A 445,000-nucleotide genomic window follows, 5' to 3' on the forward strand; every position below is an offset into this window, starting at 1 on the left:
TATTTTTGGGCGAAATCGGTATATTTTGATAGGAAAATAACTTGGGTTCCCTAAGGTTGAATGTATCCATACTTGTAAATATATACAGTCTACTTAAGGTGTATAAACCAGCATTGCATACGTCTCCTTAAGGTATATATTGCATATGTCTACCCAAGGTATATATATTGCAAATGTCTCCCTAATGTATTTATATTGCATAATTATGTCTCCTTAAGGTATATATTGCAAATGTCTCCCTAATGTATATATATTGCATATGTTTCCTTAAGGTATATATTGCATATGTCTACCTAATGTATATATATTGCAAATGTCTCCCTAATGTATATATATTGCATAAGTCTCCCTAAGGTATATATATTGCATATGTCTCCCTAATGTATATATATTGCATATGTCTCCCTAAGGTATATATATTGCATATGTCCCCTTAATGTATACAATATGGTTTTTAAATATTAGGGGGACACCAAATTATATATATCTTTAAAAACTAATGTTTTCTTAATTTTTATTGTGAAAAACTCAAAATTGTTCTTTGTTATATTTAAATTTGCACTTAAAACATCACAAAGTAAAAGATTAAAAAATATACAAAATGTCCCCTTAAGGCAGAATATTATGTCTGGTACCCCTAATGTAGAAAGCAGATATATATATATATATATATATATATTTTGAATATTGTCCATATAATTATATTTTTCTGGAAGAGTTCAATATAATTTGATCTTAGTGTTTTATCTATAAATTCCAGAGCAGTTGTACTTTGTACGTATTATTGATTAAGAAAGACAACTCTTAATGTTTTATCTGTGAGCACAATTAAAGGGCAATAACTCTTATTTTGACCGTGCTATTTGGCAAGTGATCTACATGTATGTATTGTTATCAAATATTTATGATTGTTTATATATATTTCAGAGCTGTGATAATACTGTGAATACACTTATCCATAACGACAGCATGGTGTTTGTCATTATTTAATCATAAAACGAACCCCATTTCATATATATGGCTCAATCGAGTGTTCAGATGGGTATAGGATATGGCTGAATGTAATAAGTTGCTATGTTCTGCAATTACTGCAGTTGTGCCTGTTTTAGAACTTGAATCCCTTAAATCATTAAATGGCAGGTCTAAAAGGCGAAGAGATGACTTTGTTTTTCTTGCATGTGTTGGAAGCTCAGCTATGTAAGTACACTGATTATTAAATTAATTTTTTTAAATTAAATCCTAAATACTAAGAGTGGAGAATATATATATTGAAGAATATTCAACTGAAAAAAAAATATTATTGTATTATTAAAAAAGTTAGTCATGAAAATATTATATATTTCCATTTTCATCTTTTTATGCTTATTTTTGCAGAGTAAGAGATGATATTGGCAAAATAGATGGTTATGTCGAAAGAATTATTCCAGGGTATTTGCCTGAACAGTTCAAAAGACATTTCAGATTATCAAGGGAGACATATTTTGAATCATTTGGCAAATTTTCCAACTCTACAAAGAAGACAGCAGAGAGGCGGAAGGTTACAAACAACTCTAGAAAAAGACCTCATGATGCTGCTTTGGTTCTTAGGTACGCAGGAAACTGTTCGGTCGATCTCTGATAGATTTGATGTTCAAGAATCCACACTGATACTTCATAATAGAAGACTCTTAGATGTGTTGAGTGATTTGTGCAAGAAATTTGTAAAGTGGCCAAACAATGAAGAAAAACAAGAAATTATGTCAGAATTTGAGGATTTCAGTGGGTTTCCGGGAGTCACTGGGGCAATTGATGGAACTCACATATCCATAACACCGCCAGGTGAAAATGAGGCTGATTACGTGAATCGAAAAAGTTTTCATTCAATTACCCTACAAGCTATTTGTCGACACGACCGACTATTTATAGATATTATAAATCTTATATATATATATATATATATTATAATGTGGGTGGCCTGATCGTGTCAATGATGCCAGGGTCTTCAGGAACTCTGAAGTTTGTCAACACCAGGCACAGCTATGTGGACCACATCATCTTGTAGGAGATGGAGCATACCCACTCTCATCATACTTGATGAAACCATACCGAGAAAGTCAGAATATGACAGCAGCTGAAAACATTTTCAACAAAAAACTTTGCAGAGCCAGGGCCATTATTGAACATGCTTTTGGTGTATTAAAACGAAGATTTAGGCGCCTGCAACACATTAACATGGTTGATATAGAATACATTGTGAAAACTGTTGTTGCCGCATGTGTGTTGCTTAATATTTGTATCATCAATTATGATGAGCTTGGTTAAAACTTTGAAACAGTGGTAGATGACCAAGTTTTTGCTGAAGTTACTACAGACACTGCTGAAGGTAACTTGAAACGGCTGTTCTTAACCAGACAACTTTCAAATGCCCAGCCATGACTTTGACAGTATTTTGTACACATGCATCATTATACATGTATTCCTATGTGTTAAACAAATATCAGATTTAAATATGTTATATTGCAGAAAACATTTATGCCCTTGTCTATTTGTGTTTTTATGTTAATGAGAGATTTTCGTCATTATCTATATGAATAAATGTTCCAATGACAGAAATTTTTCAATATTCTATATTTGATGTTATATATTTGTCTACATAATTGTCTGACTGTCCTACAACTCTCTGACTGATGCTTGGTCTTTCAGAATTCACATGCAAAGCCTGGGAGAAAAAAGGCCAACTTTTAGAGTCAGAGGTCAAGGTCACAAAGAATACTTCTTTTCCTATAAATGGGATAACAAAGATTGTTTTAAAACAATATATATTTTCTGTGAAAAAGTAACAAAATAGTAACAAAACAATGTAAAAATAAAAAGTATGTAACACATTCCTTGTTGCATAAACAATAACAAAGGTCAGACAAACTGGTAAGTACAATGCCTACATTTTGTGCTTTGAAATATGTACTCAATACAGTTCAAACTGATTATAAAGTAATATCAAAACCTTGATATTTGCACCATTGCGTAAACAAAAACTTTGAAACTTGAAGAGTAAAATAATGGAGATTGTCAACTTAAAATGTCCCTCTTATTATAGATATGTATTTCTACTTCTTTGCAGGTGCAGCTGCATCTGCAAGTTTGCCGATAATATTGGTAAGCCCCGAGAACATTTTCATGTGCTCTTTATGCAAGGTTTCTGTTCGTCGTTTCTCCTCTTCCTCTTTCTTTTTGTCCTCTTCTTCGCGTTTCTCTGTATAGCATTTTAAGAAATCTATCAACTGAGATGCACCTGTTGTGGGATGATGCTTTCGTTTTCTTCTCCCTGCCTTCCCTTCATTAATCTGCTTTTCATTATCTTTACTTGATTCTGATTCAGTATTGGACACACTTTCACTGCTTCTACCTGTACTAGGACTTGGTTCTTTAGCTCTGCTCCTGTGGGTTGTAGGTGTAGAGGTACCTGTTGAACTACTTTCAACAACAAAAGTTGGGGTTGTAGAGTGCGAATTTCCTAAGATATCATCCATTTCGGAGGCAAATTCGTATTCCTTTCGCTCAGAGCCTGTTCTTTTCTTGGCATCCTTGTACTTTCTGTACGACGAAAGAATTGTTTTGAAGACGAAAGAATTGTTTTGAATCTTCCTTCGACTTGCTGGCTGGTGAATGTTGATTGCGTTTCTGTATTGATCACTTAGCAAATCTCCCTCCATAAAGTTTTCGTCTTCTGTGTTGGGCTATTGAATAGCGAAAACCTCTCTCTATATTCATGTAGAAGAACTTTTGATCTATCTTTGGTCCAGGAATTAGTGATAGCCTCTGCTCTAGGTTTTGGATCCTCTACAAAATTAAAGAAAATAAGAGAAACTTAGGAACACATAATTCAGTAGTGCTCAATCATATACCGGTAGTATTATAACAACACTGGAGAACTTATTTCACAGATTAAGAGGAATACATGTAAGTTGTCATTGTTTAGCATATGAAATGTAGTAATAAAACAAATAATGCTACTTCCTTGGCCTATATTTTATCCATATTTGAAATTGATTGTAATTCTGATCAAAGAAATATTTGTTTTTATAATATTAAATTACATTTAAAAAGGTTTTTAAAAAAAATGTTAACTTTCATTATTTTGTACCACTGAGTTTACATATTATATTTACATACTATATAATATATCTACAACATACATACCCATTTCGTTTTCCCCGGATTCTTCTTGTTCCTGTTCTGCTACTAAATTTAATACGAAATCAATTGTATTGGGATCTAAAAATAAAAACCATATTCACATTATGAACAGAAAAGAAATTAATATTAATTGGACATTTTTAAACCGATAGAAAAGTTATTCTAGCTTGATTTTAATGATGGACACAATATTTACCATTATTCTGAAGGTTCTCGAGAGTCCTATCATCCAGTTCTAAAAGAACATTTTTTCCAACGTCCGTTGTGAATGATACTGTGTTTGTTCCCGATGCTTGATTGTTACTACACAACAGAAAAAAAATGCCACATAAGAGAAATTATCCTTCAAACATTATCACAAATACTTTTTGCAACTTTATTTTGCTTCTAATTTGGTTTACAATAAAAAAAGTTTTTAGAGTTTTCACCCACCTGTTCGCCGCCATACCGGAGTGCTTAGTCTACATAAACCTTCCCTCTCTAACGCGGGAGGCTGGGAAGGCCTTCTTAGTCTAACCTTCCGAACCAATCGAGCGGACAGAATGATTATTCCGGAATAAGAAGGGTCCCAATCGAGTGGGCCCCAGGGCATCAACTCGCCAGTTGATCGACTCTGGTTCCACATGCCAGGGAGGAGTGATCATCCCCTGCCGACGGATATGCTTGTGTAATTAACTTGTATGTCAATAATTTAGCTTGTTTTAGAGATTGATCATACGTAGAGCATGCTCTTGCATATCGAAGACTGAAATATATAAACTCCGTTTAATATTAACTTCTGTATGCCCCAAAGGCCTGGAACATGTTATACATAGGTCCATCATGCGGTTCTCCGACCAACACAACATCTTATCTGATATGCAACATGGATTCCGCAAATCACGATCTTGTGAATCTCAACTCATACTAACCATACAAGACCGGCAAAAGGTCTAGACGATATCATCCAAGTTTATGCTGTGCTCTCTGACTTCTCCAAGGCTTTCGACAAAGTGATACAACAGAGGCTGGCTAAAAGCTTCACCATTATGGAATCCGCGGTCCAATTTTGTCTTTCATTGAGTAATTTCTAAGCAACAGATCTCAGTGTGTTGCATTGGAAGGCATCTTGTCAGAATCAGCACCAGTAACCCCAGGAGTACATCAAGGAACAGTGTCAGGTCCATTGCTATTCCTTGTTTACATCAATGATCTACCTGCACAAGTGAAGTCAAAAGCTAGTCCGTTTGCAGATGACTGCCTCTTCTCTAGGAAGATTAGCAGACTAGAACACAATGGTGCTGCAACAGGACCTAGACAGCCTCCAAGAATGGGAAAGAAATCGGTTGATGAAATTCAATCCACAAATGCAAAGTCATCCGCATCATACGGAAAAGGAAAACCATCCAAGGAATCTATTTAATAAACAACCTGGTCCTGAATCCGCAGTACAGTTAAGGCACCATTTTCTATTAAAAAAAACTCACGGAATCCGATACATTTAATGTTTAACACTTTTATTTTTTGCCAAGACACTCTAGTTAAAATAGCTATTTGTTATCTTGAAGAGTATGTCCATCGCTTTTCACATCGGTATTTTTGACATCATGTGACTCTCTAAAGTTACGTGGGCTCCGATTTTAGGTCAAAAAATGAAATGTGAAATTTAACCAAAAAGTGCAAGGGCAAGGCAAACAACAAATTAACTGCACAATGTTTTAGGTTGTCCCTATGTATCTGTACTTTATTAAAAGTGATGCTCATTCAGTTAGTTTTCCGATATAATTAAGTTACTCAGCTAAAACAGACAGAAGTGTATGAAAAATAGGATATTTTTCTAATTTCATCGGGAATTATAAATTAACTACAGGATTACAAGGAAATGAGCATCACTTTTTGAAAATTATACAATAAAATAAATAATTTAAAATAAAAACTTACTTTTTAGATCGTCGCCTTGCCCTTGCACTTTTTGATTAAAAATTGAAATCTTTGGAAAAGTCAATCTAATTATAGTTTTCAAACGCATCATTGACCCAGCATGGGAGATAACTCTTTAGTACTTGATATAGTTTGTTTATCTCGTAAATTTTAAATAAATGTAAACGCGGACAGGGCTGGACTCTTTTTTTTACGAAATCATAACGGTATGCATAAAAAATCCTTGACATTTCTTTCTAAACATTTTTGTTTTTAGCATTTTACTTAAACTTACACCAGCAAAGCTGTGATAGTAATAGTCCGTTTGAGTCCAGCATCTCAAAATATTGTTTAGCAGGTATTATTTCTGTGAGAAAAGCATGTTTTCAACAATATGTGTCATTTTCACTTTCGAACACTCGTCAGATTTATTTGGGTCACAAACTATTGTGTATGACAGGCCAGTACAGCAATGTTATGAACTTTACTCCAAATATTGAACGAAATGATAAATGTTCTTGTATCGTTTCTCTTATTATGTTATGTGGAGATATTCACTCAAATCCTGGGCCAACAAACGTCAACATGCCCTCCAATACTGACGAATCACACTACCAGTGCTTCAATCAGAAAGGAATGCATTTTGTACATTTAAACGTGAGGTCCTTCACTCTAAAAAAAGTTTTACTTGTTGTTTTTAAAATAAGATATTAGATTAAGAAAAACTAGTAATTATTAGTAATCCATTTAGTCAGAATAGCAAGTAAATGACTATCATGGTTAGTAATTGTAAACATAATTAGTAATAAGGATGAATTCATTTACTTATAAAATGATTTACTAAGTATCAATAGAATTACTTTAACTATAGGAATTATATTACTTTAAGTTAGTAAATGAACTACTCATTTTCGTTAAATTATTATTACTTGATTTAGAAATAATATGCTTTTTATTTACTAAATTTTATGAATTATTACTAAGTAAATGTAATTCTGAAATTAATTAAAATATAGAATATTATTACTCAAAAGAATACTAAGTAAATGAAATACTTATCATATTTACTAAAATCTACATTATTTACTAGAAACACTGCAAGGTACCGACCCTCTGACATGTGAGTGCTACTCACAGATTTCTTTATCAGAGATCCCTAATTGGGCCCTCTGAACAGTTTAGTAGAAGAAATCTACTTATGAAGGAAACAGTTTTACTTTCAATTTCTTATGCCAATTTCTTTGTAATTGTTTTATTATATATAACAATAAAACATTTGATTCCAACTTCGAAAGCCTTAAAAATTAAATAAGTTGTATCTTTTTAAGGACCATTTTAAAAATGGTTAAACATTTCAAGTACTTAATATCGCATTTTTATTAGTGTGACTTTTTTTTTCTTATGAAGGAATATTTAGAAGAAAGATAACTCCTCCTCACAGACAATTAATATGGAAGCCAAAATTATATTTTACATTTCAAGAATTCAATCCCAATAGTGATTAGACTACCATATTTAAGTAATTACTGCTCTGAATTCTTGATTTAGTAAATACGTTTTTGTTTTAAGTAAATCAATTAAATACAATTTAAACAAGATGTGTTTGTGAAACACTTATGCCCCCGTATGGCAACATAGCAAAGGTTAAACTTTTCTTATATGAAAATTTAAATTATTGGTATTTCTTGATATCTCCAAAGTCAAAAGGTCAAGGTTATTGGTATCTAATGAAATGTCCTGCCACAAAAAATACATATGTGAAATATGGAAACACTTGCATCAACCCTTCAGAAGTTATGGTCAAGGTTATCAATTTTGAAATGTAGGTCAAACTCCAAGGTCAAGGACAAAGGGACAGATTTGGTGGTACCCAAAGAAAGGTATTGTCGCAAGGATGAACTATGTAAAGTATAAATGCACTAACCCTAATCCTTTTAAAGTTACAGTCAAGGTTTGCTTTTTAAAAGTGGGTCAAACTCCAAGGTCAAGGTCAAAGGGTCAAAGTTCTTGGTATCCTATGAATGGTCTTCTCAAAATGATTACATATATGTAAGTATGAAAGCACTATTCCTTACCGTTCAAAAGTTATGGCCAAGGTTAAAGTTTTTTCACAAGGATGGAAATCTCCAAGGTCAAAAGTTCATAGTTGTTGGTATTCAATGAAAGTTCTTTCAACAAAAAAAAATATATGTGAAGTATAAATGTCCTGGTATTTACTGTTCAAAAGATTTGGATAAAGAATAAGTTTGGATTTTTTGTGTATAAGTGAGTCAAACTTCAAGGTCAAGGTCAAATTTGGTGATGCTCAAAGAAAGGTCTTGTCACAAGGGATACACGCGTGAAATATGAAAGTCATAGCTCCGCTAATTTAAAAGTTATGGGCAAGGTTAAAGTTCTTGCGAAAAAACAGACAAACAGAGAGACAGCTAGACAGACAGACGGACACTACAAAACTATATACCACCGAAACTTCGTTTACGGGGGCATTAAAATATATAGTAAATAGTGGTAAAATGTAAGTAAAGACCAAGTTATGTTATTACTTACATACACAAATTTAAGTAAATATAACTTACTTAGTAAAACGTTTAAGTGTGTAAGTAAAACAATTCTTTAAAATACAAAAATCAAGTAAAACATTTGAATCTAGTAATTGACATGTATTTCAGTAATTGATTTAAAATTTTAAGTAAATGCTTAGTAATTATCTATTACTTATCTTTGTTATTTCAAGTAAAAAATGACTACTAAGTAAAACTTTTTTAAGAGTGTTATCACCCAAAATTTCAGAAATACGGATTTTTGCTGCTAAATCGAAAGCTTCAATCATAGCAGTTAGTGAGACATGGCTAGATCATTCAGTTTTTGATGGGGAAATTAACATTGAAGGTTATCATATATTACGACGTGATAGGAATAGAACAGCGGGTGGTGTTTGTTTATATATACACATAGCATTATATGAGACCAAGAATAAGTAATTGAATTCATTATTTTCATTAATTTTCCCAGTGTAAGTTAACTAATAAGTAAACAGCAGTGATATCTGCTTAGAAAGAGTTCATTGCCATGAACATTTTCCTGCGGAAATAAGGCATGTTCTCTGTTATAAATGAATGAATAAGTCGCAATATGCACACCTTTGTAAGTTATATAGCCCAAAAGCAGTTTCTGTTAGACGAAGTGTTCAGAACTTCCTTAAGGATGAATTCTTCTGATCATTTTACCACAAGTGGGTCTTCGTACTTAAACATGTCGTAAAATTCAAAATGACAATTTACAAACAATTTTTTAAAGTTTTTATGATTTACATGTTCAACTATATTTATTTTTAAACAAAAAATCTCTCTATGTTGTATTGATGACCAAGACATGTGCAAAATTACGATATTTACGACATAGGCCTAAGAAAGTCGACAAGTGAAATCGACATGATCGAGAGGGTAAGAAGACGGGATCTCCCGTTTCAAAGCGACAGGAATGCCCAATGGCACTCCGTTAAAAGAGCCAACCGACAGAAATTTTAAAACATTTAAAAAATCGCCGATATCACAATCAGGCCATGTACATTCTCGAAACGGCGCCCCAAACATGCCAGCCAAGAGCGCCGAAGTGTGTTGACGACCAGTAGCAGTGGAAAAGCGAAAATATAGGTTTCCAATGCGTTAAAACTTATTGAAATAGCAATGTTTATGCATTATAGATACAAAAGTTTCAAAAAACCTAGTATACTGTCACATCGCAAACTGAAACATAGCATATTAAACATGTTACATACATGTACGGAACGTTAGGCATAAGGGGTCTTCAGATTCATGCAGACGACAGCATTCGTATTATCCTTTTTATTGCAACTTTAGCTCGTAGTATATGATAAATTTCCTTTGATATTGTAAATGCAGAATATCTATCCCAAATTTATAGACATACCGTACGAAAATAATAAGATAACATCTATAATTGTTAACATTTTACATTCGATAAGAAACTAGGTCGCTTCATTCTATGGCGAATATTTCTACACATCATAGAACATGTAGAAATTATTTTATTCTAAACTACAGGCTTGGGTTCATAAAAACAAAGTAAGACAGACAAAATAATGATTTTACATTTTTTGAACAATGAAATTACCAGTGATTATAATATTTTTTTTTTCTAAAATAATTTTTTTCAAGTAAGTCTTGTTGTCACAAGAATCACAAATGAAGAACTTTAGAAGAGAGCAGGTTTTTAGAACCACTAAAATCGGATGGAGAAAACCATGCAAATCAAATTGAGAAAGTGGGACTGGATTTGACTAATCCCAGGGAAGCTACCATCCAACACCACAAACCAGAACCCAATCCAGAACCCACAGAGAAAGAGAGGACATCTAACAAACTATTATGAAGTTTTATGTGTTAAATAATTACTTTTTGTTCATAAAAGGCTTTTCTTAACAAAATTGCGATTATTACCTGAAATTATCACACAGATTTTGAATATTTGGTGAATAAAACACATTTTTTGAAGCCTAAATGCCTTGATTTATTTTCATTAAATGCTGAAAAAGAAATAGGGAGTGGGGATATAAAAAATATCAAAACTTTCTTATATGTACACTAACCCCTACTTTTCATACTATGAAAAGGAACCATAATACCTAAAGAAACTGTACAACAAATTTATCAAAAAGTTTAATTGTAGAAATATGTTTTTCTCTGTTTTTTTTTTTTTTAGCAAATTTATGGGGAAAAATTTGCCTAAATTTGACACTGGTGAACAACATTTTTGGGTACAAGTTATCTAATTGGTGTTTATTTGCTCATCTTTTGCTTAAAAAATTAACTTTGCAAAACTTTCAAGTAAATTTAACCCAAATTAGTTTAAATTGAGTGTATTTATAACTTTATGAGGTATTTTTAATGAAATTTCTATGTTGGAGGGGTTGAATCTCTCTTAGATGAACACTAACATACACTTTTCTTGTCTTTAAATTATTCCTTGGATATTACTCTTTCAGAAAAATATAAGCATGTGAAAAGTTTAATGCACGTTTTTTTCCGTGTATCAGAAGAATACATCCTTAAATTATAATATTACAATATTTTCTTAGTACCAAATGACGGTAACTCGAAAAACGTAACTAACATGGCCCTCTATAAATTTCTGATATTATTTTTAGGCAGCTAAATCGAAACCAACGGACCAAAGGAAGATATATATAACTTAAATAAGGAACATGAAAAGCGTAAATTAGATCTAGGAAACGAAAAGAAACTTGCTTCTCCTGACGTCCAAAACCAGGAGTAAAGTATGAAGCAGATCCAGGGATCAAAAAGAACAACGCTCCACTGCAACAGAAATAAAGCATGGTGACGATCAAAGACCCGCGAAGAACTGTGCTTCTGGGGCTTCTTTGTAAATGAATATAAAATAGTTGCATTGGAAAAAATGATCGTACGTATTGCTTTTATAATTGTAAGCTTCAGTAAAATAAAACATGACCAAATGAAAATTCAATGCAGGCATGTACTGCTCCTTGTGCATAAAGTTTAAACAACATCCCTGATATAGTCTGACTTGGTGCTCAGAGCAGCCCTGTACAACATATAGGGAGGATGTTATTGCCAGAGAAGAGAAGACTGCATTTCATAAAATTTCTGTTGCATGATTTTGACAGAGATTTGATTGCATCAAAAACTAATGGAGGTATGAACCGATATGAAGGGAATGAATATTGAATAAATGCTGTAAATGGAAGAGTTAAAGTATTTTCTCATTTTCATTTACAGGTATAGGTAAATTAATGGATGATCAATTTACTTCGGAACACCCATCACTTTGGTGAGTGTACTTTCTACTATACAATAGAACCTGTGCACAAGTCTCAAACAGTTGTTTAGCAATACAGCCAACTGTATTGAAATCTTTTCAAACTTGCACAGCTGTGCATGGTTGTTTTGCAGATTGTAAGACAGTTTTAAGTGCCATGGAGAGGATAAAAGACCCATTGAGGAACAGGCTAAGCAACAAACTGCTCAACATCTGATGCTTTTATCTACACGGGGGCCTGAATATGAGAATTTCCATTTGAAAAAAAGCTGTAAAAATTTGGAAAGACGTACAATGCAGAATTATTAATGTTTAAAATGATTTTAAATATAAATTATTAAATACGAGGGTTGTCCCAAAATTCCGTAGTCAAGCGTTGTTTTGTAGGAACCCGATGTCATACATTAATGAAACTTCGTACATAGATTAAACCAACATTATCTAATAAATTTATGGACAAATATGGAGCAACTACACAAATTTTTCCAAAAAGACACATTTCATTGTCTGGTGTAGGAAGGCGGCGCAATACCTAAAAGTTGCAATTAGAATTTGATATATTATATTTAAAATCCTACGGAAAGGTAATTACAACTCTGTAATTTTTTTAATGGAAATGAAAATTCTTAATACTGTTTTATTAACTATTGTTCCTCAAATTTTGGTACTTATGCTTTAATAATATGAATTTTGTAACGTTTTATATACATGGGGTTGAAGTTTGTCTTTTTGAAAAATGGGGGCTGCGTTGGCGCACTGGACTATGATCAAGTGTTTTGATCCTGAATAAACTCTTACTTAAAACATTTTTGTGACGTAACCTTTTGTTTGTTTCTATCCAGTATATTTAAGAATGTCCCATTAAAAGTATGTCAGTCCATTATTTTATCGTACCAGTCCAATATTTTATCCCACCAGTCCAATAGTTTGTCCTATCAGTCCAATATTTAACAAAAATTTGGATTGGAAAATAGTGGACTGAACTGAAATGAAAACCGAAAACAAAAACATTGAAATGATTTTAATAGAAATACAGAAAAGGGAATAATCACAACAAATCACAAACGCACATGTAGAGACACATCGCTAGCAGTGATATTTATTTCCCTGGAAGCACTATTCCTTTCACAAGAAGCATCTTCGTCATTTTCAGCGGAAACCTTCTTCACCTTAGATTGTACAACGTCACCCACTTCCTTCATCTGCTCCGTTGATGTACGTTTGTAGGCCCTGACCGCAATCGAGCGATGCCCCGTCTTTTCTACAATTAGTTGTTCGTCAACACCGGCTTGATACAGTCTTGTAGCGGCGGTAGCCCTTAAAGAATAATTGGTAAAATATCCATGAAATCCAGCTGCTTTACACAATTTTCCGACAACTTGCTGAAGCTGATGAACCCGTATCGGCACGTCGTCCAACCACACTGTTTCCGTAGCCCTCTGTTTGGGCGGTAGATATAACGCCGTCGATTTTCCATTAGGTGGTCTAAAAAAAGGGAAATAATATAAATAGTACGCAAAAAGAGGAATATGCAACTTCACAAAACATTTTTTTCAGAACACTGCATGCATCATGAAATATACATGATATGTTAAATAACATGTCTTGTTCGAAATAATATGCATATAGCAATATTCTCACCTTAAACTGATATATTTCTCAAAAATTTTAACAAGGCATCGTTCAGGTTCATCCACATTTTCATATGCCTTGGTGACTTTGATTTTTCGATGATTTAACCCTCCGATGTTGCTTTTGGATACATCCTCTGTGTATTGGAGGTATCGTCTCCCATCATCTTTGGAGATGTGTAGTGATAACTGGGAACTGGCACCGATACGTAGATTCCGATGTTTTTGCCTGGTGTAACCGTGAATTCTATCGCTAGTGCTCAGTGTCGCTTTTAATAGAATATATAGAGAAAAAAGCGACTCAAATCACTGGCACGGAGAGCAAAGTATCGACCAACTTTTTGGCAGTGTCAGTTCCGAGAATCCCACGCTCCAACATCTCGTTATCCTGTTCCGCTGAAATAATATCTGCTTGTTTACGATTGATCCCGATTCCCTTTCTTGATAATTCTTTCATTTTTGCATCTAATACTGATCGCATATTAACAAAGTCAGTATCATCCAGAAAGCTAACAGGTCCAGGCAAATCACTATATATAGCTATATATCTAATTTTAGCTATATAGGTATTTAAACCTATTGTAAATAGCTAAAACGACATATTTGGGTTGGGTATACAACCTAAAAATATATTTACTGTTGAATAAAAAATAGTCGCATCTTAATACTACTCAGCTTTTAATAGTTTGGAACATTACTCACGTCATAATTATGTTATATAAAAGAGCCGCGTTTGTTTGCAATTTTCAAATGAAAAGAGAAAGGTAGTAGAAAGAAGACCACTTACTTGCCTTTGCAGAGGTAAAATGACTTATTTTCTCGTTTTTATAAAGAAATTAATTAGTCAGCCCCCGGGCTGACTAGTTACGTTAGGATGAAACTGCAAGTGCGCTTGCGTTAATCGGAATTCTGGGAAAAAAGATTTGCACAAATTCTCCAACCAGAGGGCGTGCTTCTTCACGCACACTCACGATCTATTTATAGACTGCATTGTTCTTCGTCGTTCTCGAAGAAAATTTATGACGACTGTTCAGCTTCTAGATGGGATATTTTAGTCTTTCAATCATACTATGAAAATATTTCATTGCTTCTAATAGAAGATAAGTACATTTATTCCCTCAATCGCCATTGCAAGCCGAAGATTTAAATTGTGTATTCCTCTGAATGCCTGATGCAAGACTCCCTCGATCAATATTCAATACCTTGCATAAGACATGTACAGGTGGAATTCACACAACAATCCACTTGCCACAAAGGTCCCAAAATAGTGAAAAAAAAGAACGATCAATTTTTTTTCACTCTAATGATAGGACTAGAAGTTATGAAAACATCAGAAGACCACTGTAAGACAGTATGGCGATGGACGTGCAAGTCCGCTTGTGCACGTGAACCGCGCCCACATTTGAGAAATTGACCACAGTGGAAATGCGATAGCTGAGAGAACTGTGCTGATTTATAGACAGGGTCAACATCCACCAACCCCCCTATGAAAGGAGAGGGGGGGGGGGAGATGGATTCCAGTATTTTAATCTATAGTTTAGCTATGATGGTAGACGTACATCATCAAAGACATTTTATGTATACGTACTGCATGTATAAACATATTTTAAATTGTTTTCTGTGGCGTTCATTACTTTTTGGGAAGCAATTCTTTTCTTTCCTAATAATAACACTAAAATCGATGCTCAAACTTAGAAATTGAGTTAAATATACATGCAGTATGCCCCCCCCCCCTTTCCACATCATGCATTGCCTCGAAATGCACAACTGAAAACTGTTATCTGATAATATTTAAAAACAATCTAACACAAAGTCTACCTTCCTTTTATTCATCATAATCTATATCATTTTTATAGAATTTAACGTGATCTTATTTGCCATGGTGGCTTTTAATTGTTCATTTACCGGTATGAGATGAACTTTCTCTGATGTCTGAGCCGAAGAGAATTTATATAGTTATTGGAGATCATTGTAATGATCACGATGCAGACTAACTAAAATTTATTCTATGCTTTATTATTTATTATGTACAGCATTAAGTTAAAAATAATTAACTTTCTTACAATGGCATTTATTTTTAAGGAACACAACATGATGTATAGATCAAATCATAAACCATTATAAACAAGAGAGAAACTTTCTGTATTCCAGTGGCTGACCCTCAGCTTTTTTAAAAAAGCTAACCTTGTAGGTGATCTTTCCATACAATCCTCATACTTTCATTTTCTCGTGCAGCGGAAATGATCATTGCGCGGTAGTTGCAGAATGAAAACAATAAAGTTCCAGAAGCCGGTTTTCATCACTGAAGTATGGAAGCCTAATGATGTTATATGTATTTCAATTTATAGTTAGTAAAATCTGCATATATGGAATTGAAAATTGAAATATAGTATATGTTACATTGTTTTTCATGAAAACTGACGTAATAAAAGATATATCTACATATTATTAGCTCTTTTTTAAAATTTTTAAAGGATAAGGGACACGGGAAAATGATAAAACCACCCCCCTCCCTTTGCTTTATTTTTAAAATGTGAATTATAAATGGAAACCGTTATATTTCTTTTATTTTATATTAATAAAAAATAATATGATTGTAGTTTTATGCTAAAAGAATAAAGAAAAAAAAAACATCCATCTGCTTCTGAAGATAGTAAGAGGCTCATGGGCCGCTTTGCTCACCGTTAACAGAATATGAAAGCCTTATTCTTTTTTCAGGTATACCTGTATTTAGCTGCAAATCACACATAATAATGCTGCTGTGTACAAATTATCAAGTAAAAAATCACAGGCCTTTGGATCGCTTTAAAAAAATTTGTGTGTAAAAAAATAATAAAGGTATGGAACTCTTACACTGGGTACCCAATTTCGCTAATAAAAATAATACTTTTTATTCTAATGCTCTAAAATTCTACTTTATATTTAAATCTATTCATAGATAAACATTCTTCAATTCTACCAAAGCTCATTCCGAAATTACATATATTTCTTGAGATATTCTGAAATCAATTTCAAAAATGACCTACTTTCTTTTACTCGACATTAGCTTGGGCCCCTGGTCATTCACATGTAAACAGACGGTGTTTGAAGTGCAGCGAAGAGTTGCAAAGTATTTGCAAAACCTTTCAACAATTTAAAGTTGATTTCTTACTCCAGATTGTAACGTTAAGTCCATAATAATTTCTTTCGCAAAAAATTAATTTGAAAACGTGTGTATCAACAACTGCACCGCCATGTTGATATGAATGTAAATGAAGCCATGGTAGAACGAATTTTTCCCGGAATGCATTATATACCTTTTGATTTCAAAACAATTAGTCTGCTAAAATGTTGTTTATGACTTAATATTTACATTTCCAATAAATTTCCCCTATGATTCTTTACCCCCAAAAATGCTTTTCATTTTCTCACGAACTACATTAGGTATTTACCACGAAGAAGCATGAATATCTCCAGTGTTACGTCATGATACCGCTCTTGACGTCAAAAAGTAAAAAAAATATAGTGCACACTGTTTTGTTTTAAAAATGACAGTTGAACGGCGAAAATTTATGGCAAGTCATCAGAAAAATAATGTAAATATAAGAAATGAATTTAATTTTTTGAAGATTCATGAGGTATATGAACTACAATGCTTCACGCCGGCATATTTATCATGAAGCGCTAACGCGCTTCATCTCGATAATCTTCAAAAATTAAATTCATTTCTTAAGTAAGATCATATGATCAAATTAAAGAAAAACCTTGTAAAGCTCGAATGCAAATGAGAAAATATCTATTGAGTTTAGAATAAATTCCGGGGAAAATTTGTCCCGTCGTAACCGCTTTACAATTAGTGAAGGCCCAAGCTGATGTCGAGTAAAAAAATAAGGTCAATTTCGGAATTGAATTCAGAACATCTCGAGAAGTATAAGGAATTGCGGAATGAACTTTGGTAGTAATGAAGATTGTTTATTTTTGAAAAGATATGGATAGAAAGTAAAATTGTAAAGCATTTGATTTAAAAGAATTTTAATGGCGGAAGAAGGTACCCTATGAAAAGAGTTCCATACCTTTGTTTTGTTTTTCAACACCTTAATTTTTTTCTAAGCGATGTACAGGCCTGTATAAAAAATATAAAAAATGTGTAATACAAGCACTTATAGAAAAGAAACTGTTAACGGAGAAGTCTATATATCTTTGCACAACATGTGCCAGTGAGAGTTTACAAACAATAACTGACGAACCTGTAGACAAAGCAGTTGAGGAAATTGTACAACTTATTGCAGAGAACAAGTTATCCGCCAGACACAAGAAGAGACTTTTGCGGGCTTTAATACAAGATGAAAAAAATATCGGTAAAAGATGACTGTAAGAATTTATCTTTGAAATACAAAGATACAGAATATCTTTCGTCTTTAGACACAACAAAATGGTTATCAGACAGAAACCATATGGTAATACATTTTCTCTGTTTGGTATCAGGTAGAAAAGTCCATGTTCTGACGGAAAAACAGACGGCAGCTTCCATTTTTGTAGTAAAGCAAACTTATTCACTAGTGACATCCAACTAAATTTTGCCTTTGACATTTAGCAAGAATTTGCTATCTTATTACTTCTCCGGAAGTAAATCCATTTGCACTTTGAATTCGGTAGCAGGTCCAGAGGGTAGTTACCAGTCCATAGTGTCATGGATAGCCCAGCAGGGAGGGGACCCAGTGTCCATCAGTGGTGTTGACGACGTTTTAACGTTCTTTGACAATAATCAGATTTTGAAAAGGAGATGGCGTGTAAATTATGACAACAAAACTATATTGTCAGCTATTACCACAATAGTTCACTTATTTCCTCATAATGTTTCCCGTTGACAACAAAACCCCCATCTCTCACCTAGACAATGGCTCTATCCAAAAAAACATGTCTTCACAAGTTTGCAATTTTTCAAATTATCTCGATAAGTTTGGAGATATATTCAGGAAATTACGTTTGCAATTTGTTGAGGCAAGATTGAAGAAAGTATTCAACAGTCAAATGGATGAACTAACAGGATTAACATTTTATATGAGGATTACTAAATGTAACATCAAGAATACAAGAGGACCCTTACAGCTTCGTAGAGCACAACCATCCAGGTAAGCCAAAAATCATCATGGGCAACCCAGTTGCAAAAAATCCTTGCTCTTACAAAGCTGTTAAGGAAGTGTTTACAGCGATCAAGGCAGAGACCACCGGGGAGACCAGAAATGGACCATAGTTAGGTGTGATACCTAATTGGCAACAAAGTAATAAAGCAAGAACAAGATTTTCAAGACATCCTTCTCGTTCCAGGACTTGGCCATTTTGAAATAAACATGACGAAAGGTATGTTTGAAATTCATAGAATATACCATTATATTAGATATATAATATACGTGTATTTACATCATTAATATTTCAAAATATTACAGCCATCATCAAATTGGTATGGGATATCTTTAAGGAAAATTTGGCCAAGATACCGCACAGCCAAAGCTTTAAACGCATGCCATGATGCCAGCGACCACCACAAAGCTTTCCAGTTCGTGGAAATACTACTTTATGGCACAGGTATTCGTACAAACATCTTTTAAAGATTACCAATATAAATTTATAAAATAATATTTCTTTAGAAAATGCACATGCTTTGATATAAACATCAAAAACTTTTCTTCTAATGAAGGAGATGAATTACTCACTCCCTATGTTAGGGATTGCATTTCATCGAGCGATTCCCCATCAGCAGTAGGATACTTCCGATGGTGCTCTTCAGTCAAAGACTGTAATTACAGGTAATTTTTATATGTTCTGTTTGATACCATTAAAGATATTGCCTATGAAAAAATACGTTATTTAATTATCATACTTATTTTTTTTATTTGCAGATTTGTGCAAGAAGTTGTTTTTACGTACATCCTTGCCCTGTACATGTTTCGAGTGGGTGTATACGTAGAAACAACACTCAAGTTATGATGGCGGGGAGAATTAAATTTGCGCCTTTATTTTTTTGGACTAAATAAATTTAACTATCAGCAAATAGAAGTCCTGCACTCCATCATGAGACTAAGCGCCCCATCTGAAGTACTTCATTTCATAAATGAGAACGAATCTATGACTCGTAAGTTAACTTAACAACATAAAACACAGATTATAAATAGAGGAATGCAAGATCAATGTATTTGAAACAAAAAGTCATTGTAAAATCAGGGCATCACAGTAAAGGAGAAGGTGGAGACTATATTTTGGAATCCAGAAACAAGGAAACAAAACGATGGTGCACCAAAATTTGTACACTGGAACCAGGCATGCAGGAATCTGGATAAACTAGAGAAGGTGAATTATTTGCAATTGATTATTTTTTTATTCTAATATATTCTGTATTTTCATATATGTCTAGGCATTTAAAAATAACTTTCTTCAATTCAGCTTTATTTTTAAAGAAAATCCAAGGCATCTGTCATGAACCCAGTAATTACACTTTTTTGATTTGTGATCACAACCGACCCAGTAGCCCTTCTCCTTCTCTGATAAACACACGTTGCACTGGTTTTCAAGGCCAGTGTTGTAAGAAGTCTGCGTGCTTTTGTTGGTTTTTTTGGTCGATGATGAAGCTCCAACAATGCCTGTTGTAGTCGAACATCTTCTTCTTTTGTTAGTTTGGGGGTGGTGACGAAAAGGAAGTAGAAGGTTGTGGGGAGGGGTAATTTACATGCTGGATTTCAGATACAGAATCAGAAGAATTGATAGAGGAGGGTGCAGGTGAAGAGTGAGGAGGGTGCAGGTGAAGAGTGAGAAGGGGTAGGTTGAGAAATAGTCCGTTGAGAAGAAGAAGAAGCAGAGGAGGTGGAAGACGAAGAAGATGTTAAAGATTTTGACAACTGAAAAATATTTTTTTTAAAATTAATAAAAACTACTCGATGCATGATTTCTTAAATAACCATACATATTTATATTGCTAATATATAATAATGTGTTTCCACTTTACATTAACGATTTATGCATGCTGTCTTTTCTTTTATTATACCTCTTCAAAATATGGGGTACACCAATGACTGGTTTTTCCACTTGAGGGTTTTACTACCACAAGGACATCTGCCTTTGTGGTAGTTTGAAGTTCCTTTGCCTATAAGATAAGTTATAAATGAAACGTATACTGAAAATATTAATGAATAACATTTTTCCAATGTATTCAATTTTTATACCCCCCGCTTGAAAATGTATAATAACATTTTTCCTGTTACGCTTTATCTCTTATCCGCAACTCCTCTTATATGAGTGAAATTTAATAAAACTTTCACAGAATCTTTATTACATATTGCCATTGTGTACCTCCTATTTTACTTTTTTATTCCACAATTTTAATAGCAAAAACATGAACATTGCCATTATATCTTTACCTATGACGTCATATGTATAGAAGCTTCTGGATAACATTTGATAGGACGAGTTATTCCTCTTTACACATTACCGTAAAACAATATATAGCAACACATGGACATTATGGGAGGCGGGGGGTATCATTTAGTGAGCTCAATGCTCACAGTACCTCTAGTTACTATTTAAATTCTACAATTCACAAAAAATTAGCTAATTTTTTAAAATATTTTCTTGAAAGATTCGTGAAAACATCTACACCGTCTTCGGTGTACATGAAGAGAAAACGGACACAATTTATCACACCAATCTGGACTTGGAGATCAAGAACTGGAGGATAGAGCTCAGGGACTCAGAGTATTTAAGTACACCATTTGAGAACAGACATCCCTTTCGCATTTTAGGGAAAAAAAATTAGACGACGACATCGTAAATTTTTCTTCTAAATGCAAATCCAATTTCATTAAATGCTGTGCAGAAAGTGATAACGTATGTCAACAGAAATGCCTGGTTCCCATCTTTATAACCCCTGAGGACAGACACTCTTACAACAACATAATGAGCAAGACAAAACAAGAGATCAGTAAAATTATAGAGACAGAATTACAAACACTGAAACAAATTGATTGTGACATAGGTAATTGAATTCCTGTATTAATTATTTTAAGTTTATCTATTTATTCTTTCATTTACGTGTTAGATAATTCTTAATATTTATTAATCTTTGATATAAGAAGACAAAAAAACTGCAGAATGGGAAAAAAATTAAAGAACGAGAAGAAGGTCATTTTAATAAAATTTTATAAAGATTTGGTGCAGCAGAGAGAAGAAATGGATGAGGGAGAAGCAGGTAATATTTATTCTTTTCCATTTGTATGAGAAAGACGTCATGATAATTATTTTATGGTTTAATGGTATATTTGATACATTTTATAAACTAACCTTCTTAAATAAGGTAGACTTCCTCTGGTAGAGAGACTGCGCCCTCTTGTGGCCATCCTCCATATAAGTATTGCCTGTCTCCCCACTCTTGGGTTTTCCCAGTAAAGATTTGATAACGAGTCTGGTCGCAACTTAAAAAGTGATGCTTTGTGCATGAATAACATAATACATGTACCAATTTGATATATAATTATAATCACAGAGATGTTGAGATCTTAAACGTGCACTTGTGCTTATACTTTGACGTACATGTCATAGACGTCGGAAGCAAATTGGGGAGGGGGGCTAAATAAGCAAAAAAGGTAAACCCCAACTTTGATCCCAACGACAACATCCCCTCCTTTCATGTTGGCCCCCTTCTATTGTCATATTTATCATGAAGCGCTAGTTCGCGCTTCATGAAATAAGCGTAGTAGTTTACAATCTGACGAATTTTCAAAAATTAAAATTATTACTCATTTGCCTATTGAATCTCCAAAAAATTAATTTCTTAAATTTACATTATTTTTCTGATGAATTACCACAAAATTTTTACTATTCAACTGACATTTTTGATGGAAAACGGTATGTACCATGATTTTGACGTAAATTGCGGTATTATGACGTACACATGGAGATATTAGCTAATGCTTACCAATGATAGTTCATGAGAAAATGAACGCGGTCATCCCATTTACAAAGGATTTTATGGATATTTATTTTGAAATGTAAACTTGTGTGTTTTTGCATAAGAGAAGGAACGGGGGGGGGGGGGGGGGGGGGGGGGGGCTTAGCCAAGTTGCTTATTTTTATTGCAGAAAAAGTCACCAGTGTGCAGTTGCAAAATACATGATGATATCAATATTAACGTTAAAAGAAAAGTGTACAAAATCTGCAGTAAAAATTTAAGTGTGTAGTGGAAGCACTTCAGTCAGCTGGGCATCTCAATGAAAGAGCTCTTTACTTGTGCAAACCACGGCGAAGAACAATTGATTAAAAATCCAGACAATGAAAAAGTGGGCGAAATAGTTGAAATGATTAAAAACAACAAAGTGTCAAAGAACGACTTACAAAAGTTATTAAAAGCAATAGTAGAGTGTGAAATTACAGATATTCATACTGATTGTACAGAAATTCAAACACTTTATAAGAGAGACAATTTTTTAACGTCAGTGAACATTTATGACTGGGTAACAAGAAGAAACAGTCTTGTCCTAACGTTTCTGCTGTCTATAGCAAATCGTGACATTTCAGATATTTCATCTGAAGATCGACCATTTTGCCAAGAAATCCCCAACTTGTCTCCAAGACAGTGGCTTTACACTGAAGATTTCTCATTTCCTATTCATTCTATTACATCTTCTGTCTCCAGCTATTCCTCCCTTTTTAGAAAATACAGAGGAGAATTTGTTGACGACAGAATTTCTGTGTTATTCAAAATAGAGTTTCTGGAGATGAGGGATTCAAAGACCAAATAGATTCTCTTCTTACAGACCGAAAAAAGAAACAACAGAAGACGGGGGATTCTTCTGCCAAATCCAGGTTGAAAATTGATCCCAACGACAACATCCCCTCCTTTCATGTTGGCCCCCCTTTTATTGTCGTGGGGAATCCAATTTCAAGAAATCCATGTTCATATGAAGCAGTAAAGGCTGTCCTTCATGACATCAAGAACGCAATACAGGTTCCCGACAAAAGATAATGGACAGTGCTTAGGTGTGATGGACTCCCATATTTACTGGCATCGAGAATTCTTCGGGAAGAGAGCGACCTCCACGACCTTCTTTTGTTTCCCGGGCTTGGCCACTGGGAAATGAACATGACAAAGGGTATAGATATCGTTAAAAATTAAGTGACACACTTCATAAATCGAACACATAATTAAGCACGTCTGCATGTAGACTTTAAAAAAGACACCTTTATATTCCCAGGTGGAGGTGTAAAAAATATTTAGAGCTTTCATGCCTAACCTTAATATACATCGTACCCCTCCCTCTTCCTGAAACAACTATGGCTCTGCGCATGTCTATACCACCTTACTTTTCTGCACTCTTTGACTTTTGCACACAACTGGGAGATCTTCGTATCTTAATCCAGAGAAGCATGGATTAAGAAGAAGATTAGCACACGCGCTTTTGACGGTTTTATCACTGTAAAAAAATAAAATTAAATAAAAACCCGGTAATGTTAATAAGTATAAATGATTCTCTTTTTCCAAACAATCTCATATCCCAATGAACGTAGCATATTTTTTATTGCTTAAATAAATGTGGAACATGTTAGTTTAAGGGAAAACTAAATTTTATGACACTTATTTTCATCCTTGTTCAATTTATCGTACAGGTCTTATTAAACTTGTCTGGGAAGTTGTTGGAGAAGACCTCGCCAAATTTCTAGGGTATAAATCCTCAAAAGCCCTTCAGTCACGTTTAGAGGGAAATGATCACCACAAAGTGTTCCAGTTTTGTGAGATTCTTTTATTTGGCACAGGTTGTTTAACTTACTAGTAATTTTATTAATGTACATATATTTAATAAACAATATTAAAATTGTGCATTACAAATAAATAAATAAATAAAAGGAGAAATACATTATAAAACAACTTAATGTATTGCATTCATTCAATGCAAATAGCTCAAGAATTACTTTATCTATACATCAAAGAATGCTTTGAAAAGGACATCACTCCCATCTTCCGGAGATTATTTTAAATGGGCATCGCAAGTACAGGATTGCAATTACAAGTCAGTGATTTTTTTATGATGATAAGTTCCACAGGATTGCAATTGCAAGTCAGTGATTTTTTTATGATGATAAGTTCCACTAAATGCCGAATAAGCAGGCATAAACATTAACATTATTTTTTTAACTGTAGGTTTCTACAACAGGTAATATTTACCTACGCCCTTGCGATCAACGTATTTCGACGTGGAGTAAGACGCAATCTTCTGTGGCGGTCTAAACAAAATAAATTACCAACAGATGGAGATTTACGATTTAGTAATGCGTCATAGTGCGCCAGATGACGTAAAAGTGTTTTTACGCAACAATGAATCACTCGTAAGTAAAATATAAATAAAATGACACACAATGTACATTGCATATTACAGGGTTATTGAACTAATATTGCTGAATATTGGCACTCATTGGCTGTTCAAATGCACGAGCTTGCGAGTGCATTTGAACAACCAGCGAGTGCCAATATTCACTACCATAAGTTCAATAACTTTTTTATTATATAGCTAAAACATTCCCCATAATTTATAATAATTATTCCAAGTAAAATACTCAAAAGAACGATTTTTAGCCGGGCTTATTGCTCAAAGAGCAATTGCCGGCTTATGTGATCCTATTCAAGGCAGGATGTTGACCCCATAGTCGCCATTTTAAAGTTACGTGCAAAAATATAGTTCTTACTCTCAACCGCTTTTGAGATAATACAAACGCTAAATAAAGCAACAAAAATAAAACGAAGTTTAATCTATTTAAAATAAACATTAGTAGTAATGACTTTGAAAACTTCCTAAGTCAAAGAACATAGTTCATTAGCGTAAGGATTTTTGATAATCAGTGTTACCAGTTCTCTACACATATAGGTAAAGCAGGAGAGGGAACCAGACTGGCCTGTTTGTTTACATTCAGCTGCGGTACCAGATTAATTCTGATTCTGACAAAATCGGACCATTAGGTTTGAAAAACTCACTGTCAGTGTCTTATCATTTATATTGATTTTTTCATCAGAATATAAACGTGATTCATGTAAGAAATCCATTCTACTCTGTAAATGAGCCCGGCTCTCTGTACTTCTGAGTACTTTGATTTAGTATCGGTATTCAAATTAACGTCTGTCATGTAAGTGTTCAATATCGCATCATTCCAATGACTCTACCAAGCATTGTGATTTTCCTATTTAGGTTTCATTGAGGCTAATTCGTACTAAAATTAAAATTAATAACTTCATTCTATGAGAAAATAAACACAACTTACCTAATTTGCCTTTGAGAGATTGACCAGACGACATTTTTTGTTTACAACGGGGCGTTCGATATTGAACGTTCGTATTAGGAATGTTTCGGGCATACTCATATACGTAATACAAACTCAGCGTTCAATAAGACGCCAAGATATTGAACGCTTAAATTCTCTAGATTTCTGGTAGTTTTTTTTTTTATTGGACACTATTTATTAACTAAATGATAAAAAAGACGTTGTGTATTATAATTCTTTACATAGTATTATATGTTATAAAATTTATGGTTTTAGAGTCAGGTCATCCTAGTAAGGGTGAAGGTTGCGATTTCATCCTGGAAGCTAAGAATAAAATGATTAAGAGATGGCTTCCACCTGGTGCACCTAAAGGAAAACATTGGAAACAAACGTGCTGCAATTTAGATAAATTAGAGAAGGTAATGAAATAAAAATATTTTTTTTCTTCATTTATTGTGTTTAGGACACAGAAAAGCCACTTGTTTTAACATCTTCTTTGTTTTGTATGCAAATCCTGTACAGAGGTCATGTACCCAATAATCACATTCTTTCCCTCTATGGGAACACCCCACCCACTGTCCTCTTTCTTCAGTTCCCAAACAAATGTTACACTGCTGTGATGCATTAGCGTCAAACGCCTCTGTTTGCGTGGATCTGGTTTTCAACGTTCCAGCGGTCGAACTGCCTCTAGGTCTTTTTCGATTAGGGGAAGAGCAGGGTGAAGAAAAGTAAGTTGATGTTTGAGGGGAGGGATAACTGTACATAGAAGAGGAAGTACATGGCCGTGGGGGTGAAGAGTGAGAATATAAAGAGCGAGAGGTAGATTGCCTTGAGGGAGAAGAGCGTGGTGGCGAGGATCGTGAGGTTGATTGTCTTAACGACGTTGGATCCTGATATTTAAAGTCTTAAACTTTTTTGTCAAGTTTATTTTTAGTTTCTACATACATAGCGTAATTAAAATTCAAATCAAATAATGGGGGTCAATATGCTTCTTTTGGCGCTACAGTTCATTGAATATGACCTTTCTGCACTGAAATTTGTGTCTTAATCAAAAATTACATCTTTGACGTTTTCCCTCCAATATTTTTTATCCAATTAAGGCAGGAAACAAAATGAACTCTAAGTTTTTTTTTAAAAGACACTTTAAAATTGTGTCTGAGAAAAAGTTTCAAATTGCCTCGCATAATAAATTATTTGACCTTTTTGCACTAATAAAATGTGATTTTTTTTTGGCATTGAAAATTTAATAAGCAAGAAAAGTATTTTAAAGTCTTAAACTTTTTCTGACTTCAAGCAAATGGGTCAAAGTTATCTTAAATATTCAGAAAAGAACATCAAAAGTGGGGGTATATGATGTAAATTTTCAGATATTACTAAAAAAGTGTAAATTTTACGTTAAGGGGAGACAGGGAACATGTCACATGACTAAAAAGACATATTACGTCATAATCGGTGATGATATACATGTTAAACGTTGTTAAAATCAACAATTCTTGTGTAATTTTATTCTAAATACTCAAATTGTTTTTTAAACATTTAATTTTAGAAATTTTTATTAATAAAGTTTTTTAAGATCTTTCCATCATTTAGATATTGTGAGGTTGCCCAATCCAAACATTTGTTTCTCTTTACCTTGCAGTCTGACGTTAGTGACGTCATAGACGTAGTGTTTGAATTCTCAGTGCAGCGAGATCAAGTACACACACCCGTCATGATCAGTTTTATTTCAGGTCAGTCAATGTATCATGATAAATTTCTGAAGCAGATTTTTTAGATTAATAATTTTTCGTGTTTACTAGCAGAACTACTCTCTATTTAGATAATTTTGAATGTTTATGTTTTCGTGTGACGTCACAATTGATTTCCCGCACTCGGAAAATACAAACGTGAAGCATTTTTATCCTGCTTACGTCTTATTCAACGATGTCCTGTGCGATATTGAGGTAAGCTTCACCCTGTGATATTTATGCAGTAAATAATTACGATGAAGGACTGACATTCAATCGTAAATTTAGAAATATTTATTGACAGAATTTTTTCCAAATGAGGTTTTTGTCGTTGAAACTACCTTGAAAAATGCAGAAATTATCTCACCCAAATACTATATAAAATTAAAACAATTGCTTTCAGATAATTTAAACACTATGAATATTTTTAAATATTTGAGTATATAGAGTTATCTATCATATTTATCGTTTGTGCGTAAAAAATTGCATTATGGACTCCGTTATGGGCCCGTAAACACGTTATGGGCCCGTAAACATGAAGTATCTAAACTCCATACAAACTCTATACAGGGCGGTATCTGTGGGGCGACATCTTTTAAATAAGTCAAGAAATCCCATGACAGGACCATTTCAAAATGTTAAGTACATATTAAATTAGTAATATAAAAAATACGAAAAAAATTCATTGACAGGAATTTTTTCAGCTAGAGGTCCTGTTCCTCCTTAAAATTGGCTCAACTTTTCCCCGGATTTTCAGAATATATTTACTATATTTGTCACACTTCGTTGAAAGAATTCATAAGAAATAATTTGATAGATATTTCAAAACCAGCATAACACATTTCACTGCAAAAAACAGCTTTGTGTGCAATCAGCATGGAAAAATAGGAATCTAAAGTTAACAGTACTGTTATAGTTCAAAAGGGAAAAAACTGATCATTTTCTTCTAAAAAACCTTCCGCCGCAAAATATAGTTCCTAGCTTAATTCTACTTGAATGGAATTTAATCGCGGTTTTTTAATTGAATATAGTTTAATTTGCATTGTAAAATTCAGATTTAATGTTAGAACTTAAAAATGATGCAGAATTTTATTAATAAAGGATAGGACCAAAATCCGCTCAAAAGATCAGGATCGAACGTCCTTAAAGAGATAGGGCGAAATTGTGAAGAAGTTGAAGAGCGTGAGGCAGATTGCCGTGAGGGAGAAGAGGTTGAAGAGCGTGAGGCAGATTGCCGTGAGGGAGAAGTTGAAGAGCGTGAGGCACAAGTAAAGGGTGTATATAGGTATATATATATATAGAATATAGGGATGTATAGATATAGAGGGATGCGAAGAAGTAGAGGGTTGTGCAGAAGTAGAGGGTTGCGAAGAAGTAGAGGGTTGTGCAGAAGTAGATGGGTGTGAAGAAGTAGGGGGTAGTAGGGGGAAGAAGTAGTTTTACGAGAGGCATCCATCGAAAGTGTAGTAAATGAAGTGCTTGAAGAGGAAAGGAATGAAGAGGTTGCAGGATTTTTGTTAGGGTCATTTGATAGAGCCAGGAAATCATTAAACATTTACAATTAAAAAAAAATGAAATGGGGAATTAAAACATCTATACATTTCAACAAATTTTTCCCTTTCAGTTTTTTTTTTACATATTTATATTGTCTTCTGTAGTTAAACAATGTCATTCAAAAAATCAAAGTACCATTTTTATTTATGATTACTACCTTTTCAAATTGTGGGGCACGAAAGTGATAATTCATTCCGGTTGGGGTTTTTATCACAAGCAAAACCTCACAGCCTGTGGTGATATTGAGCTCCTTAGCCTGTTTAGAAATAACGACATATTGCCATTTTCGTATTTTAATAGATCAGATTTAACTTATATGACTGCTTCAACATCAGTAAAGAAGATGACAACGTCATCTATCATACAAATTTAAAGCTGGAAATACAGCAGTGGAGAACTGAACTGTGGGATACCGAGTGTGTGATGACACCAATGAAACAAACAAAGGCACATAACATCTTAAACAAAGAGTTAGATCCAGAATTCATTAATTTTTCCACCATCCGTAAAGACAATCTTCAAAAATATCTAAAAGAATGTCTTGAAACCAACACAATCAAACCTATTAAACTAACTCCCATATTCATCATTCCGGAGGACAGAAAAAATTTTAAAAGCATCGAAAGAAAGACAAAAGCAGAAATAAACAACATCATTCAAGACGAGTTAGATAGATTATAAAAAATAGATTACGACCTTGGTAAATATATATATATATATATATATATATATATATATATATATATATATATATATATATATATATATATATATATATATATATTTTATTTCTTAATAAATATTGATACTTATATGATTATTGGATGGTAAAGGTTGATGCTTTAATACAATTATTTTCTTATGGCAGAATGTGTTTTAAAATGTTTCATTCTGTTATAGGAGCAGAACAACAACTTTATAAGGGCATTAAGAATGAAAAGAAAGCGGTTCTTATAAAATTTTACAAAGATGTAAGGTCTTTTGTGGAACACGTAGAGTCGTGATGCTGAGGGCAATGATGAGGACGGTGTGTTCATTTATTTCATTTATTATGTTACCTTTGTAGACAAGTTTTTTTTTCCTTTGATAAAGACTGTTTTCTTTTTCGGCATCCTCCACATATTTTCTGCCCCCAGGCCCACTTTTAAAACATGTTTTATTTGTTTTCCTTGCACGTAAATGGTTTTGAATATCTTTACTCTCTATGTCCTTCCATAGATTTGCCTGAATCAATACATGTGCATTTAGTTTGCAAGTTCCATTTCCTGTGCAATGCACTTCATTCATTTCTCATGGCGGTGGTGGTTTATTTTTTGTGATTATTTATCCACATTTCTATCTTTAGTTACCGAGTTTTTTCTCTCTATCAGTCCATTTAAATAAAGTTCCATTTTAAGTATCAGATATATGCCTGAATCAGGATATTTCCTGCTCATCCGCCTCCTGCATTTAGTTTGCAAGTTCCATTTCCTGTGCAATGCACTTCATTCATTTCTCATGGCGGTGGTACAGGTAAGACGTTTATTTTTTGTGCATTTTCCTTTATTTTTTAGGGCAGACCAAACATCCAGGTTAACTCCATTCAGACCAACGGGTTTTTCCACCCAGGTTACATACAAGCACTAGTCAAGGTATCTGGGGGAAGTTACCAGTGTAGGTTGTTTTCAGGTGGGTTTCTCTCCCAAACATACAAACTCAGTAATATTTGACCTCATTTAAATAAAGTATCGTCATTTTAAGTATCAGAGTAAAAGTTTATGTACTTACCATGATGCGATTTTTTCATATGAAACTGCTTCCGGAATCCCCCGGGACTCTGAAAAACCGCTTATATGTGTATTAGGGGTCAGACAGGCACAAAGGCTGTGCCAGTTGTCAGTTTGGCAAGGTAAGGTACTTCATTTGAACCTTCATAAGAGGAAGCTCAGGAACCCCTTTTTCATGGTGATTTCTCAAGGTTTGACCGTAATATCCCGGCTGAGGCCAAGAGTCGTACTGGTGACCTTGAGTGGGGTTGTTTATGCGAAGTTTAGAACGTTAGCTATTATAGGTGGGATGAATGATGTACTGATTGTACTGAGGACCATATGACTTTTCAGGAGATAGCATCTCGATTTGAGCAACGGTTCGGAAAGGGTACATTGCAGGCCGCATCGCAAGTGGAGTTTAACTCCATGACTCAAGGGACTGATGAGAGTCTAGAACAGTGGGGTGACCGGGTCATGGAAGCCGCGCAACGTGCTCTAGGGGCAAGGGTCCCAGGACAAGTGCTCCAGGAGCAAGCATTTTGCGATGGGCTGTCTGGATGTGCGCGCAGGCAGACGGCTAATCGACAGCACCCCTGTTAATTTGGATGAGGCTATGAGGCGAGTAAAGACTTACCAGCTAAGCCGTCAAGCCCTTACTCCTCAGCACAGAGCAGTGCGCTCTGTCTCATTAGGCATTACACCATCAGGTGTGATATAAAAGCTCTATGTAAGGGGTCCTGGGAGACCACAAATTGGAAGCCAGGGAGGGAAAATTCTGGTGTCAAGTCAGGATGTAGGCATGACCAAAGGGACCCTCAAGGCAGGGGACAGGATTTCCCCTGGCAACGCAAGCAAAAGCGCCGGAGATGCTCTAAATATCATAGCTGAAAAACGATATATACGGGGATTATATAGAATTTGCCTGGACCGATCAGACCCCAGGCCTTAGAGGCGCAAATCACCAGAGTGTAAATGTTCTGGGGGAAATGACTGCACCAGATTAAGGAGAAGGTTTCGTGCCCCTTGCTCATTGAGCGGGGAAACTCATATACAGTTATCTTTAGTTGACGTTCTTGTCCAATGTCGGATGTTCTGTGTGACAATTTCAGTAAGCCGATGGCCAGGAAGAACTGTGGTGAACTGTTTCTGTTTGTAGAGCCAATCGTGATCATAATTTGGACAGTTAATGTTTAAAAGATATTTTGCGAATATTTTATCATGTAATTAGCTTGTATATTGTACATCACAGGAGGTTAATTAACATTTTTTGTGTAAAAGCGTTACTAAATATTGTAAATGGCCTCCACTTTGTCGGCATTGGGACATTCCTCCACAAAATGGGGGGGAATGTAGTGTATCTGGGGGTGTTTTTTAATTGATAATTGGGATCGGGCTCGGGAGCCCATCGATCTCGCTCTTCCCGCGTTTCCGCCAAGCTGGGTACAGGCCATTTGAGAGCTCCTTGATTTTGTTGTATAATCTTATCTTTTGTTTCCAATTAATACATATTTTTACCTAAAGTGATTTATTGTTGCTATTAGGAAATCACTTTCTGTGTTACGAACAACCGGTAGGTAAATCAAGCTATTTTTGGAAGGTTTAAATACCCACGTACGTATTTTTAGCTACGTAGCTAAATGTACTGATTGTACTGGACCTGATATAGATGCTGATTGATGTCTAAAAGAAAATATCTTACCATGTTGCGATTCTCCCGCGTTTCTTCCACCGCCAAAAAAAAATGCACGAGATATCCAATGATATGTCGATATACTTATTTACAATAGGTATAAATACCTATATAGCTAAAAATAGATATATAGCTATATATATAGTGATTTGCCTGGACCTGACCTAACAAACCTCCGGGTGTTGCTAAAACGCGGAACGGAAAACGGAACGGAAAGCGGAACGGAACGGAAAATTTTTGTCAATCAAATAACGTAGATTCGATATAAATCAGATAAAAGAGCAATATTCCTGTTGTAAAAGTCATTTCTAATAAAAAGTTATTGTAAACTTTTATATAATCATGACATGTCATACACACCCTCCGTGGAAAAAATGGTACGGAAAGAACTTCGCCCCCCCCCCCTTCCACGAAATAGGATTTTCGTGTTTGGGCAAAGGACATATCCCCTTTTTTTTGCTTGTCAAAATTGTGTGTAGGAAATTTTTTACTGCCCCCCCCCCCCCCGCCACCCCCTCTTTCAATTGGTTTCCAATGTCAATGTCTGTAAAGATTACTACTTATGATATTCAGATTGTGCAGACATGAATTCGCGAATCATGAAAGGGGGAATGGCAGTTTCATAGGGGCCCACAGCCACATTAAAAATTGATTTATTAAATCTTTTGTATATTTTGAACACAAAAAGGGGCAGACCTATTACAGCTTCTCAGACCTTTCCAATGAGTGCATGGAAAAACAAACTCATTTTTACGGGGTCATTCATATACCCCCCCCCCAAACATACACACATATGTACTGCAAACAAACATAATATAACTTCACTGAATGCAAAGATTTTGCATCTTATCTACCACATGAAAGTTTTCCAACTTTGTCTATCCAGAATTTAAATATATAGAAAGCTACTTTATTTTGAATAAAATTTTAACAACCAGTGTGTATAAGAGATGTTTATTCGAGCTTAACGTAAAGGTTTGCCCTAAACGTAATCTTAATAATTTTTTTTTACATTTTATTTCTCTTACCATGGTTCATCAAGATATCAAATATTGCCCCCCCCCCCAGTCATAACCTTTTCACTACGGAAATGTTCGTTCAAGTTGACATCCTCACAATTTTTGTGAATGTAATTAATGTAGTATGTTAAGAGTGTACAAAATATAGTACTGAAAGATGTTGGAGTTAGAACTTATCCCCCCCCCCCCCCCCGAATCAAACAGTTGTTTTCGTTTTGTGTTTTCCCCCCTCCTGAATCTAACAATTGTCTTCTTTTTGTGTTTTTGCTTGTCAAATACTTTTCAAGTTCGTTTACCCCCCTCCCCCCTTTTTTTCAAATTCGATTCAAGGTGAATGCTATGTTAGCGATTTTCGTAAATGAGAGACTGAGCATGACAAAATCAACTTGTATTTAATAGTGGGGGTTGAATATGTACAAGATATATCGTTTATGATAAAATTTGTGTATTTTAAGTGATTTAATCCAAAATAATATATTCCGTTTTCCGTTCCGTTCCGCTTTCCGTTCCGCTTTCTGTTCCGCGTTTTAGGAACACCCCAAACCTCCCGCTAGCTCGCAGAAAATGTTGTATAGAAATGACAATTTCATAAGGGGTGTTCGGGTGGTATTCGCCGTCGGATGTGTTATGAACTTCAGCAATGAAAAACTGCATAGCTTCATCTAACGACATATTGTCCATGGTCATAAGTTCCCCCACTAAAAAAGTCGAATTCAGTCCTTCCGTAATCTGTACACTTTTGTTTCGTTTTTCTTTCCATTCATCAAATAAATTCACAGCCCATTTTGCTTTATTTTCTGTGTTTTTGGACTTTTTAGACTAGACTAACCTTTTTGATCCCTCTTGAAGGGGTTTTGAAAAACGGGTTGAAACACATTCCTTTGTCGACGCCCTGTTTTCAATCTCCTGGGAAGCCTTTATTAATGACAAGTCATCACCTTCGAAGTCCGATATGTCAGAAAATGAAGGATTTTTTTTACGAATAACGGAGAAGCGCGTAATTCAAAATTTGCATGGGAGTTCTCCAGATCAAGAATGTCATTCAAAATAGTATCAGTGTCACTATCGGACTTATCGCTAGGGGTTCTGTAAGAACTTTTAGTCTTAAAAATCTCGACATCACTCTCTGATTCCATCGTGCTTACTGAATGAAATTAATGGTAGCGATGACTTAAACTGAAGACTCGTGTCATACGTGAATTCTACTGTTATAATACCGGACAGAGCTGACCGTTGCATGTCTGTCGTTGTAATATTAGACTGTCAACTGTCAAGAAGTGAAGGAAAACAATAAAAGAGTGGCTTTCTTTAAGACAAAACAAGTGTCTTTTGAATTTTATCTCAATACTTGAACATTTTGGCTTCAAAAATGTTTTAAGTAAGATAAAGGCCTCAAGCGGATCATTATGAAAAATATTGGTCCTCGGCGATTGCGCGCCTCAGCGAGTCCAATATTTTTTCATAATGAACCGTTTTCGGCTTATATCCATTACAGAAATGTACCATTCATAAATGTTTGGTAGACGAGGAAACGTTTTCTCGTCCTTAATATTTAAAATGATTGAAACGGTTTCTCTATGTATGTGAATAACAGTAACTAAAATAAAAGACAGGGCTAAGAATTTGAAAAGAGTGCCAATTTGCAACTCCATTACAGAAGACAGACGAAAAGCCCGTAGAAATATAGCGTTTTCAATTTATTATTTCATTCCCGTATATGCATATACTTTGGTTACATATTTTAATGTTTGATCATATCATAGTAATTAAGATATATCACATTTATAACTATAACCGTTTCGTTTAATTTAAGAATTTGATTCTGGTAATTGAAATGTTCCCTCCAAATATTTGAACTTTTCACATTTGTATTTTTTTGACGTTGCAGATTGCTCCGGGTGTTAGAGAACAATATCACTCCAAATGTTATTACTCGAATAGTTTTCAGGTAAACATGATAAAACTTCGTAATTTATCTGCCAAGAACACGCTTTATCCACCCTGAAAATCTTATAAAGATACAATAATTCCTTTAAAAGACATGAGCTCAGTCTACGAAATTTTGGGACAACCCTCATCTAGTGTCTAGTGTTCAACACTCTTCTTATGTTTTTGTAGCAGATACGTGTTTTATAATTTTTCTTTGTCATTTATTATATTTATCTTGATTTGAAATGCACATAATACATAATATAATTATTAGTTGAAGTTATAGTTATTGTATATTTATTACGGTGTATCCTGTTTATTTGGACGAAGGGCGGTGACGAGAGCGAAGCACGTGTCTCCGCCCTTCGTCCAAATAAATCGGGATACACCATAATAAATATTCAGTAACTTTCTTGTACCATGGCCAATCAAATCGTCATTAATTGTCATGTCACAAGTTCTCATGCATGATTTTTAATTACACCAATAGAATATGTATTTTTTCAGGTGACCGCACGGATTTTTAATGAAATGCAGAAGAAAACTTTTGGATATTAAAGAAGAAAAATTCGAAGCTGAAGAAGGGAAATTCAGGTGTTATTCGAAAATCAAGAAAAAAGATACCCGGTGATCATTTGACATATATTCGAGAGCTGTTGCATTCACGAAAATGCTGTGTTAGGGTCAGTAACTCTTCATATATGGATGCAGTAAAACTGCATTTAATTGAGCAAAGAACACAGCAAAGATGGTATATTCTGCTAAAACGCTATATTACAATCACTGTGATATTTTGATATATTTCTGTTTGGAATTCATGTCAAGAACTTGATTTCTCGTTGCGGTGGATTGAATATTTGCAGAGTTCCTCAAAAGCATTTCGTAGTTTTGGGATTTATGTGAAAGACTTTTATTTCATTTGCAGAAATTTTGCCTTTGTAATGAAAGTTTGTATATAAGAACGCCCATTTCATTCTGTACTTCAGATTCAATAAACATGTTATTTAAAATGATGAAATCGCCTTGGTGTTCAATAATTTATTTAAACAGCACAGTTTTTGCTGGCTCCGCCCATCGGTGTATCTCGTTATTGTACACTTTTTTTCAGGGAAAAACAACCCGGCCATGATACAGTTCCCTTTTGTGTATATTCACCGATGATCTTTCAGTAGAAAAGGCCTTTGGTCATTAATTACATCCAGGCCTTATGTTGGATGTTTCATTTGAGTATTTTACTTGGGGATTGATTTATATTTTCTTCCGCAGTGGCGCAGTATTTAGAGCGTCTGCTCTAGAGTCGCGAAGTAAGGAGTTGATCCTTACGTCGCGGGTTCGCATCCCACTGTGGGACGTAGAGATCGGTCCTTCGGATGAGACCGTATTAACCGAGGTCCCGTGTCGCAGTTGGTATATATATGGCATGAAAAAGATCCCTCCCTGCACAATGGCCCTAAGTGCCGAATACAAGACAAAATCTGCAGCTCTCCACCGGCAAGCAGTGGCGTCTCCGTATGAGTAAAAAATTCTCGAGAGGGACGTTAAACAACATACAATGAAAGAAAAAGTGAGCAAGCTCACATATCCCACTATCCCCCAGAAGTCGAAGTGCTGAAATTTCCGGAAAAAAATAGAGGAATCGGAATTTCCTGGTAATATGCACATCTACACATTGTGTCCTAAATATCTGCAGCGGTTTATGAGGAGTTGCGCTGACAAAAAAAACAGGACTGACGGACTGACACTCTGACTGACTGACTAACGGACGGGTCAAAAACATTATACTAAGTCTTCACGCAACGTGTTGCGTTGGGTATAATTAACTCTCTCTCTCTCTCTCTCATTCTCTCAGATCTACGCTTTAAAAAAATAACTGAAGCATTATTGAATAATTAATCTTTTTTTTTCCTTATATGGCTTGTGATGCATCATTCCATTTTGTAAATTGTGTTGCAAAATGGCCTGGGAGCGTTCACGACTCGCGTGTTTTTAAACAGTCGTGTCTTGCCAGATTGTTTGAGACTGGTAAGAAGTAATGTGATAAGAATAATTTTACTGTTAATAATGGGTTTGACATTGATTTTTTTTTCACAGATGCTTACGTTGAATAAAGAATTTAAAAAGAATTGATTTGTTTCATTAGGTGCCTGCACAAGATTAATACTGGGAGATTCGGGTTAAGGAGGTATATGATGGTTCCGGTTCTGGTTCCATCGAACAGAGCCGAGGAGAAATTTAACACTGCTCTGTGTCGCACTCGAGTGACAATAGAACAGGCTTTCGGAATCTTAAAAAGAAGGTTTCCTTGTCTACAGATAGGTATGTTATACAGTATACTCAGAGTATATATTTATCTTGTATTCCTCGACCCTCCATTGATAACAAAAGGAGGGGGTCAATGAATGTTCCCATTGTAAATTACTGAAATAAATTATTGCGGAAAAGGTGATTTTGTGATAATTTTTCGTTTTTTTAAAAATATTTTTTTCCCTCTAAACTGCTTATTTTCTTCAATAAAGGATTACGACTTCAGCCTGAACAAGCATGTAAAATTGTTGTTGCCTGTGTTGTACTTCACAATCTCGGCATTGAGCGACAAGACATCGTTGATATGCCCCCTGTGACTGGACAAATAGTTGATGAAGCTGTCTTGCCGACTGATAGAGGACGCAATGAGAGAAAGGCAGTTCGAAACCACATAGCCCGTACATTTTTTGGAAATTAAGCGGAAAATAAAAAGAAACGTTAAAATCAGTATGAATAATTTATTTTAATTGCTTCTCTTTTTGAATACGCAAGAGCTCAATTTCCTCAACCAACTGCTCCTTTTTCAGCTTCAATATCTCTATCTCCATTTTCTTTTTTCTGTCATTAGTAAGTCATTCTGCAGTTCCATTAAACTTTTAATTTTCTTTTCAGACCCTTTCTGACTTTTTGCTGCGCAGGAGTTTTGAGTACTGAGGATAGCGGAATTTGTGGAGTCGGAAGCAGACTAAGGGCACTCTCCAGACGAACAATCCACGTCCATATCTATAAAATTAAACACGATTCATGCAATGACTTATGACAGACTTTTATTTTTTTTATATCGTGTTTGGCATAAAGTTCTCTTATTTAAACTTGTCAATAGATTACAATAAAATATGTTCAAACCATCAAGAAAGTATTCTTAACACCAGAATCAAAACCAGAGTCCAATCCCTGCATTGACGGCCTTCCCTCCAACGTATCCAGCATGGCTTGCTTAACAGGGGTTGGTGATAGGGACTTTGGACCTCCACCTGTTTTAGGTCGTTTCATTTGCGACAGTTTGTCCTTGCTAGTTAGATCAATAATTTTTTTTAAACTCCGTTGTAAATTTTAAAAGAGCGTTATCGATACATGTACGTATATATTATGAAACGGTGCTATAAAAGGTTTGATATCGATAAAGCGAATTATTGAGCATAAATAAACCGGAAATAAAACACTGTCATAAGAAATGTAGTTCAATACTTGCAACTCTTTAGTATGAAATGAATATGAAAAATTTTATTAAAGCTATATATGGCGTAGCTGAGTAGAGTTTACTCTACTCAGATCTGGGTTGAGTAAAATAAAACGTTCGTGGTCTCGCGGACAGAAGAGCTTATTGCGATAGTAATACGTGCGTCCGTCCGTCTGTCTATCTGTCTGTAAATAATTTTTTTTCAAAATGCTACTTCTCCTACAGTTTTGGTCTGATTTCAAAATACCGGTATACTGAAAGGAAAAAGAAACGCAGGGTAAACTTTTGAGGTGACTTAAATTTAGTTTTCTTTTAATTTTTTTCAGTATTCCTATCTAACTTTTAAAATCATCTTTCAAAAAGATATAACAAAAATCCCATTTGATTTTGTCTAATAATTCATGAGTAATTGAAGCTCGTATGACGATACCCCCCAAAAGTGAAAGTCGAAAACTCATTAATTTACCTTCATTTCTTTCCTGCGCATCTGTCAGAGCCTTATTTCTCCTTTGCATGGAATTGATCAGAGTGTTTATCTATCAAACCCTGGCTATATTGGGCATGGGTACATGTAACCACACCAAAAAATCAGTCAAACGACGCGCGCATGCGCCAGTGAGACGAACACAACAGTAAGTTGACCGGCTCAAAAAACCAAATTGCGGAATTGTTTTCTTTCATTTTTCGTGTGAATGTAATAATTGTAAGTCTATTGTATAAATGGCGGTTTTTGTGGTAGTAAGGTGGCGATTTAAATGATGGCAGGACGAATAACCCGCTCGTAACATGACTATTTCGTGTTAACGTCATCGTCACGGTTGATTGAAAACTATTCCAGGCCCTCTCTGACAACGGGTAACAAGTTTTATGGGGGAAAATTTACAAGAAACTACTTAGTTAACCGTTGTTGCCTTTTCCATTAATTAGGCAATTCGAAAACAAGACCCCATGGAACTTCCGTAAACTGTACCAAGAATGCAAGAAAATCATATCGTCTATAATGATTTGCATACCTCAGGTGCATCAAATGGCGCAACAAGATTTGTTGACAAACTCATCGTCATCAAATTTCACGTGTTTTGGATTTTTTTTAGCGTTTTCCCCATGTGACGTCATACATTTTACGGTTGAGTAACTCTGAACACTGATTTTGGTGCATAGTAACTAAATTTCTTATCTGACCGATTTTCGGTCATGCGGTCAAATTTTTTTCGAATATTATGCTACCCTGCGTTCCTTTTCCTTTCAGTGTAACTTTACACACAAGTAGACTAAACTAAGATGCATAATTCTGTATATCGGTTGTTAATTTTGATGAACATTGTTGTCGTGGTTACTAAAAATAGAAATTTCTGTAAAAGACTTTTAAAATGCTACTCCTCCTACAGTTTTGGTTTGATTTCAATATAACTTGGCACACAAGTAGACTATACAAAGATTCATATTCTGTATATCAGTTTTTGATTTCGATGAACACTGTTGTCGTGGTTACATAAAATAAAAATATCTGTGATATACTTTTAAAATACTACTCCTCCTACAGTTTTGGTCTGATTTCAATATAACTTGGCACACAAGTAGACTTCACTAAGATACATGATTCTATATATCGGTTTTCGATTTCGATGAATGTTGTTGCCATTATGTTACTAAAAATGGAAATTTCTGTGAAATACTTTTAAAACGCTACTCCACCTACAGTTTTGGTCTGATTTCAATATAACTTGGCACACAAGTAGACTACACTAACACCGGTTAGAACGGTGCATTCGGGGTGGCAGCACCGAAGCGGCGAAAAGATCATCACGGTGAGAAAATGTCAATGTTTTTCAAATGTTTAGACGAGTTAGATCAGAAAATTGTATTCTACTGAAGAGAGCAAATATTAATCTACCTCTTACCGTTTAAAGCAACCCATAAGACTGCTCCGTTTTCTCAAACACTCCTCCTCACTTTTCCGGGTATCAACGCTTTCGACATTTGACAATATTCTGTTTCAAAATTGACATCAGAAGGGGTTTTCTCTGATTTTTTTCAACATTAATAAAATAATACGACAGAAATTAACTTCAATCACTCTTCATAAGTTAATATATTTCACCAATTAAGCCAATTTAGGCTTCAGACTCTATGCGACGATCGGGGTGGCGGTTCCCGTGCCTTGCGGGGTGGCAGCATATCCTAGAAATAGGGATTATTTTTTGATGCAATGTTCTCCTGGCCCCTTTCGAGACAAAAAAAAAAGAGTCAGATGTCTTAGAAGAATAAAGATATGTCATGACACCTGATTATACTTTGCAATGTGGCTATTTCAAACTTTAAGAAGTATAATTTTTACAATTTAACGATCAAAATGAACAAGGAATGGACACTATATAATGATAGTAGTGCGCTAATACAGATATTTCTTTATACAGTTCCTACATTTAAGCTTTGAGCAAAAGTCCAAGTTAAGCAGAATATCACTATATTTACAATCAATGTGTATATACAAATGTATAAAAACATCTTGTTGTTTTCCCAACAATAAAAAAATTAACTGAATGACTTGATAAATTATCAATTGTGATCATCTGCTTATTCAGGACATATGTTCAAAGCCGGAAGATAAGAGTTTTAAAAATTAACAAAATAATCAAATTGCGGATGTGCCCATTTTCTGATCTGCGATATTCCTTTATACATTATTTTTTGCCTGTATCTAATAATGTCAAAATTACTATTTTAGCTTCTATCATGACTAGAAAAAAGTCAAAACTTTGGCTTAATGCACCAAAAAGTGGCGCCAAACCAAGACGTCAAGTTACCTTTAGGATTTTACCTAAACCTCCAGTGCCTAATGTTCATATTAACTCCTCTCCAAGGATATCCAAATAAACACACATGCACTCCACAGAAAGGTCTGACACCAAAAAGAAGTCGCCTCACTCCACAGATATGTTCTCCAACATTGGAATGTTTAAACACGGAATCAATGGGATCTAATGTCAAAGACACTGTGGTGGCTGATTTTAAAAAAGCCATGACAAATCTTGAAAAACATGGTCTTGCGTCTGATTTTTTATCGTTCATTAAAATGGTCAAAGACGAAGCATTTCCAATGAATAACATTTCATTTTTACTATTTTTGGAGACAGTAAGATTTATGTCAAAAAGATTAACATCGGAAATGCGGTATTGGGATACAACCAAGAGATTCTGGAAGACGGGATATCGTTTATTTCATGGTAGATTTTTATATTTTATGGGTGGATCGAAAAGTATTGATTGAAAACGTTGCAGAAAAGGGGAGGACTATTCCCCAGAATGCAAAGATAAATTTTGCTGTTCCAAGTCAAAAATACTTTCAGATTTCAGCGCTTTTGACCTCGACATCCCTAAATCAACTCCTCCTGGTATTCTTTATCCAGTTCTGAAGACACTCCAGAACCAGAAAAATTGCGAATATATGTTATGCGCTGATGGCAAAAAAGTGACAGCAGGGGTTGACGGTAAAGGTGGGGATGTAGATATGTTTAGCTTTGAGGATGGGGTAACATACGGGGAAAGAAAACAACACTTAGAAGAAATTTTGAAGCTGAATGACATAAATGATTTTATCCAAAGGAAAGAAAATACAGAATACTGGATACTGGATGCAAAGGTGAGCCAAAAATCTGAATTATGCAGGAGAGTATGGGACATACTTGAAATTGTAGGTCAACGCCTGAAAGATTGCAAAGAGCTAGCAATACGTCAGAAAATGGGTCTTGAAAAGTTTAAAGGAATGGCAGGCGATAATTGGCGCGAATCAAAATTCGTGTTTGTGATCAGCGGACTTCAGGCCTCATTGTTTCAGTTGAAAGAGATAATTGAAAATGGCCTTTCTTGCACAAATTCAATTCTATCTATTACCAGTGATATCATCAACACAGGACATTACTATGCAACTGGTAATACTGTTGATCTATCATATCAAGGAAACGTAGTTAGTCTGAAGGATGACAATGAAACAGCCTCAACTATAGAGCCAAGATTTTTGAAACAGCGCTCAGATGTATGGCATTTATTTCGTAGATCAGCAAAAGTAACCGGGAGTACATTGCATTCAGCAGTAGGACTACGAGGGTTAAAAGAGCAAAAACTTCACTATGAAAAGTTCAAAGACGGTTTGGAAGTCGCTGTTTCAGAAGACGTTCAAATGCGTATGACTCATGGAAGCAATCATGAAAAGGATGCAATTGCGACTCTTGTCGGCAGAATTTTGCCTGTTTATTTCCCGGAATGTTTTTTCGTAGAGGAAGGCTGTTACATTATTCCCGGGAAAATGTTGATATTTGGGGCGTTGTCTCACCAGATGGGAGCATACGATTAGAAGGGCCGTTTGAATCTGAAAATAGTATTGTAGCTGCTATTGAAATAAAATGTCCGTGGCCAAACAACAAAAAAGTGACTCTTCACAATACACTTCCAGACTATTATGTATGTCAAGTTCTAGCAGAGATGTTTGTTCTAAAGACAGAAACGCAGTCTTCGCGAAAAAGAAAAATCATCACAGGACATTCGGACAGACAGTTTAAAACATTTCACAGGACCGAGTGAATTTTCACCAGTCCAAAACTTTTATCATTTTTAATGACCGACACTACTCTATTTCATGAGATTGTGAATCAATGAACTGATATCAGTTATAAAAAAAACATAACACAAGTAACAATTACAGAATTCAATTTATTCCTCTCTATTAAAATCACACACTTTTAACCAGTTTATTTCTTCTGAAAAAATAATCATCGAAATACTCATCCCCCCCCACAACTTGTTTCATATGCAACTATTTCCTCCAAGATGTTTTCCTCATCAGCCTCTACTAGTATATCATTCGCCTCTTCAACTTCTCCCCGAGTCTCAGCTGTCTGATGTAGATTCTCATTCTGCTCTTGGTCTGCATCCTTCCTCATGCGCTTGTAGTTCACCTTTCTTTTTCTTACTGTCTGATTGTGAAATAAAAAGATTTACTTATCACATGTACTTGACACAATTTGTGTAAATGTCTTAATGTTCGTAAATGCTATAAAAATTACCATCCAAATGTGAACAGACTCTTTGGGGCTAAAGTCCTTGACATCAGCTGCCTCCAACTTCACCAATAACAGACTACTCAGGGTAGACCCCCTCATCCGCGTCCTTCTGCAGGTTTTTATCTGCTTCATATGTGAGAACGTTTTCTCGCATCGCATACTGGTAGGCGGAATGCATAATAGGATGTCCGCAACATTCATTACAAGGGGAAAGTCGGGGTCATAAATCTCCACCCAGGTGGAACTGTGAAGTCTGTTCCCATGCCTATTAATTTTAAAATGAAGAGATTTGATTAAGACATACAATTCATCACTTTAACAGTATCCAGAAGAAATGATTTCATTCATTTTACCTTTTGAACATGACTCGTTTCATCAGCTGCCACTCAGACAATAAGGCCTCCACCGAGAATTCAGGATTAGCGTTTCTCAAAGTATTGTCAAAGTGCCCACATACAGTTTTCATCTCTTCATTTCCATAATCTGTAATAATAATAAATATTATGATAGTTATATTTATTTAAAGTTTATTTTGTAAAATATACTCAGCCTGTTTCATGCAAATCTCATTCAACATAATTTAATTCATTATCATACATAAAAAAAATTCTTTCAATCATTGAATTTAATGTTTTTGACTTCTTAAATTTATAATACAAATCTTCTATATTTCATACCTAAATTGTCTACTTAGGATATAATGCTTATTATTATATGATGGAATAATTTCCATCTCTCTGATTGGCTGAGATCCAACTATGTTAGAAAAATACTACGTTGTATTGACCTGCACGTGACGTTCCAGGTGAATACAAGGATTTATTTCCTCTACATCGATCTAAAAATAGATCGGGAAATTCCAAATTGAAACAAATTGTTTTGGAAAGCTATTTAAACGACTATTGATTTTTTTTTCACGTGAACAAAAAATAAGCGAATATATCTTTTAGGGTGAGGGTGGTAAAAGGGATGCAGGGACCCCCCTCCAACACTTTTACTGAACAACATTTTTTTAAAAAACTTTTTGGCAGTCATTTTTTCCTGATAATACTCCTTCCTTTCAAATCTATCCTAAAAAATAGACTGACATTATATATTTTGTCATGGCAACTAAAATTGATTAAAAAAACATTTCAAATTGATACGACTGGTAAGGTTTATTCACATTTTAATTCTGCTTCTCTCTTGTATTTGGCTAGGACTTAACTAAATGCAAACAAGTAATGAGATGTATTATTTTACCAGTGAATCATATAATAAAACAATTATTGATGTTTTTTCGGTCAATACAATGATTTAGCCATCTTCGAAGTACAATATTCACCTCGCCCTTCGGGCTCGGTGAATATTGTACTCCTCAGATGGCTAAATCATTGTACTGACCTCAAAAAACAGCAATAATTGTATAGTATCAACATAAAAACAGTCTGTCAGTGTCACATCAACAACACTAGTTCAATCTGAAAAAAACAATAAATCAATGCATGAACATAAAGTAAACAACAATCTTCATGAAAAAAATATTTAACATTAACAATGTTCAACAAATTGCAAAAATAAATAAAAATGTTGGAGCAAACACTTTAGTAAGTATTTTAGTAAATAAGTATTCAATTGAAAATGAATAACAAAAGATAAATTAATTGCAAATAAATACATGTATGTACCTGCTAACAACGACTCGACAGTAGGCCAATTCTTTAATTGGGTTATCCGCGTGCACTTGAGGACTTCACTCTGGTCAAACCTCTGACGCAATGAATTTTGAAAACCATCCAATGTCGAGGAGATGTATGACAAGGTAGCATTTCCTCGTAGCTTGATGCCCTTGTATTCCCCCGTTTCAAGAACTTCTCTTGCTTGAGTAAACTCGCTGCAAACGTACAATAAAACTAAGGAACACTGGAGCAATAATATTACACATATAAGATAGATATTATAATATAATTATCCTTTGAATTTTTCATATTAAATTATACTACATGTATAGAATTCCATACCTCATTTTCAAGTCTTCAATGATATCCATTGTTCCGTGTACCCATTCCAAACTCTCTGCTAAATTTGAATTAGGTCTCTGGAGTTTAAGACTCAGGGTCATCAAAGGGAGAAGGGCTTCCTAATTAAATAAAATGAAAACAAGATAGTCAGAAAATCTTCAAATTGACAACCCTGAATTGCATTTCTTATCCTATACACCAAACACAGAGCTATTTACCTGTAGAAAAAGTGTAAAGCAGACAAGATCTTTGGACAACAGCATTTTCAAATAGCCCTCTGCCTTTGGATTGGAATGACTGAGTGTAGACAAGTGTGCCTCATATGCCAGGTAGGTCCGCAGCAGTGACTTTATTCCTCGACTAAGATGAGCGAGCCAGCGAGTACCAGTGACTTTTGTAGGAAGGAGTCCATCCCCTATTGCCTCGATGCTCCTCTGCAATCCATGTTTGTTCTTATAATACTTGGTGTAAAAATAGTAGAGTCCAGTGAGCAAAGTCATCAACTTATCGTAGACCTTACTTTTCTTCAGTACATCTCGGAATGCTAGCTCCAGCCTGTGTGCAAAACAGTGCACATTCACCAATTCTGGATTAACATCTCTTCTCAAAAGTGCTGCCAAACCTCCTTTAACTCCAGTCATGTTCGAAGCTCCATCACTGCCTAGTGCAACAAGTTTATCTAAAAATTTAATATTAAAATGATCAGATAAGATTTGTGATTTACTTTGACATTAGAGTGTCTCAGTTCTAAAGTATTATCTTTGCTAGTCACTTTGTGAACTTTCCAATCGGATTATCTTCTAATTATTTTCAAATTCTATGGATTAAATATATAACATTAAATTTTCATACCTGTATTTATCCCGTTTTCATGCAAGCTGTTGAGCACAAAGGTTTTCAGATCTTCTGCTGCTGTGCTGTATGGGGTTCCAATACAAACAAACTTTTCTTTGATCTCTCCTTTGTGAGCCAGTCTGATGTACAATGTTTCTTGTTCGTCACCACTTATATCCGTAGATCCATCCATCATAACTGCATAAAAATTTGAAGCAGCCACAGACTCAACTGTTTTCTTTCGTTCTGATTCCGCTATTGCTGTCGTGAAAATTATGGCTGCCTTGTCATTCAAGTACGTCTCTCCAACGTCAATACCTTTGGCTTTATCTAGCTCACAAAGCCACACATAGTCTCTTAATGGTCTGTTATTCTTCACCACTGCGTGTGCATTTCTGAATAATGACTGTAATCTAGTGATATCTGCTTTCTGTAGCGAAAGAAGTGTCCTCCCCGCTTCCGTTTCTTTTTTCTCTGAAGTAGACACCGACTTCACAGAGTCACAAGCTCTCATGTGAAAATTACTCTTTTCATGATCCGTTACTGCTGATAATCGCCAATTTTTACAGCCTTTGATGAATGTTTTTGTATTATTTTGGCTTCGAGAAACCCCCTCATAGTCAATACAATACTTGCAAGTCATTGAGGCCATGTTCGTTTCATCCACCAGATACTCTAGCCACGGACGACCCTCCTTCCACTTTTCATTGAACTGCCTCTCTTTCCTGTGTTTCTCATACTCCTTTTTTTTTCTCCTCACCGTTTTGTTTCTTCACCTTTTTCCCAGGTATGGCCCCATCAAAATATTTCAGACCCCACATGGCTTGAGATGGCCGCGAAACTATGTATATATAACTTGATCGTAAAGACGCTTCAAATACCTAAATCTAGAGTAACATATGCAAACGTCTAAATGATCGAGTCTAAACTATCAAGAGCAACAAAACGTTTTATATAGCGTGTTTTTGTATTAGTTAAAGCGTTTATACGATCAAATAGACACTGTAAATGTTAAAACCAAACCCAAACAAGCCTCGGACAAACGGACCGATTTCAGGAGTTGGAACATCGGACCTACAACAATTTAACCTGTTTTGTCCGTCGGTCCGGTGCTTTTGGGAAAGACTTGAAACGTTAACGTTGATATATGTGTCCTATACGAAGGAAAGTTGTACAGTGTTGAAAGTTAAGTTTGATTGCAATCTATGGAACGAAATATGGTCAGAAGCTGGAAATGTCTACGACAATGATAATCCGAAAAAACCAACCAGAATAAGCATTCATACGAAGGGTATCAAGGAGCACATTAAACAGTTTGTGCAAGAAAATGTCGAATTTTGCGAGGTGCCGTCCTGCACTATGACAGATTCTGGATTGAGATTAGCGTCAAATGATAATTACTATTTGCTGGCTGTAGAACAATCAACTGAAGCAGTCGCAAAAGAAATGAAATCGTTAGAAGACTTACAAAATGCATTAGAAAAAAACCAAGGTCTTTGTAAATAACTCATACGAAATTTCAAGACGTAGAGCTACAGAAGTCATGGTATGGGTTCTTACTAACAAAAACAAATTCTAACCAGGAACTACCATGTTCAATTCCAGTAGCATATGGTATGAAGGACTATAAATTGACTTCAAACGCTATGCGAAGAGCAACAGATCATGTATTAAAAGAATGCAATGATCACGGCTTAAAAATTTGGAATTTTTCTACAGACGGACAGTGGATTCAGCTAATGAATAGGGACACACGTGGCAAAGGATTAACAATCTATCAGTTACAACGAGATGTTGGAATAGCACAAAATCCATGTCAAAACAAGAACTAATTAGGAAGTTATTGAATATTTTTGAAAATGACCCAAACAGCTGTGTCATTGTGAAAGTTGTCAACAGGAGTAGTCTCTGTAACTAGTAAAGCTGAAGTTCTACTGGCTGTTAGAACAACAGAGGTGCCTAACATTCCGAATAAAAAACAGCTTCTCCAAAATGATGAGGATGAGAATGAAATATCTGGAAGCAGAGGTTCTGACTGGCTTCCCGACTCAGTCATCAATATTTTACCAGAGAATTCCGACCCTACTTTGCAGAGTGTTGTTAACACAATATCCAATGATATATTTCGAAACTATACAATCATGACACTGACTCTTCTGAAAAAGGGATGGAAACAGAAGATATGATTAAGCTTACTGATGGAAATGACGCACCAGAAGAGTTGAGTGAAACACCTGAACAGATACTTTCTGAAACATTACAGAACGGCAATGTTACACTTACAGATAAAACACTTGCAAAAATAGCTAGTCTTTCAAGAAAAATGCCAAGACAGCGTTTAAATTTGCAAATCTGACTGAACTTGATTTAAGAAACAATTTGTTATCTTTTGAAAAGTTCAAGTCTATGAGACATCCAGATTTAGATGTAATATACGAAGCACTCAAGGGTGAAAATCCAAAAACTTTTCAAACTTTCAAGAAATTTTGGAACAAAGATCAGAAAGTAACTTATTTATGCAACGGATTAGGAGTAGATATACCTCCATTGTCAACAGTAGCACATTCACAAAACCAAGCTAGGACAAAGCCAAAGAATCCTTTGCCTTTAACAACTCTGAGTAAACGCTTAGTTCAGTCTAAGTCCTACCAAAAAGCACAATTGCGTATAGGTTATTCTGCGTATTTGTTTAATCTGAAACTGAAAGAATGGCAGAATGACGCACCATTTCCATGCCCAGTAACGATTGAAGGATTATAAACAGATATAAAATACGTTTTCCTACCCAGAAAAAAGTCCAATGACTGAAAGCCTGCTTACAAAAAGTACTGATTGTTCTCATAATCTCAGAATCTAACACATTTGAGGGTAAGAACCAGTACCAAAGGAATATGTGGAAATTCATCGGAAGCTTGGCATAAGTGTGCTAGATCCAACCAAACAAAACTAACGCTGCCGTTTGTGGAGGACCTGATTGACAAGCAAAGCGTTGCAAACGCCAGGACCCATTTTTCACAAGAGGTTGAAGAATGGATGAGACAAAATGGGTTTCAAAATTCAGCAGACTTGACTAAACTTATAAGAAACTGGTATGAGGCGAGTGACAATCTAGGAATGCCTGCAGCTAGCGCACTACTATCATTATATAGTGTCCATTCCTTGTTCATTCTGGTCGTTAAATTGTAAAAATTATACTTCTTAAAGTTTGAATTAGCCACATTGGAAAGTATAATCAGGTGTCATGACATATCTTTATTCTTCTATGACATCTGACTCTTTTTTTTTGTCTCGAAAGGGGCCAGGAGAACATTGCATGAAAAAATAATCCCTATTTCTAGGATATGCTGCCACCCCGCAAGGCACGGGAACAGCCACCCCGATCGTCGCATAGAGTTTGAAGCCTAAATTGGCTTAATTAGTAAAATATATTGACTTATGAAGAGTGATTGAAGTTAATTTCTATCGTATTATTTTATTAATGTTGAAAAATCAGAGAAAACCCCTTCTGATGTCACTTTTGAAACAGAATATTGTGTCAAATGTCAAAAGCGTTGATACCCCGAAAAGTGAGGAGGAGTGTTTGAGAAAACGGAGCAGTCTTATGGGTTGCTTTAAACGGTAAGAGGTAGATTAATATTTGCTCTCTTCTGTAGAATACAATTTTCTGATCTAACTCGTCTAAACATTTGTAAAAAATTGACATTTACTCATCGTAATGATCTTTTCGCCGCTTCGGTGCTGCCACCCCGAGTCACGCCCCACCGCCACCCCGAATGCACCGTTCTAACCGGTGACTAAGATACATAATTCAGTATATCGGTTTTTGTTATCGATGAACAATTTGGCCTTGGTTACTAAAACTAGAAATTTCTGGGAAATACTTTCAAAATGCTACTCCAAATACAGTTTTAGTCTGATTATAATATTATTTGGCATGCAAGTAGACTTCACTGAGATACATAATTATCAGTTTTGTGTTTTTGATTTTGATGATTGATGTTGCCATTGTAACAAAAATAGAAAATTCTGAAAAGTTTTATTAAAAGCTACTTCTACAGTTGTAAGTCTTATTGCATCTTTTTTTTTGTAAAGTTGAAAGTCCCAACTGCTACTTTTCTCTTCCCTTATTTTGAGTACAAACCAGTAGAGCTACAGTCTCGACAGAGACTTCTGGTTTATTTTTGGAAATAGATTACTCCAAGGTAAAATTTTTGCATGTACTTAAAATTCCCGTACTATTTTATAGCTTTATTACTCCACTTTGCGGGGCTTTGTTTTATTTCACAATGATTGATTAATCGTATATTGTTTAACGTCCCTCTCGGCAATTTTTCAATCATATAGAGACGCCACCACTTGCCGATGGAGAGTTGCAAATTTTGTCCTATACTCGGCACTCAGGGCCATTGAGCAGGGAAGGATCTCTTTCGTGCCAGCACCTACTGCGATACGGGACCTCGGTTTATATATATGGTCTCATCCGAAGGACCGGTCCCGCGACGTAAGGATCAGATCCTTACTCTGCGACTCTAGAGCAGACGCTCTGACCACTGTGCCACGTGGCCGACAAAATTATATAATGGCATTATGAAATAAACAGTCCGTGAAAGTATCAAAAATTTATTCAGTGGTGTAGGAGTTGCGGATGAAAGATGGTTTTTCAAGCCATTATTCAGTGATTTTCAAGTGGGGATATGATAATCCTATATTTTCTTACATATTAACCTTTAAATATTCTCATAAATATTTTCATATGAAAGATTGATTGTATATTGTTGCACGCCGAGTCGGCAAGTTTTAAGCCTTGTTTCGGCGAACGATATGAGAAACAAGCTAATTCAGAGAATTCGTGTCCCCCGCTTAGGGAAAAAGTCGGATCCCCCTCACTGAATTTGTAGAATTATTAAATGTATACATGTATACTGAAGCAAATAAAATACATGTATGTCAATATGCATATAAAGATTTGATTGCTTATTCTTTATTATGTGTATAGAAGATTCTTTTTATATGGAATATTTATCACACTGTAATGATGATTTTATAACCTCATAAATTTTTCATTTCACATTCTGAATACTATCATTTAGTAAAAAAAAAAAAAAAAGTATTTAAAAAAAGAAAGAAAAAGGATCCACCGAGATTCGATCCCGGAACCTCTCACATGTGAAGCGAGAGACATACCACTAGACCACGGAATCGCTTTACGTGAAGTGAAGTATATGCAGAACTGAAGTCACATTCATGTATATATTCATGTTCGGTATTCTCAAAATTTTACACAATCCATGGTGTTTGATTTATTTAGCCTTTATTAAACAGTTCTAATAGATGTAATAAGAACATAAAGTCAGCCGAGAACCTGTTTTGTACGCAATAACTCTCCTCATGCCCCTGTGCTAAAAATAGCGACATGTAATACTATAAATACTAATAAAACAAACGGGGCGGGGCACTTTGAGAGGGGTGAGAGAGGTCCTAGGGAGTTCTGATATAAAATTACATTGCATAAGCTCAAAATCTTCTTGAAATATCGCCCGGAAATGATAGTGTTACACACAGACAGAATGTATAAATTTACGACCTTGAACTTTGACCTTTTGACCTCAAAATCCATAGGGGTCTTCATTAGGCCACAGGGAGGTATGTAAAATTTCATTGCAATAGCTCAAATGGTTCTGGAGATATCGTGTGGAAACGAAAGTGTTATAACAGACAAAATTTGCTTATTTATGACCTTGACCTTTGACCTTTTGATCTCAAAATCAATAGGGGTCTTCTTTAGTCCATAGGGAGTTGCTATGCTAAATTTCATTGCAAAAGCTCAAAGGGTTCTCGAGATATCGTGTGGAAACGAAAGCTTTACAGACAGACAGAAAGACGGACGGACAAACCCAAATTAATATTCCCCACTTTTCAAGCGGGGGGACAAAAAACCGAGTAATTTTCTGCTAGAAATTACTTGCTACAAATCTAAAGTACAATCTTGTGATTTTTTCCGACTGAAAAAACTCAGGTCTACTTTTAAGTTTTCGAAAATATTTCATCATGGATCGAAGTTTCTTAACACCTCTATTATATTATTTTGTTTTTGGTATATTTATGCAGATATTATCCTTAAAAGAAAACAATTCTAAGGTCTTCGTTATTTAGCCTTGACACGTTGAGAGGGGGGCATAAAAAGTTATTCTTTTTAACTTTATATTGAAAAGTCGTGACATAATTGACTGTGCGACTATTTGAATGTTTGCAAGAAAAGAAATTTAAATATTGAATTAACGTATCTACAAAGTATATTCGCTCTATATTTTTGTTCTTTTTTATTGATTTTTGTTCATATATAGTAATAAAATGTGCGTTTTTAAATTGATTTTAACAAAATGTTATATTTAGAAGCTGATAACTATTTTACAAGAATTAATTAATTGGTTGGCTTCTTTGGTCCACTTTTTTATATTCATAAAGTTCAAAACAGATTCTCTTCCTTCTTTTAGCACCGGTCAAATTAGTCAAATTTCCGGAGACCATTTGACGTGGTCGACATGCCGTCCCTTCTTCTTATAGTTGCTGTATTGCAGACTTCTTTCGGTGAGATTCATGTTCAAAATATATGTATCATATACCGATTTTTTTTTTCAAAATTGGTTTTTATTTGTAGAAAATGGTTGGAAAAATAAATTAATTTTTTTTCTCACGAGATTTATAGCCAAAATCTATGTATCATATAATATTTTTTTTTCAAAATTTGGTTTTTATTTCTAGTATGTATTTCTAAGTATGCATTTCCTACGACATTTCTGACATTGTACACTCTTCCTTCGATTGTTTTCATGAATTTTGGAAATAAAAAGATCTCGCAATGGGTTAGATTTATCTAACATGAGCAATGGTAAAATTCTGTTTACTTTCTTTTCTTCAAAATCTTATTCATTTCTCTAAACTTATATGCAACTGCGATGTCAGGAATAGGAATATGGACTACCGTTGCAGGAAATCTGTTTAAACTTTACTTGGTGCTATTCGAACATAAAAGTAACCATTACTAGTCCTTTATTTGGATGTATGTACATGTTCTAATGGACATCTCTAAATACACGAAAACTAATAACACATATATGGAGCCCATACTTCTCTTTATCATAATAAATTGACAACTTTTCTTTTGAGTCTACATTTTTTAAAATTAATCTTATTTTACGGCTATTCAAAATTGATCAAGCCAGTTTATCAAATCTTATATTCAATAACATTTGTTTTTAAATAGACCGTTGGTACATTTAACGCGTGTTTCTATGAGGCATTTGTAAGAAAATAGGGTACCTTTCTGATAGAAATATATTTTTTTTTCTCTTTGTCAGAATTCTACAAAATGCTGTGATGATTAAATGTTTAGTTTCTTAACGATGGCTTTTAATGTAAGTTAAGCATTTTCAGATATCATGAGGCACATAACATCGATATTTTTTGTTGTCCTATTTTTCTTATAAATTATTGAATCTATCTGAAAAGTATACAGCTTGACAGATATTTTTTTCTACATATAAAATCATATCTCATATATTAGTTTTTCGGCAATATATGTAAAAAGCACAGTTTTCAAATCCGCTGTTATTTTCATCTTCTTGGCAGAGATCATCTGCTCAGTGTAGTGACGTATACTGAATGACCCTCGTATCCAACAAAACAATTTCTGTGAATATCAAGAACTGGTAAACTCTGTCAATAAATGTTGTCATTCCAGTGATTTTACAAAATGTTTTCAATGAAATATGTAGAGAAAAAAAAAATTTTCTTCACTTGCGGTACACATTTGTATATCTGCTAACTTTAAGGTAGATGAGCTAAAACACAAATTCCTTTACTTTTCAGCATTTAAATATTAGAATCATTTTATTATTGTAAACAGTTTCCGGGTTTTATTACGGATACGGCAGTGTTACACCGACCGATGCCAAAGCAGAATGTCAGGCACTCGGACTAAGGTTGGCCGTGCTGGAAACACTCACAGAATACGAGGAGGCCAAGGCATTTTTACTCAAATACGAGAACTTGTGGAGGTACGGGAAGTCTTGTAACATTGTCATATGTACAACTTTTAATCGCAAGTGTTTTTATAGATATGTTCTTAAATATTTTAGGGGAAAACCCCCAATTTATTACATACGAGGGGTGATCAAAAAGTTCGCAAACTAATTGAATAACTTCCATGAAAGAAACAATATTTGGTTTCAATGTTGATTATATTTTAAAATATTATACTTTCATGTAAATTACTTGAATCTGATTCGTCGAAAAACATTTGATAAAAAAACACTACTACCCGCTGAATAATAAAGCCACGCCCTCTTGCGTAGCAACAGTCAACATTGCTTGACGACGGATGGTATTACAAACAAGAGGCCCACGGGCCTTATAGGTCACCTGAGCATTATGCAACAACTTCCCAGTTACAGTGTATTGAATATGATTCTTGTTTTAAGCCAGATGCTATATGGCATTCACAATTTTGAAAGAGGCACCATTGATCATCATAACTACATTTAGCAGTTGCTTAGCTTGGTTACTGAATACCCATACGCAGGGTAGGGGAACAAAAATGCACAGTGACTCCAACTAATCAGTAATATTCAGCAATAATCAGTAGTGCCCCTAACAATGTGACATAAACCCCTGACATTAGGTCCACACATTGCACAAATTTTTAAAAGGCACCCTTAAAATTGCCTATCAAAAAATAAATAAATGTTTTATAAATACAAAGGAGCATATTTCAAACAATTAATTCATTTTCAGTATATACATGTAAGTAGAGCCCCCCCACCCCTGACCCTGGGGCCTTGAAATTCACAATTCTGCAAGATTAGGGCCCTTGCTCATCATAACTATATAGGTAGTTCATCTGCTTCATACCCAGAGACAGAGAAAAAATTTTCAAAGATTTAATGTATTTTCACTATATAATCAATAGAGCCCCACCCTAACACCAGAACCCCAGACCCTGGGGCCATAAAATTCTTAATTTTAGAAGAGGCATTCTTGCTCATCATAACTATGTACTTAGTTAGTTTATTTAATTCCCAGGAGCAGAGAAGAAGATTTTCAAAGAATTCATGTAGTTTTACTATATAATAAAATAGAGCCCCGCCCTAACACCAGAACCCCTGACCCTGGGACCATAAAATTCACAATTTTGGTTGAGGCACTCTTGCTCATCATAACTATGCACATAGTTTATTTAATATCTAGGAGCAGAGAAGAAGATTTTCAAAGAAATCATGTATTTTCACTATATAATCAATAGAGCCCCACCCCCCAACACCAGAACCATTGACCCTGGGGCCATAAAATTCACAATTTTAGTAAAGGCACTCTTGCTTATCATAACTATGTACTTAGTTGGTTTATTTAATACCTAGGAGCAGAGAAGATTTTCAAAGAAGTTATGTATTTTCACTATATATAATCAATAGAGCCCCACCCTAACACCAGAACCCCCGACCCTGGGGCCATAAAATTCACAATGTTGGTAGAGGCACTCTTGCTCATCATACTATGTACTTAGTTGGTTTATTTAATACTCAGGAGCAGAGAAGAAGATTTTCAAAGAAATAATGCATTTTCACTATATACTTATTTAGCCCCGCCCTAGCACTACAACCCCTGACCCCAGGGCCATGAATTTCACAATTTTAGTAGAGGACTCAATGCTGATTACAATCATGCAAATAGTTTGACTGCTTGATGTCCAGGAGTAAAGAAGAAGATTTTTAAAGATTGCATTAATTTTAGTGGTTTTGGCCCTACCCCTCAGGCCCCAGGGGGGCAGGGATCATGAAATTCATAATTTTTGTTCCCCTTCACCTATAGATGCTTTGTGCTAAATTTGGTTGAAATTGGTTCAGTGGTTGCAGAGAAGAAGCTGAAAATGTTCAAATGTTAACACACGACGCACGACGGACGAAAACAGATAGCAATACGTCACCTGAGTTGACCTAAAAATAGCGACTGCGCGGAATTTATGCGCGCACGGTTCACTGTAACATGTTTTTGTATAAAACATTCAGTATAATATAATAAATATTGCATGTAGTTGCGCGGAATTTATCGGTTGACGCGCACATGTAATATTTATATATCATCCTCTGATTTTAATAACATGTTTTTGTATAAAACATTCAAAAGTTGAAAGATTTTAATATATTTCTTTCCATGTGAGTTAATTTTTATGACAAGAACAGTTCATTTGTCATGTAGTTGATGAGTGTAACATTGATGAAAAAATTATTTTAAAACTATCAATATAAATTCTGACAGTGAGTTTTTCAATCCTAATACCCTCCGAAAACCATTGTCAACCGTGGTTCCCTTTTCTGCTTTACCTCGTATGTGAGGGGATTATCAAAAATCCTTACGCTAATGAAATTTTCTTATGAAGTTTTCAAAGTCATTACTACTAATGTTATTCTATATAGATAAAACTTCGTTTTATTTTTGTTGCTTTATTTAGCGTTTGTATTACTCAAAACATGCAATATTTATATATTAAAACACAAATCTTGTGTCTCGGGAGAGATTTTTATTCAAGGTGGATAGGGAACAGTAGCCTTCTTTTTATCATATTTAATATGTTTAAAATCAAAAGTAAACGATATCTTAGGTATTTAATAATTATATTATTGTTCAAATATTCAACTATTTTATAGAGTGAAAATTGGAGGTCTTTGATAGCAAATTGCTTAATTAAAAACACATATCTTTTCAAAATTGCTTTCATTGGGCAAAATGACAAGTATCATTTTTAACCATCTACCTTCCTTCACTCATTTATCATAGTAAACTGTGTACAAATTATTATATGATACTGCAGAGGGATATCTAAGATATACAATAAAATGTACAGTCGTTTGTAGAACGAGTTCGACTGAGACAACCATTATTCGTCACTAGTGACCTACATAGTGACGTCATTTTCAAATTGTGACGTCACAAACAGAGAAAAACTTTATTCAGCATATGCTATTTATAGAACTTGCGTATGGCTATGTGTGTACCGAATTTCATTCTAATCTGAATTGTGGTTTTGTAGATATAGAGATAGTTTGCGAACTTTCTGATCACCCCTCGTAAATTAAAATAGTCATTGTATTTGTAAAATAAGACCAATTAAGGAAGCTGTAAACTTTGTTTTTTTTAAATTTGCGAACATTATCTCATGTAGGTGTACAGGTTCGTATTGAGTTTATTCTCGACGGAAATTCAGAGCACTTTTCCCAGGATAAATGATTTCAGCCAAAATCACAGACGTGACAGAGACTGATGTAAACTTGATATTGTAAAAATAATACTTTAGACAAGCCCCTCTTTAGGAAAGATATACATTTTGATCGAGTGATCATAGAAGCTTTAATTCAAGACTCCTTTAAACATCTTTTTTTTTTCAAGAGTCGACCACGTGGCGCAGTGGTTAGAGTGTCTGCTCTAGAGTCGCGAAGTAAGGAGTCAATCCTTACGTCGCGGGTTCGAATCCGACAGTGGGAGAGAACGGTCCTTCGGATGATTACCGTATAAACCGAGGTCCCGTGTCGCAGTAGGTGCTGGCACGAAAAAGATCCATCCCTGCTCAATGGCCTTGAGTGCCGAGTATAGGACAAAATTTGCAGCTCTCCACCGGCAAGTGGTGGCGTCTCCATACTAGTGAAAAATTTTCGAGAGGGACGTTAAACAATATACAATCAATCAAACAATCTTTTTTTCAAGGAACAATGAACCTTTAAACTCCATTTACGATAAGTCGAAGGATCTGATTTCCGGGAAAACATTGTAAATGTTTCTCTTTTTTTAGTAAATGGAACAATGAACCTTTAAACTCCATTTACGATAAGTCGAAGGATCTGATTTCCGGGAAAACATTGTAAATGTTTCTCTTTTTTTAGTAAATCAAAGCACGTGTACATTGGACTCGAGCGCGACATAGCGGCAGCCACTGTCAGTTTTAAATGGATAGATGGGACCGCTCTTACTTACGCCACTTCCGGTACCTACCCATGGAAAGACACTGGCTCGCCGTCAACTGACGTCAGCAAGGCGTGTGTAAAACTGGAATGGTCCGAACTTAAATGGATAGACGTGTCTTGTACAAGTGAAGAAGACTTTCTTTGTGAAGGTAAGCGTTAAAAATCCGGAAAGCACATACTGTAAACCAACATTTATTAGCGTGCGAGAAATTTTCGCGAGAGCCTCGTCATCGCGGATATTTCTCGCCGCGAACTGGTCCTTAATGTCTCTCTGTCAATTAACAACAGATCTAAAAAAAAAAAAAAAGCTTGATCGCGAAAATTAATTGTCGCAAACTAGTTTATCCCCAGTATATCGCGAAATAAAGTCGCGTATAAAAGTTGGTTTGCAGTAGTAATGAACTCGTTTGTTTTGAATTTTCTATCATCCGACAAAAATTAACATCAAGCGAGTTTATTAGGCTGTAATGACGATGTAATGGGTTTTGGGATGTAAAATACATCCCTCCTTCGACCAGATGAATTACTGACCTTCCGGTCATCAATGTTTCATTAGTTTTTTTTTTTGTCAGACTCACTCTGACCAAGTCGCCCGTGTGGCGCAGTGGTCAGAGTACGAAGTACTTAAGGTGTTGATCCGTAGGTCACGGGTTCGAATCCCACTGTAGGACTAGGAGACCGGTTCTTCGGATAAGACCGTATAAACCGGGGTCCCGTGTTGTAGTAGGTGCTGGCCACATGAGTGAAAAATTCTCGAGAGGGATGATAAACAACATATAAAATCAATCACTCTGACCAACAATTATGAAAAATGTCCAGGATTAATAAACATTAAAATGTAAATGCATTATGGATATATGACCACAATAAAGTGTCTGTGCAATTAGTCCACTCAGCAGGGTTTTCAGATTTGTTATAATATAATTTTTAAAAAAAGGTTCAGAACACATTGCAGTCATGTAGACAATTTGCCTACAAATATGTCCATAAATAAAAAATTATTTTCAGTCGGTAGTTTTTCCTATACTTGTATTTTACAAATTTATTCCCACCACAGGGGGTGTTGCTAAAACGCGGAACGGAAAACGGAACGGAAAGCGGAACGGAACGGAAAACGGAATATATTATTTTGGATTAAATCACTTAAAATACAAAATTTATCATTTACACAATATATCTTGTACATATTCAATCCCCCACTATTAAATACAAATTGATTTTGTCATGCCCAGTCTCTTTTTAACGAAAATCGCTAACATAGCAGTCACCTAGAATCGAATTTGAAAGGGGGGATAAACGAACTTGAAAAAGTATTTGACAGGCAAAAACACGAAAAGAAACAATTGTTTGATTCGGGAGGGGGAATAAGTTCCAACTCCAGTCCAACATCTTTCAGTGCTATTTTTTTTACACTAACTTACTACAATAATTACATTCACAAAAAGTGTGAGGATGTCAACTTGAATATAGTAAAAAGGTTATGACTGGGGGGGGGGGGTCAAATATTTGATATCTAGATGGACCATGAAAAGAGAAATAAAATGTAAAAAAAAAATTATTAAGATTACGTTTGGGACAAACCTTTACGGCAAGCTCGAATAAACATCTCTTATACACACTGGTTGTAAAAAATTTTATTCAAAATAGAGTCGATTTCTATATATTTAAATTATGGATAGACAAAATTGGAAAACTTTCATGTTGTAGATATAATGCGGAATCTTAGCATTCGATGAAGTGAAATTTTGTTTGTTTGAGGTACATATGTGTGTATGTTTGGGGGTAGGCTAGGTGTATATGAATGGCCCCGTAAAAAATGAGTTTGTTTTCCCGCTCATCGGAAAGGTCTGAGAAGTTGTAATATGTATGCCCCCTTTTTGTGTCCAAAATATACATAAGTTTTAATAAATCAAATTTTAATGTGACTGTGGGCCCCTTCACAGACCCGAAACTGCCACTCCCCCTTTCATGATTCGCGAATTCGACACTGCGTGCATAATCTGATTATCATAACTAGTTCACAGACATTGACATTGGAAACAAATTGAGGGGGAGGGGGTCAGTAAAAATTTTCCAACCTACAACAAATTTGACAAGCCAAAAAAGGGGGATATGACCTTTGCCCGAACACGAAAATCGTATTTCGTGTGTGTGTGTGTGGGGGGGGGGGGGGGGTCGAATTTCTTTCAGTACCATTTTTTCCACGGAGGGTGTGTATGATTCATGAATATATAATAGTTTACAATAAATTTTAATCAGAAATGATTTTTACAACAAGAATATTGCTCTTTTATCTGATTTATATCGAATCTATGTTATTTGTTTGACAAAAATTTTCCGTTTTCCGTTCCGTTCCGCTTTCCGTTCCGTTTTCCGTTCCGCGTTTTAGCAACACCCCACCACAGGGACTGATCGAATCAATCGCCAGAGGTAAATGGATTTTATTAGTTCATTTAATTATTTGTTTAGGGTTGGGTGTTTCAATATGATAATGCAAACATATTTAATGCAAGATGTTCAGGAATGAAGAATTCTTATGGGTCAAGTGACCTGAAAAATAGACCGAGTTTTGACCATTAAAATAATGAAAACACAAATTCACTCGAGGACGTGAGAAAAGTCAGGTGGAATATGCTTTTTGTTTTATCTGTGCCTTTATTCACTCGAGGCAATGCAGGTCAGAGAGTGCAAGTTCAAACGGATATAACTTTTATCAAAAATTTAAATTATTGATCAATTATTTCGAATGGATCATTTACACGCATGAGGAGAAACAGAAACGAAGGAGTGCTAGACAAAAACGTACAACAGTTCTAGGTGGTATTAGAATAACAAAAGAAATATCAGTGACTTGTTCAAGTTAATGTAATTGCATATAAATGTAGGAGAAATCTTTCATACAGTGACTGAATTAGCCATTGTACACCTCTTTTTGTTTTGATTAGACAGATTGGGCGATAGACTTTGCTATTGTACAGTTGTACTCATATGGAAGTGGGGCCTCATTTTGTGAGCTCAGATCTCACTGTACACGTCATGTGCTTTCAAGTATTGGCAAAGTCCACGCCTTGTTTTACCGTTCTCGGTATGACTTCGTTCTTTAAAAAGGATTCTGTTTCGTTTCTGACTAATTAAACTTGTAGTATTCAAACTACACAGTATATTTGCTTGATTTTTTGTTGTATAATGTACTCAGGTACAGAAGACCAATAGTGCAAACCAAAAATAAATAAATAAAAAACTAAATTATTAAATAAAGAAAAACGAAATTATAATAAAGAAAAACGAAATTAATAATATAACGAAAAACGAAATTAATGTATAAAGAAAAACGAAATTATTAAGTAAAGAAAAACGAAATGATCTATTTAATAATTTCGTTTTTTTTTTTAATAATGTCGTTTTTTTTAATATATTAATTCCGTTTTTTTTATTTGATAATTTCGTTTCTGTTTATTTAATAATTTCGTTTTTCTTTATATATTAATTTCGTTTTCCTTTATTTGATAATTTCGTTTTTCTTTCTTTAACAATTTCTTTTTTTTTTAGGTCACCTGAGTCACTCAGGTGACCTATTGCTATCTGTTTTCGTCCGTCGTCGTCCGTCGTGCGTTAACATTTGAACATTTTCAACTTCTTCTCTAAAACCGCTCAACCAATTTCAACCAAATTTGGTATATAGCATCTATGGGTGAAGGGGAACAAAAATTGTAAATTTTACGGTCCCCGTCCCCCTGGGGCCTGAGGGGTGGGGCCAAAACCACTAAAATTAATGAAATCTTTAAAAATCTTCTTTTTTACTCCTGGACATCAAGCAGTCAAACTTTTGGCATGAATATAATGAGCATTGAGTCCTCTACCAAAATTGTGAAATTCATGGCCCCAGGGTCTGGGGTTCTAGTGCAAGGGCGGGGCTATATAGATTATATAGTGAAAATGCATTAAGTCTTTGAAAATCATCTTCTCTGCTCCTGGGTATCAAATAAACTAACTAAGTACATAGTTATGATGAGCAAGAGTGCCTCTACCAAAATTGTGAATTTTATGGCCCCAGGGGTTCTGATGTTAAGGTGGGGCTCTATTGATTATATAGTGAAAATACATTAAAGATCTTAAAATTTTCTTCTCTGCTCCTGGGTACTAAGCAGATGAACTACCTATATAGTTATGATGAGCATGGGCCTATCTTCCAGAATTGTGAACTTCAAGGCCCCAGGGTCAGGGGTACCATAGAGGGGGAAGGGGGCTCTATTTATATACGAAAATGAATGAATTGTTTGAAATCTGCTCCTTGGTATATTAATCAAACATTTTTGATAAGCAAGGGTGCCTTTTCAAAAATTGTGCAATGTGTGGACCCAGGGTCAGGGGTTCATGTGTGGTAGGGGCACTACTGATTATTGATGAATATTACTGATTAGTTGAATGCATTTTTGTTCCCCTACCCTGCCTATGGGTATTAAGTAACCAAACTAAGCAATTGCTAAGTGTATAGTTATGATGAGCAATGGTGCCTCTTTCAAAATTGTGAATGCCATAGCATCTAGCCTTAAACTTGAACCAAATTCAATCACGGGGAAGTTGTTGCATGATGCTCTGGTGACCTATAAGGCCCATGGGCCTCTTGTCTTTCTTTATTTTTGGTTTGCATTATTGGGCTTCCGTACTCAGGGGCTCTCGAGAATGTTTCACTCATATTGAGACGCCACCACGTACCAGTATATACTTATTATACTCGGCACTCAAGGCCATTAAGCAGTGAGGAATCTTTTTCGTGCCAGCACCTACTGTCACACGAGACCGCTTTATTCGGTCACATTCGAAGGACCGGTCTCCACGTCCCACATAGCTGCAGAACAGTAGCGATATGGTTTTATATATTATTAGTCTATGATCATAATGCTATAAAACCCGTAATGCAGAAAGGGCGCAATTTACGGCGCAAGATTTTTGCGCAATGTTTGGTAGAATTTCCCCCTTTCCAACATTGGTAAATCATTTATTATATAAACCTTGCCCTTCATAATTCTAGACACAATTTTTAAATAAATTTGTATATTTTATTCATCTCCCAATCCTTTATAGTTGTCTCTACAAGCGATAAACTCACTTTAATTGGAATTTTCTGCAACCCGACAATTCAAATCAAGGCAGTTTATCGCCAGTAGAGGCGACTACAAAGGGTTGAGAGGGAAAAAAACTCGTACAAATTGGGTTTAAAATGTGTCTGGAATTCGGGAAGGGGGGGAGGAAGTAGATGCGTAAACCAACCCAAACAGATTATACTCAAATAACTTGGCGAAGAGGTCATTCCAAAAATTAACTCAAAAGATTATTTTCATTTTTTAAGTATGCAAAAATGTACATAATCGAATAATTAAATCATAAATTTATATTCGAATATCAACAGATCGAATCATTCGAATGAATATTTAAAAATTCGGTTAAATCCATACACTCAATTTTATAATTGATTCCATCACATTGTGACTTCTTAAATCTTTGAAAAAAAATAAGCATAATAGATACATGTACGAGATTAATCCATCCTTTATATGTGTTAATCTATGATGATAACATTTTTCCCACAGGTTTCCATTTAGGAACAACTAGTATTACGTGGAGTAGTGCCAAATCAGCCTGTGAGGGGAATGGGATGAAACTCGCCTCACTTACAACCCAAGCAAAGAGCGAAGCTGCAAGTCGTTATATTAACATCAAACGAGCTCAAGAGTATGTTCATTCAAATATACACGAATTGTAATATCTTCTCAACAATTAATTTCAACATTCATTAGTGACAAAAGACTATAAAATGTATTTCGTTATTGGTCAATGACACCTGTGTATTTAACAAGACTTCTATACACAAAAGTTAGCAACTAATACTTGCACATACTTAAAAGCGTTTTCCGCCATTATCTTCAGTGGTTCAGCATACGAGAAGGTGTGGTATGGGCTGAAATGTAATTCGGGATCGACATACATCCACGAGGACGGATCAGCCCTGTCCTATGGTTCTACTTACAACACGGTGCCCTGGAATTCCGGAGATCCGGATGGCTGTATGTGTGGTCGTCTGAAGCGTTACGATTCCGCCAGCGATGCTCCATATAAATGGACGGACAAGGAATGTGGTGAAACATTCCCTTACCTCTGTCAAGGTAAAAAATCCAAAAAGGTCAAATGCTACGAAATTATTGAATTGTACATTGTTTGTTTGTTGTTTAATGTCTCGCTCGACCTTCAACTCGACATTTAGATATATCGACGACGTATTGTCAATTAACAATTTTTCATTTCCATTCTTCTGTCGATACGACATTCTGGTGAGCTTGGGATAAAGATACCACAAAGTCTGACATATCTGTTTCATACTTGGATATTTTACTTGAAAAAGACGTTTATGGTAATCTTACACCCAAGCTATATGATAAACGTGATGATTTTAACTTTTCTATCGTCAACTTCCCTTACTTATACAGCAATATGCCTTCATCACCTGCATACAGAGTCTATGTACTTCAGTTGATTCGATACGCGAGAACATGCTCTACATATGAATAATTTCTAAAACGAGGTAAATTATTGACAAACATGTTTATGAAACAAGAATATCAGCAACCTCGTTTAAAGTCATCATTTCGTAAGTTCCATTGTCGATACAATTTTGACCTTGTAAGCAAATTTATCATTATCAGGGTCGATCATTAAAATTTTTTCTCAAGAACCACTGGGCCAGAAAAGCTGAAACTTATTTGGAAGCATCCTGAGGTAGTATAGATTCTAAATTGTTCAAATCATGACCCCCGGGGGAAGGGCGGGGCCACAATAGGGAATCTTCTTCTCAAGAACAATAGGGAATCTTCTTCTCAAGAACAATTGGACTAAAAAAGCTGAAACTTGTGTGGAAGTATTCTGGGGTAGTGTAGATTCTAAGTTGTTTGAATCATGACCAATTTAGATTGTCAAGGTCAAGATAGGTATTACAAAGCGGGAAATCTACTAAATGAAAGAACAGCCAAAGTTAGTCAGGTGAGCGATGTGGCCCATGGGCCTCTTGCTTTTCAATTTGATCTTAAGGTAATAATACAGCTTAAAATGGTCATTCAAAAGGTGAATCATTTATCATGATGGAATTGATAGAACATTATGCTAAAGTATTCACCATCAGGAAAAAAACATACTGTACAATATTTATCCATATTGAAACATTTTTTTGTTCGTTAAATTATCAATTGTGTGGCGCAATAAAGAGAGCGAACGTCTCACTGGTCTTAATGGAGACTGCCACTTATGCTTATTGCTTTTCATTACTTTGATTATATAGTCGTTGCATTTGGCGGAAAGTCACAGATAAATATATAGAAATCTTTTTCTTAGTATGTTGGAAGTTTGATACGTAGCCTAACGTAGGTAGGATTACAATAACTGAGAAAATGCAGAAGTATGTTATCGTATCAAACCCATTAAGGACCGTTTATTCCTTAGATCAATTTACAATACAAAGTACCACTCCTACTACCACCACCACTACCACCACCACCACTCCTACTCCTACCACCACTACAACTATTACCACTACCACCACCACTTCTCCCCCTACCACCTCGAATACAGAACCACCCACCACCACCAAACCATGGTGGTTCGTCGAGTACAGTCAAGATGGAAAGGCCATAGGGAAAAATGGAAAGGTATCGTATTACTGATGAATGAATAATAATCTATATTTTGCCGACATTAAAATTGATTCCGTCCGCCGTTTGTGATAACAATGTAGGAAGAAGTATTTATTCCGTTTATAGTTTGAGCCCGTCAATGAATTAAGTCTTATATTATGAAACTGATCCTATAGGACACAATCATTAATTGATCATCATTCATGAAATTAAAGAGAGAGCTGAGCTTTTGACACCGCTTATTTCCACTACCGAGATTTTAGGGTCCTTTAAGCAAATTGTACGACTTTATACTCGAGTTCGATGTCTATTCAGATCATCCTAAATGTATGACTACGTATGAAACGTTAAATCATTTTATCATTGCAGACGTTTGAGGAGTCGGTGCCTCCTGCTCGGTTCGGTATTATCGGGATCGCCGTGGGGTTGTGTACGTTTGGTGTAATAATGGCGCTGATCTGCATGCTGTGGAATTGCTGCATCAGAAACAAGGCTGACTTTGTTGACACGGAGAATGACGAGGAAGAAAAACCTAAACCGATCATGTTTAGCCCCACCTCTGTCAAACCTCACGGCATTCAGTACATTGCTTGAAATGGATTGAGAAATATATCAGGGACCTCCCTGGAAATATTGCTAACTCTTGACAGCAAAGAACTGGTGTTCTTAATCTTTAGTATTGTAGTCATAATGGAGATGGGATTTGTCCGTCCCTTTTGGTCTGCAATTAAAAGGATGAAGTGAAAAAGTGTTGTTGTTTTTTTCCTCCAAGATAACAATTGAAAAAAGTACTGAACAGATATAGGGTATGCGTTAAGACAAGTTTGGTTTAAAAGAAAGTATCCGTCAAAGGTGCTTCCTCTACTTGTGTTTTGTACTTGCTCTTTTTGATGAAATTTCCGTGTATATAACGTATATATCAATGTTTTAATATGTGTGTAATACAAATGCTACTCAAAGAGAGGATATTTTAAATGACGAATATTTTTGAAAGTATCGCAACAGACAAACGATTAAAAAAAATAATCTCAAATTTGTGATATATTAATTCTTTTTTAAAGTTATTCAAAGACGAAAAAGAAGAGTGAAGATTTCTTTTTTGTGCGAAAAAAGTTGGCGTAGAATAAAAAATGACATTTCTTTTAAATTTTAGTAAAATAGAAAAGAATGACAGGTTGCCATATTCTAGTTGCCCGCTTGGTGCAGTGGTAAGAAAGTCTGCTCTAAAGTCGCGGAGTAAGGAGTTGATCCTTAAACTAACGTTGCGGGTTCGAATCCACTGCGGGACGTACGTGGTGACCGGCCCATGTCGCAGTAGGTGTCTGTATGAAAAAGATACTTTACTGCTTAATTGTCCTGATTGCCAAGTTTAGGACAAAATAAGCAGCTCTACACCGGCAAGTGGTGGCGTCTCCATATGAGTGAAAAATTTTCTAAAGGAACATTAAACAATAAACGTATGGATCTAACGAAAAAGACGGTTATTGACCCTTGAACTCTACTAGTTCTGTATAATGGGGGCATAAAGAGCTATTTTTACATTGGTGGCTACATTTTATTTTGGTAACTTTTACTGCGATTAGAATGAAGTATAAATACATACATGCATAAAAAGTGATTCATGAATTATTTTTAATAAGTAAAAATAGAAGTTTCTTAATTAAATTATGCCATCAAAATTTATCTGGGTTGTTAGGGCCTTATAGTAGTTAAAATAAATAGTTAAAATACATATATATTATGACATTTCCATCGCTAAATACATTTTTTAAAAGATAATCAAAACACAAATTTTATGTAAATTTATTAAATGGATGAGTGGCATTATCCATCTAAATTGTGTATGCATTAAAAAAGATACAGATTAGTGTCAGTCTGGCGGATTCCCTTTAATGTGTGCATTAAATACTGCTGGCATTGATTGATCCTAGTCCTTAAAGACATAACACCTTTGAATTTAATATACGTAAGTAAGGTTTACATGTATATTGAGTAATACTTGAAATAGCATTTGAAAGGGCTCCTAGACGTGAGTCACAAAGACAATTTTCGAAACACGAAAACTGAAAGCCAGTTGAAGGTCACTGAATGACGGAACTCATTTGCAGACGTAAGTTTTTCGATGACTATTTATTTCACTGAATGGTGTAGTTTTATGATGTGTCTTCTGACCAATTAAATTTCATATAATGGCAATTAAACGAATGAGGAGCGCAGGTAAAACATGTCCCTTAAGAGAGTTTCCACCCAAAGAATGCCCACAATGATGTGACGAGGGTTGAAACCATTTGCTTTCAAAGGAAATTGAAGGGCAATTGCTAGCCCACCAGCACTTTTCCACCACACCATGGAATAGAACAGTGTCTTTTCGGGTGTATTATTATCTATTTTTTTTTAGTTATTTGAAATCAAAGCTTTTTTTTCAATTGCAACATGACTACGTTTTTTGGTCCAGATCTTCCAACAATCTGTCGCAACATAGGTACCTAATGGACCCCGTTGTTAGCAGACGTATTTCTGTATTTATATGAAGTACAATTTGTTCAAAATCTTGTACTAGATGAGAAGAAAATACTTATTTTGATCTTCGACATGTAGATATATCGACGACGTATAATCAATTAAAAATTAGTTACTTCCATTCATATGTCAATGCAAAATACCCTTGTGAGCTTGAAATAAAAATACCAGATAGTCTTTCAAATTTGTTTCACAATTGGATATTTTACTAGACAAGAGACCCACGGGCCTTATAGGTCACCTGACTATCATGTAACAACTTTCCATTAATTGAATTTGGTTTGTGTTTTAAACAAAAGCCATGAAATTCACAATTTTGAAAGAGGCAGCTTTATTCAAAATAAGCATGGTTAATTTATTTAATACCCAGGAGCAGAGAAGATTTTTAAAAGAATTGATGCATTTTCACTATATAATCAAAAGAGCCCCGCCCTAACACCAGATCCCCTGACTCAGGGGCCATAAAATTCACAATTTTGAAAGAGGCATTCTCGCTCATTATAACTATGTACTTATTTTGTTTCTTTAATACCCAAGAGCAGAGAAGATTTTCAAAGAATTAATGCATTTTTACTACATATTCAATAGAGCCCCGCCCTAACACCAGAACCCCTGACCCAGGGGTCATGAGATTCACAATTTTGAAAGAGGCAGTCTTTTTCAACATAACTATGCACTTGGTTAATTTATTTAATGCCCAGGAACAGAGAAGATTTTCAAAGAAATAATGCATTTTCACTATATAATCTATTTAGCCCTACCCTAGCACTAGAACCCCTGACCCTGGGGCCATGAATTTCACAATTTCGGTAGAGGACTTAATGCTGATTTCAATCATGCCAACAGTTTGACTGCTTGATGTCCAGGAGTAAAGAAGAAGATTTTAAAAGATTGCATTTATTTTAGTGGTTTTGGACCCATCCCTCAGACCGAAGGGGGAGGGGAAGGGAACATGTAATTCACAATTTTTGTTCCCCTTTACTCACAGATGCTTTGTGCCAAAAATTGGTTGAAATTGGTTGAGCGGTTGCAGAGAAGAAGATGAAAATGTTCAAATATTAACGCACGGCGCACGACACGACGCCGGAAAAAAACGGATAGCAATAGGTCACCTGAGTTTACTCAGGTGACCTAAAGAAGGGCGTTAATGGTAACCTATTATTAAAGGTTTATGATTAGGCCTAACGTTATGACTTCAATTTTTCAATCGTTAACTTCCCGTAATACCTGTGCAACAATTTGAATATACATGTATCCTTATCACCTGCATATGAAGTTTGTCTCGCAGTTATTTCGATACGCAAGAGTATCCTCTATATAAACAATTTCTAAAAAGAGGCAAGCTTTAGGCAAAAAATCAAATTAGAAACAATATAAGCACAGTCTCGTTTAAAGTAATCATTTTGCAAGTTCTACTGTCGATACAATGACCTTGTCAGCAAATACAATCTGTCATTAAGACAAACGTTGACTGAAGTTTTTCATACTTATTTTAAAGCAATTATTTCTACAATGTTGACGGTATTTCCTGTTATTTTCCGATCATGACAAGGAGCGCACGGCTGGTATGACCGATCGGTAGGAAATGCCATTCCTTCATGGTACCCGATCCAACCTCTGATGTTTTAGAGGTCCGTGTTTGCTCCTATTTTGTGTTGTTTGAATGGACTTTTAGTTCCACATGTTTGGTAACAATACGTTAATTGACAATATCTCTCTTTCCCTCTATCTTTTCGATTTGGTTAGATGCATGTTTAATACCATATCTAATCTGCAACTCTCAAGAAATGTTTAAATGAGGATTTCGAAAGAAAACTCACTGGTTGTTGAAAATATATGTGCGGGTATTTACTGCACTATTCTTCCTTTAAAATAAAGTTAAATAATGTACCAATAAATCAAGAGAAAATAATTTTTATTTCATTTTACTTTTCATGTGCAAGACTAATAAAAACATTTTTTTTCAACTTGTCTACAAGTTCCTATCAAGTGGGTTGATAGATTTTGCACCAAATATTTAATATATAGATACAACAATTTAACATAAAAAGAAACTGCTTCTACATAAACATGTAGTTTGTTAGAAGTCATAAGACCATGGCGAAATAGATGAGAAATTGAAGTCCATACAGAGACAATGAGGAGATGAAGCAGCGTCTATCGAAGGCTTTCGCTACATCTTTCCACGAGCAGGATATTGCTTCGTCGTCCCTGGACTCCTCTTTAGAAGCAACCCGTATCGTACTTCCGGTTGAATAATCTTCATCAATTTTGTTTGTTTTTAAGCAAAGAGAAATCCTCAACCACTTTGGCACAGGTTTCGATTCTTCAAAAATGTGAAAATTTGAACTGAGAATTACACATAACGTAACAATTACTCCTAAAGAAACATAACCGAATAGGAGGAAGCCCAGTATAGATATGTTTGGTTCAGAGGACTCCGGAAGTTTATCTTGAATAATTGTCAGGAAAACCACACTGGCAAGGAGAACTGTCACAGAAAAACCTACTCGCTCACCTGAATCATTCGGAAGCATGAAAACAAATGACTGTAAAATTGCCACTATTGTCATTGGTAAGACAAGGCCAGCTATGTAGTATGTAAACCTCCGCTTTAGGTACAGTCCTATTGTAACTCCAGTCAGAGCACTGGTTATATGAGAATACGCTGTCGTGTCCTCGATATCCCATAATCCACTTTCTTGATATTGTGTTAGAATAACCTTGGAGTTTGTAAAGGTTATATTCATCCATTCTTCTCCATAACCGTAGGAAACAAATTGGAGGGAGCAGTACTGTCTATCGAAAGGGTAATTTGTGACGTCTGCGTCACAAATGACTTCAAAAGATTGCATGGTTGTCCATATGCAGGATCCGTCATAATACAGATATACTTTAACAAGATCACTTCCCAATCCATATATGTCTTCAAAGGGATTCGTGATCACTAAATTCGGTAGCCATATCTTGTCCTGAGACATAAGGGTTCTAGTTATATTGTTATAGTTAGAAGGATCCCATGCTAGTCGTTCATCTCGCCATGAGGTCACAAACACACCATTAACCGTAAATTTGCTGGTTGCCTCGTCAAATTCTTTTAGTGCAAAAAGATAAAAAGACATGGACACGTTCAGTGGATAGTTCCGATCATTTCCAGCACGGAGTTCTTTGTTGTAGTTCGTAAAAAGGTCCTTGAAAAGAAGATCCTCGTCGGTCACATTGTAAGAATACGTGGAGTAAACAATACACAAACACGTAAGTAATCTTGTGTAGAAACAAATGTTCCCCATTGCACAACACTCTTGATTTGACCAAATCTTCTGAACTCGACTTATTCAGTCGATAACTTAATCAGTTGAACCTAATTCCCCCTGTTCTTTCAGTTCTATTTAAGTGTTGGGGCCGTGAAAAATCTCGGGTATAATGGAAACAGTAATTACTGGTAAAACTATTTTCAATATTAATGTCCTTTAAGTATTAGCCCTTATGTAAATACTTTAAAGAGCTTACAATGTACGGGCTTAAATGATTAAAAGAGATGGAATCAGAATCCTACTGTATCCTTTTAGTCTATATTCAATCACTTCTAACATTTATACACATTTCCAGTTAATTTGTTAAATGAACGCGCTAAGTCAATTATTTACAAACAGAATGTATTAATGAGTATCATTGTTTGGACTGAAAATCGTTTCTCACGTGGATGATCTTGTAGTACTAGTATGACATTAAATATGCAGAGGAATTAGTAGAATACTTTAAAGCTACTGGTCGATTTTAGGTGCGTCCTTGCAATCAATTGTATTGAAAATGAAATGTATTCCATTCGTTCGGGAGCAATTAACGGCCCCTTTTCTCGATCACAGCACAATGAATTCTGAAATTGACACACTAACGTGGAAACGTTTAATGCGTGCACTCATAATAAATATTTTTCTTGTTCAAAGCTAGCACGGTAGTTTATTTAATGCTATCGTTTTTACCAGGTAAATTATACCCCTTGTCGAGATTAAGTAGCAATGTATATGAATTGTATGAATTGAAGTGTATATGAATTTTTATAAATTTGGAAGATCAGTTTGGAGAAGTACACATTTTACTTTTCCCCTGATCAGAACCAAATAGATGAATAGCTTTTTATAAAATGACTTGAAATCTAGCACGGAAGTTTTTATGTATTTTATTTTCATGTAATATTTTATTTAAGTAATTTTTATTTTTGAAAAATTTGAAACGCCGAATCTTTAAAAATAATTACAATAATTACATTATTAATAAACGAATATTACACTTACCAACTCTTAATGGTGTTTTCTAATATATGTAGTCCACAAATTTTCATCTTTTGAATACACTACCACAGATTTATTTCACAAAAAAATATGACCATTTTTTAATCTTGAGGTTTGTTTTAATTATTTCTTTACTTCTTATACTGTAAGTCACAAATTGTTCATTTTGCAACGTAAGTACATGAGTTTGTCAGCTCGCAAAAATTTTATTCTCGCGAATATTTGTATTACATGTATAAAGGATTACAGTATAAACAATAGAAACTAAGGCTTGCTGAAATTTTGTCTCGCTAATTAAAGAAAAAATAATAGAAAACTTGCAAAAATAAGGTGTCACGAAGATATAGTTGTCTACACCATTGCCTTAACTATATGAAGTACCTCTGATAAGATTTCTAGCATTTAATTGCACTTATTTTACTAAATTATTAAGTACTATAATTGATTTTTTTTCATTAACCATAGACCTAATTTATGGATAATTAACGGTCAATCCATACATAACTCTCGGATTTCATCTATAAGCTATTAACTGCGATATCAAACTATTTACACAGTAAAATCACAATGCGTCCTTATTCAAAACAATGAGTGAAGAAGAATTATAATGCACAGTTCATTCAATAGACCCCAGTAATTTACCTCAAGGTGCTGGAAGTAGCTACTAGTATTTGCGATATTTTTCTCTTGGTCGTTGGCCTCAGGCAATTCGGTCACGTTAATTAGTTTTCAATATCGTTGGAAAAATATTCAGAACAACAAAGGGACCGGACATTAAAGTACTATCATGTCATTGTAAAAAATAATATAATGCGACTATAAGCATCGGCCCTATTTGGATTCCACATTAGATGCATAATATGAATAAAGTGAAAAATACTACATATTTAATGAACAGCAAAAATGTTGCATTTAATTTTGGAAAAAAATTGGCATTGCTTCTTCACCTTAAGGACCGCTGGTATAATAAAAAAAACATATCCTAACTGCATAGTAAAATGAAAAACTCTTGATATTACAATAAAAATAATATAAAAAGTGAGCACGATAAATGAAAGTCCCGGCTTTTTGATATCATTCATTTGACAGTTGCTTTTACAATAAAAATGGAACTCGTAAATTTGCTTACCTTGTCATTGGTCATTTGCAAAATTATTTTGTTAAAAAACATTCTGATTATACAAACAAGTACTCTGAAGTTGTCATCAAAAAGATGCTTTAGTTTCTTATTGACAATATCTATGGCTTTATTGGTGACAAAGTCTTTCAACAATCTATTGGAATTCCCATGGATACCAATTGCGCCCCGTTATTAGAAGACCTATTGCTTTATTCATATGAAGCAGAATTTGTGCAAAATCTTATCCTGAAAAAAAAACCACTTGCTCTGGCCTTTAACTCGACATTTAGATATATCGATGACGTACTAATTGTCAATTAACAATGGTAATTTCCATACCGATATGTCGATACCATATAATTATCCTTGTAAGCTTGAGAGAAAAGATATTACATAGTCCGACACATATTTGATTGACAGACTTTATCGCAGTCTTACACATGTACTATGTGTGGATGTTTTTTCGTGGATTTATGAACTATCATGCTAGATTTTTTTGCATGAAGGATATGGAGATAACGAACATTATTCAATATCAAAGTCCATAAAACATTACAAAATAGGAGCAGAGCAAACACGGACCTCCGAAACATCAGAGGTGGGATCAGGTGCCTTGGAGGAGTGAGCATCCCCTGCTAACCGGTCACACCCGCCGTGTGCTCCTTGTCATGATCGGGAAATAACGGAAAAATCCGTCGTCAATTCAGTGTGTAAATAATGGACTAACAATTAGTATGAAGAACGTCAGTCAGCATTTGTCTCAACGATAATTGTACTTGCTGACAAGGTCATTGTATCGACCATAGAATTTACGAAATGGTGAGTTTAAACGAGACTGTTGATATTCTTGTTTCATCAACTTGCTCGTCAATAATTTACCTCGTTTTAGAAATTGTCCATACGTAGAGCATGCTCTTGCGTATCGAATCAACTGAAATATGTACACTGCGTATGCAGGTGATAAAGGTATATTGCTGCATAAGTAAGGGAAGTTGACGATAGAAAATTTTAAAGTAATCACGTTTATAATAAGAAGGATATGGATAACGAACAGTAATCAATCTCAAAGTCCATAAAACAATACAAAATAAGGGCAGAGCAAACACGGACCTCCGAAACATCAGAGGTGGGATCAGGTGCCATGGAGGAGTGAGCATCCCCTGCTGACCGGTCACACCTTAACTTGGTTGTTAGATTACCTTTAACGCCTTTTTCAAGTAAAATATCCAAGTATGAAACAGATGTGTTAGACTCTGTGGTATTTTTTATCTCAGGCTCACCAGGTTATATTGTATCGACGTAGGAATGGAAATGACCTTTGTTAATTGACAATACGTCGTCGATATATCGTAAAGTCGAGTTGAAGGCCACAGCATGTGTTTTCTTCTTTTCACACATAAGATTTTGTACAAATTCTGCTTCATATGAATATAAAAATAGGTCTGCTAATAACGGGGCGCAATTGGTACCCATTGGAATTCCAATAGATTGTTGGAATACCTGGTCTCCACATAGATATTGTCAATCAGAAATCAAGCATCTTTTTGATGTCAACTTCAGAGTACTTCTGTGTGCAATCAGAATGTGTTTTAAAAATCAATTTTGCAAATGACCAATGACCAGGTAAGTAAAATATTGCATATGTTTGCCCCCACAAAAGTCAAATTTTGAAAACTTCCTGAAATGTGCTGAATTCAATAAATTGTACGAGAAATATAAGTTAACAGAAAATATTATAGTTCCAGAGCAGTGTATTCACAAGTTCTGTTTTTATGACGTCACAAACTAGTCCGATTTTATATCCTTTTTCAGAAAGAGACAAAATGGACAAAATTTCAACAATTTTAGCTTTAAAATTTATAGAGCGCATGTGTGTTCAGGAACAATATTGACATATTTCATTGATATTATCATTCTACACATTATATCAAAATATTTATCCTGAACACACATGCGCTCGGTGACTTTTATTTAAAATATCGACGAAATATGTACATTTTTCTGCAAAATTCATAAAAAACTGAAATTTACGTCATATTTGTGACGTCATTACGTACATATGACGTCATTACTTATGAAATTATTCAGTGCTTTGAAGTCAGCATATACTCCCCTGTTTAAGGACTTAATTAAATATTACTCCATCAAAGTTTGATTTTGGGGGGCAAATGTTGGTTAATACCGCATATAGTTCGTTACGAGTTCCATTTTCATTGAAAAGGCAGCTATCAATGACATCAAAAAGCCAGTAGCCCTTTTCACAAAAAATCTTACGACTAAGATTATTTTTTTCCAATTCTTCTATATGTACCTAAATTGTAGTAGGTTACAAAAAATCTTATATTTCTATTACATTACAGTAAACTGTGAATTATTCGTCTGAAATAATAATTTTCTTTATTAACCAAAGAAATATCAGCGCTGTCAAATTTTAATCTTAGTCGTAAGAATTTTTGTGAAAAAGGCTACTGGACTTTAATTTATCGTGGGGAATGGTTGTGTATAAAGTTGAAAAGTCGTAAGTTTTTAAGCTGTTGGTTTTGGTAAATTCTTGTGATTTCAATCTGATTAAAATCAGATCCTTTGATCCGCTCAATAGATCGGTACACTTGTGAGCGGATCAAAGGATCTGATTTTAATCAGATTGTTGTGATTTCAAATTGTCCAAAAGTTCTTTGGAATTTTTGAGTATCCACATCGGATTCACACCACTTCTTGAATACATTGTTACACAGTACTCTTGAAGTTTTTCCTTCACTACTGTCAATATCTTAGTGAGGAGTAACGAAAGAGGCTTGGTTGAACATTTACTGGAACCCGCAATGTATCTTTGTAAGGATTTTTATGAAGTTTCGGAATCCAATATATATATATAGGGTAGTTCAAATTCATTTCGCATAAAATGCTGTATATGCTAGTAGCATATACCGGTATGTAATAGCTGATCATTCTTAGATTTAGTTACATCTTTAAATAGAGTTGGGTATTGCGAGTGAAAACCATATTGCGATATGTTGCAATATTTTACGTTAAATATTGCAATATATTGCGATATATTGTAGATTAAGTATCATTAATTAATTTGTGCAGAAAGTTTAAAATGCTGTCAAGTTCAAAAGACTATTTGAATTTATCTATGAATTTTAAAGGGGGCGGGGAATAAGACATTAATCGCACACATAATTATAGTAACTATATCAGGTAAAATATTAAAACAAAATGTACTCATACGATGTATTTTCAAATTGAAGTTTATGCATAGTATATTCTTTATACGTTTTTTTTTTTGGGGGGTGGGGGGTGTTTGATTGAAATAGCATAAAATGTAACTTGAAGATTAAAACAATACATACTATATGGAAATTTTATCTGGTCACAGAACAAAATTAAAGCCAGAAAGAAATTGTGACCTAACGACCTAATTTCACATTATGACATACGATCAGGAACTGCATGTTTCTATTGTTTTAATATACATGCTCCTAGTATAGCGTGAAGGTGTTTAAAATGGCATGAAACTTGTTAAAAAATAATAAAAAGCAACACTTTATCAAGTGAAAACATGGATGGCCATTTATTTGTAATATGTATATACTTAACCATGTTAACATTCATCGTCGATCATGTAGATTCCGTGAGATTTTGAGAACCACAGTACACATGGTATACACCCTGTAGAAATGTTTTATATATTTTCTTTCTTAATAATTTTAGTCTTTTAATTAATTTTATTTTAAAGTAAGATATTTAAAATTGCGACGGTGAATGAAAAGCTTCCTCTCTCTCTCTTTTCTCTCTATCTGCCTCTGAAAGCTGACGAAGTATTTTTTTAAACTAGATTGAAAAGGCCTGGGGAAGTTACAAGTATTATTTCAGCAGTTTCTACAATAAAGGAGGTTTTTATATATTTTTATAAATATCGTGAAATACCGGTATCTGATCATATCGCGATATATTATCGTGGTGGACAATACCGCAATATACCGATATACCGGTAATATTGCACAGCCCTATCTTTAAAGAAGCTAAAAGCAGGCGACATATATATGCGTTCCTTGGAACACTAGTTTTATTTTCCACTCTACCTGCTTAAAGAAGTTGCTGGATCTTGTCAATGCATATAATTTATAAAAACATAATTAAGAGATATGAAGCATTTTTACGTAACTGTTCGTGTTCTTCAACTATTGAAGCAAATGGAAACATATTAGCAAATAAAAAGTCATAATAAAAGATCGTAAAAAAGGAAGAAAAATCCTATGTAAATATTAAATCAAAGCAAGATTCGTGTTTACTCTGCTATTGATTTTTTTATAACGGACTTTATTGTTTGAATAGTGTTCGTTAAATCCATATCTCGTATATCTTCATTGCAAATTTAGTCCATGTATAACTTTTGATCATTTGCGAATGATATGTTATGTCTTTAAATTTCCATTATCCATTCTCTTCATCTTGAGATAAAATAACTTAAGAATTTCGTCAAGATATACTCATCATTTCTCCTCCAAAACTACCAGAGCTATTTAATAAATATGTCCTCAGTGTTCGGAAAATTTTAAAAAAAAAGTCTCAGTAATTGGTCTTTATAAAATTCACTTACTCTTCTGTAATTGAAACATAGCAGTAACATTTTTATCCAATTCCTGATTGTTTTTCAATAACACATTTTGAAATAGGGATTTCCTGGACTGGCTTTTTAATTAATGAAAGTTGTGTTTTCAAGTTTGGAAAAAGAAACAAGCCGAGCGGTTAAAGAACTAGCGAATATTGCTGATAAAACTTATCCAATAAAATAAATCCGTTACTATTTATGACGTATGGGTTGGAGTGTTGTCGTAAACAAAATTAATGAAGCATATTCCTGATTTTTTATTTCTTCGTCTCACAAATGTTTGTATTATTTGCAAAAATTGTGTTTTCTAAAATTGTCCAGATTAGGGCAGAAATTGCCACTGATTTTGATGAAAATGGCACATAAAACTTTCCTTCTGCTCCGGCAATTCTTTGCTCTTCCCAGAAATAAGCTTTTGTTGTCAAAAGCCTCTTGTAAAATTTTCTTTAGGGTTGACAGCAATAGAATCGGGTTTCATAACCTGTTTGAATTTCGGACAAACGTGGATAACTTGAATTTTGGGGTTTTTTTTTTAAAATATATGTTTGGATATTCTTACATTCTGCCGTTTTCATCCATTTGTCAAACTTTTCGATATCCACCGAGTACTGAAAAATTTCAGCGTTACTTTAAATCACTGTAAACTTTCCCCAAAATATGCTTACCACCTTTGCTATGTATCTTAATGCCAATCAAACATTATCAGTAATTATTGTTGAATTTTGATAAACATTATACCAGTTGTTGTTAGTCCTAAGCGCTAAGGACGGTATTACTAATCATCTTTGATGCCTATCTTATCACATTTAATCATTGAAATCAAATTGCTAAGATGTCTATAAGACAAACATTGGTTGCTGTAAATATCATATATTTCAATGAATATTTCCCATTTAGTGTCTCGAGTAGCCCTTGTTTGTAAGCTTTTTATAATGAACCTATATGATGACACGTGGTCATATAAACAAATTTCAGTTCATTAAAGACTCAAACATGAGAATACAATGCTAAATAGTGCTAATCAAAACAATAATTTGTAACATTTGCTTAAAAAATGACTTCATAAGATTACATGAGTGTCATACATTTTTATTTCAAAGTTGAACCACGTCTTTATATGGGTTTATTATAACCATAACTAACTTTATAAATTACTACATGTAATATTAACGCTCTGAGGTAATTACTTTTGCATATCAGGAAAAAGATGCTTAAAAGAAGAATCGAAATGGGAAGTATATTTTATTTCTGTGTCCTTTAAACTTGAAATCGGTTTATTAATTCAACATTCTTCTATAGCAGTATATTTCTGCTATTGTAATAAGGCCTTTGGTGTACAAGAAACTTGAATAGATCAGACTTTTAATCACATTATTGATAGGTTTAAATATATCAGTGAGGGAATAATAAAGTTAATATTTTATAAAAAGCCGATTTGATCAGTGCCTGTGAAGTCGTACAATTTAAGGAGGCTCATTACACCACTTTTTGATGACGTACTACACAAAAAAATAAACCTCCATTGTGTCGACCGGTTTGCTCTGGGGACGAATTATACAGGTACCTCTACAAGTAGAGCTTTTTTAAAAAGCTTCCCGTCTTTAGCAACAATCTTAAACTGTAAACTGATCTACACCTATCAGGCCGTATAATTCTTTTGAATTTCTTGATTTTGTATTTTACTGGCATTACCCTACCACGATTGTCGCTCGGTCATCTCCGTAAACTTTGACTTTGGCAAACGGCTGATTCCATTTCCTTCTTCAAACAAGAAAGGGGAAAAGAATAATAACAAATTGTAAAGCCTGCAAGCAATAAAAATCAAATTTTATTTATAATGAAGTTAAAGAGATCTTTTTTTATTTTTTGCTATACAAAAAATCATGTTATTAGGAATTAATTACTGCTGATTTTGTTGTTCGTTTTGTCATTTTTTTTTAAGATTGAAAATCTTGCAAAATTGTTAAGTCGTACGAAAATTAGATCATCAAAAAGTTATCTCCCTTGCCTTGAACAGCATTTCAACCAATGAAATAATTGAAAATTTTCTCATCATGCATTTTCTACCAATCACAAAAGAGAGGAAGTGCATAGTCCGAAGACTGTAAAAAAAACTTCAACTATACAATACCGTCTTCCAAGGAAGACGGTAATAATATGACCCTGACCTTTAAAACGCTTTAAAAATAGATGAAACATGCGGTGTTATAAACAGTGAAAACAAAGTAAGAGATTCATTATGCATAAACCAAGAAGAAATGCTGTTAAGCAGAAACAAAAGAAAACAACAGTCAAATCTTCGCCAAACAAGTAATGTCAATTTCATAGCGACGCATGCAGTAAGCTCTAGGTTCTATCAATCAATGACATATTTTGTATGGAGGAAATTCGAGTTAAAATCTACTACCTTGTTGAAATTAAAAAGTTATTTACTTGCACTATTTACTGTGTTGGTGTTGATTTATATATTTGAATTTAAAGCTTTGTTCTGAATTTTAGATGTAATATCAAACGTTCCCTAGTGTTTTGAGTCTTGGGTAATTAGGAAAGATAACTCTTGAAAGTGGACTTTATATACCAAATATTTTCTAAATTGGATTTTTCATTTCGTTTAAACATTCTTCATTCAATTTGACACATGTAATTCATTGAAATACATTCCTTGTCTCTTCAGAACTCATTTTCTTAATGTTTTATGCATAGATTAAAAAGATATTAACATAAATTGTTTTTTAGGAGAAAATTATTTTTTCTAATAAAATTATTATTAGATATTATGAGGTATTTTCCCTCTGTGTACTTGTCTTAAGAAGATGCCCATCATTTGACACTGAAAGTTCTGAAATTCTGTTAATAATAAACTTGAAATAAAACATTTTACTAAAATTTGACAAAAGCTAAAAAATTCTATAAAAAATATTTATGATATCAATACCCCCATCTTCACATCTACATTATAAGTGGTGCTGTATTTAAATCTAAAATAAACTGTGGATGTAATGAGCCACCTTAAAAATATGATCCGCGGGTCTTTTTACCCCATATAGGAGATTTAGAGAATTGAAATATACCAAGTAGTATTTTCAGTAATTTAAAAAAAGCAAGTAAGAGTAACTCTCGCTGCACAGGTGTTGAGAACGTTACATATTCTTAGGACTAAAATTTCCATTTTGGTATGCATATGAAAAGTATCTCTGGCTTTATAAGTCTCTTAAAATTGTTTATGGGAGTATCCATGTTCAATCACGCATGTTCCACTTCTAAAAAAAAATCAAGCAATGCTAGTTATATTTGTAATGTTTGATCACTTACACGTTATCTTCTGGTGATTAGGGAATGAATCAAAGTACTCAGAAGTACAGAAAGCCGGGCTCATTTACAGAGTAGAATGAATTTCTTGCATGAATCATACGTTTATATTGTATTAACAGATAAATAACAAGAATATCAGATTAAAAATTCTGATGAAAAAATTATTTTAAAACTATCAATATAAATGATAAGACACTGACAGTAAGTTTTCGATCCTAATACCACAGTCCGATTTTGTCAGAATCAGAATTAATCTGGTACCGTAGCTGAATATAAACAAACAGGTCAGTCTGGTTCCCTCTCCTAGAGAACTACGATAACACTGATTATCAAAAATCCATACGCTAATGAACTTTGTTCTCTGACTTAAGACTGAAGTTTTCAAAGTCATTACTACTAATGTTTATTTATTGAGATAAAACATGGTTTTATTTTTGTTGCATTATTTAACGTTTGCATTATCTCAAAGCGGTTGAGAGTAAGAACTATATTTTTACACGTAACTTTAAAATGGCGACTATGGGGTCGATTTCCTGTCTTGAACAGGATAACATAAGCCGGTGTAACGTTGAATATTGACCCCAGTTGAAAATTGACCCGAAGTTCATTTTTCAACGTTGAATATTGATCCATGGGTGTTTTTTTCTCAGTTGAAAATTGAGACCAAAAGTCGTTGAATTTATACCCCGGGTCATTTTTCAACACCTTGATATTTTCTTTTCTTATCCCCGATTACCTCAACAAGTTGAAAATAGACCCTGTTGAATATTGACCCCACCTCAAAGTTTGAACATTTTTTGCACTGGAAAGTTGTTTAAGGGGATTTATCAGTATCTCTATATTTATATTTCGGTTCAATTTTTTTCCCTTTTCAAGAATAATAGAAATAAACCTATCATCCCGTGTATATATGTACATTTTGATCAGTACACGATTTCAGTTATCTTCAAGCATGACAACTTTATTTTTTGACAATACTGTCTAAAATTAACATCCATAAAGAACTACAAAACTATGAATAGGATATAAAACAACACTCCTGGAAATCTGGTGCCTAGAAAGTGAGCCCTATATTATATTATATTGATCAGGTGGGCAGAACATCCCATCTAGTCAAATTCAGTATAAAAATTAACATAATTAAAAGTCTAAAAATTAGTCTAAGAATGAAACACATCGGTCAAAATGAATCTAATGATAGGTTATATTTGTGAAAAGATCAATATAGCGACCATAACATGTAAGTAATGCTGACTTTAAACAAGGTTGGTGAAATACCTGTAACAAACTTATTTGTCAGTAGCCTGCCTCGGGCTAAAATTCGATCGTTTTCGGAGCATAACCTTAAGAATGAGAACTAGAGTTAGAGTCTGGGATGGACTAGAAGCTGCACTTCCTACCATCTTTGATATCAACAATTGAAAAAAACGCTGTCCATGCAACTTCTTTCGACTAAAAAGCGCACTACTCTTCAAAGAAACAATGAGAGAGAGAGGGGATCCTAAAGTTTTTCTCGGAGGCGGGGGTGTCAAAACCCTCTGAAATATTGTGACAAAAACCATCGTTACAGATGTTCCCCAAACGCTCCCCAACTCCCTTTTGGTGCCATATTCCCTGTAAGCTTCATTAAATAAGACAAACTCTATGCATCTGAGATTTTAACAACATTTACAAAGAAGTGTACAAAAATCATTTAAACTTTAGCATTGCACGCGTGCACATGTGAATGCATTTGCGTCATGACCATATCATCTTGTCAACACAATCTATATTTTTAATACACTGAATATTAAAGTATTTAATCCAAAATTATTTAAAAATAGGTTCATTCAAGTGTATGTTTGATTTTTCTCATTTCACGTGCACGCACGTGCATACATCAGCATAGTGACCATAACTTCTTGTAGAAGTCCATTACATCTATGTATGTTCTAAATTCCACCCCGTTTGGGTGAAAACTAAGGGAGTTAAAGCTGTTTAAAGTTTCAGCCAATCAGATTGCAGTACATGTACACGCATGTGTATGAATGTGCATGGTTACCTCTTGTAGAAGTCCATTATATCTATCTATATTCCAAATCCCATCCTGTTTGGTTGAAAACCAAGGGAGTTATAGCTGTTTAAAGTTTCAGCCAAAAAGCGCACGTGCATGCACGTGTTTTCATGATAATTGCTTTATTTTATGTTGTAGGATATCCTAATGCATGGCTATGTTCAAAATTTCAAAGGATTTCGTCAAAAAACAAGAAAGATATTGAGACTTTAGTTGCAGCCAATCAGAGCGAAGTGCACGTGCATGCGCGTGAGATCTTGCTATTTTCACCATGTCGTCATGTCTATACTACTAATATATCCTTACATTATGAGTTTCAAAGCATTTCATCTAAAAAAAGAAAAGTTGTGGCTATATCTATTATATTGGTGATTTCACGTGTCGCACGTGCACGCTCTTGCAAGCACGTGCGCGCAAAATGACCTTGATTCCGCAAATCTGCATAACATGTCTACTAACCCTAAAAATTGTGAACAGTTTACAAGATCATTCCCGGACAAAAAACAGGAAGAAGAAGAAGAAGAAAAATAATAATAATAATAAGAAACAGAGTAAAAACAATATGTTCCCCAACTTCGTTTGGGGAACATAATAAACGAAACCAAACAAACAAACAAGCAAACAAAAAGTGGAAAGGGAAACTAGCCAATGTTGAAAACCAAACCATGTTTCTCTAATTGGATCGAAGGGCCGCTTCAAAAATTCCTCAAAAACTATCCTGTGTTTCCCCGATTTGGGCGATAGGGGGGTCAATGTTATATTTTGGTTACTTTATTACCAAAATTTAATAACGCTGAAAGTCAGGGTTGTATATCTAGGGCAAACATTTTTTGATTTAAAAAAAACTACAAAAAATGAAGAAAACAGCCCATTCACGATCACAAACCCCTCCCCCCCCCCCCAAAAAAAAAGAAAGCCCACATTCTTCAAATATATATGGTACTAATCCCAAAAAGGGGATACCACCCCACTTTTTCATCCTCTACTTAAAATTTTAAAATTAAAATATACTCAACAAAAAAAGAAACGCATATTGTTTTACTCGTCAAAGAAATTTTTAAAATGTACATGAAACAACTATTTTTTATATCATTGGATACCTGTGACCTATTTAAAGGACAACATGGGGTTTTAAAACCCAAATGTTGAATTATCTCCCTTGATTAAACATGTTTATGAAAATAGTGTTTTTCATGATTTCTTCTAAATCAGTTGTCTATTTTCATTGATATTTTGGATTAAGAGAAACTTTTAACACTTCTATTATACCCATATTTAAGATTTGATTGCAGTGTTGATACTGCAATGCCACGCCCAAACAAAGATGAATACAACCAGGCTAACGATGATACTAAATGGAGCTACGCAACAGGAAGTTGCAACTGTATTTGAAATAAATCAATGGGCTTTGCAACCTTAAAACTAACGTCTGAAGACCACTATCATGCCATCCGCAGGTAACCACAACCAGACAGGACCGTCAGACACCCCCCCCCCCTTCATCACCTCATGCGATTTAGAACTTGCTGTAAAACTGCTGCTACAATTGCTGTATGATAAAATCAGCATAAAAGTGCAAAAATTGTTCGCAAGAGACTGAAATGAGATGGTATTCCTCCACGATATCCGTACATTGGAAACCCACTAGCATTGAGACTTTGCACAGTACATATTGTTATGCCCCTTGAATTTGGGGGCAATGAAAATGACATCAACTTGACTTTTCAATTTGCAGTATTGATTTTTATCACAACACACTCTAAAATCGCTTAAATAATATAAGGTTTAAACTGAAAACTTAGAATTTCATATTATTCTGATTATGCGTTTCTTTTTTTGTTAGTATAAATGAAGTGTTGTTTGCCAAAAAAAACCCATTTTTTTATTTATAAACTAAATTGTATATTGTGTAACTATGTTTACTAATATTGAGGATTTACATATACATGTACTTCTTTTGAAATAAATATTACACGAAATATTGCAGTTTTAAGATGCATGTAACTTTGAAATCTAAGATATTTTTTTCAATATTTTATTCTTAGAATATAACTGAATTACTGAATTAAGTGTGCATTGATAACATTGGCGTCAGAAGCAAATTGAAAAATTACGCACTTTGAAAAAAATAATTTTTTTTCAAAGTGCGTTAAAATTTGGGACCAAGCTAACGCACTTTGAACAAAATAATTTTTTTTTCAAAGTGCGTTAATATCGACCATATTAACGCACTTTGAAAAAAAAATGTAAAGATTGATCAATATTCCTTCAAATAATCGGAATGATAAAAAACAGATTCTGGTTTGATAATTTTTTCATGATAAAGTCACAGTAGGACCTGAGATATTGACGTTTTAAATATTTAAGGTTTTGATAAAATAAAAGAGAAAATTAAAGGGTCTTGAAAAAAAGAGTGACGATTGTTTACGTTCATGAATTCGTTTCTTTTTTTTAATTCTAGTCTTTGATAAGTAGATGTAAAGGTGTATAGGGGGCACTAACAGATGACGGCTTCAAGCAACTTAGCATTGTTCAAAACTATGAAAATTCTTTCTTTCTCATACGTTTTACTGTACTTAAAATTTCTTGTTTTCATCTGTTTTAATTAACTCATTTATTATTGAAAGTTTTCAACGTCATACCAGTTAGGTAAATACATAATTATATGAATGCTTTGAGTATAGCATAGACATCGAGATTGGGCGAAGGGCCAGGGGAGGGGATGGGGGGCTAAGCCCCCCACTTATTTTGGAAAGATATATATACTCAACAAAAAAAGAAACGCATATTGCTTTACTCGTCAAAGAAATTTTTCAAATGTACATGGAACAACTATCTTTTATATAATTGGATACCTTTGACCTATGTAAAGGACAACATGGGGTTTTAAAACCCAAGTGTTGAATTATCTCCCTTGATTAAACGTGTTTATGAAAGTAGTGTTTTTCATGATTTCTTCTAAATCGGACGTCTATTTTCGTTGATATTTTGGATTTAGAGAAACGATTAACACTTCTATTAAACCCATATTTAAGATTTGATTGAAGTGTTGATGCTGCAATGCCAAGCCGAAACAAAGATGAACACAACCAGGCTAAGGATGATATTAAACGTAGCTACGCAACAGGAAGTTGCAACTGCATTTGGAATACATCAATGGGCTTTGCAGCCGTTAAGCTAACGTCGGAAGACCAAGAATTGGCCGTCTGCAGGTAACCACACCCAGGCATGATCGTCTGAACCCCCCCCCCCCTTCAGCACCTCACGCGATTAAGAAGCTGTAAAAACTAACTGCTGCTACAATTGCTGGATGAAAAATCAGCATAAAAGTGCATAAATTGTTCGCAAGAGACTGAGAAGAGCTGGTATTCGTGCACGACATCCGTACATTGGAAATCCACCAGCGGTTAGACGTCACAAAGGACATATGGATTAGTTAAGACGGTATTCCCAAAGAATTTGGAGGCGCCGACAATGACAACTTCACTTTTCTACTCGCAACACATGATATGTTTAATTTTTTAAAAAACCCTCTAAAATTACTTTTACAAAAATAAGGATTAAACTGTAAACTTAGATTATCATGTTTCATCTGAATATGCGTTTCTTTTTTTGTTGAGTATACATCGTATAAGCATTGAAAATGCAGCGTACCCTTTTTAGGTTTATTGCTCCGCTTCCCCGTTTGTTACCGACACCTATATATTGGAAAGATAAAGATTTGGACTGAGGGATCTTATACCCGTCTTCTCCTCTTTTCGACAGGAGTAAATCAATTCATTTTTGAGGTTAGGGTTAGGCTTAGTTTTTTGAAAGATAAATAAGTAAAATAACAAAAAAAATCTTTCCATGACTACAATATGATTTTTTTTTCAAAGTGCGTTAAGTGTCTCCATGGTAAAATATAATGATGTAGAATCTTAACGCACTTTGAAAAAATTTTTCAAAGTGCGTTGAGTTGGTCCCAAATTTAACGCACTTTGAAAATTTTTTTCAAAGTGCGTTGATATTGTCCCAATTTTAACGCACTTTGAAAAAATTTTTCAAAGTGCGTTGCCACAGCGGGGGATGGGGGGGGGGGGCTAATTGAAAAGAAAAAAATCAAATCTGAAAAAAAATTGACAAGAAAAAGAAAATTTGTCCATTGTCCAAACTACTAGTCCAAACCCGAAAATCCTATTGGGGGGTGTTGTGTTAGGATCCAATTTTTTTTTTAAAGCACTTCCACTTAATCTTCTTTCTTAGACTACACTGTAACGTGTCTGTTGAAAGCGGGGGGGGGGGGGGGGCTAAACCAATTTCACATATTGTTCAATGCTTCTTGATCAAAAAATTTCACGACCCGGCTCAGTTTTCCACGGACTAGGGTTTAAATTCAACACCTTTGGTCTCACTATTCAACGTTGAAAAATGACCCCCGGGTCAATTTTCAATCCGGGTCAAAATTCAACGTTACACCGGCAATTGCTCTTTGAGCATTAAGCCCGGCTAAAAAATACATACTAAAAATTTGAGATTTTGAGGGACCACTTCAAAAACATTTTTTTCCCTGTAACATTTTTGTTGACCAATCTTCAATTTTTCTTTTCGGTCTTGAGTTCAGCATGGAGTGCAATTTAAAATTTAAGGTCTGTGGTGTCAGTTTTTGTCCTTTTATAGGAGTTTTAGAGAAAAGAAGTATAGTAACTTCAAGCGTTTTCACACATGACCATGTATAAGTTATCTCCCGTTGCACAATTGTTAAAAGCCTTACCTGTTCTATAGATTTACACTTTGGTATGCATCTGAAAAGTACTTCCGGTTTTATTGGTCTCTTAAAATTCTCAAACGTGATTTTTCCATTTCTAATAAAATTACGTACGTCATATATTTTTTAAAAAAGCAAGCAAGGATTATATTTGAGATGAATGATCACTTAGACATTATATTCAGGTGATAAGGTCACAAAGACAACATCCTATAAGTTTTGGGATTTTCATTGGCCAGAACAAAAACCGTTTTTCGTAACTTTTTTATTTGAAAATCAATCTTATAGCCGACTTTGGTTTTGAGGTCAGAACAAAGAGTTGTCATTTCAAAAATCATCTTCCTTTGCACAGCTGCTATGAAGCTTACACATACTCAAAGTTTTCACATACACTTATTTCTTTTTCTTCTCATTATAAGTAAAAATTCTAATTGTTAAAAGCAATTTAATTGAATGAAAGTAGAAATATCATAAAGAAAGATAAATAATCATAAGAACAAACTATCTAAAATAATTAAACGTTTATTGCCTCTTAATGCAAAATAACTGGAGGTTTTGTACACTTCTCTTCACAAAGCTTCTCGACCACGTACAGCGTGTTGGAGCGCATCTCAAACGAGGCACAGCTCTTGTGGGTGTCTCCTGAACGGAGAATGTGTGCTTTGCCATCCTTCAGTATCCTGGCTTCCGACTCGCCACTTCTGTATTTGTTCAGACGCACGGTGAACTTGCAATTGCTGAGAGCACTTGAGGCAAAGTAACACTTGCCCACCACCTTATAAACGATTTCACACTGCAAATTCCTCTCTTGCTTGATCTCACATTCGCCTGTTAAGGTCAAAAAAATATTTTCATTTTTATTAAGAACCAAATCAATAACATTAAAGAACTTTCTGAATGCACATAGCTACAATATTATCAGTTATAATATTATCTAATCTTCCTGAATTTATATAATTTATCAACAAATACATTTCACAAATGTCATGATCCTGAAGACAATACCGCTTTAAAAACTTACCGCAGTCTGGGATGTTACAGAATTCCCACCGGGTGGCGCTGGATGTCGTGTAGCACCACGGGGCAGCCTCGTTATCGGGATTTCTGCAGAAGTTGGTTTGATCCGCCAATTTCTGGAAAGAGTGACTGTGAGGTCTCTGCCGTCCCCAGTCCTGGCATGCTTTGCCTGATTTGGTTGTGTTTCTGTTACCTTTATATTTCAGTCCTTTTGGATCGCCGGCATCAAGGCATTCTTAATAGAAGGAGAAAGTCGATTGGAAAAGCTTACCATTCTGATATTCATGGAATACTTAGTACATGCATATCGAAACAAATACATAGGGTACTAATACACTCCTAAGGGGATTAATTCTCAGAGGCGTGCATTCTAAAAAGTTAACTATCGTAGAAAACATAAAATGCTAATAACTGGCTTTGACCTTGTCATGACATCCTTTTTGCCATAACCTTTTGTTATCGCAAGAACCTCGACAATTCATACAATATATACAAACTTTTAGGCAGTAAAAGAATTTTATACTAGGCTCTTCATCTCTTTGATTTAGAATTTTCAGAGTCTTCATACTGATGATTCTCAGAATTCCTTAAGCAATCTGTGCTCCATGTATGAGTTCTAAGATTTCTTTATTACAAAAATATCGCCCTGATATGAAGTGACAAGGCCAAACAGCTGGACACACAGACGAAATTTTTTTATATACTCCCAACCTTTACTTGTGGTGTTCATAAACAAGAGGCCCATGGGCCACATCGCTCACCTGAGAAGCTTTGACCATGCTATTCTTAACCAGATTTTCCCTTGTAATACATGTACCTATTGTGACCCCATCCAACCCCCGGGGGGTCATGATTTGAACAATTTAAAATCTACACTACCCCAGGATGCTTCCACATAAGTTTCAGCTTTTCTGGCTAAGTAGTTCTTGAGAAGAAGATTTTTAAAGTTTTTTCCTATATATTTCTATGTAAAACTTTGATTCCCTATTGTGGCCCCGCCCAACCCCCGGGGGTAATGATTTGAACAATTTAAAATCTACACCACCCAAGGATGCTTCCACATAAGTTTCAGCTTTTCTGGCCCAGTAGTTCTTGAGAAGAAGATTTTTTAATAACCCCACCCTATTTTTGTGTTTTCTTAATTATCTCCCCTTGTGAGAGGAGCTGGCCCTTTATTATAGTCCCTGCTTGTTTTAACAGTTTGAATTTCCCTCCACCCAAGGATGCTTTGTACCAAGTTTGGTTAACATTGGCCCAGTGGTTCTTGAGAAGAAGTCGAAAATGTGAAAAGTTTACAGACGGACGGACGACGGACAAAATGTGATCAGAAAAGCTCACTTTAGCCTTCGGCTCAAGTGAGCTAAAAACCATTGTTTGATTGAAAGAAAATAGTGTTGCAATTTTATGTTGACCAGACAAATACATGTAAATTGGTCTTCTTGCGTTAGTGAAGCTTATTATTATTTATATTTAGATCCGTATAATAAGATTTACATTATTTTTTAAAAGGGATAGAGTGTTATCAGTGTGGTGATAATATCTGAAAAACAAGTTAGCAAATATATGTAGTTTATGTACACTTCTAACCTATTCGAAAATTCCCCATTTTCTTTATTTACAAATTTGGCATCAATGTAATTTAACTTACCATCAACATTTGCTGGTTTTACACCAGTACCCGCTGTAAGTTAAAAAAATATATATTAATACGCCATGCACTTATTAATTAAAAATAGATAGAATTGTTCACAAAATTAACAATTTTTGTCTAGAGGACGAATTTAAAATTTTTGCATATATTTTCCTTTTTATTTATTCAGTTTTTGAATGTTGAAGTAGCAAAACAAATTTATACTGACGGCAGACAGGAATATGACAGTAGTCCCATCTCTTTTTGGAATCAGTGGTATAGCACCAGGCTGCTTTCTCATTGTCCGGATTTCTACAGTGGTTGTTGTCCAAGGTTTTAAGTAAAGAATGTGCGTGTGGCGTCTGAGAGGACCATTTCTGACATGTGTAACCTGACTCTGTAGAGGACATGGTGCCCTGGTACTTCTTTCCATGGGGATCATCGTGAGCAAGACATTCTGTGATGTATGATTCATTTTCAATAAAACATTTCGCGAGATAGGGTCTTGCATAAGGCATTCTGTATATCAAATTACCATCATACACTACATGCACTAGTGTGTCTAAATTTCTTTGTTTTTTCTTTTAAATGATATTGTACTGTTTTATAAGCTCAGGAATTTCGATAGTATGGACTTAAGCATTTAATCCTACCTGGTCCCGGTGCGGATGGTACTACAATAATAATATAGAAATAAGCATATTATTCAAAGAGAATCAGCAAACAGAGCAAATTTGAATATATAAAATAGAGTAATAATTTGTACACATGTATCGTGTGTATTTTTATTTTGAAATACCTGGTAGGTAGCACACGGAGAAGGTCCCTTTACATGCAAGCGACACCCAAATGCCATCCCCAGAGAATCCGTATGTTGATCCATACTTGCAGTCGGATGCAGTGGATCTCACATGAAGAACTGCTTGTGCCTTTGGAACAGTACAAACCACCTTATTCCCATTGGATGACTCACACTTAACGTCTGCTTTCTTGCTATTGCATGCGGGAGTTTCCTCTGAGAAAAGATTTTTTAAAATTATCTTTTTCAGAAGAATCTACGTTGGCATAATTGTTGAAGTCATGCATTTAAAATATTTTAAAAATGGTTTTGAATATTCTACAAATAAGTTTTAGTTACCCAAGCAGCCATCTTTCCCATCGGAAATGTATCCTTTCTGACATACACATGTCGGAGCTCCATTGGACACTGAACATGTCTGGTGTTGACCGCACTTTGGTTTGGTTTGAATTGTCTTAAATCCTACACTGCCACCCTCCAATTTACACTCCTGTACGGTCGTGCAATCGGAGGAGGTATATGTTTCTCCCAACTGAAACCAAGTAGATGTAGTGTTAATCGCAGTACAATTTTCAGTAAATAAATAGAACTTCATACAGAAAAACAACGATGTGCGACTGAGAGTTGATTCTTGTTTAACCACACATACGATTCAGAAATAACAATAGTTATTTTTGAACAGGGTACCAGTTAAAACAGATTTAAATACATTCTTGAAAAGTTTTGAATTCAAAGTGGTTCCTTTTTACTGTGGTATCACTAATTTTCGTGGTTTTCAAGGTATGATGAGACCCAAGAATTTATATCCACTACGAAATGCATTTTTTTCACATATATTACTACTGAACAATCCGTCAACCACGAAATCAAAACCCCATGAACTAACATATTTTCCACCAACCACGAAAATTTGACACCTCAAAAATATGTGATTTTACAGTGAAATGAAGAATTCTTACAGGATAATATTTAGAATCTGCTCCTTTACACCCGCACTTTGATTTCTCCACACATTTGTTATCACTCAGGATGAAGCCTTCCTTACAGCGGCATCCTTCTGTAGGAGGCTGGTCGCAGTCCTTCTCAGAGTCTGGGTCTACACAGGAGGCCGGGCAGCCACTCATCTCAGAATCGTACACCATATTGTCACCACAGGGCAACGCTTAAAGAATAGAGACAACTGATATTCATCAAGGGAAGGAACGCTCTAAACATAAATATAGATTGTCTGTTTAATTATCATTTATGTATCCATTTTATACCTTATGTTTTCTTATGACAATTTTGATTTTAAAGTTGAATTGAAATTACATACGACAGAAATCACTAGATCTCCACTTAACAGAAATTCCCAGGCCAGCACAATATTCGGCGTAACCGTTCACGCTCTGACAGATCGTTCTCTCACGTCGGGAGGTTTCCGAGTAATATGTACAGAAATCAAACACGCAGTTCTCGAACATTTCTTTACTCGTCGTAGGACTCTCAGCTAAACAATCTCTGAATGGACTTTGGTCTTTCTTCTCTGGATTAAGAAAGCCACACACTTTGATATCCATGGCTTTCTTCCTAAGCTCTGGTGTGCATTTATTTGGAACTTCATGTGCCTTACAGCTGCAAAAAAATCCTTCAAATTTACCAACAGTAGCCCATAACATTAATAAGACTGTTTAAAACTTTTCCATGAAAATTTTAAAGCTTCTTTCACTTCAGATGAATATTTTATAGATAAGCATTTCTTTTTAATATTTTGGGGGATACCTCTGGTGAATTTGGTCAGTATCGTCCTTCACAGTGTAACTGTTTCCAATCTCGGTGAATTTGTTGCGGTCTCCGGACACATCTTTACCATATTTTGTCCGGAAATCATCTTTCTTTTCGTTACAGTCTCCGCAGAGTCCTATCATACGACGTCCGAGATCTTTTGGAACAGTGACGGTGACGGAGCTCCAGCCGTCCCACGTGACCACTGCGTCACCATCGTTAGTACTGGCGATAACTTTGACCTTGTTACCGCTCCTAAATATTCTAAACTCACCGCGACTTGTGTAAGGTAGGAATATTCTTAATCCATTTAGCTGAAGTAAAAAATTGAAATAATCTAACTTTCAAATTGAAGGAATAGTGGGGAAAATGTTAAATATTTGTTAGTGAGCAAAATACAACCGAATAATGTATATTCCCTCTAGAACATGAAAAGATCAAAGTTCTAATGGTATTCCTAAATAAATTGCTGACTCAAGAACAGAAATTGTAAGAACACACACTTTTCAACTTACATATACTTGGTGTTTTTTGTGCAGACGAATTGTGTTTTTCCCCAGTTTGACGTCTACCAGCCTCGTGTAGGACACAGAACGAGAACTCCCGCGGTGTTCATTCTTGACTTCCACGTTAAATTCGTTAGAGCGGCTGTTTTTGACTTTAGTTAGGGTGTACTTACAGATGCCCATGAAGTGGATCATTTGACCGTCGTATGTTTTATAGTGAGGATCTCCAGATGCTGAACACGTACAGGTTTCTAGAGTAATTAGTATTAAAATCGTAATCAACATGTGTACGATTACCAAATTTATTTTCATTTAATTACTGCAGTAAAAAAGGTTTTAAAAAGAATTACGGTAGCATCTTTTAACGCCGTCTCCCGTGTATCCCCTGTTACATCGGCATTCTCCATTGATACATCTGGCATTGGAGTGACATTTGCTGTGTCTTCCACAATTATTGCCTTTATAAAGAAAATGTAAGTTTGGGATTAGATGCATCATTGATATTTGGAGGTATAGGATAAAATTGGATGTCTTTCCTTTCCCCAATTATATCTCTAAAGCCATCTCGACAGGAACTTGAAGACGTGTCCTTTAATCGATAGAAAAAAACCTTATTTATTGCAAATTATTGATCTAACAATATTTATATTGTAATTTCAACATCTTATTGTTGTTCCATGACTTTGACCTTTGCCATTTGAGGTATGACTAATATGAGTATGGATTAATCATAGAAAACCTTTAAGATATCAATACGTTCTCAATCTTGCATTCCATCTACTTAAAGGTTTTACAGTTAGGACCCGAGCACGACTTCCAAGTCTAATTAATTAATCAGTGACATTGTCAACTCACATGTGATCTTGAATCAAGGTCGTTTAACATACTATGATCATCGGCAACAACCAAGCATAAATTGGTTGTGAGCAAGGGTTCCAATGTTATAACCCATAATAAGATGACACTATTTCAGGGCTAGTGACCTTGACAATGAATATATTACCTTGCATGAAATTATAACAATCGACTTCAAACAATTGTTAACATTTTTTTCTTGGAGAAAAGTCTTGCTTGTCGGTGAACAATTACGCCAACGATAGGTACATGTAACGCGCAGTGCTTTAAAAGACAATGTATGTAAAGATAATATTTTTTATTAACTCTAAGATGAAGATTGTCTGTGTTATTCCTGTTCCGTAATAGACTGAGTGTCAGTATTTTTTTTCCCAGTATATGTACATGTACTCTACTAACATGGGGGGTGTCTGGTGTCCTACACCTCGAAATTTTTTTACGTGAGTAGAAAATTTGACCTATTTTACCTCTTTTAACGTTTGTTTTGTAAATAGCGATCCTCCATCTTCCACCACATCCCTCCTTTTTGTTTCCACCACAGGGTACGTTACATTGCGAGTTGGCAAGTTTGTTCTTCCGGCGAAGGCAATTTCCACAAAAACAGTTCACCCCTCTCTTTAAAATTTTATGAATTAAAATAACTACCCTTAACTTTTGGAAACATTAATAAGTTACCGATCCTGGAGTTAAATGTATATTTGGGTCTAGTTATTTGTAAAATAAATAAACTTAAATTGGATTACCTAAAACCCTACCATATAATCATATTTGTGGGTCGATATTGTATTTAGCACTCTTCGTTGTCTTTGAATATGTACTTACTGTTTCAAATGAAGCATTAAAATAATTCTCTTTTTCCACAAAGACAATTACGTCTAATAATGATTTGTATGGAACGCCACAGCTGTCTTACGGGTACAAAATATGCACCATGGTGTCAGTTCGATATAACATTAAGTCTAACCTTTATATCATTGTGTCTACTTTATATAATATGTCGTCAAACCTTTATAACTTTAAGTGCACTTTATATAATATGTAGTCTATTCTTTATATCATTAAGTCTACTTTATATAATATGTAGTCCATTCTTTATATCATTAAGTCCACTTTATATAATATGTAGTCCATTCTTTATATCATTATGTCCACTTTATATGTTATGTAGGCTATTCTTTATACATATATCATTAAGTCCACTTTATATAATATGTCGTCTATTCTCTATATCATTAAGTCCACTTTATATAATATGTCGTCTATTCTCTATATCATTAAGTCCACTTTATATGTTATGTAGGCTATTCTATATATCATTAAGTCCACTTTATATGTTATGTAGGCTATTCTCTATATCATTAAGTCCACTTTATATAATATGTCGTCAAACCTTTATAACGTTAAGTCCACTTTATATAATATGTCGTCAAACCTTTATAACGTTAAGTCCACTTTATATAATATGTCGTCAAACCTTTATAACGTTAAGTCCACTTTATATAACATGTCGTCTATTCTCTATATCATTAAGTCCACTTTATATAACATGTCGTCTATTCTCTATATCATTAAGTCCACTTTATATGTTATGTAGGCTATTCTATATATCATTAAGTCCACTTTATATGTTATGTAGGCTATTCTCTATATCATTAAGTCCACTTTATATGTTATGTAGGCTATTCTAGATATCATTAAGTCCACTTTATATGTTATGTAGGCTATTCTCTATATCATTAAGTCCACTTTATATAATATGTCGTCAAACCTTTATAACGTTAAGTGCACTTTATATAATATGTAGTCTATTTATATCATTAAGTCTACTTTATATAATATGTTGTCTATTCTTAATATCATTAAGTCCACTTTCTATAAAATGTCTTCAAAACTTGATATCATTAAGTCCACTTATATAATATGTAGTCTTTTTATTATTTCATTAAGTCCACTTTATATGATATGAAGTCTATTCTTAATATCATAAAGTCTTTTTTATATATTATGTAGTCTATGACTAAATTCTTTATATCATTAAGTCCACTTATCTATCATGTAGTCTATTCTTTATATAATTAAGTCTTTTTTACATAATATGTAATTCACAAGGTTTATTACGATCACAAATCCATATACTACGAAGACAGATGCATACAGTCAAAAACTACCAGCCAGTATAAGAAAATTCATCAAAGGACTGAGAGTACCTAGGCGTAATAATGTATTAATACTAACATGTATTTTTGACAATTGATAATTAATGCTTAGACAATTAATTATGACTTAATTACTTGATTATACAAATACTCAAGGCAGGTAAGGTTGCACGTTTTCGGAAAATCATAAAAAAGAACTTTTACCAGCTTAGACTACTATAGGAAATCCAACTTTTTGAATGCCTAGTTTACTTCCGAGAGAATTCCTTTTTAGCTCTCTGACAGGTCGTAAGAATTATGACAGCTGACCTGTAATTTGTTTACTCTTAGTATTGAAACTGAAGGTAAGCTATTACTCAGCTTTCTTCTCATTGACTGGTTACTGGTAAAAACACGACTATTATATACGGCAGTATGAGATTGTAGTGGTACAATCAAGAATGGGTACATATTCAAGTACTCCTAGCCTTTAAAGATTTGCGTATTTAGCATGTGATATGCAGGAATCATCTGAACTGAACAGTCGCCCGTGTGGCGCAGTGGTTAGAGTCTCTGTTCTAAATTCGCGAAATAAGGAGTTGATGTTTATGTCGCTGGATCAAAACCCACTGAGGGACGTGGAGACAGGTCATTCAGATGAAACCGTTTGAGGTCCAGTGTTGCAGTAGGTGCTGGCACGATAAAGATCCTTCATTGTTCAATGGCCCTGAATGCCGAGCATAAGCCAAATTTGAAGCTCTCCATTGGCAAGTGGCGGTGTCTCCATATGTGTGAAAAATTCTTGAGAGGGACTCAAACAACATACACTTAATCAATCTGTACTAAATATTTATTGTTTAATGTTCATGATTTGGTCCACTGACCTGTGAAGACTGGACACACTTTACAGAGTAACGAGCATAGAAAAAGTCCACTTATTACTACTGTGACATAATGTAAATGCTTCCCAAAAGATAAGTAACACTTATTTCAGATAATAGGGGATAATTCATGTGCGTTTTAAAAACAGTAGGATGGAAAAAATGTTTTCGTTCTCAGTAGAATGGAACCGAAATTTATCCATTCAAAAATATATATCACCCATTCTCAATATAAGGGCACAAATGCCTCTCTGATTTTTTAAAAAATGAAGTTCAAGATAACAATTTTTCTATCAATTACCTTTGAAAGAAAGTATCTGAAGATTTTGTTTCCAGATTTTTTTCATCAAATTATAATACATGAAATAATGACAAGACGATAAAGTAGAGGGTAATTTTATTCAGAAATGTAGCTTGAAATGTACGTTACTCTTTCTTCAATGTCCAAAAAAAATATGTCAAAAAAAATGTAGTCATCAAAATCACAATTGGAATAACTCATCTTAACACCAGCACATCCTACCAACTCTGTCAGCAACATATTTTCTCGGCATACGAACGTGCGTTTGATTTTTCCTTTCAAAAAACAAAGGTTACTTTTTGATCCAGATGTGTAAAAACATTTTTTAAATATGTGCTTTAAATTCTTCTCTCTGTTTTGTTAAGAGCGATCAGTTTGGAATCTTGTCATTTTTAATAGATACTGGAACCTAACATGTACATGTAGTAAAATTCTATTTTGTAGTTACTGTCTTTTTTAACATATATCCATGCCGATTTAGAAAACTATGTAAATGTAACGTACATTTCAAGATATATTTCTGTTTAATAAAAAGCTTAAAATTCATCTAAAATTCATCTAAAAATTCATCGTTTTGTTTCAGTTTATTCCAAAAAAGATTCTCTATGTAATCACATTGTGTTATATGTCACAATCACCACTATAAAGACACGATTGCCTCAGAATATGAGTAGGTAACGTACATTTCAAGCTTGTAATAATATGTAAATTAGTAATAAGAAAATATTGAAAAAAAAGCAATTATTGACATAAAAATCATATCAATGAAGCGTTTTAAGGCAGTAATATAAGAAATCATAATGTAACAAACGAGGTTATTGTCATCAACTACATGAATGTCACGTCACTTCGGTAACGTCCCCTCCACCTCAGTTCATAACCATTCTTTTGTGCTGTTTCGCTGAAATTGACACCGGTCGTAGCCTAGTTACTTCTAACTGTGTGCAAGGTTACAGACAAAAAAATATAAGAGTCAGAGGTATTATGCTATGATCTAACAAATGTTCGTGTTTGGCCATTGAAACTTAACATAAATCTATTCCGAATATATCCATCGACAGTCTTGTTAACAATTTCATTTAGTATGTTGCAACATCGTTTTTCAAAACACAAACATACGTGCTTTTCAGCAGATCTGGAAAAATATAACCCAAAATGCAATGATTCAAACAAAACTGAGTATTCAGTATTTGAAATGTACGTGACCGTCTTGTGTTCTGGGTTTATTTGTTCTGTTTCTTTTTCTTTTCTTTTTTGTTTTGTTTTGTATTTTTTTTTACCAATTATAAGCCTATGCATACCTTGTTTTAAATTATCAACAACAATTCAATTAATATTGACGAAAAGTCGCACATGAAAAGTAAACAAACTGCAAAAAGGTTGCCAAAGATGAATTTAAGACACTTAGAAATAAATTTTCTAGCATGTGGTAACAGTTTAAAACATTTACGAGGATTGGGGTGCATTTAGATGTGGCCAGTTGTCAAATGGATTGTAACGATAATTTTGTTTTGTAAACGCAATTCATTGACTAAATTAAAAAAAATGTCAGTTAGAAATACATAAAATGTACGTTACCATACGTAACGTACATTTCAAATATAAAAATCAATTCTCTTCCACAAGCATACGTTAGACGCGCAATATATTGATACTATTTGAACCTGCATATCATAAGAAATGCATCATACAGGTTTCGTATTCAGAAATATATACCAGGTATCAAAATTATATTACATAATAATTGACCTTAATATATTTTTTTCCTCAGCAGAGACGTTTCTTTTCATTCATTTTGGGATTTAGCCGACCTCCAACCTTTGAAACTTTCCTTTGTGTACACATTCGAGTGTGTGAAAGTATTAGAATACATGAAAATTCGTGCGAGATTCACTTAATTCGAATTTCATGGTAACGTACATTTCAGTCACGTACATTTCAAATGATGACTTTTCATGTAAAAAATAATTTTTAATTGTGTTAAGCAAAACGTCTTTGCTAGTTTACAGGATACAAGGGGTTGCTTATTCAGAGTCGTTTCATATTTTCTACTTAATATGTATTCTTAATGGAAGAATATAGGTAACGTACATTTCTTTCTTATCTCTACGATTGAAAATGTCTTTCATTCCGTAAACATATTTATAAAAGTTGCTCAAGTTGTTCAATTTCATGTTACATTATCTAAGTAGGAGTAATTAATCCTTTGAAATTTCAAATTTAGCCCATCAATAAATAAAGGAGAACAAAACTATCAGGTGTATAATCTTTGTGTTTGCTTGTAATGTGGTTGAAATAGAATTAAGCGACAGGGACATTGCACAATAAAAATTATTTATTATCACAAAGAAAATGTATTTATTGTTATGAAAAGAAATATATATGATACAAGGTTTAACTTATCAGAAAATTTTTACTTGAGAATCAAAACTATATATTACACAGAGGGGATTCAGAATAATATTTGCATCGGCGACAGTAACGTACATTTCAAATAGGCTACTATATTTGAATTTGGAACTCCTTAAATACCCTTTCAGATCGATAATTATATGAATTCTTATTCATTGTTATATGACTATTTATAATGTTGATTTAAAAATTACATCAGTGGTATTTCTTTTAAATGAAAATGAGGCGACATCATTTGAGCCCTTATATTGAGAATGGGTGATATCAGTACATAAAAATAAACTTATTAAAAGAATGGAAGTACTTTTATTTTGAAAAATTTTAACGCTCCGTGCGAGGATCGAACCAAACAAATTTCTTTTCCATTGAACTGGTCGGGTGACGTATCATTCATTTTTCATTTTGTAGTCCCCGTGTCTTTCCTCCATATTTTAAACAATCTTTTGTTTCTTTTGATTTAAATACACACGTATAACGATTCAAATTCATGAGGAGATGACCCACAGATAGCAAATGTTTAGAAAGACGTGTGTTAAGACTGTAACATTTGGTAGCAAATTTCTCATCTAACCACTTTTCAAGTTATCTTTTAACAAAACAAAGCATCGAGAAAATACTCCTCTTTCCTATTTCACAGAAACCCGATTCATCAAAAGAATGATAATTTTTCATGTGACAGATCAATGAAATTTTCACTTTTCAAGTGCGCCCGGATTAGTCGCCCGAGTTGCACAGTGGTTACAGCGTCTGCTATGGAATCGCGAAGGATTCAATCCTATCGTCGCGGGTTCGAATCTCACTGTGGGACGTGGAGACCGGTCCTTCGGATGAGACCGTATAAACCGAGGTCCCGTGTTGCAATAGGTTCTTGCACGAAAAAGATCACTCACTGCTCAATGGCCCTGAGTGCCGAGTATAAGACAAAATTTGTAGCTCTCCACCGGCAAGTGGTGGCGTCTCCATATGAGTGAAGAGTTCTCGAGAGTGACGTTAAATATACAATCAATCAGATTTCTGTCGAATACCAATAAAAAGCGCCCTTGTCCTTTCTGGAAAAATGGACATGAAAAAGAACAGAGTTTATATCAGTATATTTCCCCTTCAAGTATTTGTTTTATTATGTAATCAACTGTTGTATTGATTCTTTAAGAATTGATTAATAATTGTCAAAAATTATTTTGCCTGAGTACTCTCAGTCCTTTGATGATTTTCTACCTTCATTCTTGTATTTTGACTGGATGCTAAAATTATGCATCCAACTTCATAGTACATTGCTTTGTCAGCGTGGTATAGCTTCTGCAGTACTACAGTACATATTACATAAAGTGGGTTCATGATATAATGGATAGACAACATAATATATAAAGTGGACTTAATGATATAAAGAATAGCCTACATAATATATATTAATATATATAGATATATAAAGTGGACTTAATGGTATGAAGAATAGTCTGCATAGTGTATTAAGTGGCCTTAATGATATATAAAATCGACAACATAACATATAAAGTGGACTTAATGATATGAAGAATTGACGACATGTTATATAAAGTGGACTTAATGATATGAAAATTTGACAACATGTTATATAAAGTGGACTTAATGATATAAAGATTTGACAACATGTTATATAAAGTGGACTTAATGATATAAAGATTTGACAACATAACATATAAAGTGGGCTTAATGATATGAAGAATTGGAGACATAATATATATAGTGCACTTAATGATATAAAGGTTAGACTTAATGTTATATCGAACTGACACCATGATGCATATTTTGTAACCTTAAGACAGCTGTGGCGTTCCATAGATTTGCGTATTTTCATGAGTATTGCAATTCAGGATTATGGCAATCAATCAAAGTGAAAAATTTAAAGTCTAGCTGTATGTCTGTCCGTCTGTCTGTAAACATTTTTTGTGAGCCTGTGGAGCATAGCAGCTCTTGAGGTAGGATTCTTCTCTGGTTTCTGACTAGATGAAGTACTCCAGTGTTCAATGTATATTTACTTATATTTCTTATATATTTATGTGTAATAAATTTAAAAGACTATATCTTTCTTTCCTCATCATAATTGTACAACTTTTAAATAGAAATGGTAGACTGCATTTGAAAACCAGCTGGAACTATATTTTTGGCGGAATTGTGGCGTATGAAAATATCTTCATTTCTGCCTCTCTGAATTATTACAGAACGATGAAGTTAGTTATAATTTTTACGCAATCAAAGACTCGAAGAAATTCTCAAATGTAAGTTAAATTAAATTAATAAAAAGAGACAAAAGTTTCAAGATATATCAAATAGATGTGATTTTCAAACAAAGTAGAACTATGTGAGCTTTTAAAAGCTTGCAATCTAAGTCAGATTTGAGCCCAAAATCCCAGCGTTAAGTGGTTTTCCCTCTTAGTAAACGATCAAAACTATTTGTTTTTATATCAGTATGTATCTCTTTGTGACAGCTTTACCATATGTGAAAATAAGAAAAATCTATCAAATAATAAAAATTAAATAAATATCAAGAAATATGAGAAGAATCCTACCTAAAAAGTGAGATTCCGTGTCAAAGTAGGATTTGGCACAATAAAGAACACTCACTGCTGAATGGCCCTCGAGTGCCGAGTATGGGTTTAAATTTTAAGTCCTTTACCATGTTTACCACAATGTATATATTATATATCTCTTTATTATTGAAAAATTGTTGAAAGGGACGTAAATCAACAATCAATCCTTAAGATTTAATCCGCTTAATCCATCGTAATTATTTTTACAATAAAAATACAAATGTAGGATCTTCCGTTTTGTAGTTTGATATGAACGTACCTCAACACCGGCGTAGCGATTCCTCCTGCGTTTACAAATATTTCTACATCTGTTGATTGTCATATATCTACTGTACCTATACGCGCCACCTAGAGTTCTATACCAGCCGTCCTTATAACAACCCACGAATCCTGAAAAAAAAAATATAGTGATAGGTACGTGAACGTTTGAGGTTATTGTTATATATAAGTATGTTACATAATGGCTATGTCATTTTTTCAATTCATTAAAATTAGACATATAAACTTTAGACTTGACATTGTATAAAAATAAATCTAAGTGGAAATTAATTTGATAATGCAGGACTTTATGGCTATTTGTGAGATCAATTTTCACAGTAAGTTATTCAAATGAATGAAATAATAATGGTTTTTTAACAACGTCATTTTCAATATGAATATAATTAGGGCTGGGACGATATATCGAGATATCGATATATCGTGATACATGTGAGGACGATACGCATATCGATACAAATGAAGAAATATCGAAATATCGCCCATGAAAATCTGACTTCTATTTTTCATTGTTTTATATTTAACTTTTGGGGTTTAACATATAAAATAAATTAGCTAACAATAATAAAGTTATGAAATAAATAATAATTAACACCTTTTGAGTAAAATATTTTTGTTTTACAACATATAAACAACTATTTTGAATTAATTATTTTTATTTGCAAAGAAATAATTTGTTTATTTCAATGCAAAAAAAGATTTTATAAGCAATTAAACATATCGTGATACATATCGTATCGTGGCTCAAATATCGTGATACGTATCGATATAGAAAAAGTTGTATCGTCCCAGCCCTAAATATAATATGGATAAAGTAATTTTTTGATATGATCGTTTACAGATAAAACACCTTATTCTAATACCAGGGGTATATATCTCTCAGATTTCTTCCAAACCAGGAGGGGGAGGGGAACCACCCTTTATTTTCCAATATAGTTTATACATGTACGTTGTATACAGTTGATCCCCTCAATTATCAAGCCATTATACTACACGGTAAAAATAACGCTATTAATAGTTTTTGGATGAGGCACTTCGAAACTCGTTTTGGTTGTCAAAAATTTTTGTAGACTGTCAACCCTCTCCCAAAAATGAAATTGATTCCTACGGACCTTTTCAGATGCGTAATTTTATATTCCTTTGAACTGATAATATGATAACATCGTCGAGAACACTGATTTTTACATTCTTTTTTTCATTTTTTTTTAGCTGTGTTGCAAGCATGAACATGTATAAAGATATCATTCGACACCACACACATATTATCATTAACATTTGATTAAAGTACTTGTTTTACCTGTCGTTGGAACAAAGCCTACAAAGAAAAAAATAATTAATATATTACTACATGTTCTTTCAGTAATGTGTGTTTAAGAGAGATATCATAAACTACAAAATTGTAGTTTTGAAAAATAAATGATAATACTTGATTTATTTCAGTTTTTCCTCCCATTTATTCTCTGGTTGTGGATTTTTTATAAAAAGACTTACAAATGTATACTGGTTGCAGAGTTGCATAGCCACCCCACCTTGGAATCTATACTCTAGAGTATATGATTTCCTTCCGAGGAGAAATCGCTCACTAGAGCCAATTTCCCCTCTTTTTTTCTCAGAGTAGGATTTCCCCCTGTTTGTAAAACTTAAGTTTACATAAAAGTCAACTGATCTTTTAATGATAGTTTTTTTCCGACCCAAGAATTGTGGAATTTAGTATGAAATTAAAATGCATAGTTCAAGGCAATACGTCTCAACAAAATGTTTTAACTCTTGGGAAATTGTAAAAATAGTTAAAAGAAACTGGATGTCTCAAGTTCTCAACACCCTCTCTCAGCGCAAATGTACGTGTTTATCAAGAATTTAAAAACTAGTGCTAATTGTAACGGGGACCGTTACAGATGTTCCCCAAACGCACCCCAACTCCCTTTTGGTGCCATATTCCCTGTAAGCTTCATTAAATAAGACAAACTCGATGCATTTAAGACTTTAATAACGTTTACACAGAAGTGTACAAAGTTCATTCAAATTTTGCGTGCGCATGTGAATGCATGTGCGTAATGACCATATCATCTTGTCTACACAATCTATATATTTTTAAATACTAAATATTAAAGCATTTAATCCAAAAGTATTAAAAAGATACGCTCGTTCAAGTGTTTTTTGATTTTGCTCATTTCACGTGCACGCACGTGCATACATGAGCATGGTGACCATATCTTCTTGCAGATGTCCGTTACATCTATCTATGTTCTAAATCCCACCCCGTTTGGTTGAAAACCAAGGGAGTTATAGCTGTTTAAAGTTTCAGCCAATCAGATTGCAGCGCACGTACATGCACGTGTATGCATGTGCATGGTGACCTTATTTTCTTGTAGTAGTCCAGTATATCTATCTATGTTCCAAATTCCATCCTGTTTGGTTGAAAATCAAGGGAGTTATAGCTATTTAAAGTTTAAGCCAATCAGATTGCAGCGCACGTGCATGCACGTGTTTCATGATAATTGTTATATATCTTGTTGTAGGATATCCTTATGCATGGCTATTTTCAAAATTTCAAAGGATTTCGTCAAAAAATAAGAAAGATATTGAGACTTTAGTTTCAGCCAATCAGAGCAAAGCGCACGTGCATGCGCGTGAGATATTGCTATTTTGACCATGTCATATTGTCTATGCTTCTAATATATCCTTATATTATAAGTTTCAAAGCATTTCATCAAAAATTTAAAAAGTTACGCCTATATCAATTAAATCGGTCATTTCACATGTTGCACGTGCACGCTCTTGCAAGCACGTGTGCGCAAAATGACCTTCGTTCCGCAAATCTACATTACATGTCTACTGACCCTAAAAACATTTCACCTTAGTCGGATGTATAGTTTACGAGATTATTCCCGGACAAAAAAGTACCCAGGAAGAAGAAGAAGAAGAAAAATAATAATAACTAGTGCTAATTGTAACGGGAACCGTTACAGATGTTCCCCAAACGCTCCCCAACTTCATTTTGGTGCCTCATTCCCCCTAAGCTTCATCAAATAAACTAAACTCTATGCATCTTAAACTTAAACAACGTTTTTCCTAAAGTATACCAAATATATAGCAAATGTTTGCATTGCACATGCGCACACTTGCATGCATATATATGGAATGACCATATCATTGTATCTACACTATTAATTTATTTTATAATATTTACATTTGCAAATGTTTTCCTTTATATAACACTACTGAAAGCAATGTGTATCTATATCTGTATAAATACAGGTACGGGGTCAAGAGGTCAAAGATGTGCGTATGGATAATCGTTTGACGTAATTTCTCAGTGACGTCATAAAGGGTCGACGCGCGTTCAGAGGATTACATACATGCTGTTGGGTTTGAAAAATAACGCATTTCACACGTTAAAAGTCACAATCAGGCAAATATAAAGTATGAATAAGTCACAAATGTAAATATAAGTAATAAGGTATCATTTTAAAACATCTATCGGGCTATAAATACGGGTTAGTACGAGATTAAATTCATCATAAAGCCCTTCGGGCTTTATGGAATTTAATCTCGTGACCAACCCGTATTTATATCCTGATAGATGTTTAAAAATGATACCTTATTTCTTAAATGTACTTAATATCAAGTCATTTAATCAAAAATATTCGAAAATCCGCTAAATCAAGTGCATTTGTAATTATACGCATTGCACGTGCACGCATGTGCATGATGACCACACCTTCTTGTAGGGGTTCATTAAGACTATCTATGTTCTAAATCCCATCCTGTTTGGCTGAAAAGTAAGGGAGTTATAGCCATTTAAAGTTTTAGCCAATCAGATTGCAGCGCACGTACATGCGCGTGATTTCATGAAAATTATTTTAAATCATATCATAGGATATCTTAATGCATGACTATGTTTTAAATTTCAAAGTATTTCTTCAAAAAACGAATAAGACATTGAGGTTTTTGTTTTAGCCAATCAGAGCGAAGCGCACGATCATGCGCGTGAGTTCATGATAATTTGACCATGTCCTCTTGTCTACAATACTAATATATTCTTATATTCTGAGTTTCAACACATCTCATCAAAAAATAGAAAAGTTACGGCTATATCAATTATATTGGTCATTTTACATGTTGCACGTGCGCGCTCTTGCAAGCACGTGCGCGCAAAATGACCTTGATTCCACAAATCTACATAACATGTCTACTTACCCTAAAAAGGTTTTACATACATCAGATGAACAGTTTACAAGATCATTTGCGGACAAATAAGTACCCAGGAAGAAGAAAAATAATAATAAGAAACAGAGTAAAAACAATATGTTCCCCAACTTCGTTTGGGGAACATAATAAGAAACAGAGTAAAAACAATATGTTCCCCAACTTCGTTTGGGGAACATAATTATGTCAGGGCACTTTTAGTGATATTTTTATTTCTTTTCCCTCCAAATGCTTAATTCCAGTATTTCATCTATGAATCCATCCTTTATACAAAGAGTGTGTTAGAAAATTCTTAAAATTGTGTTATAGATGTGTTCCACATGCCATTTTGTGAGTATTTAAATGCAGTAGTTCTTCAAAGGGGAAAAACCCAAACCATTTACACAAGAATACAATTACACTGATTTTTCAAGCCGAAGCATATTAAGTATGTTCTGTCGACCTCAGAGATGTAATATTGGATTTGAAAGGAGAGAAAATACTCTCTAAAACTTTTGCAGAATTCCAGATTTTAGAAATAAATTACCAATTTTCAGTTTCATGGCCAGGGAGAACAAATTGATCCTGGGGAGCAAATTAATAATACTTAGGTACATGTAGCTTATTGTTTCCCATGCCAGTCCTTTCAGAATCAATTGGTCATCCACTTTTACACCAGAATTTTGGAGATTTTGAATAGATTTTGAGGAATTTGAAAACGTAGTTTAAACTACAACAACTGATGAAATCTATGGATACACTTAAAATTTGTCCAACACCTTACATTTTATCTTCAGAGACCAGTTTGACCAGATGAAAAGAATGTTAAGATTTTTTTAAATGCTTAAAGGGTACATAACACAAACAAAAATTTAATGTATGGATTGATAAAAATTTATGACTGATTTTGAAGAGAAATGACATTAATAATAAAGTCTTTAACTATAATGAAATCGTAAGTTTTCTTGGGTTCTTAGATATGCTGTTTTGTGTCGTATTCTATGTAAACTCTATACAAAGTTTTGAACACGTTTCAAGCATTTAAATCTTAACAAATTTTCCAACCCTACTTAACAAACATCATTTAGCCTACTTATTTAAATATAAATCTATGAGAAATATTTCTGATTTTTGAAAAAAAAAAAGTTGTGTTTATCCTTAAAAAAATTGGTTGGACGGTAGTTTATTGTTTCCAACGCCAGTCCTTTCAGAACCAAATGGTCATCATCCACTTTTAAACACCAGAATTTTGGAAAGAGGAATTTGACGATGTAGTTTAAAATACAACTGAAGAAATTTATGGATACACCAATAAGATTTAATGCTTTAAGGGTACATAATGCACACAAAAAAATTAATGTATGGATTGATAAAAATTTTATGACTGATTTTTAATAGAAATGACATAAATAATAAATCCTTCAACTAAAAAGAAATGGAAAGTCTTCTTGCTGCTTAGATATGCGATTTTGTGTCATTTTCTATGTAACTCTACACAAAATTTTGAAAAAGTTTGTGATTGAATTTTGCCAAATTTTCCAACTTAACAAACTTTTTTGAATATAAATTAATTAAGAAATAAGGTATCATTTTTTGAGTTTTATTGGGATGTAAAACGGGTTGGTCACGTGATCAAATCCCATAAAGCTTCGGGCTTTATGGGATTTGATTACGTGACCAACCCGTTTTACATCCCAATAAAAATCAAAAAATGATACCTTATTACTTATATTTACATTTGTGACTTATTCATACTTTAAATTTGCCTGATTGTGACTTTTAACGTGTGAAAATGCATTATTTTTTAAACCCAACGGCATGTATGTAATCCACTGAACGCGCGTCGACCCTTTATGACGTCACTGAGAAATTACGTCGAACCTTTATCCATACGCACATCTATGACCTCTTGACCCCGTACCTGTATTTATACGAAGTATGAAAAATGAATTTTAAATCTCATATTTTTCTCAGTAACCTTCCATCCAACTTTTTAACATTAAAATCTTATTCTTTTCTTTTGGTCAAATTTTGTTTCCTTAAAAAAAATGGTACATTGTAATTGATTTGACAAATTTTAACTGTATTGATAGAAACTAAAAGGCATATTAAATCAAATGAATTTTCTTTTCTTCCATTGTATTTCAAACAACAGGTTCATAATATTGATGTGATAGTGTCTCCTCAAAATTCTGGTGTTTAATTACCAGGTTAACGCTGATCCTGATAAATTGACCGTGGTATTGGACCCCTAAACTAATCATTAATATTGATATTTCAAAATATTTTTCATCACATTTTTTTTTAGATAAGATAATTAGATGTCACTGAAGCCCTTATGTTTTTAATTGTTTGTGTTCTTCCTGTGTCTGAAGTTCTTGATATTTATCTGTTAATACAATATGAATGTATGATTCATATACAAAATTCTACTTTGTAAATGAGCCCGGCTCTCTGTACTGAGTGTACTCCTAAGTACTTTGATTCATACTTTGTATGTATCAATGGACATTTTGAGGAAGAAACACTTGTTCACTATACCCCCCCCCCAATACACAAGTACAGCCATGGTATTTGATGGGGGGGGGGGGTTGGCTCTGGGGGAAATTGCACTCTATAACAATTGATTAGAGTAGGATTTCTCCCCCAGAAAATTGAATCTGGTGTGGGATTTTCGTCGGGGCAATCCTTCTCTAGATACCTTTTCCGGGGTTGGGGAGATTTTAGAAGGGAAAGCGTACTCCACAAAACCGGTACTTGACAGCTAATTTTAAATATCTTGACACACCAACCCCTTCCATTTTTTAAACTCATTCTATGCGTCCCGATTTCTCAAAATTTTGCAAAAATCATATACTGACACTTAGATGTCTTAAAGAAGTAACATTATATCTGGATTACAGTGTAAAAAGAAAGATGTAAATGTAATAAGGCTATCGTATAACAAAGCAGTAAATATCGTTTGAAAAAGCAATTTCTATAATAAATAAAGCTGCAGATCTAGATAAAAATTACCAAATGATCAATACAGGTTAATACCGGTATATCGAATGTGCGTTTTTAAGGATGTTTTAACAAAAAAGTACATTGTTTGTGCCACTGTATATATTTTTTTCCTCTTTTTTTTCCTTTGTTAGATTGATGTAGAAAACCAAACAAGCAAAAACGAAATAAATAAAACAAAAACTAAACCGTATAATCAGTAAATAGGTACATGTTACTGTACATATATACAGTGTAATATAACAAAATATATGAATATTATGAATTTCAAATAATTGATCAGTATTAACTTAATAGTACTCACCTGAGCTTTGGTAATTAGGATTTCTGTAAATCAGAATCCTCCAAGCGCCCCCACAAGCCGCTCGACTTCCCTTACATTTCATCCGGCAGTCACTCAGTGGTTTTCTGTTTTTGTATCTCATTGAATTCCCACAGAAACATTCCTTACCAACCTGTTTTATTTAATGTAAATTAATGGGTTGTAGAAGAAATTCTATTTGAATAGGTTTCCGAGAATGACACCTCAAATAGTATTCATTTGATATTGATTTCTAAAAAAAATTTCAAACCTATTCCTGCTTTCAAAAAATAATTCCGACTCCTTTTTTTTAAAGAAATCCAATTTCTTTAGAATAATTTTGTTGCTGTTTATATTTATGAATAATTTTTATACATGGGGATTAATGTACAATTTTTGTGTCACCTGCAGAGCAGAGCGACACTAAGGGATTACTTTACGCGGCGTCTGTCTGTCTTTCCGTCCGTCTGTCACACCCTATATCTCGAGAACTGTAAGAGTTATGGATTTGATATTTTGCAAATATATAGCTTAGCAATGTGGCTTTTGTATTTCACCATGGTTTCCGATCTAGCTGTCCTTAAAGACCTTTAACCTACTTTTTGAAAAAGTTACCAATGCCGATATACAATTTCTTTTTGACATTTTAGAGGTAAGTCTGTGCTATTTAGAATGTACAGTTTTTGTCATAGAATATTTTGAAAAATAAAAGCGTTTACTGTCCATCTGACCTTGACCTACTTTGCAAAGTATACTAAAGAGGGTTATATTTAATTAACGTCTTTTGAATAAAGAAAGGCATGGGATTGATAATTTGCATTTATACATATCTATAAGCTCATGACAATGTACTTTGATACTGTATTAAATACAGTAACCCTCCAAAAAATAAAATTTTAAAAGTACTATGAAAATACATAGGGTCGGTTTTTCCAAAATGAGTAATTGCCGTAAAGACTGGGGTTTCTTTTGAGAAGGATTGAAATCACGTAATAATTAAATTCATTAATACATAATAATTTAAATTTCATTAATATCTATTTTAGGTTTGAGGAGTTAGGGATTCGTTTTTCTATTTTTTGGTCAGATTTTATCCCCGTCTTACTATCCGCGCATGTGGTTTTTTTATTTTATTTTATTTTTTTACAATTTTTTTTGTTTTGTTTTATTATTTTTTTTTTAGCATGAACTATATGCTTTTAGCAGATAAATAGCTGACCATTTTTAGATTTAGTACAGTTTATTGAAGCAAAGAAGGAGGCGACACATGCGTTCCTGGGAACGCTTTAGTGCTAACCTTTGAATCAGCAGGGGCAACAAACAAAAAAAAATACCTCAAGCCCGTAAAATTGAGTTTTTTCTTTCACACATCTGTTTCTACAGTGGTTAACTGTCATATGATTGCCCCATGTCCGCCCACCACTAAGGACTCTATTCCTCGAGTCTTCGAAGCAGCCAAGCAAACCTAAAGCAAATATATATATGCCTTCATCCTATGCTAATTGTTAATTTATTTAGCTGATCTCATTTCAACCCTTTTCTATTTTTTTAAACACAGTGTCTTCTTTTTTGTGAACACAAATGCACATGGGCGTGGCTAAGTTATACGGTTTACAAATAGTTTGATGTCGAAAAAATTTAAAATTTTTACCATGATCTTTATTTTGTATTTACCTTAACTCAGTAAAAAATTAAGAATTTACTCCATAATACATGTCTATATCTCGAAATTTTGATACTGTTACATTGCATTTAAATTAACGCGATTTCCTTTTTTCGTGAGATTTGAGGTTTTTAATTTTATATTGAACAAAATATCCTTATCTTTGACTAAGAGGAAGGAAAAAACAAGTTACGAGTGCATTCTTCCCTGAATCGTACAGAATACTACTATATCATGATAAATATTATAAATATATATATATATATATTTTGACAATTTGAATAATACGGTACCTTGCTTCCTGATGCTTCCTTTCTTATTATGCGGCCTTCTTCCCCAAAGAAGATGTAAGAAACCATCTGTGCCTTTGCATAAAAAAGCGATATTATATTTTTTTTCTCACTTTAAAATGTCAAATTTGCAGTACAAGTTAAAATTCTGAATAAAACAATAATAGAATTATTTGGTCTTGAAAAAAAAACAAAAAAAAAAAAACAACGCTCTTAATGCTAAAACTATGCAACATGTACCTTCCAAATGAACAGCAAACACGATCACCAACAGTACCCGCCACATCTTGACTAATACGAAATGATGGGTCATTTTTCAGTATATTTATACAAGTTTATCATATTGATCTCTCCGAAGAGAAGGTGGGGTGTAACGATTCAAAGAAAATTGCATACATGACATATGTAGCTTATAACATGGAATTTTTGTGTTGTCATGTAAATGGTGAGGTGATATATAATCAATACAAAATAGTGTCCACCCGTCTGTGTTAAAAAATAACAACGACACGTGTCTTATACATTTGCTCTATTATTTCTTATTTCAGAGAGAGAGAAGAAGTTTAACTTGAAGTATGCAGAAAGTTATATAATGTATGTATTTAGCACGTATTCTATATCAAACTATAATATATTTATAATATACGGTTAGCATACTAGTATACCTTGAAGATGAAGCAAATAAAACGTAAGAATTTTTATGTATACAAAACTCTTCCAACGATATGATAATTATTTTTAAATATTTTAATTACATTATCAACTCCAAGTAAACCAACCAAGCTACCAATTTAATCAAGGAAAAATGAAATATCATGCTTTTGAGATATGATGCAATGCACATTATGATAATCATCATAATGAAAATATCAAAAGAGTGAAACTGAAATAAAATTGAATTAAACATTTTGATAAAAAACACATCCAAATTCAACGTTATCGAAACAATAATTTTTATTTTTGCTCCCCGCTGAAAGTTGGGGATATTTTCGGTCTGTCAGTTATTAGTAGTTTGCCTTTTTCGTTTATAGTTAGTACATTATCCTAATATCTAACAGACGTGGAAAACTCTGTGGTGTCTTTTATTTAAAGTTGACTGAGATATATAACCTTTTATTTAGTCGACATTTAAATGGAATAAAATATATGGAGATAACGAACAGTATTCAAGCTCAAAGTCGCAAGTAAGGAGTCGATCCTTACGGGGCGGGTTCGATTCCACTGTGTGATGTGATGTGGAGACCGGTCCTTCGGATGAGACCGTATAAATCGAGGTCTCGTGTCGCAGTAGGTACTGGCACGAAAAAGCAGCTCTCAGCTCAATTGGTCTTAGTCGCACTGCATAAATGTTGTCCATTGGGAACTCCAGCATTCTTTTAATATCAACTTCAGAGTACCTCCGTGTAAAATCGGATTGATTTTTAACAAAGTAATTTCGTAGATGAAGATAACACAATTTTCGACTTCTATTTTACTAGTAATTAAAAAAGCAGTTGTCTGTGATATCAAGAAGTATAGTTGTATTATGTTGTGAGGATTGGTTTTATAAAATGTTGAGATTCATATGTATTGATCATCCTAACTTCTAAATTATTTGGCGATTTTTAAATATTCTGAAATATCTTTGGATTTTTTGAGAATTGACACCTGATTAACACCAATTCTAGAATATGTTCGAGGGTTGATCCAAAAGTTCGTGGAATTTCTTTGTAAAATTTTATCGTGATTTGATGAAATCAATCAACAGGCATATTCATAATATAGAGTCATAATGCAACAATATTGGAAAATTTCACCACTTTCCAATTACCAATAAGGTCACACGAGCTTTCTGAAAATGGATAGTTGGGAAACCCAGGAGACTTCGACGTAACGTCAAGTTAGATATGTCACGTCACGTTATAGAAGCATCTCGCCCAAATGTCCAATTATAATACGTAATTCTGCAAAATGCTGTCTTTTTCTCCATTTTTTTTTTCAAGAAAAGCCTGGGTATCCTCTCGCACCAACTTATTTTCATTTTTACTCATATTTCAAAATACTACCGATCTTTCCATATGATGTTCCAATTTCAATAGCAATGTCAAGTTTAGAACCGCAGCCGACAACGTCCATTAACGCTTTTAATTTGTCTAGGGGGATACGTACTTAAACAGAGCCTCTAAAAAGCGACAACACTTTTAATCAACGTCCATGAAAGTTCTATTTTTCTTAAATCTCTTATGCCACTGGGAAACCAGTAACTAAATGCATTTTTCCCAAGCCTTTGTCAATAATATACGCGTTTAAGATCGAGTGATCCCGGGATTTTCACAAAACGTGTGACTGGACCAAAATTTGACGTTAACTAACAACTTAAAGATGAGCAATAAATCATCAACTTATCAACTGAATATCCATTAAAATCAGTAAAACTCTCACACAAAGGTTTATAAAAGATCAAGCAATCGTAATAATGACATAATTTTCCTTTTATACCCCACCTAGGGCGGTTTAATTCTTATTCCACGAATTAAGAATTTAAATTATAATAAACGCGTTAATGTCTCCCCCGCATTTCCAAACAACTGTTTCTATGGCAACTGCCATAAAGTTACTATCAAAGATATTTAAAATAGTTTTTAATTTAAAATATTCATGAAGTTTCTATATTTTCATTTGTAATTTTCAACCAATTCCACTGAAAAATAAATAAAATATGAAGAAATTCCACGAACTTTTGGATCAACCCTCATACGTCTTCTTAACAGCAGTTAATATTTTTGGAAGTAAAGATAAGGTGTCTGTAGAGCGTGTGCTGGACTGTTTGTAAGGATTTACTGAAGGAATTCAGTATATAGGATGGGTAGATCGAATTCAACTTGGTTAAATGTACATGTATCAAACACTTAAATTTCATTTTGAAGAAATTCATATATGAAAGTAAACTGAACAGACTGTAAGTTGGATTTCCAGATGTGGAATTAATAGTTACCAAGTTCTTCTGTAATACAATAAAATAATGAGCATTACAAACAAAGGCGATATTGTCACAAGCCTTGTCGGCTGAAATCAAAGCATGTTGTTTGTGTACGTAGTTTGAAAATTTCCTTGTAAATTTCATAAACAATTTTTGACAATATTTCTAAAACACGTAATCCACACTGACAAATTGTATAGATCTTGCTTTCATATTTAGCCCACCGTCTGGAATAATCCTCGACAGAAGTCATAAAAAAATGAAGTGCTGTCGCCAATTGTAATTTCAAAGCTTCCTGTATTTAAGACCTGTTAAGATAACTGCTTTCAGGTCTTCATTTTCAACTATATTAACATCCTAGTAATGACCTGTCAAGCTGGACTGTGGGTGAAAGAAAAAGAAGAGCAAGAACACTGAAGAGGGTTTTTTGTTGTTGTTTTTTTTTGTTCAGTATCTAGACACTGCAAGGTTTGTTTATAATTAAAACTTTGGGGAAACAGATAATTAGGGAATTTCAGCTGTATATAGAAATTTACAGTATCTACTGTGGAATGGGGTACAAAATGTACTGTGAAATCACTAATCTTCCTGAGGTCAAATTTTCGTTGCTTTCTAGGCATGGAGAAACCCATGAATTTTTGACCACCGTGAAATTAATTAATTTTTTTTACTACTTAACCTTTTCCAACCACGAATTCAAGTCCCCTCATATCTTTACAATTTGACCTCACAATTTTTTTTTTTACAGTATGATGAAATGATAAAAGATTGTTCTTTAGTTTTTACGTCAATAATAGTTCTTGTCAGTTTTACCATGTGAATATTTATGATACTGTACACTATTAGGTGCATTGTATCTAAACTTGCCAAGAATTCTTTTTTTGAAAATTTGAATGTATACTGTATAACCTATACATGTAACGTATAAAGTGCAAATATAAAGACAGAATATTGCTATTATTGACACAACACTTTATTACACTAAAGGTGTCAATATCTCGAGAAACACGTTTTAATTTAAATAAATTAATAACAATAAAATAGACAATTCCGATCAATAACAATACAATGTAAGCTCTTTCAAGAGCACCGACAACAAGTGTTCTGTAACAAAGTACTATAGGTAATCTTTTAACCAAATATTGCATTTTGAGCATCTGGTGTAAAGTTATGAATAGTATGTAATGCCATCTTTAATCATTAAGGAGGGTTTGACAAAAACAATCCCATAACGACGAAGAAACAGCTTTTACAGTTGATGTAACCTACGGTAAAGTGACAACAAATTTTAAGTCCATTACTCTTTATTTTTGAATGCAACTAATCTCTGATATACATATGTATCCTACTGGAATACTACTTTTCATAAAAAGTAGAAACGTAATTGGAAAGATATAGATCTTTTATTTGAGTAGGGGTACCATGTTTACATCTAATTTTTATTGAATTTTTGCCCCACCCCACTCTTTGATGCCCTTGAAATATGTGAGCGCAAGGAGGTACATTTTTCTCCTTTGGCTGGTCACTGTATTTCATCGAAATCTACCTGTATGTCAAATGAGAAAATTGAACTTATTGCGCCCATATGTTATGTTTAAAACATTGTAAAATTAAGCTGACCTTTCCTATTATGGCAACAAGGAAAGTATTTTTTCTGACGTAAGCATATATGCTAACTGAAGCACCGGCGTGAAATTTTTAAGTGCCGGGGTACACACGGCAAGGCTAGCCATATGAGTTAAAATCTTACGTTTTCCAGGCCGAACGGCTCTCATGTCAACATGGTAAGGCAAGACTAACAAAATTATAAACAATATTTACATAAACCTAAGTGTTTCAGCCATTAACAGTGCATTTAGTCATTGATTTATTTCCTTGGTTTTATAAAAATTTACTGAGTGATGAATTTACACTTCTTAAACAGAGGAGGATGTGATCAGAAGCATTCGTGGGCACATTGTGTTATCTTCAATCTACCTACGTGTATGGTTTGTCAGAAATAGATTGACATTGGGCAAATATATTGGTTGAGAAGAAAATGTCAGCTAAGTCTTTTATTAAGAAATAAATCAGTCCTCGTTTCATAAGTCAGAACCACTATGCCAGAAAAGCAGAAACTAATGTGGAAGCATCCTGGGGTACATCGTCTCAAGCCACGGTCCAGAGTCCGCATTTATAGCTCTCTCCAGAAAGGGAGAGGATCGTACATTTTGGCCGTGGTTTGCGACGATGCCTGGGGTAGTGCAGATTTTACTTTCTCCAGATTATGACCTATAGGGGTAGAGTATATTACAATTGGTATCACAAAAAGGTTGAGGGCAAAGGTGATCAATCAAATGGACCTTTTTGTATGCCTTGTGACTTGTGACGATATAATTCTGCAAATGAGGAAGAAGACGAAGTCTGTAAAAGAGTTAGATAACAAAACCAGAAGTCACTGTCGAGACTGAAGCTGTACTTAGTCCATGAGCCACTGGGGGTGGTCGGTACCATTTTGGGTGAATAAACTTAATAGTGTTATTTGGTTAGGTATACCCCTAACTAGTGATAAAATGTATGATAGCATCAAATCAGTTGTGGCTTCAAAGCTGGAGACAGTGTTATTGCCCTTTATTTGCTCAAATTAGTTATTTTGAGCAAAATTTATTTGCAACCTGCAAAGTATTTGTCACACAGTTGCCAACCGTGATGGAAAGTTCTACCAGAATTACTCAGAGACATAATGAACATATTAAGAAAGCATTAATTGAGTTATTAGCCGAGATTCTAACTAAAATTGCATATTTTTTCCTCTTTTATTTTACAATTACATGTATCTTTTAAATTTGTTTAACGAAAAAGATAAGTATCAACGTACATATACTAGTTTAGTTATTCATCCGTCGGTGACGATGATGATCACTGTCTCATCTTCGTGGGGGAGGGGGCTGACCTAGACGGTTGGTGCAGAGGTGACTGGTCAGGCCGATCCTCGCACAAGCAGATGATGGAGTTTTTTGACTAGAGCAAGCCCTTTTTTTTATAAATCTATAAGTCTTATGACAGGAAGAACTTTTACTGTGGACTTGGGGAAGTCTACGGGTCAACTCCATCAGGCTCATCCCTCTCCTCAGTGATGACGGGTTAACACTCATCACAGAAAAGGAAAAGACACTCGACAGGTGGACGGAACATTTCAAGGGCGTTCTGAAACTGTCCTTTTACCATCAACGACTTATGTGTTATTTGCAGATAATTTATATGACTTATTCATGTATTTAAAAATATTAACTGTTTATAGTATTTCAGATTGACACATGCTGACTGGAGTCTATGGGTATGGGAAACCATTTTGTAGTAATAAAGAATGTGCAGGTTAAAGTGGTACACTTCCTTCTATTGCAACTTTTAGGGCCTTTTTGACAAGCACAACCCATGGTCTACCTGGTATAGGTTTCTTTGGCACCAAGGCAACCCTATTCCAATGTCAAGGTCAAAAATCAAGGGCCAGAACTGATGTCAGCTGGAAAGATACAACATTGTGTATTGGACTTGCAAGATAATTAATTAATGCACCAGTTCCAAGTTCAAAGGTCAGTAATAGATAGACAACTTGCATTGTATATTACTTTTTTTTTGTTAGGTAGGCCCAAATGAGCTTTTTAAAATTATTTTTGACATTCGGTAATGTTTATACATTCATTGTGTTTTTCTGAGTTTGTCGGAAAGCCCCGAGAAGATGTTGTAGCGGACAGTATATAGGGAACTTATACTGCCTCGCTAGTGAGCTAGCTTTTCTGGTGATGCGGTAGAGTCTCCCTCTATTTCAGGCAAGTTAAGCAACGGCGAGCCTGTTTAACCCTTGGATGGGTGACCGCTTCACGTTACAATGTGAATGACACTTAAATTAATTTATAAGAATTTCAAATTTTCAACTTGTCTACCTGCTTACAATTTGTTTTGACTAATGCTGGAAATACAGATATACTTTCTGTTATCCAATGTCAAGGTCAGTGATCAAAGGTCAGAACTGATGTCAGCTGGAAAGATACCACATTGTGGATTGGATTTGCAAGCTGGATAATAAATGAATGCATCGGTTTCAAGTTCAAAGATCAGCAATATTTAAAATGACAACTTCATTATATTGCACCTGGACAAAACTTTTTTCACCTATTTTGTATTATTGATTTTTAGATTTGAGATTTTTTTATTTTCAATTTTTGATTTTTTTTCAGTCATAATGGGTTATAACAAGTGTAGCTTATTAATGCAAACAGTATTACCTATTTTGAGTTATTTTTTATCTAACAAAAAAATTGAAAAATTAGACTAAATTTTTATATTTTGATTTAAAATATCTTTAAGCTTTCATTTGAATTTGAAATGCTAATTAAACTGACAAAGATGATTTTTGATTTTTACAGGATTGATGTGGAAGCCTGGATGCTTAATATTCATGCCGAGGATTTCATTTCCTGTGGATATTATATGGACGTAGATGGGTGCTTGGTGCAATGCAATAATGACTTTTAGCCTGTAGAATTCACTTAAATTTTTATGCCCGTCCATGAATATGGCTGAGGCATACAGTATCTACATGTTTGACTATCTGCATTTCATACCGATACATATTGATGAGAGTGATTCAAGTGCTTCAACATTTCTTTTAATTTTCACCTTTTTAGCTCACCTGAGCCGAAGGCTCAAGTGAGCTTTTCTGATCAAAATTTGTCCCTTGTCTGTCGTTGTTGTAAACTATTAACATTTTCATCTTCAACTCAAGAACCGCTGGGCCAATTTCAACCCAACTTGCCAGAAAGTATCCTTGGGTGGAGGGGATTTAAGTTTGTTCAAATGAAGGGCCAAGCCCTCTTCCAAGGGGAAATAATTATGAATTAATGAAAAATCAATGACATCTTTCAAAAATTTTCTTCTCCAGAACCACGGGACCAGGAAAGATGAAACTCATGTGGAAGCATCCTCAGGTAGTGTAGATTTAAATTTGTTCAAATCATGACCCCCAGGGGTCGGGAGGGGCCACAATGGCTGATGAAAATTTTGCATAGGAATATATATGAATTTTTTTAAAAAAATCTTGTTCTTCAGAACCATTGGACCAGGTAAGATGAAACTCATGTGGGTAGTGTAAATTCAAGTTTGTTTAAATCATGACCCCTAGGGGTAGGGTGGGGCCACAATGGGGAGTCAGTATTTAATATAAGAATACATATGGAAAATCTTTAAAATTCTTCCTCTCAAGAACCAATGGGCCATGAAAAATGAAACTCATGTAGAAGCATTCTCAGGTAGTGTAGATTCAATTTTGTTCAAATCAGTGACCCCGGGGGCCGGGGGAAAGATGGGACTACAATGGGGGATCAAAGTTTAACATAGGAATACAAAAGTAAAATCTTAAAAATTCTTTTTTTCAAGAACAGCAAAGCCATGGTTAGTCATAGTTATAAGGAAGCATCCTCTGGAAAAATCTTCTCAAGAACAGCAAAGCTGTGATTGTTCACATTTATATGGAAGCATCTTCGGGTAGTATAGATTCAACTCAAGTTTTTTCAAATCATGACCATCCAGGAGAATAGAGGAGCCATAAAAGTGGACCATAGTTATACAAAGGAATATAAAGGCTATGTCAATAAATTTTTCATCTTATAAGCAGCAAAGCCATTTATATGTAATTTATGTATCATATTTAATAAAAAGTATCCGTAGGAAGTGTAGATTGATACCCACCTACCTTTCCTCCCTTGAACCCACTTTTATACTTAAACTTCTCAATACTGTACTGATTTTTACTTTTAGTTTTACATAGCCAGTTGCTCAGTTTAGCGATGTGGCCCCTGGAACCTTTGTTTTTAATTTGTTTTTAGTACAGTTTCAAAGAAACTGTTACATATATATATTTTTAGATAATTTTAAATACTTATCAATTTTGTCCATTCTTTTACCTTGACCTTCCCAGGGATCTTTTACTTTACATGATTGTACTATACGTATATATTGTATTTATTAAACTCCGTGAATCCAAACCATTCAAGGTATTTGTTATTATCATCTCCATATACTAGTCTAATACAGATGTTCTTATTGCATTAATAATGTAGAACCCTAGGGAGGGCACTTGTGTCCTGTGGACTTATGTCTAGTTTCATCTTAGAATAACTTGAGTAAATGTCAAATTCGTTTGGATGATCATTGTGCTGCAATTACCTATTGATTTGAATGGAAAGACAAAATTTGAAAATGTTGTTAGTGAAATAAATTGAATTTGGTATAAATTTAAAAGTTTGTTGGATGTTATAATTTCAGTTTATTATATTTTCTGTTGTTATTTTATTTTGCATTGATGTGTGACGGGAAAGGAGAAAATGCAACGGACCAGACTAGGATTCGAACCCAGGCCCATTGAAACTCCGGTCAGGTGCTCACCAACTGAGCTATCTGGCCACCGGCGATCAAACCTGGCTGGCCGCCACATTTGCATTAAATCTTAGAGAATAATCTCTGTTCAGGACTGTATTTTACTCAGGTGACCAATAAGGCCCGTGGGTCCTCTCCTATGAATAATTAACAAAAGTTGTGAGCGAAGAAAGTCAAATGAATTTGAAGAATTTATATAATAGCATGGCCTAAACAGACAATGGAAAGGGATTCAAATTTGAGCTGTGGATTCTCCCATATTTGATAAAAAAATTTTGCTTCGACTGATTGAGCAATGCTGTTAGATCACATAGGCCTGAAGTAGGGGTGGGGTGGGGGCTTACCCCCAAAAATTGACAACCAAAAGAAAAACAAACTAGACTGTCCAAAAGGGTCAAAATAAACCTCCCAGCTTGGTTTTTTCAGAGATGCCAATTCTTGAATATTTTATGGATTTAAGAGAAGAGAGATATGTTAAAATAATTTTTATTGCAAATGTAATTGCTCAATACATTTTTTATGAATGAAACAAAGGTGCAGCCTAATCAAAAAAATGAAGACTAAAGATACAGACCAAACATGAATTATGAACTTTTTCTGTCAGTGACCCTGAACTTGCATAATGACCTTGGTTCAAAGTCATAACACAACCTTAGGTCATAAGCAGTCTTTGTGTAAAATGAGAACTCAACAACTTTATCCATAAGACAGATATGGAGGAGACATCTATTATGAATTTTTTTTCTGACTGTGTCCTTGAACTTACGTATAAACAAATGACCTTGGGTCCAAGTCACGACTCACCCTCAGGTCATAAGCAATCTTTGTGTAAATGAGTATCCATAAGAAAGATATGGACCAAGCACAAATTATAAACTTTTTTCTTTCAGTGACAATAAACTTGCACAAATGACCTTGGGTTACGGTCAAGACACACCCTTAGGCCATGAGGAATCTTTGTGTGAGATAGGAACTTACCAAGTCATAAGAAAGATATGAGCCAAACTTGAATTATGAACATTTTATTTTCAGTGACCTTGACCTTGCACAGATAACCTTGCATCAAGGTCATGACAAACCCTTAGGTCATGAGCATTTTCTGAGTGAAGTAGTAAATTCTAATGATCCTCCGTAAGAAAGATATGGACCGGACATGTTTGCACAGACAGATGGACTGACGTTAACTAGACGGACGGACAAGCTGATTCCTACATAACCCCCCATCACCACCACCACCAAACTTCTTTTGCGGGGGTATAATTAACCATCTAAATCCTGAAATTGGCTGTTTGTTGACGCATCCGTATGAGGTGGACAGGGAAGGGACCCAACATCTTAAAAGTACTATACTAGAAAAAGGGTCTCCCCCACCTTCTAAGGGCCGGTTACATCATCATTACTATTGTGAACTTGCTAATGCTACATCAATTATGCTGACTTATAATTATTTGTTTAGTGTAAAATAATTTGCAAATTGAGCATGCTGATAAGATTAAGGTGCACCATATATGGTGCATCTTCACCAGAAGATGCTCTTCATTCTAAATATTACACCCCTGCAACAAGGTTGAATAGAGACAAATTCTTTAAAGTAATGACTGTAGATGAAAGGTCAAGCATGAATAATACTTTTTCTATCTTCATAATTAAGCCATCAGACCAAAATGCAGTTCCGATGCATGTTACAGGTGCTGATATTTACCTACATTTTCACTTCATTAAAACGGATTTCAAAACTGAGTTGCTGGTATGGTTCAGTTTTGATTCCAAAGACGCTTTGTTAAAAATAAAACCAGTGGCTCAGAAGAAGACTGAAAAAATTTACAGACAAACAGATGCTTTACAGTGAATATTAATTTTTTAATCAGAAAAAAACTCTCTTGAGCTTACAGCTCATGTGAGCTGAGAATGAAATTCTTTGAAATACAATAAAGATTTCTTTTTATATAATGTCATTATCTCTGTAGGCAAAACACAAAACACTATCAATAGATAACCTGAGCTTCTTCAACTGGTAAAGGCATCCTTTACTGCAAAAATCTGAAAAGTAATTTTACTCCATTTCAGTTCACATTGCAAAATCTGTTACCCCATTTGATTTCAGTACATATTTTGAAATTTATAGAAAAATTAATTAAAAACATCTTAAACTTTTCTTTTCTAAAAATATTTGATCTTTTTTTAATGTTTTTCCATGCTGTCAGATTTCAAATTTAAGGTCAATTAATCTTTACGAATTTCTGAACTTGAAATTAGAAAACTATACCTGACGTGTGAAGCCCTGTGTTACATTATACCCATCAAGAGTGTCCTCTTCTGGATTCAGTTATTGGTATAAGTTAAGTTTGATGAAATATTCACCATTTTATGGAGTTGATCTTGGCCTTGATGACTTTCAAGAAAAAAACAATTCATGACAATTAAAGATGTATTATCAAAAAGAACTTGTAAATTATCATTGTGCAACATTATATTAAACAAGAGGCCCACAGGCCTTAAAGTTCACCTGAGTATCATGTAACAACTTATAGGTCACCTGAGTATCATCTAAAAACTTTCAAACAATTGAATTTGATTCATGTTTTAAACCAAAGGCCATGAAATTCACAATTTTGAAACAGGCACCATTGCTTATCATAACTATACACATAGCATATTTAATACCTAGAGGTAGATCAGGGACCATTGAATTCATAATTTTTGTTCCCCTTCATCCATAGATGCTATATGCAAAATTTGGTTGAAATTGATTCAGTGGTTGCAGAAAAGAAGCTGAATGTTAACACACAACACATGATGGACGCAAACAGATGCATTAGTCTACTCAGGTGACCTAATAATACAAGATGTGTTCATGAAACACTGATGCTGATCATGCCCTGTATGGCAACATAGCGAAGATTAAAGGAGGACCATACTTTTACGGATCCGGTTTTAATTTTCCACACCAATATATAATTCTGATTATGACTTATTGAATCTTTTCGGATGATTGAAAATAATTAGCAAGTATCTCTTTGTTTATTATAGTGTCATTGTGCATACAAAGCATTTTAATAATATACATTATCTAGATGGGAATTAACACTTTGCACTCTGTCCATAGGATCTGTTATTTAGCATATTATACACAAAATTCTTAATTGCCTTTATTGACCATTTGAAGCCTATAATATCTTTATAAATTTGACTTTTTTTTGATTGCTGCATAAAATTATTGAAAAAAATGGATATTCCAAAAATAGGGGTATACGTGTTCAAAAGGCTGTTTTGATAAATTCATCAGGTCAACCATGATAAAGTGTGTGTTTTTGTTAACCTTAGATACAATTCTTAATAGTTTAAAAGAAAATATGGCATATAAACAGTTTAGATTTTAAGAATTATTAAATGTAAAGATATTTGGGTTTTTTATGCCCATATATACAAAATTTGGGGGGTATATAGTTTTTGTCGTGTCTTTCTGTCTGACTGTTTGTCTGCAAGAACTTGAACCTTGCCCATAACTTTTGATTTTGTGGAGCTATGACTTTCATATTTCACAAATGTATTTCTTGTGACAAGACCTTTCTATAGGTACCACCAAATTTGACCTCTCACCTTGACCTTTTAGTTTGACCCACTGTTACACAGAAATTCCAAACTTTTACGTTGGTAATATCTTTAGAACAGTAGATACAAGTACTTTTATATTTCATATATGTATTCTTTTTGGAAAGACCTTTCATTTGATACTAATGAAAAAACTTTAACATTGGCCATATCTTTTGAATGGTAAGGGCTAGTGCTTTCATACTTCACATATGTAATCATTGTGAGAAGACTCTTTATTAGATACCATGATCTTTGACCCTTTGACTTTGAAGTGTGTGACCTTCTCTTAAAAAGCATACCTTGACCATAACTTTTAAAGGGTGAAGCCTAACGCTAGTGCTTTCACATTTTATATACTTAATCCTTGTGACAAGACCCTTCATTTGACATCAAGAATTTTGATCCTTTGACCTTGACCTTGGAGTTTGACCAACTTTTTAAAAAGTTTTTACCTTGGCCATAACTTTTGAAGGGTTAAGGTTAGGGCTAGGGCTTCCATACTTCACATATGTATTATTTGTGGGAAGACCTTTCATTGGATACCAATTAACTTGAACTTGACCTTGAAGACTTATGTACTTACGAAAAAGATTTTATACTTGGCCTTCTTTCATATTTCACAATTGTATTTCTAGTGAGTATACCCTACTTTGGGTACCAATATATTAAAATTGCATTTAAGAAAAGTTTAATAATTGCTATGTTGTCGTACAGGGGCATCAGTGTTTCACAAACACATCTTGTTTTTCTGAAAAAGGTGGACAGATCCAACATCAATTTGTTCATGTTTTCCAATAAATATTTCAAATATTCTCTTGGCAAATGAATATTTTGATTTTCATAAGTTTTAACATTTGACGTGATTTGGTGCATAGCGAAATAAAACATAATATCAAACTTCTTTATGTTCTTTAAAGATCTCTACTTTTGAGATATTTTGTATTAAAATTAATCTGCAAAGATATGTTTTTATTGGTGTTTATGACTAATTTAAGGTTTTAAAATAAAACAAAGCTTTTACACACAATTTTGAAAGTACTGACCTACCTTAAACTTTTCTTAAATGCAAATTAAATATGTTGGTACCCAAAGTAAGGTCTTCTCACAAAAAATACAATTTTATTATGACATCCCTAGCACCACCCGTTAAGAAGTTTTGGCAAAGGTTAAACTACAGGGTCAAGTCAAATGCTTAAAATTGTTGTTTTTTAAAAGAAAGGTCTTGTCACAAGGATTACATATATGGAAAATGAAATCCCTAGCCCTTATTACTATTTAATAATTATGGCCATTGTAAAAGTTTTTCAAAAGTATGAAAATTTCCAAGGTCAAGGTCGAAAGGTCAAAGTTGTTGGTATCCAGTAGAAGGTCTTGTCACAAAGAATATATATATGAAGTATGAAAGTCCAAGCATATACACTGTACTGTTCAAAAGTGATGGCCAAAGTAAAAGTTTGGAAATTTGTGTAAAAGTGTGTCAAACAAAGTTCAATGTCAAAAAGTCGAATTTGGTGTTACCAAAAAAGGTCTTGTCAGAAGATTTACACGTACGGAACATGAAATTCAGAGCTCCGCTAAATCAAAAGTTTTAGGCAATAATAAAGTTTTTGCAAACAACCAAACAGCTAGACAGACTAACAGACAGACAGAAACAACGAAAACTAAAAACCCCCAAATCTTCGATTACAGGGCCATAAAAATTAGAAAATGAAGTAGTTCTCTGTATCCTAAAACTTTGGAGCCACTGACCTTTGAACCTGAAACTGGTGCATTCATTTATTATCCAGCTGGCAAATTCAATCCTCAATCTGGTATCTTTCCAACTGTCACTGACATCAGTTCTGACCTTTGACCTTGACATTGGAAAACATAAAATATATCTGTATTTCCAGTATGTATTATTCCTGGTTTTCCCTTTAGCTGAAAACAAATTGCAAGCAGATAGACAAGTTGAAAATTTGAAATGCTTATAAATTAATTTAAGTGTCAATCACAACTTTTCGAGGCTTTCTGACAAGCTCAGTAAAACACATTGAATATATATAAACATTACCGAATGTCAAAAATTAATTTTAGAAAGCTCACTTGGGCCTACCTAATAAAAAAGATATAATATACAATGCATGTTGTCTATTTATTACTGACCTTTGAACATGAAACTGGTGCATTAATTAATTATCTTGCAAGTCCAATGCACAATGTTGTATCTTTCCAGCTGACATCAGTTCTGGCCTTTGATTTTTGACCTTGACATTGGAATAGGGTTGCCTTGGTGCCAAAGAAACTTTTACTAGGTAGACCATTGGTTGTGCTTGTCAAAAAGGCCCAGAAAGTTGCAATAAAAGGAAGTGTACCACTTTCACCTGCACATTTTTTATTACTACAAAATGGTTTCCTATACCCATAGACTCCAGTCAGCATGTGTCGATAATCTGAAATACTATAAACAGTTAATATTTTTTAAATACATGAATAAGTCATTTAAATTATCTGCAAATAATACAATAATTTCATATTGCCCCATACTCTGGCAATACAGTTGGCAGATCGAAATTGTCTGATAATGTTTGAAGATTAAAATTATTAACATGTGGGGAAAATGAGTCATGCCGACAACTGGAGATAACTCTTAGGAATGTGAAATTCTTCTTTTACAACTGACTTAAAAGAAAACCTACCTAGTATTGATCTACATGTACAACAAATCTTAAACTTGTATGGATCTGCAGTTTTGTTCATGGTTCAGTACAAGCTAGTCACTGTTACCTTGTACTAAAGAGAAAAAAGTAAAGAAAAAAAATGATAAAATTAAATATTATGCAGCAGCTTAGTTGAGGTAGTTAAGAGAATAAATTAGCAATAAAGTCCCATATACAATGTGCTGTTTTCCGATAAATTCTTTCATAGGTTGAATGTTCTGGTTTGGAGTACGATCGCACCATTTTTGTCAGAGTTATGCCCTTTGGACTTAGAAAAATTCCAATTGGGGGGGGGGGGGGGGGGCATAAGTATTTTACAAACATCTCTTGATATAAATTAAAGTTGTTGGAGGGGGGACTTGACCTACATATTCAGCTGATAAATCTGTATACCAAATTTCATATCAATGTGTGCAACGGTTGTGAAGAAAATGAATGGTAACTAAATGGACCAACAGACCGACCGACTAGTAAAGCAATATGCCCTATCTCCTTCGAAGGAGGGCATAATTATGAATTTCAAAATATCTGGCATCTCAAGAGATCCCCCTTCCACCCCAAAAATAAACTTATATAGCCTCTATCATATTTTATAAATCTATTGATATGAAAAATAATTTGAAGGGAAAACAAGATCAACAGAGTTATGGAAAGTTAATTGAGGTTCAATACAAAATGAAAATTTCATTCGAATTTCCTCGATCAGGAGAGACTGGCTCAGATCAGTTTAAGGAGAAAGTAAAATAACTGCAAAAACTGTATTCATGTATAATTTACATCAAATAAAAAGAATTATTGTTATGTGTATGTTAAATACCAAAGAATACTATTGATATATACGTACATAAAATGTATAATGACAACGATGCCTCCTAATATTCATACGACCACGCTGCCTCCACAACCGCGTCCTTAGAAAATCTCTATCTCTTGGAATCTTGGCCGACCAAATCTCTTTCTCTTGGAATCTTGGCCGGTTGTCTCGTAGAAGCTTGGGAATGATCGAGGTCACCCGGTCTCTTGGCCATGGCCAGGGTTAGCCTGGGCATGCCAGGATGTAAACGGCAAGGGTACGCAAGCCAGGCTAGCATGGGATTGGCATGCTGGAAACATGGATTGGCCAGGCTAGGGTGGACGGCCAGGGTTAAATATGTAAACATGGGATGGCTAGGGTGGACGGTCAGGGTTAAAAGACCCTAACCCTGGGAGTTCCAGGATGCAAGCATGGGAAGGCCAGGGTGGACGGCCAGGCCCAGGGTGTACATCATGGGTGGCCATGGTTAAAGCTATAAATCATATAGACCCTGACCCTGGGAGGTCCAGGATGCAAGCATGGGAAGGCCAGGGTGGAATGCCAGGGTGTACATCATGGGTGGCCAGGGTTAAAACTATAGATTACATAGACTCTGACCCTGGGAGGTCCAGGATGCAAGCATGGGAATGCCAGGATGGACGGCCAGGGTGTGCATCATGGGTGGCCAGGGTTAAAACTATTGATTACATAGACCCTGACCCTGGGAGGTCCAGGATGCAAGCATGGGAAGGCCAGGGTGGACGGTCAGGGTAGAAATCATGGGTGGCCAGGGTTAAAACTATAGAATATATAGACCCTGACCCTGGGGGTCCCCTATGGCTTTCCATACGGTGGAGTTCAGATGTTCTTCCAGGGTGTCAGCAAAGTACTGAAAGGTGGAAGGCAACTTGAGCTTGCCAGCGTTGAGACGTTTTAAAGCCTTAGTACCCTGAAGACGTATCCTGAGTTTGATCCTGAAGTTGCGAGTTGAAGTTTAGAGACTATGAGACGATGATCTGTCCAGCACTCCGTGCCGCACATAACCTTGGTAAACAAACGAAATTTCTGTCTCTCTATCTAGATCTTCCTGAAAATGACGTAGTCAATGAGATGCCAGTGCTTTGAGCGAGGGTGCATCCATGACGTCTTGTTACGGATGGGAAGGCAGAAAACGGTGTTAGTGATGAGAAGGTCATGTTCAGTTCAGGCCTGGAGAAGCAACAGTCCGTTACTGTTGCAGTTGCCCACTCCATGTTTCCCAATCACGCCTTCCCCTGGAGGTGGTGTCACGTCCAGTTTTTGCATTAAAGACACCTAGAATTATGAGCTTGTCGGCGTTGGGGACGGCGTTGAGGACATTGCGGAGGTTCTCATAGAACTTGTTTTAGCCTCCTCCGGGTTAGTCAGGGTAGGAACATAGTGGCGAACTTTCCTCGAGTGAGGGGGGGTCTCATCGTCATCAGGCGGTCGTTCACTCCTTTGCATATGACGACTAGCTTGCCAGCAGGTGTCGTCTTGATAGCAAAGCCTACGCCAGCTTCTTTTCTCTCCTTGGCTCCTCGTCCACTCCCAAAGTAGGCATAGCCAACGGCTCTTTCACACAGTTCACCTTCTCCATCCATCCTTGTTTCACTGAGAGCCGCGATGTCAATGTTATATCTTGCGAGTTCGCTTGTGATCAGTGTTGTGCGTCTCTTTGTTATGTCTGTACTACCTATAACAAGCGACTTCCAGTGAACCCGCACCTGTCATGTTTGTTGCTCGCCTCTCGCCACAGTGCTTTGGAGTGGATGATAGAAAGGGATGGACGATGATCAATGACTTGCGCAATGAGTTTGATTAAAATGAAGAAGTGTTTCGTGTTGCCGACCTCCCTCTCTCACTCGCAACCATCTAGATCCAGTGATAAGACAGATGTCAAGACGTCTGGAGATGGAGACGATGGAGACAGATACAGTGGATGACCAAGACGTGCTATATGTGCCTTGCCTTGCCCCAAGCATTCCACGCTGCTTGTTGTGTCTGCCTTTTTCTCCCTTGAACCATTACAGTTTCTACCGCAGAGTCCGCTGATGCACAGTCTTTACATACGTTATACGTAAGCAAGCCATCAATCAAAAGGGTTTGAGACCCGTCAGCGCTTTGTGTAGAAAGTACACTCCTAGAGGGATCCACCTTAAGAGGGTACGGGTTCCTTCTACCCGGACAAGTGGAGGGAAGGGGCGTCAGGCCGTTGCAGGTCGTGAAACACTGCCCACAAATCACATATATATACTGGGGTATTGAAACAAATGATTGTGCACATATATTGCTTAATTTTTATGTCAAAAATGTATAACAAATTTTACGTTTAACTTAGATGAACATACAAGTGTCCACAATCACCACGATTTAGCTTGAAATTAAATAAATAAAACATTTTACGTAAAGGCTATACATGAGATATGACATATTCACAATATCTATGTTAAGTAAAGAATATACGCACAGGGTAAATCAAGGGAATTTTCCCTCAGTTATCATTTTTAGGATATGGATAAAGATTTACTATTAAATCAAGCTATATATATTTGTTACTGAAATAATGTTTTGGAATCTTAATACGTGATAAAAAGTCTTTAAATAAAATGACCATGCAATATGTTTTTCATGTGAAAATTGTCAAAGTAGTAATTTCTTTCTGCTGATTAAAATTTCAAAATTGCATATTCCACTTTTATGATCCAGGGTAGAATTATATTCCTATATAATATAGGCAGCTCATTACAAAGCCAATATTGAATAATGATTAAACAGGGTAATAGCATGTCTGCATTCAAAAGAATTTTCAAGAAAATATCATTCAAAATAAGATAGAAATTGCGTATTGAAAAATCAACCTTCTTCTTTCAAAGACACGGCTGAGAGAATGAACAAGTTGAGTTGGTGTATATAAACGGTTGATACACCATTAAAGCCACAATCAATTGAATGCTATCATACATTTTCTGAAGGTAGAGATGTATGTCCTTCAAAAATTAACTATGAAAATTATTCACCCAAGATGGTACCGATACCGAAAAATTCATGGTCTGGCTCATGGACTAACTGGTTTGTACCTAAAACAAAGGAAGAGAAATTAAAGTACTTAAGGAGTTGGGAATTGGAACTTTACAACAGCAATAAATAGAATATTGATCCTTGATTAAGTCTCTTTATGTTCTTAGTGTAGTCTACTTGCATGCCACATTATATTATAATCAGACTAAAACTGTACTTGGAGTAGCATTTTGAGAGTATTTAACAGAAATTTCTATTTTTAGTAACCAAGGCAATAATGTTCATCGAAGTCAAAAACCGCTATGCAGAATTGTGTATCATAGTGTCTCTACTTGTGTGCCAAGTTATAATGAAATCAGACCAAAACTGTAGGAGATGTAGCATTTTGAAAGAATTTCACATCAATATCTATTTTTAGTAACAACAGAAACATCTTTCATCGAAATCAAAAACTGTTACATAGAATTATGTATCTTAGTGTAGTCTACATGAATGCCAAGTTATATATTGAAATCAGACCAAAACTGTAGGAGGAGTAGCATTTCGAAAGAATTTCAAAGAAATTTTTATTAAATATTTAATTTTTAGTAACCACGTCAACACCGTTCAACAAAATCAAAAACCGATATACAGAATTATGTACCTTAGTGCAGTCTACTTGTGTGCCAAGTTATATTGAAGTCAGACCAAAATTCAGAAAGGGGAAAAATGTCCCCGACTAGTGTGAAGAAAGCTAAACAATAAATAAGAATATTGTTTTCTTGATGAGACTCAAGAGGCAGGGCTCTCAGACATAAAGAATAGCCCAAACAGTAAAACTGAGTTTAGGCTCTGTTGCATTTGTCAAAGATAGCAACCTGACAGATCAAGATGTGTTTCCGTAGTGTTTATATTGGGGACCGTGTGACAGATGCAACAATTTGGTTTATTTTTGTGCTCACCTGGGAGATATGTTGGAAAGGCGATTCTTCTGTCCAAATCGAAGTGAAAAGTGAATGAAATATAAACATTGAAATTCCAAGAAATTCCGAATTTCCAGTCCTCGGCAACAGACAAATGTCAGATGGTAATTTTTTCACACGTTAAAATATCCTCTTTTTCACTTCTCAAACACAAATGAATGACTCAAAAATTAATTTAAGTTATTGTAAAAATTAATGAAAATATGTATTGCTATACATATTCATAAATTCTGATATTTAAAAAAAGTATTTTACTAGTAATATCCATTGCATAAACGTACAACACATAAACTAAGGAAAACTAAATTCTTCACAAAACTATTGCAAAATAGATAAATATTTGAGTGGCATACAAAAGCAAGGAAATGATAAAGCAAAGTTTGTCAAACTTTCTTGCTATATGAATCCAGGAGCAGAGTTCTGACGCTTTCTTCCTTGAACTCTCTCCAGCAGCAACCTTCAAAATATTCGTGTCTCTTTCTTTCGTAGGTTTAAAACAAAACACCACCTTTACCCAGTTTGGCACAGGTTTGGATTCCTCAGACAGATGGATGTTAGAACTGAGAATCACGCATAAAGTAACGAGCGTTCCTTCACTGATGAAGCCTAGAAGTAGGAGGCCAAGTAAGGAAATATTTGGCTCAGAGGACTCGGGAAGTTTTCCTTGAATGATTGTCAGGAATACAACACTAGCTAAAAGTACCGTTACAGAAAAGCCTACCCTCTCGCCTGAATCATTCGGAAGTAGGAAAACGAATGACTGTAGGATAGAAACAAATGTCATGGGAAGAATAAGTCCTACTATGTAGTAAACAGACCTCCTTTTTAAGTGAAGGCCTATGATAACCTCTGAAAAACGATTAGAGGATTGTGAGTAGCATTCTGTGTCTTTAATTTTCCATAACCCACTTTCTTCGTAATTTGATAAAATAACTTTTGAACTTTCGTTATTTGATAAAAGAACTCTTGATCTTCGAAAAGTAACATTCATGCATTCTTCTTCAAGACTATATGCATGGAACTTAAGCATACAGTACTGCTTATCAAATGGATAGTTTGTAACATCAGCGTCACAAATGACGTCAAAAGATTGCATAGGTGTCCATTTGCATGATCCATCACTTTCCACAATAATATTTACAAGGTAATTTCTGAGTCCAGCCACTTCTTTGAACGGGTTGATATTTACCAACATTGGTGTCCATATTTTATCTTGAGATACAATTATTCTAGTAATGTTATTATACTTGGTAGGATCCCAGCTTAATCTATCGTCGCGCCAAACGGTCCAAAACACGCCATTAACCGTGAATTTACTGCTAGACTCCACGAATTCCTTAATTGCATAAAGGTAGAAGGCAATTGAAACGTTTACTGGGTAAGTTCTGTCACTTCCTGCTCGAAGTTCTTTATTGTAGTTCGAAAACAGATCTTTTATGAGGTTATCCTCATCGGTTACATTGTAGGAATATGTAGAAGAGAAAATACATAAAAATGAGAGCGCTTTAGGGACAAAATTTAGAAACCTCATTCTTCGGTACCTTCTTCTTAACAATTTGTATGCGAATTTGCTTGTGATAAACGTAATCAAAGGAGTATTTTAAAACTGAAGCAAGTGGACCTGTATATGTAGCCTGAATACGTGTAATGTTTACGCTTCCTAGCTCATTTTCCAGTGCACTTTACAAAAGAAGTGTGTTGTGAAGAAAAGCATTTGAATGTCTATAGTACACCAATATGTTCTAATTTCTATTGTTACATAATGATATATGTATACGGTATCCTAATAAAGGGTATTGTAAAATAATTCCATCTAGATTGTTTGTATAACTACTACTTTAAAGTGTCCATTCGTGTGCCAAAATCAAATCTAATACAAGGGATCGATACTTTTATTTACAGAGTTAACCTTTGTTAATGTATCACGAAGTACTCATATAAAGATAATTAAACTTGTTTTCAAACATGTTGGTGATGTTTTTATCTTCTCTATATTGTTTTGGAAACAGGAGGAAAATATTTGGAGTATCTCGGTTTATACGGTCTCATCCGAAGGACCGGTCTCCACGTCCAACAGGCGAGATTCAAATCCGCGACGTAAGGATCGACTCCTTGACTCCTTACTTCGCGACTCTAACCACTGCGCCAGGCGGGCGACTTGTCTGGAATGATTGATAGTATATTGTTAAATGTCCCAATCGAGAATTTTTCACTCATACACAGACGTCACCGTATCCCGGCGAAGGGCTTCAAATTTAGACCTATACTGGACACTCATGGCCATTTGAGCAGTGAGGATTCTTTATCATGCCAAAGCCTACCGTGACACAGGACCTACGTTTTTAGCTCACCTGAGCCGAAGGCTCAAGTGAGCTTTTGTGATCAAAATTTGTCCGTCGTCTGTCGTTGTCGTCGTTGTTGTTGTCGTTGTTGTCGTAAACTTTTCACATTTTCATCTTCTTCTCAAGAACCAGTGGGCCGATTTCAACCAAACTTGCTACAAAGTATCCTTGAGTAAAGGGGATTCAAGTTTGTTCAAATGAAGGGCCACGCCCTTTTCCAAGGGGAGATAATTATGAATTAGAGAAAAATTAATGGCATTTTTAAAAAATCTTCTACTCAAGAACCATTGGGCCAGGAAAGATGAAACTCATGTGGAATCATCCTCAGGTAGTGTAGATTCAAGTTTGTTCAAATCATGACCCCCGGGGGTAGGGTGGGGCCAAAATGGCCGATCAAAATTTAACATAGGAATATATAGGAAAAATCTTTAAAAATCTTCTTCTCAAGAACCACAGGGCCAGGAAAGATGAAACTCATGTGGAAGCATCCTCAGGTAGTGTAGATTCAAATTTGTTCAAATCATGACCCCCGGGGTAGGGTGGAGCCAAAATGGCCGATAAAAGTTTAACATAGGAATATATAGGAAAATCTTTTAAAATCTTCTTCTCAAGAACCACAGGGCCAGGAAAGATGAAACTCATGTGGAATCATCCTCAGGTAGTGTAGATTCAAGTTTGTTCAAATCATGACCCCCGGGTGTAGGGTGGGGCCACAATGGCAGATCAAAGTTTTACATAGGAATATATTGGACAAATCTTCCTCTCAGGAACCATTGAGAAAATATGAAAGATTAAACTCTTGTGGAATCATCCTCAGGTAGTGTAGATTCAAGTTTGTTCAAATCATGACCCCCGGGGGTAGGGTAGGGCCTAATGGCCGATCAAAGTTTTACATAGGAATATATAGGGAAACCTTTTAAAATCTTTTCAAGTACTTCAAAGCCATGCTTAGTGATATTTATAGGGAATCATCCTCAGGTAGTGTAGATTCAAGTTTGTTCAAATCATGACCCCTGGGGGTTAACATTCAAACCCCCTTCCCCCCCCCCCCTTTCAGTAAACTTTCAGTTCTGATCTCAAATGTGCTTTTTCCTATCCAATTGCTCAGGTGAGCGATGTGGCCCCTGGGCCTCTTGTTAAGGTCATATCCGAAAGACCCGTGACTTTCACTTCTAGTGCCGAGCGCTTGGCGAAGGAACAGGCACTATTCTACCGTGATCGTCTGGAATGGAATGGGGATTAAAGGGGTATATGCCAGTCGAAGCAAATCCATTTCGAATAGTTGATGGAGTAAGTGCTGCTTGCCATGCTACATTAGGAACGGTTTGTGGCCTACTTCGACCCCTTGTTTTTTTTTCATGAAATCATCTAACATGGTGTTCCAATATCTCTTGAGAGACTTGAACACCGATCTATCGAATGATGGAGTCCAGATGCTGGTGTGACTGGGCAACTCGACAATAATAATGTCATTCTGTTTTGCTACATCAACAAATTCTTCATTGTCATGAGAACTGTGTCCGTCACAGACCAACAACTGTGGTCTAGCTATGCCAATGTTATTCAATTTTTTCTGTAAACCATAGTCTTGCAATTCCATACTTTGTCCATCCCGAATCGGAGACAGAAAAGTTGGCACCTTTTATTGCAGATCACTGACTCTAGGTCATAGCCATCCAATTTCCTCTGAGTTTTACCTGGAATAACTAAGTGCAGGGGTAAGTATAGACCATCCGCATTTCTGCTATAACGGTGATCAGTTTGTGGGAAGTTGATGTTTTCCCATTAACTGATCTAGCCCCCTTTTTTCTATCAAAAGTTTGTTTATTGTATGGTTCAAATTAACGCCAGTTTTTCCATATTCCAAATTCTAGAGGGTTAATCTTTTATGAAGCTCTTCAAGCTTGTTGGGAAACAATCTTTCCTACCTCTTCAAAATAGTTGGCTATGCGCTGACGGGACATAGCATCATGACCCATAGTCCCCGTTGGTTCTGTGGAGCGAAGACGGAAGTCGTTGTGTCGTGATTTGAACCTACGCCACCACATTTCAGATGGTTTTCCCATTTTAAATTGAATTCTTCTAGCCTCAGTCATTGCCCATACAATTGATACAAATCTTAAAATTTTGGTTTTGAAAACCCGACTCCCATTTCAGATCTCTTTATTGCAATTTTTATCATCTCTTTTTCATCTTCCGTGTTAAAAAGGGCTTACAACCCAATTTATTTCAATCCTCTATTCTTCCTTTTACGTGATCACCTAAACTTGATATTGGTACCCAATATATTTTGGAAGCTTTCCTTATCGATAAATTGTTCTTCTTTACATCGGCTATTGCCGCTGACATTGCCTCTTACTTGTACGCCTAGCCTTAGACGAAGTCTTTTTATTCTATAGAAAAAACAAAATTTTCATACATGTATAATTCTATATTTCAGTTTTCTAAGAGCTCATTCATTTCAATCGTAGAGAGATTTAATTTTATCATTAAATTGTAAGTACAGTATTGAAAGTTTTAACCGTTTAAACTCGACAATTACCCCCTCTTTGAATAATCTACATGTATACAATATTGAACTATCTCCCTGTCTGAGTGAAGTGGCCAATGCTCTTGTCATCTCCTTATCGGCAAAGATGTCTTTGGTACACTTGTAGAAATTCTGGGGATGCACGTCTTTAAGAGGCAATTCATGCGGGCTCCAATGATGCATTCCGACTTCATACACATTTCTGATGATCACGTTTCACATTAACTGGATTGGCTAGATCTAGCTGTTAAATTATATGTCATAATGCTGAAACTTAAAGAATTTTAAACCTGACTTAAACTTTAACATTTATAAATTTAGGTCATTTTACTACATAAATTTTTAAAAATATTTTTCTAGTTTTCAAATTTAAAGACATACTCGTACTTTTATTCATAACAAAGTCATGTTGATTTGATTTTGAAACTTTACCTTATTGCCTGCTGCGCTCCATTCAAACCTCGGATGTGACTGGTGGAAGAATTCGCATCAGATCAATAATTTCTCCGCCGAAAACTTTCTTGTCACTCATTTCTTTATTTGCTCTGCATGAAGTTCTTTGTCTAATTTTTCATTGTAAATAGTTTTTTTATTACAACCTTATTTCAGTAGGCTTTGAAAGCAAGAAAAGTTAACTCAGATTTCAAATGTATGATATTTGGAAGAAATTCATTGAAATAGAGCTTCTAAGATTACATGTCTGAATCAGCAAGATGGTAGAACACCTTTAGGTGCGGTCACTTGGGGGTTATGTGCGAGGTACGAGCCATCTGAGGAACTCCAATTGCCATCTAATTGATGAAGGCGACGGAATTAGACGAGGTTTGCCAAATGAAACAATCCATTGTTTATGTGATGTTATTCTGATGACGTAAAAAATTGTTGAATCCACACTTTTCAAAAGTTATGTCCCTTGACCGCCATCTTTGGGGAAAACCCCATAGGTAGCTAAACAGTTTCGTATTAAATCCAGGGGTGGGGTGTGGGTTCCCATAGAGGTGCATGCTGGGTAGGGATTTTCCTGCTACATATAGGAGTCTACATAAAACTGCATCTTTTTATGCCCCCCTTCGAAGAAGGGAGGGCATATTGCTTTGCTGCTGTCTGTCGGTCGGTTGGTCGGTCGATCCGTCTGTCGGTCCATTTAGTTTCCGTTCATTTTCTTCGCTACCGTTGCACATACTGAAATGAAATTTGGTATACAGATATATCACATGAATATCTAGGTCAAGTTCTGTTTTGGGGTACGATCGCTCTATTTCTGACAGAGTTATGCCCCTTGGACTTAAAAAAATTTCAACTATTTGCAGTTTCCGTTCATTTTCTTCGCAACTGTTTTACATTATGAAATGAAATTTGATATACAGATATATCACATGAATATCTAGGTCAAGTTGTGTTTTGGGTACAATTGCGCCATTTTTGACAGAGTTATGCCCCTTGGACTTAGAAAAATTTTAATTATTTGCAGTTTCCGTTAATTTTCTTCGCAACCGTTTGACATACTGAAATGAAATTTAGCGTACAGATTTATCAGATGAATATCTAGGTCAAGTTCTGATTTGGGTACGATTGCGCCATTTTTGACAGAGTTTTGTCTCTTGGACTTAGAAAAAATTCCAATTCTTTGCAGTTTCCTTTCATTTTCTTTGCAGAGGTTTCACATACTGAAATGAAATTTGGTATACAGATTTATCAGATAAATATCTTGGTCAAGTTCTGTTTTGGGTACAATCGCACCATTTTTGACAGAGTAATGCCCTTTTGGACTTGGAAAAGTTCCAATTTTGGGGGAGGGAGGCATAAGTGTTTTACAAACATCTCTTGTTTGTTTTTATTCGCATAAAGTAGTCTTATCTTAATATTAAAAGAAAAATGTGCATTTTTGAGAGATTTTTTTTTGTGAGACTTTTTAATAACTGGGATAACTCCCAAAACATCCGGTTTTCACATGTGTAGAATTGCATGAGTCAAGTAGCAGGTAATGAAATGTAACTCTTTCAAAAGCTGGCAAATGTACCCTAAAAGCACACTGAAAGAAAACCTTGGAGGACTAATGTTATGTGAAATGCATTATGTGAAACTTATTTTGTCAGATTATTTCTGTTTTTGTTGAGTAAGAGGGCTAAAAAAGCATGGACCTTGCACTGAAAATCGATGCATAAAAAAAAATCAATATCCTCCATGTTTCATGTGTCAAATATTACCTACCCGGTACTAGTAATTGATGAATGTAATAATGTAATATACTTGGATATTTATAAAATTTAAAACTTTATCTTTCCATTGATATCTAGAAGTCTACATGTATGTAACAAGCCTCCATTTTATTTTTTTATGGGGTCGGTTTTGCTTGTCCCTCACCAGTTAACGCCGTGATAACCACATAAAACTGTTTTGCACGTGTTTTTTTCTGGTCTGAAAGTGTCAGAATCTTTATTTTAACAACTTTTAAGTGTTTTTAAAGAAAAGTAAACATTTTTAAATTTATTTCTATTTATCTGCATGTTTAATTAATACAGCTTAAAAATTCAAAATTTACAACATGATAAATTATTATAAGCTTTGCCTGCGGAGCTAATGAAAATTTATTTAACACAAACTCACTAAACGTTGCTTATGAGTTACTTTATTTCTTTTATTTATTTGTTGATACTCGAAAAATAACCGATATATGGATCGTTCTGTGTATTTTTGGATCGATTTATGTCTTGCATAACTACATTTTGGGTGTCTAGTAAGAAAAGTTAATTAAAATAGTCATATACCGACATTTTGAGCCGAAATTTGTGCGGGAGTGAATCACTCTCGCATTGCACCATTTCGGAGATCCGTAGGAGTTGTTTTGTTTTGAACATATTTTATTGACAAGCAAAAGGATAAGAAACAAGTTCTAACAACTTACTAGTTCATCTCCTTAAAAAAAACACATAGTAATTGTCACGCAAAATAGTAGCAAAAACGTGTAAAAATAAGAGTCAGTAATATATCTAGCTAAATCTACAAGATTCATTTATAAATTTATGAACAGCGGCAAAAATGCCGATGTTTACTTCAGTTGAGAGATTTTCGTTGCCCCATAGCAGTAGGTGTACATCTATGATGTCTAAATCAAGTCGAAAAAGATAGTCAAAAAGATTACTTCGAGTTTACTTAGGAGTTTAGCCCTCTTTCCCCCCCCCCCCCAACAAAAAAAAGGGGGAGGGGGAAAGGGCTACATTATTGCAGCTAAAAAAAACGCGTTTTTGTGTTTATTCATTCTTGATAAAAACATGGAAACTTCATAATTTAATTATTAATTTATTATTTCGTCTGAAGGGGACCGACTGAGGTTTTCACTGAGCAATACTTCGCGAAGCATACCTGAGAAAACCGTACGGTTAAAAATCTCGGCCTTTAACAGGTCCAGCACAATACCCCGATAAAGGTATATAGCTTGATAAAGCTATATAGCTTTATCAAGGTATTTAGAATACCTTGATCAAGGTATTTTATGGAATGAAAATTCAAAAAAATTATTTAAAAATTAATTACTGAAAGTCGAGTTCTGAGTTGTTGTCAGTAAATTCACCCATGCATGTAAAGTACTCAAACACAAACAAATCAGTACAAAAACGTGTCGTGTGAGGAGACGTTATTTTATGCTTTCTTTTTGATACCAGAGTGTTTTTCATGCACGAGTAGACACATTGACAAAAACTCAGAACTCGACTTTCAGTATTTAATTTTTAAAGATTTTTTTTGAATTTTCATTACATAAAATACCTTGATCAAGGTATTTTAAATACCTTGATAAAGCTATATAGCTTTATCAAGCTATATACCTTTATCGGGGTGTTGTGCTGGACCTGTTTAAAGCGTATTCAATCTTTTAAAGAAACTATATTAACAGAAATTGTATTTAATAAAATTACTTGTAAAAAGTCATGGTTTAAAATTCAAGTGCATTTTTTAAAAAAAATACTTCCTATTCAATATTTCGACTTATAGTTTAATGGACGTCATTTAAGTTTGAATAGCGGAGTCAGTCGAGGATTGCCAACTGTGTTGGAATTGGATCGGGATCGGTATTCTGTAAATAGCGTAGCGTTTCCAGTGTAAACATGACTCTCGTCACTCTGGTCAATTTTGGGCAAAACCGCTTGAAATGAGATATATTAGACCATATCTTGTTTATTAAATCAGTATGACGATAATTGAGAAGGATGTTTAAGGGTCCTAGAGATTTAAATCATGTTGACCTGACCAAATTTTCAGGACACAAGGATGAGGTAAGGGAAATTCTTGTTCATTAAGTGATAGAATTTGATTTTAAATTATGGTCACAGGGATAAAAAATGGCAGGGTAGCAAACACATAAAACCAACGTTTTAGAGAATTTTTTGTGTTTCTAATGTTTTTTTTTTCTCCGAGGTACTAAATTTCTAACTTTTATTTTCTCTACACAAGCCCCTGTGTGTTAACCATGATCATTTTGACTTTTTTGTATAAGAGCATCCGTAACATGAAAAATTCAACATTTAATGTAATTCTCAGATATAAAACATTTAACATTCGATTTATTGATCATTTTATTGAGATAAATAAAAATAATTGAAGTGGCAGTGAAATTTGCATTATTTTACTTTTAAACTGATTTACTGAATACTAATTAGAATGGAAGATACAGAATTAATTACATGTTTTGAATACATTGACCATGTATTGGAAGTTTTCCAATATCCCTTGCCTGTAAATTTATCAAAAATTGAATAAATCCATATATCAAAAAATTCTAAAGTTGTTGGAATGATCTGTACCAGTATTTTTATTGCTTTAGTTTATCAAGGCACACTTTGATTTAAACTTAAAGGAACATGCTCTCCGGGGCACTGATTGATGATAATACTTATTGTATGTATATTTTAAAAAAAACAGTGCAAACAAAATATACAATCTTTCAAGGACAAAGTTTTTAAACAAACCATTTTTATAAACATCTTTGAACTTTTAAGTTTTTATTATTAATTGTGTTCAGTTAACCATGATGCCAGTACTAGTTTATTGCGTCTTTGTCAAATGGAAGTGTGTGAACTAGATCAAGTTACAGGCACTCAACAGGAATATTCAGATGGAAAACAAATCTATGTATTATTTAGAGAACTCGACAGGTTCTGTATCGTAGATACAAATTTGGGGGCAGACGAGTGCGAAAGCAATTTCCGCCCCCAAATTTGTATTAAATACAGAACCTGTCGAGTTCTCTAAATGATTTGTGACACGATCAATCAAAAATAGCTCCGCCCACTTTATAACTTTTAGCATCCAAACTTCCGCCAGAGTTTTTAGATGAGGCCCCGACGGGGAGTACGCATCCGCAGTATATATATATATTTCCACGGAAAACGTAAAATTCGGTCAGATTTGTTTTGATAATTTAACGGGGTAGACGTAATCGAGTGATAGTCAGTCTTAATGGATAAATTGGAGGATTTAACCGTAATTGTTGGGATCTATTGTTATAATTGTAGATGGAGATTTATCATAATTTATTTCAGTGGTCTTAAAATCCCGGTTTAACTAGATTTCCAAAAACAGGATTTACAGAAAATTCTTCGATGGACTTTGATGTCACGGATTTTTATTTTCAAATTGAATTGCGACATTAAAAACGAAGTGAAAGAGACGTGTGGCTGTCGTCAGCGAGAAGGATTTTTTCCGTGATAGCGAATTTTCCGATTCGTGTGGATTGTTCAAAATTAGGTACAGAGGATGTTTTCCGTTATTGTGATTTTTCTTTTTACTTTCGATCGAAATTACGCGTAGATTCTGTGTGGAATAAGTTTTTAAAAAGTGATTTAGAAATTTTGACATTCTACAAGGAAAACATCAGTATTTATTATGTGTACGTGCTAGCTTTGCTAAATTGAATCAGATTTATTTTTAGACCGTGCTGTATTTTAGATACAGAATAGTTGGCAAATGCAATACTGTTAACAATAATGCAGAACGGAAAGTAGCTCCGCCCACCACAGTCCCGTTCTGTATTGCTAATACAGAACAGTAAACTTCAAAGAAAAACACCGCTATCGTGTCACAATACTTTTTTAAAGACATTGACAAACAATTTTTTTTTTATTAAAGAGAAAAATGATTGTTTCACTTTTGACATAAAAATAATTTTTTTTATGGTTATTTAAAATATAAAATAAAAAAATTTACATAATATTTCAGCTAATTTGATTTAACTAAATTTGTCAACAAATTGATTAGAAAGATTACATCAACAAGACTTATGAAAAATTTAGTTTTATTTGTTTCTGCTTTGTTAACATGGTTAATAATTTATATATGTAATATTTTAAAGAACAGTGTATTGCCAAAACATCTTCTAAAATCAATAAAACAACAATCAATTTAGCATAATATTTCTGTTTTCTTCCATCTTTATGAGAAAGAGGTTCTGTTTGGATTAAAGATTGATCCCTATTGACACCTTTGATTTATAGTTAGTCAGAAATCAATGTAATTACACTAAATTACAGGAACAGCAAAATATCCGAAAGATTAAATTACAGGTACTACAAAACTAAAGCAGAAAATACAGCATAAACAAATCATTTGCTTGCATGAATGACACATTTTGTTTGAGCATTTGCTGTTTATAATAATGAACAAGTAATTAGTAATAGGAAGAATTAATCAAATAAAATTTAATAAATTTGAATAAAATTATTTAATTGGAAAGAATATTACTTTATGATGGTTTACATATATTTTATGCAATCACTGCATTCATTCTTTTTAAATTTTTTTTAATTTACTTTTAAAACTTATCATTTTCAGTTGCACACACAAAAAAAACTTTGGTGGTGTTTTTCTCTCATATGCTTAAAACGGCAAATTATGTAAATCTTATATGTGAACAGCAAACATGACAGTCAAACTAGAGTGGTTAAATATACAGACTTTAGACTTCATTTGTGTTATGGGAGTGACTACCAATGAACCCATCCCCAAATAGGCCAAGTTAATGCCAAATCAACTGGCTATAGCTCAAGAGTAATAAAGTTTTCTGATAGAGTAAGCTTAATTAAGCTGTAACCAAGTGCAGATCAAACAATGAATGATAATAACTTCGTATTAAACAGAAGAAATTTTTATCCTATAAAGTGATTTGATATAGAAACATGGATTTTATGTCAATCTTCTGATAAGAAAAAAATCCAGTAGACAATTGGAGATCAAGTCCAAGAGGAAATGCAATGCCACAATGTTAAATGTATGAAATCTGGGTGGTTGTGGTCATTTTCAGGCTATATTGATCTCCTTTAGTAGGAGAGCTCCATATAAAGATGTACAAAATGATCAATTTTAAAATTAAAATGTATGAAATTTTCTTTCACGAATGATAGTTGACAGCTGAAGATATTATATCTATATCTTTAAGAAAAAGTTATATCTGATGGTTAATTTGTTGACCCCTAGCCTCCTTAAAATAACAATTAAGCACAATTCAGACATAGAGCAAAATGATTTAGCAGAATCTTTACTTATATACTACATGTAGACCCTCACTGAAGCAAACAGTCTGATTTTGGAAATCTTTTCAATTTACAATATATTCTGTTTTATTTTTACAGGTCAACTGTGTGGCATTTTCTCCCGATTTTCAGTTTCTGGTAACAGGAAGTGATGACCAGCGAGTCAGAGTGTTTAATTGTAAGACGGGGGAGATGGTGTGTAAACTCAAAGGACATACAGGTACTAAGTATTTTACACAAAATAATTCTAAACTTAAGTGACATAACACCTATCTTTTTAAGATTTTCCTGAATCAGATCTTAATATGAATTGTTTTATCTGACTAGGTGCAATAAAGAGTGTAGCAGTTGGTCCTGACAGTAAATATTTTGCCAGTGGATCTTATGATAAAAGCTTAAGGCTATGGCGGACCAGGGATGCAGAGTTAATACATGAGTTATTAGGTACTGTATATTATGTTTTCTTAAATTAAATCATTCATATTATGTAAGTAAACTTGGTTATTATAGGTCACTCTAAGAGTTGGGGCTGGGCAATAATATCGATATTTCAATATATTGCAATACAGTGACAAAGAATATCGTATCGCAATACGATTTTGTAATATCGATATATTGGCAATATACTAAGATTAAGGAAATTTGTCATTAAAAATAAAAATGGACTTATGAAAGTTTGTTATTAAGCCAGACAGTAAGTCAGAATTTGTTTTGTTGGAACATTTCAGAGCATAACTTAACTGAAATCAACAAGATTTTTTTCCATGTTGGTTACTTATCATAGTTATGTACATTCTGCATGTAAATTAACGTAAATTTAGTACGAAAATGATTTTTATTACCTTGAAAATATTGCAATACATATCGCAATACGGTTTAAAATATCGCAATATATCGCAATACAAAATCTCAGGCCAATACCCAGCCCTAATAAGAGTGTTGTATAAATTCTAACTCTAGGAGTGTTTTATGTGTCAGTTATTGTAGGTCATTCTAAGAGTGACGTATGTGTTGGTGTAGGTCACTCTACAAGTGTTCTATGTGTTAGTTAGTGTAGGTCACTCTAAGAGTGATGTATGTGTTAGTGTAGGTCACTTTCAGAGTGATGTATGTGTTGGTGTAGGTCATTCTAAGAGTGATGTATGTGTTAGTGTAGTTCATTCTAAGAGTGATGTATGTGTTGATGTAGGTCACTCTAAGAGTGTTGTATGTGTTAGTTAGTGTAGGTCACTCTAAGAGTGATGTATGTGTTAGTGAAGGTCACTTTAAGAGTGATGTATGTGTTGATGTAGGTCATTCTAAGAGTGATATATGTGTTAGTGTAGTTCATTCTAAGAGTGATGTATGTGTTGGTGTAGGTCACTCTAAGAGTGTTGTATGTGTTAGTTAGTGTAGGTCACTCTAAGAGTGATGTATGTGTTAGTGTAGGTCATTCTAAGAGTGTTGTATGTGTTAGTTATTGTAGGTCATTCTAAGAGTGTTGTATGTGTTAGTGTAGGTCATTCTAAGAGTGATGTATGTGTTGGTGTGGGTCACTCTAAGAGTGTTGTATGTGTTAGTTAGTGTAGGTCACTCTAAGAGTGATGTATGTGTTAGTGTAGGTCACTCTAAGAGTGTTGTATGTGTTAGTAATTGTAGGTCATTCTAAGAGTGTTTTATGTGTTAGTTATTGTAGGTCATTCTGAGAGTGATGTATGTGTTAGTGTAGGTCATTCTAAGAGTGTTGTATGTGTTAGTGTAGGTCACTCTAAGAGTGTTGTATGTGTTAGTGTAGGTCATTCTAAGAGTGATGTATGTTGTTTTAGGTCACTCTAAGAGTGTTGTATGTGATATATAGTGTAGGTCACTCAAGAGAGATGTATGTGTTAGTGTAGGTCACTCTAAGAGTGTTGTATGTGTTGGTAATTGTAGGTCATTCTAAGAGTGTTTTATGTGTTAGTTATTGTTGGTCATTCTAAGAGTGTTGTATGTGTTTGTTAGTGTAGGTCATTCTAAGAGTGTTGTATGTGTTAGTTAGTGTAGGTAATTCTACGAGTGATGTATGTGTTAGTGTAGGTCATTCTAAGAGTGTTGTATGTGTTAGTTATTGTAGGTCATTCTAAGAGTGTTGTATGTGTTTGTTAGTGTAGGTCATTCTAAGAGTGTTTTATGTGTTAGTTATTGTAGATCATTCTAAGAGTGATGTATTTGTTAGTGTAGGTCCTTCTAAGAGTGTTGTATGTGCTAGTTATTGTAGGTCATTCTAAGAGTGTTGTATGTGTGTGTTATTGTAGGTCATTCTAAGAGTGATGTACGTGTTAGTTATTGTAGGTCACTCTAAGAGTGATGTATGTGTAAGTGTAGGTCATTCTAAGAGTGATGTATGTGTAAGTGTAGGTCATTCTAAGAGTATTGTATGTGTTAGTTATTGTAGGTCATTCTTAGAGTGTTGACATATTGTTATTTTCTTAGGTCAGTCTTAGAGTGTTGATTTACAGTATTATCTATTGTGAGGCACTCAATGACTGTTAATAAAAAAGATTATTACAGAGCTCTCAGAGTGCTAATAAAGTTCAACTATTGAAGATCCCTCTAAGATTGTTACATGTGATAGTTATTGTAGAAAACTCAAGATAGTAGACAGTAGATAGTGTTGGTTTTGTTGGACACTCCAAGATAATCTGTTAATTTGTGCTGATTTTGTAGGACAGTCTACGAGTGTTGATTTGTTAATTATTATAGGTCCCTCTAAGAGTGTTGATTTGTTAATTATTATAGGTCCCTCTAAGAGTGTTGATTTGTTCATAATTACAGGTCACACTCTATTTTTTAACTATTATAGGTCACTCTAAGATGTTGATTTGTTAACTATTATAGGTCACTTTAAGCGTGTTGATTTCTTAATTATTATAGGTCACTCTAAGAGTGTGGATTTGTTAATGATAATAGGTCACTCAAAGAGTGTTGATTTATTAATCATTATAGGTCACTCTAAGAGTGTTGATTTATTAATTATCATAGGTCACTCTAAGAGTGTTGATTTTTTAACTATTGTAGGTCACTCTAAGAGAGTTGATTTATTAATTATTATAGGTTACACTCTATTGGTTAATTATTATAGGTCACTCTAAGAGTGTTGAGGTTGTGGTTTTCTCCCCTGACGGTGAACATTTGGCCTCAGGTTCCTGGGACAGAACAGCCATTCTCTGGGATAAACAGGTGATTTTATACGCCATTTCTGTTTACATTTCTTTTTTTCTCGTTGTTGAATCTGAATTTTCTGACACTATAAACTCACTTACAATGTTTTACAGAGAGGTGTCCCGATCAGGATCTTTACGGGACATGATGGTCTGGTACAGTCAGTGACCTTCTCCCCTGATGGAAGGTGGCTGGTGAGTTAGATATTCATCTTGAGTTTCTTATAAAAAGCTTCAAATCACTAGGATATGTGTACTTAGTATTTCGAAAATCTTGCAAACACAAATGCCAAGTTTTTACAATTTTTTGGGATAAACATTCTTACTCACCTGGGAGGGGGGGTAACCCCCATTTTCTTCACAAAGATAGATATAACATTGCCATAAAATACCGATATTGGGCTTTTTCTCCAATTTCAATTTGCTTCTGATGCCTATGGAGAGTAAATAAATGCGTTAGTGAATGTGTCTCTGCCAAAGGAAATGTATTACAAAGGTAAAATAACACCAAATCAACATTTTGTTATGTTGTATTTTTATGTTAAGTGTTTTCTCGTGTAGGCCACTGGTTCCTGGGACTTCACTGTCCGGTTGTGGACGCTGAACAGTCCGGACGGCTTGGACAAAGTGACGGTGTTAGAGGGACACAAAGGGAACATCCATTCAGTGGTGTTCTCCAAGGACGGAATGCTGGTATGTTTTCTTCTGCAGTCATTTAGGCCTGGAATTTGGAATTCATTTTAACCATTTGTAAAGGCTAACTAGTTTGTGTAACTCTATATAAATATATACCGTTCTAGGCCTCGGGTTCCTGGGATAAGACGGTCCGTTTATGGAATCCCCGGAATGGCCAGCCTATCCACGTGCTGAAGGGGCACGAGGGGTGGGTACAGGCCCTGGCTTTCTCCCCGGACGGGATCTACGTGGCCAGTGCTAGTGACGATGAGTCGGTCAGAATCTGGGACGTGGCCGAGGGTTCCTGTATCAGTGTTCTGGAGGTAAGCGGACCACTGTATCTACAATATGTACCTTTCTTGGACATAATTCTACATGTATTTTAGAGCAGGAGCAAATCTTAACAAAAACCAAGAAAAATGCACATGACTCACTCTAACACAGTGGAGTCACATTAATCAAGACAAGAATGAAATGTGTGACGTTAACCAGTTCGCTTCATTCCTAGAAACACAAGCGATTGTGTGTATGATACTCGACAAATATATAGGCCTATTTGAAATATGATGTGGCAGAAAGCTTACCGGTATTAATTTTAGGAACGGATTTTAATCCTTCTACATAAATATGTTTATCGAAAAATTATATTTTTTATTCACAGGGAAAGACAGACGTAGCACAACACTGTGCTTTCACACCAGGTGGCGCTCTGATCGCATCTGGGGCCTGGGGAGCCACTCTGAATTTCACCTGAACGTGACTGTATTTATAAGAAATTCTGGTCCAATGTTCAAATGTATAGATGCATTTTAGCTCATCGTAGCTGTAGGGACGCTTGAGAGGTGTGCTTGAATGAAAAATTTATTTTTCTATGTACAATGTACGTATGTGTTTGCTATTTTTATGAGATCTTCACATTTGACTCAATTAGTGGTTAAAGTCTCATCACAATATATTTAGCATTGATGGATACAGTGTACCTCCTAAGTCGTAGTGGTTTGTGGACAAAAAATTTTTTTTTTGAAATACGGAAATTTATTGGCCTGCGGATAATAGCTAACGCACTTGGTTTTATTACTTGGTTTTAATCAGTTCTCACTACTTTCCGCAATCAGAAAGTTTTAGACTTAAGTTGTTAACAATACCAAATAAAGTATGCTGAAAATTTCCAAAGTCTAGGGTGATTTCTATTGTCTTTTTTCACAAAAAAAACATGCTTCTTTTGATGATCTGAAACGATTTGTATATCATAATCAGACATGTGTGCATAGTATCTTTTGGAAATTTGGGCACCCAGAAAAAAGACAAGTTTGCCTGAAATTTTTCACAGCCAAATAGTAAAGATATACAATGCAAATTACCATTTATTAACAAAACGGGAGGGGGGGGGGGGGTCAATGTTATGTTTGGAAAATTGGGATGTTAGCCTAATACTACGTGCCTGCTTATAGCCATAGTGCTTGTCATTGAATGAATATATCAAATTATGACTGTATATATTATAGAACAACTTTTCTAGTTTCATGTAACTATTTTATATAAAAGTCTGGTGCATCTGACATATTTAATTGAGCATTGTAGTCGTATTTTATTTGTTGTACTTAATGAATTTTCTGTAAAGCATTGCAGAGTATATATATTAATAATAAAAATATTTACACGTAATTTTTAACTTGGATTTATTTATCGTTCATTTAATGCGTTTGATATCATATAAAGGCTACACCAAATTAAACGCGATCTCGAACACACGTGTACTATAAAAATGGACTTGTTTTGATAATAATCTCGTTAATTAATATAACAAATTGTCGCCATTTTATAAAGATATCGGCTTAATTAAAAGCGCTAAAATACTGATAACCACGATAAGGTCTTCATTGTTCTGGCCCGGCCATTAATGACCTCACTAGATTTCGTAACTTCTCTGTCTTTATAGATCCGTAACATTGTTCTTTTGGTGTTTGTCAGACTGGAAATATTAATTTGCTTTTATTCGATACACGATCTTTCGATTGCGGAATATGATATATAGGGGCACTTTGTGCTTTCTTCCTCCCAAATTCTCCTTGGATGGGAGCCATTGTATGGGGTTTGATCTTATCATTATTCATGCGATTTTCACTGGTTACTTGGCGCATATGGAGATATGATAATCCCGCATGACAGAGATTTGGAAACTTCACTTCAGGGATTTCATGGCGTGCTTTTGATGTTCCTGTTATTTGGGACTGCTAATTTGAAAAGCGTGAAAACATCTCTAATATATGTAGCGTGATAATGATTTTAACAAAAAACTCAAGACTTGAAATAAAACAACCATTTATTGGGACTAATTAATAAAAAGCAATGGTTTTATTTGTGATAATACACCCGCATCTTCAACGAAACTAAACGACCCGCATATCTTGGGAGAAATTTCTGAATTCGCTAAATTTGGACTTTGGAAGCTGTAATTTTATATTTTTTGTAAACAGTGTATAATTAAAGATTTTTTCTTTCGTTTCTAAATGCATTCTCCGTTTCGACAAAGAAACATAAATGTGCCATATTGGACTTTTATTTCTATCCTTTTTCTGTTTTTAGGTCACCTGAGTAAACTCAGGTGACCTATTGCTATCCGTTTTCGTCTGTCGTCGTGCGTCGTGCGTTGTGCGTTGTCCGTTAACATTTGAACATTTTCAGCTTCTTCTCTCCAACCACTGAACCAATTTCAACCAAATTTGGCACAAAGCATCTATGGGTGAAGGGGAACAAAAATTGTGAATTTCATAATCCCTGCCCCCCTGGGGCCTGAGGGGTGGGGCCAAAACCACTAAAATTAATGCAGTCTTAAAAAATCTTCTTCTTTACTCCTGGACATCAAGCAGTCAAACTGTTTGCATGATTGTAATAAGCAATGAGTCCTCTACCAAAATTGTAATTCATGGCCCTGGGGTCAGGGGTTCTAGTGCTAGGGCGGGGCTAAATAATTAGGTGAGTGAAAATGCATTATTTCTTTGAAAATCTTCTTCTCTGCTCCTGGGTATTAAATAAACCAACTAAATACACAGTTATGATGAGCAAGAGTGCCTCTACCAAAATTGTGAATTTTATGGCCCCAGGGTCAGGGGTTCTGGTGTTAGGGCGGGGCTCTATTGATTATATATGAAAATACATGAATTCTTTGAAAATCTTCTTCTCTGCTCCTGGGTATTAAATAAACTAACTAAGTGCATAGTTATTATGAGCAAGAGTGCCTCTACCAAAATTGTGAATTTTATGGCCCCAGGGTCAGGGGTTCTGGTGTTAGGGCGGGGCTATATAGATTATATAGTGAAAATGCATTATTTCTTTGAAAATCTTCTTCTCTGCTCCTGGGTATTAAATAAAAAATAAGTGCATAGTTATGATGAGCATTAGTGCCTCTACCAAAATTTTTTTTATGGCCCCAGGGTCAGGGGGGTGTTAGGGCGGGGCTCTATTGATTATATAGTGAAAATACATGAATTCTTTGAAAATCTTCTTCTCTGCTCCTGGGTATCAAATAAACTAACTAAGTGCATAGTTATTATGAGCAAGAGTGCCTCTACCAAAATTGTGAATTTTATGGCCCCAGGGTCAGGGGTTCTGGTGTTAGGGCGGGGCTATATAGATTATATAGTGAAAATGCATTATTTCTTGGAAAATCTTCTTCTCTGCTCCTGGGTATTAAATAAACAAACTAAGTACATAGTTATGATGATCAAGAGTGCCTCTACCAAAATTGTGAATTTTATGGCCCCAGGGTCAGGGGTTCTGGTGTTAGGGTGCGGCTCTATTGATTATATAGTGAAAATGCATTAAAAATCTTCTTCTCTGCTGCTGGGTTTTATGATGATCAAGATATATACCAAAATTGTGAATTTTATGGCCCCAGGGTCAGGGGTTCTGGTGTTAGGGCGGGGCTCAAATATTATATAGTGAAAATACATGAATTCTTTGAAAATCTTCTCTGCTCCTAGGAATTAAATAAACAAACTAAGTACATAGTTATGATGAGCAGGAATGGAAATTGTATATTTTATAGCCCCAGGGTCAGGGGTTCTGGTGTCAGGGCGGGGCTCTATTTTATATAGTGAAAATACATTAAGTCTTTGAAAATTTTCTTCTCTGCTCCAGGGTATTAAGTAGATGAACTACCTATATAGTTTTTAATCTTCCAGAATTGTGAATTTCAAGGCCCCAGGGCCAGGGGTACCATAGAAGAGGGGGGGGGGGCTCTACTAATATACTGAAAATAAATGAATGGTTTGAAATCTGCTCCTTGGTATTAATCAAATATCAAGGCCTAAGGGTCAGGGGTTCATGTGTGGTAGGGGCACTACTGATTATTGCTGAATATTACTGATTAGTTGAAATGCATTTTTTGCTCCCCTACCCTGGGTATGGGCATTAAGTAAACAAACTAAGCAACTGCTAAGTGTATTGTTATGATGATCAATGGTGCCTCTTTCAAAATTGTGAATGCCATAGCATCTGGCTTAAAACATGAATCGAATTCAATCACTGGAAAGTTGTTGCATAATGCTCAGGTGACCTATAAGGCCCATGGGCCTCTTGTTCTTTTTTTCTCTCTATCGTTTATCAAAAAGCGTTTTGTTATGTTGCTATAATTTTAAGTTGCACTTAGAATTAAAGACTTGTACATAATATGAAAAATTTATATCATTTGAAAAAAAAACTACGTATTTACATACATGTACTGGTATGTTCAAATTTGTTAATTATGTAAACGTTGCATTCTTCATAGAATTTCAAAATTTAGAAATACATACATTTAACTCGATATAATTCATACGTATATCGAGTTAAAAGTATGTATTTTTAAATTTTGCTTTTAATGAACATGGACGACTTTTAATGATTTAGTTGTATCAAAGTAAAATACTTTTAACAGAAATTCTTTTGATCAGTAGCCATTTCTCTGCCTCTTTAGATTTAAATCAATACGTTAATTCATTTGTATCTCTTCCACATCGTATTCAGTTCACTTTTACTAAAATATTTGTCTTACTGTCCAAATTGATTTCAAATTATTTGTGTCGTTGGTGTCAAAATACAACGAAAAATGACACAAGAGCAAATTATTATTCGTGAATTTTGTTTGGCAAATACATGTGGCAGATCTAGATTAATTTTGTTATTTAGGACCTACCATACCGTAAGTCACCCTACCCCCTTTACCAAATAAGATATCATTTGTTTTGTTAAATTCTGAAAAGTAGGACAGAAATATTTCTACAACTTGTAAAAATTTACTGCATTTGAAAATTAAATTAAAGTTTGCAAATATATTAAAAGTAACTTCCTATGGACTTTTGAGGCAAAAATTACTGTTGGTATAAATTGAAATTTATACGTATAAAAAATAGAATTGGGGGAAAGTGCACCAAGCAAGGTTGATTTTTTTCGTGATTTTTTTTTTAACTTAGTCCTTTTTCCCATCTTCACAAAGTTTGAACATACGTTTCTTGGCATTAATTTCACATTTCATTTGATCGATATATACGGGTACTCGACAGTTCTTACAAAAATAAAGATTCCTAGGATAGGCGGGTTCCCCTTTCTCATTAGCATACATTATCACAAGAAAATGGCCAATAAAAATTAACGACAACAACTAATTTTAGATTTTAATTTGATTTTTTTTTCACAAATAAAATTGAACTCTCGGGATAAATTTCTAATTTTTGACTGCTTCTACAAAGAAATCAAAATGGCTAAAGTAATGTTTTCTGAGGAAGACTTGAAATCCTACTTATACGGAAATCTACAGAGCGAATCAGTGAACACGGAGTCTAGTTTTCTTCCTCCATTAGGTAAGGAGATTTTTAGTCAAGTCTGTAGGAGCTGGCCTGTGGAGTGGGGGATGCATCCTCCTTCAGCATGTTCAGTAATTACTTATTTTATCAGTACACTAGAAACAGAACTATACATCAGAAAACAGAAGTAAATTTGACCAAAACTGATAATGCTCCTTACAAACCTGGTAAAAAAACAATCTATGATGTACAAGACATTTAAGGGAAGTGATCAGAATTTGAAATTTTAGCGAGGATGAAGAAATCGAATGAAAAAAAAATGTTTAGTTATGTTTACTGTAAAAAAAAAAATTAGTGCAATGTTCTTTTTTTTTTTAAATTTATGTACATATATTTATCTAATTTTGCTAACATTTATTTTTCAAGAACTCGTAAAACACGTTGTTGATGAATATCATACTGATTTATTGATTGTTTTATGAAAAATTAAGTTTTTATAGATAGAAATTCAGTGCAAGTGTTTCAAATTTATCTGTATTCAAAATTTCCTAAATTAGTTCAGCTTTAGATGTTTTAGATTTTTTAAGGGGGGGGGGGGAGGGGGGTTGTATTTAAAAATAGCACTCTTCCGTGTACAAACCCTGTTTTAATTCCTATTGTAATTTTAGTAGAATTAGAAACTTTGCTTCAATAAATATTGCACTTTTGGTCTTAAAATTCCGCGAAATCTGAAAAATCTGATTAATTAACTTTGTAACCCAGTTTGTAAGTACACTGCTTTTCTCTGCATAAACACTGTACAGCCACTGTACAAAATCCCTGTACCTGCAGTAATTCATAGTACGAACCCACTGTAAATTTCTGTACATCCTTGTACTTTACTATACGTCCCACTGTATAGTGCAGTCCACCACTGTGTATCCTTTTTGCGCCTCCACAGTTCAGTACGGTTTTCTATCATCAATCCGGTGACAAGATCTCTAATTTGAATTTGTTTTTAAATGTTTTTCATGTGTTTAAAAAACCTTAAACTGAATTAAATATTGTTTGCTACCTTCTAACACCCAGATAATAAGATAATGAAGTCCATTATTCTCATTAAATATTTAATATACGAAACTTGACATTGTGAAAGCCATTAAGTATAATGAAATACGTCTTTTTTCCCCAAGTTCCAAGACAGGTATGCATCCAGCGGTCCACAATTCCGGGATCAAGTTTTGGTGTATTCTCAAAACTTTGGATCCGCAGAGGAACAGAAATGGGTCCATATACTGGAAGATTGTTTGGAGAAATAGACAACAGTGTTCATAACAAGAACACGTGGGAGGTGAGAGTCTCAGACTCAAACTTTAAAAAAATATATCTATAAAAATCTGCTAAAGCTTTGTTTTCAGCTATGATATTTATTCAATTTTTATCTACATGTTTTAAAATAATTTTATTAAAGGTATTTGACGAAAGGGGAGAGGTGGCGTTTTACGTTGACGGGGGTTCGGACTCGCATCCTTCCAGTTGGTTAACTTGTGTCCAATGTGCAAGAAGTGATCGTGAGCAGAATTTAGAGTTAACACAGATCGACAGGCATATTTTCTACAGAGCTATTAAGGTATATCAGGATAATAGGGAATTTAAGGGATCTGCAAATGATTGTTCGTAAGCCCCCCCCCTTCTCCACGTTAAATCGGATATAACTTTGCTTTAACGATTATAATCTTCGAACTATAATTAATAATTAAAATTTACACAATATTGGCATATCTTTCAGAACAAACTTTGACAAAAATGTCGTTTTTACTTCACAATATTTTAAAGACATATATTAGTCATTAACATGTAGTCATATGACAGTTGTCTCTCTAATTAGAAAGTACGCAAACCTTGAAGGCTGTTAGACCAAATTTACATGCCGATTCTTTACAGAAAAAGTCTTTATATGGAGGAAATTTATTTTAATTCCCCGTCTCTTCCTTTTTCAGGACATTGCTCCCGGAGAGGAATTGTTAGTCTGGTATGGCCAATCCAGCATATATCACATGGGACTTCCAATGACGTCACAACCAACGAGTAGTGTCAGCAAAATTTCAAGATGTAAATATAAATTGATTATCATTTTGAATGCATCCGTTAAATGACTTTTAATTTTGAAGCAAGAAAATAACTTTAAACAAATACGAGGGGTGATCAAAAAGTTCTCAAACTAATTGAATAACTTCAAAACAAGAAACAATACTTGGTTTTAGCCTAATGTTGATTATACTTTTTTAATCCTCCCCGATTTTAATGCACATCAACCACCGTTCTGCGCATGCGCGAATCACGTGATATCGGCGGTCACGTGACCCCCTCCGTAGCGTTCTGTCACAAAAGTTAAAAGATTTTTCCGAGTTTTATATTTCTTTCCATGTGAGTTAATTTTTATGACGAGAACAGTTCATTTGTCAGAAATAGACATATCTCGGCAATAGAATGGGTGGATAATAACATCCTTTCCAAAAATAAGCATAACGACCATTAAAACGCAAATCTTCTGTCTCATGAGAGACTTTTATTCAAAGTGGATAGAGAATGGGTGCATCCTTTTTATCACATCTAATAAGTTTAAAATCTAAAGTAAACGATATCTTAGGTATTTAATACTTATATCATTGTTCAAATATTCAACTATTTTTCAAAGTGCTAATTGGAGGTCTTTGATAGCAAATTGCTTAATTAAAAATACATATCTTTTCAAACTTGTTTTCACTGGGCAAGATGACAAGTTTCATTTTTAACCATCAGCCTTTCTTCACTAAAACGATTAATCCAATTATTAATTGAATTTATAGGAACTCATTTATCTCAATAAACTGTGTACAAATTATTATATAATACTGTAGAGGGATTTCTAAGATATTACAATAAATTGTACAGTCGTTTGTTGAACGAGTTTGAGACAACCATTTTTCGTCACAAGTGACCTAAATTGTGACGTTATTTTCACATTGTGACGTCACAAACAAGGAGAGAAACTTTATTCAGCATATGCTATTTATAGAACTTGTGTATGACTATGTGTGTACCGAATTTCATTCTAATCTGAATTTGTGGTTTTGTAGCTATAGAGATAGTTTGCGAACTTTTTGATCACCCCTCGTAAGTAACCGTAACGGCACTGTTTATAATAGGTATCAGTGGTAAAGAAGAAAATTGCATCGAACAGCACCCGACCTCAATGGACAACGTAGATAAACTTAAGTGTGTACTATGCAGGCGCGGCTTCAATTCTCGCAGCAATCTCCGTTCACACATGCGCATTCATACGATGGAGAAACCATTTACTTGCAAGTTCTGTAACAAATGTTTCAGCCAATCATCAACGTTAAGAAACCACGTGAGATTGCACACCGGTACGTCTCTTTTGATGATATCAAGTGTTCACTATATCTAAAGCCAATAAACATTTTGTTATATACCTTTTATATAAATTTTTCACATACAAGATACATTGCCGTCGGTGATGTAAACCTCTGGTCCGTCACTGTTAAACATCAATGAATGCAAATGAGATTAAGCTCCGCCCATTGCGTGACCTAAGCGGTCCAACATCTCATCGACAGGTCCAATATCTCACTCAGCGGTCAAACATCGATTTTTTAATCCCACTCAGCAAAACATTAGAAATGTTAGACTTTTTTCGTATAGATTTGTTTAGGAACAACTTTTAAAAGGTATAACAAGTTGTAATGTCGACCAAAGAATCTAATTGTTTGTCTGAGACCATTATTGTTTCGAGGCTTTGTTAAAGTGTATTCTTACGGAGAAACAAGTCAGTTAATATTTTTTTTATATAGCTATGTACTAAAATATGTCATCTGGCAATGGTATTATTATATAATTTTTTTCTTGAAAGGATTTACATGTAGGTTCCATATTTAGCTTTCTTTTCCTCATCTCGACAAAGTTATTGCTGAAATCGAAGTCTCTTCATTGTTTTGAACTAAATTGAAGCTAAAATGCCTTATAATTCACAAATTATCAACCTTATCTACTAATAGTATTTGACAATATATTAACATAACATTTTCAAAGATGTACACCTGATTCAAAGCCACACTTATTGTCCGATATCAGATGTTTTGATGGTCCTAGATAGAAACTACAGAAGATGTATGTTGACTGTCCATGTATTCCTGTACATGTAATACTATACATTGGTCACGGGTATACTGTAATTGGACTGTTCCTTTCACTGTTATTAACATAAACACAGTCTACTCCATATACTCAATCACTCTCACTTCTCCTGAATTCGCCAATCCTACCCACAACCTCCCCTCACTGTCCAGACTCAAACCAAATGGTTTATCTAGTCCACAGTTATCCACACATCTTAGGAGCTGTCCGTTGTGATGCAGGATGTGTAGACAACCATTGATGTAGTCCGTCAGAATGATCTGACTCACGGCATCTGTCACAACCTGTCTAAAACTACACGTCTTTCTTCTCCTAGCTGGAGTACCATCGTATCGGAATCGAACTTTTCCTGCCTTGTTCACCGCGATCAGGACATTTGTATTATCGGTACAGAAACAGATGTCACCATTGTTGTTCTCTGCCATAGCTAGTATATTGCAGCCTTCTTCAAAGATTGGAAATCCATAGGCATCCTTATCTATTTCCTCTTTCAGTATACCGGAATTTCCCTCGTAACGTAATATTTTATTTTGGATGTTACCTTTCACACTAACCAGAATGTCTCCTGACCTGGTACAACACAGTCTGAATGGTCTCCAGCCTTGTGGTGTGGTCATCATTTCCATAGGGTTTGTCCTCCCAGATCTGACAATATTAACTGTGCTCTTGATAGAATCGCTGTAAATTAGTTCTCCCCGTTTGGTCACACAAATGTCATCCGGACAGCACTGGCCTATCTCACATTTCTGCTGAGATCCGTACGTGTCAACACGTTCTATGACGCTGTGTTCACCGCTAATCCATACTTCATCTTTCCCAACACAGGCTACTTCCCACAGTGGTATAACTTCAGTGGGAATGATAAATATGACTCTTGCTTTATCTCTTAACTCTTTTGTGGATAAACAGGAGACTCCATTCTCCAAACTGGATGATGTCGTCTGCTTTAATGTAACCCTGTATTCTCCTAACTCTAGGCCAAATTCTTTATCATTGATTGTTGTCATGATCAATGAGGGAATGTCGATAAAGACATCAGCAGGTATGTTTCTGTATTCCGTCAGTTTGGATTTGTAGTTGTTGACCTCAGACACTCTGTTTGTCTTCAAGATTTCTTTGTTTTGTTCAAAGGTTTCTTTCATATCTTGAATATTTTTCCTTAATTTTCTATGGTGCTCGTTTAAAGAAGAAAGATACTTTACTGACAGGGACTTGATCGAAGAACTAAGGTTGTTGAAGATGTTATCAACTTCTTGGTGCCACTGCTTTCTCTGTTTTTCAGTTTCGTTTTCAAGCTTTTCAAATTCACGAGTTGTTTTGGATATTCTCTTCTCTGTATATTCTATTTTCTTCTTATACTCTGGATAGATGTTTGATTTAATTTCCCAGTTGTCAAATTCAATTTTCATTTTCTGTTCATTGAAAATTTCTTGCAATTTCTTTACATTGTGGCCATTATGTGGACCAAAAATACATTGAAAACACACGTGGACATCACATTGTTGGCAGTGGGCCTCACATCGCTGGTTTGAGTGAAATTTACAGTCCGGAAACTTTGGCTGTATCTTCCTATTGGTGAAATAAACAATATCATGGGATTTCGAATTTGATTTGTCCACATGTTTACTGACACAGTCCACACATAAACTTACTTGACAGTTATTACAGAACTGCTGAGTAGGCTTAGGGCAAAGGTCACAGGTGATGACCTCTTGTGCCATGTTTGTGGGAGATGCCATTGTCATTAGAAGTTACTGAAATGAAATCAATTTATATATAACTCAATTTTTTAAAAGTTAACAATTATCAGTGGTAGATCTATTTATAATCTTGGATATTTCATGATTATGCTAGTTAACGTGTTTCCATGGCAATACATGGTATAAAAAAAATTGTCGCATATCCAGCGTACCTTGTTAATCAATCGTTAAAATTACCAAAGGAAACATGAAATCTTTTATCAAAGAATATTTTTTCTCTACATGCTGACTGACGTTTTACATCGATTGTAAGGCCATTATTTACACATTGAATTGTCTGTCGATATTTCCGTCTGCCCGACTGTGACAAGGAGCACACGGCGGATGTAATAGGTCGACAGGGGATGCTTGATTCTTTAAAGCACCTGATCCAACCTCGGATGTTTTTAGAGGTCCGTGTTTGCTCTGCTCCCGATTTTTCATTGCTTCATAAACATTTTGCAGGGGATTTTCATTTTGTCTGACTTTCAAACAAGGATATCACTTACCGGTATTCAAATAGAGTATTCAATTTGAATGAATATGATATCAAATGTTTGAATATTCAAATAGGTGATATCATTTTATATGGCAATATCCGAAGAAGCATGATGGATATATGAATTTTGGAACTTATTTTGTCTGGACTAGCAAACAGTTGTAAATATTCTAGAAGTTGACTTGTAATTGGAAATAAAAGCGATAAAATAGTACGAGATAGTGATTATTGGGTAACTTACCTTCTGAAATTTTCCTTTGGTAGCACAAGCGTTTAATCGCCCAATTACATCTCCCATCTCGCTATTTAATCTGAATAGTACGCACTTCAGCTGGGTTTTTTTGCTTCCTTTCTGTCAAGTATGTAGGCATAGCCAAACCCAAAACTTAACTAGGGAAAACAACATACATTTACACTACTTTAATAAATAAGTGTAGTGTAGGTCTATTTTTAAGTTGTCGAGTCCTACAGAACGCTTAATTGGTGTTTTATATTTTGCTACACAAGAGTCAAGTGGAGAGATCAAATGTATTTCATTGTTTAGTTCAAAATGATATATAGTACTCGAATTACAACTTTTCATTTAATTTACGTATTTAAGAAATTGTGTGTTCAAACCAATTACTAGTAATTAAGGTTGGTTTTGTACGACTCATTTGAAGACTGCGCCGATAGGTTTTTTGGCCCCGTAATAGAATATTCGGGGGGGGGGGGGGGGGGTATATAGTGTATAGTCAATTTGTCCGTCCGTCCGTCTGTTTATCTCTTTTCCGCAAAAACTTTGCCAATAACTTTTGATTTGGTTGAACTATAGCTTTCATATTTCACAGGTGTATTCCTGTGACAAGACCTTTCTTTGGGCACCACCAAATTTGACCTCTTGACCTTGATCGTGATTCGAGTTTGACCCACATTTACAAAATAAAAAAAAAAAAACAAGGTGCGTTTGTAAAACACTGATACCCCCGTAAGGCAACATGGCGAAGGCTAAACGTTCTCAAATGCAAATAAAATAGGCCTATATTTGTACCGAAAGTAAGGTCTTCTCACAATACATACAATTGTGAAATATGAAAACCCTAGCACCACATGTTCATGTGTTTGTGAAACATTGATGCCCCCGCATGGCAACATAGCGAAGGTTAAGCTTTCTCAAATGCAGATCAAATATGTTGGTACCTAAAGTAAGGCCTTTTCACAAGAAATACAAACTACTAGTATATGTGAAATATAAAACACTAGCACCACCTGTTCAAGGCTTATGACCAAGGTTGACATTTTTAAAGGTAGGACAAACTCCGGGGTCAAGGTCAAAGAGTCAAGGTTGTTGGTTTCTAAAGAAAGGCCTGGTCTCAGAGACTATGGGAAGTATGAAAAAGATGGCCCTAACCGTTCAGAAGTTATGACCAAGGTTAAATTTTCTAAAAAGTAGGTCAAACTCCAAGGTCAACGTCAAAGGGTCAAGGTTCTTGATATTAAATGAAAGGTCTTGTCACAAGGATTAAATATGTGGAATATGAAAACCTTAGTCCTAACTCTTCAAATATTATGGTCAAGGTTGTATTTTTAAAGAAGATCAAACTCAAAGGTCAAAGGGTTAAGGTTTTTGGTATCCAATAAATGGACTTCTGACAAGGATTACATGTGTGAAGTATAATAGTCCTATCACTTACCATTCAAAAGTAATAGCCAAGGTTTAAGTTTTTTCATACGTGCAAAAATCTATAAGGTCATGGTCAAAAGGTCAAAGTTGTTGGTATCTAATGAAAGGTCTTGCCACAAAAAATAAATATCTCAAGTATACTGGTAAATGTCCTGGTATCTAGTGTTCAAAAGATATGGCCAGAGTAAAAGTTCAAAATTTTTGTGTAAAAGTGGGTCAAACTTCAAGGTCAATGTCACAAGGTCAAACTTGGTGGTATCCGAAGAAAGGTCTTGTCACAAGGAATACACATGTGAAATATGAATGTCATATATAGCTCCACTAAATCGAAAGTTGTGGGCAAGGTTAAAGTTTTTGCGGACAAACAGACAGATGGACAGACAGAGAGACAGCTAGACAGACGGACGGACATGACAAAAATTATATACCCCTGAAACTTAGTTTACGGGGGCATAAGGTTAAAAATGGCCAAGGTTAAAATTTTTTTTAAAGTAGTTTTAACTCTTAGTTCAAGGTCAAAGTTGTTGGTTTCTAAAGAAAGGTCTTGTGACAAAGATTACATGTTCGAAGTATGAAAGACCTACCTTTAACCGCTCAAATAGTTATGGCTAAGGTTCAAGTTTTTTAAAAGTAAGTCAATCTACCAAGGTCAAAGGGTCAAAGTTGTTGGAATCCAATGAAAAGTCTTGTCACAAAGAGTACATATGGGAAGTATGAAAATCCTAGCACCAATCGTTAAAAAGTTATGGTCAAAATAATAGTAAAGGTGTAGAATTTTTTGTAAAAGTAGGTAAAACTCCACGATCAAGGCTACGAGGTCAAATTTGGTGGTACCCAAAGAAAGGTCTTGTCACAAGGAATATACCTGTAAAATATGAAAGCCATAGCCCAACCCACTCAAAAGTTATGGGCAAGGTTAAAGATTTGCAGACAGACACACACAGACAGACAGGGCATAAACTATATACCCCCGCATAAAAAATTTACCTTGGCCATAACTTTTGAACGGTTGGTTCCAGGGTGTTCATACTTCACATTGGTATTCATTGTGACAATATCTTTCAATTTGTGTAAATATTTTTTACCTTGACCTTCGAGTTTGACCAATTTGTTTAGCACTTACACCGTGGTCATAACTTTTGAACAGTTAGTACTAGGAATTTCGTATTTCTTAGGTGTATTCCTTGTGAAAAGACCTTCCTCTTGATACCAACAATTTTGAACTTGACCTTGGAGTTCCATTTAAGAACTTTCTCAAGAGATGCCATACGGGGTCATCAGTGTTTTACAACCACATCTTTTTTATTGGTTTTGTTTTCTACATATAAATATTAAACAAAAACGCACAGACTTGATTTTGGTCATCCTCGCAATGCCAGTGGTCCTGAGTTGTCCCTGGTTGGACCTCTGGACCCAACAGCAACGAGTTGACTCATGGCCCCTAGCATTGCGAGGATGGGTGTTGGTAGTGTTTTATATATGTACATGTATTTGTTTTATAAATCAATGAATTATTTGATTTTTTTATATGGTCAGTCATTGTAAAAGTGCAGTCATCAAATATTCTCTTTTTTGTAGGAGAGAAGCCATATAAATGCTACGTATGTAGAAGTAGCTATTCCCAGTTAGCCGGACTACGAGCTCATCAGCGCAGCGCTCGACACAAACCAGTACTGGTTACCACGGAAAACCTGTCAACTGATTAATAAAGATTTTAAAATATATAGCAGTATTTACAGGATTTGCTAATTTGCTAACAAATAGAATGTTATTCAACTAGATTAAGTGACAAAATCTGAGAGATGCTCGAAGCAATCGGAAACATTTTTGATAACATTATATAAGACCTGAAACATTCAAGACTAATACAGACAAGCAGACACACAACTAGAAAGGCTGCTCCACACCCTAGGTGAACTCTTTCCTCGCACACCAAAAAATCACTTGTTTTGAAAGCAAACGAATTGCATTCCTAATTAAAGGTGGGGTATCTAAAAAAAATTGGCTAATCAAACAATGAAAAAGAAAGATATCTCTAGTACTAACGGTTCAAAAATTTTGGTCAAGGTTAAAGTTCATATTTTCAAAAATGCGTCCAACTCTAAGGTCAAGATAAAAAATATTGGTCTTGTCAAAGTGAATACACTTGTAAAGTATGAAAGTCCTAGAACCAGCTATTCAAAATCTATGACCTAGGTTAAAGTTTGGATTTATTTTTTTTTTTTGAAAAGTGGATCAAACTCCAAGGACAAGAGGTCAAAGAAAAGTCTTACACAAAGAATACACCAGTAAAATATGAAAGTCACAACACAATCTTGATCTTTCTCCATAACATTTGATTGATTTTAGCTATGGTTTTCAAAATTTTACAGGTTCAAGTTTATTCCTTGTGACAAGATTTTTGGGTAGCAATAAATTTGACATCTTGACCTTATAACTTGACTAACTTTGACGTACTTTTACTAAACTTTAACGTTGACCATGACTTCTAAACGGTTGCAATTAGGGCTTTCATTTTCCGCAAATTTTTTTCTTGTGACTAGGGCTGGGCAATAATATCGATATTTCAATATATTGCAATACAATGACAAAGAATATCGTATCGCAATACGATTTTGTAATATCGATATATTGGCAATATACTTAGATTAAGGAAATTTGTCATTAAAAATAAAAATGGACTTATGAAAGTTTGTTATTAAGCCAAACAGTAAGTCAGAAGTTGTTTTGTTGGAACATTTCAGAGCATAACTTAACTGAAATCAACAAGATTTTTTTCCATGTTGGTTACTTATCATAGTTATGTACATTCTGCATGTAAATTAAAGTAAATTTAGTACGAAAATGCCATTTTTATTACCTTGAAAATATTGCAATACATATCGCAATACGGTTTAAAATATCGCAATATATCGCAATACGAAATCTCCGGCCAATACCCAGCCCTACTTGTGACAAAATCTTTCTTTTGGTACCAAAAATTTTGATCCTTCCAGGTGTAAATTAATTCTTATGACAAAATCATCCCTTTGGAATCCTTGTTTGACCTTAACCTTAACCTAATCTGGTCTATCTAAAAAGGATATTACGTTTGGCTACAGCTTTTGAATGGTTGGTTCTATGGCTTTCATGTTTCATAGAATTTATTCCTTGTCACAAGGCCAACTCTTTGGTACCAACGATATTGGCCTTCGATTTTGACCTAATTTGGACAAAAAAACATTTACTGGCCTTGCCCATAGCTTCAGAACCATTGTTTTAAGATTTTCTTATTTCTCATCAAATTTCTTCTTGACAAAAACTTCCCAAGGGTGAGATTTTTACCTTTTGACCTTGGAGATGGGCTTATTTTTTTTTTTTTTAAAACTTTAACCTTTGTTATCATGGTTATTACTTTATAAGCAGTTGGTGCTAGGGCTTACATATATCAGGAGAGACGTGTGACAAGAACACTCTTTGAATACATAATTGTACCATTAAGTTTACTCTGTTGTCTTTGACCCTGGAGGCTGACTAACTTCTAAATAAAGTGCCACGCCACAGCATGATACGCCCGTCAAAAAATTACAATTATCTTAAACAATTAAAAGTGCAAGAAAATCATGTCAACCTTGATTTTAAGATTTCCATGATTTTTCGACTCCTTAAAAAATGTGTTTATCCATCTCCTGTGGTGTAGGCATTAATTATAACATATACTGCATCATTCATAGATTTCTATACTGGTTGTGTTAGACCTTGCCAAATGCCTATCATATTAAACAGTATCAAATTAGTCTTAACAACTTAATCTATACCTAATTAATTTTGAAAATAAAAGGCTGGCCATCAAATATAAACTGACCAACAGTTCTTCTGTCTAATTCCCAAAGGATGCACTGTCAGTTAATTAAGATAATGCTCTGAAGAAATGATTGAGACAACTATAGCCTTGCTACACTGAACACATTAATTAATCTTTAACTGGATGCTTGTCTACTCATTACTCCCAAGAGATTATTGGATCTGCACTATCTACCATAAAGCATTTTTAAAACATATAAAACCTCAATGATTTTTTGTTAGATTTAATGGCAGACAGGTTTTAATATGCAATTCATATGGACATGCTGATTCCACCCCACCCCCATAAAATTATTTTTTTAAAGTTCATAATATTATGTAATATCAAAATAGTTTATTATGCAAAATCAAATTAGTTTTATTTACTTCTCATCAAATTCATTTTAAAACTTATGCTAGCCAACAAGAGCTATTTTTAATCCAACAGGATTACCCATTTGACCCAATACTCAAGGGATATAGATAGCATCGATGCTCTCCCTCACACTAAACTCATTAATTTCTCTAATTTGACATGCAATTTTCTGTTATCAAAATTCTTCTTGACCAGTGCTTGATAATTAAACTCATGGGAGTGGTGGAATTTCTTTAACATACATTACATTTGTTATAGATTGCTGTCAAGTATATGCTTAAAAAAATAAGTATTTTCTTGATTTAACATTTTTCTAATAAGAATAGTGCAATACTTTTACATTTTTTGGAGTGTGTAAATGAAGAGAAAACAAGACATTTTTTTTTTAAATTTCACTTAAATTAAAGGTCACAGTGACCTTGAAATAGGTCGCGACACACCCTCTACCTAAGATGCATGAAGTGGCCAAGTTTGATGATTCTAAGTCTAATAGTTTTCTAGTTATGGACCGGACAGGATTTTTCCATATTTGGCTATAACTTTTTAATTATAGGTCAGAGCGACCTACTTTTTGTGCGCGACACACCTTCTACCCAAGATGTATCAGCTGACAAAGTTTGATAACTCTAGGCCTTATAGTATTCAAGTTATGAGCCGGACACGAGAAAAGCTAACAGACGGACGGACGGACAGACGGACAGACAGACGGACATGAAGCCTATAACATAATACGTCCCGTCTTAAGACGGGCGTATAAAAACTTAAACCTTGGCCATAACTTTTAAGCAGTTGGTAATAGGGTTGACTATTTCACTTGCGTAACCCATGTGACAAGACCACTCCTTAGGTACCATCAAGTTTGACCCTTTGGTCTTTGAGTTTGACTTATTTTTGGGCGTTGCTTTTGAAGGTTCAATCTGGGTCTTTCTTACTTCACAGGTGTTTTCCTTCTGACAAAATCTCTCCTTCAGTTCATGTACCGTTAATATCTTTATCTTCAGTTTGGAGTTTGACTTACATTTGAGAAACTTCAGTCTTCACTATGATCAATGGGGGCATCAAAGTTTTACAAACATCTTGTTTGCCTAGTAAATTCTGACAGAAATTTAATGAATTAGGTCTTCTTTATCTATTTCTCACCATGTTAAAAAAAACTTTTAAACAATCAATGAAATTAACTTTCAATATTTCACATTTAAGGAGGCCTGTTTCGTCAAAACAACCCAAAAGGATCATAGCTGAACAAACGTCATAAAGCTCAGTAGTGCTCATGGTGCTGAAGGACTACCAGCTACCGAGAACTGCAATAGTATGCAAGGATCCTTATGTAGTGTTGTCATCAAAAGATTAATGACAATGTGACACCATCTTTAAAAGATTTGCCTACTCCCAACTTGTGGTAAAATGATTGTCAGTAGCTAGGTGGAAAGAATTTTTTTGTAGAAAAATCCAACACACTTGTTTACAAGATAAGAAGATACTCCAGGGAGTTGGGGATGTTTAACTATAGGTTAACAAGAGATGTTTGTAAAACACTTATGCCCCCCCCCCCCTCCCCCCAAATTGGATTTTTTTTTCTAAGTCCAAAAGGGCATAACTCTGTCTACAATGGTGCAATCCTACCCAAAACAGAACTTGACCTAGAAATTCAGCTGAAAAATCTGTATACTACATTTCACTTTAATATGTGCAACCTCTGCAAAGAAAATAAACGGAAACTGCAAATAAGTGGAATTTTTCCAAGTCCAAGGGCATGACTCTGTAAAAAATGGTGCGATCGTACCCAAAACAGAACTTGACCTAGATATTTACCTGATAAACCTGTATACCAAATTTCAGTTCAGTATGTGCAATGGTTGTGAAGAAAATGAACGGAAACTATGGACTGACAGACCGACTAACAGCAGGAAAGCAATATGCCCTCCCTTCTTCGAAGGGGGACATAAAAAGTTTTGAGTTGGGCCATTTTAAGCAAATAGGTTGGTATAGGATAAACAATTCTTTAATCAAGTTTGCCTGAGTGTTCAGTCAGTATTTTAATTTTTTCCTTAGCCTCATGAAACATTATTTGATTGGTGCCGAAAGGGTCTTTACTAGTGTAACAGAAAAGGTGAGATTTTATGGCTAGACTGGGAATTGAACCCGGGACCCCTGTATCTCTAGTCAGGTGCTCTTCCAATTGGGCTATCCAGGCTGATATCCATGGCTCAAGCCATTACACTAGTAATCTAGAAGTTAACACAATGGTTTGATAATCTTCCAGAACAATGCATTTTTAATGTATGAAATTTTTTCTTCCTTCCAAACACACTGAAAAGAATTATAACACCAGTATTTTTTTTTTTAAGTTTTATTTTAAAAATGTTTAGTACAGTGTATGAACACAAAAACCATGGTGATTTTGTACATAAAAAGAGACCCAAATCAAGTTCAGGGAATTTGGACCTTCTCTTTAAGTAGAAAATATTAACATCCTCAAATACAAATCTGAGCAATTGTTATACCATCACCTAGTCAAACAAATAAATAATACCACTGCACTGCAATGAAATAAAGTTATAACTATCAATTCACAGGTTTATGTAAAGTGTCTGCCACAAGTTTTAAGGGTCCGAAATTCGAAAAATTAGGATTTAAGAGTGACCATCAGCTTGTTACAATGAATGAAAGCTTGCTGGTAAGTTCAGGGTATAGAAAATGGCAAGTCTCAAACCCCAAAGGTAGAATAAAGACAGGCACTTTACACAGACCTTCTCCTATACATACACTGTGCTAGACATCATAAATATAATAATCTAACAGAGGATAAGTTAAGCTAACGATGATTGGCAGTAATGAGTCTCTGATTCATTGTAGTCCTTTCATTTGATTGGCAGGCCCGGTAAGTTATCAATACTTACCACAGCCCTTATTGCACTTAAATAAAACCTGAAGGTGTCTCTCTTTACATAGTACCTGCATCATTTAATATTAAATCTGCACTACATGTAATCACATGATCCCCAGATGTTACACGGCAGGTATATTCACCTTCAGTGCTGCCACCTACATTCTTAACAATCAGTGAATATTCACCATTTTCTGAAAAACTATCAATCACAGAATATTGTCCATTAGTCTGAATTATCTCCTCTTCGTGATACCATTGAACACTAGGTGGCAGTTTTGTATTTCCTCCTATTTTGACATCAAATCTTGCATTGTCACCAATAAATGCCTCGCAGTCGACCATCTCTTTCAGAAATGTCAACTGGGTGTCTATTGTTTGTTCACTTATTTCCTCTGTTCGATCACCGTGAACAGAATGTGGTTTGTGGGATGGAATAGTTTGCTGAATGGGTGTGTTGGACACGGTACTTTTGGATGATTTTGTCTGTCTGAGATCCGATTTGTCCTCTGACCCTATGGACGAAGGTCTTGAGGAGGAAAGGGTACTATTGTCAGTTTGTGACGAAACGTCTGAATCGCTCTGAACCGAACTCTCACTTCCACTTCGACTTTTCTGAAGCATCGATATGCGGCCCACTGCTCGTATTGCGTTTCCCATTTTCTGTTTATAGAGATCAAAAAGGAAATTTAAATAATTTACTAATGATGTATTTTCAAAATCATTTATTTATAATATAATTATCTTCCACCATGATAGATAAGGGAAAGAGATACAATTAGGAAATTGTTACAAAATGATTCATATAAATAAGAAAGGTATTGCCAATGTACATGTAAGTGTCATAAAGTCCATGCAATTTAATTCAACCACTACAAAATGGTGCTCAATTAAACCTTGCATCAAAAGTAAGATATATATGTATCATGTGCAGACCTAAGGATAGTCCTATAATAAAGTAATTAAGTAGAAAAGTATCCCTTTCTCAACTGATATTTACAACTTTTTTCATGAGAAGACAACTTGTGAACTTTCCAATGCTAGCATTAGACATTAAGTCTTTGTAATGTCTGTTAATCATGTCTAGCATAGACACAATGTTGATGATGCAAAGTTTGCATAAAATATTGTGCAGCAGTCACCATGAGTACTTTTCAGTGCGTTATATTATATTTCAGTGAAATTAATGAACATGCAAGTTAAATCAAGTTTCCATTGTAATAAAAGGGAGAGGGAAATCTTTATATTTATAAGTAAAATAAATATATAAATATTTCATAATTAAGAATTACAAGATATAACCATTTTTTTCTAAAATAAAAAGGCCTACCAGAAATCTTCAGTTCTTTTATCAATTATTATAAATTAGAACAGATAAAGCTGCCTTAATAAAGGAGAAATTATCATTTGCCATGCAGCACATGAAGAAAACAGTGCTACCAGCTCTACAAAGCCTGTGAAGGCAAACCTGCACTAAGAACTATATTCCTTAATCCTACCAACAAACACACAGACAATTTTATCTACAGCAAACACAAAAGCTACAAAGCTAGGGAACTTACACAATGTTTCGTCAAATTTAAAACTTCAAATGAAACACAACAGCATTCAAGTAAATATAAATTAGGCTTTACAGAAATAAAATAAATATGTATATTAATAATACAACTGCTACTTCAATGTTATTAAATAAATTAAAAATAAAGTTAGGTTTAAGGAAATCAAACAAAAAGGATTCATACATGTAAGATTAGTTCAAAATATATTTATCACTAAAAAATCCAATTCAATATATACAATAATAACTGAAATACTAGCTTTCAAACTGTAACATATGTTCAATCCAAGGTGGAGATGCTGAGACTATACGTGTATCTCTCCACAAACAAGCAACTACAACAGACAGACACACACACAGGGTGCTTACCTGCCATTTCCGCCGCGCCATGAATTGCTTCAGATTCCTCAGACTTTGTCGTAGTTTCTTTGAACTGTTTCTTTCTGATCGTGCAACCCATGGATGATCTAAGCACTGATCTATTGTCAATCTTTTCCTGTAAAAAAAAAACAATAAAGCACATTGTAATTTTTTTAATCACCTATACTTCCATAACCAGTCTTTATATACTAAAATGAAATAAAACCTTTTTGTCCTCCTGACTTACTTTTTATTCAGTTTGATGGTTTTGTTGATGAAATCCTTTGCAAGGTCCGAGATCTCATCAAATGCCTCATCATCAAAATCGTAATCACCCCTCGTAACGTTGGACAAAGTTTCTACATCAGAATCCCCCATAAAGGGAGACAAACCAGACAGCCTATACAACAGAGGGAAAAAAACATAATTAAATTATCCTTTTAAAATATTTATCACCATTCTTTTAAATCATAAAGATCAGTTAAGGAATGTTGTTCATTGGCAAAGAAAGATAACTCTAATGTTAAAAATATCTTGTGTTTCTTTTGTTAATTTTTCCATCTTCAATTTTGATTTGCCTTCCTACAATAAAGTAAAAAAAAAAATCGGGAGTTGAAGTCCGACTTACAAGACATAACAAATGACCCCGACACTCCATATATCTGTCGGGAATCCAATCTCCTCGTAGTTCACAACTTCTGGAGCAATAAACTCCGGTGTTCCGAACATCACACGTAGACTTTCACCTTCCTTATGTCGCCGAGCGAGGCCGAAGTCTATGATTTTAATCAGGTTATTGTCTTTGTTTATACACAGAATGTTCTCGGGTTTCAGATCTAAGTGTAGAATGGACTTCAGGTGCATGTACTGCAATCCCTGGCAGATCTGACGCATGAAATGTACGCAGTCACACTCCGTTAACTCCAGGTCCTCATCGGCAACGCGATCAAATAGTTCTCCTCCTGATACACTGGAATGAAATCAATTTCCAGGACTTATTATTCATGTAAAATAATTTGTTATAATTTTTCCCTTTTATTCATTAAAATTCAGTTAAATGTATGTATTCTCTATCAAACTGTTTTAAGTCATTTGCAGCTTTGTACATATGTAGCATTTCAAACTGTACAGTTTTATTAAATTAATGCAAATGACCTTTAACCCCTAAGTGACTTTGGGTTACTTACTATTCCATCACGAGGACTACGCTTCTTGCCGTCTCGAAAGCATCCCACAACATCAAGAGTTTTGGGTGAGTTAGACAATTCATTATCTCAACCTCTTGTTTCAAATTTTCCTTTTCTTTTTGAGTTCGGCATTTGACAACCTTTGCTGCAAAAGTTTTGCCTGAGGCTTTTTCCAAGCATTTATGGACTTTTCCAAATTTTCCCCTGAAATGATTGAATTATTAATTCAATGTTATAATGTGCAAGGAAAAAAATTCTAAAAAATATTTGCTATAAAACTTTCTTTTAGCTCTTGGAGAACTCTTTTACTAATTAAGGTCTGTTAAAGATTGCAGATTCATAAATACTCTAACGAAAAGAAAATTGACTGAGAATCACAATAAATACGTGTTTAACCTTCATGATACAAAATGTAGATATTTTACTAAAATATAAGTAAGCCTACATACTTTCCTATGACATCTTGCAGGTCATAGTCTTCTTCAAACTTCTTTTCTTCCTGCAGCGTCACTATTTTGGGTTCAAAGGGCAGATCTTCCTCTGTAAACATATGAAAAGTTTCAATACCAACTACATCTGCCTTATCCATGCAATTAATATTTCTGACTTTAACCAATTAATACTGTACCTGTCTGCAAAATTGCATAAATATTTAAACTGTTTGAAAGTTAATTTAAGACGTGGTCAAATTTTTTAATTCAAATCAAACTGAGTAAAAAGATTCTAAGAGTTCCCTGTCCCTGCCTGTTTTTACTACCAAACATACCATACATGTCAATATAATCTGAAAGTTCTTTCATATTTAAATGCATTGGCCAATAATATATGTCTATATACTTATGAAAAAAATCAATTGATTATTTGTGTGATTTGAAACTTTTAAATTTTAAGATGTGTTAATAAAATTTACATAAGCTCACAAATATATTATACTTTAATGTATACAAGCATACTGATACAGAAAAGTAAACATTTCAAAGTCTTTTTAAATTCATTTCTAGCTTACATGTAAGTATTGATAAACTGACATGAACCAAGTAAAATGGTGCTTCCAATTAATAACTGAATAATTATATATTATTTCAGGATAATATATGATTAAAATTTCAAAGTAGGGTAATAAGATATATGGAAAAAGAACCGGATATAAAGATTGTAAATTGTTAAAGCTAGAATACAAGATTGTAAATGAAAAAAGGTGAATAAAAATATCTACAAATAAAGAAAAAAGAAAAGCTAATAAACTCAAGATGCCAAGAAATAAATGGGTTAGTACATGGAAGGATGCTTCTCCAAGAAAGATGACTCATGAGGTATGAAGGGAGGAGCATGCAGCGAAATAAGTGTTTACCTGTGGGGGAGAAAATGGACATGTATGACCCCGTGGGTGAGGTCGGTGACATCACAAAAACATCTGGAAAAATGTCAGGATTACGTGCACATATTTCTCTATCAAATTACTACTCATTGATATTGGTTCAGATATCAGGTATCCATAGTCTATATAGTATTATACTAACAATGGATAGCTGAAGACAATAATGGTTAATTTTGAATTCTTTTGTTTAATTTAACTTACACAGAAAAAAAAATTGATGCATAAAATTGAAACCAATATCAATAGAGTTTAAGAAGATATATGTATCTATATATACATCTATAGAAAGAAAGTCTAAGCTGTATTTGCAAGGGGGATCTAAAGTTGTCAGAATAAATTCAAAAAAACATGCAACTAATCTCAAAATTCCTAACTGCCATGCATTAAAGATCCATTAAGCTAGCTTCTTAAATTTCTCTTCAAAATAAATTTTACTTAATTATATACCTAAACATCAGCCTGGATTATCATTTACAGTAAAATAAAAAATAATTATCTTTGCTAAAAGTACAGCTAGCTATCAATGTCAAGGGCAGATAACCATGCCATGCAGATCATGTGAAAATTTTCCTAGAGCAACTTTAGAGACATCAGCCAAGCTGGCACTAAATATATATTTCAGCTTCACTGACATTAACCAGATAACAGTTAAATTGTGAAAGATTAATATACACGTAAGTGCCAGGGAATGCAGAAGACAAAATATACACAAGTGAAGACGTGTCAAGGCTAAACTTACCATCGGAATCAACAGACAAACGCAGGGATGACCTGCGATCCTTGGTGACTATGACAGAAGATGTTTCGCTAGGTTTTCCATATCCGTGCTTGTTCTTGGCAGCCACACGGAAAAAATATGGTGTGTGCGGGAGCAAGTTAGCTATGTGGTATGATGTACTCTACAAAAACAGAAACATATAGGATCAATGTTTGATATATGTATTCAAACAAAAAAATATATCACCTGAAGGAAAAGCACAATTTCATATTAATTCTATTTCTGGTACATGATTGTAGTCAATAAATTGAGATAAATTTACTCTCTTCTAAAAATTTAATAACTGTGTTGCTATTTTCAGTGTATAACGATATGTATATCATTACAACTCAGTCAATATTAAAACATTCAACATGTTACCATCAGCTTATACACTGTAAATTTATTAAACTTATCAGTGACAATGTCAGACCTGAGGTCAGGGAGTAATCAGATCAAAAGATGACCAGACACATAATCTGTTGTGTCCATTTATTCATAATCAATAATTCTAGACATACTTTAAGTTCTTACACCAGTACTACAAAACTAACATGGCACTGCTTGGTGAGGGTCTGCCAATCATACTATATGTACTTACAGTGGTACTACTACATACTTACATGGTACTGCTCAGTGAGGGTCTAATAAGTTACTTATAGAGGTACTACTAGATACTTGCATGACACTATTCGGTGTCTGTCTGTCAGAAATACTATAAGTACCAACACTGGTACTGATAGATACTATATCTACTTACAGAGGTACTACTAGATACATAACACTGAGGGTCTATAAGTACTTTCAGAGGTACTATTAGATACTTACATGACACTGCTCCGTGAGGGTCTATAAGTACTTACAGAGGTACTATTAGATACTTACATGACACTGCTCTGTGAGGGTCTGCCAGACATCTCTCTCAGCCTCACACATCTCCACCCTGTACCCGGTGACCGGGGTCCCCCCATCAGAGGAGGGGCACCCCCAGGACAGGATCACAGAGCGGAGATTGACATCAGAAGCGTAGGGGGGACCAGGCACCTGTCCCGGCACATCTGTCAGGGGCAAAAAACTCTTTACATTGATTTTTTAATAAATCATATAATATTTATGTGCAATCAAAGTATCTTATGCCTAGATCCTCTCAAATTCTTTCATTTAACTTGAATAATTAAAAGAAATATGAGCAAAAAAATAATGTACATCATGAGTTCATACACTAATTCAACAGCTTCTAAAAGTTTTGTAAACTAGTCTATAACAAAGAAAAAACTTGTGACAAAAATTTTCAAACATATATCGGATAGTACATGTACATCTAAGTTTAATAATGACCCTACCTTGTACATTGACTGTGGACATTGCTGATGCCTGGCCAATACTGTTGGTCACCGTTATTTCATATTTTCCAGCATCCGTGACCTTGACCTGATTTAGAGTGAGTCGACTGAAATGTTCCGAGCTGTTCACCGAGATGGAGTCATCTGGAAATAAATTTTATATTTACATTAAGCACAATTATTTAAAATATTTAAATAATTTGTGATGTTTATAAAGAGAGAATCCATAGAACTTTTCACACATCCATGCTGTTGCTCAGAAACAGTCTACCCATAATGTACCACTAAGTAAAGAAAGAGCTATCAACTCTTGATTTCCTATTGTGATTATGGAATATGGAAACATTCCAACCTGAACAAGCCAATACCGAGACAAAAATAACACAAAAAAATTGGAATATTGACATTTTTGATAGATCTATTATCCTGTTTTTCCAGTGATCACTGACATACCAAAAACACTGCTGTATATATTTCCAAATACTCAGGTCTACATTTCAGCTTCCAGTAACATATCTCTGTAACAAACTCAGGATCTTACTTTCATCATAATCTCCCATAAAGGCCGACAAAGTACATCTACAGTTCTGAAAATCAACTTTCATCTTAAAACTTCACAATTCATTATTTTCTTGAAAAGCAGACAATTCTTCTGTTCTGTTAATAATGTAAAGGCAGAGCACACACCTCCACTTTGAACAAACAGCTTTTAAGTTGGCAAATTGTGAAGAGTTTCACAGCAATAACAAATTCTGGAGGTATTTGTCATAAAGAGAAATAAAAAATGAACATCCTACAGGACGAGATATGTACCCTGGCTACTAAACAATAGTGTTATGTGTTAACCAGGATGGCCACAATAATCAAATTTAATAACAACTGTAGATGAATTTAAAACTTTTAACTTCAGAATTTGCTTTATAAAAGCAGTGATCACACAATGCATTTAAATCAATAACAGCTTTGGTTTTTAAAAATATATGGCAGATAACTAATGAGCTTGAAATTTCAATATAAATCCAAAACAGAAAGTTAGTGCTAACTAGTCCTCCCACAATTCTTTTGACGAAACCTCCCTCTCCAAACTTCCCTACCTCCCACATGAACATTCAACAAGCAGAGATCAATTTATCACTCGATTTAATAAAGCTTCCACATATGTCCATTAATAATTCACTTCTAAAGACAAAGGGACACATTTCTTCCAGGGAATAAGATTTTCCTTATTAAATGTGAATTCATCATCAGCTCTGTCAATGTGTGACTGTATACACTACTGATAAGAAGAGACAGAAATATTCAAAGTTATAAAACATTTCTTCATGGCTTTCTCTGATAACTCCCACATCACACTAAAATATATGAAAAATGCCACTTTTTGCTTCAAAAGTTTACAGTTGAAATCAAAAGCATATCTGTTCTCAGCAACAGAATATTTATGAGTTTCATCTCATTCCCACAGCTTAAATAACCTTCCCCAGATTGCTATCTGTCAAACATTGAATTCAATTTTTATGCATGGGTCTACAATGAAGATGACCCTAAAATTACATAGACCTAATAGGCTAAATTACACAGTTTAAACCTCTGCTTCACTCTCTCTGTGGGATATCCACAATTACTGAATCATGTTCCTACGTACACCCAGCATTGTCATAGCAAAGAGGAAGAGCAACCTCTGGCATCTGTTACATCAAAATTTAAATTCCACAAAATTAAACTACATGACACTCCATTAATCTCAATAGCATTATCTATTTCCTCTTAATTTTAAACAGACTTCAATCTAATTTTTTAATTGACATCCTATGAAAACTTTCTAACTAACCAGTTTTCAGGAGTGATGTCCCTTTTCGCCATTCAATGGTAGGTTTCTCATCAGAAGTGAAGGAGGCTTGGATGGTGATTTTCTGCCCCGGGGTGGTGTTGACGGTGGAGGGGTTGATCTCGTGGATCACTGGGGCCTCCAGGGTGTCGGCAAAGTCGTCGTCTTCTGTACAGGTTCCCTCCTCGCTCGATACCCCCTTCTGCATGCCTCTCTCTTCCTCTGAATGGTCTGTTGTGCTGGCGAGTTCTACACAACGAAAATATTACATCATTTCCCACAATTATGTCAGTCTTAAGCTTATCACAACAACATAAAAACTCTTGGCTCCTCATCCTAAATGATCGGTATAAAATTTCTTAAGACCTTTAATTTATCAGAGAGTGCCAGACAGCATATATTAATGAGTGAAATTTTTATGCTTTTTCTTGCCTGATTACCTTTTACAAAGAGATGACAGGTGCTTGACTCGTTTCCGGAGCTGTTGCTGGCATAACAAACGTATACCCCATCATCCTCTGGGTAGGCTCCTGCGATGACCAGTCGGGCGATGTGATTGTCGTCGTAGGTCATACGAAAGAACTTGGATGGCTGTGAAAGAAATTCATATATATAGGGATTCTCTTTAAGTAATTTACCTTATTATCACCTACAGAGAAACAACCTACAAGTCTACATATGTCTGTCGCATTGCACAGCTTAATAAATTATTAAACAAGATTATATACCGGTAAGTTAGCAATCAGGATGCAAAAAATATCAAAATTTTTTCGATATGGAAAAAGATCTAGAAAAATAAAAATTTCAAAGACACAAACTTTTCATATAAATAATATAAAGAATCTGTCAAGAGCAAGACATTACCTGTTATTCCAAAGTTCTTATGACAAGTGGTGGCCTATTGATTGGTATCGAACAAAAATAATGTACAAAGATCCCAAAGTCATAAAAAGGTTTTGTTAAAATCTATTATGGGTAAGCTGTTGAGACAACACGGGTTAAATTGTCAATGTTTCCACAATTGAAAACCAACAAAACCTTATCTATGCCTCGTCATTAACAAAGACTACACAAACAAAGCTACAAAAATGGCGCAAATAAAGGTGTGCAATTCACGAATTCACAGTTTGAATCCAGATAATCTATTTGTTGCCCCGACACTTTGTTTTCCATAAACGGTCCCTAAAAATTTAAGTCCTAGGTTTTCAGGTCTGTACCCTAAAATTGCATGTGTCACCTAGTTATGATAACATTCCAGTTTATAACACTATCACTTCTGGCAGTAGAGGAATGAAATGCACTGAGAAATAAAAATTAAATATTTACTTTACAATTTGTTTCTTTCAATCTGTTTTAAAAATCCTACACACTTTTTTCTGATGTGCAAAATGTCCTCTCCATTCAGTTTACTTAACTATCTAAGAAGGTCTGAATCATACTAAATGAGACGTACAATTTTTTTCTTTAATTTAATGGATTAAACCTATCTATCTATTTAACCCCGTTAAATGTTGATTTAAATCATTTTAAATTTCTTTTCATCAAATGAAATTCAAATAGAAATGTAACTGGGATCAATTATTCTTCCTTATCAATAAAAAAAAACGTCCTTTTTTCATAAAAGAAAATAAATGCATTAAAATCCAGTTGAATACCTTTCAAATGCACTGAACATCATAATCAAATTTCGTCACTAAAATAGTTTTTTTTTTCCCTTTTGAAATAGAATTTCTTTTCATTTTTGACAATCAGTGACAATTTATACCCAATACCTACGGGGTACAGATATACTCAAATTACAATCCTTCATAGATATCAAAAAATGAATCACCCAAAAAAATAGTGCAAAGCACTTTATGATTAAATTTCCTTTTCTATATTTTATCAAAGCAAGTTTTATTTCAGCCAAAAGTCTGTCATGAAACTTGGATTTTACCAAATAAGAAATACATGTACTTTAAGATTTTACAAAATAGCAGACACCTTGAAGTAAATTACATTACATACCAAGAGTTCCCTCATTGAGTGTACATATATAATGACTAAACCACTTAAACTCCTATAAAAGATCCCAGGGCACATCAGAGCATGAAATGGACAAAATTCACAACTCTCTATGACCTACTCCATTAAAATGGACAATTTCTCAAACCACATTTGGCCTCTTCTAATTACCCACGAAAAAGAATGACTTGCAAGTGTTACACTGAATCACTTGGAACCCTAGTATAAATCTCACTGGACTTCATCCTACGAAAAATCCTGGCCATGCTTTACTATGTTAGTAAATTAAACTTACTTTGATTTGATTGTTGTTCATTGTCCAGGTGATTTCTGGGCGGGGCACTCCTGTGATGTGGCACTCCATGGTGACCGCCTCCCCCTCGGTGACCGTTTTGTCCCTCAGCCTCGAGTTGAATGTGGGGGCTTGGCGGTGCCGATTTTCCACGTAGCTGACATGCCGCGTTAAAACATGTCTGAAATCTGTGGTCTTTGGGCTGGACGGGGATTTAGCATTGTTTGCATCGTATTTGCTAAAGCTGTTACTTGTTCTTCTTTTCCTTGACAGAATACTTCGAAAATCATCAGAATAATTTTCAGGAGTTTTCACACTGCCATTTTGAGGTAAATTTTCATTGCGATTTATATTTAAATTCAAGTTCATTTTACTCAGTGGTGGTCTAGTTTTCACTGTATCCTCTTTACTTTTCGTCGTTTCTTGAGCTACACTATCGAGTTTCACTGTTGAGTTTACCTCCCCATTAACACCCTCCTTGTTGCCCCAATTTTGCTGCTGCCGTTTTTCCCTCCAATCTCTTAAGATGTCACTACTTTCATTTTCATTTTTTTCTTTAGGGTTTGGAGAATCATTAAAGCTGTTAGCATTCCTGTTTTTCCTATTAGCCAGAACAGTTCTGAAATCTTCCTCTTTATTTTCCACCAAATGGTCAGAAACATTAGATTTTGATTTTTCTGATGTCACTTTACTTCCTGCTATTACAGATTTTTCATCAGTTTTCCTATAGCTGTTCAAATCTTCTGTTTTATTTCTATCTTGTTCTGGAACCATATCAATTTTGTCCTTTGAGTTCACTTCTGATTTTTCCATTCCATGTTTCTGAGACTCCGGTATCACTGTATCTATGTTAACAGGCAGTGATACGGGTATATTCACTACAATGTTGGCCTGATCGGGTGGAATAAAGTCTTTGTGGGCTGGGGACTGTCTTCGTTTTTGTCTTCGTTTGGCTAACAAGCTCTCAATGTCTACTTCATCCATGACATCTGTAAGGACTGGGGGCTGTGACGGTGGTTCTGCACTAAATGATGGTGGTTCTGTGCTAAGTGTTGGTGGTTTTTCACTAAGTGACAGTGGTTCACTATTTGGTGGTGGTTCCATACTGTGTGATGGTGGTTCTACACTGTGTGGTGGTGGGGCTAACTCTTCTTTTGGTTGGACTTTTTCTTCAGATGGAGGTTCTGTATTGGTGGTACCCTGTGGGGCTGGGGAGGCTCTTCGTCTTCTTGGACTGGGCGACACTGATTGTCTTCCTTTTTCTGGAGTCCTCTCGTTCATTGTTTGTTGATATGTTTGAGATTTATAACTGACTTTTTCAGGTGTGTCAAATTTGGATATTAATTCACTAGCACTATTTTGAACTGTGTCCTTTGGCACTGATGAAGACTTATTGTCAATAATTTGAGATTTCGGTGGTACATTTTTGAATGTTGATGTCTCCTTTATATCTTGTTTGACTGTGACATTTGACAGAGCAGGTTCAGATTTTAATGGTAACACTCTGTCCGTTGTGGTCTCCTTCAAATCTTGTCTACCTGATACAGGTGGCCTTTCTTTAATTAATGAGAAACCATTGTCCCTATTTACTGTTGGAGATGATTCTTTTGGCACAGAGTTCCTTTTTCTACCTAACACTGACCTGAAATCAGTAGGACTGCTAGAGTTATCTCTCTTTGACCCTGAGAATGAGCTGGCCTTTCTGTCACTGTGCAGTTTTAGTTGTTCCTCTCTCGATTTCTTCCTCTGGGACAGAATTTCTCGGAAATCTGTCCCTAATTCAGGGCCTGCTGAGTGTTTCTTTTCAGGGGTCAGTCCTACTTTTGTGAGATCATTGTTAGATTTATGTTTTAACACACTTCTATAGTCAATCTTCTCTGAAGATGCTGGCTTGGATTTTAACACTCCTCTGAAATCATGAACTTCATGACTCTTTGGAGGTTTGTGTTCCAGTTTTCTTAATTTCTCTATCCTTTCTGATACAGAATTATTACTAAGTTGCTTTGGCACATAAGAATTTTTCACTGTTTCTGGAGTGTTAGGCTTTGAATCTCTACGGGAACTCATATTATTAGGAGACACTTGCTGTTCAATTTTTTCCTCAACAACCCTTGTATGCACAGACCTATAAAATTCAATTAAATGATGTAACAAGGTTAAAAAAATACCTCAATATGTTCCTTCTGCTATTGATTTCATGGACAAAATATGCATTATCAAGGAAATAAATGAATTTTTTAAAGAGTGTGTTCCCATAAAATACTAATATTCATTAGTAGTGTTCAACTCACTGATGCAGTGGTGGAACCCTGCTTGGGGGGTTGCTGGATACATCTGAACCATTGACAATAAGTCTGGCGTCCATGGATACGGCTCCTGCTGGGTTTGTGAGTGTACAGGTGTATATTCCGCTGTCACTCTGAGACGCATTTCTGATTTCCAGGACACAGTCTTCTCCAAAACTGATCTGTGCAAAAAAATTAAATAGCCTTAGTTCAGTACTGTTCATTAAATGTATAAGATGGAGACAATTACCGGGGTAAAATTTAATTGCACATTGCTGTTCACCATGGATCAGGATTTTCAACACTCAAATTTTGAGAACAGTAGGAGATGAAGAAATTATATGAAAACTTTCTTAAAATATACCTTAGTTGCTTTTGAAAATCTACAAAGAAAACCCACCTTATGTTGATCATCATTGTTGATTGTTCTTCCGTTTGTCGTCCACACGATGTTTGGTGTGGGGAACCCAGTTACCCTACACAGAAATATAGCACTTCCTCCGGATTTCACCTCCACCGTGTGCGGCTTCAATATGAAGTCGGGTTTCTGGTAACTCTTTTCTGTTAGGTATCCGGAGTCTGATTTCAAGCTTCTTTCTGACTCGGATTCACAGTAGGTGTGCGGATAGCTTGACTCAGAGGAAGTGTTATGTTGCATGCAGGATTTTGATAAAATTTCTGTACAAAATATTGTCAAAAAATGTCTCTATCACAGTTCTTCATAATATTTCACATAATTCACAAATAAATAAATAAACACACAAATAAAACCAAAAAGAAAAGAAAAAGGAGAGAAATTTAATAAACATGCATGGAATGTTTGTTATTGATAGTTCAAAGAAAAATAAGAAAGAAAGGGAAAAAACTAAAAGATAGAGGAGAAAAAAAAAGAAGAAAGAATAGTCTAGAATTTTCTGGCAGAGCGGCGTCGATCAGATTCTGAAAGATACAAGAGAGAGAAAAGGAAATTAGTCTTCATATCAAAGAAATGTTTCATATTGTTTGTCTTATTGCATTGCTCTGAACTTTGAGTATTTCGAGCATTATATACAGAATTTATAACATGGCATTTACTTTAATTTTGCTTTGACAGTTTGAAAACATACATGCCAAATGCAATATTTTAATAAAAAATTCTAAAATATGTGATTCATTCAGTATATGCTACAAATTCATGCATCAAATGTTTGGACTTTCCCTGGGTGGAAACTACAATATCGTATAAAAGGCTCAAATAGTGAGCTACCAAACTGCTAGTAAAGGATGCTCTAACTTTCATGCAATGCTGAAGACATGCAACATTCGGAGATTTCTGTGACATGAAAACCAGTCCTGTAAATTCCCCTACCATTGACAAAATTTTAACAAAGATCAAACAGAATGATATATCTGTGTCACCATAATATATGATATAATGCATTCACACACAAATATACCTGTTATTATTACTTATTGATTTTGAAAAAGTAATACTTTGTCCTGGATTATCAGACATAAACAGGGCCTTGGGTGTCACTTTTTAATATGGACATAACATCTGCAAAAACTGGATCTTTCTGAAAGAATTAACATCCAGCGGGGTTCCTTATGCACCCAAACTTATATCATTATATGTGCAGAAATACTAGCAATTCAAATTAGATTAAACAAAAATATTAAAGGAATAACTGTGAACATGCTGAAAAAAAATCATGCTGATGACACTTTCTAGATGGTCAGAAAATTAAAAGTTGCTGTCATGTCATTCAATTTCACACATATAAATTAATTCAAAGTGTCAAACCAACAAGCTAATTAGTTAATTACTCCAACCTGAGGACAAATTTTAAAGTGTCATTTAGACTTTGATCAGTTTGAAATTAAATCTATATAAAAATATTGATTTCTTCTTAAAAATTATTTACCTTGATCAATGATGTATGATTTTATCAGTGGAAAACTGTACAAAACCTTTAAATCAGTATTCCAAACCAGTTTGTTTTACCAGAAGAATTTATCATGGTCTTGTTAGATGAATGTTATTTTAATATGAACTCAATTATATATCAAAGTTTACTCAATTTGCATTAATTGACTGCTTAATTAGTTACCTAAGGAGATATTCACACTTTTTAACAATTAACACCTCCAATTTCATTTATATCCCAAGGATAATTTAATATACGAGGGTTGTCCCATAAAATCGTGGACAAAGCGTTTTTCTATAAAAGTAATGGGCGCACTAAGCTGAAATTTTCAGTAAATGTTTATTCATCATATTTAAGTGAATCATAATGTTCTTGATAATATATATTCAAAAATAAAGATTTTATTCTGCTTGAATGTGCACAAGTTTTTATGGTCCTACGGCGCACGGTAAAAATAGCAAGGTTATATTAGAGAAGACATAAGAATGGAAAAAATTCGTAAGAAAAGTTTTCAATACATAAGATTCCAATGGTTTCAATATAAATTATCCTAATTCCATTCCTTCAAAATCAATTCTGTCGTCTTTGCCTTAAAAATTTCAAGGCATTTGGTTAATTTTTGGCATTTCTAGAAGAATTTGAAATGGGAAAGTAATAAACACAATACACGAAAAATATTTTACTTTTTATGACGATATTCAAAATACGGCGCACCGGAGAGCAGTTCACATAGATTAGGATGTTGTAATGACGCCAATATCAAGAGACTTTAAATGAATACACAAGAAAGAAAATATGAAAAATATCACCAGATCTTTAGTATATAAATGAAATGAAAGTTTTCTTAGTATCTCTATTTAAAAAAAAACATCATGTATTAATTCAATGTTTTATAGTACAAAACATATAAAAAAAAAAAAAAAAAAGTGAATTTTGTGGACAGACTGCCATTTGTTATAGCAAAGGACACTGTCACTGTCGACCGTCGATGTGAGATTCTCTTTTAGTTGAATGATGGTAAGAATACTGTCTGTAACTTGCCCATAAATATTCAGAAGATCACACACAGTGTGCCTTATTGGTTTCTTATACTGGTTATAGATACTCACATATGTAAATCAATAAAATTTCTAAATTTAAGTGGGGCTTATCCAACTTTAAGTTTAGCAAAGATGAAAACGTGAAGCTGTTTAGACACTTTAAAAGTTATCATCCGTGCGCCGTCACACATATAAATTATACAGTGCATAACATAAAATATCACAATTTGTTTACCTATGCATATATCTATATAAAAATTTGCTATGTATATTCATAATTTATCTACTAAAAAGTGGTGAAAATTTCAGAACGCAGTGATGATTATTTTTAAAACTATTGACAACTTGTCCACGATTAATTACTGTTTAATTAGTTACCTAAGGACAACCCTCGTAACTTAATATAATGTACTGTTTTTTCAGACATTAACAATAATCTTCACAATTATTTTTCTCCCCTAGTTTTGAACAATTCATGCACACATGTCTAATTTAACTGCTCTCAAACATCAAAGAGTGAAGAAGCTGAAATTATGCTCATGCCAGCTAAAATCTATGCTTAAAAGTTTCAGAAAAGGTTCTGTTCTAGCTACTTTAATACAACAGTTCAATGCCAAAACAGCAAAAAATACAAGTCCTATTTTTGCACAAATGACCTTGACACACGACATTTGACACTGACCTTCGACCTGGACTGCCAGCTCTACTCGGTCGCCATCGTTGGCCTCCATGTCCACGAGTTCTTTGACAAACACAGGGGGCTCCTTGAAGTCGTCGGGGGCAGCTGATGAGGGAACTGTAAGGAATTTAATTAACTTCTTAGTACACAAAAATACATGTACTAATTTACCATAAATGTGGTTCCATGTTATAACAATACCAACATTACTTCATTTACATATGTCTGTATTGAATGCAATATATTTTAAGAAAATATCCCTTAAAATCTTGAGTGAAGTTATTCAAACAAGCGAGTCAATGTAAAACAGAACTTGAACTTTTACTTGATTTTTATACATGTATATATTTACAATTTAAACATTTTACCACTAAATTTCAATATTTTGGTACATGCTTTTTGGAGAACCCCTATTTGTCCCTCACCTATCACAGATACATCAGCTTTGATTTTATCTTGTCCAGCCTCATTTTCAGCTACACATTTGTAGGAGTCCGAATCGCTTGTCTGTACATTGGACACAGTTAGTCTGACCTTTGACCCATCAAATTCCATTTTCACGGCTTTGCTTGAGTGAATTTCCTTGTTATTTTTGTACCATTTAATACTTGGTTTAGGGTACCCTGCAAGAATAAATCACAAAAAATTAGTACAAATTCCGATTTCAATTTTTATAATGACTGCATTATTTCCAGTTGACTCAAAATATTTTTTAAGTAATCAAAATTTTATTAAATACAATTTTTCTATTTTAGAACATACATGAGTGATTCAAAATGATCACTGGATTCAAATTTCCTTAAGATAGCATCAGTTTCCCAATAAAATTGAAAGCATCAATTGTCATAAAGAGTGCCCAAATATTTCCTTGATTCATAAATTTCCTAACGATTCAGCTCAATCTAATTTCATGCACCAATTTCTTCACATTGCTTTAGACATACTTTTTTTTCCGTGGGGTCATAATTCTCTAATCTCTAATTCTTTTCAATCCACTGGTAGAAAATTATGTGGGTATCTTAAGACTCTCTTTATATGCATTATATTTGCAATAAGTTTGATTGTACAAATTTCCGCAGAAAATTTGTGACCGTGTACATAGCGTAAATTAATACTATGCAGGAAAAAGTACATCTACAGTATTTCATAAAATTCTCGAACAACATTTAACCAATATCCGAGTAGACGTACCTGTTACCGTGGATTCCAGGGTCAGCTGATCTCCTGGAGACAGAGTCTGATTGGTCAATGGAACAGCAAACTTGGGTGGAATGGATCTGGAGCCAGCAACTGTTAATGCAAAATAATTTGATTGTTTAAACCTCCGGACTATGCATGTACCCCACTGGTTTTGAAACTCTGTGTGCATTCCTGTGCCTTTGCATTAATCAACATCAAAACTTTATGGTGGTGCATATAAATATCATTTAAATTTCATTAAACACTTGAAAAAGATTTACTAAAACAAATCAATCATTCTGTGTGGAAAACAACACAGCATGCAAAAGCCGAGTCTATGGTAAAAAATCTATTTCAACTAAACTTTTAAAAAAATTCAAATCCCTTTTAATAAACCTATAAAGGCTTTTGTTGTTTTTCCTAGCTTAGTTTACAGTACTACAGGTCAAAATCTTTTGAAGATGTACTGCATAAAATATATATATCTCATTTTGTAATTTGATCAGTTTATTCTATTTCCGAGGATCACTTTTTAACTATAACTGTACCTACATGTAGAACATGTAAAACCTAATCTTCATCAACAATTGTCACTTAGTTAAATAAAATCTCACCTACAAAGAAATACTCCTTTTTGTTCTTTTTATATATGTACAAAATCCTGTAGCATTTTCAACAGAAGCAGAAACCTGATTTTTCTCAGTAGTAAAACAGACAGGATGTTTACGGATCTTTCTGACACTTGTCGTTCTTTCTTAAGTATTTTTCCCGAGCTGTTTACTGCCTCTGCAGTGATAATTACACTCCAATTACACGCACATATAAAGTATCAATCCATTTACTTCTACACTATCACGGATAAACATCCATTTCAGAAAGAAAGATAAATATCAACAGTTTTCAAATTAAAACAGGAATCGGAAAATAAAATAATTAAATCCTATTGCAATCTGCAGAGAATTCCTTTAAATGATCCCCAATCTAATGCATACATATCTCTCTATACACACTGGCAGGCTTCCTTAAACTCAGTGACATAATCCAAAGAGCTATTTATACCTGTCAAAGATTTTTTTTTAAATTTAAAAAGCACTTCAGTTCAATGAAATAGTCAACTTAAATCTGCTGTGAAAACAGGCCTCTTTTTTATACTGATTTAGTATTAAAACTATAACAAACATATGTCAGTAAATCCTGAAATACCAGAGAAAATCTTTGCTTTTTCATTAAATTTCATGCCTAAGTTAAATGAGTCAGTATTTACATATTCACACCCCTTTCCAGCCAAACAACTTTAACTTAAAGAGGGTGCACTGCTAGCTAGCATACAAAATAACCTGATGACAACCAGTTCTGACACCTTATTCAAATAAAGACTTGTGGAAATAACCCTTATGAAATAAATGCTTTCTTAGCAAATTCTTTTTTTTTTGCATCATAGATTTTGCAGTGTACTGCAATCCAATACCCTCCCTGAATTCAGATGCATGCATTCAAACCACACAACCAAACCTAAATATAATCTTTTTCTCAACAGTTCCCTCTCTGCCTCTGGGTCCCCCTCCCTTACCTTTGTAAGACAACTGAGCCCAGGTTTTAGCCTCGCCACCACTGTTAGAGGCCACACATTCATATGTCCCCATCTCTCTCTCCGAGACTTTGTTTAAGGTCAGGCGAGCTAAACGACCATCAAAGGTTTGTTTGGCAAAATACCCAGAATTCAGTTTGCGTCCATCTTTGTACCAGGTTGTATTGGCATCTATTGCATCTACGAAAGAGAAGAGAGGAGATAAAAAGTTATGTACCTCCTTCTTTAGTCTATTCTTATTATGACATGTTGTCACACAATAAATCAACTCAAGAGATATAATTTATATACATAAAAATATATCCCATAAAGAGAACCTGTTAATGTTATGAGTGGGCCCACTTTATGAAGCTTACTTGAGAATTTACACTCCAGGACGACCGATTTCTGGTCGGGGGTGATGTACTGGTCACTGAGAGGAATGTCCACTTCAGGAGCCACAAAGCCTTTCTTGGACACTGGTTTGGGTTTCACTGTAATGGACGATACAAAACATTGTTAAAAAATTTTGGAAATTAAAATTTTTTTTGCTTCAAACAATTTGCAGCTTTTTAAAGAATTTAAAGTAAACTGATTTACAAATATTTCATACAGGATAAAATATCTTTAAATATTGATCACATTTTGAAAGTCTTTATACTTCAAAGTCAGCAAATAAAACTGAAAAACATCTACAAAAAACAAAGATATCGGTAAGCTACTGAGCTTTACTGACCGAGCACTTCTAGTTCTGCCGAGGCCTGAGAACTCCCTGTCGCATTCTGTATGGTACAAGTGTACAATCCCGTGTCATCCTTTGTCACGTCGCAAACCTCCAACCAATGGACATCTTTCTCTTGGTAAATCTGTAAAATCACACAGTAGCTTGTTAAAGTGAAAGTGCACTGTATGGGCAATTCATGTACATCAAAGGAGAAATGGAGTGTTGATTGTATATTACATTGAGAGTTTCATAGGAGCAGCATGTACTTCTCACTTCTCATAACTTCATGTTTGCAAGGAAATGACTCTCAAGAGCCTGTGAATTGTGCTTTAATTGGAGTTGTGTGTAATATAAGAGGATACGCCTCATTGCTACTAAATTTAGGTGCAAGACATAATATAAAGGAAAACCACATTATGTATACTTTAAAAAACTATTTACCCATCCACAAAATTAAAACACATAAATTTGAGAAGCTTATCTAAGGAGCTTAATTCAATTCAAGAATTTAAGCATTTCAGTTCAATAATTTTTAGTTATAGCATAATAAAACACCCATTTTTAATATCTTTCCTCATTTGAAATCCAAAAATATCATAAATCACCCAATCAGTATATTTAATATGTCTTTCAAAGATGATTTGAAAAATTCATGCACTGGGACATCATTTCGAGTAGCCAGATTGAACGCCTAGAAATAACCTATAAACAGTACAGAGTCTGGTGGCTCTATGTTGTAGACATTACCTTGTGTTTGGTATCGTTTGACAGCACCATTCCATTGAAGGTCCACAGCAGTTTAGTGCCGGGAGGGCCTTCATATGAGGCTTTGAATTTGGCGGTCTGACCCTCATCTGTAAACTGTCGCCGGGGCTTCGTAACAAACTCCGGAGCTTTTTCGGGTTTTCCGGCCTTTCTGTCCAAAGACTTCCTGTCTGCTGATTTCCTGTCACGGATCAGTCTCCTGAAAAAAAAACCCATAGATATTGAAATGGTCTGTTTATTTCAAAATTATATGAAATGTAATAATACTTTTGGATTCAGAAAGAATTCATATAATGAATAGTTTCCAATCCTTTATAAAAATTCCTAAAAAATTAGATTCCAACTCTGCAAGATTTCATTATTTTTTTGTTTAAATGTATTTTTTATGTCATACTCAAACTTAACTCTTTCCCCATATTCAATGTTGATTTCCTAGCTAATCTTACAGTAAATTTGGCAAGCTTACAATTGATAATTCCTGGTTCATAATTTGAGGAAAAAATTAAACACGTATTATAATTTTCACCCACAACATTTCCCATAAAGATAATCATGTCTGGAAAGTCAATTTCACCATATGTGTGAAAACATTTTTAGTTTAAAAAATTTTACCCATGAATTCTCATTTTTTAGTTTTTCCCACTAGAACCCCGTACTGATCCTCTCGTAAGCTCTAAACAATGTTTACCCACAAAAAAGGAAAACACAGTCATATGACACCAATCAGCTGTATAAAAAGTATGATAACATTATTGTTCGTCCTTTTTTGACTTTATGTTTTCCAAAATATTGACACAGACACCTACATCTTGACATAACGTAGTATTGGACTGACTAATGGCATGACTCCGTAAATCTTGTGTTATACGCAGTGAACAATTACACCATTTTTTTGAACAAACACCATTTTTTTTAATGAATAAAATTAAAGAAAAAAAAAAAACATGGGGCATATTTTTTTATTATCTTTATATCTAAGAGTCAGTTACACCTTGTTAGGTCATAATTCCATTCATCTTTTGACCTAGAGAATAATTGTGTATGGTTAAAGACCCTGTATTGGGGTATTAGAGTCATTGGTTTGTATAATCTGTCAGCCTACTTACTTTGAAACTGGATCCACATGGAACTCGTCTGAAAAAATACAGGAAAAAGAATGTTCAGCATAGTAAAGACAGGTTTCAAACTGCATGGATTTAGTTTAATCAACCAAATATCATTTCATCTTAAAGTGATTGAGACAGATATGTTGGTGATTATAAACTTTCAAGTTAAATTGTCAACTCTTTTAAAACATGTCATCATTACTTCCTTTAATTTTAATATTATACAAATACTTAAATGTTTTCGTCTTGTTTTAAATATGATACTGTATTTGAATTTGCCCACTTTGTAAGTCAACTGGGCATTCATTTATGCTAAATATACAAAAATAACGAAAATTAAACGACAGGAATTTTTGGGGGTAGGTGTGTTGCCCACATTGTCCACTTACATAATCAATGGTCAGCATCTACACTTCTAGCTTGGCTTCCACCTGAAAGAAACAAAGACATCTTTTCAATTCAATAAAATTAGAATCAATTTTAACATTCTGAACTATTCACCTTCATATCTGGCATCTCCAGAAAATATATTTTTATTGACACCCCCGCTTGACAAACGGTAGGGTATATATCTTGTATGAAGTTTAAAAAAAAAAAACAGGCATATTTTTTTTGTTATCTTTATATCTAAGAGTCAGTTACACCTTGTTAGGTCATAATTCCATTCATCCTTTGACCTAGAGAATAATTGAGTATGGTTAAAGACCCTGTATGTCGTCATTGGTTTGTATAACGCCTACTTACTTTGAAACTGGATCCACATGGAACTCGTCTGAAAAAATACAGGAAAAAGAATGTTCAGCATAGTAAAGACAGGTTTCTCTCATACCACTGAATGAAATTTGATGAAACTTTCACAGAATCTTTGATTATACATAAATTGCCATTGTGCACCTCCTTTAATTTTAATATTTACAAATACTTAAATGTTTTTGTCACATGATATTTGAATTTGCCACAGGAAAACATGGGCATTCTTTTTACCCACACCAGTTATAACCATATGGGAGGCATCTTATCAATTCAGTGAGCTCATCGAACCTCACAGTACCTCTAGAAAATTATTTTTAAAAAGTTTTGTACATTTTTTTGGGTGTGTGTGAAATATCTGTTGCATATGGTTTTTAAGTTCAATATATATCCGTGATTTAGAGACATTTTACTAAACCACACCACATACATGAAAACATGTCGCATCATTGGTACATAAATCATCAAAAGTACATAAATGTCTTATCACCAGCCTTCATTCAGTTTTAAGTAAAGAATAATGAATGAATGATAAACGGAAAAACCATTAGGAGTTGAATATTTAAACATGACTTCATGGTTCTTTGTTGTTTTTATACCTCTTAAAGTCTTCTACAAAAAATCTTTGATCTGGGAGATCTTGGATTTCAGATAAGTCAGAAGCCAGGACCTTCTAACTCCTACGACACTCTGATTCATTAAATCTCAATCACAAAATTTATTTTTAAAACTTTAAGAATTCAAAGAATTTAGTGTTATAAAGCTACCATACAAGGAAGATTTTGATAGATATGGCAGTTTTCACGAACTTTTCAACCTTTTATTACAAAACAAAAGAACAGTTTTCATGTGTTTATTAACCGTACGGGTAATCAACTGCTTACTGTTTACACCTGAATAGAATACTTAACATTTTTTTGTTTTTTCTTTATGACTCTGAATAAGTGACATGCATTGACAAGTATTAATATACCGCATGTCACTGCAAGTACTATGCATTCTTACCCTCAGGTTTGGTTATATCCATATCAATTAAAATAAGATAGTTCTAATTCCATAAATTTTTGGTAATATTTGCTACATCCCAAATACGCTGATTCAGAAGAAAATGTTAAATCTAATACACACATACAAGTAAACAAAATACCCCTACAACAAATAGTAAATGAAGCAAATACTATTAACCAACAAGAAAAGTGTCAAAATTAATGCCACATTAAATTCATTCTTTCTCTGGTGGACAAAAGAAAAGCTAGCAAGGAATTCCCCAAAAGATGGATTACAGAGCATTCTGAGATTTAATTATTAAAAAATCTTGTCCCCGAGACAGATATCCAAAAAGTTCGATATTGATTTCACGGCCCTATACAGTTAGGGATATCATAATAGCTAGGTGCACGCCTCTGTGGTATACATTATAATTAAAATTAATCAAATCTTGCCCAACACCTGAAAGTAACAAAAGAGCTACAAAAGTTCAACAACTCTCTGAGGAATTTTAATTCTTTGGCATAATCCTTTAACCACTACATTACAAATTTTGACAATCTGAACAAAATGTTTTAACTGTAGATATATAGGAGATGTGTGTATATAATTATATGAAAAATATTCCAGCTACTTTATATTCTAGGTTAATATTCTATTAGTACATCACAAGGAATGCTACCTATATAGCCTCAATACAATGTACAACAAATACATAAGGGATTAAGAAACATCCTAGACATATGCAGAATTTATTAATTCTGCCTAACGAAATAGATTCTTACGGAAATTAAACAATGTAAAAAATGTCGCAAAAAGAATTCCATTATGACAGCCCCAGGGTCCTTAAATTCAAAATCTGGGCTAATGAATGGGAGAGAGATAATTTATCAGTGTATCTGACTTAATTACCTAAAACAACCTCAAAACCTAAAACAACCTCAAAATATCTCCAATACACAACAAATAGGAAATGAGACCCGATTCTGTTAACACTTTTTTTTTCAAATCAATTGCATGTGCAAGTCAAACATGGGATATTTGAAAACCACAAAAAATTTCATTTTAGAAAATTTGTCATTTATTTTTTGCAAATCACTGTCTAGGTAACAATTTATTAAAATCACTAAAATTTAAGTTGAAAGAGTGCAAAACACATGATTTCACTTCGTGCAGTTACACGCAAAGGAATTCTATATTTACAAACCGCGGCTATATAAAGGAATTCCGAGGCCCGTAAAAAAGTTGTACAACAGCCGACAGCACATGCTTAGACCAGACAATTCAAGACTTGAGTCACTCAAAGAGACTTAGATCCTAGTACCCAAGGCCATGACCACAGAATATATCTGTCATGTATCTATTACTTTCACCACAAATCACAATCACTTTACATATTTCTAACACCTGAATCATTTGTTCATTCTTTTTCAATCCTTAAAATAACAAGCTTAAATATTTCTATGCTTTAAAAATCTTTTGTGTAAGAGAGAGCTGTTCACATTTACTTGGCCCTGAAACAATCACGTTTAAAATGTAAACAGTGGTTAAATCTATCGTAAGTTTAGAGGGATTAGTGTATCTTGCAATTGTTTCCTTATATACACAGGCATGGGGCGGCATTTGGCACCCACTGTCTGGAAAAACACTTCAACATTATATGAATTGTTAACATCAAACTTAAAACACCATTTAATACAGTATGAACAGGCTCTCAATAAACAAATACTATTTCATAGAACAAACCTAATTTCAAAATTTTAGACAATTGGTACTAAAATCCAGACACAACAAGGATTTGCTAGATAGTGCTGTATCAGCTCATGGGAAGTCTGCCAGGCAATCTGCTGTATATACATGGGGCTAAAGTTGACCTGAGCATTGTACTTGCATGGGCTAATGTTGATCAAACAGTGTTGTAAATGGGGCTAAAATTGAACAATTTGTCAGACAATCTAAAGTTGAACAATTTGCCAGACAATCTGCTTTACATAGGTTTGAGCTTGAACAATTTGTCAGACTATCTGCTATACATAGGGTTGAGCTTGAACAATTTGTCAGACAATCTGCTATTCATAGGGATAAGCTTGAACAATTTGCAGAGACATGCTATTCATAGGGATAAGCTTGAACAATTTGCAGAGACAGCTTTACAAAGGGTTGAGCTTGAACAAATTGCAGAGACAATCTGCTAAACAAAGAGTTGAGCTTGAACAATTTGCAGAGACAATCTGCTTTATAAAGAGTTGAGCTTGAACAATTTGTCAGACAATCTGCTATACATAGGGATGAGTTTGAACACTTTGCAAAGACAGCTTTACAAAGGGTTGAGCTTGAACAATTTGCAGAGACAATCTGCCTTACAAGGAGTTGAGCTTGAACAATTTGCAGAGACAATCTGCTATACATAGGGTTGAGCTTGAACAATTTGTCAGACAATCTGCTATACATAGGGTTGAGCTTGAACAATTTGTCAGACAATCTGCTATACATAGGGTTGAGCTTGAACAAATTGCAGAGACAATCTGCTTTACAAAGAGTTAAGCTTGAACAATTTGCTGAGACAATCTGCTTTACATACTAAGGGTTGAGCTTGAACAATTTGTCAGACATTCTGCTATACATGGAGTTGAAGTTGATTGATTTCATTATAGTTCTTTACATGGAACTGAACATGAACTTAAGATAGAAGATAATGAATTTATCATAGATTCAGATAAATTACAAGTGTACTGAAAGGAGAAAGAAATGTAAACCAAATGATAAAAGGTTAATTTTTTTCTTAATGTTTGACATTTATATTCTAATACACTGTATACATGTACCTACACCGTTGATGACAAAAGTAGTAGGGATTTCACAACATACTTATTGCAAGTATTAATTTCAACTTTCAAGGTGACCCCAAAATAAAAAAAATAAAATGGTTGAAATTTTTTTCATTAATAGAGGTCATAACAACTTGACATTAAACTCATAATCATGTAAAATTTCAAACACCTCATAGTTCATACAAAATGGTAAAAAATATTTTCATTAATAAATTGACAATTAAAAAGAACAAAATCAATCTTATACTATTACCTTTTCCTCTAGTCATACAAAGAACAACATAAACATAAAACTAGGGTATGTATCAAAAGAATTTGAAGGCCTACCTGTTGACATGTTCCAGGCAATGCATGTATTATTTTACAGGTATAGAACAGGTATGCACCCCCTTATCAGCTGATAATGAGGGATTTTATACCTCCCTCCCTAAACAACACATACCACAGAGTCTGATGTAGGGTAGATACTTTGTCAGGTACCTGGGTCCCCGTATCACAAATCAGTGTCAGATGACAGCACACACATATTGTATAACACTGTCATATTTAATTTATTGAAAAAAAGTTTTGAAAGTAGGTCAGCCCTTTTTTAAGTTCTTTCAGCTTGTGTGTCTTCTTAAAAGAGATATACATGTATTACTGAAATCTTCAATTAAAGTTGTAAATTTCTTTGATCAACAACAGAGAGCAATAGGATTTGTCCCGTTAGAAGGGTGACGAGAGGTCAACATACTCCGTAAACCGAATTTTTTAAAGATGGGTTTTGACTGAGATTTTTTTAAACACAGAAGTCTTTTATTAAGATGTAAAACTTTATAACTAAAGTATACATGTACTGCTATCAGGAATAGGGGACCCTACTGTACAGAAAAGTATCACTTATAGCCAGAAAATTGATTACCTTGCCCAATAAAAACATCATAATATCAGAGGTGTAGACATGTTTTTTATGGCTCAGACTTGGCTTTACGTGTAAGGGGACAGCTATATGGTAGCACCTGCTTTATGCTTATTACACTGTCACCTTACAAGGTGCTTGTTCCTGTCCTAAGTAATTTATGGAGGAGTTGAAATTTCTAACAGTAAAGTCAGGGAGGAATTTACCTTCTACTTGTGCCAGTAAACTGAGTATAGTAAACATGGTTAAAGCAAAGCTGCTTATAATGAATTCATGCTTACAACAGTCTTTATTCTAAATGGATCTTACAGAAAATAAAATTATCTTTAACATGAATCAATTTCCTTGAATCTGAATTTTTTTTTTTTTGTGTATGATATAATTTGAATGAGTTTCCCTCCCCTCTTTAATGAGAAATCTCTTAAGCAATCTACAAGGATTAAAGTTTTATAAATTTTATTTAATATTTCAACAAGTTAACAATTTCGTTAAACACTTAGCAGGCTCTGAATACAGTCAGAACAGCGGGAAGTCACGTTGAATTTAAACAAATAGTAATAATCTAAAGTGCGATAACATGATAAACACCTGGTTGCATGCAGTTTTATGCACTATAGTATACTGGTATATTGGATACATCCCTATATATAATAACTGTGCATTTAGGTAGAGAGTTTTCAAGTCATGAAAATAGTCCAAGACTGATTTCAAACTGAACAAAAATTGTCACGAATTATAGTTGATTTACATGAGTATCAGTTTAAAAAGCAGGAAGATTTTATGCACAGATAAAACAGAAGCTAAGAACCTCAATCAAAGTGAGTCAAGGTTATTCACAGTCAGGGTCAAGGTCACTCAAAAGTGTTTCCAAGTTACCTTCTTCAGAAGCAATAAGATAACAAAAGTAGGACAAATGTCATCATCGATAGCTACTTCTTATGATTGTTGTCTTTATATATCTATGTCAATAGTTAATATATACACAAATTAGAGGTCATAAAGGTGTATTTGTTTTACGAATCAAGAAATCAGATAAATGTCTGATTTTAATATCATTGAGATTAATCTAGAGATTATATGCATCTAGGTGCAAGGCATTGACAGCACTCCTTGGGACATTTCTCCAGTATTTCAGGCTGACGACCTTTCACCTTATCGACTTAGATGTACCCAATATCTGTGGTGGACGGGACCTACCATGTCAACCACAGGAATGTGTATCAGACAGGAAGATTAACTAATGCAGGAATCTGTCACACCAAACACAATTCTTATACAATATTACCTATAGGATTGTTTACTTATAGGCCAGAGTGGGAAATATTTCACCATTTATACCCTGTACCTATTATTTTTGTGCACACTTCAGCACGGAAGCAAGATCTCATGTAAATAGCAACATTATCTCATACCAGCATCTTAAAACTACTTCAGATGCGGGAAAAAATAACATTATCATTTTTGTAAGGGAAAAAAAAACTTCCTTGATATGAAAAATGAAATCACTTCATATGTCAATAATTCAGTCATAATAGTCATAAAGCAAATGATCCACTAAAGAATGTATAAAAACTTTCAATTACGATTTAATACCCTCCAAGCAGTTTTCCGTGACATGTTGTGATAGCAATGCACCATGTTTGTAGTAATTGTACAGGTAATTAGCAGGTGAGAAAGGTAAACAAGCATTAAAATTAAGAATCTTACAGATGTAGCAGTTCATATTCAGGCATTCTCAATGACTTCAATAAGTTTAAAAGGTCTCCCTAGGTATAATGCTTTGACATGTGCATTGTTTCTATTCGGGGACGATGAATCATTCAAACCACTTCCTACATTGTGCATGGATCAGCTTCTATCAATCTACACCCATGATACTTCTATTAAAATGTCAACAATAAAAAAAAATCACGCTTCCTTCAAAAAGATAAATATCATCTTAAAATTTTTTTTAAAAAGTATGTAACACATACTAGCCCTATGAACTGAAAGAGTGAGACCAAGCAATTCCATGATAATTTACCTATTTGCTTCTGATAAAATTCTCACTTTGAAATAGAATGAAAATTATATGAAAAATAATATATCCATGCTTGTGATTTAAATCATAGAATTTCATTTAAAAACTGTCTTTAATTTCTATTATCACCTGAAGAGAAAATCAGTCCGTGCTGAAACTGACAGGAAGATTAATTTCTTACAAAAACTTTTCATAAGCTTTTTAATCTTACCTGAGACATTTACGTATATGGAAGACGTATATATCCTCTGAGGTTTCATTTTAATTGTGTATTAAAGCCATAATCCACATAATTATATATATTACATCCAATTCCTCTCCCAGTTAATTTCCATGTTTCTTCTGTGACACATTTTTTTTAAATGAAGAAACTTGTAAAAACACAACTTGGCTAAAGAACAAAACCCATTTGAACTTGTACACCGGTAGATTGGGGACCAGATCAACTGATATACTAGAAAATCGGCAAATCACATTGTGGTAAATTACTACTGCTCTTCCAAAGAATGACTATACTGTCACTGTTGCACTTAACATCGGGGGGCCCTTAAGGGGGTAAAGTCATAAGCTGTCATAAAGCTATCGTGATGCGTTTTATTTCCAGGTGAATGTCATTAATTTTGAATATATTAAGCATATTAATTCTTGCTTAATGAGTTCATTGATGGTTAATCTCCATATAAAAATATGAATTGGTCTTTTTTTCTTCATCTTATTTTTGTTTTCTTTAACTGATTTGAAGTAAGGAAATAATTACAATTCATTTTTTTTAAAAAAATTCATAAGCCTTAGGCTTCATCATTAACATCCATTTTTCTGGTTTTCGTAAATGCTACAGGGAAAAGTTACACAATGCGACAGACAAAACAAGAACGATATTCATTTTCTGACACAAAATCAATCATTATTCTCTGATAATGATGAATTTTCAAACAATTAACAAACACCATTATGAATATTTAAAAACAGATCAATTGCATATCAATCACTCATGATAAAATGGGCCCAGGTGAACTTTTTCACCAAATTCTAAAACCTACCTATAAATCTGTCAAATGTTTATTTAAACCATATACTTTGTTCTGCCTGTGTCACTTTGTTGTATGTTTGATGTGATACCATGGGAGGGTTCCGTTAGGTAGCGGGTATTCACGCCATCAAGTATTAATTTGATACATGTATAAATATTAAACATGAATCATGAACTGTATTTTTGAAGTTTTTCCACCTCAAATGAATATGTATATATATAAGTACTAATTACATCTATATTGAAAATGTTAAAAATAATAACAGTGCAACGGAACTCTTTCATGGTGGAGTAAGAAAATGTGCTGTATTCAAAATGTGCTGTTGAATACACCACAAGATCTGTCCAAGGATTATGAAGCAATCTCCGACTTAAGTCAAAATTGTAGTCATTTACAAAATGAATATTTATTTATTAATATTTTTACGATGTGATATTTTGGGCAAGTGCAGATTTACACAGCTAAGTTACACTTGCAACTTTGTACTGGGATCCGACTCTGTTAAACTTCACATTTAGAGAGAAACAGTCTATTTAGTGTGATGTCACATGTAATGTGAGAGGTGAGAATCTGCATGTCTCGAACAGACTCTAAATATGGTAGGCCAAAACGTAATATTTTAACATAAGGCATTATAGAGTATATGCAACAATTTTATGGTTTCTTTTAAGCTCCCTGCATAAATTTAAGCTTAACTGAATTATACTTTCTCCATTAGGCAGAAAGCATGGAACCCTGTTAGAGAAGGATTTCTGGTAAGGTTTGATACACAGGAAAATTTGCAGATTCCATTCTGAATTTCTACATTAATTAGTCTATTAAGCTTGCATTACAAGTGGCACTTTGATTTGCTCACTGAGCTTGCTATAAAATGATTCTTAAAAATTCAAATTAAAACACTAAACAAAAACAAATTTCACTGCATTTTATATTTTATGTGCTTTGTTTATATAATAAAAATCAAAAACAATTTACAAAATTTCCTTTATGATTCTGGTATCTGATCACTATAGATATTCTAAAGAGATATAACAAAACAAATTTGGGCGAGATATACTGCTTATCAAATATTGTAAAAAACTTAGGAGGAGCTAGTTTAGTACTTTTTTTCTAGAACTACATTAGTCCTCCTTGCTACATTTTAGTTGACAATTTGCCGTAAGCTTACTTTTCTCTCTTTTACTTAGTTAAGCCATCTCGAGTTATCTATCATTAGACAATATAAGCCAGAAAGAGTTGTCTTTCTTTTCTTTCAGTACAATTTAATTAAATCCCATTTTTTTGTGAATTTTAAAATGAAAAACTATAATCTATGCATTTAAACTAATTTAAATTAGATAAACCTAACATTTAAAGTTTTTTTCTTTTTTTCAAGATTTTGGAAGAAGTTTATTTCTTTCATTTGTCTTTACATAAGACATTAAAAGTCACTGATAGTTTGATAGAAATTAATAAGCATTGAAGCATTATTTTTTGAAAGATAGTGTCATAAGAAACAGTGTGTGCATACAAATTGAGCAGTAATGTGTATCATGAAAATTTGATTGCACACAGTACCTTTACAGTTAGGAGACTAATTTATCTTTCAAAATATAATGATTCAATGCTTATATTAACATTTTTGTATACTAGCCTGGAATGTAAATGAGATTTTTATTTTAAAATCCCTGTATTATCCTTTGAGTAAGTTATGACCATTAATGGAAGAGCAAACGTAATGGCTTCTGTACTACAATTTGATTTTCATTACCAGGTTGCACTTGCACAGTGATTTATTTTTTACATTTGTGACATTAAAATAATTAAAACACAGACTTTAACTTTTTGACCCCCTGTCTGTGTTTGGTGTTTCCTACTAAATATATTTTGTTAAATTTCAGAAACAGAGCTTAAGATGTTCAAAAATAATTTTAAAACATATGAGTTATCTTTCTTGTACCATTTTCTATGTTAAATCTGTGAATTTACGGTGTGTCATAAATCTCTTGTACTCTTACTTCACATTTCTCTCAGTTCAAGTTTTCCTGGCACAGTGAACATTGATAAATACCCAATACAATACATATTACAGATAGTATCTTAATCCAATCAATGCATTAATACAGCTATAATCAAACTCCCACATCTCACCTCATCAAAGAAAACCACTGTGACTAAATACCTGTAAAACACTCCTCATTCCTGATTAATTCTTTTAATTCTTCAGAAATTGAAAAATCAACTTTTAAATACCTGATTAAATCTTTGCATGAGAAACTACATGTATCAATGAATCACAGCCTTAATTTCTAAAGAAGTTGAATTTTCAGAAGAAAAATTCCTTTGGTTTACTTATCCATGTCGATTGTGATCTTGAGTTTTATTGCAGTAAATTTTGGATTATATATGGAGGGTTTTTCTGATTAAGGGTACAGCCCCCCTCCCCATACATCACCTGTAGAGGACAGGTGTGTTCTAATCACCCAAGGTCACCAAACTGTCTCTACACAATGAATGAAACCCAAGCCTCTGTGAGAAAGACCCTCACCAGCAATCACAAAGGATTCATCTAAACTGTGTCCCAAGCCTGATTAGCTTGCCTACAGGACATATCATATATCAGGAAAAAATAAAAATAATGAAGAATGTGTTATATTTAGTGATTAAATCTGTGAAAACATTTATTTAAATACAAAGTTACATAAATTTTCTTTCTTCTTTGAGAGGAATGCATGAAAGAATTGAAATCAAATTCAAGAATACATTAAAAAATGATTAAAAAACTTATTAGGATCTAGTCAAAGTGGTTGGTCCTCATTTTTTAGAGATCCAAGTGAGTTACAAAGCTTCAACTTTTTGCCAGTAAAGATCTTCTAAGTTTTCACAGTTGTTGGGATAAAATTTCACTTTTCCCGTCTCAAATATCCAGTGGAATGTTTCATTTCTTACAGGACTAGCATTAATGTACTTTAAACTCTGAACACAACTAGTAGGAGGAACCCACAAGACATTAACCTAATTCAAAATGGGGGGAAATACCTGGTTTGTACTTTGACAAAGAGAGAAATTTCTTGTAAAACAAAGAATTAGAGATAGAATTTATGCAGAAGTGCGCAGTCAAAATGATAAACCCTATGTTGAACAAATTTTGTCCCTTTAATTTCATACGATGTATGAATCTCTCTTTGATCAGTAGAACTGTTCAAAAGATCAATGGTTTTAATTTTCCAGCATAGATCTTAAGTATGGCTCATTTGTAGAGCACAAAGCCAGGGTGATTACATTTCAAAGTCCCCTCTTATGAAGAGAGATATGATGAATTTTCCACAGAAAATTGTAGGCTTAAATAAATCAATTCTAACACCTCAGTAAACTTTTAAAATATCAAATTTAAACAGTTAGCAATTTGCTGTTCAATAGAACAAATTTGGTAAATACTTTCAAAATCATTAAAAGGAGTGTTTTACATTCATGTTATATCAACTAGTGACACCTATACCGATTCAAAATATCTTTTATGCCAATTAAAGTGTTTTTCACTTCATTTGGGAAAGAAGTCACTGCAGGAAAAACAGAACTTTTGAGATAAAAAATGAAACACAAAAATTATCAATTTTAGAAATAAAATTTCAGTTTAAAAAGTATCATCCCAATCATTAAAAAATTGGGATACAGTATAAATATTTAGAGTAAAGTTTCACCATATATCACTTGGGCTTTGACAAAGTTACATTTATGTTGACTTAAATGAAGTAAACAAATAGACTTATTCTAGATTGCATAACATCAGTTTGTATTTCTGTAATCATAAATAAACCGATGATCATGTGGGTATATGCTACACATCTTTGGCAGTTGTACAGCTTTTATAACCTGCAAGAAATTATTTCAGTCCGGCAAAAATTACTTTTTCTTTTAAGGGGGGGAGGATCGATTCACAGAATATGTTTCATGGTACACATACATCTTGAAAAATGCATGAATCATGGTTTAATTCCCTTTTTTATCAATGGAACATTATTAATTCTTACTTGTTAATTAATTCATTATGTCAACACATGTAAAATAACTAATTAAACAAGGAAATAAAAACTGTAATGTCAGGTTTTGTCTTTCATTGCTTTTATGATGTGTGTTAAATGCACTAACTATTTAACTTTTGAATTATCAGAGACGGAAAGTAAAGTAGTTGTCAACTTCTCAACCAATGTACTCCGAATAAATTAACAGCAAAATTTGAAAATATTAATCACATGTCCAATAAATTTTCCAGCACATCAAGAAGAAGTCTTTTGATTATATAATTACATAATAAACATAATTTTTTTGTCATTATTATGCAGGAAGAACCAGGTATATGCAAGTGTTCAAACTGTTGTGTGCAGATATAGTGATTTTTTTCCTCATCTAAAATTAGAAAAGCTTTTGGAGGTCACTGGCATGGTTGAAAAAAGTTATAAAATATTATAATTCCACAAATAAAATAACCTTGTCATGACTCAACCTATCAACAATTTGGACAACCTCCATGCTGGTATAAAATACTAAATATTAAAGACGCTGTGAAATCCTGCAGTCATTTTGGTGTGCAGCAGAACAACGTCAGTACATCTGAACCAAAATACCTAGCATAACCAAAAAATCAAGCAGAAATCATCTTCACCTGAAAATAATTTAGTTGTCATCAACAGAAGCAGTTTATCTGTAACAAACAGGTAGTCTGGACATTTTACAAATTATCTTTTCTCTCCCGTTGTGATAGAACACATGGTTGTATTTACATGTAGGGAGGGGTGAGTAAAACGTATATATCTAATTAGTCAGTATCTGTCCTAAACTCACTGATCTGGTTAACTGGCAATTTTAGAACAAAGGTCAAAGCGTATAAATACATGAAATTAAGTCTATCAGTGTAATTTATACTGGTATTTATTTGCGTTTCCCATTTAAATGAATAAGTCAAATTTCATTTATGTAAGAAATGATTTAACCCTATATCTTATAATGTATTTTCAGATGACCTTGAATATTTTTGTTCATGCATTGGATCAAAAACATTTTGACAAATATCTATAAATTTACAAAAGCCCATTTTTTTCTATCCTGTTTTAAAATTACATCCATTAATGTTAAGAAGTTGTATTTTAAGACAGAAATAGAAATCATTGTTCAGATCAGACCTTGGTGAATTTGGTCGGAGGTTTACGACCAGAAAACAGCTGACCTTGTTTTTATTACTTCACCTTATGTGTCCCCTCTACCATCAAATGTGATGAATATGTTTTTTTCTCCTTTTAAATAAGCAATTATTTGTCTTCTTCAGAGTTAGTATAGCCATTTCTCCTTAGGTTCAAGGATGCTGTGCTAAATTATATATTATACAGTAATGAATTATTCATTTTTGTGTAGTGCATGTAATGTATAGCATAACTGAGTCAGGGATGTTGCAAATACATTTTATACATGCATTCTGCTTTGTCACTGATCAATATATTCCATAAATTAAGGAAAAATGACATACAAAGAACATTCAATTAATATTAGCATAACAGATCAGTTTTCTATAGAGAATCAATAGTTTTTTATGTGATAATGTGCTGGATTTAGCATCCCGTTCTTTTTGCTCTGCATACATTTACATTTGATTTTTGGTCCCACCATCCGAGGGCCAATTTTTTTACCGTTTGAGATCCCATTTGTTGTCTTTTACACTCGGTGTTTGGAAGTTTCGTACTATTTTACCAGATCTTTTGTGTAAATGACATGGCTTATAATTCCTAAACTGGCGCCTTCTCTGATCTTATAAGGTTATACCTTCCCATTTTTCACACCATCAAAACGGCAGGTGACTCTTGTTTATTATTTGCTAGTGTGACCAACTTTTTTTCTTCTTTATCCTTGTCGAGTCTATAAACAATTGATTGGGCATAAAAAACCTATTGAATGATATCAATGATGTAATAAAAACAGAAGAAATCCAATAACTTATTGACTGAGCATTTAACAGTTTGCATAACCAATTAATGAGGCATGAATTAAACCCCTATTGCTTTATGTTACTTGATTAATTCTTACTCTTTAAAGCCAGACAAATAGAATATTGTTTTTCCAGATAAAAATTGATGTTTGAATTGGCACACTTCTCGAGTAGACAAAACATTTTATGGACAGCCTAAAAGAAAATAAAACAAGGCAGATGTTCTCTTTCATAAAATTGACACAGTAAACAGCGTAGATGAATCCATTTTGATCAATTTTTTTCCCTTCCATTTATTTTTTATGCCTTTTCATGCATGTTGGCACGTTTTCCACTTGCACCAAACACTAGCCTCTTGAGACATTTTCACACTGGATTACAGTTAAGATATAACCTTTTTCATTCAGTCTGAAATCCTATCCATGTTGAAAAATAGAAAAGGTCAAGATTTTTGGCTACAGAACAATCATTCCCACACAGCTGTAGTGTAAGGGAGATCTTATCTAAATGTTTTAAAATCCTATTAATTATAAGGTCATTATACTAATTGATATCACTATATTATCAATGTTTTCCCCTTCAATCCTCGTGGATTTCTAAGATAGACTGTCTTTGATGAAAAAACGCACACATAATGCCCTTATTATGCTTTGTTTTTCCATATGTTCCTTATTTATTTTATTCCCTCGCAATGGAGTTGGAAGGGATATAGTAAATTACTGAATGCAATCCTGTGAGTGTGTTTGTGGGTGAGTGAGTTAATGCTGTGTGAAACGAAAAGTGATATAAATTTTTTGTTTAATATCCTCTTTGCAAAGGGATGCTCTGCTTTGCAAAGCCCTTGTTTCAATATTAAATTTCACAGAAAATGATTTTTTTTATCAATTGTCAAATATCAATTTATTATTGTTAAAGTTGACTTCCAGTGACTTTTACATTTGCTAAATTCCCAAGAGCACATGCATATTTCAAATTCAAAAGTGCAATTGAAAAGGAAAAAAATCTACTTTCTGATAAGGAATATGGTCAGCAATAATGTGTGGTCACCTCACATGTCTGTACGGTAGCGACATGGCCAGTCAGACAGCAATATTTCCACCAATTAACTGACAACAAAAGCTATCTTGTTTTCACATCAAAAACTCAGAAAGTTCAACCTATGTACACTGGACATAATGATTTTTTTTATCTCTTTAGGATAAAGCCAAACCAGTTTTACTATTTGCTCTGGCATATTGGGTAACCCCAAAATAACAACAGCTGTCCAAATGAGAAATCTGATTCTATCCCCTCTCCTCCAATCACAGACAACAAATCTGTACACCCTGATGGTACTTCTACAAACATTTAAAGCATTTCCTGTCATTCACAGGTATGACCCACTGAGAAAGCCCTGTCCCGACCCTTTTACAAATATTTAGCCACATTATAATGCTAAAATAAATTTTAAATTCAAATGACTTTTTAATGTTATTTTTCTTTTCAAAGTTGATATTTATTGCTGTTTAAAACATTTATAAAATAAATATTTCCTTATTATTCTAGGTGTTGGTCTGTTCTACCCTTACACAGGGAAGGTAATTAAATTCTACAGATCAGAATTCAGATTACGATCCAACAAAAATTATTTTGAGCCATTGAAATGTGAGCCGGTGTAACATAATATTTAGTCATTAACACAATTAACAAGTAGAAGAGTCAACAGGATGTTAATGATATGTGGACTAAATCACTACTTTTGAAAACTCTTAAGTTCTTACATCAACAGACATCTTAAAGAATAAACCTTACTCAAAAACACAACAGGTGCTCATGTTTGGTTCTATTGAAAAAACAAGTTCTCAAATCAGAAAGAGAAACATAGCCTGCAGGTAAAATATCACTCATCATCTATAATCTCACTATTTCATTGAGACTGCTCAAGAAGCTATATGATTTAATTTCTTCTGAAAATAAAGATTTACATATTTCAACCTGAATTGAAACACTGCAGATGTTTTCAGCCCCCAAGCCACTAGGCCAATGTTGAAAGCATACAAAAAGCTTGTTTTCAGTGGTTTTTATCAATTTTATAAGAATAAATACATTCAACATGACTTTGGTTCACATCAAAGCTCTCAAGAAATGTACAAAATTCCTTTCTGTTTCAAGGAAAAACAAAAGATTTCTGGTTATTGTGAAACTTTGGGCAGTTGTACAAATATGAATAATTAAACATGACACATATTTATGCACTAAATATACTGGCTATTGTCTTCAATAACATTTTTGAGAATTAAAGTACAAGATAAATTTATAAATAACAAAGAAGTTCTGATGTGATCAAACCTTGGATTTTAAGCTTCGATGGCTAGTTATTGTATAGAGCACCAGCAGAACAAATAGACAGATGAAATACCTCTCCAACAAATTTCATCCTTTACAGAACATTGCCATCAAGAAATCTATCTCATCTGACACAGTAACCCCAAATTATGCTGAATCTACCCGTAAAATAGGGGGTTAATAATAAATAGTCCTGATAGCCTACACAGCTGAAACAATATCTAGAGCAAGATTGTGTTCATCTTCTTCCTCTATAACTTTATCATAAAGCTTTCCTTTAGAACTGAGAGTTGAGTAATTTCCATTATTATCTGCATCAAGAGTTTTGACCAGTAGGTCATCTGAATGGAGGGCATTTCTAAGTGATCGGAAATCTGGCATGTTTTTATTGTTCTCCTGTCTGTCGCGCCAGACAGGTGACGAATCGTCCGAGTTCTGATAGTCGGGGAGTGGGGATTTCTGATCCGTCACCCACGCTATCTTGGTATCATCTGAGTACGGGGCAGAGAGAATGTGATGGGACTGGGGATTATATCTCCAGGTAGAGGGAGGGGTTTTAACAATGATGAGATCTGAGTCTTTTTCTCCTTTACTATCGTTCACTTCCTCTGGTATAGAGGTCATAGAAGCTGCCGATGATGAGCATTTACAGGAATCGTCCTCGGTAGAAGTCATAGACATGCGATGAAGTTTTAACGATGATAGTTCATCAGTATCATCGGTGAACACAGAAGATTCTTCAATGGATTTCCTCGACTCCTTGTCCTTTAGACTACAGATGCTTTCCCGCCTGGATCCTGGCAGTATACTGGGGGGTAACGTTGTGGAGCGTCTTACACATTGGACAGGTAAGGAATGCCGGATACTGCTGTTCCTTTTGAATGGAATAGTTCCCACATCACTCATTTCCTCTCGTTCTGCCTTCTGCAGAAGATTAGATACACTGTTTTCTACTTTAATATAATGACTATGTCTCCGGGTTAGAGTCGATCTCCTCTCCTCTTCTGCCTTTTCCTGACTAGGCTTAATCCAGGGATTTTCCGATAAAGTCCGGATCACTTGCGAGGAAGCACTAGGTTTACTTTTTCCATACACATTTTCAGTTCGGACACGGAACATGTAGTCCACACCAGGTGCAAGGTTTTTCACGTCATACGTGTTTCCCTGACAAGAGCTGGTGACGACTTTCCAGCGTTTGTCCTGTAATCGGCACACCTCCACCTGGTAGGCCAGTATGGTACTGGAGGGACAGCCATAGGGAGGGGTCCACTTCAGAGTTACAGAGTTCTGTGTGATGTTAGTTGCTGTTGGATAACCTTCTGGAGGGTCTGGCTTGCCTACAATAATACAGAAAAATAACTATAGCTGCTGCAATATTACATTCATGACGTATATATTTTTCAATTTTTCTGAATCAATTAAGTTATGCATTTTCATTGTTAATTTACTTTAAAATAAAATTTTGTTCACAGAAGACATCAGAAGTGAAAGGGACTGGGTAGCAGACTGTGCCTATATTTTTAGCCCTCTCCACACAAAATATTTAGTTAATTAATATACAACTTATGTCAACTATATACCATATTCCATACAAAAAAAAAAATATTTATTCCAATTATAATTTTAAATTTTCCAAAGGTCTATAAAAAATTATCTGAGTTATTACTTTTTTTTTTAAAACGACATGATTTTTTTTTTTAAATAGAAACACTTATGTTTATTACTGGCATTAGGATAATTTTACAGTAGATAAAATATACATTTACATGTTTTAAAAATAAAGCTGTCAAACAGTATACTTAATGTGACATTTTAAAAATAAATCTTAATTAATAATTACACTTATATCCCTTTGGAGCCTGAAGATCACAATTTTTTTAATCACTTTTTTTAAAATCCACTTTTCAATCAAATAAACATGAAATATAGTAGAAGATTTTTTTATAAACCAAAAGGAAGAAATTTGGATTTTTTGATCTGAAAAAATATTATCACATTTTATTTTATTTTATTCATATATAAAAAGGAAATTACAAATGTTTACATCAGATAATACTGTCAAATAAATGGAGGATATGATTTAAAACATGTGGCCCTACAGGAGAAAAAAAACATCAAAGTGGCTAATGTTATAATACCGTCCCCTTAAAAAAAAAATCATGCTTAACTGGTCCCTAGAGGCTCCATTAATGATCTGTTAATATTAGCAGTTATTGATAATTAAGTACATAAATCCTGATAGTGAGAGATTTCCATCTTACCTTTAGGGTATCTAACACCGTGGTACTGTAGCCTCTGAAAGTTTGTATCACAGTTCTTCGAGTTCCTCTCAATATTATAGCGGGGATCCAAATCAGACTCCAACTGCGAATTATTAGCACCCATGCTATCTGTCAATCTGTTCAAACTTTCACAATATTATATAATTCCTTTATATGTATATTTTTCCTGGAAAATTTCAAGTTTTCTTGATAGCATTCAAAACGATATTGAAAATTTTTCTTCATCCCACGAGTTTCCTAATCCATGTTTTAGAGTAGAATGCTGCGTGTTTTAAGATTTCCTTCCTGTGAAGTAACGGACGCGCGTCAGTGATCCTCTGTCTTGACAGTAGCTGGAGACACGTGTAGGACTCTCTCTCTCTTTTCCTTTCAGCTGTAACCACCTTACGACTCCGCGCTCAATGTTTGATTGACGCTGTACTACCTCTTTAACTCGGTCCACACAGGAATTTTAAAGTTCTCGACAGACCTTCAAAGGCGATTCAAGCTGTGTAAAACTATCTAAGTCAATGAAAGATAATACTGAAATTCCTCTGCTGAATAAGTACAAATATCAATTAATTAACAGACGGTCAATGAATTTACAAAGTTCAGCACAAATAAAAACTTTCTTTCCATGTGTTGTAGTTCCTTGTGTGAAATGAAACACAGACATGAGTGTTTGTTTCCGTCTTGCACTTAGCTCATAAAACGAAACTCTGGGCAAATCCGCATGTGATTTAAATAGTATATCAATGATTGTACCGGTACATACAAACTTTATATAGGTGTGACTATGGATGAGTCAGATAAGAGAATGCCCAATGCACTATAATACATCAGTGCCCTGAAATGTCCTTCTATAACTGTAAACAAATCCTCTATAGATTACAACTGGCTAGCCACTTACAGAATTAATCACTTCTTTAACAAACTGAAAGTGATATTAAAACACAAATCCTCAGTGCTGTATGTACAGTTATTACTCCATTCTATCCTTCACTAATCTGATTGTTTTCCATTCATTCTGCGAAGACTACCTCTCACTAAACCAGTGTCTAAAGATAAGGAAAGCATGGGGTTCCAGATCAGCCAATGAGAAGTCAGTATTGTAGAAAGCTCCTCTATTCAAACTTGTCCCAGTGCACAAACTGCCAAACACTGACTGCTCCTTTATCTTGCTTTTGTCCTCTTATTATTGACCCATTCAAAAGAATGTCCAGTTAAACACACAATAAGGTCAGCCCTGCATTGTTGTCAAATAAAAACAGGGGGCAGCTAGCACTGTCCCAACACCATGTTTACAGCTAACTAAACCTCTGTAGCCTGCAGATATCCTCAGCCTGTGAATTTATAGGCCTGAACATGTGCTGCTTATCAACTGTCACTCAAGCCAAGCATTTGATGCAAGGCTGCTGTCTGAAGACCACTGTATAACTATTGTGTCCAGCTCATAAACCCAGAATTTGCTCAGGGAAAATAAATCAGGAAGGAATGACAATATGTATACATCCTATTGAAGCAATTTATAGGGTTAAAATTTAAATATATGTCATATATATTCTATAAATTTACTCAGTTGTGTCATAACAGATTAAAATGATAATCCCCTGATTACAATGTGTTGATGACAAGGGTTTTAACACTGACATGTAATTTTGATGATAATGGAAGGTATAAAGATAAACCTGTGCTAAATTGTTGCAATTCTGGAGTAATGTCAACATTTGTACAATCTTGTCAAAATCCAGCCAACATCTCCCATCAGAGAGACTGGAATTCAAAACAACACATGTACATACTTCTAAATGCTGTTTCTCCTGGAACAGGCCACCTTTTTACGCAGTTCTAGATTTTCTAACAATATTGACCATTTTGCCGATTTCAAGTAATATCAGAAACATAAATAAAACATTTCTCAATTGAAAATAAAAGCATTTTAGTTTTTGTATTTGGGATTATTTATTAAATACACAACTTTGCACTGACATTCAATTCATACACAAGCAAAACCATTTTACTGAATGTCTGCCAATGAATGCATTAAGGTTTTTTAAAAAATGACTTGTGATTATATCTATAGTCTGAGTTTAGACACCCAGACTTATTAAATCAGTCGGGTATCTTTCTCAGACATTATTAGCTTATGAGATAATATTAAGACCTTAATTAATGCCAGGTCATTTCCAGTAAAAGAGTCTGGCCAGATGTCCACTAGTCTGTGGACAGCCTGCTCTAATTAGCAATGCTATATCATCTTTGCCCAAGAATCACAGGGGGTCCTTCCATCTGTATTTGCATACAGGCCATTTATATGCCAATTTTTTTTTTTTGGGGGGGGGGATAGGACATTCATAGAGCAATTTCCAGACACCTCAATTAACATGTTGTTACATTTTGACCTGTAACTTAAACAGACTGATCTGAGGTACACAGATCAAAATATTATTGCTCTCCGTTACATAATGTACGTCTTATCTTATCTGAGGTACACAAACTGTGTCCTCAATATTCATGTCAACATTCCTAGTTAGGGGTCTTAGAAACTATCAGCTGGCTAAATCTTCATTTTGCAATTAAATGCTCAAGAATAATTTTGTAAATTGCAATTAGAAATTATTCATGGTAATTTAAAAGGGTTTGTAAATATCATAAAATGATAAATTACATGATTTGTAAACATTGATAACTTTAAGCAGCAATTAAGCCTTTTTTTCTTCTGCCTCTGATTGCAATTTCATGAAAATGAGAGGGACAATGGGTTATTCAGTATTTTTATCACATTTTTTGTGATTTCTGTTTTCCCCATTGCTGAAAAGCAAAAAAGTTCAGCTACTGATATATAGTAGTAAAATAAATATGTCTGACCTCCTGGTAAGGTAACAGAAATTAAAGAGAATTAACTTTAGAAGCTCAAAGGTCACAATCTTCTATCAGATTTACCCCTGAGGAAACAATATATTTCCAGTGGCAGCCATTTAAAATCAATTATTTCCAGATGTCCCTAAAGTTAGACTACCATAATGACTGTCATTTTGGACCACAAAATCAGGATTATCAACTGGACTTAGAATTGAATCTTTAACCTAACCATATCATCAATATGTCATAAATCTACACCATAATGCCCTGGTCAAAGTGAGAATACAGTCACCTAGAGTCTGGGCCCACCCCCTGTATCCTGGCCCCGGTCTACCTGTTTACCTCAGGTGGGGACAGGTGGGATAAGAAGGTGTAAGAGGTTTCTGATGTAAGCTTAAATCATCCAGACAACTTCAGGTGTTTAGGAAATCTGTAAAAACCACTCAGGCTGAGCTTTGGAAGATAAAAGTTAAGATTACAAAGTGTTACATGTTCTAAAGCTTAAGTTAATAGGATCAGCTCACTTAAATGATAAACAAAGTTACTTAAAGAATGTAAGTATTGATTAACTTCTAACAATCTCCAACAGAAAGACTTGACTTAGATTTCCCTAAAAATGAGTCATACTGTTACATTCTAACAATTAAAAAGAAAAAAAATTTCATCATGGGCATCGTCAAGATTATGTTGAAGAAAAAATAATGATACAGCAGTTACATTAATTAAAATGAGAAATTTTCTGGAGCCATTGACAACCAGTGTTAATGAAGTCATTATTTTCCTCTGAAGCTCCTAATTTGTAGCCCGTCAAATGCTGCACCAAATGTGCATTAATTTCTGTCTTGTTAGAAATTCTCCTACAGGGCAAAACTAGTGTGTGTGTGAAGTGACACCTCTCTCTCTCTGGCTAAAAGATCCAACTGCTCAGTGGATAAGCCTCTCTAAACCCTTGGTTTGTTCTCTGATGGTCCTCCAAAATTGGGCAAGTCAGCAATTTATTGGGTGCTAAATTCCACATGAAGGTGTGTAACAGTATACACTAAGGGGCAGTAAAGAAACTGATAAAGTGTACTTCATATAGAAAAATAAATCTGTGTGCACACAAAGGGCTGGGGAGATGAGGACATGAACAAATTTGTTTTTGTCACAAACTTTCTATCTGAATCCACAAACAGACAAACAAAGGATTAGAGGGGCACTCTCTGGTGTCAGGTCAATACTTAATCTAAAATGATTAAGTAATTTCATTAACTCTTAACAAAGACTGAAGAAGTTTATTGCTTCAGGCTTCGAGCAAGACAAAGGATGAAATTATTAGGGCTAAACAGTCAAATTCCATTTGGGAATGAATTAAGAAACCAAAGGTCAAAATGTCTTGGCTACATTATCTTTCGTTTTTCACAATGTCACTTCCAATGAAATTTTGGGCCAAAATGCATGCACTTAAAAAATTTTTTCAGCATTGCATAAACTATGAACATTGTGTCTGTTGTATTTAAAACTTTATTTTTGTTTTGGTGATCTAAATTAACAACTTCAGGAAGTAGGGTGGGAGGAGTTTCCTCTAACGAAGCTGTTGTAATAAACATCAAACTGAGAGACATTATTTGTGTATGTGTATACTCTCAACCCTGCCAAATTAAATCATGTCTCGTCGAATCTAATACGGAAGTCAGGGAACTTTGTGATTTTTAAATGTCTCAAGTGCTTCTTTGGTGATTCACTGCTATCATGATTTAGAAATCTTGAATTCAATTTGCTAAAAATTTTTAATATTATATATGGCTAAGTCCTTTTACTTTTCCCCTTTATCTCTGCTTGAAAAGGCTCTCAAAAATAAAAATCCCCATAAATCCATTACATAAAATCCTAGCTGATCCTGGACTAAGTTCTTACTTTTGTGTGTGAACAGCAAAAACTTTGCCCTCATGCTGCAAAAGTCAGTTCTTAACTTAATGTTAACAGTTATTGCTAACTCAGCCTTTTAAAACTACAATAAAGTTGATGTTACATTGTTAGCATTTCAAAAACAACACAATATATATTAAAGAAATTTTCCAGAATAAGGAAATAATGAACAAGAATTCCCACTTGCTTTTTTTGCCATATTTAGTCACTGGAGAATGCAGGAGAAGGAACATGATTATGCATTTAAAGTGCACTGTGTATCGATAATTAATAAAATTATTACGTGACAAGCAATGATTACTCTGGAAGACTTTACAATTAATTCAAAAGCTGCACATCACCAGGGAACTTTGGGTATGTGGGACATGGATATTTTCAATCTCAGCGTTACTGTTTAACCAATGAATTCTATTATTAATCTTTAAATATCTAAACACCCAGGGAAATTCCAAGCTATATACTCCATGCAACTGATTAGTAAAAGTTTTTGTCTTTCCAAGGGGAAACACTTTTTTTTGCAGAAATACCTAAAAGTCTCTGCAAGTCTTAAAGAATTTGACATCTACCCATTGGTCTGTTTACTTGGTCAGCTTATCTTCAGCAAGGTTACTGGTCTTCTCCACTGGACCACCAGTGGTACTGGTCAATATTTGTTATGACATAAGAAACAAACATAGCATGTGGTCAATTCATTGCTGCTGACCCCAAGTGGTCAATATAAACAGTATTATCTCCTCTAGTTAGACCCTCCATGGCCTTGTGTCTAAGATTGGACAATAAACAGACATCCCCTGCAGTGGTCCGAGACCAGTGGGTGACAGACACACAGAGCTAGGCTCACCCCCCAAACTCAGCAAGGGGGCCACCACAGTCTGAATTTTTTCATCATGACTACATAGGACTAGTGTTAACTTAGCAACAAAGTCTGACCACTTGTAACTAAGTTTCAGTTATAAGTGCAATGAATCTGCAAACATTATACAAAAAGACTGATCATGGCAATTTATTTTCATTTAAGACTTGATATGGTTTGGAGCTCTTTGGTCTAAATGACAAATTCTCCAAGAATTACTCCAAATATTTCATCTCTCCTAAAACTTGAAGATTGGCCATCAAAGGCTATAGTGAGGGATTGGTGGAATTTAGCACACTTTACAAGCAGTTAACATAAAAAAGCATTAAAATGACATTTTCTGCTCTTTGAGCAAATTTATGACCACATATTTTACTACCATATTTACCCTGCCTCACTTTGTATTGTCTGAATGGGTCTCCTACGAATTAGAGGAATTAGGTAAAGCTTTAATCGACCTTTAACAGGAAATACTGTGGTTTGAGAAATCATATAGTTGCCATAACACACAAAGGTTTACTTGTCTACTCAAATAATCAGGTGCTTAGCAGGACTCTGCAGACGTGGTGTGCAACATGCTTCATATAATCATTACTTCACTGTGTAAACCTGCACTATGTTGCTACCAAAGGGCACAACCTTTAATATATGGCAGTCTCGCATGTTGAGCTGCAATATGATTAACTCATGCACAAGCTCACTTCATCTAGTATTCAGAATTGTATCAACAACTGCTATATAATTGTTGGATTGGTCTTTGATCACTGGTGCCAATTTCCATTTACATTGGCAGTTCCCCTATCAATTTCTGCTAGTTGGAGAATTTTCACCTGCTCCCCAGGTGTTTAAAGTTGACCATTCATCAGGTGAGCCCGACCACTTTATCTGTGTACCCATGATTTCCACTATTCTTTAATTATCAGAGAAATGTAAGCTTTTCAAATTTACAGCCCAGATAAGATATGTAGTCTAAAACTTGCTACCTCTCTAGATTAAAATTCTTCTATCAAAATTCACTATCGATAAAAAAAAATTGGCCCAAATATTTGCTTCTTTTATTCTTATGCAATCCTCCATTCATCAGAAACCAATGTTTCACAGGCAAGGTGATAGACTGACAATGAATGTATTTCTGGACACAATTCGCTCCTGAACATGAAGATCTGATTGTAGTGTACAACATCTGGTGGTTGTATTGAATGTCCAGAATTAACCTGACACAACAAAACAAGGACAAAAACAGATAGCAGCACGGAAACTCCCTCCTCTAAACATGCAAACAGAGCTGGTGGCCCTGCATCTATAGTTTGTAACAGGTGGTGACTTCTGTCAACTGACGGGGCATGTATTACACTGTCTAAAGTAAGGCTCAATAACACGACACACCTTACAGACCCACAATTGTCAATGAGATGCAAATTATTTGTAAAAAGTCACATTATTCGTTTAACTTCTCAGCATGTGGTCGTACATGTACAAATTTTGCAAGAAATTAAAGAATGGATATTAGATAATTCTTAAATTAACCTTATGCCAAATTAAAAAAAAGTTAATTGCTGGAAAATAATTCACTTATATTAAAGTACAAAGACTGCAATCTTTGCACCAGGGAAGTGTATTCATAATAGGGAACAAGCATGTTTTAAATTGGTAATTAAAATGCAAAGCGGAACAAAAAACAGCCCTATTGTTTGGCATTCCTTCATGTGGGGCATATCTGGCACTTAGCAGGTCATTACCAATCTAAATTCTTTTCTGCAAGATCTTCAAACTGAGTACAAGCATGCGAATCCTCTTTGCAGTCAGAGTTTTGGAAATTTAAAAATGCCCAACTGCAGTGATAGAATTCTAATGTAAACAAAACAGTGGTGAGACATTTTGACATCGCAGACATTACATCATCTTATTGGTAAATCACACTTATGTTGTTTCAGAAGGGGTCAAGTGTGGAAACTGCAAACATTAGGTATTGAGACAGCAAAAACTAAAAAGATTTAATCCACCAAGAAAATCAAAGTCAACAAGACCCCCCTTACAGCCAAGACTCACAATGTTCAGACATCAAAAAGAGACAGGGATGTTTAATTTCATCAGAGACAATTTGAAGAGGACAAGATAATTGGATTTTGAACCATCAGGGTATGACAGCATCAAAAGGAATTTTCAAGACTTAACTACAGTATTGTTCATCTCTTCCCAGTTATCTCCATGGGTTTTTTTAAATCAGTTAACCCGCTTATTATCATCTTAAAAGAAAACTGAAATGGAAAAAGCTCCTAAACAACAAAGTCCAATGACATGGAAAAGATCTTGAGATTACGCTTTAAGCATCACTTAAAACTACTTCTCAGGTCAATATGTGAAGACTGAGTCAAACAAAGATTACTAGACCACACATAACACATTTTCTTGGTTCAATTTTTAATAAATATCAATTTTAAAAATTAAACATGGGAAACACTTTCATTAAGAAAGCATATGGAGTTTGACACAACACTGCAGGGGGATATAGTATCTTTGTTCATTTCATTCATTTATTATTTTCTGTTTTCACACTGGGTTTCATCACAGATTGTACATTTGATCATGTTATAAATGTAGAGGTCAGATGTGCACTGTGAACATCTCAAGGCCTAGGAGACAATGTCCTCTGAAGAAATATATGATAGCCAAGTGCATCTCTTTTATTATCATAAATAAAAAAAATCTCTCCTTGCTTTCTGCTGACATTGAGATTGCTGTTTGTCTATGTAATCAACACATAAAAGGTTAATAGCTGTGGTTTTCTGGGATGACACCTGCAGATATAAGTTTTACAGACAGAATTTACTCTACAGGAAATACCCGCCTAATGAATGGGTTCTGTCTGTCTCTAAGTCATTCATTGGATCTGTTATTACCAGGATCTTATAACATGTAATGACAGGGCCAGATCTTCTTCTTTGACCCAGTGACCAGCACCTAAGGTGTGGAAATTCATATCCTGGTTATTTAAGGGTCAAGATTATCAAACAATTTGAATGGACATTGTTCATTGATGAGTAGTTTTTGCACTTATTTCACTACAATACATGTGATTAATTCCATGAATATGATGCAATCCACACCGTGTACCGATATAAATGGAAACCCTATTTACATGTATTTATTTATAGAAATCAGTGATAAGTTGTTTTGCCAGACTACATACACGAGACCTCTTGACACTTACCAGATAGGACCAGACCAGTTAATTAGGAGTGATTCACTTAAACCTTATCACAAGTGCATCAAAGCCAATTACCACGTTCTAGCAATTCTTAATTATCAAAACTCAACAGCAGAGATTAAACAAAACTTGCCCATTTAAAAAGACATTTTTTCTGACAACTGCTTAACTTTTATCTGACAAAGACGTTAACAATTTGGGAAATGTCCACAGATAAAAGGATAGTTGTGTCTTTACAGAGATAAAATAAAAATGTGGAAATTTGGTTTGTGTAAAACAGCAACAAACAAATTCTGCGTCAAGACAAACAAGTACCTGTTGACTTGAGACATCATAAAGATTTCTAAATCTCCGCACTTCATTTTAGGGGTACATTCTACCCCAGCAACAAACTTGCAAAACATGTCAAGAATTATAAATATTTTAAGCTGTAAGACTTCATATTGTTTTCTCTTTTACAAACAACCTGCCACAAGCATAATTTCTAACACATTTCCCCTCCTCATTACCCAGCAGGAGAGCTCCTGGATTAGTCCAATAAACGATTCTTAATGAGGTTTCCTGCAGTAACTATTTAGCTAAGCAACAGTTGGTTATTATCTATGATGCTTCAAAATTCCGAATCTTCAGCCCAGTCTTATTTAGTAATATCTCTTTTATGTTAATAAATTTTGTATCCAATTTTAATTTTTCAAATTCTTTAAATTTTATGAGGGATTTTGAACAAAATGGGAAAGTATATAAAATATTTTGAAGAATTTTTGGGTGTAAAGAAAGTGACAGGGCTCAATTAAGTATTAAACGGGTATCATATGTCACTCGATACTTTTAGTACATAAAGCTCTTATCATGTTCATCAAGGGCAGATCGAGATTCAGACAAGATAAAATATTAAAAAAATTAATACAGTGAAAACTTTAAAGCATATATGTCTCAACAAAAATTCCCTATATAAGCATTTTCATTTCAGTAAAAATGTGACACAGTGTCACAAATTTTATGCAAAAATGGTTTGCGTTTAAATAAATCTGATCTGCCTCAATGAGAGAGAAATTTGGCAGTCAATTTAGCCTGAGTGGCTTTATTGTACTTTAATGGAGGCAGAGACTGTCTGACGCTAAAAAGCAGCTTTACAATTTTTTATTTTTAAAACTTAACCATGAAGAATGCACAGCTAATAAAATAAACAGACTTCTGACTCCAAAAACTACAGTAAAAAATAGGAAATGCTTAAAGATTAGGCCCGCACAGCAGGTGAAGCTGGATCAACAGGTAGTTTGTAATTTTCTTTCCTTCTAACAAACAAAAGCAAGCATGAATAGACAAGAAGTGCAACTGTTTTTGTCCTCTACAACTTCTCAGAATCGTCACACATGTCCAAGCTTCTTTGTTATAAAACTGCTTAGCTATTTCACCAGAACAATGTTTTAAAAATATTTCTAAACAATCTTATTTTAAACTTTCTAAAACTTAAAATATTTCATTCATTGGTATTTTCTGTGCATGTCCCTTTCTGTCCCTACTGTCACTTTGCTGTGAAGATAAGATTTCATTTAGATATGTGATCCACAAAGTGAAAACTGTGCCCCATATTCCTGCCTTTTGTGTTTTGGAATAAATAATCTTTCCATGACGGACATCTGAGCCTTGGTGTGTAGCTGAAATTCTATCAAACTTTTAACTGTATTGGCCCCTGGCCCCCATCGATTCTTTGTTTCCTCCTATTTGACGTGAAAGACCCCCAACACAATACCCCGGTAGAGTATGAGATAGTGAAATGAACTTGTTACATTAATCTTAGACTTGCAGATGAATATAAAAAACTTTTTAATTAAGGAGACATGGGTTCTTGTAAGGGATGTGACTGCTCTGTTTATCAATCTGAAGTACAGGTATTTCTGTATCATTAATCAAAATAAGAGATTTATAATCTAATGAGAGAATGCATATTACTCAGTACTATTCAACATGCTAATTTTTTATTTCTTGGAATAATTAAGATCAGCTCTTGCACTGTAAAATCAACAGGAAATAAAATCAACTTTTTCTTATCAAAAGTCTTTCCTTATGTATTATTTCCTTGTCAAGAATATATTTACAAAAAAAGAAAAAAAAACATCTTGAGTGGTGGATTCCTATTTCTCCCAAAAAATTGTAGCTCAGAAGAAACATTAAAAGTTTCCTTCTATTGCACTGGATCTTGGAACACAATTTCATTATACCACCTTTTGTACAAATTAAAACATACTTTCAATTCCAAGGTTTATGGACCCTATAATAACTAGCAAACTAGGCATATAATTATGCAGAAAAGGAATGAAAATCTCCCTGCATTTCTCATAAAATGGAAACCCATTTAAGCCTGATTTATTGACATGGATGTGATTTACATCTTGACAAAGAAAGGAGAGATAAGTTTTGGAGTAACATCTTCACAATAAAGGTGTCATCAAGTTTGTCAGTAAAAGTTCACCATTATGTAGCTAGTGTTATAAATAGGCTTCATTTTGCCTTAATATCAAGTAAATAATAATCATATTGTAAGGATGCTGTGTCATGATTTGACATCGTGATTTGGGTGCTTCTTTGCAACCTGTATTATTCACGGTCTAGGTACAATACATCAACGGACAATGATAGAACCATGTCAGATGAGGACACACCCCATCTTGTCTTCTAACTGCTACAAGTTTTAAACTCTCCAAACCAAGTTTATTTGCTCAAGTTTTTTATGTACTTGCAGCAATTCTCTTGAGTGTTTCATACAAGTGTAATAAGGTAAAGAGAGTTGCCTCCCTTTCCATTACCCAGACAGACACTAGAAGACTATTCAGACTACCAGTTACACATGCAGTAAGATATGAGGATCTACTTCTACTGAGCACAACAGTGATCTTACCGCGGCTAAATGAGGAGGTGGAGGAGATAGAGGCAGAATCAACTGAATAGGTGGCATCTGGGAATATAAAATAACACAGAGAGGTCATATAAAACAGAAAAGATGGGTGGCTACAACCTCTAAACTCTATACTGACATGATCTGATATACAATTGTCAGGGACCTTATAAAACAAAATTAAAATTTAACAACATCCATCATCCCATGTATCTATATAACATAAATAATGTAATGAAGGAATGTTTACTGAATGGGGTACATGAGAACAAAATAGGGATAACTGCACTGTGCTGGGGAAGGAATGAAAATGATAAGGGATTTATGAATCTGATATTAAATTAAATATCTCTATCCTACAATTTCTGTAATAAATCTACTGAGTATATTACTAGGACATCAAGCTGCTGTGTAATCTAGTCATTACAACAGATATTATAAGTAAAATATAGCTTAAACCAATTTATTGAAGAGATTTAAAACTCTATATTAATAAATGCCAATTAAAAGTTAACTCTACCCTTTCTTGCTGTATGTGATACAACATTCATGTAAAATACATTGGATATTTACTGATTCTATCTCATTGTTTATTAGGCTTGGTTACTGTGCTGTTCTTCCCTACTTTCTCTATACAAATCTATGTAATACTGATAATAAATGATGAGTATAAAGCTACTACAGTTATATGTTCCTTGTTACCTTTGTTAAAATGGCTCTCTGTAATAAAATGTTTCAACATTGGCTTACTTATTGCATCTGTGTCGAAATTAATTGATTAAACAGACAAAGATTCAAAAGGATCTGACAGGAATTCAGCAACTTCTGAGAATCATTGTACATAGGGTAAATTTCCATGACAATCAGAATGGGTTTCAATCAGACTTTACTGATCAGCTGAAATCTATGTGAATTTTATTTTCAGTCTTACCTTCTACGAGGAGCTGACAGGTAGCGGTGACTTCCCCTTCACTGTTGGTGGCCTTACAGCTGTAATGCCCCTCGTCTTCAGGGAATATCTCTACAATGGTCAAGGTGCTCTTGTCTCCTATATTGCTGATCTGGAAGTCCTGAAAATATCAAAGATTGGTGTTACTAATGTTTACTTATTATACAAAATAAAGTTACAATAAATATAAATTCTTATTTTTATCAGTACATGGATGTCAGAAGCACAATACTTTCCATTAATACTTCATTATTTTAATTTAATTGTACAGTGGAGCCTTATTTATCTGGACGGTTTGGTTCCTAGACAATTTGTTCGAATATATGAAGCGTCAGGATACCTGAATTACCAGTTAAACAGGACAAAATAAAGTTAAAATTTTCTGTTCCGATGAAAAATTGACCGGATACTGAAGCGTCCGGATATCTGAAGGTCCACTGTACACTGAACAAAGTAAAATATAATGCCAGAGGCTAGAAGATTTACTTGGCAGTCCAGGATTTCCTCCCCTTCCTTGAACCACGCTGTACGTGGACGGGGGTTTCCATTGATTACACATTCCAGAGTCACAGATGAGCCGTCTTTACAGAACTGGTCTCTCAGGGGTTTCTCAAATCTTGGTTTGCTGTTGATACTTTAAATTCAAAGAAAAATGTTCCATGTAGATTTTTTTTTCAAGAAAAATCATTTCTAAAGTGCATTAAATTATACTGAAGTTTCTTATATCATGTCTTAATTCAACATTGTTAAATTTGGAAAAAGTCTACTTTGTAAAATCTTAAAGTCCTTACCCAGCAGAAATGGGAAGTTTTTCTTTATCTGGAAAAAAAAAATCACAGTTGTTAAAACTAACTAAATCAAGCCTACTTTTAAAACACAGAACACTTGCTATGTTTTGATGTCAATACCTGACACGATTAAATCTGTGATGGTTTTGATGTCTCCTGTGGGAGTTATTGCTACACATGCATATTTGCCTGAGTCTGTTGTCTGTGCAACTGAAATCTCCATTTGTTGTGTTCCGTCAGACTCTGAACTGATCTTTGTTCTGAGGTTGTTGTACATCTAAAAAGAAGAAAATAATTGCAGCCTTTAAATTCAGAAAATGCAAACTGAAATAATTATATATAAAAATTACATGTGAATTCCCATAATATTACAAGGATAAAAGAAAACAATTTCTGCACTGGAGTTCAGCAATCATGCTGAAATTGAAAAAACAAAAGCATGACATTTTTTAATTTTACTATGATAAAATATAAAACATGTAAATTCCTCCAAACCTTCTTCCCATCTTTCTCCCAGTGGATTTTTTCGACAGCGTCATTGATGAAGCAGACAAACTTGACATCCTCACCAATATTCACATTAATTTGCGGTTCGAGTTCTACTATAAATCTTGGGGCAAATTTCCTTTAAAAAGATAAACAAAAAGTAAACTATTAAGAAAATCATAAGACAAAATAGCCCTTACTTTTTGGAAATAAGATTTTTTTTTAAATGGTTGCTGCTGCTGAATACGATGAACACGAAAACCACTCACTTTTGGGTAATTTCTGGAAGCTCGCCGATTGCTGTTGAATTTCTCACATCTTTGTTGTCTTCAGTTTCTGTAACATCAGCACACAAACGGGATAAAATGGCATTATTTTGTTAGTAAGTAATTAGAAATTATTTCTTTCCCGCCATGTTGAAATTGTAAAACTTAAAACTGATGACGCTAAGAAAATTTTGTTCCGAAATTCTAGAAGGACGAATCAATAGGTATATTGTTTGCGTAACTTACATTGATTTGTAGTCTAAAAGAGCATTTTAAAATATGCTTATATGCATTGCATAATTGATGTTGACATTTATGCAAAAAAAGTTTTGAATTTTATTTTTTATTATGAAAAAGCGGGAAAGGGGGAGGGGGTAAAAGTCAAGATTCAGCATATTTTTAAAAACTCTAAATGAAGGAATTTTTTGCAAATATGTGAACCTCTTTGCCCTACTATGTCATCAAGTAAAAAGCCCAATAAATAGGTTTAAAAATAAGAATTACCATATATGCAATACTGAACTTTCTGACATTTTTTAGAAATCATTTTGACTGAAGATATATTTCATTTTAAACTTGCTTTATGACCTTCAGTTATTCTGAGACAGCTTTGAAATGTTGGTAAGTGAAAGGCTAATTCAGCTTTTAAAAAAAGTATTCTTTTTCATTTTCATTAAAAACTTTTATTTACAGGATCGAGATCAATGTGAATTAGGGGCAAAGTTGATCAGTAATTTTTCTTTTTACTAGTTCAAGTTGACAGACACCAGCCCACCAAAAACTGAGAACTTTTGAACAAATTTGAACAAAAGTATTTTGGCTCATGTTACTTCAGCAGTTCATTACATACACTATCCTTTTGCTTTCCAAGCAGTTTTTATGGGACAAGTCCATATGTTTTATACAGAAATGAATCTGACATTCCCTTTTGCTGGACATAACTGTATTCAGAAGGAGCCACCAATAAGAACATGATTTTACATTTTGTGCTTGCCTTGAAATGTTACACAGTTTTGTTTACTAAGAAAGTTGACTCTTGTGCATTCAGCGATGCCTAATTTATATTATTAATAGCCATGCATGTACATGTATATACCTCTTTCATGCATGACCATGATCCATATGCACTTTTTCTGCAATTAACTAACATTCCTTGCTATGAAATATATACGTTATATGAATACACTAATATACATTTCATGCATTCTAGCAGCGACTAATACAAAACAACAACGAAGTATTTTATCAAACAATTTATTGGCTAAACATTGCAGATTTCATGGATAAAATAATAACACTAAAAGCAGATTCATTGCACAGAAATAAATTTGCTGAGATAGCAAAAAGGCATAACTACATGTATAAACATAGGAAATCAACATTCTTCTATGAAATATGGTTTAATGATTGAGGCAGATCTATGGTACTATAGACAGGTGCTTGTTTCATACAGTACTCTAGTTTACTACAATATAATAACACTGTTATAACACTGTTATTGTACTGTAGTAACCTAGCACTCTAAATTAAACAAGCACTTGTAGTACTAAAATGAGGCATTCTTCTAACATGTGAAGGGTTAGAAATAATAATAATGGAATGACAATGAATTTAATATGTATGTATGATTTCAGTCAAAAATCCAGCATCTCAAGTATATTATATATAGATCTAGCAAACATAAAGATAGCAATAAATGTATCATAATATTCCAACTTCTACAATAATTTTATTTTACATTTTTAAGAGCAATTTTTTAAAGAGATATTGTTTTTATAGATTACTCTTGAAAATTTAAGAAAAAATTATTGAAGACGGAATTTGAAGTTGGTTCTTCAAACATGTGGAAAAGCTGAAACCAAAATATTTGACAAGTAGAAAGCATCATAATTGTTGGTTTATGATCAATTACAAGCAGCATATACTAAGCTTTAGTGAACATACCATGTTTCTCAAGACCAGCTAAAAAATCGTCCAGTTCATCTTGAGCTACAATTCAGTACAATTAATGGCTAAATATTACTGTAACGGTAAAATATGGAATTCATTCTTTTCTGCATAAAATTTGAAACTGTACAAAACATGCAAATAAACATAAATTTTCTGTGAAATAATAAATAGCAAGTGTTCTCTATAATAACTTAAAAATCATGATTAACTAAAATGTCTAACTACAGTGTATATATAAAAATTAAAATAAAAATTATAAATAGAAATGATGCAACAATCAAGCACTGCTGATGGTAGTTTTGCTATGGTTACTATGTAATGTTGGTAAATGATTGTCTTGGTTATACACATTTGTTTACAAAGTTCCTTTCATGGCCTCATATTTTGCTTTACCTAGTATGGTAATTTTGGCCTGAGTTTCGGCGGATCCCATGACATTTGTAGCCACGCATTTGTATGTTCCAGTGTCTGATAAAATAGTGTCATAAATTTCAATATTGTAAGCACCATCCTCAAAGAACACTTCATAACGATCTAAAAAAGAAAAAAATAAATCCCAAATCTGATTGCAAATGGTCACATCAAAATATCAATGAAAGATTGAATGAAAGCTTAGAGATAATATTATTTTCATCACTAACAGAATTTGGATATAACTCTTCTGATTTCACTACTTACCGCTCTGTCCGATTTCTGTGTTGTCTTTGTACCATGTGATGTCAGCATCTGGCACGGCTTCCACGACAACAGACAACATGGCGATACTTCCAGTCCTGAACTGTTTATCTTCTAATCCTTCCACAAAGCGGGGGGAGGATTTGGCCGTTTTTGGCCGCCCAGCACCTCCAGCCTTGGGGCCAGGGATGGTTGCTACGGGAGGAATTCCCATTGTAGGAATGTCTTTGTAATTCCCTTCAAAGCCTGAGGCTTCCAGGGATTGTTTCACTTGTTTCATTTCGGATTGTTTTGTTTTGATCAGAGTAATGTCCCCTTCTACATAACAGTCATACTGAATGTTGAATCCTTCCATGACATCCACTGAAGCAGGCAGGTGCTTGATGAAGAATGGAGCTACAGGAACAAAAATAGCACTGGGTTAAACTAATTGCATTCAATTTCAAAATCAAATAATATCAAATCATGTTATATCTTCTATAAGGAACATTCTTGTAAATGCATATAATAACGTAAAACCTTTCTTTATGTACGCATTATCTTTGTTCACAATTTACAGACATTAATGCATTTTCAGTGCATCAACATGTACATTTTACATTAAGCTAAGTATAGGCTGTACTAGATGTGTTTCTCATGCAAACTTTATTTGTCCTATTGTGCTTATATATATGGATGGTGACTTTTGTCATTTGCAAGAATCTTTAATAACTTTAAAGAAAAGACAGTGCTTGATGGATCTATCTATGTAAGTGCAGCATTGAAAGTATCAGAGATCTTTTTTATCTATTTCCAGAAGCATACATGTACTGAACAATTTTCTATGACATACAACTGATACATGTACAACTTTTTTGGACATTTACATGTATATATTTATCAACATTAAGCTACATGCGACATTATGTTGCATACATACACATACTCTTATAATTACTAAGTGAACAGTGCCCTTATTATTTAGATATAGTATATAAATAGTATAGTTATACAATAACATCCAACTATAACTACATGTATCAATATGATCTAATATATGAATAAGCAAGTACCAAATCCTTTCTCCATTTTGTCTGAAATAGCATCATAACACAGAATATGAATATTATGGGGAAAAATTGACTTATCCTTATATAAAATCATTGGCCTCATTTATTTATATAAGTAAAGGTAAAAATAAGATAGCTACCTGCTGCCTTTTGGGCATCAGCAGTGGACATGTCCTCTCTGGAAAAAAGAAAGAAAAAAATTATAAAATTTTCTTTTTAATCAATCTGAATGTTGGATTACCACCTAGCTCTGCAGTAAAGGGAAATAACTCTTGTTAGTTACTCTGTGTTCAGACATACCCGGTTTGTCTGGCTGATTTCTTGGTGACTCGGACAATACACTTGGATTCCATGACCCCCACAGAGTTGGAAGCTCTGGCTGTGTATTCTCCTGAGTCAGAGAAGAGAACTTCATTTACTTCCATTGTGTGCATGTTCTGGAAGGTAGTGATCTTGTGTCGGAAGTCATAGGTCAGTTCACGTTCACCTTTGAACCAGGTTACTGAAATGAGAAAACAAAATTTTGTAAACTTTAACTTTAAATCTGCAAGGTCTGAGGAAAAGCACAATATTTTAAATTACTACCATCTTCTACATATACAGACTTGTAACATTTAAGGATCTGGGAAAGCATGAAATACAAGAACAATTTTGTTTGTTAGCATACCAGATGGTCTGGGCCATCCCTCCACTGTGCAGTCTAGGTGAAGTTTGTCTCCCTCGTCAAGTTCTATGACCTTGGGGAGAGCCAGAGAGAAGTGTGGCATGCGACCGCCGGGCACACCCAGGGGTTTGAGTTTCTCATACCCTCGTTCTGTTCTCTGGGACCACATGGCTCCCTCCTCCATTGATTCGGGGCTCTCTGGGGGAGAGGCGGATTTAGATTTGGCTACAAAGGGAAAGGGGGAATTCTTAAAGATGTCTTTTTTTCATTTATGTAGATGCTAGAATTCATATTTCAAATAATACCATTCATTGGTTTAATCATATAGTAGTTTTTTACGCAACCAATTTTTTAATTCGCTGCAGTATACTGACCTTTGACCCTAAGGTAAGCTGAGCATTTGCTGCGGCCCGCTGAGTTCTGAGCCATGACACAGTACAGGCCTGAGTCACTTGTTCGAGCGCTGCGTATGATGAGCTCCGCATTGCCATCAGAGTCTGATCCCATGTAGACACGTCTAGAGTCTGTCACATTCATGCCATCCTTTTGCCTGAAAGAAAAATATCATAATTTTTACTACTGGTGGTAAAACATGAATGAACTCTGACAGAATAAGCAAACAAGACACGATAAGCTGAGACGAATATTCTTTTTACAATAAGTGATATTAACCATTTGAAGTGAGGCATGGGGTTGCCCTTGGCTACACATGTGAAGACCACTTCATCTCCAGCGGTAACTGTGATGTCTTGTAGAGGGGTTGTGAACTTTGGAGTGAAATCTGTCTCGGGGCTTGTCTCTCTCTCAGTTCCGAGTACAGTGAGATGAGCTGAGCAGTATACTTCTCCCTCTGAGTTGGCAGCTGTACAGGTGTATGTACCGGCATATTGTTCAGAAACTGAGAAAATCTCCAGAGTCAACAGACCATGCTGATTCTACAAGGGGCAAAAAAACCGTAAATTATCAATATTTATTATTGTATCATATTTTTTGAAAATTGCCTTTCAGTACTTAAAATAAGCTTTCTTAGTGTTAGATAATGAAAGAATAAACGTAGAGAAATGAATTCAGTGTCCCCTTTACAGTTACATTGTAATCAATAAACAGAAACTTACTGATATGAAGAAGTTGGTATCTTTGGTGATGTCTTTGCCGTCTTTCTGCCAGGTGATCCTGGGAGATGGAAGTCCAGTCACAGAACACATGAAGCGGACATGGCTGAACTCGGGCACGGTCTTGTCCCTCAGTTTGGCGGTGAAGTTAGGGGCCTCCTCCACCTTGTATTTCATGCTGGGGGCCTCAGAAAGCCGGGCTGATTCAGCGGCATACAGCGGTGCTGTGTCAGGTCGGGGGAAGGCAAAGTCTGTCACTTTGATGGAGGCTCCTGAAATATCAGATGTTAGTGTTCAAAATATATCATGGAATCAAATATTGTTCAAAAATACATTTATAAATGTTTGTAACATACCAGTACATGTATTATTATTTATATCATAACTATAGCATGCATTAAATTAAGGATGATAAGAATTGCCATTTCATTATTCATTGTATGAAGTTTACTTACTTTGTACTTTGACGTAAGCCTCAGTGGTAGTAGAGCCGACAACATTGACAGCCCTACACATGTATCGTCCAGTGTCATCAGGGAAGGCATCGTGAATGGTCAGTGTGTGGACATCTTCATCCACAGCAATGCGGTAGTGTCGACCAGAATGCAAAAGCTTACGGTCCTTGTACCTATAGACATTAAAATTCAAATCACAATCAAACATCAGAAACAATCTTTATTTATACCTTTTCTACCTTTTCTAATGTTTGCTATTTTTATTGAAATAAAATTTAATAGAAACTTGCCATTCCACTTGTGGGTTTGGTTGACCTTTGACCTTGCATTCCAGTTTGACTGAGCTTCCCTCTTCAATGGTACTATCCTCCAGGCACTGAACAAATTTGGGCTGGATAGATCCCTCTGGCACAGTTTCTGTAAAACAGAAAAGAATCTGTATCCTATGTTCAACTTATTTTTGATCATTTCATTTCTGAGCTTGATTTGCCTACACAGTTTAATATGTGGAGCATGTTGTTATATTTGTAAGCTTACCAATGACTTTGAGTTCACACGAGCACCAGGTCTGCCCGTATTTATTGGTGGCCTCACACTTCCAGGTTCCAGCGTCATCAGGGTTGACCTCGTGGATGATCAGTCTGTACATACCCTTGATGTGCTCAAGGTCGTAGTGTTTAGACGACTTGATGCGGACATTGTTATGGAACCACTGAACTTCTGGTTCTGGGCGACAGGTTACTAAAAATATAAAGCCAAAAATACAGTACTCCATATATCTAAATAAAAAATCAAACTGTATAGAAATTCAAAAAATTAAAATTTGAATTGATGTTTGGCCTGTACTTACCAGTGACGGTGAGTTCCACTGTTTCCCTGACCTTTTTGACCTGATCAATCAGGGGCAGTGTAAACTTGGGTGCAATGTTAGTATCCACCAATGATGTGTCATAGTCATGTCTGTCAAGTCTGTAAACAAAGGTATGGAACATTTAGTATTTTACACACAGTTACAACTTCAGTTACAACTTCACATAATCCTTTCCAATAGGACTAATAATCTGATCATGCATATAAATCTGAAACCATGACATACTTGAGTTTAGGCAGTACTTCAGCTGGTTGTTTTTCTCTCTTTTTCTTCTTTCTGCGCAGGTCTACAGAGGAAAAAGAAAAAAAAAATCATATATTTTCTCTATAAATCAATAATTTAAACCTATCATTTAAGTCTTTCAGATCTTGACCTTAACCTACCTTGCAGTGAGATTCATCATGCTCGTTAACAGTTTTACATTTGACCTACCTTAGGAATCTTGGCGGTGGTAAAGGCTTCACCATGTCCATTGACAGCTTTACACTTGACCTTGACCTACCTTCCACTGAGATCTTGGTGGTGGTGAAGGCTTCACCGTGTTCGTTGACTGCTTTACATTTGACCTTGACCTACCTTCTACTGATATCCTGGCGGTGGTGAAGGCTTCACCATGTTCGTTGACAGCTTTACATTTGACCTTGCCAGCGTCCTCCACATCCAGTTCACTGATGAAGAGGGAGGCAAACTGGTCATGGTAGGTCATGTGGTACTTCCTGCCATGGGTCAACTCCTCACCCTCCAGGTACCTATAAAACACAATATCACTCAACTAGGGATTACCTGCCAAACCTTAACATACTTAATAAAATCTATTGTCCATGCTCGATGCCTCGATGCATGAGTCAATGCAAGGGCATCTGAAAACAGAACGATTGAATTCATATCATAATCAGTAAGTTACCCTTACACCTCACTAGGAATTCCAGATTCCACCTCAACACCTGGTTCCTCTGAGCTGGTCAGTAACACATTTAATCCTAACACTACCTTGTCCATGATAAATAAACTTCACCACAGAAACTCCAGAAAATTCATGATTTCTTAATTGCACATAGAAAATTTTAACACACAAGTTCAGAGAACCAGTTATTCCATTAGGTAGAAAACCCCACCAAAGAATCTAACTTAAGGTACATCCCTATAAGATGTAACATCCTGAACATCTCAAAGATAAATATTTTTTTTATGTATAATAACTTGGTAAGTAACATAATCTCTCTCTCTCTGCTGGAGCACAATACACAAAAATTGAACTCTGTATCTTTGCTTATGAGGCAGGCCTGGTGCATTCTGATATAAACTCTGTGTTACATAGCCATTCTGTATTATCTTATGTTAGAGTCTGACACCCATCAACAAAATCCAAAAATTATATTCTAAACTTAAATTTCTCTCAGGGGTGATGACACAAGCACTTGCTTCCCATACAAATATCATATCATATTAGTTTATAAGAATTCTGACAAACATTTCAAACCCCGGTCTGCTCAGCTGTGTTACTGTTATTCACAGAACAGCTTGCAGATCAAGAATTTTTTTTTATCAGTTTTGTTTGACTGGGAGATGTATTTATGAACTCTGGTATCTTATGTTTTGCAAGAAATGATTTATGAGTACAAGTGTGCTGTTATCTCACATGCAAAGAGGCCCACTCAAAGGGAAAAGAGGTTCTCTTGAAGATTTTTTTTTTATTTGCTGCATGCTAAAGGATTTTTTTTTTAATGTACAGTTCAAATTAGTTCTAAACAGGCCTGCTCTGAACAAGTGTCAAACAATTACGCATTCAAGTATATAAATAAACATATAAAATGTCCATGAATTACCTGCTTAAGTAATTGTTATTAAATTTCAAGCTAGTTTTACAAATTTTTTCTTTCTTGAAACTATTGAAGATTACATTAAATATTGCTAAGATACTTTGAAGTTCCTTGATATTAGAACTGCCTAATTATAATCATTTTTTTTATCAATGGAATCTGCTTTAAGATGTCAAATATATCTCCAGTGCATCATTTAAGATGTATCTGTTTAGATAAAGGTTTTTTACGGAATTTAAATTTATTCCAAGGTCAGAGAACCTGCATCAGCAGAAATTCCTCCATTCTACATCTGTTCTCTACAAGCTCCAATATACCAAAATATACCTGTTCTGTTTGTGCAGCAATATACCAAAATACATCTGTTCTACAATTTTCCTTACAGAACTCACTCAACCTGTATGTTGTACAATGACTGATTCAGTCCTCTAGCTGTTCTACTCACCAGTGAATGGTGGGCACAGGTTTTCCACTGATTTTACAGGTCAACTCGACATGTGATCCCTCGTAACCATGGACATCTGTCAACAGCTCCACCACAACAGGAGCATGGGGAGGCAACTCTGCAGAGTACAAATTTTACAGTTATAAACGAAGCAAAACAAAACAGATTTGTATTACAAAGAATTATTGAAAATAAAAGATTTTCAAAAAATATAGCAATGTTTGATACCCACCAAGTAACAGATGCCTGGACATGACACCTTCGTCACCCTCTTTTCTGAAGATGGCGCTGTTTCTAGCGAGACGACCCATAGGTAGAATGTCAAGGTCATCCTCTTTGTGGTGTTTCCTGTCGCGGTATTCTTTGTGGTGGGCACGAGACAGTGGTTTTCCTGTTAGTTTCTTCTCAACAGTACCCTGATAATAGTATAATATCTAAGTGTTAGAAGAATGAACATCTAAGAATTCATGATAAGGAAAACTGGAAAGTTGGTTTTCATCACAACATGCAGTAAAGCTGTTACAGTATATATAAATCATAAAAATAATGGGTTTTAAACTATCAGGCAGAATAATACAAGGCATAAAGCTGCTCATATTTAAATAAATTAAAAAGAAAGTTAAAATTTATGTTAATTTTATCATTTGGAGATTTTCTCTGCAGAAACTGCAAATGAACTTAGAAAAATAAATAGCAAGACTTTGTCATTTTGTGCAATGAAATAGAAACTGGGAACCTAAATACTAAACAAATAATAAGGAATTTAGAAACTAAAATAATGGCAACTTAAGTCAAAAGAGAATGACCCAAAAATAATGACAGGGTGCAAATAATATTACATCTGGAAAAACAGAAAATAATAAACCGTCACTACCATAAAATTAGAAGGAGATAATCCATATCGCTTTGGATTACTTACTTCATCCACAGTTTTAGTTTTCCTCTCTTTTTCTCTTGGCTAAAAGCAAAGCAGCAGGGAAAAAGCATTAATGTCTGACAACTAGAAGCAAAGGCATATGGATTTTTATACTGATTTAACTGGATGACACAACAAATTTATAATACATGTATGTAGCCTAATATTAAGGGAAACAAGTTATGCAGCCTTTCATATGTTTTAGTTCACAACACAGTTGAAAACATTAATCATGTTTTTAATTTGTTTTACATACTGGGAAGCTTTACTTGTTTTTAATACACATTAACAAAATTTCATCCAAAATAAGAAATTATTAAATTGCATTTTAATTTGATTTGCTGCATGTACTATGATCTGATGTAAAGGATACACAGTATTTTATGATAGCTGTAGACCCAAAAGCACTATAAGCATACAATATAAATACATCTTTCCAAAACTCCAACCATGCAGGGTAAAAGATATTTCAGCATTTATAGCTGCTTAATGGTTCAAAGATTTAGCTAGAAAAGCTGAAAATCTCTATACACAACAATAGACTTACATTCAACCAGGGATGGTCCAGTGCCTCAAAGATTGTCATCCGTTTGCTGAAAAAGAGGAAAAAAATCACCATGGTGTTAATTTATATTGATCATGTTCTATTAGAAGGAACAAGAGATAACCTTTCTTCATACATAAATGCCATTGTTTTTACCTTTTGTCGGGGATAAGAAGTTTCTTGATGAAGTCTTGGGCCTCTGGGGAGATGTTCTGCCAGACTTCATCATCAAAGTCGTAGTCACAGCGGTTAATGTTCACAAAAGTCTCGTGGTCTGTTTCTCCAGCAAATGGCGAATATCCACTCAACCTGTAAAATTAACATGGAATTGTATTATATTCAACCCTGACAGGAGCTATTATCTAACTTTTTTTATAAATATTGAATCAAAAAGTTTACAAAATTTGAAATTTTAATCAAATTGTTGCATCATATCTATAAATATCTTTACTTACAACACATAGGACACCACTCCAAGTGACCACATGTCTGTCGTGAAGGAGACAGGTTCAAAGTTGATGATCTCAGGGGCACAGAACTCTGCCGTGCCAAATAGAACCTTGACATTCTTGCCTTCTTCTAGTCTCTGGGTCAGACCAAAGTCAATAATCTTAATGTCTGTACTCTCCTTGGTCACACACATCACATTTTCAGGCTGAAAATAGGAGAGAAATCATAAGCTCTGTGAAAAATCTTCAATGCATTATCAGATGTAGAAATGTAGCTGAAAAGTAATTTAATGTAATATCATTAGAAAACCTGTGCAGGTAGACATGGTAGATATGTAACTGACCTTGAGGTCAAGGTGAACCAGATTTTGTTGGTGCATGTGTCGGACTCCTTGACAGATCTGTCTCATGTAGGTGATACAGCCTGCTTCTGTCAGATCATACTCTTGTTCCACCAAGCGGTCAAAAAGTTCACCACCGGTAAGCCTAAATAACACAAGGTCAAGTTTAGGAAATAATTTATCACTTTTAAAATGAGGTTTGACATTCATAAAAGTACATGTTGTTTGGGAGGTTATCTTTCAATGAATGCTTACAGTTCTAGGATCATGACCATTTCTCCAGCCTGGTCAAAAGCTTCGTGAAGCTGTAGAAGTTTGGAATGGTGGAGTTCATTCATCATGTCAATCTCGTGGCGGACTGCCTCCTTCTCGTGAGGTTTACAGCGGATCATCTTGGCAGCCCAGTTCTTGTTGGTGGCTCGCTCAATGGCTCGGTGAACAACTCCAAAGGCACCTCTGCCCAGTTCTTCACAGATGATATACTTGCTGAGCACATCACCCTTGATTTTGTCAATATTCACATTGTTGCCTCTGAAGCTTGCATCATCTGAAATAAAAAAAAAGAATTGAAGTAAACCACAGCATTAAATTTAAACACTAGCAATTAACTATGTTCTCAGACAGAGACAAGCCTACAAGTCACATGACTTACAGAGGTCATCATAGTCCACGTCAGGCACGGCCTCTCTGGTCACGACCTTGTCCGACTCCTCTCCCGCTTCACTGATTCCAATAAAGTTCTCTGCGAACACCCTGAATTTGTGTTCCTTGAATTCCTCCAGACACTCCACGGTGGCGTACGGCGTCTTTGTAGTCAGGGCGCGTCTCCAGACTCCGGTCTGCAGGTCCAGCTTCTCTACGATGTAGCCTGTGATTTCAGAGCCACCGTCGTCTGCTGGGGGCAGCCATGACAGTTTGACAGAGAATTTGGTGATGCTCTCAATGACAGGTTTACCTTCAGGTGGACTGGGGCGATCTATTGTTTAACACAATGTAATGAAAAATAAAGTTTATGGAAAAAAAAATCTAATGTACTTAGTAAAGAAAAGCACAATTTCCTAGTATCTTGTTTTTATGCTTCCCATGCAAGAACTTTCAGCAATATGTTATGCATTTTGGGAATTTTATGCATCAAATTATCAAATCTGTTTCCTTGATTGAATCTTACTCCTAAATGCTCCTTACCAATGACATGTACAGGAATGTTAACCATGTCCGATCCCACTGAATTCTCCACCACGAATTTGTACACTCCACTGTCTTTCTTCTCCGCATCGTGGATGACCAGAGTGGAGTGGTGTGGGTGGGTCTTGATCTCCACCTTCCTGCGTGAGGGTTCGATGATCTCTCCGTCTACTGACCAGGTGATCTTAGGAGCGGGTCGACCTTTGTAGGGAATGCGGATCATGATGGCATCTCCCTTACAGATCTGTAGACCATCCAGGTATCTCTGGGGCAGGTCCACAATCTTAGCTGGCACTGAAAGGACATTGTCAGTACATTATAAGCTGGAGTTCTATCTCCTCTTTTCATTATTTTTGCTTCTTTGATTTCTATTACTCATAGATAATTAGACAAGTCTTACCATTAACATCAAGTGAGGTCCTAGTTGATACTGATCCATAGAAATTGCGAGCATGACATTCAATGCTGCAGATGTCTTCTTCAGTGACATTCTTGATGGTAAGAGTGTACTTTCCACCCTCCATTTTCTTGATTTCTGTACGTCTGGTGTTGAACACTTCACGGTAATTCTTATACCTGTAATGTTCATATACAGTCAAACCAAAAATACTCTTTACTTATCCTTTCTATAAAAACAATTCTTATGATGAAATTTGTATTGATGAAACAGTCTATGCTACATACCATGTGATACCAGGTCTGGGCATGCCTGAGATTTCACATGTGAACACAGCATCTTGACCTTCTGTTACTGTGAGTGGTTCAAGTTGTTTGACAATCTTTGGTGGTTCATTCACTATAAGGAAAAAATTCACAGAAATATCAAAAACTTATTCTCACAGAATTGATTATATCTTAAAAACTGAAATGATAAATATCACAAATGCCACATTCTGCCTACGTACCTATAACATCCTTGCAGTAGAATGGCTCAGTGGCGGGTGAAGGCTCACCGATGCCCTCCTTGTTTTCTGCTCGGACCCTGACTTCGTATTTAAGTTCCTCGTACAGGTTTTCCATCTTGTGTTTGGTTCCTTTGATCGGTGTTTTGTTGATGGGGACCCATGTTCTGCCTGACAGGTCAGCCCTCTCTAGATAGTACCCAGTAATGGGGGAGCCACCGTCATGTTCAGGTGGCTGCCAGGACAGCTCCACAAAGCGGGGTCCAATGGCCAAGATTTCTGGGGCATTTGTTGGTGCTGGTGGTTTGTCTAAACACAAGAGATTATTTAAACAAATTAATTTTATTGAAATATACAATTTTAAAATAATACTAAATAAAAAAGTGTTATTTTAACTCACAGAAAATGGTTATTACCAGTATGCAACAAAAAATGTATTCAGTTCTGTGTAATAAAAATCCATTTGGAAATTTTATGTCATAGATGTAAAATTTCCAGGTATAAATAGTTTTTAAAAAATGTACACAGCTTGTGTCTATCCAGTTGTGTAATAGAACAGTGGAATGAAGCAGGCAGGATACTGACCATAAAATGTTTGAATGAAGAATAACTATCAACAGGATTTGTTTATAATTTACCTTTTTTGCCCTTGAGTTCAACTGGTGACCTCAGTTCAGTGGGTTTACTGGGACCAGCGGTGTTTTCAGCTGTGACCCTGAAGAAGAAGGCATGGCCCTCTTTAAGTCCGGTCAGGTGGTGACTCAGAACTTGTCCCGGTACACGGGCCACTCGCTCCCACTTGTCACTGTTAGACAGGCGGCGCTCAATGTTGTAGCCAGTGATACCCTCAGGTCCACTTGGTGGTGGTTCCCAGGTCAAGGTCAGTGAGGTCTTAGTAATGTCCTTGACATGTAGAGAAGCTGGGGACATTGGGGGTTCTGTAAGAGTGAATTATCAAGTGTTAAATACATGAAATAATTTGCCAAGCATTCTTTTTCTAGTCATATCTATTGCAAAACTTTGGATTGCTAGTAGGTATTTAAGCGATGTGAATAAGGTTAATTTTAATTACCAAGAGTCCTCTTTGGTGTTGCAGCCTCTTTAGACTCCAGTGCAGGACTCTTGCCATACTTGTTCTCAGCATACACCCTGAAGTAGTAGTCTTTGCCCTCATTCAGACCTAGGATGGTCAGGGAAGTCTCCTCGGACATTGTCTTGGACACATGGACAAAGGTGTGTCTCAGTCCCTCCTTCTTCTCCACAATGTACCCTGTGACCTTTGACCCTCCATCCTCCTTGGGAGGTTTCCATTCAATGGTGACAGAATCTCTGGTGATCTGAGTACACTTAATGGGTCCAGTTGGTGCAGCTGGAGGTCCTATATTACATAATATTATTGTCATTTCATATCTGGTTGTAATTATAGTTAAGCAACCGTCTCTTAATTACCAGAATAAAATTTTTAGAGTATACTTACTGAATTTGCTCTTAGGTGTGACAGGTTTCTCTGTTTCCAGAGGGGAGCTGACTCCAGCCTCATTTTCAGCTGCCACACTGAAGAAGTAGTCCACGCCTTCAATGAGATTGTAACAGTCCACGCCGAGGGTACCTGGGGGTACTCGGGCCACTCTCAGCCAGCGTGGGTGGCGGGCCTCGCATTTCTCCACTATGTAGGATGTGATGTTAGATCCTCCATCACTCTCTGGTGGTTTCCATGACAACTTAACCTGGTCCTCCGTGATGTCCTCAACCCTCAGAGGTCCTACAGGTCTGGAGGGTTTCTCTGTAAAATGGGCAAGCATCATTATCAAAATATAATTTTACTTCATTGTAAATTTATAGGAAGTAATACATTGTATTCCTGATATTCAACAAGATTGATTTTCATTTCTTGCTTATTTTGGGTGTTGGTTGGGGGACACTTTAAAATATGAAATACTGCAAAAAAGTAACATCATCTATAAGAAACTTGTATACCGGTACCTAACCCACATGAGAACTAGAACCTTCTTTTATTCCTCATAAGAGATATATTTAAGTTATTCCTGTAAGATACCTGGTGGTTTGCTGGATTTGATAGAGGACTCCAGTTCCACAGGTTCACTGAGACCCTCAGAATTCTTGGCTTTGAGTCTGAATCCATACTCAGTGTCTGGTTCCAGGTGTTTGATGGTGGCGGAGTGCTGGTAGCTCTCCAGCTCCTTGATCTTGGTCCACGATCCAGATCTTCCTCTCCTTTGTTCCAAAATGTATTTAGAAATCATTGCTCCACCATCAGATTTGGGTTTCTTCCATTGGAGGGTAACTGAGTCTTTTTCTGTGTAGGCTAATTCAAAGTTCTGAGGTTCAGATGGTTTTTCTGAAAATAAATCATAATTACTTTGTTACTCACAATAAATTAAAGGACAAAGGATCTTTTCAATGATCAGTTAAAAACAACTTTAACATTAGCTGATAAATACCTAATTTTCTTTGTGGCACAACTGTTTTTTCAATGACAGCAGGTTCACTGAGTCCTTCACAATTTTCTGCAAAGACCCTGAAGACATAACCTCTGCCTTCCAGAAGGTTTTCCACCGTGAACCATGTGACATCAGGTTCTACCCGCTTGACACGGACCCAGTTCATGCGGCCTGCCTCTCTACGCTCTACAGGGTAGCCAATGATGTCAGCGCCACCTGTTGAGGCAGGAGGAGACCACTCTAGGGTAGCTGAATCATCAGTCACTTCTGTGATCTCAAAGTCTCTGGGAGCTGACGGGACATCTGAAATGTAATCATTTATGTTCTGAGTAAATCTTGCTACAAAATACAAATTGTTATCATAATTTGAAGTACATATATGAGCATCAATAGATTAGAATGGCCTAAATGTTGTGGTGCACCTACCAACAAGACTCTTAGCTGTAACAGTATCAATCAGTTCGATTGGCTCACTGACTCCCACTTTGTTTTCAGCGTAGATTCTGAAGTTGTAGTCATGTCCTTTGATGAGGCCAGTCAGGCTGGTGCTAGTGGCAGTGGGTGGGACCTTGGCGGCCCTCTTCCATCCTCCCCACTGTAAGTCAAGTTTGTCTAGGATGTAGCTAGTCAGTGGACTGCCACCATCATCCTTAGGTGGTTGCCAGGACAGTGTGATGGAGTCTTTGGTGATGTTTGCTGCTCTCAGTGGTCCCTGAGGTGCACTTGGAACCTCTGGAAAAAAGTCAAGGAAATCACAATTTTAGAAAGTTTTTACACAATAGTTCCTGTTTAGAAAAACAATCATAAAGAGAATTTCATAATTAATTGACTAGGGTGTACTTACCAGGCAGTCTGATTGGAACAACAGATTCATCCAGCTTGTTGTCTTTTCCACGTCCGACTTCATTTTCAGCAATCACTCTGAACTGGTACTCCTTTCCTTCCTTGAGGTCAGATAAGGTCTTTGTAGTTGATTTGGGAGACACTTCAGCCAGTGGAGACCAGTCTTTTGATCCCTCCTTGGCTTCGATGACGTATTTCTTGATGGGTGCTCCTCCATCATCTACTGGAGGCTGCCATGTCAGTGTAACAGATTCTGGTGTGATGCTGTCTGCACGGACTCTTCCAGAGGGAGCACCAGGTTTCACTAGAACAGAAATGACAAAATGCAATAATTGTTCCTTACATATACAATAATATACAATTTTTCATTAGATTTTTTTTTTATTTTTATTTTCAAAAGAAGAAGACTAAACAAATATATTTTGCAATAAATGAGGTTTAATAAACTGTGACACCTACATCATTCATATTGTAATTCTTTTCAGTGTTCACTTACATGTAATTACACATTGAGAAAACTTATCATTGCCTTCATGGATAATTTGTCAAAAATAATTATTGAACATACCTGGCACCCTCCTTGGAGTAACAGGTTCTTTTGTCTCTAGATATGGTCCTTGTCCTTCGATGTTTTCGGCAGACACCCTGAACATGTACTCCACATCCTCTATCAGTTTATCCACTGTCAGTGTCAGGACACTAGCCCGTGGTGTCTCAGCCTGTACCCAGGCTGTGCGGCGTGTATCACGGCGCTCCACAATATACCGCTTGATAGGTTGACCACCGTCTTCTTTTGGTGGTTTCCAGCTGAGTGTGGCAGAGTTGGCTGTAATGTCTGATACTTTCAGTGGTCCAACAGGGGCAGATGGTACAGCTGAGATTTTAAATATACCGTAATTGATAAATGATAGCTTTAGTACAAAATTTAAAACCAGACAGGCACAAAAGTTTAAGTCAGTTCAAAGAGAGTAAAATTCTGGACTTACTGTATGGATGCTTGGGCACCAGTGGTTTGTCTGAGCTCAGTGGTTCAGACAGACCTACTTTGTTCAGGGCCCTCACTTGGATGAAGTACTCAGTATTTTCTGTCAGATACTGGAGTTTACATGTCTGGGCCTTGGGACCGAGTTTTTCCACCTGGGTGTATGCGGTCTTCCTAGCCTCCTTCTTCTCCACCACATAATGAGTGATGGGGCTTCCTCCATTGTCCTTGGGTGGTTTCCAGGACACCACAGCGGATTTCTTTGTGATTTCTGAGAACTCTAATGGCCCAGTTGGGGGTGAAGGTACCTCTGTAAATTATTTTTTGAAAATTATGGTTTATTTTTTGAAAGCCGACCATGTTTTAAATTCATTTTTTTCAGAATCACATTAGTTAACTGTAATACAGAAACTTCCAAGGCAATCTGTGACATATGTAAGACTGAAAGATTTGTACATGGAGCTAACTTTCCTCTAAATGCAACTGTAGATGAAGCAGAACAAATACTGTAGAAGTACTTTTTTCCGTGTGGTATTAATTAACTTCCTTCTACGCGGAAATGCTAATATGAATGTAAGGCATATATGCAGAAGAAATATGTAAAAGCTAAAAGAAATAGGTTTTCTATGTAATAGATTTTCCATGGACACATACCTGGTGGTTTTATTGGGGTTACTTCATCAGACATCAGAGGTTCACTGCTGCCCACTTGATTGACAGCACTGACCCGGAAGTAATATTTCTGGTCTGTGATCAGGTCCCTGACCTTGACCTTTGTTGTATATCTGTCACAGGTCATGACCGTGACCCAGCTTTTTTTGTCATTTGTCATTTCAATCTTGTAGTTCTGTATTGGTGATCCACCATCACTTCTGCTGGCCGACCATTCCATTGTCAGGCTTGTTGCCAGAACGTCAGAGAATTTGATTGGTCCAGTGGGCTTTTCCGGTGTTTCTTTAAATAAAGTTACAATTCATGAATTTATCTTCCCAGATAGAAGAACCTTGTACAAAGTGCATCTCATCAGCTCAATGAAATAATCAGTTATTACATACATTTACATCCCAAATTCTATACCTACAATCTATTATGCCCTTATGTTTCTAAATAATACTTCATTTTTTTTCAAAGAGATTTTCACTGTTATTTCATGATTCATGTATATTATTATGAGGTCAAAACTCCATAACATTAAGATGTGTCTTTATTGTGTATAAAGAGAAAAAAACATGGAATATAAAACATATCATAAAAGTACCTGGTTCTTTGACCAGTTTGACTGGTTCTGACATCTCTACTGGTGGACTAGTTCCCTCCTCATTGGTGGCAGTCACTCTGAAGTAGTATTCCTTCTCCAGTTGTAGTCTTTCTACCACACAGCGGGTTGTGGGAGCATTGACTGTAGCCTCCTTAGTGAAGGAACCATATTTCTTGTCTCTGCGCTCTACAGTGTAGAACTTGATGGGAAGTCCACCATCATTAGAAGGTGTCTGCCACTGAATGGTCACTGTTGAACTGGTTATGTCTGTGGCTTGGAGATTTCTTGGGGCAGATGGTGCATCTAATAAAAATATAAAATATTTCTTAAATCCTAAATGGCAGATTAAAGAGACCTTCAATAAATTGCTTGAATAATAGTTTAAACCAGGAGAACTTATTGAAAAGAATGTAATCTATCAAACATACTGTATGGACTCTCTGGTTTGAATCCTTTATCTGCCTCTAGAGGTTTGGACACTCCCACTTTGTTCTCTGCCAGGACTCTGACAAAGTACTCCTGTCCTTCCTTGAGATGGGTCAGGTCAAAGGTCAGCTGATCAGCTGGGACCTTTTGTACTCTGGAGAATGAGGTCTTCCAGCTTTCCCTCATCTCTACCACATAGCCAGTGACTGGGGAACCTCCATCAGAGGGGCTGGCCTTCCAGGAGAGTGAGGCTGAGGTCTTGTGGATGTTTGATACAACAAGTGGACCCTCTGGGGCAGCTGGTGCTTCTGAGAGAGGGTAGAATCAAATAATGTTAGAAGTAAGAGAACATTATACTTTGTATGGTTATTAATCATTAACAGTATGCTCATAATTGAATTCAATGAAAAATGATAACACATACCACTTGGTTTGGGTAGTCTGGCTGGTTCAGTGGTTTCTGCTTTATCACTTTCACCAATGTCATTCTCAGCAGACACAGCAAAGAAGTAGTTCTTCTCAAACTCCAGCTTTTCCACAACTGTCTTTGTTGTGTAATGTTCCACTGTTGTGACCTTGACCCACTTGTCGGTCATCTCCACCCTGCGCCAGATGATGTATCGACGGAGTCTTGATCCACCATCAGATTTAGGTTTGCTCCACTCCAATGTCACGGATTCCTTGTCTGTTTTGATGACACCGATTCTTTCAGGTCGTGATGGTGCAGCTAAAAAAAGATTTTCATTTGAAATATATAAGTTGTATGTAACAATTTGAATTTTTTAAATAACCTGTGCCATATATGCATTCTGCCGAATTAAAATTTCAGAATTTAAAAAATCATATACCAGAATTTCACTTTTTCATCTATCTACTGGAGTAATTAAATTAAGATATCTCAATGTATTTACTGAGTTCTTTCTTGGGTTTAGCGGACTTGTCCGAGGTGAGAGGTGGACTCTGGCCCTCCTCGTTGATGGCAAACACCCTGAACACGTATTCCACGTCTGTCATCAGTTTACTGACGGTGTAGCTGGTGATGTTGGGTTTCACCTCCTCTACCTTGTTCCAGTAAGACCTTCTTGTGTCTTTCATCTCTATGAGGTATTTAGTCAGTTTGGATCCACCGTCTGTTTTGGGAGGTTTCCAAGACAAATCGGCAGAATTCATGGTGACATTAGAAATCTGGAGAGGTCCCTCTGGAGCACTCGGTGGATCTGAAGAAATTGATTTTAAGATAAATGCAATAAGTCTGTGATAGTTTTATCTTTCATTTTTATCAATACTTCCAATTTCTGGTATGAAAAAAAATGAACAGCTGAAAACTTACTGAATGGACTCTTCAGAAGAACAGATTTGTCCATCTCCAATGCTTCACTAAATCCAGCACTGTTCTCAGCAAACACTCTGAAGTAGTATTCAGCATTTTCATTCAGATTTTGGATACACAATGAGGTAATGTCAGGAGTCATTTTATCCACTTTTCTCCACGTGGTTTTTCTAGCATCTTTAATCTCTACCACATAACCTTTAAGTGGTAGTCCACCATCACTCTGTGGAGGTTTCCACTCAATGCTGACTGAGGTTTTTTGTACATCACTGACAATAATTGGTCCAGTTGGTTGTGATGGAGGTCCTGTAACAATTACATTATACATGTATTAGAAATTTAGAGTCATTCTGTCATTTTCAAATTTGACCACATCAAAAGAATTGTTAAGTCTCTTACCAGTTGGTTTCTCTAGTTTAGTTGGTTTGCTTGTTTCTGCCTTCTCACTTTCTCCGATATCATTTTCTGCAGAAACAGCAAAGAAGAAGTTCTTGTCCATCTCTAACTTCTCAATGACTGCTCTGGTATTGAACTGCTCCACTGTGGTGACCTTCATCCATTTTTCTGTCATCTCCACTCTCTTCCAGATGATGTAACGCTTTATTCTAGATCCTCCATCAGAGTCTGGCTTTGTCCACTCCAGGGTGACAGAGTCTTTCTCTATATCAGTAACTCTAACCTTCTCTGGTGGAGATGGAGCAGCTGTAAAGAGAGGGGAACAAAGGAGAATTATATATTGAACTACCTTTTTACTTTAAAATATTAAAATAGGCCACAAATTTTCTTATAGTACACAGAATGGATACCTCTAATGGATATATATATATAAGTGGATTTAAAATTGGAAATGATCTTTGGCACTTACTCAGTTCTTTGGTTGGTTTGGCAGATTTGTCTGAGGTCAGAGGTGAACTTTGACCTTCAGCATTAATGGCTGTTATTCTGAAGACATATTCTGTGTCAAGATTCAGGTTGCCCACAGTAAATTTGGTCACATTTGGCTTAACCTCTTGACATTTGTTCCAGAATGATCTACGGACATCCTTCATTTCTATGAGGTAGCCAGTGAGTTTGGATCCACCATCAGATTTGGGGGGTTTCCATGACAGATCAGCAGAGTTCAAGGTGACATTAGAAATTTTCAGTGGTCCTTCTGGTGCACTTGGTGCTTCTGAAAATAAAAATAGAATATCAAAGTATTGGAGGATTATAAATTTTTACACAAAAAAGAATTTCAAAACTTATTACAAAGTAACTTACTGAATTGACTTGTGGGAGTGAATGATTCTGACTCCAGAGGTTTAGATTTCCCAACTGCATTCTCTGCAATGATGTGAACAGTACACTTTTGATTTTCTTTTAGTCTGGTAAGTTCAAAGTTCAGTTGGTCTGCTGGCACTTTGCCAACTTGACTGAAGGACTTGTAGCTGTCTTTCAATTCTATGATGTAGTGTTTGATTGGTGAGCCTCCATCTGATTTACTTGGTTTCCATGACACTGTGGCTGAGGTCTTGCTGATGTTGGATACTTCTACTGGGCCCTCAGGTGCAGATGGCACTTCTGCAAATTATCAAAAGAAATTTCAGTTGTAGGAAAGAAAGTTTTTTTTTTCTTTTTTCTTTTTTAAAAATATGGAACGCTTCACGAATTTGCGTGTCATCCTTGGAGGGGCTATATCATGTTCCAATTTTAATATATGTACTGACGAAAAGCAAGTAAAAGAAAGTTACCTGAATGCAATATTATGATAAAAGTTGTTTCAAAAATCATACATTGTATTTTATCTTACCACTAGGTTTGTCCAGTTTTGTGGGTTGGGTAGTTTCTCCCTTGTCACCTTCCCCAATATCATTCTCAGCAGACACAGCAAAGAAGTAGTTCTTCTCATACTCCAGTTTGTCTATGATTGTCTGTGTCAGGAACTGTTCTACTGTGGTCACCTTGACCCACTTTTCTGTCATTTTGATCCTTTTGTAGATTATGTAACGTCGGATTCTAGATCCACCATCTGATGAGGGTTTGGACCATTCCAAGGTCACTGTGTTCTTCTCAGATTTTGTGACCTTGACCTTTTCAGGTTTGGATGGAGCAGCTATAATCAAAAAACAGGGTAATAGAATTCAACATCAAGAAATATTTTATGCATTTTCATAATTTTATATCATTGAGATATCTATTTGGACTCATTGGTAACTTACTCAGATCCTTTGTGGGTTTAGCAGATTTGTCTGAGGTGAGAGGTGGACTTTGTCCCTCTTCATTGATGGCTGAAATTCTGAAGAAGTATTCTTTATCCAGAATTAGTTTATCCACTGTGAACTTGGTCACAGTTGGTTTGACCTCTCCACACTTGTTCCAGTATGATCTGCTCTTTTCTTTCATTTCAATGAGGTAGCCAGTAAGTTTGGATCCACCATCAGATTTGGGAGGTTTCCATGACAGATCAGCAGAGTTCAAGGTCACATTTGAAATGTCAAGAGGTCCCTCGGGAGCACTTGGCTTTCCTGTAAAAGAAGGCATTAAATGGAATTCACATTCACCAAAATACAGTTGAACTTCAAAAAAAAATTAATTTTTTGGTTAAAACCTTAGACATCTGCTAAACCAATAAAATAAAAAACAAATTTCTTACCAAAAGGACTCATCATGTACTGGGGGGTTTCCATTTCCAAAGGTTCACTGAAACCAGAGCTGTTCTCAGCAAACACTCGGAAGTAATACTCAGCATTCTCATTCAGATTCTGGATACACAGTGATGTTATGTCAGGGGTCAACTTATCCACTTTCTTCCATGTGGTTTTTCTGGCTTCTTTGAGTTCTACCACATAGCCCTTCAGTGGCAGTCCACCATCACTCTGTGGAGGTTTCCACTCAATGGTGGCTGATGTTTTCTGTACATCGCTGACAGTAATTGGTCCAGTTGGCTTAGATGGTTTGCCTACAATCATTTATCGTGTAATGCAATTTTGTTTAAGAAAACTATAACTTTCATCGACCACTAATACAATTAACTTAAACAAAAGAGGAATGTATAAAGTTTGGATTAAGTTAGTTGATTAAAGTACCTGTTGGTTTCTCTAGTTTAGTTGGTTTGCTTGTTTCTGCCTTTTCACTTTCTCCAACATCATTTTCAGCAGACACAGCAAAGAAGAAGTTCTTGTCAGCTTCCAACTTCTCAATGACAGCTCTGGTATTGAACTGCTCCACTGTGGTGACCTTCATCCATTTGTCTGTCATCTCCACTCTCTTCCAGATGATGTAACGCTTGATTCTAGATCCACCATCAGAGTCTGGCTTTGTCCATTCTAGAGTGACTGAGTCCTTCTCTACCTTTGTGACTTTCACTTTTCCTGGTGAAGATGGAACATCTGAAATTTCATTGTATTATATTAGTTATAGTTTTTGTCCTTGCCATCACGTGTACAAGATGCCCGCAATATAAAACTACTAACAGAATTTCCTTATACTTACTAAGTTCCTTGGTTGGCTTGGCAGATTTGTCTGAGGTCAGAGGTGAACTTTGACCTTCAGCATTAATGGCTGTTACTCTGAAGACATATTCTGTGTCAAGATTCAAGTTGCCCACAGTAAATTTGGTCACATTTGGCTTAACCTCTTGACACTTGTTCCAGAATGATCTACGGACATCCTTCATTTCTATGAGGTAGCCAGTGAGTTTGGATCCACCATCAGATTTGGGGGGTTTCCATGACAGATCAGCAGAGTTCAAGGTGACATTGGAAATGTTCAGTGGTCCTTCAGGAGCACTTGGTGCTTCTGCAATGGAATAATTGTTTTCAAACAGCATCTAAAAACATATTCATCTCTGTCTTTACAACTTTAAACAATGTATTACTTTGCAAATACTTACTGAACTGACTGGTTGCTGTAAATGGTTTCTCGATCTCTAGAGGTTTAGATTTTCCAACTGCATTCTCTGCAGTAATGCGTACATAATATTGCTGATTTTCTTTCAGTCTGGTAAGTTCAAAGTTCAGTTGGTCTGCTGGCACTTTGCCAACTTGAGTGAAGGACTTGTAGCTATCTTTCAGTTCTATAATGTAGTGTTTGATTGGTGAGCCACCATCTGATTTGCTTGGTTTCCATGACACTGTGGCTGAGGTCTTGTTGATGTTGGATACTTCTACTGGGCCCTCAGGTGCTGATGGTACATCTGCAAAAAAGTATGATGTAGGTTTCAAGATTCTAATATGTTTACAGAATTTTTGCATTTTTATTCAGGTTTGATTTTGGGTACATTGACTGACAATATATCATAAATCTATTAATGATCCAAAATATATTCTCTTAGGAAATGTGAAATTTATCAAATCTTTAAAAATAAATCATGCTTGATCAATTACCACTAGGTTTGTCCAGTTTTGTGGGTTGGGTAGTTTCTCCCTTGTCACCCTCTCCAATATCATTCTCAGCAGACACAGCAAAGAAGTAGTTCTTCTCATACTCCAGTTTGTCTATGATCGTCTGTGTCAGGAACTGTTCTACTGTGGTCACCTTGACCCATTTTTCTGTCATTTCAATCCTCTTGTAGATGATGTAACGGCGGATTCTAGATCCACCATCTGATGAGGGTTTGGACCATTCCAAGGTCACTGAGTCCTTCTCAGTTTGTTTGACTTTGACCTTTTCAGGTTTGGATGGAGCACCTGAAGAAGGGGAGTGAATTAAAGAAAATCTCAAAATGGAGGAATTAAGATAGGAGAATTAAATATCATTTGATGCACTGTTTGTTTAATTGACACTTACTGATTTCCTTTGATGGCTTGGCAGACTTGTCAGAAGTAAGCGGGGTGCTCTGTCCTTCCTCATTAATGGCAGAAACCCTGAACACATACTCATTGTTCTCAAGCAGCTTGTCCACTGTAAAGTTTGTCTCATTTGCTTTCACTTGTCCACACTTACTCCAGAAGGATTTCCTTACATCCTTCATTTCTATGAGGTAGCCAGTGAGTTTGGATCCTCCATCAGATTTGGGGGGTTTCCATGACAGATCAGTAGAGTTCAAGGTTACATTTGCGATGGTGAGGGGTCCCTCAGGTGCACTTGGTTTATCTGTTGTTCATACAAATAAATATTAGCATTAAGAATTCAAATTAATTCACAGATATCCTTTAAGGTACTAGGGATATTGTGATAACATACCAAATGGACTCTTGATTAGTACTGCTTTGTCCATTTCCAGAGGTTCACTAAAACCAGAGCTGTTCTCAGCAAACACTCTGAAGAAGTATTCAGCATTTTCATTCAGATTCTGGATACACAGTGAGGTAATGTCTGGTGATAAATAGTCCACCTTCTTCCATGTAGTCTTCCTCTTATCTCTTACTTCTACCACATATCCCTTGAGTGGCAGTCCACCATCACTCTGTGGAGGTTTCCACTCAATGGTGGCTGATGTTTTCTGTACATCAGTTACTGTAATTGGTCCAGTTGGCTTAGATGGTTTGCCTACAAAATCAATTGAATATAGATCTATTTCTCTTTATCATTGACACTTTTTATATCTTTGAATATTATCTGTCTTTTCTTTTTTATTACACGTTCATAGATGTATATCGTTAGTTCTTTCATTGGTTAAATATCTGACCTTTAGCTTTCCTTGGTGTGATGACATCTGATTCCAAAGGTTGTCCAGTTCCCACTTTGTTGATGGCAGCCACTCTAAACTTGTAGTCCTTACCCTCCTTTAGTTTCTTAGCAGTGTACTTCTTGCTGAATTTATCCACTGTGTCGAGGTCCGACCAATCAGAATTGTTTTCAGAGACCTGGATTTTGTATCCGGTTATTGGATTTCCTCCATCGTCTTTTGGTGGTTGCCAGGCCAGTGTAACTGAGTCAGAGCCAAGGTCTGACACAGACAGAGGACCTACTGGTTTCTCTGGAGCAGCTGATTATTAAACAGATCAATCAGTTAGTAATATTGAATGTAAGTCAGTGTCAGTATTCTTTGTATATGACTAGAACTGTGTTAGAAAAGAGAAAGAATACAATAATACAAATACAAACAAAATATTAGTTGAATATATCAAGTAGAATTATCAGTTTCAACATTTGCATTGTTTTAGTATATTAAGCAATTTGTGAGTAATATTGCTAAAATGTGAAAACTGTTTCCTGAAGCTGATATGTTTATGAAAGTATTAGATATAAGTAATAGCAATAGACAAAGCAAAAGCAGTTAGCACCTGGCTCTCTGTGTGGTATAACGGCTTCAGATAAAACCAATGGCTCGCTCGAGCCTTCATCATTCTCAGCGTAAACCCTAAACACATATTCATTTCCCTCCAGAAGATTCTGAATGCAGTAGCTGGTAATGCTAGGTTTGACGGTGTCAACTCGGAGCCAGGAAGAGAATCGGAGGTCTCGACGCTCAATCACATAAGATGTAATTGGCAGACCACCGTTGTCTCGAGACGCCTTCCAGGAGATGGTGACAGATGTTTGAGTTATCTCGCTGACTTGAATTGGACCCTCAGGAGATGACGGCACAGCTGATTAGTGTTAGCAGAAACAGACATAAGCCATCAGAAAAACTGACAAGGTTACGCTACACAAAGCAAAGCTACATTTATATGAGTTTGCTCAAAGAAAAGCTATATGTATCTTCTTATTTATAAGTAAGAGAGAAGCAAAAGGAGATCAGTAAGCATATTGTTGCACAAAAATAAGCCAGAAATCTTCACAAAAAGCTTTTGTTAGATTAATCAACTTTTTTAACATTCTGATTAAGAGATCACTGACAATAAAGCAAAACTTGAACAATATACAGTAAATATAGAGACTACTTACAGAATGGACTCTTTGGAGTGACTGCAGTGGCTAACTCCAGGAAGTCTGACTGTCCTACTTTGTTCTCGGCACACACCCTGAAGAAGTACTCCTGTCCCTCCTTCAGACGTTTGATCCTCAGTTCACAGACATTGGGTAGAGTTTTCTCCACTTCTGTCCAGGAGGATTTCCAGCTCTCTCTCTTCTCTACAAGGTAGCCTGTGATGGGAGAGCCTCCATCTGATTTACTGGGTTTCCAGGTCAAGTTCAGCTCTGTCTTCTGAATGTCCTTGGCTTCAAGTGGCTTTTCTGGCATTGATGGTTTTCCTAATATAAAACCAAACACAATTATTATGAAAAATTCTTAAATAGGGATTCCCTAACAGAGCATATAACATATGATTGAAATAAATTATATTTCAGCTGACCTTTAGGTTTAACTGGTTTAACAGCTTTGTCAGTTTCACACAGCTTTCCAATACCAGCTTCATTTTCAGCTGCAATGGCAAAGTTGTAAGCCACTCCTTCTTTGAGATTAGAGACAGAGTAATGTGTGTCAAAGCTCTGGACGGTAGCCACCTCCTGCCAGTCCCCTGGGGTGGTGGATTGGTAGATGTGGTATGCCTTCACCTTAGAGCCACCATCTCTTGATGGGGCCTTCCAGTCAAGTTCCACAAAGTCCTCACCAACTTTAGGTACCTTGATTGAGACAGGTGGTCCAGGAGGTGCTGAAATATTATGTAAATGCACAAATTTGAGAATATTCAAAATCTTGTATATTTATTTCAGTCAGTGTAGATAAGAAGTAATTCTTACAGATGGCCTTGGTGATCTTTGTGGCTTCCTGTGTCTGTAGAGGAGAACTTGCCCCCTCTTTGTTAATGGCTGAGACTCTGAAGAAGTACTCATTGCCAATGTCAAGGTCGGGAACTGTGTATGATGTCTGTGTTGGTTTCAGGTCAGCAACTTTTTTCCAGGCAGTGCGGCGATTGTCCCTGACCTCTAGGAGGTACCCTGTCAAGGGCAGGCCACCGTCACTCTCAGAGGGTTTCCAGGACAAGCTAGCACTCTTTTCAGTGATATCAGTCAAATCAAGAGGGCCAACTGGTGTTGAAGGTTTGTCTGAAAACAGAACCAATTGTTTCAGGGACCTCCATTATGAAAGGTAATACAAAGTCCAGGGTCTGTGGCATCTCATAAATTTATTTTTCAAAACCTTCAATAAGTGTATAATATCTATTATATACTTCATCATTTATTCATAATTAATGACAATTTACACTAACCATGAGGACTTTTGATTGTGACTGGTGTGGTCAATTCCAGTGGCTTGCTGGGACCTTTCTTGTTCACAGCTGTCACTCTGAACAGATAGTCAGATCCCTCCTGTAGCTTTTCTGCCACACAAGATGTCTTGCGTGCTGGAACCTTGGCAACTGGTGCCCACATGGCTCTCTTGGCGTCACGTTTTTCAATGACATATTCAGTTAGTGGTGATCCTCCATCACTCTCTGGTGGTTGCCAGGACAAAGTGACAGAGTCCTTGTTAATGTCTGAGGCTGTTATTGGTCCGATTGGTTTACTTGGAGCTTCTGCAAAGAAAAACATTTTTTTATAAACAAGTCACCAAAAAAAATATTTAAAAAGATTTTTAAACTTTTGATATCCAAAAGTATCTAAGTAACAAACATACCTGCTGGTTTCTGAATAGATACTGGTTTGGAGACAAGTGGTTGACTTGGTCCCACTTTGTTGACAGCAGAAACTCTGAATCTGTAGTCCTTGCCATCTTCCAGATCTTGTGCCTTGTATTTGTTGGACAGTTTGTCAACTGTTCCAAGCTTTGTCCAGTTGTCATTGTCAGTGGAAGCTTCAATGAGGTACTCTGTAATGGGAGATCCTCCATCTTTATCTGAGAGTTTCCATGACAAGGCTGCTGAGGTGCCTTTCACATCATTAACATTAAGAGGACCTCGAGGCTCACTTGGTACTTCTGCACCCTTCAGTGGTCTTACTGGTTCTCCCTCCAAGGGTGGGCTAGTTCCTTCGTCATTCACAGCCATCACTCTGAAGTAGTAATCGTTGTCGACCACTAAGTTCTGCACAGTGTAGCTTGTAACGTCTGGTTTGACCTTGTCTACTGGGGCCCAGGTGGTGCGTTTGGTGTCTCTTCTCTCTAGGATGTATTCTGTTAGAGCCAGGCCTCCATCAGATTTAGGTGGTTTCCAACTAATTGTCACAGATTTGTCCGTTAAATCAGAGAACTGCATTGGACCCTGAGGGGCAGATGGTGCAGCTGAAAAAAGTTAAGAGTTAGATTTAGATTATTAGTGCAACACAGCATCTAAATAATAGCAAGGAATAAAATGAATAAAAAAAATCTGCTCAATACATACTGTATGGACTCTTTGGAATGACTCCATCTGAGGTAAGAGGCTCTGATTTTCCAACCTTGTTCTCTGCAATGACTCTAAAGTAGTATTCCTTTTCAGTCTTGAGCTTCTGTACACAGTAACTGGTTATGTCAGGGGTTACTTTGGTGACTGGAGACCAGGATCCATATTTAGAATCCCTCATTTCCACGTGGTAGGCAGTCAGTGGTGATCCACCATCATTCTTACTTGGCTGCCATGTTAAAACCACTGATGTCTTCTGAATGTCTGAGAACTTGATGGGACCAACTGGTGGTGATGGTTTTTCTGAGAAAAAAAACAACAACAACATCAGATTACAAATGAATCCTTTGAAACAGAGAGAATACTTTTGCTAATAAACAATTTTAAGTATTTATTGAAAGATGCTTTCAAGCTTTGATAAGTTTCAATATCTCATTACCTGGCTTCTTCCTTGGGATGACAGATGAATCTGCCTCAACAGCATCACCAAGGCCTGCTTTGTTCTCAGCAACAACAGCAAAGTGATATTCCTTTCCAGTCTTGAGGTTTTTGGCTGTGTATTCCGTGTCATATGGAGAGAGAGTTGCCAGATCCTTCCATTTGTCTGAGCCTTCTTCTCTCACTCTGACCTTGTATCCTGTGACCTTTGAACCTCCATCATCTTGAGGAGGCTTCCAGTCTAGAGTTGCGCTGTTAGTGTCAACCTTCTTTACAGTTAAACTGCTTGGTGCCTTCGGTGGTGCTAAAATGATACCAAAGTTAAGAAATAGTAACAATTTACACTTAAGATGACTTTAATATTAATAAACAGACAAAAGAGAGAATACTCACTGATAGCTTGTTCAGGTCGGACTGTCTGCAAGGATTCCAGAGGTTGTCCTTGACCTTCTTCATTGACAGCAGTGACCCTGAAGTAGTAATCATTTCCAGTGAGAAGTCGGTCAGCTACGAAGAATGTTTTGTCTGCTGACACATCTCCTGCCTTGGACCACGTGGTTCTCTTGGCATCCCTGTATTCCACGACGTAATTGGTCACTGGGGTGCCACCATCCTTGGCTGGTGGTTTCCAGTTCAAGGTTACAGAGTCCTTGGTAATGTCTGAGAAGGTAATTGGTCCAGCTGGTCTCTCTGGTTTGTCTAAAATATCAATTAAAGTTCATTTATAGCACAGATTTGCCCATTCACAACAAATTCTGGACTATACAACACATATAAGTTAATCTACAAAATCATTTACCAAAGAGACTCTTGGGTTTGATGGTGGCTTCTGTTTCCAGAGCCTCTCCATTTCCGTGCTTGTTAATGGGTGTGATCCTGAAGGAGTGGTCAGCGCCCTCGGTCAGTCCAGTCACCTGGAAGGTGGTCAGGTCAGGGGAGATCTTGTCCACTCTGGCCCAGGGTTTACGACCTTCACGCTTCTCTACCAGGTATCCAGTCAGCGGGGAGCCTCCATCATAAGATGGGGGTTTCCAGGACAGTTTGGCAGATGTCTTGTTAATGTCACTGATTTCTATTGGTCCAATCGGTTTTGATGGAGGACCTGGTGGATATAAATGTTTTCAATTTCTGTTTTCTTTAAATGTAGCAGAGCTGTATATTTTTATGCAGTTTCTCATTGTGTTAATAAAATAATGCTAGACAATATAAACTATATAGCCTGTTTAAATGATACATAGAGTTTTAAATATCACTTGTATTCTTCTCTTCCTTTCCTTTCTCTCTCTCTCTCTCTCTCTCTCTCTCTCTCTCTCTCTCTCTCTCTCTCTCTCTCTCTCTCTTTACCTGGAGGTTTCTTGGGAACAACAGATGTATCCAGTTCACATGTTTCTCCTGGTCCCTTCTTGTTTAGAGCTGTGATGGAGAAGAAATACTCCTTATCTTCCTTCAGTTTGGGGACTTTGTAGGAAGTGTCAAAGGCCTTCAGGGTAGCTATGTCTTCCCAGATGCCATCAGATCCTCTCTTCTGCTTCACAACATACCCTGTAACCTTAGATCCACCATCAGAAGATGGTGTTTTCCAATCCAGTGTCACAAAGTCAGGACCAAGTTTTGCTACCTTGAAATCTCTTGGTGAGGATGGGGCATCTGGAAAGGATGTAGAATGCAATAAAAATTTTCAATTTCTTCCATAGTGTCTTCTTGAAATGTTTCCCTTAAGTATTCAACTTTCACAATGAATTTTTACTTACCAATCTTTTTCTCTGGTTTGACAGTTTCCTTTGTCTCCAGTGGAGATCCTTGACCCTCTTCATTAATGGCTGACACTCGGAAGAGGTACTCTGTTCCCTCACGGAGATCTTTGGGAGTATATCTGGTGGTCCCTGCATCAACATTAGCCATCTTACTCCAGCTGGCTCTGGTGCTGGGTCTGGATTCTACGATGTAGCCGGTAATAGGTGAGCCTCCATCTGAGGTTGGAGGTTTCCATTCAAGATCAGCAGAAGTGGCATTTACATTGGATACAGTGATGGGGCCTTCAGGGGCAGCTGGCTTGTCTATGAAAAAAGATAATGTTTGAAAAAATTTTCACTGACTGTAGACATCAACTCATTATCTAAATGCATGTTTTGTTTTAACTTAACTTTATACACCATGTTAAATAAGCTTAACAAATGGCAGTAATTTTTAAATATCAAATTCCCTTTTACTGCATCTTACCAAATGGACTCTTTGGAACAACAGATGTCTCTGTCTGTAGGGCTTCACTGACTCCCTTCTTGTTCTCTGCCTTGACTCTGAAGTAATATTCTGTTCCTTCCTGTAGTCTCTTCACATCCAGTTCTGTGACGTTTTTGCCCACCTTTTCGACTGGAGTCCACTTTCCTTTCTTGTTTTCCCTTTTCTCTATGACGTATCCTGTGATGGGGCTTCCTCCGTCATCTTTAGGAGGCTGCCAGGTCAAGGTCATGGAATCCTTCCTGATGTTCTTGGGTTTCAGTTGTGAGGGTTGTGATGGGGCTTCTACACAGAAAACAATAAAGGCCTTTAATTTTCCCCATTAAATACCATAAATGTGTAGAATAAAGAAATACATGAATATCCTTCTGATGCATATATATTTCTCATGTAACTGCCAGTATCAGATGGAAGTGAAGTTTACAAAACACATAAAGACTTATAGAATTGGTCATACTGAAGTGAATCACATTACCTGTGGGTCTCTGAGGGACCACAGCATCAGACACCAGAGGTTCTCCCCTACCGAGTTCATTGACAGCAGCCACTCTGAATTTGTACTTGTCACCAGGTTTCAGATCAGTGACTGTGTATTCTGTGGTACCAATGTTTTCCACCTGTTTCCAGGTCTTTCCATTGTCCTCAGACAGTTCCAGGTTATAAGACTGGACAGTCGATCCTCCATCTTTCTTGGGTGGGGACCAGTTCAAGGTCACAGAATCACCCAAAATTTGAGAGAATTTGATTGGTCCAGATGGTTTTTCTGGTGCAGCTGATAAAGTATATAACTTTTTTTTACATAACTTGTATGATTTTATAATTCTGTTATTTCTTGAACAATTTTGTCTTTCCATTAGACTGACAAGTTAAAATGAGCTCAATTTAGAATTTTCATAATTTGTAACTGATAAGACTTAATATTTTAATTTGATCTGCAATTACATACATGGTGGTTTTCTTGGTACAACATCTCCCTCTGTTGCCAGGGGCTGTCCTTGACCTTCAGCATTGACAGCTGACACCCTGAACTGATATTTCTGTCCTTCTATCAGTTTTGGTACTACGTAGAATGTGGACTTTTCATCAATATCAGCGACCTTGACCCATGACATTCTACGGTTGTCATATTTTTCCACAAGGTATCCTGTGATAGCAGAGCCTCCATCTGAGGTCGGGGGTTGCCAGGTCAAGGTCACAGAGTCAGCTGTGATATCCTTGACTGCCAAGGGACCACTTGGACTGGCTGGTTTTTCTTTATGGACAAGAAAAATAAAATGTCTTACTACTTGCCTATTCTTGTGATTTTTTTTGTTTGTTTGTAAAGTTTATATTTAACTTTTGAATGGAATATACATTGTCTTTTTGAAATAATCCATATTAATAAAATTTTCAATATGTAAAAGACATGTTACAAATCCAAAAAAGAAGAAAAAATGAATTCAGTCAGAAACAAGATGATGTCTGATGTGACAGAGGTCGTGTCTTACCATTTTATAGGTCATGCAGAAAGATTCCTCAGTTCATGCTAAGTCATGCATACTGGTATTTTTACTTAGCTGTATATTTCCAAATTTCTACTTGAAAGTAAGATGTCTGTCATTAAAGTCCATCTTCTGAACATACTGAAATACTGGGTATTATGCAAATTTTTGTTAGGTCACTCTAACAGAGAAGTAAAATTTACATCTGGGAGTGGGCATAAGCTTAGGATTATCTCTTCCTTCTGCAGCATTTTTAAAATATATGTTTACTGTTGTTTTGTGACTTTTTTTGTCTTTTACAATACATAATCTTTTTCATATTGTCATCAACTTCTTGGAATTTTAGTTGAATTGCTCAGTATATTTTATATTCTTTCAATGATATGGGCAATATTCCTGCATATTTTTGACAGCCAATTTAAGATGAAAATAAGGTTGATAAATGTCCATAACCAATACCCCCCTCCCCCTCCCAAATTATTACTTTTGACTCTCTGTAGAAAATTATTTTTATACTAGATGCTGAGGAAGCAAAGATTTAAAAAAAATTATTACAGGAAGATCTCTATAATGACCAATCTGGATACTTTCACTAAGCAATTAGATACTTTCACAACAATGTGAAGAAACAGTCTGGATAAATACACTTCTCTGTCACATAAAACCTGTTTTAAATTCTATTGACACTAGAATGTGTTCCTACAAATGCTCTGCCCATGCTCATACACTTTTTATTCTATATCTACCTCTAGTGTGAGACATTCTCATGGATTTGAGGTTTAAACCTGTGAAATTATTAATGGCACAACAACTTGGCAGGGTAAAACAATTTGTATATTTTTCTCTGTATACTCTGTATTGGATTCTTTCAAAATTTTTGTAATATTAAGGACCTTATGCATGAAAATTCTTAAGAAAATAAACAAAACATGCACTCACAGTAAAATATATTGCTTTTATTTGTTGTAATACTAAATAATATGTTAATTTGATCATACATGTATTAGTTCATCAAGGTGCAGATAGTCAAAACACACAATAACACATACAAGCTCAAAATGGAATGATGAAAATACATCCTAAAATAACATGATATAACATTTATAAAAGTAAATCAATAGAAAAATAAATTTGCTATAAATGCACTACATCTATTTTAAAATTGATTGCTATGCTAATCTCTTCAAGAAAAGATATAGTTATGACAAAAATAAATGAAATTTTCACTTTAAGTACAGCTCCCATCAAAAGCTCTCTTTCAAAGCTGCCATGAATTTAAGCTCCTGATATATATGTAAAACAAATCCTATTTACATTGATATGCAGTAAAAAAAATCCTTGTAAATATATATAATAATGTATAGTTCATATGAGTGTACAAAACATACAACCTATATATGCAAATATTTAAATAGGATGATTATCTCTCTCTGATTTCTCAACAAAAAAGTTAAACTCTGAAAATCATAACAATTAAATATACATATAGAATCAAATAAAAATAAAAGTTATATGCCAAATTGTAGTGTTTATGCCATTTAGTCACATTAAATCCCAACCCTCTTCCCTGAAAAATATAGAATTTAAATGTATAAAAAAAACTATAATATTCTGATGTTTAAAAAAAATGCAGATTTGTTTGGCTAATCTCTATTCTGCATCTGATGGAAATTAAAACAAAACTATCACAAATTCTTGCCTGTAATCTCGGGTGGATAATCAAAAATGTTATTTTAGAATGCAAAAGTTTGTTGTAAATTTTTTGGATAACTTGTCAAATTGAATGCAGAATTGCTTGTCATAAAAAAACAACTCATTTATTGTTGTTCAATGTGCAAGGATGACAAAAACATGTATAGTGCTGGACATGACATATGTTTTAATTGCACTTTCTAAAAGAAAATGTTACTTCACTCTTCAAATAAACATACATATACCTATCTATCATTCAACAGGCATTTTCTATCACAACTCATGCATTTTCAGTGTTTTTTCACTGCTCTAAAGTTTAACAAATTAACTTTCTAAATTCAGACAGGCTGCCATTCTTTACATGCTATTATTGCTTTCAATGAAAAAAAGTGTTAATTTCAAAAACAACAAATAATTAATAACAAAACATGTTAATTAGAACTTCAGGAAGAAAGTGTCTTCACTGGTAGGGGAGAACACTGTATCACACATACCAAATGGACTCTTTGGTATCACGGCTTGTTTTGATTCGAGAGGTTTGGAAATTCCAATGTCATTTTCAGCGAAGATGCGGAAGAAATATTCTTTTCCTTGAGTTAGTCCACTAGCCACTGTGGATGTTTTAGATGCATCCACTGTGTCCACCTTGCTCCACATAGATCTGCCCTGTTCTCTCCTCTCCACAATGTAGGATTTGATTTTGCTTCCACCATCATCTTTGGGTGGGGCCCAAGAAAGGGTGATGCGGTCACGATTTATGTCATTGATTTTTATTGGGCCTTCTGGTTGGTCAGGCACATCTGTTATAAAGAGTCAATGTAAATATAACAGTACACACACAATTGATTTTAATCTCAACAAAAAAAATGTTGAAAAGTATTTTGCACTCAAACCAGAATTAAAAACAATCCTTACCGATCACTTCAACATCAAATGATGCTTTGCACTTTCCAGCTTCATTTTCAGCTGTGACGAAGTAGAGGCCATCGTCTGCTCGTGTGACCTTTTTGACCTGTAGTGTTGTTATGGTGTCTTTAGTATCTATGGTAACACTGCCTCCTGATTTCAGTGTTTTCTCGTCTTTGCCCCAGACAATGGTGGGTTTGGGGAGACCCTTGTAGGTGACTGGAATCCTCAGTGACGTTCCACTGTTCAGTGTTATCACATCTCGGAATTTGTTGTCAAATTCAAGTTCAGGTTTGGCTGAAAAATTGCGAATATCATCATAACACCTAATGAAATTCAGTAAGACTTGAAATGCATAGCTTACTAGTAATTATTTATCTTAAAACTACACAGTAAGTATTTGATTTCATTTATCTACCTTGTACATCCAGTTGCCCTGAGGTAGAAACAGAACCTAAATCATTAGAAGCCTCCAGTGTGTAGCTGCCTGAATCCTTCTCGGAGACGTCTCGGATGGTTAGTGAGACTGAGACTTCATCTTGGCTCATCTCATACTTCTTACTTGCTTCAAGTGTACGGCTTTCTTTGCTCCTGTTTTGAATGAAGTACTTACTGATTAATGGCTATACTAAACTCAACATAATCAACAACTATTGATGAAAAATATGCATTGTAAATGTAATTCATTCAAATTTTCAGCTAACCACTACTTGACCTGGTTTCACAGATTTTTATACTGAGTGGGTTTACTTACCAGGTAACAGAGGGTTCAGGTTTGCCACTGATCTGACATTCCAGGGTGGCATCTTCTCCCAGCAGTACGCTGACATCAGGCAGTCCCTCCAACACAGATGGGGCCTCGCCACCTAAACACGGGAAACATTCATTATAACAATGTGTAATGAAGACATAAGCAGGGTCATCCAGCATTTTTAAAATACAGCTTCAGTGGACACAGCTTCTTTTGACAAATACATAGAAGTATGGAGGAGAACTTCCTACTTACTGACTGGCTCTTTGATGACTGCACTAGTGGGAGAGGAAGGTTTACTTAGTCCTGCCTTGTTCTCTGCTAGGATCCTGAATTCATACTCCATTCCCTCTGTAAGATCCTTCACAGTGAAGTTGGTGTTAGCCACTGTAATGTTGTAAGAGGCTGAGATCCATTTAGAGGCTCTGGTGGGTTTGTATTCTATGACGTAGTTAAACACAGGACTTCCGCCATCTTTGACTGGTGGTGTCCAAGTCAGTGTGGCGGTATCTTTAGTGACTTCAGTTATCTCGGGTTTACCAGGGGCATCTGGCACATCTACAAAAATGGGATAATTACATATAAAAGATATATTTATGATATGGAAAAGCTAAAAGCATGTCATTACAATATTTGATGATAGTCCTTGGATACATTTCATTGAGTATTTTGTTCATTTATTAGAGTTATTTACCATATGGGCTCTTGGTAAGAATTGGTCCCACTGGTTCACAAGGTTTACCAGTTCCTGCAGCATTCTCAGCAGACACTCTGAAGTCGTACTCTGCCAGCTCTATCAGATCTGAGGCTGTGAAGACCGTCTCAGTCAGGGGTTGTTTATGGGCCTTGGTCCACCTGGTGGAGGTGGTCTGGCGGCGCTCCACTATGTATCCAGTGACTGGTGAACCACCGTCCTGTTCTGGCACCTCCCAGGTCAGAGTGATGCTGGACTTAGTCACCTCTGTGACTTGTAGATTCTTTGGAGGTCCAGGTACATCTGAAAATAGCACAATGAAATTAGCATCTACATAACATGAAACTGAAAATAGTTTCTGAAAGTAGCCATTGATTCACGTAAATTTCAGAACTTACATTACATGTTGAAACTCATGTTTATATCCCTTACCGAATGGACTCTTGGCAACTGTTCCTCTGTCTATCTCAGCTGCCTCTCCAGTGCCCATGTCATTCTTAGCAGACACCCTGAAGTAGTATTCATTGCCCTCAATCAGTTTCTTTACAGCGTAGGTTGTGGTTTCACTGTCTACAGTTTCCACGGGAGCCCAGGTGTTACGTTTGGCATCACGCTTCTCAATGACATACCCAGTGATGTCAGAGCCACCTGTGTTTGTAGGGGGTTGCCACGACAATACAACAGAGTCCTTCATGATCTTGGGTGCCTGGAGATTGTTGGGTTTTCCAGGTTTGTCTGAAATACAAATCACGTTTGTGAATCTTATGATCAACAGAATCTGTTAAACAATTTTCTAAATTCTAATGGAGGGTTATTGCATTTTTATGCCTTGTACCTGAAAATATTTATGGTATTTTGAGTTTGTTACCTTTGATGGCTACATCAAATTCTGCCTGAGCTCTGCCCACCACATTTTCGGCGGTGATGGAGTAAATGCCTGTGTCATCCAGAGTAGCATTCTTTATGGTCAGGATACTGAAGTCATCTGTTGTGTCGATGCTTATCTTGGGAGACTTCTCAATGACAGCTTCATTCAGTGTCCATTGGACAGTTGGGTTGGGTATACCACTGATGTTCACTTGTAAGGAAATAGATTGTCCAACCTTGATCAACTGTTTAGCCTTCAGTTTGTTCTCATATTCCAGTTTGGGTTGTGCTGCAATAATATGAAAAGAATGTTCATTATATCTTAAATAGAAAGAAATTATCATCTCTGCATCTTTAACTTGAATCAGAACTTTTATCTTGGAACTCATCAGAATTTTTTGTGACAACAAATAAATTAATTAGTATGCAGAAGGTGCCCTTACTGTGGACTGCCAGTGTTGCCTCTGTCTTGACCTCTCCCAGTGGGTTGATTGCCAGACACTGGTACACACCAGCATCTTGAGGCTCTGTTTCATGAACGACAAGGGCAGCAACCTTGTCCTCTATTTTGATGGTATATTTTGGTGTTTTCTTGATTTCCTTGGGTCCCTTGAACCATTTGACTTCAGCCAGTGGTTCTCCACGTTCCAGTTCACACTTCAAGGTGACCTCTTCTGGTGATACGATGGTGCTGTCCTTCAAGTTCTCCAAAATCTTAGGTGCTGTTCCCACTAAACAGTTCAATATTAGAAATGATAAAATGCAATCATTTTGCTATATTTAAACCGTCTGATAATCTGAATACTTTAAGAAGTTCTGAATCATTTTAACTGATGCATACCTAATGGTTTCTCCACTTTGACAGATTTGGTAGGTTCAGAAGCTGGACCAACACCTGCTTTGTTTTCAGCAGACACTCTGAATTCATACTCAGATCCTTCCTTCAGATCGGCCACACTAAATGTGGTCTCTGTGACAGCCTGGGTGTTGGCTTTCTTCCAGTGTACACCACCAGCGAGGCGGTACTCCATGACATAGTTAGTGATGGGTGCCCCTCCATCTTCTGTGGGAGGAGTCCATTTGAGGTCAACTGAGGTTTGGTCTGTTTTGATAATTTCTGGAGTCCCTGGTGCACTTGGTTTGGCTGAAATTTTGACATAATTCAAATATAAATTCAAATAACATTCAGTTTAAACAAATAAAAACACATGTTGATAACGGCTGTTAATAAAGGTTAAATGACTAAGACCAAATTCTCAAACTTACTCCATGGGTTAAGTGCTTTGATAGTTTCTGATGGCTTGCTTGGCTTGCTTGGACCAGCCTTATTTTCAGCAATAACTCTAAATTCGTAAGTGTTGTTCTCCACGAGGTCAGTGAGAGTGAGGGTGGTCTCTGGGATGAGCTCCCTAGCGACAGCCACCCATCGTCCACTGTAACCTGACATCCTCTCCAGGCGGTACCCGACCACAGGAGATCCTCCGTCATTGGCTGGTGGTTGCCAGGTGACAGTTGCTGATTCAGCAGTGACGTCTGTAACAACTGGAGCATCAGGGGCATCTGGCACAACTGTAAAGAGACAGTATAAAATGTAATGATTATATTCTGCTATGAAGTTTATTCAGAGCAATTACCAAATTATTTTGAATTCTTTTCTGACTAACTCCTACCAAATGGATTCTTGGCTGTGATGGCCTCTTTCAGTTCAGCAGCTTCTCCAATGCCGATGTCATTTTTAGCAGCAACCTTGAAGAAGTACTGATTGCCCTCTAAGAGTTTGAGAATGGTGAATGTCAGGTCTTTAGTGGTGCCTACTTGTTGCCATGTTCGGCGGTTGAACTCTTTCTTTTCTACAATATACTCCTGGATGTCACTGCCTCCATTGTCAGCTGGGGACTGCCAGGTCAGAGTGATAGATTCTGCTGTCACTTCTGAGGCTGTCAGCTCTTGTGGTGCACTGGGTTTGTCTGGAGATACAAAAGATTAGAAATTGAAAGGCTAGAAAATTCATATGTACACAAGATTTTCCTAAACAATAACATTAATTAGAATTAAAACAAATAAAATTGTTGTTTTATTTCCAAAACTTCTCTTTGTTTATGTGTTAGGGAATTTTTTTTAAATAAAGACCTGCTAACTCTTCTATTAAGGTAGATTAACTTACCCAGTACAGTCAGTTTAATGGTGATGGAGACTTTTCCAGCACTGTTCTCCAGAGTCAGGGTGTAATTCCCGGTGTCTGGTCTTTTGACCTTGGCGAGTCTCAGTGTAGTCATGTTGTAGATGGTCTCACTCTCAATTCTCTTGTCCTGTGGCACAGGCTCATTGTTGTAGGTCCAGGTCACCTTGGGCTGAGGGTTACCCTTGAATGGAATCTCGAAAGCAGTAGATTGGCCAGCCTTCAGAACAACCTCCTCCTCGAATTTTTTGTCCAAGAAAAGTTGTGGAGGTACTGCAAAATGTAAACTACATTTAACATGCTACTTACACATCAAAACAGCACATCCTAAAAATCAGAAAAATGATTTTTTCATATCTTTATTATTATTTGTTTTTGTTGATTACCTTCTACAATGAGTTCTCCCTCGGACTTCTTCCCTCGGGCCACAATACTGTAGTCACCTTCATCCTCTCCATCAACATCAGTGACAATGAGTCTGTGAATGGTTCCATCCACTATCATCTGGTACTTGTCACTCTCTCCCAGTGGTTTTCCGTCCCTGAACCACTTGGCTACAATGTCTGGTTTGGAGAGCTCACATTCGAAGGTAACAGTAGAGGGAATTTCTTTGACCTCAACATCAGCCAATTTACGAACAAACTCAACTACTTCTTCTGAAATGCAAAGAATATTAAAATCACTTACAAATTTACATAACATAATTAGTATAGATTTAAAATATTATAGGCAGGTAAACATACACAAGAAAGTATATATATTCTAAGAAAAAACTATAAAATCAAGTGTGATTTATACTTCTCTGTTTACATACCTTCTACAAAGACTTTAGCTGTTGATGTTTTGTCTGCAACCTTAATGGTGTATTCAGCCTTGTCTTCTACCAGTGCTGATTTGATGGTCAGTTTGTGTGTGTCCTTGTCTGCAGTGACCTTAATTCTGTTGTCCACTGGCAGCGGTTTGTTATTCTTCAGCCATGTTGCCTTGAGGCCTTCTTTGGACACTACACACTCGAGTTCAATGTCCTGACCTTCTGCAATTTCAATGTCCTTCAGGGGTTTAGTGAATTCCAATGGTTTTTCTGAAAGTTTATAAACCACATTTTAATGACTTGTCTCTCCGTATTTTTAAAATAAGAAGTCAATCATCTATAGATATTAATACAGCAGAATGCTTTGTTATATGATGACCCTGACCTTTAACAGTAACTCTGCAGGTGGTTTCTTTGTCCTCCAGTTTACATTTGTAGCTACCACTGTCTGCTAAGGTTGCATCTGCAATTTCAAGTTTGTGAACATTTTCATCATCAATGATCTTGATGTGTTCTGAGGGAATGACTTCTTTGTTGTCCTTGAACCATTTACCCATGACCCCTGGTTTGGAGACCTCACAGGTCAAGGTCAGTGGTTCTTTCTCAGGAACTTCTTTCTTCTCTAGTGGTTTAGTGATTTTCAAAGGAGGTTCTATAAAAACATATATAATTCATATACTCAATATGCATGATAACTATTTCATGATTATATCAAAGTATGGTTATCAAATCAAAATCAGGCAAATAAAATATGAAGTAAAGAATGTATATATGTATTCCTTATAAATGATACATGTACTTATTGATCAAAGGAATTGTAGAAACATGCTAAAATCATGCAATGGTTAACTTAATCAAAATGTTAAAATAATACAAAACACAAAACACAAGAGTATCCCTGAACATGTTGAATATCATCTACGTGAAGACTACTTTTTGTCATATTCCCTGCAGCTACCTTCAATTTGTAGAGTGGCAGTGCACTCCACATCATCAAACTGGACTGAGTAGTCCCCAACATCATCAGGTCCCACTTTCTCTAGGTACAAATAGTGGTGGGTCCCATCTGATCTGATGTCATAACCATCGCTGATTGTGATTGGTTCCTCATCTTTGTACCACTGAGGTTTGACACCAGGCAGTGATACTTCACACTCAAATACGGCTGTGCTTTTTGCTGGGACACAAATGTCATGCAAACGTGCAACCAGTTCAACTGGGGACTCTGATAGTAAGGTAAAATGGAAACATGACAACATTTTAAGAATTTTTCAAGTTATACAAGTAGATGAGAGGACATTCAAATTTCCGGAAAAAGTAAAGAGGTGATAATTTTCATTTCACAAAAGTTAATAGCACTAGTTAATTATGATGAAGTTATAGATTAACACAGGTTCATCACTTCACATCATGTTTTGAATTTTATTTTACATGCACAGGAAACTTGTTCTCAAAATCACAGGACACAACAAATTCAATAGAACTTCAATCATTAATTCAATCAAAATCATTAATGATTAGACAAGTTGAAGAAGTACCATTGCTTACACACAGTTAAATGTCAGAGAAAATTCCCTTACAAACAAAATAATCCATAAGGAAAACTTACCATCTACCAGCAGAGTAGCAGAGGATTTCTGGCCCTCCACATCTATAGTGTATTTTCCCTCGTCAGTTAGTTTGGTCGACTCGATGATGAGCTGGTGTACAGTGTCGTACACCACAAACTCCACACGGTCTGATGATTTGATTTCCTCTCCATCCACAAACCAAGTGGCAATCAGATTGGGTTTGTTGACCTCACACTCCAAGACGACCTTGGTCTTCTCCATGACCTGAACATCCTTCAGTGGTTTGATGAATTCTATCGGAGCCTCTGTTTTAAAAATAATAAATATGAATTAAACAAAATTATTGCAGTACTAGTAAACTTTTGTTTAACTTGAATGATGGATCAGAGAGGCTTACAACAATTTAAAACTGTAGTTTACCTTCTACAAATAGCGGAGCAGAGCTTGCGATCTCTCCTATCTGTACTGAGTACTCGGCCTCATCATCAATCTCGGCTGAGCTGATCACGAGACTGTGTACACCATCTTTAACTCTGATCGAGTCTGAGTTCCTCAGGACAACAGGCTGTTTGTCCTTCAGCCATGTTGCTGTCAGGCCAGATTGGTTGACCTCGCATTCTAAGGTCACCGTCTGCTCTTCAACGACATGCTTTTCTGTCAGTTCTCTAATGAATTTCAAGGATTCTATAAAATAGAAAAAAATATTTTGAAAAAAATTGTCTGCTTAATATACCTCTCCTTAATATACTGATGAATCAGGTGGATTCATCAAAACCTTTTCACAAATAGGTCAAATAAATGAAGATATAGCTACAGTTTAAACAGGACATACCCTCCACTTGAAGTGTGGCTTCGGTTGACACACCACCACACATACAAGAATATTTGGCTGTGTCATCAACAGTGACATTGGTTAATGTGAGTTGTTGAGTGTACCCATCATAGGAAATCTGTGCATGGTCAGTAGGTTTGATTTCAGTGCCATTCTTGAACCATTTGCATGGGATATTTGGTTTGGAGAGTTCACAGGTCAAGGTAACAGTATCATTTTCTTTGGCAGTGAGGTCAGAGAGGGGTTTGGTAAAGGTAGAAGGTGCTTCTAAAATGTTCATAATAAACAAATGAGAGAGAGTTGAAACAAAATGGATGTAAAAGATGGAGCATGATGAATTATTTGTTACAAATTTCAATTAGTTATATTAGAATACCGGTATCTTGGCTAATATGCGTTAAATGTTAAAGTACATTGACATAAGATACTTGATGTAAATATCGAAAGCCACATACCCTCTACTTGTAGCATGGCCTCAGTAGACATATCATCACATACACAACAATATTTAGCTGTGTCATCCACAGTCACATCAGTTAGTACAAGCTGTTGTGAATAGCCATCTTGATAAATTTTTATATGATCAGATGGTTGGATTTCAGATCCCTCTTTAAACCACTTGCATGGAATATTTGGTTTGGAAAGTTCACAGGTTAAGGTTACACTATCATTCTCTTTGGCAGAGAGATCAGTGAGGGGCATTGTGAAGGTTGCATGAGTTTCAACTTCTGGGATTGTGGTTTCAATTGTTAAAGCCTCCGTAACTGGGGTTTCCAGTTCTGGAGACTCTGTCATCTTCAAAACTACATCTGCCACCTCTGATTCTGTGACTTCAGTCACTTGGGCCTCTGGGGCTTCTGTAACGATGGTTACAACGTCATGGGCACTTGTTTCTCCTTCTTCAGTTGCTGGAACTTCAAGAATTTCTGTTACATGTGTCTCTTTTTCTTGGTCCTCTGTTTCTGCAACCTCAACAACTGTGACTTCAGTTTCTGGGACCTCAGTTATTGGAACCCCTGGTGTTTCCACCAGCAATACTTCCTCTTCAGTAATCTCCCTTGCTGGAGTTTCTGTTTCTGGAATTTCTATAGGACCCTCCTGAGTTTCTGTCAATTGTGATTCCTCCGAGACAGGGGCTATTTCATGTATTATTTCAAAATCTGCAGCCTCTTCTTTCTCTGTTTCTGTTTCCTCTACTACTGTTTCCTCCACTACAGGTCCCTCAGTCTCAGGTGTTTCTGAGACCTGTGTGAGAGTGATATCAGAATCTAATGCCTCTGATACTAATATTTCAGAAACTGGGGTTTCTTCTCTGGTTTCTATTTCTTCTGTCTCTTTGTCCTCTGTTAATGGAGCTTTAGGTGTTTCTTTTAAGAGGACTTCTGTTTCTATGGCTTCTTCTTGCCCTGTTACTTCTGGTTCAATGGTTACTGTGAGAGAGGTTTCAACTTCTGGCACTTCTGTCTCTGCTGCTGCAACTTCTGTTTCAGAAGGAACTGTTTCTGGGGTTTCCAATTCTGGAACTTCAATTTCAAGGGCCTCCTCCTTCACTGTAACTTCTGTTTCAGGAGTCACAGTAACTGGGGTTTCCATTTCTGGCACTTCTGTTTCTGCTGCTGCAACTTCTTTTTCAGAAGGAACTGTTTCTGGGGTTTCCAATTCTGGAACTTCAATTTCAAGGGCCTCCTCCTTCACTGTAACTTCTGTTTCAGAAATCACTTTGACTGGGGTTTCAACCTCTGGCACTTCTGTCTCAGCAGCTGAAACTTCTGTTTCAGATGGCACAGTTTCTGGGGTTTCCAATTTTGGCACTTCAGTTTCAAGGGCATCCTCCTTCACTATAACTTCTGTTTCAGGAGTAACTTTGACAGGGGTTTCCATTTCTGGTACTTCTGTTTCTGCTGCTGCAACTTTTTCAGTTGGTACAGTTTCTGGGGTTTCCAATTCTTGCACTTCAGTTTCAAGTACCTCCTCTTTCACTGTAACTTCTATTTCAGGAGTCACAGTAACTGGGGTTTCCATTTCTGGCACTTCTGTTTCTGCTGCTGCAACTTCTTTTTCAGATGGCACAGTTTCTGGGGTTTCCAATTCTGGAACTTCAGTTTCAAGGACCTCCTCTTTCACTGTAACTTCTGTTTCAGGAGTCACTTTGACTGGGGTTTCAACCTCTGGCACTTCAGTCTCAGCAGCTTCAACTTCTTTTTCAGAAGGAACTGTTTCTGGGGTTTCCAATTTTGGTACTTCAGTTTCAAGGGCCTCCTCTTTCACTGTAACTTCTGTTTCAGGAGTCACAGTAACTGGGGTTTCCATTTCTGGCACTTCTGTTTCTGCTGCTGCAACTTCTGTTTCAGTTGGTACAGTTTCTGGGGTTTCCAATTCTGGAACTTCAGTTTCAAGGACCTCCTCTTTCACTGTAACTTCTATTTCAGGAGTCACAGTAACTGGGGTTTCCATTTCTGGCACTTCTGTTTCTGCTGCAGCAACTTCTTTTTCAGATGGCACAGTTTCTGGGGTTTCCAATTCTGGCACTTCAGTTTCAAGGACCTCCTCTTTCACTGTAACTCCTGTTTCAGGAGTCACTTTGACTGGGGTTTCCACCTCTGGCACTTCAGTCTCAGCAGCTTCAACTTCTTTTTCAGAAGGAACTGTTTCTGGGGTTTCCAATTTTGGTACTTCAGTTTCAAGGACCTCCTCTTTCACTGTAGCTTCTGTTTCAGGAGTCACAGTAACTGGGGTTTCCATTTCTGGCACTTCTGTTTCTGCTGCTGCAACTTCTTTTTCAGTTGGTACAGTTTCTGGGGTTTCCAATTCTGGCACTTCAGTTTCAAGGACCTCCTCTTTCACTGTAACTTCTGTTTCAGGAGTCACAGTAACTGGGGTTTCCATTTCTGGCACTTCTGTTTCTGCTGCTGCAACTTCTTTTTCAGTTGGTACAGTTTTTGGGGTTTCCAATTCTGTCACTTCAGTTTCAAGGACCTCTTCCTTAACTGAAACTTCTGTTTCAGGAGTCACAGTTACTGGGATTTCTATTTCTGGCACTTCTGTTTCTGCTGCTGCAACTTCTTTTTCAGATGGCACAGTTTCTGGGGTTTCCAATTCTGGCACTTCAGTTTCAAGGACCTCCTCTTTCACTGTAACTTCTGTTTCAGGAGTCACTTTGACTGGGGTTTCAACCTCTGGCACTTCTGTCTCTTCAGCTTCAACTTCCTTTTCAGAAGCCAAAGTTACAGGGGTTTCTAAATCTGGAACTTCCTTTTCCAGTGCTTCCTCTTTCACAGTTACTTCTGTCTCAGGTGTCACAGTAACTGGGGTTTCCATTTCTGGCACTTCTGTTTCTGTTGCTGCAACTTCTGCTTCAGAGGGCACAATTACTGGAGTTTCTAATGCTGAAACTTCAGTTTCAAGGACCTCCTCTTTTACAGTGACTTCAGTTTTGTGTGTAACAGTTACTTGAGTTTCAACCTCTGGCACTTCTGTCTCTTCAGCTGCTACTTCTGTTTCAGAGAGTACAGTTTCTAATTCTGGAACTTCAGTTTCAAGTGCCTCTTCCTTAACTGAAACTTCTGTTTTAGAAGAAGCAGTTACTGGTGTTTCAACCTCTGGTACTTCTGTCTCTGCAGCTGTAAATTCTGTTTCAGATGGCACAGTTTCTGGGGTTTCCAATTCTGGCACTTCAGTTTCAAGGACCTCCTCTTTCACTGTAACTTCTGTTTCAGGAGTAACTTTGACTGGGGTTTCTATTTCTGGCACTTTTGTCTCTTTAGCTGCTTCAGCTTCTTTTTCAGATGGCACAGTTTCTGGGGTTTCCAATTCTGTCACTGCAGTTTCAAGGACATCTTCCTTAACTGAAACTTCTGTTTCAGGAGTCACAGTTACTGAGGTTTCTATTTCTGGGACTTCTGTTTCTGCTGCTTCAATTTCTTTTTCAGATGGCACAGTGTCTGAGGTTTCAAATTCTGGTACTTCAGTTTCAAGGACCTCCTCTTTCACTGTAACTTCTGTTTCAGGAGTAACTTTGACTGGGGTTTCAACCTCTGGCACTTCTGTCTCTTCAGCTTCAACTTCTTTTTCAGAAGGAACAGTTTCTGGGGTTTCCAATTCTGGCACTTCAGTTTCAATGACCTCTTCCTTAACTGTAACTTCTGTTTCAGGAGTCACAGTTACTGGGGTTTCTATTTCTGGCATTTCTGTCTCTTCAGCTGCAACTTCTTTTCCAGATGGCACAGATTCTGGGGTTTCCAATTTTGGTATTTCAATTTCAAGGACCTCCTCTTTCACTGTAACTTCTGTTTCAGGAGTCATTCTGACTGGGGTTTCTATTTCTGGCTCTTCAGTCTCTGTTGCTGCAACCTCTGTTTCAGAGGGCAGAGATACTGATATTTTCATTTCTTTAAATTCAGTTTCTGGTAATTCATCTGTTGCTAAAACCTCCTTTTCAGGAGTCACTTTGAATGGAATCTGTATTTTTGGCTCCTCAGTTTCAGTAGCTTCTGCGATTGTGACCTCTGTTATTGAAGCCTCTTCTTTGGCCTCAGTTTCAGGGGCCTCTTGAGGGGTCACAGTTATTGGGGTTTCTGTTTCTGGTAAATCTGTTACTGGGATCTCTGGGGTTTCTGTTAGGATATACATTAGGTTATGAGGAAAGCAGTCATTAAGGAAATACAGGCTTCATTAGCAGAATAGTGACTTTTACATGCACAAAAAGGTTATGTTACTAGGCAATAGCAAGGTTATCACAACAAAAAGATCTTTGATATTGATAAGATAGCAACTATGTATTATAAAATTTACAACATAATATCTTTACAACATTTGATTACTGTTATTCCATCGATTACATAAAATATATACAACATAACACATACCTATGACTTGAAGTGTTGCCTCAGATGAGACATCACCACACACACAAGTGTACTTAGCAGCATCTTTAATTGTGACATCGGTCAGTACAAGCTGCTGGGTGTATCCATCAGCAGAAATTTGGACATGGTCACTTGGTTGAAGTTCTTTTCCATCCTTGAGCCATGTGCAGAAAACATCCTGTTTGTCAAGTTCACAGGTCAAGGTCACATTGTCACCCTCCTTGGCCTTTGTCTCTTCCAGAGGTTTGGTGAATTTGGCTGGTTTTTCTGTAGATTGGAGAGTAAAACTGATCAGCATATTCTTATTTAGGTTTATTTATTAAATGATATAACATGAAAATAAAACCTTGCAAACCAGAAGATCCTAATGATCATTATAACTGAATCCTCGTCATGAATATATTACAGAAAATGTCTCAACTTTTATTACTGATTAAGTAACTCTATGCTACCAGCAGCATTGTGGCTAAAGCATTGTGAGTTTTCAACATGTAATCTTTCTTTCATTAATGGGGCAATACAATTCAATAATATTAGGGCAAGAGTATAACTTTTACATGTTTTTCTATATAATATATAAGTTTACAACATAGACCTTATTCACTATATGCAATAAATAATGTATGTTTTTACAGACAGACCTTTGACTTTGATGATGGCCGATGTTTCAGTGTTGTTGGGCAACATCAGAGTGTATTCGCCCTCATCCTCTGGTATAGCCTCCATGATCTGGAGTACATGTCTGTAACGTTCACACAGGATTCGGATCCTGTCACTGGGAGTTAGGGGCTGACGATTCTTCATCCAGGTCACTGGGACGTCCGGTTTACTGATCTCACAGCTCAGCTCAAACATCTCACCCTCATTGAACGTAGCATCAGTAAGCTTGTGAGTGAACTCAACCACCACTTCTACACAACAAAGTTATATCATTTTTTAGGTTTCATTGATTTTTCTTTTCTTTTTTTGATTTATGTTTGTATCCTTAGTTAGAAAATTCTTGGGAACTAAGCTTTTTTTGATACTGAATAATCAGGTCAGATTTCTCCAGAAAGATTTGTTGATTTACTTTAATGTAGATACAAAAATTTGAAATATAATATGGTGATATTTTTGTAGGATATGATGAAAATAAATTTATTACCTTCCACATAAAGGTTGGTGACAGACTCTAGATCTCCCACCATTACTGTATATTCAGCATCATCCTCCAACTCACAGGAAGGAATGCGCAGGATGTGGCGGCAGCCGTCCATGATGATCTCGTATCCGTCAGCCACGGTGATTTGTTCTCCATCCTTCAGCCACATGGCAGGTACTCCGGGTTTGTTGACTTCACAGATCATGGACACACAGTCACTTTCAGCTACGTCATAGCGTTCTCTGAGTGGTACCACCCACTCCAGTGGTGATTCTACAAAATGGGGAAAATTATTACATAGGGGAAATCAAAGGGAATATTTCAACATTTCAAGTAAAAATGAAAATAAGGAAAAGTTCTTTAAACCAAAACTTTCTTTTGTTTGAGGATAAAATGAAATATGCCTAGATATATCTGTAATAAATTACCTTCCACAAAGAGTGGTGCTGTGCTCTTTCTGTCCTTGGCACACACAGTGTATTCAGCCCTGTCATCCAGTGTGGCATTTTTCAAGGTCAGTTTGTGAACTTTTCCAACATCTTCAATGATGACATCTTTTGATGGAACCAATTCTTTACCATCCTTCATCCACGTGGCCTTGACCCCATCCTGACTGACCTCACAGGTGAAGGTCACAGTTTCACCTTCTGAGCATGTGGCTTCTTGCAGAGGCACAGTGATTTCTAGTGGCTTGTCTGTTTGGATATAAATCAAGTATTATGTAGCAAAATCTGATGATGAATTGGAATGTGACATTTTTAATAAAATCATGCCATATATTTGACATGCAGAGAATTGATAAAAAAAAAATCATATTGTCATGCTTTTTGTTAATAAATGCAGATTCTGTAATATCAATTACTCATAATTAAAAAGAATTTACAGAATTTTTGTGTCATTTGATTGTATAAAGAATTTAATTATCTCTCAACTCACCCAAATGTTTGCATTACTTCATCAATTCCATTAACAAGGAATATTTTTCAGTGACTATTAAACTACCATTGAAGCATGGTTGGTTTTCAGTTATTTCCAATTTTTTTTTTATGAATTTTTTCCCCAATTATATTAAACCAATTATGTATGGTCTGTTTCACAGTCTCTTCCTTCAGTTCATTTAAGTAATGAATTGTTCTCTTGGATATAATAGTTTGATTAGTTCTTGTTCCATGCTGAGATATAAAGTTCTTTGCATTCACAAAAACACCACATTGTTTGTAATCATCATTAGCACAAACAAAAAAATAAATATTACATGCAGAAATAAGTCGGAATACATACATCAGAATACATACAAAGTTAATCTAAACATATATATTGCTGGATACAAGTGTGTTGAATAAAATTCCTCCAAAGTGCATATATGACATAAATTCACAAAAAAAATCTCCCATTGTGGCTGGCAAGTATTAAGACTCCACAGGAATAAATTGATCACACCATATTTTTGTGCTGTCTTTACCGACTTTCCCTAACTACATAATATGATGTGTTGAGATCATCCACAGTTAAAGAATATACTCCTTCATCTTCCTGGTCAAGGTCATTGATCACAAGATTGTGACAATGACCTCTGAAGGTCATTCTATATTTATCACAGTAATTGATTGGTTCTCCATCCTTTAACCACACACAGCGGGTAATTTGTTTGGATAATTGGCAAGACAATGTAACCTCCCTTAGGATGGGAGATCTAGTTAATTGTAATGGTGTTAGAATTTCTATTGGGCTGTCTGTAAAAGCAATTAAAAAACATGCTCTGGTTAGTGCAAAAAGTGAAAGACAAAACATAAACTCTATTGAAATTCACACAAATCTTCATGCATGCCAGTGTCTGGATTCTTAACCAAAGCCCTGAGTAAATACATTATCTGTTTTTGAATTTATTGTATCTTTAAATTTGAATGACAAATTCCTCAATCAAACCACCTGACCATGCTGTGGATAAGAAAAATAATAATTTAATTCAATAGACACAACTGCCTTGATCATTCAACAACATGCTTCAATAAATTTATTCATCATCAAGAATCACACCCATGCAATGAAATTTTATGCATTTACATGTATTAGAGTACATTGTTACACTTTTATTTTCAGCTAAATGTCTTTTTTGATACTGAGCCTTTGATTTTTTTTATTGTCCGATTAATTGATTTATATGAATATAAATATATAATGTATTTGCTTAAATAAAAATATCTCATATCATGTATTGAAAATAAATAATTTTCTCTGCAGGAACAGAGTTAACTTCCTTACCATCAACATGTAGTTTGGCGGAGCTTCGTAAGTCACCTGCAGCCACAGTGTATTCCGCTACGTCGTCTTTCTTGACGTCACTGATAACCAGCGTATGACTGGTTCCCACATCCTCCGTGCGGTATTTGTCACTGGGTGTAATTTTACTGGTATCTTTGTACCATGTGACAGGTACATCCTCTTTATTGAGTTCACAGGTCAGATGACATTCAGAGTGTTCTTCTACATGCTGTTCTGATAAGTTGACTGTGAATTCTACAGGTACTTCTAAAAACAAAACAGTAAAAATCTCCTATAGATATCAAAAGGTTCATTTTTAGAGCAACAATTCAATTCCCCACTGTTGAGTATCAGATAAAGATCATATTTCTTTAACAGACCAGCCAACCCACCCCAGCCTAAATCTGATGGGTTATATTGCTCAAAACACATGACAATTTCTTTTTTTACAAACCTTCAACAATAAGAGAAGCAGTGGAGGTCTTCTCTCCTACTTTGACTGTGACTTGTCCAGATTGTTGTGGGGTGATATTTTTCAGGATTAGTTTGTGTTTGGTTCCTTCTTTTATAATCTCCACATTTTCGACAGGATGGAGCTCTACATCATTGAGGAACCAGTGGACATCGTCAGTGGAGATTGTCAATGTACAGTCAAACTCTACAGAGGTGTTCTCCTTGGCTTTCTGATCTTTGAGAGGGAGGACAAAATCAGCTTTGACATCTGTAATAAAATTAAAACTAGAATTAGTATGCTATAAATTATTTAGATTAAAGTCAATATTTATCTCTATATAATACTGTTCTCCAGATATTAACATGAATTCTATATGTGCAATAAAACATCAACATTTCTTGATGAAAGAAATAAAATTGAAAAATGAAGAAGGTTTTGATACTATATTGATCAAGTTATGGTTAACTAATAATATATAACTGGAATTTTTACTCTACAGTCTTTGCTCTATAAATTGTTATCAAAACCACAAATAGCCACAGACAAAACCCAGCTGTCTCCAGTAACTCACCAGCAACAGAGAGTCTGGCAGTGGTGGACTGGTCTCCGTACGTAGCTGTGACATCACACGAATCCTCTGGCTGGATGTCTTTGATGGTGAGAGTGTGGGTCACATCTTCTGATATCACAGAGTATTTGTCTGACTCTGGCAGATTCTGACTGTCTATCAACCAGTTTACATCCATGTCCTCATCACTGACCTTACAGGTGAAAGTCACATCACTGTCTTTCTCTGCCATTGTGTCCTCCAGCTTCATGGTGAATTCTTTGACTAGTTCTAAAAGACAAACACAATAAATGTTTAAAGAGTATTATTTTTTTAATAACATGCTGAGTTCAGTTTGACTATTTAATTTTTTGAGTAAATGTGAAAGTTTACTTCATGCATACCTGTGACAGTTAATTTGGCAGTTGTTTCCAATTTAGCATAAGAACAAGAGATGGTTCCTTGATCAGGCATTCTACACTTAGTAATAATCAGCTTATGGACAGTGCCCTCAGATTTGATGATGTGTTTGGGAGACTGTTCAATTTCTTCACCATTGATCTTCCAAGTGACCTTGACCTTTGGCACATTAAATTCACACTCAAACACGGCCTCCTCTGTCTCTGTGACGGTTAGATCCTTGAGTGGCCTGAGGACCTTCCACTGAGCCTTGGGGATGGTCAGCATGGTCTCCTCAGCCTCCTCCAGCTGGGCCTCACGTGCTGCCCTCTGGTAGGATCCTGTGTCCACCTCATCTGGTCCAGCCTTTTCTGGAGTTTCCTCTTTTTTGGTGGGTACCTCCTCCTTCTCAGGTCTTTCTCTCTTGGCCAGTTCTTGAACCTCCTCTGAGACTCTCTCTAGCATCTGTTATTAAAATAATATTTGTGTTCCTTTAGTTTTCTTCTTTTAACAGTAACTACACTATTACATCATGTGTTCCTCTATTTAGACAGACTTTACAATGAATAAATTCTTATTTTTTTTTTACCTGTGATTGTCTTCTCTTGAACACAATCTCAAACTCAGATGGTTCTGCGATTTCTTTGACATCTGGTTTGTATTTCTTTTTCTCCTCTGGTTTTTCTTCTTGTTCCACATGTTTCAGAGAGGGAAGAATGAGTTCTTCTTCAGGGATTTCCTTCTTTTCAATTTCCCTGCAAATGAAATTGCTCAATATGAACCTTATGTTTACAAAAATGTACGTGTATAAAGTTTCTTCAATCTATTTTGACTTCCTCCCTATAGATAATAAGCACTGGACTGTTACCTGTGTTTAAGTCTAGCCAGCCAGTCCTCTGCCTCCTTTGGATTGTCTGTCACAATCAGTGTGGCAGGGGCATCAGAGCTGCCATGTTCATTGGTTGCCTTCACCAGATAGGTACCAGCATCCTTTCTCTTGATGTCAGCTATCTCCAGTACATGTTCGCCAGTTGTCTCATCCTGGAAGATCTTGTAGCGACCTCCATCTTTGAGCTTGTTCCATTTTCCTTTGGACCATTGGATTTCTGGAGTTGGTTCTCCTTTGATTTTGCAACGGAATATGGCAGTGTTTCCTGAAAATTACAAAATATTAGGTTATTTCATAAAAACAGTTTTAGTCTTCTCTGAATACCCCAAAAGAACAGTTCTTATTTAGTTCAGATGCTGCCTGGTTGACATACCTTCCAAGATGGTGCATTTAATTGGTACAGCAGTAAAAACAGGTGCTTGACCACGGACCTCTAGTTCAGCAGTAACGAGATCCTCTCCTACGTTACTGACAGCGACAGCTTTAAGGGTTCCCTGCAGTTCAGGTGAGGCTTTGTCGATGACCAGAGAGTAGGTACTGTCACGACGATTGAAAGTCATGTGAATATCTTCTCCCTCTTCAATCTCTTTGTCATTGACATACCTGGAAGAGAATTATTGTTTTGTTCTAAGTTAACAAACAGTTCAATAACTTGTTTTAGAAATGCTCAATAACTCTCTCAGCGATTTCATAAATTTTCAGAATCAAATTCTTTGCCTGCTTCAATACTACAAAAGGAAATGATTTTCTATGGCAGATTTGAAATAGAATGCCATACCATTTGACTTGTGGAAGAGGTAGACCCTCCACTTTACACTCAAATGTGACTTGTCCCTCTTCAGGTACCAGGGTGTTTGACATCTTCCTGGGCTGAATGGATGGGCGTCTCGCAGCTAGAAAAAAGGATTTATTCTCAATCTTGTAAAATACTTCTTTTTAGAATTAATACTATGTATCACTAATTTACATTTAAAACTTTGGAAGAATACTTACGTTGAATTTTGACTCTTCCACTGCATGAGACAGATCCAGCAGTGTTATGTGCCTTGACTGTATAGAGGGCAGCATCAGACGGGGTCACAGAGGACAAAATCATTCGGTACACCTTGTCCTCTACCTCAAATTTAATTTGTTCACTTTCTTTGAGTTCCTTATCACCTCTTTTCCTATAATAAAACATGCAAGAAAATTCAAAAATGAGAATCTTATGAATACATCATGTACATATCTTCAAATAATCAGATAGATTTGTAAGAAAATAAAGGAAGAACAAATTATTTTAGATTAATAAAGTACCATTCCTAAATTCTTTGATTAAAATAAAAACTGGACTTGCCATGTGACATGTGGTTTGGGTTTTCCTGAGACCTCCACTTCTAATACAGCAGAATCCTTCTCCACAACGTCCACATTCTCCAGTTTTCTAATGAATTTAGGGGCCTCTTTTTTCTCTGCAGAACAAAAGTTTTCTTTGAAAATACATGCTCAAAGTCTGACATTTGATTGTCTGTTACCTATAAAATACCAATATTACACATATTTTCTATTGCATGTTACCTTCCACAATGAGTTTAGCAATGGTAACTGCTTCCCCGGCTTTGTTATGAGCGAAGGCCTTGACCTCTCCAGAATCTTCCACCTCAGTGTTGTCGATGGTTAGACTGTACACAACATCAACGTAACTTCTACGGACATCAGTATGGAAGCGCAGGCCTGCCTCAATAGGCTGGTCATTCAAGTACCTTAATACAGAGAGATATGGAAAATTTAGAAATCGAACTATTACAGCTTTAGAAAAATGGCATGTGTTTAGTAGCTGCATATACATGTAGCTTGCAACTTATGATAATTAAATAGCCAATGAGTACCCAAGGAGTAATGCAAAGAATGTACAAATCATACTACCTTAAGTTCCATGAAAATAATGACAAGAGTTTAAGAATCAGAGTATATCTAATGGTGTATATACATAAATACAAGAAATACACCTGCATGTTACACCTATGTACACTATCTTTATCCCCCTTTCAGGTTCCCCCTATGTGTTTATATACAGAGTTTCTTCTATGATTGGTCTTGCTTTAACAACAGTTTTTGTTGGTTGATGAGATTTTGATTGACATACCATATGACATCAGGCTGAGGAATGCCTTTAGCAGCACACTCAAATTTGATTGGTCGTCCTTCTTTGCATTCTCTGTTATTGAGTTTGCGAGAGAATATAGGGGCCTCTGCTTTGCCTGAAAAATCCAGTCCAAAAATTGTCAATATAAAAAAACTCATTATGAGTAAATTTTACTTGTGCATAAAATCTACATGTAGTTTCAGACTGGTGTGCTATGCTAAGATGATTTCATGAAAAAGAAAAAAAAAATCAGTGGCTCATATTGACTAGATCAACTAAATTTTTAGTATGAAAAGAGTTGTCTGAACCATACACATTTAATCATTTGCAGTATTTCAAACAATCAACTTCATACATTGAGATTTAAAATAAATGTGCTCAAAAATATATAAAGCACACATTTGTGTATTCTATAGGTAAAGGTACATCTATAATCTGCCTCCCATGCTGTTACCTGCCCACTATAGACCTGTTATTATCACCTGTCTACAAACTAAATCACTCATGCAAATCACAACATACATATATATGTGTGGTCAATTAAAACAAAAAAATATATGCCTTACAACTGTCACAATGCAAGAGTTATTGCCCTTAGCAAAGATTGGTGCATGCACATCGGAAAACCCAATTCTCTTTCATTGAAAATAATCATAACATTTAGAGAGATAAGCATGCAGTTTTTTGTCCAGCCAATATAGTGAAGTTGTAAGGTACTCTGAATACACATCTAGTTCACAGGTATAATCTGGAGAAGTGTGTTGATTTTTAGCTCTCAGAGACGTTTAGTATATGGCTACACTTCAGATTCAATATATTAACTATATGTGTAATATCTCTTTATATATTTAACAATTAAGCTATATGAATAATTTAAATAAAGCAGAGATTGTTTTATTGCTTACAGTAATACAAAATAATATCACAGAATGCATACTGGAGGCATAAGCCACTCTGTGTTAAGCAAAGAGGGAGAGTGGAACTCAAATCTTTTGTTTTTCTATTTCTTAATTAAAAATAAACCTTTGGATAACTTACAGTAAACAGGTGAAATATACCAAAATGGTTTTTCTGTAACCAGAAAAGGATTGTTACATAGTATGCAATTCATACAAGGTAAGGTGTATAAAGACGTCTTATAAATTTTAAGCTTTTGCAAATTTATTTAATTAAATTTTGGCAGTACATGTACATGTACTTAATTTATTTTTATTGCTTTTTAAGGAAATCCAAATAATTCAAAAATATTTGTAATTTTTTTTCAAATTCTCCAGAGAACTTGTGTTTGACTTACTATCAGAGGTGAAATAACTGAACCACGTGTATTCATCTGAAATATGTAGGACAAAAAATGGTAACAACACTCTATAAATACAGAGCCAAGAATTCTGGCCCTTTAGTCCTGCAAAAGTGTCACAATGCAATCCTACAGAAATTAATTCACACATAGGAAGGTGCAAGAAATGAGAGTAAAGTAGGAAATTAGATTTCTTTTTTTGCAGACTTCATGACATAGGTACTATTTTGCTATATGCAGAAGAAGAATGGCATCAAAATTTAAAGAAATATTATCTTAAATATGTACATTCTACTGTTAGAAAAGCTCATGGAGTATCAAATGCAATCATTAATAATACAGAACAATTTTCATAATGCACATACATGTATGAATGAGATTTTTCAAAACATGCTTTGGAATATTTTCCTGCATAATCAAGTGAAAAAGAGGAATTTAACATTGATTTTAACCATGACATCACAGGTTAGGACATAGGTCGTGACCTTACCTTCCACAATGACCTTGGCAGCGATGTCCGAGGTACCAGCGGGATTTCTGGCCACACATTTGTATTCTCCCTCCAAATCCATGGTCATTTTCTTGATCTTCAGAGAGCATGTGTCGTCCTCGTAGGAGACCTTGACATTGGGTGTGGTCACTAGTTCCTTATTATTGCGGTACCAGGTGACCTCTGGTCGAGGGGTACCGGTCACTTTGGCCATCAGAGACAGCGGCTTGTCTTCCATAACAGTCTACAAGATATTATTATCCATTTAATTGTATTTAGAATCTGATTGGACAAAAACTTAACGTGTTTATAATCCAAACTAATTCTATTCTGAAAGATTCTTTTACTGACAATTTGTAATACAAATGTATTATTTTCCAGGAAAGGATTTTTTTAGTTGAAAAATCTCTTGATAAACCAATATCATGACTTACACAACCATCGAACATTTCTGTGAACTCGGGAGCTTGTGACGAGTCCTGATGCCGGAGGACCAGTGGAGACTCGGAGAGTCTCTGGTCTCTTCTGATCTCTGTAATAAGACAACAAGCAGTTTATATTTATAACTTAATAAAAATAGAATCCCAAGCACAATACTTTGTCATCTGTTTACATGTGTACCTGGAAATATTAAAATTACAAGTATAATTTCGCATACACCATTGTTAAAATAGCTGTCCCCATAACAAAGCGTGATTAGGTTTTCTTTTCTGTGTATAATGGCCACTTACTGTCAGGAAAATAACACCAATTACGATAGAGATCTACAACATTTATGTATTAAAAATGTGACATTTTCTAAAATGAAAGATGAATCAGACAAAGAAATTAGTGAAAACTACTAAATAAAGCAAAATATACAAATAAGTAACTCAGATTTTTTTGCCTCACCATTAATATTTTTGCTCACAATCAACATTATGAAAGATTGGTCAAAGAAATTAGTGAAAACTACAAAATATAGCAAAGCATATAATGTTAAATAACTCAGATTTTTTTTTATCTCACCATTAACAATGAGTGGGATGTCACAGGTGGCCTGCCCCTCTGAGTTTCTGGCCACACAGGTATACACTCCAGCATCTTCTGTCTCCACAGTCTTAATCTCAAAACAGTAGGTGTCTTCATATTTCTCAAAGTGGTAAAGTTCAAGGTCTTTTAGCACCATGTTATCCTTCTTCCACTCGACTGATAAACAAAAATTATCAACAATCAACAATGACAGAATCTATACATTAACTGGTATATATTTAAAAAAAAATTCTACTTTTGCTGACAATAGAAATTAATGGGTTTCAAAATAAACAACACTCACCTGTGGGTTTAGGTGTTCCAATGACCTTGACAATGAATTGTGCAAGGTCACGCTCCCTAGCAACAACCTGTTCTGGAACTTTGATAAATTCAGGAATGGATGGTTTGTCTTCTTTGGGTTCTAAAAAGATTAAAACATATGTATAAATAGTTCTTCAGAGTTTTTAAATGATTTTTTCTAATAGAAAAATATTTTTTTAAGTATCCATACTAAAAATGATCTTATCCATACCTTCCACGAAGAGCTCGGCTTTACATCTGGCGGTGCCTGCAGGGTTTTTAGCCTCAGCAGTGTATGTTCCATCATGTTCAGGGAGGACATCCACTATCAGTAGTGAGGACTCTCCTTTGTCTTCAAACTGAATCGTGAACCTGTTGTCAGTTCTCGAGATTTCTTTGTCATTTTTATACCAGAGGATTTCTGGGGTGGGTTTGCCTGTAGCTTTACAGGTGAATTTGGCTTTGTCATGGATACTAGCTTCTAAGGTCTGAATCTCAACCACAAATTTAGGAGCTTCCAATTCTGTCACTTCTTCATGGACAGGCAGAGCTAAAGTATAATTCAATTCCAAATATTAGGGCACACGAAATGAAATAATTAGTATGTCGCGATGAAACAGATGATGAAAACACCACTCAAAGTTCTTTTTTTTTTTTTTTTTACAAAAGCAAAGTAATGAAGTCATCCAATTTAAACAATTCTTTTTTTTTAAAGAAATTTCAACATAGTATATTCCAAAGTCTCCCAGTGCTCCAAAATCACTATTCTCTTCTTACCTTCCACCTGTAGATCAGCAGTACAGCTGACTTTGCCTTGGGCATTCTCAGCCTGTACTGTGTACTCCCCTGCATCCTCGGGTTTGATGTCATAAATCTGTAAATGGTTGACACCCTCATCCTCAAAGATGACATATTTCCCATCATCCACCAGTGTGCGGCCATTGTAGATCCAGTTAAGCTGGGGTTTAGGTGTTCCCACCACCTCACATGTGAAGTCAGCAAGATCACCCTCCTCTACCTAAAATTTTACAATAGTATTGTTTTAAACATGATATGACATTTAAGCAACAAAAGCTGTGGGAAAAAGTTTAGATACTAAACAATTACATTGTAAGTTATATCACTGATAAATATTTCTCATAAATTCAATTCAATTAATTTGTTTAGAGAATCTAGTGACTTAAATTCAATGTTTTACCAAAATTTCTTCCAACTTCAGTATTTTTAATTGCCTCCCTTGATTTCATTTTTCCTGGTTTACTCCCCTACCTATGTAGAATTACTTCCCCTGACTTCTCTATTATCCCCCTTACCTTCTCTGTCTTGATACGCAGCACAAATTCTGGAGCTTTTCCTTCTGGAGAGATAACAGCGGTGTCTTCTGTTTTGACAACTTTCTCTGTTCCTGAAGTTATTTAACAGATAATTTCACAATCTACTTTTAATTTGCCATAATATTTATGCAACATATATTGTTAGAGGATTTGATGCATCTAATTTATTCATAAATTAAGTTGCTTTCACAGTAACCAAGGTATTCATACCTGATAAAAACCTTGTAATAAGACATAAATAAACCTTTAAAAGATTAACTTAATACTCTGTTTTGAAATGAGGCAGTCTGATATGCTGACTAAAAAAGCGATTTTCCAAAAAAAAAAAAATCTTTATTACCAAATAATTACATACTAGACAAAACTTGTTGAGCATGAATTTGCTTTAAAAATTTTGCAAACATGAATTTCAATCATGTTTCTTCTCAAAAAGTGGCTTAATTTCAAAGAATAAAAACTCTGCTGGTTAGTGAACTTTCACTGGCGACTCTAGCTAAGCCTTATTTTGGGGTGTTTAATTACAGAAGCTGATAGATAGCTATATTCTCCCTAATGAACTTGATGAAGTGTAGACAGGGTATTATAAAGAATACACAGGAGATCTATATCATATGTTATCACTAAATTCTGCCGAACTGATTCCATGCTGATAAGCAACGAAACATGAAATTATAGGCAGTCTCTGGCAGTATCTCATCATAACCAATACAGCATGCCCAACTTAATGCTTGATGTTATCAAAACACAATAATTTTTAGAAGTTCAATGATATATTTACAAGTTTCTTTTAAAAATAGATATCTATATCTTGAGTTCACCAGTTAATCATAAATTCTCTCAAAGAAAACAAAATTATTATAAAAGTTTGAGAAAAGCAGAACTCCTTGGCTAACATATCTTTCACAGTAGGCAAATCATCATTTTGCAGTTTTCTTCCTGGACAAACCTTACCATATTTGATGTATTCCAAAACTAAATCCTCTATTTTTAGACTGCTTATTATTAGAATATAAGCTTCTCCTAATATTGTCATTTTGATTTCCTATGACCATAAATCACTTTCAGTGGAGCTTGACACTTCCCTGTACTTCAAAGTTTATTCCTCTCTTTAGATAGAAAGGGTGGGTGGGTAGCTCTTTTTTGAACACCGAATGCTTAAATCATTTAACATCCATGTGCATCATAACTCAAGAAGTAATGGTTAATGTAATAACTGTCAAAGGTAAATCATTCTTACACCACAGATAATTGCACGGACATAGGTAAAAGCATCATTATGGCTAAAACATAGGACATGTAACATTGTTCATCCAAATTTGATCGATTCCTGATCATGAAAATTGACTCAAAGTCAACACTGTTATCAAAAACTTCTCTGAAATCTTTTCTCATCACAATATATTATTGTGAAAAAGAATTGATTTAAAAAAATTCTGTGGAAGATCTAACACCACGTAACAATAGGTTTAAAATTCTTCATCTGAATAAATTACGTGATGCAATTTTAAAGTCCTATAAATTGATGTCAAGATGCAATAAATCCAGTTAATATTGAATAAACATGTTAATGCATCCTCCTATATGCATAGGTGTTGTAAATCTCCTAAGATAACCTTTGGTTTGATGGGTTGTAACTTCTTCACCTTATCTTTGGCAAAATCTCAATAAAAACAATTCTTTTGTTTACAATTACTTCAAACAGATAACTGTCAATTTCCCTCTGCAAAGTCTAAATTCTGCTAATCATTCTTCCGTTTTCTTGCGTTAAATGTACTTGGAGTTGTAAATAATCCATTTTTAAGGTTCTAAGGTGTAATGCTCCTCTCACAGTGGGCATCTTCAAATTCTCCTGGCAGGCATTGATTTTAACGTTTTCATGTAAGCACATGATATAACAAACTATATGTTGTCTTCTATTATCTTTTAAACTCCCAGAGAATCTAAGGAAATATTGTCTAATCTTAAACTCCCCTCCTGCTTGTAAACACAGATCAAAAAAATTTGGTTTAATTTTTTCAGAGCCCTGTCTCAAGAAAGCACTGAATTACATAGTGCTGTGTAACATGTTTGGGCTATTAAAAAGTTCATGTTTTGTTTTAAAAAAATACAACTGACACTCACTTGTTAACCTTGTCAATTTAAACAAAGACCACAGAGCACTGTCTTTACTGTAATAGTAAAAGTTTACTAAAATCTATTTTAGTATTTAAATTTTCCAAAGCTTTAAATACACTGTCTGCTATTTCCTTTCCTTGTCTCTTTTATTATACATGATACATCTCATTAATCTTTCACCCTCATTTTGATGTATTATATGCTAAAATTCTTCTGCACTATGGAAAGATTCTCTGTGTTATTAAGTGCATTTTTTGAAATTATTCTGATTAGAAAATCCAATGCTAAACTGAAAAAAAAAAATCTTTTTTTCCTTGAATTATATATACTTGTTTATAAATTAGTCCTGCTTAAAATCTTCAAAATTGGTACAAATGAATCTATAAACTGCTCATTATTAAAACTTACTGCAGACCAGATTGTAAGAAAAGAAACTGAATTCATCTGAAATTTTAAAAGAATGTACTTGTAAATCAAATTAAAGCTGCAGTGAGCTAACAAAAAACTTTCATCCTATACTGTAAACATATTACATTTGGCTGTGTATTCTTTTTAGTGCTTTTGGTGAAGAGAAACTTCCGCTAATTCAAGAACAACGCTAAATGTCTTACACATATACAAATAAATAGGAACATTGAGGAATGCACTAAATCAAATCTACGCTAACTTGATCTAAAATCAATTTCCGCCAAATATTGTACACGCTAAATATAATACATTTACAGTAGTTATTTCATCATCTGACGATCAAGAGCAGCTAATAACCCTGTAATCTTTGCAGTATTTCTTACCTCAAAATCAAGTATCAATATTTTCCTATATTTATATGATTAGACCAATTAAAATATTGAATGCCTACCCTCAACTTTTACAGGTATGGCCACAGTGTCAGTGCCTGCTGGATTCTCAACCTTTAGGACATAAACAGCCTCATCATCAGCAGTGCATTGTGGGATTCTGAGGACCACGGTGTCCTTGAGGACCTCCACTAGGTGGTGCTGGTCGGGTACCAGTTCCTTGTCCTCGACTGTCCAGGAGAGGGTGGGGCGTGGCACCCCCTCTACCTTACAGGTGATGCACACCTCCTCCCCCTCTAAGATGCTGATCTTCTCTGGGAAACTGATGATAGCTGGGGGTGCTAGAAGATGGGAAAATTTTCAAAATTAATAGTTTTATATTCTTGTTTTCTTTTTTGACATTAGATGAAATTAAAATTACTTTAAGAGCAACACAAAATTTGTATGACTAACATTTTCATAAGATCTTTTTTATTAGCATCTATTGTAGTACAATTAATAGAATTATGTTCCACATTATCAAATATTAACCTTAATCAACATACATCATATGATAATAAATATTCTTGTTTTCTATCTCCTGTCAGATTTATATTACAGAGCAAAAAAGATATATACAAACATGTAGATGTAAAATATTTTTAAAAAGTCCATGCTCATTGAATTATTTAAAATTTCATGCATGATTCATTATTTTTTGTCTTGTATGCAAAATATCAAGTGGTTAAAACAATATTTAAGGCATAAAACACCAAAGAATTAACACACTAAAAGGTACATAACTCTGTAAGACTTCATTCTACAACCATTTGAACCAAAGCTTAATGCATTAGTCATGTGATTCAGATGTTCACAAACAAAAGTATATTGCATTCCATGCATGCTAAGAGTAAAATAAAAATAATTTTAAAAGAGGGTAAAAAAAAGCTTACATTAAAGTGCAGTAGAATATTGAGTGGAGAAAAAAGTGTTTACAATTAAGTACTGTACAGAAAAAAAAAACATTTTGTTTGATAAAAATTGTCAGTGAAAAAAAAAAGGAATTGTATTCCAAAATCCATATCAGCCCATACGGAAAAAAAGGGCAAACAAACTACTATAACAAATTACTAACAAACCACTATGGTTTGAAAGTAGTTTAATAGTATAGCAAATCACATGCAAATGAGCTAACAAACTATACTCTAACAAACTACTATCAAACCACTCTAACAAACTACTATCAAACCACTCTTACAAACTACTATCAAACCATTCAAACAAACTACTATCAAACCACGCTAACAAACTACTATCAAACCACTCAAACCACGCTAATAAACTACTATCAAACCACTCTAACAAACTACTAACAAATCACTGGTAACAAATCCATCAGCAAAACACTACATTTGAATTTTCCTTTACAAATCCACAAGTCTTTGAAAACACCTAAAACAATCACATTTTGAAATATTCAACAAGTCTTGTTTCAGAGTATTTAAATTCCAGGATTCACAAGTTTAGCCAATGCAAGTGCAACATTCCAATATGTTCCCTTTTGTTTAGGAGATGCAATTCCAAGTCAATGTCCATGTCCTTATCACATATATTCTCCTTCATGTTGTGTACATCTTCATAGTATTTTTCACCAAAAAATGTTCTTGATCAAGCTGACATTTAAATATTCCCTGCTTCATCTGGCATGGAAAATGCTGCAATATTTCCTTTTTCTGGCCTCATTGCAACTTTGAAAGATATCTTTTTGTCTTATTTTCAAGTAAACTTCCCATAATCCAATGCATAACTGATCTAAACTAGTGTAGGAATTAATTAGGTCAATCTGAAAATAAAAACCCAAAGCTAGTAAAAAGCATATGCATCCACATTCACAGAAGGTTACTGTAGTCCAGCCTTATTTTAGGTAAAAAGGAACTTGATGACATGCATTAAATACCTCTTCTGTATCCAGATCCTTCTTTAATAATGTTAATTGCTGCTTTTTCCAGTCAGGGATCTTATAGAATGATACTAATTAACAATTTGAATGTCCCTTCACCAGTTCCTTTGTTTCCGACCTGCTTGGTGGTTTGAAAATTGGCGCAAATAGCTAACACCGGATGTGAAGATTAAGCTGTTCTTGGAAACTTCAACAATTCTAGATAATTCAACCCTAAACACATCTGTAAAGTAATTTCCCATGTGGTTAGATGCAAATGCTATACTAATAAAACACTGTTGCAAGATACCAAGTCTAACAAACTATAAAGAAATCACAATCACCAGAAATGAAAGACTAACAAACCACTGCAGCTATTTTTAGAAAAAAGTGGGTTAGTGGTTCATTAAATGCTATACTATCAAACTACTTTAACAAACCACAAAAATATAGTTTGTTGGTAGTTTGTTGATAGTTTAATAGTAGTTTGTTAAAAATCTTTTCCGTTTGGGAGAGTATTATTAATGTTATTGAAACAAACACCAAGAATTTTATTTTCATGCAAATTACCACCTCTAGAGCCTCAGTCGCATTTTAGTGTTGAAAGCTTATGAAGTCTCAATAACAATGCAAGATCATTATTAAGTACAAAGACAAATATAAACTTATGACCCATATATTAATTGATATGCCAAATTAAAAGGCTTATAACAAATTGCCCTTTGTGTAGTTTCTACATTCTTTCTTTATCAGATAATCTGTATTCCTGTTAAACTCTAAAATACCTATTCACACTAATACATTATTGTTTGTATAGCAAGAAACTGTCACAGCTCATTCATAATGTTCAGGTTCTCTGGGTCTCTTCAAATACTCTCTCTCTCTGCATTTCTTTATCCCGGGCTAATCTGCTCAGCTGTAGAACATTACGTTGCATTATCTCAGGCTTAAATTCTTGGGCGTCCAAGCATTGTTTTTGTAATAAGAGTATGTCAGCCCTGGTATTTATAAAGATATTACAATATGTCTCCATACTTGAATTGTCTTAATCTGTTGACTGTACATCAAAGCCATTTACTTTCTAATGAGTTGACTCTCTTGAGGCTTCTAAAGGAGATTTTCAAATTTTGAAGTCCGAAAACATGCACAATATTTGGAGGTAATTTGAAAATAAGCATTCCATACAAGGCATGCATGCTTATTATTATAGGAAATACTCTTTCTGTAAAATAATTGTTCCCATTTTGCAATTAAGGCTAATAATTACCCCATATTGAACCTCACAAGAAATTCACGAGAAAGATCCAGTCCCCCAGAGCCTCAAAATATTTTTAGATGTGGGGACCCCTCTGATGTTTCATTGGCCAACCAGCAATTCTAAATATCCCCAAATCACTTAAAGGCAGATATGTACATAAATAGTACACATAATGGTCTAGGCCTCAGAGCTTAATCACAATAAACCATCGTTCAGGTGTGCAGGGACAATATTATATTTGCACAGAAAACCATGAAGATATAAACTTTCAAATGGATTTATTATCTGATAAATTTTTTTGAAGAGTACTGAAATTTCAATTCATAAACTCTTCTATTGAATTATAAACAGGAAATTGGAAGGATGACCCAGACTGATAAATTGAAAATTAATCTTGTGTATCATCAATGTAACCTGAGGTGAGGCGAATCACCTGGAAAACCTAAGGGTGGATCCGACCTTTGATTCAAACAAAATGAATGCACTTTGACAAAAGGCGATTCACATGAAAGCAAATGAAAAGCATAACTTCATTCAAGCGATTCGAAAGAAACAAAATGAATTGATACAAATAAAAGTTTAGCCTTAAAAGAAAATTTGCAAAAAAGCAAAATAAACACTGAATTTGCAAATAACCAAGCTACAATTTGAAGCTTCAACCATAAAAGATTTTGCTGAATTTCTCTTTTTGAAAAAAAAAATTATATAAACTTTTTATCCCTTTATTCACTATAGCTATCATTGTGCTTTCTGAAGGCCCCATACTCCACGCATTAAAGGTGCCACGACATTTGTTGTGAAAACACTCAAATGCCTGGTTTAAAAGAAACAACATGCACTACAGAAACATTTAAAAATTATTTATTTGTCAATATCTTTAGATGACAATTCTTTCATGCAAACAGCTACACACTATCACATCTATGTAACAAAAGAGGTAGAGTCAGTTCATTCAGACTGAATTAGTAAACCAACAAATTATCTTTGGAATGCACTTTTGTCAATAACACTCGGGGAAAAAATCAAGTTTTTAAAATTAAAAATGAAAAAAAAAATCGAAAAAAGACAGTTTTACATGGCAATGAAGTTTGATCAATTCTTACAGTTGTCGCATGTGTTTAAACAAATCATCCATTAAATTGACATAATATCATACTAAGACTGGAATCTTTTATTTGGAACATAACTAATTTAAGGAAGCTCTAAACACTAACAAAAAAATTTTTTTTGGACTAAGAGAAAAATATATAATAAAAGGGTGTGCATATTGAGAAATTTTTGTTCATTTTCAACATAGGGTACCTGTGTTATTTCTGCAGCAAAAATATTCAAAGACAATGGACTATTTGCGAACAGAAATCACTGTTGTTTACTTACATAGGGAAAATTATTGGAAATAATGAATTCAGTAACTAATATTCTTGGCCTAATATAATGTTAAAAATATTTTAATCCAACATGAATTACGTAAATAACTGTATATAACCATTTTTTCTATCTTACTTCTAAGGGCAGATCACTCTAATGACATAAAACTACCCTACAAATAGTGCTCTTTCAATTTCTGTTCTTAAAATTGTTGGGAAAGTTTGAAAATTATGTCAAAAGATTTTACAAAAAAACAGAAATGTATATAATGTTAAACAGAATGCCTATACATTTATATTAAGTACATCTCTCAAATTTCCGCACACTAAATTTGTGACCACAAAAATAGCGGATATATTAATACCACGCGTAAAAATGCATATATATATCTACAGTGAAAACTGTAAAAATAACCATGTGTTTTGTTAATATCGTATATGTCATTGTACAACTAAGGGCAGATCACTCTAATGACATAAAACTACCCTACAAATAGTGCTCTTTAGTGTGCAGTGTTTAGAGCTTTCTTAAACATTAGTTGAAATGGAAAGTTTGTAAAGATATTTTGTCAAAAGAAAATTGTTACAAAAAAACAGAAATGTATATAATAGTTAAATTCTGGAATGTCAGTATAAAGAAAAGTTGCTATATAAATGCACTATTCTCATCATCTCTCATTACTTAATGACTTCATGCACACTAAATGATTGTACTTTCATCAAAAATGAATTTGATGGATATATTTTTGCTTAATACGCTTATTGAAGATGTGTTAGTCAAACTTGAGTACTATGCATATATATATTTGATCAGTAATGAAAACATGGGAAAAAAATAAAAATTCAAAAAGAATGATGTGTTGATTGTTAATATCGTATATGTCATTGTACAACATAAGCAAAATAAATATAGCATGCAGAATATAATAAAAAATGAAAAACAATGTTCAACAATTGCAGCATCAATCAACTTTACAAAAAAATCTATTAAAAACAAAATTCAATCCAGAGTTATCCTTCTTGATGTTTCATCCAAGCATTCTTTATCAGGGGCAGATCACTCTGAATCTATGTAAATCTTTGCCACAGAACAGTAAGACAAAATCTGCATACATATATCACAATAGAGAACAGATTGAAATACCATGCAGGGTTTAGCAGAAGATGGGGATTTATTGCAAATATGGATATGAAACACACATCTGATTTAAAATGAAATTACGGCCAAATGGTACATATGAAACAAAGTCTGCATGACAAAAATTTGTAATGATGATTTGATTGCAATTTATGTATCACTGGTTTGCAAAAGTGTGTTTCAATCCTACATCAAAAGCCTTCATTTAGAAAAGACTCACATCATAATATGTATAATGCCACACTAATCTGTCTGTTAGATTCTGGTTATTATAAAATACCTTGAAGTTCAACATGAGCAGTGGTTTCACATTCTCCAGCAAGGTTCTGAGCTCTGCACGTGTATGTCACTTCAGCGTCATTAAATCCTGTGTCTTGTATTTCCAATATGGCAGTGGTACCATCATAGCTCATGTGGTATTTGGGGCTTTCTTCAATCACGGTCTGATTGGCTAGCCATACAACCTCAGGTGTTGGCTTACCAATAATTTCACAGGAGAGTCTGGCAGTGTACACAAAAAACTTTAACCTGACACCGTCACGTCAGCAAGCCCAGAGGATAGATGTATCATCCACAAGTTTGTCAAGATAGGGCTTATAGCTGTACCATCACCATGCACAAAAATGATAACCTGCTCCAAAAACATTAACCTCGTAATTCCTTTGCTGAAATTGCAGCATCTGAAACTTTGTCTGGTACAATAAAACACACTAAAACCATCTTCCATGCATGTCTAATCAGTATAGGACACAGAAGTAATTAAAAAGAAAACTGCTCCAAAAAACTTAACCTTAACCTGGGACGCTGACGCCGACACCGACGCCGATGCCGACGCCGAGGGTATCACATAAGCTCCCCCCAACTTCGTTGAGGTGAGCTAAAAATAAGTTTCACAATTCTTTTGTGTTCTTGTATTATTTTATTGTTTACTAGGTTTGACAAGTTGATTAAATTGGTTACCTGTAGCGAGGTCCTGAGATTTCTTCTCCGTCTTTCAACCAGGTGACCTTTGGTTTGGGATGACCTCTGACCTGGCATTCAAGGACAATTGGAGCACTTGGTTCTATCTCAATGTCCTCAATTCTTGAGATGATGGATGGAGCCTCACCTATAACGAAAATCATAATTCCTCAATGCCATCAATCCACAGGATCTGAAAAGTCATGAACTCCACCAATTTCATCATCAAAGTTAGTTAGCCATCTTGGAAAACTTACCAGAGGGATTAACAAAGAGTTCTCCTTTACTGGTCGCTGTGCCTGCCTTGTTGCTGGCTTTTACTACATACTCTGCATCATCATCGATGACAACATCTTTGATGATGAGTGAGGCAAAGTTTCCTCTAACTTCAGTGATGAAATGGTCATCAGGTACAATTTCAACAGCATCCTTGTACCTGTTTTGTATAAAAATGTACTAGTATGAGAAAATATTTATATTTTTTTCTCAGCAATAAATTAATTTCCTCTAAATTGAGGATGATCTTATTACCTTTATGAAAAACAGAAAGGAAATATAATACTTTCATTAATGTTTGTCATAAAATAATGTAGGTATTTGGAAATATCCCTACCAAGTGATTTCTGGGAAAGGAGTGCCGCTGACTTGTACAATAAAAGTCACTGTGTCATCCTCAGTTACTTCCTGGTCTGAGAGTTCTCGCAGGAAGGATGGCTTCTCAAGGTCACCCTCTGTCAAGGTCAAATCTGCCTCAACATCCTGAGAAATTTAAAGCAATACCCTGATAAGAACACCATACAATGTTTATTTGCTTCATGCATCAGATAAAAGATAACAAAAAGAGAGGAGAAAAAAAATCAACCCCAAAACTTTTTTTACTCATAAGGAAAAAATTCATGCAGAATAAAAATATCTCCAAAGGGGTACACTGCAAAAAGATCAAACCACCCTCTCCTATTCAAAGTTTCATTTCAAAACGGAGGGCTATATCATGCTATATGTTCTGAACACACCTGAAATCCAAAGAATAAAACACAAAGTTTACATATAAATATCTTGATGTGTATATATGTACATGTACATGGAAGACAAATGATATGCGAGTGCTTCTGGGATGTAAGTTTGAAGGTTAAAGACACAAACAGTGATAAAAGCCAAAAGCCTTGTGAAGAAATACATGTATATATTTTTGTACATATGTCTGGAATACATAGCGATACATGTACTACGTGTATACTTACCAACAGAAAAATCTAAATCTTAATATGTAATAGTTATATAGTTGGTGTTTGTTTCATTGTTTGTTCACAGTGTCTTTTTCCTCTAACCACCCTCTGATTTGCCTAAGCTACACGTCTATGATAATGGCCTACCTCTGAAGTTTTATCTTTGCTGGGTTTTCTTACTGACTCCTCTGGACTCAGTTGCTGGTCCTCTACTCCATACCCCTCAGTCTCTGAAGCCTCAAACGACTCCTCCTCGGGAATATTTTCTAGTATGTATTCCCTACCAAAGAATTCATCATGGGCATCCTCCTCCTCCAAGATTTCTTCCTCCTCAATGCTGGCCTCCTCAAACTCTTCTTCTTTATCAGACAAACCTTCAAACTGATCATATCTCCGTTCAGCATGGAAAATGTCCTTAGGTTGAACTTCAAAGTCTGGACCAAAATTGTCTTTCTGGTACAACACTGGCTGTTCCATTTCTTCCTGAATTTCTCTTTCTTCTTCTGGCATCTCAGTGGGTGACTGCAATAGCTTGTCAAAGGAAAAGTCAACAAGATCCTTCTTTGTCTGTTTTTCACTGTCTTTTAGATCTTTCTTAGTTTCTGGTGGTTGTCTTTCCTCAAGGGAAATCTGTTGTTTGAAATCAGGTTTAGCAAGGTCCTCCTCATATTCCACAATGACCTCACTCTCTTGTTGTTCATCCACTGATTTTTCTAGAGGAGAGAACTTTCTCATCAGTTTTCTTTCCTCATCCTCACTTTCCTCATCCCACAGGCTCACCTTGTCTACCATAGATGTTTGTCTTTGTTCTTTTTCTTCCTCAATGAGGCTTTCAAATTTGTCTTTTTCAGCTTCATCTCTTTGTGGAATTACATCTTTTTCTGATGTTGTTTTATCTGCAAATTCTGGTTTGTCCTCTGAAGGGAGGATAATTTCTTCCTCTGTAAGTTGCTTTTCTTTTTCAGGGAATTCAATTTCCTTTTGTGGAGATTCTTTTGGCACTTTGTCAGCATCAGTTATTGGAACACCTTTAAGTTCTTTTTCATCAGAGACTTTAGGAACTACATCTGGCATTGAAGGTTTCACAAAGTCTTCTTCTTCAGATTCCTCTGAAGTTGAAGACTCCTCTGATTTCTCTTTGAGTGGTATTCTCTCACCGATGTCTTCTTCCTTTTGAGGAATTTTGTCTTGGTCTAATTCCTGTTGTTTTGCAAGTTTTTTCTTTTCTTCCTCACTTGCCAAACGTTTTTCAGCAGAGCTGTCATCTTCATCAGAACTGGTGAAATCCTCAGGATAGGATTTTTCAGATCCTTCTTTCTCATCAGATGAGATTCCCAGTTGAAGAGGAGGAATATCTTCCTTGTTAAGTATAGTGAACTCTTCCTCCACACTTTTCTCAGGAAGATCTTCAGCTGTAACAAAAGTGAATGTTTCCTCTGTGCCTTCTAGAGGAGTGGAGCTTGGTATGGATGTAAAGTCATCAGAAGTCCTATCAGGTCTGCTGGAGAGTAAGGTTGAGTCAGTGGTTAGTTCAGGAGCAGACGTTGAGGGCAGTGCAGGTGCCTCCTCCTCTTCCCCTGTGATGTGCCAGGTGGAAGTCTCATCCTCCACAGTCTTGGTCCTTTCAGCCTCCTCATCAGATGGAAGATATCCTCTGTCCTCACTCTCTGGGCCAGTTACAACAACTTCCTCCTTGAACAAATAAGTTTCATATTGAGGGGAGCTGTCTTGTGGGGTGCTCCCTATTCTCCAGGTATAAACTTTAGTGCCTATGTCGTAGTCATTGCTGCTGAGTGCATGCATATGCTGCTGTGAGGTGGTAAACAAACACTAATAAACAATTCTGGCTATACATGCAGACAATTGGAAACAATGAGCAAGAAGGCAATATTACTGAAATGAAAAACCCATTTTTTAACCTTTCCTTTTGCGTTCTTGCTCACACATAATTGCTTTGTTGGCAAATTTTTTGCAAATTTACAATACATTGTGGTTGAATAATTTGAAAAAATAAATTCATGCCAAAAATGTTCATGCTGAAGTTTTTTAAATTTGCTTGCAACATACAAAATTTCATTGACCATAATGTAAAGAAAATGGGAAAATTTGCAATGCATGCTCAGGAAATAAAAAAAATATTTCAATAGATAAAGAAGAAAATTGCCAAACAAAATTATATTAACATGATTAAGAAGTAGTTTTGCCATCACCTTTTTGCAGCCCTAGCAGTTAATTAATAATTAATAATTCTGATTATTGAGCCCTGGTGAACTGACCAAGTTAGAAAAGTTATTTCAAAATTTTAATGTGTTACGCTAGCTGAAAAATTATTAAACCACTTAATACAAAGATCTTAAAAGTGCATCAGCCATAGAAATTAGCAATGCATTGAAACTTCATTATTTATTATGTTTAGCTATACTAGTATTTACTGAAATATGACCTATCTACTTTAATTATTCATTTAGTTAGTAATGTGTGTGTCACCTACTCTACATTTTTCTAAATTCTAAGTGCTTTTAGATTTTCATTAAGAAATGCCCCCAGTTGTTAATTATTTATTTATTTCAGTTGAATAAAATTATATTTCTGAAGTATTAAATTTACATTTTATATTAAATAAACATTAGATATTAAACAATGTATATAATTTTTCAGCATTGATAAAATGCACCAAAGGACTATATTTAGGACAGAGGACATGACCTACCTGAGTTTCCTGTGGTTGCTCATCCTTTGGAAGCTGACCTGTGACCTCGGTATCAGTGCTGATGTCACTAATGTCAAAGGTCGTATCAGCTTCAAATGTGGGAACTTCTTGGTGTTCCTTAGCCTCTTTCATGTGTTTCACTTCTTCTCTGGCCTAAAAGTGTTTTAACTTTGGTTAGAAATGTAGTGTGTTTAAATTGGTCAACTTATCTGAGGCTAAATAGTGTACTCAATGACTAGGATTACACACCAGTACATAATATTTGTAGTTGAGTTATTATAACCATTAGAATGACTTTTTCATTTTGTAAATATCATTACCAGTATTTAAAACTATTTTCTTTAATATATTTGAATGCATTTGAGTTGCTTTAATAAGACAAATTGTACGCTATTATTAAGAATAATATACTTATTATATTGTGAATATATTAGTTTTTTTGTTTTCCTATGTAAAATTTAGTTTACAAAATAAGGTAGCCTTTCATCAGTATTAATATTATCTGCTAACCTTAAATCCCCTGAACACTGACTGTATTTTCAGTGCAGCCTCCTCTTTGATAACTTCTTTGCTTTCAATCACCTCAACTTGTTCTTCCTTTTCTTCTTCCTCGACTAATTCTGAAAAAGAAAAGAGAAACTCTCATAGCATGTCTCAAAATATTATCCCCCCAAATTGCAAAATAATGACAAAGTTGACGGTTTATAATGATGACAATGTGAGTCCTATATTACCAGTGACATTCAGCATGGCGGTACACTCAGCCTGTCCCGCGACATTGGAGGCTGTGACTGTATAAACACCAGAGTCCTCAGGGAAAGCCTCAGTCAACAGTAGAGTGACCTCCCCTTCTTCTCCCTGCTCCATTCTGTAGATGTCACTGTCCTCTTTGATGACCTCGTTGTCATGGTGCCATGTGACCTCAGGAGTGGGCGTGCCTGTCACCTTGACAACAAATTTGACTTCCTCTCCCTCCTGGACTTTCTGGTCCTCAATTCTGGTTACGAATTTAGGTGCCACAATTTCCTCTTCTTCTACTTCTGACACCTGAGGCGCCTCCTCCTTTGGTTTCTGTGGAACCTCGATAACGGTCTCCTCCTGAGTAATTTCTTCGCTGGAATCCCTGGAAAAAGGATGAAAAGAATGCAATGTAGCTTCCTTTATTTCACACTTAACTTAAACTTAATACATTTATGTTTTATTCATAGTTCCCTCTCCATGTATCTTACCGGTCCGTCTTCAACACTGATCTGAAGTCCAGCTGCTCATGCGGAAATTGTTGGCTGACTTTTGTTTCTCTGTAAACATGCAAATTCAAACAGCATGCATAAGCAGTTTATATGAATTATGAGTTTGAAGTGATCTTACAGGGAGCTAGTGGTACTTACATTCTCTCATTTTTCAAGGCATCTCTAAAATCTAACTGTTCATGCTTGAATTGTTGGTTCACTTTGGTTTCCCTGAAAAACATGCATATCATACCATGCAAAGGCAAATCTCTCAAGTTGCATTTTTAAATTTCATGCATTTTTTTTATTATTAATAACAATTTTTCTGTGAATAAAATTAATTTTTTTCCAAAGAAATATGCATAGTTTAGGATTGTTCAATAGATTTGATTACCACAGAATTACTGTATTACATGTAATAAGATATTAGTACTTTTATTTCTATATCTGTATGATTACAAAGTAAAAAAATTACAATATCATTACAAACTAAGAACTTATCATATTATGAAAACCAAGAATTTATCATATTATGATAAACTGTAAAAGAGCAGCATTTTGATGATAGTCCCTGACTTACACATGGTGAGTTTTTATTGCATCCCTGAAGTCCAACTGTTGATGAGCAAACTGTTGATTAACTTTGGTTTGTCTGTCAGAATACATATAAGCATGCGATTATTGGTCTTTGCTCTTGTTAGCTAAACTTAAACACTGTTAATTGTAATGAATATGATTGCAAGGTGATTAAATTTTTCGTGCAGGTTTGTTAAAATTGCATAAATACAAAACAAGAAAATTATTATATTATGGTTTATGATTACACCCATAAATGCATGTTTTCTGAAAATTCAATCTTTAATTAAAAAAGAATGTACAGTAACTCACACATGCTCGGATTTAAGAGCACCCCTGAAGTCTAGTTGTTCTGATTGAAACTGTTCATTCACCTTTGTTTTCCTTTTGAGGAACAAAGAACCAAGATGTCAACTTTCATTTTAAGGTCAAAATAAATATCCATTTATTCAAGAAAGCCCATCACCCATTTCAGTAATTTTCTTAACTTACACTTTAGTTTTAAGAGCACTTCTGAAGTCCAGTTGTTCAGTTTCAAAGGTCTCATTTGATTTGGTTTTGCTATATATTGCATGCAAAGAAAATCATCAAAATATTCATACAAGGGAAGCATGCTATATGGTAAAAAAAAGTTTATACAAAAATGCAATGCAAAATTAAATTTCTGATAAAATATAGGAGGTATGCATATTTGAAACTAATTACTATATTCAGATTATTTTTCTTGAATAATATTTGACTGGGTATAAATCCTTGAAAACACAACACACACTTACACTTTAGTTTTGAGAGCAGCTCTGAAGTCTAACTGTTCAGCCTCTGGCATTATGAATGGTTTAGCAGGTGCTTCTTCCACTGCTTCTGGTTTTGGTGCCTCCTTAAGTTCTTCAGTTCCTTCAAGTTCCTCTGCAAAAGTAGTCAGAAAAAGTAAAATTTTTCACTGGATTAATTCAGCCATTACAAATGTGAAAAGGTGGTGTGTTCTTGAATTCCTTGACTCCTAAGTCTTTTCTGTAACTTCCAACTAGAATATGAGCTTAACAAGGCTTGGATGATCTTATTACCTTGGAGAACTGTGAGCACAGCTGAACAGGAGACCTCCCCTGCCTCGTTGACTGCCTTCACAGTGTACACACCAGCATCCTCAGGGAACACCTCAGGCAGATGGAGGATTACCTCCCCTGGCTGACCCGCCATGATCTTGTATATGTCATCGTCTTTGATTGGTTCATTCTCATGGAACCACATGACCTCTGGAGTTGGTTCACCTCTGACCTTGACAAGGAATTTGGCCTCATCACCTTCCTCAGCTTTCTGGTCTTCAATGGCAACCACAAACTGTGGAGAAGTGACAGTCTGCAAGAATGTTAATAAAGTATGCTTACAAAAATGTTAGACATAAATTTTTAGATTATGCATATAGAATGTTGTAGGGGGATTAAAAGACAGATTTCCTGTACTCACCTTTTTGAGAACCTGTCTGAAATCAACTTGTTCACTTTCCTCAAGCTCTTGAGTAGTTTCCTCTTCTGTAACATCTTGTGCAAATTTCCTGTATACACAAAGGAACCATAAGATCATGCTTATAAACATTTGTGTTGAGAGGAGGGAGAAACATGCTTTCACACTGACCATGCCAAATCAACATTGACATGCAAAGAGAGAATCTGCTAAGGGATAAAAAATAATCAAATGTTCGGACAGTTCCAACTTTAAACATTATGTTTTTTAGATAATAAACTCAACATCTTTGTCTAGCTAACTTTAGAACTTTCCTTAAATACATGTATAAAACTTCCTTTCTTAATGAATAAATTTTGATTACATTTTGGATCTGACTTACTTGGATTTGGTTGAGGTAGATTTTAAGAGGGTTCTAAAGTCCATCTGTTCAGGCTGATGTTTAATGCCAACTTTAGTTTTCCTGTTTACAGGGGAAGCAAGGTAACAAGATCATGCAGAGGTTGTCAGCAAAGAAAGAATTAACACTGGTCAAATCTTATTAGTAGACAGCAAGGTTTTATCATCAAATGTTAAAAAAATACGAAAGTTTCAAAATCTTTACATAAAAGTAATCTGTACTGAAATCTTGAGAGAGATTCAAAGCCATGCATAAGAAGTCTAGATAAGGACAGTTATTGCTTGCAAGGAAGAAATTCACACTGAGAAAAAAATATATACCGGTACTTTAAAGTTCATAATTAAGGACAGATGATACAAACAAACTTTTGTCAAAAATTTTGAAAATAACCATTTGGGTCATGTTTTAATAACTAAAATGATTAACTTTAACTGTGTAGTTTTTAATTTTTTATTCAAAGTTGGACAGAAATGGAATTTAAAGTGAGAAATATTTGTATAGAATAATAGGGATTGTTTCAGAAGGGTAGAATTTTGAACGTCACAGGTGGTTTACAATTTCTGTATATTCTAGAAATTTATTATTTGCAACATTTGCAATGAAATTAGGTCAAAAAATATATACCGATCCAGGCATCCATTTTTTGTTTGTATCATCTGTCCTTAACATGCAAGTTTTTAAATCAACATGTGAATCCCAAAAACTTGTTCAGGTATACATATTAAATGATATACAATATCTTTTTATTCTTATGAATAATACTTTGTTAGAATGCAAGTTTATCAAAGGGACACATTTTGCTCTTGGTATGTATATATAGGAATAATTTCAATTCTACTTACACTTCTGTTGTTAATGAATCCCTGAAATCTGTCTTCTGGGGTCCTTCTGGTTCTAAAAACAATAGAATAAAAAAAAATCAGTCATGAAAGTCACACATCTAATAAACTATAAATCTATTTTTGTTGTGTGAATCCTTTACAAAATCTTACTTTTGACAAGCAGAGAGACTGAGATACTGGCTTCACCCTGGTCATTCTGGGCAAGGACCTTGTACGTCCCAGCATCCTCTGCTTCCAGCTCTGATAAGGTCAGTGTTGAGTGATAGATATTGCCATCTTGGTCAACTGAAATCTTGACTTTGTCACTTGGAGTAATTTCAGTGTTTTCTTTGGACCACAGAATCTGTGGTTGTGGGTTTGCCACCACTGTGGCCTCAAAAGTCACCTCCTCACTGATAGCAGCAGTCTGGAACTTCGGTTTTTGAGTGAAAGCTGGAGCAATGAAGTCATCCTCAGCTTCATCTGGAGCTTTGAAGTAAAAAAAAAATGCAAGATTTATTCTGTTCATTTACCATATGATACATCCAAATATTATCGTTTTATGCAGTAAGTTTGAAAAATGCTGTCATAAAGGTTAACAAGCGGTCTTTAATGGTATATACCTGCAACAAAGAGTTCAGCAGTTGTTTCAGCAGTACCAAGTTCATTCTGAGCCACCACGGTGTATTTCCCAGCATCCTCCGGGTAAACATCTGATATGAATAGAGAGCACAGATTGTCCTCATCATAGAAGATTTTGAACTCCTCTGAGTTCACCAGAACCTGATCCTCTTTGTACCATGTGACAGTTGGTTTGGGTTTTCCCTGAATCTGGCATTCCAAGCGAGCTTGTCCACCATCTGATGCTTGAACACTCTTCAAGGGAGAGACCACCAAAGGTGCTTCTTTTTCCACCTTCTCTTCCACAACTGATAATAAAAATGCTGTGATATCAATATATAGCTACGACTGTCTGCTACCAGTAATTACACAATCATTGAGACAATTTATGCCACATAAAATAAAACTTCTTTCCCCTGGATAAAATCAATTATTAAATTTACCAATAGAAATAGGTGATTCGGGCTTCTCTTCTTCAGAAGTTGCTTCCTTCTCTTCTTCTATAAAACGTTTGAATATGCATTAAATGAAATTTAATGGAGTGCATTAAGGTTTGAATATGACCAAAGAAACAGAAATGATACCTACCATATTGTTTTTCTTTCTCAGATAAAGTGTCTTTCAAAGTAAACTCGGTATCGATATGCTCAACTTGTTTTTCTGAAATAAAATAAAAACTTTAGTTGGGGAAAACTGAAAAATCATCTTTGCATACATTGATACACTTGAAATAAAAGTATCCTATCTACATCATTGCAATCTATAAATAAATTTAATATATTTAGAGTACATTTTTTTTTTTTTTTTTTTACCTTACAAAAATCTTAAAGATGAGTATTAGTATTGAACAAAATAATCAAACAAATAAAGACATTTTTAAAGAAGTTCAGACTCCCTCCATCCCCCCCCCCTTAATAAGTTACTTATGTATGGTCCCATCAAAACAACAAGTCCATCTAGAAAAAAAAAATTATCATGTGAGTATATAGTCAGACCTCATGATTTTTGAAATATCACTGTTTTGAGACACTGAAAATCAACTATTTATATGTTACTGATTAGAATTAAATTTAATTAAAAAGGAAACTATTTGCTTATCTGACAGAAATAAAATGACAAGCATTCAGTTTGAGTACATCAACATACAGCATAGTGCTGCAGTTCTTCCAAACTCAAAAATATAGATTTTAATTCTTCAGGCGCCGGGATTTCAGCAGTGGGTTTCTCTTCCACCGCCTCGACTGTCTCAGCAGCGGTGATTTCTATGCCCACTTTCTCTTTGGGTGCTTCAGTGGGTTTCACTTCCTCAGTGATTTCGGTCTTGGCAATCTCAGCAGCTTGCTCAGCTGTGAGTTCAACACCCACTTCCTCTGCCCTCTTTTCAGAGGGAGCGAATTCGGCCTCGGCTTCCTCCTCAACGACTTCAGGGGCTTCTTCCACACCCAGTTCTGCTTTGACTTCCTCAGAGGGTTTCTCCTCTGGAATTTCTACAATCATTTCAGTTTCGGGTTGTTCTTTGGTTTCGATTTCGAGTGAGACTTCTTCCTTTGGCCTCTCCTCGGCGCTGACTGCTATTTGTACAGCCTGTTCTTCAGGCGCCGGGATTTCAGCAGTGGGTTTCTCTTCCACCGCCTCGACTGTCTCAGCAGCGGTGATTTCTATGCCCACTTTCTCTTTGGGTGCTTCAGTGGGTTTCACTTCCTCAGTGATTTCGGTCTTGGCCATCTCAGCAGCTTGCTCAGCTGTGAGTTCAACACCCACTTCCTCTGCCCTCTTTTCAGAGGGAGCGAATTCGGCCTCGGCTTCCTCCTCAACGACTTCAGGGGCTTCTTCCACACCCAGTTCTGCTTTGACTTCCTCAGAGGGTTTCTCCTCTGGAATTTCTACAATCATTTCAGTTTCGGGTTGTTCTTTGGTTTCGATTTCGAGTGAGACTTCTTCCTTTGCTATCTCCTCGGCGCTGACTGCTATTTGTACAGCCTGTTCTTCAGGCGCCGGGATTTCAGCAGTGGGTTTCTCTTCCACCGCCTCGACTGTCTCAGCAGCGGTGATTTCTATGCCCACTTTCTCTTTGGGTGCTTCAGTGGGTTTCACTTCCTCAGTGATTTCGGTCTTGGCGATCTCAGCAGCTTGCTCAGCTGTGAGTTCAACACCCACTTCCTCTGCCCTCCCACTTCCTCCTCTTCAGGGGCTTCTTCCACACCCAGTTCTGCTTTGATCTTCAGAGGGTTTCTCCTCTGGAATTTCTACAATCATTTCAGTTTCGGGTTGTTCTTTGGTTTCGATTTCGAGTGAGACTTCTTCCTTTGGCCTCTCCTCGGCGCTGACTGCTATTTGTACAGCCTGTTCTTCAGGCGCCGGGATTTCAGCAGTGGGTTTCTCTTCCACCGCCTCGACTGTCTCAGCAGCGGTGATTTCTATGCCCACTTTCTCTTTGGGTGCTTCAGTGGGTTTCACTTCCTCAGTGATTTCGGTCTTGGCGATCTCAGCAGCTTGCTCAGCTGTGAGTTCAACACCCACTTCCTCTGCCCTCTTTTCAGAGGGAGCGAATTCGGCCTCGGCTTCCTCCTCAACGACTTCAGGGGCTTCTTCCACACCCAGTTCTGCTTTGACTTCCTCAGAGGGTTTCTCCTCTGGAATTTCTACAATCATTTCACTTTCGGGTTGTTCTTTGGTTTCGATTTCGAGTGAGACTTCTTCTTTTCGCCTCTCCTCGGCGCTGACTGCTATTTGTACAGCCTGTTCTTCAGGCGCCGGGATTTCAGCAGTGGGTTTCTCTTCCACCGCCTCGACTGTCTCAGCAGCGGTGATTTCTATGCCCACTTTCTCTTTGGGTGCTTCAGTGGGTTTCACTTCCTCAGTGATTTCGGTCTTGGCCATCTCAGCAGCTTGCTCAGCTGTGAGTTCAACACCCACTTCCTCTGCCCTCTTTTCAGAGGGAGCGAATTCGGCCTCGGCTTCCTCCTCAACGACTTCAGGGGCTTCTTCCACACCCAGTTCTGCTTTGACTTCCTCAGAGGGTTTCTCCTCTGGAATTTCTACAATCATTTCAGTTTCGGGTTGTTCTTTGGTTTCGATTTCGAGTGAGACTTCTTCCTTTGGCCTCTCCTCGGCGCTGACTGCTATTTGTACAGCCTGTTCTTCAGGCGCCGGGATTTCAGCAGTGGGTTTCTCTTCCACCGCCTCGACTGTCGCCTCGACTGTCTCAGCAGCGGTGATTTCTATGCCCACTTTCTCTTTGGGTGCTTCAGTGGGTTTCACTTCCTCAGTGATTTCGGTCTTGGCGATCTCAGCAGCTTGCTCAGCTGTGAGTTCAACACCCACTTCCTCTGCCCTCTTTTCAGAGGGAGCGAATTCGGCCTCGGCTTCCTCCTCAACGACTTCAGGGGCTTCTTCCACACCCAGTTCTGCTTTGACTTCCTCAGAGGGTTTCTCCTCTGGAATTTCTACAATCATTTCAGTTTCGGGTTGTTCTTTGGTTTCGATTTCGAGTGAGACTTCTTCCTTTGCTATCTCCTCGGCGCTGACTGCTATTTGTACAGCCTGTTCTTCAGGCGCCGGGATTTCAGCAGTGGGTTTCTCTTCCACCGCCTCGACTGTCTCAGCAGCGGTGATTTCTATGCCCACTTTCTCTTTGGGTGCTTCAGTGGGTTTCACTTCCTCAGTGATTTCGGTCTTGGCGATCTCAGCAGCTTGCTCAGCTGTGAGTTCAACACCCACTTCCTCTGCCCTCTTTTCAGAGGGAGCGAATTCGGCCTCGGCTTCCTCCTCAACGACTTCAGGGGCTTCTTCCACACCCAGTTCTGCTTTGACTTCCTCAGAGGGTTTCTCCTCTGGAATTTCTACAATCATTTCAGTTTCGGGTTGTTCTTTGGTTTCGATTTCGAGTGAGACTTCTTCCTTTGGCCTCTCCTCGGCGCTGACTGCTATTTGTACAGCCTGTTCTTCAGGCGCCGGGATTTCAGCAGTGGGTTTCTCTTCCACCGCCTCGACTGTCTCAGCAGCGGTGATTTCTATGCCCACTTTCTCTTTGGGTGCTTCAGTGGGTTTCACTTCCTCAGTGATTTCGGTCTTGGCGATCTCAGCAGCTTGCTCAGCTGTGAGTTCAACACCCACTTCCTCTGCCCTCTTTTCAGAGGGAGCGAATTCGGCCTCGGCTTCCTCCTCAACGACTTCAGGGGCTTCTTCCACACCCAGTTCTGCTTTGACTTCCTCAGAGGGTTTCTCCTCTGGAATTTCTACAATCATTTCAGTTTCGGGTTGTTCTTTGGTTTCGATTTCGAGTGAGACTTCTTCCTTTGCTATCTCCTCGGCGCTGACTGCTATTTGTACAGCCTGTTCTTCAGGCGCCGGGATTTCAGCAGTGGGTTTCTCTTCCACCGCCTCGACTGTCTCAGCAGCGGTGATTTCTATGCCCACTTTCTCTTTGGGTGCTTCAGTGGGTTTCACTTCCTCAGTGATTTCGGTCTTGGCGATCTCAGCAGCTTGCTCAGCTGTGAGTTCAACACCCACTTCCTCTGCCCTCTTTTCAGAGGGAGCGAATTCGGCCTCGGCTTCCTCCTCAACGACTTCAGGGGCTTCTTCCACACCCAGTTCTGCTTTGACTTCCTCAGAGGGTTTCTCCTCTGGAATTTCTACAATCATTTCAGTTTCGGGTTGTTCTTTGGTTTCGATTTCGAGTGAGACTTCTTCCTTTGCTATCTCCTCGGCGCTGACTGCTATTTGTACAGCCTGTTCTTCAGGCGCCGGGATTTCAGCAGTGGGTTTCTCTTCCACCGCCTCGACTGTCTCAGCAGCGGTGATTTCTATGCCCACTTTCTCTTTGGGTGCTTCAGTGGGTTTCACTTCCTCAGTGATTTCGGTCTTGGCGATCTCAGCAGCTTGCTCAGCTGTGAGTTCAACACCCACTTCCTCTGCCCTCTTTTCAGAGGGAGCGAATTCGGCCTCGGCTTCCTCCTCAACGACTTCAGGCTTCTTCCACACCCAGTTCTGCTTGACTTCCACACCCAGTTCTGCTTTGACTTCCTCAGAGGGTTTCCACCGCCTCCTCTCAGCAATTTCTATGCCCACTTTCTCTTTGGGTGCTTCAGTGGGTTTCACTTCCTTAGTGATTTCGGTCTTGGCGATCTCAGCAGCTTGCTCAGCTGTGAGTTCAACACCCACTTCCTCTGCCCTCTTTTCAGAGGGAGCGAATTCGGCCTCGGCTTCCTCCTCAACGACTTTCATTTCAGTTTCGGGTTGTTCTTTGGTTTCGATTTCGAGTGAGACTTCTTCCTTTGGCCTCTCCTCGGCGCTGACTGCTATTTGTACAGCCTGTTCTTCAGGCGCCGGGATTTCAGCAGTGGGTTTCTCTTCCACCGCCTCGACTGTCTCAGCAGCGGTGATTTCTATGCCCACTTTCTCTTTGGGTGCTTCAGTGGGTTTCACTTCCTCAGTGATTTCGGTCTTGGCCATCTCAGCAGCTTGCTCAGCTGTGAGTTCAACACCCACTTCCTCTGCCCTCTTTTCAGAGGGAGTGCCTCGGCTTCCTCCTCAACGACTTCAGGGGCTTCTTCCACACCCAGTTCTGCTTTGACTTCCTCAGAGGGTGAATTTCTACAATCATTTCATTTCGGGTTGTTCTTTGGTTTCGATTTCGAGTGAGACTTCTTCCTTTGGCCTCTCCTCGGCGCTGACTGCTATTTGTACAGCCTGTTCTTCAGGCGCCGGGATTTCAGCAGTGGGTTTCTCTTCCACCGCCTCGACTGTCTCAGCAGCGGTGATTTCTATGCCCACTTTCTCTTTGGGTGCTTCAGTGGGTTTCACTTCCTCAGTGATTTCGGTCTTGGCGATCTCAGCAGCTTGCTCAGCTGTGAGTTCAACACCCACTTCCTCTGCCCTCTTTTCAGAGGGAGCGAATTCGGCCTCGGCTTCCTCCTCAACGACTTCAGGGGCTTCTTCCACACCCAGTTCTGCTTTGACTTCCTCAGAGGGTTTCTCCTCTGGAATTTCTACAATCATTTCAGTTTCGGGTTGTTCTTTGGTTTCGATTTCGAGTGAGACTTCTTCCTTTAGCCTCTCCTCGGCGCTGACTGCTATTTGTACAGCCTGTTCTTCAGGCGCCGGGATTTCAGCAGTGGGTTTCTCTTCCACCGCCTCGACTGTCTCAGCAGCGGTGATTTCTATGCCCACTTTCTCTTTGGGTGCTTCAGTGGGTTTCACTTCCTCAGTGATTTCGGTCTTGGCGATCTCAGCAGCTTGCTCAGCTGTGAGTTCAACACCCACTTCCTCTGCCCTCTTTTCAGAGGGAGCGAATTCGGCCTCGGCTTCCTCCTCAACGACTTCAGGGGCTTCTTCCACACCCAGTTCTGCTTTGACTTCCTCAGAGGGTTTCTCCTCTGGAATTTCTACAATCATTTCAGTTTCGGGTTGTTCTTTGGTTTCGATTTCGAGTGAGACTTCTTCCTTTGGCCTCTCCTCGGCGCTGACTGCTATTTGTACAGCCTGTTCTTCAGGCGCCGGGATTTCAGCAGTGGGTTTCTCTTCCACCGCCTCGACTGTCTCAGCAGCGGTGATTTCTATGCCCACTTTCTCTTTGGGTGCTTCAGTGGGTTTCACTTCCTCAGTGATTTCGGTCTTGGCGATCTCAGCAGCTTGCTCAGCTGTGAGTTCAACACCCACTTCCTCTGCCCTCTTTTCAGAGGGAGCGAATTCGGCCTCGGCTTCCTCCTCAACGACTTCAGGGGCTTCTTCCACACCCAGTTCTGCTTTGACTTCCTCAGAGGGTTTCTCCTCTGGAATTTCTACAATCATTTCAGTTTCGGGTTGTTCTTTGGTTTCGATTTCGAGTGAGACTTCGTCCTTTGGCCTCTCCTCGGCGCTGACTGCTATTTGTACAGCCTGTTCTTCAGGCGCCGGGATTTCAGCAGTGGGTTTCTCTTCCACCGCCTCGACTGTCTCAGCAGCGGTGATTTCTATGCCCACTTTCTCTTTGGGTGCTTCAGTGGGTTTCACTTCCTCAGTGATTTCGGTCTTGGCGATCTCAGCAGCTTGCTCAGCTGTGAGTTCAACACCCACTTCCTCTGCCCTCTTTTCAGAGGGAGCGAATTCGGCCTCGGCTTCCTCCTCAACGACTTCAGGGGCTTCTTCCACACCCAGTTCTGCTTTGACTTCCTCAGAGGGTTTCTCCTCTGGAATTTCTACAATCATTTCAGTTTCGGGTTGTTCTTTGGTTTCGATTTCGAGTGAGACTTCTTCCTTTGGCCTCTCCTCGGCGCTGACTGCTATTTGTACAGCCTGTTCTTCAGGCGCCGGGATTTCAGCAGTGGGTTTCTCTTCCACCGCCTCGACTGTCTCAGCAGCGGTGATTTCTATGCCCACTTTCTCTTTGGGTGCTTCAGTGGGTTTCACTTCCTCAGTGATTTCGGTCTTGGCGATCTCAGCAGCTTGCTCAGCTGTGAGTTCAACACCCACTTCCTCTGCCCTCTTTTCAGAGGGAGCGAATTCGGCCTCGGCTTCCTCCTCAACGACTTCAGGGGCTTCTTCCACACCCAGTTCTGCTTTGACTTCCTCAGAGGGTTTCTCCTCTGGAATTTCTACAATCATTTCAGTTTCGGGTTGTTCTTTGGTTTCGATTTCGAGTGAGACTTCTTCCTTTGGCCTCTCCTCGGCGCTGACTGCTATTTGTACAGCCTGTTCTTCAGGCGCCGGGATTTCAGCAGTGGGTTTCTCTTCCACCGCCTCGACTGTCTCAGCAGCGGTGATTTCTATGCCCACTTTCTCTTTGGGTGCTTCAGTGGGTTTCACTTCCTCAGTGATTTCGGTCTTGGCGATCTCAGCAGCTTGCTCAGCTGTGAGTTCAACACCCACTTCCTCTGCCCTCTTTTCAGAGGGAGCGAATTCGGCCTCGGCTTCCTCCTCAACGACTTCAGGGGCTTCTTCCACACCCAGTTCTGCTTTGACTTCCTCAGAGGGTTTCTCCTCTGGAATTTCTACAATCATTTCAGTTTCGGGTTGTTCTTTGGTTTCGATTTCGAGTGAGACTTCTTCCTTTGGCCTCTCCTCGGCGCTGACTGCTATTTGTACAGCCTGTTCTTCAGGCGCCGGGATTTCAGCAGTGGGTTTCTCTTCCACCGCCTCGACTGTCTCAGCAGCGGTGATTTCTATGCCCACTTTCTCTTTGGGTGCTTCAGTGGGTTTCACTTCCTCAGTGATTTCGGTCTTGGCGATCTCAGCAGCTTGCTCAGCTGTGAGTTCAACACCCACTTCCTCTGCCCTCTTTTCAGAGGGAGCGAATTCGGCCTCGGCTTCCTCCTCAACGACTTCAGGGGCTTCTTCCACACCCAGTTCTGCTTTGACTTCCTCAGAGGGTTTCTCCTCTGGAATTTCTACAATCATTTCAGTTTCGGGTTGTTCTTTGGTTTCGATTTCGAGTGAGACTTCTTCCTTTGGCCTCTCCTCGGCGCTGACTGCTATTTGTACAGCCTGTTCTTCAGGCGCCGGGATTTCAGCAGTGGGTTTCTCTTCCACCGCCTCGACTGTCTCAGCAGCGGTGATTTCTATGCCCACTTTCTCTTTGGGTGCTTCAGTGGGTTTCACTTCCTCAGTGATTTCGGTCTTGGCGATCTCAGCAGCTTGCTCAGCTGTGAGTTCAACACCCACTTCCTCTGCCCTCTTTTCAGAGGGAGCGAATTCGGCCTCGGCTTCCTCCTCAACGACTTCAGGGGCTTCTTCCACACCCAGTTCTGCTTTGACTTCCTCAGAGGGTTTCTCCTCTGGAATTTCTACAATCATTTCAGTTTCGGGTTGTTCTTTGGTTTCGATTTCGAGTGAGACTTCTTCCTTTGGCCTCTCCTCGGCGCTGACTGCTATTTGTACAGCCTGTTCTTCAGGCGCCGGGATTTCAGCAGTGGGTTTCTCTTCCACCGCCTCGACTGTCTCAGCAGCGGTGATTTCTATGCCCACTTTCTCTTTGGGTGCTTCAGTGGGTTTCACTTCCTCAGTGATTTCGGTCTTGGCGATCTCAGCAGCTTGCTCAGCTGTGAGTTCAACACCCACTTCCTCTGCCCTCTTTTCAGAGGGAGCGAATTCGGCCTCGGCTTCCTCCTCAACGACTTCAGGGGCTTCTTCCACACCCAGTTCTGCTTTGACTTCCTCAGAGGGTTTCTCCTCTGGAATTTCTACAATCATTTCAGTTTCGGGTTGTTCTTTGGTTTCGATTTCGAGTGAGACTTCTTCCTTTAGCCACTCCTCCGCGCTGACTGCTATTTGTACAGCCTGTTCTTCAGGCGCCGGGATTTCAGCAGTGGGTTTCTCTTCCACCGCCTCGACTGTCTCAGCAGCGGTGATTTCTATGCCCACTTTCTCTTTGGGTGCTTCAGTGGGTTTCACTTCCTCAGTGATTTCGGTCTTGGCGATCTCAGCAGCTTGCTCAGCTGTGAGTTCAACACCCACTTCCTCTGCCCTCTTTTCAGAGGGAGCGAATTCGGCCTCGGCTTCCTCCTCAACGACTTCAGGGGCTTCTTCCACACCCAGTTCTGCTTTGACTTCCTCAGAGGGTTTCTCCTCTGGAATTTCTACAATCATTTCAGTTTCGGGTTGTTCTTTGGTTTCGATTTCGAGTGAGACTTCTTCCTTTGGCCTCTCCTCGGCGCTGACTGCTATTTGTACAGCCTGTTCTTCAGGCGCCGGGATTTCAGCAGTGGGTTTCTCTTCCACCGCCTCGACTGTCTCAGCAGCGGTGATTTCTATGCCCACTTTCTCTTTGGGTGCTTCAGTGGGTTTCACTTCCTCAGTGATTTCGGTCTTGGCGATCTCAGCAGCTTGCTCAGCTGTGAGTTCAACACCCACTTCCTCTGCCCTCTTTTCAGAGGGAGCGAATTCGGCCTCGGCTTCCTCCTCAACGACTTCAGGGGCTTCTTCCACACCCAGTTCTGCTTTGACTTCCTCAGAGGGTTTCTCCTCTGGAATTTCTACAATCATTTCAGTTTCGGGTTGTTCTTTGGTTTCGATTTCGAGTGAGACTTCTTCCTTTGGCCTCTCCTCGGCGCTGACTGCTATTTGTACAGCCTGTTCTTCAGGCGCCGGGATTTCAGCAGTGGGTTTCTCTTCCACCGCCTCGACTGTCTCAGCAGCGGTGATTTCTATGCCCACTTTCTCTTTGGGTGCTTCAGTGGGTTTCACTTCCTCAGTGATTTCGGTCTTGGCGATCTCAGCAGCTTGCTCAGCTGTGAGTTCAACACCCACTTCCTCTGCCCTCTTTTCAGAGGGAGCGAATTCGGCCTCGGCTTCCTCCTCAACGACTTCAGGGGCTTCTTCCACACCCAGTTCTGCTTTGACTTCCTCAGAGGGTTTCTCCTCTGGAATTTCTACAATCATTTCAGTTTCGGGTTGTTCTTTGGTTTCGATTTCGAGTGAGACTTCTTCCTTTGGCCTCTCCTCGGCGCTGACTGCTATTTGTACAGCCTGTTCTTCAGGCGCCGGGATTTCAGCAGTGGGTTTCTCTTCCACCGCCTCGACTGTCTCAGCAGCGGTGATTTCTATGCCCACTTTCTCTTTGGGTGCTTCAGTGGGTTTCACTTCCTCAGTGATTTCGGTCTTGGCGATCTCAGCAGCTTGCTCAGCTGTGAGTTCAACACCCACTTCCTCTGCCCTCTTTTCAGAGGGAGCGAATTCGGCCTCGGCTTCCTCCTCAACGACTTCAGGGGCTTCTTCCACACCCAGTTCTGCTTTGACTTCCTCAGAGGGTTTCTCCTCTGGAATTTCTACAATCATTTCAGTTTCGGGTTGTTCTTTGGTTTCGATTTCGAGTGAGACTTCTTCCTTTGGCCTCTCCTCGGCGCTGACTGCTATTTGTACAGCCTGTTCTTCAGGCGCCGGGATTTCAGCAGTGGGTTTCTCTTCCACCGCCTCGACTGTCTCAGCAGCGGTGATTTCTATGCCCACTTTCTCTTTGGGTGCTTCAGTGGGTTTCACTTCCTCAGTGATTTCGGTCTTGGCGATCTCAGCAGCTTGCTCAGCTGTGAGTTCAACACCCACTTCCTCTGCCCTCTTTTCAGAGGGAGCGAATTCGGCCTCGGCTTCCTCCTCAACGACTTCAGGGGCTTCTTCCACACCCAGTTCTGCTTTGACTTCCTCAGAGGGTTTCTCCTCTGGAATTTCTACAATCATTTCAGTTTCGGGTTGTTCTTTGGTTTCGATTTCGAGTGAGACTTCTTCCTTTGGCCTCTCCTCGGCGCTGACTGCTATTTGTACAGCCTGTTCTTCAGGCGCCGGGATTTCAGCAGTGGGTTTCTCTTCCACCGCCTCGACTGTCTCAGCAGCGGTGATTTCTATGCCCACTTTCTCTTTGGGTGCTTCAGTGGGTTTCACTTCCTCAGTGATTTCGGTCTTGGCGATCTCAGCAGCTTGCTCAGCTGTGAGTTCAACACCCACTTCCTCTGCCCTCTTTTCAGAGGGAGCGAATTCGGCCTCGGCTTCCTCCTCAACGACTTCAGGGGCTTCTTCCACACCCAGTTCTGCTTTGACTTCCTCAGAGGGTTTCTCCTCTGGAATTTCTACAATCATTTCAGTTTCGGGTTGTTCTTTGGTTTCGATTTCGAGTGAGACTTCTTCCTTTGGCCTCTCCTCGGCGCTGACTGCTATTTGTACAGCCTGTTCTTCAGGCGCCGGGATTTCAGCAGTGGGTTTCTCTTCCACCGCCTCGACTGTCTCAGCAGCGGTGATTTCTATGCCCACTTTCTCTTTGGGTGCTTCAGTGGGTTTCACTTCCTCAGTGATTTCGGTCTTGGCGATCTCAGCAGCTTGCTCAGCTGTGAGTTCAACACCCACTTCCTCTGCCCTCTTTTCAGAGGGAGCGAATTCGGCCTCGGCTTCCTCCTCAACGACTTCAGGGGCTTCTTCCACACCCAGTTCTGCTTTGACTTCCTCAGAGGGTTTCTCCTCTGGAATTTCTACAATCATTTCAGTTTCGGGTTGTTCTTTGGTTTCGATTTCGAGTGAGACTTCTTCCTTTGCTATCTCCTCGGCGCTGACTGCTATTTGTACAGCCTGTTCTTCAGGCGCCGGGATTTCAGCAGTGGGTTTCTCTTCCACCGCCTCGACTGTCTCAGCAGCGGTGATTTCTATGCCCACTTTCTCTTTGGGTGCTTCAGTGGGTTTCACTTCCTCAGTGATTTCGGTCTTGGCCATCTCAGCAGCTTGCTCAGCTGTGAGTTCAACACCCACTTCCTCTGCCCTCTTTTCAGAGGGAGCGAATTCGGCCTCGGCTTCCTCCTCAACGACTTCAGGGGCTTCTTCCACACCCAGTTCTGCTTTGACTTCCTCAGAGGGATTTATAAGATTTAAGGTTCTCTGCATCTGAATAAAGGATTTCCAAATGAAAATTATGTCTTTAAATCCCATAAAATGCAATGATTTCCTTTTCTATCAAAACTGTAAGGTGAAAGTCTTGCATTTTAAGGTTTAAGTTTTGTTTCCTCTTTGGGAAATTTCTTTAATGGATGAAATCAAACCTGTGCTTTTCTTTCAATCAGCATAGGAAAGACCCATTTAAATGAACCCTTCATAAAAGTATATTTTTTTAAAAAAACCCACTCAATTTTATTTAACAACTTATCATGTGTATATAAGACACAAACACACCAGGGTCCAATCCTATTGATTTCATAAACATATTCCAACATAAGAACAAATTTTTAATGGTTTCTTTGAAACTGACAATAAGATAAGTTCAAGAAAAATTGAGGTTGAGGAATACAGAAAGGTCAAAGTTTAAAGTTATCGAATTAAATGAATCTCAGCAATATATATACATGTATGAGCATGTAAGGTTTATAAAATATATTGATTTTCTTTTTATTGATACTGAGCTTAATGCAGTTTAACAAATGGAAAGATGAAAGGACTGAAAGACAAAAAAGGGACATGGAAATATTTCTTAGCCACAATAATGGCAGGACATAAAAAAAGAAAGATGAGATGTTTATTATTCATTATTCTTTGCATTTTAAAATAGGGTTAAATAGTGCTTTTTTTTTTGATTATTTAGAAAGTATTTGTCATAATGATGTCGGGGGAGTGGGGCTGGGTTGATTTTTTATACTAAGATTCTTAATATCCATACAAATGTTAATTGTACAAGGTTAACTGATTTATTATTTGGACTAAATGCATGATTACACAATAGTACATGCAATTGTAATTTACGCATACATGTACATAACTATTTTATTGCAGTACACTTAGATTTCATTTGCCTTGAATAGGTAAATAAAATAAATCTGTAATATTATCCTTTGAATTTGTTAAAAGGTATTATAAACTATCAGTTCAGTCAAATTTTATTTAAAGTACTTTACAAAAAAAGAAAAGAATTACATAAAAATGATTTTAATATGTACCTATTAAAACCAGCTCAGCCATAGTGGATGCAGCACCCTCCTGGTTTGTGGCTTGGCAAACATATTCACCTTCATCCTCTTTGATTGTTTTGTCTATAGTCAGTGTACATGTTCCATCTGAGTTATACTCAGTCTAAAAGCAATACATTATACATGCACTTATTTAATTCCAGAGTCTATGTACAAGCATTTAATTAGATCAAATAACAGTGAAAGCCTCATGGAATTTAATAGTCACGTGAGTATCATGAATTTTTTTCAGGCTATACCTAACATGGCCAGCCTTTCCTGGGACTCCAGAAACAAAAATGTCCAACAGTTGGTGAGGAATATACATTTATTATTAAGATTGTATGAAGCTTGTTTCTTATAATTAGATGATCAAGATTAATCAAGATTTTAAAAAAATAATATTTAAAAAAACAACAACATATGATTGACATTCCATTCAGATCTTGAAAGGATTGCCAATGTGCACATACTTTGCTTTGTTAAATGTCATGAAATAAGGAATGTTTGCTAAAATACAATTATTGACTGTTTATTATAAAGACTTTATAAAATTCTACTTTTTATGTATAACATGTGAAAATCTAATCCTGCAATAACTACTGTTGACCATTAAGGCACAGTCAGCTTTAAATGGATAACAATTACATATTACCCTAAAACTTAAATATTGTGTCATATTTTTGTTATATACTGAACGTATTTAGAAGGCATTTAAGGATTATTGACCATAGAATTTAAATACACGTACCTGGTATGTTGTTGAATCTTCTATCACTGCATCATCCAACAGCCAAACAATATTTGGTCGTGGGATTCCAGTGACAACACACCTAAATTGGGCAGGTTTCCCTTCTGGAACAGCTATTTTTCTTAACACTGAAGTAAAAACAGGTGCTTCCCCTTTGGGGATTTCAGGTGCAGCTTCATCCTTTTCATCGAAACTTATCTCCAATTCCTTTTTCTGTGATACAGGGAGTTCCTCTTCAGGCCTGAGCAGTTCCTTTTCTGTAATGACTTCCTCCCTAGGTGTCTCTTGATTTACATCCTCACTAATCATTTCCTCAGTCTCCTTGGCAACGACCTCAGAGACCTCTGGAACTGCTGCCTTCAGAGGGACCCCTGTCTTCTCAGGATGAGCTGACTCAGTCTGAACTGTGATTTCCAGCGGAGCAGTTTCAGCCGACTCCGCAGACACAATCTCGAAAGAAACTTCCTCCGTCTCAGAAGTGATAACATCACTTCCTGTGGATTCAATTGGTGTGATTTCAGATTTTTCTGGGGCCAACTTTTCTGTGGCCTGTACATCTAGACCCTCCAATAAATCTGGTTTTTCTTTGACCTCTGGCAAGGGCTGAGCTTCCTCTTCACTCTTGGGAAGCTCTTCTATTAGAAGAAAATTGAAGTTATAAAGTGTTCATGATTTATCTCAAATACTAGGTATCTATCCATTTGTTCTCTTCAAGTCAATTTTACTTATTGTTCAATGAGAATATACTGGACATTATGGAAAGACTTGTATAATCAGACATTGCAGGAAAATATTTTAATTTTTAGAATTGGTATCCAATCTTTCTTGGGTTACTAATTCAATGATAGTTTAAATCAGACTTTTACTTAATATTTACCTTGTATTTGTATTGCTTCTTATATAATGTAATGAATTGCCAAATTAGGAGAAAAAATAGAAACATGATGAAAGGATGAAAGTGGTTGTAAACAAAGTGCAAGAATTACTTTCATAAGGTATTCCATGTATAACTAGTATATAGAAGAATGGTCCAAAATGATTAATTATGGTACGATTTTAAATTTTAATAAATCATAAGAACTCCATTAAAGAAATTTACAAAATTTTAATCATTGTGCAAATAAATTTAAATTCAAATGCAAATGATCACTTCTAGCAACTGTTCATTTCAAACTGACGAGAAAGTACCACTTCATATTCACAATTCTTGGTAAAGAAATTAGACCTTTCTCTATTGGTTTTTATCAAACATCCTTTTTATTACCTTTCTGACCCCTTCTGTCAAAAGTACTTTTTTACTCAAGCTTCAAACTAAGAAATCATATGATATCATATTATTTGAACCAATACCATTGAATGATTACCACTGACATTCCTAGTGGTAGCAAACAAAGTTTGTAGCAAAGGTAATGGCTCAAACATATCTTATATATAAAGTTTGTAAGTAGGAAAGTACATCTGGCAGCAAAAGTGGGACAGATTTTGTTGTTGTTTCCTTTAATCAATTCTTCCCTTTTTTGTTTTCCATTTTCATTCCAGAGGCATGCTTTGCAGAGTATCATCTATAAAAACTTAATACATGCATTAGTACATGATAAAGAATTCAGGAAATTGTTTTATATCCATACAATAGCAATGACTGAAATTAATCTTAGTTCAGACTTCCAATTTTACTTAACATCATTCCTGAATTCTTATAAAAATTACAATCAATGCATAACAATTAATATTGGGTTTTTTTTATGTTTAGACATAACTGTGGAATCATTTTAATTCAGGGAGGTCAAAGTTTCACTAGTTCATGAAGACATTATTTCATGGATAACTTGTTTATAAATAGGATTCAATAAAGTAAAACAATAACAGAAGTTTTCGTTTGTAATGGTATAAATTTGTTTGGTTAAGTTGACACTGAAATCCGTAAATACTGGTATCCCATGAACAATGATAATTCCACAGCATCTAATCTTGGGTGGTGAAGTGAAAACAACATGTAGTGCACATCTAGTGCAAATCAAATATGCACACCAAAAATAACATATTAAAATTACCAAGTAACATTCTGCAGACAATAAACATATAAAAATAAATCTTGTTTTACAAGAAGAATGTAACAGGAAAATATAAGGAAATTCAAACTCTTCTGGGAAAACTATTTTTTGTACGTGCACAACCTGTTAAAAAGAGCAGGAACAGAAAACTAAAACATTACAGCTTGCAAAAGACACTACAAACAGTGAAATAAAACATATTTAAATAGTTTACTTCTGAAATGCAGGTGAGCTTAGTTTGTACAGAGTAGTACATCCCTTTTAATTTCTCAAGAGTATTAACAATTTTATGATTGTCAGAATGTTGACAACATTAGGGAAAGATCTGGATCTGTTTCTTTTCTATAATACTGTAGACCAAAGGTATGATTGAAAGCATAAAACAGATTCTGGATCATGCAGATAACTGACAGGAAATTACAACACAGGAATGCACAAAAACATGCACAAGAAATTAGACGAGACAACTGCTTTCACTGAGAATTTTATTTGGTCCTTTACAGGTAGAGGATAAGAAGTCCTTAGTCTTTACAATTTCATAAACAAATTTTTAAATTTGTCCTTATGCAACTGCACTATCCAGAATCATGAGTCATTTAAACTCCATATGCAGGTATTATAAATATGTGTGCTTATCATATAAGCTCACCTGCGTTATGTTTTACATATGTTTTAAAAGCAAGATCATTATATGCATCATTCATTCTCTGATCCCTGAGTTTTCCTGACAGTGGATACAATTGATTTTGACAAACATCAAGCTATGAATATAGCATTTCTTGATAAATTAAAGTAACTTGCTTGTAAAACAAATGTTTACAAAATAAATTAAAATGCACAAACAAAATAAAACCAAAAATAAGGTAATAATTGAAATTCATATTGCTGACCATGCAATATATTAAATAATGATCAAAATCTAAACTTAACTGATAACCAAAATCTAAACCTAATAGATATACGTCCTGTAATTCATCATACAGATTTTTTCAAAACAAAATATGTTTCATAATTGCTGAATTAGAGTCCAAAACTAAAGAGAATACAGTACAAGAAACAGCTACCAAAACTGTAAATCCAATTGGCAATTTTCCAAATTATGAAAATAAAAAGTAATATTAAAAGCAGTAAATTCATGCTTTCATCGTCGGCTAAATTGGGTTGCCAATCTAAAACTGGCATATTTTCAGTGGGACAAGTCACATGATCTTGTAATAAAGCACCTGATTGGTCAGATTCACTCTCAGCACCAGACTGAAACACTATAAAGGAAATTATTTTTTTCTAGTATTTTTCAGGATTTTCTGAAAATTGCATTACTAGTATTTTATTTTTGTATTGTTTCAAGATTATATTATAAAATATTTTAATGCTAAAAAATATATTTGAACAAAATAATGAATATAAAAAATATAATTTGAATGTTTAATACAATTTCTTAATTCTTTGTTAAAAATCAGAATTACCCGTACAATTAGGGACACCACAACAGCTAACAATGCTCAATCTAAATATACTGGAATGATTGCTATGTGCATCTATAATTCTACTTTTTCTACAGCTATGGGGTTGCTAGGAGTGAGATCTAACCAATCAGGAATTTAACTTGGATAACTTATATTGGCTAACGTGACATCTACCAACAAAGAACCAAATTCAACTTTGAAACATTTTTTTTTCTGTAAATGGCTGACAATTTGGTTATCTTTTGATATATATTACTCTCTTCGAAAATTTGTAACCAAGTGCAACCAGTACAGATGAAAGTATTCCTCTGTCTGATATGTTTGTGAGATCAAAAGGGGTTAACAAGGAGCTGCAAGCAATCCTAAAAACAATAGTCCATTATTTGGTAAAATAGTCAACAAAACAAAACTAAGCAGTGGTCACTTTTGGGGTAGTGTCCGGATTGGAACTTTTTTCCAGTGCATTTCGACATAAACTTCAAGTTTGTAGACTTCTTCATGCAGTAAGACACAAGCACCAGCATTCGACTCTAGACAAACGGAACAGAGTAAATGGGTTATCTATTTCATGAAATATGCCACTGCAATATGACAATGAGATATACATACTTTACACAGATGGATGAAAAAATAATTTTTTCAATGTAATGTCATAAAGAAAAATATTAAAATAATTTTAGTGGGCAAAGCAGATCTCTTACTTAAATTATATTTGGGAGAAGACAAAATTTTAGCTATATTCTAACACCATGCAAAGAAACAAATGAAATATTGTTTGCATGAAAAAAATTATGATGCAATGAATGACATGATTTTGATTTTAATAAAATACTAAGCCACATTGTCAGGGGCAGCACACACCTTAATTACCCACATTCCCTCACACCATGCAAAAATAAAAAAAACAACTAAGATTATTCAAAATAATTTTATTCTGAAAAATCATCAAAAATACAAAAAGCTCCCATTCAAGTATTTAAAGAAATGCGTTAAAAAGAAAATTTCATTTTTTGGATAAGTTTTGTCCCAAATCTTATTTCAAAGTAAAACATTGTATAATATGCCTACACCTTAATTATTCTGATTTCAATATTAAATACTTGAAAACTAAAAGTAGGGTCATGACTATTTTAGGTAAAGAAGTTTTCATGAAATATTACCTTTTTTTTAAAAAATAACTTTCAAGTTTGGTAATCTTTCCAGACATATTTTCTTTATTATTAACTTTCATTACTTCAATTTTCTCGTCATTTAAGGGTCACCCATTTAAAAAAAAATAAATACAAAATTTAAAACGTGTAAAAAACCCAAAACAAGTTATGATGACACAATTTTGGACAATGTGGCTTTAGAATTTCTTCAGTCAAATGTTGTCATTCATTGCACATAATACACATTCATAGCTACAGTTAAATGCCATGAAATTTGATGCTGAAGGTTCATATACTGAATTTAACGATGTTTACTTCTATGACTCAAGTCAAAGCAAGCCTGCTACAAAACTACAGTGTAGAAACTATACCTAACTACAAAGCAACTATATAGGCATGTTTTCTTTAAAATCTGACAAATTTAGACAAGAACAGGTCTAGAGAAGGTAGGTTATAAAACCAATTATCAGGGTTTCTGTTGTAAAACATCACACAAAGATTGTTATGTGCAGTATGAGGTCAGATTTGAAGAAAACTGCATAAGGAATTTGGACCAGCAAAACACTCACAGTATTCCATTAATAAGAAGTTCCGTTTTAAAAAGTGTTATTTGAGAAACAATCCAAAAAAACTATTATATTATTTTCTGTTAATTTAGACAAATAAAAGCCTGTGGGATATTGCTGAATCCAACACTATTTGTTCTAATGTGTGTGGAAAAAAGCAACTGTAGGAGTGCAAGTTGCCATATCAAGTGGTGATTCTTACTTTCCACGAAAAGTTCTGTAACAGTACTGATGACACCATGACTAGTACGAGCCTCACACTTGTACTCTGCTTCATCCTCAAGGAACACGTTGCGAATAGTCAGGCGGCACACACCGTGTTCAAATTCTGTAACAAAGTGCTCATCTGGAGTGATAGGCTCTTCATCCTTCAAATATAAAAAAGCAACTTACTATTTCATCAATTACTATTTAATACTGATAATTTTTTGCTAGAGCAGAACTTATAAGAAATTTCAAGTGTGAAATAATATACTGGCTAGTACTATGTTTACCTGGTACCATGTTACAACTGGTGTCTCCTCTCCAGCTACTTCACATTCAATTGCTATTGATGATCCTTCAACAGCCTCAAACTGTTGATGGAGGGTCTTTTTGAAACGGGGAGCTTCAGCAACCCCCTTGTCTTTCACTGTAATGTCATATTCAACCTCATTCAAGGCTAGATCTTCCTCGGTTGTTTTTTCCACTTCTGAAATAATGAAGTGAATATATCACATGATGACTATTTGTTAATGTTTAAGATACATTTAATTTAGACAATGTTGAAAATTTGTTTTGAAATTGTTATCAAAAAAATGTATCTCATACCAGGTTTTTGGGTACTGCCTAGAGTTATCTCAATGGATGACTGGTCAGAGCTAACTATCTGTTCTGGTTTTGTGAGCAAAACCTCAGCTGTGCTTGTCTCAGGTACTTCTGCGATGTCCATCTCAACAGTCACAGATTCAGGTTTCTCTGTCACCTCAGCTGTAGCCTGGCTGATTTCTTCTGCCTTAGCTACTTCACGTACTACAGGCTGGGGTCTCTCTTTTGGTTTCTCTTCATCAGGGCCTGCATATTGTACAAAAAAGTACATTACACTGAATTTGTTTTTAAATACACTGATAAAAGCTACAAAGTAATTGGTGTGTTGTGGGTCAGAAAAGGACAGAGTGAACAGTGCATGGATGGAAAATAAAAAATCACACTTTCAAACATTAAAATTGTAATGCAGTGCATCTGCATCTGAAAAGACAGAAATATTGAGCATGAGTAAAGGCTTTTTTTCACAAAAATTTCAATTACATTCCAATATCTGTTCACATCTTAATCTTTATGAATGCCTATTTTCTAAATGTATTCTTAGTACTTACTGAGAACTGTGATGTAGCAATAAGATTGAGAGATACCAGCTCGGTTCTGAAGAATGACTTTGTACTCTCCTTCATCTTCTGGTAAAACATCATGTATTAACAAAGTCGTTGAATTATTTTCTGTCACTATTTCAATGTCCTCAGAATTTGTGAGCGGTGAATTATCCAAGAACCATTCAGCTATAATATCATCAGATTGTTCGAACTCAACACGTAGTGACAACGAAGAACCTTCGGTAGTAGTGATGTTTTCCAGCTTGCTAATGAATCTGGGTAGTGGAATTTCAGTGCTTTCGACAAATTTGTTATCACTGGTATCGACAGTCAGGTTCATTTCAACTTTTTCTTGTTCTTGCTTTTCCTCAGGTTTCATCTGTTCTTGCGTAGTTTCCTCAGATAGAATTTCTTCAGGAATTTCCTGTTCAACTATTTCTTGTTTATCAGTAAATTTTAATTCTTTACTTTCAATAATCTTGTCTTCTTCTGTCATTTCTACACCAGTAGCAGTTACTTCTAAGCTTGTCTCTTGTACGTTTTGTGTTGTTTCTTGAAGAGTTCCTTCAGTAACCTTTGTGGGTTCATTTAATTCCTTGACAGCATCAAGGAAAATTTGCTCAACAAAATTTTCTGCAAGTTTCTTTATCTCATTCATATCTGTTTTCTCTAGTATTTCATCAGATAAGACTTCCTCTTCAAAAGAAGACATTGATGGAACTTCAGGATGCACTTCGGTTTTTTCCTTTGTTTCTTGTTCTTGTTTTTCAATTATTTCTTCATTGTTGTACTCATCCAGTGGAACTGTGGTGTCTTCAATTACTTCTTCTTCCATTGTTGATACTTCACTGCTCATTTTAGATTCTACAGCTGTTTGTACTTCAGATGAAACATCGACTACCTTTTCAGTTGCTGATGTTACTTCACTCTGAATAGAATCAAATTCACCTAGTTCATTATACATCTCTTCAGTAACAGGAATGGTTTCTTCTTGTTCCTTCACAGCTTTTTCTATGGTGGCCTTTTCTGTAATAGATTCATCTACTGATACTGAACTTTCTTCCTCTTTTTCAGAAGTAACATCAACAGGAAGGATTTCTTCAGTAAGAATTGCATCTACTTCCCTTTGTTCTTTGACATATTTTGCTTCAGTAGGTGCTACTTCTTCTAATAATGAGGATCCTTCGGTGCCGACATCTTCTTTTGATTGCACTACAAAGGATTCTTTTTCATCCTCTTCAGCTGTACTTTGCAAAACATACTTCTCAGTTCTTTCTAAAGTACTGACTCCTTCTTCTTTATCTTCAGATGTCTCCAATGTGTCAAATGCAACACTTACTTCAGTAACGGCTGTTTCAAGATTTGGTTTTGTTAGTTCAACATTTGCTTCAGCTGTAGGTTTGCCGTTCCTTGATTCTGATTCATCTGCCTCCACAAATTCCTCAGATAAAACTGCCAGTGATTCTGGTCTAGATTCTGTGGTTTTTTCTTCAATATCTTCTTCAACCATTCTTTGAACTTTAAGACTTTTTATTTCATCTACACTTCCACCAGCAATGTCACAAGGCAGAATTACTTCTGAAATTGGTGTTTCTTGAGTTGGTTTTTCTGTATCAATAACTGCATGAGTAACAATATTTTCCTCAATAGAATCTAAGTCTTTTTGAGTTTGAGTCAGTGACTCATCAGATATAGAAACCTGTGTTTCTTTCTCTTTTTCCTCTGAGACAGTTCCTATTTCAACATTTAAGATTTCTTTCTCAGCCATGTGTTTTCTTTCTTCCTCTAGCTCTGCTACATCATCCCTGAGTACATTAACCTCAGATACAGCTGTGTCAAGAGTACTCATAACAGTATCTACAGATGTTGTAGAGATGGGGATCTCTTCAATAGATTTACTGTCTCCATAGCTTAAAGATTCTTCTGTTGGTAAAACTTGAGAAACTTCACTGATTTCAGTTATTTCTTTTTCTGTTTTTTCAACAACCTTTTCATCTGCTGCAGAGAGCGTTTCTTCTTCAAATGTCTCTGGTATTTCATGAGAGATATCCTCCTTCTTGACCAGTACCTGTCGGATTGGTTGGGTTACCTCAAATTCTATTTTATTACTAAGTTTTTCTTCAATGTTTTCAGAATCTTCAAGGTCTCTGAGTTCTTTACCTGGGGCTATTCTAGATTCTTCCTTTCCTTGTTCCACAGTGTATGCAGAAACACCTTGTTCAATGTTCTCTTTAGCAAGTTCTTTTGACTGTTTAAAGTTATCTATTGTGTCACATGGAACAGTGACTTCTGTAACTGGAGATTTTGTGCTTGTTTCTTCAGTTACTGTTATTGCAGAAGATTTTTTCTTTTCTTCCAGGTCTTTTGGACTCATTTCTCCCACATATTCTTGGACTGGAAGAATTTCAGAAGTCTGAATTTCTTGTGATGTTTTTTCAGTAACTTCACCTACGACTGTTTCTTTTGCAATATCCCATTCTTTTTCACCAATTTCTTGAATTTCTTTGGTAAGATCTGTTTGAGTGAAAGGAGAAACAATGGTCTCAAATTCAGTAACCTTTTTAGGTACCTCTGTTATTTCCAACTCAGGTGTTTCTTTTACTTCTGATGATAACTGAACTTTTGTTTCTTCACTTGTGTCATATGGTACACTCACTTCTGAAACTGTTGTCTCTAAAATTGGTTTATTAATATCACTGGTTGCAACTGCGACAGTTTCTTCTTGTAAGTCTTCAGTTACTTTCAATTCATCACTATCATCTTCTGAAGTCACTTTTGTCACTTTTTTCTCTTCTTCATATGATTTAAAAGTTAAAACTTTCTCGGTAGTTTCTTCAGCATTCAATTTCTCTTTTTCATCATCAGTTTGTTCTAATGTATCATATGGTGCAGTGATTTTAAACTCGGCTGTATTTAAATCTTGTTGCAGGTCTTCAGGGATGAGTTTTGAAATTTCTCTTTCCTGCATCAAAACAGTCTTGATAACATCTTTTGAAAACACTTCAGCAAAAGAATAGACAGTATCACTATCTAGAATATCTGCCCTGTTTTGCACATCTGCTGTTAATGGTTTTTCTTCTTCCTTTGGTAAAATTTCAACAGTTTCTGCATAAGAAGGTTCTACAGGCTTAGGCTGTTCCCTGACAATTTCCTTGGATTCTTCTTCTGGGGCCTCTTTCACATACTCTGTGGTTTCAAATAGGCTTGATTCCACTGGTACTTTGTGGACTGTTTCTCTTTCTTCCATTATTGTTTCCTCCAAGGGCGCTTCAACCCCTGAGACAGCTTCTTCAGGAAGAATATCAGCCGAAGGTTGTTTCTCGGGAACTAATTCAACAGATTGTTTGTAAGTTTCAGTTGATGAAGTGATATCCTCCTTCTTTCTTCATGATTTCCTCTGTTTCAACATAGGTTTCAATTGTTGAAACTTTTGCTTTTTCTTTAGGACTGTTTCTCTTTCTTCCATTATTGCCACAGGGCCAGCTTCAGCTTTATCTCAATACTCTTTGTAGTCAATTCTGTTATTGGTTTTTCTTCTTTCTTTGGTAAAATTTCAACAGTTTCTGCATAAGAAGGTTCAACAGGTCTCTTCCTTCACAACTTCCATGGATTCTTTTCTCTTTCACCTTCTCTGTGGTTTCAATTTGGCTTGATTTCAACAGATTGTTTTTGTAAGTTTCAGCTTCTTGATATGAAGGTTGTGAACTAATAAGTTTCAGTTGATGAAGTGATATCCTCCTTCACTTCTTCAACTTCTTCTGTGATTTCCTCTGTTTCAACAACCTCTTCTTTTGTAGTTGTTTCAATTGTGGAAACTTCTGCTTTTTCTTTAGGAACAGAAATATCGATCTCCACAGCCACAGGGCCAGCTTCAGGCTTTATCTCAATACTCTTTGTAGTCAATTCAGTTATTGGTTTTTCTTCTTCCTTTGGTAAAATTTCAACAGTTTCTGCATAAGAAGGTTCAACAGGTTTAGTCTCTTCCTTCACAACATCCATGGATTCTTCTTCTGGGGCCTCTTTCACCTTCTCTGTGGTTTCAATTTGGCTTGATTCCTCTGGTGTTTTTTCGACTGTTTCTCTTTCTTCCGTTATTGTTTCCTCCAAGGGTGCTTCAACCTCTGAGACAGCTTCTTCAGGAAGAATATCAGCCGAAGGTTGTTTCTCGGGAACTAATTCAACAGATTGTTTGTAAGTTTCAGTTGATGAAGTGATATCCTCCTTCACTTCTTCAACCTCTTCTGTGATTTCCTCTGTTTCAACAACCTCTTCTTTTGTAGTTGTTTCAATTGTGGAAACTTCTGCTTTTTCTTTAGGTACTGAAATATCGATCTCCACAGCCACAGGGCCAGCTTCAGGCTTTATCTCAATACTCTTTGTAGTCAATTCAGTTATTGGTTTTTCTTCTTCCTTTGGTAAAATTTCAACAGTTTCCGCATAAGAAGGTTCAACAGGTTTAGTCTCTTTCTTCACAACATCCATGGATTCTTCTTCTGGGCCTCTTTCACCTTCTCTGTGGTTTCAATTTGGCTTGATTCCTCTGGTGCTTCAACCTTTTTTCGACTGTCTTCTCTTTCTTCCATTATTGTTTCCTCCAAGGGTGCTTCAACCTCTGAGACAGCTTCTTCAGGAAGAATATCAGTTTTTCTTCTTCCTTTGGTAAAATTTCAACAGTTTCTGCATAAGAAGGTTCAACAGGTTTAGTTTCTTCCTTCACAACATCCATGGATTCTTTTTCTGGGGCCTCTTTCACCTTCTCTGTCGAAGGTTGTTTCTCCGGAACTAATTCAACAGATTGTTTGTAAGTTTCAGTTGATGAAGTGATATCCTCCTTCACTTCTTCAACCTCTTCTGTGATTTCCTCTGTTTCAACAACCTCTTCTTTTGTAGTTGTTTCAATTGTGGAAACTTCTGCTTTTTCTTTAGGTACTGAAATATCGATCTCCACAGCCACAGGGCCAGCTTCAGGCTTTATCTCAATACTCTTTGTAGTCAATTCAGTTATTGGTTTTTCTTCTTCCTTTGGTAAAATTTCAACAGTTTCCGCATAAGAAGGTTCAACAGGTTTAGTCTCTTCCTTCACAACATCCATGGATTCTTCTTCTGGGACCTCTTTCACCTTCTCTGTGATTTCAATTTGGCTTGATTCCTCTAGTGTTTTTTCGACTGTTTCTCTTTCTTCCATTATTGTTTCCTCCAAGGGTGCTTCAACCTCTGAGACAGCTTCTTCAGGAAGAATATCAGCCGAAGGTTGTTTCTCTGGAACTAATTCAACAGATTGTTTGTAAGTTTCAGTTGATGAAGTGATATCCTCCTTCACTTCTTCAACCTCTTCTGTGATTTCCTCTGTTTCAACAACCTCTTCTTTTGTAGTTGTTTCAATTGTGGAAACTTCTGCTTTTTCTTTAGGTACAGAAATATCGATCTCCACAGCCACAGGGCCAGCTTCAGGCTTTATCTCAATACTCTTCGTAGTAAATTCAGTTATAGGTTTTTCTTCTTCCTTTGGTAAAAAAATTTCAACAGGTTTAGTCTCTTCCTTCACAACATCCATGGATTCCTCTTCTGGGACCTCTTTCACCTTCTCTGTGGTTTCAGTTTGACTTGATTCCTCTGGCATTCTTTTGACTGTTTCTCTTTCTTCCACTATTGTTTCCTCCAAGGGTGCTTCAACCTCTGAGACAGCTTCTTCAGGAAGAATATCAGCCGAAGGAACTAATTCAACAGATTGTTTGTAAGTTTCAGTTGATGAAGTGATATCCTCCTTCATTTCTTCAACCTCTTCTGTGATTTCCTCTGTTTCAACAACCTCTTCTTTTGTAGTTGTTTCAATTGTGGAAACTTCTGCTTTTTCTTTAGGAACAGAAATATCGATCTCCACAGCCACAGGGCCAGCTTCAGGCTTTATCTCAATACTCTTTGTAGTCAATTCAGTTATTGGTTTTTCTTCTTCCTTTGGTAAAATTTCAACAGTTTCCGCATAAGAAGGTTCAACAGGTTTAGTCTCTTCCTTCACAACATCCATGGATTCTTCTTCTGGGACCTCTTTCACCTTCTCTGTGGTTTCAATTTGGCTTGATTCCTCTGGTGTTTTTTCGACTGTTTCTCTTTCTTCCATTATTGTTTCCTCCAAGGGTGCTTCAACCTCTGAGACAGCTTCTTCAGGAAGAATATCAGCCGAAGGTTGTTTCTCGGGAACTAATTCAACAGATTGTTTGTAAGTTTCAGTTGATGAAGTGATATCCTCCTTCACTTCTTCAACCTCTTCTGTGATTTCCTCTGTTTCAACAACCTCTTCTTTTGTAGTTGTTTCAATTGTGGAAACTTCTGCTTTTTCTTTAGGTACTGAAATATCGATCTCCACAGCCACAGGGCCAGCTTCAGGCTTTATCTCAATACTCTTTGTAGTCAATTCAGTTATTGGTTTTTCTTCTTCCTTTGGTAAAATTTCAACAGTTTCCGCATAAGAAGGTTCAACAGGTTTAGTCTCTTCCTTCACAACATCCATGGATTCTTCTTCTGGGCTTGATTCCTGGTGTTTTTTCACTGTTTCCTTCTCTGTGGTTTCAATTTGGCTTGATTCCTCTGGAACTAATTCAACAGATTGTTTTTTTCGACTGTTTCTCTTTCTTCTGTGATTTCCTCTGTTTATTGTTTCAATTGTCCAAGGGTGCTTCAACCTCTGAGAGTTAGCTTCTTCAGGAAGAATATAGTCTCTTCCTTCACAACTTCCATGGCCGAAGGTTGTTTCTCCTCCAAGGGTGCTTCAACCTCTGAGACAGCTTCTAATTCAACAGATTGTTTGTAAGTTTCAGTTGATGAAGTGATATCCTCCTTCACTTCTTCAACCTCTTCTGTGATTTCCTCTGTTTCAACAACCTCTTCTTTTGTAGTTGTTTCAATTGTGGAAACTTCTGCTTTTTCTTTAGGTACTGAAATATCGATCTCCACAGCCACAGGGCCAGCTTCAGGCTTTATCTCAATACTCTTTGTAGTCAATTCAGTTATTGGTTTTTCTTCTTCCTTTGGTAAAATTTCAACAGTTTCCGCATAAGAAGGTTCAACAGGTTTAGTCTCTTCCTTCACAACATCCATGGATTCTTCTTCTGGGGCCTCTTTCACCTTCTCTGTGGTTTCAATTTGGCTTGATTCCTCTGGCATTTTTTCGACTGTTTCTCTTTCTTCCGTTATTGTTTCCTCCAAGGGTGCTTCAACCTCTGAGACAGCTTCTTCAGGAAGAATATCAGCCGAAGGTTGTTTCTCCGGAACTAATTCAACAGATTGCTTGTAAGTTTCAGTTGATGAAGTGATATCCTCCTTCACTTCTTCAACCTCTTCTGTGATTTCCTCTGTTTCAACAACCTCTTCTTTTGTAGTTGTTTCAATTGTGGAAACTTCTGCTTTTTCTTTAGGTACAGAAATATCGATCTCCACAGCCACAGGGCCAGCTTCAGGCTTTATCTCAATACTCTTTGTAGTCAATTCAGTTATTGGTTTTTCTTCTTCCTTTGGTAAAATTTCAACAGTTTCCGCATAAGAAGGTTCAACAGGTTTAGTCTCTTCCTTCACAACATCCATGGATTCTTCTTCTGGGGCCTCTTTCACCTTCTCTGTGGTTTCAATTTGGCTTGATTCCTCTGGCATTTTTTCGACTGTTTCTCTTTTTTCGTTATTGTTTCCTCCTGGTGCTTCTCTGAGACAGCTTCTTCAGGTAGAATTATTGTTTCCTAATTCAACAGATTGGGTAAGTTTCAAGTTGATGAGTGATACACTTCTTCAGTGATTTCCTCTGTTTCAACAACCTCTTCTTTTGTAGTTGTTTCAATTGTGGAAACTTCTGCTTTTTCTTTAGGAACAGAAATATCGATCTCCACAGCCACAGGGCCAGCTTCAGGCTTTATGTCAATACTCTTTGTAGTCAATTCTGTTATTGGTTTTTCTTCTTTCTTTGGTAAAATTTCAACACATAAGAAGGTTAATTCAACAGTTTCAATTGATTCCTCTTGTAAGTTTCAGTTGATGAAGTCAGGAAGAATATCAGCCGAATATCTAATTCAACCTTGTAAGTTTCAGTTGATGAAGTGATATCCTCCTTCACTTCTTCAGTGATTTCCTCTGTTTCAACAACCTCTTCTTTTGTAGTTGTTTCAATTGTGGAAACTTCTGCTTTTTCTTTAGGAACAGAAATATCGATCTCCACAGCCACAGGGCCAGCTTCAGGCTTTATCTCAATACTCTTTGTAGTCAATTCAGTTATTGGTTTTTCTTCTTCCTTTGGTAAAATTTCAACAGTTTCCGCATAAGAAGGTTCAACAGGTTTAGTCTCTTCCTTCACAACATCCATGGATTCTTCTTCTGGGGCCTCTTTCACCTTCTCTGTGGTTTCAATTTGGCTTGATTCCTCTGGCATTTTTTCGACTGTTTCTCTTTCTTCCGTTATTGTTTCCTCCAAGGGTGCTTCAACCTCTGAGACAGCTTCTTCAGGAAGAATATCAGCCGAAGGTTGTTTCTCGGGAACTAATTCAACAGATTGTTTGTAAGTTTCAGTTGATGAAGTGATATCCTCCTTCACTTCTTCAACCTCTTCTGTGATTTCCTCTGTTTCAACAACCTCTTCTTTTGTAGTTGTTTCAATTGTGGAAACTTCTGCTTTTTCTTTAGGTACTGAAATATCGATCTCCACAGCCACAGGGCCAGCTTCAGGCTTTATCTCAATACTCTTTGTAGTCAATTTAGTTATTGGTTTTTCTTCCTTTGGTAAAATTTCAACAGTTTCCGCATAAGAAGGTTCAACAGGTTTAGTCTCTTCCTTCACAACTTCCATGGATTCTTCTTCTGGGACCTCTTTCACCTTCTCTGTGGTTTCAATTTGGCTTGATTCCTCTGGTGTTTTTTCGACTGTTTCTCTTTCTTCCATTATTGTTTCCTCCAAGGGTGCTCTAACCTCTGAGACATCTTCAGGAAAAATATCAGCCGAAGGTTGTTTCTCGGGAACTAATTCAACAGATTGTTTGTAAGTTTCAGTTGATGAAGTGATATCCTCCTTCATTTCTTCAACCTCCTCTGTAATTTCCTCTGTTTCAACAACATCTTCTTTTGTAGTTGTTTTAATTGTGGAAACTTCTGCTTTTTCTTTAGGAACAGATATATCGATCTCAACAGTCACAGGGCCAGCTTCAGGCTTTATCTCAATGCTCTTTGTAGTCAATTCTGTTGTTGGTTTTTCTTCTTCCTTTGGGAAAATTTCGGCAGTTTCCGCATAAGAAGGTTCAAGAGGTTTAGTCTCTTCCCTAACAATATCCACTGATTCTTTTTCCGTGTCCTGTTTTACCTTCTCCAATGATTCAATTTCACTTGATTTATCTGATGTTTTTTCAACTGTTTCCCTCTCTTCAATTATTGTTTCTTCCAAGGGTGCTTCAACCTCTGAGATAGCTACTTCAGGAAGAAGATTGACAGAAGGTTTTTTCTCTGGTATAAATTCTATATTTGACTGTTCGAAGGTTTCTTTGGATAAAGTTGTCTGATCCTCGTTTTCATCTATTTTGCTTTCTTTCACATGAGGTACAACTTCCTGAGCCTTTTCTTTAAACCAATCCTCTTCCTCTGGGAAAGGTTCTTCCTCTGATGACACCTCTTCCATCTGGGACTCTTCTTCGGTTGTTGAGAATTCATCCATATAAGTTTCACAAACATCAACGGTCTCTCTAAAAGTCACTTTCTTTTCATCTCTAGGAGCTGGTATTTCCTTTTCAATTTCAGATGGCTGGGAATATGCCTCCCTTGCAGACTCATCATCAGATGGAACAGCACTAGATGGTGCACTTGATGCTACAATGGGAGATATCACAATGCATAGGATAGGAGTGTATGGGAAGGATTAAAGAAAACTCTTATTTTATTTACTAAATACATAAAATTTAACCTAACTTTATCTGTAAGTGCTCAATTAAAAATTTTTTGAACATTGATACATTATATTTTTAATTATAGGCTCATATTCTATAATATTCTTGTTGGTCTTTCAAACAATTCTTTTTTAAAAAAAATTGTTGGGACTTGCTTCTAAAAATCAATAACATAAGTTTAACAATTTTACTCTTTATAATATAAAATATACTGAAAGACCTAACCTACATTGATGCTTTATATCTATTCTAATTAGGGTATGCATGACCTGGTGAGTTGGTTATTTTTGGGGTGTGTGTGTGCTTTGATGAGGTACTAAGGAATATGGCACAAAATTTCAGGGTAAAAAATTTTAATGCATCACAAGAATAACTCCAAAAAAGATAGTTTAAAATGCATCTCCTTTCAAACAGCAAATAGAATAAATAATTTTAAAAAATGTATGTCTCTCAATATGGTAAATAAACAATTAAAAAATTTAATTATAGTTAAGCATAAATCTGAAAAACAGATACTTACGTAGAACTGTAAGATATGCAGTTGACTTGGCCTTCCCTTCGTTATTAATGCATTCTACCCAATATTCACCCTCATCTTCGGGAAAGACTTGGTGGATGACTAGCACACTTCTATAGCTCTCCACAATAATATCAATGTCCTCTGATGGTATTATTTCCTCCCCATCAAGGTACCACTTAACAACAATCTCTGCTGAACCTGTAAATGTCACCTCAAGTCTAAGTGTGGTGCTCTCCATAACTGTAACATCCCTAAGTGGAAGTAGAAATTTTGGTGGCTCATGCTCAGCTGTTGATACAAAAATTGGTGTCTCCTTTCCTTCAACAGGTGTTACAGTAATTGTAATCTCTTCTTTTGAAGACTCGGCAGGTTTTGTTTCCTCTGGTGATGCTTTCTCCTTTACCTCTGTGGTTGGTGCTTCCTTGACTTCTGTAATTTGTTCTTCTGGTTTTTCTACCTCTGGGAAAGCTTCCTCTGCAAGCTTTGTCTTGACAAGTTGAATTTCAGCAACATCTGTGAGTGTGGGACCAGTTTCTGCTGCCTCAATTTCAACCTTGGACTCTACTGGCTTCCCAGAATCTGTAACTTGCAATTCATGAGGTACTTCAGAAGAAGTGATCAGATCACTTTTAACATCTGCAACAGTTGATAATTCTGATTCATCTAATTTTTCAGATTGAATTTCTGTTTTCATTGTTAAGCTCTCTTTTGAAGGCATCTCAAGTTTTGTGTCAATAACAATCTCCTTTGAGCTTTCTGAGACAACTGGTGACACATCATCTGTTTTTTCCAGAAGATCTTGAGAAATTGCTTTGGATTCTACAGTCTCCTTTGACACTTTGTTTAGATTAACCTCAACCTCTGTTACGGTTGATTCTTTGCTCTCTGGTGCCTCAATTTCAGAAATGTCAGTTTTGTCACTCTTTAATCGAGATGGTGTAGCTAAGGATTCCTTTTCTTCAGATATGTCAGCTTGGGTTTTTTGTTCAGGAATATCTGTTACGGAACTTGATAGCTTTGAAACTTCTGGTATTTCTGTTGACGTCTCCAAAGTCGTCTCTGTAATTGGCTGGGATTTGAACTCAGAGGTCTCAACACCTGGCTTCTGAAGGTTCAATTCAGTTTCATCAGGTTTAAGATATTCAGTTTCTGTTGGAGTAAGTTCTCCAGCTTCTTCCTGCAAAAGCATAGTAAGACATTTTTATTCTCAATTGCATCATAAAATATTATTTTCTGCATTTAATTCAATACTTCTGTTTATCAAAATACCTCGTCAATGTCAATTTCCATTTTTTCCTGCATTTTTCTCATCTCTTCCAGAATTTCCTTTGGCAATGTTGACATTTCCGAGTCAGATTCTGTCAGAGGTCTGGGTGAAGCAGTGTCTAGTGAAGACATCACAGAGTCAGAGGCTTCTTCTGTGTCTGGTACATATTCATAAGCTACAAAAGAAAATACATTTTTAGAATACTAGTTTATTGCATGACTTTTTATTTAGTAATGATATAGATCTTAATCACTGAACTATCACCTCAAAGTATAAAAATATATTGGCATAAATAAAATAGTAAATAAAAGAGTACAATATTTGTAGATTTCATGCACATTAAAATCTAAATTATAGCTTCTCAAACAAAAAGACGAGAACAAAATAAGGCACAAGGACGGTACATGCTTACAAAATGGTATGAAAGACATGATAGACAAGACTTTTTGTGCTTGTTGAGATACAGAAAAGACAAATGAATACAATAGGACGTGTTCTTACCTTCTACCTCCAAATACCCTCTAGTGATTGCCTTTCCATAAGGATTTACTGCTTCACAACGATATTCCCCTGCATCCTGTGGAAAAACCTCCACAATCAATAAAGTACAGGCTCCACTTTCCGCATCAAAAGTCAATTTGAAATCCTGGGTTTCTGCGAGTGGTTTGTCATCATGGAACCAAGATATTTCTGGCATTGGTTCTGCTGTGACTTCGCATCTGAACTTTGCCTCCTCACCATCCATTACCTTCAGTGAGGTTAAGCCCCATGTAAACATCGGGGCACTGTGACCTTCTGGGATTTCTACATTGAATACTTCTCTTGTTGTCAAACTTTCTTTCATAGTTGTTTGCTCTTCAGTTACAATAGTTTGCTTTTCCTTTTCTGGAATTTTCAAAGTCAGATTCACTTCTTTTTTAGGTGTTTTGTCAATTTCAAGAGTTATTTCTTCCATTTGTGATTCCGGTGCATCATAAAAAATTTCATCTGTGACTGTTTCTATAGCGCTTGTAGTAGTCTCTTTCATTTCAACATCCTCTGGAGATGCTTCAAGATGGATGGTCATTTCGGTATCTTGAGATGGCTGCAAATCGAGTTCAGTTGTCTCAAATTCTGATTCTGGGACTTGAAAAGTGAAAGATTCTGTCATACTTTCAACTTTTCCTTCTTGGCTTTCTTCAACTAATTCAACCTCTTTTAAAGGCTCTTCTTCCAGCTGTAGAGTTATCTCTTCTGTTTGTTTTTCTTCAGACTCTGGAACGTGGAATGTAAAAGAATCAGACACTGTTTCCATTTGAGTGGTTGTGTCAACTACCTGACTAGCTTCAGCTTCATCTAGTTTGTTAGGTAATTGAAACGTCATCTCTTCAATTTTCATACTCTCTGATGATTCTGGTACTTGGAAAGTAAATGACTCTTTAACTGTTTCTGTAGTAGTAGTTGAGCTATCATCTGGAGTTGCATACTGTTCATCCTGGTCTAGCTGAAAAGTCATTTCAAATCCCTCAGTGGGTTGTTCACCAATCTTGTATGTTATTTCTTCATGTTGTAGGTTGTCTGATACTATCTGATCCCCAATGCTTATATCACCTGGTCTTTCTATCATAAGAGTCTGGGTCATTTCTGGGGTCTGATTCTCTTGAAGCTGTATGGTGAAATCGGCTCTATCCTCTGACTGATTCTCAACATCAATTGTAAATTGGTCACTTGACGTCCCAATACTGATTGGTAATTCTACAGTTTCTTCAGGTATTTGCGATCTTTCTCCAGTTTCGAGTTGTATTGATAATTCAGCAGATTCAGTGGGCTGATCCTTGGTTTTCAAAGAAACTTCCTCAGTGATGGTGTCAGTCTCATCTGGCATCTCCACATTCACCTCAGCTATTTTTGCTGTTGTTTCAGTAACAGCTGTATCCTCTTGAACTGGTGCATGCAATGCTGTGTCAATTGGAATGGTCATCTCTACAGATTCTGAAGGCTTTTCTTGTGAAATCTGTAACGTGTATTCATCTTTGTATGTGTCTGCAATTTCTGGAAGAGATACCTCCTCTTCCTGAGATTTTGTGACTTGTTCTGTAAATATTGTATCTGATTTAATTGGAACAGTTTGTTCAGTATCAAACTGCATTGTCATCTCTACTGATTCTGGTGGTTGTTGTTGAACATTGATCACAACCTCCTCTGATTCGACTTGCTCTGTTTCTGGCACTGCAATTACTTCCTGGTCCTCTTTGGTAACTTGTTCTGTGTAAACACTCGTTTCTTTTTCAGCTATTGCTTCCTCTCCTGGTAATTGAATGGTCCTTTCTACAGCCTCTGTTGGCCTTTCACCAATTTCATATGTTACTTTATCAATATGGGTTTCTTCAGTTTGAGGAATCTGAAAGGTAAAGGCACTTTCAATTGAGTCTACAGTCTCTGTTGAAGCCTGATCTGTTGTTTCAGTTGTTGTTCTTTCATCTATCTGAATAGTAAAGGAAGTGTCCTCTTGTGGCCTTTCTTCAGTTTCAGTTAGTGTTTCCTTGAGTTGAATTTCAGATGTTTCTGGCAAAACAATTGCTTCTTTTTCTGTGGTTTTATAAGTTTCAATATCAGTTATCTCCTCCTGAATAGGCACATGCTTTTCTGGTTTCATTAACTGAATGTCAATCTGCATTTCTTCTAAAGGTTTCTCTTGTAAATCAAGAGTTACCTCCTCTCTGTGTGTCTCTTGAGAGTCTGGAATTTGAAGAGTGGTTTCTGTCCTTTCTGTTTCAGTCACTTTTTCTACTGATTTCACTTCTGTAACCTCTGGAAGCCTATCAGAGATGTCAATATCAATTTCAATACTCTCTGATTCTTCTGGTTCTTTAACAATTTCTACTGTACCACGTTCAGTGATATGAATTTCATCCTCTGGTGCTTGTGTCTCTGATTCGGGAATAACCTCTTGTTTTTCAGGTAGTGATTCTGACACTTCACTGACAACTTTTTCAGGTTGTAAAGTGAAGGTCTCCTCTGTTTCTTCAGTAACCTGAGGAGTGAAAACTAATGAAATTTCTTCAGTTTTACTGTCCTCTGGTTGAGCTACTGCTGGAGCTTGTGTATCATCAATTACCATTGTAAAGGAGGCATCAGTTGAATCAGTAGTCTGCATTTCAGTCTCTGAAACTGGGGTCTGTTCCAAAGTTACAGATTCTTTAACTTGAGATGGGACCTTTTCCATCTTGTCAATTATTTCAATAGTAGGTCTTACTTCCTCAATCTGTTCTTCAGTAGGTCGAGGCATATCTCGTAATTCTGAAACATCCATTGATTGATCTTGCAATGGAATAAGTATTTCTGTTTGCTTAGGTTTCTGTTTCATGAAACCTTCCTTGATGTCTACCTCCATTTTTTGAACAGACTGTCGTCTCTCATCTACGGTGGTTTTCAGGGTTTCAGTTTTGATCGTTTCTTGTGTTGGCAAAACAACTTGGAATTCTACTTCTTCAGGACCTTGATCTTGAACAATTTCTATAGTCTCTGTATGTCTTTCAGTTGGTGATTCTCGTAATTCAGTGACCTTTCTCTCTTCAGTCACAAGTTGACGAGTGCTGGTAATTACTTCGGTTTTCTCTTGTTCAGGCAGTTTTAATTTGAACTCCATAGGTCCCTCTGCTTCCTCCTTTTTCATGGTCACCGTAGTTTTGTGAACACCATCTCCTTCCTTGATTTTAGGGTATACCTCAGGTTCCTCCTTTAACTCTGAAATGACTTGTGTGTATGTTGTGGTTTCTGTTACAACTGAGGTAGTGGTCTGAGGAGTTCCTGGGGCTCCAAGCTGGATTTCAACTTGGATTGGACCTTGTGGTTGTCTCTCCTGTTGTATAGGGATAATCTCAAATGGCTCAGTGACTTTTGGTTTATGATCCACCTCAATCATTTCACTGTATTTGGTAGTTTCTGGTATTTCTGGAATTTCTTCATCTGTGAGTTCGGTAATTTTCATTTGGGAGGTATGGATTTCATGAACAGGTTCAGGTTGGGTCATTTTTTGCACTTCAATATGTGTTCTTGAGAACTCTTTAGTTGGGATAGTTTCTTCTGGTGCTGAAAAGAAGGACGGGAGTGTAAGGAAAGTGATTATGTTGCAAGCTTGATAGTGATAAAGTGCTATTGCTAAAGTGCTCAAGGAGAATGTGCACAAGTACCAAAGATCAAATTTGTATTCAAATAAATGTTTCTCAAACATATTATTATTCAGTGTTTTATATGTGGAACTTCCTGTGAAGTGTTGGATTGAAGAATATTCATGAAAAATCACACAGAAAATGTGCAAGAATAAACTTAACTAGTATGCATGGGAGGAGAAACTACATACATAATAAAAGAGAGACAGAATTATCTAAAATCTAAATTCAGAAAAGGATTTCTATTCAAAATAAACAGAATAATTCAAAAAAGAGAAACTAATTCATCAAAAGATGACTTAACATTCACTCTAAATCATCAATTCAGCAAACCTATAAAATACTTACAAATGACATTTAGCCGGCAGGTGGTGATGGTTTCCCCGTACTTGTTTTTGGCTGTACAAGTGTATTCACCCTGGTCCTCAGGAAACACCTCTACAATAACGAGTGTACTCTGGCCTCTGTTGAAGTCAATAGTAATCTGGAAGTCGGCACTATTCATGATTTCTTTGCCTTCGTGGTACCAGCGGATTCTTGGTGCAGGGAATCCACGGAAGCTTACTCTCAATTCAATGCGTTCACCATCTCGTATGGTAACTGGTTGTAGAAGCTCCGTGAATTCAGGAGGTACTATTTTGTCCTCTGGTAATTCATCCTCACTTGCACTAGGAGCAGTCTCGTCTTCAGAGATGGCATACTTAGGAATAGTTGTATCTCTTACCCTCTCTACTTTTTCCTCTGGTATTTCAAACTCCACTCTTCTTGTTGCTAATTAAAATCAAATAATCATAATTAAAGCTGGGAGATCTGGTTTCATTCCACTTTCAGAAATATTGAAAAATTGTAAAATTGAATATAATTTTTAAAAAAAACCTTTGATGCATTATTTGAACAAGGAATCAAATATTGGCCACAATTGAGGCCCTACACTTACGGATGACATGGAGTTTGCTCTTGCATGTGACCACTCCCCTATCATTTTCTGCCACACAAATGTACTCGGCATCATCCTCGGGTCGGAGGTGATCAATGATGAGCTTGGTGACATTTCTCTCTGGGACAATCATTGTTCTGTTGTCTGGAACAATCTGAACCTCATTCCTGTACCACGTCACTTTGGGTTGTGGCTCTCCTGCTACTATGACCTCAAGCCTTAAATTGTGAATATGAATGCAATTATTTCAATGTGGTACTAATGACATGTACAAAACATATATTTGAGAAGGAAAGATCTTTTTGCAAGCAAATGGTCTTGCACATTCATGACATTAATATGTTTTATTGAAAATTTATAATTTCTTAAAGTAAAAAAAAAATTTAAAATTGACCCAAAATTTACGAGTAGAGAAGTGTTTCAGATGCCCTTGATTAGAGAAGACTAGAGGTACTGTGAACAAACTCACAAAATGATACCCAATGAAACTTCATTTACTGGGGTATAATAATTATACTACATCACTTGATGTATAATGTGAGGACTATTGAGCTTACGTAGTGCTTCCTCCCTCTTTTGCTGTCACTTCATTTTCCAGTGGTTTAATAAATTGAGGTGGAATATCAAGTGTGGTTTTGTACTGATCCTGTGTCTCCAACACAGCAGAGTCAGGGACATCTTGTGTCAGTGTAAATGTCTGGTAGGTGCTGGTGTCCATTTGGGTCCTTCTGTGAACCTCTTCATCTGGCATTGCTAGAAAATAATGATAAATCACAATTTTAATAACAATTTTAAGCAACCAAAATTAATAATGAAGATTCAAGTTCATTTTATTCACCCAAACCAAGATTGGTAGGATAAACAGACTTAAAAAAAACCCTAGATTCACAGTCTACATTGTGCTTTGCAATTCCACATAGATAGGTTTAGAATTTTGATTTTTATTCAGACATCTTTTCAAAAAAAATGTTTATCTTTCCTCTCATTCACAATAAAAAAAACTTACTGTCCACAACAAGGCTGGCTGATGTTGTGGCATCACCAAACATATTTTCTGCTGAGCAGGAATATTCTCCCGCATCTTCAGGGAATACCTCTGGTATTGTCAGTGTAGATAATCCAGTGTTTTCATCATAGCTGATATGGAAGTCAGTACTTGGCATCAGTTCCTGTCCATCCTTGTACCATCTGATAACAGGAATTGGGCTACCAACAACTCTGCAAGTCATGGTCACCTCTTCTCCATCAGGCAGAATCTGAGGTTGGAGTTCCTCTGTAAACTCTGGTGGTACTTCCTCAGCTGCCTCTGGTACAAGAACTGTTTCATACTGAGCAGTCACCTCTGGTTTCTTCTTTGGTGGTTCCTCTCCCGGAAATGAATCTTCTTTGCCAAGTCTTTCATCAATAGGTTTTTCACCTGGTAGCTTAATTTTCTTTGTCACAATTTCTGGTACAACTGATTCTTCAGAAACTTCAGGTTTGTCTTCCTTTGGCTTTGTAGTTTCGGGAGCTACAGTCACAACTTCTCTGACTGGTGATTCATCCCTCACCTTTTCCTCTACAAGTGGTTTTTGTTTTGGCCTTTCAATGACCTTGGGTTTTACTTCCTGTTCCAAAATTTCCTCCTGGACTTCATCCATTGGTTCCTCTGGTGATTTGGGAACTGGAACAGTGGCCTGGTAAACAACTTCAGGGGATGGAGATCTGGGGACCTCCTGTTGCAATGCCACAGCTTTAGGTCTCTCAATAACCTGTATTCAAATAAACAGTTTATTGATAAGTTGTAAAACAATCTTTTAAAAAAATAACTTGTTAGCAACTTGTTAGACAAAAATGCTTGTTGCTAAACACTTGATTTCAACTTTACAATTTCACATTTTTAACCTTACATAAAGCACTGACTGACATTTCTTTCACCCAACCAAAAAAAAGTAATTTCAGTAACGTAGATGAAGCCATTACCTGTGGCACAAGATCCTCTTCCGTGACCTCCATTCCTTCTTGAGGTAGCTGCATGGTGAATTTCACTTCAGTCTGTTCTACATCCATTGGAGCCTCCTCATAAACATCCTCTGCTGGTCCAGAGTCAAGAACACTGAGGTACATCCTAGTGCTGGCCTCTCCCGCTGGGTTGTGGGCCACACACACATACTCTCCCTCGTCTTCTGGGAAGACCTCCACAATGAGTAGAGTGACATCCCCTGTCTCAGGATTGTATGTGATGACATATTCCTCATCATGGTCAATGTTCTTGCCATTGTGGAAGAAAGAAATTTGAGGAGGTGGTTTTCCTATGACTTTGCAAGGAACATTCAGTTCTTCCCCATCCACAACTTCAACGCTCTGTAGTGGTTCAGAAAAGCGTGGTGGCTGGAGTGAGGTGGAAGGTGAGGGCTGTACAAAGGCTGTGTCCTCAGGACGATGAGGAACAGGAGGCATCTCCTCTGTGGCTGGTTCTGTTTAAAAAGAGTTTGTTATTAAGTTTAAAAATGAGGTGATATATTTCCTTTAGATTACGTAGTGGATTGTAAATTACTTTATCACTGTAATTCTAGACATTGCTCTATTCTAAATAAAAATCAACAATTTTTACCTTGTACATAAAGAGTGGTGCTAGACACAACCTCTCCAAGTTCTGATACAGCTTTGCATGTATATTCACCAACATCCTCAGGTCCAACTTCAATAATGAGAAGTACAGATTTGCCGTCTTCATAGAGAACCTCGTAATGAGGAGAAGGATGGACCTCCATTCCGTTGATGAACCAAGTGACAAGAGGAGGTGGGTAGGCATCCAGTTTACATTCTAGTCTGTAAAGTACATCAAGTGAACAATGGCTAAATTATCCAAAATTAAAATGTCAGTCATGAAAAATATGTACATGTAAAATACAAACATGCAATTTACCAGTGAAAAACATTTTGATTTGTTTTAAACCTAATATATTTTCAATGTCTTAAAACCAAAGGGATTTAAAATTACTATAAGCATAATATCATTATAATTCATTATAAACCTGTTTCCTGCACTCTACTGTAAATCAATGTACTTATTTTTTTTTCATACCTTGCGATTCCCCTTTCCCTGACGTAGATCTCTGGTTCTAGGGGTTCTTTAAACACTGGCTTCATCAGTTGAGACACAGTGTGTTCCTCTCTTGTGATGGTAGTTGTAGTCTGGGTGACTGTCATTGTTTGTTGTCTTGTGTCACTGAAGGGCAAGGCTACCTCCTTTTCCTTGCCTGAAAAAAAAAAAGATGAATGGTCAACCAATAATCATTTGTAACGAATTAAGTTAAGACTAAATTTTTATGACTGAGGAAATATTTTACATAAATATACAATGAAATGAAATGTTCTCCTAAAGAGGAATTTGAAAGGAAAGCTAGTTACCAAACATTTCTTGCAAAAAATTAGGGGGTTGAGGTAGGAATTTAAAGAAATCAAGTTTTTTTTCTTTGTATCATAAGTTACATACATATATCATGAAAACAAACCAAAGAAAAACTCCAGATCAGAAATATACATAGGATAAAATAGGCTAAAACTACAAAACACCTTGACCTACCTTGAACATTAAGTGTTGTCCGGCAGGTGATCTCTCCCATCTCGTTCTGTACTCTGAGTGTGTAATCTCCCTGGTCCTCTGGCTTCACTTGTCGGATTATCAGAATAATGGTGTCCTTATCCTGCTCTATCTCTCTCCGGTCCGAGGGAACTATTTCCTTACCACTGAAGTACCAGTTGTACTTGGGTGGGGGATAGGCCGAGATCTGGGCCTCCAGTCGTGCATCTTCACCTGGTCTCAAATCCTTCACAGGTGTCAATGCTTTGATGAATTCAGGTGGGTTTGTTCGTATTGTTGTGATATATTTCTCTTCCAAAAGTCTGGCTTCCTCTGAGTCTAGAAAATTTAATTTAACTTATAGAGTATTCACTCCTTGAGTGATTCGTGTTGTCATTTGTGATCAAGACATTACACTATAATTTTTGTTTATACTTATTACATATTATGTCCATACCTTTGACAGCTCTGCCATGCTATCCTCACAGAAGACAAATTTCTCTCATCATGCAGCTGATGTTTACTGTTCATGCACAGACCTATCTAAACTCAAACTGCTCTGCTCTGGAGATCAAACTTTGGTTAGTAGATTGACAATTTTTAGTGGAGGGATATGCAAAGGGATTGATCAAGTTTAAATGTTTTAATGTTAGTATCACATAAAAAATAAACATCAAAATCATGCTGGAAAAAAAATATCAGTTTTAAATAGTAATACACACAAAAATATATGTAATACATCCCATAAATAACCTGAAAGGAAAACATTCATTAATGATTAATTAACTGTCATGCTATAACTATGTCTTATCAAACGTGCACAAACTGAAATAAGGTTCAACTTAGAAATCTTATTTTTGTTTGTGACAATAAAACAAAAACATAAATCAGAATAAAACAGAATATTGAAGATGTTGACTCTGAGCATGCCTCTGTAATGAATCTGAAAAACACATGGAACAAACAACATGCCATTAAAGCATTCATCATCATATTATTTTATCCATCTTATTTCAGAAAGTAGGATTTATTCATGCTTTCAAGATACATGTACTTTTTAAACAAAACACTCACCTGTGCCTTGGACATCACCCTATGTTTGGTCAGATTTCACCTTGCTATCTGATCTTTGTTTAGTGTTCAATTGTTCGTTTTTTGTTTAGCAGATGTAAGATGGTCCACTTACCTTGAACATAAAGCTCAGCCGAACACTCAGTGGTGCCGGATATGTTCTTGATTCTACATGTGATCAGTCCACTGTCTTCAGGGAATGCCTGCTTGATTGTCAACACAGTGGATGTAGGATTCTTCTCAATCTGTAGAAAAATTAAAATGTAAACTCTATTAACCTTAAACTCACAGTATAAATAATTCAAAATAAACATTAAAAGGTGCATATAAATATAGTTCAATTATTCAAAAATCTCAAAATGACCTACCTTTTAACTGTCAGAGCAACATTAATGTACATATGTAGAGAACTTGTTCTTTGTAAAATACCTGGTAGTTCTTGGAGTTTTGGATGACCTGTAGACCGTTCCTCAGCCAGGTAATCTCTGGAGGTGGCACACCTGAGAATCTGGCCTCGAATCTAGCAGGGCTGCCCTCCACCACCAGTGTGTTAGTGATGGGCTGGTTGAAGCTCGGTGGTTGAGTTCTGGACTCAATTGAAGGTGGTTCAGCATCACTCTCCAATCCTGGAAGACATGATAAAATTATCTTTAGAAAAAAAATCTTAATTAAACACTACACCAGATGTATAAATTAATTCATCATTCAATTTAAAAACAACAGAATCCACATTAACGCAACAAGCAAGGCTAAAATTAGAGTATTTAATTTACTGACCTTGAACTTTGAGCAGTGCACCACAGGTGGTTTCCCCGGCTTTGTTGCGGGCCACACAGCGGTAGTTACCACTGTCTTCTGGGAAGGCCTCCAGAATACTGAGGCTGTGTACTCCGTCTGGTGAAGACTCCATTCTGAAGTACTTAGAGGGCTTGATGAGCTGATTATTTCTGTACCAACTGACAATAGAAGCTGGAACAAAATACAAACTTTATGATATCCATTTCATCAGGAGGCCTTTTCACATTAAGTTAGAGACAGTGATACATGTATTAACAAAATTTTTTTTTTTTTTAATCCTATTCCATACACAAAGAATTTCTTATAGATACCTGGTGATCCTTTGATTTTGCATGTAAAGGTGGCAGGTTCTCCTTCATCCACAATCAGATTTTGAGGTTCAGAGGCTACAGTTGGGGCCTCATCAGGGACCTCAGTGGGAGGTTCCATTGGCTCTGGTGGCTTCACTGGCACTGTAAGAATTTAAATGTACATTGTGTACATCAGTTTTTATGAAACCAACATATATTTTATACTAAGTCTACTGTGCCATGCAACTGAATCAACAGCTCTAGGTTTTCAGGATTTCTCCATTTTAAATTGACTACATCATTCTAAAATGCTTTTCTTTTACACTGATGTATGTGACTTACTTTCCACGTTGAGTCTGGCTGTACAGGTGGCCTTTCCCACTGTGTTGATGGCCACACAGTCATACTGACCGGCGTCCTCTGGCTGGACCTCGTAGATCAGTAGTGTATAATTATCATCCTCCTCAATGAACTTCATATGAGGAGACTCCTCCAGTGGCTTTCCATCCTACAAATTTAAAATTTTCATTCACTATTAAAAAGTTTATATCTTTTTTACATCAAAGAAACTGTGAAATCCTTATGTTACATTTATGAGGCAATTTTTTTCCCAAAGATTGGAAGGGTGAAATAACCTGGTGTAAAGATTACCCTGTACACAATATTCTGGAAGCATTTGAAGAAAAAATATATGGAGCAAATGTCTATTTAATTCTCTACACTTCCTGAAACCTCCACTTCTCTTACAGATTATGAGTACATACCTTTGTCCACTGGACTTTAGGTTTAGGGCGGCCGGTCACTTGACAGTCGAATGTCGCGGGTTCTCCCTGTACGGTGTTAAGGTCATGTATCAGGTTCCTGAACTCCGGCGAGTTAACTCTCTCAGTTGTCTCCTCTTCCTCCACCACAGTCAGTTTGGCCTTACACTGGACCGTCCCGTACATGTTGTACGCCTTGACCATGAACATTCCCGTGTCTTCTGGGAAGACCTCAGGGATGTGGAGACTGCTGGTGGATTCTGTGGTGTGGATCTAGCAAAAGTAAAATAGAAAGGTGGATTCAGTAGTGTGGATCTAACAAAGGAAAATACTGTAAATCACTATTTATTCGCGAGAACTTTATTTTCGCGTAATTACGCGAGAAGATATGATCGCGAAAATTTCATTCTCGCGTTTAATAGTATCACTTAAGATTATATAGAGCAATGACCATTATTCGTGAAAAATTTCTCTCGCTAATAAAGAGTCAATGACTATCTCGCGAAAATAAGGTATCGCGAAAATTAAGTGATCTACAGTAGACTAAGACAATGAAGTACCAATGTTTTACATTAGTTATTATACCTGAGTATTTCTCATCAATGGAATCTTTATTTTGACATTAATTTCTCTCTTGAAATTAGATTCTGCGAAAATTTCTTTTAACTACTTTTCTAATAGCTTGTCATTTATTGAAAAAACCACTCAAAAGCAGTGCTGATATTTTTGAAAGGTTTATGTTCATATAAAATAAATATTTGGCTGAAAGTTTTGAAAAAAAGCATGCCTGATACATGTAAATATTCTGTAAATGAATTATATACTTCAGACAGAGATTACTGCACATTTATTTCAGTTGTGCAAAAAGATTTCACAGTGCTACAGAATTGTATTATCAACAAAACTGTGCTGTTTGCTAAACAATGAACTAAGTGACTGTCCCTGCTGTGGCAATATTTTTCTGTCATTTTAAATTTTCATAGAAAAAAAATTAATCTTTTTCTTTGAGGAAATTCATTGAGATTGTAATTAATTTGAAATTTATGGAAATTAAATAACAGCATTTATTTGTACAATTTTCTATAGTAACTTTGGAACTGGTATAATGTGTACTAGTTATTAACTTTGGAATTGGTATATAATGTGTACTAGTTTGCTGTGGGTGAATAAGTATGTTACAACTGGACACTGAATATTCACTTTAGATACTTACTTTCAACTGTGAAAGCAAAATGAAAGAGAAATTGTTGAAGGTAGTTAAATATTAATTCACTATAGAAGGCTTCTACAAAATTAAGACTATTGGTACATGTACTACTGTTACAATTGATTGTATATGACTTAATGTATACAATGATTAGAATAAAATTATAATTAAAGCATTAAGTAAATCAATTTTGTACCCAAAAAATTTGTGACCCCCTTTTACCTTGGGAGAAAAGTTAGGAAATAATAAATAGGCCTACAAGATGATAAAGTATAAAACTTGAGAATTTAATTAACATTTTTAATCAAATGAATATAATGTAATGGAATAATGAAAATTTCAAACTATGCATAATGACTTGTTTTAAACCTACAATCTATTGGTTAAAACATGTTAAATGTTAGCTACTGTATATATTACCTGGAAATCATGAGAGGGGTGGATCTCAAAGTTGTCTCTGTACCAGGAAATGATGGGTGGTGGGTAACCCTTGAACTGAACCTCAATTCTACAAAGAAACAAACACATTTTTAAAAGGGCTTGCATTAATCATACATGACGTCATTATTCTTAAAAGTTCAGCATCAATAATTTTTTTAAAAATCCTGCTTTCCTAAACTGCTTTGTCTGAATGAAAATAGAGAAATATTTCCAAATATTCCTTTTAAAAGTAAAGAATGACAAAAATATTCTCAACACACGTGATAGGTGTTCCCTCAGTGACCCTGAGAGGTCTGATGGGTTTGATGAACACTGGTGGCTCTCTTCTCTCCAACATGATCTGTGTCTCTGACACTTTGCTGTCCTCTGTGGGAACTATCTGATCTGGAATAACCGGAACCATCCGGGCCTTCTGGATCTCCATCTGGATTTCTGGTCGGTCCGGTCTCACCACGCGAGCCGGCTGGTCAGGTTTGGGTTGAGCCATGAATTTACTGTCAGTTTTCATGTATTGTTCTTTGTCATGTTTCATCTTGATTCTGGTTTCGTGTGCTGTTTAAAAAAAGATAAACCATGATTAACAAACAATACATTTGCATAAATTTATTCCTATTTCATATTAGCCATAAATTGTTTAACATGTAAACAGAAGATCAAAGTAACACATATTCCTAACCTCTTTCAATCTGTTTAAGTTCATAGTCAGCAGCTTTGGGAATTTCAAACGGACGTTTGAACTCCACATTCTTGAGCTCGATCTTGCGTCTGTGGTCTAGCTCGATTTGTAGCTCACCCTTTGGAGCTTGTCTGAGCTGGGAGCGGAAGTCCTCTTTGGGTAGGACATTGAGGACCGTGCTGGCCTCTGCCTCACCCTCAGTGTTCTTGGCAACTACCCTGATCTGTCCACTATCATACTCCCTAACTCTGGGTATGTCCATGTAGTTCATCATTCCATCATAGCGGATCTTAAATCTGCTACTCTGTAAACCAACAGTAAACAAGTTTTAAATTAAATACAGTACCCATTATCTCATCCATTATCAAACTTATTTCCTCAACAATCGAAGTATTTTGAAATTTTTCATCCATTCATTTTTAATGCTACACCTCTATTCTAAATTGGAGCAAATGTTGACATGAAAGAATACTTTACAAAAATGGATTAAATTACAATGAAATACTTACAGTCATGATCATGGTTCCATTGACCCACCATGTGACTCGTGGTCGGGGATAGCCGCTGACTTTGACCATGAATTTGGCTGGTTCTCCTTCAGCCACGGCAACAGGCTCCGGCTTCATATCAATAGAGGGGGGATATTTCATCTTTGGTTCCTCCATTTCTCTCTCATCCAGATGGGACGGTCTGTCAATCAGAAAGTAATTAATAAATAGTGAATAATCATCAAATCAAAATAAATGTATAAAAGAAATAGGTCAGTAAACTAAGACAGACTAGGGTCATGCTCCTCACCTTCTCCAGTTTTCTTCCATTTCCTGGAGACGCAGAGCCCCTTCTCCTGGTAGCTGTGTCTCAGCAATGATGGCTTGTTGTCCTCTGCATTTGATTGTGGCCTGAGTGACATCTGTTCCAAAGTTGTTGGTGGCTCTACACTCGTACACACCAGAGTCCTCTGGGTAGGTGTACAGAATGTCCAGTGTAACAAAGCCAAACTCAAACATTGGCTTAAATCGGTGTCCTGAAAATGAAAAACTCAGTATCAGAAAAACTTCAAATTTATTTTTTAAAAATGCATGGTTCTATTATTCATAATATGAAATTTGTATATAAAACAACAATCAATAAAACAAACCAAAATTATATGAAATTCCTCAAAAAAAAATTATTACCATGATGAAGTGGTTGGTTGTCCTTGTACCACTCGACCTTCATGGTAGGATCACCATATGGCATAAGTTTACACTCAAAGTGGGCCGAGTCATTTTCCTTCAGGTTTGTCAAGTTCTTGATTTGTGTTTTGAACTTGGGCGGGCGTTTCTTGTCCTTGTGGTACAGATCCTCCTCCGCAGGGGCCTGGCCTTCCCTCCGAATGAATTCACGCACGGCAGACTCACGGTAAAGGTCCCTACAAAAACGGCAAGGCATAATTTAATAACATTCAATAAGTACATGATTCAGAATTTAAAGGAATAATGTTATGAGAGAATGTACTTCAGAAAGTGTAAAAAACTTGTGCCCAATTTTAGTGTACAACTTTAAGTAAGAATACTTTAAACCAATCAAAGATCTTGTTTTATTTATCAGTCAATTAGAGTACTTATAATTGACCCCATAAATTACTAGTAAACTCATGGACTTGTAGAAATGACATGGAAGATAAATAAGGCTTGATTTCTGGTTGGGGAGGAATATCTTCAGTTGCAGCATGGATCAAATATGGAACAACGAATTTCACCAAATAAGATTCTTGTGTAGGTAAAGTTTGGCTGGTAGAAATAATGACAGGGTTTTTCAACAGTGAACATGCTAAAAGAACAACTTGGGGAAAAGGTTTTCTTTTTCAGTATGTATAGTCTCTGATATTCATGTTTATCTTTAAATAGTGGGGACTGTGAAACAAAGTAAAGTGGAGAGACAATTCTGAGGGCCACTCATTCATGCACACAGCTCTCACTGTTTGACGTGGATTGGCATGGTCATTATATCCAAAGATGTTGAATATGGTCTGTGAAAAAATGACATCAACTAATTTCAAAATGACATCAATAAATTGCTTGATTAAACAAATACACATGTTACACATTATTTCAAACACTGTCACAATCAAAAATGCATAAAAACTTCTAAAAAATTTCTAAGAGATGACATGCTTCATTAAATTGAATATTTCAGTAATAAAAAACAAATTACAGGAAAACTTGGGTTTAAGGTCTGAAAAAAAGAAAGAATTAAATCGAAAAAGAACAACAGTATCAAGGAAAAAGCAGAAGCAAAACTGACAGCCCATACTTCATCACTAAGATGAAATAAGTTTCAAAGTTTGAAGCAGAAGCAATGAAACAGTCATCCTGTAAATTTAGGTTTACTAGTATGCATATCCAGCCAGCGAAATGAATCCTTTAGGGACTGAATCAATTAACTTGCATATGAGAATTTCACTCAAGAAAGATCAAGAATAAAGAACACTAAAAACAGACAAAAAACTGCTGTAAGCTTTCATCCAATGGTAATAGCCACTCATTAAATTCCCACACAGGCTAACCTGAGTTCCTCCTCCCTCTTTTCTATGTCAGAGGCCACCTGGGGGATAATGACATGTTGTGGGGTCCAGGAGACATCTTCAGACTCTGTATCAGTGTAATGTTGTCTGGGAGGTTCAGGAGCTCGAATTGGCTCCCAGGAATCAACCAAATCTGGCTGTAACTTCAGGGGTTCAATATCTATAATCAATTTTTTGGGTTTGTCGGTAGGTTTCTTTTTGTGGATTTTGGGTCCTACATAAGCCCAGCTTGGGGCCTCTGAATCAGACTCTGTGAAGAGTGTATCTGACTCTGATCTGTACTTTATACGAGGTCCTTCATCTGATGTACTAGTAAAAGTAACCCTTTTCTCACTTTTTACTTTGTGTTCCACTCTTTTTGTTTTCGGTGAAAACTTTGGTTTGGGTCTTTCTGGCTTCACATGCTTTGGTTTCTGAGTTGTCATTTGGATTTTGGCTTCTGACTTCTTTGCCTCTGTAGGTTTCTTTGGTTTGGGTAGAGTTGCTGGTGGTGGTGGTTTTGTGTCTAATGTCACAGAGGTGACAGACAGCTTATCGTCTGGAAAGTACACCGTCTTCTCAACAGGGGGTGTCTTCTGTATTGGTGTAGGAGGTTTGACAGAAGCAAATCCTGCAGGTTTAGAAGGTAACTTGAAAGTTTCTTCAAATGTATGGACTTGAGTTGGGGATGAGACAGCAGTGTAGAATTCCATCTTCTGATGAGGTTTTCCTGCAGCAGATGGTTTTGGTGTTTTAGGTTTTGGGGGAACTTCTGGTGGATAACGTTTGGCAAGAGTCTGCTGTTTCTTTAACTGAGCAATCTCGGATGGTTTTAGGTTTGCCTCCTCATCAACTTCAATATCTACAGGCCCAGGTCCTCTTTGGAAGTACTTGGCTTCAGCAGACACATAATCTGGTTGTGGAGTAGCTGGTGCTTTCCAACTCATTCCACTGTCATACTTTGTAACCTCTGTTGTTTTCACCTGAGTTTCCTTTATTTGTTGAGGTTTACTACCTTGAAGATCAACAGCTGTGGGTTTTGGTTGCATTGGTTTAAACTCCACTGCTCTATACATAGGTTTTTGTGGGGGTTGTACATCTCCAGTTACTTCAGTCTGAAATTTTCTGGACACTTGATCAAATGTCACTCTTGTGACATCAGACGGTTCCAAACCAGATTGGTCCACACCGAGGTCTACCTCCACCGGAGTCGGTTGTCCTGGTTGGTACTGAGCTGAAACAAAGCTTGGTTGCTGGATAGATGGCCTTTGTTCTGTAATTCCTGTCTGAAATTTCTTGGAAGCCTCAGTTGTAGTTTTCTTGGTAACCTCTGATGGCTCTGAACCATATACTCCAAGATCCACCTCAAATGGCTGTTTCTCTTTAGGAATGACATCAGAAGAAATGTAATCAGGTTGCTGTTCTGGAACAAACCTTCCCTCAAATTCTGTTTGATATTGTGTAGAAATCATCTGGGTTCTAGTCATTTTTGTGACTTGTACAGATCCTATTTGGTCTTGGTCTTTCAAATAGAATGGACTTTGTATCATATCACTTTCTGTGACAACAATGCCCTGTTGTCTAAAATCTGTTTCATCTTCAGGTTTTGTTACTCCTGACTTCTGATACCTGGCTATCTCTGATGGCTTAAGATTAGATTCCTGAACATCATCAACCTCAACTGGCTTTCTTTGAAAGAATTTGGCCTCAGCACTCACAAAATCTGGGCTGGGTTTTGGTATCACACTAGTATCCATTTTAGAAATGGTAGGTTTGGGGGATGGTTTTGGTTTAATTTCTGGTTTACTATAATTAAACACAGACACATGTATTAAGGTTAAAATGGATAAAACACAACATTTGGGTACAGAAAATGTTAAAAAATGGAACATAACCAAGCATATACAACAGAAAGTATTAATTATTACAATTAAACTATAGTTAAATCTACTTCTACTACATTTTCAGTAACATTAAGCTTTATTTGTATGTGGGGAGGAAAACCATGCTGTTGATCCACACCTTGGCTTGAATACCCCTGGTGCCTTAACTTTCATGTTCTGAGGCAGTGATGGTGGCACCTGCCTCTCTGGTGCCGGTACTGGTGCAGGCTTTGGTGCAAATACCGGGGGAGCCGGTACAGGTTTGAAAGTCTCCTTGGGTGGTGATGGTGTTTTCTGCTTCCTTGTCTTCTTGCGCTCCCTTGGTGAGGGAGGCTTGACAGATCTATGTTAAAATGTTTGTTAACATATTGATTACCTAGTGTTATTGAATACCTCATTGGCAAATGTTAGAATTAATCTGTAAATCTAAAAGTTAAAACTTGTTATATAGACTGAGAAAATTATTGTGTGAACATATTTCAGTAAAGGTTAATCCAATATATTTCTAAAATTAAAATATTAAGAATTTATTTGTGAAATTAGATTTCTATTTGTTGAAGTATCTGTTAACATCTTTGTTAAGAATATGTCCATATGATTGTTGAACATGATGCTATATCTGGCCTGCTGATTCTCTGTATAGAAACATGCTTCAATCAATCACCTGTACTGTTGATGCTTCACTTGTTGAGCAAGAGAAATCTCTGGTTGACTGTAGGAATGTGGTAGTCCACTACAAAGCAAAACCTCAACATCAGTTTACAATTGCTTCAAGTTAAAAACATTTTGAAAAGTTATTCTTTGTTCCCACAATCCCTTGGTTTTTCCCAGCATGCATCACTCCTCATGCTGTTACCTGTCAGGTTCTTCCTCTGTGGAATATCCCACAAGTCTCAGTGTGGCTGCCTCTGTATCAGAGACATAGTGTATTTCCTGAACAGGTCCAACCTCCCGAATCTCATAGTGGCTGTAAGCATGGAGGTACACTTTTTTAACTTGCATATATACTTTAACAAATTAGGTTCTACTTACTACATATATACCATATAGTTTGACAACACCTATTAATCCCAAACATCAAATTTCTTGAAAAGATATGAATAAAGTAACTTGTTAACATAAACTATAATTTTACTTTAATTGTATCTGAAAATCACTTTCTACAAAGAATAGCTCATACAATACAGAGCATGCTCAAAAAGCATCAATTCACAGAAAGAGGGGGTGGATGGGGATGGAGGTTGAACAAGCTGATGGGTAGATAGAATTTAAGAGCTTTTTTTTTTTTTAAAGGAGAAATATATGTTACAACACGCAATGTAATAAGCAATGCAAGCATAAGAGTATAGAGTCAGGAAATGATAGTCAAATCCTATAAGAAAAAAGAGATTGGATATATCAGAGGGGTAAAAATAAAGAATGGCCAATCCATTTTTCAAATAATAGAGGGAGGAATTCACTCATTGAGAAGGCTTGTAATTCACTCTGAACACACCTTTCTGGGGCTGATTCAAAGCCCATGATATTGAAATCAATCTCCTGCCTCTCAGAGATTGGACTTGGCGGTTTTATTGTCACATGTTTCTTTGTGGACACCTTGGACTTCGTAGTCAGTGATATTGACATGGGTGTTGTAGGTGGTGGTGAAGGGGCCACCTTAGGGACAAACTGTATGGGAACAGGAGACATACCCTTCAGTGACCTTGCAGGAGAAGGGGATGACGAGGCCCTAGATGGCTGCCATATTGCAGGTGGTGCAGGCGAAGCCAGTCTAGGTACGAAGCGCACTGGTGACGGTGAGACAGACCTCACTGGAGAGGGCGAAGGTGAAGCCCTCTTAACTACCCTCACAGGTGATGGTGAGGGACTTGGAGGTTGCCATATGGGGGCAGGGGATGCCAATTTAGGCACAAATCTCACAGGAGATGGAGAGGCCCCTTTCTGGGGTCTCACTGGTGAGGGGGAAGCACTCCTTGGCTGCCAAACTGGAGCAGACACATGTGAGATAACATGAATTGGGGAGGGGGAGGCCATTTTAGGGGCCTGCTCTGGTATAGGTGAGGCCTGTTTTGATGGCTTTGGTGGAACTAATGGAGGCACTTTGCATGCTGGAGATGCTCTGAAATAACAAACAACATCTCTAGCTAATGTCATGCTACATGTATATAAACAATCATGGCAATAATATAGGTAATACACATATAGTTCTGACATCCAGATAATATGCTACAGCATTACATCCTGAATCTTTTAACATTGCTATCCATTGAGCGTATCATGCTTCAGTCCAACATGTAATAGCCTAGGATGTTATTCTTAACTTCATGTCATTATGTACAAGTAACATTTCATTCTGCTTTAAGCAAGCTGCTACAGTTTAATACTCAGTCATTTTCTGCAGTGTAAACTGAGCCAATGCCGAACTACAATCATCTAAATATTATATATAGACCTTTCTTCCTCCTCCTGTTGCATTGGAGGTGCAGCCCTCTCAAGAGGTTCATGTCTGTTCATAAAATAACATCTGATGTATACAATCATCCCATACATTTTCGTAACATTATTTAATTTATCTGCATTATCAAGAGTAAGTGAACTGTCATGCATTTGTTCATGCAGACAAACCTTGGAGCATCCATTTCATCCTCTGATACCAGACGTAGATACCCGGTCTCAGTGTCCGAGGCATAACTTATCTGCTGTACAAATCCTTCTGTCTGTATTTCATAGCTAGACAAAACAAAATCCTAACTTCAATATCAGCAGCAAATGGCATGCAGAATTGTCAATTCCATAGAGCTTGACCAACCATTTTCTGATCATTTATATGCAAGATCTAGAGAGATCTAGACAATTTTAAACCATTTTCTCAATAACTTTCATCTCATGCATCTTAATAATACATCATGCACTCATCATACCCAGGAGGTGATGGTGGCTTGACTCGAGTTTTGTCAGATATCTGGACTTTCTTTTTAGATTGCATTTTTGGTGCCATAGCTGGTGTAGGTACAGGGGCTGCCACTGGAGCCACCTGTTTTGGCTTTTCTTGAGGAGGTACCACTGGTTTGGGAACCTCCTTTGGTGCTGGGACATGTTTGTAGGTGGAGACCTCAGTGGTTGGTCTCATTTCTAGAGGTGGTGCCACTGGTCTATAGGCCTGTGCAGCTGGTTGAGCCGGCTTGGTTGGCTTTTTGTGTTTTGGCTGTCTAGCTTGTGGGATTTCTTGTCCTTGCTCAAATCTGGCCTTGGCCTCAGATACTGATTTAGGAAGCACCTCTTCCTCCACTTCCATTGGCTGTTCTTCCATGAGTTCCTGCACTGGCTGAACAGCTGGTGCTTGTGGTGTAAATGTCTTTTTAGGTGTGGCTTGATCAATTGGTCTTTGTCCAAGTCTAAGGTACAACAAATTTCTATGTACTGTGCTTGGTATTTTACAAGTATTTACAACTTTAATTTCCTTTTCATATGCTTCAATTTTACAAGAGATTAATATGAACTCTAAAATCTTATCTTAAGAAAAAAATCTAAAAAATTGTTTTTCTTATTAATGAACCTCATGCACATCAAAGTTTTCAAAATACAACCATGAAAGATAATTCACACATCAAATGAATGCATTGAAAATTTCAGGCAAAATATAATTTTAGAAACACAGGTAAGAATCTAACCTTCGTCGTTTTGGTATGGGGGAGGATTCAACAGAGGTAGATACAGGGGTGGGTGGGGGAACTCGGGGGGTGACCTGAGTCTTAGGCACTTCCTCAGGGGACTCCAGTCCAAAGGGTTTGTAACTGATGAAACAATTTATAGTAGTGTTCTTTGTAAAATGGATTAATTTTGTTAGTGAAATAAAACTTGCATTATATTACTCTTATGACCATTGTACCTAGTCAAAATTTGGCAAGATTTCTTTTTTATCATATGCTTAATTTTTAACAAGATTTTTAAAAAAGCGTTTACTTTTAACTAAGCTTAATTTTTAACAAGATTTAAAAAAAAATGTTTATTTTTAACTATGCTATATATTTGACTTTTTTCATTGAAAGGAATACAGATACTACTGAAGTCTACATAAAAATGCCCATGCCAAATGTACTATATTGAAGCTTACATTTATCAGTATTTCTTACAACACCAAAATGTTGAATCAGATTAATTATGACCTAACCTACTTGGACAAAGCAGTGCCTTCCACTTGTTAGTAAAATTAATTATAAGGAATATTTCAGGAACTTCTAGGTAATGGAGGGGTCTATGTACAAATGTACTAATAAAGATACAAGGGTTCATTCATTATTACCAATGTAATACAATGGCATATACAGTAAAACTCGGTTATAGCGAAGTCACTGGGACCTATGAAATTACTTCATTATATCCGTAATTCGTTATATCCACATAAGAAATTCTTTAAATTTATTTAGCTCGGGATCCAAAATAAATTCGCTATATCCGTGAATTCGCTATATCCGTGTTCATACTAAACGAGTTTTGCTGTACAAGTACCTTACACAGGCACAAGTTGCAAAAACAAGACAAAGAAATGCATTCACACAAACATGTTGAGACTAAAAAGACAAACCTTAATCTTTAAAAACACTTTCATACAAATATACTATGCTAAGTAAAATATCACACACGTTAGTTAAACTAAATCCAATTCAAATATGATAAAATTACCACAGCAAATAATATTTCTGTTCAACCTTTATAAATGCTGGTAAAACATATTTTCCACTTGCAAACACTCTATATAACAGGGTAAATAACCATGCCAATAGGGAGAATGCCATGCTGAAAATAAACTCTATTAACCTGGAGATGTCTTCCTCTTTGACAAACTTGAGGGTTGCACTCTCACGCTCAGTTGAGTATGAGATTTGTTGAACCAGACCTTCTGGTTGTATCTCATAGTGACTAAAAGGAGAAAAAGTTCTACTGAGTAAGGGCCTTACAAACCATAAACTAAGAAATGAGACTAAAACAAATCCAGATCCACTGGGATCCTATCCCTGCTTTCTTTGATTCTATACTTACGGTGGTGAATCGGTCCTGCTCACTCTGGGCTCAGTCTGAGGAACCACCGGTGGTGAAGGCACCTTTCTGGGAGCTTTAGTGATGCTGATCTTTTTCTTGGGTGGTTCTACCTTCTTTGGCAGGGCCTGTACGGTCAGTTTGGCTCGGGTGGAGGCGGTGCCAGCAACATTAGCTGCAGAGCACTGGAACCACGAAGAGTCTCCTACATGAGCTGCGGGGATCGTCAGGCTGGTTCTACCACCCTCAGTGTTTATCCTACAAAAAGGGGAGTTCCAATTTAAATATTATTCTAAAAACCTTCACAAAATAAGATGTTCTGTATGCTCGTACTTTGAGAATGCTATACAGCTCCAGTAAAGAGCTGTAAACTATAATAAACTATATTTCATATAACAACAAATTTCAATTTTCTAGCATGTCAAGTAACAAATATTAATTCAAATATTTACACAATTACAAATGCAACTGTATATGATAATCAACATCTGAAAATTATTATAAAGACAGAAAACTTACTGGTATGGGCTGGTGTGTGTCAACATCTTGCCATCCTTCTGCCAGCTGATCATGGGGACAGGTACTCCAGTGACATTGCAGGTCAAGGTCACTGGCTGACCCTCATTCACAGTGAAGTTCTGCATTCTCTCCACAAACTTAGGTGGCTGCATTTGTTCTTTCTCTGCAAGATACAAAAAAGTTCCCCATTAAAATCAATTGATGAAAATCAGAGAACTTAAAATACTCCACTGAACAGATATAAAAAAAAATAGTAATTCTTAATATATGACCTACCCATGACCTTGAGGGTGACAGAGAAGCTGTTTTCTCCAGCTTTGTTCTTGGCCACACATTTGTATGTACCACTGTCATATCGTGAAGCTCCCAGAATTATCAAAGAGTTCACTCCATCTTCATTGACCACAATCTACAATATCAATATTCAAATCTAACTGATGGCTAAAATTTTCTTACAAGCACTTAAAATATTGTACTGAAAAGTTATGAAAGTTGTACAGGTACAGGTATATTGCTTCGTCTCAGAGAATGGAAGCATTACCTTGTGATGGTCATCATTGTGGACTGGGCGGCCATTGAGGAACCAGGACAGTTCTGGTACGGGTCGTCCAGACACCAGGGTATCCAGACGAACAGTGTTCCCCTCATGTACCTCCCTATCCTCAGGCTTCTTCTTAAACACAGGTCTGGACAGGGCCTCCAGGATTCCACCCTCATCCTCCGGGGCTCTATCTTTCTTATCTCTGCAAAAGATTATCAATTTCAGTACAGAAACAAAGACACAATTGACCATCTTATTAGACCGTGTAATTTCTCTATAAAAATCAATGTGTTTGATTTTAAATAATGGTTCTTACTGGTTTAGTATCTTATCCAGGGTTTCAGGTGCCACAAATGAAGTGGCATCAATATTTCCGAGTCTGTCCACGTAAAGTTTACTGGAGCAGGTGTCTTTTCCTAGGTTATTGACAGCTAACACTGTGTAATGTCCCGCATCCTCAGGCAGGGCCATTCGGATACGTAAAGTGCAGTAGCCATCTTTGGTGAATTTCATTTCATATCGGTTTGATCTCTTGATTCTGTGTCCATTCAAGTACCAGGCAACCTAAAAAGCAAATTTATAATAGGTTAGGAAAACAATGTTTCATTATACACACTTGCAAAAAGATGGATAATATTCAGCTATACATTATATAAATATAAGACAATGATGTTCTGACACAACCTAGTTCAGACTCTGGGGAACAAATTTTGTACAGTAAAAACAAGACTAAATGTAACAGAATACCTTAGGTCTTGGTCGTCCTGAGATGCGGCAGACAAAGGTGGCATCAGATCCCTCCATCAATCGGAAGTCCTTCAGCCTCTGAGTAATCTGGGGGGGACAGGGCTGAGCCACGGGTGAGCGGTCAATCTCAGACTCATACTCGGACTGAGATGTCTCCGTCTCACTGGAGAATTTGATTCTTCCATCTTTGATGTAGTTCTGTTGTCTCAGTCTATCCTCAAAACCAGCAGGCTGGAAGTCCTTCAGAATCACCAAAATAATTCAAAATATAGAATGCAATATCAGCAAATTGTTTAAAAGTCAAATATTATCATAGGTATTTTTAGCTTGATTCACCCACAGTGACAATCCAATTTTCAGAAAAAAAAGATAAGAATTAAAATAACTTTCGAGTTTTCTATTAGTTTAACAATCCTTTAAGTGAATTAAAGTCAAGAATTGTTTTCTTTATCACATACACCACTAACATAAACCCAGAAGTTAACTTACTGCTGTGGAGGTGACTGGTCTCTCCTCGGGTTCCTGAGATCGTCTGTATTCCAGGTTACTCTCCAGGATTCTCTCTGACCTGGTGGTCACGAATCCTTTGTCTGGTCTGTGAGGTACCTCAGCTAACTGCTCTGTAACAGCAGCCCAAGATGGCTGGGTCTCCTTCTGTTGCCATGGTAACTTAGCTGCTGGTTCAGTCTTCTGTTGCCATGGTTTCTGTTGCCATGTTGGTGGTTGGGTTTTGGGAAGTTCTGGTGCTGGTGGTGGAGGTGGTGCTTTTACTAAAGTTTAATTAAATACTAATTACTAAAGTTAACAATATGCTAATCTACATATTTTAAATCATACCTATTAATTAAAGACCTAGAAATTCATTTACAAAGGTAAAAATTAATGTTTTAGATGTAGTTTTACCTTCTGCAGGCAGAAGCACAGCAGTAGAGTTGGCCTCTCCTGCAAAATTGATTGCTGTACATGTGTAGTCACCAGCATCATCAGGCTTACAGTTAGATATGACCAGGGAGCAGCGGCCATTGTACTCATCAATACTGATTCTGTGTCTGAAACATTCAAATCCACTGTTTAGTAAGTTCTGAACTTAACCAATAAAAAAATTTTAAACACTGACCATATGTAGATAAAATCATAAATATATGTAGCTGTAAACTTCTCCTTTCATACCTGGCATCATTTCTGATGGGGAATCCTCGTTTTCTCCAGGTGATTTCTGGGAATGGCTTCCCTGAGAGGCGGCACTCAAAGATTGCATTGGTTCCCTCAACAAGTCTGAAATCCTGTGGAGATTCCAGGAACACTGGCTGCTGTGGTTCCACTGGAGAAGGTACTCTTTCCTCCTCCATTGGTACATGTGTGGCAATGTCTGGGCGTTCATCCACTGGCATCTTTTCATACTGAGATGGTGATGGGGCTGAAAAATAGAAACAAAATTTAACATCTCATAGTAAGTAAAAGAACATGTAAATTCTACTGACCAAATGTTAGAGCAGACTTGCATTTGAAACTTCTTTCTTTCTTCCTATGGATTCTTTTGGCAGAAGTTTTGAAAGAATATTTTGCCCTGATAGACCTACCAATAACCCTAAGCATGGCTTCTGTGGCGTCTGATCCATCAGCGTTTGTGGCCACACACTTGTACACCCCAGTGTCCTCTGGGAAGACTTCAGCCACTGATAGTCTGGAGGTGCCATTCTCAAATGTAATCTGGTAGTCGGGGGAGTTTCTGATGATCAAACCCTCCCTGTACCACTTCACAATGGGCTCAGGTCCCTTGTATTCCACATGGACCTCTAAGATCAGTCTCTCTCCCTCCTTTATTGTCTTGTCTTGTAGTCTCTATAAAAAATTTAAGACTTTAGTATTATTTAAGTTTAAAACTTGAATTTAATTCCACTAAACTGAAGGATTTGAATGTCATCATAAGAAAGACCTTGGTACCATTCAACACTTCAGTAGTCAAAACAATTATGAATCATCTTTGTTCATTTACATGTATATAAACTATAGAATATGAAAGCTTACTTTGGTAAATTTAGGTGGTTGCTTGTGAGTCACTGCAGGTTTGTAGGAGACCTCGGACACCTTCTTGGGTGGAGCTGTCTCCTCTGGTTTCTGGAAAAGTTTAAATCTCTGTTCAAACATTGGGAGTTGTTTATCCCCGGCCACTTCCATCTCCATCTGCTCGGTGAACCTCTGGGGCTCAGCAGGGGCTCGAGTTTTAGGGGCTATGTCTTTCTTCATGAAGTCTGATGGTCTCTGTAATTTTGGTGATGCAGTTGGTTCTCCATAGGGCATCTGTGTAGGTGGTTTCTGCACAGGAGAAACGGTTTCCTCCATTGGTGCTTGGATTCTGAGTTCAGCCTGGCACTGGGTCTTACCAGCAGGATTTTGGGCGGTGACTGATATTTTACCAGCATCTTCATAGAACACTTCTGGTATGTAGAGGGAGTGGATGTCTCCCTCTTGTACTATCTCGAAGTCTCTGGAACTGGTCAGTTTGGTACCGTCCTTGTACCAGGTGACCTCTGGACCAGGCTGACCGGCCACTCGGACTGTAAACCGGACAGGAGATCCTTCACTGACATCCTGGCTCTGAAGTCTTTGTGTAAATGCGGCTGGGATCACAGAAGCTGTGAATTATAAAATTAATAAATAAATAAGCAATTGCAGGATAACCAAATATATAATGAGATAAATTATTTTGATAATAGAAGTGGTGACCAATAAATAAAAGCACAAAATCATTTAATAGGAGCACTTTGAAATTGCTATCAACTCCACAGCCAAACTTTCTTAATTTTTTTTTTACCCCTTATTTCTTATTCAGTATAAAAAATGCATGTCCCAAGTCCAAAATTCATATGGCATTCCTTTATAAAACTCCTTAACAGACTTCGTAGATGAAAGGTAAAAATAAAGTTTTGGCATTAATCACATTATCAGGGCAATACCCTTTTAAAAATTTGCATTTCTGAATGTAATTGTTACAAGGAGCTATGGTACACTTCCGGTTGGAGTACAATCAGATATGACCTTTACCTAGTTCATTGTTATTCCAGATCTGAATCAGCTGGTGAGCTAGTAGGCCTTTATATTTCCTACTCACAAATGGGCTACCACAATTCATCCTCCCACAAAACTTACAATCCTAGACAACATCTAGGAAGGATAACACTGTCCTATCCCTTACTTTCATTTTCCTAATCACACAGACTCCTGATCCACACACTGCTAGTCAAAATACTTGTAGTACTAATTCACTCCAAAGGAAGTGTTTTCCCAGGATTAACAGATTATTACTCAAGACTTAATTTAAATTCAAATAAAGGCATCAACTATTTAAAATTTAAAAGAGATTAAATTTGTAATCCTCTTTGTTTCTAATTATATTAAGTATTATCAGTATGTGACACAGAGCTAAGAGTATCCAGTCAGTCACTAAAGGTCAAGAGGTTAAACAGGGCAGTCTCCAGACCACTGGATACCAAGCCAATGAATTCAAATCTTAAGTAGTTTAAAATACATGACTGTGCTTTACTGCTTACAAGACTGTACACTGAAACCACAAATTGCTCATTTAATCAGTTTAGGTGCATTTTCCTTGCACTACTGTGGTAATTCTAATGCTAATGCATGTATTGAAGCTTCAATTCCATAGATCAACTGAGAGCTTAGAAACAAAAGGAGAGCTCCTTCAAAGATATAAGTAAAAAAATCATCATTTCTCCTGTCCATGTAAAGAAGCAATCCTCTCCATATGAAATTACTATTAGAACTATTTCCAGTCCACTGATACCCACCTCTGATAACGAGCTCGGCTGAGCTGGTAGCACTTCCTGCCACATTCTTTGCTGTACAGGTAAACTGTCCAGCATCCTCCTGGAAGACTTCAGGGATAGTCAGGCTGACACGACCATCTTTGTAGGAAATCTCAAAGTCGGCTTGATCTGTCAATTCTCTATTTTCTCTGAACCATTTGATGGTAGGCTCTGGTTTGCCTGCAAGATATGATAAGTTAAAATATACTGACCTCAACAAATTATTTACTTTGAACTTAAAATTTGCCTACAAAATATTATTAGAATTATTCTACTGTCTGAGGTGTCTTACCTGTTACAACTCCCTCAAACGTAACCTTTGATCCTTCCAGGGCCTGGATATTTTTCAGAGCCTGGGCAAACTTTGGTGGGACTGGCACTGCGATGGTGAGGTCCACAGGCTGATATTTTGGTTGTAAGTCTGTCGTAATTGTGGTAGCATAGTGTTCCTGAGCAGTGAGTTGAGGCTGCTCGTACTTCGGTTTAACGTCAGTGATGATGGTGGTGGCGTGCTGTTCAGTGGACGGTATATAGGAGCGCTGCTCCTGCTGAGCAGACATGATGGTACGGCTCATCCTGGTCTCCATGGAGGTAACCCTCTCTGTGTGTGACACTCTTCTACTGGTGCTACAATACAAAGAATAGCATCCACTTACAGTACAGTCAAGAAAAAAAGTCTTTTGGGATACATATTAAGTACATGTTTGTATAAATGTTGTATTTTAAGAATTTTTTTGCTTTAAAATTTCTTTCATTTAAATGCTTTGAATTGGTAGACAGTTAAGTGCTACTGAAATAAACATGAACTCCATCATCATATTGAACATTCCAATTAAACAGGAGTAATATCTTACTATTCAGTGGAGCCAAATATCCTGGTTTTAGGAGCTTCCTCCTCATCCACATTGAGGACAGCAGAGCAAGTGGCCTTGCCTGAAGGGTTTTCTGCTGTGATGGAGAATCGTCCAGCATCTTCATCAAACACTTCAGGTATGTGTAGTCGGTGGATGTTGCCCTCCATAGTAATCTGGTAGTCTCTGGAGACAACAGGCTGTCCATTGAAGAACCAGGTCACCTGTATTCAAGATAAAACATTCCTCAAGTATGTTACGAAAAAGTGGAAGATAATTCAATAACATAAATCCAGCATTAGAAAGTTTGCAAATTCCAAAACAATTTACACATGAAGATCTTGCATTCCTAATACAGCTAATACAGACCTTTGGTTTTGGTGCTCCGGTTATGCTGCACTCAAATGTAACAGAATCCCCAGCATTGACATTGAGATCCTGAAACAGTCTCTGGAATTCTGGTGGTGAATGCTCCACATCCTCGCGGCGGACGTTGACCTTGGTCTCCTTGGTTTCCACCACACGCTTCATTCTCATCACTTCCTCCTGTTCCATGGGCTCTGAGACAGACTTAACAGTCAGTTTACAGTAACACTTGGCTTCTCCAGCCATATTAATGGCCCTCACCATGTACGTGCCACTGTCTTCTTCAAAGGCTTCTGGGATTGTCAAGTTGTGGACATCAGCAAAAGCTGTGATCTGTAAATAAATATAAATTCTGAGAAAGCTGTTGCCACCATTTTTCTAACAGTCTTTGCTCAATTCAATGAAATAAACAGATTAATTCTGAACTAAATGTACATGTGCTTCTTTTTTAAAATTTCATGGATTCATTTTGTTTATATCTCTTTACCTCAAAATCTGGGCTGTTGTCAATGGGTTTGTTGTCTTTGTACCACTTGGCCTCTGGTACTGGGTGTCCTGTAATTCTGCACTGCAGACAGACCCTGTGTCCAGACTGGACACTGAAGTCCCTCAACGGCTGAGAGAAGCGAGGTGATGTCATCTCACCGATAGACGCATCACTCAGTTCACTCAGCGCTGGAAAAAAAAAAGGTTAAACAATATAGCAAAAATCTCTTTGATTGTTAATTCCTCAAAGACCAAAACAATTTCTATTGTTTTTGAACAAATAGGATAAGAAAAGAATTCATATGCTAATTTTCAAATCCCATTATACATGGAAATTTCTACCAACAGATCATAGACATATGAACACTTACGTTCTACATGCAGTTTACAGAGACTTTCAGCTTGGCCATGAATATTGTTGGCAACGATTCTGTAGGTTCCAGAGTCCTCTAGGTAGGCCTCCCTGATACACAGTGTGCAGCGGTCTCCCTCAAACAGGAGCTGGATGTCCTTAGACTCTTTTATCGGTTTATCATTCTTGTACCAGATGACCTCTGGTTCTGGGTGACCCACCAGAATGCAGTCCAAACGCACCCTTGACCCCTCCATGACCTCTTTGGCTGGGGACAGGTGCTGGAGAAAGTTTGGTGGGGTTGCTTCAATTTCTGTTGAGGCCAAGGAAGCTGACTCACTGTGAAACAGAAAATAATCAATGAAAAAACTATTTCATGAAATATTTTCAAAATTTCGATTTGAATGATCCCAATTGAATGATATCCCTTGCTTTGATAGTGTGAATACTTACGCTGTGCTGGAGTAGAAGCTTTCCACTGTGACCTGACATGACCTTCTGACCTCTCCTGCTGCATTCTGTAAAACCACTGTGTATATCCCAGAATCCTCTGGGTAGGCCTCCTTGATTTCCAGTGTGCATCGGTTGATATCAATTGTGATCTATCAAAATTATATGGATATAGATAATTTCATTCAAATAATTCATATTTAATCACTTCCTGAATGAGAAAAGAATGACAAATGCAATGATTATTTGATAACATAAAGATAAAAATACCTTGTAAACAGCTGAGGGTACAATTCTGTTTTGACCTCTGAACCAGGTGACATCAGGGGTCGGTGACCCTGTGAAGTTGACCTCTAGTCTGACCCCTTTGCCTTCTGGGATAGCAGTATCCTCAGTCATTTTGTGAATGACTGGTTTCTCCATGGCTGAAATCAAGAAGTAATCTTCAATAAATGTTTGATTTCTCTGTTAAAGTCTCTCGTTCAAGACTTGCAGTTTACAATGGAATGTATGACACTTTCACTATTAAATTCAGGAAAAAAACACATCCAGTATGAAATGTCAGACAATGAATGAATTCCAAATCAATTCATGCAAACAAAATTTCTCCATTCTCAAAGTCTCTGTAATCTGCACAGCTCCACAACTCAGTTCTGTTTGCTCTCTACCTTAACAAGGATTCAAACACATCTGCTTCAGTTGGCTACCTGCCAGCTGACATTGCAGATCATTGTACAGAACACACTAAGACAAAGATGTCACTCTCTGTATGAGTTTCTAATGAGTTTAAGCTGTGAAGTTACTTAGCTCAGATAACTATTGAAGTCATGCCTCTATATTGTAGGAATTCTGAAAGCTGACAGTTCTTACTGTAACCCCCCCTATGGTGGAGTCATTGTTTAAGTAAGGCATTCCCAGACACAATGTACTGTATAATTCATTTCATATGAAGGGAACAAAATATCATGCACTTTGATGAGAACAAACAACTAAGGGAGATCATTCAAGCACAACATTGCAAAAAATAAAACCAACAGGTTTCTTAATGTTTGAACATCCACTGGTGTTATGTAGACTAAAATAATGACACATGTATACGATATAAGTACTCTACAAAATGACACAAATTTTAGTAATATTAACAAGGTCATAATTTATTTACTACTTAGTACTACATCAATTTGAATGTTTCAGAGTTTCATTATTCATGCACCCTTCTTTGATAATTCTGACCCCCATCCCTTCTAAATATACTGGGAGGAAAATCTCTTATCCCAAATTTTTTTTAAATTGAAAATCAACTTTTCCCTCATGCCATTCATCTACAAACACAGCAGTGTGTACACAGGGAACACAATAGCAAAACATTCCGAGGATTAGGATCAAGCCTAGAAGGAAACATGATCTTACGGACGACGGTAATCCTGGCGGATGATGCCGCTTCCCCTCCGGGATTATTTGCACGGCACGTGTACCTAGCACTGTGGTGACGTGCGGCTTGCCGAATTTTGAGGCAACAAGTGCCATTTATTTTTGTGATGATAAATTCAGGTGAACTATCTAAGCTCTGATCATCCCTGTACCAAGATATTGTAGGGGACGGAATTCCTGTGACATGGCATTCCATGGTTAAAGGAGAATTCTCCAAAACATCTACAGACTTCAGATTTTTTGTGAAGTCTGGGGGCAAAATTTGCTGATGTGTTTCTGAAATAAGGGATTTTCCAGAGATTGTTAATAACTATCATTTCCAAACTCATATATTATATACATGTACTGTACCTACATTTAGAAATACACATTAATAAAAAGAATAATAATTGTTAAACAATTTACTTAAGCTGCAAATTAATTGATTAAAGCTACCCATTGCCCAATATTCTTCAGTAGTATTATATAATATATATAAGTGAAATGTTTCTAGAATATTCATTAGTCATTGATGAACTTTTGAACTTGACTGACCTCTGACATGTAAGTAAGCGGATGATTCCGCTGTTCCTGCTTCGTTAGTCAGTCTGATGGTGTATCTAGCCGTGTCCTCAGAGAATGTCTCCTCGATAGTGAGCGTGGCCACGCCTCTGTTGTATCTGGTCTCATAATCCGGGCTGTTCAGAGGTAGGTTGTCTTTGTACCACATGACCTGCGGCTCGGAGGCCGAGTCAACATGGCACTCCAGTGTCACCCTGAGAAAGAAGATAGACTTAAAATTAAATACCTGGCTTTTTATGCAGCATTGCATTTGTTGGGTTTTTGAAAAGATTTATAACCTCAGATTTGAGAAAATGAATGATGTTTTAAAAATAATTATGTACTTTTCTCCTTCCATAACTTCAGCATCTTTGAGTGGCATGATGATTTTAGGGGGTGCAGCTTTTGGCATAGAGGCAGTAACAGTGACTTCCATTGGCTGAATTTCCTCAGTCACAGCTTGTCCTGCCTAAACACAGAAAGCATGTACATGTATATTTAATAACAAGAAAATATAACAATACACTACAATGTCACTTCTTGTACTGACTTTTCCCTACCTCTCTGTCTCTCAGCTGTGCTTTGACTTGTGTGATGTGATTTTCAGCTTGTTGGAATGATTGCATCATTTCCTGATTTTGCACAAATAAATTATGTAAACGACTAGGTCCCTCTTCACCTGAAAAATAAAATATCACATATAAGGCATGCTTAGAAAGAGATGTAAACAATTCAACTTATGTCATAATTCCAAATTCATCAAATACTGTAGATATAACAATAAATCAGGAGAACAAATCTTACCATATAATTCTATGACTAATTCTGACATCCTTTGCAGTCTGGATTCCTGCAATGGACGTCCGTTTTCTATGAATTTTTCCAATGTAGACACGAGGTGCTCAGCATCTCTGGGAGAGCGGCACTCGTTCATGTGTCGCTGTATTTCATTCAACAATGTGATTCCTTCTTTTATCCATATTTCGGACTAAAATGAAAACATAATTAATTAGAAAAGTTTAAACTATTTCTCACATAGCAAAACTGATGTAAAAGCTTTAGTACTTTTCAATATCTGCAACATGACCTTTGACCTACTGACCTCCTCATAAAGGTTAAAATATTCCACTGAGCATTCCAGGAGCTGACGATAATCGCGGACACTGGTGTGGAATGTCGTCCATTTCGTCTTCAGCAGGTCAAGTTCTCGGTCAATATGAACTGCGTCATCATGGCGCTCCTGGACCATCAGCTCAGCGGTGCTTGAAAAATTCTGAATTTTCTTTTCAATCATCTGAAAATGAAACGTTTTCACATTTTATTCCATCATTATTAAGTAAAAGTTGAATAATTTATGCATATAAAACTCTCCTGGTAATGTTACAATACTTTGTATTACAAGTTTCACGAAACTTATTTTCCCAATTATCAGAAGAAAGATAAATATGATTGATTGCTTACCTCAACAGTCATTTCAAACTGTTTGAAGGCCTGCGAGTTCATCTTAGCTGCTGGCAGTGAGTTGCCGTAGCTTCCTCGCCTGGCCTGTAAATGTTGGTGTAGCTCATCTATCTCTGAATGGATCTGAAATATAAATAAAGTAATACAGATAACATCTCCATGTACTTAAACAAAAAATACAATATTAGTTAGGTTCTAAAATAATGATGCCGTAGTGTATGGAAATGACTGATTTCCTATACTAGTTTTACCTGTCTGAGGTCGTAGTTGAACTGACAGATCTGTAGGTTCTGTTTCAGGCGTTTCTCCTGATCTTCCCACGCCTGGTTCCATCTCTGTTTATATTCTGCCGTCACCTTCAGGACTCGCTCTACGTCATCCTGGGCGGCAGCTTCTGCATCCTGGTATCAGATAAATCCAAATTAATGTTTTTGAAAAAAATTCAACCTTTTATAATTGAAGCATTTCGTGACACCATACATTGGTCTGCCTCAGTGTCTTGGTATATGCTGTGATGAATACTTCAATAGATAAAAGCAGAGTGCATGGAGAATGATTAAATATCATCCGTGTACACTGAAATACACAATTATGAAGCTATTTTTGGGTAAATGAATTTCCTATACCTCTTCCTCTTCCTTCATCAGATGTTGTACATATCTATGTACAGTTCCTAATGATCTCTAACAAAAAATACCCCACAATTTATCATTTACATTTTATTTTCCAGAGAGTGCATCATTAAAAGAATGCCTAATGGCTATTCCGAGTCTCTCATCTTAAACAAATTTCCACTTAAGACTTACCGTTTGTCGGACGCGTACGACGATTTTCTCGCCTTCGTCGGCAGTGTAATTGATCAGGCTGGAGACTTCCTGCTTTTTGCGTTTGTGTTCCTCCAGCAGACTCTCCGCCTGCGAAAGTTCTGACGGTAAATCAGATTCCATGTACTCCTTTTCTGTTCTCTCGATCAGACGGTCAAGCTACAAACACAGAGAGAGTTACAATACAGAGAAAATTAAAATATACCTATTTCCAATGCATACTGAAAGCACAGAAAAATAAACTGCCTATGTATCCCTGTTTTATTTGTTTCGATATCAAATACTGATTTTTCTGTGCATTACAGATTTTAAACATTTTGCTAAAAATACTATTAAAGGGAGACTACCCTTACCTGATCCAAATTTTTGAAGAACTGTATGGTCATCTTGAGCAGTATTTGGTACTCGTGGATTCGTGCAGTAAATCGCTGTCTGACTTTGATCAGCTCGTTAATTATCTGGTCTTTCTGTCCCTTTGTATTACCCTTCAGGGACAGTAACTCTGCTGTGCTCAAGTGGCGCTCAATCTCTTCTTGAGCTTTCTGTTTACAAGACAAAAATAATGCATTAAAAACCTCCAAGTTAAGCTATTTGGCCTTAATAAATATAATGTTTGACTTTGAGGTTCAAATTTGATTAACAATTTCAATTTAAAGAATGTTGTCAAATCCATGCCATAAAGTTGAATCAAATCTACACTATAAAGTTGAGCAATTTAACACTGAATACAATAATTCAACACTCTTTTACCTTGTATATAGGTGTAAAAATTTCAACTTTTTTCTGCATTTCCTCAACAGTTTGTGTACTGTTGCCCAAGTAACCAGCCAAATTAGGGTAGAAAAATTCCCTTTCTATCTTCATAACCCAATCAATAGTCTAAAAGAGAGCAAAAGGAAACCAACCTTGAACACGGGTGAGAACTCTTCTAACTGGTTCTGATAGCGATGAGCTGTTTCTACTGAGCTACCCAGATCACCAGCAATGACGGGGAAAAAGTCGTTCTCAATTTTCAGGACCCAATCAATTGTCTGCAAAATATACATTCACCTGTGTACTGATTTTGCCCAATTTTTTATTCATGATTTGAATTACAAATGGCTTTTGAAAATTGCATGACTTCAGATTCTTGTTGAAAATTGAGAACAAGTCTTTCCCCATCTCATTGTTTGGAAAATGTTACAATAAAAAGGCTTAGCATGCAATTTTCAAAACCATTGTATAGATTTAATCTTAATACATAAACATGGTACAATTCTATAAAATATTAAAATGACAGATATTAACCATCAATCAGAATTAATGTTAAAGTTTATGAAAAACTTAAATTAATATAAAAATGGTCAAACAATATTAAATGAGCATGCTCACTGACCTTTCTGGCATCCTGTACAAACTGGTGCCACTGAGTTTTGAACTGGCGACTTGAGTTGACGTGGGTGGTCCACGACTCGTAGGTGGTGCTCAGTATTGTCATCCTCTCTTTGTATTCTGAGGTAATTCTCTCCACTGTGTTGGTGGAGCTTCTGATATCTATTGTAGAGTCATCCTGAATCTATAAAGAGATGCATGGAGATTTGTTAATGCTGATATAAAAAAGAAAATCAGTTTTGATAAAAATTCCCGAAATAATTCATGTTAAATGTAACAGTTTGAATATGCTTGCAACAAAAGTTACTTCCCCTGCATATTGATGAAATAAAACTCTTTTGCTGAAAATCCTATGTTTTCAATCTTGATTATATTTGTGTGTGTGTGTGTTTGTGACCTACATGTACATCAGTTATTGCAATGGGTTCATTATTTATCAATTATTTGTTTCATTACTATGTTAATTTCACTGTTTTGCCAAACACTTAATCTTTCACACAACATTCAATAGTACAATTCTTAACCACATACTGTGGATGAGTTCTGTAGGAAATCATGTCCTCTGTCCTGCATTTGGTTGTAGGTTTCTGTAACCTTTGTCCACAGTTCTTCTGTGTGTCTTACTGCATCTTCTGTCAAGTCTTGTAAATTCTCGGTTTCTGATTTTATGATGTGTTCCAACCCATTCATGTTGTTGGTAAGCTAAAAGGACAAATTATATATTAGCTATAAATCAAATTTAACCTAAAAACTTCACATTTACCAGTAATTTCAAGGATTTACATATTTTTAATGTCTTATATACATGCAACAGATCTAAAATTTGCATGAAAGCTAATAATTTCAAAGTTTTTATCACCAATGTGTACCTCCTTCCAGAGTTCTGGTTCTTACCTGTTGCACGAGTTTGTGAAATGTGACATAGACGATGGAGATTTGAATGCGGACTTCCACTATGCGGTGCAGACGGTGGATCTGCTTACACAGCGTGTCGACCTTCTCGGTGGCAGTCTGGGCCTCCGGGTCCCCTGACTTGACCAGGTTTGCCCTTGCCTCCGACAAACTCTCTACATCCGCATTCTTGTCCTGAAAGTATACCAAATGTTCAGAAAATGAAAATACAGGAAGACACAGGACTTTACCCAGTTTTTATTAGAGTTTCAACATTTTCATTGATAAAATGTTCTTACTCTTATGTCTTGTTCCAATTGTTCGTGTATTTCCAGGAAGTCCTCGGCATTGGTAAGACTAGTTCCCATGCTGTTGTGCCTGGCGAGGGTGGATTGACAAATCTTTGTCACCCAAGTGTGAATCTGTAAAAATAAGATCAATGTATGAGATAACTACTCTTCCCTTGTTGAAGCAAAATGTTTGCTTGCATGATTTCTATTGGAAATAAACAAAATTTTGAATTTTAAATATCCTTAACAATGAGAGATACTAGATTCTGTGTTTTATGAAGTAAGGATAAATTTGTCATGTGGGGGAATTTTTCTATAATTTTGAGACGTTTGACTTACTTCTGTGTATTTCTCTTCAAATATAAGGTAAGTCTTGCTCCTCTCCCAGGCCTCAGCACGCCGAGCCTTACACAAGGACTCAAGTCCTGAGCAGCGATCTTGCAGCTGAGTCATCTAAACCAACAAAGTTACAATCAGAGACTAGCAAAATCTCCAGAAAAATCTAACCAAACATAACTCTTTAAAAAATGTCACATTATCTTGCTGACCTGAATCATTGATTGCTGTAACAAATATAATTTACGATCGATTTACCTTGCGTCTGACGCCATCAGCCCCAGGGTCGTCCCTACTGACCCTTTCTAGTAGGATTCGACCCTCTCTGAGAGCTGGAGTGGAGGATTCCACGATGACGTTAGACAACTGAGCATGACGGTCTGCAAGCTCTGCGCTGTTCCGTGGGAGGTCCATGGTGTTCAGTTGGACCTCGATCTGGTCGAGGGTCATCAGAGCCTTCTCGGCCAGATCGAAAAACGATAGAGCCATCGAAATGTTCTTTCTCTTGTTGTCCAAGCGGACCATGAAGTTTTCACATTCACGGTCCACAGTCTGTAGTCTTTGTCTTACGCCCTCGGCGTCCAAGTTGGTGCGGCGGAGAAGTTGATCCGCTTTACGGACCAGCCGCAGAACATTCTCTTGGACATGCTGGAATAATAATGTCATCAAAAATTATAAAATGGTTTACCGATTACTCTTTGTGCATTTTTTTAAGAATCTTAAATAACTAGCTCAGTCTTAATATGTGTTACTGGGGATAAATAAATGTTATTAACATTATATAATTATCAAGCAAAGGTCAGTTCTGTTCCATTACATTTTTTAAGCTAATGAACTTACCCTTGCTTGGGCTTCAAATCTGTAGTGTTCCTCTTGTATGAGTTGGGAGTGATGGTAGGAATCTCCCAGATCAGTCCTATGTAGGTAGGCAGAACCCGTCGTTCTATACCAGTCAAGCACCTGTACAGTAAAGTTAGGGTTATGTATACATGTCATATTTCTTTTGATGTCCCACAATTTCACCTTTATCATCAAAGTTCTGTTGAAACTTAAAGCCTCTAACACATGTTAATCTAAAACAGATCAATTTTCTTTCAATTCACATCTGATTTTTATATCTATAAAGCAAATATCTAATTTTTTCCATTACCAAAATGAACAAAGTTTGACTAAATTTAAAGACTAAGAATGTAAACAAGGTATAACTGCTTCCTATAATTTTCATAATTTTGAAGCATATAAACAGACCTTGTTGGTTTCCTGGTCGAGCTGGCACAGTTGTAGGCACTGCTCGAGACGGATTCTACGCTGTTCCCATATTTCTTCGAGTCGTCGTCTTCGGTCTTGTAGTAGTTCCAGTAGGTGTTCAATACCGTAACAAGCCGCTGTCGTGGCGTGCCGGTTCTGTAGGTCCGCATGCATACCCATTTCACGAATACGCTCCAAAAGCGAGTGACCTTGTTGCAAGGTTGATTGGGATGATTCAAGTATACCTGCAAAAATACACAAAATTTATAAACAATCCCCTCTGAAATTCTTTTTTTAAAATTCAGTTATCACAATTTTTACTACTATTGCAACTGTAAATCTTTTCTCGTTGGAATATTCCAGATCTGTGACAATAGCTTGTCTGCTGGTTTCTGAATTATAAAGCCAATTTTTTACAATTTGTGTTGTGTATTGCGACTCACTCTTTTTGATCTCCTGGTGCTGCTGAAGCAGATGCCGTGCTGTGTTCACGTCCTGTGTCGGCAGCATGCTGGTAAATTTACCCTGAGCATGCTCCATCTTTGCAGCAAACTATGAATACCAAGGATAAATATTAAATGTAAAATTTAAATATATGTTTTATATTTTTTTCAGAAGAATAACTTACAAGCAATCTATAAAATTTTAGAAAATATGAAATACAAATGTGCAATTTTAACTCTCCACTGACAAAAAAGGGAAAAAACAGAACCAAATGTTACATTATTTATTCTCATTTATAGTTTGTAAGGTTTAAACTCACGTCCTGAGCACTCTGGTGGAATGCGATGCTCTGGTCCAGTAGCATTGAGCGGTGTTCCAGTTTGGTGTTGAGTTCTCTCCAGGCTTCGTTCAGAGTCTCAGCCATAGCTGCGTACACGTCCGCTTGGGAGCGGTTTTCCACAGCGTAAGCATCTGCACTGGCCAGGATGTTCTTGATTTCGTCTTCTTTGCTCTGAAAAATAAAATCAATAAAAATTCAATTAAATTATTTCAAATCATTCATCAATCTCCTTTTTAGATGAAGGAAATTGATTAAATATTTATGAGTTCAATCTTTCTAAGAAATGATTTTTGTATTGAAGAACTTCATTAAACGATGAAAAGTTGCATAGATTAATAATGCATCAAACAAGATTTGTTTCAAAAGCTTATGTCTTGGTCAAGGAAAATCCCTGATAAGTGAATTAATATTTAACCATTTATTTACAAGTATGATTTGAAAATTAAATTCTTTCAAGTTCAGAGATTATAATAAGAAAGTGGGCTCAAGTACAGAATAAATATACAACTTAAATTAATAAAAAAAATTTTTAGAATGTCATCTTGGAGATGTCCCAATTGTATAAATTTACATAGCATCAGTTAATCTATAGATTTATGATTTATTATAAATGTGTCTGTAAATTGGCTACTTTTGTACTTTTTAATTTAAACCAATATAATTTAATAATGTATATAATTTGTTTGTAAAATTCTTCTTATAAGAGTAAATTGGTTAATTGCGTTTTACCCAAAAATTTGTATAAAACATGAAATGCCAAGATTTTCTTGCTTCATTTTGTTACATAATATTTCTTCCAGAACATTACTTGTAAAGATCAAGAAATCAAAAACTTTCTAAGAAGTCTATAAACACTGATAAACAGTTATCTATCAGACACTGGGAATCCTGGCAGACGTTTTCTGGCAGCTATAAATATATTTCTACTGCAGGATCTGCACCCCCTGTGTGTTTGACGTATTGCCATGGAAATATTTATCTGATGAAGCAGCATGTTACCATTAGAAGTTCCTTTCTGGCACCTCCTTATCATAAAGGTTTGGGCTCAGAAAATGAAATTCCTGGTTATGTATCGTCTTTTAAAAGTTAAAGGAATTTCTGGAAAGCTTTTAGTAGTCTAAAAAATAATTTTGTTTATATTTGACTTAGAACTTAGTTTTCATTATAAAAAAATTCTAATTCATGGGTACTTGTGCAGACAATTTCCTTAATACATTTTAATGAATTTAATCATATTTTTTAACAATTTAAAGATTTATGATTATCATTATAACATCTATGTATCACACAGATTACTGACAAATTCCCCTCTGTTTAGCTCTGTAATGAGTCTGGTTAACACACAGCTGCTATGTGGCTTACTGTGATCTACACCTATTGAGAACATCCTCACTGAATTGGAAACACATGTGATGCATCATCCCAATTCACAAAATCCTACAGATTTACACATTTTCCCATCTGTTAATTCTGATCTTAGGATGTGAAGGTTAAATTCCTAAGAATATATAAAATCTAAACCTATTTGTTTTTTTTTTTATCTTTGTTATTTATCACCTGATCTGATCATTAATTTGACAAGGATTCTATCACACAATAATAATTAATCTATATAATTTATGCCTGGCACAAACACCATATAAAGATAACCAAAATACAAACCAGATTTAACTTTAACTGAGAGTTTTCAACATGCCTTTTGCTTTGTTTTTTTTTCAGTTCTTTATTCCGTGGGACGTACATCCCATAAGCATCATAAGTACAACATTGTATTTATCAATTACATACATAGTACAATAACATGTTATAAACTTACCAACTAGTTATACATACATTTTATTATATAGCTAATTGATTTAAACATTCCATTCGTAATTTATTAGCATGATATATATATTTGTTAAAACTCCTGAAATTTCCATTTAATTAAATCTCTTTATATGACTTTATATAAATTTCTAATCTTGACTCAGTAACTTTTGTAATAAAAAAGATGCATGCATGTAATTTATGCGGATCTTTATCTCTCAGAAAACGAATTAATTACAGGTATTACTTATAGTTACATAAGCATATTTTTTTATATAATTAACTTTGTACAGTGGAGATTACTACTAATTTTCCTACACATTAACTTCATAGGCCCATTTGTACTACTACTGTACAGATTTAAGCTGTCAATTTTTATTTATAAATTGGGGAAAAAATCAACTTATGAAGCAAAATTTTCAACTTCTCTACAATTTTAGCTTTATATTTTTTATAATTATAATTTTCGTAACCACAGCATGCATAGCATTAATTTTATCACATCTGTCCATGTTTTTTTTTTTTTATTAACCCCTCATATACATGTGCTTCAGCAACATTTTCTGGTTCAAATAAAAACTATAGTAATCTCAATGGCAAGTAGTATTTCTCACAAAATTAGGAGATAAGATATTCCTTAGGTTTATTTATGAATTTACAGTAATATTCACTTCAGTTTTTATTTTCTAAAGCAAAATTTCCCTTGTATAAGCTATTTGACATTTATAGGGTTAAGCCAAGTTACGCTGTGATAATGGTTGAATTGTCTATTGTTTTGCATTTATCTAAGCTACTTATGTAATTTATACACTCACATGCATGACAAGTTGTTTTTGCCTAAGTAAAGACTTTAATGTTTTCTTGTGTCAGTTCAACAGGAATTCATTTTTTATGAGATGAGATTTATTTGAACAAGTGGTCATATTTTTTTTATTTCCACAAGTATTTTATTTTTTGCATCAAAATTTCATATCCACTCATAAACTAGGTAAAATGCTACCGTAAGTACTGCTTATGTATTATTTAAGACATTCTATTTAAAATCTTATATCATCTAAAATGAGGGTTAGCAGTAAAAAAAAATGAGTAAGTTGGTTTAAAACTCTCAAGTGTAAAAGTATCGTGTGTTGCTTGTTCAATTATTATAAATACACAGATCGTAATTTGACTTTGTTGGGCATATAAGTGAATGTTTGTAATAAAACTTCAACTGCTTCCACAGTCTTACCTAATCATACCACATGTCTTACCTTGGTTTAGTTTTATCAGTTCAATGTGTTTTGCAGCGACTTTGTTGAGCATTTCTTCCTGAGCATATAAAGACTCATCTTTAGTTTTGCTATGTGAATCTTCCTAAAAGACTCATCTTTAGCTATGTGAACCTTTCATTGCATTCTTGTCTCTCAGTTATATTGAGCTTAGCAAGCATTTCATTAAGCATTTCATTGTGTTCTTGTCTGTCAGTTATATAGGACTCACTTTGAGTTAAGCGAGCATTTGATTGTGTTTAGAACTCACCTTGAGCTTGGCGAGCATTTCGTTGTGTTCTTGTCTGAGTTGTAGGGCCTCTTCCAGTGTAGATCCCACATCTGTGAGATCGGGCTCCATTTGATGGACTCGTACTCGAATCCATTCTGCTCCCTGAAAAATAATGTTCCATTTTAGAAGTGAATTTTATTGTGATGATTATTACATATATACCCACATTTGTGACACAGTCTGAGTCACTAATGTTTAAAAAAAAAATCCCATTTATACAAACACTCTCACGTTCATTCAAACTTTCAAAAATATATCCATAACTTTTAATCCTCATTCCCTCCTGAATTATTAATCCATTCATATTCTGTGCTATATATCATAATTGCAAATGTATACTACATATCTATTCTTTAGCTTCTATTTTTAACTATTTAATTTTAATCAATACACTATTAGGGGTCACTGCTTAGACAAATAATTAAAAGGTAAATAATTTTTTGAAAGAGGCATGAAAATGCAACTACAAAAAATAAGGGGAATCCAAACTATAGAATGTGCTACTATATTAAAATTTTTTTTTTTTAATCATTAGGACCAAAACATCAAAATATATACTGCATTAGGTCTTCAAACCTTCCTTCTACTCTTGTTCATTCAAGGGTTAAGGGAAGTAATACTGGTGATCAAAGACATGTACATCAAGGGTTAGTTCATTGGTTTATTGGTTTTATCTCTGACTATCACATTCTACTTAAAACGAACAAGTTCATTTGCCAAGTTATAGCTGTCTACTCTAATGGCTAAAAGCATCATCAAGGTCCTTTAATGTATTGTCAGGCAGTGTCCAGTTTTAAACATTAAACATAAAGATGCTTGAAATTTTGAATGTTTTGGAAGAAATTATCAGGATAAATCGGAATTGAAGTTCACAAACTTATAAAAAATATTTGAAAAGTTAAAAAAAAAATATGTGGCGAAAAAAGGTTTAAGCAATAATATAAGGACCAAAACCTAGGGTTGAAGAGTTTGAATTATAAGAATTAACTTATCAATTCCAAATAAGGTACCAATGATCTTTGCTCCTTTATGTTTAATGGTTCGGGCCATGGATATCGACCTGGGTAGCTCTGTGATTCGAGCACCTGACTAGTGATGTAGGGGACTCAGGTTTTATTTCGGGTCCAGCCATGTTTTTATTTCCTGTTACATGTGTATGCAAGGATCATTTGAGTAAGGTTAAATGTCCAAGAAGTTCACCTTGGAATTGCAGAGAAAGACTAGACCCCACCCTGAGTGTGCAGAGATAACACAATTGGCAAGACTTTGAACTCGGTTTCAAACTTTCATGATTCACAATCTGGTTAGCACTGGTAAAAGCATTTTAAGCCAATACTGAAAATCAGTGATACGAGATTCATAGACAAGCTGATTAAAAGCTGGAGATTTTTTGGTGCTTTATTTATCTGTTGGCAGAGAAGATAAGCCAGCTACAGTATATACACCTCCTGACTGAGGCTGAAGATAAGTAAAGATGAGGCATAATCCAGGAATGTTTCCAACATTGGCTCACAGCCACCATTAGATACCTACCATCCCATTTACTTATCACTCACTTCATCAAACTGTGATGGATATTACTTTTTATTTTTTTACGTAACATTTTAAACTGTTTTTCTCTTCAGATCATTTACTTCTAGAATATATTCATGTCTTTGATATTTTTCAAAAATGTTATTTCTAAAAAAAAATTTCAAGGAAGTGAGCTGGTAAAATTTTTTGCACTATCCAAGACAACATAAATATTATATATGTATTGTTTTTATATGTATACATCTTTATGAAAGTGCTGTTTCTATTTCTATCTATAATGTAAAACCAATACAGATGTAGACTCTTAAGAGTTAATCACCCAATTTCTTCGTTACCGAAAGCAAAAACAGGAAATAGCATTACGTAAGAAAACTGGAAACCCTTCACACAGAAGTTCAATTTAGGAAGTATCTTTTTGACTTCTCTCTTAGAATAAGGGTCTTATAGCACTACATCTGAGGAGTTTTTATAGCATTGTTTGCCATATTTTTTTGTTAAAAAAATGGTTTTGACTAGCAGCCTTTTCATTTAATTACAAATATAAATTAATATGGCTGCATAGATTAGAATAACAATTCATTGAGAGTTCAAGAACTTCTATATTTACTAAAACAATCCAGAGTTTTCTTATGACCTTAAAATATTTGTTTGTTGACTTTTTTTTTTTTTACCAATAATGGATTGTAAATTAGAATTGAACTTTTTGCAATATTTGATTTGGTCAATACTTTAAAAACTCTTGCACTTATGCAATTTCATTTCCGGTAAGAATTTGATTTTGAGGAGTTCATAATAAGTAAAGGGACAATTAATTCAGGTTTTTAAATATGCAGATATTCAATGTACATACACTAGTAATTTCTCCTGGTAGTGTAAAATAAGCTTTTAGAATTTATTTACTCATATAAATAGCTATCTACAAGACCACACCTTTGAACAAAGGTAAAACTATTGATTTCAGACAGAATTAATGTTTGGGTTAATTACAGGTCTGGTATGAGGGTATGAATACATTACTGAGGGTCAAATACTCAGGTACATTAATAAATGGCCACCTGACCAGTGTAACCTTGATTGGGACATCGGCAAACCTATATATAGCATCTGCGTATTTTCTTTTCATACATGCATGCATTTTAAAAATTGATTTTAATTTCACACACACTCACTATGATTAAGGGGGGAGGGAGAGATTATCTATTTTTTAGTTTTACCCCCCACCCCAAACTTTAATCTTTGGTTTAATAAACCCAGGAATATGTTAAGAATTTTTACTTACTCGTAGAATGGCTAGAATGACCTTGGAGCGCCCAGACTGGACGGCCACTGTACTGATAGTCGTAGTTGAGGGGGGTAATTCCGAAAGATCGGTTATGTCCGATGCTCTGTCTGACATTTTGGTTTTTTCAATGGATGATTAAGCACATGTGTAGCAAAAAAGCAGCAAAACACTGTAAAGGGTTTCACTAAAGTACTGGGTCCAAAATTTTGTATCTTTTTTTAGGCATTACACAATAGCATACAATAGGCATGCATGCAGAAGACTGGAATGGCTCTTTATCACTTCACAGTCTCTGCTCTTCTCAACCTCTTCAAGAGAATACCTATCACTATATACAACTGCTTACTGGACCAGTTCATCTCCAGCCTCCCCTAGGGGGGATCAGCATACACCACTACTTCGTTAAATGTTTGCTTTCTTTAAATATCACTCTCAATACTCATGATTTTAATTAGTATACTTCTTTCATAAAGAACCCTGATTAAAAACCTTGTATTTGAGATAAATAGTATTTTAAAACTTCTAAAGTTAAAGATTCATGCTTATGAAACAGACTGATCCCCCTGTTGTGTTAAGTGATTCTACCCAGGAGGTCACATGACATTCCATCCCCCCAATATGGTAAGTGGTTCTTGATGTAAACAGACATGGGTAACCAGCCGAGCTGTGCCTTCTGTCTGTAGGAGCTTATGTAATGTACGTCTTATCTACTGATTCTCTCTCTCTCCTCATAAATCACATGTCAAACTCAAATCACTGCAATGTGATTTTTAATAAATTAGCTTTAATAATTTTCAGTATTTTTAGAACAAAAATATTAACATGTGAAGGGCTGGGGGAGGGGGGTGGGGGGTGGCACAAGTCATCATACAATCAATTTATAAGATATTTCAAAATAAAAATTAAATTATTCTCTTATATAGTTTCTCAAACCTACATTTGTTCCATTGTAAGAACTGCAGAACCCAGATACACAGAATTAATTGTATTATTTTTACTAGACAAAATTAAACGTTTATTGATGATCTGCATAGAACTTTTCTATTTCAAAAACTTTAACTTACATAAAACCAACATTTATCAATTAAAGGAAAAACATATTTTCAAAGTATATAAATTCCAGATAAATATTTTCTATTTTAAACACTTTTAGAACCTGTGCCAAAATACAGAAAGAAATTCACTTCTAGAAGCAGCTTCTCAAAAAAAAAGGTTGTTGAAATATCTCACACATCACAAGCCAAGATAAAGCTGTTTGATTTTCTGAAAATGTTACTTTGATATCTACAAGAAGAAATCTCTGGCAGAATAAATTAAGAATCAAGATAGGTTTAGCAAGACCTCAAAATGAAAGTACATTCAATTGAATATTGTTTTATTATGACTCATTTATATCAATCAGTCCTATAGGGCTTCTGTGTCATGATCTGGCAGAGGAGGTACTTTTTTTTTTTGCTAAATACTTCAGAATTTGAATTAGCTTCATTATTTGATTGGGAGCAATAAGAGTGCATATGCCAACCTGCAAATCCATTTTTTCTGGCTTTTAATTGCTCCAAATATAACTGTCAAAATGTACATGCATGTATTTAAACTAAAATATGTATATCCATAATACAAAAAAGTCAGAGTGGCATGTTTCCAGAAGTCTATGATATGAAGAGAGCTAGGAAGCTGGATTCTCCAAGAGCTGCTACATCCAGTATGTACTAGAGTCCATATATCAGTGATAATACCTCAGATTTAGACATTTATTGTAGATGTACTGTTATTTTCTGATCCTGGCAGCCATTAAGCAGTACTTGTACTTGTGCCAGAGTTTTTAGCGACACTTGTTGATCTCTCCCTCACACACATAATATACGTATACAAGTTGTATCACTACGTGTATAAACTGTGTTCTGTGTAAACCCTCTCTGACAAGACAATGCCCTATACCAAGAACACATGTGTTTTGAATATATCATCTATTAATGTATTTGAATTTACATACAATATGGCAACTCTGCCAGGTTAAACCAAAAAAAGAACATGGGCAGCTATAGATTGAAATGTTAAAATTGCCAACAACTTTATTAATGATTTTTTATCTATCCATTTGTAATCTACAAAATGCTATATGTGGGATGATCACCAATCAATCTTCATCTCTACTGAAATGATTAAGTATTACTTCATTCTAAAACTAGATATCATTCAGGTGGTGATCATTTTGAATAGTTCCAGTTTTGGTAAACTTAAATACGAGAGCAAATGGAACTTGCTAGTGTTGCGATATTTCTTACATATGTAAAATAGTTTTTGTACAAGGCCGGAGAACATTAATTTCCAGCAGTGCTAATATTTTTTTAAAGATGAAAAAATTGCATAAATGAGAAAAAACTTTTCATTCTATCCAGAATTTTGTAGCTCATATTAATTAATACCTTCTTGGAATGTTGGAGTTTAAATAAAAATCTGTTTTGACCATGACCTTTGATGAAATTGAAGTGCAAACACTGCAAACAACCTTTATCCAAGGTCTTCACTATTGAAATGTAAACCAAATGAATGTATTCTATGTGCAGAAATTATAAAGTAAAAGACAAAGATTCAGATAAAGAGAGCTACTGATCATACTGAACAAAACCTGATTTTCTAATATTTCCATTCTCTCAAAACACTTTCACACATGTATTTCTTTTATTTTCTAATACCCTTACAAAATGACCCCCTTCCTTTATCAATTAAATTATAACTTAAGATAAATGTACTTTAATTTTTTAGAGCAAACTAAAATACCCTGACTGCACATGCAGACAATAGGTTCTCTGCTAATAAGAATGCAGGTAAAATGTCAAAATATTAACTGGTCTAACAGATAGAAAATAATTATTCCAGCCAATAAACCTCAAAAACTATCATCATTAGATGGAAATAATTATATTCTATTCAAGCTACATGCTCGTCGCTGAGTAACATGCAGATGATCATGTTCTTACATTACTTGCAGTTGCAACATTAGTGAAGTGCAAATTGATAGAATTTTTGTGATGAGCTCATAGCAAACACATAATGGTTCATCATCTGATGTTATGCAATTTACTTTATTTCATCTGACAACCATTATAATTTAGCTAGGATAGTCCATACAACATTACAGAGCACATACATGATGCCACATTTTTTTTCAATTCTTACCTCTTCCAGCTGTTGTTTGAGGGTATTAGGGGATGAAGGCCTAAAATTCCTTGGGAGACTCTGTGCTTTGGCATTGACTGGTTGACTATAGCTGCTGGTGACCAGCCCCTCCCTAACTGGGGGCTTTACATTGTGATGAAGGGAACCAGATCTCTCCGGAGGTCTGGGTTTTTCCCGAGTTCTGACCGCCCTCTCTGGGGCTATTGGCTGATTTCCGAGGTCTGATGTAGACCGCCTCTGTCTTTTTTGTGAAGACTGTGGTTTGTTCCTACCAGCATCATACCCTGAGAACGTCTTTGTGCGGGATGGCTGCCGTTTACGAGATTCTCCGTATTGCACTGCTGACGGGGGTCTTCTAGTCCGCTCCATTTCAGACCAGTACCGGTTCAGATCCTTTGTCTTTTGTTCCATTTTTGTAAGTTTACTGCTAATGACCTCCACAGCCTCATGGTCATCCAAACTTAAAGTCTTCTCCTTCCTGAATTACCAAAAAATGGATTAATAAAATATATTCAGAAGTCAAATTGATGCTATATTATAAAATTGTAACAATAAGGTCAAAGGTAATTGGTCTTTCCATGGAGGGAAACATACTGCGGTTAGCATTTGGATTTCATTACACAAAAAGTCAGAATTTTTGACAACCCAACATTTGAAAACACAAAGTTATTAAGAAATGATAAAAATCCTTTTGTTATATGTTTACAAGTCTTCTTTTAATCATTAAATTTGTCTTGGAATTATAATAAAGTTACAACTTTGCACATTTCCCTTGTACTGGCTTTTGAGACTTACCCCTCAGTGAGTATTATTGGCATGGCCAGCCTCTCTAGCAGGGCCCGCCCCATACGATCCGTCTCCTGGTGGTCCCTCTCCACCTGACCTTTGATCGGTGTGTATTGTTTGAGGATGTCTGGCACAGTGGCCTCTCCTGACATTGTCCAGGAAATTGGAATCAGAAGGTCATCCACTCGATCCAGAATCTGTTAACGGATCAAAAATTGGTAAATACATTTTCAAAATTAAGTCTTAAAAAAATGACAAAAAAAATAATTAAATCTGAAAAATTCTCATTTTGAAAAAAATAATGGCTTCTCGGATGTATATTTTTGAATATTTCTAAGCTTATTTATTAATGTATTAAACAATCTGCTTTAAAACGTAAAATGCTCATTGCACTTGTACATACAGTAATTAGGGTTTACTAGGACTCTAAATGACCGTTATCGTCTGTGGCAGTGTTTATACAGTAATTATCGTGACCAAGCACCTGGGGTACCTGACCTTTCTCACCTTCGGCTGTCTTTCACCCTTATTTTTTGTCTGGCTTTAATTATTTGTTTTCACTGAACATCGTTTAAATCCATTACGTTTAAATAAATTTGATAATTTTGTCAATTCTCCGAGAAGCCGTAATTAAATTCTCGGGAAAAGAGCGGATGATATTACACGTGCGATTGTTGATATGGCTGTGTTTGATTATATGCCAATACAAGTGGTTGAAGGCAAAGGCTTTAAAAAAAACGATGACCATCGTTGCACCAAACTACAAAATACCGTCCCTTAATATTATAAAATCTAGGATTGAAAAAGTGTACGAAAATCGTAAATCCGCTCTGTTAGGAAAACTTTATCAAGTTCAAGTTGATCCTGTACGTAGCTCTGACGACTGATGCCTTGTCGTCAAACGCGAGAAAGAGTTACATTACAATTACGGAGCAGATTATTTTTTTTAAACAAAAATACTGTGAACAACTTTTGATTTTATTTCTTGTGTTTATTTGATAAATAAATTTAATTTTAAAAAATGTTATATTAAATTTAGTCGGGCACGAAGTGTTCATCATCATTATTACAACAGAAATACATTTACGGAAAAGCCTCACATCAGTTTTATTTCAACAAGAGTTTACAATTTTTTACAGTCTTCAATTTACTTGTTCATATTTATTTACACTTTTACCATATCCCGGGTCTGATGGAAAAACGTCCGAGTAACCAAGTATTGAAAATTGACCGATTTGACATCCCTAGTAAATACATTTTCAAAATTAAGTCTTAAAAGAAATGACAATAAATAATTGCATATGAGAAATTCTCTTTTTTTTTAAAAAATAATGGTTTCTAAAAAATGTTTTCTGAAATATGTGAACAATTCCATACTTTGTCAGCTGATGCGAGGAACATGGCTGACACGGTGAGTCTGTTGGCTCGCTCGTTGGTCCCCTGTGAGAATCTTTTCCAGGCTTCCTCCAGTCGGTGAGATCTCTCATTATTCGGGGCCAGGTCGTATCTCAGTGACCGACGCAGAACCAAGCCTGCTTGTAGCAACTGCTTCCCATACTCATAAGTTCCCTACAGTAAATAGATTTAAGCTTAGAATTAAAAATACAGTAGTTGAAAGATACAATTTTTTACCATAGGTATGATTAAAGGAAACTGAAATGATTGTATTTTGTAGCTGTTAACATGTAATATAAGTCTTGAAAATCTATATTCGGTCATATTTTTGTACAATGTCACAGAAAAAGAGACAAAGCATTAAGTTCTACACAGAGTACAATCCCCTTACAGCAGCTGTGGTCTCGAACTTCTTGTGCTCAAGCTGGAGGTTCTCTGCCTCCTCCTGGGTACTCCCCATACTGGTGTGGGTGGCTGCCATCACCTCACACAGCTCCAGGATCCAGTCTATAGCCTAGGGGGACAAATAAAAATCTGTTAACCTCCATATCTTTCGGTATACAGGGAAATTTTTGCCCCCATGTTATTTTTGCCCCTTTCGCCCTCTTCCTGACAGGGCGAATTTAAAATGGTGTGAGTTCAAATTACACAGCATAATATCATAAACAAAACTACAACTGGACAAATTTAAAATGGGGCAAAATAGTTTGCAAATGCAAAAGGGTGAAAATAAGCCTGTATACAGTATACAGTTGATCCTTGTAATCCCAAAGACTGATACCTCGAATACCATGGATATGTTAAAGTGACTTGGAAGTCCCCAACCCTTATTCCCTACATCAGATATCTCACACATTTTTCTTGAACCCATTCAGTAAATGAGATTTGATTGAACATGTTATCATAATTACAGGAAAATTTTAGATTCTTGACAGTACTTATTCAGCAGTGAAATCAACCTTCCATAGCAAAGTTTTATATGACACTCCTGTACCTGATCAGCGTCCCTTTCACAAGTGCGTAGTTGAAGTATCTGTTGTAGTTTGAGTTTGCGGACATCAGACAGTTCGTCACAGCGTAATTTTCTCTCCTGGAGGTCCTCCAGTTTCTTCTGGACGTGTTTAATCTGTGAGGCGTAGTCTGGGGTGATGTCCTTACCCATGGCATTCTTGACAGGGCGGGACATTTCATCCAACAGGCTCTGGCCATCATCCAAGGTCTGCTGAGCCAAATTGTCTGGAGAGGACAATAAACGAAATGTACAGTTAATGTTTATTTCATTTTCTTAGGACAACTTTCACTATAAGAATGATTGAACATATTTTATTTTAAAAATTTCAACAGTAGTTGAAATATGGTACCATATTAATTTATAACAGGGGACTGTTTATAAAAGTCTTCAAATGAGATACACTACCCATCTCTAACAAAAGGATACTTTTTTAATTTAATTATTAAATACATGTAAATGTATCTTAATTTTTTTTTGATTGAGGGATACTGAAGAAAGACCTATGAATCTCTGTATACAGTACCTATATTTTCACATTTGTCATTGAGATTCTGAATGGCTGCCTCAGCAGAAGGGACATCCTCAGCCTCTATCTCACTACACAGCATCTCAAGTAGGTCATCCAACTTCACAGAAAACTGGGGAAAAAATAAGACACTCTTTATATAGTCCTCTTACAAGATTTTCAATGATTGGAAGCTAATACTGTTGAATCTTTCTCAAAAAATATCTTTTCTGATATATTACAGAAAAGATGTGTGATTAAGGAGAATTCAAAAGTTTTCTGCCAATACACGTTTTTTTTTATCAAAACAGTGGATGACATTTGTTTTTAATGGTCCACCAGTCCTGTACTAACCTCTTCTGCCAGTCTGTGGAATCGTACGGAGGTGATCAACAGAGTGCGTCGACGTTCCAGTCGACTGGCGAAGCTCCGGCAGACCGTGTCCATGTAGTCCCGGGTTGACCTGATGTCCGCTGTGGCTGGATGTTCCTCACTGATCAGCTCCTCCGCTGTGTGTCGCAGTTCTGCGTACTGACCATACGTGTCCTGAATGACAAAAGAAATACAGTTGTGTATTTAAGTGTAGTGTTTGCTGAAAATTAACTCATGTTTTTTCAATCAGTAGAAGAGCCATGAAGGATTTATCATAATGTTATTTTATTTTTCAATGCAATACATAACATTTCCAGTGATTTGCACCTTAAGAACAAGTGACAATGAAGCATAGAAAACTCTGAAACCCAATAAGGGTAGCCAATTCTTTGCATTTTTACAAGGTTCTTTATCTAATAGTTTACTTTATTCATATATACAGAAATTTTACTTTTTAATAATGTAGACAACACACTTATGTGTGTCCATGAAAACAACACAAAGATATCAGAGAAATAAGATATAAGTCCTACTGTGCATTTGATTTCCATTTCTTCATGTCTTTTCCTCAGTTCCTCAGCAGCATGGTAAGAATCCCCAATCCCCACCTGTGAGGCCAGCAACTTCTCCCCAGGACCAAGAATCCAAGTCACCACCTACCAAATTATCAAGTAATCTCGATAATAGAGATTGTTCTGATACCTTATTGATGGACGCCTTTAAATAATTCATCTGTACGTTTTATTCTAATACACAAAATATTACAAAATGTATGTGCATTGGTACATTTCCATAGTTAAACCCCGAAAAACCAACAAATTTTGGGCCAATCTTAATTTCTTTCAAGCTTCAAAAAATAGAACTGAAGCCCATCCAAATTCCCTAGAAAACTAAGACTCACATTTTTGACGTTTCTCTGGAAGTCCTCGTAGTGTAGGTTGAGATTGAGTGAGCGATCTCGGTCCTCCAGTAGGTTCTGTAACTTGTCTACGCGGTTCTCTAGGTACGTGATCAGCCGCTTCACCTGTTTCTGTTCCTCAAGGTTATCCAGCGTACTCGCTGTGTCCTCCTCCGAGTTCCCCGGCCTCTTAAGTCGGGTCAAAAGGTCACGACCTGCAAAACAAATTCAGGAAAATTTACAAAGATTTTTATTGAATGTCAAAAAGTATGTGTATAACTTCAGTCACTGTTACTATTTTATCTGTTTTGCTATGCATCTCACAAAACTGACATACATAGTATTTTTAAGATAAAGATTTATACTTGTAAAAAATAAGCTGTCTGCTATTTTTTTTTTAAATAAGCAAATATTCCTTTAAAAGCATTAAAAGTACTTTTGATTAAGTATTAGTTGATGAAAAATGATTTAATCATAAACAAAGAATGCTTCTTTTGTACAACTTCAAGCTATAACTTTCAAACAACTTTCCATCAGAAAAAAAAATATTACACTGAATCTGGCAATATTTTATGCACTGAACTATGAATTACAACCAAATTGAATACTACATGTACAAAAAATAATTTATTTGTTCATGCAAACAAACTCCAAAATGAAAAAATAAATGCATTTCCAAACTGGCACCAAACCTGCAGTCTTTAGTACATCATCCCTGTTAATAAATTTCATATGAACTTCTACTTTATCAAATTTTACTTTATCAAATATGATGTGTTTTGAAACAAATGCACCCCCTCCCTCTCCCAAACAGCTGTTGTGTGGATATATTTGACCAAATAACTGTTGTTAATAGGGAAAAATACAGCTGTCATCCTGTTCAAATGAACCTAAAATCAAAAGCTATCATCTCACTTTATACAAAGTCTCTAGGTTGCTTTGCTTCAAAATTGGATATAACTTGGTACAATGATGTAAAAAGACAATGGCTAACAAATCACTGCATGGTCTAAAACTCATAGGAATAAACATTACAGACATATTTATCTATTTGGGTGATATGGCTATCTTCGAAATTTCAGCTTACAACGCTTGAATCAAGTCATTTACATGTGTAGAGTATATAATAACATTGAATGCCCTTAAAAGATTACAAGAAGTGGGTTTTACTTTTCTTATCTTCCCAAAACTTATTGCCCTGATGTTAAGGATGTCTTGAGGATTAAAAAGACCAGACCAGGTATTTAAATCCAGATATCCATATCATTCCAAACACTAACATCCATATATATCTGACTCATGTATACATAATATAATAAAAAAGAAGAAAAAATATGTTCTGTACATTCATCAAATACAAACCATGATCTTCCAAGATAGGAATTGGGACAAATTTGTCTGAAAATTACATGAATCTCAGTAAAACTAGAAACTGATAAGAATTTCATACAAAACCATTTTTCAAGTGAACCATATTTAGAATCATGTTTAACTTGGCGAAAACATTTTTTTCTGTAATGAGGCTTTTGTCTCATAAATGTAAAAAATCTTAAGAAGCTATTCAAATTATAAATTGAGAGAGAAAGGGATGAGAGAGAAAAAAAAGACAAATGTGAAATAATAATGAGATTATACCGTCGCGTATGACTTGGGTGGGGACACTCATGATGGACTCCTGGAAGAAGCGGTGCTGACGGAGGGACTCCAGGGGACTGGTCAGGGTCTCCTTCTGGGAGTATACCTGGTGTATCTGGGTCTCCGAGTCGTCCAGGTGTGACGAGGCCGCGCGCGACTCACGGATAAACTTCTCCAGGTCCTACAAAAAGACCAGATTCATTCCAACACCTCTATCAACATTTTTATAGGTATATCATTTAGAGGGGATTTTCAATTTACTATGAATGCAAAAAGGATATATTCAAATCTAGTGACAGGATTGAGATTTCAAACTAGTGCCATTCTGCATTCTACGATATGGACCAAATTGTTTACCAGTGTTTGGGCATCAGGCTAGTGCTTTTGGTCCAAACTGAGCCAATTTTAATTGAATTTCATATTAAACAAGCAAAAGGACTTACAATTCTGTTTTGGAGCCACTCATGATGGTTGTACCACAGCAGTCCTCCATAACTGTGAGTCAGCTGATTCTTATCTACGTAAGTGTACAGTCTCTGGAGATTTACAAACTGGGGCTGAAATATCAATAGAAAGAAGGCATATATATCAGTCTTCTCTAATTTCTGAAATTTTTTTACATAATTTCTCAAATATAGCAAGTTCAACATTAACTTTCAGTCCTATCCTCACCTCTAGGTTTGGGTTGTTTCTGTCTCTCCTGAAGCTGCTACTACTGGACCGTCTGTCCATCTGTTGGTCAGCCTTCAGTACTAGCACTTGCTTCATGTATTCTCCAAGAGATTGCTGAAAAAGAATGTTTTGTTGTAATGTTGGGAAATTTGTAATAAATTTCATTTTATTGTCATTAATTAGACTAGAATTTCTTTTTAAAAAAATCTTCAATTTATCTTTACAAAAACAGTTTATAGCAAATCACAGCAATAAATTTGTTAATTGATATCTAAAGATTCCCTGGGTGTTTCCTTACTTTGAGACAGCCCAGCACTGTGACCAGGTTCTGCCAGGACCCATCTCTACTGTCCACAATAGCTGTGAAGCCCCGCCTCTTAGACTCCTCACTGAAAAGTTCATCAAAACTGCCAATTAATCAATGTCTTCAATGGGAATGAGTATCTCCAAAAATTTTGTATCACGAAATATCCCAAATGTATATAATAGCATGACTTTTATTACACCTAATTTTTACTATGATTTCAAATGAATTTTCAAGTTTTTTCCAATAAATTTTGTGTAAAAATGTAACTTTGCTTTTCATTTTTATTTTACATGCTACTAAAGCATGTTTGTTTGCTAAGATTCTATTTTTTTTACTGTTTTATACATGTAATATTTTTACAATTCTTGTAATTATAATTCAACATCGAGTCTGAAAAAAATGTTAATTATTTCTGGATTTATAATTACAAAACATTACATATTGTGATACACCATATCACAATATGTATCATGCAAAAAAAAATCACGATATACAGGTATATTGATAAAATAGCACATCCCTAGTCAGGGATCGACACTAACTTTAAAACCATAGTTGCCAGCAGGGATAGCCATTTCTAATTTCCACTAGCCCTGTTTATGTATTAGTTGTCCAGCAGCCAAAGGCTGGTGGCCGAGTCACGAAGCGATGAGGGGGGTAGGTGAGGGAGGGGTCTTTCCCCTCCTGCTGGTGGGGGTACGGGGGGCCTCCCCCGGGAAATTTTGAAAATAGAGATACCAAATCCCGCATTCTGGCTGTATTTTGGGTAAAATTATGTCACTCTATGATTGTACCTAAGACATTTTTCTGTTCAAAAAATTCCATATTTATAATCATTTAGGGTATTTCGAATCACCTTCAAAGTTTTACATTTTGACTTACAAAAATAATAAGTATGACGATAAAACATATGTTTGAAATTAAATTTAACAATGATCAGGTACATTGTGTGTAAATTATAATTATTTTTGTTGCTCTGAGTGAGTGTTTGGTAAAATTTACAGTAGTCCTGCAGGGCATGTTTAGTATCCTGACCTCAATATTCACTTGTCCCGGGCCAGCGGGCTACCGTTAGTATCGAACCCTGCTAGTCTTCAACAATACAAGTTTGTAATTGAATCTTAAATATTAGTCCTAAACAAGCAAAAAGTCTTTAACATTTGTGTAAAAAAAATGTATAAACAATGACATATTAACATAGCTTTCAGGTATTCATCCTCGATAAGTATTATTTTAATATGTGAGGTAAAAAAAAGTTAAAGATGTATTGTGGTTTTGAAAAAGTTGCAGTACTTTTGCAAATTGTGTTAAAAGGGAGCTAACTCTGAAATTCAACCACTAAGTCTGGATATATAATGATAAAGCTCCTAAATATTGTGTGGGTGTTCCTCAGATATCTTAAAAAATGTCCTTAAAGTTTTTCCACTAATGTGACTTTTAGATGATCTTGTTCAGATAAAGTGCCTTGGCCATTGTTCTGCCCTGAGGCTGCTTGTTTACAGCCAGGTTAAGCATGAAATAACCGTCCCTAATCTACGGACAAACATCAGACACGGTCTGAGGACAATGGTACACGGGATTATCTAACATACCTAGACTTGTGTGTGTAGATCTCTATCTTGTTTACTTACTGCTGATTGTAGAAAACATTAATAACTCAATCTCTTATCGGAGTACCTGCTGTTTTATAACCAGGTGTAGGAGCTCGTAAATTTTGTAAATAAATATTTACTTTTCTACAGGATGTCCTACCCTTTTTGCTACAGTGTATTGACAATTGATTATATACTCAAATAAATGACCAGTGGTTTACTGGGACAATACTAGCTGGGGGGAGCATTCCTTTTTCAAAAGCCAAACAACAGAGGCATAAAGAATATATTGTATTATGTGTCACAAGCAAAAAACTTAAATGTACAAATTCAATTCTACTGCAAACCATGTGCACCAGCACTCTCAAAACCAAGAGATTTGTTTTGTCAACATAATACAAGATTCTTGATTAACTTTGACAGGTATAATAATGTATTTGTGACAATTTTTCTGTATTTACCAGCATGGGCATTGGTATATCTCAATGATTTAACTGAAGTTAATTTGAGCTGGTTACCTTACCTGGGTATCTGAGACAGGTACTTGAGGCAGATATTGATGTCATGTGAGTTGTATGTAAGCTGGTTACCTTACCTGGGTATCTGAGACAGGTACTTGAGGCAGATAGTGATGTCATGTGAGTTGTATGTAAACTGGTAACCTTATCTGGGTATCTGAGACAGGTACTTGAGGCAGATAGTGATGTCATGTGAGTTGTATGTAAGCTGGTAACCTTACCTGGGTATCTGAGACAGGTACTTGAGGCAGATAGTGATGTCATGTGAGTTGTATGTAAGCTGGTTACCTTACCTGGGTATCTGAGACAGGTACTTGAGGCAGATAGTGATGTCATGCGAGTTGTATGTAAGCTGGTAACCTTACCTGGGTATCTGAGACAGGTACTTGAGGCAGATAGTGATGTCATGTGAGTTGTATGTAAGCTGGTAACCTTACCTGGGTATCTGAGACAGGTACTTGAGGCAGATAGTGATGTCATGTGAGTTGTATGTAAGCTGGTAACCTTACCTGGGTATCTGAGACAGGTACTTGAGGCACATAGTGATGTCATGTGAGTTGTATGTAAGCTGGTAACCTTACCTGGGTATCTGAGACAGGTACTTGAGGCACATAGTGATGTCATGTGAGTTGTATGTAAGCTGGTAACCTTACCTGGGTATCTGAGACAGGTACTTGAGGCAGATAGTGATGTCATGTGAGTTGTATGTAAGCTGGTTACCTTACCTGGGTATCTGAGACAGGTACTTGAGGCACATAGTGATGTCATGTGAGTTGTATGTAAGCTGGTTACCTTACCTGGGTATCTGAGACAGGTACTTGAGGCAGATAGTGATGTCATGCGAGTTGTATGTAAGCTGGTAACCTTACCTGGGTATCTGAGACAGGTACTTGAGGCAGATAGTGATGTCATGTGAGTTGTATGTAAGCTGGTAACCTTACCTGGGTATCTGAGACAGGTACTTGAGGCAGATAGTGATGTCATGTGAGTTGTATGTAAGCTGGTAACCTTACCTGGGTATCTGAGACAGGTACTTGAGGCACATAGTGATGTCATGTGAGTTGTATGTAAGCTGGTAACCTTACCTGGGTATCTGAGACAGGTACTTGAGGCAGATAGTGATGTCATGCGAGTTGTATGTAAGCTGGTAACCTTACCTGGGTATCTGAGACAGGTACTTGAGGCAGATAGTGATGTCATGTGAGTTGTATGTAAGCTGGTAACCTTACCTGGGTATCTGAGACAGGTACTTGAGGCAGATAGTGATGTCATGTGAGTTGAAGCTGGGGTTGACAGGTTGAGGGGGAAAGGTCAGCACTGGTCCTCCTTGTCTGTCCCTCCCTCCTTTAATATAAGGTCAAGGTCAAATCAATGTTAACCCATAAATCATTATTCTAAATATTTACATGTGTAGTTCTACACTGCACGTAATATTTCTCTAATTATGGTAGTCATAGATTTAATTTCAAATTCAATACATTTAGTGTCTAAAACAAAATTAACTATTCTTAACATATGAGAATATTCCATTCAATTATAATGCTAAGTATAATGTCACTGTATGTATATGTATCAGATTTCTAGCTGCATATTTATTTCAGTCAACGTGGAGACAGTTTTCTGGATTGCTGACAAATACAAGTGTATCAATTGCACAGGCATAGGTTTTGAAATGACACTTAATGCTGATAATGTAATGTGTTGAAAAAATTCATCTGTGCATTATCACCCTATGTAATATGCATAAGGTTGGCTGAAATCTAAGAGCAACACAACGGGTATATACCTGTAAGGTAGACAATCTCTGTTTTCAGGATTTCAATGATGTGAGAGGCCTCCATTCCTCGGGCTGTCAAGTAAAAAAGAATTTTGGTATAGATCAAAATAATCTTAATTTTAGTCACAAGTAAAATATATATCTTCTGGCATACATAAAAAGACCATTTTCCTACTTCAAAGTTACAAATATATATTGATATATAATTGATTCAATCTTGTCTCTGTAGAGACTTCCAACATTCAAAGAAAAAAACACTCCTAAAGCATTTCAATTTCAAAAAGTTAATATGGTTTTCAAATTGACTGAAAATTTAGAGGCTCTGAATATGATAATATTATATATTACATGTCTATGAATTTATTGAAGGAAGAGAGCTAATACACTATGCATGCTCTGTATTTTGATCATGCCAGCGTTTGCCAAGTTCCCAATCCTATATCCTTACACATATAATGTGACATATTGGCTTAATGTGACAACAAGGTCATTCATATACTGTGTTTGTAAAATATTTCACTTTTATAATAGGATTAATTCTGCTTTACAAAAGATAGATTAAATTCATAAATGGTCAAGTAGACATGATTTATTCTATCAAATGTGGAATGTTTTCTATTCAAAAACCATTGATTTCAATGTCAGCCGCTGATAAACATACACTGAGTGTAATGTCTGTTAACTTTGATCAGTTTTTAAACAAAACATGGTCAGTCATCAGTTTATCAGTGAATTTGGAAATTCAAGTACAGATACATCATACATGTATTTCACACAGTCATTAAACCACATGATTTAATGTGGTTGTTTTGTTGAATGCTTTCAAGTCATATGTATTGTTGTGAACTATCAACCTAGACTTAGCATCATACTAGAGAGATTTTCTGCTTCTTTTCACAGTAATTGGTAACCACCTCATAACACCTACCTTCAGGTATTGGGTGAGCACCACTCCCCGAGCTGGCCAAGGACATCTGACTCTGAGTGCTCTGCTGAGTTCGAGTGCTCCGCTGAGCGTGTGAGTACTCACTCCCCTTCCGCGACATCATGGGTGTGGTGTGTGGTGGACTCGCGGCGTCCTTCCTGGAAGGATAAGGTGAGGTCTGGGACCTCAGTGATCTTCTAGAATCATGTGTGGAGTACCCATTCTGTTTAGGGGAGTACTGAGGGCTTTGGTGGGAGGCTGTGATTTGTTCTGGCTCCCTCTGATAGGGAGGGGGACCTTCACTGTCCTGGCGAAGGATGGGTTGATTGGGTAGGTATTTGGGAGAGGTTGATTGTGGACTAGTTTCCTCAGGGTAGAGTGACCTTTGACCCTGAGGTGAGGATGGAGATGGCTGATTCTGTGCATAATTTTGAACTTTTGGTCTAGGACCAGACACAGATCTCTGGCTCTCACTACGAACTAAGTTCCATTGCTGATCAAGACTCAAGTTCTGGAGACTGACAGGTCTGGATAAGTTTGACCCTTCATTTGTCTTCGGTCTGATTGGCTGATAATGTGGCTTTTGATTGGTTGGTGAAGATAAGTTTTGTTGACTGCTGTACTGTGATTCGTTCAACTGACTTTCATCACCTCTGATTGGCCGATATGCTGGTTTGCTGGATTTTTCTTGTGGTCTGATTGGCTGGTATGTTGGCTTAGGAGAAATCTGTTGGCTTCCATAGTGCTGTTTCTCCATTTCATGACGGGAGAGATTTGGCTGGGACACATACTTCTGGGTCTGTGCCTGACCAGATGAATGGCCTAGGATCTGGGATTGACTCCTAGGATCCTGGCGAACTGATTGGGTGAGGTTGGAGGGTTGGAGTCTGTGATGGGATGAATAAGGGTCATAACCTGGGGGACCCTGCAGAGAATGGTGGCTCCCCTGTCGTGACAAGTTAGGGGCAACACCACCCTGATAGGCCATCACTCTGAAAATAGATATGCAAAGGAAAATACTGTATTAAATGTAGCAAGCAAACTGGGAATATGTAACCTGCATCCAATCATATCAAATCTGATTCATTGTTTTTTACCTTTAAAGTCATGGAGTTCGCTGAGCTATTCATGCATTCTCAACAAATCTTTCGTCAAATTAATGACACAATATCTGATAACCAATTTACTATTCTCAGTGACATCATTTACATTTTGTACCTAAACTGTGCATATCGTTCTTTACGAATGTAAAGCATTTGACAAGAGTATTTGCATAAATGATCTTGGATTTTATTGTCAGTTCTAGAGTTTCAAGTACAGGAATTGATTCTTCTACAGTGTGAATATATATGTATATAACACTGCAGTATACACCTTGATCAAAGACTGTCAACATTGAATTTAAAATACAGGTTGGGAAATTTTTAAATAGTGCATATTTTCAAGGTTGAGTAATCACGACAAGGATAATTTCCAGTAGCGTTCCATTGAAGACGGCTATTTTATGTATGGGAAACCCTAGCCTCTACACTCGTAAATGACAGCATCGGGGGTTTAGTCGCTGTGAGATCTTCTTTCTAAAGCAATTTAAAATTCTGTCTTCTTAAACTCTTTGTTAGTCTGCTAATTCAGTAGCTGACAGATCTAGATAACAATTTATTTTTCTTATTATCTAATAAAAGATAAATAATTCTGATACATGAAAGCTGAGACATTACAAATGGAACATTTATATCACAGCTTGAAAACATCACAGGCCTGTGGGCCTTAAAGGCCACCTAAGAGTAGTATATATGTCTGTTATGAGTTTCTCTTGATATGACCAACTCAGCCACTAAGGTACTGAATTGCATTAATTTTCAACTTTGACTGATGTTCACTCTCATTCTAGTTATCTTGATCCTATGTCATTAGGAGTGCAATATTGAAGAATCTGAGAAATAAATTTATTCAAACCTCGTTATCTCAAATTCAATGGGACTTCATAAGAAAAAAAAGATCTATAGCAAAACTCATTTAGTACGAACACTGATAGAGCGAATTTACGGATATAGCGAAGTCATTTTTGATCCCAAGCTATATAAATTTAATGAATTTCTTATACAATTATAACGAATTATGGATTTAGCAAAGTAATTTCATAGGTCCCAGTGACTTCATTATAACCAAGTTTTACTGTATAATCCTGAAGTTCAAGATATCGAGGGTAAAATACTCGAGAAATATACATGGTTGCATGGATCCCCCAACCACTTCGACATATATTATTCCATTGGTATACTGATTACTGAAGTTCAAATAATGTACATGTACTACAATGTATATGATACCAAGAATAGCCAATGGAAACTCAAAAGCTTATTTCCAATGGGGGTCCTTTGCATGGATGTTGGCATGGGGGGGGTCATTCCTAAAGGAGGAAACTACTATACAGCATCCAAAGAAATTCTGCATGTTCAAGTGGCATTTACCTCTGCCAATCACAGAGATTGAACTCAGATTTTAGCACTTGAGAAGCATCGAGTGCACTACCAGTACAATTTAATTTAATATGTAGATTTTAAAGATGCTCATATCAAGGATATGATACCTACTAGCTCCCCTCTCTCATCTGTGAACTTGGAACAAACAATATTTCACAGATCAGCAAATAAGTAATGACTCAGATGTCCTCAAATTATAAACCATGATAGAAGTAAATGTCTCAATAGTGTACAGTTTTGACTACAGAAATGACCTTGGTACACATACCAGGTATGTAACTCAAAAACTATAAAAGGCCTCCCCTTTTAACAAGTAATTAACATTCAATGAACTTTATTTTTACCTGACAGATAATTGCTGTGATTAATTTTATCTTTACAATCTGCATTATACAGCTCTGGGTAATGATGTCGCAATTGTCAATTTACTCCATTACCTAAACCCTCCAAAGACTAACTTGAATATAGGGCTCAATTGTCCACAAGGAATGCATTCTAATGTCCTCTATCCAAGAATAAGAGGAAAATTTACACTGCAGTAAACATTTAAAAGTAAGGTTAGCAAAGAACATGATCATAAGGTTTCTACACGCACTGAATGATATATTTTACACAAATTCAGGAGAGAGTAAATCATAGCAAGGACAGAGAAGAAATTCTATACAAGCAGAAGTCTATAAATAAGAGGTATTTTAATTGTTATGAATCAGTGTTTATTATCATGCATCACAGAACGAAGGAAAATGAATCATCATATTGCATTACTGTAGATTCCTAATTATACGCGAGGAATTAATTTCCACGTAATTACGCGAGGAGCATCACTCGCGAAAAAATATTACTCACTTTTATTTTCATGGTGCTGAAATCTATGTAAATTCCATTAATCAACCGTCGATTCGCGAATTATAATTCTCGCGATCTGACGTTGAAGTACTCGCAACAAATAAGGAATCTACAGTAATCATTATATTAAAATCACACATTGGTCATAGGTAGTACATGTATACAGCTTTCTATTTATGCTAAATACTATCTCGATCATAACACATCGATACTGATACTCAATTTGTAGCATTATCATACCTACATGTAATTTCTCATGTCTTTGAATTAATTTTGTTTCAATTATAACCTTAGAAATCTGTAAAATTTACAGCACAATTAACTATTTATGACATATTGTTTTCAGTGTTGGGGCCTAATATTGTTACATTGATTTTGTGTTAAATTTGTTCAGAGCTAGTGATATGCATGCAGTTTTGTAATTATTATCTCACCAAGAAGTCTGACAGGTGCATTCTTCTAGAACAGGATATTGTCCTATCAGATTATCCGTATATTGTTACTGGCGTTCCATTAATATTTGACCATTTTCATAACTTTACTTTTGGGGGGGGGGGGGGGGGGGGGGGTTGAAAAAACTACAGAGGATAAAATCTGATATATAAAATTGTAATTTTCTACAGACATACAGATCCAGTCCCTTTATATACCTGGTACCTACACCTCTTTACATCTACGTGTGAATATTACATGATTTAGTCCTACAACTTCTACTCCAAACTGCAGAATAATGGGAGTGGGACATTGGGGGGGGGGGGGGTTAGGGGGGCACTCTCTGTGCATAACCTCTATAAAACAACAAGTATTCTTCAAATTAGCTGTCATACATTGATCTAATAATGATTAAAATTGTCAAAATAATATTCTTATGTGGCTGGTTCTCAGGAGAAGATGCAGACTTTGCCACTAAATTTAACAGAGCCTGAGGGGTATGGCCATGCAGACAGACCCTTTGGTCTGGCAATCTTATATATAATGTATCTGTGTGGAACCCTCCCAGCTATCTTTTCCTCTTTCCTCCCTGTTTTTTTTTCCCACTAGAACTTACATGGTGTACTTCTTCTACAAGGACAGAGTCCTGCATGCTCAGTCCATTAACACTAAAGATTCCCAAATGTTGGCTTTATTTTCTGTGTCTTGCACAAAGCCTATACCTCTCATGAAAATAAACATCTGAATAAGCAGTGCACTCAATAAACCCTTCAATGAAACTTATAAGGCTACTGATTACATTACTCCTTACTAATACTAAATTCATACAACATTTATTGTAGACTTTAATAGTGATTGTCCATACATTGTATCATACATATTAAAGCACTGATTCAGAAAACATTTGTTTCATTTTTACGAGTTGATGGCATCAACTCAAGTTATGTTACTGGTAAGGGATTCCCCATGTATCGAAACTAATCACATTTTCGTTTGAGTATTTTGCATACAGATTCTTGTATAATATTGGCTTATTTACAATATTCATGATCTACAGAATAAGAATATGTTTCCTGATATGATTTGAAGTGTTTATAAACTTAAATACTTATTATTTTATTTTTTTGGAATTTGTGTCAATCCGCGAGAGAAAATAGTGCAAGGGGCATGCAGTCAAAAATTGTGACATGTCGTGCAAACAAAGTTTTGATTTTTAAGTCAATAAATACTAGTATTTCTAACTATTTCAACTTATTTTAAGTAATTTGAAAATAGATTTTGAAAGAAAATTTACACAATTAAATATTGTACAAACCAGGTTATTTTTACAAGACTGACGTGTTAGTGGTATATAAATAAACTAATCCTTGCGCTGATCTAGTATGCTAATGACCAGTGCAATTTTCCCGCGATAACTAGTGATGAAGTATTTATATATAGAACACTACTTATGTTTGTAAACAAAGCGAGAAACACCTAGTTAAGAGGGATAGTCAAAGTGAAATCAAATATTAACCTGAAAGGGAAGAAATGAACTGTACCAGTTGATAAAATATTTTTTATGTAAATGCCATTACTTCTTGTGCAAACAATAAAAGAACCACTGTCTTCCACAATTTAGATCTGCATCACAGCAAGTTTTAATTACAGTAGAGGTCACTTAACATGCCTGTTATTCTTATCTTATTGTCTGCGCTACTTTAGAAAGAGAGTTCCTTTACTATATCCAGCTGTGTCTTACCATCAGATGCTGGCAATGTGATACAGTGAATTAATTTAAAGTACAGAAGACAGTAAAAAAATAACCAAAAAAAAAAATATATACAGAAAGATTAAATCGGGTGTTATTCATAAATAAAATGAGAAATGTTTGTTTATAAATGTTAATCAAGAGACTGAAAATTCAAATATATTCAATAGTAAATAGATTATGTAAACGATTAATATACCATGCCATTGTGATAAAGTTTTAGTCTTCAGTCAAAAAGCCAAAAAGAATAAAATTATTAATCCTTCATGAATTTATCAATGAAAGTCATGTAGTTGAATTACAAAAGAGCTCAATTGAAAGAAATGAAATATTACACGTGCAAATCAATGAATTGAAGTCAGGTAGATATATTTCAAGAGTGTCTAAACCAAACGAAAAAAAAAAATTAAAATGTTCATTTCAACTAAAAGTCAAAAAGCGTTGAATTTTAAGAGCAGCTAAATCGGGAGAATTGGAGTATTTATTTTGCATATCAAAGACCATACAAGACAAGGAGTTGAATTTCACGAGAGGCTAAATCAAGAAAATATCAAATATACATGCAAATTTTGAAAGACGAGGAGCCGAATTTCAATAACCATATTAAACAAATCAAAATTTTGAATTTTGTAATATGCATATCAATGAAAATAGAGGATTTGAAATTTAAGAGTGGCTTAATCACGAGAAATAAAACATATTGATGTGCAATGAAAATGTCAATTTATGAAAATAGTGAAAATATTTGATGTGCATATTATGGTGCATTTTAATGATTTTATTCATTTGCGCTCTTTTTAAGTTATAATTCCCTATTCTAATATTGTTGAAGGTTGGTCCTCTTAGTTTGAAATATTTGTGTGAAAAGCTGCTTTATTTATTTTTTTCATCAGAGCACATAACACATATAACCCAAATATGTATCAGTGATCTCAACTCATTTTAACAGTAAGTAGTTGATCCTTACATCGTGCGTTCGAATCCCACTATTGGACGTGGCGACCGATCCTTCAGATGAGACCTAATAAATCGAGGTCCTGTGTGGCAGTATGTGCTGACACAAAAAAACCATCACTGATCAATGGCCGTAAAGTGATGAGTATAGGGCAAAAATTGAAGCACTAAGTGGTGATGCCTAGTCATATGAGTAAAAATTCTCGAGAGGGATGTTAAACAACGTACAAACAATACCATCAACTCGTAGCAGTACTTTCAGTACTTTGATTTATCATATGCCTTCATTAACCTACGTAAAGTAAATGTTCAAAATGCATGTTATAAAAAGTATTTGAGAGACTATATTTTATCTGATCTGACCTGACTGTTTGAACAACTGCTTTAATATGAAATAGTTGTGTCTTACACTGTCATTCCTCTAAGTAACACTAATTTTTATTTCTTGTGTTTCAAATAAGTGACTGTATATTTGATATATACATCAGGCTTTGAAGTCTTAATACATCATCAACATTTGTGTGTGTTGTGTGTATACAAAATAAACATCCCCCATCCGTGTGTTAATTCCTCTACACCTATAGATATATATTTGACTTACATAACTGTCCATATTGATATTTGTACCTTTATTCATCACCCAGTGTAAATGTCATAGGTGAGATAAGTTGTTCCACAATATAAACACACCAAACAAATGGATTTGGACAATGACACTTCTAACCTGTTAAAACCTTCTAAACTATACAGGCAATTTACAGATAAACTCGGATCAAGTCCTGGTCAAGAATCTTCTAATGCTATTGTAATAGCCAGAAAATCTAACTAGCTTAACTTTTCTTTACTAGCTGACTTAAAAAAGGATCTTTGTTATGTAATGTTTATAAGGATAATGACATTCCTTTTCTTTGTTTTCATTCATTGATTGAATATAATCTTCTTCACAAACAGAATAAAACCATCAAGAGAACATAGACAGGACTACAGTGTGTATATGCCTATAATCAGTTGAAATTAGTCCAAAAAATATTGTTTTTAAGTGACAATTACAATTGTGTAACAGGCATGAATGGTAGATCAACAAATAGCATGTCAATGTGAAACATTTCAATACAGACATTTAAAAGTCTATCTCTTGTCTTTCCACTTGACAATAACATATTCATCGTGGATCTACTTCAATCTCAAAGTGGATTTTTTTTTTTTTTTTGAGTTTCAATTATTTTACTGTTTTCAATAACTGTTACAATAATTATCAATAATTTATATCACAATGGACTGAAAGACAAAACTTAATTGTATATTTTTGTCTGTCTCTTTGATATTTTAGGCTTCTGAATAAATTTTAATAGTAGCCACCAGGTATCCATGCATGCTGAACTGTCAGGCTTTAAAGTCGTTATGATAATCAGGCAACTTGACAGCTGAGAGCTCATAATATATATAACTATAATAAACATATATTATTATTTTTTTTTACAATTATTTTCATTTTTTTTAAATTAAATATTTAAAATAAAAAAATATGTAACGTCACACCGACAGGGAGAACTTCTTTGCATTTTTGGCAAAATGAATTCAAAAAGGGCCTAGTTGTCTGTTTTTGCATGATGGATAAACTTTCATTATTCTTCTAGATTCCATATAAAATGTACGAGTATTTTTCTGAAACCCTAAATACATTAACCTATATCAACTTTTATTCAGTAATTACTGAATAACAGACTAATTATTAATAAGTCAGGTAGATTACTGTTACTTTAAACTCCTACTCAAAACACCCTGCACCTAAATTCCTTAAAAGTTTACCATTGATTATATTGATTTTTAAGTTTAAAAGTTAAAGGTAAAACATTCCTGGCGATTTGTCTCATTTTATCTTTCAACTAGCTGCAAACAAAGAAGACTTTTGGCTGAGTTGTCTAGCATTCAGAGCTTCAGCAAAACTTTAAATAGTTCTCTCAGTCTGTCCTGACCGAGTTCACATACTTACCTGAACCACTTATTTGGGGTGAGAAAAAAAAAATTGTGACCGTTAAATTACTACCTGACCTTACATTTTCCTGCTTTTATTGCGTTTTCGAAAGTGAAATGCTGCATAGAGAATAAATAGAAGATAATTCTTCCAGATAATTCTGAATAAATTATATACTATAATCATAAAATCTGAAAAAAAAACCATCATAATATTAACCCATCATGATACTAACAATAATTGAACACTGTAATGAACGTTTCTTATTAATCAAGAGCTTCAGTTTATTCTAAATTTGTCTGAGGAGAACAGTCCATTTGTATACACTTTCTTTTGAAAAGAATCTAGATTGAAATCAGGAATACACGAGGGGAATGGAATGTGTCGGCTGTCAACACAGGTGTGAATAATGGCCACATACCAGATACAGACTATAGATTTACAGGTAGACCCCACAAGACCTGTTTCTCGACTGGCGATTTTCATTTAAAACTGTGTAAACTATCACAAAGAATCAAACAAAAACCCCATATATCTACAAACAAACTATCTTATTAAAAAATCTCATTTAGTATCTGCATTTCTGACGCATCAAAATGCCAGAACCATTTGTTGACATTCACGAAAATTCATCAGACCCAAAGACGGAAGAGGACTAGCGCTCTATTCATTGATTATGCACTGCAATCAATCACTGTATACTTTTAAGAATTATTTTATAAGCCTACCTCTGTTTTGGTGTTCAAAACTACTCCATTCCATAAACGAAATTTCAGTAAAGTCCCGAATGTGGAATGGTCACCAAACTTTCAATATACTTTTTTCTCAAACAGCTCTCTGACATAGACCAAACTTAAAAACCGCTCAGGTGACACGGATTTACAGGTAAGTCGACCATGACGAGGTTTCCACCCCTGTCATCTGTCAGCACGACAAATGAATGAAAAATAAGATATGTCTGCTATTTAATATTTTTTAATTAATTGTAATAATTACGATTTACATACAAAAGAAATGTACAATTTAGAAGAGTTTAAATACAACAGCATGTCCTATCTTCGCAGGCTAACAAATAAGCCTGTACATTACAAAAATTAAATTATCTATATAGCCTATAGATACAGGTGTAGATTCATTAATATCTTTTATTCATTTTATTTTTCTAACTATTTTTCGGGTGAAATATTTATTAACTGTTAAAATTCCCCCTTTTTTTTTTAAATCACCACATTTGCATAAATTCATTCTTTAATTACATCAGAAGGTATTGATACGAGGGGCATTTCAAAAGTTCTGGCAACTGTTTGATAAAAAATTAACCGTTTTACGAAAATTATTGAGTTTTATATCATTGGAAAGATCAAAAAATATACACATATTGTGACGTCATGTTATAATTTTTATGACGTAATAACTCAGAAAATGACGTCACAATATAGACTGTTTAGCATACTGAAAAGTCTCGATTTTATCCAAATGAGACGATCGTAAAAGTGCTGCCAAAGGCTTATTTGAAAAAAAAATTCAAAGAAATTTTTTATATGCAAAGAAGTAGAGTAGGACTATGATACTATTTATCAGCAATTCCATTATTCTTTGTATGGTTTGTTTACGAGCACAGTTTATGTTCGGTTATGCTATCATCGACATTAATTTAAGATTTTTATTTACATGATACGGCTGGATATTCAGTCTTTTATATAGCTCTCCATTGTTTGAAATAAAACAAGTCTTGTATTAAACTGAAGTAGTTTAATGCAGTTTTCCTCTAATATATTTTGAGTAATAGGACTCTTACCGTTTACGAATAAAATGTACTAAATCTTGCCCCTGACTTGATTCTGTGCGTATTTTTTCATATAAATTCAACTTTGGCGCCCCAAAACTCACTATTGCTTTTGACTTTTGAATCCAAAAAATGAATATAAGTTACACAGACATGTAAAATCTTATTTATTTTCCAGGAATTAAAATTTGCGAATATGTGGAGGTACGGTGGGGCTACAACTGCGCTGCCGCCATTTTGGATTTTACAAGAAATTATAGGGCACACTAACTTCTCTTGAGCCTTCATCGATCCCATAAATGTGGTTAAAACGCCTGACGAATTTATGCCATGAAATTTTGTAACACGATCGTCTATTTCTCTTTCATTGTCAACTTTGTCTTTTTCTCACAGTGAGGTATTTTTTACGCAATAGCTTGAGCGAGATTCGACAAAAACATGCTAAGTTTGACACTCGCTAAAACCATTTCAAAACAAAAAGATCTCTGAAATAAAACACCATATGATAGATTGTAGTCCATATAAACATTCCACCAACTGGTATATGCTTCCGTTAGCTTGCGTCCGAGTACTGAGCAAAAGTTGTCTTGAACATTTTAATTTGATCAAATTGTTCTTTTGTTACGTCATTTTTATGGTCAGTATGCTAAACAATCTATATTGTGACGTCATTTTCTGAGTTATTACGTCATAAAAATTAAAAAGTCACAATATGTATGTATTTTCCTGATCTTTCTAATGATATCAAACTCAATATTTTCCGTAAAACGGTTAATTTTTTATTAACCAGTTGCCAGAACTTTTGAAATGCCCCTCGTAAAACGTCGATTAAGGTCAAGATCTAGTAAATGAAAGGTGCCTACAGATTTATCAAACTTGAGAAATAAATTCCTTTATTGATACTTTACAACTTTAGCTTGGTCAAATAAGGTGTTTCGGGGCATAATTTGTAGGTAAACAAGATGAAAAACTGTATTTTAAACTGTCATTTTCAATGAAAAATTAAGAAAACCAGTCATGAATATGGGAGTTTTTTTCGTATTCGGCAAAGTGAATGTATCCAGATTGCCTACAGTCTCTCAGAAAACGGTAATTAGTATGTTCATGGCATCTTCTTTAAATCAATATCAAATTTAATATAGGTATCCGGTTTACTTTTCAAATGATTTCAAATTGATTGACATGAAAATACTATATTTTCTACATAATTCTGCTAAAGCCGTAAAGTACGGGAAAAAGAAAATTGAAATTGATTATGACGTCATAATGGATCTAGCACCAAAAAATTAGTCTCAAGTTATTTACTAGATCTTGACCTTAAATATATAAAACACCAGTAAAAACTACCGACAGATACTAGTAGTTGTTATTATGGGGGGGGGGGGTGGTATTTTCTGGGTTTGGTCATTTTGATTGAATCATTTTTTTTTTGGATATCAGTAAATTAATAAAATCTGTAGAAATTTCTTGAAACACATAAATATATTTATTTATTCAAGAATTTATTAGATTTTGTAGAAGGGGGTGTGGTGGCATTTGCACCCAATGCACCTTTCCCTTCCAGTGGCCTTGATAATCTTAAGCTTCAATAAGAAAAAAAAACGTGGTGGTGGTGGGGGGGGGGTTAAGATAGTTCCAATTTTCAATTCTCTTATTATGCCTTACCCTATCATTCTTTAATTATCTTAAAAGGTAATTATTTTATTAAAAAGGTTGGGGTTGTTCCTACAAAAGCCCACTGAGCTAATTTTTGAAGTTTGCGAAAGTGCAAGGACGAGTAAATCAAACACGACCAGAAATTTAAAGTTTCAATAACTTCAAAATGAAAAAGATATTTATCATATTTTCTTGTGAAATGCTATTGCAATACATAAGTCGTAAAATTATGGTACAGAAAATTTGAGAAAATATGAACTTCAAATCTGTGTCTATATGCACCTTTACAGGGACATGGACATTTTAAAGTTTCAACTGATTTAAAACAAACAAACAGTTTTAATGTTTACAATTCCTACTTAAAGCAAATCAAATGATCACCAAAATTTGAACATCGTTCGTTGATTTATAAAGGGGACGCAGAACTAAAAATTCATCATAATGTAAACAATGCTCGTGTCTTGTTCTTGTTTATAAAAAAAAAAATGATATTCATATTAAAAAAAAAAAAAACAATATTCAGCAAATCACTACAAACTGTCTAATCGTATTTAGATTTAACTTCTCTATTAAAAAAATCTGCTTTGAAAGAATATAAATCAGCATTTACCTATGTAAACAAAAAAACATGGAACGGGGCTTGTTTACGTAACAAAGATTTGGAGATCTAAATCTGTCTCGACAACTGAAGTTCAAATTTTTGATAATCATTAAAATACCTTTCTAAGGATAAAAAAGGAAAAATACATCTTAAAACGTTAAGCTTAAACTGTGTCCATGCCCCTTTAAAAATGATTTTGATTCTTTATAAAAGTACTCTGAGGTATACATAAAATATTTTTCTTACAAAATAAAGAGAATTGAAGTTGATGGCAAAAGAAGCAACAGTTCCTCAGTGAAATTACTGAGGTATTGTAGTCTTCCAACAATCTGCTTGAATTTTCATGGACACAAACACTAGCCGCCCCCCCCCCCCCCCTTTATTAACCAACTTGTTATTGTAGTCATATGAAGTAGAAAATTTTCACAAAAAAATCTATAGGATCAGATAAAGCCTCTTGCTGATGCCTTCAATTCGGTAATTTATTAGATATATCAACGATGCCTTATCAATTGATTTTTTGGGGGTTCGATAAATCTAGTGAACATGAAATAACGACACAACAGAATCTGCAAAATCTGCTTCACATTTGGTTGCTTTACTAAAAAAAAATATTCACGAAAACTCAACTAGAGAACAGATAAGACGACTTCAGAGACATTATGGTTATGCTATTCTCATTTGAAGGTTAGCATTTTATATTCACACACCTGAGAAAATTTTATTCCATCCAGTACTTTTATATTTTTAATCTATAGATACATGTATGGAATACATGTGTATATGGAAATAAGGAACAGTATTCTAGATCAAAAGTCTATCCAAAGATAACAAATTAAGAGCAGAGCAAAGGTTGATAGGCTACCATCAGGTGCCACATCCCCTGCCGACCTGTCACACCAGCCGTATGCTCCAAATCTTAAGTGAAAATATGGAATAACAATTAGTATATAAAAAAGTCATTCAGCGTTTGCCTTACTGTATTCACATGAACAGAACTTGCAAAATGACGACTTTAAATGAGACTGTTGATATCCTTGATTCATCAACTTGTTTGTCAATAGCTTACCTCTTTTGAGAAGTGTACAACATGCCCTTTTGTATCGGATCTACTGAGAGACATAAACAGATGATAAAAATATATTGCCGTATACATGTATTAAGAAAGATAGATGGCGATTGAAAAGTTGGAGTCATTATGAATGATATTGTCTCAAGCCACGGTCAGGAGTCCGCATATAGCTCTCTCCAGAATGGGAGAGGATCGTACATTTTGGCCGTGGTTTGCGACGATGTATGAATGGAATGAAACAAATGGAGATAACAAACAGTATTCAAGATCAAAAGCCCATAAAACAATACAAAATGGGAGCAGAGCAAACACGGACATCCAAAACATCAGAGCTGGGATCAGGTGCCATACAAGAGTGAACATCCCTTGCCGACCGGTCACACCCGCCGTGTACTCCTTGTCATGACAGGTAGTAACTATTTATAAACCGTAATTGATAATTTATCGTCAATATACACATGTATCTACATAATGTTAAGTTGATGGCCATGGAAAGTGTTTTTTTCCCATGTAGAAGTTTTTGAATAAATTCTGCTTCATATGATTATACAAATAAGTCTAATTTGAACATATTCATTTTGTAATAAAACGAATACATCAATGGATTAAGCAGCAACCCTCTCCACAGGTACAAGATTAATTAAAATACATCAAACTATACATGTATATAGTTACAGGTTCATATATCACCAGTAAGTTATAGTTAAGTAACACAAAATGGAATTTCGGAGAAAAAAAAATAAGAGTGAAAAAGTTCAAATAAGTCTGTTTACAACGGGGCGAATTAGTACCCATGGGAAATACAACGGATTGTTGGAAGATCTGTCACCGTACACTACATAGAAATTGTCGATCAGAAACTCGATTGAAAAGTCGTACGTTTTGCTTTAATTTATTTCAATAAAAAAATTTAAATTCCAATCTGATTAGCACCACTTTTCGAATATATTGTACAGTACCCTTGAAATTTCTCCCTCATTAATATGGATATTTTAGTCAAGTTATTGTTTTGATTTCCCTGTATTGACCACTTGAAGTCTCCTACTTTTCCGTCTAAAGAACTATATGCGGTATATTGCATATGTTTGCCCCCACAAAAGTCAAATTTTGAAAACTTCCTGAAATGTGCTGAATTCAATAAATTGTACGAGAAATATAAGTTAACAGAAAATATTATAGTTCCAGAGCAGTGTATTCACAATTTCTGTTTTATGACGTCACAAACTAGTCCGATTTTATATCCTTTTTCAGAAAGAGGACAAAATGGACAAAATTTCAACAATTTAAGCTTTAAAATTTATAGAGCGCATGTGTGTTCAGGAACAATATTGACATATTTCATTGATATTATCATTCTACACATTATATCAAAATATTTATCCTGAACACACGTGCGCTCGGTGACTTTTATTTAAAATATCGACGAAATATGTACATTTTTCTGCAAAATTCATAAAAAACTGAAATTTACGTCATGTCTGTGACGTCATTACGTACATATGACGTCATTACTTATGAAATTATTCAGTGCTTTGAAGTCAGCATATACTCCCCTGTTTAAGGACTTAATTAAATATTACTCCATCAAAGTTTGATTTTGGGGGGCAAATGTTGGTTAATACCGCATATAGTTCTTTGTACGTCCGTCCATCTGTTACGCTTTGGGATACCCATTCTTATCCGCAACTCCCCTTTTGCCACGGAATGAAATTGAAATGAAACTCTCACAGAATATTTGTTACATAGTGCCATAGTGACCTCCTATTTTACTTTTTGACCGGACACATATTTTTGGTTTCCCTAGCAAAACATGGACAAGGCCATTAATTCTTTTTATAATATTAAAGGGTACCCATCTCTTATCCGCAACTCCTCCTATACAACTGAATAAAATTTAATGATACTTTCAAAGATTCTTTATTACATAATGTCATTGTGCATATCCATTTTAAATTTTTTATCTGACACTTATTTCGGGTCTCCCAGAGCAAAACATGGACTTTGCCATTATAACCTTATGGGGGGGGGGGTATCGTTTACTTAAACAATAAACTGCTTTCTTTGTTTGTTATTACTGGAATTAACGGAAGCAGTTGTTGCAGAAAAAATTCATAACCCGCGTAAGGGTTATGTAAATTTTTTCTGCAATAGCTGCATGCGACCATTAATTCCAGTAATAACAATCAAAGAAAGACATTTTATTGTTTACGAGGGTTGTCCCGTAAAATCGTGGACAAGTTGTCTAGTGTGAAAAATAAAAATCACTGCGTTCTGAAATTTTCACCATTTTTTAGTACATATATTTGTAATATACACAGCAAATTTCAGATAAATATATGCATAAATAAACATATTATGAGATTTTATGCCATGTATTGTATCACCTTACGGCGCATGGATTATAACGTCAAAGTGTCAAAAACAGCGTCACGTTTTATCTTTGCTGAAAATGAAGTTGGATGAGTCCGACTTAAATTTAGGAATTTCATTGATACACATTCTTTAGTCTCCATAAACAGCCGAAGAACCAGCTGGTACCCTCATGCGATCTTCTGAAGATTTATTAGTAATATAAGTTACGGACAATATTCTCACCATCATTCAACTAATAGAAAACCTCATATCGGCGGTCTACTGTGACAGCGTCTTTTGCTATTACATTAGGAGTTTGTCCGTATGTTTTGTACTCCCCACGGACTAGATAAAAAAAAACACTTCGCTAAGAAATCTCCTATTTCATTTGTATACTTAAGATATGGTGATATTTTTATAATCTTTTTTCTTCTATGCTCATTTCAAGTCTCTAAAGGAGTCATTACAACATCAAAATAAAAGTGAACTGTTCTCCGATGCGCCGTAACGTCATAAAACGTCGCCATTGTTCGTGAGTTGTGTTTACCACTTTCCCATTTCGAATGCTCGAGAAACTGCCAAATATTAAGCAAATGCCTTCAAATTTTTACAAAGACTACAAAATTGATTGTGGAATTGAATTAGGATAATTTTAATCCAAATCTTATGTATTTAAAACTTTTATTTTGAATTCAAACTTGTGTATTCTTTAATAAAACCTTGGTTTTTCGACCGTGCGCCGTAGGACAATACCTCGTGCACTTACAAGCATAATAAAATCTTTATTTTTGCCTATATTTTATCAAAAAAATTATCATGCACTTAAATATGATACATAAACATTCACTGAAATTTTCAGCTTAGTGCGCCCATTACTTTTCGAGAAAAACGCTTTGTCCACGATTTTACGGGACAACCCTCGTATATTTATATATCTGTTTAAATAATCAATTAAAGAAGGATTAAAAAGTTTAATTATTGTATTGATGATGCGAACGTCTTTGTACGTTTCATTGATGGAACAGCCACTGATCAAGAAATCTGTACAGGCGACACCCCTAATGTAGTTCACGCAGTGATTAACGCAAAAAAGGAGAAAATTTTCAGTGGATGTAAATATATTGTATTGAGCTCATTGCTCACATTGCCTCTAGTTTAAACAGTTTGCGACAAATATAATTCTCCACTGACTATAGCACTTTTCATACCCCGACTCACGTACCAAAAATAAAATACTGTAGACGTACTTTTTTCCACGGGGTCATAATTCCGCGGAAATGCAATTTCTGTTTAATCCGCGTGTAGAAAACTACGCGGATTTCCTAGACTGTCACTATATGCCTTACATTTATATGTGAATTTAAACCACATATAAAGATTCTAAAAAACACAAAATCGGATTTTCAGTGGATTAAGTTAGAGAAAATTTTTTTCAATTTTGACCAAGATTTATTCATATGTGTACTATATAACCCCCCGGAAAATTCATCTTATTCCAAAGGTATTGACTATGATATTCTCGAGTGTATTGAAAAAGACATACCTCATTACAAATCACTTGGTAATATTCTACTTTGCGGAGATTTCAATGCAAGGGTATCTACAGAACCTGATTTCATTGAAAACGATGATGATAATTTTATTCCTCTTGATCCAAGATACAATGCTGACTTACAAATTATTAATCGACTTAACATGGACTCTAAATTAGATAATCGAGGCAAAGAATTATTAGATCTCTGTATATCAAACCAATTGAGAATATTAAATGGTCGTACCTTTGGAGATACAGTTGGTAATTATACATGTTTTACACCAAATGGATGTAGCACAGTTGACTACGTGTTGGTTTCAGAAAAAATACTAAACCAAATATTGTCTTTTAGAGTATCAGAATTTTTACCTACTTTGTCTGATTGCCACTGTTTGTTGCAATGGTCACTATCTGCCAGGTTTTGTCTTAAATCTGATATGAATGATGTCAATTCAAGTCCTGTATCTCCTAACTACATTTGGTCTGATGATTCTTCTGCTCGCTTCGAAGCCGCTCTTAATTCAGAGGACATTCAAAGAAAATTACATAATCTTTTAAATGGACCTAATCTTAATTCTCCCTCAACAATTGATAATGCTACATTAGAATTATCTAATATCCTTATTAATACTGCAGATAAGTCCCTTAGAAAATGCAAAAAAAATGCAAAAAGACAAACAAAAACCATAAAAAATGGTTTGATTCAGACTTGAATTCTATGAGAAGAAATCTATTTAGCTACGCAAAAATATATACTAAATACCCCAAAGATCCCGCTGTCAGAAATCACTATTACAAACTGTATAGAGAATATACCAAAACAAGGAAATACAAATGCAGACAGTATAAACAATCTCTGCTAAAACAGTTAGAAACTCTACATGAAGAAAACCCAAAATCTTATTGGAATCTTATTGATAAACTGCAAGGTACTGAAAACACGAACAGCTCGGATGCAATCGATCCAAACACCTTGGTCTCTCACTTCCAAAATCTAAACCAACCAAAACCCAAGTATGCTCAACGTCTGGCACAGCTTGATAATATTCTTACCAATCTGGAAAAAAGTAAATGTTTTAGTGAACTTGATAATCATATATCTGTAGCAGAAATTTCAAATGCTATCTCAAAATTAAAAAATGGAAAAGCCCCAGGTCTTGACAATATTTCAAACCATATGATCAAATGTAGTCAAACTTTTTTACTACCATGTCTCTATAAAATATTCAACTGTTGCCTTACATTTGGATATTATCCAAAACCTTGGTCTTCTGGGTACATTATTCCTATTTATAAAAGTAATGATAGTTCTGATCCAAACAACTATCGGGGCATTACAGTTACAAATGCAATAGGAAAGTTATTCAATAAAATACTAGACATTCGACTTGATAAATTTTTAGAAAAACATCATGTAATAAGTGATTATCAGATCGGCTTCACTCGAAAAGCAAGAACATCAGACCATATGTATATACTCAAGACAATTATTGATAAGTACTATAATACTAAAGATGGTAGAGTATATGCCTGCTTTGTTGATTTTCAAAAAGCCTTTGATACTGTTATACACACAGGAATCAAAATTAAACTCCTCAAAATAGGGGTAGGAACAAATTTTTATGAAGTAGTGAAAAGTATGTATACATCAAGTAAATCCTGTGTCAGAGTCGATAATAAGATTACTAACTTTTTCCCAATAACTTTGGGAGTGAAGCAAGGTGACAATCTCAGTCCCAATTTATTTAAAATTTTTATTAATGATCTTCCAGATTACCTGAACTCAGCTACTGACCCTGTTTATTTAAATTCAAATTCAGTTAAATGTTTGATGTATGCTGATGACATAATTCTACTCTCCTCCACAGCGGAAGGTTTACAACAAGAACTTAATATTCTACAGCAATACTGCAACGATTGGTGTCTCTGTGTTAATACATCTAAAACAAAGATAGTTGTTTTTAACAAAGCAGGTAGACTCTCCAAAACAAAATTTTACCTCGATGATGTCGAACTGGAATGTGTGTCTGAATACAAATATCTAGGTGTGACATTTTGTTCTTCGGGTTCTTTCTCCTTTGCTCAAAAGCAGCTTTATCAAAAAGCATTAAAATTATTTTTTAAACTCAGGAAAAATTTCATTTCCCTGAATCCTGAGGTTAAAACCACTATCCATATTTTTGACCATACAATTAAACCTATTTTATTGTATGCATCTGAAGTTTGGGGTTGTTTTAATCCATTTACAAAAAAAAAATAGCATACCCAATTGTACTATTGATAAAATATACTCCAACTTATTCTGTGAAAAACTCCACTTGAAATTTTGTAAATCAGTACTAGGTGTGCATAAAACTGCAACTAATTTTGCTGTATTGTCTGATTTAGGTAGATTTCCCCTGCACTTTGACATTGTAAGATCAATGATAAGGTAATAAAAATCTAGGCCATTCTTTCCCAATTTTAAAAGATGCATATTGTGAATCCAAATCATTGTTTGAGAAAAACATCCCTTCTTGGTACAATCCATTAATTTTCTTATTACCAATATCGAGGGTATTCGTGATTTAACTTCAGTCAAAATGCACAAATTCAAACGTGAACTTAAAGATTGTTTATTTAGATATTATATACAAGAGTGGAATTCTCAACTTAAATCACACTAAAAAGCTGAGATGCTATAGCACTTTTAAACAAAATTTTGGTCAAGAAAAGTATCTTAATTTAATTAAGAATTTTGAGCAGAGGAGAAGTTTTACTCGTTTTCGCATATCAGCTCACAGACTTAATATTGAAAGGGGTCGATATATAGGTATTCCTAGAGAAGAAAGACACTGCAATAGATGCAATAACAAAACAGTTGATGATGAGAAACATTTTCTCTTTTCATGTAATCACATTAAGGATGAAAGAAAAGTCTTGTATGAATTAATAAACAATTCCTGTAAGAATTTCCACAACTTGGACAGTGAAAATAAGTTAAATTGGCTCATGACTAATGAGGATGTGCAAATACTGATTCAAGTCAGTAAAATGATTATGAGAGCTGAAGTATGAAAAGTATTAGTAAACCTGGTATTTTTTTTTTTTTTTTTTTTTTTTTTTTTTTTTGAAATTTAATGTGTCCCCTCATTCCCTTCTTAAATGTACAGAATCAGTCAGAATGGGTGTCTTGAATACTTAGAGTACGGGTTTGCCAGTATAATCGGCTGTGCAGAGGCATCGTCCCCTGGTACCCTCTGTATCCAAGTTACCTTTTCTTTACATTAATTGTATGCTCCTTCAAGATCACAGATTTACATTTATACAGGATAGTACCATTTGTTTATATATATACATATATTTGTGTGTAAATTATTATTTTTGTATGCATGGATATGTGTAACAATAAGTGTATGTTTATAATATATACTATACATACATATATTTGTATATGAATTATTATTTTTGTATGCATGGATTTGTGTAACAGTAAGTGTGTGTTTGTGTATGTGGGTATGCATATGTCAAATATCTATTGAACTAACTCCAAGAGATTAGTTTGCATTAAATTTCTAATTATATGCTAAACTTATTAATTGAAATTACTATTTCTGTTAATACTTAAATGATTTTTTTTTTGAATGACCATCTTCAATACTTAGGGTACAGGTTTGCCAGACAGGCTGTGTAGAGGTATCATCCCCTGGTGCCCTTTGTATTCAAGATGCACTAGTTTTATATTAGAGTACTGCCATTACTACAAGATTTTTTTTTTTTTTTTTTTTTTTTTTTAATTTACCTTATATCATATATCTATCATTTTTATTTAATTGTGTTTTCTTTTATCATTCTATGGTTTCTATGCTTTTGATCCAGTGTGGTGATGCACTTCTCAATGTCAAACTTAATCACAAGTCATGTTACATTATCCTTAATATAGAATTGTAATCAATGTTATCATTTTGTAATAATTGTTCATGCCCCCTGTGGGCCCTTGATTGGTGAATAAACATATATATATATATATTAAGAACGCTTGGACAAATTTCCGCGGAAAATTTGTGACTGCATACATAGCGTAAATTAGTACCACGCGGAAAAAAGTACTTCTACAGTACTTAACTGGCACTCCCAGATTAACTTCTAAAAATTATAACAAATTCGAACTCAGGTATACTTGTTCGAGAAGTACTTCATTGTTAACGAACCACAAAAAGGAATGAACGTTATACATGAATGTATAGTGTACTTTATCCCTATCCTTATTTCAAACATACGAGGACTGTTTAATAAAAAATGTCCTCGGTGCTTAGGAAGAAACAAAAAAAAAAACGCTTTTCAATGATTAAGCCTTAATGGTTTTACTTAAATATTCTCTTTTTATTAAAACACATGTCCGTTAATTTTCTATCCAACTTCTGATTGTTTTTAGAACAAATTTTTGAGTATGGCCCTTCCTATACTGGAATATGGCCGATCCTATGATTTCCAGGAATTGTTTCTTCTTTCTGAAAGGTGTTTTTTTTTCAAGTTTTGAGAATGTTAAAGGTCAAAGGATGAAAAGATCTGGCTAATATTGTTGGTTTGACAAATTATTAACTATCTGTTTATCCCCAAAACTCCGTTACTCTTTATGGCGTGTGGGTTTGGACGCTGTCATGAAGAAATTTAATGTAGTGGATTCCTGATTCTAGTTCCATCCTCTTATAAACTTTTATAATTTTTTTTTACAAAAAAACTTTTTTAATTTTTTTTTTTACAAAAAAAATTCTTTTCTAGCCTTCTCCAGAAATTGATTTGCCTCCCCGAATAAGAATTTGAACAACAAAACCACTGATATTTAAGAAAATGGCATATAAAACTCTTTTGTTTTTGAGCTTGTGCAGTTCTTTGCTCTTCTCAGACCTTGGCTGTTTTTGTCAAGTGCATCTTATTGTAAATTTGTTTTAGAGCTTAAAGCAATAGATTCAAGTTGCATTATTTGTTTGTATTTCAGACAAACGTTGATAACCATGATAACTACAATTTTTGGTCTTTTAAAAGAATTGTTTAGATATTCTTAAATGCTGTCGTTTTCACTCATTTTTCAAAACAAAGGATGACCATTGAGTACAAAGCTTTTTTTACTGTCAAATATTTCTTTAAAACAGTGTAAACACCCCCTCACCCCCACCCCCAAAATAATGCCTATCAATTTTGCTATGTGTCTAAAACATTAAGTCAATCAAACATCGCCAGTGATAATTTGTTGAATTTTGGCAAACAGTACTTACATTGGTTATTGTAATTCTTTGTCGCCAAGGACGGTGCCTATTTTTGATGCCTATTATTATATCATATTTGTTCATTGAAATCCACCTGCTCATGTGTCTATAAAACAGACATTGGTTGCTGTAAATTTCACATATATATTTCAGTGAATATTTCTTTGGGATTCTTTACGAGTTTTAAAGCAGCTTTAATGAAACGTTTAATTTCACTCTAGTTTACTGATTTTTATTGCAGTGTCTCAAATAGCCCTTGTTTTCCAGCTTCTCACGATGAAACAATGTAATGAAAAGTGGTCACATTAACTGTAATCAATTCATTAAAGATTCAGTCATGAGAGAAAGTCAAGCTTAATGTCATATGATTTCTGTGTTGTACATCATAGAGCCCAGGAAATTATTTATTGAAAAGCCCTCGTACGATTACATTGGTATTACATCACAATATTGCTATACAGCTGTATAAAATTGTGAAATACTTCAATATGCAATTATTTAAACTCGATATATGAACGCTGTTAATTAAGTGATGTACGAATGTGTCAATAGGATATGACTTATACCAGATTCTAGTCTAGGTGTATCTACCCGCCAGGGATTCCCCAGGGCCCATGACAGCAAACTGAGTACTCTGCTAGCCGAGCTTATTGTACATGTATGCGTCATTTTCGTCGGAAATGAAAATGATATAAAAAGCTCAATCGCTGTTTATTTCCCATAATCAATTCCAAACCGGCATTTTAGGTAAGCTTAAAACAAATGATGTCTTATACTAATTGAAATGGAATAAAGACATTTTTCTAATATGAAAAAGGAAATATTTTTATGCAAAATAATAGTTAATATCAACGTTGTCTCACTAATGGTAAAAAGCTGCAATTTACAACAATGAAGTTTATTTATTACGAATATCTACCATAAAAAGTGGGAGGTCTGGGGGAGGCATGTGCGAATCTAGAGAGGGGGTTGGGGGTGGGGGTCTGACCCCCCCCCCCTCCCCCGGGAATAAACAGACAGAGTTACTAGTATTAAATTGTTTATAAAATGCTAAATCAATAAGGTAACTTGGATTCTCTCCCCCTAGAAACGCGGACCCTTCCTCGAAAACGGAGATCTATGTGAAATTGGATTCAAAAGACATAGGTCTAAAGCTAGAAAGTCAACGACTAACCCCCACCCCATCCACGAAAGAAGTTTTTCACTTTTGGGATTTTTTTTGGGGGGGGGGGTATTGATTTTTTTTACACCCCCAGTGGAAAAAATCCTGGATCCCTGCCTGGGAAATATATTTTTCATCCAGTAATTTTTTGAGAAACCCAGATAAAGTATATGCTTATTTTTATGCAAAGCTTTTTGAAGTCTTTTGCAAAAAGTGCCCTTGTTTCATGATCATTTGGGAAGCCTAGTCAAATGTTAGCACAAACGTTTCATTGGTGACGTTCTTAGTTTGAGTTTTTTAAAAGAATTGTTTGCAGAATTAATACATTTTTATACATTTGCATATTTTCTACAGGCATTTACAGTTGAGCATTACTAATTGAAAAGCGGAAATATACAGTATACAGTGTATATGATATAAAATACATTGCACATACTATACATGTATATCAGCTTGATTGTATATGTTTGAACAATGCGGAAAATACATGTAAGCAACCTGTATTGAGACCACCTGTCATATGTGACCTTTCTCTGACTCAAGATTGACTGTACAGCACTCCTCTTTATCTGTGTAAAACATGAGGCCTAATATGATGCTTCGTGGTCCTAGCTCTTTACCAGTGAATTTAAAGGTTTAAAAATAATCCTTGATCACCTTTTGTAACACTTACACTGCTATATATATGTCTCTTTTTATATCAGAGAACAATGGCTTTGTCCGTCTGTCTGCTCATCCTGGTCGGCTGTGCTGCCTCTGTTGCTGCTGACGGTTACTCTAGGGAACACTTAGCTTATAACTACGCCCCTATTATTCCTGCCTATGGGGGACTCGGACTTCAGAGTGGCCTCGGGGGTCTCCTCCCCATTATTCTCATTTGTAAGTATCAATCATTGAGTCCAGTACACTGTGTGTATACTTATAAAAGGAGTCATACAAAAAAAATCTAAACAAAAACATAACATTCTTTAGAGCTTTGTGACAAGATACATAATAATTAAGATTTTTACTGTTCTGCATCATTTCGTAGTTGTGTTTTTGAGCATTGCTGCGCCTGCGCTGATTGGGTCCCTACAGTCCACCAGGGGCTGAGAGTAGCTGATGTACTTGGTTCACGATCAGTGGGCCAATGCAGGTATCGTCTCTTCCATGCCACTATTTTCTATAAATGTCTAACTTTAGAGTAAGTGCAATATCTATTACAAACATGCAATTATATGATTTTGAATTACAGAATTCGTTAGACTTGCTGTGTATAAGGATATCCGTGCAGTATAATTGGTGATTTTATTTACTATTGTACAAAATGAAAATTGTGATCACCAATAAAAATATTAAAAGGGATAAAAAGCACTTCCATTTTTTTTAAATAAAAGGATTTCCTGTTTAGTGAGCAGAAGGGTGTTCTAAAAGGGAGTATCCGATGCGGCAGATTTTTTTCTTTTTTAAAAATTGTGTTCCTTAAACAAACTACCAAATATTTGGTTTACAAACACACTGTGTATATTGGTCTTTAATAATACATCGTTCGAGTAAAATAACTCTGCCTTTTATGATAAATTGGCAATATTTTAACCTACAAGTTCTACAAAATATGGAAATGCTCCCACTTTGATTTTTAAAAAAAAAATAAGATTCTTATATCTTCCCGAGAGAGAGAGAGAGAGAGAGAGAGAGAGAGAGAGAGAGAGCATTGATTCTAGAAACAATTACCCTGAAGTTAATAATTAGAAAATTAAAAGATGCATGAGTTTCTCATTGAGAAAGTTTTTGTTATCTTTGGAGACAACGTCTTCAAATAATTTGATGAAATTTCCCCGAGAATTAACTGTGTTTTTCGTACTCTTCTGAAGGAAAATGTGTTTTACAAATAACTTGTAATTGAAGAGAAGAAATCTTTATGTGACTTTGAATTCGACATTAAGATATACCCAGAATAGACAACGAATCATAACATAAACGTACTTTTTTTCACCATTTTATTTAATGAACTCAAAATAAAAGACTTCTGTTTCATATTTGGAAGCTTTACAAAAAGACAAACTAACTCTGATAAAGGTGGAAATTTCAATTTTTCTATAATTATCTACTCCAATATTTGTGTAGCATATATTGCTCATCACATCTTTATGGTATTTATGTCTCTCAGTTTATTCGATATACAAGCGTTTATATTCTACGTACTAACAATTTTCAAACAAGATAAGTAACTGCCTAATAAGTTCATATAACAAGGGTATCATTAATCTCATTTTAAGTAATCATTTTGCTAATTCTTTAGTAGATACTTCGAACGTCTTTAAGTAGAAAGTTAAATTTAATACATTATTTTCCTATACTTTATATAACACATTTGGATTACTTCGCTTTCCTGATCACGACAAAAAACTCACAGCGCCAGTTGTTGGTACAACTAATCCTCATTAAATGTTTTCAAAATTTCAGGGGTAGTTCTTTTCGCTCTTCTAAAACAGAATTCTTTGCATAGACTTTTGATTATAACTGTTCCCTAGTGTCATTTAACATTGACAAATACTTCAATCTTAGATAACAAAAGGAAAGGTGATCAGTTTATTTAGGAAACAGTCGAAAATCTTCACGTGGGAGTTAAGTTTATCTAAGAAGAGGAAAATGAAAGGCTCCATTAAGAACGGAAGGAACTCAACCTTTAGGTGACAGAGAACCTCGTTTTTGAGCATTAATATTCATTTTCATTTGTAAAGTTGTTAATTTTATCTGAATAAATAAAAACATGGGTTTATATTTTATAATTACGAATCGTGCCTGCAAGTTCTAATTTGAAAGAAGTAATTCATGAACATGTTCTTAAAACAAATTTTTTTGTTTAAGAAGAGAAAGGAACTACTCTATATCCGAATGTTTGATCAAGATCATCTAAAAATCTTGTAGCCACCATTTTTAAAGTTTTTGGTACGTTGCTTCTTCTTGCAGCGAAGAACTTCATCCTTTTGTAGTAACCCTCTGGAATAGTGAAGTTTATTTGTTTCGTTCGGAAATCCTCCACCTTTTTCCGTAGGTCTTCCTCCATTATCATCCAGTACAGGCGCAGTGCTATCTTGTTGACGCTGGGGTCGTTCTCTCCGGTCGGCCGCAGACTTCTGAGTGCCTCTTTCTCAAAGCCACTCACATAGATTAGTGACGTATCCATGTCATACTTTTTATATATATATTTAAGAGCAATGTCATATATCTTCTCCAGTATTTCTTTTGACCTTTTTCGTATTCCTTCATTTGGATGTCTTTGGTAGTTTCTCAAGCGAAATCCTGAACGCCATCGTACATAGAAAGATTCTCCCTCCGTTGCGAGCTTTTCTTTTATATCATTTAGTTCTTTCATGATTTGTTCTGTTTTTAAACGACTCATCAATGGGGACAGCAATTCTGCTTCCGTAAAATCCAGTCTTTGGATTGCTCTGTACTCATCTCCTTCGTCTTCAAAATCTGAGATTCTGGCATTTCTTGGACAGGTGGAACTTATACTTGCCACTATCCTCTTCACTGTACTTTCTATTCTCTCTTCTCTTCGAGCTTTCATGCATGGATCAATTAAATAATTAATTTCTTCACCGACCCTCTCTTGGAATTTGCTCATCAGACCATTACTTTCCAGATACCTGAAATTAAGAGTTTTTGTTTTACTCCAAATTTAGGATATAAAATAAAGATTACATTCATATAAAATTAAATTTACAGTGTATTTACTCTCTCTGGTTCTCATAAACTTCTGGAATTAGGGAGGTGACATCACCAGCAGCATACATGATCATTTCTTCTGTCATTGGTCTTTGTGACCAGAAACCCCCGGCTCGTTTTATCCACTCAGCCTATCAAATGCCACAAATAAAATTGCTTTATATTTACATTTGCCAATTTTTCACCTTATAAAATACAATTGAAAAACGTATTTAATTAAGTCTATGATCAGGTTTGTCACCTGACCATAAAATTCATTATTTTATCATAAACAATCGACATAATTTAGTAGAGACATCATAAGTGGCCAATGTTTAAAAACTCATGCATTTCACTGATTTCATGGGTTTATACCTATATTGCTCAAATATTTGTTATAAACCAGTCAAAAATGAAAAAAAAATATAGGTAGTAAATATCTGTTTGAAGATTTTAGGCATTTAGTTTTATGGTATTTGATCACATGACAAACCCGTGCTTACATTCCACATAGACATTAAAAATGAGACCTTAATTCTAAAAGAAATATGCGTAATAATTCATATACATGTACAATTTTTATCCCCTCTTACTCAGAAATTGAGACATAAATTATTATTTATTTCTAATTGTAAAAAAAACAAAAGACAATTCTTAAATTTAAATTACACGAATGTCTTCTTTGAATTCAGACACGCCTTTCTTACCAGAGTAAATCTTGCAGATGTCATCTAGTTTAAGTGGAGGAGCTAGTTGCCTGCCTTTGTGCTCTTCAATTAGAAGGTGTGCTTCCTTCAATCAAAGGAATAAAGTGAGCGACTTATGTGTACTGTATCACAGCATAACCTTTCAGTTATATCAATCGTTAAAATATCATTAAAAATCTATAAATGAGATTGACTTACCTGGGTGTCAAATACATTTCGAAGCGTAACACCAAACTGGAAATGCAATGCAGCGCTGTCATTGGAGCAGGATTGCATGACCTTTAAATTGCAATATTAAAATGGAATAAGCATCTTTCTCATTAAATGAATAGAATTACTAGCTTAAGTTAAGTTCTACATGTATGAGATGTTTATATATTGAATATTTTGTCCGCCAGTATATTTGGTCATATCCATCAGAATTAGAATATGGGAGGTAAAACCACCATTTACACACTATAAAGTAAACAATATTGATTGCTCCCCAATTTGTACTGCATACTAGTAAACTGGGTTGGAATAGTATTCGCTATTTAGCTCACTTGACCCGAAAGGTCTTTTGAGCTTTTCTGATCGGCGACCGGGTCCATCTGTCTGGAAACTTAACATTTTCAACTTAATTTTTGTTACGAACAACTGGACCGATTTCAACCAAAATTGCTACAAAGTATCATTGAATAAAGGGAATTCTAGTGTGGTCAAATAAAGAATTATGCCAATTTACTTCCAAGAAGGAGATCAAAAAGAATTTGTGAAAAAATTATGGCATTCTTTAAAATTCTTCTTCTCAAGAGTACCACTGGAAAAATAAAAGTTAAAACTTTTGTTGAACAATCCGAAGGTAAAGTAGATCCAAGTTGATTTATATATGACCAGAAGAAAGGGAGTGGTCAAAATGGGGGTATCAAAGTTTGGAGATTTAATTAGAAATATAGAGGGAAAATCTTCAAAAATCTTGTTCTTAAGAAGAGCAAAACCTTGATTGATCATACATGGAAGCATCCTCCGGTTGAGTAGAATCAAGTTTGTTCAAAACACGACCCTCAGATTACAGTGGGGCCACAATGGTGGTCCAATTCCACTATTTCCATACGTTCTTCTCAAGCAATGTTTTTTAAAATCATGACACCCCATGGATAGAGAGTGGTCATTTAAGGTCAAGATCTAGTAAATAACTTTAGACTAATTTTTTGGTGCTAGATCCATTATGACGTCATAATCAATTTCAACTTTCTTTTTCCCGTACTTTACCGCGTTAGCAGAATTATGTAGAAAATAGGGTATTTTTATGACATTCAATTTGAAATCATATGAAAATTAAACCGGATACCTATATTAAATTTGATATTGGTTTAAGAAGAGGCCATGGACATACTAATTACCGTTTTCTGTGAGACTGTAGGCAATCTGGATATATTTCCTTTGTTGAATATGAAAAAAACTCCTGTATGCATGACTGGTTTTCTTAATTTTTCATTGAAAATGACAGTTTAAAATACAGTTTTTCATCTTGTTTACCTACAAATTATGCCCCGAAACACCTTATTTGACCAAGTTACAGTTGTAAAGCATCAATAAAGGAATTTATTTCTCAAATTTGATAAATCTGTAGGCACCTTTCATTTACTAGATCTTGACCTTAAGTCTAACATAGCAATACATACTAGTAAAAATAAACATTTTTCAAATTCTTCTCAAGAACTATGTCTTCAAGTAAGATTGTTTTAATTCCTTATTACATTGTATTTTTAAAGATTTCAAAAATAGGCCTTTCAAGATATAACAGTAAGTGGTTTCTTAAAAATGATTTAAAAAAAATTGGGTATTGAGCTCATTTTTCGAAACAGAAGCTTGCAAAAATCACTGTCAAATCATAGATAAAGATATCCTCTTTAAAAACACAACTATTGACCACTATCAGGGCAATGTATTTCCAGTTTATTCTGTACCTTAACAATGCCTTTCGATTCCATTATATTCCCTAGTCGCCCTTTTTTCAAAAGTTCCCTGTTTGCATGGATATCAAAAAGATACACTTCCCCGGAGTAGGTTCCGACTTGTACCAGAGTCAAGGGGCCATCCACGCCCAGCTGTATTCCTTCACAGTCTACTGCCAAGACTTGTTCATGTGATAACATTTCGACGACTTGACGACAGCGACTGATGTCTTCAATCACTTCCGGTAACATATTCAGCGTGAGATGCCGACCAAAACGGAAAACTATAAAGTATACATAAAAAGTAATATTACGTCAGCTGAAATATAACAGAGATGAAACATATGGAGATAACGGAACAGTATTCACGATCAAAAGACCACAAAACAATACAAAATAGGAGCAGAGCAAACACGGACCTCCGAAACATGGTGGACTCAGGTGCCATATAATATAAATTATAAAATAATTATATACGAGGGGTGATAAAAACTATCTCTGTGTACACATAACCTCAGATCATAATAAAATTTGAAATGCATATAGTTATAAACGAGTTCTAAATATAGTACGTGTAAGCCTAAGGTAATAATTTGTTCCTTTAGTGAAAATTCACTAAGTCCATAGACCTAATTTGAAATGAGATCCGATTTTCTGTCATGACTTGAAATTTTATAAAGGAGCTGAGGCTTACATAGTCTCAGAATTTCTCCAAAATCTCTATGATAAAAATCTTTGATATCCTTAATTAATGGTTTCCACCCTCACAATTAAAATGGTTCAAAGTACAAAAACTGCATTAATTTTCATTTAATATACTATAAATTTTCCAATTATTGCAAAAAATGTATAAGTCATCATATTATTTTTAAAAGATGTGAAACATAAATAAACATAAATGAATTTCATCTTTAAAAATTGCACGTTTTTTGTAAACACTATTATGAAAAATATATAAAAGCTGGTTAAAATGCATAATTCTGATGCTGAATGTTCCTAAATACTTCCTACTTTTAAGATATTTTTGAATTGTGAATTTCAGGGAAGGAACCTTTTTTACATTAGCATTTTTAAAATTCTTTTACTTAAAACATTTTAACATTACACATATTGTAAAATATTCTCCCAAAAGATATTGTTCTATTAGGTATGAATTTAAACTAATTACAGTTTTTGCAATAAACTATGACATCATAGGAGGGTGGAATTACCTTAAAATCAGGAAAAAATTGTTTGCTGTGTGTTAAGTTTACCATGGCATTATGTCATAAATTTTTAAATGGCATTTCTTAACATGCTTATGTTTAAAGCCATATAGTTAACAATTGCAGCAAAGCAAACAATTTACAATGCCTGTTTCCAACAGCCGGAGACTTGGTTGCATGATAAACACTGTTGGTAAATCAACTATAACACACGTTATATTCTATATGGTCACAGATTATTCAAAAAGTAAAAATAATAAATTCATTAAATTTTATAAAGTCATAGATAAAAAAAAAAGCAATTATGTAATGAAATGTGACCAAACAATAGAGAAAAGCTTTGAAACATATTGTACAGATTATGATATTTCTTATTGGTTGGCAATGATTACCACAGTTTTTATACAACAGATTTTATCTTTTAAAAAGCACATTTCTATATAACTGATGACCAATATTTAAATGTGTTGATGTTGTCAAAAAAATAAATTAAATTTTTATTATTAAGTATTATTAAGCGTTGCCAAGGAAATAAGCAGAAAATATATGTTTAAAAATCTGAAAAATATTTTGTTTCCTTGGATACATGCCTTTAAATTTAGATCCCCAATTTTTAGCTCACCTGAGCCTAAGGCTCAAGTGAGCTTTTCTGATCAAAATTTGTCCGTTGTCTGTCGTTGTTGTCGTAGTCGTCGTCGTCGTTGTTGTAAACTTTTCACATTTTCATCTTCTTCTCAAGAACCACTGGGGTAATTTTAACCATACTTGGCACAAAGTATCCTTGTGTGAAGGGGATTCAAGTTTGTTCAAATGAAGGGCCACGCCCTTTTCCAAGGGGAGATAATTATGAATTAGAGAAAAATTAATGGCATTTTTAAAAAAACCTTCTCAAGAACCACTGGGCCAGGAAAGATGAAACTCATGTGGAATCATCCTCAGGTAGTGTAGATTCAAGTTTGTTCAAATCATGACCCCCGGGCTAGGGTGGGGCCAAAATGGCCAATCAAAGTTTTACATAGGAATATATAGGAAAAATCATATAAAATCTTCTTCTCAAGAACCTTGAGACAGGAAAGATAAAACTCATGTGAAATCATCCTCAAGTAGTATAGATTTAATTTTTTAAATCATTACCCCGGGGGAAGGTAGGGGCCAAAATGGCCGATCAAAGTTTTACATAGGAATATATAGGAAAAATCTTTAAAAATCTTCTTCTCAAGAACCACTGGGTCAGAAAGGTTGAAACTCATGTGGAATCATCCTCACGTAGTGTAGATTCAATTTTTTTCAAATCATGACCCCCGGGCTAGGGTGGGGCCAAAATGGCCGATCAAAGTTTTACATAGGAATATATAGGAAAAATCTTTTAAAAAATCTTCTTCTCAAGAACCATTGAGACAGGAAAGATAAAAACTCATGTGAAATCATCCTCAGGTAGTATAGATTCAAGTTTGTTCAAATCATGACCCCCGGGGGTAGGGTGGGGCCAAAATGGCCGATCAAAGTTTTACATAGGAATATATAGGAAAAATCTTCAAAACCTTCTTCTCCAGGACCACTGTGCCAGGAAACATGAAACTCAAGTGGAATCATCCTCAGGTAGTGTTAATTTATGTTTGTTCAAATCATGACCCCCGGGGGTAGGGTGGGGCCAAAATGGACGATCAAAGTTTAACGTAGGAATAAATAGGAAAAATCTTTAAAAATCTTCTTCTCAAGAACTATTAGGACAGGAAAGATAAAACTAATGTGGAATCATCTCAGGTAGTGTAGATTCAAGTTTGTTCAAATCATGACCCAGACCCCCGGGGGAAGGTAGGGGCCAAAATGGTCGATCAAAGTTTTTCATAAGAATATATAAGGAAATCTTTTGAAATCTCCTTCTCAAGTATTTCAAAGCCATAATTAGTGATATTTATACGAAATCATCCTCAGGTAGTGTAGATTCTAGTTTGTTCAAATCATGACCCCCGGGGGTAGGGTGGGGCCAAAATGGCCGATCAAAGGCTAAAAATCTTCTCAAGAACCCACTGGGCCAGAAAAAGATGAAACTAATGTGGAATCATTTCAGGCAGTGTAGATTCAAGTTTGTTCAAATCATGACCCCCGGGGTAAGGTAGGGGCCAAAATGGTCGATCAAAGTTTTTCATAAGAATATTTAGGGAAATCTTTTAAAATCCCCTTGTCAAGTACTTCAAAGCCATAATTAGTGATATTTATAATTATTAAATCATCCTCAGGTAGTGTAGATTCTAGTTTATTCAAATCATGATCCCCTGGGGAGTTAAGATTTAAGCCCCCCCCCTCCCTCAAAACTCAGTAAACTTTCATTTCTGATCTGAGAATAATTGCTTTTTCCTAGCCTGTGTGCTCAGGTGAGCGCTGTGGCCCCTGGGCCTCTTGTTTATGAATGATATTAATGAAAACTAACCTGACTTGTAATTTTGACTATCATCCAATCTCTAACTAGATGCAAGACGCCGGCACATCTAGGGTTTAAGTTAGGATTCTTCTCTTACTTTTTGTATTTAAAAATTAATGTAATTTTCACAGAATCAAGAGGACAATATCACTAAATGATGGTATCAGTGAGATTAAATTTGACCGTTTAATATTAGAGGCAGGTCAAGGTCATTACCCTTTTACTGGACATTAAGAATAAAAAATTATTGTTTCCAATCATGTGGTCCCTATTTGTAATTCAAAAGATTGAATGTTTTTCTTTTTGCATACAAAAATACTACTATATATGACCTATAAGATGATAGTACCAAATTGACATGGATGATTTAAATAAAATGGATATTTGCTAATCCGAATTTCCTCTAATTTTCTTAAATTTTTAGGATTTATTAGTTATTTTTATATGCTTCCTTTATTTAGATTTTTATAATTTTCAGTTTTGATCGTTTACTAAGAGAGAAATAACACTTTTTACGGATTTTTTGCCCAAATCTTTACTCAGATTTGAAGCATTTAAAAGCCAACATAGTTCTAGTATGCGTGAAAAAATCTGATTTATTTGATATATTTTGAAACTTTAGTCCCTTATTATTAATTTAACTTACATTTAATATTTTCGTCTAGTCTTTGATTGCGTAAAAATTATAACTAAATTCAATGTTCTATAATAATTTTGAAAGGCAGAAAAGAAAATATTTTCATACGCCACCATTCCGCCAAAAATATTGTCCCTACTAGTTTTCAAACGTAGTTTACCATTTCTATTTAAAGTTGTATAATTGTGATGAGGAAAGAAAAATATGGTCTTTTAAATCTCTTACATCTAAAAATATAAGACATATCAACAAATGTACTTTGAATATTCCATCTAGTCAGAAACCAGAGAAGAATCCTACCTTAATATTAATATAAAGTTAAACTTTACAAAATCGAACATTTTCCCTTCTTGATAACCATACCAACAGTTTTGTTTTCCTCATCAATGTTTACCAACATATAATATTCAACTTTAGTTCCACCAAATGAGTACTATTCAAAGTGTGTCATGCAATATATTTCTTGATTAAATGGCAAGATAATTCCTATTGTCTATTTTTCTTAAGATTGATTGATTGATTGTATATTGTTTAACGTCCCTCTCGAGAATTTTTCACTCATATGGAGACGCCATCACTTGCCGGTGGAGGGCTACAAATTTTGTCCTATGCTCGTCACTCAGGGCCTTTGAGCAGTGAGGGATCTTTATCGTGCCAGCAACTACTGCGACACGGGGCCTCGGTTTATACGGTCTCATCCGAAGGACCGTTCTCCACGTCCCGCAGTGGGATTCGAACCAAGAGAATCAAGAGTTTTGTCACACGTCTGATATTCTTGTACACTATTTTACAATTTGATATCCTTTTACACTGTGGCGAAATATAACTTTTATTCAATCTTTAAAAAAGATGTAATAGATTAAGATTTCCTTACCAATAAAAATGACACTGTGTTCCTTTCAGACAATTTTCGACGAAGATAATACAGAAGACCCTTTCTTATCCCTGTAGCTTCTTCGAAGAATGTCAAACAACAAATTGATTTTTTAAATTGCGTATCGATTTTAGAACTAAGCAGGTGTAATTACCGAACTATCAGTGCATATCAATTGTTGTAAAAAAGACATTTAAACATTTTGATACAAATAAATATGTCACATGTCTCCATAAACTATGTTGCATGTTAATATACAATTATAGTCTTTATATGAGGTCAATCAGTAGATATATAGACCTTAGAGAAAGCATATTGACCGAGCACGAAGTGCTTAACAGAAGAACGTTTCCAATTTTAGAAACAACAGGTTTATAATTTTTAAAATAGAAACATCCAGTCTACAACACCTTTTATACTTGATCATGTGATCTAGTTTGAGCCAATCAGATAATTGGAACAATATAGAAAAATAATAACACAATTTATTATGCTGTAAGGGGTAGATATATGCCACCATGAGACATTTTTATTCGTCTTTACACCGGCTATACTACGCTTCGTCCACTGATATAGATTATCTTAAACTTTTTAAAGATTTCTTTTACCAAACCTACTTCATGACCTCCCATGAAAAAAATGACAATATTGAAGTAGAAACATTGGTTGTATTGTATATATATCTAGTGAACTTGAAATAAAATACAAAATCTGCTTCACATTTGATTTTTTAATAAATAAAGACATAACTCGAAACTAAAGTAAACTAGATAACAAACATGAAGACAAGTCAGACTACAAACAAAAAAGTAGATGCAACAGACTGGGGATTTATATTGTACAGAAAATAAGTGAAATTAAAAATTGATCATAACATTTACCCTTTTAATCCTAAACACAGTACTTTTTTTCATTTCAATCGGTGGTTTAAAGCTATGGGTGATACAAAAGAAGATGGGCGCATTTGGCGGGTGATCTGCAGGAATCATTTGTACGAAACATTTATGGTTTAAATGTCCATGATTTGGTTGGCTGAACATACCTGGTCAGATTTAACAAACAGGTCCATGGTTGGTTTTTTTTCATTTAGTTTGAAAGACATTGTGAAATTGTAACATTTATGTCCATTTTTTTCTAGGGGATACTATAACATAGTAATATTTCACAAAAAACAAAACCTAAAATATATTTAATGCATACATGTAGATGCATGATACGTGTACATGTGCATTATAAAATAGAAGATTAGAATTGATTTCGCTTGAGAACCAAAATTTATCTAATTCAAAATTTTAATACATCAGTACAAAAAACGAAACTGACAAAATAAATGGTTGCTTGCCTGAATTAAAAAAAATTAACTCCCCATGCCAGGCTCGAACCAAAAACTTTTCACTTCGATGGCATTGAACAGGTAGCCTAACTTTCTGAGCAATCACCGCTACACATGTACTAATGTCTTTAAAAGGACAAAGACGCACCACATTGACATATTTGGATTTTGGGGGGAAAAGTTCATTTTTCGTGGTCTCTGGGTCTTCTCTCCGTTTTTTAAAAAAGTGTAATCGTTTCTTTGAATTAAAATACACAAAAATAACGTTTCAAAATCATGGAGAGAAAACCCAGACATAGAAAATTTTTAGAAAAATGTGTTTCAAAATGTACAATTTTGTACCAAATGTCTGATATGGCCAATTTTCAAGTTATTTTTCAGCAAATCAAAGCTCAATTTCGGGAAAATATTTTCCGTTCCTGTTGCACAGGAACCCAATAAATTAAAAAAAATGTTAAAATTTCATGTGACATGTCAATAAAATTTTCACTTTTCAATTACGCCCAGGTTCCTGCCGAATGCCAATCAAAAGCGCCCTCGTTCTTTTTACGGCTTGCACCAAAGCGTGGCTATGCGGTTACTACATAAAGTAAAATTTAATCTTTTTAAGATCATTATGAATCTTGCATACGATCCAAAGTTGGAGAGGTAAATATATTCATTCTGTTCATTTACATGCATAACGTTCGTTGTTTTCCTTTATTATTCATTTTCCTTTGGAATCTCCATTCTCCAAGGATTTCCTGATTTTTTAAAACAGTGATTTAATACGAGGAACGTTCAATAAATAATATTTACATTCGCTGTGTTTTTCCACTTAGCCAACATTGAAATCGATTTGAACACCATTTTCGTGTATACTCACGCGTAGAAATATACACGGAGAAATGTGCGTTACCATGACTTCACAATAGGGCTACAGCGACGTAAGTAAATGAATAACAATATAGGGCAGCGAGAAATTCAAATATTGACTATATTTTCGGTGCTTCCAAACATGTAAAATGTAAATATAAGGAATGTTTTTAAGTTTAGTGTGAATTATTGGTGTGAGAATCACACAGACTTGCACGTAGGCATAATTGTATTTAAAACACATTTTTGGGTATGACCCTTAGTATACTGGAAAATAGCAGATCCAATGATTTCCTGGACTTGTTTTTTAGCTCTACTGGTCAGAGACCAGAAGAGCTTATGCGATAGTAATGCGTCCGGCGTCCGTCCGTCTGTCTGTCCGTCTGTCTGTAAACAATTTTTCAAAACGCTACTTCCTACAATTTTTCTGATTTCAATATTACTTGGCACACAAGTAGACTACACTAGGATACAAACCAAACACATTTATAACAAAGGATGAGAAAAGAAGCCATTGCCATCAGATCAAAACTGTAGAAGGAGTAGCGTTTTAAAGGAATTTCACAGACATTTCTATTTTTAGTAACAATGGCAACACTGTTCATCAAAATCAAAAACCAATGCACAATTCTATGTATCTTAGTGTAATCTACTTGTGTGCCAAGTTATATTGAAGTCAGACCAAAATTGTAGGAGGAGTAGCGTTTTAAAGGAATTTCACGGAAAATTCTATTTTTAGTAACCATGGCAACACTGTTCAACGAAATCAAAATCCGATGCACTATTCTATGTATCTTAGTGTAGTCTACTTGTGTGCCAAGTAATATTGAAATCAAACCAAAACTCAGGAGGAGTAGCATTTTAAAGGAATTTCACAGAAAATTATATTTTTAGTAACCATGGCAACAACGATCAACCAAATCAAAAACCGATGCACTATTCCATGTATCTTAGTGTAGTCTACTTGTGTGCCAAGTAATATTAAAATCAGATCAAAACTGTAGAAGGAGTAGCATTTTAAAGGAATTTCACACAAAATTCTATTTTTAGTAACCATGGCTACACCGTTAATTGAATTCAAAAACCTATGCACTTTTCAATGTATCTTAGTGTAGTCTACTTGTGTGCCAAGTTATATTGAAATCAGATCAAAACTGTAGAAGGAGTAGAAAGGAATTTCACACAAAATTCTATTTTTAGTAACCATGGCTACACCGTTAATTGAATTCAAAAACCTTTGCACTTTTCAATGTATCTTAGTGTAGTCTACTTGTGTGCCAAGTTATATTGAAATCAGACCAAAATTGTAGAAGGAGTAGCGTTTTAAAGGAATTTCACAGAAAATTCTATTTTTAGTAACCATGGCAACATCGTTCATCGAAATCAAAAACCGATGCACTTTTTTATGTATCTTAGTGTAGTCTACTTGTGTGCCAAGTAATATTGAAATCAGACCAAATCTGTAGAAGGAGTAGCGTTTTAAAGGAATTTCACAGAAAATTCTATTTTCAGTAACCATGGCAACACCGTTCATCGAAATCAAAAATCGATGCACTATTTTATGTATCTAAGTGTAGTCTACTTGTTTGCCAAGTAATATTGAAATCAGACCAAATCTGTAGAAGGAGTAGCGTTTTAAAGGAATTTCACAGAAAATTCTATTTTTAGTAACCATGGCAACACCGTTCATCGAAATCAAAAATCGATGCACCATTTTATGTATCTTAGTGTAGTCTACTTGTGTGCCAAGTTATATTAAAATAAGACCAAAACTGTAGGAGGAGTAGCGTTTTGAAAAATTGTTTACAGACAGACGGACAGACAGACAGACGGACGGACGACGGACGCCTTACTATCGCATAAGCCCTTCTGGTCTCTGACCAGTAGAGCTAAAAATAGTGCATCGGTTTTTGATTTCGATGAACGGTGTTGCCATGGTTACTAAAAATAGAATTTTCTGTGAAATTCCTTTAAAACGCTACTCCTACAGTTTTGGTCTGATTTCAATATAACTTGGCACACAAGTAGACTACACTAAGATACAAAGAAAAGGGCATCATTTTTTGATTTCAATGAACGGTGTTGCCATGGTTACTAAAATTAGAATTTTCTGTGAAATTCCTTTAAAACGCTACTCCTTCTTGAGTTTTGGTCTGATTTCAATATAACTTGGCACACAAGTAGACTACACTAAGATACATAGAATAGTGCATCAATTTTTGATTTCAATGAACGGTGTTGCCATGGTTACTAAAAATAGAATTTTCTGTGAAATTCCTTTAAAACGCTACTCCTTCTACAGTTTTGGTCTGATTTCAATATAACTTGGCACACAAGTAGACTACACTAAGATACAAAGAAAAGTGCATCGGTTTTTTATTTCAATGAACGGTGTTGCCATGGTTACTAAAAATAGAATTTTCTGTGAAATTCCTTTAAAACGCTACTCCTTCTACACTTTTGGTCTGATTTCAATATAACTTGGCACACAAGTAGACTACACTAAGATACATAGAATAGTGCATCGGTTTTTAATTTCGATGAACGGTGTTGCCATGGTTACTAAAAATAGAATTCTCTGTGAAATTCCTTTAAAACGCTACTCCTTCTTGAGTTTTGGTCTGATTTCAATATAACTTGGCACACAAATATATACATTTGTGGTATCTTTCCATTATATAAACATACAGAGAGAAAATGTCTTCAAATCTGTATGAAGTTTGTCAGAGGTCAGAGGTCAATACGTGACCTAATCACACGGTGCAATAATATCTAACGGTACATATATTATAAAATGACCTGCTCTACTTGCTTTTCATGTATAAAAATCAACAAAATAATCAAGTAAAATGATAATCATGTTATTTAAAATGTAAACAAGTATTTCATACAGTTTTTAGGCTATCGATTAGACCTGTGTACAGAGAGAAAATTAGGAGCCTAGCGTTTGTTTACATTTTTCTTCACGATTGTCAGCAGCAGAGTCTCTAACGTTCATCCTAATTTTTTTGGGTAGACCTTTGTTTAAATTTTCATGATAAACTTTTATTTTATCTTTAAATTTTACTCACGATAAATTTGTAAATCTGTTGGAAAATATCTTTGCAATCATGCTATGAACAGCTGCCAAACACCTCGGCGTTTTCGTAGTTCAATGTAAAACTGTCGCCAGTCAGGCAGTGTCTCCGTGTTTATCAGTGTTTTACGATAAGTACGCCTTTAGTTACTGCTACAGTAGAATGTTTTTGATCAAATTGCAAGTTAACTGGCTCGGACAAGTGTCTCAATACATCGGATCCATCCATCCCTTTCCGGCGACCGAAATTCCTCCAACTTTTTATCATCAAACTTCGGACGTGTTTCTTGTGTCTTTTCAGCACCGATTATCATTTTTCACGAATAAGAATATTCCCAGACAAGAATCTGTTCACTATTACTGATCACAAGTAGCCATTCACAAAATATTCCCTTCGAAATAGATTCCTTAGCCTAATGAATTCGAAGCGTAACCGCCATGCAAGCCGATTTACACCTTGCGTTATTTTTCAAAATCTACGACGGACGGTTAGTGCAATAATTTAAATTCGAAGATATTCAATTGTCTGTCTCAAATGTATATATATAAGTAATAAATAACAAGTTTATAAACTTCAATGGGAATTGAAGTGGGTCGGTACGTGATCAAATCTTCTGAGAGGGCCTTCGGCCTTCACAGGATTTGATCACGTGACTGACCCACTTCAATTCCCATTGAATTTTAGAAACTTGTTTTTATTTCTTAAGTAGACTACACTAAGATACATAGAATAGTGCATCGGTTTTTGATTTCGATGAATGGTGTTGCCATGGTTACTAAAAATAGAATTTTCTGTGAAATTCCTTTAAAACGCTACTCCTTCTACAGTTTTGGTCTGATTTCAATATAACTTGGCACACAAGTAGACTACACTAAGATACAAAGAATAGTGCATTGTTTTTTGATTTCAATGAACGGTGTTGCCATGGTTACTAAAAATAGAATTTTCTGTGAAATTCCTTTCAATAAACGCACACTACTCCTTCTACAGTTTTTTCTTTCAATTTCAATATAACTTGGCACACAAGTTTTGGTCTGATTTCAATATAAGCACATACATAAGATACATAGAATAGTGCATCGGTTTTTGATTTCGATGAACGGTGTTGCCATGGTTACTAAAAATAAGAATTTTCTCTGAAATTCCTTTAAAACGCTACTCCTTCTACAGTTTTGGTCTGATTTCAATATAACTTGGCACACAAGTAGGTTACACTAAGATACATAGAATAGTGCATCGGTTTTTAATTTCAATGAACGGTGTTGCCATGGTTACTAAAAATAGAATTTTCTGTGAAATTCCTTTAAAACGCTACTCCTTCTACAGTTTTAGTTTGATTTCAAAATAAGTTGGCACACAAGTAGACTACACAAAGATACATAAAATAGTGCAATGGTTTTTGATAAGTACAAACCAGTAGAGCTACAGTCTCGAGAGAGACTTCTGGTTTTTCTTTCTGAAAGGTGGTTTTTCAAGTTTGGAAATAGAAACAAGTCAAAAGGTAAAAGAACTAGCGAATATTGTTAATGTGAAAAAATATATACTTCCTTTTTATCCCGATAACCCCTTTACTCTTCAGGGGTGCAGGGTTTGGACGCTGTCATGAAGAAATTTAATGTAGTGGATTCCTGATTCTAGGTCCTTCCTCTAATAAACCTTTTGATTTTTTTGCAAAAAAATTGCTTTCTAGACTCCTCCAAAAATTAAACTGTCACCCCGAATACGAAATTGAACAGTACCACTAATATTTAAGAAAATTGCATATAAATCTGTCTTTGTGTTCTTGCATACCTTTGCTCTTGTCGGACAATTGCTCTTTTTATCAAGTACATCTTATGGTAAATTTTGTATTGAGTGTTTTAAGCAATAGATTCATATTCCATTATCTGTTTGAATATGAAACAAACTTTTAACTACAGTTACTTATATTAAAAAATAATTGTTAAGATATTCCTACACGCTGTCGTTTTCACTCATTTTTCAAAATATATGGTGATCTTTGAGTAGCAAGCTTTTTTACCGTCAAACGTTTCTTAAAAACATTGTAAACTACTCCTGATATAATGTATATCAAATTTGCTATGTGTCTTAAACTTAGTCATACATCATCAGATATTATTTTTTGAAACTTGGCAAATAGTACACAAGTTGTTATAATTTTTGTTGGCAAAAACGGTACCCAATTTTGATGGCCATTATATAATTTTTTATCATTGAAATCCACTTGCTTATTTGTCTATAAAACAGGCATTGGTTGATGTAAATGTCACATATTTCAGTGAAAATTTCTTTGGGATTTTTAACACGTTTTACGGCAGCTTTAATGAAGCTTTTATTTTCACTCTAGTTTACTGATTCTTTACCATTCATTTATAATGCAGTGTCTCGAATAGTCCATGTTTCCCAGCTTCTCACGATGAAACTATGTGATGAAAAGTGGTCACATAAACTGTTATCAATTCATTAAAGATTCAATAATGAGAGAAAGTCTAGCTTAATGTCATACGATTTCTATGTTGTATGTCATCGAGCTAATAACATTATTTATTGACTTTGATACACATTCCAAACAATTACATTACAAGTCTGTGTCATTAACCAGGGATAGAATACACTAGCTTTTTTCATCTCATATAGTGCATTGAGCAAAACAACACACCCAGAAAATATTACTCATTAATATGTAAATGACATCCGGCGCTGCTCTTTCGCGGGTTTAATTATTCTCCTTTGTATATACCTGCAACTCAGAAAAACATGTTTGTATGCTTTAATTCTTCGTAAAAATCTGTCAATACTTTGCTCTTATTGTCAATAAAAACTCTTCAAAATAATCACATATGATGAAACAAACCACCGAATACACACATTTC

The 445,000-nt window shown here is 35.5% G+C and overlaps 14 protein-coding genes, 2 long non-coding RNA genes and 1 pseudogene across 18 annotated transcripts; 6 read left to right on the plus strand and 11 right to left on the minus strand.

Annotated features, from left to right (window-relative positions):
- Positions 1–37,655: 37,655 nt before the first annotated feature.
- On the plus strand, positions 37,656–38,410 carry LOC134233069 (putative nuclease HARBI1). The gene is made up of 3 exons (XM_062715065.1): positions 37,656–37,782; positions 37,983–38,217; positions 38,383–38,410. Exons 1-2 carry the CDS (start codon positions 37,656–37,658, stop codon positions 38,186–38,188), a joined length of 333 nt encoding a protein of 110 aa, XP_062571049.1. The 3' UTR covers positions 38,189–38,217; positions 38,383–38,410.
- A 14,976-nt stretch (positions 38,411–53,386) lies between these two features.
- LOC134233057 (macrophage mannose receptor 1-like) lies at positions 53,387–67,135 on the plus strand. The gene is made up of 7 exons (XM_062715052.1): positions 53,387–53,432; positions 54,751–54,901; positions 58,778–59,007; positions 64,450–64,591; positions 64,787–65,022; positions 66,350–66,555; positions 66,910–67,135. Exons 1-7 carry the CDS (start codon positions 53,387–53,389, stop codon positions 67,132–67,134), a joined length of 1,236 nt encoding a protein of 411 aa, XP_062571036.1. The 3' UTR covers position 67,135.
- Positions 67,136–71,057: 3,922 nt separating this feature from the next.
- LOC134233070 (neuronal acetylcholine receptor subunit alpha-6-like) lies at positions 71,058–72,454 on the minus strand. The gene has a single exon (XM_062715066.1). The coding sequence runs from the start codon at positions 72,348–72,350 to the stop codon at positions 71,148–71,150; it is 1,203 nt and encodes a 400-aa protein (XP_062571050.1). The 5' UTR covers positions 72,351–72,454; the 3' UTR covers positions 71,058–71,147.
- Positions 72,455–89,624: 17,170 nt separating this feature from the next.
- Positions 89,625–114,112, minus strand: LOC134233058 (zonadhesin-like). Its single transcript, XM_062715053.1, has 19 exons — positions 114,028–114,112; positions 113,791–113,862; positions 113,169–113,299; positions 111,838–111,988; positions 105,640–105,657; positions 104,326–104,456; positions 96,238–96,385; positions 95,266–95,373; positions 94,925–95,166; positions 94,407–94,723; positions 93,961–94,259; positions 93,605–93,807; positions 92,985–93,177; positions 92,646–92,861; positions 92,500–92,520; positions 92,076–92,303; positions 91,865–91,897; positions 90,221–90,451; positions 89,625–90,027 (listed from the first exon to the last, which is right to left on the minus strand). Exons 1-19 carry the CDS (start codon positions 114,098–114,100, stop codon positions 89,732–89,734), a joined length of 3,111 nt encoding a protein of 1,036 aa, XP_062571037.1. The 5' UTR covers positions 114,101–114,112; the 3' UTR covers positions 89,625–89,731.
- A 10,887-nt stretch (positions 114,113–124,999) lies between these two features.
- On the minus strand, positions 125,000–129,177 carry LOC134233071 (uncharacterized). The gene is made up of 4 exons (XR_009984909.1): positions 128,900–129,177; positions 128,489–128,607; positions 125,432–125,538; positions 125,000–125,200 (listed from the first exon to the last, which is right to left on the minus strand). It is a non-coding gene; the product is annotated as an uncharacterized LOC134233071 (long non-coding RNA).
- Positions 129,178–134,557: 5,380 nt separating this feature from the next.
- LOC134233065 (acetylcholine receptor subunit alpha-1-B-like) lies at positions 134,558–135,778 on the minus strand. Its single transcript, XM_062715060.1, has one exon. The coding sequence runs from the start codon at positions 135,776–135,778 to the stop codon at positions 134,558–134,560; it is 1,221 nt and encodes a 406-aa protein (XP_062571044.1).
- A 7,400-nt stretch (positions 135,779–143,178) lies between these two features.
- LOC134233072 (WD repeat-containing protein 38-like) lies at positions 143,179–151,819 on the plus strand. Its single transcript, XM_062715067.1, has 8 exons — positions 143,179–143,390; positions 146,742–146,862; positions 146,970–147,086; positions 149,743–149,840; positions 149,936–150,016; positions 150,383–150,514; positions 150,622–150,819; positions 151,158–151,819. Exons 1-8 carry the CDS (start codon positions 143,325–143,327, stop codon positions 151,248–151,250), a joined length of 906 nt encoding a protein of 301 aa, XP_062571051.1. The 5' UTR covers positions 143,179–143,324; the 3' UTR covers positions 151,251–151,819.
- Positions 151,820–157,455: 5,636 nt separating this feature from the next.
- On the plus strand, positions 157,456–166,062 carry LOC134233066 (PR domain zinc finger protein 12-like). Its single transcript, XM_062715061.1, has 4 exons — positions 157,456–157,888; positions 158,259–158,370; positions 159,447–159,668; positions 165,935–166,062. Exons 1-4 carry the CDS (start codon positions 157,679–157,681, stop codon positions 166,060–166,062), a joined length of 672 nt encoding a protein of 223 aa, XP_062571045.1. The 5' UTR covers positions 157,456–157,678.
- On the minus strand, positions 160,349–163,048 carry LOC134233060 (uncharacterized). The gene is made up of 2 exons (XM_062715057.1): positions 162,935–163,048; positions 160,349–162,209 (listed from the first exon to the last, which is right to left on the minus strand). Exon 2 carries the CDS (start codon positions 162,198–162,200, stop codon positions 160,533–160,535), a length of 1,668 nt encoding a protein of 555 aa, XP_062571041.1. The 5' UTR covers positions 162,201–162,209; positions 162,935–163,048; the 3' UTR covers positions 160,349–160,532.
- A 4,866-nt stretch (positions 166,063–170,928) lies between the features above and the next one.
- LOC134233059 (myosin light chain kinase, smooth muscle-like) lies at positions 170,929–193,498 on the minus strand. Of its 3 annotated transcripts, XM_062715056.1 has the most exons (24): positions 193,398–193,498; positions 192,274–192,490; positions 191,539–191,668; positions 191,180–191,296; positions 190,806–191,003; positions 189,248–189,346; positions 188,482–188,679; positions 188,060–188,173; positions 184,831–185,108; positions 184,437–184,612; positions 182,149–184,270; positions 180,290–180,440; positions 179,853–180,098; positions 178,025–178,168; positions 177,567–177,739; positions 176,664–176,823; positions 175,898–175,960; positions 174,996–175,086; positions 174,547–174,750; positions 173,988–174,329; positions 173,607–173,759; positions 173,369–173,495; positions 173,004–173,026; positions 171,968–172,104 (listed from the first exon to the last, which is right to left on the minus strand). In XM_062715056.1, exons 1-23 carry the CDS (start codon positions 193,481–193,483, stop codon positions 173,021–173,023), a joined length of 5,595 nt encoding a protein of 1,864 aa, XP_062571040.1. In that variant the 5' UTR covers positions 193,484–193,498; the 3' UTR covers positions 171,968–172,104; positions 173,004–173,020. The 3 variants fall into 3 exon arrangements, with proteins under 3 accessions (XP_062571038.1, XP_062571039.1, XP_062571040.1); XM_062715054.1 differs by lacking the exon at positions 173,004–173,026 and having other exon boundaries at positions 170,929–172,104; XM_062715055.1 differs by lacking the exons at positions 173,004–173,026; positions 175,898–175,960 and having other exon boundaries at positions 170,929–172,104.
- A 268-nt stretch (positions 193,499–193,766) lies between these two features.
- LOC134233067 (palladin-like) lies at positions 193,767–232,785 on the minus strand. The gene is made up of 20 exons (XM_062715063.1): positions 232,578–232,785; positions 232,126–232,394; positions 231,683–231,945; positions 231,385–231,560; positions 231,014–231,235; positions 230,647–230,848; positions 230,487–230,524; positions 230,350–230,370; positions 229,301–229,693; positions 229,016–229,156; positions 228,617–228,661; positions 226,676–226,742; positions 226,416–226,545; positions 226,041–226,197; positions 225,924–225,951; positions 225,619–225,766; positions 225,115–225,253; positions 224,886–224,903; positions 224,187–224,243; positions 193,767–193,828 (listed from the first exon to the last, which is right to left on the minus strand). Exons 1-20 carry the CDS (start codon positions 232,783–232,785, stop codon positions 193,791–193,793), a joined length of 2,760 nt encoding a protein of 919 aa, XP_062571047.1. The 3' UTR covers positions 193,767–193,790.
- LOC134233064 (uncharacterized) lies at positions 206,657–217,767 on the plus strand. The gene is made up of 3 exons (XR_009984908.1): positions 206,657–206,686; positions 209,416–209,447; positions 217,748–217,767. It is a non-coding gene; the product is annotated as an uncharacterized LOC134233064 (long non-coding RNA).
- On the minus strand, positions 209,915–213,931 carry LOC134233061 (titin-like). Its single transcript, XM_062715058.1, has 2 exons — positions 212,457–213,931; positions 209,915–211,532 (listed from the first exon to the last, which is right to left on the minus strand). The coding sequence occupies exons 1-2, from the start codon at positions 212,578–212,580 to the stop codon at positions 210,397–210,399; spliced, it is 1,260 nt and encodes a 419-aa protein (XP_062571042.1). The 5' UTR covers positions 212,581–213,931; the 3' UTR covers positions 209,915–210,396.
- Positions 232,786–232,821: 36 nt separating the features above from the next.
- On the minus strand, positions 232,822–410,816 carry LOC134233068 (titin-like). The gene is given in 238 exon segments (XM_062715064.1): positions 232,822–232,994; positions 233,115–233,318; positions 233,428–233,546; positions 233,674–233,734; positions 234,025–234,197; positions 235,714–235,831; positions 235,946–236,129; positions 237,177–237,222; positions 237,330–237,482; positions 237,629–237,828; positions 237,967–238,108; positions 238,219–238,510; positions 238,616–238,939; positions 239,149–239,442; positions 239,549–239,724; positions 239,833–239,944; positions 240,054–240,359; positions 240,689–240,988; positions 241,123–241,428; positions 241,528–241,833; positions 242,107–242,409; positions 242,513–242,815; positions 242,939–243,244; positions 243,357–243,659; positions 243,924–244,229; positions 244,342–244,647; positions 244,992–245,291; positions 245,596–245,898; positions 246,024–246,329; positions 246,446–246,748; positions 246,933–247,238; positions 247,352–247,657; positions 247,751–248,053; positions 248,217–248,522; positions 248,612–248,911; positions 249,141–249,443; positions 249,550–249,855; positions 249,984–250,289; positions 250,417–250,719; positions 250,823–251,128; positions 251,223–251,525; positions 251,716–252,018; positions 252,119–252,424; positions 252,515–252,820; positions 252,960–253,259; positions 253,558–253,863; positions 254,162–254,467; positions 254,569–254,868; positions 254,957–255,262; positions 255,427–255,732; positions 255,834–256,436; positions 256,537–256,839; positions 256,976–257,278; positions 257,368–257,673; positions 257,774–258,076; positions 258,319–258,621; positions 258,726–259,031; positions 259,195–259,497; positions 259,688–259,984; positions 260,159–260,464; positions 262,880–263,185; positions 263,301–263,588; positions 263,710–263,882; positions 264,046–264,157; positions 264,298–264,600; positions 264,737–265,039; positions 265,169–265,471; positions 265,605–265,892; positions 266,047–266,334; positions 266,445–266,747; positions 266,870–267,172; positions 267,274–267,570; positions 267,768–268,055; positions 268,169–268,438; positions 268,597–268,863; positions 268,979–269,245; positions 269,552–269,818; positions 270,203–270,469; positions 270,585–270,848; positions 270,997–271,263; positions 271,452–274,203; positions 275,059–275,609; positions 275,862–276,128; positions 276,503–276,772; positions 277,006–277,275; positions 277,431–277,697; positions 279,265–279,531; positions 279,719–279,985; positions 280,290–280,556; positions 280,670–281,129; positions 281,254–281,419; positions 281,533–281,818; positions 281,927–282,156; positions 282,332–282,446; positions 282,547–282,719; positions 282,890–283,004; positions 283,111–283,295; positions 283,679–283,793; positions 284,717–284,749; positions 284,973–285,008; positions 285,466–285,709; positions 285,900–285,997; positions 286,474–286,653; positions 286,781–286,900; positions 287,012–287,329; positions 287,557–287,797; positions 288,093–288,184; positions 291,088–291,366; positions 296,987–297,234; positions 297,667–297,814; positions 297,924–298,102; positions 298,280–298,425; positions 299,040–300,701; positions 301,603–301,755; positions 302,113–302,222; positions 302,337–302,725; positions 302,832–302,900; positions 302,991–303,062; positions 303,412–303,483; positions 303,720–303,791; positions 303,900–303,968; positions 304,184–304,313; positions 304,472–304,763; positions 304,872–304,959; positions 305,251–305,331; positions 306,111–306,162; positions 306,261–306,578; positions 306,713–307,018; positions 307,154–307,210; positions 307,299–307,370; positions 307,634–307,666; positions 307,853–308,884; positions 308,887–308,927; positions 308,929–312,238; positions 312,320–319,078; positions 320,090–320,222; positions 320,850–321,484; positions 326,286–326,451; positions 326,578–326,774; positions 326,894–327,136; positions 327,439–330,811; positions 331,177–331,945; positions 332,043–334,023; positions 334,113–335,092; positions 335,730–337,263; positions 337,861–339,037; positions 339,130–339,302; positions 339,629–343,198; positions 343,627–344,049; positions 344,216–344,433; positions 344,773–344,968; positions 345,222–345,966; positions 346,178–346,671; positions 346,809–347,026; positions 347,283–347,457; positions 347,784–348,119; positions 348,967–349,096; positions 349,281–349,477; positions 349,629–349,820; positions 349,961–350,101; positions 350,282–350,447; positions 350,704–350,973; positions 352,328–352,415; positions 352,609–352,900; positions 353,025–353,328; positions 353,534–353,714; positions 353,823–354,048; positions 354,200–354,435; positions 354,985–355,035; positions 355,573–357,375; positions 357,592–357,795; positions 358,117–358,185; positions 358,309–358,419; positions 358,948–359,571; positions 359,905–359,958; positions 360,078–360,182; positions 360,374–360,847; positions 361,124–361,246; positions 362,271–362,372; positions 362,493–362,747; positions 363,009–363,171; positions 363,285–363,417; positions 363,550–363,751; positions 363,866–364,113; positions 364,297–364,536; positions 364,786–365,066; positions 365,200–365,345; positions 365,467–365,713; positions 365,877–366,138; positions 366,325–366,932; positions 368,103–368,300; positions 368,413–368,747; positions 368,975–369,195; positions 369,341–369,670; positions 369,825–370,012; positions 370,195–370,514; positions 370,629–370,777; positions 370,896–371,050; positions 372,036–372,332; positions 372,591–372,811; positions 372,941–373,065; positions 373,157–373,275; positions 373,401–373,584; positions 373,699–373,890; positions 374,058–374,180; positions 374,309–374,458; positions 374,864–375,040; positions 375,235–375,423; positions 375,632–375,760; positions 375,763–375,912; positions 376,257–376,436; positions 376,784–376,954; positions 377,147–377,338; positions 377,443–377,565; positions 377,773–377,886; positions 378,028–378,417; positions 378,610–378,729; positions 379,018–379,262; positions 379,461–379,569; positions 379,781–379,972; positions 383,129–383,251; positions 389,145–389,622; positions 389,940–390,127; positions 391,308–391,499; positions 391,717–391,839; positions 392,320–392,561; positions 392,861–392,975; positions 393,197–393,388; positions 393,748–393,870; positions 394,116–394,327; positions 395,748–395,928; positions 396,191–396,304; positions 396,420–396,533; positions 396,718–396,808; positions 400,066–400,180; positions 400,623–400,685; positions 401,542–402,530; positions 410,707–410,816. Coding segments are annotated over 237 exon segments (82,599 nt in total). The 5' UTR covers positions 402,527–402,530; positions 410,707–410,816.
- On the minus strand, positions 248,977–249,066 carry LOC134233076 (U6 spliceosomal RNA; annotated as a pseudogene).
- A 15,185-nt stretch (positions 410,817–426,001) lies between the features above and the next one.
- Positions 426,002–426,722, plus strand: LOC134233063 (uncharacterized). The gene is made up of 2 exons (XM_062715059.1): positions 426,002–426,266; positions 426,418–426,722. The coding sequence occupies exons 1-2, from the start codon at positions 426,098–426,100 to the stop codon at positions 426,477–426,479; spliced, it is 231 nt and encodes a 76-aa protein (XP_062571043.1). The 5' UTR covers positions 426,002–426,097; the 3' UTR covers positions 426,480–426,722.
- A 1,337-nt stretch (positions 426,723–428,059) lies between these two features.
- Positions 428,060–431,995, minus strand: LOC134233073 (uncharacterized). Its single transcript, XM_062715068.1, has 5 exons — positions 431,737–431,995; positions 429,986–430,066; positions 429,750–429,872; positions 429,111–429,232; positions 428,060–429,022 (listed from the first exon to the last, which is right to left on the minus strand). Exons 1-5 carry the CDS (start codon positions 431,974–431,976, stop codon positions 428,233–428,235), a joined length of 1,356 nt encoding a protein of 451 aa, XP_062571052.1. The 5' UTR covers positions 431,977–431,995; the 3' UTR covers positions 428,060–428,232.
- Between the last annotated feature and the right edge of the window lie 13,005 nt (positions 431,996–445,000).

This window comes from Saccostrea cucullata, unplaced genomic scaffold (genome assembly GCF_032062105.1).
Source record: "Saccostrea cucullata isolate Sc308-1 unplaced genomic scaffold, CSIRO_AGI_Scuc_v1 ctg50, whole genome shotgun sequence".
Taxonomy (NCBI): domain Eukaryota; kingdom Metazoa; phylum Mollusca; class Bivalvia; order Ostreida; family Ostreidae; genus Saccostrea; species Saccostrea cuccullata.

What these genes read in the sequence shown, in the direction of transcription:
- LOC134233057 (XM_062715052.1), top strand. Translation starts at nt 53,387, where the DNA reads ATGCCGTCCCTTCTTCTTATAGTTGCTGTATTGCAGACTTCTTTCG. An exon ending in AGAAGACTTTCTTTGTGAAG is followed by an intron (nt 59,008 to 64,449) that starts GTAAGCGTTAAA and finishes TTTTTCCCACAG; the next exon opens with GTTTCCATTTAGGAACAACT. An exon ending in AACATCAAACGAGCTCAAGA is followed by an intron (nt 64,592 to 64,786) that starts GTATGTTCATTC and finishes CATTATCTTCAG; the next exon opens with TGGTTCAGCATACGAGAAGG.
- LOC134233060 (XM_062715057.1), bottom strand. Translation starts at nt 162,200, where the DNA reads ATGACAATGGCATCTCCCACAAACATGGCACAAGAGGTCATCACCTGT.
- LOC134233072 (XM_062715067.1), top strand. Translation starts at nt 143,325, where the DNA reads ATGTTTAAGGGTCCTAGAGATTTAAATCATGTTGACCTGACCAAATTT. An exon ending in GTTAATACATGAGTTATTAG is followed by an intron (nt 147,087 to 149,742) that starts GTACTGTATATT and finishes TAATTATTATAG; the next exon opens with GTCACTCTAAGAGTGTTGAG. An exon ending in CCTGTATCAGTGTTCTGGAG is followed by an intron (nt 150,820 to 151,157) that starts GTAAGCGGACCA and finishes TTTTATTCACAG; the next exon opens with GGAAAGACAGACGTAGCACA.
- LOC134233061 (XM_062715058.1), bottom strand. Translation starts at nt 212,580, where the DNA reads ATGGGTGCTAATAATTCGCAGTTGGAGTCTGATTTGGATCCCCGCTAT. An exon ending in CGGTGTTAGATACCCTAAAG is followed by an intron (nt 211,533 to 212,456) that starts GTAAGATGGAAA and finishes GTATTATTGTAG; the next exon opens with GCAAGCCAGACCCTCCAGAA.
- LOC134233058 (XM_062715053.1), bottom strand. Translation starts at nt 114,100, where the DNA reads ATGACCCATCATTTCGTATTAGTCAAGATGTGGCGGGTACTGTTGGTG. An exon ending in ATCGCTACGCCGGTGTTGAG is followed by an intron (nt 96,386 to 104,325) that starts GTACGTTCATAT and finishes AAAATTTTAAAG; the next exon opens with AGAGGGGTGAACTGTTTTTG. An exon ending in CAAAACAAACGTTAAAAGAG is followed by an intron (nt 95,374 to 96,237) that starts GTAAAATAGGTC and finishes TTCTTTATAAAG; the next exon opens with GCAATAATTGTGGAAGACAC.
- LOC134233070 (XM_062715066.1), bottom strand. Translation starts at nt 72,350, where the DNA reads ATGGGGAACATTTGTTTCTACACAAGATTACTTACGTGTTTGTGTATT.
- LOC134233073 (XM_062715068.1), bottom strand. Translation starts at nt 431,976, where the DNA reads ATGTTACCGGAAGTGATTGAAGACATCAGTCGCTGTCGTCAAGTCGTC. An exon ending in GAAATGTATTTGACACCCAG is followed by an intron (nt 429,873 to 429,985) that starts GTAAGTCAATCT and finishes CTTTGATTGAAG; the next exon opens with GAAGCACACCTTCTAATTGA. An exon ending in AATTCAAAGAAGACATTCGT is followed by an intron (nt 429,233 to 429,749) that starts GTAATTTAAATT and finishes GGCATTTGATAG; the next exon opens with GCTGAGTGGATAAAACGAGC.
- LOC134233063 (XM_062715059.1), top strand. Translation starts at nt 426,098, where the DNA reads ATGGCTTTGTCCGTCTGTCTGCTCATCCTGGTCGGCTGTGCTGCCTCT. An exon ending in CCTCCCCATTATTCTCATTT is followed by an intron (nt 426,267 to 426,417) that starts GTAAGTATCAAT and finishes ATCATTTCGTAG; the next exon opens with TTGTGTTTTTGAGCATTGCT.
- LOC134233069 (XM_062715065.1), top strand. Translation starts at nt 37,656, where the DNA reads ATGGTTCCGGTTCTGGTTCCATCGAACAGAGCCGAGGAGAAATTTAAC. An exon ending in GTTTCCTTGTCTACAGATAG is followed by an intron (nt 37,783 to 37,982) that starts GTATGTTATACA and finishes TCTTCAATAAAG; the next exon opens with GATTACGACTTCAGCCTGAA.
- LOC134233066 (XM_062715061.1), top strand. Translation starts at nt 157,679, where the DNA reads ATGATATTTATTCAATTTTTATCTACATGTTTTAAAATAATTTTATTA. An exon ending in TTTTCTACAGAGCTATTAAG is followed by an intron (nt 157,889 to 158,258) that starts GTATATCAGGAT and finishes TTCCTTTTTCAG; the next exon opens with GACATTGCTCCCGGAGAGGA. An exon ending in TGTCAGCAAAATTTCAAGAT is followed by an intron (nt 158,371 to 159,446) that starts GTAAATATAAAT and finishes TGTTTATAATAG; the next exon opens with GTATCAGTGGTAAAGAAGAA.
- LOC134233065 (XM_062715060.1), bottom strand. Translation starts at nt 135,778, where the DNA reads ATGAGGTTTCTAAATTTTGTCCCTAAAGCGCTCTCATTTTTATGTATT.
- LOC134233067 (XM_062715063.1), bottom strand. Translation starts at nt 232,785, where the DNA reads ATGTTTGATTGTGATTTGAATTTTAATGTCTATAGGTACAAGGACCGT. An exon ending in ATACCAACTTCTTCATATCA is followed by an intron (nt 231,946 to 232,125) that starts GTAAGTTTCTGT and finishes TGCCCCTTGTAG; the next exon opens with AATCAGCATGGTCTGTTGAC. An exon ending in AGCTTACCTTAGGGTCAAAG is followed by an intron (nt 231,236 to 231,384) that starts GTCAGTATACTG and finishes TTCCCTTTGTAG; the next exon opens with CCAAATCTAAATCCGCCTCT.
- LOC134233059 (XM_062715054.1), bottom strand. Translation starts at nt 193,483, where the DNA reads ATGCAGTTTGAAACCTGTCTTTACTATGCTGAACATTCTTTTTCCTGT. An exon ending in GTCCACAGTCAATGTACAAG is followed by an intron (nt 177,740 to 178,024) that starts GTAGGGTCATTA and finishes TGCCCCTGACAG; the next exon opens with ATGTGCCGGGACAGGTGCCT. An exon ending in GTAGTCCTCGTGATGGAATA is followed by an intron (nt 174,330 to 174,546) that starts GTAAGTAACCCA and finishes ATTTCATTCCAG; the next exon opens with TGTATCAGGAGGAGAACTAT.